General features: G+C 46.7%; 12 protein-coding genes and 3 long non-coding RNA genes across 34 annotated transcripts; 7 read left to right on the forward strand and 8 right to left on the reverse strand.

The window, feature by feature from the left end:
• Positions 1 to 37,162: 37,162 nt before the first annotated feature.
• ATPAF1 (ATP synthase mitochondrial F1 complex assembly factor 1) lies at positions 37,163 to 52,133 on the reverse strand. Of its 2 annotated transcripts, none has more exons than XM_032945999.2 (9): positions 51,876 to 52,133; positions 50,081 to 50,186; positions 47,772 to 47,813; positions 45,449 to 45,511; positions 44,771 to 44,821; positions 40,541 to 40,588; positions 39,795 to 39,890; positions 38,427 to 38,534; positions 37,163 to 37,429 (listed from the first exon to the last, which is right to left on the reverse strand). In XM_032945999.2, exons 1-9 carry the CDS (start codon positions 52,103 to 52,105, stop codon positions 37,223 to 37,225), a joined length of 951 nt encoding a protein of 316 aa, XP_032801890.2. In that variant the 5' UTR covers positions 52,106 to 52,133; the 3' UTR covers positions 37,163 to 37,222. The 2 variants fall into 2 exon arrangements, with proteins under 2 accessions (XP_032801890.2, XP_032801900.2); XM_032946009.2 differs by having other exon boundaries at positions 51,843 to 51,972.
• Positions 52,134 to 63,091: 10,958 nt separating this feature from the next.
• Positions 63,092 to 126,190, reverse strand: AGL (amylo-alpha-1,6-glucosidase and 4-alpha-glucanotransferase). 6 transcript variants are annotated; one of them, XM_076065966.1, is made up of 37 exons: positions 126,051 to 126,190; positions 120,301 to 120,347; positions 115,085 to 115,218; positions 98,172 to 98,306; positions 96,540 to 96,747; positions 96,031 to 96,203; positions 94,788 to 95,036; positions 90,400 to 90,581; positions 89,893 to 90,004; positions 87,882 to 88,008; positions 87,513 to 87,612; positions 86,803 to 86,900; positions 85,665 to 85,807; positions 84,866 to 85,053; positions 83,991 to 84,114; positions 83,043 to 83,206; positions 82,635 to 82,736; positions 81,394 to 81,549; positions 80,857 to 81,007; positions 80,082 to 80,206; positions 79,375 to 79,487; positions 77,748 to 77,885; positions 75,016 to 75,146; positions 74,438 to 74,574; positions 73,940 to 74,073; positions 72,915 to 73,090; positions 72,420 to 72,522; positions 71,639 to 71,762; positions 71,272 to 71,373; positions 70,495 to 70,606; positions 70,168 to 70,303; positions 69,744 to 69,856; positions 68,650 to 68,864; positions 67,989 to 68,086; positions 66,582 to 66,669; positions 65,866 to 65,999; positions 63,092 to 65,567 (listed from the first exon to the last, which is right to left on the reverse strand). In XM_076065966.1, the coding sequence occupies exons 4-37, from the start codon at positions 98,284 to 98,286 to the stop codon at positions 65,432 to 65,434; spliced, it is 4,707 nt and encodes a 1,568-aa protein (XP_075922081.1). In that variant the 5' UTR covers positions 98,287 to 98,306; positions 115,085 to 115,218; positions 120,301 to 120,347; positions 126,051 to 126,190; the 3' UTR covers positions 63,092 to 65,431. The 6 variants fall into 6 exon arrangements, with proteins under 6 accessions (XP_075922081.1, XP_032801915.2, XP_032801925.2 ...); XM_032946024.2 differs by lacking the exon at positions 115,085 to 115,218; XM_032946034.2 differs by lacking the exons at positions 115,085 to 115,218; positions 126,051 to 126,190 and adding an exon at positions 126,022 to 126,040.
• A 26,606-nt stretch (positions 126,191 to 152,796) lies between these two features.
• On the forward strand, positions 152,797 to 161,532 carry LOC142924201 (uncharacterized). Its single transcript, XM_076066029.1, has 3 exons — positions 152,797 to 153,377; positions 157,256 to 157,348; positions 158,414 to 161,532. Exons 1-3 carry the CDS (start codon positions 153,305 to 153,307, stop codon positions 158,701 to 158,703), a joined length of 456 nt encoding a protein of 151 aa, XP_075922144.1. The 5' UTR covers positions 152,797 to 153,304; the 3' UTR covers positions 158,704 to 161,532.
• Positions 161,533 to 174,009: 12,477 nt separating this feature from the next.
• LOC116938662 (coiled-coil domain-containing protein 17) lies at positions 174,010 to 191,875 on the reverse strand. Its single transcript, XM_032946095.2, has 15 exons — positions 191,405 to 191,875; positions 190,118 to 190,256; positions 188,806 to 188,967; positions 187,382 to 187,450; positions 186,728 to 186,833; positions 186,016 to 186,199; positions 185,113 to 185,211; positions 184,523 to 184,671; positions 183,870 to 183,998; positions 183,125 to 183,303; positions 182,867 to 182,952; positions 181,656 to 181,856; positions 179,654 to 179,897; positions 178,815 to 178,925; positions 174,010 to 174,276 (listed from the first exon to the last, which is right to left on the reverse strand). The coding sequence occupies exons 2-15, from the start codon at positions 190,238 to 190,240 to the stop codon at positions 174,121 to 174,123; spliced, it is 1,998 nt and encodes a 665-aa protein (XP_032801986.1). The 5' UTR covers positions 190,241 to 190,256; positions 191,405 to 191,875; the 3' UTR covers positions 174,010 to 174,120.
• Positions 191,876 to 199,529: 7,654 nt separating this feature from the next.
• Positions 199,530 to 210,747, reverse strand: IPP (intracisternal A particle-promoted polypeptide). Of its 2 annotated transcripts, none has more exons than XM_032946109.2 (10): positions 210,625 to 210,747; positions 207,901 to 208,634; positions 206,825 to 207,045; positions 206,431 to 206,641; positions 205,387 to 205,548; positions 204,837 to 205,004; positions 204,333 to 204,470; positions 203,537 to 203,659; positions 202,956 to 203,176; positions 199,530 to 201,789 (listed from the first exon to the last, which is right to left on the reverse strand). In XM_032946109.2, exons 2-10 carry the CDS (start codon positions 208,433 to 208,435, stop codon positions 201,511 to 201,513), a joined length of 2,058 nt encoding a protein of 685 aa, XP_032802000.1. In that variant the 5' UTR covers positions 208,436 to 208,634; positions 210,625 to 210,747; the 3' UTR covers positions 199,530 to 201,510. The 2 variants fall into 2 exon arrangements, with proteins under 2 accessions (XP_032802000.1, XP_032802008.1); XM_032946117.2 differs by lacking the exon at positions 210,625 to 210,747 and adding an exon at positions 210,389 to 210,618.
• Positions 210,748 to 211,719: 972 nt separating this feature from the next.
• Positions 211,720 to 236,804, reverse strand: LOC116938673 (uncharacterized). Of its 2 annotated transcripts, none has more exons than XM_076066014.1 (8): positions 235,952 to 236,804; positions 233,075 to 233,267; positions 231,844 to 231,968; positions 224,703 to 224,981; positions 216,012 to 221,088; positions 215,291 to 215,398; positions 214,220 to 214,287; positions 211,720 to 213,568 (listed from the first exon to the last, which is right to left on the reverse strand). In XM_076066014.1, the coding sequence occupies exons 1-5, from the start codon at positions 236,022 to 236,024 to the stop codon at positions 221,012 to 221,014; spliced, it is 747 nt and encodes a 248-aa protein (XP_075922129.1). In that variant the 5' UTR covers positions 236,025 to 236,804; the 3' UTR covers positions 211,720 to 213,568; positions 214,220 to 214,287; positions 215,291 to 215,398; positions 216,012 to 221,011. The 2 variants fall into 2 exon arrangements, with proteins under 2 accessions (XP_075922129.1, XP_032802024.2); XM_032946133.2 differs by having other exon boundaries at positions 216,120 to 221,088; positions 235,952 to 236,744.
• On the forward strand, positions 225,111 to 226,508 carry LOC142924203 (uncharacterized). Of its 3 annotated transcripts, XR_012941378.1 has the most exons (6): positions 225,111 to 225,156; positions 225,220 to 225,288; positions 225,415 to 225,649; positions 225,811 to 225,873; positions 226,316 to 226,384; positions 226,431 to 226,508. It is a non-coding gene; the product is annotated as an uncharacterized LOC142924203 (long non-coding RNA). The 3 variants fall into 3 exon arrangements; XR_012941377.1 differs by having other exon boundaries at positions 225,415 to 225,873; XR_012941379.1 differs by lacking the exon at positions 225,111 to 225,156 and having other exon boundaries at positions 225,197 to 225,242; positions 225,415 to 225,873.
• Positions 227,158 to 228,427, forward strand: LOC142924175 (uncharacterized). 2 transcript variants are annotated; one of them, XR_012941361.1, is made up of 3 exons: positions 227,158 to 227,191; positions 228,040 to 228,108; positions 228,201 to 228,427. It is a non-coding gene; the product is annotated as an uncharacterized LOC142924175 (long non-coding RNA). The 2 variants fall into 2 exon arrangements; XR_012941360.1 differs by lacking the exon at positions 227,158 to 227,191 and adding an exon at positions 227,735 to 227,769.
• Positions 229,149 to 230,080, forward strand: LOC142930607 (uncharacterized). The gene is made up of 3 exons (XR_012946562.1): positions 229,149 to 229,228; positions 229,603 to 229,659; positions 229,821 to 230,080. It is a non-coding gene; the product is annotated as an uncharacterized LOC142930607 (long non-coding RNA).
• Positions 236,805 to 240,806: 4,002 nt separating the features above from the next.
• On the forward strand, positions 240,807 to 260,201 carry NIM1K (NIM1 serine/threonine protein kinase). Its single transcript, XM_032946156.2, has 5 exons — positions 240,807 to 242,935; positions 250,044 to 250,468; positions 254,587 to 254,855; positions 255,625 to 255,793; positions 256,570 to 260,201. Exons 2-5 carry the CDS (start codon positions 250,309 to 250,311, stop codon positions 257,730 to 257,732), a joined length of 1,761 nt encoding a protein of 586 aa, XP_032802047.2. The 5' UTR covers positions 240,807 to 242,935; positions 250,044 to 250,308; the 3' UTR covers positions 257,733 to 260,201.
• LOC116938684 (snRNA-activating protein complex subunit 4-like) lies at positions 260,179 to 279,257 on the reverse strand. Of its 3 annotated transcripts, none has more exons than XM_076065976.1 (21): positions 278,905 to 279,253; positions 277,708 to 277,766; positions 276,603 to 276,758; positions 275,773 to 275,974; positions 275,356 to 275,437; positions 274,332 to 274,436; positions 273,459 to 273,531; positions 273,116 to 273,280; positions 272,500 to 272,647; positions 271,475 to 271,581; positions 270,943 to 271,034; positions 270,529 to 270,623; positions 268,918 to 269,003; positions 267,722 to 268,042; positions 266,772 to 266,904; positions 265,991 to 266,028; positions 265,321 to 265,630; positions 265,080 to 265,150; positions 264,446 to 264,529; positions 264,325 to 264,352; positions 260,179 to 263,761 (listed from the first exon to the last, which is right to left on the reverse strand). In XM_076065976.1, exons 1-21 carry the CDS (start codon positions 279,068 to 279,070, stop codon positions 261,051 to 261,053), a joined length of 5,232 nt encoding a protein of 1,743 aa, XP_075922091.1. In that variant the 5' UTR covers positions 279,071 to 279,253; the 3' UTR covers positions 260,179 to 261,050. The 3 variants fall into 3 exon arrangements, with proteins under 3 accessions (XP_075922091.1, XP_032802075.2, XP_032802085.2); XM_032946184.2 differs by having other exon boundaries at positions 277,702 to 277,766; XM_032946194.2 differs by lacking the exons at positions 260,179 to 263,761; positions 264,325 to 264,352; positions 264,446 to 264,529; ... (7 more) ...; positions 270,943 to 271,034; positions 271,475 to 271,581 and having other exon boundaries at positions 271,603 to 272,647; positions 277,702 to 277,766; positions 278,905 to 279,257.
• A 2,753-nt stretch (positions 279,258 to 282,010) lies between these two features.
• On the forward strand, positions 282,011 to 293,891 carry RNASEH2A (ribonuclease H2 subunit A). The gene is made up of 7 exons (XM_032946232.2): positions 282,011 to 282,289; positions 286,697 to 286,768; positions 287,003 to 287,132; positions 290,597 to 290,684; positions 291,495 to 291,632; positions 292,456 to 292,679; positions 293,246 to 293,891. The coding sequence occupies exons 1-7, from the start codon at positions 282,163 to 282,165 to the stop codon at positions 293,385 to 293,387; spliced, it is 921 nt and encodes a 306-aa protein (XP_032802123.1). The 5' UTR covers positions 282,011 to 282,162; the 3' UTR covers positions 293,388 to 293,891.
• ALG6 (ALG6 alpha-1,3-glucosyltransferase) lies at positions 293,404 to 308,337 on the reverse strand. 2 transcript variants are annotated; one of them, XM_032946208.2, is made up of 14 exons: positions 308,078 to 308,337; positions 305,145 to 305,229; positions 303,269 to 303,358; positions 302,432 to 302,520; positions 301,863 to 301,945; positions 301,072 to 301,136; positions 299,651 to 299,836; positions 299,172 to 299,307; positions 298,487 to 298,572; positions 297,709 to 297,793; positions 296,971 to 297,041; positions 295,591 to 295,659; positions 294,900 to 295,020; positions 293,404 to 294,338 (listed from the first exon to the last, which is right to left on the reverse strand). In XM_032946208.2, the coding sequence occupies exons 1-14, from the start codon at positions 308,157 to 308,159 to the stop codon at positions 294,132 to 294,134; spliced, it is 1,455 nt and encodes a 484-aa protein (XP_032802099.1). In that variant the 5' UTR covers positions 308,160 to 308,337; the 3' UTR covers positions 293,404 to 294,131. The 2 variants fall into 2 exon arrangements, with proteins under 2 accessions (XP_032802099.1, XP_032802109.1); XM_032946218.2 differs by lacking the exon at positions 308,078 to 308,337 and adding an exon at positions 307,895 to 308,070.
• Positions 308,338 to 309,614: 1,277 nt separating this feature from the next.
• On the reverse strand, positions 309,615 to 316,396 carry MED8 (mediator complex subunit 8). 3 transcript variants are annotated; one of them, XM_032946253.2, is made up of 7 exons: positions 316,240 to 316,396; positions 315,425 to 315,543; positions 314,749 to 314,893; positions 314,074 to 314,214; positions 312,539 to 312,626; positions 311,048 to 311,290; positions 309,615 to 310,197 (listed from the first exon to the last, which is right to left on the reverse strand). In XM_032946253.2, the coding sequence occupies exons 1-7, from the start codon at positions 316,243 to 316,245 to the stop codon at positions 310,130 to 310,132; spliced, it is 810 nt and encodes a 269-aa protein (XP_032802144.1). In that variant the 5' UTR covers positions 316,246 to 316,396; the 3' UTR covers positions 309,615 to 310,129. The 3 variants fall into 3 exon arrangements, with proteins under 3 accessions (XP_032802144.1, XP_032802153.1, XP_032802161.1); XM_032946262.2 differs by lacking the exon at positions 316,240 to 316,396 and adding an exon at positions 316,160 to 316,183; XM_032946270.2 differs by lacking the exon at positions 315,425 to 315,543 and having other exon boundaries at positions 316,240 to 316,392.
• Positions 316,397 to 317,550: 1,154 nt separating this feature from the next.
• On the forward strand, positions 317,551 to 437,050 carry SZT2 (SZT2 subunit of KICSTOR complex). Of its 4 annotated transcripts, none has more exons than XM_032953111.2 (79): positions 317,551 to 317,798; positions 320,268 to 320,393; positions 321,080 to 321,295; positions 321,809 to 321,979; positions 322,985 to 323,119; positions 323,248 to 323,476; positions 323,702 to 323,808; positions 325,849 to 326,245; positions 326,600 to 326,770; positions 327,186 to 327,632; positions 328,749 to 328,896; positions 330,114 to 330,243; positions 330,784 to 330,932; positions 331,881 to 332,027; positions 332,333 to 332,447; positions 332,684 to 332,925; positions 333,273 to 333,548; positions 333,997 to 334,075; positions 334,191 to 334,285; positions 334,793 to 334,868; positions 335,268 to 335,393; positions 335,912 to 336,026; positions 337,211 to 337,324; positions 337,460 to 337,663; positions 338,346 to 338,425; positions 338,700 to 338,784; positions 339,529 to 339,687; positions 340,461 to 340,725; positions 342,064 to 342,176; positions 342,469 to 342,581; positions 345,401 to 345,569; positions 345,944 to 346,049; positions 346,783 to 346,909; positions 347,206 to 347,298; positions 347,833 to 347,914; positions 348,940 to 349,374; positions 350,375 to 350,510; positions 350,877 to 350,996; positions 351,519 to 351,591; positions 352,975 to 353,160; positions 355,032 to 355,644; positions 356,640 to 356,784; positions 357,581 to 357,761; positions 358,897 to 359,026; positions 359,611 to 359,763; positions 361,359 to 361,461; positions 365,150 to 365,303; positions 366,217 to 366,349; positions 368,029 to 368,147; positions 370,830 to 370,994; positions 371,836 to 371,914; positions 380,858 to 381,001; positions 381,465 to 381,920; positions 382,435 to 382,628; positions 383,328 to 383,399; positions 383,898 to 384,028; positions 385,006 to 385,094; positions 386,985 to 387,117; positions 388,671 to 388,798; positions 397,247 to 397,395; positions 397,686 to 397,877; positions 398,123 to 398,234; positions 399,196 to 399,453; positions 400,133 to 400,212; positions 402,722 to 402,817; positions 406,435 to 406,715; positions 407,464 to 407,569; positions 409,000 to 409,086; positions 415,874 to 415,948; positions 416,282 to 416,347; positions 419,599 to 419,812; positions 420,311 to 420,479; positions 421,677 to 421,832; positions 422,509 to 422,935; positions 423,208 to 423,482; positions 424,974 to 425,178; positions 425,628 to 425,744; positions 427,639 to 427,707; positions 435,414 to 437,050. In XM_032953111.2, exons 1-79 carry the CDS (start codon positions 317,760 to 317,762, stop codon positions 435,570 to 435,572), a joined length of 13,011 nt encoding a protein of 4,336 aa, XP_032809002.2. In that variant the 5' UTR covers positions 317,551 to 317,759; the 3' UTR covers positions 435,573 to 437,050. The 4 variants fall into 4 exon arrangements, with proteins under 4 accessions (XP_032809002.2, XP_075922163.1, XP_075922166.1 ...); XM_076066048.1 differs by having other exon boundaries at positions 424,977 to 425,178; XM_076066056.1 differs by lacking the exon at positions 317,551 to 317,798 and adding an exon at positions 317,820 to 318,184.
• The last annotated feature ends 18,163 nt before the right edge of the window (positions 437,051 to 455,213 follow it).

Raw genomic sequence — 455,213 nt, forward strand, 5'->3', positions numbered from 1 at the left:
AGTTTGCCAATGAACATCTGAATGATTCAGAGGACAACTGGGTGAAAGTGTTGTGGTCAGATGAGACCAAAATGGAGCTCTTTCGCATCAACTCAAGTCGCCGTGTTTGGAGGAGGAATGCTGCCTATGACCCCAATAACACCATCCCCACCGTCAAACATGGAGGTAGAAACATTATGCTTTGGGGGTGTTTTTCTGCTAAGGGGATAGGACAACTTCACCGCATCAAAGGGCCGATGGACGGGCCATGTACCGTCAAATCTTGGGTGAGAACCTCCTTCCCTCAGCCAGGGCATTGAAAATGAGTCGTGGATGGATATTCCAGCATGACAATGACCCAAAACACACGGCCAAGGCAACAAAGGAGTGGCTCAAGAAGAAGCACATTAATGTCCTGGAGTTGCCTAGCCAGTCTCCAGACCTTAATCCCATAGAAACTCTGTGGAGGGAGCTGAAGGTTCGAGTTGCCAAACGTCAGCCTCGAAACCTTAATGACTTGGAGAAGATCTGCAAAGAGGAGTGGGACAAAATCCCTCTTGAGATGTGTGCAAACCTGGTGGCCAACTGCAAGAAACGTCTGACCTCTGTGATTGCCAACAAGGGTTTTGCCACCAAGTACTAAGTCATGTTTTGCAGAGGGGTCAAATACTTATTTCCCTCATTAAAATGCAAATCAATTTATGACATTTTTGACATGCGTTTTTCTGGATTCTTTTGTTGTTATTCTCTCTCTCACTGTTCAAATAAACCTACCATTCAAATTATAGACTGATTATTTCTTTGTCAGTGGGCAAACGTACAAAATTCTCTCACTCTACATACACCCCCATACATACAGTCCATACATGCAGCCCATACATACAACAACAACTGCCATTCGCCACTAAGTGGCGGTGACGTCACCATGACGCTTGTGCCAGGCTATGTGCACCTTGAGGCCACGTGAAGTGTCGAACGCCCGCTGGCAGGAGGTCTCGGGGCAGACCCAGGCGCCACGGGTCGACTGACTGAGATGACTGGCTGATGCACCACCTGTGCCCCCTACTGTGCCAACCTGCTGTGCTTTAGGCACCCGGCGCTCCGCTCGCTGTTGTGAGCGTCGCTCCTCCGCCCTCCGTTGTTGTTGGAGGGCGACTGCCTCCAACTGCCCAGTAGCGTCCTTCACGAGCCTCCTCCACAGAGGCCGATCTTGACACCGCTGGTACCAGTCATCGGCAAGTCAACTCAGCTCCACATTCTCCCGTACCGCATCATTCCAATCTCTTTATCCCTTGCCACGCTCGACCCAGGCAACGCAGCCTCGCTTGCCGGAGGAGCTCACCGTTGGGACAGTGTCCAGACCTTTCAGTAATCTCTGAGATCCTGACACAATCCATCCGTGAAAAAGAGCTTCATAGCTCATCGGATTCTTCCACGATTCTGAGGATGGATCGAAGGCATGCCAGCTTGAACGCGTCAAGGTTTCGCAAGTACAGAGAAGGGAAGGGAATGACTGTGGTCAAGAAGAGCCAGAGCTTCCTATGGAGTGACAGGCCAGGCAGCTTCCACACAGCCTTACGCAGCTGATGAAAAGATAATGCCGTTCGACTGATTCGGAGTGAGTCCTCTGTTGCTAAACCAGAATCCGCCATAAGCACTATGCCCAGGTATGGAAACTCCTCCACTCTCTCCAAAACTGCTCCAGCACTGATCGGGAGTTGAGGTGGTGGAGTGTTTGATGGCAAAAAATAACCGGACAGGCGTTTTGGTTTTGTGTGATGGTATGGGTCCACATCTTCGTGGCACGTTTCCGGTTCGCTCGACGTGTCTCCAACTATTTTCAGTAAATGAACTGCAATTGCAAGATCATCAGCGTACAAGATGTGGTTGACCAATCGGGAGCAATCCCTTGACCGCACCTGGGGAAACGATCAGCCTCCAATAAGGGGCCATCCATTCAGTACGTACGCAAGGAGGGGGGTTAACCCAGATGCGTACGCTTGCGTATGGGGGGGGGCTACTAACAATGTACGTACGCATAGGAAACGGGGGGGGGGTGAAACATCGATAGTAATAATTTGTCTACATTGGCCTTCAAATTAGTTAGATAGTCCGGCGGTGGACTATCTGTTTAAACACGTTCATATTATTAATCCTTGATCGTTTCTGCGTGAATTAACTATCGGCCGTTCTATAGGATTCGGGGGGGGGGGGCTGCGTCAGGCGTACGTACGCAGGTGGGGGGTAAAAAGTTCGCGTGTGTACAGGGAGGGGGTGAGGGGTCAAGTTTTGACAGATTTTTGCGTTCGTACTGAATGAATGGCCCCTAAATATACCCAGACACACCCATACATATAAAACAAAGATCCCCCGCATAGCCTTCACGTACTGTTGGGGCAAGTACTGGGGGTAAGTGCTGTTAGCGAGCACCTATGAAGACCCATACATATACAGTACACATACACACATACAACAACGTAATATGTATGTAGAACTTCTTTCGCACCGTACGTAGCTAACCGTGCTAATCGGAGGTGCGGGTGGAAAGACAACAAACTGAACACAACAACAACTGCCATTCACCACTAAGTGGCGGTGACATCACCACGGCGCTTGTGCCAGGCTAGGTGCACTTTTGAGGTCACGTGAAGCTCGCCGGCAGGAGGTAACCGAGACAGACCCCTGGTGCCGTGGGTTGGCTGGCACACACACACATATGCACACACACACGTACACACGTACACACCCGCACGTACACACACACACGTACACACACGTACACACACACACACGTCCACACACACACGTTCACACGCACACACGTACACACACGCACGTACACACGTACACACACACACGCACGTACACACACGTACACACACACGTACACACATACACACGCACACACGCACACACACACGTACACACGCACACACACACGTACACACAGACACGTGCACACACCTACACACGCACACACACACGTACACACGCACACACACGTACACACACGTACACACGTACACACACACACGTACACACGTACACACGCACACACGCACAATATCTAGACGCGTACACACGTACACACACGTACACACGTACACACACACACACACGCGCACACGTACACACGCACACTTACACACGTACACACACACACGTACACACACGTACACACACACGTACACACGTACACACGCACACACAATATCTAGACGCGTACACGTGTGTACACACACGTACACACGCACACGTACACACACACGTACACACACGCACACACACAATATCTAGACGCGTACACACGTACACACACACGTACACACGTGCACACACACGTACACACACACACACACCTACACACACACGTACACACACACACGTACACACACACGTACACACACCTACACACACACGTACACACACACAATATCTAGACGCGTACACACACACACAGACGTACGCACGTACACACACACGTACACACGTACACACACACACGTACACACGCGCACACACAATATCTAGACGCGTACACACGTACACACGTACACACACGTACACACGTAACACGCACGCACACACACGTACACACACGTACACACACGTACACACACACACGTACACACGTACACACACACGTACACACACACGTGCACACACACACACACGCGTACACACACGCACAATATCTAGACGCGTACACACGGAGCACATCGACCTGCCTTGACATCGCTCGCGGTGCAGGGAACGGTGACTCGCTCCTCTGTCGCGCCCTGAGCTCGCTCCTGAGAACCCTGAACCGGCTCCCTGGCCTCGTCCTTCTCCAGGTAGCCAGCGTGAACACCTCACTCCCTCTTTATCCTACTCCTCTTTCTCCTCATACTCCTCCCCCTCGTCATCCTCCTCACCCTCTTCCTCCTCTTCCACATCCTCTTCCTCCTCCTCATCTTCCTCTTCTCCTCATCCTCCTCCTCATCCTCCTCCTCATCCTCTTACACATCCTCTTCCTCATCCTCCTCCTCATCATCCTCTTACACATCCTCTTCCTCATCCTCATCATCCTCTTACACATCCTCTTCCTCATCTTCCTCATCATCCTCTTGCACATCGTCATCCTCTTCCTCATCCTCCTCATCCTCACCCTCCTACTTCTCTGGCAATGCTGGGTGAAGCCAATGGGGAAACAGAAGATGTCATTCTGGAGTCTGACCCTGCTCCTCCTCCTCCACCACCACCACCGCAACTCCCTCCATCCACATCGCCCGGCTGCCGCACACGGTAACAACAAGGCGACGTTCCACGTCGGCACGACTAGAACGTCACCAATCGTCACAATTCACTTGACCAAAACTAAAGTCGTTTTCGTCGGCATCTGCGCTGCACAATCCTCCGTGCGCCTGTTCACACACACACACAGAGAGAGAGACGGAGATATCCCTACCCATGTGTGAAGCGGTGGCTACAAAACCGGCGATCCGAGTTCGATTTACCCGCTCACGACCAACGGCAGCAGTGACGATTAATTATCTGAACGAAACCCTGGCCACCCCCTAGTTCGACTCAACCTCAAATGCGATGTGTAAAAATGACCGCAAAGTCGACCGAGCGTGGTGCTGGCCACCCACCCCCTCGTGTGCCGTGCCTGCCTCCATCGTTCATACGGCATGCTCGCTAACGGCACTTGCCCCAAAAGTCTGTTAAAAGCTACACGGGGGACCTTTGTCTTTGTATGCCTGTACCTCTACGTGTATGTGTGAGTGCGTGTGTGCACCGTTGGCTTTGAGTCAGATCTAAGCCGTGATTGTGAGTAGCATCATCATCATTGTTAACGAAGGTCCGTTTAAAACGACTTAAGCTTAACCCAGACTAATCCTCTTAGACAGCGAGGAGAGAGGGGAGAGCGTGCATGGGGAGGGGAGAGCGGAGAGGGAGAGAAGGTAAAGTGCAGGAGGGTTAGAGACTTAGAATGTGTGTGCGTGTCTGAATGTGTTGTGTGTGGGGCGGAGCGGTGCCGTGCCGGCCTTCAGAGGTCCTCGCTATGGGCACTTTCCCCAACATTCCGTTAAGGCTATGCGGTGGATCTTTGTCTTTGGGGAGCGGTGGAACAGTGGTTAGCGCACCGTGCCACCAAACCGTACGGGACCCGAGTTATATTCTCGCTTAAGGCGCCAAACATCAGTGCTGAATATCTGAACCGTTCCCGAGTCTCGGTCGACTAAGCCGTAAATTCGGCACGTGGTGCGGTGTATAAACGTCAGCACTGGAGAAATGGCGACAGCACTCCCTCGTGCGCCATGTCGGCCTTCAGAGGTGCTCGCGAACAGCACTTGCACCACACAGCCTGCGGAGGCTATATGGGGGATCTTTGTTGTGTGTGGGTTATGAATGGCTTTCTCCTCGCTGTCGTCTCGACTTAACCTCACTCCCGTCCACGACTCCGAAAAGAGGATTAGACCGAGGGTGTGTGTGTGTGTGTTCAAGTGTGCGTGTGCGAGTGTGTGTGTGTGCGAGTGTGTGTGTGCGAGTGCGTGAGTGCGCGAGTGTGTGTGTGTTCGAGTGTGTGCGTGTGCGAGTGTGTGTGTGCGTGTGCGAGTGTGTGTGTGCGTGAGTGTGTGCGTGTGCGAGTGTGTGTGCGAGTGTGTGTGTGTGCGATTATCTGTGTGCGTGTGTGTGTGTGCGAGTGTGTATGCGAGTGTGTGTGCGTGTGCGAGTGTGTGTATGTGTTCAAGTGTGCGAGTGTGTGTGTGTGTGCGAGTGTGTGTGCGAGTGCGTGTGTGTGTGTGCGAGTGCGTGTGCGAGTGCGTGTGTGTGCGAGTGCGTGTGTGTGTGCGAGTGTGTGTGTGTGTGCGAGTGTGTGTGCGTGTGTGTGTGCGAGTGCGTGTGCGAGTGTGTGAGTGTGTGTGCGAGTGTGCGTGTGTGTGCGAGTGTGTGTGTGTGCGAGTGTGTGTGTGCGAGTGTGTGTGCGAGTGCGTGTGTGTGTGCGAGTGCGTGTGTGTGTGCGAGTGTGTGTGAGTGTGTGTGTGCGAGTGTGCGTGTGTGTGCGAGTGTGTGTGTGTGCGAGCGAGCGTGTGTGCGAGAGTGTGTGCGAGTGTGTGTGCGAGAGTGTGTGCGAGTGTGTGTGCGAGAGTGTGTGTGCGAGTGTGTGAGTGCGAGTGTGTGTGTGTTCAAGTGTGCGAGTGTGTGTGTGCGAGTGTGTGTGTGTGTGCAGGCGGAGCGGTGGCGCAGTGCTTAGGGCGCTATGCTACGAACCCGGCGACCCAAATTCGATTCCCGCTCACGACCACCAACACCACTGACGATTCTCTTGAATGGGTCCTGGGCCTCCCCGAGGTCGACTCAGCCTCAAATGAGTTTCCTGTGCGATGTGTAAACATCGCCACTGGGGAGACAAAGGCGGTCAGGCGTGATGCTGGCCACCCATCCCCCTCGTGTGCCGTGCCGGCGGCCTTCATAGGTGCTTCTCGCTAACAGCACTTGTCTCTACAGTCTGTTAAGGTTATACGGGTGGGGGATCTTTGTCTTGCGCGAGTGTGTAGTGGTAACGAATATCAGCGGCAAATATCTGAACCGGTCATGAGCCTCATCTAGGTCGACTCAGCCTTGAATGAGTACCTCGTGCGGTGTGTAAACAACAGCACTTGGTGTGGTTTCTGCTGCCGCAGCACCCCTCGTGTGCCGTGTCGTCGGCACTTGCCCCAACAGTCTGTGAAGGCTATTCGGGGGGGGGGCGCTCTTTATTCTTTGTCTTTGTTTCTCTGTGTGTGTGGTGGAGCTGTGATGCGCCGCACTGCGCTCAGAACCCGACCTCCTGAGTTAAATTCCCGGCCACGGCCAACATCAGTTGCACATCTGTGAAAAATAGCTCTATAGCTCATCTGATTCCTCCAGCATGAATAAAGATTCAGATTCAGTTGCAAGTGATATCGAAGACCGGTTCTGGCCCTCTCGTGGTGTGATGTTTAACCATCAGCACAGGGGAGACAACGGCGGTCGGGTGTGCTTTCTGATCATTACATCTGTGCAGTGTTGTGTGTATGTGTGCTTCTGTGTCCCGTGTTTCAACTGCTGAAACCCTCTTGGCTTGCAAGTCCAGCGTGCTGCTGACCCGTCCATCGTGCTGTTGACCCGTCCAGCGTGCTGCTGACTCGTCCATCGTGCTGTTGACCCGTCCAGCGTGCTGTTGACCCGTCCAGCGTGCTGCTGACCCGTCCATCGTGCTGTTGACCCGTCCACAGTGCTGTTAACCCGTCCAGCGTGCTGCTGACCCGTCCATCGTGCTGTTGACCCGTCCATCGTGCTGCTGACCCGTCCAGCGTGCTGCTGACCCGTCCAGCGTGCTGTTGACCCGTCCAGCGTGCTGTTGACCCGTCCAGCGTGCTGCTGACCCGTCCAGCGTGCTGCTAACCCGTCCAGCGTGCTGCTGACCCGTCCACAGTGCTGCTGACCCGTCCAGCGTGCTGTTGACCCGTCCAGCGTGCTGTTGACCCATCCACAGTGCTGCTGACCCGTCCAGCGTGCTGCTGACCCGTCCATCGTGCTGCTGACCCGTCCAGCGTGCTGCTGACCCGTCCAGCGTGCTGTTGACTCGTCCAGCGTGCTGCTGACCCGTCCATCGTGCTGTTGACCCGTCCAGCGTGCTGCTGACCCATCCAGCGTGCTGCTGACTCGTCCATCGTACTGCTGACCCGTCCAGCGTGCTGTTAACCCATCACAGTGCGAGCTCACGCGCAAGATGCCCGTGAGAAGGGATGATGAAAGTGGTCGAGACTCGAGGCGGATTGGCAGCCAATGGTGGGAGGAAATCACGCCCGACAGGACGGTGCCCCACGGAGATGGAGCGATTACATCAGCGCCGTGAGCGAGTGCTGGGTGGATATTGTTTTTGGTTTACGCTTCGCGAGATTCTGAGACATGGTGACGGCTTGGGAAGCTCTTCATCCAGCAGTGGATTGAGCCCGGCTCGTTTTGATACGTGTCTATTGGTTTATGTGTGTAATCGCTGTATGTGTATCCTGTACGCGTATGTATCTGTAGAGGTGTGAGTGTCTCTAAATTAACGCGTCATCCAGCAGGGGATTGATGATGGCTGTTGACACGAGTGAGTGTATGGGGATGCTTGCATATTGCGTAAATTATTGCGTTTGTGTGCGAGTGAGTGTGTGCGTGAGTGAGTGTGTGAGTGTGTGTGTGAGTGTGTGTGAGAGTTTGTGAGAGTGTGTGTGAGTGTGTGTGAGTGTGTGTGAGTGAGTGTGTGTGTGTGAGAGTGTGTGAGTGTGTGTGAGTGTGTGAGTGAGTGTGTGTGTGAGAGTGTGTGAGTGTGTGAGAGTGTGTGTGAGTGTGTGAGAGTATGTGTGAGTGAGTGAGTGTGTGAGTGAGTGTGTGTGTGAGTGAGTGTGTGAGTGAGTGTGAGTGTGTGTGTGAGTGAATGAGTGTGTGAGTCTGTTTGTGGGGAGCGATAGTGTAGCGGTTAGCGCGCTGCGCTATGAACCTGGCGACCCGGGTTCGATTCCCGCTCACGGCCAACACCAGTGACGATTATCTGAACCGGTCCCAGGCCTCCCCTAGGTCGACTCAGCCTCAAATGAGTACCTGGTGCGGTGTGTAAACATTGCCACTAGGGAGACAAAGGCGGTCGGGCGTGGTGCTGGCCACCCACCCCCTCGTGTACCGTTCCGGCCTTCATAGGTGCTCGCTAACAGCACTTGCCCCTACAGTCTGTTAAGACTATATGGGGGATCTTTGTTTATCTTTGTTTTTTTAATCTGTGAGTGTGTGTGAGTGAGTTTGTGAGTGTGTGTGTGAGAGTGTGTGAGGGTGTGAGTGAGTGTGTGTGTGAGTGAGGGTGTGTTAATGTGAGTGAGTGTGTGTGAGATGGTGAGTGAGAGTGTGTAATTGAGTGTGAGTGTGTGTGTGAGAGTGTGTGAGTGTGTGTGAGTGTGTGTGAGAGTGAGTGTGTGAGTGTGTGTGTGAGAGTGTGTGAGTGTGAGTGAGTGTGTGTGTGAATCAGAGCCATTCGCTGTACACCTCGGGGTGCGACAGGGATGTCCTCTGGCTCCCACATTATTTAACATCTATTTTGACCACGTAGTTTGTGAAGCCTTCAATAGCTGTACCGGGGGAATCTCCGTTTGGTACAGATATAATGGGAGGCTGATCGATGCCCGGGTGCGGTCAAGGGACGGCTCCCTATTGCTCAACCACGTTATGTATGCCGATGATTTGGTAATAGCTGCTCATTCAGAGGAGGAGTTGGAGACGCTGCTGCTGAGATTGGAGCGTGCCACTAAGAGAAAGGGGCCTTACCATCAGCCCCACCAAAACTAAGCACCTGCCTGGGTATTTGGTACCATCAGACACTCCACCCCCACAACTCCCAATCGGTGATGGGGCAGTTGTGGAGAGAGTGGAGAGTTTCCCATACCTGGGCAGTGTGCTTATGACCGGCTCCAGTTTAACAGCAGAGGTCTCACTCCGAATCAGTCGAGCGGCAATATATTTTCATCGGTTGCGTAACGCTGTGTGGAAGCTACCTGGTCTGTCACTCCGCACTAAGCTTCAGGTCTTCTCGGCCACGGTTATTCCCTCCCTTCTCTACGCTTGCGAAACGTGGACTCCCCTAATGGAACATCTTCGCCGGTTAGAAACATTTAGGCTAGCCTGCCTACGATCCATCCTGAGTTTAACCTTGATTGTGTGAGGAGCTCACAAATCCTTGAAAGATCTGGGCAAGGTCCCATCGGTGAGCTCTTCCGGCAGGCAAGGCTGCGTTGGCTGGGTCATGTAGCCCGCATGCCCAGCCACCGCATGCCGAAACAGCTTTTGTTCGGCCGGATCGAGGGGGCTAAACGGGCGCGGCACGGGCTAGAGAAGAGATGGAGTGATGTGGTACAGGAGGACGTGGAGCTGAGTAGACTTGCCGATGACTGGTACCAGCGGTGTCAAGATCGGCCTCTGTGGAGGAGGCTCGTGAAGGACGCTACTGGGCAGTTGGAAGCAGTCGCCCTCCAACAACAACGGAGGGCGGAGGAGCGACGCTCACAACAACGAGCAGAGCGCCGGGTGGCTAAAGCACAGCAGGTTGGCACAGTAGGGGGCACAGGTGGTGCTTCAGCCAGTCATCTTAGTCAGTCAACCCGTGGCACCTGGGTCTGCCCCGTGACCTCCTGCCAGCGGGCGTTCGACACTTCACGTGGCCTCAAGGTGCACATGGCCTGGCACAAGCGTCGTGGTAACGTCACCGCCACTTAGTGGCGAATGGCGGTTGTTGTTGTGTGCGAGTGTGTGTGTGCGAGTGTGTGTGCGCGCGTGTGTGCGCGAGTGTGTGTGTGTGCGTGTGTGTGCGTGTGTGTGTGTAAGCATTGTTGTGTGTGTGTGAGAGAGAGTATGAGGTAGTTTTCTCGGAGCCCCGGGGCTGGTGTTGTAAGAAATTTTTTATCGATCTCCTTACAGAACAGAGTATAGGGCACACACGGGAAAACATTACACATGTCTAGAGAGGCGGGAGGGAGGGGGGAGTAAGGGGGAGGGAGAGCGGTCTGTCAGTGAGCGAATTGGTGAGTGAGTGAATGCGTTAGTAAATAAGTGAGTGGTTGGGGTGGGTGAGTGAAGGAGTGAGTAGGCGGTGAGTTAATTCGTTGAGTGGTTAATCGAGTGAGTGGATAGGTGAGTGAATTTAGTGGTTTGGTGGGTGAGTGAGCGAGCGAACCAACGAATGATTGATTGAGTAGGTGGCGTGTGAGCGAGTGAGTCTGTCAGTGAGTGAATTGGTGAGTGGGTGAATGAATGAGTAGATTAATTTATGAGTGAAGCAGCGAGTAGGTGGTGAGTTAGAGTGATTTAGAGACTGAGTCAGTGTGTGAGTTGAGTGGATGATTGAGTGAGCAGTTACGTTTTTGAATGAGTGGGTGTGTGAGTATATGCATCGTTAGTGAGGGGTGAGTGGGTGATTTAAGTAGCTGAGTGAGTAGGTGGTGTGGGTGAGTGGGCGAGTAGCCAATTGAGTGAGTGGGTGACGGAGCGGCTGATTGAGTGGCTGATTGAGTGGCGTATTGATTGGGTGAGGAGTGAGTGAATGAGTGGGTGGGTGGGTGAGGAATTAACAAGGTAGTGAGTGTGTACGTTACGTTGTAACGAAATTCCGTATATTGAGTTACCGTATAACGAAAGGTGTGGAAGTCACTGATCAGGGTAAGTGAGAGTGAGTGGGTAAATCCGTGTGTGAGTGTGTGAGCGAGCGGGGTGAGCGAGCGAGGGTGAGTATTAGTAAGTGTGCGAGCGGGTTGTGAGTGAGGGTGTGAGTGTCATTTCGTGTACATTTCCCTATTGCCGCTCGCTCGCTCGCTCCCTCTCTCTCTCTGTTCACTCTCCCCTCGCTCTCCCCATAAAATGGAGGTTTTGACCTGGAGGGTCGGGGGACGAGTCGAGGTACAGATCCAATTAACCCAGAGAGAGGGGGGAGAGAGGTAAAGAGAGAGAGAGAGAGGGAACGAGGGGAGAGTAAGGAGAGCGATGGAAGAGAGAAGGGAGCGAGGGAAGAGAGTCAGGAGAGAGGGCAGAGAGAGAGAGAGAGCAGAGAGCAGAGAGAGAGCTAAACAAAGTGAGAAGACGAAGAAAGGAGAGAGAGAGAGTGAAGATGTAGGGGAGAGAGTGAAGATGTAGGGGAGAGAGAGAGAGATGGGGAGGAGTGTGCTGGAGACAGAGGGGAGAGGGCAGTGGAGAGTTCTGGCATGGTTCATCATGCTGCTGATGATCCTGATACTGATGATGACGATGCCGATTGGTACCCTATGCTATTGATTATGATAATGACCATACGTCATTGATGACGATACCATGATTTGCTGGTCATGTTACTAACGCTGGTGACATCTGATTGATGAAGATTCTATATAGTTGATCATTGATGATGATCATAACGACAATTCTGAGCGAATTCGATGCTCAACGATTCAATGGCTGTGGCTTGAGGATCCAATCCCTGGGAGTCGAATGAGATGGGAGGCTTGGGAGGAGAGTGCGTGGAGGGGAGTCGAGTGAGATGGGAGGCTTGGGAGGAGAGTGCGTGGAGGGGAGTCGAGTGAGATGGGAGGCTTGGGAGGAGAGTGCGTGGAGGGGAGTCGAGTGAGATGGGAGGCTTGAGAGGAGAGTGCGTGGAGGGGAGTCGAGTGAGATGGGAGGGTTGAGAGGCGAGTGCGTGGAGGGGAGTCGAATGAGATGGGAGGGTTGAGAGGCGAGTGCGTGGAGGGGAGTCGAGTGAGATGGGAGGCTTGGGAGGCGAGTGCGTGGAGGGGAGTCCAGTGAGATGGGAGGCTTGAGAGGAGAGTGCGTGGAGGGGAGTCGAGTGAGATGGGAGGCTTGGGAGGAGAGTGCGTGGAGGGGAGTCGAGTGAGATGGGAGGCTTGAGAGGAGAGTGCGTGGAGGGGAGTCGAGTGAGATGCGTCGCCTCAACCCCACACTTACGTTGCTGACAGCATCGTCCGTTCTTTCTCGTATCCGTTTGCATTCACCTGCCCTAGACACGAACTCCTACTAATTAACGTCGCGCATAAAGAAACGTGCCGTAGAGTACAATGTGTGTGTACGTGTGCTGAACGTCTTTCGCATCGTGCGTGGCCAACCGTGATAATCGGAGAAGCAGTCTTTTGGTGATTTGGAGAAATAAAATAAAAAATATTTTGATTTCAGTCATTTCGATATTCGTCGTCGTACCTTTCAGGAACGCATCCCCGATGCGTACCGGGGTAAGTATTACCGCATATATTCTCCACAAGGACGCTAACGATTATTCCCCATGGGTTAATGGGGGTCAGCAAACAAAATAAGAGGAAGTTACATTTTTGTTCGAATTGTGTGTGTGTGTTTTTTAACTCAATATATTTTCAAGCGGCGCAATGCACTGTGGCGAACACGAATAAATAACGTTCACGAAGCAGCCCGAGTAAAGAGTCGCATGCGGCTCCCGACGCCGCACGCTGCCCGCCCGCCCGCCTGCCTGCCGCTGCTGCTGCTGCTGCCCATGGCTAACGGGGGTGGAGAGAGTGGAAGGAGTTCCTCTACCTGGGCAGCGTCGCTCGCAGTCAGCGTCGATCGTGGCGGCAGAGGTCTTCCTCACTCCCGCGTCAGTCGAGAGGCGATCGTCATTCTCACGTCACCGGCTGCGGGCGGCTAAGTCCCGCTGCTAGTCGGCAACAGTCGTGGAAAGCAAAAGTCGCGGACGGTCACATCAGTCAAATCCGTACCGCACGCCACCGTCTGTTCCGTGACCTCCTGCCAGAAAGTCTTTGAGTGACACTCCACGTGGCCGCAACAGTGCACCTAGCCTGGCACACAAGCGCCGCGTGGTTGTCTCACCACCACTACCACTCAGTGCTTGATGGTGTATACGCGAGTGTACGTGTCAGTTGTATGACTGTGTCTATGAGTAGGCTTCAATGTATGAGTACTTGTGTGTGTCCCTGTGATTGTGAGTTTGTCTTTCGCGTACGTGGTGGTGTAGCGGTTAGCGCTGCGCTGCGCTCCGAACCCGGCGACCCGCATTCGATTCCCGCTCACGGCCAACACCGGTGACGATTATTTGAACCGGTCCTAGGCCTCCCCTAGGTCGACTCAGCCTCAAATGAGTATCTAGTGCGGTGTGTAAACATCGCCACTCGGGAGACAAAGGCGGCCAGGCGTGCTGCTGGCCACCCACCCCCTTGTGTAGGTGATCGCAAACAGCACTTGCCCTAAGTTTGTTAAAGGCTATACGCGAAATCTGTCTTGTGTATTTGCATGGGGAAACGGAAGTCTCGTGGTAAATGCGCTGTGCTACGAACCGGCCATCCGAGTTCGACTCTCGAACGGATACCTGAGACGGTCTCGGACCTCTCCTAGGTCGACTAAGCCTCAAATTAGTACCTGGTGTGGTGTGTAAACATCAGCACCGGCGAAACAAAAGTGACCGGGGCAGAGGTTACTGGTCACCCACTCTCTTAAGATCGTGCCGACCTTATTTTTGATGCTCGCTGACAGCAACTTGCCCCAACAGTCTTTTAAAGGCTGCACGGGAGATCTTTGTCTTTTGTGTGTGTCGTGTCTGTGTGTAAGGGGTGCGTGAGTGCCAGTGTGAGTGTGTAAGGGGGCGTGTGAGTGTTTAATCGAGTGTGTAAGCGCTATTGTTTCAGTCGGGGCGGGTGTGGTTGAGTGAGTGTGTCTGTGTGGTGGTTGTGTGTGTGCACGTGCGGTGCTGTTGTGTGAGGAGCGGTGGCGCAGTGGTTATGGCACGGGGCTACGAACACGGAGCCCCCGAGTTCGATTCCCCTCTTACGATCAATAAAAGTGGCGGATATTTGACCCTGGGCCTTCTCGAGGTCGACTTAAAGGAGCAATCTGGTGCAGTGTGTAGTAAACATCAGAACCTGGAGAGACAAAGGCGGTCGGGCGTGGCGCTGCCCACCCTTTGGTGTGCCACAGTGCCGGCCTTCATGAGTGCTCGCCGACAGAACTTGCCCCAACAGTCTGTTCAGGCTACACGGAGGATCTTTGTCTTTTAGTATCTGTGTGCGTGTGCGTGTTAGGGGTGTGAGTTGTCACTTGGCTAACAGGAGCCCTGAGGGTGGAGAGAAGGGGGGGGGGATCTCCCCCTTCTCTCTCCTCTCCCCCCCTTGTCTCTCCTCTCCCCCAATGGCTCTCGCTCGCTATCTCCTCTCTCTCCTCTCCCCCAATGTCTCTCTCCTCTCCCCCAATGTCTCTCTCCTCTCCCCCAATGTCTCTCTCCTCTCCCCCAATGTCTCTCTCCTCTCCCCCAATGTCTCTCTCCTCTCCCCCAATGTCTCTCTCCTCTCCCCCAATGTCTCTCTCCTCTCCCCCAATGTCTCTCTCCTCTCCCCCAATGTCTCTCTCCTCTCCCCCAATGTCTCTCTCCTCTCCCCCAATGTCTCTCTCCTCTCCCCCAATGTCTCTCTCCTCTCCCCCAATGTCTCTCTCCTCTCCCCCAATGTCTCTCTCCTCTCCCCCAATGTCTCTCTCCTCTCCCCCAATGTCTCTCTCCTCTCCCCCAATGTCTCTCTCCTCTCCCCCAATGTCTCTCTCCTCTCCCCCAATGTCTCTCTCCTCTCCCCCAATGTCTCTCTCCTCTCCCCCAATGTCTCTCTCCTCTCCCCCAATGTCTCTCTCCTCTCCCCCAATGTCTCTCTCCTCTCCCCCAATGTCTCTCTCCTCTCCCCCAATGTCTCTCTCCTCTCCCCCAATGTCTCTCGCTCGCTATCTCCTCTCTCTCTCCTCTCCCCCCCTTCTGTCTCCTCTCCCCCAATGTCTCTCTCCTCTCCCCCAATGTCTCTCTCCTCTCCCCCAATGTCTCTCACTCGCTATCTCCTCTCTCTCCTCTCCCCCCCTTCTCTCTCCTCTCCCCCAATGTCTCTCGCTCGCTATCTCCTCTCTCTCTCTGCGCGCTTCCCCCACCGCGCTCCCTTCCCGCTCTCTCGCGTCGCTCAGAAGTCATCAATCAACGCGACACGAGACGCACGGGAACACGCACGCACGCGTGTGTATGCACCCCCACACACACACACAGTTACACACACACATATACATACATAGACAAAGATCCCCCCCCGTGTAGCCTCAACAGACTGTTAGGGCAAGTGCTGTTTGCGAGCACCCGTGAAGGCCGGCACGGCACACGAGGGGGTGGTTGGATGGCCAGCACCACGCCCGGACATACAGAAAAACAAAGGCAAAGATCCCCCGTATAGCCTCAACAGACTGTTGGGGCTGTTCGCGAGCAGCTATAAAGTGACATTTAAACCGGACACACACACACACACGTACACTCCTCTGACGCACATCGGTGGAGCGGTGGCGCAGTGGTTAGCGCACTGGGCGTCCTAAACCCCCGGCGACCTGAATTCGATTCCGGGCCACGGCTGACATCAGTGGCGAGTGATATTTTGAACCGGTTTGTAATCGTAGCCTTTATATCTTACGAGGTAAGGCCCAATGACCATCTAGCCCCAGTGTTGGTTGGTTTCCCTCACAGGGGAGCGAACTCAGCCCCAGGTTCTCATCGCTTCAGGGATCTCGCGATCAACACTCGCACGCCCACAGCCCCCCCCCCCACCTCATCATCGTCATTATCAGTGAACCGAGTAATTCGCCTCTCGGCGCCTGTGACGTTAAAGCCCCTAGAAAGCGGACTCGGACCAACATCGTAAAGAGGGGGCAATGTCACCTCCTGCCCATCCACATCAGTCTCGCCGCATGAGATATTTTATTACAAAATGATGTTTTACACATATCCCATCCTTGTATGTTGACCTTCTTTCGTACCGTACGTAGCCAACCGTGCTGTCGTGTGCATATTCCGACACATAAACAACACACGCACGTAGGTAACACTTTTAAACATGCATAGGCCGACAGATTTAAAGTACAGAAGAGTTCTAGTGCATTAGTCTATCATCCTTACGGGTCAATTGTTTGTGAAAATATTGACCAATTATTAAAGATAAAAGCCCCAATGTTTACAATTAATTCTTCCCATTGTCTCTCATCGTACGCCTCGGAATGTTTTGAAGGGTTTTGGAGGGTCACGACCATCATCAGCCAATCCACTGCTGGATGAAGAACTCCCTCGCCAAGGTCACTGATGATGGACTAATAATATAATCCACCCGGAACCTGATTCAATCGCTCCATCTCCTCGGTGGACGATACCTCTCGCACCGGGTGAGGACATCACCGAGGAGAAGACGGAGCCATTGACAAAGTTCATAACGAGTCCAGCTACTGCCCTGACCTCAATTTAGAAATACAGAAATTGTAAAATTTAGCTCCAAAGACAAAGATCCCCGGTGTAGCCTTTGACAGACTGTTGAAGCAAGTGCCGTTAGCGAGCACCGATGAATGCCTGCACGGCACACGAGGGAGTGGGCACACGGCCAACATCACGCCCCGGCCGCCTTTGTCTCCCCAGTGGTGATGGTTACACACCACACCAGGCACTCGTTTGAGGCAGAGCGGTGGCCGACCTCGGGGTTGTTGGTGGCCGCGAGCGGGAATGGAACTCGGGTCGCCGGGATCGTAGCGCTGACCGCTACACTGCCGCTCCCCGTTGACATGGAGCCCGTCCAGCCCCCACCGAATGCACCTTTCAAACAACAATTCTGACCTTAAATTTTGATTTAAAGCTTTCGTGACTGCAGTAATTCATATTCTTAGTTTTTTCGGTAAAGTCACGTTGTTGTTTCTCTTCAACGTGACTTTACCGAAAAAACTAAGAATATGAATTCTGACCTTGTTTGGACGTTAACAGTCGCTGAAGATGGCCGAATGTAAAACAAAAACCACGTTACTTTTATCTGAATCAAATGTGCGGGATGGTTTGGTGATGAGTGGGACGTTATTGCCAATATTAAGCGGGCAAACGCCTCTACCGGTCTACCCGCGGACTCACGCGAACCACGCCGACTCACGCGCACAGCGAGTGTGAGTGATGGACATTATCACAACATTTGTGCTTTCGGAAATCCCCCCCCTCCCCCCTATCATCCCATAGCCCCGCCCCTCGTCCCCAAGCCTCACCTTGCCCCCCTAACCCCTCCCCTCATCCCCCCATCCCCCCAACCCCTCCCCTTATCCTTTAACCCCCCCTCATCCCCCCTCCCCTCGCCTCATCACCCAACTCCCCCGCGTCCCTTAACCCCCCTTCATCCCCACAGCCCCTCCCCCCTTACCCAACCCCTCCCCTCACCCCCAACCCCTCACCCCCCAACCCCTCCCCTCACCCCACCAACCCCTCACCCAAACCCCTCCCCTCACCCAAACCCCTCCCCTCACCCCCAACCCCTCCCCTCACCCCACCAACCCCTCCCCTCACCCCACCAACCCCTCACCCCACCAACCCCTCCCCTCACCCCACCAACCCCTCCCCTCACCCCACCAACCCCTCCCCTCATGCGCCACCGCCTCCCCTCTTCCCCCAACCCCGCCCCACCCTCGTCCCTTTATCCCCCCCCCCCTCATCATCACCCCCCCCATCGCCCCCTCCCCGCATCCCGACGCTGTTGACGTCACAAGCAAAGCGCCCTCGGGGCACGCGCGCTAAATGGCTATTAATTGCTAATTAGGGGTAATTAGCGCGCGTGCCGGGGGGTGGGGGGGGGGCGTAAGGGGGGTGGGGAGTAGGGGGGGGGAACAGATGTCAAAGGGCGAGAGAGAAGTGAGATCTTACTCACTCGACTACACAGACAAAAGATCCCCCCCTATTATAGCCTTCATAGACTGGCGGGGCAAGAGCTGTTAGCGACTACTTGGGAAGGCACACGAGAGGGACGGGGTTGGGGGTGCTCAGCACCACGCCCGGCCGCCTTTGTCTCCCCAGTGGCGATGTTTACACACCGTACCAGGTACTCATTTGAGGCTGAGTCGACCTAGGGGGAGGCCCAGGACCGGTTCAGAGAATCGCTATCACCGGTGGTGTTGGCCGTGAGCGGGAATTGAACTCGGGTCGCCGGGTTTGTAGCGCAGCGTGGCGTTAACTGCTACACTACCGCTCCCCGCAGTACACACACAGACACTCGCAGTACACACAGAGACCCGCAGTACACACACAAAGAGACACCCGTAGTACACACAGAGACCCGCAGTACACACACACACAGACACCCGCAGTACACACACACAGACACCAGTAGTACACACACAGACACCCGCAGTACACACACTGACACCCGCAGTACACACATACAGACACCCGCAGTACACACACACAGACACCCGCAGTACACACACACACAGACACCCGCAGTACACACACACACACAGACACCCGTAGTACACACACAGACACCCGCAGTACACACACACACACCCGCAGTACACACACAGACACCCGCAGTACACACACACAGACACCCGTAGTACACACACTGACACCCGTAGTACACACACAGACACCCGCAGTACACACACACACACCCGCAGTACACACACAGACACCCGCAGTACACACACACACAGACACCCGCAGTACACACACACAGACACCCGTAGTACACACACAGACACCCGCAGTACACACACAGACACCCGCAGTACACACACACACAGACACCTGCAGTACACACACACACACACAGACACCCGTAGTACACACACAGACACCCGCAGTACACACACACACCCGCAGTACACACACAGACACCCGCAGTACACACACACAGACACCCGCAGTACACACACACAGACACCCGTAGTACACACACTGACACCCGTAGTACACACACAGACACCCGCAGTACACACACACACACACACCCGCAGTACACACACAGACACCCGCAGTACACACACACACCCGCAGTACACACACAGACACCCGCAGTACACACAGACACCCGCAGTACACACACAGACACCCGCAGTACACACACAGACACCCGCAGTACACACACAGACACCCGCAGTACACACACACACAGACACCCGCAGTACACACACAGACACCCGCAGTACACACACACAGACACCCGCAGTACACACACAGACACCCGCAGTACACACACACACAGACACCCGCAGTACACACACACACAGACACCCGCAGTACACACACAGACACCCGCAGTACACACACACACAGACACCCGCAGTACACACACAGACACCCGCAGTACACACACAGACACCCGCGGTACACACACACAGACACCCGCAGTACACACACAGACACCCGCAGTACACACACACACAGACACCCGCAGTACACACACAGACACCCGCAGTACACACACACACAGACACCCGCAGTACACACACAGACACCCGCAGTACACACACAGACACCCGCAGTACACACACACACAGACACCCGCAGTACACACACAGACACCCGCAGTACACACACACACAGACATCCGCAGTACACACACAGACACCCGCAGTACACACACACACAGACATCCGCAGTACACACACAGACACCCGCAGTACACACATGCGCGCGCTGCCCGCATCAATCTTTAATGTCCACATTAGAGTCGGTATCGAACCGTTCCGCGCTAGTAATAAGGCTCCATGGATTTTATCGAGAACGAGTCGCGTCAATAGCGCGACTCGTGAATAATTTACATGTTCGTGTGTGTGTATGCCTAGATATGTGTATGTGTGCCTGGATATGTGTGTGTGTGCCTGGATATGTGTATGTATGTGTGTGTGTCTGGATATGTGTATGTATGTGTGTGCCTGGATATGTGTGTGTGTGGGATGCAGTAGCGTAGTTGTTAGAGCGTTGCGCTACGAACTCGGCCAACCGAGTTCGATTCCCGCTCACGGCCAACACCAGTGACAATTATGTGAACCGAATCTGGGCCTCCTCTGGGTCAATTCATCCTCAAATAAGTAGCTGGTGTGGTGTGTAAATATCGCCACTTAAGAGACAAAGGCGGTCGGGCGTGTTGCTGGTCACTCATCCCCTTCGTGTGCCGTGCCAGCCTTCATAGGCTCTCGCTAACAGCACTTGCCCCAACATTCTGTTACGGCTATACGGGGGATCTTTGTTTTTTGGGGAACGGTGGTGTAGCGGTTAGCGCGCTGAGCTACGAACCCGGCCACCCGAGTTCGATTCCCGCTCACGGCCAGCGACACCAGCGACGATTATCTGAATCGGTCCTGGGCCTCCCCTTGGTCGACTCAGCCTCAAATAAGTGCCTGGTGCGGTGTGGAGTAAACATCGCCCCTCGGCCTTCAAAGGTGCTCGCTAACAGCACTTGGCCCAACAGTCTGTTAAGGTTATACGGAGGGGGAATCTATTTTTTGTACACGCATGTGCCTAACTACTGCATATGTGATGTGTACCGTGTACACGTGGGTAAGGTGAACACACTCCACTCTGGTAGCTGACCATGACCTGACCCTCCTACAGGCCGACTCGGCCTCAAAACACACGTTCACATTCTTCCCGGTCCCTCTTCTCTCCCCTCCCTTCTCTCTCCACGCTCTCTGACTCTCACTTTGGTGTCAAATACTTGAGCACACACTGACTCTTAGATATTTTCTTGTTTTTATATTCAACAAAGAAACTCCTTTTAGTCACAAATCACGTGAAATAAAATAAACTATAAACGTTTAAAAATAGACACTTCCAAAGTTGGCTTATACACTCACACTGACACTAGCTCTACCACTTACACTAGCTACAACACTTATACTAGCTACAACACTGACACTAGCTACAACACTGACACTAGCTACAACACTGACACTAGCTACAACACTGACACTAGCTACGACACTGACACTAGCTACAACACTGACACTAGCTACACCACATACACTAGCTACAACACTTACACTAGCTACAACACTGACACTAGCTCTAACACTGACACTAGCTACAACACTGACACTAGCTACAACACTGACACTAGCTACAACAATGACACTAGCTCTAACACTGACATTAGCTACAACACTGACACTAGCTACAACACTGACACTAGCTACAACACTGACACTAGCTACAACACTGACACTAGCTACAACACTGACACTAGTTCTAACACTGACACTAGCTACAACACTGACACTAACTACAACACTGACACTAGCTCTAACAATGACACTAGCTACAACACTGACACTAGCTACAACACTGACACTAGCTACAACACTGACACTAGCTACAACACTGACACTAGCTACAACACTGACACTAGCTACAACACTGACACTAGCTACAATACTGACACTAGCTACAACAATGACGCTGTCCTTAAACGAGAGTCCTCACGAACTGCTGATGATGATTATGACTACGATCGTGGCGCTGCTGCTACTGTTGATGTTGCTGATTATGATGTTGGTGAAGATGCTGGTGCTGTTGCTGATGGTGATGATGGTGATGACGCTGTTTCCACCGCGGAGACGGAGCTATGAGACCCCCTCGTGTGCAGCAGCGAGATGGGTGGATGGCAATGGGCCAGCAGTGGATGGACCTTGGCTAATGTGGACGACGATGATGATGATTATTACAGTGACAACGATGATGATGATTATTACAGTGACGATGATGAGTATTACAGTGACGATGATTATTATGACAGTGACGATGATTATTACAGTGACGATGATTATTACAGTGACGATGATGATTATTACAGTGACGATGATTATTGTGACAGTGACGATGATGATTATTGCAGTGACGATGATTATTACAGTGACGATGATTATTATTACAGTAACGATGATGATTATTACAGTGACGATGATTATTACAGTGACGACGATGATGATTATTATTACAGTGACGATGATGATTATTATTACAGTGACGACGATGATGATGATTATAACAGTGACGACGATGATGATTATTATTACAGTGACGATGATGATTATTACAGTGACGATGATTATTATGACAGTGACGATGATGATTATTACAGTGACGATGATTATTACAGTGACGATGATGATTATTACAGTGACGATGATTATTGTGACAATGACGATGATGATTATTACAGTGACGATGATTATTACAGTGACGATGATTATTATTACAGTAACGATGATGATTATTACAATGACGATGATTATTACAGTGACGACGATGATGATTATTATTACAGTGACGATGATGATTATTATTACAGTGACGATGATGATTATTAGTGACGATGATTGTTACAGTGACGACGACGATCATTACAGTGACGATGATTATTCAAGTGACGATGATTATTAAAGTGACGATGATGATCATTACAGTGACGATGATTATTATGACAGTGACGATGATGATTATTACAGTGACGATGATGATTATTACAGTGACGATGATTATTACAGTGACGATGATGATTATTATTACAGTGACGATGATGATTATTACAGTGACGATGATTATTACAGTGACGACGATGATGATTATTATTACAGTGACGAGTGACGATGATCATTACAGTGACGATGATTATTCAAGTGACGATGATTATTACAGTGACGATGATGATTATTACAGTGATGATTATTATGACAGTGACGATGATGATTATTACAGTGACGATGATTATTACAGTAACGATGATGATTATTACAGTGACGATCATTATTCAAGTGACGATGATGATCATTACAGTGACTATGATGATGATTATTACAGTGACGATGATGATTATTACAGTGACGATGATTATTATTACAGTGACGATGATTATTTCAGTGACGATGATGATTATTACAGTGACGATGATGATGATTATTACAGTGACGATGATGATTATTACAGTGACGAATCCCTTACGGATTGTGCCCTTCGCATTCCCCTTGGTGGTGTTGGGTGTTTAATGCGCGACTTAAAATCGCTGCCCGAGAAATTATCAGACACTCGAGGAATTTGTGACTGAGGAGACAAGAGGAGACGCGGGCAGAGGGGGACATGGGGAGCGGGAAGGAGACGGGGGGGGGGCATGGGGAGCAGGAAGGAGACGGGGGGGGCATGGGGAGCAGGAAGGAGACGGGGGGGGCATGGGGAGTAGGAAGGAGACGGGGGGGCATGGGGAGTAGGAAGGAGACGGGGGGGCATGGGGAGCAGGAATGAGACGGGGGGGGCATGGGGAGCAGGAAGGAGACGGGGGGGGGCATGGGGAGCGGGAAGGAGACGGGGGGGGGCATGGAGAGCAGGAAGGAGACGGGGGGGGGCGTGGGGACCAGGAAGGAGACGGGGTGGGGGCGTGGGGAGCAGGGAGGAGACGGGGGGGGGGGGGCATGGAGAGCAGGAAGGAGACGGGGGGGGGCGTGGGGAGTAGGAATAAAAGGGGGGGCGTGGGGAGCAGGAAGGAGACGGGGGGGGCGTGGGGAGTAGGAAGGAGACGGGGGGGCATGGAGAGCAGGAAGGAGACGGGGGGGGGCGTGGGGAGCAGGAAGGAGACGGGGGGGGGCGTGGGGAGCAGGAAGGAGACGGGGGGGGGGCGTGGGGAGCAGGAAGGAGACGGGGGGGCATGGGGAGCAGGGAGGAGACGGGGGGGGGGCATGGGGAGCAGGAAGGAGACGGGGGGGCATGGGGAGTAGGAAGGAGACGGGGGGGGGGGCGTGGGGAGCAGGAAGGAGACGGGGGAGGGGGCGTGGGGAGTAGGAAGGAGACGGGGAGCGGGGAGACACTGGGAGGAGGTAGGAGACGGCAGAGGAAAACATGGGTAGAAGGATGGAGACACGGGGTAGAAGGATGGAGACACGGGGTAGAAGGATGGAGACACGGGGTAGAAGGATGGAGACACGGGGTAGATGGATGGAGACACGGGGTAGATGGATGGAGACACGGGGTAGAAGGATGGAGACACGGGGTAGAAGGATGGAGACACGGGGTAGAAGGATGGAGACACGGGGTAGATGGATGGAGACACGGGGTAGATGGATGGAGACACGGGGTAGAAGGATGGAGACACGGGGTAGAAGGATGGAGACACGGGGTAGAAGGATGGAGACACGGGGTAGAAGGATGGAGACACGGGGTAGAAGGATGGAGACACGGGGTAGAAGGATGGAGACACGGGGTAGAAGGATGGAGACACGGGGTAGAAGGATGGAGACACGGGGTAGAAGGATGGAGACACGGGGTAGAAGGATGGAGACACGGGGTAGAAGGATGGAGACACGGGGTAGTAGGATGGAGACACGGGGTAGAAGGATGGAGACACGGGGTAGAAGGATGGAGACACGCGGTAGAAGGATGGAGCCACGGGGTAGAAGGATGGAGACACGGGGTAGAAGGATGGAGACACGGGGTAGACGGATGGAGACACGGGGTAGAAGGATGGAGACACGGGGTAGAAGGATGGAGACACGGGGTAGAAGGATGGAGACACGGGGTAGAAGGATGGAGACACGGGGTAGAAGGATGGAGACACGGGGTAGAAGGATGGAGACACGGGGTAGAAGGATGGAGACACGGGGTAGAAGGATGGTGACACGGGGTAGAAGGATGGAGACACGGGGTAGAAGGATGGAGACACGGGGTAGGAGGATGGAGACACAGGGTAGAAGGATGGAGACACGGGGTAGAAGGATGGAGACACGGGGTAGAAGGATGGAGACACGGGGTAGAAGGATGGAGACACGGGGTAGAAGGATGGAGACACGGGGTAGAAGGATGGAGACACGGGGTAGAAGGATGGAGACACGGGGTAGTAGGATGGAGACACGGGGTAGAAGGATGGAGACACGGGGTAGAAGGATGGAGACACGGGGTAGAAAGATGGAGACACGGTGTAGAAGGATGGAGACACGGGGTAGAAGGATGGAGACACGGGGTAGAAGGATGAAGACACGGGGTAGAAGGATGGAGACACGGGGTAGAAGGATGGAGACACGGGGTAGAAGGATGGAGACACGGGGTAGAAGGATGGAGACACGGAGATAAGGAAGGAGACACGGGGGAGAGGAAGGAGACACGGAGGATGGGGGGAGGCATACCGCGATGGGAGGCACGGGAGAAGTGAGACACGGGGAGAAGGAAGGAGACACTGCACGGGGTAAGGGAGACATGGGTAGGAGAAGCGGAGAGGCAGACAATGGAAGTGAGACACGGGACCGAGAAGGGAGACGCTGGGGGAGAAGGGATCTCTAGGGAGGTGCAGGGAGATACGGTGAACACGGATGGAGACACTTGGATGAGAGGGAGAGGTGCGAGAATGGAGGCGTATGGAGCATGGAGATACGTGGGAAGTCTGAAACGTGTGGCTCTTTTCCTCCCCGCGACTCTGGACAAGCGTGGGGGTGGCGCTCGTGTGAGCCAGGTGTGGAAATTCCACATTCCTCTGGCGGGGGCAAGTCTATGTAGTAGACGCTCACTGTATCCAACACGTGCGTGCAACATCCCTATGTAATACCAATGCCACAATATGCGTGCGTGAAAAACACTTCTCACAAACCAATAGCATCTGTTACGCCTATCTTCGTATGCCAACTCTCTCTCTAGGTATAAAAAAATCCCTACAGTGCACTTCGACGTTCACGTCTCCATCGCGTACCGCAAACAATCCCTATAATCTCTGACCAAATCAGCCGAAATGAGTGTCTTACGTTTGTTCACCAAGGCAACTGAACAGCAGCACAGCCTCAGTGTTTCTGGCCTCGCATTCAAACTAACAACAACATATTTAAGAATCATAGTTAAGAGAAAAACAAACAAATATACTATTCAAGACATTAATGAATATTAGGTTTTTTTTAGTTGTTGTTACGTTAAAAACTCATCAAATGGTCCTCGTACTGCCCGGGACACATTTCCAGTGTGAGCCCCCGATCTCGACAGATCTCGGATGTTAAGCCGGGTTTGAGCCTGGATAGCGCTTGGACATTGGCGACCACCAACGCCGACACCCGCCACTCGCTACGAAGTGACGGCGACGGCACCACGGCGCCTGTGCCAGGCTAGGTGCACTTTGAGGCTGCCACGTGAAGTGTCCAAGTGCTCGCTGCTGGCATGAGGTCTCGGGACAGACCCAGCAGGTGCCATGGGTTGGCTGACTGAGATGACTGGTAGATGCACCATCTGTGCTACTTACTGTGCCAGGCTAGGTGCAGCAGGTCTAGGGACAGACCCTGCAGGTGCCATGCGTTGGCTGACTGAGATGACTGGTAGATGCACCATCTGTGCTACTTACTGTGCCAGGCTAGGTGCAGGAGGTCTCGGGACAAACCCAGCAGGTGCTATGGGTTGGCTGACTTAGATGACTGGTAGATGCACCATCTGTGCTACTTACTGTGCCAGGCTAGGTGCAGGAGGTCTCGGGACAGCCCTAGCAGGTGCCATGGGTTGGCTGACTTAGATGACTGGTAGACGCACCACCTGTGCTATTTACTGTGCCAGGCTAGGTGCAGGAGGTATCGGGACAGACCCAGCAGGTGACATGGGTTGACTGACTGAGACGACTGGCAGATGCACCATCTTTGCCCACACTACTGTACCAACTTGCTGTATTTTATCCGCCCGGCGCTCCGCTCGTTGTTGTGAGCGTCACTCCTCTGCCCTCCGTTGTTGTCGGAGGGCGACTGCCTCCATCTGCCTTAGTAGCAGCGTCCTTCACGAGCCTCCTCCTCCTCCACCACCACCGTGCGCATTAGAAGGTTGCCGTGGACAATGGAGGGCAGTGCTGCCAATAACCCATTGCTCTCGTGCGCTCCCTCGAACCTCGGCCAATCCGCAGTGACCAGCGTGGTGAAGCAGTGGATCGACACAGACGACGGGCTGTACACGCATGCACATATCTTTCGATGTCTCTCCGACATCTGTCGGCAGCGTCTGTCTGGTACAGCTCTGCAGGGTGACGTCTGTCGCCAAAACACCTCGCACTGTGGCACGAATGTACGTTGAACTTCCTTCGCACCGTACGTAGGCAACCGCGCTAATCGGAGGTGCAGCATCCATCGCTCACGTCCAGATCTGTCACGTCTCTCTCTCTCTCTAACATACTTCTCATATAACGACCGTCTCTGTCATCTTTGCCCGTAACATCTCCCTCCTGCGTATATCTCCAGCATTTCCGTTGTCCTTCCCCCGCACCTCCGATTAGCACGGTTGGCTACGTACGGTACGAAAGAAATTCAACATACGTGCATCTCTGTGTGAAATATCCCACTGTAAGATATCTCCACGTACCATATTTCTCTTCTCTCCCCTCTGTAACTCTCCTCTCTGTAACATTTTTCCAACGCGTCTCCGTCTGTAATATCCCTGTGTCATTTCGATGAGATGCATCTATCTCTCATATCGTGTTGTTCCATCTGTGTAGCATCTTTGTGAGCATCATCTCTCTCCATGACTCACCGCTGTCTAACATCTTGATCATACGTCCCTACATCTCTCTAACATAGTGTAACATCTCTGCGCGTAAGATCACCACCGTAAGATCTCTTCCCCTGCATCATCTCTCCGTGATTCTCATCTCTGTAACATCTTTATTACACGTCTTCACATATCTCTAACATCTCTGCAAGATCTCGCCGCGCGTCATCTGTATCTCTTCTCTCTCGGCTCTCTGTTCTCCGTAACTTCCCGCGTGTCTCTGGGGAGTCGCGGTTTCGCTAAAGCCCCAATGTTTCCCCTAAATCATCGCGAGCTGCGACCTGGGAAAGATGAGGCACAGCGCCCCTGACTCTCGCTGCAAATCATAGCGAGAGCAGGGGGAGAGAGGGGAGAGACACGGGGGGACAGAGAGAGCGGGGAACAAAGACTATGACAGAGTGAGGCGAGAGGGACATCGAGGCCGAGTAGCGAGACACACAGTGACAGACGGACACCACACACACACACTCGCACAAATTGCATGGAGACTATAAACTAGAATTATGCACACATAACACACGTGTAACGAAATGTGTTTGAACGTAGGATCAGATATTGACAAAAAATATCCGAACTTTACACAGTTCATCATAACCACCATCGTTGTCAGCAAGACCATCTTTAATGACCTCGTTGAGTCTTCACGGGCACCTTAAACAAAATGTGTCCATCGTCATCACCGTCATCCATCATCGATCCAGGCCTCCCTCAAGCCACCGCTACCTCTCACGATCCTGCGGTATAATAAATAGAATCCGTCCAGCACCTGATTTCGTCAAACTCTATGTTGAATTTATTTTGCGCCGTACGTAGCCAACCCTGCTCATCGGCGGTGCGGACTGATTTCATCGCTCCATCTCGTCGGTGGACGGCGCTTCAGGACGAGTTCCGTGCTTTGGCTGCCACTCGGTCATTGATCGTGGACCCAATCGGCCACACTCCCTCCCGTCTTAGCGCCCTGCACAAACCCAAACTTGCTTTTCTCAAGTTTACTCGATGTAAGGTTAAACCTGCGTGTGTTCTCCCCCACGTGATCCTCTTTCTGACTCTCAGTGGAACTCCGAGCATGTTGCGTGCGTCCTCTCTCCGTGCTTCTGTGTCCACCTTTCAGTTTTGGTTCACGTCAGTGCCGGATTAACCTCGTGCGGGGCCTGTAGCATTGGTTATAAAGGGGCCCTAAATTAAAAAAAATGTAAACACGAATCTTTTTACTTGCATAGTAAAGTAATTGTATTTGTATTTGTTCATTTGCTATACAGACAGATAATACGACAAATCTCTAACCTTAAACACCCAGTCGTTCATAAAAGTTGAAGGCAGTATAGTAGTATAGTAATAGAGCAAGTGCAGAATCACTGAACCGGAATTGACAGGTTGAAAGCATTTAGCGCGGGGCCCTTGAGAGTGCGGGGCCCGTAGTTGCTACACGTGTAGATACTTTTGTGGCTACACGTGTTATGTAGCTACACGTGTAGATACTTTTGTAGCTACACGTGTAGATACTTATGTAGCTACACGTGTAGAACAGGCCCCTGCAGGGTGGGCTGGTAGGAACATTGGCAAAGTAACGTCACGGTGCCTTCGAACTTCGCCTCGCAAATGGTATTCGGCTGTGGGCTGTGTGTGAATTTGCCACATCCCCAAAAGCGAAGTTCACAAATGAGATCATGTGACTTCCAAATGTTGGGTGTAATAAGATATATCAAGTCTCTGCGCTGTCGATTGCTGATTTTACACCCAACAGCACGAGATTTCACTTCGTTAAAGTATTGAAAGGGGACGGACGGACGGACACATTAATCTATTGCAGGCTGGTACACTCAGTTAACAACTTCGTTCCTACCAGTATAATTATGTAGCTACACGTATAGATACTTTTGTAGCTACACGTGTAGATACTTTTGTAGCTACTACTCGTGTAGATACTTTTGTAGCTACACGTGCAGATACTTATGTAGCTACACGTGTAGATACTTTTGTAGCTACACGTGTAGATACTTATGTAGCTACACGTGTAGATACTTATGTAGCTACACGTGTAGATACTTATGTAGCTGCTACACGTGTAGATACTTTTGCTACTGGGATAATCCAGTACTGGTTTCCGAACCTTTCGCGAGCGGCCACGTTTCGGACTCCCAGAAAGTGAGTTGCCGGTCCACGCGTTTTAATTTTCATCATCAAGTCCAGTTCCCCCGAAATAACTCCAACCCGCTCTCGTCCACCTCTTTAAGTTAATCGTTGTTCCATACTGTCACTCTCATCAATAATGTCGCTCTTGTTTAGTCTTTGTTGACGTAACTCGCAGACCCGCCTCGAACTGGACATCTGTAGAAGAAAAGAGCTTCATAGCTCATCGGATTCCTCCAGGATAAATATTATGATTCTGTGGTGGCGGGTTTAACGACACATTTATATTTACGCGATCTAACCCCCCACCCAAAAAAAATAAACACAATATCGTGGATTCTGATTCTAACGTGGGTAGGGGGCTCACAATTAAAACTCCGACCCGAATCGTGATCCGCGACTCGCACATCCCCGCGGCAACCCGCGCCCCCTTGCGGTAACAACGCGTAGTTGTTACTTTGCGTATCTTTCTCGCGGCTGACAACCACATTAAATTGCATATATTGTGTGCTGTGTGTTGAACTTCTTTCGCGCCGCACGTAGCCGACTGCGAAGATTAAACAAGTGGACAATACGCCTCTATCATAAATCTGTCCCACCCCTCCCTATATGTTCAAATTAAACTTATATTTGTACACAGTCCATCAGCTCCGCGGCCTTCCGTGGGTGCATAATTTCAACAGCATTGCTTCGGACACAAATTTGAACCGGGTCCTCTGCCATTCGGTGTCTCATCAGCAGAGCCGTGCTCATGATTATGTTGTGTCATCTTGGTTCGCGGCGAACTCTGAACCGTATCCCGCAGGGAGGAGGAGGAGGAGTGAGGGGTCTTTGATTGTAAACATTTGTCAGTTCACCAGCAACCGTGTCATGCGAGCCAAACATGTTCACCTGTATTTAGATGGTGGGTTGCGTCTTCTCCAAGCAAAGTCACGCAGAGTTTGCGACTAAATGTATGGCCGGACTAGCCCCGAGTGCGTTGTGTACGCGTACCTGAAGGTGAATATTTATGTGCACAACGTGTACGTGTGGATGCCACGGTGGCGGGATGTTAACTCCCTCGCCTGGTATACAGAAGGTCGTGGGTTCGATCCTGACCCTGACGCCTGTTGTGTATATTTGGAGTTTGCGGTCTCTCTCGCTCTCTCTTTCTCTGTGGTCGTCTGGATATTTTCTCCGGGACCTCCGGGATTTTTCCCTCCACATTTAGAATGAACATCACGCGGTTAGAGTCTTTGGCTGCTATACATTTCCACGTGGTGGTGATGACGATGAGCCACTTCGCTGAGCTATCATTTGTGATGGCCCAGGTCGCTTCTGAAAAAGAGCTATATGGCTAAGTGGTTCCTTACCTGGTGAAATAGTAAAACGTGGTTTATAGTATTCTTAGCTCTTTCGGTAAAGTCACGTTGAAGGGAAACAATAAAATAATAATATATATAACAATACAAATTCTCACGACGTTTCGACCATAACACAAACGGTCATCATCAGGTGTGAAAACCAAACGGCAAGAAACATTTGAAAGAAGTGTCGCTTTGTATTTATTTATTTTTTAACGGTGTATTTATTTATATAAAAAACGTCATTAACATAACCACTGAGCTGTATTATCTCAAGTGATTGGCGTCCTTTAAACTACATTTTAAAAATAGTTTAGTATAGCGGTAATGCAACGCGCTGCGCAACCCGGGGAGCCGAATGATTTGACCCCAGGTCACTCGTTGCAAATGCGACTCGCCTGGTCTCTGGAGTTACTCCCCTGGTCATGAACTCAAACAAATCATCTTGACCGTTAGGTTTCGATTCCCACTCACGGCCGACATCAGTGGCGAATACCTTCACCAATATCTGTTCGACTCGGCCTTATATGAGTACCCGGTGTGATGTGTAAACTATCAGCAACCGGGGAGACAAAGGCGGCCGGGCGTGGTGTTCGTCCACACCACTGCCTCTTGCGCGCCGTGTCCTCTCCTTCATAGTTGCTCGCTAACTGCACTTGCCCCTGCACTCTGTTAAAGGCTATACGGGGGATCTTTGTCTTTACCTGTGCTTTATGTATCTGTATTATGCTGTAGTCTGCTTGTATGTACCCCGTACATGTCTGTATCTCACTATGGGTATGTATATAGTCGTGTGTATTATATCTATTGTAATAAGGCGTATGTGTGTGTGTCTGGATATTTATTTAAAACTAATTATTTGGTGATGCTGCTGCTGCTGCGTTGGCAGTCGCGCACAAGCGCAGCTAACACAACCCGACACATCTGTCAATAACACCGCATGTGTGTGGCCTGATGTGCTATGAATAAGGGACATTGTCCGAAACGTCATCTGTAAAAAAATCCTTTTAAGGCTACACACGGGGTTATTGACGAATGTGTTCAAATCAGCCCGTGTGCAGGAACTAGATGGATCGTTACATCACAGGACGCCCCGGGGGGAGCCGTCCATCCAGCAGTAGATATTCCGGGGCTGATGATGAATATCTGTTAATACACCATGCCGACAAAATAAATGTATGTGCATGTCTATGTACATGCAATATGTACGTGTGTGTTTGTCTTTGTGTGCATCGATGTCGTGTTTATTACACACCTGGTGCGGTGTGTAGTAAACATCGTCACTGGGGAGACAAAGGCGGCCGGGCGTGGTTGCTGGCCACCCACCCACTCGTGTCCCGTGCCGGCCTTCATAGGTGCTCCGCTAACAGCACTTGCCCCAACAGTCTGTTAAGGCTATCAGGTTGTTTTTGTATTGATCGCGTGTGTGTATTGTGTGTACACGTGTGTGTGTGTTGTGTATGTACACGTGTGTGTGTACACGTGTGTGTATTGTGTGTGTACACGTGTGTGTGTTGTGTGTGTATTGTCTGTGTGTACACGTGTGTGTATTGTGTGTACACGTGTGTGTATTGTGTGTGTACACGTGTGTGTGTGTATTGTGTATGTGTTGTTCGCGTGTGTATACACGTGTGTGTATTGTGTGTGTGTACACGTGTGTGTGTTGTGTGTGTGTTGTTCGCGTGTGTATAGACGTGTGTGTATTGTGTGTGTGTACACGTGTGTGTATTGTGTGTGTGTGTACACGTGTGTGTGTATTGTGTGTGTATACACGTGTGTGTATTGTGTGTGTGTGTATTGTTGGCGTGTGGCGCTGTGTGTATACACGTGTGTGTATTGTTGGTGCTGTGTGTGTACACGTGTGTGTGTTGTCACTGAGTTGTTGGCCTTCATAGGTGCTCGCTAACAGCACTTGCCCCTACAGTCTGTTAAGGCTATACGGGGGATCTTTTTTGTGTGTGTTGTTGGTGCTGTGTGTGTGTGTACACGTGCGTGTCTGTAAACACACGATCCGTCTTGTGCCGTTTCCCAGTGATCGTGTTCATTATTGCCATTGTTATTGTATATTTATTTATGAGTATTTTTGATGTGGTTTTGTTATATCTACAGCGTTCAGCCTCATTAAACTTTTATATTCAATTTATGTGGCGCGGGCAAGCGGGCGGGCGTGTGGCTTGCGCGTGCGTGCGTGCGCGTCCACGCGAGTTGTACCACTGCGTGGGGAGCGGTGGCGCCACGGTTAGCGCTACGCTGCGCTACGAACCCGGCGACCCATATTCCGAGTCCCGCTTCACGGCCAACAACTCAGTGACGATTATACGGCCCTGGACCTCCCCTAGGTCGACTCAGCCTCAAATGAGTACCTGCTGCGGTGTGTAATCGTCGCCACGAGGGAGACAAAGGCGGCCGGGCGTGGTGCCGTTCTTCATGGCAGCACTTGCCCCAACAGTTTGTTAAGGCTATAGCAATGGTTCTTTGTTGCACGTGGGGGTGGTGGGGGAGCGGTGGCGCCGTGGTTAGCGATGCAGACACTGATGAAGAGTTATCCCAACCCATTCTGAGCATCCCAGGTCGTCGACTTTATAGATTTTGTATTATTATCAAATTATACAACTTGGTGCGGTGTGTAAACATTAGCACTGGGGAGACAAAGGCGGCCGGGTGTGGTGGTTTCGCTGGCCAGAAACCTCAGCGTGTGCCGTGCCCATCTTCATAGGTGCTCGCCAACGGCACTTGCCCCAAGTCTTTTAAAAGGCGATGCGGGGGATGTTTGTATTTGTGTAATAAGGGTATTTCCCTTCGTCAATGCACTGATGTAGATAATGGCGATACGAGTTAAGATGCTCGGCCAAGGGACGAGTGAGTTTATGGGTGTACACGGTGTGGATGTGTGTATATAAGCACTGTACAGTGTTTGTGTACAAGTAACGCTGACATCACTTGCCCCAAAAGTATGTGAATCCTATACGGGGGACCTTTGTCTTTGTAAACGTGTGTAATGTGGCTGTATTTATGGTTGTGTATATACCATGTGTGTGTGTGTGTACAATGTGCTGTGTGAGCATGTGAATGTTTGTATACGGCCGCGAGCTTACCTGCACGTGAATGAGCATGTATACGCGGGGTGCTGATATATACGAGAGGTGTAACAAGGAGTCAAGAGACATCGCCTGTTCACCTTGGCATGTGACCAGGGATGCCTTGTGGCTCCTACACTATTTTAACATATTTTTGTTTTACTACCTAGCTCTAGAAACCTTTCAAACAGAATCTCCACGTGATATCGATACCTGGGTCTGTACTGCGGTTGCCTGCCAATAAGCCCTCACCCATTAATGGTGAATGGCAATTGCTGTTGTTTAGCGTTGTTTTTTTTTTTAAACATGTGTAGTGACATAGACTGGGTCACTACGGCACGTAGCGCTGGTTCCTGACAGAGACGGAATGAGGGCGTAACGGCCGACCTGCCGGCAGAGCAGGGTGTGGGCAGCCCTTCTGCCAGCAGAGCATTGCAATGCCACGGAGTGGGTCACTCGGGTGCGTGGCGCTGGCTGCTGGCAGAAGGGGGCATATGAATCGATTGGCGGTAGCCCGGGTCACCGCAAAATATTGGTGGGCCGGGCATAGATTAAGGTTTTTTTCTGGGAGCTTCGCTGATACTACCACCCTGTCCTGCCGGAGGGCGACGCTGGGAGCGATGATGACGACGATGTCGATCCCGCCAGCACGACCATGACCGCCGGCCGTACCAAGAGAGTGCCTGGTGCCCCATTGCCTCCAAGTGGTCTCGCTCCCAAAGACAAGGGGGTGGCCGCCCCCGTAAGAAGCAGAACGTGCTGGAGAATGACCAGACCAGCATCCTGATGTACTTTCAAAACAAGCAATAAACAGCTATTGCCACGCACACATCCCCAGCAGCCCCCCTTTTTTATGGGTGTTTTGCGTGTTTTTTTTTATTTCCAAATTTGGCGTGCATATCGGGCTCAGTGACATCTCCCGTCTTCATAGGCCTTCTGGTTTCAGAGTTATGGAGGTTTTGGCACCCCCGGGTCACGATGGTGACCCGGGTCACCGCCAATCGATTCATATGAGCACGTGATAGGCCGGGGTAAAGGATGTGGGGCATAGGTGACCGAGGGGACACGTGAGGGAAAGCCCAGAACCTTCTGGTGGGTTCCAGAAAGGGGCGGAGCCAGACAGAGGACACGTGGAAGGTGGCCCGGAAACTTCTGGTAGGTTCCAGAAGGGGGCGTGGCCGAGGGTTGAGCCAGGTCACGCCAGGGGGCATAAAAGGGAAGTCCCGAGGCTGGATAAGGGCTGTCGGTGGAATGGAACCCAACGTGGTACGTCTTTGTCTCCGGCGTCGTGGGTCAGACAGCGTGCCGGCGGCTCTGACCCGTTTATAGTTATCCCGTGTGTGAACAGTGTTAAGAGTGTAGAATAAACGTGTTGCCTCCTACTATTAGTGTCTCCGAAGTGACTCACTTCACATGTATAATTTATGCTACTTTTCTGGTTAAATGACATTCCCAATGGCCACTTAACATAACAATTCCCAGACGCCTTCACTTGTATTGCCCTTACATACAAATGATCAAAATACTGAGGCACCAATTACCCTGAGCTCCAACCCAGCTTCTCCAATGACCATTATGAACCTCAAGAGAGGGGGACAACCAGACACGGGGCTCCATCCCAGGATTGTCTGCATTGCTAAAATGGCCATGATGAACTGAGAGTGAACACCCAAATCGAGGGCGCCAAGATTACGAGATGTTAACTACATCGCCTGGTATACAGGTCGTGGGTTCGATCCCGACGCCTGTATATTGGTCGTGTGGCTTTATCTGCGGGTCCTCCGGGGTTTTACCTCCACATTTAGAATCACCATGCGTTTAGACTATTTGGCTGGTGGACATTTCCACGTGATAAGCCACCTTGTTGGCATATCATTTGTGACCAGGTCACTTCTGAAAAAGAGCTATAGCTCAGTGGGCCTTACCTGGTAAAATAAAAAAAAAATGTATAGTTTGTTTGACCTTGGGACCATCCGTGGTGCTGGCAAAGTGTCTGACATAGCCTCTGTGCTCTTCCTTGTTAAGCAATATTTGTAGTCATAAGGGACACGATTAAAGCATTATATCAACTCTTTTTATATATTATATCAACTTATATCAACTCTATTTATTGTTTCACCTACATGACTTTACCAAAAGAACCAGAGAGTATCAATTATTTCTTTGCTGAACACAAACGCAGCTTTATTTAAATATTGTCTTGGTTCCAGATTGAACAACGTAACTTCATACATTCAAACGCATGTGTAGAAACTGTTCACGTACAAACTCCCACACGCAGATCACAGAGTTTGGGTGCATAACCTGCAAGCGTTACCATACCAGATATTCACTGAGGGCTAAGCCAACATACAGGGCTGCCTAGTCCAGGTGCAGATATCGCTTGCCACCAATGGCCTCCACGGCAGGGAATCAAACCCCATTACTGGGTTCATAGCCCAGTGTGCGAGCCATTGTAATAAACAAAATACGCCCCTTGTAGCCGTACAGGCGGTTGGGGCAAGTGCTGTTAGCGTGCACCGATTATGGCCGGGACAGAGTACGAGGAGATGGTGTGGTCAACACCATGGCAAACCGCCTTTGCCTCCCCAGTGCTGATGTTTACATGTGGCACCAGGTACTCATTTAAGGTTTAGTCAACCTCGGGGAGGTCCAGGATTGGTTCAGATATTATTCACAGATGATGGTTATGAGGGAATCGAACTCGGGTCACGGGGTTCGTAGCGCAATACGCTAACCGCTACACCACTTCTCCTCACACATGCACTCACAGACACAACCCCGCCCACATACACACGTTATTAACATACACAAACCATCCTCTTCTTTAATATTATTGGCTGAAAGCACTTTGCTGGCTCTCACTCGTGACTGGCCGGCACCGCACCACCCATCTGCCCACCGATACCCAGGATGCCTTGCTGCCTGAGTGCAGCTAGGAGGGTCATGTGATCGAAGTCAGAGGGGTTGTGATTTAGGCGACGCACGAGGCTGAACTTTGACTCTGGGCCCGGGTCGGCATAGAATATCTGCACTTGTGATGCCAGACACTTTGCCTCCAGAGTGGACTGTGGAGAGATGTCACACAAAGACGCACGCGTTTAATCATATATACATAAGCAATCGGGGAACATCACAATGGATAGTGGACTGAAAGTTGGGGGCAAAGAAAATAAGCAACTGGAGAATAAGCTACCTTTCACAACAAAAGGTATGATGCAGAAAATAGAGATGAAACAGAGATGAAAATGCCAGACAAATGATAGACAGAATTCACAAACTCTGCAAAAATGGTTTGGGAAAAAGAGTGAAACTAGATGGAAGAACAAAATCCATATACAAGGAAAACCCTAACAGCAAGCAGCAAGGGCATGAAAGCAGCAAAACAGGAAGATGATTTTTTGGCAAATGACAAATGGCCACCCTTAGGGAGACAAACGCAATGGTAAATCACAATATATAATTTTTACATTGAAAGATGTTATGCAAATCTATACAGCATAGAAATGCACATAGCCCAGGAATCCGACCGACTCAGTTAAAGACATCAACTCTGCCCTTCGCAGAATGAAAAGAGGGAAAGCTCCTGGACCAGATACGGTAATCGTGGATATCAAAAAAGCATGCAAGGAAAGTTGTTGGAATACATTTGGCAGTCCTTTTACTAAATGCTTACACAGAAGTGAATTGCAATCATGGAATGATGCATAATTATTATATTAAAAATGGGTAATACATATGACTTGAGGAATTACAGAGCAGGCCTGTCACTGGATTGGAGTGATGATTGAGACCGGGCCTCAGGATAGGAGTCTCTATTGAGTCTGGGTTTCGGGAAACCGAATCTCAGGATTGCAGCCTCTATTGAGTCTCGGTTTTAGGTGACCGGGTGACAGGATCGAAGTTTCTATTGTGTCTGGGTTTTAGGAGACAAGATCCCAGAAACGAAGTCTTTATTGAGTCTCGGTTTTAGGACACCAGTTCCCAGAATCGAAGTGTCGATTGAGTCTGTGTTTCAGGAGACTGGGTCCCTGAATCAGGATCTCGAATCCAAGCTGGTCTCACCAGTGTATCTCCCAAGGTCTCCGACACCATGAGAACGAGTCCCTTGCTCTCCCGGAGCTCTGTGTAGTGGTGGATCACGAGCTGACTCTCAGCCAAGTCCCCTCGGGTCTACACACACGGACACGCCACCGACAGCGGTTCGCGTGTCTGTCGTGCGAGCACACGGACGTGTCGCCCCAAACCTCCACTGGATCCAGCGTCACAGCCTTCAATGACGTACCCAGAAAATGGAGATACCAACAAGATGTGTGTGTATGTATATGAACCTTATGGCGGTACCACGCATAATCTCCGTGATGCAGTCATTTTTAGTCTGTTGATGGTCGGCGATACGGCAATCGACTCATCTCGACGAGCTGTATACGATGCACTATTAAAAGTTTTTTTTTTATTATGCCACATTAAGATTCAGCACCCTTCAAAACATCCACCTGCTAAGTTTCCTAGGCCCAGGTTCAAGAAGAAAAGTTAACAATTTCTCCCCAAATTGTGGGAGTCCTAATCAAAACATTTAGAATAAAAAAAATTGTACTTATGAGCATAGAGTCCACTATATTTGTACCAAATATCATCTTTCTAGCACCTCTAGAACATCTTCCGAATGCATGTCAGTCACTCTCTTAGTAACTTACTCACACGTGGCTAAACATATTGGATGTACAGTAGAAATGCAGTATGTAGGAACACGCCTTACAAAGATTTCCTTTTTTCCAAGTTAAGACTGAGTTTGAAGACTTTTTGAAGAGGGTCCTACACATTGGGATTCTTGGCCAATTCAGTTTTCAGTTTCATTAATTAGGTATAACCCTGTGAGCCATGCGACTCTTGACTCGAGTGCAACAGCAACAAACAAAAACATTAAACATCTTAAAGTGCTTAACATGTAGGAGAAAAACCATGTATCATATAAGGAGGAGATTCCACTCAAACGCACCACAAAGATGGATTGAGAAATCCATACGCTGTACTGCCATATGCCTGTCACTACACAGCCCGTCATGTTTTGGAGTTTCATTAATGTACATGCTATGCTAAACCTTACCTCTCAAGTTCTGAATTGCAGTTATCAAGGTGATGGAGGTGGTGGTGATAGTGGTAATGATGTTCATGATGATACTTATGGTGGCAATAATGGTGATGATAATGATGGCGGTGGGTATGATGATGATGATGATAAATGTCGTGGTGATGATTGTGGAAGTGATTATTGTGATAATAATTGTGAAGGTGATGATGATTGTGGGTTATGGTGGTGATGATGATAGTGGTGGTGATGATGATTGTCGTGGTGATGATTGTGGTGGTGATGACTGTGGTGGTGGTGATGATGGTGATGATGATGGTGATGATGACGCTGTGCCTCGTCACCTGGAAGTTAATGAGGGAGGTGAAGTGGATAGAGCTGCTCGCCCACTGCCCCATGAACATTTCGTGTCCATGTTCACGGGGGACAGCGTAGACAAACTACACGCGGGGACACACAAGGGGACACAAAAGTGGACGGTGAGAAGACGTGGAGCGAGATATAGGAAGGCACAGGGACAAACGGGGACACTGAGGAAGACAAGCATGTGCACATCGGGAGATATGGGGAGATACAAATGAAGGAGGCGAAGAAAAACGCACAGTGAGAAAGGACGTAGTAACTGTATGACCATACGGAGATACATTAGACGCAGAGACACAAGAGGAGACATGGAGGGAAACCGAGAACAATTAAAGTGAGACATTGAAAAACGTAGGGAGACAAGAATAAACAGTGTCAGGGATATACAAAGACATAGAGGGAGATGCAGACCAACACATTAACACAGAGATACAGAGAAACACACAATTACAAAGACACAAGTAACAGACACTTGTGCACAGAAAGCGATATGAACAAAGACACACACAAACACAGAGACACACATGCACACAAATAGAGAGATACACAGGGACACAGATGCAGAAAAAACACACAACAGACATACAACAACACGGAGACATAATATGAAACATGGAGACAAAAACAAAGACACACAGATACACATAAAGACACAAGACACATGGAGGCAGACATAACAATGCAAAGACAGACAGCCATGTGGACAGACACGGAGACACAAACTCACCGTGGGACACTCCTTCCCGCGTGAGGACATGAGGTCGTATGTGTCCCCCTGGAGACAAGACACACAGATACACAGCTGTTTGTCTCTACAAGGACACTTGCTGCCCTTTTCTGCACACAGTGACAACGATGCCCCGTACAGGTATAGCCCACTGGGGCAATTGCTGTTAGCGCGCACATATTCCACTGTCACATATGTACACAGACATTCAAATACACACAAACGTACACTCACAAATAGACGTATTTATTGTACACACGAATGCTCATACACACATACAAAGACATACAAAATAAAGACAAAGATCCCCCGTATAGCTTTACCAGACTGTCGAGGAAAGTGCTGTTAGCGAGCACCTATAAAGGCGAGCACGACACACAAGGGGGTGGGTGGCCGACACCACGCCGGGCCACCTTTGTATCCCCCGTGGTGATGTTTACACACTCCACCAGATACTCATTTGAGGCCGAGTCGACCTAGGGGAGGCCCAGGAACGGTTAACATATTTGCCACCGTTATTGGTCGGGAGCAGGAATCGAACTCGGGTCACTGGGTTCGTAGCGGAGCACATTAACCACAACACTACTGCTCCCCTATACAACAACAACCGCCACTCGCCACTAAGTGGCGGTGACGTCACCACGACGCTTGTGCCAGGCTATGTGCATCTTGAGGCCACGTGAGGTGTCGAACGCCTGCTGGCAGGAGGTCACGCGACAGACCCAGGTGCCACGGGTCGACTGACTGAGATGACCGAGATGACTGGCTGATGCACCACCTGTGACCCCTACTGTGCCAACTTGCTGTGCTTTAGCCACCCGGCGCTCCACTCGTTGTTGTGAGCGTCACTCCTCCGCCCTCCGTTGTTGTTGGAGGGCGACTGCTTCCAACTGCCCAGTAGCGTCCTTCACGAGCCTCCTCCACAGAGGCCGATCTTGACACCGCTGGTACCAGTCATCGGCAAGTCCACTCAGCTCCACACCCTCTTGTACCATATCACTCCATCTCTTCTCTAGCCTGTGCCGCGCCCGTTTAGCCCCCTCGATCTGGCCGAACAAAAGCTGTTTGGGCATAGGGTGATTGGGCATGCGGGCTACATGGCCCAGCCAATGCAGCCTTGCCTGCCGGAGGAGCTCACCGATGGGACTTTGTCCAGATCTTTCGAGGATTTGTGAGCTCCTCACACAATCCAGCCTGGTTAAACCCAGGATCGATCGAAGGCAGGCCAGCCTAAATGTTTCTAACTGGAGGAGATGTTCCATTAGGGGGGTCCACATTTCGCAAGCGTAGAGAAGGGAGGGAATGACTGTGGCCGAGAAGACCCGAAGCTTCGTGCGGAGCGACAGACCAGACCTGGTAGCATCCACACAGCGTTACGCAACCGATGAAAAGATAATGCCGCTCAACTGATTCGGAGTGAGACCTCTGCTGTTAAACCGGAGCTGGTCATGAGCACGCTGCCCAGGTATGGGAAACTCTCCACTCTCTCCACAACTGCCCCATCACCGATTGGGAGTTGTGGGGGTGGAGTGCCCGATGGTAAAAAATACCCAGGCAGGTGCTTCGTTTTGGTGGGGCTGATGGTAAGGCCCCACCTCTTAGTGGCACACTCCAGTTTCAGCAACAGTGCCTCCAACTCCTCCTCTGAGTGAGCCACAATTACCAGGTCGTCGGCATACATGACGTGGTTGACCAATAGGGAGCCATCCCTTGACCGCACCCGGGCATCGATCAGCCTCCCATTGTATCTGCACCAGTTGGAAACTCCTCTGGGACAGCTACTGAAGGCTGTGGGAGCCAGAGGACATCCCTGTCACACTCCAAGGTGAACAGGGAATGGCTCCAACTCCCGGCCACGTAGTTTTACCCGGGGCCGTGCACCATCATGAAGATCCTTAATGATCGTGAGCAGAGGGTCAGGGACTCCGAAAGCATGAAGAACAACCCAGAGCCCAGGCCTACTGATGGTATCATAGGCCTTGACCAAGTCAATAAAGCAGAGATGTAGGTTTTATTGGAATTCCCTACAACTCTGCTGTAGCAGACGGACAGAAAATATGGCATCTGTGAAGGACCGTCCTTTCCTGAAACTGCATTGGGGCTCCGCAAGCCTCTCCTCAGCGTGCCTGGCAAGGCGATGTTGAATAATCCTTGCCAGGAGCATTCCCTGCACACTGAGGAGTGAGATGCCCCTGTAGTTGTTACAGTCTGTGCGGTCCCCCTTCTTAAAGATGGGGACCACCAGGGCATCCTTGCAATCCTGCGGAACCCGTCGAGTGATCCAGACTATTGTTATGATGTCATGTAGGGCAGTCTGTGCACAAACGCCACCCTCCCTCAGCATTTCACTTGGGAGATCATCTCTGCCCAATGCCTTTCCTGGTCTCAAGACTCTGGATCGCCTTCAGTACTTCCTCAATGGATGGCACCTCAGCTAGCCACTCACAGGGGGTGACTTCCTCCTCCAATATTTGTGGCACCGCAGCCTCAGCAGGATCAACCCCTCTCTGTTCCACGATGTTTTCCAGGCTGAGGAGTTTCCCCTCCACCTGGACCTCACAGAAATGCTCAGCAAATCTGCAAACCTGTTCCTGGGGGTCAGAGATTGGATCACCGTTCTTTCCCCTAATGATGGTAATAGGTGTAGTGCTGCAGGTTACTTTTTTGATGGAGTTAAATAGCGATTTATGATCGCGGGCAATTGAGGCAGATTCCATCTCCTCAGCAACCCGCGACCACCACCCATCCTTGTAGCGCCTCACGGCTCTCCAAACCTCCGAGCGAAGGCTGCAGTAAGCCTCCTCATTCTCTGACGTGGGATGCTGTAGCCGATGAGAGTGGGCCTGTTGCTTTTTTTCAGCCAGCCAGAACACCTCCTCTGTCAGCCAGGGTCTCTAGGGAGGTCAAAGTAGCCATTGCAGCTGCATGACCACCAGTCCTAAACCTCGCCCATTTTCCCTCGACATCTGGAGGAGTGGGGGACAATGCCAACCCCAGCCTCAAGCGATGATGAAATTCTCGCTTGCAACTTTCATCAGCTAGTTGAGACCATGGCACTTACAGATGACAAGTCGATGGTCAGTGGGCAGATCAGCTCCACGGTATGTCCTGGTGTCAAGGGCATGGGCCCGCATCCACTGTTCCGTCACTATGTAGTCCAGCAGATGTTCTTGCTTGGACCCGGCATGCATCCATGATGTTGTGTGGATGCGCCGATGCCGAAACAGCGTGTTGGTAATTACAAGCCCATGGGCTACACAAAAAATCTAGCAGCCTCCTACCATTGTTATTCAGCTGATCTGGCCCATGCCTTCCAATAACTCCAGACCAGGTGCCAGTATCATGACCAACTCAGGCATTGAAGTCGCCCAATCCTGAGGGGCCACTTTAGCTAGCACCTGTGACAGGTCAGATAAGGCATCTGACTCATAACCTTGCCTGCATCCCTCCACAGATGTTCGTCTTCAGTGGGGTATAAGTAACCACAACCACCACTCCTCGCCTCTGGTTGATGGGAAGGCGAGCCACCAAGTAGCCTGGGGCTTAGCACTTCCCACACCTCACTGCCACGCTCTCATGCCCCCTTCATTCTTTTGTTCAGAAGAAGAGCCACTTCTTGTTATTTGGCAGTCTCCTTCCTCGAGTAGAGGACTGTCCACCCCCCATGGTGGCAGGAGCCAGAGCCGGTCCACCGGACCTCCTGAATACCACAGAGATCCAGGTGGTACCGCTCCATCTCCCAACAGAGGAGTGGCAGCCTCTCCTCCGCAGTGAGCGTTCGAACATTCCACGTGGCCACCAGCAGTGGTTCTTTTTGTTGTTTCTGGAGGAGCCCCGAGAGTAAGGATTCACTCTCCTGGCTCCGCCAAATGGGGTTTGGCCAGTAGACATCATAGACGTTTGTTCCCCCGGGGCCTCCGGCACAAGCTTAATTACATATTTTAGACATGGTTTTGTGGTAATTAATTGAAGGTGGAGGGGTTACCACATAAAGAAAAAGATCCCCCATATAGCCTTAACAGACTGTAGGGGCAGGTGCTGTTAACGAGCACCTATAAAGGCCGGCACGGCACACGAGGGGGTGGGTGGCCAACACCACGCCCGGCTGCCTTTGTCTCCCTATTGGCGATGTTTACACATCGCACGAGGTACTCATATATATATATACACAGTCACACACACGGTCACTTGCATACTCTTGCATACTCACACTGACGTGAGTTGACTCACCGGGATCACAGCGGAGATGACATTTTTGTTGCTGAAGTAGAGAGTCCAGATCTGCACGCAAAGACAAAGATCCCCCATGCGGCCGACATCGACTGTTGGGGCAATTTTTATTGGTGGGCGCTGAGCAAGTCCGGTATGGCACTCGAGGGGGTGGAGTGTCCAGCACCTAAACCCAGTGCCAATGTTTATGTAACAATTCTGCAATAATACAATTATAACATAGGACCAAGAACCTGGTTGGAAGAACATTTAATTTAAGTGCCATTCAGGCTTTCACGGTTTCTATTCGGACATACACAGCAGGTTGTAGCGTTGTGTGAAAGAGCTCAAGTTCATTGCCGAGTACAATTCACCTGCAATGATCCTGCAATTCTGTAACCATGGACGCAAGCGCGTAAATGTTTACCACTCGCCCTGGGACCACGGGCGGCAGGTGGGGACCCAGGCTTACACATCCACTCGGGTTGTCCGACCACACTTCACTGTGCCAGTCATTGCGGGTTGGTGAAGGAAGCACAATCGTGTGTGTGTGTAATATAGGTGTGCGCAAAAGTGTGCATGTATATATATGTTAGGAGTAGAGGCATGGCTGTATTAGTGGTAGGTGTAGAGGTGGGGCTGTGTTAGTGGTTGAGGTAAAGGTGGACTTGTGGTAGGGGTTGAGGGCTATGCTCTTACCTCCTCAATTTCATGAGGCGTTTTATCTTGAATGAGTTCGATTTTTATGATGGAGTCCAGACCCTGATTCAGCAAAGACATACACAAATGTACACATGTAAATAAACATCCACATACATACATAAATACACAGGCGCATATACAAACCTGCTATATACGGATATATACACATGGCTTTAGACCTCCGAATGAAGGTTAGAGTAGGCCTCCTCATTTTTGGGCATGGGGCATTGTAGATGGTAAGAATGGCCCCGCCTCTTTATTTCAGCTGGTTGGAACACCTTATCCACTAGCCAATGTCAGACCCAGACTGGGTTACCCAGTGCAACCATAGGCACTGCATGAAGTTTATTACCGTCAGCTACAGTCCAGAGCCTCGCTCAATTTCCTTGGGCGTTGGGAGAAGGGTGGAATCCGCCGACAAAAGCTACAAGCGGGTCACTGAATTTTTGGTTGCAGCCTCTACCAGCTTACTGCTAACAGGTTGATGCAGGTTTTAATAGGGTCCACACACACAGTGAAAGAAAAAATGCATTTTACAAATGACACAATTCAATGATCAAGTGACAGATCGGCTCCAAGATAGGTTACGGTATCAAAGACATGGGCTCGCATTCACCATTCCACCACTAAACAATGCAGCACATGTTGCTGCTTGAACCTGGTATGCACGCATGATATTGCGTGGAAGCGCCAGTGATGGAAGCGCGTGTAGGTGATAACAAACCCACGGACTCTTCAGACATCCAGCTGCCTCCTTACATTGCTATTGAGCTGATCTGGCCCATGCCTTCCAATCGCTTCCACGCAAGTACCAGCGTCAGGACCCGCTCGGCCATTACTGTCACCTGATAAAAATATCTCTCTCCCGAGGGACCACTTTAACCACCGTCTGGGAAAGGAGGTCACAGAAGGCATCTGACTCATCAGCTTTGCCTGTGTCCCTCTACAGATGTTCATTTTCAATGAGGGCAGAGATCACCACCACCATACCTCACCTACCGTTGATGGGGAGGCTAACTCACAACAGCATGGCACCCAAAGCTTCACTTCATTCTTTTATTCAGAATAAGATTCACTCCACGTCGTTCAATGTTATCCTGACCTAAACAGGTGACTGCGCACCCCCTCACAAGGGCGAGATGTTAACTAACTCCGATTGTATACAGGTTGTGGGTTCGATCGCGACCCTGATGCCTTTATATTTGGAGTTTGCATATTCTCCCGGTGGTCATGTGGATTTTTCTCCGGGCCGTCCGGTTTTTCCCTCCACATTTAGAAACATGCATTTAGAGTACGTTACTGCTATAAATTTCCACGTGATAAGCTACTTGGTTGAGCTATTATTTGTGGCCAGGTCGCTTCTGAAAAAGAGCTACATAGCTCAGTGGCCCTTACCAGGTAAAATAAAAATAGATAGCAGATAGTTAAGAGGTTCTGGCGGTACCGGTCAAGCTTCTGAGGAATGGCATTCTCTCCTCGCCAGTAAGGTTTGGAAAGGTTCTTACATGGTCGGCTCTAGCAAGTGGCTGTTATATTCTGGAAAACCGTTTGATCCGTCTCATAGTCTTGCTCATACCGTTGCATTTACTTACTCTGTCTCATCCGTACTGCCAGTCTTGTTTTTGCTGTCAGTCTTGTTTGACCATCTTATTTGTACCTTTTTTTGCCTTATGCATAACTACTCATTTGTACCGTTTTGTTTATACTGTCATTCTGTCTCATTTGTACTGTCTTATTTGTTCTGTTTAACCTGTACTGCAAGTCTTGTGTGGACTGTATCATTCGTTCCATTAGCTTAAAATAATTATTTGAATCTGATTTGCATGGATAATACATACTAAGACATACTACCATTCATTTTACAAATTCATATTACTTAGTAGATCGTAACATGCCTACAGGTTATCCTTTTTCTACCAACCTCTTCCCTCTCTTCCTCACTCCCTCTGTCTATGTATGTTGAACTTCTTTCGCACCATACGTAGCCAACCATGATAATGGGAGGTGCAGTCTAATAGCTAATCTTTATCTACAACTCTGTTCAGAGCTAAATGTGGGAACAGATTAGAGAGGATGACCACCAGAGATGGAGCAATGAAAACGGCTCATGTGCAGGAGATGGATTATTGCATTGTGAGACTGCCCAGGATTTCATCTAGCAGTGGATATAACAGCTGATAACGATAAAATCCCTCACACACACTCCTTAGCGATATGTTATATTTGCACACACACTCACATTCACACTCTACAATCGCTCTCACAAACTCGGTCTCAAATCTCTATCACACACGCACACACTCTCTCTCCTGTCTCTCACCTTTCCGCTGTGCGCTTTGCTCTCTCCGCTCAATTCATTCGACTGAGAAATGACAGCGCAGGGGGGTGAGCATGGGGTTAATGAACGCAGTAAAGCACACTTACACACACTTACACAAAGATCCCCCGTTTAGCCATGCAGACTGTCGGGGCAGATGCTGCAAGCGAACACCTATTCAAATAAAAATGGCATGCGACGGGACGTTATGGAAATTGCCTCGCTTGGCCGCCTTTGTCTCCCCATTGCTGGTGGATACACATCGCACCAGGTACGCATTTAAAGCGGAGTCACATCGATTAGGCCGAGTCTACCTAAAACGCCAATGATCATTAGCTGTGGCCAGGAGTCCAACTCGGGTTGTTTGGTTTGCAATGCAGTGCACTAACCACTAAACCACCACTCCACCCAATTGACATGGTTATATGTGCACTCGTATAATATTCGCACATAATACATACGGTATAATAAGAGTATATACACACTGAAAGATACACGTACAGATAATGCATGTGCAGCCACTCTTCTGAGGAGACTCAAATAACTCCAAAATGATACAAAAATACAGCTGTAAAATGTTGGTTCAGAAGGCTGATGAATGTGAATGTTATTTTATTTCTGAATGGCGAGATAAGCTACTTTTTTGCTTATGTATTAATTTAAAGAAGCACAGCTGGCTTTGTCTCCCCATTGCTGTTGTTTACAAAGCCTGGCAGGTACTCATTTTAAGGCTCAATTGACCTAGGGCAGGCCCAGGACCAGTTATGATAATCACCATTGGTTGGAACTATGGCCAGAAATCGAAGTCAGGTTTCTGGGTTCGTAGTGTATGCCCTAACCACTGGGCAACCCCTCCCCATCATGCCTCATACATACACAATACACACACACACTGTTCTGAAGATTAAGAGTGAGATGGCGCCTCCTATTGAACGGAAATGGATACAGAGAGACAACAACACAAAATAGTACAGCAATAATAACATATCGAACTGACGAAGAGATAAACACAAATACCTACAGATTGATACAGAGACAAAGGCAAACGCAGGGATATGGAGAATGTAAAAAATATAAGGAGACACACAGATACTGTATATTAATAGAAAGACAGTGACCCAACTACAGATACTTATCTGAGAGATAGACACACGAAAAGGCACAGACCTGCTATATTGCGTATGTTAACTATTGGGGCATGCACATACGTATGTCACTGATAGCAATGAAACCACAGTTGATGAATAACAGATGACGATTTGACATTTGAGTCGTTGTTTACACAAATACTTATGCAATTTGTACTTTATACTGTACATTATATCTGTTTTTATTGAAGTGACTTGTTTACTTTTCCTATACTTTGCACTACTATCATGTTTTTGTATTGTTTGTAACTTTCTGACCCACCCCTACCAGAAATCTGTGAAAAAGAACTTGATAGCTCATCAGATTATTCCAGCATACATACAAGTTTCAGATTCATGTTTGAGTTATACTTGCAGTAGTTTTACAATGTTATCTGGAATATCATGTGACAGGGGTTTGAGACATGTACACATGCAGACCCGCGGATAGACAAAGACATAAGTACACACTAATAAATAAATATGGACATACAATAAAATATATATGCACGAAGACAAAGATCCTCCGAATAGCCTACACAGACTGTTGGTGCAAGTTCTATTAGCGAGCACATATGAAGGCCAACACAGCACATGAAGATGTGGGTGGCCAGAACCACACACGGCTGCCTTTGTCTCCCTAGTGCAGATATTTACACACTGCAGCAATTACTCATTTCAGGCCGAGTCCACTCATGAGAGGCCCAGAACCAGTTTGGATATTCGTCACAAATGTTGGCTGTGAGCAGACATCGAACCTGGGTCGCCAGTTTAATTGCGTAGTGCGCTAACCACTACACTATTGCTCCCCAAATATATACAAGACAAAGATCCCCCGAATAGTCTGAACAGACTGTTGGGGCAATTGCTGTTAGCGAGCAATCAATGAAGACCGGCAACGGCACACGAGGGGGTGGGTGGCCAGCACCACGCCCGGCCCCTTTTGTCTTCCTAGTGGCGATGTTTACACACCGCACCAGCTACTTATTTAAGGCTGAGTCGACCTACGGGAGGCCTAGGACCAGTTCAGATAATCGTCACTGGTATTGACCGTGAGCGGGATTAACTCGGGGCGCTGCGTTCGGAGTGCTCACCGCTACACTACCACTCCCCACAACACACACATTATATGCACACGAACATTAAGAGATACACGTGGACGCACATGCACTTTTCGACACACACCTTCTCTCCCCTCTGTGTTGTCCCCTCTTGTTTTGGCTCCTCTTGTTTGGCCTCCCGCATCTGCTCCAGCCTCTGTAGTCGAGCATTGAAATCATCCGGGCGATTTCTAAAAACCACACGCCACCGATTTAGGGGATTCATAATGGCTGGGGTCACAGACACCGAGCCAACACCGATGGCTGAGTACCTTAGTTTGATTGAGCCCTGGGTCTGGGTTTCTGTCACTCTATTAAGAGGTTCATAATGGCCATAATAGATAAGCAGGAGGATATTGCTTATGTCATCCTTGAAAAATTAACCACTTCTTTTAGCAACATGAACAAAGGGAAATCTCCCTGACTAGAATAAACAAATGCGTGGGACAGGCTGTTAGATACTCCTGGACATCTGTGAAAAAAAGATGGATAGCTCATCGCATTCCTCGAGTATAAACAAATATTCTGATTCTGATAAAATTTGTAGATCGATTTACACAGAAATTGTCAGTTGGAGAATTTTGCCTGCAACATTCTTCTATTCAGAGGAAGACAAAAACTGCTTTTAAAAATTACAAACCCATTGGCCTCTTATCACATGTAAATAATTACATTGTTCACTAAGATCACAGAGACCCAAATATCGGACATCACCGGAAGGAACGAAAGGCAATTGAGGAGATTGGTGATGTAATGGCAGCTACAAGAGAGAACACACCAGAGGAAACACTATCTAGGAGACAGAGCACCTCCGATTTGCATGGTTGGCTAAGTACGGTGGGAAAGAAGTTCAACATGCATACAGAGCGATGAGAGTAGCTCAGGTAAAGGTCACAAGGTGGGCAGGCCTTCAACAGTGGAAATATTATACCACTGTGTAACAAAAAAATGTGTTCCTGGGTAGTGTTATTTCCTAATTGCTTATGCCTCAAAAGTACAGAAAATGGCTATTATTACCCACAAACTTTGCTTTTGTGACCAGGACAGTGATATATTGAAATGTACGGTACCTATTTTCAATGAGAAAACGTTGTGTGCATTTGTGTCATTCCTTCGCATAAAGTCCTGGTCACAAAAGCAAAGTTTATGGGGAATAATAGTAACATTTTCTATACTCTTTAGGCATGAGCAATTAAAAAATAACACTACCCAGTGGCAAAAATCGTGTTACATAGTGTTATGGATGAAGAATCGTTAATAATTTAAGTATTATCAGTATTAAATTTTGATTTAAAGCTTTCGTGACTGCAGTAATTCATATTCTTAGCTCTTTCGTAAAGTCACGTTATTGTTATATATTTTATTATTTTATTGTTTTCCCTTCAACGTGACTTTACCGAAAGAGCTAAGAATATTAATATTATCAGTATTATTGCGTTAATTGTCAATGAGATTATGACTGCAATTATGTCCGAGGTTGTGATTAGTATTGACGTTATTGAGATTATTTTTATTGATTAAATGACTAAAATTATGGATATAATTGGCATTATAAGGTATACGAATGAGTTAACGATGGGGTATAAAGACATGTCATTGTTGACAAGATAATTAGTGTAACATTATAATTGGAAATACCGCATGACGTACCCCCCAACTTTTGCTTTAAAATACAAGGGGAGAAAGCGTCTTGTCCTGAGAATCCAGTAATGGTCCTAACATACACACACATATATGTTATTTTAGGGTAATGCTATTGAGGAATTATGAGGGTTTATTTTCTCCTTTCACATTAAAGAGTAAACTAAAGTGAGGCCTGGCCATTTGGTGAAAGCCTCCCGCTTCACCTGAGCAGCCCAGCCGGCTGCATCGCTCCTCACCTCCGCAGCGCCTCAATCCTGGCGGCGTACTTCCCGTAGAAGGGGTTCCCCTCTATCGACGAAGCGGACTCATGGGGCTGGTTGTTGTTGTTGTTGCCGTTCGTGGGTGGTGGGAGGAAGAAGCTGCGCACGGCCCCGCACGGGACTCCCAGGGCGAGGGGCGACGGCGGCGGCCGAAGCCTCACGCGGCACAGGCGACCGGGCGCCCAGCACAGAGACGAGGCCGCCATGAATCGAGGAATCGATTTTCCCGGAAGCTTTCCGATCATCTAATCGATACGGCTGCAAACAATGTATTCGTGGAAATTATTGTCAATGCTGAGAGGCAACGTTCATCGCGGCGATTAGATGCTAGGTTTTCGGTCAGATGCAGCCCATTTTATCGATCGCAGATTAATGAGCGTGATTCTATAGCGTAGTTGTCGTGTCTTAATCGAATCACCAAAGGACGACAGAGGTTTAGGAATCGATTCACAAGTTCAAGTTCAGCACGAGGTTAAAACGAATCGGAGACCACAACGTAAATCGAAATTTCGATTAATCCCGGCTTTAATCGGCGTGCACAAGCGATGTTTACAATGAATCGATTCTGCGTGCAATGACCACGTTGTTGGTTTAGCACTGGGAATTGCTTTTTGAAAACGTGATTTCAGATGAGCAATTGAGGCTCGAGCGCCTACCGTATTAAAAAGCGTGATTAGAAGTGGCCGTTTGGCTCAGGTCAGAGCGCTGAGGCGGCACCGCTGGGTTCCTGGGTTTGAGCTCACAAACCATTTCAGAAGTGTCCAGAAAGTCTTTAAGGCCAATGGTAATGAAATACAGGAAATATGAGAAAACAGGCAAAGAACACTTTAACAATCTGGATTTGAAGCTGTTTCAGCAGTTTCCCTGCTGCGATTGTCTCACATGATGACGGTCGCTTGTGTTGCGATCGAAACGTCGTGATCTATTACTTTTTTCTGCCTACGTGACTTTACCGAAATAACCAAAGAGTATGGAACACTGTAACAATTACGATACTGGCAGTCCCCGACTTATGGACGGGCTCCATTCCTGAGACCTGTTAGTAAGTAGACTCACACCCATCATTGAAATGTGACATTTCTAACACTGGCTAAGGGCTGTAAACAACATCATTGCACATTTGAGCAGGAAATCGACTTTGACTTGACTATTAAAAATTGAGTGGGCCAGGATCATGTTTAGATGTTATACAAATTTGATATAATTCCACGTGTGAGGAGCATTGTACGTGAAGGATTAGCCAAAATTTGTATTTAAGTTTTGGAACCTGGCATAGAAATGTTTGAAGTGCTGGTCTCGTATAATATCCCCTGCCAAACAAGCACATCTGCACCTCCATAAATGGTGGAGTTCTCTGCTCTATTCCTTTTTGTGTTTTTCCTCTGTGCTGACCTCAAAGATTCTGCCAATTTTCTCCCATTACTCTGCATCTCATTTGGCTCAAATGAAGCCTCAATCCAGTACGAACTCAGAACATGGCATGGCCAATATGAACCCAACACAGCCTTTATAAACCGAACAGCCATTACCAATGCTCTCGAGACACCTAGAACCAGAGCCAAAACACCAAGATTTGTCTCCAACAAATCCATTTTGAATCTGCATGGGCGTTGTGAACTTCTTATGTTGATTTTTCTCTCTGTAAATAAACGCTCCAGGGGTCATTTGTGACATGACCATTAACGAACCCCCTCTAGGGCATCTGTTGTAACTGTATGATTGAGACCAGGGCTTGCCACGAGGTGGCGAGGTCTACCTCGTGTTTCCGAGCTTGTTCCAGCACCATCGCCATTCCCCCAAGATGCTTGCTCAAGCGGTTATTGGAGTCTTCATGACGTGACATGATGGAGGAGCGGACAAGATCGCACACCCGAGACGCATACAGTGGGGAGGGGAGGGGGGCGAAAGGGCAATTTTACTAGCAATCATCGAGGGAAACGTTTTCAATTCCTCATATGATCGTGTTTTTTTGTGGAGGTGAACACATTTAAAGGAACATCTGCATCGGTTTGAAACATTCAGGCTGGCCTGCCTTCAATCCACCCTGCGTTTAACCAGGCTGTATTGTGAGGAACTCACATGGTCTTGAAATATCTGGACAAAGTCACATCAGTGAGTTCCTCAATGAGGCTAGACTGTGTTAGCTGGGTCACATAGCCCACATGCCCAGCCACCGCATGCCCAATCAGTTTCTGTCTAGCCAGATAGAAGGGGCTGAATGGTCACGGTACAAGCTACAAAAGACAGGGGCTGCTGTGGTACAGGAGAATATGAAGCTGATTGGACTTGACAATTGGATGGCAGTCCCTCTGCAACATCAATGTAGGGTGGAGGAGCAAAGCTCAAGAGTGGAGCAGTGGGCGGCTAAACACAAGATGACACAGTGGGGAGCAATTTTTGAAAAATACAGTATTTCTTTCACATAAAATCTATAATCATTGATGATTTTTGCCAACCATTTCCTTAAAATTGACCTAGTACATTTTGTTCTGAAGGCTCCCCTCAGGTTCAGTGTTAAAATTATGAGGCTTCTATAATAATAATCCTCTGTACAGTTTCAAAGCCAGAATTAGGGTGCCTAAGGATCAGGTGTTAAGCCCAGAGGCTCAGAGAGCCAGATTAAGGCTACCATGGGTTGTAGCATCCTCTCACCTCGAATAATAATGAATTCTGGAACTCCTTAAACATCTCGAAGTCCCTCGCACGCTTATCGTTAATCTCCTGCACCAGTGCTTGCAGCTTGTTTTTCAGATCGTCAGAGGTGGCCATGTCTGAGGGCATTGACGACAGGGTAGCAGCTTCCTCGGCAGCTGGAGGTAATTGGGTGAAGGGTCATGGTTGGTGTTGGAGTCATACCTGGTGTTGGGATTGTGACAGGTGGAGAAAAATCACGAGACACAATGTGATCATGAATTTCTGTATGGGGAGTATAAAATACAACTCGGAAGCACAATGTATAATAGTGCAAAACTTTGGAAATTATGCTCCCTGATAAGTTAATTATACTTCACAAAATGTATACTCCCTGGTCAGGAATATTTTTTTTGTATAGCTTAACCATATTCTATTAAATTTTTATTTAAAGGGATTCATATTGTTTTATATATTTTTTATTTTATTGTTTCCCTTCTACGTGACTTTACCGAAAGAACCAAGAATACATAGTCTATTACTTTCTATGGCCCTAATTACCACTGTCGCCATCATAACCACCTCCATCACGTGTGTAATGGGTTCGATTGAGGCGCATACTGAACTTGGAGGCAACACTATTTATTAACGCATAACTACCAACGGGAACGTTATACACAGGGTGGTGACCACCGTTCCTAATTTCACTAACACTCGGGGAAGGAATACTACATAACGTGACCAGGGCAGGTTAACGGGCTGCCTGGTCACGGACGAAGGTCGGAGTCTGGAGGAGCGTTGATGGCGTCTTCTCGATCCTTCGGGAAGGTCCGGGCCCCCAACCACGTGACCCCCAAGCTCCCCCCTGCGGCCCCTAGTCACGTGTCCTGTTGGGTTCACGCGGAGTGTCACGGCCTGACACGACCCCCGTGACACCCCGCCTACAGCACCCGTACCGAGCCAACACAGTAGTGACGTCATGTGTCCCTACACGTGCACCATCGTCATGACCATCATCACTATCACCCTCGTGATCACCATCATCACTGTCACCACCATCACTATCACCCTCGTGATCACCACCATCACGGTCACCACCATCACTATCACCCTCACAATCAACACCATCACTACCACCACCATCACTACCACCCTCACGGTTACCACCCTCACCATCACCACCACGATCACCACTACCATCATCACTATCACCCTCGTGATCACCACCATCACGCCCACTACCATCACTATCACCCTCGTGATCACCACCATCACGGCCACTACCATCACTATCACCCTCGTGATCACCATCATCACGGTCACTACCATCACTATCACCCTCACAATCAACACCATCACTACCACCCTCACAATCACCACCCTCACGATCACCACCATCACCACCACCTTCATGGTTACCACCCTCACCATCACCACTACCCTCACCATCACCACCATCACTACCACCCTCACAATCACCACCCTCACCATCACCACCATCACCACTACCCTCACCACCACCACCACGGTCACCACCATCACGACCACCCTCACAATCACCACCCTCACCATCACCACCATCACTACCACCCTCTCGGTTACCACCCTCACCATCACCACCACGATCACCACCACCACCATCACTATCACCCTCACAATCAACACCATCACGGTCACTACCATCACTATCACCCTCACCATCACCACCATCACTACCACCCTCACAATCACCACCATCACCACCATCACCACGACCCTCACCACCACCACCACGGTCACCACCATCACGACCACCCTCACACTCACCACCCTTACGATCACCACCATGACCACAATCATTACGATCACCACCCATCACGGTCACCACCCTCACGATCACCACCACCAACCCCAAAACGATCACCACAGAGCCATCACCGGCTGTCAGAAGCGTCACTCCACTCCGCCACCCGCAACGACAAACACCGTCGTAGCGATTTCTCCCCTGCTCCATTACAATAGTCTCGCCGAACGCATCACCGGCAAATAATCCCTCCCGATGGTAAACCTGTCAACCCCTTATCAGTGCCCCTACCTTATTACAGACCAATTCACACCTTATTGATCACCGCGGGTGGCCCTTATAAATCTCAACGTTCAAACAGACGCAAAAACAATCTTGGTTTTTTTAAATTACGTAATCGTTTTGTGTGTGTACTTATACCTGTCAATCCCTTATCAGTGCCCCTACCTTATTACAGACCAATTCACGCCTTATTGGTCACCGCGGGTGGTCCTTATAAATCTCAACGTTCATCCTACAAAGCCCCAGAGCAAGGGGGAAATACAAACAAATATACAAATATTTTGCCCGTATTGAAACGGACCTGAACACTCAATTTTCCTGTACAATAATGCGGGGTTTATAAACCGTATGGGTTGACAGGTATGCGATGGGGGTATTTAACGAAGTCGCGTAATGTAAACAAGCTACCCCTCCTCTTTAAAGTGTTGCCAATTTATTGTTTTGAGAATCCCCAATCCACCGATGTTAACCACTTTTTGGAGTGCCCATTTATACTGATATAATGACCGGGCGAGAAATCTACCGCGATCGATCATGTCGACTACTTAAAAAAAAACGGGCAGTGCCTGTTTGGGTTTATATAAATAGTCTATTGAAGGTGTTGATAATCCACTGCTGGATGAAGGCCCCCCCCCACCCACTCACGTTGGCGGCACCCCTTCATTTAACCATCTAATGGGCCTCCGAGACCTTGATAATATCTCTCGACATTCAATCTCTTGACATCCTTTATTGAACGATGAGACCGACAGAGACTCATCATCTCCTGTGATTGGACATCCTTCATTTGTCAATGAGAGCCCTCAGATGTATTCTCTTGCGATTTACACTTTTTCTTTCACCACCAGAGCCCATTTTGATTTTCCTGTAATTGACGTACATCCGAGAAACAACCACGGACATTTTTACATCCTTTACCTAATAATTCACAGCACTTTATTAACCCACTGATGGATAAAGGCCTAACCCTGTTGTTATAAGTCATGAGGGTTGTGTGACCATACTTCGCCACGATGGTCAATGTAGAATGGTGAACGGGTTTCCCAGCGTTACAGGATTTAAATGAACAATATACCTAGCCCTAAGGATAAAACCTAGATTCATCAGTGGTTCAGAATAAGTGTCCCTTACATAGCCATTATGAAAGCCTTGAAGCAAGAGACAACCATGGACGTTGGTGGATCACACCTGTAAACTAGTACATACTGTGAAGGTGAGGGTTGGTAGATCACACCTGTAAACTAGTACATACTGTGAAGGTAAGGGTTGGTGGATCACACCTGTAAACTAGTACATACTGTGAAGGTGAGGGTTGGTAGATCACACCTGTAAACTAGTACATACTCTGAAGGTGAGGGTTGGTGGATCACACCTGTAAACTAGTACATACTGTGAAGGTCAGGGTTTGTGGATCACACCTGTAAACTAGTACATACTGTGAAGGTGAGGGTTGGTGGATCACACCTGTAAACTAGTACATACTGTGAAGGTGAGGGTTGGTGGATCACACCTGTAAACTAGTATATACTGTGAAGGTGAAAATTGGTAGATCACACCTGTAAACTAGTACATACTGTGAAGGTGAGGGTTGGTAGATCACACCTGTAAACTAGTACATACTGTGAAGGTGAGGGTTTGTGGATCACGCCTGTAAACTAGTACATACTGTGAAGGTGAGGGTTGGTGGATCACACCTGTAAACTAGTACATACTGTGAAGGTGAGGGTTGGTGGATCACACCTGTAAACTAGTACATACTGTGAAGGTGAGGGTTGGTGGATCACACCTGTAAACTAGTACATACTGTGAAGGTGAGGGTTGGTGGATCACACCTGTAAACTAGTATATACTGTGAAGGTGAAAATTGGTAGATCACACCTGTAAACTAGTACATACTGTGAAGGTGAGGGTTGGTAGATCACACCTGTAAACTAGTACATACTGTGAAGGTGAGGGTTTGTGGATCACGCCTGTAAACTAGTACATACTGTGAAGGTGAGGGTTGGTGGATCACACCTGTAAACTAGTACATATTGTGAAGGTGAGGGTTGGTGGATCACACCTGTAAACTAGTACATACTGTGAAGGTGAGGGTTGGTGGATCACACCTGTAAACTAGTACATACTGTGAAGGTGAAGGTTGGTAGATCACACCTGTAAACTAGTACATACTGTGAAGGTGAGGGTTGGTGGATCACACCTGTAAACTAGTACATACTGTGAAGGTGAGGGTTGGTAGATCACACCTGTAAACTAGTACATACTGTGAAGGTGAGGGTTGGTGGATCACACCTGTAAACTAGTACATACTGTGAAGGTGAGGGTTGGTGGATCACACCTGTAAACTAGTACATACTGTGAAGGTGAGAGCTGGTGGATCACACCTGTAAACTAGTACATACTGTGAAGGTGAGGGTTTGTGGATCACGCCTGTAAACTAGTACAAACTGTGAAGGTGAGGGTTGGTGGATCACACCTGTAAACTAGTACATACTGTGAAGGTGAGGGATGGTGGTGCACACCTATAAACTAGTACATACTGTGAAGGTGAGGGTTGGTGGATCACACCTGTAAACTAGTACATACTTGAAGGTGAGGGTTGGTGGATCACGCCTGTAAACTAGTACATACTGTGAAGGTGAGGGTTGGTGGATCACGCCTGTAAACTAGTACATACTGTGAAGGTGAGGGATGGTGGATCACACCTGTAAACTAGTACATACTGTGAAGGTGAGGGTTGGTGAATCACACTTGTAAACTAGTACATACTGTGAAGGTGAAGGTTGGTGGATAACACCTGTAAACTAGTACATACTGTGAAGGTGATGGTTGGTGGATCACACCTGTAAGCTAGTACATACTGTGAAGGTGAGGATTGGTAGATCACGCCTGTAAACTAGTACATACTGTGAAGGTGAGGGATGGTGGATCACACCTGTAAACTAATACATACTGTGAAGGTGAGGGTTGGTGAATCACACCTGTAAACTAGTACATACTGTGAAGGTGAGGGATGGTGGATCACGCCTGTAAACTAGTACATACTGTGAAGGTGAGGGTTGGTAGATCACACCTGTAAACTAGTACATACTGTGAAGGTGAGGGTTGGTAGATCACACCTGTAAACTAGTACATACTGTGAAGGTGAGGGTTGGTGGATCACGCCTGTAAACTAGTACATACTGTGAAGGTGATGGTTGGTGGATCACACCTGTAAACTAGTACATACTGTGAAGGTGAGGGTTGGTGGATCACACCTGTAAACTAGTACATACTGTGAAGGTGAGGGTTGGTGGATCACACCTGTAAACTAGTACATACTGTGAAGGTGAGGGTTGGTGGATCACACAAATGTTGTAATTCCCTTCCTTGTGGGCGTCGGTGCCATATCCTGGCTCACCAGAAGGCGGTGTACACAATGTGGACTTCAACTGTTCCATCTGCGTGGGAGAGTGTTGCCGCCTCCTTGCACGCGAGCCTTTTCTTCTGGGTGCTCTGGTTTCCTCCCACTTGTAAATTGGCTGGCAACACCTTCATATATATGGGACCGCACAACTTCAGGGGCTTCCTTTCCTCATTTTCTCTCTTCACGAGTGAGTGAATGCTGTGCGTCAGCGAGTTACAAGTTGAAACTGCTGCATTATTATAGCCGAGCTGCACTTCAGCAGCCCTTGCTCCGTGGCGATTATGAACCCCTTAACTAAACAAATCCAGGCATCTTGTTCACAACCATTTAAAAAGCAAGTGAAACGAGTTTTTTCATAATTGAGGTTTTTTGTGGTTAGATCGCGTAAATGTATAAATGTGTCGTTGAAACCCGCCACCACCCGACACAGCCAACTAGTAATGGTTGTCACGTAAACAGAACGTGGCCAATTCGTCACTAGTACAGCACACCGGTGTGTTGGAGAGCCAAGCCACAACATTTACAAACTGAGTACGACGTTTCGCCAGTAATTACAACTAGCTTTATCAGGCGACAACCATATTTGTGGAGAAGTCTTACTGTTTCGTTCCTTATATCGAGGCGTAGATGTGGTGGCCACGCTTCTGTGCTCTTGCACAATGATGGGGGGGGGGGGGGCTATTACTAAGTCAACGTACATGATGCATTATGCGAGTCCTTTGAACTTGTCCTTTCTGTCTATTGTTTATTAAAATCGCCCTACTAACGGTAATCCCTATTGAAGTACGCTGCCCTTTGTAGGCATGCATTTTATTAATGTATTATTTGATTATTCGCTTCCACGCAGCACTAAGACTGTAGCTATCTGAACGGTTAAAGTTATTTTGATTTCTTTCAATTTCGATAGATTATCTAATTAGTCTTGGCCAGTAGTAGCTAGTTTTGCACAAAACTTCAACATTATCAAAATCAATTGAGTGTCCTTATTGGCACGCGTGTTCTGCTATTGCTGACAGTTGCATTTGGGATAATTTAATATCTCTGATTTTCTTTAAGTCTCGTGCTGATCAATGGTCCTGTTAGTCCAACATAACATTTGCCACACGTGCAATTAATCTTGTACACACATTCTGTTGATGTAATACATCTGTTAAACCAGATATTCAATTCTGTATTTAATGTATTTGCCAAATCTGACTAGGATGTTTTGTTTTTCCAAACATCTGGCTAGTTTAACAGTTACTCCCGCAATGTACGGTATTTTGATCGTTTAATTTACTTGGGCAGTTTCAATGCTCTTGTTATTTGATTTGGGTTTGGTATTGAATGTCCTGTTTATTTGTGCATCATTGTAACCGTTCATTTGCAGCGCTTCATTAACATGTTGAATTTCACTTCTCAGACTGCCACCATCTGACACTTTCTTAGCTCGATGAATGAGCGTCTTGATAAGAGCAGATTTCTGTGCTGGGTGATGGTGTGACTGCATTCAGATAGGCGTCAGTGTGCATTTTCTTTCGGTAAACGCTGTTATTTTACCATTTCTACCCTGTCCGAGCAGAATACCCAGAAATGGTAGAGTTCTGTCAGCTTCCACTTCCTTTGTGAACTAGATGGATGGGTTTTGCGAGTTGAGATGATTTAGAAATGCGTCTAGTATATGTTTGCTGTGTGGCCAGACCACCAATGTGTCATCCACATATCTAAACCAAGCAGATGGTTTTAGTGTGCTTTAAGCTATTGCTTTTGTTGAAAAATCTTCCATGTACAAATTCGCTATCACAGGAGACAAAGGAGAGCCCATTGCTGCTCCTTCCTTTTGTTTATAGAAGTCACCTTGCCACAAGAAGTAGGTGTTCTTTAGACAGTGTTCAGTTCGTCTTGAGGAGCCATTCAAAACCATCACCTTACCCTACATTGCGGGGATCACAAAAATATCTCCAAAATCTTGAATAAACACAAGCTCCAGGTCCGATTCAACACATTACATAAAATTCGTGATCTGGTTCCATCTGTAAAAGATGTGATTCCGGACATACAGTACCCTGGCGTCTACAAACTGAGTTGCCTCTGTGGTCGTAGTTACATTGGAGAAACCAAACGACATGTCTCGGACCGTATCCGTGAACACAAAACAGACCTAAAACACGGTAGGACCAACACCTCGGCTGTGGCAGTTCACTGTTATAATTCAGTAGGCTCACATGACATTGACTTCTCCAAGACAGAGGTTATTTGCAAGCCATCTGGCTACCATAAGAGATTCATTCATGAGGCTATCCACATATACAAACACAGAGACAATTTCAACCGAGGTGGATTCTGGCTTAGCAATAATTGGAAGGATTTGATAAACCATTTAGGATCTTAATCGTGTTCACGCTTACGGTGACTTTCAGACCGCATTCCATTCTCTTCCTCTCCCCCCTGCTCTGTTCCGAACATAGATGGACTCGTCTATCTGAACAACTGTCAAATCGCTGTCCGTGGTGCTAACGTTAAGAAAAAAACCGCCACTATTTTCAAATTTTCTTGCTGTGGTTTTCACACCTGATGATGATTGCTTGTGTTGCAGTCGAAACGTCGTGACAATTTTATTTAATATTTTTATTATTTTATTGTTTCCCTTCTACGTGACTTTACCGAAACAACCAAGAATATGAATCCCTGCAGTCACGAAAGCTTTAAATCAAAATATCATTAGGATTAAGCTTAATATCTTCACTCATACTCTTTGGTTCTTTCGGTAAAGTCACGTAGTTAGAAATAAAATAAAACAAATCACAGCGTTTCGATCGCAACACAAGCGGTCTTCATCAGGCGGAAAAAATATAATCCTCGTGCCTAAGTCATCTCAGCTTGATTATGAAGATGTCTAACTGCTGATTGCACTTTAGCAATGATCTCATCGACAGGGATTGTACGTGAGGCAACAGCAAAGTTAAGACCTTTAGACAGGACGGAAATGATATCGCTGGATAATTCAACGTTAGTCATGTTGATAACCGTTTTGTTTATTTACTCGATCTAACCCAAAAACCTCTATTATGGATATTGGTCGCGAAAGCAAACGTGTTCAACTGAAACGAGTTTGTTTCAATCAGGTGCCTTTTTATTGGTTTATCACACAGCAATACACTCCATAAGGCCTGATATGATAGACTTTCGCTAAAACAAGACGCCACTCAAACACCACAGTTCTTCTCTAGTCGCCACACATCCAAGCTGTGTGTCCTGGGCTGTTGTATATGAAATAGTGAGGGATGAAGACTTTAAAGTAACTTCCAGGAGTACTGTAGTGAAGTCAATCGGGCACAACAGCCTGACTTTTCATACGCCACCTCAGTGACATCAATAAACTGCGCTTGAAATGAAATTGAAAACATTTTCTCCCCACAAATAAGGTTTCAGATGCATGCGGGGTAGTCCAGGTCACACGGTCCAAGGGTGTAAGTTCTCGACAAGAGCTGCAAGTGTGTTTGAGTTGCATCATCAGATATAACTATTTGTGTTTCTTAATTATTTGTTTCAATGTGTGTCACTTAAAAGCCTAAGCTACTAGGTTGATTGCATGCAAGGACATTCTACAACACTCCACCCTAAATTCAACCGTCAGTAAACCTTTAAAATCCGATACGCCATTACATTTGAAGAGGCTCATGTTGGAAGTTCTGTATTGGATGCGACGAAGGTTGTGATGTGATCAGTTGTGATGTTCCGTACTGAATGAGATGAGACGGGTATTCTGTAATGGACAAGTTAAAGCTTCTTCATTGGAAAAAACAAGGCTTCTGTATCAGCTTCGATGTGACGATAGTTCTGTATTGGATGAGATGAGTCTTCCATATCGGACAAGACAAGGGCATTGGATTTGCTAAGATGGGATGGGATTTCTCTATTTGACGAGATAAAACAAGGGTTATCAGATGAGTTATGAAACATCTGACCTATTATCAATGATATTCTCTAGAAAATAAAATCACCAATTCGGAATCAAAACTGAAATAAACTTTTAAGTCACCACTAGCAATTTGATTTTCAATTACTACACACATTTGTTAAAACACATAGTTGTTATCTAAAAGCAGACTCGTTGATGAGCGACGCAACACAAAGCGCACACAGGTCTGCTCGAGCAGCTATATGACATGGCTGTGTGTACCGGGGCTCTCCCACCTGAGTTCAAATTCTGAATTTGTGAGAAAAATACTTTAAATTTACTTAAAGGTTAGCATCAGTGAAGCTTGATGACATGTTCTTAAGTCGCATGCGGAGATGGAACAATGAAATCAGCTCGTGCGCGGCTGACTGAATGCATTGTTGCATTACGAGACCATGAGATGTGGCGGCGACTTGATGAGGCCTTCATCCAGCAGTGGATGGATCATGGCTGCTACGAATGATGTTGCAGATTTGTGTGGGCAGACCCGGGACACACAGCATGGATGAGTGGCTACTTGGGAAGAGCCGTGTGGTGATTTGGGGTGGGATCTTTCTTTAAACGATCATTACGGGGGGGGAGCTAACATTTTATTTAGCAAGTTGAAAAGTGCTGAGTGGGCTACACATTTTATATAAAATAGTTGTATCCATTTAAAATTAATTTTGTGCACTAATTTTGGTGGTACATTTTTTCATGTCATTTATTTATTTAAACACGCCATTGCAATATCATATTGCTACACTCAATAGACTGATCTATTAGCCTACTATTCCATTTATGTTTTTAAACTAACGGGCAATGCCCTGTGAAATGTGTTGACGCACCCTTTGAAATGTGTTTCAATGGGCCATGCCCCACTAATGCATTTCAATTGCCATGTCCTCTTGCAGTTCAATGGGCCATGTGGTTTGTAATTGTTGCACTGCGATATACCCCTTTGTAATGTTTTTGAACGAGAAATGCCCTCTGTGAATTGGAAATGCCCTTCATGATTCAATGAGCCCTCCTTCCCTGTAATGCTTCAATGGCCACGTGAAACATGTGGCAATGGGCTATGCCTTTAATAGGACAGCCCTTAGCTGCTCTTGACCCTACTAAGGGCACAGCCTATGCAGCCATGCCCCCTCTAAAGCACCTCAATGAACGACGCCCATATAATGCATTTCAATAGGCCTTGCCCCTCTGATACACGACAATCAACCGTCCCTTTGTAATACACTTCAGTGGGCCAAGCCCCTTGCAATTGCCCACGATGGAGGGACATGCGCTAAGCCACCTTGTTTCTGGTAATACACTTTAATGGGCCACGGCCCTCGCGAATGCACTTGAGTCAGCCTCGCCAGACGTGACAGGGCCACCGAGGGACCCACACGTACAGTGAGGGGCATGCCTCGGTGGCCCTGCCTCCCAACGGAGGGCACGCCTAGGCGACCATGCCCTCGGCGAGGGCATGCCTAGGCATCCCTGCCTCCGTACAGAAGGCACGCCTATGCGACCATGCCCCCGGTGAGGGCATGCACGGCGTCGATGATGACGGCGTGGCTCCAGGCCTGGCTCTCGCAGCTGAATGGGCAGTGGCGGCCCGAGGCGTCGGTGAGCTCAGGGAGACCCTTCCAGGGGGACCTGTGGCAGCGACATCATCGTGCATCATCGTCATGGATCATCTTCACCAGCATCGTGAGCATGAGTATCGTCTCGATGGGTAGAATCATCGGTAGCAAACTTCAGGAGCGACGTTATCATCGGCATTTTTACTGGAATCACAGTCAACATTATTATCGTCATAACAGTAGCAGCATCATTATAATCAGCAGCATCATCATCATCAGAATTATTATGATTAGTAGCAGCAGCATCATCCACCTTATCATAATTAAAATTACCACCATTACTTCTTTCTCCACCACCACCTCTCCCTCACCTCTCAAGGTGAGTCTGATGAGCTGCCAGTATTTTCTTGACGAGAGCAATCGTCTCCTTCTGGATCTCTTCGCTCATGAAGCGACAGAAGAGAAGTTTTGCACGGAGGAAGTAGCCCACAGGCCAGAGCCACTCCTAATGGAGACACGGAGAGGGGCAATTGTCCAACGTTTGATATTTTCAAAATAAAGCATACCCATATTGATATATGTTAGGAATATGTTACAGATTTTTGGATTGATCTTAAAAACCGTAAATCAACTTTAGAAACAAAAATTTGGATCATCTGTAAAAATGGTTTTGGGTTTATCTACCAAAGTGCTGTCACTTCCATTTGCGAGAGGGGGGGTGGGGAAGTGACATCATTGTGGTGTAAATGTTTTGTTCAAACATGGAACACTCGTGTGTGTAAGTGAAAGGGAGTGGTAACGCAGTGGTTAGTGCACTGCGCTACGAACCCGGTGACCCCAGTTCCTGCTCAAAGCCTGGGCTTCCCCTAGATCAACTCAACCTTAAATGAGCATCTGATGCAGTGTGTAAACATCACTTGGAAGCCAAAGGTGAATGGGTGTGGCATTGGCCACCCACCTCTTGTGTGTCGTGTCAGCCTTCAAAGGTGCATAATAGAGCCTTCGAAGGTGCTCGCAAACAGCACTTGCCCCAACAATCTGTTAAAGGCGATATGGGGGATCTTTGTCTTTGTGTGAGCTCATGTACCGGTCCCTGGTGGTAGTTGAATCCCTTGGCTTTGTTGAAGTCGGTTCCATCATCGGCATTGTTATAGACTCCATTGTAAACCATATCACTGTGCATCAACGACAATACCATAAACACTATCAGCAACATCAACACCACCAACAACGTCAACATATTACATATCAAACCAAAATTTCACAAAGTTCAGTCTTATGCCAAATAATAGTGACATTCTGGGGAATATTACATGTTGCATGCTTTCAACTAGCACTCTAAAATACCTTTGCTCATAGTCAGCTCCTACCTTGATGAACCATAATCAACTGTTTTCACAAACCTTGCAAACTCCCTCATATTTGAAATACATCTATCATCAGGAGGTGAAACTGACCTCGGCTTCACCAAATCCCTCTAATTCAGCTGATCCTGATAATATTTCACTATTATTTTGAAGCAAAGGAATCAGAAGGATAGAGAGAAGAACCGGATTGGCCGTACGCTGCGCGGGGACAGTTCAGCGGATCACGACACTATCGAGGGAAGACTAAACGGGCAGAGAACGAGAGGGAGGCCAAGGATTGAGATGTTGGAGCAGCTGAATTTGGGGGCGTTTGGGGTAATGAAGCGGAGGAGAGACGGACGGAAACGAAGGCAGCCGAGGGCCTGCTGCGTTAAGGTAGGGCCCAGGAAAAAGGAGACTTTTGAAGTTGACGGTTTACTTGACTCAAATTTGAGATAGATTCCATTGTATACCATAAAGCACTGGTTCTTAACCTAGGGTGCGCGCATCCCCTGGGGGGTGCGAGATGCCCCTGTCTGGAGGTGTGAGACATGCATAGTTTTTTAGAAGGTAAATCAAAAGACAAATTAAGCTCGGGTCTGTAAGTACAACTACTTTGTTTCTTTAAACCTATGCATTTACTAACATTGTACATTTGTGTTACATTTGATAGCCAAAGGAGTGTAAGGCTGCAGTAAAGGTTCAGAATCACCGCCGTAAAATATACCGCATGTTGAACTTCTTTCACGCTGTACGCAGCCAACCGTGCTAATCGGAGGTGCGGGGGTGTAAACTCTTGAGATTCATGTAAAAACGGGGTCTTGGCAAGGTGGCAAGGGTGGATCATTTTCACGTAAAAATTTACCAAATTATTAACATTTATACATACGATATACAAATATATAGCATAATAATATACGATGCATAATATTAATATTTCACAAATATTGATACTGCATTGCAAAAATAATGTTACGTAACATTTTATTGTTATGAGATTTTATTCTTCTCCCTCTATCTCCTTAGATGTTCCCGTGTCTTATTTCTCTGCACCATTTCTCCCATTATCTCCTTGTGTCTCTCCCTTCTCCCCCCTCCCCCCGTCTACCTCGCCTCCTAATATTGCACTTTCTCTCCCCGTGTCTCACTCTGGGTCCAGTGTCTTCATGCCGAGCGGGCCGAGAAGTTTTTTCTCGATAATTTCAAGTGTTTTCCAGGCTTTCTCTGGGGTGAAGAGTTCAGGAGCCTAAACACGGAGACAAGGGGACACATGGAAACATGGGAGATGCAGGCAGAAGGGAGACACGGAGAAAAAAGAGACGGAGAGAAACAAACAACGGAGATATCGAGAGAAGGGGCACGAGGACAACATGGGAAAGTGAAGAGAGACAGAGAGGAGAAACTGAATATCTTAATTTAATTGAATGTCACCATTACGAACCGGATACGGCCATTATGGACCATTCATAACCATTATGAACCCGACCCAACCATTATGTATCCTTCACAACCATTATGAACCCGACATGGCCAATGAGAACCCATCGCTACAATGATGAATCCGACGCAGCCATTACGAACCCTTCACGACCATTATGAAATTGACACGGCCATTATTAGCCCTTCACAACCATTATGAACCTGACACAGCCATTATGAACCCTTCACACCCATTAGTATCCCTTCACGACCATTATGAACTCAACACAGCCATTAGAAACCCTTCACGATCATTATAAACCCAACACTGCCATTATGAACCCGACACGGCCATTAATAAACCCGATGCGACTATCGCAAGCATCTCACCACCACCATGGCGACGGTGAGGTTGGGCCTGAGCTGATAGTCGCACCAGGGCTGCGAGGCCCCATAGCTGTCCTTGTAGATGCCCGTCTTATGCACGAGCTCGGGGTGGGGGTCCTGGCTCTGGGAGTCGCTCTTGTCGTGGACGTAGAACTTGGGCTCAAAGGAGCGGAGGATCCGGTCCGCCCAGTCCGTGTACGACAGGTGTGACACCGTACCTGGGGTGGGAGTTCAGGAAGAGAGTGGGGGTACGCCCTGAGTTGGGAGAGTCTTGCGACTCTTTTACAGGAGGGTCCTAGCAAGGTTTTGACAGTAAAGGGAGATTATCGCAATGTATTATCTTAATTGAGTGATTTTCAGGATTTTTTTTCTGATTTGGACCACGACACCGGCACACAATGGGCCACCCTTGCGAATTGTCACGGGATCTTTAGCGTCAACTGTTAAAGCAGGCGGTGTATAGTATTATGGTTATCTCACCCGCAGTATTAATCAGGGCAGCCGCTGGATTTGAACCTTGAACCTCTGCAATAGGCGGCAAACGAGCTACCGCTGGGTCCCACGTCACCACAGGATAGAGAGAGCAGAGGTTGAGGACAGGGGAGGAGGATACTAACTACTGATGCTATGGCTGCTGCTGCTACAACTACTTCTACTAATGCTAATGATACTGCTAGTAGCAGTGCTACTACTACAACCATTATTGTAGCTGCTGCTACTGTTGGTGATGTCAACCAATGTCAGCAACAGCACCAGTAGCAGCAGGCAGCAGCGGTGGGAAGAGCAGTAATACTATCAGTAGTAGTAACATTAGCAGTAACATTAGTACCAACTGAAATAGTAGCAGCAGCCGCAACAGTAGTAGTAGTAGTAGTCGCAGGAGTAGCAACGATACTAGCAGTAGCATCATCTGCATCATCATCACCATCCTCATGAGTAGTAACAGAATCAAGGACAGACTGGACTCCAGCACAGGAATGTGGAATTCCTTAAATTCACACAGACAGAATCTGAGAGATGCCCAAACGCAGGGATGGAACCCATGACCTAGGCGGGGCCGTCTCAGTGTCTCCGGCACGGCGATCGTGAGTCTGTACCGTCGACGTCGATGCTGACGCCGTCGTAGGGAAAGGCGCCCTTCCTGTGCCATTCGGACAGCCACCGCACGGCCGAGCGGCAGAGACCCACGATCTCCACCGCAGAGCCATCCCTGTCAGAAAACGGCACACAAGGGGTCAGGGCAAACCGTTCACAATGCACTGTTCAGAACAATATGTGATCAGTGCATCCAGTGACTTTCTCCTTTCTCTTCCCCCACATATGTTACTCCTCCTCCTCCCTGTCTCTCTCCTTGCACCCTGCGTCCCTCCTCCAGCCTGTGTCTCCCACTCTTGCTCTGGTTCCCATCCCCGTATCTCCTCCCCCTCCCCACATCTCCTCCTCCCATCTCCTCCACCCTCCAACTTCTCTCCCTTATGTTTGCATCCTCCTCCCCATGTCTCCCTCTTCCTCCCCGTGTACCGTGGTGTGGCTGGCAGGCCCCGGTTTCCCGCCCGCTCACTCTCTCCCATCTTGTCCATCCATGTGCCACAGTTGTAGCGATTTCCGCCGTACACGAAGCCCGTCTTCAGGTCAACTCCCACAGAGACGTAGAACCCTGCACGGGGAGAAGGGAGAGACACGGTAAGAAGGGAGACAAATGGGGAGGGATCAATAAGGGAGACATGAGGATGAAAAGGGAGACACAGGAAGGCATATCGATGTGTGGTAATGCTGAGGAAGATGCTGGAGAGGTGTTAGGGGCTGTGGGGATGTTGAGGGGGATGATGGACATGGCTGCACTCGTACCCTCCTCCTTCATGCAGCGGTCCAGGTTTGGCCCCGCGTTTCTCTCTCTGAACGCAATGCCCTGTGCGTGTCTCTGCATGGCCTCCTGGATCACCTCATACAGCGGCTGATCCTGCATCGACATCACCAACACCATCGTCAGCATCAGCAGCAGCCGCAGGAAAATTATCAACATTGCAAACAAAAGTGGAGACAATATTACCATTTCTTCGTCACTGTTATCAGCAGTATCATTATCATCATCAACACTGCCAACACCATCAACTCCACACCACCACTAACACTTCTGTCACCATTATCATCTTTAACTCCACCACCAACAGCAGTATCACCACCACCCCTACACTCACCACCCTCACCATCATCACCACCACCACCCCCACCATCAACATCAAAGACAAAGATCCCCCCTATAGCCTTAACAAACTTGGGTCAAGTGCTGTTAGCAAGCAACTATGAAGGCCAGCATGGTACACGAGATGATGGGTGACCAGCACCATGCCTGGCCGCCTTTCTCTCCCCAGTAGCAATGTTTACACATCACACCAGGTACTTATTTGAGGCTGAGTCGACCTCGGGGAGGCCTAGGACCCGTTCAGATAATCGTCACTGGTGTTGGCCGTAAGCAGGAATTGAACTTCGGTCGCCGGGTTTGTAGCGCAGTGCGCAAACAGTTGCACTGCACAACATCACCATCATTATCATCATCATCATCGTTTTCATCATGACCAACATCACACCCATCAACACCACAACTACCATCCTTCATGCTCTTACCACAGCTCCTGGCGGTTGTGGGTCGGAGTCATCCGTGGGAAATATCCGTGAGACGGGCAGAGCCAAGATCTCCCTCCCCTTGTCGGCCAGCACACAGTAATCCTGGCGGTAACAGCAGCAGCAGCAGCAGCATGGAGAGCGGAGAGCAAAGGGACCCATTGGTATTAAGCCACTCCGCCAATCATCAAACCAATGCCCTCAACTTACAGCCACAGCAGATAACAAATTTCTGCTGCAGTGCAGAGCTGGGATGTGAACACAAGGAGGTAACATTAATAAGGTAAAGGTGCAATAAAGGGTTAGATTAAATAGAAATGTGTCGTTAACCCAGCAGCACCACCCGACAGAGAGTGCTGTGTGTCCCCACCTGCACACACTGCAGCCACCACCACACGGCGTCGCGGCAGTTGTAGCGCGCGTGCACTCCCTGGCCCAGGAGGTTGGGGATGAGGCCGTGTCTCAGGGTCCCGGCAAAAGCGAGAATGATGTTCCTTCACACGCGCACGCGTCCACATGCATGGGTTACCGCTTGAGGGAACCTGCTATGGGGATGGTCCCAGTGTAACAATACAAGAATTATGGCCCTTAACCTCACAAATAATAATAATAAAAAAGACAAAGATCCCCCATCCAGCCCATAACAGACTGTTGGGACGAGTGCTGTTGGCGAGCACCTATTAAGGCCGGCACGGCACAGGCGGAGTTGGGGGGGTCAACAACAAATATAAAGACAAAGATCCCCCATATAGCCTTAACAGACTGTAGGGGCAAGTACTGTTAGCGAGCACCTATGAAGGCCGGAACGGTACACGAGGGGGTGGGTGGCCAGCACCACGCCCGACCGCCTTTGTCTCCCTAGTGGCAATGTTTACACACCGCACCAGGTACTCATTTGAGGCTGAGTCGACCTAGGGGAGGCCCGGGACCGGTTCAGATAATCGTCACTGGTGTTGGCCGTGAGCGGGAATCGAACCCGGGTCGCCAGGTTCATAGCGCAGCGCGCTAACCGCTACACTATCGCTCCCCACAACAACACACACGCACACACAAACACACGCATACGTGCACACACACACACAACAACAACAATAGCAGCCGCTATTTACCAAGAACTGTCTGTCGGAGCCAACCTAGATTTTGGACAGTACCTGGCCTCAATGAATCTCCCCGTGAGCAGCAGGAGTCCCCTGAGAGCGATGAACGTGTCTCTGCCCCAGCAGCGGAAAATCCCCGTTGTGAAGTGAGGAAGACCTGACAGGCGAAGACACAGGGAGGAGGAAGGAGACACGGGGTGGAGGGAGATATGACAGGTGGGGGGGAGGGGAGAGACACAGGGAGACACGGGGGGGGTGGGAGGAGGGAGAACAAGAAGACACGGGGGGAGGAGGGCGACACGGGGGGGATCAGGGAGACGTAAGAATAGATGAGGACAGAGACATCAGGATGTTTGTTAAGACTGAAGGAATCCGATGAGCTATAAAGCTCTTTTTCACAGATGTCCATGGGGAGATACATACAGGGAGAGGACTCCGTGTCCACCTATTTATCAATCTGTCTCTCTGTTGCACGTAACAATGTGTCCAAATGTCTGTGACCCCCTGCTTGTCTCCCCCATCCCCACCCCATGTCCCCGTGCATCTCACCTGCGGCAATGGAGATGCAGCACTGCTCCCGTCTCCCCGTGTCTGCCTGTGTGCGCGTGGGGACGTCCCCGAGCAGTGGGGACAGCGGCGGCAGCGCGGGCACGTGGCCAACGCCACAGAGCTGCACCGAGCCCAGGGCGAGCTCCCGCACGAATGACGAGCCCTGCTTCACGAAGCTGCACGTGCACGCACCATGGTACCGCTCAGATGTATCGTAGCCGGGTCAGATTCATCATGGCTGTAAATTAGTGCGTGAGTGTCCGCGTGAGTGAGTGTGTGCGTGGGTGTCTGCGTGAGTGAGTGTGTGCGAGAGTGTCTGCGTGAGTGAGTGTGTGCGAGAGTGTCTGCGTGAGTGAGTGTGTGCGTGAGTGTCTGCGTGAGTGAGTGTGTGCGTGAGTGTCTGCGTGAGTGAGTGTCTGTGTGAGTGAGTGTGTGCGTGGGTGTCTGCGTGAGTGAGTGTGTGTGTGAGTGTCTGCGTGAGTGAGTGTGTGCGAGAGTGTCTGTGTGAGTGAGTGTGTGCGTGAGTGTCTGCGTGAGTGTCTGTGTGAGTGAGTGTGTGCGAGAGTGTCTGCGTGAGTGAGTGTGTGTGTGTGCGAGTGTCTGCGTGAGTGAGTGTGTGCGTGAGTGTCTGCGTGAGTGAGTGTGTGCGTAGGTGTCTGCGTGAGTGAGTGTGTGTGTGAGTATCTGCGTGAGTGTCTGTATGTCAGGATGGGGAGCGGTGGAGGAGTGTTAAGCATGCTGCGTTACGAACCCCGGGCAACCTGAGTTCAATTGCCGTTCATGGCCAACACCAGTGAAGATTATCCAAATCGTTTCTGATTCAGCCTCAAATGAGTACTTGATGTGGTATGTAAACATCGCCACTGGGGAGACAAAGGTGACCGGGCGTGGTGCTGGACACCCACCCACTCCTGTGCCGTGCTGAGCTTCATAGGTGCTACTCGCTAACAGCCCTTTCCCCAACAGAATGTTTCGGTTGTAGAGGGATCTTTGTCTTTGTGTGCGAGTGTCTGTGTGATCCGTACGGAGACATCTTCTCCCACACGGTGTCCAGCGTTGTGGTGTAGGCCCCCAGCATGATGGCGTCAAAGTAGCATGGGACCAGGTACCGCGGGATCCTCCTCAGCAGTGCAAACATCGTCTGGAACCAGCGTCCCACCTAGCAGAGACACGCAGAGACATGTAACTATGTATGTTAGCAACCGTACATAGCTAACCATGCTAATCGGAGGTGCGGGGGAAGGACAACAAACTACGCACAAAAAGCAGTTCTTAAAAAATATAGTTTTCAATTTAAAATACGGGGGGACAAGGTGAGATACAGACACCCTGAGACACGCAGAGACACAGTGACGCGGAGTCACACAGGGACACACGGAGAGACATGAAGTGTGCAGTGACATGGAGAAATACACAGAAACACAGGGAAACAAGAGGGCAAAGGTCACTGAAGAAGGGGGCAGCAGTCAATATCGGAGTTCCCGATTGGCCATAAATGAACCAATCGGTGCACGCTCATTCACCTCGACGAGGGGCCCGTCCTTGGACAGGAGTCGCCCACTGATGTAGTCCAGCATCCAGTCACCCGCACGAAGGTTGTCACAGAACGGGTGGCCGAGGTCGTTCCGCGAACGAATCTCAGCCAGGATGGACATAAAGCCTGGGGGGGACACGGAGAGAGATAGAGAGCAGCGTTAACAAAGTGTGATGGTGGTGGTGGTGGTGATAAAGATAATGGTGATGAAGGCCATATTGGTGATGATGGTGGTCGGCAGCAGTAATGGCAATGATAGTGGTGGTACTGATCGTGATGCTGTTAGTGGTAAGCGTGTGGGTAGTGGCAATGACAGTGGTAATGGTTACTGACCTCTGGGTGCAACTCCAATGCCAGGTACCGTGGAACCCTAACCCTACCCAATTCTGCAGAAGTGCCCACCCATCACAACCTCCTCTTCCTGATACACCTACTCTTCCTGATGCAACACTTTCCTTCCCATCACTTTCTATTCCAAACATACTAATTGCTTATCCTATTCTGCTTGCATGCTTACCACAATATAAAACATGATATATATAAATATATAAATCTGCCCCCCCTAACCTTGCAGGCCAGCGTAGGTGAGGCCCCCGATCCCGGGAATGTTGTAGACGCCGCCTCCATCCTCCTTCTCCTCGGCGTCACAGCGGTACAGGAGGATGTTCATGTCGGCCAGGGACAGCTGAGACACGAGGCTTGAGACGTGCACGGGGAAGATGGGGGAGGGGAGACAGGAAAAAATTATTAAGATCAAAACGACGATGGGTCTCGGTACCAAAGACTCTGAGATTGAGACTTGGCTGTGGGAGATCTGGACTTAAGGACTGGAGTCGTGATTGATATTCAACTCAATTACAATGAGGGGGGGGTTGGGGGGGAAAGGTGGCCAGATGGCTCAGAGGTGAGAGTGCTGGAAATAGCACTGCTGACTTCCTTGGGTTCAAATCCAGACAACCACTTGTGATTAAACTGGGTACTCGACTGTCATGCGTTGATGGTGGTCTCAGTCCAGGCACCGATGCACAAGAAACCGTCATATTAGTTTTGCTTCAGTTTTGAGTTGGCTAATTTCCAGCTCTGAGAAATTACAAATATTGGGTTTGACTTTGGCAGGGCAGCTAGGGTTGTGTTGTTGTCCCCTAATGTGTCGAGAAGTGGTCAATCAAAGAGATCTCTAATATGAGGGGGCTGCACTCATCATGCCATCAGGATGCCGATAGCGACCACAGAATTTAAATGATATTGAGAAACGTTTTTAAAAAGCGCGTAGTCAAGTCATCGTGTCATTGCTGCAGCGTGCACCTCCCTAGACAAAAAACTAAACTCTGTTTTATTTAACTAGGTAAGGCCCACTGAGCTACAGTGAGGGAAAAAAAGTGTTTGATCCCCTGCTGATTTTGTACGTTTGCCCACTGACAAAGAAATGATCCGTCTATAATTTTAATGGTAGGTTTATTTGAACAGTGAGAGACAGAATAACAACAAAAAAATCCGGAAAAACGCATGTCAAAAATGTTATAAATTGATTTGCATTTTATTGAGGGAAATAAGTATTTGACCCCTCTGCAAAACATGACTTAGTACTTGGTGGTAAAACCATTGTTGGCAATCACAGAGGTCAGACGTTTCTTATAGTTGGCCACCAGGTTTGCACACATCTCAAGAGGGATTTTGTCCCACTCCTCTTTGCAGATCTTCTCCAAGTCATTAAGGTTTCGAGGCTGACGTTTGGCAACTCGAACCTTCAGCTCCCTCCACAGATTTTCTATGGGATTAAGGTCTGGAGACTGGCTAGGCCACTCCAGGACCTTAATGTGCTTCTTCTTGAGCCACTCCTTTGTTGCCTTGGCCGTGTGTTTTGGGTCATTGTCATGCTGGAATACCCATCCACGACTCATTTTCAATGCCCTGGCTGAGGGAAGGAGGTTCTCACCCAAGACTTGACGGTACATGGCCCCGTCCATCGTCCCTTTGATGCGGTGAAGTTGTCCTGTCCCCTTAGCAGAAAAACACCCCCAAAGCATAATGTTTCCACCTCCATGTTTGACGGTGGGGATGGTGTTCTTGGGGTCATAGGCAGCATTCCTCCTCCTCCAAACACGGCGAGTTGAGTTAATGCCAAAGAGCTCCATTTTGGTCTCATCTGACCACAACACTTTCACCCAATTGTCCTCTGAATCATTCAGATGTTCATTGGCAAACTTCAGACGGGCATGTATATGTGCTTTCTTGAGCAGGGGGACCTTGCGGGCGCTGCAGGATTTCAGTCCTTCACGGCGTAGTGTGTTACCAATTGTTTTCTTGGTGACTATGGTCCCAGCTGCCTTGAGATCATTGACAAGATCCTCCCGTGTAGTTCTGGGCTGATTCCTCACCGTTCTCATGATCATTGCAACTCCACGAGGTGAGATCTTGCATGGAGCCCCAGGCCGAGGGAGATTGACAGTTCTTTTGCGTTTCATCCATTTGCGAATAATCGCACCAACTGTTGTCACCTTCTCACAAAGCTGCTTGCCAATGGTCGTGTAGCCCATTCCAGCCTTGTGTAGGTCTACAATCTTGTCCCTGAGATCCTTGAAGAGCTCTTTGGTCTTGGCCATCGTGGAGAGTTTGGAATCTGATTGATTGATTGCTTCTGTGGACAGGTGTCTTTTATACAGGTAACAAGCTGAGATTAGGAGCACTCCCTTTAAGAGTGTGCTCCTAATCTCAGCTCTATACCTGTATAAAAGACACCTGGGAGCCAGAAATATTTATGATTGAGAAGGGGTCAAATACTTATTTCCCTCATTAAAATGCAAATCAATTTATAACATTTTTGACATGCGTTTTTCTGGATTTTTTTGTTGTTATTCTGTCTCTCACTGTTCAAATAAACCTATCATTAAAATTATAGACCGATCATTTCTTTGTCAGTGGGCAAACGTACAAAATCAGCAGGGGATCAAATACTTTTTTCCCTCACTGTATATAGCTCTTTTTAAGAAGTGTGTTTTTAATTGTGGGGGGGAAAGCCGGAGGACCCGGAGAAAAATCCACGTGATTATGGGGAGAACATGCAAACTCCAAATATACAGGTATCAGGGTCGGGATCGAACCCACAACCTCCTGTATACCAGACGAGGTAGTTAACATCTTTGATTCTTTTTATTCTTATTTTATTTAATTTCTTTACCTACGTGACTTTACTGAAAAGAACCAAAGAGTATGGATCTTTGCAGTCACGAAAACTTCAAATCTAGAAAGTTAACATCAAGCCACCGTGGGTGTCATACACGTGCAATGTGCAGACTCACGCGCTGAAGTTCATGGCCGTCAAGGGTGGGTGACCTTCAACGGGACTGGAACTCCCCTTGCGGAAGTGTGGGCTGAACTGCACGAGGTGAGCACGCAGAGACGAGACGGCCGCCTGGGCTTCAGGGTCCAGACTCACCCTGAAGGGTGAGATGGGTAAGAGGTGAGCAGTCGGGGGGGGGGGGGTAAGGTTCAATTACACTCGTATACACACTCTCTTTCCGTCTCTCCATGTCTCTGTGTGAGTGCTCATGTATCTTTGAAAGATCTGGGCAAGGTCCCATTGGTGAGCTCCTCTGGCAGGCAAGGCTGCGATGGCTGGGTCATGTAGCCCGCATGCCCAGCCACCGCATGCCGAAACAGCTTTTGTTCGGCCGGATCAAGGGGGCTAAACGGGCGCGGCACGGGCTAGAGAAGAGATGGAGTGATGTGGTACAGGAGGACGTGGAGCTGAGTGGACTTGCCGAGTACTGGTACCAGCGGTGTCAAGATCGGCCTCTGTGGAGGAGGCTCGTGAAGGACGCTACTGGGCAGTTTGAGGCAGTCGCCCTCCAACAATAACGGAGGGCGGAGGAGCGACACTCACAACAACGAGCGGAGCGCCGGGTGGCTAAAGCACAGCAGGTTGGCACAGTAGGGGGCACAGGTGGTGCATCAGCCAGTCATCTCAGTCATCTTAGTCAGTCGACCCGTGGCACTTGGGTCTGCCCCGTGACCTCCTGCCCGTGGGCGTTCGACACTTCACGTGGCCTTAAGGTGCACATGGCCTGGCACAAGCGTCGTGGTGACATCACCGCCACTTAGTGGCGAATGGCAGTTGTTGTTGTTGTTGATGTATCTCCTTCCCTGTTTCTCCATCTTTGTGACTGTCCCTGTGTGTCTCTCTCTCTATGTCTCTTTCTCTCCATGTCTCCCGGTTTCTCTCCATGTCTCTATGTTTCGCTTTCTCTGTTTTCCATAATGACTGTGTCCTCTGTCACTCTCCAAGTTTCTGTTATCTCCACCTATCTCTCTTGGTGATTCTCCCTCTAGCTCCTGCTCTCCCTGTGTTTCTCTCTCTCCCTCACTGTATCTTCCTGTGTATATGTGTCCCTCTCCCCGATATATGTGTGTGTCTCTCTCCATATTTTCTGCACCTATGTCTCCCTCTTTCTCTTCCCCATGTCTCTCTCTCACACTACGTCTCCCCCGTGTCTCTACTCACGTCTCGCAGTGTCAGTCACTCTCCATGTTTAACACGTAGGCTTTCACGACTAATATTATCCATAATAGAGGGTGTTTTTGTGGGTTAGAGAGCGTAAATATAAATGTGTCGTTAAACCCACCACCATGCGACACAGCCAATTAGTTAGGTCTGTCACGTGAACAAAACATTCGTTAATAGTTCAGCACACCAGTGTATTGGAGAGTAAATCCGCAACATTTACTCTCCATGTGTTTCTTTCCCCACGTCTCTCTGTCTCTCTCTCTATCTCCATACCTCTCTGTGTCTGTCTCCTTTCCCCCCCTCCTCCACTCCTCCCTCCTTTGTAAACCTCTCTCTACTCTGAAGCCTCTCTCTATCTCTTTCTCCGTGTCTCCCCCACTCCCTGTAGGTTCCCGCCCCACCCCCCCGTGTCCCCACCGAACCTGAAAACAATGACGCTGCCGGGAGGGAAGGTGACGAACTCTATCTCCTGCACGTAGGCGCCACCCTTGCCCGAGCCAGCCTGGGAGAGCTCCACCATCTCGCTCTCCTTGAGCTGCTCGCCCATGGGACATGGGTACATGGAGTACAGGGGGGAGACGGGGGTGGGGGGTCAGGGGGGGATAATCATAATTACAAAATAATGTCGATGATGACGTAATCATTCATTCTCATAATCCGCTCCACATGTCAACCAACCCTCAGGGTGGGTTACGGAATGACAGCAAAATCAGAAGACTGTATGTACAGTAGAATTCCTTTCACCACATATGTAGCCAACCGTGCTAATAGGAGGTGCGGGATGAAGACGGCGATGAAGGCAGCGCGGTCCGGAGTCTCGACGGAGCGCATGCAATTTTTTGAGAATAGCCTACATCTTCAAAGGAACCTGTGGTCCTCCTCAAAGAACATGAGGACCAATGGATCTAATCAAAGCTTCAGTCGATGCACTAAAGAACCTCGAGGACCTTGAGAACCTCCCTATACCTAATAAAAATCCTTGAGACACTTTTGAAACTAATGCAAGACCTAAAAGACCGACTGGAAAAGCACCAGAGAACCTCCCTCATCTCAATCTCTGTCTCCTTGAGGGACACCGAGGACCCTGTGCAGGAACCTGACCTCGTGCGCCGTGCGGAGGAGCTGTCACCTGGATGTGCTGGGTGATGTCCACCGTGTAGCGGAGGAGGCCATTGATGAATTTGTTGCTCTTAACGAACTCGTGGCCCTTGCGAGTGATGGTGCGAGCCTCCAGCACGATCTCCTCGATCTTACCTGCTCCCAGGAACCCCCCCCCCCCGGAAACGCCATCATCAGTATCAGCAGCACCGTCGTAGACAACAGAAGCAGCAGTAGCATAAATATCAGCAGCAGTATAATCATAAATATCAACAGCACAATCATACGCAGCAGCATCATAGACATAAGCAGCAATATCATAATCATGATCATTTGCAGCAGCAACACATCATAAACATCAGCAACAGCAGCATCAACAGCAGCATTATGAACACAATAACGCCAACATTATTGTCACCACAATCAATATCAACATGACCATCAGCACCACGATAATTATCATCATCATCACCATCCTTACCTTCACCACCACAATCATCATCCACCTCAATATCATCATCACCACCATTATCGTGACCATGGGTCGGCAACCTCAGGCTCCGGAGCTGCATGCGGCTCTTCAAGGACTGCTCCATGACATTATTTACGTGCATTGCGGTTCTTTTAATATTGAGGGTCTTTTTTAACCTTATTATAAATATATATATTCTTGTTCTTTTGGTTGACAACCCGTGATCATGACCATCACCATTACCACAATCACCATCATCATCATTATCATTATTCACATGAACACCATAATCATGATCATCATTGTCATCATACGCAGGAGCAGGGTGGCTCACCCGGGATGCACATGGAGGGCACGTCGCGGGGGTAGTGCGCACTCTCGGGGTCGCGGAACGCCGTGCGCGCCACTGACACCACCGACTGGTGCGTGTGCGGACAGTGCCGCGTCACCGACACGATGTCCGCATCCACCTGGTCTACGTATACCTGGGGGAGGAGACACGTGGACACACGTGGAGGAGGATGTGGGGGAGACACATGGGGAGGGGGAGGAGAAACACGAAGAGACACGGGGAGGAGGAGAGGGAGACACATGGGGACAGATACAGAGGAGGAAGCACGGAGAGTAGAAGGCCGATGGTTTCCGCGTAATCTACAGTGGCTGCGCGTGCGTGCGCTCTTTACGTGTGTTTGTGTGGTGTTTTAAACTGAAGCCCCCAATCCACATTTTCTGGCTATCCCCAGTTGTCCGGATGGAACTCTCTTACCACAGCCACCGTTGGAAGTCCAGGCATGGGAAGCCCTTCACCCAGAGTTGGACGTTCACAGGGGCCATGAACACTAAGCATGCAGTGGCTGAGCGCGCGCGGTACCTGGGAGAAGCCATGAAGCCCGAGCTGGTGGTGGAGTTGATTCAGAGCCAGTTTCCCAGCCAGGATCCCAGAGTTAAACCCCACAGTTCCGGGGGAGGCGGGGTCACACGCGGCCTCCCATGACGCGTACAGCCGCTCCTCCGACACCACCGACACCTGCACTCACCACGCGAAGAAGACAATGACCACCCGTACAGCTTTAACAGACTGTAGGAGCAAGTACTGTTCGCAGTAATCTATGAAGGCCAGCACAACAAACTAGGGGGTGGGTGGCCAGCATCACGCTCGGTGCCTTTTCCCAGGATCCGGTTCAAATCTTCACTGCCAATATCAGCCGTGAGCGAGAATCAAACTCAGGTCGCCGGGTTTGTAGTGCAGTGTAGTCACCACTGAGCTACTGCTCCCTACAAACACGCATATGTGCAGGTTCACAATGGCCATGTTGGACGTGCCCAGCGACAATAATGAGCTTCACAGTTCATCGGATTCCTCCAATATAAATAAATATTCTGATTCAATCAGAAACTCAATCGCGTATTCAAGCATTTTCAAACATTGACAACTCATTGCTGTTCAGCGAGTCCACCAACCCTCCCAGCCGAGACTATATACGACTTTGTCTCTGCGAAACTCAATGGTTCCCGCAGAGGGGCGATCTTCTGATCTCAGTGAGAGTTGAAATAAAGCTGTTAGTTTATGTACAATGATGCTATAAGTTAGCTTTGATCCATAAGTACAGCACAGCCAAATCTGTCTGTTGCCTGATTAAGCTAGTTGTACTTACTGGCAAAACGTCCTACTCAGATTGTAAATGTTGTGGCTTGGCTCTCCAACACACTGGTGTGCTGTACTGGTGAGGAATTGGCACGTTCTGTTTACGTGACAACCCTTACTAGTTGGCTGTGTCGGGTGGTGGCGGGTTTAACGACACATTTATATATTTACGCGATCTAACCCAAAAAAACCTCTTATGGATGATATTGGTCACGAAAGCCTACGTGTTAAGTTAGTTTTGAGTTCGTTTTTCGACCACGACATTTTAAGTTAGTTGACATACAAGTTCAACAAAGCAGCAACTTGACATGAATTAAAGCAGAGCACCGTCTCTCTCCGTTTCCTGTGGGAGGAATCGGGAGTGCTCGGAGAAAAGCCCACCGTGCATAGCAAGAGGAAAAAAACACTTTGACACAGGCAGATGCTCGTAGGCAACATCCTACTTGCTGTGCTGCCCACTCGCTCACCTGGTGGGGGACCAGCTCATCGTAGCCCCTCGTGCTCCCAGTGGCGCAGTTGGCCATGGCGACAATGGCAGCGCTGGCAAACGAGTCGTAGACGGAACGCAGCTGTGTCGCAGACATGCACGGCGACGCGCAGGGATACGTGGGGATACACCGAAGCAGGGAAGGACACAAGGGGTTACATAGGCACACGAGGAGACACATAAGGACATATGGTGACACGTCCAAATCAAGACTCCAATGTTTAAGCCTGGGAGTCTCAATAACGACTGATTATGAAGCCTGGTTTTTAAGAGTCTCAAAAAGCCTGACATTTAATCCCAGTTTGAGTCTCATATAAAAGTCTCAATGGAGACTCTGACCCTGAATCCCGGTCTTGGTCTGGCTGGAGGGACGTGGGAGCCCGGGCACCTGGATGGGGCACTCGTTGTCGTGGGTGATGTCCATGAAGACGGCGTGGGCAATGCCGGGGGTGAGCGGACGGAACCCCGGCTGGATGAAGGAGCCCACGGGGTCGCCGCCGTAGCGGTAGACAAGGCGCCCCTCCTCATGGCTGTTGCCGGCGCTCAAGGCCTCTGTGTCGACACAACGGCAGCAGCACAAGCGGGCGTGAACGCATCTCAGTGACTCGCGTCGCGGTGGCACCGTTAAAGTCCACGGGGCTCCCCTCTCTTCCCCCTGTCTCTCAGCCTGGCCCATAACCTCCCCCGGATCTTTCACTTGCCCAAGAGGCCTTTAACATGCCTAGTTGTCCTATACTCCTTTTGCCTTCATTCGCATCTAATTTTCCATGAATTTGTATTTCCAGTTACCTCCCTGTGTCCCCCTTTAGCTTTCTGTCTCCTACAAATATCTCCCTTTATCTTCCTGAGTCTTCCATTGTCTCCCTTCTCCACATGTTTCCCTTACTCCTCCTTGTGTCTCTCTTTTCCTTACCGTGTTGCCATTCACCTTCCCACGTCTCCACTATTTTCCCAGTGTCTCCTTTCTCCTCTCCGTGTTTCCCTCCTCCTCCTCTCCGTGTCCCTCCTCCCTCCCATGTTTGTCCTTCCTCCCCCCATGTGTCCCCCCCTCCTGCCCGAGTGTCCCTTCACCTCCCCTTGTGTCTTGACTTAAAGCGTTCGTAACTGCAGGAATTCACACTCTCTGAGTCTTTCGGCAAAAGTCACGTAGATAGGTTTGTTATTTTCTTTGAACCTATCTACGTGACATTACTGAAAAACCCAGAGAGTATGGATCCCCTTGTGTTGTTCCTCCTCCCTATGTCTCTCTCCCCCTCCCCGCGTGTCTCTCCTCCCCCACGTGCATCCCTCCTCGCCCTGTCCGTGTGTCCCTCCTCCTCCCCGTGTGTCCCTTCACCTCGGACAAGGGACGTGATGCCGAGTCTCGTGACGAAGACGTTATCGAGGTCCTCACTGCCGGTGAAAAGCTCGGCCAGGAGGAAGAGGTCCGAGCGGACGCTGCGGGCCGCGTCCATCATGTACTGAGTCGCACATAGACGTGGGGAGACATGGTGAGACACAAGAAGACACGGGGAGACACGTGCAGACACATGGGGAAACAAGTAGGGTCAAAGTCACAGCATACATCCATTAGAAACTGAGACCTAAGAACAACACATGTAGATAAATGTACCTCCCTTCTATACCCTATGTCTTCCTTTGCCTCCATGCATCTCCTTTCACCTACTTGTGTCTCTGCTTCTCTTTTATAGTATTTTGCCATGCTCATAATTTCTCCTCCTGATGTTGCTTTTCTCTGGATGCCTCTTCCTCCTCACCCTGTCTCCTTCCTCTTTCTGTATCTCACCTCCGTTCTCCAACCTGTGTTTTCCTGCTGCTCCATAAACCTCCCTCGTCCATCTCTTCACCTCTCCGTCTCCCTCCTACTCCCTATGTACAGTGAGGGAAAAAAGTATTTGATCCCCTGCTGATTTTGTACGTTTGCTCACTGACAAAGAAATGATCAGTCTATAATTTTAATGGTAGGTTTATTTGAAGAGTGAGAGACAGAATAACAACAACAAAATCCAGAAAAACGCATGTCAAAAATGTTATAAATTAATGTATCCATTAATTCAATGTATCCATTCGATTCCCTGTGTATCACTTCACCTGCCTGTTTCCCTCCACCTCCCTGTATCTCTATTAATCTCTCTCTTACTCCCCCGCGCCTCGTTTCCTCATCCCCCATGCGTCCCTGGTCCTCCCCGCGCCTCCCCGCTCCCCCCTCACCTCTGCGACATGTAGGGGTGTCGAGTGGCAGTTGTCGAGCCTCATGCCATGGAAGGTTTTTGCCGTGAGCTCCGTGTACGCGCGCATGTGCGCCCACAAGAAGGGGCAGTCGCTGGGGCCGCGTCCGTAGCGCAGCTTCACACTGTCACCCCAGCAAACAAGCTCCCGTCTGATGTACACGTTTGAGCCTGGGGGTAACGGACCCGCGGAAAGAGGAGGGACACACGGGGAGGAGGGGCACATGGGGAGGAGGAGGGACACACAGGGGGGGGGGGAGAATGGAGATTCAGTGAAGAGAAAGGAGATGTAGGGTGGTCTGTTTGTCTGTGTGCAGACGATCAGTCTGTGTCTCTGTCTGTTCATCTTCCTCTCTGCCCGTGTGTCTATCAGTGTGTATATCTATTTTTGTCTCTCTGCTTACCTGGTTATGCAAAGTATCTGAGTGGATCCACACTCATGTCCGTCTGTCTTTCGGTTTATCCGTCTTGTCTGTAGTAGAGCGATTAACGCACTGCGCTACGAACCTGGCTATCCGGGTTCGATTCCCGCTCACGGCCAACACGAGTGACGATTATCTGAACCGGTCCTGGGCCTCCCCTAGGTCGATTCAGCCTCAAATGAGTACGTGGTGTGGTGTGTAAACTTCTCCACTCAGGAGACAAAGGTGGCCATGCACGGTGTTGGCCACCCACCCCCTCATGTGCCATGCTGGCATTTATAGGTGCTCGCTAACAGCACTCGCTCTAACAGTCTGTTTGAGGCTATACAGGGGATCTTTGTCTTTCTTGTCTCCCCTTACCTGGCTCAGCAAAGTTGCGGAGGGGGTCGTCGCCCATGACCCAGCCGTTGAAGGCGAGGAAGCGGCACGATGTTTTGGGGTCGAACATCATCTCCTCCTCCTCCCCCAGCAGAAACTCATCCTTCATCGGGAACATGAAGTACCTGCAGCCCAGGTCATAGGAACGTGGAATTTCCAGCAGCCAACTAGGTGCCTCCGAAAAACACCGAAACGAGCGCTGGCCCGCGCCACTCCTCCGACTTTAGAATTTGACGAGGGTCGGATGAAAACCAACGCAACAACGTGGCAAAAGAAGGAAGTTACGAGGCAGTGGGTAACACCTGATGTATAAATGTATGTAGAACTTCTTTCGCACTGTGCATAGCCAACCGTGCTAATCGGAGGTGCAGGAAAGGACAACAAACTAAGCACAAAAATAAGTTGCAAAGAAAATGAGTTTTCAATCTATGATGATGATTTAAGTGCAAGGCTCCAGTGCCTTCCTATGATTGGAACGAAGAGCGTTCCAAACGGCCACAGAAGAGCACCTGAAAGGGTTCAGAGGCACGCCAAAAGCCACTGCGAGGATGACCAGAGTTTGCGTGATGGTTTATACAACGTGGATCAGAAACACATGGACACCACCAAAGAAAATGGAACGAAAACTTGAAAAGTGCGCCAACAAGCCAGGGGAGAGATGCATGCTTGGAATTGCACAGAGAGACAGGACTTAAAATGCACGGATTACGAGAACATACGAAGGATAAAACTGTTGAACAAAGTGAGTGTGGGGGCTTGGGCAGGACGATGGCCGGCGGGCGAAACGAATGACGGAGTGGCAGATGAAGGACGGAAATACGCCCGAGGTGACGTCCCCCCGGCCGAGATGGAGCGAAGAGATCGCCTTGTGTCCAGGTGCCGGACAGATCATTGCAGGGATGGCGGTGGTGGCGACAGCTTCATCCAGCAGCAGATTGATCATCACTGACTGATGATGATGGTTAAAGAGGAGGATAAAGAATAAATTAAAGAACTGATTGGAGGGCTGATTGAAGGGTTGATTTACCGGCTGATTAAAAGATCGGTGAGGGGGGGGGGAAAGGCAGGGTAGAGGGCTCGTGAAGAGGCTGCCAAGGAGCAGGCCGAGTAGGGGACTCACTGGGTCACGAGCGGGTGCTTGCGTGTGATGGCTCCGAGCTTGGGGCCCTGCTCCGCCATTCGCTCGTACCGAACTGTTCCCAAGATGCAGTTCACCGCCTGGGTGGGAGGGTGGGGAGGGATACGTACATGCACACACACACACACAGAGACACACATACATATGTCTTCAGCAGTGGATAGACCAGAACTAATGATTACAATGCACACACACTCATCGATATATACACTTCATGTAAACACGCACACACATAATGCATGTCTCCACAGTGCTGAGGTTTACACACTGCACCAGGTACTTATTTAAGGCCGAGTCGACCTATTTAGACGCCACTGGTCGCTGACGTTAGCCGTGGCCAGGAATCCAACTCAGGAAACGACACCGGCACGGCAGCTCCGTTGAATAAAACTACACGGCAGTCCCGTCGCAATACCAATTTGGAAGTGCGTATGAAAGTCACTTGAGTATTTTTATTACAATTCCCAAAGCTACAGATTTGTGTCGGATAGTGGAAATGGTTGAGCCAATTGTTCTAACATTTTGACCCGCACCTACTGGACATCTGAGAAAAACTCATAAGAGGTGTTTTTTGGGTTAGATCGCGTAAATTTATAAATGTGTCGTTAAACCCATAGGAAAAGACGGAGGAGATAGCGTCAGAGAGGAAGAATTTGAGAGAGACATGGAGAGGTAGGGAGGGAAAGGGTCACCTGTGCTTGATGATTTTCCACGAGAAGCCGAGCCTCGGAGTTCAATGCCTCGAGGCGAGATCTCAGCCAACGGCATCCGTCATCACTCACAGTACCATCACTGTCATAAAAAAATCAACACCACCATCATCATGATAATTAACATCAGCATCACTATCAACACCATAATTACAAGAATTGCATCATTATTTTCCGAACAGTTATCATCGCCTACATCAACATGAGCATCGCATCAACATCATCATTAATATTACCATAGTAATTTAAATTAATCTTCTCAATCGAGATTTCCGTTCTCAAAAACCAATCTCAATTGAGATGTGTTTGATATTTGACCTGATGACCCATTGAGAAGTTGACCCCCCTGACCTTCTCCGGGGGCAGAGTTTGAGCGCGAGGTTGAGGTCGACTGTGCAGCCGAGGCGGCGGAACGCGGGGTCCTGGATGATCTTCAGCTCCTCCACAGAGTGCTCTCCGTCCGCCTTCATGCCCTTGTCTTATAGCGGGCAAGGAACAGGGCAGTGTCAGTTCAACTACAAACTAAAAACTATTTTTTATATTACCAGTAAAGGCCCACTGAGCTATATATCTCTTTTTCAAACACGACCTGGCCACAAATGAGAGCCCAATGAAGTGGCTTATCATGTGGAAATTTACAACAGCCAAATACTCTAAGTGAATGTAGATTCTAAATGTGGAGGAAAAAACCGGAGGATCCGGAGAAAGATCCGCACAACCATGGGGAGAACATACAAACTCCCAAATATGCAGGCGTCAGGGTCGGAATCGAACCCACGACCCCCTGCATACCAGGCGAGGTAGTTAACATCTCTCAGGGTCACAATCGAACCCACGACCCCCTGCATACCAGGCGAGGAAGTTAACATCTCTCAGGGTCACAATAGAACCCACGACCCCCTGCATACCAGGCGAGGTAGTTAACATCTCTCAGGGTCACAATCGAACCCACGACCCCCTGCATACCAGGCGAGGTAGTTAACATCTCGCCACCATGGCACGAGGAGATAGGTCGGACGTCACCTGTTGACGCGACTACACCGAGACGCATGGCGCATTGTGGGAGCCACCACTGCAGCCAACGTCACCGCGCACGGCAGCACGCTGGCAGTCAGCCATGCTGAGCCAATGTAGGTCGGGGTACAGTGCCTGCTGCACACTTGGGGGTTTTTGATATAGAAATAGCGGTGCTCGCTCTGGGAACCAATTAAACAAGTTTCTGGGGCGAGTGATAACGTTACTTATTCATCTTTACAAGCACACATTGTTTTTAACGCGGGTGGCACAATGGTTAATGTGCTACACCCTTGAGCCCGGCGACCCAAGTTCAATTACCGGCCCTGGCTAACGTCAATGGCGAGGGGTATCTGAACCGGTCCTGGTCCCATCCCCTTAACTATAACCCGCGCTGACCAGCACGGTGAAGTACAGTAAAACACCCCCATAACCAACACAGTGTGGGTCAGCCTGCATCCAGCAGTATATTTACAAGTGGCTGTGAAGTATTTAAAAGAAGATGAAGCCCAAACATGGCAAACAGCTTCTGTAGATTCATAGCTAGGCGCTTCAACGAGGAGTTTCAAGATTCATTAATGATAAAAAAAACAATGACAGCTCACCGCATCATCATGGCTCACTGCAGCGTAACTCCCAAGAATTTTAACGCAACATAAATGCAGTGACGTCTATAGAGGGCTATGGTAGCACCTGCCTCGCTATTACGATAACGTCTTTATTTATTATTAACAAATCATTACATCATGTTGGATAGCCCAGGACAACGCAGCCCGGGTGTGTAGCTGTTGATTCTAAATATCGGGGGAAAAACCAGAGGACCCGGAGAAAAATCCACGCGACCACCGGGAGAGAGACATCGCAAACTCCAAATATAGAGGCGTCAGGGTCAGGATCAAACCCACGACCTCCTATAGACCAGGCGAGGTAGTTAACATTTCGCTACCACGGCACCAGTTGACGGGAAGGTGCGAGCATCACCACAGGGCAATGACGCAGACGTTCACGCTTCGAATCCAGCAGCTGCCCTGATTATTACTTGCGGGTGTGTTAACCATAATAGAGCTACGCTTCGCAGCGGATTTTAAAATATCCTGCGATGTCATTTGCAAGAGTGGGCCCTTGTGTGCTTGCATCAGGGTCCAAACTTTACCAAATTCTAAACTTATGCCACAAATTACTCAACTGGGATTATACAAAGCAATTGTTGCCCCCTCCTTCTGTGAAAACTTGGAAATGGTGGTGTGCATGGTAACGATGGCAATGGTGGAAACCAGGATAACCATGAGAATGGTGGTCACCATGGTAATGGTGGCAACCATGGTACTGATGGTTATGGCGGAGTTACCTGCGCTGATTTTCTTGCCGAATGCCTCCAGTGCAGTGGTGTAGTCGACTTGGAAAAACTCCCACAGCTTAATCCGCGGATACACGTCCTCATAGATTACCTCCCGTATGGCCTACAAACCATCGACGCCACCAACACCGTCATGATCGTCATCATCGTCACCATCAATACTGTCACCAAAAAAATCGTCTCCACCAACCACCATCAACAACCCCTTCAACACACTGTCAAGATCATCAATACATACTAGAATTGTAATCATCACAAAAAAACTAACATCACAAAAAACATTATCAACACCATCACTACCATGAACTATATTATCGTCATAATCACTAAAATCATCAACACCATCATCAGTAGCAGCACGCAGACCCATTGTTTAAACCCAGTTCTCTTCAACAGTGCTGCCTCAGAGTGTCTCCTGAAACTGACCACTATGAACCTGACATGGCCATTATGAACCCAGACAGAAAAACACAGGGACACACAGAGGGCCGCACTCACGTGGAGGTGTGCATCGGTGGTGATGGAGGGCGGCAGGCCTTTCCTGGTCCAGGCCCCGGCAGCCACCTCAACGGAGAGGTGCCAGAGCGCGCGGTCGAGCACAAAGGCCGGACGCAGGTGTGGGGAGTTTAAGAGGTTGTATCCGCACTCCGGATGATCTCCGATCCAGTCACTATTACTGGCTGAGGGCGGAGAGGAAGAGGAGGAGCAGAGAGAGAGAGAGAGAAAAACCCAGAGACAGGGCTTGAACCTAGCACGTCTACAACACTGTCATAGGGGCTGCAAGCCTCACACAGTCATGATGAATCTGCTGAGAGAGAGACACACACACTCAGAAAGAGAGACACTCAGACCCAGGGCTGGAACCGAGGTTCCTCCATGGCATTGTCTTAGGGGCTAAGAGCCTGACACAATAATAATGACTCCCCTGAGAGAGATAGGGCAACAGAGAGGGAGAGACACCGGGAGAGGGAGAAATACTGCAAGAATGACAAGACAAAAAAAACTCCCAAATCGCCTTTAGCAAACTGTGAAGTGCTGTTAACGAGCACCTATGAAAGCCGGCACGGCACACGAGGAGGTGGGTGGCCAGCACCATGCTCGGCCGCCTTTATCTCCCCAGTGGTGATGTTTCCACACCGCACCGGGTACTCATTTGAGGCTGAGTCGACATAGGGGAGGCCCAGAACCAGTTCAAATAATCGTCACTGGTGTTGGCTGTGAGCGGGAATTGAACTCGGGTTGTCGGGTTCGATGCGCCTTGCACGTGCTCGCTCTACTTTGTACCAATGAATTCCTTCCAGCGATTGTGCATACGAGCAAGCTTACTAATGTTTGTGAAAGAGAGCACCGCAACTTTTTATTACTACATTGATATCGCCAATACTAACATGTAATATTAATATCGTGCTTCTATAATGCTTACTAGTTACTAATGCTTGAGGCAATGCTTATACTTAAGCGAGCGCTAACTAGTGCTCCAAAAAACCATCCCCATGCTTCTCCTTTCTTCCTACTTTGCGTCTCTCCGCTCCCCTTCCACATCTCCCTCCTAACAGTGCGTACAATTGCAAATGCTTACCAAAGTGCTTAACAAAGTGTAACTGCAGCGCTTAAGTATATACAGTGAGGGAAAAAAGTATTTGATCCCCTGCTGATTTTGTACGTTTGCCCACTGACAAAGAAATGATCCGTCTATAATTTTAATGATAGGTTTATTTGAACAGTGAGAGAAAGAATAACAACAAAAATCCAGAAAAACGCATGTCAAAAATGTTATAAATTGATTTGCATTTTAATCAGGGAAATAAGTATTTGACCCCTCTGCAAAACATGACTTTTTAGTACTTGGTGGCAAACCCCTTGTTGGCAATCACAGAGGTCAGACGTTTTTTGTAGTTGGCCACCAGGTTTGCACACATCTCAGGAGGGATTTTGTCCCACTCCTCTTTGCAAATCTTCTCCAAGTCATTAAGGCTTCGAGGCTGACGTTTGGCAACTCGAACCTTCAGCTCCCTCCACAGATTTTCTATGGGATTAAGGTCTGGAGACTGGCTAGGCCACTCCAGGACCTTAATGTGCTTCTTCTTGAGCCACTTCTTTGTTGCCTTGGCCGTGTGTTTTGGGTCATTGTCATACTGGAATACCCATCCACGACCCATTTTCAATGCCATGGCTGAGGGAAGGAGGTTCTCACCCACGATTTGACGGTACATGGCCCCGTCCATCGTCCCTTTGATGCGGTGAAGTTGTCCTGTCCCCTTAGCAGAAAAAAAAACCCAAAGCATAATGTTTCCACCTCTATGTTTGACGGTGGGGATCGTGTTCTTGGGGTCATAGGCAGCATTCCTCCTCCTCCAAACACGGCGAGATGAGTTGATGCCAAAGAGCTCCATTTTGGTCTCATCTGACCACAACACTTTCACCCAGTTGTCCTCTGAATCATTCAGATGTTCATTGGCAAACTTCAGATGGGCATGTATATGTGCTTTCTTGAGCAGGGGGACCTTGCGGGCGCTGCAGGATTTCAGTCCTTCACGGCATAGTGTGTTACCAATTGTTTTCTTGGTGACTATGGTCCCAGCTGCCTTGAGATCATTGACAAGATCCTCCAGTGTAGTTCTGGGCTGATTCCTCACCGTTCTCATGATCATTGCAACTCCACGAGGTGAGATCTTGCATGGAGCCCCAGGCTGAGGGAGATTGACAGTTCTTTTGTTTCTTCCATTTGCGAATAATCGCACCAACTGTTGTCACCTTCTCACCAAGCTGCTTGACAATGGTCTTGTAGCCCATTCCAGCCTTGTGTAGGTCTACAATCTTGTCCCTGACATTCTTGGAGAGCTCTTTGGTCTTGGCCATGGTGGAGAGTTTAGAATCTGATTGCTTCTGTGAACAGGTGCCTTTTATACAGGTAACAAGCTGAGATAGGAGCGCTCCCTTTAAGAATGTGCTCCTAATCTCAGCTCGTTACCTGTATAAAAGACACCTGGGAGCCAGAAATCTTTCTGATTGAGAGGGGGTCAAATACTTATTTCCCTCATTAGAATGCCAATCAATTTATAACATTTTTGACATGCGTTTTTCGGGATTTTGTTGTTGTTATTCTGTCTCTCACTGTTCAAATAAACCTACCATTAAAATTATAGACTGATCATTTCTTTGTCAGTGAGCAAACATACAAAATCAGCAGGGGATCAAATACTTTTTTCCCTCACTGTAGCTTGTGTTGTGCTTACTAGCTCTTACTCGTGAGTGCTTCTGCAATGAGCTCAAGCACCCAGTGAAAGTTCATCAAACTTATTTATGTTTGTGTGCACTCATGCTTTTCACGAGCATGTGTGCGTGCCATTTATTCAATAATTATTTATATTATCATCATTATCAATTTCAAAATGCTGCCAGTTGCCTGTGGCACCACTAACAGCACTGCCAGCTTTTTCCCCAGTCACCCGCACGTGTCCGATAGAGAGATAGGCGTGAAGTTCCACCACCTCCTGCTGCACCACACGCTGGAGTTCTTATGCCCAACTAAGAGGGCACTGTTCACATTTTTCCAGTCTGCCCAATGCCGCCCCCACGTTTTCTTCACATGCACGCATTGTAGCAGCATTAAAAGCGAATAGAAAAACGGCCACGGGAACATCAAGTAAGGTACATATGCACGGACATACAGACAGAGACAAACTTACACAAAGATAAAGAAAAAGATCCCCTGTAATAGCCTACACGGACTGTTGGGGAAAGTGCTGTTAAAAAGCAACAATAAAGGCCAACATGGAACGTGAGAGGGTGGTGTGGCTAGAACCCTGCCCAGCTGCCTTTTGTATCCCCCACCAAGTAGTGATGTTTTTACACACAATATTAGGTACTAATTTAAGGCTGAGACGACCTAGGAAAGGCCCCAGACTGATTCAGGTATTAGTCGCTGATGTTGGCCGTGAGCAGGAATCGAATTCAGGTAGCCGAGTTTGTAGCGCAACGCACGAAACGCTGCACACAAAGACACTTACACAGACACACACAAATACTCACACGTACACAAGACAAACATGCATACAGACAAGCACAGCCAGACACTTTCACGCAAATACAGTACACTCATACATCCACACACACTCTTGCAACTTGACACACTACGTACTCACACACAGACGCAGCCGCGCACGCACGCACGCTCTCTCACAGATCCGTGCTATCTTTAAACGCTGGTAATTTTAGCTCAAGAGTCGTCTAGAGTGACATTTTCATGGCTATTTTAAATCGTGGGTCAAATCTCAGGTGCTTCGCAAATGTCAGTCTTCAAACCATGTCTCTAATGTGTCTAAATTTTCTCTTCGCTTGCCTCTGTGCCTCCCCTCTCCCTCCACGTATCCACACCTCCACATGCTTCCCCATGTCTCCCTTCTCCTCTCCTTGTCACCCTTCTCCTCTCCTCATCGCCCTTCTAATTCCTGTGTCCCTCTTTGTCTCCCTTTATCTATGCATCTCTCTTCTTCCCATGTCTTCCCCTTCTACTTCATGTATCTCTGCTTCTCACCTTATCTCTCTCCTCCTGTGCCTCCTCTCTCCCCATGGGTCTCTTCTACTCCGTTTGCCGACCTTCCCCTACGTGCGCCTCCTCCGCTCTGTGTCTCCCCCACTATTTTCTCCTCTCTGCTCACCATCTCCGTATCTCTCCATGTCTTCCCTCTGTGTCTCCTCCTTCCCATGTCTCTCTCTTTTCTCCACGTGTCTCCCTCTCATGTCTCCCGTGTCTCCCGGTCTCCCACTGTGTCTCCCCCTCTCCCCCACCCATGCCTGCGACTCTCGGTCCCGTGTCTTCCCCCCGTACGTCCCCATCACATCCCCATCTCCCTCCCCCCCCCCACGTGCGTCCCCCGGTGGACCTGTGTGGTTGTAGACAACGTCGCTGATGCTCAAGACCCCCCAGTCTCTCCTCATGGCCTCCACGAGCGCCCCTACATCATCCCAGCTGGGTGCGTGCCCCTTGGCCTGTGACCCTGGCGACCGAGGTAATCCTGGTGTCCCCGCGAGCTCCGTGAAGTCGGGGTTCAGGCGGAGCTGGTTGGCGAGCGAGTAGCACGAGCGTGACTCGCCCAGCTCCTGCAGTGGCGTGAAGTGGATCATGTTGTAGCCTGGGGGAGAGGGGCAGCAGCAGAGTGGATGGGCAGTGAGGAGCAGCAAGCAGTAGGAAAGGGAATTTCATTGCACACTTGTAATCATTCGCCAATGCTCACATTTCAATAGGATGTCGTGACTCAGCATCGCAAGCCGATTCGACAGATTCATATGTTTTCCTCAAAGGTGTGGTGATCGTAGCGGCCTCTGTTGGCTGCAGATGTCATGTGACCCCCATTGGACGCAACGTATACAAGTGAAACGTAATCGATTCCTACACACGCACGAATCAATGCGCTCATGGATGCTAATGGATGAACTGATGCATCGTTAGGTGTCGACTGGAGAAACATTGGAGGGAGAGGGAGGGTAGAAATGGGGCACCGGAGGGCACTGAACAGTCGAGAACGGCTCTGAGGAGCAGTGGAGGACATAATGAGTTAAAAAGGAATACAGAAGGACAATAAAGGGCACTGAAGGACAATGGACAGGGGGAAAAGACACGGGAGGACACCAGAGAAAATTGAGTATAGAACAGTGAATGACAAAGAAGGACATTGGAGTGCATTTAGAGGACAGACCTAGAAGAAAATGGAGGGCAGTGAAGGCCACTTGAGACAATGGAGTGCGGAGATAGAAACAGGAGGGCATTTTAGGAAACTGAACAGAAGACAGACAATGAAGGGCAGTGGAAAAGATTAAAGGAAGACATGACCCAACCATCACACGGCTCTTCTCTAGTAACCACACACTTAGCCTGCGTGTCCTGGACTCATAATATTAATAAAATACTTTAAAAGTGACCTTCGGACATTTTCCAGTGGCTTTACGCAAATACATATTACGAGAAGGCACCTTAAAATCAAGTTAAAAGGGTTTTTTTTTCACCAATGAGCTGCAAACTCATGTAATGGCTACAAGAGAAGATCCGTATGTTTGAGATAAGTCTACCTTTAAATGCTCATCATGACCTCTTGAACCATGGGGACCCTCTGTGAACCCTGACTTCACCTGTCTCCTTGGCGACCTGCAGCTTGCTCTCCCATTGGCTGAAGGGGCCCAGGCACTTGGCGAGAACAGTGTGGAGGGCAATGCAGTCGAGGGGCAGGGTGCGCTGAGAGTCGCTAGGCCCCACCGCAAGCTCGGGGTCGACGATGAGGTAACCGCGTGCTTTCACGCCCGCCCTGGAAGGAACGAGCACGGAATGCAGACTGTCGAGACTCCCTTCACAAAACCCAGTTTCAAGACTCCGATCCGCAAACCCAGTCTCAATTAAGGCTCTGATGCTCTATCTATACTCAAATTCCAAAACCCAGTCTCAAGACTTCGATCCTTAAATCCACTCTCTCTTGGGGCAAAGTCTCAATTAAGACTCCTAAAACCTGGTCTAAAGACTCTTATTATGAAATATGGTCTCCCCTGCAGTCAATTCTCAATCAAGACTCTGATTCAAAAACCTAATGTCTTGGATCTAAGTCTTGGTCGCCTCTCTACCGAGGCAGCTGCTCCGCGTGTCTCACCCGTAGACGTAGTGGAACTCGTATGTTCCGGACATGTGGGGTTTGATGGAGCAGAATGCGTCCGACTGTCCCACAACTCCTGTGTGCTTCCATGGCAGCTCACGGAAGCGGGCCCTCTCAAACGCGGCCCCCTCTTCGGGGTAGTTTGTGTAGACGGTCACAGGGAAGGCCTGCAGGCTTGGGCCCAGCCGGAACTGCAGCTCAAAGCCTGGAAGGAAAAACAAGTTCAATGGGGATGAAGCCAAGGATGAAACAGAACTATCCTAGACCAGGCCAAGGATGAACGCAAGCTAAAATAAACTAGTGCGAGGCTAAAGGTCTGAGAACAGACTAGGTTAAACTATGCTAAGGCTTTGAAAATGCAATAACAGCATAAATAAATGAATGTCTTCCATCCTCCTACAATTTTATGAATTTTCACAATCCAGGGTTAAAAGCTGATTGAAAGGATTTAATCTTTTTTGTCTGCTTTTTACGGTCTCATTTGTATTGTCTCTTTTCTGTACCATTTGCATTACATTCACACCATTAGCCTAAATTAAATATGAATACAATTTAAATTATTCATTAATAATACATTTTTGCACACATAATTTTACCCGTGAAATTATGCGCCTGATATGAAGGGATCTTTCATACAAAAATCTATGAATTGCTGCATGCCCTCAAATCAGAAATAATTAATGGGGTGGCACTCTCCTAGTCTTGACCAAAGCTGAAACTGCATCATTCTAGACTTAACCAAGGCTAATTCCTTACCAAGGTGGCAGTGGTTGAAACCTGATCTCAAGACTCAGATCCTGAAACCTGATCTCAAGACTAAGATCCTGAAACCCGGTCTCAAGACTTGGATCCTGAAACATGGCCTTAAGACTCAGACCCTGAAACCTGATCTCAAGACTTGGATCCTGAAACCTGGTCTCAAGACTCAGATCCTAAAACCTGATCTCAAGACTTGGATCCTGAAACCCGGCCTCAAGACTTGGGTCCTGAAACCTGGCCTCAAGACTCAGATCCTAAAACCTGATCTCAAGACTTGGATCCTGAAACCCGCCCTCAAGACTCAAATCCTAAAACCTGATCTCAAGACTTGGATCCTGAAACCTGGCCTCAAGACTCAGATCCTAAAACCTGATCTCAAGACTTGGATCCTGAAACCCGGCCTCAAGACTCAGATCCTAAAACCTGATCTCAAGACTTGGATCCTGAAACCCGGCCTCAAGACTCTAGTCCTAAAACAGGTCTCCTGGAGCCAAGTCTCAATCAATACACTGATCTCAAAACCTGGTCTCAAGGCTGTCATCCTAAAACCCGGTTTCCTGGAGAAAATATATTTTATAGTAAATATAAGTATGCTACATGGATTTCACATCAGTGGCATATTCAAAGGTACAGCTCTGGAAAACATCACAGAATGTTTTTCTTTCTCATAAATGTATCTTTAAACTAGGATCACAATGAGCATAATGTATATAGTGCCTCACATCTGTGTGGCAGCTCAGCGTCTGAACCTTACACAGTCATTATGAACCTGACCCGGCCATTATGAACCTGACATGGCCGTTATAAACCCGACAGCCATAATGAACCCGACCCATGAAGCTGCAGAGCCGCCTACTCGCTCCTGCTCACCCTTCTTGACGCGGTAGAGCGTGCGCTCCAGGTTATCCATGGCGTTGAGGGTGAGGACGCGTGTCTGCCGTACAGACGCCATCTTGTCACAGGCCAAGGAGGGTGGCACTGGCATCAGCACCACTCAGGAGGGCCCTATGGGGGGGGGGATTAATAAGAATGCACCAGAGGATTAAGGTGATAGCCCGAGACCAGGCGCACGCGTACAAATGGCTAAGTTATGGGTCTAAGGATATGAGTTTGAGCCCATGGGTCTAGGGTTGAAGTTTGTGTGTCTGTGTGTCCGAGTCAGGGGTGGGGAAGCTACGATCCATGACTGCAATTCATATGTCCCGTGGCCACATGTGACTTACCACTTCGAAACAGACCACAAATGATACTTATCCATCACTGCAAGCATCTTAGCTGCACTAATCGGGTACTAGAGGGTGGAATATTTTTAACCTGGAAAAATATCTTTCTAATTTGGGCACACTTAGTCACTTCTGTCACTGCAACGGCCTCTTGCAGTGACAGAAGTGACTGAGGTGTGAGGTGGTGTGTGGCCTACCGCCAAAGATATGCGAAAGCCCTATTTGGCTCTGAAAATTTAAAAAAGTTTCCCAACTCTGATCTAAGTGTGTGGGTTGAGGCCCATGGGTCTAAGTCTTGAATTAAGGCTGTGGGGCTAAATCCTGTATCTAAGTGTACTTGTTAAATCCAAGGGTCTATGTGGATAAATGTGTATATCTAAATCATGGGGTTTAGGTTCAAGTCCGTGAGTCAAGAAGTTCCTATCTAAGGGTCAAAATCCGTGAGTTGAAGTAACAATTATAAGTTTAAGTGTTTAAGTCCAAGGATATAATTCGTGGTTTAAGTTCAATAATTTAATATTGAGGTATTTAGATTGATTTGATTCCAAGGATCTAAGTTCCAGTGGGTACAATGACTGTAAACCCGGAATATATTAACAAAACAATCATGTCATTTGCAGCAATATTAGGGCCTGTTTGCAGAAAATTGGAAAATGTCCCTTTGTTGCAAATACATTGGTGAATGTTAACAGTATTGTCAGGTTTATTGTAACGTTACAAACAAATTTGCTTACACGCAGATATATGTGTACTTCCGAGACTGCCACTAATAAAATCTTAACAAAGCACTAGCAGTGTGCACTTTTGTGTTTTTTTACCAAAATACATATGGCCACAAGAAGCGTTCCAAGATGTTTACTCTTCATGTATTTTTTTTATTATTCTACATAATGCTACGCAATGCTAGCTGTGAGTTGTAGATTGTTAATAGCAAGTGTGTAACTATTTATCGGTTACAACCAATTTTTACGCTCATGACACGTCCATCGGTTGTTCACGTAGGATTTGATCATTTAGAATGTATTCACATCAAGCACAAACGTTACCTTTAGGCTACTTGATAAAATGAGACAGAACACGGGTTTTAAACCGCACACAAACATTTGTCAAAAAAACACTGGGCTTTCGTCCATTATTCAAAAATCAATGCACAATGCAAAGAGGCTGAGTGCTTTGTACACATTTATGTGTTTTGTTTGAAACTCACGGTTTTCGGGCCTGCACTATTTTTTATTTTTCTGTTATGATCATGGGTTTTGTCTCGTCATTTACAGATGTAACAGAGCAAGAGACAGCATAAGACAGAAAGGGAATCGAAACTTAAGTCAGACCACGACTCACAATCGTGACAGTGTATTGAATAATTAAGGGACTGGCTGGTGGAGTGAATCATTACACGTTTAGTGAATAGATTACATTTGCCTGCATTCAGATATCTCATTAATAGTCATGCTGGCCATGCCATGAATATTAATAAGCTCATGAACAGAGAGGTCACCTACGGTTATTGGTTGGCCCTTCTCCCAGGTTTACGCAGACGTGAATGGCTGCTGGTGCACGTGCATGTGTGCGTGTGTGGTTGCCATTCACCAGGATAAGAGCATATTGTTTAAAATCCGGTGCGACGTTACCAATGCGTAAATGTATACATTAGCACAATTGTGCGTTTTCGCTCCATATGCTCCATGGTCAAGTGAAGTTTCCCACTTCAAAACTGACCGCAAGTCATCTTTATCCTCCGATTAGCACGTAGGATGCGAAAGAAGTTCATACATACATACATCCGTCACTGCAAGCATCTTAGCCACACTAATCAGGTACTCGAGCGGAACATTTAATCCCTGGAAAAAGACGTATCGTTAATTTCAACACTCAGTCACTTGTGTCACTGCAAGGACCTCAATGAACTGAAGATGCACATGGAGAAAAACGTCGGACATTGTGCCAAACAACACGTGGTACAATGCGAAAACGCATCGGGGAGACAGAAGTGCTATTTTTTATTTTGTTATCCAAACACCGCTGACATCCACGGCAGTGCAGGGACTCAAAGGAAGACTCCAAACAAACAATGGAGTGGCTCTTCTCTAGCAGCTACGCACCTGGACTCTGTTGTCCTGGGCTATCCAACATGATGTACTGCTTTGTTTACGATAAATACTTTAATGTAATAGCGAGGCAGGTGCTATCATAGCGCTCTAGAGACATCACTGCATCGACGTGGCGTTAAAATGCATGGAAGTAACACTGCAGTGAGCCATGATGATGCGCCTAGCCATAACTTTAAAAGTATTTTTTATAAGGGGCCGTCCATAAATGACGTCACGCACCTAGGGGGGGGGGGGTCAGACATTTGTGACGATGTGTGACGATGGGAGGGGGGGGGTTTGAGAAATTTGACGTCACATCAAAATGCGCAACTTTAAATAAATACTGTATAGACAACACGTTCTACTTAATTAAATAGACTTTTAATAAATGTTTTCTCCTACAACATCAGAGTGCAGTGCCACATTAAATATGCACTACAATGACAATAGTTTAAAGTGATTTGAAGCACGTTTTATTTGGGGGGGGGGGGCAGAGCTTTGTGACGTCATATTTGAGGGGGGTCTGACTTTTTGTGACGCCGTGTGACGAGAGGGGGGGGGGGGAGTAAAAAATCGTCCAAAATCGCGTGACGTCATTTATGGACGGCCCCCTAGCTATGAATCTACAGCAGCTGTTAGCCGTGTTTGGGTTTACTTTCCTTTAAATACTTCACAGCCACTGGTAAATCTACTGCTGGATGCAGGCCTACCAACTCCATGTTGGTGATGGGGGTGTTTGACCATACTTCACCGCGGTGTTCAGCGCGGGTCATAGTGAACGGGACAGGTTCGGATACCCCCTCGCCTTTGGCGTTAACCGTGGCCGGGAATTGAACTCGGGTAACCGGGCTCAGAGAGTGCAGCGCACTCACCACTGTGCCACCGGCTGAACCCCCCTGGCTTTAAAAACAATGTGCTTGTGATAGATAAATAAATAAATAATTATCTGGATCTCCCCGAAAACTTGCCTAATTGGTTCCCAGAGCGAGCCCCGCTATTTCTATAACGAACCCCCCCTAAGTGTGCAGCAGGCACTGTACCCCGACCTACATTGGCTCAGCATGGCTGACTGCCAGCGTGCTGACGTCCGACCTATCTCCTCGTGCCATGATGGCGAGATGTTAACTACCTCGCCTGGTATGCAGGGGGTCGTGGGTTCGATTGTGACCCTGAGAGATGGTAACTACCTCGCCTGGTATGCAGGGGGTCGTGGGTTCGATTGTGACCCTGAGAGATGTTAACTACCTCGCCTGGTATGCAGGGGGTCGTGGGTTCGATTGTGACCCTGAGAGATGTTAACTACCTCGCCTGGTATGCAGGGGGTCGTGGGTTTGATTGTGACCCTGAGAGATGTTAACTACCTCGCCTGGTATGCAGGGGGTCGTGGGTTCGATTGTGACCCTGAGAGATGTTAACTACCTCGCCTGGTATGCAGGGGGTCGTGGGTGCGATCGTGACCCTGAGAGATGTTAACTACCTCGCCTGGTATGCAGGGGGTCGTGGGTTCGATTGTGACCCTGAGAGATGTTAACTCCCTCGCCTGGTATGCAGGGGGTCGTGGGTTCGATCCTGACCCTGAGAGATGTTAACTATCTCGCTAAGTATACAGGAGGTCATGGGTTCGATTCCGACCCTGACGCCTGTATGTTTGGGAGTTTGCATGTGTAGTGGAGTAGAAAGGTGCGTATTACATGGAAACAGAGACAGTGCGGTTCATGTTGGGTCAGCCTGTAACGAAGGCAAATACAGTGCAGGTTATGTTGGGGCAATTAAGCTGGGAGAGCCAAGGACGGCTGTGATTGGTTGGTGCTGTTGCCGGGGCCGGAGAGGCGTCTGGAAGTCTGGCGAGAAGCAGGTGTGCGATCACGCGGAGTGCCATTGGGACGCGGACTAATTAATTGGGGCGTAATGAGAGCGGGGATAAATTGGGAGGGATCGGCAATTGGAGCGGGAAGTTGGAGTTTGGAGAGCTTGGAGTCAACAGGGGGAATTGAAGTGTGGAGAGTTTGAGAGACAGAGTTTGAGAGACAGAGTTGGAAGACAGTTTGAGAGACAGAGTTTGAGAAGCAGAGTTTGAGAGACAGAGTTTGGAAGACAGAGTGGAAGGGAGACGGAGTTGGAGACGGAGCTTGGAGCAAAGACGAAGTAGTTAGCGGTGGAGAGAGCATAGCTGAACAAAGACGAAGTAGTTAGCGGTGGAGACAGCATAGTGATAGCGGAGCTGAAGACGAGAATAGCCCACGGTGGAGAGAGCGTAACGATAGCGGAGCTAAAGACGAGAATAGCCAGCAGTGGAGTGAGCACAGTGACGGTGATAGCGGTGAACAGGGATGAAGCAGTAGCAGTGGAGTGAGCATAGTGACGGTGATAGCGGAGAGCGGAGACGAAGAAGTTAGCGGCGGAGTAAGCGAAGTAATCGTGGGGAGTAAGCGAAGTAATCGTGGGGAGTAAGCTAAGGGAGTAAGCGAAGTAATAGTGGGGAGTGGAGAGACAAAGGTGGCGAGCGAGTCGAGTGAAGCATGGCGAGCGAGCCGTGGCGACCTGGATACTGTGGAATGTGGAGGACATGCTGAGAGTTGTAAATAAAGCGGTGTTCGGAGAAAGACAGAAGTTGTCCGAGTGAAATCGAACACTACACATGTTCTCCACGTGGTCGCGATGATTTTGTTTCTGGGTTCTACGGGGTTTCCCTCCCACGTTTATAATCAACATGCACTTAGAGAGGATTTTGCTGCTATACATTTAAACATAATAAACCACTCCGTTGAGCTATCATTTGTGGCCAGGTCGCTTCTGTAAAAGTTATATACCTGAGTAGGCCTTACTTGGTAAAATAAAAAGTTTAGTTTATCATCGGACCTTTTTGCCAGTATCAAAGTATGAAAAATAATCTAGTCTGCATTAACCACACGTACTTGTGGTGAACATACAAACAAAATATGCTCCGATAATCTGTGAATTGTCTTTGAAACGGATTGGCCTACGCCAGAGACAGCCTGTTAGCATGTTCACCACAAGGACGTGCGGTTAATGCAAACTTGATTCCTTGTAAAAGGTATCTACAGTAATAATAATAAGGGTTTTCCCCTTTTTTTGGCAACAAAACTGAAACCTTTTTTTTACAAGGATTCATGTCTGCATTAACCACAATACTTGCATTCACAATGCAAACAAAAAAACACACTGACAATATAAGCATTGTCCTTGCAACTGATTGGTCCACACCAGAGACAGCTTTCTTTAGAGCCTAGTCTAGTCACTTTACAAAACAAATTGCTACAGAGTCACAAAGGTGTACACACAGTATTCATATTTGAACTCATAAACGTTTAACTGCATTGCTCAAACATGTGAATTTAGCATTAGGTCACTGCACAAGACGCTGAACATTGCGACACGCCACGCTGCCCTGCAACTCACATTTTCTCAAGACGAACGCGAAACTGAAACGTGAAGACGAAGTCAAACACCGACAGCACCCACGCTGAGAACGGATGCACTTGGTGGTGGAGTGCAAAATAAATATACTCAACAAATATAAAAAAAAGTATAAAAAAAACTTGTCCACTTTAACGTGTTGCGAAAAGTTAAAAAAAAATGTTTTACACCACCTAACGTCGGCCAAAGAAAACTGAGTTAAATAAGCGGCCGATATTTTTGAACGTTTAACCTTTAACAATTAACAGTGCCCTCCCTCGAGTGCTCACACGCGAACACAAGCGGGCGTGTGCTGCTGTCACGTAGGCAGACGATATTCACACGCGCACACACACACACTGCGGAGGCGCCCACACTTATTTATGCTCAGGGAGGGGCATTCTAATGCCCTGACATTGCCCCTGTCCTAACAATGCCCTTCCCCACGTCTCACGTGCCCTTAAGCTCTGCCCCATTGGGAGTGTGAGCTATGCAAAGACCCCATCTACAGTTACTTTCACAGAATGGGCATTGAGTGTGTGCGTGCACGTGTGAGTAGTGTGTGCGTGCACGTGTGAGTAGTGTGTGCACGTGTGAGTAGTGTGTGCATGTGTGAGTGTGCGTGCACGTGTGAGTGTGTGCATGTGTACGTGCACGTGTGAGTGTGTGCATGTGTGCGTGCACGTGTGAGTAGTGTGTGCGTGCACGTGTGAGTGTGTGCATGTGTGAGTGTGTGCGTGCACGTGTGAGTGTGTGCATGTGTGTGTGCATGTGTGCGTGCACGTGTGAGTGTGTGCGTGCACGTGTGAGTGTGTGCATGTGTGCGTGCACGTGTGAGTGTGTGCGTGCACGTGTGAGTTGTGTGCATTTGTGAGTGTGCGTGCACGTGTGAGTGTGTGAGTGTGTGCGTGCACGTGTGAGTGTGTGCATGTGCGCGTGCACATGTGAGTGTGTGCGTGCGCGTGTGAGTGCGTGCACGTGTGAATGTGTGGCCACCCACACCCCCTCATGTACCGTGCTGGCCTTCATAGGTGCTCCCTAACAGCACTTGCCCCAAGTCTGTTCAGGATACATTCAGGGATATTTGCCTTTGTGCATGTGTGAGTGTTGGTAGGTGTCTGTGTAGATAATGTAAGTGCATTAAATACAATGTAAATGCATAATGGTGTAAGAATAATCGTGTGTGTGCGTGTGAGAAGGTGTGCATGTGTGCATTGTATGCTGAAAACTTCTTTCGCACCGTACAAAGCCAACCGTGCTAACCGGAGGTGCGGGGGAAGGACAACTAAACACAAAACGCTGTTTCCATTTCAATGAGTTTTCGATCCAGATTTAAAAGTGCATAGCTCCAGTGGCTTCCGAACAATGTATATGCATGAATGTCTACATGCGTGTCCACGTTTGCATGCGTATGCGAACAGGCGCATGTTTATGTCCGCGTCATAGTGGTTCAACACACCCTGAACGAACCCGGTGACCTGGGTGAGATGACCCCGCCATGAATGACATCAGTGAGGCAAGTGGCGAAACTGTGCCTACCCTAGGCCCACCGAGCCTTAATTAAGCCACTGACCCGAATTCGATTCCCACTTACGACAAAAAACAGCCGCGATTATCTGAACCTGTCCTGGGCCTGCAGTGGGTCGACTTGGCCTTAAACGAGTACCTGTTGCAGTGTGTAAACATGAGCAACCGAGTGGCGGGTGGTAGTGCAGGCTATTTATTAAGGTCACGGTGTCCTCAACAGGTGCTCGCGAAGGGCACTTTGCACAAATAGTCCGCTGGGCACTGCGTGCCGTGTAACTCCACGTAAGCTACGTTTCTATATGCCTTTCAGCCGGGACGGCGACCCCAAATACATTTCCACACCCAGCACACCACATCCACCATGACTCTTCACGATGGACGTGCCTACCAGTTCACGTGCCTAGCTCGGTCTAACAGCGACCTGAAATATCAGCAGTGAGAAACCAATCAATCGATCAATCTCGATTGTACGTGCCGATATCCCCATCAATAAAGCAGGCATGAAAGGTATAAGGGACATAGGGGACGTCCATAAATGACGTCACGCGATTTTGAACGATTTTTGACCCCCCCCACTCGTCACACGACGTCACAAAGTCAGACCCCCCTCAAATATGACGTCACAAAGCTCTGCCCCCCGCTCCCCCCACCAAAAAAATAAAACATGCTTCAAATCGCTTTAAACTATTGCCATTGTAGTGCGTATTTTATGTGGCGCTGCACTCTAATGTTGGAGAAAACATTTATTAAAAAGTCTATTTAATTAAGTAGAACGTGTTGTCTATATTTATTTAAAGTTGTGCATTTTGATGTGACGTCACATTTCTCAAACCCCCCGCCCCTCGTCACACATCGTCACAAATGTCTGATCCCCCGCCCCCTAGGTGCGTGACGTCATTTATGGACGGCCCCATAGAGCAACTAGGACTGAAGCCCTGTCTGCGTTGATGGCGCATGCTCGCAAGAAGCCCGCAATCCCACGGGCATCGCCCAAGCAGTGTCACTCCCCTCTGCTCCCTACTCCCCCCATTTGTCCCCTGTGTCAACCCTCTCAGTCCCCCTCTCTCCCCTTCCCTCCCTCCTCCTCAAGCTCAAACACTAATCAATGGAATGTGTTCTTAACTTCAAACTTTATCTTCGTCCCTGTTCGTTTGCTCATTTTAGGCAGGAAAACGTGATTTGTAAAGAGAAAAGCTCTTCTGTAAGACACAACGCGGATCAATAACGTGGACTGTGAAGGGCAAATCTCTTCTGGAAGACACAATGTGGATCAATAACCTGGATTGTGAAAGGTAAAGTTCTTCTGGAAGACACAATGTGGATCAATAACCTGGATTGTGAAAGGTAAAATTCTTCTGAAAGACACATTGTGGATCAATAACCTGGACTGTGAAAGGTAAAGCTCTTCTGGAAGACACAATGTGGATCAATAACCTGGACTGTGAAGGGCAAAGCTCTTCTGTAAGACACAATGTGGATCAATAACCTGGACTGTGAAAGATAAAGTTCTTCTGTAAGACACAATGTGGATCAATAACCTGGACTGTGAAGGGCAAAGCTCTTCTGGAAGACACAATGTGGATCAATAACCTGGATTGTGAAAGGTAAAGTTCTTCTGGAAGACACAATGTGGATCAATAACCTGGACTGTGAAAGGCAGAGTTCTTCTGGAAGACACAATGTGGATCAATAACCTGGATTGTGAATGGCAAAGCTCTTCTGGAAGACACAATGTGGATCAATAACCTGGATTGTGAAAGGCAAAGCTCTTCTGGAAGACACAACGTGGATCAATAACCTGGATTGTGAATGGCAGAGCTCTTCTGGAAGACAGAAGGTAGATAAAGAAATGATGTGAAAGCGACTTCCACAATAGTCCTTCATTTGTAAACTCGTCTTACTCATGTTTGTTTGATCTCATTGCCTTTGGAAGATTTTCGCCGCCAATCGGCGACAAAACGTTCTCGCTTCCAGAAGAAGGCTGCCGTGGCAGGTCACGGACTCTTCCTTTTCTGGAAGATGCATTTTATCATCTTCAAGAAGCTACTGAATTATAATATTTGTAAAATGTTTTGTATGTTCATGGTTTTTTGACAAGCTGGTGTATATCACAGAACCTGGCTGTCACGAGCTGTCAACTGTCATCTATCCTTCATACCTAACAGATGGTGACCCATTATGGAATACACATATAGATAAATATAGTGAGTGTATAAATATGTCGCACGGAGTGTGTCTGTACAACCATACCATGCAATGTACATGCAAGTGCGGATGGCAGACAAGCGACGCTCACAACAACGAGTGGAGCGCCGGGCGGATAAAATACAGAAAGTTGACACAGTTGGTGCATCTCATGGCTCCTGGGTCCGTCCCGTGACGTTCCAGCGAGCCTTCGACACTTTACTTGGCCTCAAAGTGCACCCAGCCTGCCACAAGCACCATAGTGACGCCATCACCGGTTGTTGTGCGTTGATGCATGCCTCAAGATATGCTATAGTATCTATTATAATGTAAAAAAAAATGTTTCATATAGTAGTGACATTTATGCAACTGCATCACACAACCCTGCGCAAATATGCAAACACGGAGGTGCATAGCTTAAGATGCTTTCAGCCAATAATTTCGTGTTTATGAATGTGGGAGGAAACCGGGGCAACCGTAGTGAACCTACGTGTGTGCAATAGCGCAAACCTCGATTCCAGTCGAAAAGGGACAAATACGCTGCCAAGCTTAGCAGTGTTCATTGGAGCGCTGTCTTTCCGGCAGTTCTGTTTATTCACCTGAGGAAGGCCACTTGTGTTGTGGCCGAAACGTCGTGAGAATTTTATTTTACTACGTTTTATTTTCATTGTTTTAATATTTCCCTTCTACGTGACTTTACCGAAAGAACCAAAAAGATAAATCCCTGCAGTCACGAAAGCCCTTAAATCGAAATTTAAGGGACAAATGAGTTTGGTCCGCACTTTACCGTACTGCCTTCTCGTGGCGAGCCAGGGTATGGGCACCTTGACGCCCACAAAATGCGTGCGCGCTATCCACCGCACGCTCCCCCCCTCCAACAGTGCAGTGTGTAGCCACCACAGCCCCCCGGCAAGAAGTGGCAAATGGCACGAGAGGTCGCCCCAAAACTCCGACGTGGAGACGTCCACAAGTGCGACCTCAGCACCTCTTGACGTCAACGCCGACACACGAGAGGCTTGTGGCGAAGGGGAAACTGCCAGCAACTCACTCTGGTTTGGCTCATTGAGACCGTGGCATTAAGACAGCTTCAGTGGCTCTGGAATAAACCGCGAGCCCTGCAGAGAGAATGGAGCCGGCCACGAATCATTCGCAGAGCGGACTACGAGCACGCGTGCAGGCGCGCGGCAGGCTCCGTCTGTCCAGGATCGGCCTTGACAGCCATCGTAAGGAAATGTAAATCAAGCCAAGCCGTTCGAATTATTATTAGGAAACGCAAAGTTGCAAATTCCATCGTCTGCTGTTGACGGAAGGATGCCAATGTTTCTGCGGGATTCGTAGTGCTAGTGCAGTAAATGTGTTGAGGGTATTACTCCAGAACTGCAGGAACGGAGCTGCCACAGTGTAATCGTATACTGGCCTTGCAATGCAGAGGTCACCGATTCGATTCCATCTCCCAGTGCGGCAGTGGAAAAACCGGTGCAAGTTTCCTGTATTCCCCCCCCCCCCACCACCGCCCATCAGCAAGTCGTATGTGATGGGGTAAAGTGTGGGTACTCCTACCCTCCAGAGGAGCTCTCTCTCGAGTGCGGAGGGCAGAAGAGCGACGCTCACAACAACAAGTGGAGCGCCGGGGGGATAAAACATCGAAAGTTGGCACAATTTGGGCCTCAGGTGGTGTACCTGCCAGTAATCTCAGTCAGTCAACCCATGGCACCTGGGTCTGTCCCGTGACCTCCTGCCAGCGAGCCTTCGACACAACACTTGGCCTCAAAGTGCACCTAGCCTCCCACAAGCGCCGTGGTGACGTCACCGCCACTTAGTGGGGAATGGAAATTGTGCGTTTATGCATGCCTCAACATATGCCATAGTCTATGATAATAATGTAAATAATATTGAGTTTTTATATAGTAGCGTCATTTATGAAACTGCATCACACAACCCTGCATATATCTGCAAACACGGAGGTGCATATATTAAGATGCTTTCAGCCAAACAATTTTAGCCAATAATTTTTTTATTTCTAAAAAAGTACTCTTCACAAAATGTATTTACGCGCTTGTACACGAAATAAAAATCTGAATTAAAATCTGACATGTTTTACGAAATATCAGCTTAGCCAACACGAACATAAGCTAAGAAAAACATGGTTTAAAGGTAGCATCCTGAGTACAGATTTAAAATGTTCCACGACTGTAGGAGGCTCTGCCCACCAGTGGTGATGTGAGCAAGCCAACTGCAGACCCAAACCTCGCTGCAGACGTTCCAAAATCGCTGCAGTAAACTAGTCAGACCATATTTGGAGCTTTCGTGACTGCAGGAATGACCGTACTCTTTGGTTCTTTCGGTAAAGTCACGCAGAAATGAAATTATGATTTAAAAATGGCTTTATTTATTTGATTATTTAATTTATTACATTCTCTTTCCACGTGACTTTACCGAAAGAACCAAAGAGTAGTCATACCATAGAACAGGGGTGGCCAAATTCCCTGACCTTATAAACCTCAAACCAAAAATCTTCACGTGGCAGGGAGCCACACAATTGGAATACAGCACTTGACAACTCAACAGATGCTCTCCCAGCCCATGAGACTCCATCCATATTCAAACCATGAAAATGTCAAAAATAAAGTGTTGTTTTATTAGTGCACTAGTTTGCCCACGAATGCCTCACTGATTCTCATGCCACTTTTTCACGAGGGTACAAAATCGTTTTCGCAGTAGGGGGAGAAAATTTCTACGTACATTCGAATATTGTACTTTGCTGGTAATTTTTTTATTTGGACCATGATGCCGGCACAACGTGCCCTCATCTTGCGTATTTTAATGAGACACAACAAAGACCTCAGTATAACCTTAACAGAATGTTGGGCCAAGTGCTGCACGAGTGAGCACTTATGATGGCCGGAACGGCACACAAAGGGGGTAGGGTGGGCAGAACCACGCCCAGCCACCTTTGTCTCCTCAGTGGCGATGTTTACACATCGCACCAGGTACTCATATGAGGCTGAGTCGACCTCGGGGAGGCCCATAACCGATTCAGATAATCGTCAACGGTGTTGGCCGTGAGCAGGAATCACACTCGGGTCACCGGGTTTGTAGCGCTGCGCACTAAACCGCTACACCACCACTCCCCACAATATGAGAAAACACTTTCGGACGCGTCGGAGAAAACACGATGAAAATAGCACTCTGCGAGACGCCTCTGCAGTGGGAAATGCAGCCGCCTGCCGGCCAACCAGCAGGCCAGTCGGCCAGCTTTACCCACTGCAGAGGCGTCTCGCAGTGTATTAATCAAGGTCGCCACTGGTTTCGAACACGGTGAGCATCTGCAACAAGCGGCTGGGCCACGTCACCACCGGCTGTGTCACCGTTACAAAGCAACCTAAAAATACGACTTGACGGCACCGGCCGCAGAGAGAAGACGACTTGAGGGTGCGTGGGGGGGGGGCGGTCATTCGGTCGGTTCACTCGCGCCGGTCGGCTCTGCGGAAGCTTTGAATTTCAAAATGTGCGCCCCAGTGCCCTGGGAGTAGCCGTGTCCGCCTTAGGGCAATCGTTTCCGCGACAATTTTTTTCGAGCCGGCGGTTTGGTGTTCCCTGCTACAGGGTAGAGTGTCCCTCGTCATGTAGCACTGGCCTGTAATTCAGAAAGCACCGCAGCAATTTCAGTTTTGCAATTGAAACACTGTGGGGGGGAGGGGGTAACGCTCGTCATACTCGTATCTGGAATTACCCAAGCGCTGCATTTGCTGTATTACTGCAGTAACTCGAGAGTACCGCTGGCCGTCATGGTGTCTGGATTGACCACAGTACTGTAGTAATCTATGGGTAAACCTGACCGCACTACACGACGATAATAAAATTATTTATAGAGACTATTAATCACAGTTCACACCGGCACACACGATTTGTATTCATAGTGTACAAGCGGCAACCCCCCCCCCCCCCTTCATTACATAAAGCCCTTATTTATGAGGATACTGAATTCATAGTAAAGATAGGCACCAGTGTTCATAGCCGATTAAACGGTACAAACTACTGCCTTATGGTTGCATAGAACAAAATCAAAACAGGCAGATATTTGTTTGAGGCCATGCCAAAGTTTTCCTTTCATATGCATACATGAACCTTTCCAGTCAAGAGTTGAAAGCCACTTTCTAAACTTAAATCGATTTCAAAAGTTGCATAAGCAGAGGGGATTTGTTTTCAGAATGCACGTTAAAACCCTTCCACAGGAAAGAATACAAATAACTGTATGATGTGCATAACACGTAACGTGTTATTTAGTGTGCATCTATGTGATTAAATGTTTCATAGTTTGCATAAGCAATTTATTTCCAAATTCCGATGACGTGTTATTCAGAAATATATTACTCCATGGCCTTCATAACCCTGGGTTTTGATTTTGTACTCTGCATAAACATTAGCCAGTGTTTTTTTTATAGTTCACCTCATCCCAAAGCTGCAAGTTTTTTTTATTTCACAGTGCACTTAAGCACACGTAACAAGCATGTATTCACCATTGCTAATGAGCATACCATAGGGAATCGCAGAGAGCAAATGACCATGACATTCAGTAGATTTCAGATTTCCAAGTCTAAATATATCGGAAACAGTAGCTTTTAGGCTGCTCATGGATGCACAATGCCTTACGCTCACAGTATTTGGCTGCTATCGTTTTCCACGTGATAAGCAACTTCGCTGAGCTGTCATTCGTGGCCAGGTCGCTTCTGAAAAAAAATAGCCGCAAAGCTAGTGGGCCTTACCTGGTAAAATAAAAAAAAGTGTCGTTCAATTGTCCCGTTTAAGTTTAAATTTGTTTAATCAAGTGAGCACTTAAGAGGCCAGGATGGTCTTGTTTGCGAGCGTGACCTGGGGTCATCAAAATAATGAAAGATAAACAAATAAAGCACAGTAATGAAGCAAACAGAAATCTGAACAGAAATAACGGTGTGGCATGAAAAATCGAAAATATAGCACACATGGTAAATAAATAAATCACTGATATTATTATTTATTATACTTACGTAACTTTACCGAAAGAACAAAAGAGTATGGAACCTGCGGTCACGAAAGCTTCAAATCAAGATTGGTAAATCAATGTTCAATAATAAATTCCCTCTAGCGTGAGTTGACCAATCATAGCATATTTATACATTAAGTGACATTAACATCGCAAAGATAAAATAATAAACATAGCTGAGGAATGTGACGCAGATTTCTATAGCAAAAAATAATGAAGAAAAAACAATATGCCCAAAGTACAGACGATGTTTTGATCCATATATCAGAGAAAGTGATTTGGTGATCCTGTGTTGGCAGTGGTGCACAAGTACAAACAACAACGAACTGTAGCATTAAAAGGAGCATTATTTTACAGGTGACGTTTCAGGCAATGGCCCTTCTTCATAGGTCAAGTGAACTCGTTTATGTAGTAGTAATAAAAAGTATATTTAAGGGGTTATCTATTACAGCTACTAATAGGTAACTATTCCTATGCCAATTTAAAAACTGCTCACAATTTAACATTTAAAATTTTAATTCTTATAAGGCCCCATGGTGTAAAGTGCAGCCTCCAACTCCTATCCATTCTGGCCTCTCTTATGTCCTGTGAAGAAGGGACATTGCTTGAATGTCGCCGATTGTGTTTTTCGCTTTAAGGCCACAGTGTTACGTATGTATGTTGAGCTTCTTTCACACTGTACGTAGCCAACTGCGCAAATCGGAGGTGCGTTATTGACAAATGTGTTGAGTTTTTTTTTGTTATTTGTGCTCTCGTACCACTGCCTAAGCAGTGCCACTAAATCTTCTGTGACGTAGGGATCAGAAGATTAGATGCAGACAAATAAAGTTATAAGGAAAGAAGCTTTGAGAGATTCGTGTTGGGAATGACACTGAGACATGTGCATGCAGAGGAACACTTTTACCGAGGAACAAACAAAAAATCAAAGACACGATATTGACTGTTAAGCAACCTTGGTGTGCTTGGGTAGAGCAACTGCTAGAAGGGATGGATGAGACTAGTGACAGAATGGCAGCCAAAGGATGGAAGCACACTGAGAGCACTACCGCCACAGACACAGGATGATGACATCAGCCCACGTGCAGCACTCAGATGGATCGCAGCCTCACAGGACTGCGAGGGATTGTGCCAGTGTGGCGTGGCCGTCATCCAGCAGTGGACAGATCATGCTTGTTGATGATTGCATAACCATACTGTAAAAGGTACGATGCTAAAACATTTAAGAACTCATGGCATGTGTGTTAGGTTATCTAATTATACATGCTCAAACAGACTATGAAATCAACATGCATATGGTGTGTGAAACTTAATCCAACATGTTGAATTTGCACTTTGAAATTGAGCTAGATGCCTGGATACAACAACAACCGCACAATATTAAACAACCAGTTACAGAATGTGCATGCCAATGTGCATTTCGGAACTGACGCATCACGTTTATATGCTGCAAATTGCATTGCCAACATCTTTGCAAACTGTTAAAGTTAGAACAGTTTATATATAGAAGTTCTAGCAAACAAATTGTTCGTTTTTAGATGTTTAACCTACGATCAAATCACCCAGAATGCACCCAATCTCATCATATCTCAGAGGCTAACGAAGTGAGAGTCTGCACAGTCCTTGGGGTGGGCAATCACCACTAGTAGCAGGTGCTATAGGCTGCAGTGTTATGTTGTCGAAAGCAGAGAGCAGCGCAGCAAAAAAACACATTGTTGTACTGCACATCTAAACTCCCTGCCTTCACCAACCCGCACCGACCAACGGGGTGAGGAATGGCTAAACAACCCCCACTACAATGGCGTGAGGAGGCATTCATCCAGCAGTGGATTGGCAGTGTGCAATGCATATGAGCAGAATATTCCAGCAAACGTTCCTACGCGGATGCGCTCTATCGATTGGATTACATCTTGTCCACTATGCTATTGATTGACCTATGTTTATCAAGACAATATGACCAGTGCAAATACAACTCAACAAATTCGTCAATAACACGAACGTATGTATTTGTTTATTTATTTACTTAAGGCAGTGTTATTTCATCTCAAGGCAGTGTTATTGACGAATGTGTGCAGTGCGTGTTGATTGTGTGCAGCATCAAGAAAAATACATTGGAGAACATATTGCAGGTACTCTAGCCTACATAAGCAGATATGTCTGACAGATGTTCATAAATAATTCTGATGTGCACTCCAGTATTGAATTGTATACCGATTGTATATATGACAATCACAGCATTGTCACAGTGTGAAAACCCCACGCGAAAAAGTGCCCTGCAGAATCTAATGCACCACGTTAACATGTACTATGAATTTCACTCACATGGGCTTATATAGTCTACTAGCTGTACTACCCGGCTTCGCCCGGGACTTGGATCCACCACGCCCGGCCGCCTTTGTCTCCCCAGTGGCGATGTTGACACACCACACCGGTTACTCGTTTGAGGCTGAGTCGACCTAGGGGAGGCCCAGAACCGTTTAAAATAATCGTCACTGGTGGTGGCCGTGAGCGGGAATCGAACTCGGGTGGCCGGGTTCGTAGCGCGGCAACCGCTACACTGCACTGCGTTACGCTTCCACATGCGTGGGTCACGTGACAGATTTGACGTCACAGCTCACTTGCCGTGCAAAAAATAGATGCTTTATTGAGCTCCCCCCAAAAAAACACAAAAGTGTATTTTTTAAATAATTTTTGCATGGTGTACAGTCTGGAAAGTACCCACATGGCAAATTTCCAGTTTGTTGCATGTCGGGAAGTACGCTAAACATTTTGAACAGACACACATAATCACAACTTTGCCTTTTATATATATGGAGATGACAGGGATCGGCAATCTGCGGCTCTTTTAAGAAGTGCTTCGTGACGTGGTTTATTCAGGACCACCGTCTCAAATTCACGTCCATTGCAGGCTCTTTAAATAAAGTTTGTTTTTAATCGAATTCGAAAAAATGCCTCTTCTTGTTAATTTGTTTGCTGACCCCTGGTCTATGACAACAAGTGAAAAAAAAATGTGCACTACGGAGATTTTATCAGACCGGGCGCATAAGATCTCCGTTTGGATGGATGCCCAGCATGCGTGGTGCGTTGTTAACGGCTGGGCACCCATGCAGCAGGCAACAGGTGTCAATGTAGTCAAATCCTTGGTCGTACTGCGATTTCATGCTCCCCGCCTTTACCAACCCACACTGACCAGCACGGTGAAGTATGGACAAAGAACCCCCGCTACCGAAATGGCAAAAGGGGGAGTCTCTCATTCAGCAGTGAATTAAGCAAAAGCAACGCATTATGTTTTGTGAACTATGAAGCAGTTATACTGTATGCCTTTGCAAACTGATTTAGTAAACTAAGACTAAACTAAACCACTAAACAATTTTTAGTTTTACCAGAAAAGGCCCCCTGAGCTATATAGCTCTTTTCCAGAAGCAACTTGGCCACAAATGATAACTCAACGAATTGACTTATCACTTGGCAATTTATAGCAACCAAGTATTCTAAAAGCATGTTTCCAAATGTGGAGGGAAAAAACCGGAGGACCTGGAGGAAAATGCACGCAACCAGGGGGTGAACATAGAAACGTCAAATATACAGGGCTCCAGATGCTTTAAAAATAGATGACAAAATATTAACATGTGAATGTTTGCTATGGAATCTAATACACCACGGTTATGTGCACTATGAAATTACATACACCATGCGCTACCAAAAACGAACTCTTGCGTAATTGGCTTATCATCTTCGTAATCCAAAATATATTTAAAGGCTGTGATGGTGCTAGGCTTTCATACTAGAACATTGATAAATGTGCAATTAAATCGCCAGTTAACGATTAGGATTGTGTTAATGCAGGCACCACCACCATCATCAATTATCTATCCACTGCTAGTTGAAAGCCACTCCAATCCATCAGCACCCTCTCACGGTCTCGCAATGTAAAGATGATCTGCATAACTCCTGTGCACGAGCTGATTTCTCGAGGTTTTTTTGCAAACTGAACTTCGTGGCAAGCCCACAGAAGTAAAAATAAAATGTCAACGGGTAATTTGATAACGAAAAAGCAACATGCCAATGAATACTCTTTGGGTCTTTCGGTAAAGGCACGTAGATATAAAAATAATAAAAAAATTCACGACGATTCGAGATGACAGGGATGAGGACGATTGCTTGTGTTGCAATCGAAACGTCGTGATTTTTTTTTCTATCTACGTGACTTTACCGAAAGAACCAAAGAGTATGAATTCCTGCAGTCACGAAAGCTTTAAGTCAAGATTATGCCAATCAATGTCCTGAAAAAATTCAATTTAAACTAGTGCATATTACGCACGATGAGATATGGATCAGAAACGTGGACAAGAAAAGTGACAGTCACTGAAGTATTTATTTCACCACGAAAGACATGTGGAATGGATGTCGGACAGCCCGGACATACAGCCTAGTTGGTGCAGCCACTAAACATGTAACGGTACATCCAACGATCCATTCTTTCACTTACAATACTCGCGCATCCGTTCGAACGCATAACAAAAAATATATTTTTTGCAACGTACGTAAATTGTACCGAATTTACGAAGCCGTGACCTTTGGGCTGTAATGGGAGCGAACAAAACCCCACAAGAGTGAAAATAATGCAAACGAGAAAAAAATCAATACTTGAATTGAATTACCCGACGATTCGTGAAAACTCCTTGAATCATACTCTTTGGTTCTATTGGGTAAAGTCACGTAGGTGAAAATAAAATAACAAAAAATCACGACGTTTCGGCCACAACACAAGCGGCCTTCATCAGGTTAAGGGACGAGACTGTCTGGAGGACAGCGCTGGAGTGACTTTACCCAATAGAACCAAAGAGTATGGATCCTAGCAGTCACGAAAGCTTTAAATCTAGAACTCCTTGAATCGCCAGAGGGGTCCAACATTCCATGGGCATGGACTACTTAAGAGGAGCCGTGTGTGCGGGTCACGGCTGTCATTTTACTCAGAGGAATATGGGATAAAAATCATCAATGATCATACTTTCACTTTGCTTATAATATGCTATTGAGGAGCTCTAATCCAGCAATGAAAATTCCTTATTAACATGGCAGAGGCCAGTCTCTCCATTGGATGACCACTATTTTTCAAATAGAGTTGTGCTCATTATTTTAGCCCTGCAGTAGCGCTGATGATAATGATGGTAAACAATGATGACGGCAATGGTGTCGTGATGGTGGTGTTAATAATGATATTGATAATGTTAGTGATAATGGTGGTGTTATTGCGGATGGTAAAGGTGATGGCGGTGGGAGTGGTGATCGTGGTGTTGATGCTAAATTTGGTAATAGTGGAGATGTTGATCATCAAAATAAGAATCTTTATTTATCCTGGAGAAATCCGATGTGAAGCTCTTTTCCAGAGGTTGAGTCGGGGCGGGTAAGAAAGTTACAACAAACAACAATACAAAAAACGATAGGAGTGCAAAGTGTAGGAAAGGGAAGCAAACCACTAGGTAAAGTATATCAGTTCAAATTGCATAAGTACACACATTTCCAAGCTTGAGCAAGGCAGCAAAACAACAGCAAAAACAGTCGCAGACCACACCAAGACAACACACAGTCCCTCATGATGGTGATCACACTGATGTTGATGATGAAAACAGTGATGAGGGTGATGACAATGACCTTAATGATGATAGTGAGCGGTGGTGATGACAATTACCTTGATGCTGACAAGAATAATGCTTAAGAGTATTAGTGGTGGTAATCATGCAGCCGTGTTGATTCCCGGCAGGGATTATAACTCGGGCAGGGATTATAACTCGGGCAGGGATTAGAACTCGGGCACGTACAAACTGAGAGTCGAGAGCCCTGACTGCAGCGCACCACACGGGATGATCAAAATTATAACCTCCTCACAGGTGCAGATTCACAGCCACACACAAGGTAAACCGATAACATGCATCCTGCGCCCATGGCCAACCCACCCGGGAAATGCGTCCAATTTCATCACACCTCGGAAGCTAAGCGGAGGTTGAGCCTGGACAGTGCATGGATGGGCGACCACCACCATGCACAACAAACACGTGTAGTGGGCGTTGTAGGCAGCAGAGGGCAGTGCAGCAAACCCTATTGATGTTCTGTACTCCCCCGACCTTCACAATACCGCACTGACCAGCGTGGTGAGGTATGGTCACAAACTCCTCACTGCCTGCACGGCACGGACGAGGCCGTCACGCAACAAATGGGCTTCACGTGTTTTAGGTAGACATTCGAACATCATTTTTATCACCATTAGCATCAGCATATTAATCATGATTATCATCATTACTATCATCGTTATCATCATTGTCATCCTCCTGTCGTGGTCGATATAACGAGCATCGCAACTTTGAGCGAAGTCGGCAGCATGGGAATGTGCAATTTCTACCCCCACTGGCTCAGGGCAGCCAGAAGAAATGAGCGTCGCCCCACTCTCATTTCACCAACGACTCACGCAGACTTTTCCCTCTCATGCCCCATTAACACGGTCAGGATCACCAGAGTCATGCAGTTATAGAGTCAAGCTGTGCTGCAGCGTGTACACAAGGCTCACAATGGCCTACCGGGTTGAGGTCAGGTCTCCTTGCACCACCCAGCTCCTGGCTTGAGCTGCTTGCCTCTCTCTCTCTTCTCTCTCTCTCCCTCCTCCCTCTCTCTCTCTCCTGCCTGCCCCTTCTCTCTCCTCCCTCTTTTCAGGCCCAGCCCTCCTATCCCCTTTCCGCTTCTCTCTCTCTCCTCCCTCTCTGTCATCTCTCTCCCTCTTGACTCCCCTCCCTTCTCTCAATTCATGGAAACATTTCTAGACGATAGTGACGATCGACACTTACACACACACCCACACATGCCTATTCACACATACACTAAGAATATACACACAAGCATAGAGATGCGTACAAACAACAAAGACGAATATTTCCAGTATAGCCTAAACATACTGTTGGGGTAAGTGCTATTAGCAAGCACCAATGAAGGCCGGTACAGCACAAAAGGGAGTGGGTGGCCAGCACCACACCCGGCCGCCTTTGTCTCCCGAGTGGTGATGTTTAAACACCGCACCATTTAAGGCAGAGTCGACATAGTCCAGGACTGGTTCAGATCATCATTACTGGTGTTGGCCGTGAGCGGGAATCGAATTCGGGTCACCAGGTTCGTAGCACAGTGCGCTAACCGCTGTGCCCTATCTCCCCTACAAAGACAAATACATGGACACACGTGTATGCATATACATGTACATGCACACACAAACACATCATGTATAACTCCAGTTGGAACATGCCCAAGGAAAAGGAGTTGCAATCCAAGACATATACATTGGAGATAAAGACAGCTGAAGACAGTCTCCCTCACTGCAAAGCACACCAACTAAGAGGTTTTCCCTGTTGTGATTACCAAACAAATGTAACATATCCACTCATGGCCTGACTTATAAAGCCATCATCACACGTCAGGGTTTGCAGTCAAACCTGAACCCTGCATACTTCTTTGGGTCCAGAGGTGAAGAGCGAATAGAGCGAGCACCATCTTACCGCGAGGTGGGCTCTGACAGGAGAGAGGCTGCCCTGTGAATTGAGTTCTGTGTGAGAGAGGGGAAGGGAGATGGGGCAATACGCAGAGACTGGGATCAATTAGCACGATAAACAAACTCTCACATTCACTCACTCACACACCCACCACTCACCTCATCCTCGTTCACTCACCCACATCCCCCAAAACTCTCTCACCCACCTCACTCGCACACCAAGCACTCACCCTCACTCTCCCACTCATTCACCCACTACTCACCCTCATGCTCACTCAATAATTTACAAACCCACCGCTCACCCAACCTATCACTCACCTGCCACTCTCTCAACCACTCCATTGCCTCACCCACTCACTCACATTCACAAACCACTAACCCACTCACTCTGTCATTCTTATGCTCACTCACCCACACACTACCTCACCCACTCTCACCCACACACTAGCACGCACTTACTATTCCTCACCGCCACTCACCTACTCTCACTCATTCAATTGCTCACTCATACCCAATCACTTTCTGTCCAAGCCCACGCCCCATCTTGTTATCTGCTCTCAATTTCCACCCTATCATCTCTCTCACTCCCCCTCTCTCTCTCCTCTCCGCATCTCTCTACACAAGGCTCTTTCTCAGTGTGGTGTCGCAAGCACTGACGTTATACTTGTGTTACTTCTCTATTACACGACTCCATTGCATGTGTATTTTACGTGTCTACATGGCCACACAAAAACAAACGTCTAAATTACATTGCTCCGTAAATATGATTATTATGACGCTTGTTTACCCAGGAGAGCCTCACTGATTTTCATGGCTCTTTTTCAGGAGGGTTCTGTCAGGTTTTCGCAGTAGGGGAGCACTGTTGTGCCAATTCAGTGATTTGTGGTATCATTTTCCAAATCTGGTACATTTGAACCGTGATGGCAGCACACAATGGCCTTAAGTCCTTGCGAATAGCGTAATGGGATAGTTAACGCCCACTGTGAGTGAGTGAAGCAGACAGTGCGTCGTGTTTTTATAGTCAATATACACTACAGAGTATTAACCAGGGCGACGTGCCAGATTAAAACCACGAATCTCAGCAACAAGGGGCGAACGTGCTGTAAGGGTTCATCGAATAAAAGAGATCCTTACTCTCACGATGCACTCATTGCATCGTGCACATGAATATCATTACTTTCCATTGGTGGCATCCACTGATCAATGAAGCCCTCCCCAAACCATTGCGGTCTCGCAAAATCTCTCACGGTCTCGCGTAAAAACTTGCAGTCGACACGTGCACACAATTAGATATGATCGCTCCATCTACGCGGTGGGCGTCCTCTTAGCCGTGTTCCTTCTTTTGGCTGCCGCTTCGTCGTTAGCTTCGACCAAGTCCACTAATACCAACACCCACCATTGGCCACAAAGTAACGGTGAAGTAAACACGGCGCCTGTGCCAGGCCAGGTGCACTTTGAGGCCACGTGAAGTGCAGAAGGCTCGCTGACAGGTCACGGGACAGACCCCGGTGCCAAATACACTACACTACCACTCACATGCGCGTGTATGTTGAACTTCTTTCGCACCGTACGTTGCCAACCGTGCTAATCAGAGGTGCGAGGGAAGGACAACAAAAAACTGTTCTAAAAAAAAAGAGTTTTCAATCTATGTTTAAAAGTGCATAGCTCCAGTTGCTTCCTAATATCGGAAGGAAGAATGTACAGGACGGCCACAGAAGCGCATCTGAAAATGCGCGATGCAGTGACCGTCTTTGTTTCATGGTTAGTCACTGCACAAGCACGTGAACAACAGCCGCCAATTCCCATTAAGTGGCGGTGACATTACCACGGCGCTTGTGCCAGGTCAGGTGCTTGCTGGCAGGTCACAGGACAAACCCAGGTGTTGCGGGTTGATTGACTTAAGATGACTGCCAGATGCACCACTTGTGCTCCGCACTGTGCACGAAGACAAATATCCCATGAATAGGCTACACAGGCTGTTGGGGCAAGCGCTGTTTGGGAACACCAATGAAGGCCAACACGGCACATGAGGGGGTGGGTGGTCAGCACCACACTCGGCCGCCTTTGTGTCCCCAGTGATGATGTTTACAAACTGCACCAGGCACTTTTGGGGCTGAGTCGACCTAGGCTCGTAAGTGGGAATCGAACTCAAGTCACCGGGTTCATAGCGCAGTACGCAAACCACTACACAGCCGCTTCCCACACATACTGTAATACAAACCCTTATAAGAAAAAGTTATAATAGTTTGGGGGTCCTTTAAAAAACAATAAATGGATCGTCCCTTATCTAGGGATACTGCCACAGTGGTGGAATGGTTTGCACACTGGACTTGTTACCCAGAGGTCACAAACCCGATCCCCCGAGTGCAACTTTATTAATTTACCCTCCCTCACCACCCAGCCTCTGTCCGCCCAGCAGTGGGGTAAAGTGTGGGTACCCCCATTCTATCACCAGTCTCATTCATCAGCTATCACCTCTTTTTAGCAATGTGCCTTTCCCAAGGACACTTCTCCTATCAGAAAAAAAATCGATATTATGTGCTGAATTTACATATGAATGTGCCTGGAGCACGTTTTCAATTAGCGCAAGGTTGGAGTTAAGTACTGTGCGAAAGAAGTTATCCATACTGTGCACATTGCCAGCTATGACACATGATTAAGAAACACGTTAGATGCATTACGTGGATATTATGAGTTTGTAATATCTTAGACTAGCCTTTTGCCCTTCCAAGGACGGGTGTATTGTAGTAAATCTGAAACTTGCAAGCAAAAAGCAGATCGCGACGTGATATTCATTGCATCCATTCGTGTGCAATTTGTAAGGCCGCGGTGACACAGACCTGTTTCATTTACAGGTTATAATCCCTTGTTCATTATGACGTCCTTTTTACTTTGATGTCTCAACAACAGCGTCACGGAGATCACGTGACGTGAGGGTTCTTCTGCCTTTGTAGTGAGGGTTGTGAGTTGACGCTGAGGGGGGAGGCGCTTCGCCCCCCCATGTGGAGTGACGTCACCCGCTAATTAATATTAATGAGGGGGGGGTCCACGTGGAGGACGTCACCTGTTCATGATTATTAATGGAGGCTCGTCGACGTGTGACGTCACGCGCAGGACACAGACATTCTTGGCTCATTATAGTAGTAAATGGCGAAGTGTGATTTTTTTTATTATATCCCTAATGTAACCTTAAATACTTTTAAATTTGAAGGGGGCTATAATCCTTGGCGATTTATGGTCAGCTGGCTGAAAAAAGACTCAATACATTTGTAGAGGAGTACAATGGGGACGAGACGTCATGTGTGCCGTCCAGTGCGATGACGTCACGGAACGTGGCGTCATGCGCGCTGGGCGGCTCGATGACGTCATGTCTCCTCTAGTATTTAAGGGGGGGACCCCGTGACGAAAGCGGGGTCACTGTGGGAACGGGTAGAGTGAGAAGGGTGGAGAGCGAACCAGGGGTAGAGAGGGATCGACGAGAGTCAGGAGTGAAGCCAGTGGTAGCCGTAGGAGGTGCTGCTCTTCCCGGTCGGTGGGGTTGGCAAAGTGCCCCCATCCGACTCGAGGGAGAGAGACCAGAGCTAGCCGGGCTGGACCAGGACTTAGTGTAGGACCCCTAACCCCTGGGAGTTGTCACACCCTTTGTGCTATTGTGATACACTTAATAAACCTTTGGCGCAAAGCCCTTACTTTCAAGCCGTCTCCGAGTCGTCGTCGGGAACTCAACACATTGTAAAAAATATAACAATCGGCTTTACCCCCTCTGGCAATAAAACAGGTGTTAAGACTTTTGATTTAAAGCTTTCGTGACTGCAGGGATTCATTATTCTTGGTTCTTTCGGTAAAGTCACGTAGAAGGGAAACAATAAAATAATAAAAATATAAAACATTATTGTTTCCCTTCTACGTGACTTTACCGAAAGAACCAAGAATATAGGTGTTAAGACGTTGAAACACCAAATATATACCTTTTGCAAGACATCAAGTCTGCATTAACCACACATACTTGTGGCAAAACATGCAAACAGAAAATGGCAAAGCTTAGTTATTTTTCTTTATAATTTTGATACTGGCAAAAAGGTCCCATTGACAGAATTAACGCAAATATATTTACTTAAATGTATTTATTTTTACACGTTTAAATTGCATCTCGTCTCTGGTCTCGCTGTTATGTTTGAACTTGTCCTTTCTCATCTAAAACGGTAAAGGTCACACGCACCAATAAACACTGGAGGAGACTTTTCCTGCTCGTGCCCTCTCAGCACACGCAGTGTGCGCCACTGCGGCGAGGTCCTGGGTAGCTGTTGTGTCCGGGAGCCAACAGCTGGATTTCTGAAACCATTTATAGTTGCCACTCCATTCAATACCCTTTAAATAGGGTGCAGGGTTTCGGTGACCCAACCCAAACTTCGCGGCGCGCCTTTAAGGGGATGTTTTCAGCTCTTCCTGAAGCGGTCGACATTGCCCCTTTAATTAAAGGTTACATCCGCGCGCGCATCGAGAGGACGCAATATTGCACTGTCCGGTACATTGGTCAATGAATGTGTTAAGAGTTTTTTTTCTTCCGTTGTTGACTGTGCGCGTGTGCGCCAATTTCAACGCAGCAGTATCGCCAAATAATGTGTAGATAGTAATCGGGGGTTTTCCCCTTTTATTCTGGCGACAAAACTGAAATCTTTTTAGAAGGAATCATGCGTGTGCATTAACCACAATACTTGTGGTCAAAATGCAAAAAACAACACTGATAATATATGATGCATTGCCTTTGAAACTGATTGGTCCAGACCAGAGACGGCTTTCTTTTGAGCCTCGTCTCAATTGCACTATCAAAGTATGAAGTGCTCGGGGAATAAGCATCTACATCATTGGACCTCCTTTGCCAGTAACAAAATATAATAATAGGGGTTTTCCCCTTTTTTTCTGGCAACAAAACTGAAACCTTTTTACAAGAAATCATGTCTGCATTAACCACAATGCTTGTGGTCAAAATATTATTATACTTTGGTACTGGCAAAGGAGGTCTAATGATGTAGATGCCGTCTCTGGTGTGGACCAATCAGTTTCAAGGACAATGCATATATTATCAGTTTTTTGTTTGCATTTTGACCGCAGGTATTGTGGTTAATCCAGACATGAATCCTTGTAAAAAGGTTTCAGTTTTGTTGCCGGAAACAAGGGGAAAAACCCCTATTATTATACTTTGGTACTGGCAAAGGAGGTCTAATGATGTAAATGTGTAGATAGGTTCCAGTAGCTCACCCAAAACCCCGATGACAATGTTTTCAGAAACCCCCTGCCCTTTAATAAGGCGGCAGCGTTTCCGTAGCTCTGCCCAAACAACACCACCACCACACACCAGACGCCTTTAATTGCGTACGTGACGGCTGCCCTCAACGCAACTCCTAGGCGTTTCGGTGGCTCCGCATCGACCAACACGCAGCGGATGCCTTGAATTGGCTATGTGCGGCACGAGAATTGCCTCGGGGCCGAATGTTTGGTTTCGGTGGCTCCGCCTGAAACCCCCAAACACCGGGCGCCTTTAAGTGCGCAGCGTCCGCTGTGTTGACGCGAACATGGTGAAGGAACCCCTCAACAACGACAGCACTGCGTCCGCGACAGGAACTCGCGCCTTGCCCACTACAGCAACGTGCGTGTGAGGTGTGCGAGGTGTACATTATGTAAACGGCGCACACACAGACACACATAGACACAAACCAGCAGCACGCACAGCGAGCGGCGGCTTCACTGCCCTCCTACCTGCAAAGAGCCGAGCCGGTGCCGCGAACTCGCGCTCCCGACACTGGCCCACCGCCACCGGAAGACTTCTACCGCCACTGGAAGATCTCTTGCGCTCACCGTGATGTTAACTACCTCGCCAGGTGTGCAGGAGGTCGTGGGTTCGATCCCCAACTACCTCGCCTGGCGTGCAGGAGGTCGTGGGTTCGATCCCGAACTACCTCGCCTGGTGTGCAGGAGGTCGTGGGTTCGATCCCGGACTAACTCGCCAGGTGTGCAGGAGGTCGTGGGTTCGATCCCGAACTACCTCGCCTGGTGTGCAGGAGGTCGTGGGTTCGATCCCGGACTAACTCGCCAGGTGTGCAGGAGGTCGTGGGTTCGATCCCGAACTCGCCTGGTGTGCAGGAGGTCGTGGGTTCGATCCCAAACGACCCCGCCTGGTGTGCAGGTCGTGGGTTCGATCCCCAACTAACTCGCCTGGTGTGCAGGAGGTCGTGAGTTCGATCCCGAACTATCTCGCCAGGTGTGCAGGAGGTCGTGAGTTCGATGTTGAACTACCTCGCCAGGTGTGCAGGAGGTCGTGGGTTCGATCCCAAACGACCCCGCCTGGTGTGCAGGAGGTCGTGGGTTAGATCCCGACCCTGATGCCTGCTGCTGCTGTATATTTTAGATTTTGCGGTGTCTCTCTCTCTCTACCCCCTGGTCGTGTGGATTTTTTTCTCCGGGGTCCTCCGGGATTTCCCCCCTGCACACTTAGAATCAACATCCCGCGTTATGAGTTATTTGGCTGCTGTGAATTCCCACGTGGTGATGATGATTATAAGAGCCACTTCGTTGCGCTATCATTTGTGGCCAGGTCGCTTCTGAAAAAAGAGCTATACAGCTTAGTAGGTCTTACCTGGTAAGATAAAAACAATTGTTTATAGCAAGGCCGTAATTATAATATATATTGGGGGGGACACATCCCCCCCAATATTCAAATAAAATCTAAATGCCCCCCCCCCCCCAATACATTGCTATAAAATAGATTTCTGTTTATACGATTGTGGTTATTGTTGTACTTTATTCATCCCGAATCTCTCTCTTTTCTTGAAACAAGAAAAGGTAAAACAAGAAAACAGAAATGTAATACAATACACCCTTAGACATTATTGTAAAAAAAGTCCATCACGTGTTAGTGAATTGTTGTAATATTTTAGACAGGAAATTAGTTTTCAAATTTAGATTTTTTTTTGGTTTGGGGGAGGACCCCCAGACCCCCTGGGAGATTTGGTCCCCCCCCATGTTGACTCCATGGCTACGGCCTTGGTTTATAGTTTGTAATGTAAGATTCCACCCCCACAGTAAGATCTCTACTGCAACCAGACATCCTCGACCGCCTAGAGCCCTAGACTTATACCGCCACTGGAAGAACTACTTCCACCAGACGTCATCGTCTACCTTAATCGGAAGATTTCTACCGCCACCGGAAGATTGCTGCTGCCACTGCCAGAAACTCAACCGCCACCAGAAGAACATCTACCTCGATAAAAAAAAACTTCTACCGCCACCGGAAGATGTCTACTGCCACCGGCAGGTGTCTACCGCCACCGGAAGATTGCTTGTCACTGCAAGAAACTCAACCGCCACCAGAAGAACATCTACCTCGATTAAAAAAAACTTCTACCTCCACCGGAAGATGTCTACTGCCACCGGAAGGTGTCTACCGTTTGTGCGGTTGGGATTGTCCGGGAATTCCCACTCGTTATTTATTTATTTAATGCGCGCGCCTCTCGGTTCGGTAGAAGGTAACGGGGACAACCCGGGCGGGGGGAGGGCTCCTGATTGGTTGATTGGCGCACGTGAGGCGCTTTGACCAATCGGGCGACAGGGAGTTGGCCCACAGCGCTCCCAATGTTAAAAATCTCAGTGTCGCTTTAACCTTGAGGTATTTCGCTATAATTAAATGTACGAGTTTAAATTCGATCAACGTTTCATAATGATTTAGATTGCTGGATTTCAATAACGTTTCGTGTTGTTTGATGAAATTAAAACAGTTTGTAAAAAATTGTATTTCTAAAATTTCCTCAACGTTGACGTCATTTGGCGGGGAAATTTAAAGTAAAAGTTCTTAAAGTATTCAATAGCACTTTAATGAGTTCTAAATTACTGACACGATTACATCGTTCATATTTATTATGATGCTATTACCAGATCTACTAATTCAAACGCTGCGCATATTTGTACTTGCGTGAACACAAATTTTAAATTGTTACAGTCTTAAATTTTGATTTAAAGCTTTCGTGACTGCAGGGATTCATATTCTTGGTTCTTTCGTAAAGTCACGTAGAAGGGAAATAATCAAATAATAAATATATTTATTGTTTCCCTTCTAAGTGACTTTACCGAAAGAACCAAGAATATGTTACAGTCTTATCAAGTCTATACTTTAAAGTGCATACTATTAAACCATATTACAAAATAAATAAGCAGACAATATGCACCATTAACATACCCGTCCCTCCACATAAACGAAGAATATTATTTACACATCCAATCATAATCATTATTTAAACATTCGCAAAACTCTGGACCCGTTTCCACATTTATTGTCTCACCAGCAGAGCCTGGCTTGCTCGATCCACTGCTGGTGTACCTGCCAGATGTTAATAATTATTATTATTGCTACAATGTTTAGGTTTCACCATTTCTAGAAATGCAACAAGTGTCAAGATATTCTTGGTTCTTTCGGTAAAGTCACCACGTAGAAGCGAAACAATAAAATAATAAAAATACAAAACAATAAAATTCTCACGACGTTTCGACTGCAACACAGGCAAACATCGTCAATTTCCTTGCTGTGGTTTTCACACCTGATGATGATGATGATTGCTTGTGTTGCAGTCGAAACGTCGTGAGAATTTTATTGTTTTATATTTGTGTTATTTTATTGTTTCCCATCTACGTGGTGACTTTACCGAAAGAACCAAGAATACAAGCACAGTGTGTTTACACGGCGACTGCCTCACTGCGTATCGGGACTCGTTTTGCAAGAGGGTCCTGCAAAGTTTTGCCGTAGAGGATAACAGAGATTGGCTTTTCGCAATGAAGACAATTTGCAGTTTAACACGCAGTAGGCTTTCGCGACCAATATCAGCCATAATAAGGGTGTTTTGGGTTAGATCACGTAAATATAAATGTGCCGTTAAACCCGCCACCACCCGGCACGACCAATAAGTAAAGTTTGTCACGTAAACCCACGACATTTACAATTTGAGTACAACGTTTTGCTGGTGATTATAACCAGCTTCGTCAGGCGATTTGCCAGAATCCACCATACGCTACTGCTCTTTGTTTTTTTCGGTAAAGTCACGTAGGTAAAATAAAAAATAAAACAACTAAATTAAATCACGTTTCGGAGGCAACACAAGCTTCCGTCTTCAGGTGGAACAGTCACAGCAGAATCGCTGTACCAAGAGGGTCCTGCAAAGTTTTGCCGTAGAGGATAACAGAGAGAGAGAGATTGGCTTTTCGCAATGAATACATTTGCATTTTAACACGGTACAGCGATTCTGCTGTGATTGTTCCACCTGAAGACGGAAGCTTGTGTTGCTTCCGAAACGTCGCGATTTAATTTAGTTGTTTTCTTTTTATTTCACCTACGTGACTTTACCGAAAAAACCAAAGAGTATGAATCCTTGCAGTCACGAAAGCTTCATACGCTACTAGTTCATAATAGAGAGTTACGAATTAGATCGCGTAAATATAAATGTATCGTTAAACTCGCCACTACCCGACAGCCAATGAATAAGGTTCGTCACGTAAACAAGCCAATTCGTTCCTAATTCGTTCCGAGTTCAGTGTGTTGGAGAGTAAACACAATTCAGACCCACAGTTTATCACACCAGTGTGTTGGAGAGTAAATCCACAATGTAACTGTTGTGGGTTTGCTCTCCGAAACACCGTTGTGCTGAACTCGTAATGAATTGCCATGTTTTGTTTACGTGACAAACCTTACTCATTGCCTGTGTCGGGTGGTGGCAGATTTAATGACACGTTTAAATTTAAGCGATCTAACCCAAAAAACACCTCTACTGTATTAGGAAAAATATTGGTCCAGAAAGCCTACATATTAAACACTACTAGTTGTTTTAAATTGTACATCGCCCTGGTCAGGATGTTATTTTTCTTCTTTTTCCATGGAACCCACTAGGGGGTCCGCGGACCACAGGTTGGGGTACCGCTGAGCTCGGGAAACGTGTGGAATATTCACTTGCGAACAACAATAACATGACGGCAGGACCACCAAGGAGATGGTGGAGCGGTAGGTGGCAATGTTGCCCCATAAATAACCTACGCATTCTCAACCACGACTACAGGACGTTGTGAACGGCAGTCCTATTGTCAATCCACGCATTGTAGGTCATGGTTTGTTTTTTAAACCATACTTTATCACACTAGTCGGTGAGTGTTAGGTATAAACAATGGTTTGTTTTGCACAGCCCATGACATAGCTCTGAAACTCTATAAAAATGTGTATGCATGGTAGTCGCCTATCGAAGCGTTTTCCAGGCTCGATCATGCTGCACTTCCGAAATCTGACGAAATCGGGCACATTCCGGATCATTGCGTTGACCCACATGTGGGACACACGACTGTGCTGTTGGAAGGAACTCTGTGATAGGCGGATGAACCCTAAGGGGTCAAAGGAATTCACTCGGAGAAGGAACTCCGAACTCAAACCTGTACCTGCAGCTTCTGCACTGGCATGGCAGATGGCCTGCACAGACGATTGCGTGGGACTGGCAACGCACACACACACACCTCACCAACTTCTAATCCATTCGCTTTGCAGGCGATTGTGCAATAAATTACTATCTGGTTGAGTCGTGTGGCGGGGTGTGGCGATAGGGAGATGGGAGGAGGATTTTGCTGCAACTTCTGAATCATCACCGTGCACACAAGGCTCCTTCTAGGTACACATTATATGGCGATGCTGCGAAAAAAAACAATACCGTACAGTATATAATAGGCAACATTTTTTGGCGTTGACTCTTATGGCACAGAGGCCAGAAATATATAGTTAAAGCGAGTTGGAGTCTGCACTTAACCCCGTGGGGCCAGATGAGAAATACATTTAAAACGTATTATGAAGACCAGTTTTTAAATAGGCATATGAATAGGTACCTCATAGCTGTTGAGTACCAGACACAACCTTCAATAAACAAACGTATTCGTACACTCATTTGTATGAAAGTACAATTATAGATTGTTGCTGACAACGCATTATGGGAAAGTTTGTTCTTGTGAGGTCAAACAACCTGCAACCCGGGGGCACTGCCAGTGCATTCCTGGGTCCAATTACCTTTTCAATAATAGGAATTTTACCTGCCCTGCAATTTTAGGGACAGGTTTACTTCAAATAATAGGAAAATATCCCGAGACTTTGCCTGCTCCACCCTACCTGGTTAAGAAAATGTGTCTGATCGTTCAGCTTCTGGTTGAAATACAAGGAAAACCAAAGCATAATTTTCCTTTGCTACATAATATTCAATGGATGTTGAGACAGGGCTGGACACTGCAAATCAGAACAACTGTTCAGTTCTCGACTTCACTAAGATAAAAAAAAATCTGCTTTGATGAAAACAATCTTGTGATATGCCATTTCTTTAATCCACAAATGTACGACCCATCAAGTCGATTTGGCAGCTATCAAAGCTCTATATCTTCTTTGGTTCTTTCGGTAAAGTCACGTAGAATGAGAATAAAATAACACAAACTTCTCATGACGTTTCGGCCACAACACAAGCGGCCGTCTTCAGGTGAAAGGAACAGACCTGTTGGGACGACAGAGCCGAAACGTCGTGAGAATTTTATTGTGTTATTTTATTGTTTTATTCTCATTCTACGTGACTTTACCGAAAGAACCAAAGAAGATGAATCCTTGCAGTCACGAAAGATTTAAATCGAAATTAAAGCTCTATATCATTGAGCAAATGAGACTTCAGAAATAAAATAAATAAAACCGTGGGGGGAAGGAAATGTGGCCGAGTTACACCTGGCAGCACACCGCAGACACACCCAGCGGTTTGTTCTTTTGCTGGTTTCCATGCGGTGTATGGCCGCAGGTGCAACAGGATAACAACCCCTGGTGGATGACAAGGGCAGACCGCGACCGAGGCAGACCGAAACCCATTTGGGATCTGGACAAGTTTGTCGTTTTGGGATCCTCATGAAATAACCAATCATGTAAAGCCCAACCAAGCACAGAATGCAAACCTGTAGGTGTTTGGGCAGGCCTCTCTTCCTCATTGGGACCGAAGTTTGTGCCCAGTAGTCCAACTCATCAGCCTGCCTCTGCTGGATGTACATTGCTTCCGAATCAACAACAGCAAAAAACACTGGGCCACCCCGAGGAAGACAGTGCTTATATAAGATGTTAAAAGAATTTGCAGTCACCGCCATCTTACACGAAATCATCATGAGTAACAAGACACATGTATCAAGGGAGCACCTGGCCTAGAGGGAATCCCAGTAGAGCTGCCACACTGCAAGGGAGCCCACATGGCTGTTCTGTAATGTTTGGTAGCAAGAGTCATGCCACGGGATATTCAGGATATCGTTAAAATTAAAATTGACTTCTCACGGACACACACCCGATTGTCAGAGCTGTTTTTCCTCAGCAAATGTAACAGAAGGTGATCACAGGTTTGGTGGACTGCAACTTACACTTCAACTTTGCCAAAGAGAGTATAAAGATAATTACGCGGAATAACAAGAATGTTCACGTACACAATCTAGTTCAAGAGAACGGTAAGTTTAGACTTATTCTAAGCCACAGATTCAAATCCCTCGATATGTAAAGTGATTGTGATGGTGCCATCTGTCCATGGGCATAACCGTGTCACCACAGCCCACAACGCTCCATGCCCCCGAGCCAACATCACTGGTTATTGGTTAAATAATATAATAATCATTGCGGTCACCGTTTAGAACTACCCAGTATTTCACAGGAGTGGTTTTGATCATTACAATATAAACAAAGTTGTTTTCTTACACTCTCTACCAAAATTCACACCCACACATATAATTCTATGCACATACATACAGCATACACACGTGTGGCAGCAGAGGCCCAGGCAAGCTACTCAGTCCTTCTTGCTCATTTCATTTCATTTTTCAACTTGAATCACTACCTATGAGATCTTCACTCAAACTGCTCTAGAGGAGTTGTACACCCCTAGCTGCCACTGCTATTCAGTGGCCTAAAACATGGCTCTAGATTTTGGTGTTATCATTTATTTATGTAGTTTATTGTAAAAAATTCGGTCACAGTCCCTATTATCACTGTTACATTGCATTTATGGCTTTTATTTTGGTGATTTCGAAAACGTTTTTTTGGTTTTCGCCATGTTTTTGTTTATTGTAGTACGGAGTTAGACTGATGGCCTTAATCTTAGTTATCTTGTGGTTGTTGTTGTTGTTGTTGACTTGCATCCCACTGGGATTTTTGCACACAGCGTTGGTGTACGGTGCTATTTCAGGAATATTTTGATGTTTTTTTCCTGGATTTTCTGTTTGCACAGTCACATAATCACTTTAAGATGTTTTCTTGTTCATGTTTTTGTTTGTTGCGGTTGCACCCGATTCAAGAGCCGAATGGCTCACAGGGCTATACCAAATAAATGAAATGAAATAAATGAAAATGAACGAGAACCTGCGGCTCTTTGGCTGCCACCTTGTAGCTCTTTGGCTGGCCCGTTGCAGGCAGCCGTTTAAAAAAAACACCCGTAAATCTTAAACATAACTTAACGTAAAGATGATTGCTTAAATATGGCAGGGAATGGGTTGCTATGGAAGGTCTTGGTGGCAACAAAATGTACAATCAAACTGTATTGTTAAAGAATAAGGGGGGGGGGAACGAAATAGACGCAGTTTATTCCATCACCTATCTTGTTTATTTAAGTCAGAATGTGTGTTGTCATCTGTTGTATACCGACTGTGTTTGTGTACGTGTACAAGTGGATCTGCGTGTGATGCGGCTCTCGAACTAGTTTAACACACACAAAAAAACATTTATTTCGTATGAGAGTTGTAGGCCATACAGATTATCATCATCTTACAATTGCTATCATATCTCTCTATGTATATCGCTGTTTACACCAACGACACAGAGAGTAAATGCATCCCAAGCATCAGTTTCTTGTAGTATTAGCTGGCTTCTCTGCCTAGTGGCTCAGTGCCCCCGAGATTATCAGTTTAACTTCCTTTAATATTGCATGACGCTGTAATTGCCCAAAAATCCAGGCACGCTTAAACCTCCAAAGATGTCGCTCATATGTGCATGGGTAGCCCTCCATACTGGGTCTCTAATTAACCACCACTGACTGAAAAACAATTATTAAGTGGGATGACAACACCAAACCACCGTCAATGATGGTGTCACATCAGGCTGGCAATTCCACATTCCACATCATATTTAACAATTATATTCTTAGCCAAAGTAATACCACGAATCTTAATGGCACAATAATATAATGACCTGTTATGGAATGGCATTACTAATTTGGCCAAGGAAGATGTTTGTTTCTGGTCACTTAACGTGTTTGGCCTTTGGGCCCCCATGCTCAGAGCACAAGTTTAAAAATAATGATAAAATATTCATACTGGTAGGAACGAAGTTGTAAACTGAGTGTACCATCCTGCAATAGATTAATGTCTCCGTCCGTCCGTCCCCTTTCAATACTTTAACGAAGTAAAATCTCGTGCTGTTGGATGTAATAAAATTGCGCAAAATTCCAATGTTCCTACCAGCCCACCCTGCAGGGACCTGTTATATAATTACTCATGTGGGTTGGCACCCTCAGCCACTCTCACAACCACTCCCCCATCCCTGGCAGCCAAACCAGTTTGTCTTGACATGATGGGACGTGCCTGTCTCACCTTAAAACAAGAGACCATACCTTTAAATAATATACACATTGAAAAAAACGTACTTTATTTTACCACCAAAAATAATTCCTCAGTTAGAAACACCACAAAAATGTTTACCACTTGCATTACAGGTAAGCACAATCCTAATACCGTTTTAAGGATTGCACAGAAATCAATTCAAACGTCGACACAAGAAAATGTGACCATTACCGGGATGGGAACCTGTTTTCACAGTCCAATAACCAGTGATAAAAAAACACCCCGAGGCTAGCAAACCGGTGCTTGTCCTTACTGCTTCCTGGAGGACCCTGTTTTACTTCTTAGCAGTAATGAAATGGATGTCACTGCTTTTAATAATGAAATAACTACCAATGTAATGAATGGACACTGAAAGTGGGTGACAGTAAAATTAAGTCAACAGAGCAAAAAAGCGCGACAGTAAATGGGTCTGAAAGAAGGATGAGTATGCCAAACAAAAAAAATACATAGAACTCTGTAAAGCCAATAGGAAAAGAATGGGAATGGAAATCAAAGAACAACAACAGTGAAGGAAGATATAATAATGGAAGCATGAACAAATACATGGCTATGATTTGTAAATCAAGTTATAGCTCTTAGCTAGATGGAAGTAAAACACAATAGAAAAAAATAATGGGTGCATTCTATGCAGATCACTTCGGTACAAAAACCATATAGCCCAAAAAACAGAACTTTTCAGATGAACAGGAGAGGCTTCCAGACGTCACATCTGAAGTAAACTCTGCCCTTTCACAGTATGACAGATTAACTGTGGACATACTCAGAGAAACGGGGCCAACTATTAAATCAACACTAACAGTATTTACGGAATATATGGGAGCTTTTTCAGGAGAAGAAACGGATGAGGAGAAAGCTATCAACACGTGGAGAAAATTTGAAAATAAATCGCAACGTAACAATGTTGTGAAATAGTACAGTTTACAATCAGGGAATATGTACGCGCTGTTGCCTATGTATCAGAAAGGTGGCCAAGTGACAGATGAAATGGAACAGAATCTCTAAAGTATGCAAAGTGCTGACAGATACACACTTGGAATGACACTGAGAAACAGTAAAGTGAACACATGGGTCAAAACAAAGGAAAATTCGAGACATCAAATTGACTGTTCAGCAAAATAAGTGTGCTTGTGCAGGACACATTACAAAGATAGAATGATAGCCGATGGCCGTGGCCTGTAATGGAGTGGCATCCAAAGAGAACCCGCCTGAGAGGAGCGACCGCTATAGAGATGGAAGGTTGGCTCGTGTGCAGATGCAAGATGGATTGTGGTATCACACGGTCGTGAGCGAAGAGCGAAGGGCAATGGCATGGAGAGGCCTTCATCCATGACTTATGATGTAACGTGCATGCTCATACTGTGGAGTGAAGAAGACTGTACAAAAATGAGAAACGCTACAAATGAGAGGGTTAAAAAAGAAACAAAAATAAGAATTGAGGCTTGATTTGGACTGTGATGCCAAATTGTGGCAATTCAATCACTCACTTGGGTGGTGAATCGTTATGTGTTAAGTGCAAGACAAAGCCAAAGATCCCCCTGTATAGCCTTAATAGACTTGGTGAAAGTTCTGTAAGCGAGCACCTATGAATGCTGGCACAGCACATGAGGAGGGTAGCCAGCACCACAGCCGGCCGCCTTTGTCTTCCTTAGTGGAGACTTTTACACATCGCACCAGGCACTCATTAAGGCTGAGTTGACCTAGGGGAGGCCCAGGACCAGTTCAGATAATCGTCACTGGTGTTGTTCGTGAGCGGGAATCGAACTTGGGTCACTGGGTTCGTAGCACAGCACGCTAACCACTACACAAGGTGTGTGTACCAATTACACACACATCTATACATGTGTAGTGACATAAATAGAGTCACTATTGCGTTTAGCGCCAGCTACTGTCACAAGAGTGGAACTGGACGTCCTGAGCCTCTCTCTGGCACCAGAGTAGGTATGGCATGGAAGCGGGCCTTAGGGGCATGTGTTCTGGTGACCGTCAGAGAGAGGGCAAGTAAGGACGTGACAGTCTGGATGAACCCGAGAGGGCACGTTACCGGGACAGGGTAGCGAGGGGGTCCAAAGGGTGGCTTGAGGGACACGTGGTGCTTTATCGACAACCTTCTGGTAAGTTCCAGAAGGGGGCGTGGCCGAAGGCGGTGCGAGGTCACGCTCGGGAGCATAAAAGGGAGGTCCCGAAGGCAATCGCGGCTGTCTTCTGGAATCAACCCACCGTGCTACGTCTCTTCGGTCTTCGCTCTTCAGTCTTCGGTCGTTACGCTCAGCTTCGTGGGTCAGGCAGTGCGTTACTGACTGACCCGGTTATGTAGTTACCCGTTGTGGTCTGAGTTACTCGTGGTAGTCACCACCTATGTTGTTATCCCATACGTTTATGCAGTTATCCTGTTGGGGTATTAGAATAAATGTGTTGCCTCCCAGTTCAAGTGTGAGCCTCCGTAAAACCCACTACACATGCATACACAACAACAACCGCCATTCCCCACTCGGTGGCGGGGACGTCACCATTGGGCTTGTGCCATGCAAAGTGCACTTTAAGGCCACGTGAAGTGTCGACCGCCCGCTGGCAGGTCAGGGGACAGACCCAGGTGCCATGGATTGACTGACTGAGATGACTGGCTGGTGCATCGCCTGATGAAGCTAGTTTTCCCCCCAACTGTCACAGTTGTTAACGTTGTGGTGAGCAGTGTCATGGCGGGAGGACCAATTTCAAATGACCATTCCCCTTATGGCATGTGTAGCCACCACAGCAGCCAAAGGGGGTTCCGGATGGGTGTGAGGCGCTGGTAACCCTTACACCTTGAACCTAAGTACTACTAAACTATGTAAAAAAATTAACATCCATACAACAACAACCGCCATTCGCCACTAAGTGGCGGTGACATGACCACGATGCTTGTGCCAGGCTATGTGCACCTTGAGGCCAGGGTGCACATAGCTTGGCTCTGGACAGGTGCGAGGGGCACCCGTCCAGAGCCAGGCTACTAAACCACGACCGAATTTTTTTTTTACATCCATACACACACACATGCACACACATGCATACACGTTTCCATTGCCCAACAGAATGTGGCTTTTATTTTTTACTTGATTTGGGTTCTGAGGCTACTTAAGCAGAGAGATGAGGGCTTAGCCATAGTGCACGTATCCAATCATAACCCACACGGTCCGGGAATGAATGCTTTAAAATGTTCAAGGCAAGCTCTGGTGAGGCGTGATTCATAGGGACGAATTGAGTCATCCATAGAGATGTTGGCGCCACGCTGTTTTCACACACCATCTGGTTAACCGTAGCCAAGTCGCGACTTTTAATATTTTATTTCTCCCTCCAATATTGCATCGTTTACAAATGTGTGTGTTCTATTTTTAAGTCTTCCGTGAACATATTTTACATTATTGAGATCCCCCCTTTGCTTTGTGGTAAGGACAGACCTTTATATTGAGGAGACGTTGCGGGTTCAGTCGGAATGCATCTGCAATGTAGTGGAACTTTGTATAGCTTTAAGATGTGAACTAATTAACAAAAGTTGCCTGAGAAGTACATTTAATATTTTGGGCTTCCCAATAAATGGGGCCATTTAAATGTACAATGTTTAATAGGGCTTGCTAATTAACTACCAGATTGTTTAACGAAGACATTTGAGCAAGTTTTATATTAAGCTTGCAAAAATGGTTTGCCGTTTTGAATGACCAAATAGTTGGTTATCAGTTACAATAACAGTTTAATTAAAGATACAAATTTTGTCTAGCAATCTCTAGGCCTTCTGAACCAATGTTTTTTTAGCAGCATTCGTTAGGGGGATATTGTTATTGGGCAACCCGGCATCATTGGTCTTCAATAAAGGACACGGTCTGCTGATAAAAATCAGAAAAGTCGAATCTGGTACAGACTTGATTACTTCGTCAAATGCTGCTGGAAAACGTTGATTCAGAAGGCCGATTCCCTGATCCATCCTTAACGGTAGCGTATACAATGGATTTTACATACAGATATACCCTACAACAACAACCGCCATTCGCTACTACGTGACTGTGACATCACCACGACGCTTGTGCCAGGCTATGTGCAAGTTGAGGCCACGTGAAGTGTCGAACGCCTGCTGGCAGGAGGTCACCGGGCAGACCCAGGTGCCACAGGTCGACTGACTGACTGGCTGATGCACAACCTGTGCCCCCTACTGTGACAACTTGCTGTGCTTTAGCCACCCGGTGCTCCGCTCGTTGTTGTGAATGTCGCTCCTCCGCCCTCCGTTGTTGTTGGAGGGTGACTGCCTACAACTGCCCAATAGCGTCCTTCACGAGTCTCCTCCACAGAGGCTGATCTTGACACCGCTGGTACCAGTCATCGGCAAGTCCACTCAGCTCCACATCCTCCTGTGCCACATCACTCCATCTCTTTTCTATCCCGTGACGCGTCCATTTAGCCCCATCGATCCGGCTGAACAAAAGCTGTTTAGGCATGCGGTGGCTGGGCATGCGGGCTACATGACCCAGCCAATGCAGTCTTGTCTGCTGGCGGAGCTCACGGACAGGACTTTTTCCAGATCTTTCAAGGATTTGTGAGCTCCTCACACAATCCAGCCAAGTTAAACCCAGGATGGATCATAGGCAGGCCAGCCTAAATGTTTCTAACCGGCGAAGATGTTCTATTAAGGGGGTCCACGTTTCGCAAGTGTAGAAAAGGGAGGGAATGACTGTGGCCGAAAAGACCTGAAGCTTCGTGCGGAGTGACAGACCAGGTAGCTTCACACAGCATTATGCAACCGATGAAAAGATAATGCCGCTCGACTGATTCGGAGTGAGACCTCTGCTGTCAAACCGGAGCCAGTCATGAGCACACTGCCCAGGTATGGGAAACTCTCCACTCTCTCCACAACTGCCCTATCACCAATTGGGAGTTGTGGGGGTGGAGTGTCCGATGGTAGAAAATACTCAGGCAGGTGCTTAGTTTTGGTGGGGCTGATGGTAAGGCCCCACCTCTTAGTGGCAAGCTCCAGGTTCAGCAGCAGCAATTACCAGATCATTGGCATACATAACATGGTTGAGCAATAGGGAGCCATCCCTTGACTGCACCTGGGCATCGATCAGCCTCCCATTGTATCTGTACCAGATGGAAATTCCTCCGGTACAGCCAATGGCGAAGCCAGGATTTCCAGGTAGGGGGGGGCAACACCTCCAACAATGAAAAATGATAGGAGTTGTTAGTAAGTAAGGACTTGTCCCTTGCTTTTTATTCGACGCATGTAAGGCGATGGCGCAGCCGTCGATCGAGGGTCGAATTCGAACCGCGTTGTGTGATCGGCATGGCGCTCGCTGAAGGTGAATGCCTTCAGGGAAGTCGTGTACTGTATACGCAACTGCGAATAATTCTGAGTCACTTATAACTGCTTTGCCGTTAATTATTGCCAATTATGGACTCAGACTATTGTCCTATCATCTCAAAGAGTCCCTGGCACATAATATGCTACACAGTGGCATATTATATATCGATTGGATCATTCGGGGGGCACGTGCCACCCCCCCCCCCCCCCCCACTGGCTCTGCCAGTGGGTACAGCTATTGAAGGCTTCACGAACTACGTGGTCGAAATAGATGTAAAATAATGTGGCCAGAGGCCATCCCTGTCGCACCCCAAGGTGAACAGGGAATGGCTCCGACTTCCGGCCACATAGTTTTACCCGGGCCCGCTCACCATCATTAATGTCCTTAATGATCGTGAGCAGAGGGTCAGGGACTCCGAAAGCATGAAGAATAACCCAGAGCCCAGGCCTACTGATGGTATCATAGGCCTTGACTAGGTCAATAAAGCAGAGATGTACTGTAGGTCTACACACAGACGCATACACGCACAAAGATAGATATACACGTATGTATACATACAGGGAGGTGCAGATGTCTTGTGACCCCCCCCCCAATTAATTGAACCCGAATATTTTTGTTCCTTTGCATGTTAATGTATATGTTAAATAAACCTTATTTTTAAAAATATATAAAGTTTTAGAGAATTAAATGGGGGGGTCACAAGACATCTTGACCACCCTGTAGAGCCACACAAATTCACATGTGCATACAAGACAAGACGGCTACCCCATTCTGGGTATGCCTGTCATGTCACCTGCACCTATCCTCTATGTGTTGTGGCTGCTCGTGCTAAGAATGCACCACAGCACGGCTTTAACCCTTTTCTTCTCATCATAAGCCCTCCCGCGGCAACTCTGCTTTCCTTATTTCCATATCAAATCAATTTTATTGTTGTTTACATAGGTGGCGTCTTTCTGGCATCTGCCAATCAAAGCGCCATCATCACATTCATACTCAACATAAAATTAGAACAATTAAAACAATCAAAGACAAATTCATACATATTTACATACTATCTCCATAAATCCAGTTGTTTGTTTTTTTTCCCTTCACCATCCTGAATTATCACCATACTAACAAGGCATGTCATGATTGACCGCCCCTGCAATTCAATATGATAATATAATTATGAAAAACCTATTATCATATTGTGGCACTTGCAAAGGAGGTCCCATGATGATAATATAAGTACGTATTTATCGATATAGGAAAGCCATACTAGGTAAAAGCGCTTCATAGCTCATCGGATTCCTCCAGGATAAATAAAATAAATATTCTAATTCTGACATATTATGTGTTTAGGTAGGGAAGAAAACCAGAAAAACTGGAGGAAATCCATGCAGAACTGGGGAACAATATACAAACTCCACACCGAGTAAGGAATTAAGCCCATGCTTGCTTGCTGCTTGGCACGTGTTGCCACTGTGCCATATTGATGCCCGAATGAATGGCATAATTTGGGGTAATAATTAAATGCAAGAATCAGTTACATTTATTTTGGCCGTCTCATTTGGATTGCTTCTCATTACTCCGTTCTTGTTTGGTGTCTTGTTTGCTCCATTTTTCTCTCTCCGATTTTTCACCACGTTTTATCCACCAGTATTATAACTTTATAAATACATTTTTATTTTGCTTTTATCCACACATACATACATAACGACACGTAAATACCAGTCTGTCATATTGTATTACACAGGCCCCTTCACACGCTCACACGTGGACAACCTATGCATTAAGACCCCAAGTTCAAATGACTCATCTGCATCAGAGAGTGACACGGGAACAGCATTTGAATTCCATTGGGTCCCGTCATAATTTTTCTCATCCCATCCCAACCCATAACCTTGATTGGGGAAAAAAAATGTTATTACTATCATATCCCCTCCTGTCAGAACGTTTCCGTCATCCAATCCCGTCCCCCGAGCTTCTGAGACCACGCATGCAGAGAGCGTTTGAGACAGGCACCGGCATAGCATAGGTTATTGAAATATTAAACAAAACATTTATTGTGATAAATATTCAACTAAACATAAAAGGAACCCCCTTGGCGGTGGTGAACAAGCGCAAATCAAAACCTCACAACATTAATTTGTAACACTGCATTATCACATAATATATGCACCAGGTCTGACGTTTCAGGCTATGGTCATCTTTCAGAACCCATCCTGCAGGGAGACAGGATTACAGTTTGAGATCACACTGCACTTTCAGGCCATGAAAACTGCAATATGTGAAAAGTTGCTAAACTAACTGGTTTTAATTAACTTTCCATTAATAATTTAGGTAAATTGCAAATGGTTTGCATGTATTTAATACATTTATTGTGATTATTTTATTGTGTCTATTCATGTAAATCTGACAATCGTTGAAATGTATTCAAATGTCCCAGTATTCTCAGGGCCAGAGTGTAAAATGTAAACTTCAAACTATAACTCACCATCTCCCTAAGCCTGCTCTCTCTCTCTCTCCTCTTTATAGAACAACCACTGCCCCAAAAATATCGACTTTTCTGTACTAAGCCAATGCCATCGTCATCATCATCATGGGCATCACCATTCGCTTCCCTTGTTCCCAGGGGGCCCATTTACGTTCAGGCAACCGTGAGACCCATCGAAAGTTACTAACCTTACTCCCGTGAACGTCATTTCAAATCACCACCAGTTACCGTTTCTATTCAAGTGATAATTCCCATGGGATTCCCTCATCCCCGCACAAATTTACTTTGACAGCACCCACCATTCCTCCACCTACCACTGACAAACTACTGGATATTTAACAGCAATCTTGCTAATAGGCACCCTTTGAATACAACAAAGACAAAGATCCTCCGTATAGCCTGAAACCGACTTTTGTGGCAAGTGCTGTTAGCGAGCACATTTGAAGGCAGACACGGCACACGAGGAGGTGGGGGGCCTGCACCATGGCCGGCCGCATTTGTCTCCCAAGTGGCGATGTTTATACATCTCACCTGGTACTTATTTCAGGCTAAGTCGGCCTAGGGCAGTCCCAGGACCGATTCAGAAAATCGTCAGTGGCGTTGGCCATAAGCGGGAATCGAACTCAGGTGGCCGAGTTCGTATGGCAGCACGCTAAAGACTGAGTCACCGTTCCCCACATACATACACACATAGATATGCTATAAACCAGGTAGGTCTCTTGAAAAATATACGTTTTGTCTCAGTGGGGTAAGTATCGTAAGAGGGCACATATAAAGGCTCGCAGAACGCACTAGGGGGTGGCGTGGCCACCACCATGCTCTGCTGCTGCCTTTATCTCCACACAGTGATGATGTTTACACAATGAACCAGGTAAACATGTATGGCTGAGTCGACCTGGGGGGGGGTCATTTTCTTCTCGCCCCACTGATGCCATCAATGTCCAAAATTATCCCTCTCAATTCTGTCTTCAGTTCGACGCGTTTTGATCTTCCAGACGGAGCAAATATCAAGTTGAGGCGTCCTGTTTTTACCCAGTAATTCTTACCATACCCTACTCCTCCACCTACTCTGTTTGCTCGTGTGGTTGGTTGGCCCTTACGTTTTCCCGTAATTCTGTCCTCAATGAACCTTGTGCACAATTTAAAAATGTACAATCTGAGCCTGATGCGTAATCCTTTAAGTCCGTTTCAACACCGTGTTTCAATAGAAGAACGAGTGAGGCATCATTTCACAACTGAGGTATTTCATTGCTTTGTAAACGGTCAATCCAACAGTTGGTCCCGCTTCTTGGATGACGCATGCGGCAATGGTTACTTCATGAAATGTAACATCTGGGACCTCCGCATTCTCACTTGAAATTTTCTTAGGTCTTGAGCTATTGAATGTTTTTTGTAGCTTTAGAAACCTGTCTATAATTCCTCTACTCCTGTAGTTGTATGATTCCGTTTTGAGCATTTACCATGGTTCTTCTATTCGCAATTTACCAATCACCTGCCTTTTACCTGTGATTATACTCCTATTATTGTGACACCTTCAATCACCCTTTGTGTTGCTTTCTCTGTACAGAGTTCAGTGTTTGCTATGCTTTGTTGATTTTTTCGTTCTATTTCATCTCACCGTTTCGTCAACATGTATTTGCTGTGGGTTCAGGCGACCAGTTCTCAAGTTCTCTGCATTTTAAATGTCCCCCCTCCCCTATCCACCTTCAGTTGCACTGCCTGTACCAATATTAGTTTTCTCATTACGTAAAGTGGTGGTCTCCATTGAATCACAAGATAAATACCCAGACAACGCTTCCTTCCCAGAACCGTCTTTTCCCATTGCAAAAAAGAATAAAGTATTTCTCACAACCCACAGCCGCTCAGCCTTCTGGGAGTGCGTCATTTCAGTCGGCACTGCTTCAAGACAAGCAAATTCTTGACCACGTTTCGACAGTGACTCAGCAGTCAGACTTTGCTTGAATCTATGCTGGTCAAACGCCGATTATTACAAGCGACAACCCTCCCCACATTTGACTTCTACGGGCATTTTTATCTGTTGCGTGAAACCGGTGTAACTTCGCCCACCCTCCTGAGCTGGGTTTCCAATGTAAACTCTTTGTTCTTGTCCGTAATTAGCTTTGACCTCTGCCAAGTGTAACGTGCATCTCACCAGCCTGCATTTACTAGGGATGAGAGACATCTCAAGACTTCAATGACAATGCGGGGTATGTTTATTCGTTCGTTAGAATCAAGTCAATTTCATTTTACATTTCTCCATTTTGGGCACCGTGTCCCATTTTTTTTTAAGAAACACAAATACATATACTGTACGTTAATTGGCCTAAAACATTAATATAAAGAGGACTACGAAGCTTGGGCAATTGTTGGCGCCCTCTCACTGCGTAGCTGCCTTCCCGCTTGTCTGTGATTCCTCAGCGATTGTGAGAATGCAATATGAACGATCGACGCTATAACAAAAAGAACCATATATACACACACGATCTACACAAACACAGTGCATACGTAAACACATGCTGTGCATACACATACCGATATATAAATACCCACGCACTCACAGTACATACATATAAGGAATCATCAGCCATGGTCAATACACCGCTGGATGAAGTCCTCCCCCAACCCGTCACACGCACGCACGCGCACACAAAAGAAACTACGCGCACCAAGGCAGGCAGGCAGGCATTCTGTTTGGGTTGTTAGGGTGGCACACCCTCCACAACACGCGCTCTGTGAGCAGCGTGCCTCCTCCGTGACGTCGGAGCCGACCTACGGGAAGGGGTCAGCGCCGCCTCCCCATCTCTGACGCACGTGCGCAGGTGTCGTGACGTGCCTCCCCCGCACATGTGCAGCGCTCCGCGGGGTGCCCGTGTGTAACGTAAGGCTTGCTGCTGTAGTAACAGCTGAGCCAAACTTACCCAAGGGGGGGGGGGGTGTTTTTTCACGTGGCGAGAGTTTTAAACAACACAACAGTCAATAGAGACTGGCTATTCTGTTATAGACTTTGTAATGTGTCTCTGCAATACGCGTACTCTAGTCTGTACAGAGTGAACTTTTCGGACCGCCACCACCACCCCCCCTGGTCTTATAGATCCACCTCTAGACCCATGTAGTGAAGTGTCTCTGAAAAAATGCAGCAAAGGATTTATTTTTTACCAGGTAAGGCCCACTGAGCTATATGGCTGTTTTTCAGAAGTGACCTGGCCACAAATGATAGCTCAAAGAAGTGGCTTATCGTCTTGTGGAAATTTATAGCAGCCAAATACTCTAAACGCGTGTTTCTAAATGTGGAGGGGAAAACCGGAGGACCCAGAGAAAAATCCACGCAACCAAGGGGAGAGTGACATGCAAACTCCAAATATAGAGGCATCAGGGTTGGGATCGAATTCACAACCTCTTGTATATCAAGCGAGGTAGTTAACATCTCGCTACTGTGGCACCCAGAATGTCCACATAGACTGCGTGTGATGTGTCTCCACGATCAAACGGGCATGGGGTGGTGGCGTTCATTTTCTCTGTCGACCTTGATCCAAAGGTGGAAATTCCGCAATCCTATGGCGAGATCTCTTTTAGAACAACCGCTATTGCCCCAGAAAGTGGTACCATTGATTTTAACGACACTGCAATCTTGATCGAGGGCTTTAAGCTTTGGCTCAATGTTTGGCTCAGTGTGTATGACATAAACCCCATGAGGGAGAGAGACAGAGATCAAAACTCAAATATGAAATCTCAGCAATGCTGGCTCAGTGTCTCTCACGTGGGCATTGTGAACTATTTGATATATAGACATCCAGACTCAGGGCTCCGATGTAGGTTTTCAGTAATGCTGACTCAATGTCTCTGACATTTCCATTATGAACTCGACATGGCCTCTAATGAACCGCGCCTTGTAGAGAAATACCGAGACTCAGGCAGGCCTCGAACCCAGGTTACAAGTGTTGCTGGCTCAATATCTCGGACGTGACCGTTGCGAGCCTGCCGTAGCCAATACACACTCGCCACATAGAGACGCATGCGCACGCAGATATGTAGCCGCGTTAAGCCACGAATGACCAAGTGGGATGCGCCTTCTTGAATGTTAGTGCGACAGCGACGACACCGACCCCCAGGGTTGGGACGGAGACACTGAGCAGTGCTGGACTCGGGGTCCGACTCCCGAGAGACGGACGCGTAAACAGAAGCACACAAGTCGCATTAAGACGCCACAAAGAATGTCAGAAAATATGACATATGGACGGCAGCCCTTCACATTTTGTGCAAACAAACCACCCAGCCCCCAAGGCTCAAACCCAGGGTTTCCACAGTGCTCGCTCACTTCGGCGTCCCCAACATAGCCACGCTGAAGCTGATACGGCCATTACGAACCTTTTGCAAGTTATACATGAAAAGAAAGACGTCACTTTGTCGAACACTCAATGTATTTAATGACAACATCGATTAACACCAATGGATCAGAATTAAATCATCGATGTGTGTTATATGTTTTCAAAGATTTTTTTTAAAATAGAAAAAATTAAATTACAGTATATGAATACTATAGCAAACAATCGCATAATCAACAGGCCCAAGGCTGTGTGTTACAGGATGAACAATGGACAGTAATATTCTTGGTTCTTTCGGTAAAGTCACGCAGAAGGGAAACGATAAAATATAAAACAATACAATTCTCACGACGTTTCGACTGCAACACAAGCAATCATCAGGTGTGAAAACCACAAGAACATTTTCTTGCTGTGGTTTTCACACCTGATGATGATTGCTTGTGTTGCTTGTGTTGCAGTCGAAACGTCGTGAGAATTTTATTGTTTCCCCTTCTACGTGACTTTACCGAAAGAACCAAGAATATGAATCCCTGCAGTCACGAAAGCTTTCAATCAAAATTTAATGGACAGTAAACTTATGTATAGTGTTCAGAATATGAACTTTAATAAGCCTATCTGTAATATGTAGACTGCACCTGTCAACGACGTTTGGAGAGGAACAATATGTTTCATCAATGAGTTTTGAAATGATTGTGGCCACAGGATATTCCGTATAATTTCCCCTTTTTCGGCGTGAAAAGCACAACATCTGGAGGAAAAACATCGATGTTCCGACGTTATTGGGGGATAAACATCGATGTCAAAACATCAATGTATCGGAGCCAAAGCATCGATGTTTCCGATGTATCCATGTTTTTTTTTGTTGCTTATCCCTAAGAGGGAGCATGGAAAACAAAACCCTCTCCTTAACGCCGCCGTCAAAACGAGGAAACTGCGAAGGCTTGGCTATAGCATTAGGATGAGGGGCACCACGGTGGCTAGGAGATGTTAACTCCCTCGCCTGGTATACAGGAGCCATGGGTTCGATCCCGACCGTGTGACGCCTGTTGTATACTTGGAGTTTTAACGTCTCTCACCCCGTGGTCCCATGGATTTTTCTCTGGGTCCTGCGGATTTTCCCTCCACATTTAGAAACGTGCGTTTAGCGTAGTTGGCTGCTACAGTATAAGTTTCCACATGATAAGCCAATTTGTTGGGCTGTCATTTGTGGCCAGGTCGTTTCTGAAAAACGCGATATATCTCAGTGGCCCTTACCTCATGGAATAGTTTAAATTTAAAAAAAAATCTAGTTTAAATAAGAGCAGCAGCCTCTCTAATAAGAGAGGTACTTCAGGGAGCTGTCAAAGGAAACAGGAAGAGAGGGAGGAAATACAACAGAAGGCATGGTTCGAAAACATCAAGCAATTGGGACTGGAACAACACCAATTCCCACAGGTCACAAAACAACAGCGCACGTGGTGGAGGATGCTGATGGCTGAGTACATCCTGAAGGGCAGCAGCACCCCGATCATCGAATCAGCCACTGGAATGGTAGTCAGCAGCAGCAGTTAAAGAGAGAGAGACAGCGCAAGACAACCTCAAACCCAGGACTCGAATTCAGGCCCCTCAAACAGTTTTGTTGGAGCAGTGTCTCTCTGACACGGCCATTATGAACCGTATGTGAGAGTGAACGATAAAAGCACCGTCGTGAATAGACATGATATTTCAGAAAAAATGTGCGGAGTGTATTGACGCGTTTCTGTAAATGAAGCACATTCTTACCAAGCCCCTTTTGCCTGTGGCATAAGAAACGCGACCTTTAAGCCAGTGTTAAACATCTTCACCCTGGTAAGGTGCTTATTTTGGGCTAGGTCAGGTTGGAAGGGCCTCAACTTCAGAGTCATGAAATGTGCATACAGCGATGGTTTTGTGCATCAATGCGTTCCTACCTCGTTAAATACATATGTATTTTTGTGTACGCACGCAATACGCGGATGCGCGCTTGCACATGTACAGGTGTACACCCATACACACGTTTACGTACTCTACACGAATATTCATGAACAAAGACATATCCCCCATCTCGCCTTAACATACTGTTGGGCTAGTCCTGTTAGCGAAAATCAATGAAGGCCTGCACGGCACCACGAGGGGGTGGGTTGCCAGCACCACGCCCGGCTGCCTTTTCCTCCCCATTGGCAATGTTTACACACCACACCAGGTACTCATTTGAGGCCGAGTTGACCGATGGGAGGCCCAGGACTGGTTAAGATAATCGTCACAGGTGTTGGCCGTGAGTGGGAATCTAACTCGGATCGCCAGGTTCGTAGAGCGGCACGATAACCACTACGCCACCGCTCCCCACACACAAGACACATTTATTGCAAAGCAACTCAAGTTAGATTCCCGGTCGTGGCTGACATCTGTAACGAGTGATATCAGAACCGTTCCTGGGCCGCTCACCTTCACCAATCTGAATCGAGCAGTGTGGTGAAGTATGATCAGACATCCCCACGTTGGGGCGGGTAAAGGGAGGTGCTTCATCTAGTAGTCCTGAATCATCATAAACGCAGGGTCAGGAACCCTCCCCTATCTTATCCTGATCCACTTCCATGTTTCATCAATTTGATCCCGGGCCGCCTTCGAAGACTGCCCTTTTCTTGCGAATGGCAGCAATATATTTATAAGCTAAATTGCCCAATGTCAAGGTCTTCTATAGCCACGACAAGAGGGATTCAGGAAAGAGTTCGTGTAATCTTTAGGTGCCGACAATACTCTGTGCCACTCCGCCAGATATTTCCCATTACTCGGCGAACTTATTGCTTGTGACTTTTGTTTCCCTTGTCTTCATCTTGAGCCTCAATCTGCAGTTTTGCTTATCAAGCTCATTTCCATTAATTGTTATGACTGACATAATGAATGACTCTAATGAGAATAGGTTTTCCCCTTTTTTCTGGCAACAAAACCGGTGTTAAGATGTTAAAACACCCGAGCATGCATTGTCAGAGCATGTTTTTTGTTGTTTGCATTCTGACCACAAGTATTGTGGTTAATGCAGACATGATTCCTTGTAAAAGGTTTCAGTTTGGTGTTTTAACATCTTAACGGCTGTTTTGTTGCCAGAAAAAAGGGGAAAACCTATTCTCATATTTTGGTACCGGCAAAGGAGTTCCCATGATGAATAACTCTAATGTTACATGAGGCTTTCATATGGCCAATGATGGGAAACTGTTGGAGATTCAGTTCTAAGCGATTTAGGTATATTTTGGGGCAGTGGGAAATTATAGGGTCCGTGATTTGGTGTTTGTGGCCGCATTCACTCACGTGCACACACATGGGATAATAATGTTATAATACCTATATTATCATTACTATGCCATTATAAGGGAAGTCAGACAAGGAGACGTGCTTTCACAAAAGTGCCTCAGCCAGATGGGCACCACGGTGGCAAGACGTCAACAACCTCGCCTGGTGTACAGGAGTTGTGGGTTCAATCCCGAACCTGACACCTGACGCCTGTATATTTGTAGTTTACATGTTCTCCCTCTGGTCGCGTGGATTTTTCTCCCTGTCCAGCGTTTTCCCCTATAATTTAGAAACATGCATTTAGAGTATTTGGCTGCTATAATTTTCCACATGATAAGCCACTTCATTGGGCTATAATTTTTGGCCAGGTCAATTATGAAAAAGTGCTATATAGCTCAGTGGGCCTTACCCGTTAAAATAAAAATAAAGTTTAGTTTAAATAGTTTTAGTTTATATATGTGAAGTTGCCACGCAAGGCCATTCTCACACAATTGCCACCCTCGCTCAGCAGATCCCTGATCTCAGGCTCCGAATCGCTCTTCGCAACTCGTCAGCAGATGGCAGATCAGCCAGCCACTCACAGGGGATGGCTACTTTGTACAATCATTGAGGCTGCATAACCCTCGCAAAGTCAGCCACCCCTTGCGCCCATGTAATTTGGGCTAAGGGTGCTCCTCTGACCCCAAGACCTCACAAATATACTCAGTAAATCTGCAAATCCAACCCTGGGTATTTGAGATCAGGTTGTTGATTTTTCCACCGGATGACAATAGGGAAGACACTGGGAGTAACACTTTTGATGATGTAAAAAAGTCTTCTGTTCTCGTGGGCTACTGAAGTAGTTTACCATCTCTTCAGCAACCTACGACGACCATTCATCCTTGCAGTGCTAAACGGCTCTCCGGACCTACGAGCAAAGGTTGCAGAAATTATCCTAATTTCAGAGTGTGGGAAGGGAAGGTTGTATTTGGTCAAAGGAGCACCGTAACTTTTTTTTATCAGCTAGTTGGAACGCTTAGTCTATTAGCGAGGGTCCCTTGTCTGGTCCGAGTACCTATGGCAGCTGCTTGTGCAACAGTCCTAAAATCTCATTAATTGCCCCTCAATATCAGGAGCAGAGGGTAGTTTCCAAGCCCATCTGCAAATGAACAAATTCTTGCTTACAACCTTCAGTATACATCTGAGAATAGGCTTTGTGGGTTTCAATTGCGTCTAGGTGGATGCCTGCTGCTACCGTGAAAGAATGGCAGGCTCAGGTGACCAGTTAACAGTCAGTGGACAGATCAGCTCCACAGGAGGGTTTAGTTTCAAGGACAGGGCTTCATATTTGCTGCTCAGCCACTATATATGTGTATAGTCCAGTCGATATTTGTATACACGCACCTATCTAGTTATACATATGCAGGAGAAGTAGTAGAGCTTAATTGCCATGAAAAGAGATCAATCAGACCCAGAAGTCTCGTTTTTAAAAGGAGACCTGGTTTCAACAAACACGGCAAAGCGACACTATTTCAAAATGTTTAAACAAAACTCAATAATGTGCAAGCACGCACGCACCTACACACATATACGTATTTACACCCACATACACACACAGCTAAACAATCACACACACACGCCTCTATTCGAAATAAGTACGTACAAACTATATGAATCCACTCACAAATCAATAGATATAGAATCTTGATTTGAAGCTTTCGTGGCTGCAGGAATCCATACTCTTTGGTTCTTTCGGTAAAGTCACGTAGGTAGAAACAAATATATATTTGTTTTATTTTATTTTTCTACCTACGTGACTTTACCGAAAGAACCAAAGAGTATGAATAGATATATGATGTACATATTCACACACACACACATCTATATTCCCACATTTGTCACGCACATAACCCAGATGGCCCATACGATAGAGGCAATGGGTTTATTTCACCTGCTGGTTAAATAAAGAATTCTGACGAACTGACATATGGGAACGTACACGTGTACACATATACGCGCCTATATACAGAAATACAATACAAACATACACACATATATTTAAAGAAGATTTATATAGGGATACATCTCTTGATACAAATGAGTACATTTAGTTATACAATTTTTTTAGGGATTGTCTCGAACGCAATAGCTACGAATAGGTAATGGTTCATATTACAATTTAATAACGTATTCTTGGTTTGTTTCCCTTCTACGTGACTTTACCGAAAGAACTAAGAATATGAATCCCTGCAGTCACGAAAGCTTTAAATCAAAATTTAATAACGGTTTATAATTTAAAAAAAATCTTAAAATTAATTATTATCTGGCCCCACCCATGGTGTAGACTGTAGAGTAACAGTCCGGTCTCCAACTCTTATTATTCACTCCGTCTCTCGAACTGACCTATCTAGTCACGTGCTATGAAGGGCCATTGCCCGAAACGTTGCCGAATAAATATTGTTTTCCCTTTTAAGGCAACAGTGCTAATGACGAATAACTTGAGTTTGTTTGTTCTTCTGACATATACAGTATATACACGGTACAAATACTGCATAACACACATATTCCTCTATTCACATGTATATTACACACCCATGCGCACAAATACCTGCCACCTACGTACTTAACACACGCACGAGCACACTCCCTTATCGCCTCTGGGTGTTACCCAAACCAACAGAGTCACCATCACCACCACTCCCTTTTAAACCCTACTCCTCCCCATCATTTTGCTCAACACACACGTTACAAAACACAGAGGTCTGCTTGGGACGCGAGGCCATACTGAGAGACGCGCGCAGAGAGACGGAGAGCGAGCAGAGGATATAGGGGGACGAGGAACCTTTGCCGAGGAACAGAGAGACAAACGAGAGATACAAAGCAGGCGGAGGGAGGGCACAGGAGTACACACACATAGTGTGTGTGAACTTGTCCGTGATGGTGATGCCGACGCAACGACGATGCCTCGTGGTGGTGGTGGTGGTGATGATGGTGATGATGTGCAGGACAGGTAAGGAGACCTTGAGATGATTCGTGTGTATGTTGAAGTTCGTTCGCACCGTACGCAGCCAACCGTGCTAATCGGAGGTGCTGGTGTGGTGATGTTCGGTTCAGTGAATCTGCGTGCGTATAAAACCGCGTGAGATGAGTTCAATCCGTGGCTTTACATTGTAAATTTTTTTTAAAGCTGCTGTTAAGTTAAAATAGAAGCAGAGAGTGACCGCCTAAGATATTACACAGCCTTTACCCAGAGAGAGGAGTCACGTCTAAGGCAGGCACTTGTAGGCTTCTGTTTCTTATCAGCGGCGTTTAGAGTTTAACTTCAGTGACGCTCGTGCAAGGCAGCGTCTCCCTCCCTGCACCCCACCACACCACACCAGGGTGGGGTGACACACATCCACACGGGTGGTGGTGGTGGCTCTGGATCAGTGGTGGACATTCCACATTCCCACGACTGTGGGTGAGCATTTGTACTTTCTTCATTAGAGCGACCACACTCTTGGTGCCCCAGCGGGATGATTATGATAGCAACGATGGGCTGAGCTGAGACGAAGTCCCCGGCAGGGATTTGAACTCACACATCCTTGTGTGTAGTGTGCGTATGTATGCTGTATATTCGTATTACAATGTCCCCCGAACGAGTGTTCATGATAAGATGTTTTCCTGCACTTTGAAGTTCACAATCTTGGTGAAATCTTTGACTCAGAACGTACGCCCTGCGTGGAGCCCTGCCCTGACCTTTATTTCATGGCCACGCTGTTGTTACATTTAATAAGCGACGACTGATATTGCTTTCCTTATAGATTCTCTGATAAACGTACAGGGCCATGCGGGTCACGATACTGCTGCAGCCCGTGCTTACAGCCCCTTTGTCAATCCACTGCTGGATGAATGCCTCATCAGCAACAACACCAACTCGCCTTTCTAACATCCACGGGTTTCATTTGCTCTATGCCCCGCGTACCCTTTCCGTTCTGCTGTAATGCGCACTGATGTCTACTTTATTGAGGGCGACACTGGCACATAAAATAAATATTGATTGATCCAGCCTCCTTATTATGCCCGTTTGGATATCACTCGCCGCTAATGTTCGCCATAGTCAGGAATTGAACTTGGGTTTATAGTGCAGTGCACGCAGCCGCCCGCTTACTGACACTAAACTGTGCAGAGTCAATTGAAAAGTTCCCCTCTGAATGCGCAAGGGATAAATTATCTTGGCATCATCTAATCTCACAGAAGTGCTTTTATGTTTCGCTGACCTTTGATTTTAATGTCTCAGATGCCACAGCTATACTTGTCTTTCGAGTAAAAATTAAGCCTCAGGTACCGCTTGTTTTTCTTTTGAACAGCATTCCGCATGTTCCTTTCCTCCCCATTATATTCCAACTGCTCTTTCAGCGTGGTCATGTCGAGAGATAAAGGACATTGCAATTTCCAACTCGCAGAAAGCAGTTTAACATCACCTCGTGTAAGAAAATGGCCACTGTAAAGTGACATCATAGAAGTACTTCTGAGGTCTCTACGATCTTTCAGTTGCCTTACATTCACACTAGGTGGTGCAACCTCTCACAAGGCCTCCTCAAACTAAACATTTGTAATCTTCAGAGCTAGAAACATGCTGAATTAAGTCAAATATAAACCATTGGATTTTTTTTTCACTGCAGTTATTCATGACCGGGCTGACACCACCAACAATCCCCACGCTTGAGAGCCCAACTTAATCACAGGTGGCTGAAACACCAATCCGAGCCAAGGCTCTCGTCAGTGCTAGCTCAGAGTGTCACGTGGTATCAGTCCGCTGAGACCATCCTACAATTTGAAGACCTCCCTGTTTTTTGGTCCCAAGCTATGGAACCGAGTCGCAAAGCCAACCAGTGTGACCATCGATTATTTAAATTGCATCTGAAGACAAATTTTAAATCATCATCATCATGAACCATTGTCTATTCGGAGACAGGAAGAGGAACGCGTGGATTAGAGAAGTTGCGCAAATGAGAGTAGCCACTTTTGACTGTCAAAAAAAAGGAGGGCTTAACCAAAGGATGAGACTGATACGGGAATGGCAGCCAGAACAGAGGTCGCGATCTGAGAGGGCGACAGTTGCAGAGCTGGAGCAATGACATCAGCTCGATGTGGCAGGAGCGTGCAAATGTGTACACTAATTTATTTATGTGTAATCTATAATAACGCCATTTAGTTTTCCAATAAAGCCCCACTGAGACCGAAGGCTCTTTTTCAGGTGGGGTTCTGCATTGAGATGTGTGGTAAATCCCATTAGTGTTTGGCACTTGGGACAGAACCACCTGCCAAACAGTCAATAGCAAGGAATTGGCATGTGATATGAAACCAGAGTACCTGGACAAAAGCCATGCATACATTGGCATAACACTCAAAGTCTACACGGACAGTTAATGAACCTACTTTGTGTCCTCAAATCTCCTGGCCATCTGTACGAGATACACCAACCCTTGCCTCACTGGATTGTCGGTGTGCAACCTCCACGCCCAGCTCAATGTCATCTATACAAGCGATCGTGACTGAATTATTTTATAGAAGGGCAAAACGTTATTAAAGTCGGAACATAGTCAAGTCCAGGATTATAACTACTGTATAATAATCATTCCAAAACCACAGAATTTACATATTTTTAACTTTTTTAAAGCGAGGTCTATGAAAGTTTGTACTGTATCTGGCGATTTTTTTATGGCTCCTGAATCCAAATATGCAAAACAATTTTTTATTTATTAAATATACAATCCCCAGCATCAGCGAACAAAGTAAATTACCTATCATGGAGTGTCACGCTCAAGCCTATTGAAAGTTACGAGTAGTGTCCTATATTGCCATGGTGTGGTGGTTGGTGACCGGTATGACATTGAGCAGGGGCCAATTCTCTATCAATGCCCTTTGAGCAACACAAATCACTCTGCAATAGTAGCGAAGCCAACCGTAGTCGTAAAATATTCCAGGCAGAATTCATATATATTTTTTTTACCATATGGGGTCCAGCGAGCTGTAAGAAATCAACAGAGCAGAAGCATTCTGGCCTTTGAATACAAGTGCATTCGTGTCATCAGGCAGAGAAACTTGCGATGGGTGGGACACATACAAGATGGGAGGAGGGCAGGTTAACGAGACAGGCATTGGAGACGCATCCAGAGGTCTGAGGCCAAGGGGAATACTTAAAGATGGTGATGATGATCATGAGACTGCTATGCCTTGGAGGTCAGCTGCTGACTGCAACAGCTTAGGGTCTGGCAAAAGGTAGTGGTGTAATGGTGCATCTATGTGTATTGTGGGTTTTATTAAGAGATTACATTCATTTTTACAATCAGATATTTACAATGCATGCAAATAATATGCTATGCCTTTGGACTAATAGACTGTACAAGACAGCGGATTACAAACACAATACCAAATGAAACCGCAATTTGTATTTTATTCCGGTTGAAATTAATCGTGGCCACGAATAACCAAGGTGATGTGTACTTTATATGTGTACAGAATAGTGGTGTGTGTATGTTTAATAAAGGTGTGTGCGTGTATACTCCAACCGTCTGTTGAGACTGCACATATGATATTTGCCTTGGGCTGGTATTGTGGTTAACGCACTGCTCTGTGAACCCAAAAGTCACCTGAGTTTGATTCCCGGTCACGGCTAACATCAGTGGCGATTTCCTTCACCCGGACCAGCTGGGCCTCCCCCCGAGGTCGACTCAACCTTAAATCAGTCCCTTTGGTGGTGTAAACATCAGTAATGGGTGTGGTTCTGACCTCACCACCTCGTCCTTGGGTGCTCGCTTACAACATTTGCCCCAACAGGCTGTGTACAGCTATGGGGGAATCTTTGTATGCATATGTATATGATTGTGTGTGTGTTCACTCTAGATGGGATGGTCTGCGTGTGGTGTAACCTGGGGATGGACTGTAAACAACTCATCAACTGCGAAGGCGTTTGCTACATTTCATCCGGCAACATAGGTGAGATGTGTGCGTGTATATACGTGTGCACGTGTGTGTTTGTGTGTGCACGTGCGTGTATGTATTCGTGATGTATGTTGTATATGCCTGTTTGCATATAACTGTATGCATGTGTATTATAAATGCGTGTGTGTCGCTGCGTCTGTGCTGTATATGTGCTTATGGTTGTGTTTTTAAGTAAAATTCGCACACATCAAACACAATCACTTTTCAGATACACACTTCAATGTGCGTATATTGGACATAGCAAATCGATTAAAATAATGGCAAGACGCTTAATTATTGTACATCATGTGCAATCCTTTCGCCAACTCACCTGCTGGATTATGGCCTTCCCACACCGTGCGGGTCACGGGGGTTTATTTTCAAAAACAGGACTTCACGTTGGTCAGTGTGGGTTGGTGAATGCGAGGATGAACATAGACATGGGAGCATATTACAGTACTGTACAACTATTTATGTATTTTGCTGCACTGCCCCCTCCTGACAAAGTTTCCCAATAACAAGTGTTTTATGCATGGCGGTCCCTCCATCCAAGAAGCACTATCCGGGCTTAACACTGGCTAGCTTCTCAAATTTGACAATATCAGGCGTATTTCTAGTAGAACATCGCATGCCTAGTCGATTAAGTCTATTAATCAACAAAAATACAACACTGTCATAGACTATTTCTGTAGCCGATTACTCGGCCCCCTTTAAAAATAGCTAACACCCCGACATCCTACTTCCCGACGGCTGGAAACCCCTACAAACCAAGCACAGTGTGATGCGGTTGATGATAATGATGCCGATGAGATGCAGCAAGCACCACCCGCCACCTTCCGCGCACCGGACACACATGGGAACAGAGGTGAAGACTTTCTCCCCCAAACTATTGAGCCATTATCTGATCAATCAGTCGAATTTGATCGAATCGATGAACGGTGGTGTAATATCGGATAGGCCAGCTCTGGTTCTGGCCAGCTCGGTTTTCCGATGGACGAACGGCGTCGTTTACAAGCTGAATGAATAGCCATAACACGTCTCCTCTGTGGCTTCTCCCTCTCTATTTCATCCTCCATCCAGCGAACCGGACGGGAGTGGTGCGCGGCTGCGCCCCGTACGCGTGCGACCGCCCCAGCCTCTTCCTGCCCTCGGATGCCACACTCCGCTGCTGCAACACCGACGTGTGCAATCGCCTGTCCATCCTCGACGTTGTGCAGGGCAGCGTCAACCTGGAAGTGGGCGCGCCGGGCTTCTCGTATTCAGACTCCGGCAACTCGGCTCCTAGGACGGCGATGTTCAGCGGTGGCGGATGGTCGTGGCTGGGGATGTCCGCGTTAATTGGCCTCGCCTCGACGTTCCAAGGAGTCTGAGAATGAAAGCGGTCGGGGCGCGGAGTCGAATTATTTTTAAGTCGAGACGAAACTGAACATGCAACTATTCTCTAGTAGCTAGCAACACACCTCTAGGTCGTATGGCTTGGGCTGTTTGGAAAACATCTCAATCTTAGATGATTATATTTTTAAAAAGTACTTTTTAGTGATGTCACTGTGCTAAGACTGCCACTTTTAAAATAAATCAAACAAGCCTGTGGCGTCACCTGTAATGCACCTGAAAGTCACTTTAAAGTCATGCCTTTAATTGAGGAAAGTTCCAAATTTCTGCCAGGCATCTCACGACATACAGCCTCTGGGTCTTTATCTCGAAGCGATATTTGTTTTGTGGGTTGCATCTTTTATGAGATCAACAATTGCTTCAATGGAAACAAAAAAGGAACTTTTATTTCAATGTATAAATTCCCACATAGCTCTGGGATTGCTGCTACCTGATTGATCTCTGCTCCAATAACTCACATACTTCCAGGTAAATAAAGCAGAACACTCAACTCTCGATTCTCCCGGGTAACAGGCGGGAGGGATTTCCCCGATAAAACAAAAACACATAATGTAAAACACAAGTCAATTTGGCCATAACGCTTATTTATTCGGGGATTTTTTTTATCGGTTTACTTGCCAACGTGTTTGAGTTCACGTGGGTACTGACCCTCGACAAGCAGCTGATAAACCAGCGAGCATAAAGATTGTTTTTGCAAGCACAGTTAATCTGCAACCCGATAATCAGCCCATGGATAATCGAGTGTTAACTGTAGTTCTGTATCCATACCAATTTACAGCTATTGCACGAAGAAATTTATTATATATTGACACGTTTACATCCTATGCCCTGTGTATACTTAGCTGTTTGCTGCTGGCTAGCTGACTGCTTTCTGCTCTCAGACTGACTGATGGACTTCAATTAAATCAAGGACGTTTTGCTGTGCACAGATTTGCCTATACATGCGCATGTACACCTACATAATCATACATATGAAATACATGGGAATAAACAACTCAACAAATTTGTTATTAACACTGCCTTGTAACAGAATAAACTGACACTGAGTAATTTCCCTTCTGCAGAGGACAGAGATACCCATATTATAGTTGGAGATAGCACTTTAACCTTTTATTCCCGAAGTTGGGAAAATGTTTAACAAAATAGCCCAATAAACAGTTTTGAATTTGCATATAAACTATTTTTTTCCATTCATAGGCACTGAGTAGCAAACAAACTCTTAAATTTGAAAAGTCAAACACTTATTCGTACCCCAATAATACATCATAGGTAAAATTAAGGGGCAGTGAAGTGCCCATTGCTTTGTATGAGTATGAGTAAAGTCAAGTCTATTTCACATCATTGCCACCTGACCAGGTGTGAATTAACCTATGCTTTTGCAATTACCCAAGCTTTCACAACTTGCGCGACATGTCTTAACACTGCTTTGATAGTTTTGAAAACCTCACGTAATTTACACAAACACCGCCAGCTTGGAAGGCCTGCAGGACACTTGCTGTTGTGTTGCTGACTCAAGAAGGGCTTCAATTCGAGGACTTTAAAAAATGTGTCCGTGAACGCTGCTGTTAGATGACTCTAAGATTTCTCACTGCTTGCTTTTCTCTGGCTGACTCTGGGGCTTTGAGTAAAATTACATATTTACTATTTCAGTCTAAAGTTGAATATGAATGCTAACTGGGTGGCACTAGTCTGCACTGGTTTAGGAAAAAATAAATAACAATTTGTGCTTGTGCACCACTGCCAACGCAGCATCCCAAGTTAATTTGCTTGTTCTATACGAGGCTGAGGCTAAACTGCTATAAAAGATAAACGGGTCTAGATTTGACCTAGACTGAGAGTAAACAGAAATGATAACTGGAGCAGTGATTGTCTAGGCTGGTTGAGAAGCTACTGTGTAGAATAGATATAAAAACAAGGTTGAGAACAAACATGAATGCTGACTAAACCAGATTAGGATTATATTGAGACTAGACCAGCCTGGACTGGGTGCCACGGTGGCGAGATGTTAATTCCCTCGTCTGGTATACGGGAGGTCGTGGGTTCGATCCCGACCCTGACACCTGTATATTTGGAGTTTGTATGTTCTCCCCCGTGGGTTCTCCGGTTTTTCCCTCCACATTTAGAATCAACGCGCATTTTGAGTATTTGGCTGCAAAAAATTTCCACATAAGCTACTTCGTTGAGCTATTATTTGTGACCAGAACACTTCTGAAAAAGAGCTATATAGCTCAGTGGGCCTTACCTAGTAAAAATGAAAAAAAATTAGTTTAATAGTTTAGGTTACCTTGCCTAGAGTGACCTGAGGATGAACTTGCCTATAAGCTGAAGCGAATATGGTCCAGACAAGGTTGAGGCCGAACTGGTCTAGAATAGGTTTGGGTAAATCGTTTAGACCCGGCCAGCGCTTAATTGGTCCAAACTGATCTATGTCATCCTGAGTACGAACTGCTCTTGACCAGGCCAATTATAGATTGGATTAAATCAGTCTAGGCTATGTAGAGTTTGAACTGGTCTGGAATACACTAGGATGAGATGCAATATAGATTCTGAGTGGGTGCCTTTTTACAATTTACTGTTGAGTAAACCTTTGAACTCTTCTGCATGCTCGTAAACTTTAGTCCGAATGTTGAGTTTGTTGTAGCATTTTAAAACAATTTCAACAAAAGCTTTGGTAAAAATTTACATCTTGAGGAAACAATGCTCTGTGTTTTTTCTTAAACATTTCACACCCATTCACACAACTATTTGAAACTGTATCGTTGAATTAAACTATGACATATTTATTAATTAAATAATAATAAAAACAACCCTACGTGTTTACTTTTTCCAATTAGATTTCTGCCAAAAGGTGTTTTTTTTGCTTGGAGTCTTGCTATGGAATAGACCCTGCCTAGGCCTTCCCCAATGATCTTGGGAAATTAACCACAGGGCTCTCGTATTTGTTGCCCTCCGAGTGTCTTGTCGCGACCATTATGAACCCAATCAAAGGCGTTAATTGGTTATCCCGAAATGGGCGCTGTCAAATAGTGGCAAGGTAAAACTTTAAAACTACTAAACTTTGATTGCCGTTCTTGACCGGGCTACCATTTGCAAAGAGCACAACCCAAATACCACGCGCCTATCCGTGCTACGAATTTCCAACACATCTGCCCTCCCCCCCACCGCACGTGACGAGCCAACGGCCAATCCCAGCGCGCGCGTTTTCGGTTGTGATGACGTCACCGCGACCGCCGCCAACGCCCGTGCGTGACGTCATCGCACAATCCGCGCGTCACCGCTGGCGGGGCGTGACGGTAAATGACGTCATCGCCACACGTACGTCGCCGTGGCGACGGGGCGGGTGCGTGGCGGCATTCACATGCGACGCAAGGGTGGGGCGGAGGGGCGGGGCGAGTGGCTCCTTCCCTTTTCGGGGCCATCCATTCAGTCGGTCCGCAACAATCTGTCAAAAGTCTCGTAGGTAAAAAATAAAACAACAAAAATCACGACGTTTCGGCCACAACGCAAGTGGCCCCTCATCAGGTGAAGGGGACCGTACTGTCACGCTGTCCTCGTGACAGTACGGTGACTTTACCGAATAGAACCAAAGAGTATGGATCCTTGCAGTCACGAAAGCTTCAAATCTAGAATCTGTCAGAACTTTACCCCTCCCCGCCTTCTCTGTTCGCACGCGAACTTTTTACAGACCACCCAACCCCACCAGCGTACGTCCGCCTGACGCACACCCCCCCCCCACACAGCCTCCCGAATCCTATAGAAGGTGCGATATTTAATCCACGCAGAAACGATCAAGGATAGACAAATTATACTGGTAGGAACGAAGTTGTAAACTGAGTGTACCAGCCTGCAATAGATTGTGTCCGTCCGTCCGTCCCCTTTCAATACTTTAACGAAGTGAAATCTCGTGCTGTTGGGTGTAAAATCAGCAATGGACAACGCAGAGACTTGATACGTCTTATTGCACCCAACATTTGGAAGTCACATTATCTCATTTGCGAACTTCTACCAGCCCACCCTGCAGGGACCTGTTTATCGAGGCTTCACCCCCCAACTCCACACCGTGTCCTATGCGTACGCACATTGTCAGTAGACACTCGTACAACACCACACTCGTACAACACCGCACTCGTACAACACCACACTCGTACAACACCATACTCGTACAACAATATACTCGTACAACAATACACTCGTACAACACCACACTCGTACAACACTACACTCGTACAACACCACACTCGTACAACACCACACTCGCACAACACCACACTCGTACAACACCACACTCGTACAACACCACACTCGTACAAAACCACACTCGTACAACACCACACTCGTACAACACCACACTCCTACAACACCACACTAATACAACAATACACTCGTACAACACCACACTCGTACAACACCACACTCGTACAACACCACACTCGTACAACACCACACTAGTACAACACGACACTCGTACAACACTACACTCAACTCCACACCACACTCGTACAACACCACACTCGTACAACACCGCACTCATGTGTCTAGTCGCAGCATTCTTATCTTATATATATGTGTTCTAGCGCACGCATTTGTGTTAACCCCCTCCTCCCCTAGCACCGTCGCCTTCGAAGCCGCACAGAGCGAGGCAGGTTTCAGTTTTTTTTTATTATTAAACTCGGCGGTGCATGCTCGCTCGGCCAGCCTCGCACCCCTCCCGCCCTGCCCCCATTGACGTCAATTAAATTACCCGGAAAAGTAAATTAATTAATGAAAGCGGCGTTCCTCTCTGGGCAACGCACGGACACGGCCAAGAGAAGTCTCTCCCCCTCCTCCTCCTCCTCATCCTCCTCTCTCTCTCGTCATTCACAAAGACTTTCGTCTCGCCTTCTTTTTTTTTACTCTTTTACCCCCCACCCCTGCCGCCGCCGCTGCCGCCGCCGCCGCTTTTTCTGTTTTGTTTTCTTACCGAATCGTTGACGGGGCAGCGAGACGGGGGGGAGGCACTTTTATTGTTGTTGTTGGGTGAATCGTCGATGGTTTTTACGGAGTAGTGGTGGTAACCAGTTTGACATCGCCATCCCAGCTTCTTCACCCACCCACCCACCACCTCTCTCTCTCTCCGAGTACATGTGTCAAGAGCGGTGCTCTTAATGATCTAATTTTTTTATTCGCTCTTAAGTTGACTCCCTCGGCAGTTATCCGTCGATTCCTTAATGAAATACCGGCCGGCCAGTTGAGTTTTGTACAACGAACAAGAAATATATATTTTTTTTAATTCGCGCGGTGTCCGACCAAGCGCAATCTGGATAATCGTTACTACGTACTCCGATGAGCTCGTTAGCGTATTAATTTTATCATCGAATGGTGAAATATTGATCGATCTAAAGTTCAGCGCAGACTTCCGCTTAAAGTTTACAAGGTAGCCCTGGGTAATGGTAACTCGCGCAGTTGAGGCTCGTTCCATTGTGTAATTATTGTTGACTCGTCGAGATAATTAATCGTTAACGTTTCAAAATGTTCAACTGTGTTGAGTGTAGGCCTTGTCGTGGCGTTGTTACTATGTGACGCTGCTGTATCGTTAATATCGCTCGAGTTGTCTTTTATTATTAGGCACGTAATCGTTTTTTTATATTTTTGTAATCGCGAGGCACTGAGGCACACCGACGTCGGTGTTTTATTGACATCGGTTTCAACAAGTTTAAGATGAAATACAATGTAAAGTTTTTTTTGTAGACGTGGTGGGTGAATTATCGCAATAACTGTGATTTCGAGCAGGAGTCTGGAGGTATAATAAACATGGAAAAAGCACAGATTTAACGAATATATTGCAGTACAATTGACAATTCTAGTCTGTGTCATTCATATATTTGTGTGTAGTGTATATAATCTCATTGACTTGGAACAAACACGTTATAAACTACTTTTTTTACTGCGTTACCAAAAATAGTTACTTAAACGTAAAGTAAAATTGTGGTAAGAATAAAGCAATAAAACAAACATTCAATTAACTTATTACCACTCTATATTTAGTTTACTCCAGTACTCATTCTACGTCCTCGCAGACCAGTGTGGAGGTGTAGTGTCCGACGGGGGTAAAGCTAAGTCTCATTCCCATAGTGGTTACCTGCGGGACACTTGACCGCTTGCTTGCTAAGATACAACAGAGCCGAGTCCACAACTGGAGGAGCCACTCCGCCTGTAACTAGAAGGACCTCCCCATGGACCCCCCGGCCCATGACCCCTCGCCTCCCCCTCCCACCACTCCCCTCCCGCCGTCCCCCCCGTTCTTCCCCCACGGGAGATCGGTCCTTGACGAGGAGGCCGAGGGGTTTGCCCTGGGTTTCGTCAGGGCCTTGGAGGCCATGCACACGGCGGGCTCTGGGCCATGCCCGGGACAAGGCTCGGCAGGGCACGGCGCCGGGCACGGGCAGCCCTGCACTGCCCACAGCGGGGGCAGCAATGGCCTCGCGGCAGGACCGGTGGCGATGGGACTGCCCCTGGCCGTCATTGACTTCGACTCCCAGGTGAGAGTTGCATTGTGGCATGCGGCAATCGGCTCTTTCTCCCCCACCACCACCCTCGCAGATCCACGCCAAGGCTGATGGAGGAGACCCAGAGTCAAAACTCGGGTCTGGGTGGCTGTGGCACTGCCATTGCGGACCTCCTGAGCCACCCGGGGGAAACCGGACTCATCGGAGCGTGGGATTGCAGAGGCAGAGTCCGTGTGTCTCCCGTGCTTAGAAGAGCATGGCTGTGGATGCGTGTGCCTCTGTTGACGGTCCCGAGTCGGTCGTGTAAATTCCATGTTCTCACGAGCAGGGGCCCAGTCTCTGTTTATCAGCCACAGTAGTTGGCTTCCCTCGAAGCGGTGCAGGTACTTTAGTTGGGGTTACCTGCTGTGGATCCTCAGTCGAACCTGGGGCTGTTGATCTGACCATGAGAGACAGGTGGCCCAGTCAATTCGTAATGGCCATATCATGGACACTTTGCTTCACGGAGGTACTGGGTTTCTATCAGGGTTTAATGTGACCATTGTAGCGAGTTGATTGTCTCAGTCCAGGTTAATAATGACCGCTCAAACCAAACTCCATGAAGACTTTAGATGTATGCTTGTCTCCGTGACTCCCCAAGTCTTAAGCAGGTATCAAGGTGGAGAGGAAATTACAATAATTGTCTATGTCACTATGTCTTTCCCTTCAACTGTGTATGCACGACAAAGGTGAATCTCAAAGTTGACTGCATTGTCTCTCTTATTTCAGTGTCTTCCTGTGTCTCAGTGTGTCTAGCTATGTCTCTGTCTGTAGAGCATTTCTAAGTGAAGAGTAAGGGGCAGATGAATCTTCCGTACCTCACAGTGTCTCTGCATTTCCATGTCCCGGAGTGTCTTCTCAAGTCCACTAACCTCCATGTGTTTCCACGTGACTTAATGTCTCAGCAGCATCTCAACATCGACAGGCAGAAACGGAGGAATTGTCACTACCGTACGGCATCTCTCTGATAGTCTCTCCCTGTGTCTCAGTGTTTCCTCGTGTGTCTTCATCTCCATGTGTCTCGCTGTACATCTGTTCATGTCTTATGAGCGTCTCAAAGCATAGAGGATGGGGCAGAGGAATTATCTCTACCTGACAGTTTCTCTATTAATCACATTGCCTGTGTGTCTCCTTGTGTCCGTATTCATCTCCACGTGTCGCTTGTGTCTCCACGTGGCTCTGTCTCTATTATCTCCGTGTGTATATAGTAATATCCCTGCCGCCCATGTGTCTGTGTCTCCGTGTGTGTGTCTCAGGAGCGTCTCAAAGCGGAGAGGAAGAGGCAGAGGAACCGGCTGGCCGCCTCGCGTTGTCGACACCGGAAGCTGGAGAGGATCTCTCGCCTCGAGGAGAGGGTGCAGGCGCTCAGAGGGGAGAACTCTGCTCTGCAGGTCTTTAACATCGCCTTCGCGGGCCTACAGCCTGCACTTATGTCCACTCAGACTGAAATTACTATTGATTCAACACGTACGTGTTGACACGCATAATGTATGCATTAGATACGTTTTGGCCACCCTTCACCAATCCTCACTGACCAGCGCGATGAATTGTGGTCAACCATAAACCCTGTTGGGGAGCAAGTGCTGTAAGCAAGCACCTATTCGTGCTGATCGTGCATGAGAGAGTTGTGGCCGGCACCATCCCCGATTGTGTCTTGTCTTCCCAGGGCTAATGTTCACATACCACATCAGGTACTCATTTAAGGCTGAGATCACCTAGGGGAAGGAGGCCCGGGACAAGTTCTGATACCGCTTGCCACTGGTGTTGTTTGTGGCTGGGAATCAAACTGGGATCGCCCGTTTTTTAGTTTTAGTCCCCTGATCACTGGGAGGCCAATGGCTCCACTTGCCTGGTTCCACCTTCACGGCAACACTTTTGGGTTCAGTTTACCCTCAACTTAAAATAAGCAGCGCATTGTACTCATCAGTATTTTAGGTGTGGATTTTTTTTCTCATTTTATGGTAGATATTGGTTAATTGTTCATGAAACATTCCATAACGTTATGATATTTGTTTTAATTGGCTCCAACAGAGATACTTTTCTGTCCTCTGGCTTTAGTCCTCTGCCCATTGGCATTGTCTTTGGCTGCAACTCCCTCCATGCTGTCCAATCTTGAGCTTTCTTCCTCGTTTCACCGTGCGCGCCCCCGCCTCGCCCCCACCACTCCCCTTGCTTCAAGTCATCGAGAAGCATCTCTCTTTCTCTCTCTGCCTTCTGGCCTCTTTCCCAACGTCCGCCCCTCTAAAACTTCCTTCATTGAGCCTTCACCTCTGAGATTGTGCCCAATCAAAATCGTTTGCCTCGTTTGGATTGTTCATATCTGACTTCTCACTTCCTGTCCCTGCTCGAGAACTTCCGCATTACTCATTCTCTGTATGCAACATGCAACACTCCACTCTACACTCGTACTACACAACACTCCACGCTACACAACCACACTACACTCAACTCCACACTTCACTCGTACAACACTACACTCATACAACACTACACTCATACAACACTACACTCATACAACACTACACTCAACGCCACACTTCACTCATACAACACTACACTCATACAACACTGCACTCGTACAACACGACACTCGTACAACTCTACACTCGTACAACACTACACTCAACTCCACACTTCACCCATACAACACTTCACTCGTACAACACTTCACTCGTACAACACTACACTCGTACAACACTACACTCAACTCCAGACTTCACTCATACAACACTACACTCATACAACACTACACTCATACAACACTACACTCATACAACACTACACTAATACAACAATACACTCATACAACACTACACTCATACAACACTACACTCAACTCCACACTTCACTCATACAACACCACTCATACAACACCACTCATACAACACTACACTCGTACAACACTACACTCGTACAACACTACACTCGCACAACACTACACTCATACAACACTACACTCAACTCCACACTACACTCATACAACTCTACACTCGGACAACACTACACTCGTACAACCCTACACTCAACTCCACACTACACTCATACCACACTACACTCATACAACACTACACTCATACAACACTACACTCATACAACACCACACTCATACAACACCACACTCATACAACACTACACTCATACAACACTACACTCATACAACACTACACTCATACAACACTACACTCAACTCCACACTACACTCGTACAACACTATACTCGTACAACACTACACTCATGTGTCTAGTCGCAGCATTCTTATCTTATATATGTCTTTTAGAGCCTTTATTTAAGGCGCTTCACAACAATTATAAATTTTCTTTGGTTCTTTCGGTAAAGTCACGTAGAATGAGAATAAAATAATAAATTGATAAAATATTTGTACATAATGATGATAGTGGTTGAAATAAAGAGGGGTTATTAAAAGTGATGGTGTAGCTATGGTGATAGGACAGGTGGGGGAGTGGTTAAGGGGAGGGGGGTTCGGGTAGTGATAGGGGTTGGAGTAGTGATAGGGGTTGGGGTCTTGGTTGGGGTAGTGATGATAGGGGTTGGGGGAAGTGATATCGATTGGAGTACTGATAGGGGTTGGGGTAGGCCTGGTCGTAGCTCGGGGGCGGGGGGGCAGGGACTAGCAGTAGCAGGATGAGCAAGGGAGAAGAGATGGGGGGTTGTTTTAAGGGATAAGCGAAAGCAGATTGTAGTGAAGATGATTGTTGTGCAGTGGGAGTTTGTTCGAGTGAAGGTGAGCAAGAAGGGGAAATAAACGAAATCGTGATTTGGCGCAAGGCGAAGGAGGATGAGTGCTGATTTTCCCATGGAAATCCTGACTCCAATCTCCATTACGCATCCAATACATTATTATTACTACTACGCTTGTTTACCCAGAAAAGCCTCACCAAGTCTCAAGACTCTCTCAGGAAGGTTTTGCCAAGGTTTCAGAGTCTGGGGCCATCTTCTGTGACAATACTGCCCATATACTCTAATGGACTCACTTTTATTGACTTTAAGTGTCAATTTATGAGCTGCTTCAACTATAATTACCACCACCTGTGGATCCACTCCCATGGCATTTGACATTGCTGTTGGAAGTGAGGCCAGCACCACCTCAGTGCGAGTCATACCAAGGTGTGGCCGGCAAGTGATATCGTTGGCTCTGCCTGATTGGCCTCTTGATCACTTGACTGGAGGATGCCTCTTGTCACATTATGACTGTGATTTGGCCAGCAGTACATTTAACATGTCAGGCACTGCATTGGCTGGGAACCTGATAATTCCTGATGAATGTATCTATATTTAACTTCTTTCCCACCATATGTAGCCAACCGTGTTAAATGGAGGTACTCAATGGCTGCATATCCTAATATATAAACACCCAGCTCTGTGATTCTGTCATTCTGTGACTAACGCCACACGGATTGGTTGAAGTGCGTCACGTGACCGGGACCAAGCAGCCAACCAACGCTTGGCGGTGCTATAGAGGGGCGGGTGAAAGTCCGCATCGAACCAAACCCCCAGCAAGGCCATCTACTTAACGACGAGAGGAAATTCACACGAAATGTCGTTTTCAATTAAGTATTCCAGATGTAAAATGATATAAGCTTTTAATGAAGAAATACAATGATCTAATTCAAAACATAATACAATTAAAAATGTTTCATTTTAAAACTTCAAAACGGAGCATCCGGGTACTTGTGTGAATGTGTCGTTTGTGTGCAATTTTTTTCGTGACATTTCTGGCCGAAGGCCGTAAATGGTTGTTCGGGGGCACCATAGGCGCCATAGGAGCCCCCGAACAACCCCGAGTATCAAAGTAAACCAATCCGGTCACCCCAATTGTGGCCGAAACAAAGCTGGCTTAGCTGTGAAAATCAATGGTAGATATAGTTCGATCGTTGGAAAATACTTTTTTGTTACTGTACAGGGTGCGTAAACCGCAGCCCGGCCACTGAAATGCATTAGAAACATGTGTGATGTGTATCCTCCTACTTCTGATGCAATTGTGTGTGTGTGTTTGTATAATTTGGGGTGCGACAGTGCAGTGGTTAGCGCATAGCGCTACGAGTTTGATTCCCGCTCACAGCCAACATCATTGACGAATATCTTGACCGGTCCTGGGCCTCCCATAGTGCAACTCTGCCTTAAACGAGTACCCATTTTTGGTGTGTAAAAGTGGCCAGGCGTGATGTTGGCCACACCATCGTGCCAGCTTCAATAGGTGCTCGCTAACAACCCCTTACCCATCTGTCTGTATGTAGGCTACATGGGGTATCTGTGTATAACTTGTATATGTGTGTGTGTGTGTGCGCGTGCGCATATACACAGGCGGCTGCCGGTTCCCTGAGGCGCCAGGTCGCCGGTCTGCGTCGTCGTGTCCTCTCTCACCTGCATGGGGGATGCAGCATCACAGCTCCCCGTGGCACCGGAGGTGGCACGGGCGGAGGGGGCCCTGCCCAAGAGGCCTGCTGAGGGGACTGGGGGGGGGGACGTGGGGGTGGGAAGGGGGGATGCAGACTCCCATCCCTGCTTCACGCACGCGCTTATACACCCACCCGCTTATACACCCCACTCGCAACATGCCTCACGCACTCATTCCCAAAATGTCTCTCTCGCTTATACACTCATTCCCAAAATGACTTGCTCACTTGTCCACCCACTCCCACGATGCCTTGCTCACTCTCATCATGCCCCATTCACGTATACACACTCCCACAATGCTCCACTCAATCCCATAATGCCTTATTGTCTTGACTAATTGCTCATGCACCCACTTCCAAAATGCCTCACTCATGGACCCCATGTTACCTCACTCATTCACTCTCATGTCTCGCTCACTCCGATAATGCTTCACTCTCATACATTATGTACACACCCGTACATATGTATATACACACACACAAATATGCACTTGCATATGTATATATATACACACATATATACGGTCTCATATGCACACACATGTATATACACATACACACTTTACATATATTCAATTATACATAAGTATACACTATGTATATATATACATTCAAATATATCTACACTGTTAGCTGTAATATTCACGAGTCAAATCTGCATTCGGGAACTGTTAATGCATCCGATACGAAAACCTCACCTCATCCAATACAGAACCCTTATCCGATGACTACAATGAATTTTCATCAAATTTTTATTACAAAAACTGCTGGCGCATCCGATGCAGAACCTCCATCTTATCCAAAACAAAAACCTGGTCTTAACCATAACAGAACATCCGTCTCATCCAATACAGAACCCTGGTCTTAACCATTACAGAACACTTGTGTAATCTGATACAGAACCCTCGTTTTGGTTGGGTGCCTTTGTCTAAAGTCTAAAGTTTATACACTAAGTATTATAACTGACAAAGATTGATAAATGATCCTTTATTAATATGTTAACAAAGTATGTCTTAAGAATATTGCTCAGTTAAATATATATTCTGATTAAAAATAATTTAATCAAAGATTGGTATGTGGACATTGTCATTTAAGTTTTTTAAATGGTAAATTTTTGCGAATTTTTTTTGTAATGCTGGGTTCATGTCTGAGACGAAGCCAAACCGTTGATTTTATAACAGCCCTAAAACACGGCCCCACCTCTTAACACGGTCACGGCTCCACATCTACCCCTGAACACAACCTCTGATTTGCTAACCTTTCTGAAACTTTGCACTCTGGTCGTTTTTTTGTATTGTTGTAACTTTGACCCGCCCCCTTCTGGATATCTGTGAAAAAGAGCTTCATAGCTCATCGGATTTCTCCAGGATAAATAAAGATTGATTCTGACAGCCTACAGCCCAGCCTCACCTCTAGCCCTCGCACACAGCCCGACCCCTAACACTAACACAGCCCCACCACTAACACTAACACAGCCCCACCTCTAACACTAACACAGCCCTAACACTAACACAGCCCCACCTCTACCCCTAACACTAACACAGCCCTAACACGATCACAGCCCCACCTCTACCCCTAACACTATCACAGCCCTAACACGGTCACAGCCCCACTACCCCTAACACTATCACAGCCCTAACACTATCACTATCACAGCCCTAACACTATCACAGCCCCACCTCTACCTCTAACACAGCCCTAACACTATCACAGCCCCACCTCTAGCACTATCACAGCCCTAACACTATCACAGCCCCAACACTATCACAGCCCCACCTCTACCCCTAACACTATGACAGCCCGACCCCTAACAAACACTATCACAGCCCTAACACTAACACAGCCCCACCTCTAACACTAACACAGCCCCATCTCTACCCCTAACACTATCACAGCCCCACCTCTACTACCCATAATAAAGGCTTTTGGGTTAGATCACGTTATTATAAATGTGTCAACCCTCCACCACCCTACATGGCCAATCAGCAAAAAATGTGTCATGTTAAAACGCCAAATAGTTACTACTTCAGCCCAGTCGTGTGTTTGAAGAGTGAATCCACAACATTTAGATTCGATTAAATAATAGAATACGACGTTTCGATTGCAACAAGCAATCGTCATCGGGTACAACTAAATTTGAGAGAGAAAACACAGACACGAACACAGACACAAGCAGAGAGAGAATGCCTCTGTGTGTCTCTGTGTTGTCTCTGGATGATTGCTTGTGTTGCAATCGAAATGTATTCTATTATTTAATTTATTTTCTTTCTACGTGACTTTACCGAAAGAACCAAAGAGTAATTCCTGCAGTCACGAAAGCTTTACACCAAAGGCCTTTATTATGAATAATACTGGTCGTGAAAGCCTACGTGTTAAACTGGCTCTACTCTCTAACACTGACTCTACTACCACTAACACAGCCCTACCATTAACACCGCCTCTACCACTAACACAGTCCCCACCCCTCCCACTAACACAGCCCCCACCTCTACCACTAACACAGCCCCTACCACTAACACAGCCCCCACCCCTACCACTAACACAGCCCCCACCTCTACCACTAACACAGCCCCCACCTCTACCACTAACACAGCCCCCACCTCTACCACTAACACAGCCCCCACCTCTACCACTAACACAACCCCTACCACTAACACAGCCCCCACCTCTACCACTAACACAGCCCCCACCTCTACCACTAACACAGCCTCCACCTCTACCACTAACACAGCCCCCACCTCTACCACTAACACAGCCCCCACCTCTACCCCTAACACAGCCCCCACCTCTACCACTAACACAGCCCCCACCTCTACCACTAACAGCCCCCACCCCTACCACTAACACAGCCCCCACCTCTACCACTAACACAGCCCCCACCTCTACCACTAACAGCCCCCACCCCTACCACTAACACAGCCCTCACCTTTACCACTAACACAGCCCCCACCTCTACCCCTACCACTAACACAGCCCCCGCCTCTACCACTAACACAGCCCCCACCTCTACCACTAACACAGCCCCCACCTCTACCACTAACACAGCCCCCACCTCTACCACTAACACAGCCCCCATCTCTACCACTGACACAGCCCCCACCTCTACCACTAACACAGCCCCACCTCTACCCCTACCACTAACACAGCCCCACCTCTACCACTAACACAGCCCCACCTCTACCACTAACACAGCCCCACCTCTACCACAGCCCCACCTCTACCACTAACACAGCCCCCACCTCTACCCCTACCACTAACACAGCCCCCACCTCTACCACTAACACAGCCCCCACCCCTACCACTAACACAGCCCCCACCTCTACCCCTACCACTAACACAGCCCCCACCTCTACTCCTACCACTAACACAGCCCCCACCCCTACCACTAACACAGCCCCACCTCTACCACTACCACAGCCCCGCCTCTACCCCTAGCACGGCTCCACCACCACTGCCCTCACAGTGATGACAGATTCCTCTGCTCCCCAAGGTCGCGTGGGGGAGGGGGGTCTGTGTGCAGGAGGGGGTGTGGGTGGAACGTGAAGTGCTGAGTCCCCTCGGACCCCCACGGCTTCTTCGGGGCCTCGGCCGCCGAGCGGACCCCAGGCTCCTCCTAGGACAGAAACAACCGGGGATAATTTCTAGACCAGGGTCGTCATTTTAGGGGTGGTCCAGAAAAAAAAAACGTGATGTGCCACGATGTTTTATTGTTAGATAACCAATCGTTGCTGTCCGATTTGTTTTTCGGGTTGCACCGCGCGTTGTTTGGGACGGTGTCCGAGGTTTGGCTCCACGCGCCGGGAGCTTCTTCAGCAATCGAGTTATACCAACGTTGTGCTGAACGACGTGCGGTACAACCCGAAAATACATCCAGGCTGTTTGTCCACGAGCCCAGAGCAGATATTTCACATGCGGGTACCACCTGAGGTGGCATCACTTTAGCGGTTCCAATTTCTAAATGTGGAGAATAACAGTGAATCATGTGATCTTATCAAGTCATTCACTCGTATTAGCCGTGTAAATCGGTACCATTAAAGTTTTGATACCTTAGGTGGTACAGACTTTTCCTCTGGCCGATGGACTACGTCCCTCTACAGTGAGTAACCTCTCAGGGTTTCATCGATGCATTTGACGACATTTAAAATATATATGCGTTTTCCAACAAAGGTGTAACGTGCACATGCATTAGTTCCACCCGTTCATCTAGATTCTAGAACGTGAGTGGCCAAGTAACTCTCGTGCATATGATTTTTTAAAAACTAACACAACTTTTAACGTAAAGTGCTATTACTATTTAGGGACTTCTTACTTTTTAAAATAGAAAAAGCAGAAGATGCCATTATCAGAATGAGCTGTGATATCCTAAATTTGCTCTTCATGGAAATAATGGGGTTTTGTTAAGGAGACATGGATGGGGTCCCGTACCCCTGACTTTGTCCAGCATTGAGGACACGCCTTATATGTAGACACATTTTATGTACCAGGGACTGGTAGTGGTAGAACTGTGTGTATGTGCAAGTACTATGGACTAGTAGGACTGTGTGTGCGTATGTGTGAGTGGGGCGTGATAGTGCAGCGGTTAGTACCCTGCACTACGAACCTGGCGAGCCAAATTCGATTCTCGCTCATGGCGCACACCAGTGAGAATTATCTGAACTGGTCCTGGGCCTCCCCTAGGTCGACTTATCCTCAAATAAGTACAGTGAGGGAAAAAAGTATTTGATCCCCTGCCGATTTTGTACGTTTGCTCACTGACAAAGAAATGATCTGTCAATAATTTTAATGGTAGGTTTATTTGAACAGTGAGAGACAATAACAAAATCCAGAAAAACGCATGTCAAAATTGTTATAAATTGATTGGCATTTTAATGAGGGAAATAAGTATTTGACCCCCTCTCAATCAGAAAGATTTCTGGCTCCCAGGTGTCTTTTATACAGGTAACGAGCTGAGATTAGGAGCACACTCTTATAGGGAGTGCTCCTAATCTCAGCTTGTTACCTGTATAAAAGGCACCTGTCCACAGAAGTAATCAGATTCCAAACTCTCCACCATGACCAAGACCAAAGAGCTCTCAAAGAATGTCAGGGACAAGATTGTAGACCTACACAAGGCTGGGATGGGCTACAAGACCATTGTCAAGTAGCTTGGTGAGAAGGTGACAACAGTTGGTGCGATTATTCGCAAATGGAAGAAACAAAAGAACTGTCAATCTCCCTCAGTCTGGGGCTCCATGCAAGATCTCACCTCGTGGAGTTGCAATGATCATGGGAACGGTGAGTAATCAGCCCAGAACTATACGGGAGGATCTTGTCAATGATCTCAAGGCAGCTGGGACCATGGTCACCAAGAAAACAATTGGTAACACTACGCCGTGAAGGACTGAAATCCTACAGCGCCCGCAAGGTCCCCCTGCTCAAGAAAGCACATATACATGCCCGTCTGAAGTTTGCCAATGAACATCTGAATGATTCAGAGGACAACTGGGTGAAAGTGTTGTGGTCAGATGAGACCAAAATGGAGCTCTTTGGCATCAACTCAACTCGCCGTGTTTGGACGAGGAGGAATGCTGCCTATGACCCCAAGAACACCATCCCCACCGTCAAACATGGAGGTGGAAACATTATGCCTTGGGGGTGTTTTTCTGCTAAGGGGACAGGACAACTTCACCGCATCAAAATGACGATGGACGGGGCCATGTACCGTCAAATCTTGGGTGAGAACCTCCTTCCCTCAGCCATGGCATTGAAAATGGGTCGTGGATGGGTATTCCAGCATGACAATGACCCAAAACAAATGGCCAAGGCAACAAAGGAGTGGCTCAAGAAGAAGCACATTAAGGTCCTGGAGTGGCCTAGCCAGTCTCCAGACCTTAATCCCATAGAAAATCTGTGGAAGGAGCTGAAGGTTCGAGTTTCCAAACGTCAGCCTCGAAACCTTAATGACTTGGAGAAGATCTGCAAAGAGGAGTGGGACAAAATCCCTCCTGAGATGTGTGCAAACACGGTGGCCAACTACAAGAAACGTCTGACCTCTGTGATTGCCAACAAGGGTTTTGCCACCAAGTACTAAGTCATGTTTTGCAGAGGGGTCAAATACTTATTTCCCTCATTAAAATGCAAATCAATTTATAACATTTTTGACATGCGTTTTTCTGGATTTTTTGTTGTTGTTATTCTGTCTCTCACTGTTCAAATAAACCTACCATTAAAATTATAGACTGATCATTTCTTTGTCAGTGGGCAAACGTACAGAATCAGCAGGGGATCAAATACTTTTTTCCCTCTGTACCTAGTGCGTTGTGTAAACATCGCCACTGGGAAGAAGAAGGCGGCCGGGCGTGATGCTGGCCACCCACCCCCTCAATTGCCGTGACAGCCTTCATAGGTGCTCGCTAACAGCACTTGTCCCCAACATTCTGTTACGGATCTTTGTACCAGGGGCTGGTAGTAGTAGGACTGTGGGTATCTTTGGGTATCTATGTGAGTACCAGGGGCTGGTAGTAGTAGGGCTGTGGGTATCTTTGGGTATCTATGTGAGTACCAGGGGCTGGTAGTAGTAGGACTGTGGGTATGTGTACACTGGGTGGGCCATAAGCAAATACCTGATTTTAAATAGCGGTATTTTGTGTGAAATGTTTTAATTTGGATTTTTTTGCAGAAATAAAGTCGAAGCCTGGGAGTTTATGATGAACCGGTATACACCGCAGCAGCGTGCAAGAATAATTGAAATCTTCAGAAATAATTGTTCAATTATTTCAACAGAGGGACTATCGCAGATATTTTAAGACCCGAACAGCTCCAACTCCGCACCGTATTCGGGCGTTGATTCCCCAATTTCGGGAATCAGGAACATCGGTGGACGCAAAACGTCGTGTTGGCAGACCTCGAACCGGTCGATCTCTGACTGCTATTGAGCAAGTAAGGCCGAGTGTCAATGAGCGCCCCGAAGCTTCAATTGGGGATCACATGGCGGTCGCTGCGGCAAATCCTGGTGCAGGACTTGCATCTTTTTCCACGTAAGATTCGGCTGGTGCTAGAATTGCAGCCCAGAGACCATCAAAACCGCCGAGAGTACTCACGTGCTTTCATTGACCTTGCAGACCAAGACGATGCTTTCATTACAAATTTTATGTCGGATGAAGCTCATTTGCACCTTAGCGGCTTCGAAGACAAAATAAATAGCAGGTTCTGCGAATTGATACATAATTATATAGAAGCTCGGTGAATTATATAATTTTATATCATTTAGAGTTTGTGTTTTTTTTTTTAATTTGTCAAAATTTATAGACAAAATACAACACGTAGTAACTTATGGCCCACCCTGTATATGTGTGTGTACCAGGGGCTGATAGTGGTAGGTCTGTGTGTATCTATGTGTATGTGTGAGTACCAGGGGCTGGTAATGGTAGGTCTGCGTGTATCTGCGTGTATGTGTGTGTACCAGGGGCTGGTAATGTGAGGATTGTGTGTATCTGTGTGTATGTGTGAGTACCAGGGGCTGGTAATGGTAGGTCTGCGTGTATGTGTGAGTACCATGAGGCTGGTAGTGTGAGGATTGTGTGTATCTGTGTGTATGTGTGTGTACCATGAGGCTGGTAGTGTGAGGATTGTGTGTATCTGTGTGTATGTGTGTGTACCATGGGGCTGGTAGTGTGAAGATTGTATGTATCTGTATGTATGTGTGTGTACCATGGGGCTGGTAGTGGTAGGTCTGTGTGTATCTGTGTGTATGTGTGTGTACCATGGGGCTGGTAGTGTGAGGATTGTGTGTATCTGTGTGTATGTGTGTGTACCAGGAGCTGGTAGTGATATGACTTTGTGTATCTGTGTGTATGTGTGTGTACCATGGGGCTGGTAGTGTGAGGATTGTGTGTATGTGTGTGTATGTGTGAGTACCAGGGGCTGGTAGTGGTAGGACTTTGTGTATCTGTGTGTATGTGTGAGTACCAGGGGCTGGTAGTGGTAGGACTTTGTGTATGTGTGTGTATGTGTGAGTACCAGGGGCTGGTAGTGGTAGGATTGTGTGTATGTGTGTGTATGTGTGAGTACCAGGGGCTGGTAGTGGTAGGACTTTGTGTATCTGTGTGTATGTGTGAGTACCAGGGGCTGGTAGTGGTAGGACTTTGTGTATGTGTGTGTATGTGTGAGTACCAGGGGCTGGTAGTGGTAGGATTGAGCGTTGCTGGGGTCCACCGGTGCCAGAGACTGCAGCTCAGCATCGCGCGCATTCACGAGTCTCAGGAAAACCTCTGCCCTGCCCAGCTACACACGCACACACATACAAAATAAAAGATCCCCCGTGTAGCCTTCGCAGACTGCACCAGGAACTCACTCTTTCATGTAAGGCTGAGTTAACCTAGGAGAGGTCCAATATCTGTTTAAGTATCACGCTCCACTGATGTTAGCCGCAGCCAGGAGTCAAAATTATTCAAAGCATTGTGCGCAAACCGCTGTACCACCGCTCCCCAAACGCACGTTTACATCTCGACGCACAACGCAGAAATGGCCCCGATGACATTAACTCCACGTGCAGGAGCCAGACCGACTGCGGCATCGCAAGGCCACGAGAGGGATGTAGAGGCCTTCGTCCAGCAGTGGATGGACAATGACAATCGACGATGACTTAAACTAAACTATAAACTAAACTCTTTTTATTTTACCAGTTAAGGCCCACTTAGCTATGTAGCTCTTTTTCAGAAGCTACCAGTCCACAAATGATAGCTCAACGAAGTGGCTTATCACGTGGAAATTTAAAGCAACCAAATACCCTAAAACGGTGTTTCTAAAAGTGGAGGAAAAAACTGGAGGACCCGAAGAAGAATCCACACGACCACAGGCAGAGAGAGAGAGAGAGAAAGAGAGACACTGCAAACTCCAAATATTCAGCAGGCGTCAGGGTCGGGATCGAACCCTGCATACCAGGCAAGGGATTTAACATCTCGCCACCGCGGCGCGCACGACGACGTCGACGACGACACGTGGTGTCTCACCTGCGGCACGGCATTGACCTGCCCCGGAGTGAGGCCCGGCCTCACGGGAGTGAGCCGGAGCGGCACCCTCCAGCGGCCGCTCATCAGGCGGTTGTGCCGGTCAAAGAGGTGCACGGGCGCCCATCCCCGCGACACCAACCTCGACCCGGCGGCCCCCCCCGTGCCAGCTCCCCATGGCTGCTGCCCCCCGGCCGAGGCCACCTGCAGCTCAAGCAGCAGCTGAGTGTACGTGGACGGGGCCAATCTGACTCGGGCAAAGCGAGAGAACGGGGACGACGCGGCCGGAGTTACTGCTGCTGCTGCTGCCGCTCGACATCCACCACGCTCGTCGGTGGTAGCAGCAGCAGCGTCAGGAGCACCAATGTCAACCATCGGCAACAGCAACAACAGGAGCAGAATCATCATCAACAATAGCAGCAACAGGAGCAGAATCATCATCGGCAATAGCAGCATCAGGAGCAGAATCATCATCGTCAATAGCAGCATCGGCAGCATCGGCAGCATCATCAGCAGTACCAGCAGTACCAGCATCAGCAGTACCAGCAACAGTAGCATCGTCAGCATTAGCAGTGTCAGCATCATCGGCATCTCCCACAGCATCAGCAGGACCATTGCTAACACCGAACATCAGTCGCACCAACATCATCAGCCTCATCAGAAACAGCAGCATCATTATCGGAAACATCATAATTAACAACATTAACATCGGCAGCTCTGTCAGCAATAATAGCATAATCATCAGAAGTGCCAGCATCATCAGCAACACCATCATAAGTATCAATATCAGCAACAGCAACATCTGCAGAAATATCAACATCAGCAGTACCAGCAGCATCATCAGCAGTACCAGCATTCAGCAGCAGCTACAAGAGCAGCTTAGAGATAGGCAGCAACAGCAACTAAAGCAGCAGCAGCAGCTACTGCTGGAGGGAATCCGAGTACTCATTCGGTTCAGGTCAATTCCTTTTCAGTCAAACACAAAACCAGCTGAGCGTGGCTACGCTTAGAGCGCTTAATTCGCAGTTAGAAGGGTGCGAGTTCAAATCCTGGTAGAGTCTTGACTCAGCTCATCAGCAGCAGCAACATAATAACGAGCATTTTAGTTTTTTTTAGTCGCAACGTTCATGAAAATTGCAACGCATTATCCTGAACAATCCGCAACACACGGAGATGGTGCACATATGTATCAATATGCTTTCCGCCAATCTTCATCTTTCATATGGCTGATGTCGATGCAGAGCAACAACTACAATTTTTAAATTCAGGTGATCAAGCAGACAACCACATCGTTTCTGTTGCATGGTCCGTTCTGGATTAACATAGTCGCACACTAGAGCGTTAATATTCCATTTGTGCATCTGCCATGGTTTGTATGCATTATGTTGAACCTCTTTCGCACTATACGTAGCCAACTGTGCTCATCGGATGCGGTTTATGGTGAGCCATGGGCTTCGTGGAAGGTCAGAACCAGGGATCTTCTGCGTCTTTCACGGGGTGTCTGTGTGTGAGTTCAGCCAATTAATGAGCGTTTATAAATGTGGGAGGAAACCAGAGCACCCGGAGAAAACCCGCGCATGTGAGGAGGAGCCAACACCGGCAACAACTCTACCTATTCTGCATCCAAACTCCTCATGTCAGTTTTGAACATCTTGAACAGTCTTCTCATCTGACACCAATAAACTAGAGCAATCTTCTTCATTAACTTTCAGAGGGGGGGGGGCACTTTCGTCAATAAGACATCATCAGTGTGAGGGCCCCCACACATTTGAAACCATTGGGGCTTCACAGCATGATCATGTGTCAAGGGGCTGCCAGTGGCCCGCGGGCCTTGCAATGAAGAACACTGAACTAGATCGTGAACCTACTTTAAAATATCATAATGATGAAGGAATTTCAAACAGTTAACATAGACATCATCCCATCCAGCAGTGGACAGACCACGGCTGACTAAAGGGATGAATGAATGACTGAGCAAGGGGGCGTAGAGGACGCGGAGGGACACCTGTGCACGGGTTGTCTGGTGGCAAGGGTGGCGGTGAGGCCGGCGCTGGGGCCGGGCCAGCCCAAGTGGCATGCGACGGGGGGCAGCGGTGATGGCACCCCCATCTCCTGGCCCTGGTGGTAGAGTCCGACCACCAGGCGAGCCGAACGTGAGCCGGGGTCCAGACCCGAGATGAAGTCGTAGAAGACGATGAAGCCAGAGCTGAGAGATCATGGGGGGGTTAGGATGTGAGAGACAGTTGTGTAATAAGAGACAGTTGTGTAATAACAGTCCATGTTCACATATTTTTGGTATTTTTCCACAATTTTATCTTGATTGTACTGTCGGTGTCATGTCATGAGATAAATAATCCGTTAAAAACTCTCTGAGAGCAAGAGATAGTTCTAGAAACGTCCCAGGGGGGGGGGGCAGGAGTCCTGAAATTCCAAGCTTTCTGACGATGATCCCATATTAACACGAAGAAACATTCAATGGTATATACTGTATCAACAAAATACCAATGTTCAGGGTCACATTTTGCTTGGTTTCGCTTTGGTTACCCTGTGTTAGAGAACGGTCCGTGGAACTGGACATCACAGAGCCCTTGAAGTGACCTTTAATTCACACGCGAGGGGGCAGCACTTTCCCACCCGCCCTGCTACAGTTCAACGTTTTATATATATTGTTATTTTATTGTTTCCCTTCAACGTGACTTTACCGAAAGAACCAAGAATATGAATCACTGCAGTCACGAAAGCTTTAAATCAAAATTTAGTTCAACGTTTGTCGAGTGCGAGTCAAACCAATACCCCTACCTTTATATTCTCAGAGCTGAATTTAGACAAATGAAAGTGTAGGAGTGAATTCAAATGTGATGGGTTTATTTGTGTGGTCATTGGTGACCGGAAGGGAGAGATGGAAGAAGACACAGGAAAGGGGAAGAAGAGAAAGGAGAGGAGAGAGAGAAGACGCAATACAATCAGAATCAAAATATAAGAATATTTATTTATACTAGAGGAAGCCGATGAGCTATAAAGCACTTTTTCACAGATGTCCAGTAGGGGTGGGTAAGAACGTTACAACAGCAAACAATACAACAGAGAGGGAAAGAGCGAAACAGGAAGCGAGAAACATGAAGAACCAGAAAACAGGAAGAGATATATGGCAAGAGAGATGGGCAATCACCTTCAGTTTGGTTTTAGGGTTCAAGGGTTCAAAGGTGGGAGACTCACGAGGGGTCATATGGCGATGGTCCCATGGCCTCAGCGGGGTCGAGGAAATGGCGAGCGAGGGTCGGAGTTTGAGCTCTGATCCCATCCTGGCACAGGCAGCGGGGAGTGTGGGTGGAGAGGTGACGAGTCTCACTAAACCTCACAGTGAGACAGGCGAGTGTGGGTGGAGAGGTGACATGTCTCGCAGTGAGACAGACTCAGGTGATTGTGTGTGTGAGTCTGTCTTCTGTTGAGACCTGCACACACACACAGGCTCACATGTGGAAGTGGTGGAGTTAGCGGTGGCTGCGGCTGCTGCTGTTGCATCAGCGACTGATTCCGAGCGCCTCCACCCGACTGCTGCATCTGCTGTCTCAGCAGATCCATCTCGGCCTCCAGCTCCGCCATCTTCATCATGTGCTCCCGCTGCAGCAGCTGGAGCTCCTTGCTCAGCTCATCTGTGATGGGAGAAACCCAAACCTCGAGTCAAAACTCAATCTCCTGGAGCCCAGATCCTCCTGGAGCCGAGTTTCAATTGAGACCGATTCTGAGCCCAGGTCTCTTCGAAGCGATGGAGGTGGTCAACGTGACTCCGGGGGATTTACCATGTCTGCCTGAGTAACTGAACTGGCACCGTTGAGATCCTGGGTTCTATTCAGCATTTGAGCCACCTGTGATTAAACTGGGATCTCAAGTGTAGTACGAGCCGACGGTCTCAAAGCAATCATCAATGACTGCAAATTCCAGCTTTAAGAACCAAATTCGTTCATTGGCCATGAGAAGAACACACGTCCAGGAGCACCTAATGTGGATAAGGAGGAATTTAAGGAAATTCAAAAATGGTTCTGTGATGTCATCTTCCACGGCCCGTTGTCTGATACAATGTGGGGTGCACCACTCATTGTGTTAATTCCACTGTCAAGAGTTCACAATGGGAATGTCTTCCTCCCGTGACGACGCGAAGCTGATAGCAGTACAAGAAGAATACGGTCGGCGGCGGGGGTGAATTCAAGCGACATCGTACCATCGCTTCCGTGTCTCTTCCTGTCTCCCCGGATCTTGAGGCGGAAAATCTCATCCTCCAGGCGCTGGTTCTCCAACTCCACGGCCAAAAGTTCAGCGTCCAGGCTTCGTCTGAGGGCCTCTCCACGCTCTGCGAAAACCATGGAGCAGATTGTCCTGAACTCACAGGCGGTGGTTGGGAACGCAATCGCTCATGTCTAGGAAACGGAGAGCGTCGGTAGCCTCTGCCTTGGCTGCTGCTGATGACCGATGGTGTTAAACGTTGATGACGCTAAAACATGATAATGTTGTTGATGTCGTTATTACTGATGATAATTATGATGACGGCATTGATGAGAATGATGATGGTGTTGGGAAAATTATAATGTTGCTGCTGCTGATGATGCAACTGCTGATGAAGTTGATGCTTCTGCTAATAATAATGTTACTGATGATGATATATTTACGACTGCTGCTGATAATGATGCATGATGTTGATAAGCATCATGTTGATAATGATGAAGATGATGACAATGTTCACCGACAATACTGATGATGATTATGATGTTGATACAGTAGATGCCGCTTAGGATGTTGTTGATAATGTTGACTATAATGACAACGATGATGATATTACTGTAGTGATGTTGCCGATGATGATGCTGCTTCACCCACTGTGCCCCTTATGTCGAGGCTTCTCCTGCCTTGGTGCCCGTGCAGGCCGAGGCTTCTCCAGGGCCTCCGCCTCTGCCTGCAGAGCCTGCATGTGGCCTAGGAGCACCGGGTCCCGACCCCCGCTGTGCAGGTAATGCATACGCACAGCACTGTGGGGACACACGGGGACGCATGCGACACAAGGGGAGGAGAGGGGATCTCACAGTGGGGACAGGGGAGACATGGAGTAAATAATAGAGACGCAAAGAGGAAAGGGGAGAAATCGGGGAGGAGAGAGGAGACAGGAAGGAGAGGAAAGAAATGGGGAGGAGGAAGAGGAAGCTCGCGTTCACATGACAGTGGTGTTGTGGTCGTTCGTAAATGAGGCCTCGTTACCATAGATGTAGGGTGCCGACTGTGCAAGAACTATTGGATCTAGCAGAAGGAAGGAAGCAATGGCGAAGTGCAGTGGAATCAACGGAATTGGTCATCGAATGCATAATGACCAACTTTAGAAGGTGTTTTCTAAACTTATAGAGAGATGACCTTATAAATCCAAGAGAGGCAGGAAATGACAAATACAAAACTGACGTCTTGACATTGTCTCTCACCTGATCTCTGCAGAAAGGCTTCCGCCTCCTAGGTAAGGAATAAACGGGGCCATGTTTTGATTGGACTGAGGTTCAGTCGTTCCTTCTGCAGGATTAGACCTGAATAGAGACGCAAAGAGAAATGTGTCCACGTGGATATGTACAAACATAAATACAAAGATGCCCTGTTGATTAATATACCATAGACTATCGGCAAGTGCCGTGATAGAGCACCTATTAAGTTTAACATGGTACACTCAGGGGTGGTGTGGTCAGAACCACATCCGGCCACCTTTTTTTCTCCTGCTGCTGTTGTTTACACATCTCAAAAGGTTCGTATTTAAGGCTGAGTCGACCTAGGGGAGGCTCAGGACAAGTTCTAATCATAAATGGCACTCAAGTTAGGCATGAATGGAAATTAAACTCAAGCAATAGAGCTCATGGTGCAGTGTCCATCATTACATGTGTAACACATACGTGCATGCACACAAGGACATGCACAGACATGTACATTCACTCACAAACACACACAGACATAATTTAATATCCCATATACAGGGATCAAACCCAGAACTGCAGTGATCAGTGATACTGAACCTAACACAAACATTATACAGCTGACACAACCACAATGAACGTGACCCGGCCATTATTAATCTGAGATGGCCATTATGAATCTCGCACGGCCATTATGGACCTGACATAACGATATGAACCTGACAAGGCCATTATGAATCTGACATAAACATTACGAACTCCGCCTTAAAGCTTTCGTGACTGAACCTATCTACGTGACTTTACCGAAAGACCCAAAGAATATTACAAACTCCCTAAGAGAAAAACACACCCAGCCCCGATGCTTGGAAACCAGGACCAGGATGCAGGGTAATCAGTGGGGTCACAGGTCACCGAGGTCCAACTCACGAGGCTTTGCCTTGCAGCTGCTGCAGCTGTTGAGTGAGGAGGCCCAGCGAGGCCTGGTTACGCTGCTCCTGCTCGCGCAGTTCCCGGATGAGTCTCGACACGGAGTTATCTTCTGCCACACCCTCTCCTCCTCCACCTCCGCCTTGTTTTCGTGACGTCAGCTCCTCCATTTTCCTGCGTATGTCTGCGCATAAATCACCGATTAAAAAAAACTTGCAAACATGATCACGAGCGTCTCTAAATCGGTGGCCTCCTTATGTGTGATGTGTAAAAACGAAAATATATATTTTGTCCTTTTGATTGAGATTATGCTACGAGCGTCATGCCATGAGACGAAGAACCCCAATTGAGATCACTCACAGAGGGATGCAACCCAAGGTGTTAGAAAAGGAGATACCACAGAGCTATCGACAAAATCCCTTCAAGTGAATTTTGGTCCAGGCAGTAGCAGGAAGAATTTTCCCACTCACTCTGCCACTGACAGCAATGTCCGCCACATGACAATCAAACCAGTGTGTCTAATTATCAGAGCTAAACTTTTGCAAAATCAAGTGCAGAACCTAGTTTTATGTGATGGTATTTTGTGCAGTCATCAGTGATCAAGCCGAGGCCATCGACTCGCTACACTCGAGAACTTGGTTTATTATTTTGGCTCACAATGACCATGTTAGAGACGCCGAGCTAGAACGTGGCCTCAGTGATCACTTCTCACCTTCTCTCTGATGCTCCAGCTCGGAATTCCGGGCCTGGATTTCGGCGAGCTGCCTCCCATGAGCCTCTGCCAAAGCCCTCAGCTGCATATTTTTGGTATTGATGTCCTGCCACCACAGAGTCAGTGTTAGGGTTAGAGTCAGCGTAAGGGGTTAGAGTTAGAGTCAGTGTTAAAGTCATGGTCAGGATTAGCGTTGGGGTGAGAGTCAGCATCATGTTTAGAGTCAGTGTTACTGTCAGGGTCAGAGTTAGAGTCAGGGTCATGGTTTGAATCAAGGTCTGGGTTAGGGTTAGAGTCAGGGTTAGAGTCATGGTCAGGGTTAGAGTTTGGGTTAGGGTTATTAAATAATGTCAGGCAGAGCGTTAGATGTGGAGTTAGGGTAAGGCAAAGCGTTTGATTTGGAGTCAGAGTTACGTCTTAGGATTATGGTTAATGTTAACATAAGGGGTTGGGTTAAAAATAATTGTTAAGCATATGGTTAGTGTTCATGTTTGGCATAGAGTTAGTGTTGGGGTCAGGGCTTGGGTTAAACTTAGTGTTCGATTAAGGTTTAGGGTTAGGATCAGAATTTTGGAAAAAAGCTGCGTAAAGTTGGCAGGTCCAATAAAAGTCGTGTGGCTCAGTGTCTCCGACTGGGCCAACTTGAGTACTCACTTCTTCATTGCCTCTCCAGGAGCGGTTGGTGGCAATGTTCGCCTCAATGGACGCACGCAGTTTGTGAAACTACAGGGGAGAGCGTGCAGCGACATCTCAGAGAACAACCTTTAACGGCCAGTTAATCACCGCAGTGGCAAGATGTTAACTACATCGCCTGGTATACAGGAGGTCCAGGGTTTGATCACGACCCTAACGCCTGTATATGTGGACTTTGCGTGTTCTACTCGTGGTCGTGTGGATTTTTATCCGGGTCCTCCGGTTTTTCCCTCCACATTTAGAAACATGCATTTCGAGTATTTGGCTGCTATAAATGTGCACACGATAAGCCACTTAGTTGAGCTATCATTGCGGCCAGGTCACATCTGAAAAAGGGCTATATAGCTAGTGGGCCTTACCTGGTAAAATAAAAATATTTTTAGTTTAGTCTTAACAAATCAACGCACAGCTAGAGACGCCACGACGAAACTCTGTACTGCATCAGCACTAGATTAAATTGGGCTGAAGTTAAACCAGCCTAGATCAGGCTGGGTATAATCTGGTCTAGGCTGGGTTAATGCTTAGCTACTTCAGATCAGTGGGTCCCAACCTGTGCTCTGTAGACCCTGGTGGTCCACAGGACCGTAGAAAGTGGTCAACGAAACTGTTGCAGATGCAACACATTTTTTCAGGTTTATTACTAAAGCAACAAAGTAGTTTTTAATTGCTTTTTAATGAACATTTGGCAGCATTTTTAGTTGATTGGTGCATGGTGGTCCGCAAAACAAGGTGATGGTTGACAGCGGATGGCGAGTCCAGAAAGATTTGGAATGGCTGCTCCAGACTATTTTGAGACTAAACTGATATAAGTTTCAAGCAGCTCACAAATAAATGGTTAAAAAGGCACTCAGGCTTTGTGTATTATTCAAAATCAGTCAGCATTTCTTCAAGAAGTGCATTGTGGTCCTCTTGTTTGAAGTCACTATCAAAATTAATTTGAGCAAATGAGACTAACTCACAGGCTGGTATACAATACATCTCAATCAGCTCAAGCCTCCCATAAATCACTTGACTTCTGTGTGGCCACCCCCACTCTGAATGCCTCACCCTCTACCCGACGCCCTCTGTGAAAACACACGCTGCTCCGTGAGGCTCACTGCTGCTCGCTCCTTATCTCTTCTCCCCCTCCTCCCTCCTCTCATCATCACTGTCATCCCTGACATCTTGGCCTAGTCATTCCTTCTCCGCCTCCTCCCCTTCCTGCCCGGCGCTCCTTTTCTACCTGGTGCTCATTTTGGGGCGTGCCCGCTTTGTATGTCATGTGGACTTCCATCCCGGCATCCCTTCCCTTCCCGAGTCGTTACAAAGCTTGGGATATTGCCGGGTGGTGGAGGGAGATTGAACCGGTTTACTGCAGACTAGGCGAGGGGGGCAGGGGACAGCACCTCTTGCGCGAGGTGGCCAAGGGCTTGTTCGTCTCCATCATCGTCCCCACTGCCCTCCCGTCTCAGGATGCCTCTCTCTCTCTCCAGGAGAAGCTTCTCCTCCATATCTCGCCGCGTCCTCATCTCCTCGCGACGTTTCTTAAACGACATCAGCTGCGACGCCTGTTACACAGAGCAAGACGCGACCCACACGAGGAACATGACGTGGATTTAAATAAATCACTTACACATTCGACCGCATCTTAAGATTGCTGTACAGAACAGCGGAACATGGGCATCCCGGGGAAAGGAGACGTATTTATTTATATAGAGAAAAAGGCCATCAGTCAAAAAGCAGAGAGAGAGAAAAATAAGTCTTGAGACTGAACTTGAACAGGAGCAAGAAGCCAACAGCATGGATGGTTGGGAACAGGAAAATCCAGACAATTTGGGCAGCAGATGAGAATGACACGACCTCCCACTGAGTGAAGGTTGACTGGGGGTTGACAGGATGCTTTGGTTACTGGCGTAGATAGCGATTGGAGAGTAGGATGAAATCAGCGGGTATGCTGGGGTGAGTCTATGGATGATCTTGAAGATAGTGAGTGCATTGTTGACATTGAAACGGGACTGGATTAAGAGGGATGGAAGTATTGGGGTGATGTGGTCTCGTTAACGGGTGCGATTGAGGAGTCAGGCAGTGGCAGGTGGATCATCTTGAGTTTGGAGGGACTCGGGAAGATCACAGAGCAGTCGCAGTAGTCGAGTTGAGATGTTATCAAGGCATAGATGAAGTTCTCATCAGTAACTGGAGTGAGGAATCGGCGGACGTGGGAGATGCGACCCAGATGGAGGTGTGAGATCCTGGACATTTTGAGATGTGTGGCAAGAAAACGAGACGTCACGATTCATGACATCTCCCAGATTTCGTACTGTGCCAGTGTGGTGTCAGAGTTCAGGAGGTGCCAGACTCAAACTGGTATTTTTCCCAAAAAGGAGTACTTCAACTTTAGCAAAACGTATCTGTAGGAAGTTAGAACAATCTAAGGCTGCATCAGGGCAGGATGCGTGAGAGCGGTAGCGAGATTGAATTCACGGAGTCGATGACGATGCAGATGTGGGCGTCATCTGCGTAGAAGCGATGGTCGACATTAAAATTGACGATGATTTTGCCTAGAAGCAAAATCCTCTCTCTCACCAGGTGAGAGGGAGTGTTACTCCACTCTCTTTTATCTATCCTCTCTCTCTCTTTCTTGGCTATCTCACCAGGTGAGCAGGAGTGTTTCTACTCTCTCTTCTAATCCCTCCTCTCTCTCTCTCTTGGCTATCTCACCAGGTGAGAGGGAGTGTTGCTCCTCTCCCCGTGCACGTCTCCAATGCAGAACCTATCCCTGTGTTTGTTCTTCAGCTGCTGGGAGCGGAATCCCATCCCACATCTCTCACAGCGCCACGCCATCTCCAACACACAGGGCCTGCATACATCATCATCATCATTAACATCATCATTAACATCATCAGCACCACGAAACTTCGTCATCATTAACAGCATCAGCACCACGAAACTTCATTATTATCAGCATCATAAGCAAAAAAATTATACTAATATTTTTTTCGTACGAGTCGGTGTGTATGAGTCGGTGTGCATGAGTCGGTGTGCATGAGTCGGTGTGTATGAGTCGGTATGTATGAGTTGGTGTACGGTACGAGGCGGTGTGTACGAGTTGGTGTGTATGAGTCGGTGTGTATGAGTTGGTGTGTATGAGTCGGTGTGTATGAGTCGCTGTACGGTACGAGGCGGTGTGTACGAGTTGGTGTGTATGAGTCGGTGTGTATGAGTCGCTGTACGGTACGAGTCGGTGTGTACGAGTTGGTGTGTATGAGTTGGTGTGTATGAGTCGGTATGTATGAGTTGGTGTACGGTACGAGTCGGTGTGTATGAGTCGGTGTGTATGAGTTGGTGTGTATGACTCGGTGTGTATGAGTCGGTGTGTATGAGTCGGTATGCATGAGTCGGTGTGTATGAGTCGGTGTGTATGAGTCGCTGTACGGTACGAGTCGGTGTGTACGAGTTGGTGTGTTTGAGTTGGTGTGTATGAGTCGCTGTACGGTACGAGTCGGTGTGTACGAGTTGGTGTGTTTGAGTTGGTGTGTATGAGTCGCTGTACGGTACGAGTCGGTGTGTATGAGTCGGTGTGTATGAGTCAGTGTGTATGAGTCGCTGTACGGTACGAGTCGGTGTGTATGAGTTGGTGTACGGTACAAGTCGGTGTGTATGACTCGGTGTGTATGAGTCGGTGTGTATGACTTGGTGTGTATGAGTCGGTGTGTATGAGTTGGTGTGTATGAGTCGGTGTGTATGAGTCGGTGTGTATGACTCGGTGTGTATGAGTCTGTGTACGGTACGAGGCGGTGTGTATATACGAGTACAGTACACCAGTACGCATAGTACGTACAGTACGTGTATGAGTGTGACCTGTACAGCATTCGTCTGAGTACCGTTCTGTATATCTGAATGAACACTACACAATGTATATGAGTCAAGAGTGTGTACGTGTTAAGAGTGTACGTTTGTATATTAGATGTAGGAGTGTAGTAGTCGTAATAATAATGATGCACTCACAGAATCTGGCCCCAAGTCTCCTCGATTCCGCGTCCAACACTCAACGCCCGCTCGCCATGGCAACGGGCGCGTTGTTTGTGCACAGGTAACAGTGTGAGAGCAGGTGAGTGTGTGTGTGTGGGAGTGTGTATGTGTGTGTGTGGGAGTGTGTATGTGTGGGAGTGTGTGTGTGTATATATAATTGTGTGAGGAGCTCACAAATCCTCGAAAGATCTGGGCAAGGTCCCATCGGTGAGCTCCTCCGGCGGGCAAGGCTGCGATGGCTGGGTCATGTAGCCCGCATGCCCAGCCGCCGCATACCGAAACAGCTTTTGTTTGGCCGGATCGAGGGGGCTAAGCGGGCGCGGCACGGGCTAGAGAAGAGATGGAGTGACGTGGTACAGGAGGCACGGGCTAGAGAAGAGATGGAGTGATGTGGTACAGGAGGCACGGGCTAGAGAAGAGATGGAGTGATGTGGTACAGGAGGATGTGGAGCTGAGTGGATTTGCCGATGACTGGTACCAGCAGTATCAAGATCGGCCTCTGTGGAGGAGGCTCGTGAAGGACGCTACTGGGCAGTTGGAGGCAGTCGCCCTCCAACAACAACGGAGGGCGGAGGAGCGACGCTCAGAACAACGAGCGGAGCGCCGGGTGGCTAAAGCACAGCAGGTTGGCACAGTAGGGGGCACAGGTGGTGCATCAGCCAGTCGTCTCAGTCGACCCGTGGCACCTGGGTCTGCCCCGTGACCTCCTGCCAGCGGGCGTTCGACACTTCACGTGGCCTCAGGGTGCACACGGCCTGGCACAAGCGTCGTGGTGACGTCACCGCCAATTAGTGGTGAATGGTGGTTGTTGTTGTATGTGTGTGGGAGTGTGTGAGTGGGAGTGTGCGAGTGTGTGGGAGTGTGTGTGTGTGAGCAGGTGTGTGGGAGTCTGTGACTATACGTCGGATCTTTGCCTTCGTGTCAGTTTGTATGTCTAGGAGTATTTGTGTGTCTAGGAGTGTTTGTGTCTAGGAGTGTTTGTGTGTAGGAGTGTTTGTGTTCTAGGAGTGTTTGTGTCTAGGAGTGTTTGTGTTCTAGGAGTGTTTGTGTGTCTAGGAGTGTTTGTGTTCTAGGAGTGTTTGTGTGTCTAGGAGTGTTTGTGTGTAGGAGTGTTTGTGTGTCTAGGAGTGTTTGTGTCTAGGAGTGTTTGTGTGTCTAGGAGTGTTTGTGTGTAGGAGTGTTTGTGTTCTAGGAGTGTTTGTGTCTAGGAGTGTTTGTGTTCTAGGAGTGTTTGTGTCTAGGAGTGTTTGTGTGTAGGAGTGTTTGTGTTCTAGGAGTGTTTGTGTGTCTAGGAGTGTTTGTGTGTAGGCGTGTTTGTGTGTCTAGGAGTGTTTGTGTGTGTAGGAGTGTCTGTGTGTAGGAGTGTGTGTGTCTAGGAGTGTTTGTGTGTAGAAGTGTTTGTGTGTGTCTAGGAGTGTTTGTGTCTAGGAGTGTTTGTGTGTAGGAGTGTTTGTGTCTAGGAGTGTTTGTGTGTAGGAGTGTTTGTGTCTAGGAGTGTTTTGTGTAGAAGTGTTTGTGTGTCTAGGAGTGTTTGTGTGTAGGAGTGTTTGTGTGTCTAGGAGTGTTTGAATGGTGGTTGTTGTTGTATGTGTGTGGGAGTGTGTGAGTGGGAGTGTGCGAGTGTGTGTGTGTGGGAGTGTGTGTGTGTGTGAGCAGGTGTGTGGGAGTCTGTGACTATACGTCGGATATTTGCCTTCGTGTCAGTTTGTATGTCTAGGAGTATTTGTGTGTCTAGGAGTGTTTGTGTCTAGGAGTGTTTGTGTGTAGGAGTGTTTGTGTTCTAGGAGTGTTTGTGTCTAGGAGTGTTTGTGTTCTAGGAGTGTTTGTGTGTCTAGGAGTGTTTGTGTTCTAGGAGTGGTTGTGTGTCTAGGAGTGTTTGTGTGTAGGAGTGTTTGTGTGTCTAGGAGTGTTTGTGTCTAGGAGTGTTTGTGTGTCTAGGAGTGTTTGTGTGTAGGAGTGTTTGTGTTCTAGGAGTGTTTGTGTGTCTAGGAGTGTTTGTGTGTAGGAGTGTTTGTGTTCTAGGAATGTTTGTGTGTCTAGGAGTGTTTGTGTGTAGGCGTGTTTGTGTGTCTAGGAGTGTTTGTGTGTGTAGGAGTGTTTGTGTGTAGGAGTGTTTGTGTGTAGGAGTGTTTGTGTCTAGGAGTGTGTGTGTGTGTAGGAGTGTTTGTGTGTAGGAGTGTTTGTGTCTAGGAGTGTTTGTGTGTAGGAGTGTTTGTGTGTAGGAGTGTTTGTGTCCAGGAGTGTTTTGTGTAGAAGTGTTTGTGTGTCTAGGAGTGTTTGTGTGTGTAGGAGTGTTTGTGTGTCTAGGAGTGTTTGTGTGTAGGAGTGTTTGTGTGTCTAGGAGTGTTTGTGTGTCTAGGAGTGTTTGTGTTCTAGGAGTGTGTGTCTAGGAGTGTTTGTGTGTCTAGGAGTGTTTGTGTCTAGGAGTGTTTGTGTTCTAGGAGTGTTTGTGTGTCTAGGAGTGTTTTTGTGTAGGAGTGTTTGTGTGTCTAGGAGTGTGTGTGTGTGTGTGTGTAGGAGTGTTTGTGTGTAGGAGTGTTTGTGTGTAGGAGTGTTTGTGTGTCTAGGAGTGTTTGTGTGTCTAGGAGTGTTTGTGTCTAGGAGTGTTTGTGTGTCTAGGAGTGTTTGTGTCTAGGAGTGTTTGTGTTCTAGGAGTGTTTGTGTGTCTAGGAGTGTTTGTGTGTAGGAGTGTTTGTGTTCTAGGAATGTTTGTGTGTCTAGGAGTGTTTGTGTGTAGGCGTGTTTGTGTGTCTAGGAGTGTTTGTGTGTGTAGGAGTGTTTGTGTGTAGGAGTGTTTGTGTGTAGGAGTGTTTGTGTCTAGGAGTGTGTGTGTGTGTAGGAGTGTTTGTGTGTAGGAGTGTTTGTGTCTAGGAGTGTTTGTGTGTAGGAGTGTTTGTGTGTAGGAGTGTTTGTGTCCAGGAGTGTTTTGTGTAGAAGTGTTTGTGTGTCTAGGAGTGTTTGTGTGTGTAGGAGTGTTTGTGTGTCTAGGAGTGTTTGTGTGTAGGAGTGTTTGTGTGTCTAGGAGTGTTTGTGTGTCTAGGAGTGTTTGTGTTCTAGGAGTGTGTGTCTAGGAGTGTTTGTGTGTCTAGGAGTGTTTGTGTCTAGGAGTGTTTGTGTTCTAGGAGTGTTTGTGTGTCTAGGAGTGTTTTTGTGTAGGAGTGTTTGTGTGTCTAGGAGTGTGTGTGTGTGTGTGTGTAGGAGTGTTTGTGTGTAGGAGTGTTTGTGTGTAGGAGTGTTTGTGTGTCTAGGAGTGTTTGTGTGTCTAGGAGTGTTTGTGTGTAGGAGTGTTTGTGTCTAGGAGTGTTTGTGTGTGTAGGAGTGTTTGTGTGTAGGAGTGTTTGTGTCTAGGAGTGTTTGTGTGTAGGAGTGTTTGTGTGTGTAGGAGTGTTTGTGTGTCTAGGAGTGTTTGTGTGTAGGAGTGTTTGTGTGTAGGAGTGTTTGTGTCTAGGAGTGTTTTGTGTAGAAGTTTGTGTGTGTCTAGGAGTGTCTGTGTGTAGGAGTGTTTGTGTGTCTATGAGTGTTTGTGTGTGTAGGAGTGTTTGTGTGTCTAGGAGTGTTTGTGTGTCTAGGAGTGTTTGTGTTCTAGGAGTGTTTGTGTGTAGGAGTGTTTGTGTCTAGGAGTGTTTGTGTGTCTAGGAGTGTTTGTGTGTAGGAGTGTTTGTGTGTGTAGGAGTGTTTGTGTGTCTAGGAGTGTTTGTGTGTAGGAGTGTTTGTGTCTAGAAGTGTTTTGTGTAGAAGTGTTTGTGTGTCTAGGAGTGTTTGTGTGTGTAGGAGTGTTTGTGTGTCTAGGAGTGTTTGTGTCTAGGAGTGTTTGTGTTCTAGGAGTGGTTGTGTGCCTAGGAGTGTTTGTGTGTCTAGGAGTGTTTGTGTCTAGGAGTGTTTGCGTTCTAGGAGTGTTTGTGTGTCTAGGAGTGTTTGTGTGTAGGAGTGTTTGTGTGTCTAGGAGTGTTGTGTGTAGGAGTGTTTGTGTGTGTAGGAGTGTTTGTGTGTAGGAGTGTTTTGTGTAGAAGTTTGTGTGTGTCTAGGAGTGTCTGTGTGTAGGAGTGTTTGTGTGTCTATGAGTGTTTGTGTGTGTAGGAGTGTTTGTGTGTCTAGGAGTGTTTGTGTTCTAGGAGTGTTTGTGTGTCTAGGAGTGTTTGTGTGTAGGCGTGTTTGTGTGTCTAGGAGTGTTTGTGTTCTAGGAGTGTTTGTGTGTAGGAGTGTTTGTGTCTAGGAGTGTTTGTGTGTCTAGGAGTGTTTGTGTGTAGGAGTGTTTGTGTGTGTAGGAGTGTTTGTGTGTCTAGGAGTGTTTGTGTGTAGGAGTGTTTGTGTCTAGGAGTGTTTTGTGTCTAGAAGTGTTTTGTGTAGAAGTGTTTGTGTGTCTAGGAGTGTTTGTGTGTGTAGGAGTGTTTGTGTGTCTAGGAGTGTTTGTGTCTAGGAGTGTTTGTGTTCTAGGAGTGGTTGTGTGCCTAGGAGTGTTTGTGTGTCTAGGAGTGTTTGTGTCTAGGAGTGTTTGTGTTCTAGGAGTGTTTGTGTGTCTAGGAGTGTTTGTGTGTAGGAGTGTTTGTGTCTAGGAATGTTGTGTGTAGAAGTAGTTGTGTCTAGGAGTGTTTGTGTGTATGAGTGTTTGTGTGTAGGAGTGTTTGTGTGTATGAGTGTTTGTGTGTAGGAGTGTTTGTGTGTAGGAGTGTTTGTGTGTATAGGAGTGTTTGTGTGTCTAGGAGTGTTTGTGTCTAGGAGTGTTTGTGTGTGTAGGAGTGTTTGTGTGTAGGAGTGTTTGTAGTGTCTAGGAGTGTTGTGTGTCTAGGAGTGTTTGTGTGTAGGAGTGTTTGTGTCTATGAGTGTTTGTGTGTCTAGGAGTTTGTGTGTAGGAGTGTTTGTGTGTGTAGGAGTGTTTGTGTGTAGGAGTGTTTGTGTGTCTAGGAGTGTTTGTGTGTCTAGGAGTGGTTGTGTGTAGGAGTGTTTGTGTCTAGGAATGTTTGTGTGTGTAGGAGTGTTTGTGTCTAGGAGTGTTTGTGTGTCTAGGAGTGTTTGTGTGTCTAGGAGTGTTTGTGTGTCTAGGAGTGTTTGTGTGTCTAGGAGTGTTTGTGTGTAGGCGTGTTTGTGTGTCTAGGAGTGTTTGTGTGTAGGAGTGTTTGTGTCTAGGAGTGTTTGTGTGTAGGGGTGTTTGTGTCTAGGAGTGTTTGTGTGTGTAGGAGTGTTTGTGTGTAGGAGTGTTTGTGTGTAGGAGTGTTTGTGTGTCTAGGAGTGTTTGTGTGTCTAGGAGTGTTTGTGTGTAGGCGTGTTTGTGTGTCTAGGAGTGTTTGTGTGTAGGAGTGTTTGTGTCTAGGAGTGTTTGTGTGTAGGGGTGTTTGTGTCTAGGAGTGTTTGTGTGTGTAGGAGTGTTTGTGTGTAGGAGTGTTTGTGTGTAGGAGTGTTTGTGTGTCTAGGAGTGTTTGTGTGTCTAGGAGTGTTTGTGTGTAGGCGTGTTTGTGTCTAGGAGTGTTTGTGTGTGTAGGAGTGTTTGTGTCTAGGAGTGTTGTGTCTAGGAGTGTTTGTGTGTCTAGGAGTGTTTGTGTGTATGAGTGTTTGTGTGTCTAGGAGTGTTTGTGTGTAGGAGTGTTTGTGTGTGTGTAGGAGTGTTTGTGTGTCTAGGAGTGTTTGTGTGTCTAGGAGTGTCTGTGTGTAGGAGTGTGTGTCTAGGAGTGTTTGTGTGTAGAAGTGTTTGTGTGTGTCTAGGAGTGTTTGTGTCTAGGAGTGTTTGTGTGTAGGAGTGTTTGTGTCTAGGAGTGTTTGTGTCTAGGAGTGTTTGTGTGTAGGAGTGTTTGTGTGTGTAGAAGTATTTGTGTCTAGGAGTGTTTGTGTGTAGGAGTGTTTGTGTCTAGGAGTGTTTGTGTCTAGGTGTGTTTGTGTGTCTAGGAGTGTTTGTGTGTCGAGGAGTGTTTGTGTGTCTAGGAGTGTTTGTGTGTCTAGGAGTTTGCGTGTAGGAGTGTTTGTGTCTAGGAGTGTTTGTGTGTGTAGGAGTGTTTGTGTGTGTAGGAGTGTTTGTGTCTAGGAGTGTTTATGTGTCTAGGAGTGTTTGTGTGTCTAGGAGTGTTTGTGTGTAGGGGTGTTTGTGTCTAGGAGTGTTTGTGTGTAGGAGTGTTTGTGTCCAGGAGTGTTTGTGTGTGTAGGAGTGTTTGTGTGTGTAGGAGTGTTTGTGTGTAGGAGTGTTTGTGTGTCTAGGAGTGTTTGTGTCTAGGAGTGTTTGTGTGTAGGAGTGTTTGTCTAGGAGTGTCTGTGTGTGTAGGCGTGTTTGTGTCTAGGAGTGTTTGTGTGTCTAGGAGTGTTTGTGTGTCTAGGAGTGTTTATGTGAGGGAGTGTTTGTGTCTAGGAGTGTTTGTGTGTCTAGGAGTGTTTGTGTCTAGGAGTGTTTGTGTGTAGGATTGTTTGTGTGTCTAGGAGTGTTTGTGTGTAGGAGTGTTTCTGTGTCTAAGAGTGTGTGTCTAGGAGTGTTTGTGTGTGAAGGAGTGTTTGTGTGTGTAGGAGTGTGAGTTTTTGGGCAACGGTAGTGTAGTACTTTACGGGCTGCGCTACGAACCCAGCGACCCGAGTTCGATTCCCGCTCATGGCCAACACCAGTGACAATTATCTGAACCGGTCCTGGGCCTCCCCGAGGTTGACTCAAATGAGTACCTGGGGTGATAAACATCGACACTGGGGAGACTAAAACGGCCAGGCGTTGTGCTAGGCACCCACCCACCCCCTCGTGTGCCGTTCGTCCTTCATAGGTGCTCGCTGACAGCGCCTTGCCCCAGGAGTCTGTGTAGTCTTTGCCGACAGGGCAAGAACACCAACCCCAATGCAATTTAACCTTTGCGCAAAAGACTGATCATATAGTATTGCCACTATATTCAGGTCACATTTTCAATTCGGCCAACAATATAAAACGATGTGAGACTGATAATAAAACCATCCAAAAGGCCCGCCCAGAACCGGTTCAGATAATCGTCACTGGTGTTGGCCGTGTGCAGGAACCGCAAAATCTGGAATTCCATCGACCAAAACGCCACTACAAAAGTTCGCCCTGAGTATATGCACTTGAGGTATAAGGTCGTCCTTACAAAAAAATGTAGGTCCAAAGAAAGCAGATATCACCTTTAAAATTGTGAGCTTGAAAAAACCATCTCACAGTCCGAGAGGGTTACGTGCAACGTACTGCGGGAAACGGGCAAAAGACGATTCCTGGAGATGGTGGACTCTTGAGACGTTAACGTCCGCGGAAGACTCAAAGCAATAATTTGGTATAAAACATTTTAACGTGTGTCAAAGCAGTCGCAAAACACTGCAAGGTATCCACATTAACAGATCCGCAGTTAAGACTGCAGCTAAAATAGAATTACTCCCTCTAGCAGTGGACATTCTCAACGGCAAATTAGTCACATTCAGCCCGACGGCACAGAAACAAGAAATACTCAATCACTATGCCTAACACTATTGGGAGTGTATTCTTCCTTTGAGGAGCAAGTGTCCACCTCACAGCACACCACTCAACTGCCAATGTACGATTCGGACAGCTTCCATCTTTACAGCGAGCGAAAGATAAGTGGCCAATGAAAGAGAGGATTCCATGAAAGTGTAAAGCAGACACCAATAGAAAATAACATTATAAACCGGAATAAAAAAATATGTTCACATGCAGAAGAGATTTGCAGATGTTACCACCGTCCTTTGCAGTGCCCGTGTCGGCAACATTGAGCTTTTAATTGCTTAGATCCTGATACTGATTCATGTTTTAGCCAACCGTGTTCTCAAGTGTGGCAAGTTGGTCGACTCAGTTCCAGTTATGAATTACTTAATAAAAACATGTTTCTGGTTTGTCACTTAATTTAATATATTTCCCACTCTGCAGACTAAGCAAAACATGTTTACGCTTTAATGCCATACAGCAAATACCTCGGCAGCCTGTGTGGCCCGAGTGTCGACAAGAGGAAACCCAAAGCGCTTCAGTAGTAGTTCTGTGACATCAACTTGAGGGCATTCTCTGACAGTGGCCATTGCGTAGCTGACCATGGCAGTTTCCCAATGCAAAGTGGTTAATCTTATGACAACACAATACAGGCAGCAGCACAAGCAGAGTATAATTAGAGCAGGAAAGATTAAACAATGTCAAGGACTTTTATGGAAAAACAACAGTATTTACAAAAGCCACACCACTTTAATGCAATAAAACCCACATCGGTTATTTAACCAGGCGACTTTAAATCAAACATTTAAATATAAATGTAAAGACTTTCAACTGGAATCTTGCAAATAAATTAAAATCTCATTTGGGGACAGGCTCAGCCCATCCCTCCACGGTGTATTTATCGGGAATACTTTGTCCCCATTTTTCAATCACGTTTGTGGTTCTCATTTTTTCAGCTTCGTATTTCGTGTTCCAACTCTTTCAGCCTAAATGTAACAGCACATCACTTGCATATTATTTGTACAAATTGTAAATATATTCTCGTACGCACAATTCGACGCATGTATTGCGAGTGTAAAAGTCATTGCACGTCTTGTAGTCGTTCCCTGTAAAGACTGGCCCATTCATGATTGTGGAATTGCCACTGCCGGCTATGGGTCATCAGTAGATATGAGCACCATCCTTATTTCAGCAAGGAGACACTTGAATGTGTCATTTTAGTCAAAAAATTATTAAAATGTGAAAATAAATACTTCCTCGTATGGCTGAAGTTCATGTAGAGCCAGATAATTGCATCAGGAATAGTGGAGTGTTTAGCTGTGATGAGGCCTCCTTTGTATTTGTGAAACAAAACTGACCCGACACTTATAAAAAAAAGATGACAATAGATGATTATAAATGGGTTATCACCTGATTAAATAAAGGTGAGAAATAAATCATATTTTAGATATGTACAAAATGTACATATTCTTTGGGTCTTTCGGTAAAGCCACTTAGATAGAAAAAGAATAATAAATAAAAATATCACGACGTTTCGATCGCAACACAAGCAATCGTCATCAGGTGAAAAAATATAGCGGGAGAGCTGCTGAGGCAGGATGTTATAAAGGTTTGAGATGGGTGTAGCCCAAGGGTCATAAACGAAGTGGGCGGGGCTAGTGAAGAAATTTGCATGTCAATGTAAGATTGGTGAGCTGGGCTACCTCCACGACGACGAAGCTGTGGAGGTGGCCACTGTATTGTGAGAGAATACTTGTGTTGCGATTGAAACGTCGTGATTTATTTTTTTATTTTTACGTGGCTTTACCCAAAGAATATGAATTCATGCAGTCGCGAAAGCTTTAAGTCAAAATGTACATACTTTATATTACATAACTAATGACATATAACTGCCTAAATCCACACATTTCCATATACCCAAATGGGTAACACTATAGCAGAGATACGACCTTCAATCCAACTCTAACCCTATCAGCCTGCGTGACTCAATGGTCACAGCGTGTGATGCCTGGTCAAAAGGTCTCAAATTCAAAGTCTTGCCTGGGTTTGACGAGGCTCATGATCATTCCTCTTGGGTAAATAAAATTAATACTGGCCTGGCTGTGCAGAACCACACCTTACAAGGCCTAATTGGGTCTAAACAGGTCCAACCTTGAAGTCAAGCGTGGTTGTCCTACAGTGAGACTTGTCTCTGTCATGGAAATATATAATTTCTAGCCCAGGCTTGTGATTGTCAACTGAGATGAGTGCAACTCCATGTTCAATTTAGTAAGCAGACACACTGACCTCCGCTAACACCCAATCTTAACCTCCAGTCTCATTAGGAATCTTTATCAGGCCCACTTAGACCTGGTCTTGCCTGGTCAGGCCTAACTGGGCCCGATCAGGATATTGCAGGACCTGTTAAACTCCAGTTCGACCTTCCTGCATTATCCTCGACATAAACGGATCTGATTGGGGTTTCGTTAGGCACTTCTTGTTCCCAAAGAGGCCTAATAATATCTGGCTAAACCAGTTCAGTTCTAGTCCGTATTTGGTCATGATATCGTGGGACCAGTTCAGGCCTAATCATGCCTAGCAATTCCCGGTTGATGGCTCTCCAGGTCTAATTTGGCTCAGTCAGGGTCCAGTTGGGTCTGCTAAAGTCTATCTCAAGCCTGCTCGGCCCTGCGCGAGTTTAGATAGCGGCGAGGCCGGCCTCCGTGCGGCTTGTCACGAGCCTTCCGAGCGTCTGCCACGTGCCGCTGGTCGGGTCGAACATCTCCGTGCTGTCGAGCGTCACGGGGGGCGCCGTCCCCCACAAGGAGCCCTCTGCGCCTGGCAACGCCATGGAGGAGAAGAGCCCACCCCCCGGGGGGGCTATGCGGCCCCCCGTCACGTACAGGCGGCCCCCGACGGCCACCGCGGCGCAACCGGCCCGGGCGCAGGGCATGGGCGGGGCTTCCTGCCAACATTCCTGGTGGCCACATGGAGGAGGTGGGGGAGGGGGAGGCAGCAACAAGGAAGGGGAAGAGAGGGGAAGGCAGAGGAGGAATCGGATTATTGGTTGATCCAACAAGGCAAACTGCTGAAATGAAATGAACTCATCACGGTCTGGCTTATAGCTCTTGTTGTAATGCATTCAGCTCATTGTTCATGGGCTCTGGTTCATCGCATCACCGTCTGGTTTTCAGTTTTTCCACTGTTACGCAGTCAACACATCCTTCAAGGAGTGCTCTTAATAATAAATAACTCTTGATAGAGTGACCTTTGCGCCGGAGGCATCTCAGAAAACTTTATACGCCAAATGGCCTTACAAAACATCTCATCTCAGACACTTGAAAGGGCACTCCCAGTGGCAGCTGTCCCTGTGCAGCACTAGGTGACTCAGCACCTAGCCTGTGAGCGGGCATTAGTCTGTGAGTAGGGGGAGATGACTGCTATGGGTAATCCATTTTGAGTAATTTGTGGGCGAATTTTTACGATTATGCTGACACACACAATGGCCTGCTCTTGCAAATTACGTCAGGGGATCTTATGGTTAGTACACCCACAGTAATAACCAGAGCGCCCAAAGTAATAACCAGGGCGGCCTGCCAGATTCGAACCATGAACCTCTGCAACAAGTGGAGATCACGCTACCAATGGGTCAGACATCACAGTAACATAAATAAATAGTTGTTATAATGCTATGATTGAGACTGAGTTTAAAGTATTTTTTATCTTGGGAAAAGTTGTAAACTTATAGTGGAATTCCCATGACACACAGCCTAGGTGTGCAGTTACTCGAGAAGAGCTACTGTGTTTCTTGGTTTATCTTCCCTTTAATATATATACCAACAAAAAAATTACGAAGCAAATATTAAAATTATCAGTCAATCAGGAACCTCTTCATCGTTTTTCACACTAAGCCATGGAGCCAGCCATTACAACTATGAAAACTATAAACATTTTATTATTTCACCACGTAAGGCCCACTGAGCTATATAGCTCTTTTTCAGATGCAACCTGGCCACAGATAATAGCTCAACGAAGTGGCCTTTAATGTGAAAATGTATACCAGTCAAATACTCCAAACACATGTTTCTAAATGTGGAGGGAAAAAACCTGGGGAAATATCCATGCGACCACGGGGAAACTTGCCTCATCGGGCGAGTACACCTCCACGGAGTCGAGGGCGCCCAGCGCGTCGTCCCAGCCTCCGAGCGCGTAGATGCGACCGCCCAGTGCGCACAGCGCCACGTGGGAGCGCGCGCGCTGCAGCGAAGGCAGCCACGTCCAGCGCTGCCTCCGCGGGTCGAACGACGCCGTCGACGAGAGCTCCGAGCTGCCCACGCCCAGCCCGCCCGCCACGTAGATCAGGCCTGGCAAGCGCGCCGGCGGCGGCAGTGGGGAGAGAAGCAGAAGCAGAAGAAAGCGGATACAACGAGGAGAGAGGGAGACGTTAAGGGGAGAAGGCAGACGGGGAGAAGACATGCAGAGAATCGATATGAGAAACAAGGATTCGGGAGGCATACAGATACACCGACACATTTAGAGACATGGAGACACGGTGACATGGTTTATATATTTTATGAGCAAACGCAAATTGTATTCCTCTGATAAGCAGAAAAACGCAAAGAAAAAATTGTATTGGGGTAACAGGCGCATTAGATACAGGACACAGAGGAATTGACTGGGGGGTGGGGGGCAGTGGTGCTGCCTTCAGAGAAAATGTAACGAACCATCCATGTGGCAGCAGCCAAAGCTGTGACGAGGAGGTTCCATGCTGTCCAGAGCCACCCAGCGATTCTCGGCCGCATCATAACGCTCCACCGATGAGCCTATATCGGCACCCACCCAGCCTCCTACAGCAGCAGCACAGGCCAGGCAGTGAAACACCCACTGGGAAACCCAGTCTCCTAGATAATGAGACTCAATCAAGACTCAGATCCATAGACTGTCTTAAGAGAGACTGCGATCATAAAACCCAGTCTCAATCAAGACTCTTATTCCAAACACGGTCGAAATTTATCCTTTCCTATTCCGGTAAATTACATGTACGTCATCAGTTTTTCTTTAGATTCCGATCCGGTGACGTACACATACAGAAAAAGCCATATCTGGAGGGTGTGTGGCACAGTTTGGCACAAGCTCTCATAGGGTGCGGTCATGTTGCTGCAGTTCTCTGTGGCGAGTACAATGCCTATAAAAACAGCGGCGTTATGCCTCTAAATAAAATTGATGCTAACCGCTTGCGGGCCCAGGACCCACCCTGCAACTGCAGTCGTCTGGGAATGGGACGTCCGCAAGTTGGAAGGGTTCAGTGGCAACTCTTACAAAGACTCCGACCCGGAACCCCAATATCAATCAATACTCAAATCCTGAAACCCATTCTCGATGGCTCTCCATGAAGACAAAAACCGCATACCATGTTTCCTGGAGCCAACACTCAACCAAGATTCTGATCCTGAAGCCCAGTGTCAATCAAAACTGTTCTGCCAAAACCCAGAGTATTGAAACTTTATAGTAAGTGCTTACCCATGACGTAAATGGCTCCATTGCAGGCACAAGCTCCAAAGCTGCATCGAGGGGAGAGCATGGATGCTACGGGAGCCCACTGCCGACACACAGGGTCGAACCTCTCCACAAATGCGAAGATCATTGATTCGCTCTCTCCTGAAACAAGGTCATCACACAAGACAATTCAGGTGCCCCTTGCCAGTCCAAAAACTCAGGCTCATGGATCAGATTACAAGACTAAAGTGATCCGATCCCCAAATAACCAAGACACTGATTTTGAGAGCAGGTGTCAAATACACTGATCCTAAAACCCAGACTCAATAAAGACTCTGATCTTGAATGCAGTCCCCATAGAGACTGATGCTAAAGAAGTCTCAATTAAGACTCTAATCTTAAAACCCATCCTCAATCAATACTTTGATCCTGAAACCCAGTCTCAATCAACTCTTATCATGGAAGTGAATCTCAATCAAGATTCTGATCCTAAAACCCAGTTCCCTGGAGCCGATTTTGTAAACTAACCCCCAATCGCGTAAATGAATCCATCGAGCGTGACCACACAGTGACCACTCCGGGCCTGGTGGAGAGATGGTTCCAATGTCCAGTAGAGTGAGATGGTGTCCATACGCTCCACACAGCTCAGAGCGCGGCTGTCTCCCCATCGACCCCCCTGCTGCCTTGTGTATCCTCCTAGGGGTGGCAGGGGGAGGTGGGGAAAAGGAGCTATGACCATGCCCCATGGGCTCCGTTGTCCAGTACACGTTAATGATTTTTATTTAATAAATTATAGACATAGGTTAACCAGATAGACTTACAAATGTAGCTTTCAGGTTTCAATATAAAACATGGTCAATGTAAAAAAAAAACTGTGTACCTGAAACCAGTGTCCTACAGTTGGGTGTCAATCAATGATTTTGATCCTCATACCCAGTCTCTCTGAGTCTCAATTCAGACTCTGATGCTGAAACTCAGGATCCTGGAACCGGGTCTCAATCAACAGACTCTGATCCTGAAACCCAATGTCAATCAAAGCTCGAGTCGTGAATCCTGGTTTCCCGAATCCGAGTCTCACCGATGACGTAGAGGTATTTGCGAGCTTTTCTCCGGGGCTTGGCTCGACGAGAAAAGTCAGAGGTGGAGACGGCGGTTGGTCTGGAGGACTTGCTCAGTCGAGGGATCTGATACTCATCCAGCAAAACCTGCAGGGCCACTCGAACGCTGAGATCTTCAATGGCTGAGACACAAGCACATGAGAAGGCCGATTGTTTGCGGGACGACGGAACACAGCTCTCATTTCTAGATTTGAAGCTTTCGTGACTGCAAGGATCCATACTCTTTGGTTCTATTCGGAACCAAAGAGCACAGCTCTCATGTTGTGTTGTTTTGTTTTTCTGAATTGGGCTGCATGGGACCCATGATTTTTTTTGTGCAGAAATCTTGACTAAATTAATACTGCAAGAGAACCATGTTTCACAAGCTCATAGGCTAATAGACCTGAATATAATATTTTAACATTGTGAAATACAGCCTTGTCCAATACTTATTTAAAATCTTATTTTGTATATGTGTACCTAGTAGGATACACGTATTATTTCACTCATGAGACATGAATTAATCATGGGCATGAGAAAAGAACATTCATAATTTATGCCAATTATACACTTACATTTAAGCGAATGGAACTGTACAAAAACATTATTTTAAGGAATAATAGAAATGAGATGGTCAGAATGAGAAAAAATACAACGACCAGAATCGTAACAGTTACACTCGAGAATACAAATTTCGCTTTATAAACAATATAAATGTGACATCTCAGTTCGCCACACATAAACAGTGGCAATGTGTATTACATATAAAGAGAAAGTCATAGGCAAAGAGAAACAGGAATGTCTTGAGCTTGACCTTGAACAGGAGGTTGTCAGCACCAATGGCTGGGGGAAGGGAGTTCATGAAATCACCATGGGGTGGGTTAATCCTTGCATATCGAGTATCTAGGCTATGTGCCGTTTTAAATCTCTACTCGTCAGAAAATAAGCATTGCAAGTCTAATGACACCACAGCCACAACTAATGTCCACCTCCAAACACCATCGCTGCCACCACCACCCCCTCACCGTCGACGGTCGAGGTGACGGTGGTGGGCGGGATCAGTGGGAGCCGTACGGCTTTGATGATGTGGAGGAGGTGGAGGCGGCGCGAGGCCGGAGCGTGCAGCAACCAGCGCATCGCCGCTGTCAGCACCTGCTCCTCACGCTCCACGCGCAGCTCCTCGCTGCCCAGGGCACTCAGCACCAGGGCTGGGGGCAGCGACAAGAACTCCGCCTCCTGCTGGCAGCAGCAGAGACACTCATTACTCCTGACGTATGTGTGAACTCCTTTCGCACCGTACGTAGCCAACCGTGCTAATTGGAGGTGTAACAATGACTGATTGAGTGGCGACAATAACTCATTGCTACATGGCCATTATGAACCCTGTGAGAAACCGGACAGCAGCACCAGGAACCTGACCTCAGACACGGGAACGAAGTTGTCATAGAAGAACTGGCAGGCATGGGCCTCCAGGTCGGGACAGGAGATGGCGGTGGCGAACATCATCACCCCCAGGCAGTTCTCAGCCGATATGTGCTCCCGCAGGAAGTCACTGCAGATCCTAACGACACCGGCCAGGCTAAGCATGTCGGCGGCTATGGCGACGTCCTGGACGTTTGATTCGGACAACTTGAGAGAGCCTGGGGGATGGATAGGGATAGAGACAGGTTGTTTCAAAAAAATGGAGACAGAACGAAATACAGACACATTCATTGATATACAAAACGAGAGAGATATAATCAATAGACAAAAGTATACAGACACAACCAAACACAAGGAAACATCCATGGGTATGTGTTGCTATGACTCATAACGAATTCGTAATGAATTGCAATCACAGTATAATTGTAATTTCAGCAAAGCTGCTGTAATTTTCATTATAATTGAGTTAAAATCACAGTCACGAGATGACTCACCCCATCACTATCAGGATTATCATCTCTCTGACTAAATGAGTAGCACTAAACATGTGGGAAGTCGAAATTTGTCTCCATCGCGGTAATGTGGATTCCAACTCTAGCTCGAGGCTTGAATTCAAATCATCTCTCCCTGGGGTCGCACTCATCTCAATCGACAGCCTCATGTCGGCAATATAAATTCCATACTCCCATGGCGACGATCAATTTTTCCATGGAAAAACCACAGATGACTTCCCACAAATTGTTGCCACTCATTTGATCAACCTTGAAGGGATGATAATGGTTCTCATGATGATGCTACTAATGACGAAGCTAATGGTGATAAGGATAATAATATACATTTATTTGTAAGGTGGCTTCCACTAATATATCTAAGCGCCTTGATGATGATCATGGAAGATGATGGTGTTACAAGATAGTGTTACAAGACTATGAAAAAGGGTCATTTCCCAAAATGTCGCCCAGTATATATTTATGCACCACTGCAAACACTGTATCATCAAATAATTTGTTTAGTTTACAAGGCAATGACGTTATTTCAAGCTTCATCCTTGTTAGTGATCATCACTCACTCACCTGTGTACACGTAGTTCAGCAAAATCTCAAAGGTCTCCGCATCAATGCCTCCTATTTGAACCAAAGGCTCGGACTCGACCACCTTGCTTGCCTTGTCGGAGTCACCATCTACTTTCTCGTGACTCCCACTGCCAACACCACCACCACCACCGTCGTCACCACCACCGTCGTCACAACTGCCGTCGACAGCGCCATCGGTGGCGACCCCACCAGCGGCTGTGGCAATGGACAACGGTCCGGCGAACATAGCTTGAAAGTAGGGGCTCGCCGCCGCCAAAACAGCCGAATGGGCACAAAACTGCGCTCCGCCCACAGAAAGGCGGGCGTCGCACAGTGTGGCGTCCTTGCGGAGGGCGTTGAGTGACCGCAGCAGGCGCACTGCGTGCGTCTCGTCCTGATAGCAGCGCTGATCGGTGGTGGCCCCTGGGTGAAGGGTTGAGGAAGGAGTCGCTTCCGAGTCGGGGGTAGAATCCGGCAAGGAACCGGGGATGACGTTCGGGTCGAAGGTCGAGCGCGAATAGTTGGGAGTTGCCATTTTTTGGGTGGCGGTTTTGTTGTTTTTTTTGTCGATTTAATTTTAGTTTTGAAGTAAATTTGTTGCATGTATTCTCATAATAGCATTTTTAATACAATAAAATTAATTTAATCAGTTTTTTCAACATGACTTTTTTTTCATAAAATGGTCTTCAGTACTTTGATCATTATAAAATATGATGTTATTACTTCAGAGAAACCTGAAATACAAACAGAAAAACACTTTTTTAAGAGTTTATACTTACTCTTTGGTTCTTTTGGTAAAGTCACGTAGGTATAAAATAAAATGAATCACGACATTTCGGGTGCAACACAAGCGTCCGTCATCAGGTGGGAAAGCATGGTCTGCTGCTTTTGTTTCTTGACTTAAAAGCTTTCGTGACTGCAGGATTTTATATTCTTGGTTGGGTCTTTCGGTAAAGTCACGTAGATAGGTTCAAAGATGTGACCTTACTGAAAGATCCAAGAATATGAATGTGTTTCTCTCGAGGAATAGATAATAGTTATGTCAAACATTGACCCTGCAATCTCTTAGATCATAAGTTTAGGTTCTGGAGTTGGGTGTCCATCTGAATGTATTACAATGGCCGTTAGGTCCATAATGGCCATGTCAGGTTTAAGAATGGCACACTATCAGCAAACATCTGAGAGCCTGGGTAAAATCCGTGGGTCTGGGTGTCTCAAAGATTTATAATGGCCAATTTGGGGACGCAAATACCCCTTGTCGAATGGCAAGTTCGGGCCAAATCAACCCTCACAGTATGGGTGGGTTTCCACTGGCTATTTGGTGTGCCGAGCTGGAACCAATATGTGATATAATGGCTTCACGAGGCATCTGAACCTGGCCCAGGGGCAACAGCGCGGGTGGAGCCCAATGCATTGTGTATAATGTAGTCTTAAATTTCGATTTTAAAAATTCAAATTTAAATTTCGATTAAAAATATAATGTAGTCATCAAAATGCGCCCCTTCGACTCCTCCGTTGCATGTGATGGCACCAGCAGCAGGGCTCAGGTTCTGCAATGGAAAACCACCTGGTGCCGCCCCGGGCTGGCTTGGCGTGGCCCCGGTGCGGCTCGATTACGCAGTGGGAAAAAAGAGGTACAAGCCAACAGTCGCGGAAGGTTGTGGATTAAAGCCACTGGGGTTTGTGTCTCCGTCTCATGATGGTTGAATGGCCTTGCGCCAACAACTGCTGATGTCCTGGGTTTAAGCCCTGGAACTAGGTGTCTTTTTCAATGCGTTGATAATGGCCATGCAAGTATTAAAATCACACTGAGCCAGAAACCTCTGGGGGTGAGCGGTGGGGATTGGGGGGCTGGTGGGGGGCTGGTGGGGGGCTGGTGGGGGCCGGTGTCGGGGGGGGGCGGTGGGGAGCCGGTGAGTGGGTGGTGGGGGGCCCGTGGAGGGGGGGTGGTGGGGGGCCCGTGGAGGGGGGGGGGGTAGGGGGGTGGGGGGCCGGTGGGAGGGATCTTTGTCTTAACGCAGTCAAGACCGTAACAGTGCAGTTTAACCAGCACGCCCCTTGATGTACACGGCGACCACCACCGACCCCCCCACCAATCCCAACACACTGAGATCAGCGCGTTCAAAAGTGCCGAAAGAAAGTGTTGCGGGAGACGAATAATCCGAGGGAGCGGACGAATAATCCGAGGACGTTTTGACGCCGCTGTGCGTCGCTTCGCACGCACTGGGGGACCCAAGCCGGCCGTCAGCCGCCACCTCGCCCGAGGGGCTCTGCGCTTCGCGTTGCTCGGCGAGACACGGGGACGGATCCCACCCCGCAGGATTTAAAAGCCAGGCTGGAAGTAGTGTCATTAAAACATGTACGCTGTGTAACAAGCACCGCGCCTGTTCATACATGCAATAAATTGTGGGGGGGGGGGGGGGGGGGGTTTGTTACGTTGAAAGCAATGGCAACGGCCCCAAGCTGGGGGTGTGGGGTGAGCGGGTACCTGTCACCGTTTTTCCCGCAGGCAGATTCATGCAAGCGGGGAGGCTTCGTAAAGGCCTACTAAAAATGCCCGACCTCACTATAAGCAATCTCTGTTTATTAACTAACTTCCCTTGCGATGCAATTCAACTTTATTTTTAAAATATATATACTTTCCCATCGTTATCAGAACTTAACAGGTGGCTATGCAACAACAAAAAATGGGTAATCGCCATTGCACAATATCTCGGCCCTTACCTTTACCGCTGTTGTCAGTCGGCATCACAGGCGGGCCGGCCCTGGAGTGGACTGGGGGGTGGGCAGCCCCTCTCGAGGGGCGCCCCTAGCGGCAGCGGCAGCGCGGTGCAGCTCAACCACCGCGTCCCACTGCGATTGAACGTCGCCTGATGAAGCCGGTTTGCAATCACACGCGAAACGTCGGGCTCGAATTGTCAATGTGTGTGGGCTTAACTCTCCAACCCAACCGGTTGTGTTCATTTTTATTAACCATCCCCACCACCACCACCACCTTTCATAATACAGGTGCTTTTGGGTTAGATCGTGTAAATATATCAACGTGGATAAACCCACCAACACCCAACAGCCAACTAGGGAGGGTTGTCACGTAAACAGAACGTGGCCAATTCGTCACTAGTACAGCACACCGGTGTGTTGGAGAGCCAAGCCACAACATTTATAATCGGAGTGTGACGTTTCACCAGTAATTACAATTAGCCGTTACTAGTGATAAATTGGCATGTTCTGTCCACGCGACAAACCTTACCGATTGGCTGTCGGGTGGTGGCGGGGTTAAAGACACGTTTATATTTAGGCGATCTAACCAAAATTTGTTTTATGGATATTGGTCGCGAAAGCCTACGTGTTAAACTGACCCCAGTTTCTTGTGCAAAATAGGCAATTATGACAGCAAGGCCCTTATTTTGAAAGACTTGAAAATTAACAATGTTTCACTATTCTATTATTACGTATGACAGCATTCTGATCAGCAGCTGAATTTGCAAATGTCGAGGTCTGCTAGCCACGACGAGAGGGCTTCAGGCAAAAGTTAATGTAGTTTTTTTATGTTCCTTCTCTGAAGGACTACAGACTTCAGTGGTTAACTGCTGTATATGTCCGTAGTTTGGGTTGCATGACCACAGTCGCAATCCTGTGGCTTGTCTTTATTTCTCCACTTATGAAGGATATTTTTACATCGGCCTGTTAGTGTTCTGATGCGCTTGATGGTTACACCGGTGTCTTCAAGGAATGTCAAATCCAGGAGGTGCGATGGAAATTAGGTATGAAACGATGCATGGATTTGTCACACAAAAAAATTCTATGACACTCAAGGTACACCATTGAGAGGGTGATAATTTATTTAAATGTATGCACATTACGTGGGAAATGCTAATTTTAGTTTTAGGTTAATGGGGCCACAAAACTCTACAAATGGCACAAAAAAATTAAAACATGGATGGGCTCATACGGTAACAAATGATTTTTGAATGAAATGGAATCACGACCGCAAATTATGACAATAGCATCGCTGGGGAGGAGTGAATCATTGCATGCGCAGCAATGATGCGCATACAGTTCCCCATCGTCTTAATGGGCTTAAAGAAGCACAGCAGGTTTTGATTGTGCCATACGAGTCAGAGCATCAGTACCATCATTTCCCCGTATAAAGTGTGTGAACCTGCAGGCTAGCAATTGAAATGTGCACGTTCTTGGGTCAGATTGTAGACCGAGCTGCGTGCACAACTAATTAAATAAGCAATGTCTCCTTCACATATCCGTATCTCCACATCAAAGTACTTCTTACACAATCCATCAGCCGCGCGGCCTTCTGCAGCTAATGGGTTCTGTAAGAAATACTTTTATATATAAGATTGGAGACGGATATGTGATGGAGATAGACTCCTTATTTATTTTCTACGCAATAACGCTCACGATTATTTTGACTTCTCTGTTTATAACTGTCTACCCTGTTTCCTCTCTCTCATCCCCACAATGGGTGCTGTGTTTATTTAAGCCTACTGCGATGGTGGAACATTTTCATCCTGATGATGCCCACAGACTGCTTGCTGTAGTTGAAACATATTACTTGTCAAACTAAAAGTTGATGTGCCCAAACTTATCTTGGATATTTAGATTCATTATGTCTATTCACAACACGTATTACAATTGATTTAACTTTCCAACACATTAAAAACTCATTTTGTCTATATAAGCGGTTCTCAACCCTTTCAAGTGTGCTGACCCCTTTTCAAACTCCAAACATTTCGCAGGCCACCACATACTACTGCAGTAGTTATTTGAAATTGTGCATTACCTTGGTGAGGATGTGAGGATGTGATTATATTATTTGTATTTTCCAAGGACCCCTGTAGTAGCCTCGTGGACCACCAGGGATCCGCGTAACACATATTTGGAACCGCTGGTCTATATAGTAATGGAGGCACTCTGGAAGGATGGAGTTGAAATAGATTTATGGTCTGAAGAGATGTTTATTTCGAACATACAGGAGATAAGTGTCAATAGAATAACCTTGGTTGAAACCAGATTTGACTGACCCATGGAAACAATGGAGAGACAGGAATTTGCATACTTGGGAAAAGATAATCCTTTATCGGAATTTTACATGGGGAGTTTGATATGGGATATAACTTCGCAGTTCATTGTGAGTTAATTCATGATGGTAGTAAGAGCAGCAGTATTGGAGGCATTAATGATGCTGGTAATATGGACAGCGTGGATAGGCAGTAACAGGTTAGGAGGGCAGAGGATGGAAGACTTTTTTAGGTTCGAGATGATTGTATTCATGCTGTTTAGGTTGACAGGCTGCAGGTTGTGAAGCGTAGGTGGTGCAGAGACAGAAGAACGGGCAATAGGAGGTCCAGAGTCAGATACCAGAATGCCATTTCTGATTTACTCAACCTACACAGAGCAATAGAAGGCAAGTTGGAAATTGACAAAGTAATAATGGTACATTATTTGAATGGGAGAAGTAAAAAACATAATTATTCCAGGAGTCTGGGACTCAAAGCTCGAGTCCATTCCACGAGTTCCTCCGCTTCTGCCTCCCAGTTCACAGGGTCGGGTTCGATGTGAGGCTGTGGCGTAGGCCGAACCCTTGGGGCTTGCCTAGTCACCCCGACCAGCCTAGGGCTCTGGTCCTGGGTAGAGGTGGAAGCTTGGGTGCCTGAATCATCGTTTGGGTAGAAAAAAGACGCACAAAAAAACAAGAATTAAAAATAATAACAATTAAAATAATTGTCCTTTTAACTGGTGACAGCTTACTCAGATTAATTATTTTTGTAATTAAATACTGTGCCCTTTAACCTGGTGCAAGGCTACAGAGTTATTATCCCTTGAGTCTAACGTTTTTTAACCAGGTGAGAACCCGTTGAGATTAATTATCTATTGTGAATGTGGCCTTTTATTTATAAAGGCTCTTCAATACCATTATCCCTTGCGATTGATGTCCTTTATTGACTAGTAGAGAGCTACAGAAATTCATTACCTAGTGTCAGTGACATCCTTAATGAAAATGAGGGTCGATTGAGATGTATTATCTCGAGTTATGACTGTCCTTTAACCAGGCGAGGTCCACTGGGATTCAGTCACACTTTATACACTTTATACAAAACACATTTGTCCTTAAATTGTAAATACTTATTACCTTTGTATATTATCCTGGAGAGCCTCACCCAGTCTTGAAAATATTTTAGGATAGTCGTTGCATATGATTGGCAATTTTTTTATTGATGGGATACAGCTTTAAAACACATCAGCTATAAATATACCATAAGTCAGTGACAACCTACTTGCTGTGCTGACTGGTAAGACTCACCGGGATTTTGAGTGGTGGCGGTTTGGGACCAGTGGCTGAGATAATCGCTGAAGGGAATAACTTTAACCCTAAAAAAACACACACGCAAATATACACACTGTTTCACTATACCCAAAGATCAACATGTAACCTATTGGGGCTAAAAATGTTGTTCATCATCAAAAGCCATGATCAATCCACGGCTGGATGAAGGCCTCAGAAAGCCACCGCCAACCCATCTAGCACCTGCCCAGCAGCTGATTGTCTGGGAGATGCTCTCATTTGGCTGCCACTCCACATTAGTCTCGACGAGCCGTCATCATGCCTTCTGAGGACACGTCCTGCCCAAGCCCACTGTCTTAACAGTCAATATATGAGGGGGTGGTGTGAAATCAGCTCGGTTGCTGATTTTCTCACTTATTGTACGGTACTCGTTTAAAGCTGAGTCGACTTAGGGGAGGCCCAGGATGAGTTCAGGTTCATACTGCAGTGTGTGAACCACTGCACCACAGACACAAAGATAAATATCCCTCTTACAGCCTTAACAGACTGTTGGGGCAAGTGCTGTTTGCGAGCAACTACGAAAGCTAGCACACGGCACACGTGGTGGCGAATGGCCATCTGCATGCTCAACCGCTTTAAATAAAGACATATGTACATTATGTTGATGATGGTAATGATAACACTGATAATGATCTTGATTTAAAGCTTTCGTGACTGCAGGAAACCATTCTTTCGGTAAAGTCACGTAGGTATAAAAATAAAATATTTTTGTTTTATTTTATTTTTCTAAAATGAATTAAATATGTTTTTATTTTATTTTTCTACCTACGTGACTTTACCGAAAGAACCAAAGAGTATTGATAATGGTAATACTGCTGCTGCTGATTATGCCGCTGATGACAATATATGGTTGATGCTAATTCTGATCCTGCCACTGCTGTGACTGATGTTGCTTCTGATATCGATGACAATGAAGCCGTTAATGCTGTTGTTGATGATAATTCCGCTGCTGCTAAAGGGTGCTGATGATGTTGCTGTTCATAATTATGCTGCTGATGTCAACATTCCTGCTGCTGACGATGATGATACCTCGAGCAACTGTTCTTCATCACAACCGTGCCTTCTCTTTGCTTGATGTCACTCTTGACGCGTGGCTCCATTCACTTTCATCCCCGATCAATATCTCCGCCCCGTTCCCTGAGGGCAATCAACGCAACACACCATCAATAATTACCCCCTCTTAACGAGGCCCTGCGTCGTCACCTTCTCCAGGAGGTTCACACCGAGGCTGTCCCACACGAGTGTGAGGCTTCGTTCACGAGTAGAAACAAAATTTGAAGTAACTTTCTTCAGTGCTTCCGTGATTGTAATGCAGTCACTTTGCGTTAAAAAAAAACATGATACAGTTAAATTTTGATTTAAAGCTTTCGTGACTGCAGTAATTCATATTCTTAGTTTTTTCGGTAAAGTCACGTTGAAGAGAAACAACAAAATAACAAAATATATAAAACAATAAAAAAATTCTCACGACGTTTCAACGTGACTTTACTGAAAAAACTAAGAATATGATACAGTTAGTCACAACGAAGGGGTGAAATAAGCGGAGTCGTTTACAAGAAGTTAATTGTCCTCTAATGGGTTCTCACCTGGTTAAATAAAGTATGTCAATCACGAGAAACACTCAAATCTCAATGGGCTCCTCACCTGGTTAAATAAAGGATACAATAACGATAGACAATCTCAATGGACTCTCTCACACATGGTTAAATAAAGGACGTCAACCACGAGATAATCTCAATGGGCTCCTCACCTGGTTAAGTAAAGGACGTCAATCACGAGAGACAACTCAATGTCAACGGGCTCTCTCACACATGGTGAAGTAAACAAAGGCCGTCAACCACGACAGAGTGAAACTCGCCTGGTTACGCTGAGCGCCACGCGTGATTTGTACAGTTTCGCGATGACGTCACCGCCTCGGCGTCCCCTCGCGGTTGCTGCGGATACCCCCGAACGACGTCACTCGGCAACCTTGCGACTACGTCACCACACTGGTAGGATGACGTCAACGAGACACTGGCGGCGCTGTCGACAAGAGGCGCGTGCGATTCAGGTCCCGAATTGTGACGTCGGCGTCTTGGCAGAATGATGTCATAAAGAGGGAAGTGTAAGTAATGACGCAATAGATATTTTATTGTGAGGTCACTGATTTCCCAGGATGTGACGATGGTTCGCAGTGTCGCTTGCAATTTCAAGCGTGCTGTGAAGAAGGGCCATTGCCCGAAACGTCGCCTATTATATGTGTTTTTTCACTTTTAAGGCCATAGCTTTTAATGCCGACTGTGTTGAGTCGGTTTTGTTGTTATTTGTGATTATACACCACTGCCAACGCAGCAGCAGCACCAAATAGGCAAATACTTTTAACTTTAAATGGGCAATGTGCAGATGAGTTGTTGATTTTTACAATTGAAACCAATTAAAACAATAATTATTCTATTATTTAAATTTAGCGTAGACTTGGTATAATCATCATTAGGTAATGTAGTCACTTCACTACATTTACTAATGTTAGTATCAAATTATATTTAAAATGATTTTACTTCCATTTATTAAGTTACATAAATGGTACTTCAGTTTTTAAAAGTAATGTTTACATCAGCTATGGCTCCTTGCTGATCTCCAATGACAGCCCCGAGTTAGCGGTGGAAATTCCACGTTGACATGGTGGGGCCCAGTCACTCCATACGACAAAAAACACCACTTTTGACTAAAATTGTTGTAACCACATTTTATATATATTGACACAAACTTTGTTCCGACAACCAATTATTTATTTTGTGTAAAATTTGACAATCTCACATTAGCAGCAGAAGTAATACATTAATCACAAAATATCCAACTCATTTACAAACCTTACTCACAAGCCACAACTATTATAACACATGTGTACGCACACACAGATATTGAGATAAATAACGGTTCCCATCCCCCCCCCCCTTATAGCTTCATAAAGGAACACTTCACGTGTATGCTTACATCTTAAAACCCTGGTGTATCTCAGCCAAGTAGCCTACTTGCTGTACTACCTTCTATAGGCACGACAATTTTATCATGTGGCTGGAGAAAACATGGTGTCTCATTCATCATCATCATTATGACTTGGCCATTATGAACGCACTGTGGGAAGGACTAGACACCCAGTCCCCTATGCAGGGCTTGAACTCAGGATTCCCAACAGTCCCAGCTCAGTGTCACTGACACGGTCATTACGAACCTCCTTTATAAGATGGATACCCAGACCCAGGGCTTAAACCCAGGTCATCAGTGATGCTTGGCTCGGTGTTCCTGACACAGCCATTATGAACCTCCTTCATGAGATGGACACCCAGACCCAGGGCTTGAAACCAGGTCATCAGTGATGCTTCGCTCGGTGTTCCTGACAGCCATCATGAACCTCCTTCATGAGATGGACACGCAGACCCAGGGCTTGAACCCAGGTCATCAGTGATGCTTGGCTCGGTGTTCCTGACACAGCCATCATGAACCTCCTTCATGAGATTGACACGCAGACCCAGGCCTTGAACTCATTCCCCCATGTTTATAATACTGTACTAACATGTCACATGTCTCATATTGAGTGACGCTAGTGCCATTTAGTGTTAAATACTGCTCTGTCCATATTAATTCACATATAGTGTAACAGTTTACATTTGCTGTATATAAAGTACCACACATACACACATCATTTAAACTAAGGGATACCCAAGAAACAGCTTTTCCCTTATAGCCACACACCTAGGCTGTGTGTCCCAGGCACACAGGATTTCTGAGCTGAATTGATCATCAGTAATGGTCAATTAACTGCTGGATGAACGCCTTTCCAAGTTACCACCACCACCTCTCACAATCCTGTGATGTTACGTCATCCATCTAGCATCGAGCTGATTTCATCACTCATTATCACAGCACGTTCAATTATACATTATCTATTAAATCTGTAGACCATCTTTGAGTTTATTGCTATTACCCTTCGTTCAAAAAAACTGATAAGCAACAAATGCAGTCATGATTACGGGATGTCTTCAGAATAAAAACTACCCACAAATATGTCAACGATCATTTTAAGTGGTTTGTCAAATACATTTGGTCCAATTTTTGGAGTCGAAACATGGCAATCCAGTCCCAGTGACAGTTGGGTTTAAATTTTCAACACGCTCATCAACAACACTGTCTTAAGCGGTGTATGTGCTATGAAGAAGGGCCATCGCCTCAAACGTCGCCGATTATACGTTTAATTTTAACGCCACAGTAATGTTTACCAATGTGTTGGGTTTGCATTTTTTGTGCTTGTGCACCACTGCCAATGCTGCAGTAGCAGCATCACAAAATAATCATTTTTATTTTTTAAAGTTTACTCTAAAAGCCACACCGTGAAAAGAAAAGTAGTAATCACTCGCTATTCTCCTACCTGCCTTAAGACAGTTAAAACAATGCAATTTTTGTCCTGCCCTACAAAGGGATAATAATGAACAAATGATCAAATTTTGCCAATTAGACTGCGAGTCATAATTTAGGAGCTTGCCAATCGCTCCGCAAAGTGGTTACGCTTGCAAGGGCCGTGGCAAGTGCGATGTGTGGACGTACGTTTGTGCAGTTGAGCGTCAAAAATCTGAACGCTGGTAATCCAGAACATTTGTAAATCCACTCTATAAGCACCTTCCAAAGAGCTGTCAGCAGACACACGATTATCACGAGTGGTAGTGTACCCAAACTTATTAGGATTCCAAATTGCTCACAGTCCCCATGCGGTCATATTTCTGAGTTTCCACAGCTTTCTTTTTAGCAAAGTAGCAAAATGCATCTGTACTGAACGAAAATGCATCCCGCCGTGACTGATTTTTTTCCCCAATTAAAATATATATGTAAACGTTATGAAGAAGAGCAATTGCCCGGAAATATGGCCTATTAAAAATAAATAAAAACATTTTAAGGTCTCACATAATGCTGTTCACGAATTTGTCGAGTTAATTTGTTTAAACGTTTCGTGCCATATTTGTTGACACTTGAGAAGTACTGTATATATATAAAAAAGTAATTATAATCTTCAACATGACTTTTACGGACAACGCATATGACCTTTAAGTCAACGATAACAATATGTTTAGCGGGTTGAATACAATGTTATAAATAATATAAATACTATAATATTAAAACAATTTTCGACAGCGTAGGTTTCTGCGGATGTATTGCTTTGTCGGGCTGAACCGTGCGTTGTTCGGCAACACAAAGCGACGTCTCGCTCCACGTTCCAGTGGCAGCTTCTTCAGTTCAGCATCTTCAGCGCGTGCACAGAAACGTCCGACAACACACCAAAACAACACGCGGTGCACCCTGAAAACACATCGGAGAGCTGTGAGAGCTGCTTAGCGATCCCAGGATATCTTTCTAAGGTTCATCTCTTTCACCCGGCGGCGTTATTGTGCTTCTTGAAACGTTGACGATAAGGGTTGAAATGTTGTAAAACGTTTGTTTATATCGCCAAAATTAAAACCAGGACAGACACTTTAGTGATGCCATTAGTGTCCCACGTGGGTCACTAACGAATCTTTGGACACGAGGGACAGTCCGTGTCACACAGCCGAGGTACGTAGCTACTAGTAAAGAGCCGTGTGGTGTTTGAGGTTGCAAATTATTTAAGTAACAACCGTTGATAGTTGCGGGACAGAACACTGAGCAGATGTATATCAAGAACAATAGTTATTTTGTGTATGTATATGACTGTATATGTCTAAGAGTAAATGTGGAGTAGTTTGCGTGTAAGGGTATGAATATGAAGGACTTAATCTCACCAGGGTCTGCCCAGGTTTAGCGACCCAGATATTATTTCTGCACCCAGCACACCAACCCCAATATAGCACTCACTATAGCTGTGGCTACTAGCCACGTGCCTACTCCAGTCTACCAGCGACCTGGAAAATATTCATTGATAAATTAAGCCCCCGTGTGCATGTGATAGATAGATATTTATGATCATTATCAGATGAAAACATTTTGTGTTGTATTTTAAATAATTGTTCATATTTTTGGACCATTTACATTTCGTTATATATCTATCTGTCTGCATGCTAACAACAGTGTTGTCAACTCAATGCCTTGTGACACCATTCAGTGATTTCAAATGAGCGATGTCACTTCCTGTTCCCCGGTCAAACATAAACAAACCTCCTTATTGGATCTTCAGAAGTTTCAAATCTACGCCTCATTTTCACATCCAAAACTCGGGAACCCGTCCCAAGTATACAAGCGTACATATTCTGTATATGTACGTATATCTATCTATATGTATGTAGGTATATGTGTACAGGTATGTGTATTGCACGTATATCTGTACGTGTATCTATGTAAGTATAATATTCGTGCCATTACTTCAGTGCACGGCTATCACAAAGGTGCTATGTTTCACAGACATATCCTGCAGTAGGTTCCCACTGAGGGGCGATGTTGCTATGTGTAAGCCTAATTGAGTAATTTGCAAGGTTTTTTTCTTCAAATGTTGGCATACTTAAACGTTGACACCGGCACACAATGGCCTTCTCATTTTTAATAACCTCAGGGGATCTTTATCATCGACTGCGCTATTTGTTTTGGTAAATACACCCGCAGTAATAACCAGGGCAGCCTGCCGCAATCGAACCGTAAACATCTGCAACAAGCAGCAAACACTTTACCATTAGGCCATGCCACTGCCCAAATATATGTATATGTGTGTGTATAGGTATATAGGTATATGTAATGTGTGTATGCGGGGGGGGATCAAACTGTGCTGCTGGGATCTTGTCTGGAAGCGTAGCCGGACTCGTAGGAGGCTTGATCATTGGCTGCGTACATTGCTACACACACGCACAACAAAGACAAAGATCCCCTGTATAGCCTTGAGAAAACTGTTGGGGCAAGTCCTGTTAGCGGTCACCTATGAAGGCCGGCACGGCGCACAAGGGGCTGGGTGGCCAGCATCACGCCCGGCCGCCTTTGTCTCCCCAGTGGCGATGTTTACCCATCGCACCAGCTACTCAATTGAGGCTCAGTTGACCTAGGGGAGGTCCGGGACCAGTTTAGATAATTGTCGACGCTAGCAGTCCTTACAAAAATATTCAAAGGCATAAATTAGGATTTCAGCAGAAGGGATAAGAGAATCATGGATACAAGAGATATCGAACAGATTAAATAAAGACATCCTACAAAGTTGGGAGACGTATGAGAGACGTAGAGAGAGAGAGAGCACATAAAAAGCTCTAGATCACAGAAAACAAATCATTTAATTTGATCATTGTATGTGCTATGAAGAAGGGTTATGACCCTAAACGTCACCTATTGTGTATTTATTTTCCTTTCGGGGCAGAGTTGTTAACGAGTGTGTTAAGATTTTTATTAACTTGGCCAACATCAAAGATAGTGCCAAGGTTACTTACAGTGAGGGAAAAAAGTATTTGATCCCCTGCTGATTTTGTACGTTTGCCCACTGACAAGGAAATGATCAGTCTATAATTTTAATGGTAGGTTTATTTGAACAGTGAGAGACAGAATAACAACAACAAAAACCCAGAAAAACGCATGTCAAAAATGTTATAAATTGATTTGCATTTTAATGAGGGAAATAAGTATATGACCCCTCTGCAAAACATGACTTAGTACTTGGTGGCAAAACCCTTGTTGGCAATCACAGAGGTCAGACGTTTCTTGTAGTTGGCCACCAGGTTTGCACGCATCCCAGGAGGGATTTTGTCCCACTCTTCTTTGCAGATCTTCTCCCAAGCCATTAAGGTTTCGAGGCTTACGTTTGGGAACAAGAACCTTCAGCTCCCTCCACAGATTTTCTATGGGATTAAGGTCTGGAGACTGGCTAGGCCACTCCAGGACCTTAATGTGCTTCTTCTTGAGCCACTCCTTTGTTGCCTTGGCCATGTGTTTTGGGTCATTGTCATGCTGGAATACCCATCCACGACCCATTTTCAATGCCCTGGCTGAGGGAAGGAGGTTCTCACCCAAGATTTGACGGTACATGGCCCCGTCCATCGTCCCTTTGATGCGGTGAAGTTGTCCTGTCCCCTTAGCAGAAATACACCCCCAAAGCATAATGTTTCCACCTCCATGTTTTACGGTAGGGATGGTGTTCTTGGGGTCATAGGCAGCATTCCTCCTCTTCCAAACACGGCGAGTTGAGTTGATGCCAAAGAGCTCCATTTTGGTCTCATCTGACCACAACACTTTCACCCAGTTGTCCTCTGAATCATTCAGATGTTCATTGGCAAACTTCAGACGGGCATGTATATGTGCTTTCTTCAGCAGGGGTACCTTGCGGGCGCTGCAGGATTTCAGTCCTTCACAGCGTGGTGTGTTACCAATTGTTTTCTTGGTGACTATGGTCCCAGCTGCCTTGAGATCATTGACAAGATCCTCCCGTGCAGTTCTGGGCTGATTCCTCACCATTCTCATGATCATTGCAACTCCACGAGGTGAGATCTTGCATGGAGCCCCAGGCCGAGGGAGATTGACAGTTATTTTGTGTTTCTTCCATTTGCGAATAATCGCACCAACTGTTGTCACCTTCTCACCAAGCTGCTTGGCAATGGTCTTGTAGTCCATTCCAGCCTTGTGTAGGTCTACAATCTTGTCCCTGACATTCTTGGAGAGCTCTTTGGTCTTGGCCATGGTGGAGAGTTTGGAATCTGATTGATTGCTTCTGTGAACAGGTGTCTTTTATGCAGGTAACAAGCTGAGATTAGGAGCACTCCCTTTAAGAGTGTGCTCCTAATCTCAGCTCGTTACCTGTATAAAATACATATGGGAGCCAGAAATCTTTCTGATTGAGAGGGAGTAAAATACTTATTTCCCTCATTAAAATGCAAATCAATTTATAACATCTTTGACATGTGTTTTTCTGGATTTTGTTGTTGTTATTCTGTCTCTCACTCTTCAAATAAACCTACCATTAAAATTATAGACTGATCATTTCTTTGTCAGTGGGGAAACGTACAAAATCAGCAGGGGATCAACTACTTTTTTCCCTCACTGTATATTTGTCAGTGTATTTCCATAATTTCTTTACAATAAAGACGTTGGTTTTAAAATAAGAAAATAAGCCGTAGAAATGTTTAATAGATCCAGGTTTAGACTGGGTTTAACAAATTATAACGAATTAAATAATGAGAGCCAACGGCAACTAACAGTATGGTATAATCGACATATCATTGACGGCTAATGTTATAAAAAAAAATAACATTTCGAAATCTTGACTGAAAGCTTTCGTGACTGCAGGAATTCACATTCTTGGGTCTTTCGGTAAAGTCACGTAGATAGGTTCAAAGAAAATAACCAGAAAAAAACAAAAACGACGACGTTTCGATTGCAACACAAGCAGTCGTCTTCAGGGTGTAAGTGAAATTACTCCCTGCTCGAGTGAGTGAGCATTAATGCAGCAAAGAGCTGGTGGTGGAACTTACACATTCATATGGCGTGGGTTAATCCATCCAAAGGACAACCACTTTTCACGGAAGTAAATCATTATAAGAGCAGACAGAGGATACAGCCTCAAGGGACGCTGTGGCACGGGCATTTTGAAGAGGAGGAAACGTACCCCCCCCAACCCCCCAGTAAACATGCAAACGTTGGGTCAACGTCGCGTGTTTACCAAGAGGAGGGAAGTGTTCCACATATGCAAACATAGATGATGATGTGATGAGGAAAATTATGAAGATGATGATGATGGCGACGGCGATGCTATGGATGGTGCTGCTGCTACAGCAGCTATTGGTGTTATTGCTGCTACAGCTGCTAACGATGACACTGCTGCTGTGAATACAAATACAGCCGCTAACGATTATACTGGTAGGAACCTCCTGGTTACACCATCCCACAGGGGATTATTGTGTCTGTCCGTCCGTCGTACATCCAAAAATGGGAGGGGTGGGGCTGAGTGGAGAGGGGAGGGTGGGGAGGGTGGGGCTGGGTGGGGGGTGGGAGGGGTGGGGCAGGGTGGGGAGGGTGGGGAGGGGCTGGGTGGGGAGGGGAGGGTGGGGAGGGGCTGGGTGGGGAGGGGAGGGTGGGGAAGGGCTGGGTGGGGAGGGGCTGGGTGGGGGGTGGGAGGGGTGGGGCTGGGTGGGGAGGGGCTGGTCACCCCGTGGTGCCCTTATAAAACTCAACGTTTAACCTACTCACACCGGCTTGTGCCCGCCCTCACAGTCGGGCATATTGTGCGGAATACACCACGCCGCCGTTGACCCTGGCCATTGACCGAGCAACTCAACGTTCCTACCAGCTCCCTCCACAGGAGAATGTGTTATTGTTGTTACTGCTACAGCTGCCAATGATGATACTGCTGCTGTTGCTCCAGCTGTTTATGATAATGTTGATCCTGCTGTTGTTACTGCTGCGGATGATGATGATGCTGCTGATGATGAGGATGATACTGATGACGATGTTGATGATGTTGAAGTTATCATCTCACCTGCCGGCTGATATCTGGGCAGGCTCGCCATTCTTCCTCCTCCTCCTCCTCCCGTTGCTGCTCCTCCTCCTCCTCCTCCACCCACTCCGCCAGACCCCACAGGGGGCGGGGGGAGCATGGGGGGCAGGGACGGCAGTGGAGGGCTGGGGAGGCTCCCTTCCCTCGTGGGCACCGAGCTGTACACAGGGTAGGGCCCCCCCATTCGGGGGGGTGCTGCCCCCCCAGGACCCCCCATGCCGCCCCCTCCCCCCGGACACATTGCCATGGAGTGAGAGAGCACTGGAAAGAAAGAGGGGAGGGGGAGAAGGGCGCTGTGTTAGAGGTAGAGGTGGGGCTGTGTTAGGGGTAGAGGTGGGGCTGTGTTAGAGGTGGGGCTGTGTTAGGGGTAGAGGTGGGGCTGTGTTAGAGGTGGGGCTGTGTTAGGGGTAGAGGTGGGGCTGTGTTAGAGGTAGAGGTGGGGCTGTGTTAGGGGTAGAGGTGGGGCTGTGTTAGAGGTGGGGCTGTGTTAGGGGTAGAGGTGGGGCTGTGTTAGAGGTAGAGGTGGGGCTGTGTTAGGGGTAGAGGTGGGGCTGTGTTACAGGTAGAGGTGGGGCTGTGTTAGGGGTAGAGGTGGGGCTGTGTTAGAGGTGGGGCTGTGTTAGGGCTAGAGGTGGGGCTGTGTTAGGGGTAGAGGTGGGGCTGTGTTAGAGGTGGGGCTGTGTTAGGGCTAGAGGTGGGGCTGTGTTAGGGGTAGAGGTGGGGCTGTGTTAGGGGTAGAGGTGGGGCTGTGTTAGGGGTAGAGGTGGGGCTGTGTTAGTGGTAGAGGTGGGGCTGTGTTAGAGGTAGAGGTGGGGCTGTGTTAGAGGTAGAGGTGGGGCTGTGTTAGAGGTGGGGCTGTGTTAGGGCTAGAGGTGGGGCTGTGTTAGGGGTAGAGGTGGGGCTGTGTTAGAGGTGGGGCTGTGTTAGAGGTAGAGGTGAGGCTGTGTTAGGGGTAGAGGTGGGGCTGTGTTAGGGGTAGAGGTGGGGCTGTGTTAGTGGTAGAGGTGGGGCTGTGTTAGAGGTAGAGGTGGGGCTGTGTTAGAGGTAGAGGTGGGGCTGTGTTAGAGGTGGGGCTGTGTTAGGGCTAGAGGTGGGGCTGTGTTAGGGGTAGAGGTGGGGCTGTGTTAGAGGTGGGGCTGTGTTAGGGGTAGAGGTGGGGCTGTGTTAGAGGTAGAGGTGGGGCTGTGTTAGGGGTAGAGGTGGGGCTGTGTTAGTGGTAGAGGTGGGGCTGTGTTAGGGGTAGAGGTGGGGCTGTGTTAGGGGTAGAGGTGAGGCTGTGTTAGGGGTAGAGGTGGGGCTGTGTTACAGGTAGAGGTGGGGCTGTGTTAGGGGTAGAGGTGGGGCTGTGTTAGAGGTAGAGGTGGGGCTGTGTTAGGGGTAGAGGTGGGGCTGTGTTAGGGGTAGAGGTGGGGCTGTATTAGAGGTGGGGCTGTGTTAGGGGTAGAGGTGGGGCTGTGTTAGTGGTGGAGGTGGGGCTGTGTTAGAGGTAGAGGTGGGGCTGTGTTAGAGGTTGGGCTGTGTTAGAGGTAGAGGTGTGGCTGTGTTAGAGGTTGGGCTGTGTTAGAGGTAGAGGTGTGGCTGTGTTAGGGGTAGAGGTGGGGCTGTGTTAGGGGTAGAGGTGGGGCTGTGTTAGGGGTAGAGGTGGGGCTGTGTTAGTGGTAGAGGTGGGGCTGTGTTAGGGGTAGAGGTGGGGTTGTGTTAGGGGTAGAGGTGGGGCTGTGTTAGGGGTAGAGGTGGGGCTGTGTTAGGGGTAGAGGTGGGGCTGTGTTAGGGGTAGAGGTGGGGCTGTGTTATTGGTAGAGGTGGGGCTGTGTTATTGGTAGAGGTGGGGCTGTGTTAGAGGTAGAGGTGGGGCTGTGTTAGGGGTAGTGAGGCTGTGTTATTGGTAGAGGTGGGGCTGTGTTATTGGTAGAGGTGAGGCTGTGTTACAGGTAGAGGTGGGGCTGTGTTAGGGGTAGAGGTGGGGCTGTGTTAGAGGTAGAGGTGGGGCTGTGTTAGAGGTAGAGGTGGGGCTGTGTTAGGGGTAGAGGTGGGGCTGTGTTAGGGGTAGAGGTGGGGCTGTGTTAGGGGTAGAGGTGGGGCTGTGTTAGAGGTGGGGCTGTGTTAGGGGTAGAGGTGGGGCTGTGTTAGGGGTAGAGGTGGGGCTGTGTTAGGGGTAGAGCTGGGGCTGTGTTACAGGTAGAGGTGGGGCTGTGTTAGACTTAGAGGTGGGGTTGTGTTAGGGGTAGAGGTGGGGCTGTGTTAGGGGTAGAGCTGGGGCTGTGTTACAGGTAGAGGTGGGGCTGTGTTAGACTTAGAGGTGGGGTTGTGTTAGGGGTAGAGGTGGGGCTGTGTTAGGGGTAGAGGTGGGGCTGTGTTACAGGTAGAGGTGGGGCTGTGTTAGGGGTAGAGGTGGGGCTGTGTTAGGGGTAGAGGTGGGGCTGTGTTAGGGGTAGAGGTGGGGCTGTGTTAGAGGTGGGGCTGTGTTAGGGGTAGAGGTGGGGCTGTGTTAGAGGTAGAGGTGGGGCTGTGTTAGAGGTAGAGGTGGGGCTGTGTTAGAGGTTGGGCTGTGTTAGGGGTAGAGGTGGAGCTGTGTTAGAGGTAGAGCTGTGTTAGAGATAGAGGTGGGGGCTGTGTTAGGGGTAGAGGTGGGGGCTGTGTTAGGAGTAGAGGTGGGGCTGTGTTAGGGGTAGAGGTGGGGGCTGTGTTAGGGGTAGAGGTGGGGCTGTGTTAGGGGTAGAGGTGGGGCTGTGTTAGGGGTAGAGGTGGGGGCTGTGTTAGGGGTAGAGGTGGGGCTGTGTTAGAGGTAGAGGTGGGGCTGTGTTAGAGGTTGGGCTGTGTTAGGGGTAGAGGTGGGGCTGTGTTAGAGGTAGAGGTGGGGCTGTGTTAGAGGTAGAGGTGGGGCTGTGTTAGGGGTAGAGGTAGGGCTGTGTTCGGGGTAGAGGTGGGGCTGTGTTAGGGGTAGAGGTGAGGCTGTGTTAGAGGTAGAGGTGGGGCTGTGTTAGAGGTTGGGCTGTGTTAGTGGTAGAGGTGGGGCTGTGTTAGGGGTAGAGGTGGGGCTGTGTTAGAGGTAGAGGTGGGGCTGTGTTAGAGGTAGAGGTGGGGCTGTGTTAGAGGTAGAGGTGGGGCTGTGTTAGGGGTAGAGGTGAGGCTGTGTTATTGGTAGAGGTGGGGCTGTGTTATTGGTAGAGGTGGGGCTGTGTTAGAGGTAGAGGTGGGGCTGTGTTAGGGGTAGAGGTGGGGCTGTGTTAGGGGTAGAGGTGGGGCTGTGTTCGGGGTAGAGGTGGGGGCTGTGTTGGGGTAGAGGTGGGGCTGTGTTAGAGGTGTGGCTGTGTTAGAGGTAGAGGTGGGGCTGTGTTAGGGGTAGAGGTGGGGCTGTGTTAGGGGTAGAGGTGGGGCTGTGTTAGAGGTAGAGGTGGGGCTGTGTTAGAGGTGTGGCTGTGTTAGAGGTAGAGGTGGGGCTGTGTTAGAGGTAGAGGTGGGGCTGTGTTAGAGGTAGAGGTGGGGCTGTGTTAGAGGTGGGGCTGTGTTAGGGGTAGAGGTGGGGCTGTGTTAGAGGTGGGGCTGTGTTAGGGGTAGAGCTGGGGCTGTGTTAGAGGTAGAGGTGGGGCTGTGTTAGGGGTAGAGGTGGGGCTGTGTTAGGGGTAGAGGTGGGGCTGTGTTAGAGGTAGAGGTGGGGCTGTGTTAGAGGTAGAGGTGGGGCTGTGTTAGGGGTAGAGGTGGGGCTGTGTTAGGGGTAGAGGTGGGGCTGTGTTAGAGGTAGAGGTGGGGCTGTGTTAGGGGTAGAGGTGGGGCTGTGTTCGGGGTAGAGGTGGGGCTGTGTTATTGGTAGAGGTGGGGCTGTGTTATTGGTAGAGGTGGGGCTGTGTTAGAGGTAGAGGTGGGGCTGTGTTAGGGGTAGAGGTGAGGCTGTGTTATTGGTAGAGGTGGGGCTGTGTTATTGGTAGAGGTGAGGCTGTGTTACAGGTAGAGGTGGGGCTGTGTTAGGGGTAGAGGTGGGGCTGTGTTAGAGGTAGAGGTGGGGCTGTGTTAGAGGTAGAGGTGGGGCTGTGTTAGGGGTAGAGGTGGGACTGTGTTAGGGGTAGAGGTGGGGCTGTGTTAGGGGTAGAGGTGGGGCTGTGTTAGAGGTGGGGCTGTGTTAGGGGTAGAGGTGGGGCTGTGTTAGGGGTAGAGGTGGGGCTGTGTTAGGGGTAGAGCTGGGGCTGTGTTACAGGTAGAGGTGGGGCTGTGTTAGACTTAGAGGTGGGGTTGTGTTAGGGGTAGAGGTGGGGCTGTGTTAGGGGTAGAGCTGGGGCTGTGTTACAGGTAGAGGTGGGGCTGTGTTAGACTTAGAGGTGGGGTTGTGTTAGGGGTAGAGGTGGGGCTGTGTTAGGGGTAGAGGTGGGGCTGTGTTACAGGTAGAGGTGGGGCTGTGTTAGGGGTAGAGGTGGGGCTGTGTTAGGGGTAGAGGTGGGGCTGTGTTAGGGGTAGAGGTGGGGCTGTGTTAGAGGTGGGGCTGTGTTAGGGGTAGAGGTGGGGCTGTGTTAGTGGTGGAGGTGGGGCTGTGTTAGAGGTAGAGGTGGGGCTGTGTTAGAGGTTGGGCTGTGTTAGAGGTAGAGGTGGGGCTGTGTTAGAGGTTGGGCTGTGTTAGAGGTAGAGGTGTGGCTGTGTTAGAGGTTGGGCTGTGTTAGGGGTAGAGGTGGAGCTGTGTTAGAGGTAGAGCTGTGTTAGAGGTAGAGGTGGGGCTGTGTTAGGGGTAGAGGTGGGGCTGTGTTAGGGGTAGAGGTGGGGGCTGTGTTAGGGGTAGAGGTGGGGCTGTGTTAGAGGTAGAGGTGGGGCTGTGTTAGGGGTAGAGGTGGGGCTGTGTTAGTGGTAGAGGTGGGGCTGTGTTAGAGGTAGAGGTGGGGCTGTGTTAGGGGTAGAGGTGGGGCTGTGTTAGTGGTAGAGGTGGGGCTGTGTTAGAGGTGGGGCTGTGTTAGGGGTAGAGGTGGAGCTGTGTTAGAGGTAGAGGTGAGGCTGTGTTAGGGGTAGAGGTGAGGCTGTGTTAGGGGTAGAGGTGAGGCTGTGTTAGGGGTAGAGGTGAGGCTGTGTTAGGGGTAGAGGTGAGGCTGTGTTATTGGTAGAGGTGAGGCTGTGTTACAGGTAGAGGTGGGGCTGTGTTAGGGGTAGAGGTGGGGCTGTGTTAGGGGTAGAGGTGGGGCTGTGTTAGAGGTAGAGGTGGGGCTGTGTTAGGGGTAGAGGTGGGGCTGTGTTAGGGGTAGAGGTGGGGCTGTGTTAGGGGTAGAGGTGGGGCTGTGTTAGAGGTGGGGCTGTGTTAGGGGTAGAGGTGGGGCTGTGTTAGGGGTAGAGGTGGGGCTGTGTTAGGGGTAGAGCTGGGGCTGTGTTACAGGTAGAGGTGGGGCTGTGTTAGACTTAGAGGTGGGGTTGTGTTAGGGGTAGAGGTGGGGCTGTGTTAGGGGTAGAGCTGGGGCTGTGTTACAGGTAGAGGTGGGGCTGTGTTAGAGGTAGAGGTGGGGCTGTGTTAGGGGTAGAGCTGGGGCTGTGTTACAGGTAGAGGTGGGGCTGTGTTAGACTTAGAGGTGGGGTTGTGTTAGGGGTAGAGGTGGGGCTGTGTTAGGGGTAGAGGTGGGGCTGTGTTAGGGGTAGAGGTGTGGCTGTGTTAGAGGTAGAGGTGGGGCTGTGTTAGGGGTAGAGGTGGGGCTGTGTTAGGGGTAGAGGTGGGGCTGTGTTAGTGGTAGAGGTGGGGCTGTGTTAGGGGTAGAGGTGGGGCTGTGTTAGGGGTAGAGGTGGGGCTGTGTTAGTGGTAGAGGTGGGGCTGTGTTAGGGGTAGAGGTGGGGTTGTGTTAGGGGTAGAGGTGGGGCTGTGTTAGGGGTAGAGGTGGGGCTGTGTTAGGGGTAGAGGTGGGGCTGTGTTAGGGGTAGAGGTGGGGCTGTGTTAGTGGTAGAGGTGGGGCTGTGTTAGAGGTAGAGGTGGGGCTGTGTTAGGGGTAGAGGTCGGGCTGTGTTAGGGGTAGAGGTGGGGCTGTGTTAGGGGTAGAGGTCGGGCTGTGTTAGGGGTAGAGGTGGGGCTGTGTTAGGGGTAGAGGTGGGGCTGTGTTAGGGGTAGAGGTGGGGCTGTGTTAGAGGTAGAGGTGAGGCTTTGTCAGTGTTAGGGAGAGCGATGACGAGGCTGTATGTGTGATAGAATTATTTACTGCATTCTGCCACATTTCTGTGGCCACTGTGGGAGCGAGCCGGCGTGGTTTGTGCACTCAGCCTTGTCAGGCCGATCCCGCTCTCTCGCTCGCTTTCATTAGCGAGCCACGACTCTCTTCCACCGAGCGTCCCACCAATCAATCGCGAGGTCGTGGTGTCCGTACAGAATGACAGACGCGCGGTCAATAGCGTCTCTTCGCTCAGGTCCGATTTCGGTGCTTCACGAATCACTTATAAGTCGACCTAACGATGGCATCAGGATCCGTGTCATTGCCTGTTTCGCAAATCGAGATGTGCTATGAAGAGGGGCCATTGTGCCAAAACGTTGCCGATTATATATATAATAAATAAAAATCCATTTCAACGTAGCATTGTTGACGAATGTGTTGCGTCTTTTGTTATTTGTGCTTTGTGCACCTCTTGCCCATGCAGTAGTATGGCATTGGCAGCGCTCGGGCTGTCCTACTCAATCACCTTCGTTGTAAGATAAAAAAAACATGGTGATAACACTTTATCGACTAACCGAAAGCGTTCATAAAAAGATACGCGTTTACGATCACTTCCCTCTGGACGGAAAAGGGTAGCCAGGAGGAGGACAATTATGTGGCACGGATGGAGCATGAAGGGCCGAGTCCACGGAGAGGCGTCGCAAATGTAGCATTGGTTACACGATTCGAGTCATGCTCGAACAAGCCAGCACCGTTCCTCATTTCCAGTGGCCATGGGAACGCAGCATTAATTTGACTGTGGATTGGTAGTCAATGTAGAGCTAGCATCAGGGGCTGTGAGAGAGTGAATGAGTGAGTGGGTGAGTGGATAATTGAGCAGGATGGTTAGTGCAAGGGAGATTGTGATTCGTTGGTTAAGCGAGTATGTGAATGTGAGCAAGAGGGTGATTGCTTGGGGGTGAGTGTGTGAGTGCATGAGTGTGTTAGTGAATAAGTAAATGAGTGAGTGAGCAGTGGGTCACCGGGTCCGTATGAGATGTTCATCATCTGTCGGATGACGCAGCAGGAGCAGGAGAAGCAGCAGACCACGACACAGATCGCCACGAACAACAGCACCCCCGCCACCACGCCCGCTATTGTGGAGGGGCTGTCGCATCAACATCAATACCATTAGTAGCGTCATCCTCATCATCTCTTCACCTTCCAATTGATCTCTTCTTCTCCTTGCATCTCATCACCTCCCCGTATTATTTTTCATCATTGTGTCTTGATTCTCCTCCCTGCCTCTTCCCCCACAATTAACTTTCTGCAACTCATTACATATCCGTTGTCCTCTCTGTTTCTCCTGTCTATTTAACACGTAGGCTTTCGCGTAAGTATAAATGTGTCGTAACAATCCACCACCCGACACAGCCAATCAGTAAGGGATTTGTCACGTAAACAAAATGCGCCAATTCGTGACTACTTCAGCCCACCGGTGTGTTGGAGAGTAAATCCACAACATTTACAATTTGAGCACGACGTTTCGTGGGTAATTACAACCAGCACCATCGGGCGATTTGCCGGAATAGTAAAGCAATCCACCTGCTTCCGGTATTAAATAGAACAAGACGACGTCATCACTGAACCTGTCTCTATCCCTTTACCTGGATTCACATCTTGTTTCCCTTCACCACCCCCCCCAGCCTTATCTCCATTCACCTCCTTGTAACTTCTTATGTTTCCCTTCACCTCCGATCACTCCCCTGCGCCTCCCTTCTTCCCCTGTGGCTCGTTTCACCTTCCTTCCCTTCCCTTTACCTCCCATCAGCTACCTGTATCTCTCCATGCCTCTACGCGCCTTTCTGCATCTCCCATCTCCTGTCCATGTGAACCGTCGCCTTCCTGTGTCTCCACGTCTCCCCGTGTCACATGTATGTATGTGTGTTGAACTTCTTTTGCACCGTACGTAGCCAATCGTGCTAATTGGGGGTCACATTACTTCTCGATATCTCCCATCACCTCCTCATGACTTCTCATGTATCTCCATCCCTCCCCATCTCCTCTCAACTCCGTGTTTATATCCACGCACCTCCGATTAGCATGGTTGGCTACACACTACGCGAAAGATGTTCAACATACATAAAGAGATAACGCCTCAATCTTGATTTGAATAACGCCTCCTCCAGCCTCACCGTGCCTCCTCTCCTCGCCCTCATCCCATACTTCCCCGTTGACCTGCCCTCGCCACCACGTGCCTCCCCGTGTCTTTACCTGAGGCCCAGGATCTTGCACCAGCCCTGCTCGTGCCCATCGAGCTTCTGGATGTTGGCGGAGCAGCACATCCTGTCGTTGCACTCCCCGCAGCAGAACTCCTCCTGTGGGCATTCAATGGGCTCCACCCACAGCTCGGTGGAGTCGTAGTAGCCCAGGCATCCTTGCTCGGGGTCCACCACCTTCGGGGCACCTGCAGGACGGAGGAGAGAGTTCTAGGGGTCACGAAAAGCTTCGGGATTTTTTTAAATCTTCTAACAGGTCCCAAAGGCCCAAAACGTCAAGCGGTCGGGAAACAAACGTAACTACGTGATACGGTCTTAACGGGAGAGGTTTTGGCCAAATCAGTACGTAGCCTAACCCAAAATATCAATTATGTAACCGCTATCAAAGTTGCCATGTATAAGCGACATTATTATAAGAGCTTGGGCAAAGTAGGTGGTGGGAGGAGATTCCCAGTGGAGCTGTGCGATTTAAGCAGAGAGGAAAGTCGTGCGACCTACAGTGGGGTGCTTGAAGAGTGTGCACGAGATGATGAAACAGCATGATTAGACCAAGTTCCCAACGTGGGTGGAAGGATCGGTGAGTGAAGGGTGCAGCCCTTCCAATTGCTCACCGACACCACTTTTGGCAGAAGAGCCTCCACCAGAGGAGGATCTAGGGAGCCCCTCTGGAGAGTATTTGGCCTACTCCTGCACGCTGACCAGACATCTCGGAAACAGGCAGGAGGAGCCACACTTTACCCCAGCACACGCGGCCTGCCAATCGACTGTGGTTCTTGAGTGCGGGTGTTCGTAAATCGGGAGTTCGTAAGTCGAGGACTGCGCGTGCACGTAGACACGAGGCGGGAGATTTTAGGAACTTGACAGACGTGATGATGATAATACAAAGCGGATTCTTCTACGATATTCTAAATAATAATAACGCAAAGCCATTTGTCAATCGCTTTGGGTCATGGGGTTTTTTTTCGTGACCATACTTCACCACACTGGTCAGTGTCGGTTTGGTAAAGGCAGGGTTGCGTGGAGAGGAGAGGGTTCAACTGGACCGGTTCAGATATCACTCGTCACTGATGTTAGTCGTAGCTAGAACTCAAAGTCAAGTCGCTGGATGTATAGCGCAGTGGGTGAACCACTGTAGAATACTATGTTTAACAGAGTGACCAATACGCTTGTCTTTATGCATTGAACAGGGCCCCATCGTGAAAATGGAGTGCTCTTGCAAATAACATCTGGCACACCTGCAGCATTTGTTTAACAAACATCACCCTGCTGACTAGGGAATCAAGTCAAATTAAACCAGTCTAGAGTCCGCTCGCTTAAACTTTTGCTGAATAGCATTGCTCCAAATTGCACTAAATCTAACAGATTTAAAATTGTATCTATTTTATTTTACAGTGCTGTACGTGGAGAGCCAAACGTCTGCTTACCGTGTCCAATGAAGCAGGGCCATTGTCTGAAACGTCATCCAATATATATTTAAAAATGTTTCCCTTTTCAGGACACAGTGTTCTTGACGAATGTGCTGCGTTTGAGTTGATACGCTATTGGGTCACTGGGAGGGTCAGGAGGTGTTGGAGAGTCGGCAGAGAGGTTGACATAGGGAAGCATTAAGGATGGCGCTGAACGTGGTCTTGGTGATGGAGCTGTTAGGTATTACGATTGTGATGGAGGTGATAGTGATGAGACAATGGTATTACATTTGTGGTGGCGGTAGTGACGATTCAAGTATTGTTGTTGGTACCAGCGGTATCAAGATCGGCCTCCATGGAGGAGGCTCGTGAAGGACCCTACTCTGGGCACTTGGACGCAGTCGCCCTCCAACAACAGCGGAGGGCAGAGGAGCGACGCTCACAACAACGAGCGGAGTGCCGGGCGACTAAAATACAGCCAGTTGGTACAGCAGGGGGTACAGATGGTGCATCTGCCAGTCGTCTCAGTCAGTCAACCCATGGCACCTGGGTCTGTCCCGTGACTTTCTGTCAGCGAGAATGTCCACACTTCACGTGGCTTCGGAGTGCACCTAGCCTGGTACAAGCGCCGTGGGGACGTCACCACTACTTAGTGGCGAATGACCGCTGTTGTTGGTGAGACGATGATGATGGTGGTAGTAATTATTTTCGATGATGATAAAGCTAGTGGTTGCTGATAGTAGTGATGGTGGTGAGTGGGGGAGATGATTATTTTTAAAAAGATGGCATAACGTATTGAAATTATTATTTATATCACGAATACAATACACTGTTATCATCGTGCGATGACTGTTGCAGATTATTTGAAAACGTGTGTACACAATGGATTACATGACTGTGCACACAATGAATTATATGAACGTGTGTACACGGTGCATTATATTAACGTGTGTACACAATGGATTACATGACTATATCTACACAATGTATCGTCTGAACGTGTATATACACAATACATTATATGAAAGTCTGCACACAATGCATTCCATGAACGTGTGTATCTGTGTGTATCTGCACAAGACATTGCGTGCACATAATGCATTATGAACGTATGCATGTGCACAATGCATTGTGTATGCGTGTATACAATGCGTTGCGTATCTGTGTAAACACAATGCATTGTATGTGTACAAAGTGCATTCTGTGTGCACAATTCGTTATGGTGAGGGTGTGTTTACGGAATATATTGTATGTGTGCACACAATACAATGCGTATGTGTGCACAAAATGCATTGCGCATGTGTAAACACTGCAATGTGAGTATACACAATGCATTGTGTGTGCATACAAACAATGCATTGTCTGTGTGTATAATGCATTGTGCGTGTGCGCACACAATGCATTGTGTGTGTGTACACTATGTGTGCAGTGTTGTGGGCGACAGTGGAGACGGAAACGTTTCTTACCAGACACGAGTCCTGCCAGAGACGAGACGAGGAAAGTAGCAGAGGCCAGCAGCAGCAGCTGCCTCCCAGCCATGTGGATACGGGGAGAGACGGGGAGGAGAGGGATTGATGCGTGTATGGGGGGAGATGTGAGAGAGACGGGGAAAGAGGGATGCGTGTGTGTGGGGAAATGTGAGAGAGACGGGGGGAGAGGGATGTGTGTGTGTGTGAGTGATGTGAGAGATACGGAAAGAAGAGAAGGATGTGTGTGAGTGATGTGAGAGAGACGGGGAGAGAAGGATGGGTGTGTGAGTAATGTGAGAGAGACGTGGAGGAAAGAGATGCGTGTGTGTGTGAGTGATGTGAGAGAAACGGGGAGAGAGGGATGTGTACTAGAGATGGGGAGAGAAGGACGCGTGTGTGGGAGATGAGAGAGAGAGAGAGACGGGGAGGCGGATGTGTTTGGGAAGATGTAAGACAGATACGCGGAGAGAGGGATGCGTTCGGCAGAGGAGAGAGATGGACACGAGGGTTGCTTTGGGACGTGTGAGAAAGAAACGGGGAGAACAGGAATATTTAGGTGTGAAAGATACGTGGAGGATGTGCGTGTGAGAAATGGTAGAAAGAGAGTGATGCAGGGCTGTGTGTGCGGAGTAGAGAAGATGTAAGAGACGATAAGAGGGAGATGTGTGCGGGAAACTAGAATAGACGAAGCTGCGCTAAGAACCTGGCGACCCGAGTTCGATTCCCGCTCACGGCCAACACCGGTGACGAACCCCCTAGGTCGACTCAGCTTCAAATGAGTACCTGGTGCGGTGTGTGGTAAAGATCGCCACTGGGGAAACAAAGGCGGTCAGGCATGGTGCTGACCACCCACTCTCTCGTGTGGCCGTGCTAGCCTTCATAGGTGCTCGCTCACAGCACGTGCCCTGATAGTCTACCTGCGCTAATATACAGCGTGGTTCCAGATGTCTTGTGACCCCCATTTCATTCTCTAAAACGTAATATTTATTTAAGGTAAGGTTTATTTTAAAAAAAATGAATACGCAAAGGAAATAAATAGTAGGGGTCAATTATTTGGGGGGTCACAAGCCGTCTAAACCACCCTCTATAATGTATTTGCCTTATCCACAGCATTGGCTACACAATCATAACGTGTATATCTGTTGAGTAGACTCAGCGGAGTTGTATTGTTTTTGTTAGAATTATTTCGGCTGTATTTCTCGAGCATTTTTTTTTTATTCTTCTTCAAAGTTGTATTTGTGTATTGTGTTACACTCTATCACACTATCTCTACTTTTAATATTTTTCACCTGGTATAAACTCATAATTATTTCCCGAGTACCGTTGGTTATTCATCAACCTTAATCTAAGATGTGTGGCAAGAAAAATCAATGGTAAAATAAATATATGCGGGAACAGTGCTCTACTTACTTCTTTATATTATACCTATATACAGTACAGGGATTGTATTTGCGTGTATGTTTGTACATGTGTGTACATTTGGTGAAACCACAGCTGGATGAGGGCATCCCCCGCAGTGTGGGTCGTGGGGGTTATTCAACCACTTTTGGCACATTGGGGGAGCATAGGATGGTGCATCTGCCAGTCATCTCAGTCAGTCAATCCATGGCACCTGGGTCTGTCCCTTGACCTTCCTGGCAGCAGCGAGCCTTCGACACTTCACGTGGCCTCAAAGTGCACCTAGCCTGGCACAAGCGCCGTGGTTACGTCACCGCCACCTAGTGGTGGACGGCGGTTGTTGTTGTTGATCTATTTCAGCACGCTGGACAGCGCGCATTCACAAAGGTGGGGTGGTGGGGAGGGCATGTCCGTGGGAGCCATAGCGCTGTGCAACAATGCATCTTGCTGCACTCCCCTCTGCTGTTAACGTAGCTCCCCAGCAGCCGCCTACAACGACCTGTTTCAGTCATCGTGGGTCACACGTCCAAGCGCTATCAAATCTACTTTAACTTAGTTTCTGAGATCTGACAAAGATTGGGTGTGCACACATTGGTTGATGTGGCCATGTAAGTGTTTAGTTGTATACATTATGTAGGTGTCGGGATATACAGTGTATCTATGTATCCATATGTAAATATGGATGTGATAGTGTGTAAAGTATATGGGTGGAGCGGTAGTATAGTCGTAAACGTGCTGTGCTACGAAACCCGGCAACCCAAGTTCGATTCCTGCTCACGGTTAACACCAGTGACAGTCATGGGCTTTCCGGAGGTCGACTCAGCCTCAAATGAGTACCTAGTGTGATGTGTAAACATCGCCACAAGGGAGACAAAGGCGGCCGGGCGTGGTGCTGGCCACCCACCCCTCGTGTGCCGTGCCGGCCTTCACAGATACTCGCTAACAGAACTTGCCCCTACAGTCGATTCAAGACTATACGGGATACCTTTGTCTCTGTTGTGTGTGTATAGATGTGTAATGTGATTTAGTGGGGTTGCTGTGGTGCAGTGATTCACAAAAGACACGATGAACCCGGCACCTGAGTTCGGATCACATCGGTGGAAAGTGAAATCTGATCCTTTGCTGCGCCACCTAAGTGATTTACACGTGGTGTGAACATCACACCACCACACCATGTGGAAGTGACTTTCTCGTCTGAATAGGCAACACGGCAGAACCATTAGCGTTGTCGTGGAGAATACAGTATAAGTAACAAAACAAGCGCACAATATGCTGCCGAAATAATGTACTCCCAATGGTGTTGTGTCGAAGATGAGATATTAAATGTTTTGTATGTTATCTCATCATGTGGCGAGATGTGACGCCATGGTGGCGAGATGTTAACTACCTCGCCTGGTACGCAGGAAGTAGTGGGTTCGATCCCAACCCTGACGCCTGATTTATATTTGTCTCTTTCCCAGTGGTCGCGTTAATTTTTCTCCGGGTCCTCCGTTTTTTCCCTCCACGTTTAGAATCTACATGAGTTTAGATTATTTGGCTGCTGTACATTTCCACGTGATAAGCCACATCGTTGAGCTATCATTTGTGTGGCCAGGTCACTTCTGAAAAAGAGCTATACTGTATCGCTCAATGGGCCTTACCTGGTAAAATAAAAAGTGTAGTTTCGTTTATGTTGAGGGACAGATGTATGTAGGAAGAATAGTCTGCTTATACTTAGTAAAATATAATCACAATGGATTCTTACTTCATATAAGGTCAGTCCAAAAGATAATGAATCTCAATCGGCTGTAACATGGTAAAAAATAAAGGACGTCAATCCCAAGAAATGATATCGATGGGCTCTCACATGGTCGAATAAAGAAACACCTTTAATGACCAGGGTGAATTTAACTAAATTGTTAAAAGTGGTCAGTCATTTGAAAACTAACTTATTTAGAAAAAAATGTTTTGTGTGTGCTTAGTTTTTTCCCCCCGCACCTAGGTTTGGCGACATACGGTGCTAAAGAAGTTAAACATTCAGTACATACATGCAATCATATTACATAACCATTGGGCTCTCATACGGTGGGAACGTGCTCACCCAGTTAACATGCGTTGGCCCAACCGTTAGCATGTGGTTGCAAACCGTTGGCCCAACCGTTACCATGTGGTTGGAAACCGTTGGGCCAACCGTTAGCATGTGGTTGGAAACCGTTGGCCCAAACGTTAGCATGTGGTTGGAAACCGTTGGTTTAACCGTTAGCATGTTGTTGGAAACCGTTGGCCCAAACGTTAGCATGTTGTTGGAAACCGTTGGCCCAAACGTTAGCATGTGGTTGGAAACCGTTGGGCCAACCGTTAGCATGTGGTTGGAAACCGTTGGGCCAACCGTTAGCATGTTTACTGGAGTAGTCAGAAGATATTTAATTCCAATGGGGCATTCGCCTGGTCGATATATAATGTAGTACATACCTGTCAACCCATACGGTTTACCCCGTATTCTTGTACATGGGAAATAGATTTTTCAGGTTCGTACGGCGTACAGCCGTTTCAATACGCGAAACAAAAACAATGTGTCTGTTTGTGTTTCTCCCTTGTGATGGGACTTTTTAGGATGAACGTTGAGATCTATAAGGGCACGGGGTGACCAATAAGGTCTGAATTGGTCTGTAATAATGTAGTACCCCAATACAATAACGCATTAATATGAAGTTGACGCGCGCACTTTAGATTTTTTTTTATCATTGTGACCGGTTTTCAGCAATCGTGGAAGTACTAATTACATAGTAACACAACTCTACCCTCAAGTTGTTTGTATTGATTATACATCTATCTATCCAAGTTATTTCGTGTGTGTCCCAGTTACACAGACGGACGGATGGACAGACGTACATTTTGCCCGTTGAACCTTAATTGGGAAGCGTTTAAAAAGGACGCAGATTTAAATTCAATGTTGAGCATGGATGGGTGAACACCGCGCTTTAAAGGTGTTAAAGGCTGGTGGGCAGCACGGCCCACTGCAACAAAACCCATTGTATTGTACAACAATACTCGCCACCTTAAGGGCATCCCGTTTTATTTAATTTGTTTAACCATGTGGGGACGCAATGGAGCAGGATACGTCTCGTTTGTAAAGAGCGCGCCGTGGGTGACCGAAACGAAAATAACTAAAAGCAAAGTACAAAATCAGAGCAAAGTAAACCAAATAAAGTCAGAGGCGTGACAGCTCCAGGGTCAAAACAATGCCCACGACCCCTTCCAAAAGGGTGGGGGAAATCCCTCATCCAGCAGTGGAGAGACAACGCGTTGCTGCACTGTACACGTACAGTACACCCCGAGCAATATGGCGCCTCTCAAGTCCCCTACACAAGATGGCGGCCAACTGGGTGGTGACGTCGCTCCACCGCGACGTCACGGGGTTAAGATGTCAGCTGCGTTGCCGTGGGCGACGGTGAGCGCTGGGTCACGTGACGAGGATTCGCCCCGCCCCTTTGCTCCCCCCCCACTGCCCCGACACGTGGGGCGGGGGGATCACCGCTCCCCGCTGTTCCAGCTACAGCTGCTGATAGAGTCGCCTGCTACTGCTGTAGTGACAGCTACTGAGAGAGACGCCTGCTACTGCTGTAGTGACAGCTGCCGATAGAGTCGCCTGCTACTGCTGTGGTGACAGCTGCTGATAGAGACGCCTGCTACTGCTGTAGTGACAGCTACAGCTGCTGAGAGAGACGCAGTGACAGCTGCTGATAGAGTCGCCTGCTACTGCTGTAGTGACAGCTGCTGATAGAGACGCCTGCTACTGCTGTAGTGACAGCTGCTGAGAGAGACGCCTGCTACTGCTGTAGTGACAGCTGCTGATAGAGACGCCTGCTACTGCTGTAGTGACAGCTGCTGATAGAGTCGCCTGCTACTGCTGTAGTGACAGCTACTGATAGAGACGCCTGCTACTGCTGTAGTGACAGCTACTGATAGAGACGCCTGCTACTGCTGTAGTGACAGCTGCTGAGAGAGACGCCTGCTACTGCTGTGGTGACAGCTGCTGATAGAGTCGCCTGCTACTGCTGTGGTGACAGCTGCTGATAGAGACGCCTGCTACTGCTGTAGTGACAGCTGCTGATAGAGTCGCCTGCTACTGCTGTGGTGACAGCTGCTGATAGAGACGCCTGCTACTGCTGTGGTGACAGCTGCTGAGAGAGTCGCCTGCTAGTGCTGTGGTGACAGCTACAGCTGCTGATAGAGACGCCTGCTACTGCTGTAGTGACAGCTGCTGATAGAGACGCCTGCTACTGCTGTGGTGACAGCTGCTGATAGAGACGCCTGCTACTGCTGTGGTGACAGCTGCTGAGAGAGTCGCCTGCTACTGCTGTAGTGACAGCTGCTGATAGAGACGCCTGCTACTGCTGTGGTGACAGCTGTTGATAGAGACGCCTGCTACTGCTGTAGTGACAGCTGTTGATAGAGACGCCTGCTACTGCTGCTTCTACTGCGATAACTCCCGTTGCTACTTTTGATATACAGTTGTTTATATCACTGTTAATGCGACGTATTACAGTTTTTACAGCTGCTGTTACAGCTTCTGTTGCTCTGGATTGATACGACTGACAGCTGTTGCAGCTCCCGTTATTAATACCGCGACTGTTGCTGGACACAGCTGCTCCGACTGTTACTACAGCTGTTGCTGATGTTCCTGGATACACCTTTGCCTGCTGCGACTGCTGCTTAACTGTTGTGACAGCGACTGTTTCCACTGCTTAATTCTGCCACCGCTTAATCCTCGTGAACATAGCAGCTACAGCTACTGCTGCTGCTACGTCTGCTGTTTAATGACCCTGCTAATTGACAGCACTGCATCAGCGTGCTTCGTCTGCTGTTGCCGTTCCTGCCGCTGTCACTCTGCCTCGACTTCTCGTACTGCCCAGAGCTGCCGTTCATGATTACAGCGACGATTTGCTGCGACTGCTGTGAGTTGTAGCCGAGTTATGATTAAAGCTGCTGCTGCCCCCACTACTGCTGTTGCTGCTACAGCTGCTGCCCCCCCTACTGCTGATATAGCTGCTGCCCCCACTGCTGCTGCCCCCACAGCTGCTGCCCCCACTACTGCTGCTACAGCTGCTGCCCCCCCTACTGCTGCTACAGCTGCTGCCCCCACTGCTGCTGCCCCCACAGCTGCTGCCCCCACTACTGCTGCTACAGCTGCTGCCCCCCCTACTGCTGCTACAGCTGCTGCCCCCACAGCTGCTGCTGCTGCCCCTACAGCTGCTGCCCCCACGACTGCTGCTAAAGCTGCTGCCCCTGCCCCCACTACTGCTGCTACAGCTGTTGGTCCCACAGCTGTTGCTGCTGCTGCCCCCACAGCTCCTGACCCCACTACTGCTGCTACAGCTGTTGGTCCCACTACTGCCCCCACAGCTCCTGACCCCAATACTGCTGCTGCTACAGCTCCTGTCCCCACAGCTGCTGCTGCTACAGCTCCTGTCCCCACTACTGCTGCCCCCACAGCTGCTGCCCCCACTACTGCTGCTGCTACAGCTACTGCCCCCACAGCTGCTGCTGTCACAACCGTGGCTCAGCATCGACAGCTCCCGAGGATCCGCTCACCAATTGCCGGTAAAGTGTCAAACCCCGTGACTGACCTGCCACACATAATACTATACCTGCAACATACCACATTGTATATACTGTACACTACATGATACACACAGTATACATACAGCACACACACACATACTCAATGCGTACAACGTGCACATAGATACACATACTATACCTACACCATACACATGTATATACACATGCTATACCTACAAAGATCCGCCCGTATAGCCTGAACAGACTGTTGGGGCAAGTGCTGTAAGCGAGCAGCGCCTATGAAGGCCGAAATTGTGGCACACTAGGGGGTGGGTGGCCAGCACCACGCCCGGCCGTCTTTGTCTTACCCTGTCTTATCCCATTGGCCGCACTCATCCCCGTCTGGACTCACTTGCCTGTCGCCGTGCCCTCCACTAGCTACCCATTTGCAGCAGGGTCACATACAAGATCGACTGCCTCTGCCACCATGCCTTCACATCTGCCTGCCCCCCGTACCTCTCTTCATTATTGACGACCTGCAGCACAGCACACGGCAGATGCCTTCGCAGTGCGACTCACGACCTCCTCTTGATACCAAGATCCTGGACGGTCACGTCTATGGGCCGCTTCTCGGTGGCTGCCCCAACAGTCTGGAATGCAATCCCTCTGCACCTCAATCGTCTCCTTCTAGAGACACTTAAAAACTCACCTCTACAACCAGGCTTTTGAGTGACTCTGAGCTTGGCTCCGCGCCTCTGAGTTGCGGCTGTTAGGTCCGCAAATTTGCACGCGGTATATATTGCATTATTATTATTAGTGTCGATGTTTACACACACCGCACCAGATGTACTCATTTTGAGGCTGAGTCGACCTAGGGGATGCCCAGGACCAGTAATCGTCACTGGTGTTGGTGGCCGCGAGCGGGATTCGAACCCGGGTCTGCCGGGTTCGGTGCGCAGTGTGCTCGCCACTACGCAACTCGCTTGTGCAGTGTGAATGCGCGTAGGGCAAATGACTTAATGCGGTGTTGGGATCGTTTTGAGAGATGTTTCTATTCTCGCCGAGGTGAGGCCGGGACGGGTTAGAACGAGGGAGATTAAGATGGCAGAGGTGGAGGGGGGCGTCCTGTGAGCCTGGACGTGAGCATGGGGGTGAGCAGAATCCTCCAGCAGAGACTTCATCTGGAGCCAGCAGCAGCAGAGAGGGAGAGACCCCCAGTTGAGTTGACTTTAAAACAAAAAAACAAGTGGAAAATTAATACATCTCCTTCACATGTCTGTCCCTCCACGTATACAATTTTTTAAAATTATGTTTTATGCATCTCATTAGAAACACGGTCTTCTGGGAGTGCATTATTTCAGAAGCATTGGCTCAAAACATGCACCTTATTGGACGGTTTCAACATACAATGTATCATCAGCAGTCGGCCTTGCTTGAATTCATGCTCGTAAACTGATTTATTTTCATAAGCAATGACTTTCTCTTTTAAATATGGATTGTAGTTCGACGTAATAGTATATACAACACAACATAACCACGAGCATTTTATGTTCTCCATATAAGTTACATTCTTATATTCTTCACAACGAGAATATAAGTAACTTTTATTAAAGAAATTAATTACATTATATTCTCTACTGAGTGGAGGTTGACTGATGGTTTTGACACAAGTGGAGTTGCATGAGTTGAATTGGGAGAGGTAAGGGCATTGGCAAGTCCTTGCAGTGAGGACTTCAGTTTTGGAAGTGTTTAGCTGCAGACCACAACCAAGGCCGGATGTGAAAGCAGCCTATGGGATTAGGTTTGTGTAATCGATGCAAACGAAGGCCTAGCAGGAGACACCAGCATAGAAATCGTGGTTGGTGTTGAACCTGGAGATGACTCTGCCAAGTTGGAGGAGATGGATTGAGAAAAGCTATGGTGGGAATCTTGTGGAACAACTTGACAACGATTTCTGAGACGCGAATAGTCCACGTATGAAAGCACAATTTTAAGAGATAAGAGCAGAACCAGGGGAGAAGCGTGTCTGCTGGAGACACGCACATAGCTACGGAGGTGCTCAAGAGGTAAGGAGTTGTCGATGGTGTCAAAAGCAGTAGTTGAGAAGGGAAAGAACTCCATGGTCAGAAGAGAGTAGATCACTGATCTCATACACTGAAGGGCAGTCTTTGTAGAATGGTCTTGGCAGACATCAGATTGGGCTGGGCCGTTAAGGACGAAGAGATGTTTGTAAAGGAATACAATATAACACCCTATCTGTATTCTACAAGGCAGTGGAAGGTAAAGATTCGGGGGGAAATTCAGACAGAGGTTTGGATCCGGTGAGGACTTTCTTTTCAGGATTAGAAAGACAGCAGCAGGTCTTGAGAGCCAAGGGAAGAACAACCCCAGAGGAGATTAATGTATCGACAAAGTCTGTGATGAACGATGGGAAGGGTGGCCATGTAGTAAGGGAAGCATTCAGTGGACGGGAGATCAAGGGTGCAAGAATATTGCTTTAAGTTGGAGATAATGTCAGTGATGTTTTGGAAGTTGACATGTTGGAGCATGTCGAGTGGAGGTAGTGGGGGGAGACAGGATGCAGACATAAAGCAGGAGACGCAGAATCAGAACCCAGGACACCGCTTCTGATTTTCTTGGTATTATTGACGGGTTCATGGAGATAGCTGGGTGAATGAGATATAGGCGATAATGTGTTGCTGAAAGAGTCGTTTTTGGTTACCAGTGCATCATGCCATCGTGTTTGACTTTAACTCTGATTGACTAATGATATTTGATAAAAGCCTTTCAGATCTAGTGTTGAACTTCCAAACTGGATTTGTGTCAGAGGCTTTCCAATGACTCAATTTGCGGAAGGCAGGCTTGAACCAGAAGGGAAGTGTGGGGGTTTGAGAATGAGACTTCAGAGGGGCGAGATCAATCAGAGCCGTGGATAGGATAGTGTTCAGGTGCTCAACAGAGCCGTTCTATGGATACATGAAACAGGTGGGCATAATGTGGGAGCAGGGTGGTAGAATATCCGAGACCACACACGAACAAACCACACGTACATCAGGTATACGTACACACGCTTGTATATTCGGTATCTGTGTACCTACCATACATACACAGATACACACAGACGAATTCACAAACATACGCGGACACGTACACACAGCACACGGTCTTTAAGTGTTGAGTCAACACAAAGACAAAGATCCCCCGTATAACCGAAACAGAATGTTGGGGCAAGTGCTGTTAGCGAGCATCTATTAAAGGCCGGCACGGCACATGTCAACATACACACACACGTGGAGTCTGGGAGCGGATCCCACTGACCATGTTCACTAATGTCAACGGATGACCCTGGCAGATAAAATCCCAGTGGCGGGTTTGTCGATCTGCCGAAAAACCTGCCACGCCCATGAGTCGACCGCTGATATCCCGACCTACAAGATCAAATCTGCGGATTAGCCGAGCTTATTTGTGAGGTCTTGGGGGAGGGGAAACCCTTCCCCCACGCAACATAAGGTGGTAAAGAGGGAAACTGAACTGCAGAAGTTGTGGCGACTTAAAAGTATGGAAGAAGTAGCCACCCTCTGTGAGTGGCTGGCTGATGTTGTCCTCTGCAGACGAGATACAAGGAGTATATCTGGAGTCTGAGATCAAGTAAAGTATCGGAGCATGGATGACCTCAAAAGCGAACTGCTCAGGCTGGAGATTGTGTGTAGGTTGCCTTACATGGCCTCACCACAACTGCTTGGACCACATGGCAGGTTCTCTCTCCTCTGTGTACCGAGAAAGGTGCTGGCTTAGAATAATTCAACATCGTGTAGCCAGGCACAATAAGAGGTTTGTGAGTTCAAGCAAGGATGGTTCTGCATGAATGCCATCTTTTCTCCCTTGTAGAGGTGTAGGGAATGTCAAAATCTACAGACACATACGTACAGTTGATTTGTACGTATGTTGAACTCTTTTCACGCCGTACGTAGCCAACCGTGCTAATCGGAGGTGCGATATGCACAGACAAAGGTGGGGTTGTTGTAGGTTGTTGGGGTAAGTGCTGTTCGTGAGCACATACGAAGGCTTTCCAGCACGGTGCGCAAAGGGGTGGTATGTTCGGCACCACGCCCGGCCGCTTTTGTCTTCCTCGTGCTGATATTTACACACTGCACCGAATACTCATTGAAGGCTGAGTCAGTTTAAGGGAGATCCAGAACCGGTTAAGATAATTACTTTTTACCGTGGCAGGGAATCGAACTCAGGTCGCCAGGTTCGAAACGCACTGCTTCAACCACTACACTACACACACGAATAATAACGACCACTAAGCGGCGGTGGCGTTTGTGCCAGGCTAGGTGTACTTTTAGACCACGTGAAGTGTCAAAGGCTCGCTGACAGGAGGTGGTCACGGTACAGACCCAGGTGCCACGGGTTGACTGATTGGGAAGACTCGCAGATGCACCACCTTGTACTCCACACATCAACGTACACGTACATTCAGATACACGCATGCACACACACACATGCCCACTTTAACATATCCAGGATTAACGTTACGTAGAGGTCACCCCAAGACATTCATAATCCTCACCGTGAACTACTCCTGGGGCTGTTTTAATTGGGTACGGCCAATTACAAGGAGCCAATTAAACGACTAAGTTCTTCATTGACTCATACATCACTCCTTACCAATTGCATCATTTAAAATTATTTTCTGTAAAGGTTGCTCTTACGATTTTATTTAACGTCCGTTAGAAACGCTTATATAACGTATCACCATAAATGGCAATATGTAAATTGTGGCTTAACGGATGACGCAATGTCCACCAAGTGTCCAGTGCAAGTTGTAAAAGCTAAGGCCATGGTTTTGTCACGGTCACGTTCAGTATAAATCACTGCCAGGGTGCGGAAATAACCCCAAACATTCACGGAAAGGTCACGGGTAAGGAGGTCACATCTCCGTGTGTGCATGTACTGTGGGGAGCGGTAGTGTAGCGGTGAGCGCGCTGTGCTACAAACCCGGCGACCCGAGTTAAATTCCCACTCACGTCCATCAACACCAGTGACCATTATCTGAACCGGTCCTGGGCCTCCCCTAGATAGACTCAGCCTCAAATGAGTGCCTGGTGCGGTGTGTAAAAATGATCTCTACTGGGGAAACAAAGGCGGCCGGGCGTGGTGCTGGCCACCTTTTGCGCTGTACCAGGTTTCATCAGTACTCGCTAACAACACTTGGCTCAACAGTCTGTTAGACGGCTATACGGGGGATCTTTGTCTTTGTGTGTACTATATGTCCGTGCCTCTCTCTATATGTAGCTCTGTCATTGTGTTCCTGAAGTGTGACGACGAATATCGAAGCAACGTAAATCAAAGCAATTCACAAGGTAGGTGAAGGCGAAGGCTGAGGCGACGGATATGAGAAACGGACGGACGATGCTGTCAGCGATTTAAACGTGGGTTGAGGCGACGCAAATGAGGTCGTGGTGTTAATAAAGTGACGACGTATTTGCGAAACGATGAAAACGGGGGAGACGTAAATCGGGGTATGACTAGCTGCATTTACTTGTGTTCGTCTGTGTGTATATTTGTGTCTCGGTGTCTGTATGTGTATCTCAGTGTGTCTCTGTATGTATCTCGGTGTCCGTGGGTGTATATCTCAGTGTCTATCCGTCTTTGTATCTCGGGCCGGATTGCTCGTGGTTGCCATGGCCAGTTTGTTAACTAGTCCGGCTCTGCAAGTGGACAGTATCATCTGTGTCAACAGCCATCTCCTATATATAACTTTAGACTTTCTTCAAATTCACGATTGTCATGACCACCATGATGTCTGTGACAAAATCATAGCTTTAGTGATAGTGAATATTATCTCAATTTATGAACTGCATGTGTGTGAGTTTATTTTCTCCAATTAAATGTGTCATAAATTGTCCCCTTCACAATTGTTTAAAAATGCAACTTATAATGCGCACAATGTGTCACGGACATAAATGACCATGACTCCGAGATGCGGAGCCAAACTCGGTGTCACTGGAAAGTCAGGCGAAAGAAGTGGGGACCTTTAAGAAAGAGGTGGGCTTTTAAAAGTAGGTGTAGCATACCTGGCAACCCTAATCAGTGCCCTACCTTTTTACAGACCTCATTGGTCACCCCGTGCCCTTATAAATCTCAACGTTCATCGTACAAAGTTCTAACACTAGGGAGAAACACAAATAAAGAGACACTTTTTTTTGCCCGTATTTAAACGGCTGTACGCCGTATGGACCTGAAAACTCTATTTCCCTGCACAAGAATACGTGGTAAACGGTATGGTTGACAGATATGGTGTGGGTTGAATGCTGTGAATGTGCTGCATGACGGCGTTCCAGATACCGGGGGCTTCCACGGAGAAACGGTGCCTGGCAGTGACGTTCCGAATTTGGCAAATGTTGACCATGACGCCGGCACACACAATGGCCTACTCTTGCGAAAGACATCACAGGATTTTACGTCCACTCATGGTGAATACACCCGCAGCATTAATCAGAGTGGCCACCAGGTTCAAACCGTGAACCTCTGCGGAAAGAGGCGATCGTGCTTCCGGTGGTCCTTGTCCACCGCTGGGCCTCCGGTTAGCACGGTTGGCTCCATTCGGTGCGAAAGAAGTTCAATATACATACAGGCCAAGTGCCAGAGAGGAGCTCGCAAAAGGACTCGCAGTTTGTGAAACGTTTCTGAATAGTATTTTGCGAAAGCTCAAAAAGAGCCCAGTTATGCCCAACATTGCCCAGTGTGGTAGCCCAAGCGAGTGATGGTTACTCTGTTCACGCCCAAGGTGTGTAGAGCCAGACTATGAGGCAGGATTCTAAAGGGCCATTGTGAATGCCCTCAGCTCAAAGAACCAGATACACAGATCCAAATTCATACACAGACATTTTTAAAAAAGTAGAATTTTAATATAATGAATATACTGATGATGACAATGATTATCTTGCTGATGGTGATGAAATTATCATAGTGGTGATAACACTGCTGGTAATAGGTTGCAGCTGCTGCTAATGATGATGCAGTTGCTGCTGATGATAATGATATGCAGGTGATGTTAATAATGCTGTAGCTGCTGGTGATAATGACGATAGTGTTTTTTCAATGCTGATGATGGTCATGACGCGTTTTCGTGTGTGTGCAGGAGTTTACAAGTGAAAGGAATCCATGCAGGAAGCAATGGCCTGAAGTCTAGTTACTAAGCAGAGCCTTATCTCCAGGGGGCAAGGGGATTTGCTGCTGCTGTGCTTAGCCTTCTGTCTGGGCTCTAGCCATAGAGCCCTCATGCCTATGGGAGGCACCTGGTCACCAGGGGACAGAGCTTAGTCTTCAGTGGCAGGAGTCTCGTTGCCAGGGGGTGGGGGAAAGACGAGTGGAGTCTGGCAGGGGTCACGGGGCAGCGGGGTCACATGACTCCGTTTGAGAAGCTCACGTGGGAGGCGCGCACGGATGAGGTGGCGGTGAGGGAGTCGGTGCTGGGGAAGAGGATCAGCTTCTACCGCATCCGCGGAGAGATCGGCTCCGGCAACTTCTCCCAGGTCAAGCTGGGGGTGCACCTTCTCACACGAGGCAAGGGCCTGCACTGTCGTCATCATCATCAGTAGCAGAAATATCACCGACAGAATAATTTGTCTCAATCCCATTCACCACCTCGACTTGCTTGGCACATTCTTCTCACCCGCCACCAACTATTGCTCCTCTACCGAATGCTCAACCTCATTTTCTCTCTCCTGGGTCTCTCCCATCCCACCCCTCTCTCCTCAACCTCCTCCTCCTCCACCCGTCGTACTCAACCTCCCTACCTTTCTCACTCAGTACTTCTGCCCCGAATCTTCTTCCAACGATTTTATTCAAATCGCTCCTCCCTCCTTTTCCCCTCTGTCTTACCTCCCCCCCCCCTGCTCTTCAGAGACACAGTCTCTGTGTTCAGAGCATCAGTTCGTTGATCGCTTCACGTTTGAATTTCATCGCCGTTACCGTGGCCAACCATGGAATATTATTTATTATTATTTAACCTGACCAACTTAAGGTGTGGCTTTCTTGGATAAATCAAGATGATTATTTTTATCATTATCATCGTGCACGGAGGTCCGGTAATACCCTGGTTTACGTTGGGCATGCAGTCCGAAAATGTGTGACGACGAATATCGAAACGACGTGAATTAAAGCAATTTACAGGCTAGGTGGAGTTGAAGGCCAAAGCGACAGATACAAAAAAGGACGGACGCTGCTGTCAGCGACATAAGTGTGGTGTTGAAGCGACGCAAATCAGGTAGTGGTATTAATAAAGTGGCGACGTATTTGCGAAACGATGTTAAAGGGGGAAACGTACATCGGGGTATTGCTGTACTTAGTTTTTTTATACTTTGTAATACTGTAAGTTTCAAGATGAAAGGCACTTTTTTGCGCAACGTCGTGTTGCTGTTCCGAGGTTGGCGCTGTCAGGAACCGCAAACGTTGATCAAATAATTTACAAAACCAAGCGCTAAAAGGAAGCGCCCCCCCCTCCATCCCCAAGCGATGACACCATTGCTTGTGACGTCACGTCACCGTGCATATTGAGAACGTCGCATCATCGCTCATCAAAGACACTTCCCCCATGTCGGAAAGCGTCACGGAATGTGTGCACACGCAACATGAGTTCGTCCTTGTGTGTACATGCGCGGCGCTTTCATCACGCAGTGCTCAGATTGGGTGCTCTTCATCTCGCACGTCCGTGTGAATTGTTCACCCGCCTTTTTGTCTGAAACAACTCGCGGGCAGTTTGCGAACAAGATGTTCACGCGCAGCGGCAGGGCGAGGGTTTACGAGTAAATGAGTCCCTTGCTCGCAGTGGAGTCGATGTTACAGGGCAGCTTGGAGGCTCAGTCTCTGCTGCCTGGCCTCTGCCACAGAGCACGTGGCCGGCACGTCGTCGCGCGCTGGCGGGACGCGGCTGTCTCCAGCTTCGCTCGACAGGCAGAGATCGTGGCCCTGAGGATGCCGAGGCTGCCGCTGTTTGTGGCACCTGCAAGTTTCTGCCCAAGGGGCAAGGCTCGGTGACGGACTGGGACAAAAATTTAATTGGCCCAGGCATTTGTAAACGCACGGGCCCAAATTCCGGCTATGTGCATTTATGCATTTATTATACGTATTATGTGACAATCTGTATACTAACTCGGTTTGCGATGTGATGTGTTAGCGTGATTTTGCCGTGCGATCTCATTGGCCCATTTGTGCTGGTCCAAAAAAACAAAATGAGCCGGTGAGGAAGAATCTTTGGAGGCTGCCGAATATGGGAATTAATGTCAACTGAGAGCATAAGCAATGAAGCGTATACAGAGGTAATACATTTGCAAGTTCCCCACGCAGACCGGCTCACCGGGCATTCGCCCAGACTGCCCTATGGCCAGTCCAGGCCTGGTGAGGCTGCTACAGTCTCGTGGCACATTCTGCGTGGGCAATGGGACCGGAGCACGCAGCTTGGACCACTTGTTCCCCGTTGTTGACCATGTCGAGGATGTAGGAGGGCACGTGGTAGGCGATCGCTCGAGCAGCTGCTGGAGTCTTTGGCTCCCTAGGATGTAGAGGCCCATTGTCCCTGCTCGGTAACGGCATGGGACATCCCCTCCGATGCCAGGAAAAAGACGTCTGTGCCATTCGCCCACGAGGTGGACATGATAGATGGGGCAAGCATGATGGTCGCCAATGCCTCCGTTGTGCGCTACAAAAGCAGCGAATGCAGCATTTTCACGAAGCTAGGCTGTTGCTGCTGCCCCCCCAACCTGGGGTTAGGGATTTGGAATGTGAGAAGACCTGATGATCCCAGCCAGACTGCCGGCAGAAACGTGTTTCCATTATCTGCACTGCCTCAGTGTAAGTAATCCTCTTATTATGCCCGTGACCTACAGGTGTAGTAAGACTCACCTATCAGCTTAACTTATGTCCCAAGACCACCAGGTTTGGTCAGGCCCTCACTTGACAAAAAAGGGTTGCAAGTGTAAACGTTTTCAGCCTACATCTTCCAAATACTGGGCAAATGCCTCCTCCATATGCTTCCATTTATTTGGCTTACATACAGAATGGAAACAAAGCAAATGAAGACATTGACACGGTTTTGCAGGTGTACTGTGAATTCCTCCCTCTCCCCATACTGCTTAAGGGTGCCACGGTGGCGAGATGTTAACTACCTCGCCTGGTATACAGGAGGTCGTGGGTTCGATCCTGTCCCTGAACACCTGTATATTTGGAGTTTGTGTGTCTCCTTGTGATCGCGTGGATTTCTTTTTGGCTCCTCTGGTTTCTCCTATTTAGAAACGTGCGTTTCGAGTATTTCACTGTTATAAACTTCCACATGATGAGCCACTTCGTTGAGCTATTTGTGGCCATGTCGCTTATGAAAAAGAGGTATAGAGATCAATGGGCCTTACCTAGTAAAATAAAATAAAAATTCAAACAGTTTAATTTAAATAGTTCCCAGAGCACCTCTCTCCTCTCATTTATCACCACCCACCGTCCGCTCTCCTCTCACCCCATCCCAACTCCCTTTCTCCCTATCCGACCATAATCTCTCTCGTCTCTCCACCATTCGACCCCAATCCTCTCTTCCCATCCCCAATCCTCTATTCCCATCCCCGATCCCATCTAATTTTCCTCTCCAACAACAACAGCCACTAAGTGGTGGTGACGTCACCACGGTGCTTGTGCCAGGCTAGGTGTACTTTGAGGCCGCGTGAAGTGTCGGAGGCTCACTGGCATAAGGTCACAGACAGAGGTGCCACAGGTTGACTAACTGAGATGACTGGCAGATGCATCACCTGTAACCCCCCCCCCCTCTCACAAAAGACAAAGATCCCCGTATAGCAGTAACGTGCGGTGAGGTCGATGGCTGGGGAGGCACTGGCTCGTGTCAGAGCCAGATTCACACACGGAGGGGGGCGTGGCCTCACGGAGGGGGCGTGGCCTCACTGAGGGGGGCGTGTTAGACACGTCCCCCTCAGTGAGGCAGATGTGATAGCTGCCTCCCCTGGTGCTTTTTCATGCAGTTTCATGACGAGACCAGCGAGCCTAAATATCTTTATACACATACGTGAAATAAGTTACCTGGAGTATGGAAGGCGAGGACATGAAATGAAGCGGTCTACAAACATTACATTGGTGACACACTGAGATAGTAACAGGCACGTGCTTATTGCCCGCGCTCCATCCAGTTACTGAGGGGTTGCGTAATCAGAGGGGAGGCTGAGCTTGTCGCTGCCTCTTCTCTTGTCTCTTCCGGTATTTGCAGCGGAGCTCCGTAAATTTGGCGATTTTGATTATAAAAATTATTGGAATCGTACAGAAATGACATAACACAGATCAGTGGAAAAATCTTCATATTTATTTTATTTGACCGCACGTCCCTGCCGTATAGCCTCTGCAGACTTGGGGCAAATGCGAGCACTGATGAAGGTCGGCACGCCAGACGATGGGCTGGGTGTCCAACACCACGCCCGGCCGTCTTTCTCTCCCCAATAGTGATGTTTTGCACACCGCACCAGGTACTCATTTGAGGCTGAGTCGACCTAGAGGAGCCCCAGGACCGGTTCAGATAATCATCACTGGTGTTGATGGCCGTGAGAGGGAATCGAACTAGGGTTGCCGGGTTGGTAGCGCAACGCGCTAAATGCTACACCACCGCTCTCTCACTCTCACACGCGCGCGTGCAGAGAAAGTCGCCATCAAGCTCCTGGACAAGTCGCGCATGGACGAGCGCACGCTGTGCCTCCTGTCGTGCGAGATATTGGCCATGGAGCTGCTGCGCCACCCCAACGTGGTGCGCCTCTACGAGGTGGTGGACACCCCGTCGCGCCTGCACCTCGTCATGGAGTACGCGCCGGGCGGGGAGCTCTTCACGCGCGTCTCCACCGTGGGGGCGCTGCCGCACGACGAGGCCAAGCTCGTCTTTGCCCAAATCACGGCCGCCGTCAAGCACATGGTGAGGAGGGAGGGGGTGATGGTGATAGTGGCGGGGAGCGGCAGTGTTGTGGTGAGCGCGCTGCGCTTCGAACCAGGCGATCCGAGTTCCGATTCTCGCTCACGTCCAACACCGGTGGTGATTATCTGAGACCGGCCTGGGTCTCCCCCTTGGTCGACTCAGCCTCAAATGAGTGCCTGGTACGATATGTGAACATAACCACTAGGTTTGGCTGCCTTTTCATACTGGCTGGGTCTAGCACCGCCCAATCACGAGATGCCTCCAATCTAGAATCCATGCTAAACCCATAGGGTTGTCCATTTCCCCATGGAGGTACTCCGTCAATTAACCACCCACCCATTAACCTGATCATTCAATAACGTAATCGAGCAGCTTTGGCCATGAAAATGCTCTTGCTCACATCCAGATAAACTGGTTTCGTCCATGTCTATCCGTGAGTGAGTATATTGCGAGCTAGGCCAGGTAAAGTGCGGGGCTGAAATGACCTCCGAAACTAATTTTTTCAGAGAGGAAGGCATATGAGCGCATTATGTGACATCACTGGAATTGCGTGGAAACACATTTTTCTCTTGTATGATGGATTGTCGGTCTATCACGCTGACTGGGATCTACACCCAGATGTGTTGGTGCTTTCCAGACATTCTTTGTTTCACCTTGTAACAAAATGATTCTTCTATAGACACACACATAGTACAGCCAGCCGGCTTGAATAGGCGCTTGCTAACAACCCTTGCCCCCCCCCCTGCCCTGTGTGTGTGTGTTTGTGCAGCACGAGTGTGGGGTGGTGCACAGGGACTTGAAGGCTGAAAACGTGTTCTACGCTGGCAACTGTTGGGTCAAGGTGGGAGACTTTGGCTTCAGCACCACGGTCACCCCCAATGAGAGGCTCAGCACCTTCTGCGGGTCCCCTCCGTACGCCGCCCCCGAGCTCTTCCGAGGTTTGTGAAGAGTCTGTCCAGCACCCTGTGTGACTCTGGGTATGTGTGTGTCGGAGTGGGGAGTGGCAGTGTGGCGGTTAGCGCTACGCTGCGCTATGAACCCAACGACCCGAGTTCGATTCCCGCTCACGGCCACCAACACCAGTGGCTATTATCTCAATGGGTCCTGGGCCTCCTCTAGATGGACTCGGTTCTCAAATGAGTACCTGGTGCGGTGTGTAAAAGCATCGCCACTGGGGAGACAAAGGCAGTCAGGCGTGGTGCTGGCCACCCACTCCCTCGTGTGCCGTGCCGGCCTTCATTGGTGCTATTCGCTAACAGCACTTGCCCTAACAGTCTGTTAAGGCTATACGGGGGATTGTTTTCGTTGGTGTGAGTACCTGAGTGTGTGTGTGTGCAATTGTGGTTGCTCCCCTTCCAACAAGCAAGTCAGCATCAGGACTCAAGGTAAGTGAAAATGTTTTATGTACAAAACAGTATTTATTACATGCTTCCCTTTTTTGATCAACCTTAAACACATTTAATTATCCTGACCGTATGGGCATTGTGTTCTGACTTACAAACCATTCGACTTATGAACAGGTGTCAGGAACAAACTATGTTCGTAAGTCGAGGCTTGCTTGTACTCATTTAAGGCTGAGTCGACCTAGGACTGCTTCAGATAATCACCACTGTTAGCCGTGTTTGAGAATCAAACTGTTTTACCGCTGTGTACACACACATTCGTACAAAAGGCGCGTGCTCCACTAATTGCTTCGCTCTCCCATGCTCTGTAGACCAAAGTTACCTCGGCCCCCAGGTGGACGTGTGGGCATTGGGCGTCCTCCTCTTCTTCATCGCGTCCGGGACTCTCCCGTTCCGCGCCGACACGGTCGGGAAACTTAAGCTCAGTATCCTCGACGGCTGCTTCTCCGTGCCCCTGCGGGTGCCTGCCTCCTGCTGCAACCTCATCACCACCATCTTGAGGCCCTTGCCGGATGAGAGGCCCACGGCTGCCCAGATCCTGCGCAGTGAATGGCTTCGGGGTGTCCACGCCCCCGAGCCCTACCCGCCTTACCCACTGGGGCCCAGATACCTCTTACAGGAGGACCCGGAATGCATAAGGGGGGCGGCAGCAATGGCTACTGAAGAGGTGGCCCCAGTGGATGCTGAGAGGGTGGCAGAAGATAATCAAGCCGTGGAAGTAATGGCGGACGACTCTAGGGTGGCGGCAACAATGGTTGACAATGCAAGGGGGGCAGCAGTAATGACTGGTGAAAGGGCGGCCAAAACAGAAGTTAGGAGGACGTTAGTAATGCCTGGAGATACAAGACAGAGAGGAGTAATGGCCGCTGAAGGTCCAGCCACAATAGACACTGTGAGAGCTGCAGTCATCGCGACAGACACGAGAGGAGCGGCACAAATGACTACCAAAGAGGCGGCCGTGACAGACTCAGGAGTGGCGGCACCAACGCCTATCACTGACGACACAGTGGCTACAGAAACAAGACTGGGGGTCACGGCAGGCTCCGCAAAAACCGTGCCTTCTCCCTCATCCTCCTCTCTGCGGCCCTCCTGTTCTCTACTCGCCGAGGAGCTGCTCGAGGTGCGTGAGCTGCTCGAAGAGCTGGGGATAACGAGCGACGTCGTGAGGAATAACGGCGATGATGGCGACGCCCGCAGCTGCGTGACGGGGACGTACCGTATCGTGCTGCACCGCGTGCAGCGCCGCCGTCGCCCCGAGGGCCCGGTGTTCCCCGTCCTCGCTGAGGAAAGCCGCCGGACCTTGCCCAACGGCATTGGCGTCGACGGGGCGGCAAGCAGTGGCGTGGCCGGCGGGGTGGCGATGGCGGCAGGGATCGCGCTGGCAGCAGCGAGGGCCGGGGGACGACGGCTTTACCGTGACACCCGTGACCGGGTGGCCGTAGCCCAGCGGTCAAAACTGTGCGCTATTTTGTAGTGCGGGGTGGGGGGGAGGTAATGGCGAGATGGAGAGATGGAGGAGAGCCTGGGTGGCACAGCTGCCAGTTGGAAAGGGCTCCGAGTTTAAATCGTGAATGGAAGTGGAATCGTTTTACTCATTGAGGATGTTGCTAGTAGTGGTTGTGGTCATTTTGAAAATGATGAAAGGATGCTGCAACTGAAGATGATACCGATGATGATTCTGCTACTACTGGCGGTGGTGGTGACACAATGGGTTGAGATCTCTGACCAGAATTATATTTTGTGACCTTCCGATTGTGAGTCAAGCATTTAGACCAGAGCAACACTAGGGCAGACATTGCTATTAAAGAGATTATACGTTGCTATATACATAATTACTTGTCAATTGTTATCCAAGTACACAACTTTGCTTGTAACAGCCTTTACAGGAGCAGTCTTCATTGTTCGGGGTGAAGTGAGGACTTATTCTGTTAGGATTCAGAGACTTATTGGATTGCATTTCTAATATATGCAACCTTTTTGACCTCGGTAAAAAAACATAGCTTCCCACTAATTGCAACATTATATTCGTCAGTTGTAGGTGAGGAGTGAATGTGTTCGGCGAGTGTACGTGTGGCGAGTGTCCAGTATCATGGACTGCTAGCCGTCTTAGGTGAGTGTTGAGTGGGAACTATTGTGAGTTGAGAGCGTTTAGTCGTGTGGTGTTTAACGAGGCTCAAGTGAGTTGTTATTTGGTGAGTAGTAGCATCAGCAGTAGAGGGGGCCAGACTAGCACTGGGGTTGGGCCAATGGGGTGCGGGAAACACAAAAGGATCAGGGCTGGGAGGGGACAGGGTAGATCTAATGGGGAAGAATCACTCCATTTTGAGGACAGGCTTCCACCGAGTTATTATAAGAGATTATATATTATTTGGGTCTTTCGGAAAAGCCACGTAGATAGAAGAAATACAAATAATATCACGACGTTTCGATCACAACAAGCAATCATCAGGTGAAAAATATAGCAGGAGAGCTGCTGAGAATATTATGGTGGGAGCCCTGCTAAGGCCGGGAGTTATAAAGGTTTGAGATGGGCGTAGCCCAAGGGTTAGTGAGCGGGGCTAGAGATGAAATTTGCATGTCAATGTAAGATAGGAGAAATCTAGACAAACGAAGCTATGGGGTGGCCATTGTATTATGAGGGATTAGCATGCCAATGTAAGAAATTTGCTTGTCAATGTAAGCTCGGAGAGAGCTTGGCAAGAGCTATCGCTACATGGAGGTGAAAAAGGATGGCAAGCCGCCATTTACATTCACTAACACAGCCACCGTTAGCTGTATTAGTAAATGGCGGCTTGCCATCCTCTTCCACCTCCATGTGGCGATGCTCTTGCCGAGCTCTCTCCGAGCTTACATTTACAAGCAAATTTCTTACATTGACATGCTAATCTTACATTGACATGCTAATCTCTCAATATAATGGCCACCCCCACAGCGTCGTTTGTCTAGATTTCTCCGATCTTCCATTTACATGCAAATTTCATCTCTAGCCCCTCCCACTGACCCTCGGGCTACATCCATCTCAAACCTTTATAACTCCTGACCTTAGCAGGGCTCCCACCTAATATTCTCAGCAGCTCTCCCGCTATATTTTTCACCTGATGACGATTGCTTGTGTTGCGATCGAAACGTCGTGATATTGTTTTTATTTGTATAATTTTTTCTATCTACGTGGCTTTACCGAAATACCCAAAGAATATGAATTCCTGCAGTCACGAAAGCTTTAGGTCAAGAGATTATATGTTAAATATACATTTTATACAATGCAGCATTTATGTCATGAATATCGTCATCTATTTATGGTTATTATTTAGTCGTGCTCATAACGCTTGATTCACAATTAGGAAGTCATCAGTGGTTGTCCAAAGGGGAGATTGACTCCCACCATAGGAATGTGAAATGTCTACTGCTGGCTAAGGGCAACCGTTTCTCGGCCAAGCGAGGAAGTGTTTGTCCACTTCGGCCTAAAATAGGCAATAACAATCACCTTATATTTTAAGAAATTGTTTTAAGAGATTGTATTAAGTGTTAAATATTAACACAACTTTTTAGAAAGTATATATTGTATAGCTGAAAGCTCAAAGAGAAAATCTAAAGTTTTGCAAATTTATAAGTATTTTCAATATGAATATTAATCTGTAATGCTCATTAATAGCAATTACATGAAATATGCCAAAGATCTGGATTTCTCTTCTGATAAAAAAAACCCCGTCATCCTATACAGAACCCCCATCTTGTCCCATAGACCCATCAATCATGTTTGATACAGAAGCATAATTTAATCTAATATAGAACTCTCATTTGCACCCGTTACAAATCCGTCCATCTCATTCAACACAGAAAACCTTCATCCAATATGGTGACCGCTCATCTTATCCGTGAGAAAACTTGTCTTATCCTATACAGGACTACAACACATTCGCTTGAATAAAAAAATATAACTTTATTTTCAATGTTGTGGATTTTTTTCCTTCTTAATGGGATATTCAAAAAGGCACACAAAAAGCACCCATTCACCAACGCATGACAGCCCCACACCTCAATAGCCCTGTGCTCTTCGAAAGGTCAAACAATGCCCACAAGGGGTTGGTGCAGGACACCAAGACCATAAGTAGTGAGCCTCAAAACTGGATGCGATCCAAAGTGGCTGGAACAACAAGGTGGGCCTGTGAAATTATCTGTGCATACCTCTAAGTGTTATCATCTCAAATGCTTGCTGGGTTCTCTGGGAACTCTGGTTTTCTTCCACACATAGGAAAGAATGTACTCAAACATGGAATTCGTCACATTGTACGTACGACCAGCTAAAAAAGTCCTCGCACTTGGGCTTTGCCGGTTAAATTAACATTTCATATTCACTATCCAAGTGGGTTTTGTCTATGCACCGTGTTGGCCTCATGAGTGCTTGCAGCTGGGATTGTCAAGATTCTCATTAAATCGGAAACCACATGAATGATCTATTTTATTTTGTGCCATCATCAAACTCGCAACACATGGATTCATTACATGTTGCCGAGACTCATATCGAGCAGTGCTGGCGCGGTGTCGCTGACATGGCCATTATAAATTCACTGAGAGACGAAATCCAGGGCTTGAACTCAGGACCTGTGTGCCTAAACCTGGCTATGTTTCTGTTACTTTTCTCTGTACAAAGTCTAGAATGGCTGTATCTAAGACAATTCATCGGCATCATTGGGGTGCTTGGGTTGGAGCCCTGTCTCTAAGGAGGACTCAATGGCTTTGTCAGACACTGAACCAGCACTTCTCCAAATAATTTCATTTCAATTGATCGGCATTAAATATTTACGTTTTCTAGTTGAACTTCACTGCCTACTCCGTCTCTACTCCCCTGCCTGCCCCTTTTTCCACCCCTGACCCTTACTCTACCCCTGCCCCTCGTCCTTGGCCTACCCCTGCCTCTAATTCCAACGTTTCCCACTGCTTCTACACTTTGGTCAATTTTAACAACACTTTCACCTTTATGCTTACCACTACTACCCCCATCACTAGCTTCATCCTCTCCACAACAAATATCACCACCCATAACATGAACACCATCACGACCCTGACCACAATCAGGACTATGACCAGCAGCACCATGGCGACCACCATCTCCATTCACCTCAGCATCATCAACACCTCTTACATCAAAATTGCTACCCCCATCATCCATGCTGCTCCTCTCTACAACCTTCCTCCTACCTCTACCCCTGCCCTTTCCCCTGCCTCTGCCCCTTCCCCGAATGCTGCCCTCTCTTCCTTGATCGCTTGGCCTGGTCCCACGCCTGAAGAATTCTGAATCCTGGCACAGTAACGGAGTCGTCGCCAGAATGGCCGGAACCGTGAACGTCGCCAAGAAGCGACGACGCAGGCACGCGTAGGAAATGTCCCCCTCCCTCCACTGCCGGTCTCTGGGGGCCAGCGGGCCCTGAGATTGGTGGCGGTCGAGACAGTGGTCGGTCTGTCTGAAATTCTGTGAAGAATCCACAGCCCCAAGAGAAAATGGCAACGAATTCCCAGCACTGACACCACCCTCAATTCCTACAGTGGGTGACTTTTCCTTGATAAGTGGCGCCATCGGCGACGGTGACGAAACATTCACACGGTTATTGTCAACATTGTTGCCGCTGCTTATGATGGCGGTTGTGGTGGTGTTGCCATTAACGTTGCTCAGTTCTCCTAGAGGAGGTTGATGTTGTGCTTGTGGCTGCTGTTGCTGCTTCTGCTGCTGGAGGAGCAGAGTTTGTCGGCGTTGGAGGAGAGTTTTGAGGGCACGGAGAGTGGCGGCACAAGGTGGCAGGTAAGAACACGGAGGAGTGGAAGAAAGAGGCGGAAGAGGTGCAGAAAATGGAGGAGCAGGAGGAAACGAAAGTGGAGGGAGTGATGATGACAGCGATGAAGTGATTGAAGACACGAGTGAAGATGTGACTGAAGGCAGTGGGTAGGATGGAGAGGGCAGCGAAGAAGCAGCCATCGAAGTGAACGAAGGTGGTGGAGAACTGACGGAAGATGGCAAAGAAGTGACCACCAATGGCAACGAGGAAGTGACCGAGGGGAGCAATGAAGACGCCGAAGCGAGAGCCGGGGAAACCAGTGAACGGCTGATTGAAGAAATGACCGCACAAGGTAGAGATGAACTCGGTGAAGAATTAACCACAGAAGCCAGCAAGGTGCTGGCGAAAGAAGGAGCCGCTGTAGAAGCCATCGAGGCAGCGACTGGAGAAGCCACCGAAGTAGCAAGCGGGAAACTTTCTGTGCAAGCGACTGAAGCGGTTAGTGAAGGGTCAGACGATGAGCCGCGCATGTTTAGCCTGGCCATCCAGGTTTCTATGCTGCGTTTATCATCACCATCTTCCTCATCCTCGTCGTCATCATCATCATCAAGGGGGGGGACCCTACCCCAACTCCACACGGAACCAGGTGTCTCAGACCGCTCGTCCCTCCCTCCAAAAAGCAACCATGCCTCCTTCAGAGCACTGGCGGAAGAGGGGGTTCTGGATGCGAGGGTCGTACTGGTTGTGGAAGTGCTTCCAGATACGAGGATTGCACTGGTAGCGCGGGTTCCGGATATGAGGGTCATGCTGGCTGGGGAGGGGATTCCGAACATGCGGGCTGTACTGGATGAGGAGGATCTGGATGTGAGGGATGTGATTGCCGTAGTTCCGGATATGAGGATTTTGCAGGCAGGAGTGGTTCCAGACGCGAGGGTTGTGGTTGCAGGAGTAGTTCTGGATATCAGGGTTGTATTGGCAGCATTGGGGGTTGAAATAGGTGTAACTATTGGTCCGGTAGTAACCAGTGGTTTAACTGCTAGTCTTGTAGTTAGTGGTGGTGCAACTAACAATTCTGCATTGAGTAATGAAGTAACCAGTGCCCTGGTATTGACTACCCGTGTGACTGCTGATCCTGCAGTAGCTGGTGAATAAACTAGCGGTCGGGTACCAACCGGTGGCGTGGTAACTATCGTAGTAAATACCGCAGTAACTGATGGGCCTGAACAAACTGGCTGTCCTGATGTAATGGCTGGTCTCATAACTACCGACCCCGGGGGAACTGGCGTGATGCCACTTGCGTGCGGTATAGGAGATCTTGCGGCAACTAGCGGCTTAACCACTGATTCTGCCGGAACATTAGACGCATTACCTAGAGAAGAAATTACCGGTATCCCACCAACCAACGAGAAGACCATTGTTCCTGGTTTAACTGGTGATCTAGCACTTGAAGTCGGCTTAACCACCGTTGACCCACCGCTAACTACGGAGCTTAGGGGTGTGCCATCGCTAACTCGCGAAGGAACCAGCGGCCTGGGTAGAAAAAAGGTGAAGGGATGATTTGATGAATTCCCAGCGCCTAGAGAAATAGGTTTTGGTGACCCTCCTTGTCCAATCCTGAGCGATGTAGGGGCTATAGGGGTCAGAATCAGAGGCAGTGGCTGTTGGGAGATGGAGGTGGCCCGGGCAAGAAGATCCCTCACCGACTGCCTTTGTGGGAAGCATCGCACACCGGCTGCAAAGAGACGCACAGACAAACATAAACATATCAGTTGAGACAAGATCTGGCCTCCTCGTGGTGCCAAGTCCCAATCAAGACTGCGATCTTGAGACCCAGTCTCCCCTCATTCAAGACTTCTGCGACCAATATAATCCATGAGAGTTTTGGGCTAGATCGTGTAAATATAAATGTGCCTGATGAGGCTGGTTGTAATTCCTGGCGAAACGTCATACTCGAATTGTAAATGTTGTGGGTTTACTCCCCAACACACTGGTGTGCTGAACTAGTAACTAATTGGTATAGTTTGTTTACGTGACAAACCTAACTAATTGGCTGTGTCGGGAGGTGGTGAGTTTGACGACACATTTTAATTTATGCGATCTAACCCATAAAACCTATATAATTGATCATTCAAGACTCTAATCCAAAAACCCCAGTCTCCTGATCGGGAGTCTCAATTAAGACTCTGGTCTTGAGACTCGGTCTCATAGCATGGAGTCTCAATTAAGACTGCAGTTCTGAAACCCAGATTGCTAAATAGTTGAGTCCATTAAAATATATATTTGTAAAAGGCTTACCTTGTGTCAAGGTAGCTTTTGCAGTTCTCTGTGAGAAATAAAAAAAAATTAGAAATGTGTCTAGACAAGATGAACACAACTAACACTGTTATTGAAGTAAATGGCTCTTTAAAAATCTTACCAGGCATGGCAGCTTTGTCATTTGGAGCCCCAATTGTTTTTCATTAATCATCCGAAGGCACCCGACACGGTCTATTGCAAAAACCTGACACGATATTGAGAAAACAAACGAAAAAACACAAAAGTCAAAATCTCTGCTCGAATGAGCACTGCTGGTGGTGTGCGATCATTACGGCCAGTGGAAAAACACTCTTATATGGGTTCTCAAGGGGGGCAGAGCCATACAGAGAAATGCTGAGAAGCGCTGATCTGCACGGCTGGACCCCACCCAGAGGAAGAAACCGATTTGTGGTGGCAGTGGGTGCTGCCTGGCTGTGATATTTGACGACGATGTTCTCGATGATAATGATGATGCTTGTACTGATCATGATGCTACTGGTGATCACTCTGCAGCTAATGTCCAGAATGAGATGCTGCTATCTATGGTTCTGTTAATGATGAGAATTGGTCCTCAACCCAGATTTGAAATCGTGACCTCATTGAACCCCATCCAAATTAAGTGAAAACTGGCCTCACAAAGTAATGATCTCCAAACAATGCTTTTAACACAACTGCCACGCCTTTGTACTTCTGTAAGAACAGGCCATTATTACCAATGGGTTGTCTTACTTCTAAGTTCACTTAGCCATGAATACCTGGAGCAGCAGCTCAAAGATGGACTTTGTCTTCAGGTTGAGATGGCCCATCTTTTCTCCCAGCACATCAGCTGTGGAGACAAGACACAATGATGGTGGTGGTGGTGGTGAAAAAGGAAATTGTGGTGATTGAAATGGTTGTCATTGTGGTGATGGTGGTGGTGATGATGGTAATTGTAGTGGTAGTAATAGTGGTGGTAGTGGTGGCAATGATGATTAATGAGCAATTTAAACTTCTCACCAAGGCTCCTTGACGATGTTGCTAGCTTGTGAGATTTACACACAACCGTAGCTGTCTTGCCTTTAGCAGCGGTTGCTTCCGGAGCAGCTGCTGTCTCTTCAACACTTGCCATTTCTTCAATGGTTGTTAGTTTGGCAGCTGTATCCTGCGATTCAACTGTTGTCTGCGATTCAGGCTGTGTGTGTGAAACGGTTGCTGCCAAGTGACTCCATTTCTTCATCTCCAAAGAGATCTTGTGATCAAGGCTGTACCCCCGACCCCTAGGACCCCGTGAACCCCAAACCCGACCGGGACCAAGAGGCTCAGAAACCTGCCAGGACAAAAGGTCAAGAGTTCAAATAAAACAAATATCAGCCAGCAAATGAGTGTGTGAGAGAGAGTATACGAGTGACTCTTTGGTTCTTTCGGTGAAGTCAAGTAGATAGAAAATAAATCAAATAATTCCTGCAGTCGCATGAAAGCTTCGAATCTAGTTAGTATACGAGTGAGTTAATGAGTAATTGAATTATACAACTGAGAAATAGTTACGTTGTTTAGGCGAGCCGGTGAACGAGTGAAATAATTATTACACGACTGAGTGAGTAAATGAATAAGTGACAGAATTGTTTAGAGTTTAAGTAGGTATTTGGGCAGGGTAAGTGGGTGAGTAGCGGGCATGAGTTATTCTCACCTCTCTCAGTTGAGTCCCTTCATCGTTCTCTTGAAACGCTGATCAAACAGAGAACAATCACTTAATTATTAAGCAGCCACACCCTTCACACTAAGCAGGGCACGTTGCAATAATTTAAAACACAAGCATAATATTCACATTTAACAAGTACACATTACATTTCAATCTTGACTTAAAGCTTTCGTGACTGCAGGAATTTCTAATTCTTGGGTCTTTCGGTAAAATCACGTAGATAGGTTCAAAGAAAATAACAAAAAATAACAAAAAAAACTACGACGTTTTGATCGCAACACAAGACGTTGTAGTTTTTTTAGTTTTTTCTTATTTTCTTTGAACCTATCTACGTGACTTTACCGTAAGACCCAATAATATTACATTTCAAGTTACACAAACGTTTAAAAAGTAAATGCAAACACCACTCAATTGATTAAACATCAAGTTTAAATATTAAAATAAAGAGAACTAAACAAAGTATTGTTTTTTAAGTTAAATTTTCATTAAGATATGAACACATTACTTTATCTTATGACCACATTTCACATCACATTGAAGCAGGTGGGAACCTGGATAAAATGTGGACGAGTGACACCAAACGCTTGCCAGGTATTGTAGGAATAGGGCTGTTCAGTGGCCAGGAGGCAAGGCGAGTGTAACCCCATGTATACAAGCCAAACACTACTTTACGGAACTGGCCAAACATCCCAGGATAAAGAGTATCGAGACCTCGGCAAAGCTTTCCTGGGTAGATAACTAGCAGTTGTTATTTAGCCTTTGACCTCACCGGCAGGGTCAGAGGTGGTTGGCATCACCCAAGGGTTGGGATGCAGCCACAGATCGATGCTCGGGACGCAGAGCGTCGTTTTCCTGGTTGAACTCCCCGCCGCTCCGCCCGGCAGCAGCTTTGCGCGTTTATCCTGAACAAACAGAATTCACTTTTTTTAACACAACAGTCCAAAGTGATTTCTTGCTCAAGTGAGCATGGAGGTGGCATTCATCAACCGGTTTACAGCCCTGAGCCAGTGGTGGAAATTCCACGTCCCTATGGTGGGGGGGCGAGTCTATCTGTAGGACAACTGTTGACTTACCCACAGTAAATAAACTCATTCATCAATAGCACTACCATAAAATAAAATAGATGACGTTTCAGGTAATGGGCCTTTTTCACAAGAAATTTTAAGAGCAGATTGGTACTATTTTATCGACCCAGGAGGAATGGTGGGCTGTGGTTCCTCATCGCATGAGGATACACAGGCAAGCAGGAAGGCAGCCACGTGATGAGCCTATGCCAAAAATTGCCCAAGCTCTGCGGTTCTCTATATATTAAGGTGTAATCGGCCAATTAATTAACTCGCATGTGGAAGGAAACCGGAGCACCTGAAGTAAAACAATGTGTTTTAGGGGGAAACACGATGCCATGCAGACGGAACAGGTGGAGTCCACATTGTACCGCCTTCTCCTGGCGGGCCAGGGTATGGCACCTTCTCGACAACGACGGTAAAGGAGTTTCACAACATTTGGGAGTGTTACCTCCTTGTATGTAAGCATAGGTGTTCTCCAGGTACTCTGGTCTCATGCAACGCAAAACAAAACACTCAATAAATACGAAATTAGTGGAACATCCCAGTCTAGGACACTCCTAAAGGACACTCCTGAACAAAGGACAACTTGTTGCATTACCACGACCACCACTAACGTTATGAACACAACATACGTAACCGCGGATACGTGTACCTCGTGGTGTTGCGATGTAATTTTTCGTTTGTTCGAAGCATCCACCACGTCGTCAGCCTCATGAGCATCACCGTCGCTGTCGGACCGCATTTCAACAGATGATGATGACGATAACGGTGGCGGCGGCGATGGCGAAGATGACAGCGAAGACGGTGGTGGAGATGGTGGCGGAGTGGAGATTGTGTAGACGCTTCGATGCCTCTTCCACCGTGTTTTCCGCCTTCCTGCTCGGCGTATTTTGACTGCAGGTATCCCCTCCCCGTCCAGAGTCGGCGAAGTGGAATTCTTGCGCTTCCTCGACAATGAATCTACTCTGGGAGACTGACACACGCAAGGAGACAGGGAGTTTTGATGGCTAGGATTGGTGGATCACACAGATCTATAAAACTCTCCGATGTGCTTGGGCAATGAGGTGGATATGGAATGGCGGCACAAGTGGGCTGATGAACAGAGACACAGCTACATACATATCTCTAATTTTTAATATTTAAGTATTTGTTAGTGGAGATACAAATGTATGAAGGAGACATCGTCCCCTTATCTGGATTTTCCACAACAAACGCGTATTATTATTTTTTGTGTTACGTAAGTATATTTGTGTTTGTGTACGTGCGGTGTGATGCAAGATAACACTTCAACGAGATAACAAAGCTCATGAAAGGCAAGAACAAGATGTTAACTACCTCGCTTGGTATACAGGACATGGGATCGATTCCGACCCTGACATCTGTATATTTAGAGTTTGCGTTTTATCCCTGTGGTCACGTGGATTTTTTTCCAGGTCATCCGGATATTCCCTCCACATTTATAAACATGCGTTTTAGAGTATTTGACTGCTATACATCTCCACATGATAAGCCACTTCGTTGAGCTATCATTTGTGGCAAGGTCGCTTCTGAAAAAGAGCTGCGCCATAAAGCTGGTGGCCCGAACTCGATTCCCGCTCACGGCCAACACCAGTGACAACTGTCTGAACTAGTTCTGGGCCTCCCCTAGGTCAACTCTGCCTCAAATGAGTACCTGGTGCAGCGTGTAAACATCGTCAATAAGGTGACAATGGCGGCTGGCCGTGGTGCTGGCCGCCCACCCCTTCTTGTGCCTTACCAGCCTTCATTAGGTGCTCGCTTGCAGCACTTGCCCCAAGTCTGTTAAAGGCTATATACGTGTATATTTGTATGTGTAGCTTGCGACCGCACTTGTTTCTCGTTGAGTCTCTTCCACCTCTTTGAGCACTGACTGTTGCTGCGTGTTCCTAAGGCCTTTGCGACGACAGACCACTGACCTAAAGACGCGCGCACAACAAACACACACACATGACATAAAACTCGCCCGGTATTAAAAAAATATAACAAATACTTAAACAGGGCACAATGCAAGTTTAGTGCTCGTGATCATCATCAAAGTGATTTCCTGCTCAAATGAGCGTCAAGGAGGCGCTCATCTCCTGTTTACAGCCCTGAGCCAATGGCAGATCCTCCACATTCCTATGGCAGGGACGAGTATTTCCAAAGGGCAATCGCTGTTTAATTCCACGCTAGGCGGTACAGGTTTTATCGACGCTCGAGGAAAGATGGGCCCAGTCAACCCCAATTTAGAATGTTTTATTAAAACCGAAGGATTTCTAGCCGCTGACTCTACTGCTGAGCTAATTGGGCAGCAGGGCATATAATAACAAATATCTTAACACACAACAAACATAACATCACGATAAGATTTGCCAAGGGGTCTCAGGGGTCAAAGTTTCTAGACTGGCACCACTGAGATCCTGGATATTTTCATTGTACTGTCTTTTACCTCTAAATGTACAATCGGTGTAATGTCACAAGAGAGAGGATTTATCTGGAAGAATAGCGCAATCCCCATCGTGAGAGACTGGCTCATTGAAGAACATCTCACAAAACTACTTCTGAAATTCCTTCAAGTGACCTTGCATCCACACTAGGAAGGGTAAGGGAGGGCAGCACTTTTCCAAATGCCATGTTATCGAGTAAAGTTTTGATGTTTCCGCAACTTAATGTGTAATTGTACTATGATTAGTTTAGGGATAATCTGCCCGAGCCGACTTGAGTTGCAGAGAGTTTATTATTTGACTTTGACTTGTGTTTGTGCAGTGTTTTTTTGACTTCTCATGTGAGACGGTTGTTTTTTCTCTACGTTCTGATCTCCAATTGCTTCGTTGCTGTACTTTATTTAGTTTGTTGCTTTTTGTCATCGTGGTGACCCAGGTTACTCTTGCAAACGAGACTCAATCAGGTCTCTTGAGTTATCACCTGGTTAAACAAATTAAACTTGAAAACAACTGTTCCTTAATCTGTAGCAGGTGATACGCTGCTACCCTGTGGCAGTTCTGAATGAACACAGAGTTGTCCTGTGGTGCTGAAAGCAAATTTGGGGGTATATAAAGAAATGGCACGATAATTATAATAAACGCATAAACATGACAAAACCATAAGCACATAAATACTTAGAAAACACAAAACAAATGTCACAGGGTGAACATAAATGCAACACGATAATCATAAACACAACACAATCATAAACAAAATACAGCAAATGTAAATAACACAGCAAATACACACACAGCACAGGAAACATAAAAAGTCCACTAAACATAAATACATCGCGATGCACAAAGAGGACACGATAAACAAAAACACAACAAAGCAAGCAAACAACACGGATAACATGAACCAGAATAAGTAAAAGACAGAAATAAAAACAAATACACCACAGTAAAGATAAAAACAACAAGACAACCCCAACATCCTCGCAGCACTTCACCACGCGTAACCATGGCAAGCCCTCACCGGGTCCATAATAGTTGACCAGGCTCTGCAGGTTCTTATCTTCAACGTTGCTCCACATGCCCTTGGCAAGACCGTCGGCGAGGCAGTTTACGTATCTAACATCATCACCACCACAATGTCATCGTCACCATCATCATCATCATCATCAAAAACTGCAACAGCAGCAGTATCACCAATACCACTTTCATTTCCAGCAACAGCAGCAACTTCATCACGAACAACATAATCAATTTGGAACGCAATTGTTTCAATCAGCAGCACCGTTAACATTACCATCAACATCATCAGCAACAGCGTCGTTCACAGCGTAATCAGTATTGTGATGAACTTAAAAACGAGGTGGACAATTATGAGATGATTCTGTAAATAACGTAGCTACGGCTGCTGGTGGTGATGGTGGTGAATTGTCATCACCTCTCTCTGCATTGCAAATCCGTGCGTCCAGGAACTTCTTTGGCAACGAGAAACCAACGCTCGCCAAAACGCTCGACGGCACGCAGCAGCAGCTGTCACCAACAGCACAGGGTCAACCACACCACAGAGTAAACCAAACTGTAATCAACTACACTGCAGGGTTAACCTGACCGCAAGCAAAACCACACTAAAGGGTCAAACACCCCATGGGTCAACAGCACAATAATTAACCACATCACAGAAGAAACCATACGACAGGGATAACCACGCCACAGGGTCAAGCATATACAGGGCTAACCACACCACAGGGTCAATCACACCACAGGGTCAACCACACTGCTAGCAAAAACCACACTACAGGGTCAAAGACTCCGTGGGTCAACCACACAATAATTAACCACATCACAGAATCAACGACACCACAGGGTCAACCACACCGCAGGGTCAACCACACCTGAAAGGGGTTCAACACACACCACAAAGAGTCATCCACACGACCGTGGGTTAACCGCACCATAGGTCAACCACTCACATCGTCCTCAAGCGAGCTCCAGGCCCCGTGGCGGAGCCCAGGCTTCAGCACGTTATTCCAGTGACCGCTGAGCTGAGCAGGGCTTCTGCCATCCATGAAGAACGCAACTGGAAAAACCACAAACACACACCTATACGTACACCCTACGTGCAGCCTACACATGGACACAAAGGCAATGCTCTACCGTACAGCCCCAACACACTATTGGGCCAAGTGTTGTTAGCGAGCACCTATGAAGGCCAACGTGGTGCACGAGGGGGTGTTATGCCCAGCACCAGGCCTGGCCGCCTTTGTCTCTCCAGTGCGTATGTTCACTCACCGCATGAGATACTCATTTAAGGCTGAGTCGACCTAGGTAAGGCCGATGGCGGGTTCAGATATTCATCACTGATCTTGGCCGTGAGCGGGAATTGAACTCGGACCCGGTCCGTAGCCCTATGTACTAACCACTGTGCCAGCACTGACGGGTACAGGAACAAGCACACACAGACTGCATACGCACAGGCCAGGTGGCAGGGCTCGTGAGTGGCTCATAATTGGAATATTGTGAGTTCAAATCCTGGTTGGGGGGCCTATAAAATTCGTACCAAAATGTGGGGAAGTCAACAGTGGTTGCCCTATGATAAAGGGTGCTGCCCTGCCATAGGAATGTGGAATTTAAACCACTGGTTCAAGGTTACAAACGGAGGACAAGCACTGGAGCCTTAACTCTCATTTGAGCAGGAAATTACTTTGACGTTGTATTCATACACACTAGGCAGTTTCGGATTTATAACAATAGGATTTTGGATTTCCAAGGACAATAACCGATTTTGTTCCCTTCAGAACTTTGAATAATTTAACTGTGAATGGTCAAGTGAGCAGTTCAGTGAGTGGGCGAGTGAGAAAGTGTGTGAGTGAGTGGCTGACTGTGCGAGTGATTGAGAGAGTGAGCGAGCGTGTCTCACTGCGGGTGAAGGGATGTGTTCCCCGATCTGCATGAGTGTGTGAATGCGAGTGGATGAGAGTGAGCGAGCGTGTCTCACTGCGGGTGAAGGGGATGTGTTCCCCGATTCGCATGGCCTCCACCAGCTGGATGAGCGCTTCGTTCTCCCCCTCGGTCCACTCCTTGCGTCGGAACGCGCGGTTCGTCCTCTGGAACCGACTCAAGCACTGGAACGCCGTGCGATTGGTCTGAAAGGAAGAGGACAGACGGGGACAACTTGATAAGAAAATGGTGGGGGGGGGGAAAGTCCCAGAAGCAGCACTTGTGAATCTCTTGAAAGAGAGATACCAGGACTTAGGGCTTGAATACAGAACCTGTGGTGTGAGCTCAGTGAATCTGACATAACTATTTTGATGCTCTCGTGTGAGACATCGACATAGATACACTCTAACCAAGGGCTTGACAAAGAAACACCCATAACTCGGTCTTGAACCCAGAATCTCAGAAGTGCTGGCTCATCAGAATCTGAATACTGTATTTATTTATACTGGAGGAATCCGATGAGCTGTAAATCTCTTTTTCACAGCGATCCAAAATAACTAGTTCTTGAACCTAGGACCTCCTGTTAGATACGCTGAACAGGTCCAGCGTATCTAACACACCCATTATGACTTTTAACCCCCGACCCCCCTACTCCGTTGGGTGTTCATGGCTACCCCGAGCCTGCTTGCGATGTCGCCCCACGCGTTGTGCCCGTGCTGTGAGACGAGCTTGTGCAGGGCCTTGTCCTCGTGGCTCTGCCAGGTCGTCGCGTTCACGCCCGGGTGCAGAGAGTACCTCCAGAACTTCTCCACCTCCGTGGGGCTGCGCTTGCCTGCCATCTGCTCTGCCCCGCGGGGTCAAACACACACATCATCATTCACTCAAAATACTGTCTCTGAAAGGTCCACAGGGCTGGTAGATATGAACGTGGTTTTTGTGTTGTATTTTTTTGTGCGTGACAAAACTGAATGTGTGTGCGCTCATTATTGGCATGATAATTACAGAAAAAAAACTCACGTCAAAATTAGCGATTTTGAGCCAATCGTGGCGGTCGTCCTTGTCGCCCATAAGTTCATTTTCAGGGAGATTTCTGCAACGAAGAGGAAATAATCATCACCGTCATCATTAGTCACATTACCATCATCAGTAGAAACATCGTCATAAGCAGCAACACCAGAAACAACATCATCATCACCATGAGCAGCATCTTTAGAATTGTATGGTTGCTAAGAATGTGCACAATAATCGTGACAAACACTGAGCTAGCACCTATAATAGCATATGTTCAAGCACGAGGGTATGGGTTTCTTTCTCTCTTTCGGGATTAATAATGACCATGTCAGGTTTCTAATAGTCATGTAAGAGACAATGAACGAGCAACCTTGAGATCCCGATTTCAAGCCCTGGGTCCGAGTGTCTCTCTCTCTCTTACTGGGTTAATAATGGTTACGTCAGGTTAGTACAAGCCACGTCAAACACTGAGTCAGCACCACTAAGATTCAGGCTGTTGACTCTGGGTATGGGTGCTTCTCTGTCTTTATGAGTAAATAATGGTTGTATGAGATATGGAGTCAGAATCGCTGAAGCTCTGAAATTAATCCCTCGTTTTGGGTGTCTCTCTCTTCACATTGGCTGTATCTGGTTCACAGTGGTGTCACAAATGTCAATACGACAAAGGTCCTCAGTTCAAACCCTGAATATGGTTGTCTGTCGCGGGTGTGTCAGGTGCATAATGGCCATGCAAGAGAAACAGAATAAGCATTGCTGAGATCCAAAGTCAAGCCGTTAATCTGGGTGTTTCTCTCCCTCCGCGGGTTCATTCCAGATGTTAGGTCCATGATGGCCATGCCACGCAGACATTGAACAACTCGACGTCTCCTTCCCACTCACTTCACTCTGTTTATATCCTGTTTCATGAGGTCGATGGAACTTATAATCGCCGACTTGTCTTCATCCTCCCCCATTCTCTCCATTTTCACCTCTGTGGTGTTGAGCCTGAGCATATGCAGAAAGACATATACATTGTATGCCAAGTCGACGTAATTGAATTGGCATCAACGTAGGGTACTTTGCATCACACAACTCTCTACGCTGTCAATCCTTCAATCAACTGGCAGATAAACGCCTTCCCTTGCTGTATCGGTCAGAGGAATTTGTTTGATTATACTTCACCACACTGTGCAGTGCTTGTTAAAGAAGGGGAAGGCCCAAGTTTGATTGAGATACCATCAGCCATTGATGTTAGTCGTGGCCAGAAATCAAACTCAGGCAGTGGAGTTATTAGTGCAGTGCACCAACCACTGTACCACCACTCCCCCAGCTTAACATAGTATTTTGAACATAGGTCAAGGTTAAAAAGCCATCAGGGCCAATGCCATCAATCCACCACATCGTGCCATCAATTAATTCCTTCTGCCCGATTCTGCAGCTGTTGCGAAGTCGAGACCTGTGTTCCAAGCATCGCTCTACAGTCTCACTACCGCCATCTGGCTTTAGTTTTTACCTTGTTAAGCAGTTAATGCATTCTTCAAGGACTTATCTTAGCAGGCATCACCACGAGCATCTGGTTTTAACGCTATAGGGTTATTGCTACATCATAGTATTCAATGTTGAAACAAAATGTATAGCAGTGACAACACGAGCGCTCCATAATGATGCACATGACTGTGTTTTATTGATGTCTCTTTCTTAAAACCGAAGCTTCAAACCCATGTGACACAGCCTAAGATGGGCAACCTAGATGAGTAGCTACTAGAAAATAGTCATATGTTGTTTCGGTGCAGTACGTGTGTATATATATACGTTGAACTTCTTTTGCACTATACATATCCAGCCGTGCTAATCGAAGGTGCAGGGGAAGGACAACAAACTAAACATAAAAAGCAGTTCGAGTTGACAAGAAGGGATATCTGACCTGGTAACCAAGGGTTGTAAACGGCTCTGCAGTGAATCCATCAGCACTGCTTGTCTTAAAGACTCCTTCTCTCGTTCAGTCCCTGAGAATATTAAAAGACAAACATCACGCAAAGCCTGAAACCCAGTCATCTACACCTGAGCTTAAAAAAAGTTATGAAAGCCAGTTGTAAGATATTGATGCTGCAATTTAGTCTCAATCAAAACTCATTCATAAAGCTGCTCTCAAGATACTGATCCTGAAATAAATTATTCCTGAAACCTGATCTTTTGGGAGTCAAACCCAGTCTTAAGACACCGATTTGGAAACTATGTCTCAAAACACAGATACTGAAGTCAAGTCTCTAAAAGCTGAGTCTCACTTGAGACTTCGAACCCGAGTCCCTGTCTCAAGACACTGTATCGTGCATTTAATTACATCGACGGAGATCATAAGCAGTGAAGTTCTTGTGTCCGCAGGAAGTCATGTTTTTCGTCTCAGGATTATCTGGAGGCCCCAGTCCAGAAGTAGTATCCCGGAAGTAAGGTTTCAGAAAACTGCCAAGGTGGAGGTGTTTTTGGGCTGAGCGGACCATTCCGCTGGCCAGGTCCCTGTCCAAAGATTCACGCTTTAGCGCCTCCTGTGTTGATTTTAAACAAACACAAGCACATAGACATGTGGACATACACATGCATACAAACATGCAGCACCATGATCATCAGTATCATCATTATTACTATCACTATCACCCTCATGTCCATTGTAGGCCGACTCACACTAAAATTATGTCCAACTCCAAGCTGACTCTCACCACCAATGTCAGACCAGCTTATTTACACCATGCATTTTACAATGTCTGTCTCGTTTGTAATATATCTTGTGTTTTTTCTTTCTCATCTGTACGGTATGATTGGTAGTCTTGTTTATTCGACCTTGTGTGTAGTCCATATCATTTGTACGGTCTTGTCTACACTGCCTCTGTCAGCTGTGCTGTTTTATCAGAAGCCTTAAAAAAATGTGCATGGACTATAATTGAGTTTCACACGACCAATTCATTGCATGTATTGGGAACACAATACATTCCAATAAATGTACTAATTACGACAAGCCTTGCTAAACATCTATAGCTATCTAATAACAATAGTCTTATTTAATACTGATAAATATTCTAACCCGTAAACTCAACGCACAAATGTGTAACCCACTCACTACTTGCTCACTCTCTCCGCTGCGGACTGGCCAACCTCTCGGTAGACTCAAATGCAAACCTGCTGGTCCCAGTTCTGCTGCAAGAGCCCATCAAGGTCCCGGAGTCGCTCCTGCAGAAGCTCCTGGTAGAGGAGGTTGATGGAGAGGCACGTGGGTGCATCCTGGGGTAGCAAACCATCATCCTCCTCACTTGAGTCAGAGCCTGCATCCACTTCCTGCAGGAGACACACCAATTTTCTATAAGAGGACACGACACTACTTGCATCAAGCCACATCCATTTTGAATCTGTCTTTCACCTTTCTGCCAGTATCTTAAAATTTGGTGTCCCAAGAGACCATGCCTGGGACCACTGGGTTAGCCCTCTGGGAGGGCAGGTTCTGTTTCCAGATTGGTGAAGTCTGTGACATCATGTAGCAGGCTGAGGATGGGGTATGATGGCTGGTGAACAGAATATAAAAAATATCCTGGCCTCCATTACATCTTTGACAGCGATGTGATAAAAGCCCTGTGCACAGCTTTGTTTAGAGAGACGTGCTGGCCAGGTCAGCCTGGTTTACAGTATGGGTTTGTCAGTTTTGACACTCGTGAGTCATGTAAACACAGCTCTGTAGTCCATCCTTGATCAAACATGTCCATGTTTTTCTTAAAGACAATCACAATCTGAAAACAAACAAGTCTTCTCGAGTAGCTATATACATTGGCTGTGTAAAAACATCACATGCTCATACATCGCACTAGTACGCTTTGCAGGGATGTCAAAGTATTTCCTCATGCACTGAGCTTTTAGCCTGTACTCTTTGGTTCTTTCGGTAAATTCACGTAGGTAGAAATAAAATAAAACAAATGACGACGTTTCGATCGCAACACAATCAATCTTCATCGGGTGAGACAACCACAGCAAGAAAACTGCTGAAGTGGGTGAGAGAGCTGCCGTGGCAAGAGGTTATATAGGCAAGAAAGGGGGGAGGCAAGGGGGGAGAGAGAGAGAGCGGGGGGGCAGGGGCAGAGAGAGGGAGGGGAGAGCTGCGCTAGCGCTAGGGGGAGAAGAAGTGCGGCTCGGGGGCGGGCTGTGTTAGCCTGTGTTAGAAAGCCCAGGACACGCAGCCACAAGGTACGCTGCGACTGGAGAATATCACGGTTTTCCTTTAAAGACTCACCCCCACCTGCAGTTGATGCAGAGTGACATTTGTGGCATCAAAATCTGAAATCCTTTGCAGGAAATCTGAAAAAAAAACATTGGCATGTAATTATTCATGATACAAGGTAGATGGGAGGTTCATAATGGCCTTCAGATAAATACTCAGCCATCACTCCTGAGCTCCTACGATATTCAAGTATTAGGTATGGGTATCTCCAACTTTCAGAGGATTCATAATGGCTTCAATACGGATCTTAGTCACCCAAAACTAACCCAGCTGGTAGTGTGTTTAATGCCTCAGAATGGTTACCAATTCTTTACAAAATAAGCTCTCAAATCAGGGACATCAATGACAACAAATGAAAATAAAATCGGTTCTTGCATGTATAAATAATTTCAGTGACAAGATAATTAATTTTAATACAATTGTACTTTGTTAAACGATGTCTATCTAGCGATAACGATTATCAATGGCCAACAATTGTTTAAATAAAGGACATCTATCATAAGAGGAGACCAATGTTAATGTGCTCCCTCGTAGTTGAAGCCTCAACCAAATGGAGGTAAGTAATCTCAATTAGCTCTCACCTGATTCGGATAGTTTCACAAATTATACAACCTTCAGTCAAATTCATCATAACACATATGTGGTAGGGTATCATTTTATAGGTAAGTATGAATCGTTTTCAAAAGTATAACTTCATTAAGGAGTAAGTCATTGGTTTGACACACACACAATTGAATGCACCTACATCCCAGCATGGATAAAGGTCAGTTAAACTGGAACGGTGATATTTAATTAACATTTCCCTCTTATCACGAAAGGCCGACACGTCATTTTCCACCTGAATTACTGTTCTAATCGGTTTAATGTGCCCAAATGTACAGATTAATTTAACGATTATACGAATGATTAACCACAACTTTTAAATGTCTGAAATCTACGTCCACGCTCGTTAAACTGTCTTTACACCAGAGGCGACGAGGATAACGGGGAATGAATCACAGTGGGATCTTACCTGGTTAACGGAGATAAATCGTTGAAAAGGGGCCCCACTATTTTTTTTCATCCCATACAATAAAAAAAACACATAGCAACCGAATACAACTTTAAATGTACGTGTAGGCGCTCACCCCGGTTATACAAACAATACTCTACTGTTTTATTTTAAATATGCGGGTTAAAAAAAAAGACCGTAGATCCACACCCGCCTGGGCCTACCTGTCCCGCCGCCCTCCTCGCGCGTTTCCTCGCAGGAGTCGCTAGTCGAGTCCGGCTCGCTCCCCGAGCTGGGGATACGGACGCCTCTCTCGAGCAGCGACCGCTCGATGGCCTCGATCTCGCGCCTGATCCGCTCCCTCTCCTCGGCTGCCTGCTGGTAAGACATTTCGTTTTGCCACGGCGGAGGAGAGGGGGGGAAATGTCGAAGTTTTTGTTGGCGTCGCTCTTCCCCTCCTCTCTCCCCTGGGCAAAGCAGCGACCGCCGCTGTCCCGCCGAGCCGGGCCGGGTCGCCTCGAGGCCGCCCGCCGCCTTCCGCTGTCGATGCTACGGTAGGCAGGGGGCGGTGTTGGCAGCGGAGCGCGATTTTAATTTGTTCGTTTCAATCTTCCTGCGGCCGCCGCCTTCGAGAGACGCGGGATCTTTTCGATTTAAAGCTTTCGTGACTGCAAGGATTCATCTTCTTTGGTTCTTTCGGTAAAGTCACGTAGAATGAGAATAAAATAATAAATTGATAAAATAAAATAACACAATATTATTGTGTTATTTTAAAATAAAATAACACAATATTATTGTGTTATTTTATTTTATCAATCTATACGTCTGTCTGAGCAACTTGAGTTTACAGACCTCTGTGTGAATCTACACGTCTATCTGTGTGTACTTGAGTTTACAGACCTCTGTGTGAATCTATACGTCTGTCTGTGCAACTTGAGTCTACAGTCCTCTGTGTGAATCTATACGTCTGTCTGAGCAACTTGAGTTTACAGACCTCTGTGTGAATCTACACGTCTATCTGTGTGTACTTGAGTTTACAGACCTCTGTGTGAATCTATACGTCTGTCTGTGCAACTTGAGTCTACAGTCCTCTGTGTGAATCTACACGTCTGTCTGAGCAACTTGAGTCTACAGACCTCTGTGTGAATCTACAAGTCTGTCTGTGCAACTTGAGTCTACAGACCTCTGTGTGAATCTATACGTCTGTCTGTGCAACTTGAGTCTACAGACCTCTGTGTGAATCTACACGTCTGTCTGAGCAACTTGAGTTTACAGTCCTCTGTGTGAATCTACACGTCTGTCTGAGCAACTTGAGTCTACAGACCTCTGTGTGAATCTACACGTCTGTCTGAGCAACTTGAGTCTACAGACCTCTGTGTGAATCTACACGTCTGTCTGTGCAACTTGAGTTTACAGACCTCTGTGTGAATCTACACGTCTGTCTGACCCACTTTTATTTTATTTTATCAATTTATTATTTAATTCTCATTCTACGTGACTTTACCGAAAGAACCAAAGAAGACGCGGGATCATCTAATCTGGCTCCACCGTGTTTATTATTATTATAGTGCGGGACCTTTTTTTGTTGTTGCTCTTGCTGCTGCTGCCGCCGGTATCAAAGTATGAAAAAAATTAAATAACAATGCAAAAAGGCATTTAAGATGCATTAACCACACACACACACGCAGGCACTTTGTGCATTGTTTGTTACTGATTGGTCACCACCAGAGACAGCCTTCTTTATGGCCTGGTCTCACCGCCGCCAGTGTCACGCCAGAGAACGCTAAAAGGCGACCAGTGCAAGGACAATGCACTGCCAGGGCATTTTGTCGCTCGAGGTGAGCAGTTACTAAATGGGAACCTTTTTTCTTCCTATACCAACATTAAAGTATGGAAAAAATAATAATAGGTTTTATACTATCTGGCAATAAAACAAGTGGTGTTAATATGTTTATTTATTTATTTAAAGCTTTCGTGACTGCAGGGATTCATATTCTCGGTTCTTTCGGTAAAGCAATCATTGGAAGGATTTGATCAACCATTTCGGGTCTTAGTTAATTGTTCACGCTTACGGTGGCTTTCAGGCCACATCCATTATTTTCGTCTCCCCCCTCTCCTCTTTTCCGAACATAGATGGACTCTTTGATTTAAAGCTTTCGTGACTGCAGGGATTCACATTCTTGGTACTTTCGGTAAAGTCACATAGAAGGGAAACAATAAAATAATAAAAAAATCATCACACCTGATGATGATTGCTTGTGTTGCAGTCGAAACGTCGTGAGAATTTTATTTTTTATATTTTTATTATTTTATTGCTCAAAATTCAAGAATATGGTGTTAATATTCTTTGGGTTTTTCGGTAAAGCCACGTAGATAGAAAAATATCACGATCGCAACACAAGCAATCGTCATCAGGTGAAAAAATATATCGGGAGAGCAACTGAGGCAGGAATAAATATGGTGATGTTAAGATGTTCAAACACCAAACAGAAACATTGTTATAATAATAGGGGTTTTCCCCTTTTTTCTGGCAACAAAACTGAAACCTTTTTACAAGGATTCATGTCTGCATTAACCACAATACCTGCAGTCAAAATGCAAACAAAAAACATACTATGATAATATATGATGCATTGTCCTTGAAACTGATTGGTCCACACCAGAGACGGCTTTCTTTTGAGCCTCGACCCCATTGGTGCTCGACCAGATGACGCCAAAAGGCGTCACACATCTTCTTTGGTTCTTTCGGTAAAGTCACCACGTAGAATGAGAATAAAATAATAAATTGATAAAATAAAATAACACAATAAAATTCTCACGTTTCGGCCACAACATAAGCGGCCTTCAGGCGTCACACAGCTCAAAGACAATGCCACTATCAAAATAATGAGGGCACGGGGTGAGCATCTACATCATTAGACCTCCTTTGCCAGTACCAAAATGTAATAATAGGGCTTTTCCCCTTTTTTCTGGCAGGTATTGTGGTTAATGCAGACATGAATCCTCGTAAAAAGGTTTCAGTTTTGTTGCCAGAAAAAAGGGGAAAACCCCCTATTATTACATTTTGGTACTGGCAAAGGAGGTCTAATGATGTAGAAACATTATTGCGTTTGACAACGAATTGATGATGATACCCCCGGCCCCGCCCCCCGCGCGCCATCTTGCTAAGGGAAGCGGTTCTTGCGGGGCGGGGGAAACAGCCACCGGCGGGACGTCACCAAGACGCCACGCTAGAACCGGTGGCGTCATTCCGCACCCCCCCCTCCACTCGCAACGGTATAACCCTACCCATCATGGCCGCCGATCTACTGGCGTCGCTTGTTGATGACCGCCACCGTCGCTGCCGAGACATTTGGCGGGAAAAGGGCGGTGGGAGGACGGACGGCCCGCTCTGTCGCAAAAGTCGAAGGCGGAATTCTGATTGATAACAAATAAACTACCGTGGGAGTTGTTTTATTTATTTTGAATCCTTCGATTGTCCGATGGATCTGAGCGCATTCGAGTCGGACAACACCGGCAGCTGCCGCGTCTCGTCTCCCGTGCCGGTGCCCTGCCTCACGGAGCCCGTGGCGCTCGGCGTGGACGAGGCGGGACGGGGACCCGTGCTGGGTCAGTCAGTCAGTGTGTGTGGCTCACAGAGCCAGACCTGGGCTCCCTGGAGTCCAGTGTGTGGCTCACAGAGCCAGACCTGGGGTCCAGTGTGTGGCTCACAGAGCCAGACCTGGGCTCCCTGGGGTCCAGTGTGTGGCTCACAGAGCCAGACCTGGGCTTCCTGGGGTCCAGTGTGTGGCTCACAGAGCCAGACCTGGGGTCCAGTGTGTGGCTCACAGAGCCAGACCTGGGCTCCCTGGAGTCCAGTGTGTGGCTCACAGAGCCAGACCTGGGCTTCCTGGGGTCCAGTGTGTGGCTCACAGAGCCAGACCTGGGGTCCAGTGTGTGGCTCACAGAGCCAGACCTGGGCTCCCTGGAGTCCAGTGTGTGGCTCACAGAGCCAGACCTGGGGTCCAGTGTGTGGCTCACAGAGCCAGACCTGGGCTCCCTGGAGTCCAGTGTGTGGCTCACAGAGCCAGACCTGGGGTCCAGTGTGTGGCTCACAGAGCCAGACCTGGGCTCCCTGGGGTCCAGTGTGTGGCTCACAGAGCCAGACCTGGGGTCCAGTGTGTGGCTCACAGAGCCAGACCTGGGGTCCAGTGTGTGGCTCACAGAGCCAGACTTGGGGTCCAATGTGTGGCTCACAGAGCCAGACCTGGGCTCCCTGGGGTCCAGTGTGTGGCTCACAGAGCCATACCTGGGCTCCCTGTGGTCCAGTGTGTGGATCACAGAGCCAGACCTGGGCTCCCTGGGGCCCAGTGTGGCTCACAGAGCCAGACCTAGGCTCCCTGGGGTCCAGTGTGTGGCTCACAGCCAGACCTGGGGTCCAATGTGTGGCTCACAGAGCCAGACCTGGGGTCCAGTGTGTGGCTCACAGAGCCAGACCTGGGGTCCAGTGTGTGGCTCACAGAGCCAGACCTGGGCTCCCTGGGGTCCAGTGTGTGGCTCACAGAGCCAGACCTGGGCTCCCTGGGGCCCAGTGTGGCTCACAGAGCCAGACCTGGGTTCCCTGGGGTCCAGTGTGTGGCTCACAGAGCCAGACAAGAGGTCCAGTGTGTGGCTCACAGAGCCAGACCTGGGCTCCCTGGGGCCCAGTGTGTGGCTCACAGAGCCAGACCTGGGGTCCAGTGTGTGGCTCACAGAGCCAGACAAGAGGTCCAGTGTGTGGCTCACAGAGCCAGACCTGGGGTCCAGTGTGTGGCTCAGAGCCAGACCTGGGCTCCCTGGGGCCCAGTGTGTGGCTCTCAGAGCCAGACCTGGGGTCCAGTGTGTGGCTCACAGAGCCAGACCTAGTATTCAGTGTGTGGCTCAGAGCCAGACCTGGGGTCCAGTGTGTGGATCACAGAGCTAGACCAAGGATTCAGTGTGTGGCTCACAGAGCCAGACCTGGGGTCCAGTGTGTGGCTCACAGAGCCAGACCTGGGCTCCCTGGGGTCTAGTGTGTGGCTCACAGAGCCAGACCTGGGCTCCCTGGGGTCTAGTGTGTGGCTCACAGAGCCAGACCTGGGGTCCAGTGTGTGGCTCACAGAGCCAGACCTGGGCTCCCTGGGGTCTAGTGTGTGGCTCACAGAGCCAGACCTGGGGTCCAGTGTGTGGATCACAGAGCCAGACCTGGGGTCCAGTGTGGCTCACAGAGCCAGACCTGGGGTCCAGTGTGTGGATCACAGAGCAAGACCTGGGGTCCAGTGTGTGGATCACAGAGCCAGACCTGGGGTCCAGTGTTTGGCTCACAGAGTCAGACCTGGGGTCCAGTGTGGCTCAGAGCCAGACCTGGGCTCCCTGGGGTCCAGTGTGTGGCTCACAGAGCCAGACCTGGTGTCCAGTGTGTGGCTCACAGAGCCAGACCTGCACTCACTGGGGTCTAGTGTGTGGCTCACAGAGCCAGACCTGGGGTCCAGTGTATGGATCACAGAGCCAGACCTGGGGTCCAGTGTATGGCTCACAGAGCCAGACCTGGGGTCCAGTGTGTGGATCACAGAGCCAGACCTGGGGTCCAGTGTGTGGATCACAGAGCCAGACGTGGGGTCCAGTGTGTGGCTCACAGAGCCAGACCTGAGGTCCAGTGTGTGGATCACAGAGCCAGACCTGGGATACAGTGTGTGGCTCACAGAGCCAGACCTGGGATCCAGTGTGTGGCTCACAGCCAGACCTAGGGTTCAGTGTGAAGCTCACAGAGCCAAACCAGGGCTCTCCGGGATTCAGTATGAGGCTCAGAGCCAGAGCAGGGGTCCAATGAGGCTCGCAGAGCCAGACTAGGATTCTCTGGAGTTTAGTGTTTGTGTACGAGGCTCAAAGCTACACGAGGGCTCATTGGGGAACGTCGAGGGTTGTAGATCCATACAATGGTTCACTTAGGATGCAGTGTTCGTGTACGAGGCTCTTAAAAGACAGACAAAAGCTATTCGGGTTAATTAATCTACGAGACTCATAACCAAAGGTCTTTTGGGGGGTTCATCCAGGATGTATGTGTTGTAGATTAATTGTTAGTACTGTATATGCATATACGTAATGTATATGAGGTACATTAATATAATTATCACTTTTATCCATAATATATCAATATAGAATGTTTTTTGGGGTTTTCTCCAAAATTGCTCGTCAGTTTTTTTGCCATGTTCACAATTGTATTAAAATTGTAATATTGGTATGAGATTATCAAAAAATAAGAATATATTTGACCCTTTCTGGAAATAAAACAGGTGTTAAGATGTTCAAACACCAAATGAATACCTTTTGCAAGGACTCATGTCTACTTTAACCACACGTACTTGTAGTGATCATGCATAAAACATGCTCCGATAATATTTTCATTGTCGAACCTAGGATCTTCAGCAGTTGTTGGTTGGCTCGGTGTGCTGGCCCCTGAACTGTGAATGGCTAAATGTGGGTCCGCATCAAAGTGTATTGTAGTCTCCTTTTACCTCGATACCTCACTGCTTGCGACATGGAAGTCTTCTCCTGGAAAGTCTCAATTTACTCATCACATTTGTTCAAACGAGGGTGGCAGGATGGCGCATTGGTAACACTTTGTGCATCAGCAAAAAGGAGCCTAGGTTCAACTCCTAACTGGCTCATTTTGGTGTGGAATTTGTGTGTGCGTCCACGGTTCTGCATAAGTTTCCTCCAGCTATTCTTGGTTTCCTGCCGTAGAACAATGAATAAGTAATATTTTTAAAAACTTTTTTTTAAAACACGCTTTAATGAAATGTACCGTACTTGTAATGGGAGAACTCGACGACTCCAGGAAGTGGGCTCAAAGCTTTATAACGTAAGGGACTGTGGTCATTTACAGCCAACGTCAGTTGACCGTGGACAATCAGAGCCAAGCCGAAACATAACATAAAAAAGAATGTTGTAAAATGTGTTTTTTTAATGATAGAATATAGTATTGTCATCAGTATGACATAAGTATACAAAGTTTGCAGTCGATACCACACTGGGAAGTGGGTAAAAATTGAGTTACAATATTTGAGGATACGACAACAACAGAGTGAGTTAAAACAATGCAATGTAACTGGTTAGCCAAACATTCCAATACTGAAAATTACCTGAAAATAACACAATTGGGATTACACGTAGCAACATCACCCCCTACGGTGAAAAACTTGGCAGGACCATCCTGAAACAGAGCCGTGTGACTCATTTAGGTTTTCCTGGGTAAACGCGTATAAAAAAGTGAAACTAATGTCTTCACAGTTTCTTTCAAAGAGAGTGCGTATGATCTGTGTAACATGGCAATAGTTTTCGCGGGTGATTGGCGGAAACTAACGTGAACAAAATCTGATATTTTGCATATCACCACCTTGTAGTTGATGGTGCCTGATTGTGTGACAGCTCTGTTAATAAGTCACCTGGCCGCGTGCACACACACAGTGGGAAGGTCAGGTTTAATGCAGTGCATTGCATTTCTGTTCATTATTCCGCAATCTTTTTGATTTTATATATGTAGTGAGTCACTCAGAGACACTAATAGTAGGAGGCACTCTATTTATTATAGCCTTCAGAGGTACAAGGAGTAACTACACTATGGTCAGGACAGCTAACAGGCTGCCTGACAAACAACGCCGAGGAGGTGAAGATGGTGACGAAGACTCCAGCAGCATGACGGTTCCACTACAAACAACAGCCCCGAACCTTGCTCGGGGTCCCCGTTTATCCACCCAGCGTGGCCTCGCTCTGCCTTTGGCCACGCACCCCTTCTAGAACCTACTATAAGATTCCTGGGCTTTACCTCACGTGCCCCTTCTATCACCTTTGCCCCACATCCATTTCTCCGGCTGCTCCAACAGCAGATCCCCTTCTCTGCCAGCAACCAGCGTTGTGTGCCATAGTGATCCATTCCATGTCACTACATCGAAAAAAAAAATTCCTTGTATATGTGTACTGAATGTATATTTCAATGTGCGTATATGTTTGTGTGTTCAGGACCCATGGTTTATGGAATCTGCTACTGTCTTGTCTCTAAGAAGTCTGCACTTGAAAAGATCAAAGTTGCAGGTAAATCATAACCATACAATTCACCAACAGGAGGTTCATAATTTCCATGTTTATAATACTTAGTCCCTGAAATCAGTTTCCTCATTACCCTGTGTCTCCCTTTATCTCCCTACATCTCCATGTCTCTCCCCGTGTCTCTTCATTCTCCCTTCATGTGTCTCCCTGCACCTCCCTGTCCCCTTTTTCCCCCTGTGTATGCTTGCACCTCCCCGTTATCCCCCGTGTCCCATCCAGACTCTAAGACATTGTCTGAGAAAGAGAGGGAGCAACTCTTTGAGCAACTGAATGGGGAGGCGAGCAGTTTCGTCGGTTGGGCCCTTCAGATTCTCTCCCCAAACTACATCTCAACCTGCATGCAGAGACGGTAATAGTGGTGGTAGTAAAAAGTGGTTATGGTGATATGACAATGGTGATGATGGGTCTGCCGCTGCTTTGAATGACGATGCTGATCACGCTGCTATTATATTCTTAGTTTTTTCGGTAAAGTCACGTTGAAGAGAAACAACAAAATAACAAAATATATATAAAACAATAAAAAATTCTCACGACGTTTCGACCATAACTCAAACGGTCATCATCAGGTGTGTCGGTTTGCATAAATTTATTTTGAAAACGGCATATTTATTTATATATAAAAATAACGTTTGCGTCACGCGCAACGATTGGCTGTTTGCCAGGACTAGTCCATCTATTTTTTGAAAAGAGGAGGGGGGAGACGAAATTTGTTTTTATGTATGCTGTCTGAAAGCCACTGTAAGCGTGAACAATCAATCAAGAACTGAAATGATTTATCAAATCTTTCCAATGATTGCTAAGATAGAATCCATCTTCTCGGTTGAAATTGTCTCTGTGTTTGTATATGTGGATAGCCTCATGAACGAATATCTCATGGAAGCCAGATGGCTTACAAAGAACCTCCGTCTTGGAAAAGTCAATGGCATGTGAGCCTACTGAATTAGAACAATGATCTGCTACGGCCGAGGTGTTGGTCCTACCGTGTTTAAGGTCTGCTTTATGTTCACGAATGCGGTCCGAGATATGGCGTTTGGTTTCTCCAATGTAACTACTACCACAGAGGCAACTTAGTTTGTAGACACCAGGGTATTGTATGTCCGGAATCACATCTTTTACAGACGGAACCAGATCACGGATTTTATGTAATGTGTTGAAACGGACCTGGATCTTGTGTTTATTCAAGATTTTGGAGATCTTTTTTGTGATCCCAGCAATGTAGGGTAAAGTGATGGTTTTGAAAGGCTCCTCAAGAGGGTTCTTCTTCATGGTTTGAATGATAGCTTTGCGGATTGTATAGTCGGAGTAACCATTAGCCCTAAGAGCTTGGTGTACGTGCTTGAGTTCACTGCTTATGTGTTCCTGGTCGGATATGCATTGGGCTCTATGATACAGAGTCTTGATGAGAGAATTCTTCTGTGATGGATGGTGGTGGGAATCCGGTTTCAGATAAGCATCCGTATGGGTAGCTTTCCTGTAGACAGAGTGGCTCATTGAACCATCAGGTCTCTTTTTAATTAGGACATCCAAAAAAGGTATCTTGCCATCTATTTCGACTTCCATGGTAAATCTGATGGCTGGGTGTATGGAATTGATGTGGTCGAAGAATTGGTCTAGAGCAGGCCGGCCATGTGGCCAGATGACAAAAGTGTCATCCACGTACCTCTTCCATAAGGTTGGGCGCAGAGTGGCAGTCTGGATGGCGTCAGTCTCAAATTTCTCCATGAAAATGTTAGCTATAACTGGAGAAAGGGGGGAGCCCATTGGGGTGCCCTCAGTTTGTTTGTAGAAAGTTCCATTCCAAGTGAATACAACAACAAAATTAAAGAATTACTCGACGATGGTAGTTATACAAAAATAAAAAGAGATCCCACCAACAGCCTCGTCACACAAACCAACAAAATAATTTCTGATTCAACCGCATTAATTGATCAATCTAAACAGTTTTCGTTGAAACCTTCTGCTGCCAGGCCACCAAGATTATACGGCTTACCAAAAATACATAAAGTTGATACACCTCTTCGTCCCATAGTCTCTACTATCAGCTCCCCCACCTACAAACTAGCTCGTTTTTTGTCTGAAATCCTGCGTCCTTTCACTGGAAAGACCACCTCTGCGGTACAAAATTCTACTCACCTGGTATCAACAATCAAGGGTATTTCCCTGTCCCCAGACGACCTGCTTGTCAGTTTTGATGTAGTTTCCTTATTCACCAAGGTTCCTGTACCTGACACCATTGCAATCATTGAAGACTTGGTTCATCAAGGACTAAACACTGAGGTACCCCCCCTGGTGAGACACTGTTTAACCAATACATACTTCACTTGGAATGGAACTTTCTACAAACAAACTGAGGGCACCCCAATGGGCTCCCCCCTTTCTCCAGTTATAGCTAACATTTTCATGGAGAAATTTGAGACTGACGCCATCCAGACTGCCACTCTGCGCCCAACCTTATGGAAGAGGTACGTGGATGACACTTTTGTCATCTGGCCACATGTCCGGCCTGCTCTAGACCAATTCTTCGACCACATCAATTCCATACACCCAGCCATCAGATTTACCATGGAAGTCGAAATAGATGGCAAGATACCTTTTTTTGGATGTCCTAATTAAAAAGAGACCTGATGGTTCAATGAGCCACTCTGTCTACAGGAAAGCTACCCATACGGATGCTTATCTGAAACCGGATTCCCACCACCATCCATCACAGAAGAATTCTCTCATCAAGACTCTCTATCATAGAGCCCAATGCATATCCGACCAGGAACACATAAGCAGTGAACTCAAGCACGTACACCAAGCTCTTAGGGCTAATGGTTACTCCGACTATACAATCCGCAAAGCTATCACTCAAACCATGAAGAAGAACCCTCTTGAGGAGCCTTTCAAAACCATCACTTTACCCTACATTGCTGGGATCACAAAAAAGATCTCCAAAATCTTGAATAAACACAAGATCCAGGTCCGTTTCAACACATTACATAAAATCCGTGATCTGGTTCCGTCTATAAAAGATGTGATTCCGGACATACAATACCCTGGTGTCTACAAACTAAGTTGCCTCTGTGGTAGTAGTTACATTGGAGAAACCAAACGCCATATCTCGGACCGCATTCGTGAACATAAAGCAGACCTTAAACACGGTAGGACCAACACCTCGGCCGTAGCAGATCATTGTTCTAATTCAGTAGGCTCACATGCCATTGACTTTTCCAAGACGGAGGTTCTTTGTAAGCCATCTGGCTTCCATGAGAGATTCGTTCATGAGGCTATCCACATATACAAACACAGAGACAATTTCAACCGAGAAGATGGATTCTATCTTAGCAATCATTGGAAAGATTTGATAAATCATTTCAGTTCTTGATTGATTGTTCACGCTTACAGTGGCTTTCAGACAGCATACATAAAAACAAATTTCGTCTCCCCCCTCCTCTTTTCAAAAAATAGATGGACTAGTCCTGGCAAACAGCCAATCGTTGCGCGTGCCGCAAACGTTATTTTTATAAATAAATAAATAAATATGCCGTTTTCAAAATAAATTTATGCAAACCGACACACCTGATGATGACCGTTTGAGTTATGGTCGAAACGTCGTGAGAATTTTTTATTGTTTTATATATATTTTGTTATTTTGTTGTTTCTCTTCAACGTGACTTTACCGAAAAAACTAAGAATATGAATTACTGCAGTCACGAAAGCTTTAAATCAAAATTCACGCTGCTATTGTCGATGATGCTGCTCATGCTGATGTTGATTCATGCAGCTGCCAATGATGATGCTAATGCTACCGACTACGATGATGTTTTTCAGGACTAAATACAACCTCAATGCTCTGTCTCACGACGCGGCCATCGACCTGATCCAACACGCGATTGACATGGGAGTCAATGTGCAGGAGGTGAACGTTAACAACGTCACCACCACATCGACACAATCACCAGTACAATCACGACCATCAAAACCAGACCATTGTGTACTGGCCTCATGCTCCAAATTAATAATCAGCAACATTAACATCATCAACACTGGCACCAACATAAAAACCACCAAGATCAATTTTAGTCCCATCAATACCATAGCTGCAGCAGGATCATGAATATCATAATCACCATGGGTAATATTAGCAACATATACTCAGCCATCACCCCTAATTCTATCACCACCACCGATGTGTCCTTGTATCTTACCATCTGTGGCTCTTTTTCTTCCCATGCGATTATCATTCTCTACCTTCACTGTATTTCGGGTTTAGTTAAATCTTTTTCAAGAAACTTAATTGCAATGGACGGGGTGATAAAAATGGAATGCACCGTGTACATTTTTTCCTTGAGTGAGTCTTACCTGTTCCCCAATTGTACTTCCACCTATTCACGTGATTAAGAAAGGTAATTGCACAAGCCAACACTTTCCTTATGTAGCATACAGCAGCCTCCATGAAAGGATGTGTAAAACTCACGATGAAAGGAGCTCATGTTGAAGGCTTTGAGGACGTTGTAGCCAATACAGAGGTAACCCAAAGGCATTCATCTGATGACGCCCAAGACCGCTGCGAGAAGCTGAGAACTATGCATCAATGCATTAGGACCCACATGAGAAACTCAGAGCGTAACCATTGGGGACATAATACATTCCCTACACTTTTTAACTGGACCTTTTCTGTCACGTGCACCTCGGTGTGTCTCACTGTGTATCTCCCTATGTGTCCTAGGTGTTTGTGGACACAGTAGGCCCTGCTGACAAATACCAGCAGAAGCTGTCTGCTCGTTTTCCAGGCGTCTCTGTCACAGTCTCTGCCAAAGCGGATGCCCTCTTCCCTGTGGTTAGCGCGGCCAGCATCTGTGCCAAGGTGCGAAGATGATGTCACAAACCTCATCATTAAAGCATAAACATAACCATAACACCACCGTCGTGATCATCACCAAAACCACTGCAGTAAAAGCTCGCTCTTACAGCATTCAACGAGGGTTCTTTTCTCCTTTGTTTTATTGTATTTTTGTTAAAACACTAAAATAGAAACGTATATGGACTGTAACTCTTCCAGTACAGTGATTAAAATGTCAAACATCTGGCAGAAAATTGTATCAGCAAAATTTTGGATGCAATTTAACTGAAAGTATCTCACTCTGACTTGAACAAACTAACAGATTAAAAATGGCTCCGTCAGATTTTATTAAATAATATTTAATGAAATACCTAAAACTGAATCTGTTGTTTGGGATAGAAAAATCCAGTTCATTTTTCTATACTGCCAGTTGAGTCACAAATTATTAGTAAAACGAAATACTCTACACACAACTGCTTTAAAAGAGAAAAATATATATAACAGGTGACTTGGCATGAAGGGCCATTGTCCAAGACATTCTTTAATGGCTGTGATATTGACAAATGTGTTGAATTTTTGTTACCAGTTGACTACATTTATGCATTCACTCATATTTTCATTAATATAATTAAAATGTGTTTATTCAAGCACTCTTTTTCTAAACATTTTGTCAAAAGCAAAGTAATATCAAAATACGTAAACAAACCATCACAATTTTTACCACTGCTACCACAATTACCAACATCGTCATTGTGAGAACAATTAGGACAATTGCTCCCATCACCACCACTGCCACCAACCGCCATCACCCACCCCACCACTCCCTTCTCTGGTCGCTCCACCCCAGGTGGCCCGCGATCGCTGCGTCTCGCGCTGGAAGTTTGTAGAGAATCTTGATGACGTGGCTGCTTCTGTGGCTGCCGATGTGGGGTCCGGCTACCCCAACGACCCCAAGACCAAGTCGTGGCTGCGTTCGCACTGCGACCCCGTGTTCGGCTTCCCTCAGCTCGTGCGATTCAGTTGGAGCACAGCCACCACCCTCCTGCAGGAACTCGCCACTCCGGTCACTTGGTGAGGAAACTAGCCCCAAGCTGTGACCCAACTCATAATGGTCATGTTGAAGACCCCCAGTCGGTGTGACATTTAAGACCTGGGTCTACGTGTCTCTAACAGTGTTGTCTTTCAAAGGGGTTGAGAATGGTTGTCAGAGATACTAAGTCCGGCACCACTGGTATCTAGGGTTCAATTTCCGAGTTTGGGAGTTTTACTTTCAAGGGGTTCACAATGGCTGTGTTGGCGATAATGAAGCAACACCGTTGAGGTGATGGAATCGATTCCTGAATATGGGCGTCGGATGGCTCGGACTAGCCGTGTCAGGTTCTTAACAGCATTGGGTGATGTTCACTAAATTGGCAATGTTGAGCTCCTGGGTTTGAGTGCCTCTTCCTAAGGAGGTACATAATGGTGGTGTTGAGGACATTGAGCAATAATTGAGGTCCTGGGATTTGATCCCTGGATCTGGATGTTTCACTCTCAAGGGATGCATAATGGCTCTGTCAGACACTGAGCCAACAACACTGAGATCCTGATTTTTTTGATAGTCGCTGCCTCTTTCTAACACTGTTTCCCTCTCTCAGGGACGACGATGAAGACGGTGAAGGTGGAGATTTATCCACGCCTTCTGTGATGTCGTTTTTTTCAAAAAAGAATCAAGCATCAACGCCAGAAACCCATCGATACTTCCGAGACCGAAGCCTTGTTCCGTTCAGCGACATTTAACAGAGTCGACAAAACATTCAATTCAAATTTCTTTATTTAACCAAACGAGAGCCCAAGATCCCTTTTCACTTGAAATTTATATGCTTCACCCAAGTGACAGCCCATTTAGATTTACTATTTACACACACATAAATGTGAATAACAAAGTGCCCCTGCTCAAACAAGTGTAGGCTGTCGCTCATCTCAATTTGGAGGCCTGAACCACAGGTGAACATTCCACATTCTCATGGCAGGGGCCAGTATCTACACAGGATGACCACTGTTGACTGGACACTTGGGAGTAATCATCTCGAGTCCGTCATCAACACCAAATACTGGAGTCCAACCTCTGACTGCTTCTTAAGCAATTGGGAGATGATTGACCGAGCTGGCCAACCTTTAGGTCCATCGAGTAAAAAATGTGTAGTGCTCAATTATTTGAAGTGGAGGACTCTGGTGATAAATCAGAGAGGGAGAAGAATTGTAGAATTTGTAAAAGAACAATAAAATGTATCATGAAAATAAGATTGCGTGTGAATCTGTGCAAGCAAGTAAAACCGTATACGATCTTCTGCTTGTAATAATAATTTCGACTTGTAATACACAATATTCACTCACTCAAAGACAGAGGCGGGAGGAACCACGGGTGGCAAGGCAGCCACTCGGGTTAGCCGGCACCAACAATTGCATTTGCGTGCGTTCACCGTGTCCCCTGTATGTTTCGCCATGCCCCTAGTGTCTCTCTGCATGTTCCAGTGCGCCATCTCACTGTGTCCCCACGCGTTTCTGGGTGTCCCCGCGTGTCCCCACGGCGCGCACGTGCTGCGCAGTGAAGATGGCGAGGAACACGAGGAAGTGGAAACAGGAAGTCGCCGAGATGAGCACGGGGAAGAGGTCGGGGTAGCGAGCAGGCGCAGACACGAGGCAGCTCCCGGCAAGCAGCGTCACCATGGAGACTAACGAAGCAACCAGCTGATGGGGCGCGGACAACAGAGCGCAGAGTAAATACAAGACACCCCCGTATAACCTTCAACTTTTGGGGCAAGTGCTGTTCGTGAGCACTTATAACGGCAAAGTAAACACACGGTTACCTGTGTGCTAACATGCACACAATTACACACTGGTATATACACTTACAAAGACAAAGATCCCTAGTGTAGCCTACATGGGTTGTTTGTGTCAAGTACTTCTTTGGCACCACCACGAGCAACGATTTGCCCTTCAGCAATTTGACGAACCGTCACAATTTGAGGCTGCTATCTAATTCAAGAAGATTTTTGTTCATCTTATAATTACCATCTTATTTTTTATTTCTCATTATAGTTGGTTCATTGGTAGTGTTGCTCCATTAGCCTGATTGTGACAGCACTACAATCGCTTGCATGTAATTTACATTAAATGTGAATAAGCAAATATACGTACAATTCGGTTATGAGTGTAGGAATTAGTTTTGGTAAATTAATCGAAGAATTGTCACAAACCTAACCACCATGAACACTACCACTGCAACCCGACGCCGCCCCATGTTCTCACCACTGCCCGCGATCCCCGAGTACGCCTTGGGGTCAGGAGGCCCCAAGAAGCGACGATGAATCCCAGCGTCATCGTCACGGTGGGAAGCAGCAGCCCGTCTCTCTGCAGCAGGGGTAGCATGCTGAGACACACGGGGGATAAATGGCGATATGTGTGGGCATGCACACACATGGATACAGTTATTGACACATGGAGACACGGTGGGGCGCACGCACAAATTTAATTGGCTTGGGGAGCCGTGTCACGAGACATTGAACCAGCACTGCTGAAATCGTGCATCCTGACTCTTGGTTTGGGTCTCTCTCTCGTGGACTCTAAAATCATTCAATAGATCTGATACAAAAGCATAGCACTGAGAAATGAAATTAAACATGAGGAACAGAAGTCTTTTTTTTAGACTGGTCTTAAAAGCGCAGCTGTCTAGACTTCAGTTCGCAGACTGTTTCAGATCACAGGGGCTGCAGATTTAAAGCTGCGTTCTGCTGTCCTAAGTCGAGTGGATGTCACACAGCAGCAGCAGGTCCATACCCGGACGAGCGTAGATTTTGTGACGATGGCCGTGTAAGAGAAACTCATCCAGCACCAGTGGAATCTCTTTGAGGTTCGCAATTGCCATGCGAGGTTCAGTCAGCATCACTGCTGAAATCCTGTGTTAATAGCCCTGGGTATCCCTCTCAGGAGATATTTGTACCTGAACGTTGAAACCACGAGGAACCAAGTGACAGCCAGGGGGAACTCGGAGAGGAGTAGGCAGGCTGGGCTGTGGACACAAAGAAAAATATCCCCCATATAGCCTTAACATTGTTGGGGCAAGTGCTGTTAGCAAGCACCTATGAAGGCCGGCACAGCACACTAGGTGGTGGGTGGCCAGCACCACGCCCGGCCGCCTGTGACCACAGGCATATATTAATATACACATGCTGTGAATGCTTAACAAACGATATCTGCCACGAAGTGGAGGTGATGTCACAACGGCATTTGTGCCAGGCTGGATGCACTGTGAGGCCACGCACAGAGTGGAAGGCTCACTGGCAGATGATAAAGGAACAGACCCAAGTGTTATGAGTTGACTGAGATGATTGGCAGATGCACCACCAGTGCTCGCCACTCTCCCGAATTGCTGTGCACATACATTAATTCGTATACGCATGCTGGGCATACACACACACGTACATTAATTTACACATGCTGTGCATACACACATACAGTGAGGAAAAAAAGTATTTGATCCCCTGCTATCTTGTACGTTTTCCCACTGACAAATAAATGATCAGTCTATAATTTTAATGGTAGGTTTATTTGAACAGTGAGAGACAGAATAACAACAAAAAAATCCAGAAAAACGCATGACAAAAATGTTATAAATTGATTTGCATTTTAATGAGGGAGATTGACAGTTCTTTTGTGTTTCTTCCATTTGCGAATAATCGCACCAACTGTTGTCACCTTCTCACCAAGCTGCTTGGCAATGGTCTTGTAGCCCATTGCAGCCTTGTGTAGGTCTACAATCTTGTCCCTAACATCCTTGGAGAGCTCTTTGGTCTTGGCCATGGTGGAGAGTTTGGAATCTGATTAATTGATTGCTTCTGTGGACAGGTGTCTTTTATACAGGTAACAAGCTGATATTAGGAGCACTCCCTTTAAGAGTGTGCTCCTAATCTCAGCTCCTTACCTGTATAAAAGACACCTGGGAGCCAGAAATCTTTCTGATGGAGAGCGGGTCAAATACTTATTTCCCTCATTAAAATGCAAATCAATTTATAACATTTTTGACATGCGTTTTTCTGGATTTTTCTGTTGTTATTCTGTCTCTCACTGTTCAAATAAACCTACCATTAAAAGTATAGACTGATCATTTCTTTGTCAATGGGCAAACGTACAAAATCAGCAGGGGATCAAATACTTTTTTCCCTCACTGTACATACCTTAATATACACTGTGCCACTGCTCCCAGATATTACGCACACATAAACACGTGCACATCTGTTATTGCTTGGCTGTTGTGAGTTAATTCCTGGTGTTGTTGATGTTATGGTTGCTGTTTTTGTGGCTGCTGTTCTTGTTGTCTCACATAGCGGCCAGGAGGATGGATTTTTCGTGAACTTGAAAGGAGAAGAGGAAGAACGAGAGAGATGAAATAACCTGGAGATACACGGAGACACACGAAGACAACGGTGTTAGCGTAATGACCTGTCCAAGCAGACCTAAATGTTGACCAGTTCACAGTCACTTGTCACGAGTTTAAATCCCGGTCGCAGAGCAACTCCATAGGACCGCCACTGTTGACGTCCCCCACAAAGTGATACTCGTTTTATCTACTCCAGTCAATCTCATTCAATGCCACAACCAGGATTTCAACTTACAACCTTGGTGATCTCGTCAAGGAGCATAAACCATCACGTGAACTCTCGGCCATCCTCGCAGTGGCTTTTGGCTGGCCATCGAACAAAAATGGTCACTGTATCGTGCACTTCAGATGTGCTTCCGCGGCCATCTGGAAAGCTCTTCCGATATTAGGAAGCCACTGGAACTATGCACATTTAAATCTAGATTGAAAACGAATTTCTTTAGAACTGCTTTTTGTGTTTAGTTTAATGTCCTTCCCCCACACCTCTGATTATCACAATTGGCTACGTATGGTGCGAAATAACTTCAGCATAATACTTGCTCGCTCTACCGATGAGCCACCAAGCCGCAATACAATTTGGAGAGAGGGGGGGAGGAATCAATAATAATATTAATAAATACAGTGAAGTGCGAATCTATCAACAGGGACTCCTCGATGGGTAAAGGGCAAATGGGGACTCACCAGGCACAGCTTGAATCCGAGGAGAGACGGGGATCGCAGGAGGAGGAAACACGACGGTGAGAGAGACAGCAGCGTCGACAGCAGACTGGGGACAGCGCGGACACAAGTGAGCATGAGAGAGGGTGTATATCGGTGTACAGTTGCTAATAAAAAAAGTAATATTTTTGTGTTATAAGGCAGTAATAATGATAAATATTGTTTTATTCATATGTAGTTGTGTGTGGCGGTTAGCGCACTGTGCTATGAGCCCGGTGACCCGCGTTCCATTCCTGCTCATGGACAACAGCAATGATGAAAATATTAACCGGGTTTGGGCCTCCCCTAGGTAGACTCAGCCTTAAATGGGTACCTGGTGCAGTGCGTAAAACATAAGCACTTGGAGAGACAATGGCGGCCAGACGTGGTGCTGGCTACCCACCCCATTGTGTACCGTGTTGACCTTGATAGGTGCTTGCTACCAACACTTGCCCCAAGAATCTGTTAAAGGTGATATGAGAGACACCTGTTTTGTATGTAATTCTGAGTGTATGTAAGCATGTATGTGTATGTATACCTGAATTTATTTTGTACCCGTACATAGCCAACCATGCTAATCGCATGCATGGGACTTCTCGCAAGATGTCTGACCAGTGCAGAAGAGTAGGCCAAAATTCCCTCGAGAGGAGCTCTCTCCTAGTGGAGGATCTTCTGCCAGCAATGGCATGAGCAAGTAATTACAGGGCTGCACTAGTATTTTGTATTGTATATGTACGTGATAGTGTGTTGTCTGCATACACACCTCACTAACAGCTGTGCTTCTTGGCTCAAAATATTTCGGATCTTGAAAACCACTGAGAGACTGCACCACACGTTAGCGACCTTATCCTGGCAACACAATCACCAACATCATCACAACCATAACACTCATCAGCATTTTACATTGTCAATCATTGTTCAGTTCATTAACATAGTGGCCTTGTCAGAAATAATGATTCCACACCGTTGAGAACCTTGGTTTAAGGCCTGGGTCCTGGGAGTCTCACTCTTTCATGTGGTTTTAAATGGCCGTCTCACGCTCAGCCAGGATCACTGAGACTCTGGGGTTTGAGTGCGGATTTCAGCTGTCTGTTATTAAACCAGCTTCTCAGGTACAGTAAGTTGATGGTCTCAGCCCAGTCACCAATGAATGCACATAAATGTTTTATAACATCTAAAATCAAAGTGTGTGCCTCCCTGTCTCTTCTCAGATTTATTCCGTGTTCTCTTTTCATCCTCTGGCTTCCTCTGTTCTTGTTGCCTTTGCTCCCTGTGTCTCTCTTCTCTCAATACCATCTTTCAGGTATGTGCCACCCTCCGTATCTCTCTTCTCTCTTTCGTGTCTGCCTTCCCATCCCTGTATTTGCCTCCTCCCAACTTCTCCCTTCACCTCCTCAAGCCAAGCCTCTGCTTTCGATGTCTCGGCTCCGCTCCCTGTGTCTCTTCACCTCGTAGAGACCGCGAGACACGGGGAAGATGCGGGCGAGGATCTGGAGCAGCTGCTGAGGATCGCTCAGGAAGGGAGCGAAGCACACGGCAAGGGTGGCGATCACGGTGATGGCCAGACGCAGCAGCAGCAACAGCCTGGAGGCAAACAGCAACAGCAGAGGTAAAGTACCCATGTCTCCCGCGGCCTCCGTCTTCCTCCCTGCATCTCTGCCTACTCCATGTGTCGCCTTTCTCCATGTATGTTACTCTCTTCTTGCCTTTCTCCTCCCTGTCTCCATATCTACCTCCTCCCATCTGCCTGTGCCTCTCCTCTCCTTCCATACCTCCGTGACTCCCCTCTCCTCCCTGTCTCCGTTACTAATTTACTCCGTTTTTCCTCCCTGCAACTCCCCCTCGCCTTCCTGCACCTCTCCGCACTTCCCCTCTCCCCCGGTGTGCTTTCCCTCTCCTTCCCTCTCCTCCCCTTGTCCCCGCATACCCGCGTGTGCGTGGCCGTGAGTGGATGCAGCGTGCCAGCAGGAAGCAGAAAAAGGCGGGCGCGTGATAGAGTTGCATCTGCTTGTAGGTGAGCGAGAGGCAGAACGCGACCGAGGCGAGCAGCGGGCGGCCATGGAGGAGAGCGAGGCTTGCCCAGAGAGAGAGACCCAGGCTCACGCCGTTATACCTAGGCTGGAGTCAAGGGCTTTCTCGCTCGCATGAACGCACGGACACACGGGTGCCGGTCACAGTGGCATAGACACACACACATAGAAATAGCTACACAGGGATCAGGCAATTCATCGAATCGCAATGAAGCGAGAAGATGAACTGTCACGATTCAGGGTCAGTAACGAATTGGCAAGTTCTGTTTACGTGACAAACCTTACTAATTGACTGTGTCAGGTGGTGGCGGATTTAATGATACGTTTATATATTTACGCAATCTAACCCAAAAAAAAACCTGTATTCAGGGTCATGGTTGAATTTATAAACGGATTCTTTATTTTGCAACTGTAGTGTGTGTAGAATCCACACTGGCTGCAAGGTTTATATGTGCCCGTTTACATACAACATACACAAATGTAAAGTGTTTGCTTATTACGTGCATCGTGTGATAAATGGGTTGTGAAATTAAGTATTTGACTTGAACTGATGGATTGTTTCATGCATAACAGGGACAAAGGATGTCCCATTTAGGAAAAAATAGCGATTTGCTGCTATCCATGGGAAATATGTCCATCCGTCTGATAACACCTTGTAAGTTTTTCATAAAAGCTACCAAAACTCACCGCACAGCTTGCCAGTAGCAGTTCCTGTGCGCATGATTCGGTCAAATCCCATAATCAAATGGAGGATCCCTTAATGGTTAAGCCTTTTCAACATGCTTATTTATTTATTACTGATTAAACAGACGCTTATATGGGAAAATATGTGTGCGCATTAATATTATTCGCAAGTTGAATACAATTTGTACTTAGCCGGGCGGTGGTGGCACACGCGTGAAATCCAGCACTGTGGAGGCGAGGGTTGGTGGACAAATGTTGCGAGGATCCACACCCTGGCTTGCCAGAAGGCGGTACAGCAAAGTGTGGCTTCATATAATCTGTATGGGATAGTGTTGCTCCCTCGCAGGTGTGGCTTTCCTCCAGGTGCTCGGGTTTCCCCTTACCTGTATAAAACCTCATGAAACAGCTGAATTTTTTTAAATATATATGCATCACTGTATTGTGGATTGTTAGATGGCGTTTGCATGATGGACGCTAAATATAAATGCCAGTGACAGCATCTAAATGCGACCGTATCTCAAGATGCTGTGAAAAGGGTATGGGCATATTCATCTTGTAGGTAGTAAGCAATAGGCAGAGGAATAAGGAACAGTCCTGAGTTTAGACAGCGATTACAAAAGTCTGTAAAGGATACTGAAAATGTCCGTGGTCGATGAGAATTATTCCTGGATAGAGAAGCGTGCACACACATACTGACATCTACATACAAACACACGAACACAGATACAGACAACACAAAGACACACAAACACACAGACATGGACACACTCATAGATGCACAGATAAAATACATACTCAGATGCATACACGTAAAAACAATCAGAAAAACACATACAAGCAAATGAGTAATAAAATTAAGTTAAATTATGTACATAAATTTAAACGAAAATTCATCTCAATAGGCTCACAGGTATAAATCTACGCTTATGGTTAAAAGCAATGCTCGGTATTGCTGTGGTCAGAGGGCTCAACTCACGGTCGGAGTTGTGAGTTCAATTCCGAGTCAGAGGTAGGCTCAGCCCACCCATCACCACCATCAACAATAGCATCATCACCACCACCATCAGCATAAACATATTCACCATCACCAGTAGCATCATCATCATCCCTTCAGTGTTGATACAATTATTGGGAACGCTTTGTGAAAAAGTCAACAGCTGTCATCCTAAGACTTAGCTCGTTTATCAAATTAATATTTATCTAAAAATTTTGCTCGTCTTGCAAAACACTTGCAGACCAAGTTACTCGCAATCCAAGGTTTTACTGTGCAATAAAAATTCTGATTATTTAAAATTGGCCAAACATCCCCAGGAGGGCACTCGTGGACACGAGTCTTGAAACTCGGAGGGGTGTCCGCTTGCACAGACCCATGCTTCACTCGCATGGGCAGCATCAGCAGCAGCCGCCACCGCCACCAACACGCACCTTGCGACGCCATGAGTCACGTGCCCCCCACAGGCAGCAGAGCACTACAGCGGGGATAAACACCAACACATCTGCCAGCATGACTGTCGGGGAGACAAGGGGTAGGTGGGAGGAAAGGAGAGATACGGTGAGAAGAGGGAATACATGAGGAAGAAATGGGAAATATGGGGTGTGGAGGAGACATGGGGAGGACAGGGGAAACACAATGATAGAGGAAACACAGGGAAGAGACTAGTGATATAAAGGGTAGAGGGAATACATGGGGAGAAGATATGGGTAGAGAGAATGTAATGATGTGTGAAGTGCATTAAAAATAAACGGTGATGAGAATGGGGGGGAACTCGGGGAGGAGTGCAGAGATAGAGGGAGACTTGGGAGAGACATGGAGAAAGGAGACACAAAGAAAACAGGAAAAAGTACATAGACACTGGGAGATTCGTGCCTTTATGTGATTCATGGTGCACCGCTCATCCTTGTACTACTTTTATTTTGTCAAGTTATAACTTAAATAACGGCCATACTTTTCAATAAATGAAGTGTTGTGTTTGTGTGTGTGTATGCGTGTGTACCGGTCGCCCTCATGAACATCTTGTGCTCCATCCCTTCATGTCCCCTGGACTCCCCCAGCTCCACCCAGCGCCGGTCAAACCACCGAGCCCTGGCAGAAGAGGGGGGGGGGATGTGGCCATTATGAACGAGACATTGTTATTATGAATGTACTCTTTGGTTTTTTCGGTAAAGTCACGTAGGTAAAATAAAATAAAACAACTAAATTAAATCAGGACGTTTCGGAGGCAACACAAGCTTCCGTCTTCAGGTGGAACAGTCACAGCAGAATATCTGTGTCTGTGACTGTTCCACCTGAAGACGGAAGCTTGTGTTGCCTCCGAAACGTCGTGATTTAATTTAGTTGTTTTATTTTATTATACCTACGTGACTTTACCGAAAAAACCAAAGAGTATGAATCCTTGCAGTCACGAAAGCTTCAAATCTAGAATTATGAATGTACTGAGACAGTGAGGAACCCAAACCCAGAGCTCAGAACTTAGAACTCAGATGTTGCTGCTTCTGCATCTCTGACATAACCATTTTGAAACCCCTAATATTCCCCAACCCAGGGCTTGGGGTGCCACAGTGGCGAGATGTTAACTACTTTGCCTGGTATACAGAAGGTCGTGGGTTCAATCCCGACCCTGACGCCTGTATATTTGGACTGTTTATCCCTCTACGTTTAGAAACATGCACTTCTGAAAAATAGCTATACAGCTCAGTGGGCTTTACCTGGTAAAATAAAAATAGTTTATAGCTTGAACTTTAACGCCAAGAATTCAGTGGTGCTGCCATGATATCTTGGGATACAGCCATCATGAAACCGTGCGAGCGCTCTATCTAGTGAGGGTACTCACACATATCCGCACAGCAGGCTGTGGTAGGCGGTGAGCGGAGGGTAGTCGAGGCCCCAGTAGAGGAGGTCATTACGCGTACTGTTAAAATACCTGAGCACAGACAGGTCGACGGATAGACAGACATAAATAAGGAGGGACATAGGCAACAGGGAAAAACAAGCATGCGGACATAATATCGTATTGAAATGAGAAAGGGACATTATTCAGGCAGTCAGCTAAGGTCGATAGCATGTTAGACATGTAAACAACATTAAAGAGATACATAGCATGTTACAGACAAAGTGCATATATAGGCTAACAGCCATACTGAGACAGACGGAGTTAATGTTCTACACCGACTGTAAGACAGGCAGGCAAACAAAATAAACAGCCATGTGTCTGACAAATAGGAAGGCAGACATGCATTAGAGAAACAGCTAAAGACAGCAGTTGGCTACATACAGTGCGAACGAAGTTCAATATACATACATTCATAGATACAGATGGTATAATAAACAGAGAAAGTTAAAATATTCTAGATTTAAAGATTTCGTGACTGCTAGGATCCATACTCTTTGGTTCTATTGGATAAAGTCACGTAGGTAAAAAATAAAATAACAAAAATCACGACGTTTCAGGCCACAACACAAGCGGCCTTCATCAGGTGAAGGGACGAGACTGTCTGGAGGACAGCGCTGGAGTGAAAAAGCCACGCTCAGATCACGACCTTGAAGCTGTGTGAGAAGAAACAAAGTTAAAATATGTATAGCTACAAATGCTATATATTCAGAGGTGCAGGAAACCAGACAAGGGGCAAGACAGAAAAAAACCGGCAACAATTGCCCAAGCTCTGTGGCCCTAAATTATGATATATGGCAAACTCCGTTAATGTGAGAGGAAATTGCTTGCTCCGTGCTTGTTTATGGGTCAATTCTTTCCTCCGGCCGCTATGGGCAGGAATTCCACACAACTCCCCCTCTGCCCCACCCCCCCCCTTTCTCTATTTAAGGCCTCGACACAGAGACGTTGTCTTTCTGTGTGCCTATGTGTGTGTCTCTGTTTGTCTCTGTGTGAGTCTCTCTCTCTGCTTGTGTGTCTGTCTGTGTGTCTCCATGTCTATATTTTGTCTCTCTCTCAAATTTAGCAATCATTGGAAGAATGTAATCAACCAGGTGGGGTGTTGACTGTGGTGTTGGCCGACACTTTCTGTGTTGTACTGCATTATATTTCCAAGTTTACTATGTTTGTTTTCTCATTCATTTGTACCTGATGATGATTGCTTGTGTTGCAATCGAAACGTCGTATTCTATTATTATTTAATTTATTTATACGTGACTTTATCGAAAGAACCAAAGAGTAATTCCTGCCTTCATGAAAGCTTCGAATCTAGTTTGCAACACCCAGTACCAGGGAGAAACACTATGTTCCACACTTTGCTGTACCGCCTTCTCCTGACAAGCCAGGCTATGTGACAGACAGGCACATATAAAGACATAAACATAATAGATAGTTACTAACAGATACAAGGTATATCAGATACAGAAAGAGTGAGACGGACATATGTACTGTTTACGCAAAAATACAAAGATCCACCAGAGCCTTAACATACTGTTAGGGAAAGTACTGTTAGCGAGCACGTATAAAGGCCGGAATGGCAAACGAGGGGGTGGGTGGCCAGCACCATGCCTGCGACCACCTTTGTCTCCCCAGTGGCAATGTTTACACTCGGTTATCATTTGAGGCTGAGTCGACCTGAGGGAGGCCCTGGACTGGCCGTGAGTAGAAATCGAACTCGGGTTGCTGGGTTCACAGCACAGCGCGCTAACCGCTACACTACCGCCCCCCACAATGTATATGCAGACAGAGAAACAAACAGACAGGTTTCGACCATTGTTACCACTCGCGGATGGGCAGGTTCAGGGTGATTTCTTGCCAGTGTCTCTGTGCCTCATAATCCCCAAACATGGGCGGCTTTCCAGCACCTACACACAGACACACAAAAATAAACAGCCGTCGTTCGCCACCAAGTGACGGTGATGTCACCACGGCGCCTGTGCCAGGCGAGGTGCACTCTGAGGTCATGTGATGTGTCGAAAACCCGCTGGCAGGAAGTTATGGGACAGACCCAGTTACCATCGGTTGATTGCCTAGGAAGATTGGCAGATACACGACCTGTGCTCCAGTGTAGCAAAAACACACAAAAACAAAGATTATTCATGTCGCCGATACAGACTGGTGGGGCAAGTGGTCAGCTGTTTGCGAGCACCTATCAAGGCCATCACGGCAAATGACGGGGTGGTATGTTCAGCACCACGTCCGCCTTTGTCTCCCATTTGCGAATGCTAACACACCGGAACATGGAACTCATTTAAGGTTGAGTCTACCGAGGTGAGACCAACGGCATATCTTAAATTACGTGCCACTCAAGGCCAACTTGCCAGGTGGCATTGGCGATAGGCCTCGGCAAGGTAAGGTAATTTACCTTTTTTACCGGGTAAAAGGGTAAAGGTGTCGACATGCCAAGGGGTAAGGTAAAGTGTAGGGTAAAGGTAGCTCGGAAGAATTACCCGGTAGGGTAAAGGTAGCACGAAGTATTACCCGGTAAATACGGTGCCTTGTTAACCGCTAAAAGCTCAGTGGCGCAGTCCGTGGCCTCCATTTAATAAGTAATATTAAAAAAAAATTTAAACACGCTGTTATGAAATCTACGAGTAATGGCAGAACTCCACGACTCCAGGTAGTGGCCCCGAAGCTCGCCATAACGTAAGGGGACCGTGGGCAATTACAGCCAACGTCAGTTGACAGTGGACAATTAGACCCAAGCCGAAACATAACATAAAAAATGTTTAAAAATATATTTAATTTATTTTTAATGATAGAATATAGTATTGCTATCAGTATGACATAAGTATACCAAGTTCGCAATGGAAACCACATTGGGAAGTGGGAGAAAATTGAGTTACAAGATTTGAGGATACAACAGAGTGAGTTTAAAGAAAGCGTGTAAAATTGGAATAATCGAGAGTATTCTATATGAATAAAGCACTCTACCTAGCATTTACCTGTTATAAACCTTTTTCATGTGTAGTACCCCAGTAATTACCCTGTAATCGGGTAATTTGTATGGGATAAGGGTAAAAGGTAGGGTAAAGATAGGCTCGTTGCTTTTACCTTACCTTGCCGAGGCCTAATTGGCGAACCACGTTGAGATTTGTGAGACGAACAAACCCAACGGGATGCGCGTTCGCCAGGAGATGGCAGTATTAGTAAGTCAGTGAACCCATCTGTGTGGACCTTGAGTGTTACCCCCTCGTATACCAAAGGGTTTCGCCGGTTTCTTCCCCCAAGGAGCCGAACTGACACTCATGGAAATGGCCAAGCATCCCAGCGAGGCGGTCCTGCTTAAACGACGACTAATGTGACGTAGGCTGGACGATTGCACCGAAACATTTAGCTACCACTTGACGCCATAGGACGTTGTGGGCAAGGGCTACGTGGTGGACAGCAGGAGGTTTGTGCAGCAAGTTCCCGCTGTACTGCACCGCTTTCACCGACCCTCTCTGGCAAGCGTGGTGCAGTGTCGCCCCCCCCCCAAGGGGCAGACCGATGTCCACTTTACAGGCCGACGCCGCGTCAGCTTTGTGCCGCACAGGGACAGCTGCGAGGGTGGTGGTGGGGGGGGGGCCCTCATCCAGCAGTGGATTGTGGCAAAGGGGCGCGGCGTCTACCCCACGCGGATCGGCACGTGGGTGCCAAGGCTCGACGCGGTGAGCCGCGACTCAATGAATGCGAGATTCATTAAAAAAAACCCTCAACGTCAGTAACACTGTGGCCTTAAAAAAGGAGGAAAATATATATAGAAGCGATGTTTCGGGCAACGGCCCTTCTTTTTCGCACGTGGATATAATGGATTCGATGCACCACCAGTGAGTTTCAATCCGAGGGTGTTCTGTCTGTTACTGATTTGCCGTATGAGATCGTGTGCTGTTGTTCATGCTTTCTGCATCCTTTGTTCGCTCGATTAATTCGCTCCATCAAGCTCAATTATTTGCGTAAAAGGTAAATCGATTATTATACCCACCATTCAATCAAACGTTACGTGTTTTTAAAATATTCTTTGGTGATCGAAACGTCGTAGTTTTTGGTTTATTTGTATTAATTTGAACCTAGGGGCTGTCCATAAATGACGTCACGCGATTTTGGATTATTTTGACCCCCCACCCTCGTCACACGGCGTCACAAAGTCAGACCCCCCTGAAATATGACGTCACAAAGCTCTGCCCCCCCCCCCCTAAATAAAACATGCTTCAAATCGCTTTAAACTATTGTCATTGTAGTGCCTATTTAATGTGCCGCTGCACTCTGATGTTGTAGGAGAAAACATTTATGAAAAAGTCTATTTAATTAAGTAGAACGTGTTTATATTTATTTAAAGTTGCGCATTTTGATGTGACGTCACATTTCTCAAACCCCCCCTCGTCACACATCGTCACAAATGTCTGACCCCCCCTCCCCCTAAGGTGCGTGACGTCATTTATGGACGGCCCCTTATCTACGTGACTTTACCGAAAGACCCAACTAATATGAATTCCTGCAGTCACGAAAGCCTAAAGTCAAGATTTAGCCACGTGTTTTATTACGTTGTACCTTAATAGAACCTCTATACCGGTGAAATCCGATGAGCCGTAAAGCTCCATTTTTGACATACAGTATATGCAATGCGTACGCATCATCGGGTATGCTCAACACAACAAATGGTAATGAGCCCCGTATTTAGCGACACGCGGTGATCGATTAATAGAGAGCGATGTGGAATAATTATCTACTCGCCTGAATATCCATTCAGGGCCACGCACCAGCGGACCACGATGGCCAGCAGCACGGCCAGGGCCGCGCACGTGCACCTGCGCATCGCTCCGATTAGATTAATCGCTTATCAATCGCACCAATGATAACGACGATAACAATCATCGATCAGGTCCCAGCACTGTACAAAAAGCGCGGGAGTTCCTTGGGGAGAGGCACTCGCGCGGACGCGGAAGCCGAGCGCGCGGTGCGGCGGGTGGACCTCTGCTGATTCGCGGTGGCGAGGCGAGGGGGCGCGCGATCGGGAAGCCGCTGATTCGCAATTTAAAGGGACGAGTTCAGACTGCAGTAGACGGAGGGGGGGGGTGAAACCTGAATATTTCTTTTGGAGGAATTCGATGAGCTATAAAGCTCTTTTTCAGAACGTTACAACAAGCAATACAAAACCACGGAGTGTAAAGGTTAACAAATCACTTAAAATGCATGTTTTCTTACCAGGTAAAGCCCAGGGCTATTCACTTATTTTTCAGAAACGACCTAGCCACAAATAATAGCTCAACAAAGTGGCTTATGTGGACAATTATAGCAGCTATATCCGACCCGCGACCTCATTTCGTACAGCCCGTACCTAAATGAGTGAAGAAGCTTGACACATTCATCAATGGGTCTAACCACTGCTGAAGGCCTCCCCAACCTGTCGCCATCTGTCACCGATCCTGCGACGTAACGATCCACCCAGCACCTACACACAAGCGAATGTCATCGCTTCATCTTCCCGACAGACGTGATCTCAAAAACGATTACTCCTTTGGATGCTACTCCGCCATTAGTCTCCACCACCAGCCATTATCGTTTCAATCATATTCTGACCAATAAAACTTTTATTAGCAATGTTACATCTATAACTTGATGTGTTTGACATGTTGCATGTGTTCCTCTTTGTGACTCCGAGTGTCATTCCAAGGATGCATATCCATTATTCTTTGCTCGCTTCTTAGCTTATGTTCCAATTTCTATCAGTGTCCATGTTTTTTTACCATGGCATAGCAGGCAATACACACTGAATGAAAACGTTCCTTTTCACCATCAATTTAGGTTTTTCAAACTAACTTTCACTTGTCTCCTCTATTTCATTTTCATCTCAGTCTGCCTTTAATAACCATTCTCAATATACATATTCAAGCATGTTCTTTCAACCGATATCGTCAATTGTTTATCAAACTTGTCGAGTATGAATGGGCATTCAGGATAAATGTAAAGAAGTTCTTCATATATACTTGCCTAAAGGTGGTCAACTGTTGCAACTGTGTCCAGATCTATAAAATCTGTGAGCTGGCTAAACCAGGCTGGATTGTAGGCAGGCCAGCCTACATGTATGAAGCTAGCGCAGGCATTCCTATAAAGGAATCCATGTTCTGAAGCATAGGTGGCATTTCTATAAAGGCCCCTTCAATCTTTTGTTCATAAGAACCACTCCCAATTTTGTAGCTGCCCCAATGACTGACCACCCCATATGCCCACACAAACACACCCACATATACAAACACGCAAAAGGTCCAAGTCTTATTTTCTTTCACTTTATTTTTGTTTTTTTCTATAACATCTGAACAAGATCACTCCTCTTTTTAAAAAGAGTTTACAGCCCAGAAGCAAAATATGAACCCAACTGTCAGTCAAGTTAACAAACAGTATTTGGTTCAATGCATGTCCGTCATCCTATTTATTTACACAATTTCAGACCTCAGCAAATGGCGAACCTAAATTGAATAAAAATGAAATATATGACTCAATGATACGGTGTTCTTTGTGGAGCAATTTGAAATCAGGTTGAGACATTCAATGAAAACAATCTGGTTTAACAACCAGTGGCAGAAACCTGGATTCAGTGACAAATCATTATGAACCATCTACGAGACATAGACCAAGAACTTGAATCTGGGACCTCAGCAGTGGTGGCTCAGCGTCTCTGACATGGCCATTCGTATGGTTGGCTATGTACGGTGCGAAAGAGGTTCAACATAATACATACATGAACCTGACATGCCCATAACTAACTTACAATAGAGAATGGAATGACTATCGTTGGTAAGGGTGGACGTTTGAAGCGGACTTGATGTTGGTTTTGATGGAACTTGGCATTTTACCTGCACACAGACACACAAATATATGGATATGCACATACACAAATACACACATGCAAAAAGATAAATATCCCCCATAAAGACATACAGACCACTAGTGAATACTAAGATTGGCCTTGGACATGAGGGGGACATATTTCAGCACAATGTTCCCTCTCCAGTGCTGATGTTCACACAGAGCATTCGGTATTTGTTAAAGGCCAAATCCACAAAGAGAATGCAAAGGACAGGTTCAGGTATTACTTGCTACTGTTATTATCCGTGGCCAGAATTGAACTCAGGTATCTGGGTCCATAGCAGTGTGTACAGTACTGCACTACCACTCCCAAAAACAAAGATCTCTCAAATAGCCTGTAATAGACTGTTGGGGCAAGTGCTGTTAGCGAGCACCTATGAAGGTCGGCACTGCACACGAGATGGTAGGGGGCTAGCACCACGCCCGGATTCTCGTCTCCCTAGTGTTGATGTTTGCGCACCACACCAGGTACTCATGAGGCTGAGTCTACCTAGGGGAGGCCCAGGACCGGCTCAAATATATACCACTGTTATATACACGCACCCACATACATGGATATAACTGTAATAAATGCAATATATGCAGATGCTACTGTTGCTGCTGATGCTAATGCTGCACCCTCCACACACCCAACTATACACCTGCATGACTCTTCATCTATTGCTGTAACTTTTTCTGTGGTTGTTGCTGCTACTGCGACAGCTGTTAATGTTTTTGCCGCTATTGATAGAACTGCTTCTGTTCTTGATGCTTTTGCTCCTTCTATTGCAACTGCCATTGTTGCTGCTGCACACACCACACACGTGCACACAACACAAACCTGCACACAACACAAACCTGCATGACTCTGCATCTGTTGCTGCTGTTGTTGCTGCTGTTGCTGAACCATTGCCCCGCTGGGACCGCCCTGCCCAACAGTCGAACATCCCACAGGCCCTCCTGGCCCGGAGAGGCCGGGTTGGACCGTGCCACCCTGGGATGGGGGTCGTCCAGGCCGGCTGAGACCCTTGCCAAACCCTACCGCTGCCACCAATGCGTTGGTGTCGGCTGGGTTGAAGGTGTGCTTGGAGTGACGCAGAGCTGGTAATGAGGGGGGGGGGAAGAGGTGAGCAGGGGGGAGAGGTGTTACGTGATGAAGATAGTGGTAATGATAATGCTGCTAATGCTGGTGTTGATAATGCTTCTTGAGATGTTAACCCGTTCCGATGACGTATGTGTACTTCGTAACTTTATCAGTACCGAGGCTCCCACAGGGCCATGCGGGAGAGTGTGTGGCACAGCTATCATAGAGTGCGGTCGTGTCGCTACAATGTCGGACCAGCCCTGCAACTTGCAGTCTTGGAACGAGAAAGGGTTAATAGTTAATACGGCTAATGTAACACTTGGTACTTAATTTTGAATTCGGTACATGGCAGCACCTACTTATTTCCCTCATTAAAATGCAAATCAATTTATAACATTTTTGACATGCGTTTTCTGGATATTTTTTGTTGTTATTCTGTCTCTCACTGTTCAAATAAACCTACCATTAAAATTATAGACTGATCATTTCTTTGTCAGTGGGCAAACGTACAAAATCAGCAGGGGATCAAATGCTTTTTTCCCTCACTGTACATACATTTTATCAGTGCAGATAATCCTACCTGCTCAAGTAGGCTCACTTAATATTACAGTGTGCTGAGTAAAACATGTAGTATCATATATTTTGATTTAAAGCTTTCGTGACTGCAGTAATTCATATTCTTAGTTTTTTTGGTAAAGTCACGTTGAAGAGAAACAACAAAATAATAAAATATATATAAAACAATAAAAAATTCTCACGACGTTTCGACCATAACTCAAACGGTCGTCTTCAGGTGTGTTGGTTCGCATAAATTATGAGTTATGGTCGAAACGTCGTGAGAATTTTTTATTGTTTATATATATTATTATTTTGTTGTTTCTCTTCAACGTGACTTTACCGAAAAAACTAAGAATATAGTATCATATATTACATGTTTTATGTTCTGGACTTATCCGGGTCACACCATAAGGCTCTGTAATCCACAAATAAGGCATTTAAATAATGCAATGAGGGAAATCTGTGCAAGTAATTACAAAGACTAAGAGAGAGTCTGCTTGAGGCCCCTGCTACTTATGTTGATTAGCATACTGGGAGGTGAGATGCAGGCTTGACTTGAGACGCCAGGCTCTAAAGGTGATGCCGCTGATGTTGAAAACACTGCTGCAGAGGATGGACGAGGATGATATGAGTGCTGCTAATGACAATGATGATGATGAAACTGCTACTCATAATGCTGTTGATGATATTGATGCAAATCAACTGACTGGAGGAATCTCCGTCCCTGTCATCACGAGTGCTGTTGAGGCGGTCCAGCAGCGAGTTGCACATCTTATTCATAGATGCCATGTGTTTCTGTAAAACAAAGACAGAGATAATTATTTAACGACAATGACCTTCGTGACTGAGTAACACATCACCTCTCCGCCCATACTAAATTTGTAATTTTCAAAGTATTCCCACCTTAGGCTTGAATGCATCACAAATCCCATAGAGCAGTGGTTCTTAACCTGAGGTCCATGCACCCCTTAGAGCAGGGGTGGGGAACCTTTTTTCTGCCAAGGGCCATTTATAACATCATTCGCGGGCCATACACAATTATCAACTTAAAGATTAGCCTGTTACATTTGGTCAAACATTTAATTAACTCACCCCCAATGTGATGGCTGGAACTGCCAATTTATTTCGCGAGCCTTATACGGCCCGCGGGTCGGACGTTCCCCACCCCTGCCTTAGGGGATGAGAGATGCCCTTTCTGGGGGTGCAAGACATCCCAGATTTTTTTTCAAAAGTAAATCATTAAAACACAAATTAAGCAGGGCAAGTACATACAACTACTTTGTTGTATAAACACTCAATTATTGGCTAAAAAGGCCTTTATATACGCACCTCTGTGTTTGCAGATTGTGCAAAGTTTATATGATGGTGCATATAAACGCTCATTATGTTACACAGTAACATGAGATTAGTAATCATAAACAATACACTACTACACTTGCAAATCAGTTCAGTAATTGGCAGCCGAAACTCGGATTAAAATAGGACCTCGGCGGTGTAGGCAGTGCTCTGACATGAGCATTATGAACCCTCTGAACTATTCAGTCACCTCCCAATTTGCTACAGTTCTAAGGTATTCGTGTAACACAAAGTACTCGTGTATGGTGCAAGGCCGCTTCACAGTTCCACCCTCCACTCACCGTGGGGACTATATCTGCACCCAACACACACAGACATCACTGTGCATCTGCTCCTGCTACTGTTGCCACTCCTGTTGCTCTTCCTTTCACAAAACACACCTCAGTGACTGGAATATGCTGCTGTTTCTGCAACCACTATAATATTACCATTACTATTGCATTCTCCAAACACGCAACACACCCCTGTATGACTCTGGATCTGCTGCTGTCCCTGCCTGCTATCACTGCTGCTACAATTTCTGCAACTGCACCACCCAGAACTCTTCTTGGTCTTGTATCATGCTGCTACTTCTGCTCCCTGCAAACACCCAACACGGCTGCATACCTGGACACCTACTGCTACTCTTAATGCTGCCGTACATTTCATACAGCCAACACCTGTATAACTGGTACACCTGTTGCTGCTACTGATGCCACTACTGCTGCTACTGCTCAATTCTTGCCTCTTAAATATGTTCTTGTGCCCTCTCCACCCGCACTCAATCTGTACCTTTCTGCTGTAAGTGGTGCTTCACCATGCCACTCTCAGCTGCCCCCTGGCCCATCTCCCTGTGATTCCCTGGAGTTCTCCCCTCGACACATCTCATCCTCGGCTGTGTGCATACCTGTGCCATGTCCGGTGTGAGGCGAGCAGCCTCGAGTGACATCTGCTTCTCCTGCTCCTCCACAGCTGGGTCTGGCTTAGTGCGCAGGTGATCCGGCACCACGTCGTGGCTGAACACTGGCACGCGGCCCTCGGTCATTTTCTGCGTTACACGCGCAAAACACGCAGATCCCCAGAGCCTTATAGCCCCACTGTTGGGGTGTTATTAGCAAGCACCTATTGGATCCAGTACAGCACAAAATGTGGTGTGGATAGCACCGACGAACCTTTGTCCCTCCAGTAGGGATATTATCCAATCTATTCATCATAACTTGCTTTCATTAATTTAGCTTTTACCTAATTCATGTGTCACAGATTCGCGCATTACTTCTCATCTATTTTAGTCACCTCATCTACACCAATACATTCATATGTACCATTCTTACTTCTCTGTAAAGCGCCTTGCTGAAGGCGCTATGTAAATTACGCTAAGATAAGATTTTTACATACTGTATCAGGTACTCGTTTACGATTCAGACATCACTCGCCACTAATGGATGGTAGCCATGCCCGGGAACTGAACCAAGTCAACGGGTTGTTAAGATCATGTGGGCTGACTACTGGACCACCGCTCCCCATATATATGCAGACACCGTTATATGCACATATGACAACATATACGCATGCACGTTCTCACCATGAGCTCGTCGTCCCTGTCAGGTGACAGCAGTAGCGGCATGATGATCTGCCCCCTCAGACACGGAGTCTTGTCATTACGCAGCAACTTGTTCAGCGAATTCAGCTGCCCTGACAGTAGTGCAAAGCTGTCGAGCATGCTTGGCCTGACGGGATACGCACATATATATACACACGTAAATGAGCTATAGCACCGAGGAGGGATGAAATTCATTTGAAATTAAGAGCCCAGTTTGATTATCTATCTGGGTATCTCTCCTCTGCGTCTCGAGTTCTGTATACAGTATTGTATTGTCCATCTCTTTGTGTCTCTCTCTAAATGTATGTCTGGCTGCATGCCACTCCAATTGCAAACTCCATGAATGTTTGTACCTGGAGGTATTATAAAAAAAAAGTATATTGAATCCACATATAAGGTGACTTGTTTTTTTAACATTTTTCAAAAAAGTGTGCCGACAGAACGTGAAGGAAGTTGCATACTTCATACACAAATACAGTACTGTACACACAGGTACAATAAGTGTAGCGTATGCACAATACACATACGGCATTATCACACACATACATGCATGCATGCACAATGTATTTTAGGATGCTGCTGGCGATTAAATTTCTGATTAAACTGCTGGTGTTGATTTTGATATTGACGGTGCGATTGATGATGATGATGGCATCACCAGTTGAGAGTCTCGTATTGAGTCTCCAGTTTTCGGATGAATCCCTCCAGGGAATTCTTGAGGTCGCTCACGCGCTGGGTCAGGGACTCCAGGCACAGCTCCAACACCTTCTCCTCACGCTGCAGAATCAGAAGTTTTTGTATTTAGACATGAGGAACCCGATGAGCAATGCAGCTCTTTTACACAGACGTCCAGTATGAGCGGGTAAGCAAGTTGCAATGTTAACACCGGCATCAATGTCATCATCATCATCATCACAACCGTCACGATATTCAGTAGAACCACAATCACCAATATCATCAGTGATGACCATTATTACCAACGTTAGCTTCATTGCCTTCACCGTGACCGTCACCAAGACCACTGCTGTTCTATACAGTACAGTGGTAACAAGTTACAAAGGTTAATGTTAACTTTTGTTTAACATGACCCATACCATAACTATAATGCACACATTATTCCTTGTAAAAAGGTTTCAGTTTTGTTGCCAGAAAAAAAGGGAAAAACGCTATTATATATTTAAAAAACTAATCACAATTACCACTAACCATTCGCATCACGATCAACACAGCCCCTGCCATTACCACCACTACTATAACAACACCACCACAATCACCACCGGCACTGCTTTTAACATCGCCAAACGTAACAATGTTATAATCTCAATATTTCCTTGAAAAAATTATATGCCGTAAATCTTAATCGATTGAAGATATGAGGCCTTTGTCAACCTACTGCTGGATGGAGGCCTGCCTCCGCACGCCGTGCTGGTCACGGAGGCTAAGTTATAATTTAATTTCGTTTAAATTACTCACCTGCATATTTCCGGATTCTACTTCTAAAAGAAGTAAACGCCTTTTCAAATATAATTAAAGATATTGACTCCAAACCAACACGAACGTGCCACCACCACCATTGAAGTGCGCGACATACATGACGTCACTTCCCACTGTGATGACATCACTCCGGATTTATTGTAACAGGAATACATCATTTTTTACTTTAATAAAGCCATAATTCAATGTACGGCTGTGTCTAAAAAGAAATAAAGTTGGAAATATTTTGCTTGCTCCTGCAATGCAACATACTCTATAAGGTTATTTAAAATAGGTTCAAGTTAAACAAAATCATTGCAAAGCGAAACAAAAAAGGCCGTGCATAAATGACGTCACGCACCTAGGGGGGGCGGGTCAGACATTTGCGACGATGTGTGACGAGGGAGGGGTTTGAGAAATGTGACGTCACATCAAATGCGCAACTTTAAATATAGACAACACGTACTACTTAAATAGACTTTTAAATAAATGTTTTCTCCGACAACATCAGAGTGCAGCGCCACATTAAATACGCACTACAATGACAATAGTTTAAAGCGATTTGAAGCATGTTTTATTTTCAAAATGGAAATATGGTTTTGGGGGGGGGGGCAGAGCTTTGTGACGTCATATTTGAGGGGGGGCTCTGACTTTTTGTGACGCCATGTGACGGGGGGGGGGGGTGGTCAAAAATCGTACATAATCGCGTGACGTCATTTACGGACGGCCCCTAACAGGATGTGACGTCCCCCAAAACAAGTTCGCGTATTATTTTCCGCGTGATCATTACCTTTAACTATACATATTTATTTTACCTTCTTAATAAACCCTCTCCAATTTAACGTTCGCCTAGGAAATATTTACAACTTATATACAGTATTTTTTTAAAACAAACAATGACGTTAATACGGTGCGCGATACTCCCCATCCGAGCCACAGCCTTCCCCCCCGCCCCTCGGCTCACATCCCCCTTCGCCGCCTTACGATTGGTCCGGAGCGCTCGCGAAAGCGTGGGGGGGGTGTCGGAGGGGCATCTCCTGCGTTCTGATTGGTTAAAGCGCACGCGAACAACGGGGACTCCCGCGTCCCGATTGGTCGGAGCGCTCGCGAACAGCGACGAGGGGGAAAATTACCGCGTTCTCATTGGTCGGAGCGCTCGCGAACAACAGCGGGTGGCGCGGGTGGGGCAACTCCAACGTTCCGATTGGTCCGGAGCCCGCTGCGCGTGCTCAATGATGACGTGAACCGGGGCGGGGGGTGTTGATGTGAGCGATTGAATAATAATAATTATTTTTATTGTTGTTGTTCCTCTCCCGCTCCCATTGGTCGGTTGCCTCGTGTTGAGGAACCGAGGAGTTGTGGGCGGCCTGTTGGGGAGGAGGGGTATCGCAATGGAGGGTTCGCGCGTCCTTCCCCGGTGCTGTTGCGGCGCTAGCAGAGCGAGGGTTCATTGCGACGCTGTGTAACGAAACAAAAAAAGTTTAGCTGGCGACTGTGTTGTTACGCGAGAACGAGACTCGATGGCGGCGTTTAGCGAAACGGCCGAGTTGGAGAACGAGGTACGAGTGCGTCGTCAAGAAATGTTTATTTTTGATCATTGCAATTTGCGGCGGGGGGTTAAGGGGGTGTTCCCCAGGGTGAATGAATCCTCAGGTTTAAAGTTTCGAGTGTATTAATGTACACGGATATGAAACGGGCGTCGTGAATGTGACGTACGTTAATTTACGTGCGACGGGCTTGGGATAAATGTTAAGACGTTAATTTGGATTACGATACACGTGTTGGTTGGTATTGTTGGTCGTCTTGTGGAGAAGCGTCGTCCCCCCCGCCCGGCCAGAGAAACGTGGAAGTTCCACCAGTTGGTTCGGACGCCGTGTCAACAGGAGATGGGGCAACGATGAGGGACAACAACATCATCATCGTCATCGTAGCTGCATGAACCAGTGTGAGGCGCACGTTTGTGTAGACTGCAAAGGATTGGCGCTCGCAGTTGCAAGTTTTTTTTTTGGTAAACAAGCGTGACTTTACCGAAAGAGCCAAGAATACAAGCGTAGCGTAATTGCGTGGAGTCAATTTTAACTGCTGATGGGCCAAACAAAGGGCGAAACCAGCCCGTCACAGTTCAAACGAATGCTGGTTGCTGGGCCGATTGAATGTATTGAAATAACACGTTCACCCTTGTGGCAATACCCGGCAACAGTTTACGTGATACCGTGTTTGTCGTTTTGTTTTCAAATGGGGACTATACACTACTATAATGTGCAGTGCGTAACGCCGTTGCTAAATGCCAGCCTGTTGTATATAAATGGGTATTTACGCGTGCGGTGTACATACGTAAATTGAACACATTCGTAAAATTCAACGATCTTAGGGGCCGTCCATAAATGACCGTCACGCACCTAGGGGGGGGGGGGTCAGACGTTTGTGACGATGTGTGACGAGGGGGGGGGTGTTGAGAAATGTGACGTCAAATCAAAATGCGCAACTTTAAATAAATATAGACAACACGTTCTACAGACTTAAATATACTTTTTTAATACTTTTTTTAACATCAGAGTGCAGCGCCACATTAAATAGGCACTACAATGACAATAGTTTAAAGCGATTTGAAACATGTTTTATATTTTGGGGGGGGGAGGAGGCAGAGCTTTGTGACGTCATATTTGAGAGGGGGGGTCTGACTTTGTGACGCCGTGTGACGAGAGGGGGGGGTAAAAAATCGTCAAAAATCGCGTGACGTCATTTATGAACGGCCCCTTAAAGGAAAGCGTACCTTTATGGCAATGCTATCTTCATAGCACGTGCATGTCCTAGGAATGCAGTGTAATTGACGACTGTCGTGAGTATTTTGCCCTGTGTGCTTGTGTGCAGCGCAGTATTATCACCAAAACGTTAAATATAAGCAATATTTTAGTGACGATATATTCAAGTGTGTGGGGGTATATTGTGAAGTAACAGTGTGCCACCGATGTAGTTATTTAGTCGGTTTAGTTACCCCAGCTGACTTGGACTGCAGTCAGTCCATTCACTACCGTAAAACTCAACGCATTCGTCAACTGCTGACTATTTACAGGGTTACACTTTTGGCCAAACACGGGGTCAATCGCTAAAGATATCCAAGAGCTGTTGTTTAACCAGCGTGACCCTGCTGAGGAGACCCAGAGGTCCAAGGTTTGCTTTATTTAAACATGTGCCGCTTGATATCGGTCTGGAGAGCCAATAGTAGTCTGTCTGTTGGACTACTTAATTGATTTATATGTGGACACAATGGGGAGTGTTAGGGTATTGTTTTTTACCAATGATGCCCCAAGGAAAGCATAATTAGTACGGTATTTCTAAATATTGTCGTGCATCTTTTCTCATGGATATAATCAGCGCTGGCTAATATTTAACGTCATATGCATATGTGAAAATGAGTATCAGGGATCTCGAGAAATCGGCGGTCGTAATTGAAAGCATTGTTATTGTTTAAAACGTCAAGCATAGTAAACAAAGTATTAGCTTCTAAATGCGCACACTACTTCATGCATATTAATATAAACTGTCTAAGTAGACTAGGTTTATTGCTAGATTTTAAATCCTAATTGATCACAATTTAATTATCGTTCTGTCCTTGTAAATAAGGTGCGCAGCTGCAAATAACATTATAGTATATCACCACTAGAGGGCAGCATACGACTTACCACTAAAAACACCTGCATTAACATTGCAGAGTGAATCCTGTAGCCCATTTGAACTGGACAGAGATAGATTAGTTTAAAAGTAAATTGTGCTGTTGGTGCCATCTCACGAGATGTAACTTTTCCAGAGCAATGTAAACTAATGTTTTAGAGCACAGTCCACAGATCTACTTCAAATATTCCTTGAAGTGATCTCATTTGACCACTCTGCAGAGAAAATGTTGCATGGCAGTCAAATCGATACAAATGGTATATTTTCAATCCCAGGCCGAGAATTCAGCCAACTTTAAGCGCAATACCAAATTTAACATGATGGGGTTTTTGTGGGTGTGCATCTCTGTTGTGTAGGTGCTGGAAGCTGGTCAAGTGTACCTGCTTATGAAGAAACAGTATCGCATCTCTCGGAACATGCGCTCAGCGTGGTTTTTTTCAAACCTCAACCGGATTGTAGCCCCAACACCCCTACACGAACTGGTAACACACGAGTGCTTGCATGTATCTGGATTTATTTGTCTGTTCACCTATCTGTCCCACCTCAGATTAGCATGGTTAGCTACGTACGGTGTGAAAGGGGTTCCACATGCATGTATATATGTGTATCATGGAAATGCCTCTTTTAAACTTGTTGTCCATCAATTTGAGTTCTTGGATTTATCCATTGAACTTGAGTTGAGTTGAGTTCACTCGAGTTTGGGTGTTTAATGAAGCGGGGTGCATTTGGCTCTGGCTGCCTTGCTCCCAAACATGGGTGTCACCCCGTGCGGACCCCGGAGCCAGTCACGGCATCACAAGGTCAACTCGATACCACCATTTCTGAAGTCGACTCAATACGGAAATGTTCTGTAAAGCCTACAGAGCATAGCCATGGTGCTTTCTTGATGACCATTGTATAAGGCACACAGTGTGATATCACGAGCATACTCTACAGTTGCGTTTTAAAATGAAAAAGGCATTGCAAAACATTAAATTTCAGATTTTTATTTAATATAACCTAACCTATCCAAAGTCTTCGCTTGATATTAAAACATTTTTCAAAATCTCATTCTGAAACCCACTCTCCAACTGTAGATTTTATGGAGGAGCAGTGGGCCCAAGCCTAGTTCCCATTGGTCGTAGAAACGTAGATTAGTCAACATTCTCTCCTGCCCTCCCTTCCTCAGGAGAGTGGTGATGGTGATCTACTCGTGCTGTCAGTACTGCCCAAGGGCTGGCAACCTGGTGACAGCCCTCCTTGTGGCTCAGCTACTGCCGATGATGATCGTGGAGGAGGAGTGATGCCCCCATGCCGACTTGTCCCGTCGAGTCACGTGATCTTTCTCGCGTGCCGCTACCGCTTCGTCATCGCCCTAGACCTCAGCCCCTCCACAGCCGTTGTGGTGAGAGACCGGGGGGGGGAGGGGGAGAGTGAAGAGCAGTGGTGTTGTAGTCAGCATATGGAGAGAGTGGTTCTGTTATGGTTAGTACTCTCTTACGATGAGTAGCTGGATGGTGGGGTTGCAGTGAATGCATTGTGGGGACAGAATGATTCTGGTCAAAACTGTTGTGAGGGTTATTTTGGAGTGAATACTGTAATGGTTACATTGTCTAAGGCTAATACTGATTTGTAGTGATTTGTCATGGTTAGTACTGTGCTGTGGGGAGTCATTTATTTCAAGTAGCCTTATGGTGAGGGCTTTGTGGTGGTGGTGTTTTATCCTGGTGAGTTTTCGGTACCACCACTACCATCCTCTATTACTACTCTCATCATCATCAATACAACCTTAAATCTACCAACTTCATCACCAACACCACTACCAACGACATCACCATCCCCTTTCACCTATGAGCGTTGCCTCGCTGGCCCTAATAGGTGATCGCTAATGTGGTGTTCTACCTTCCTCTCCAACCAGGATGACTGGTGTGGAGAGATCGTGTTCGACCGTGTGTTCCGCACGTTGGCGCTGTGTCTGCGTCGTCTGGCACGTCCTTTCCTCGTCCCGGGAACGAGGAATTTGTTTCGGCCAGAGATCTTCATCACTGTGCTCGCCTACTCGCCCTTCATGGCGTCGGGATCGCAGCAGGTGCTGCTGATGCGAGTGGGCGTGGAGATTTGACATTGCTCCCACACACCGTGCCATTCAGTGTAATTGCACAATGTTAAGTGCAGGGGCGGAGCCAGGATTTCAGGCCGGAGTGACATTCAACAAATTTTAGTTTCAAGAATGATTAGAGAGTCAGGCTGTTGAACTGGACGCCATCGGTTGGCGACACACTCTGACAATGCAGTTGCACGGAGTCCGCCAGACCGAGTGTCGTACACTTATACGCGGAATGTCACCCCTGTCACCCCCCCTGGCTCCGCCCCTGGTTAAGTGCTACGTAAAGTTAATATTATATAAGGTTTGCAATGTAATTTTACAATGTAATAATGATTAGTTGCATAATTAGTTTTTGATCTTGTGTGCTTTATCAGAATCCTAATTTAGACTGAAGGAATCCGATGAGCTCTGAAGCTCTTTCACACGTCCAGTATGGGCGGGTCAGAAAGTTACATCAACAAAAAATGCAAAAAAACGATAGGAGTGCAAAATAGAGAAAAAGGTAAACAAGTCACTAAATATAATATATTTTTATTATATTAGTCTGATTTATTAAGCTACATTTGCATTGAACTATGCCATGGCGTCTCAAAGCACATAACATGCAGTATGCGACTTTCATCATATCTCAAACATTTCAAAGGGCACCCTCGGTCGCAGCTATCCCTGTGTGGCACAAGGTGACTTAGCACGTGGCCTGGGCAATAGTCCACCAGTAGAGGGGGGGGAAATTATTTCTACGCATAATCCCAATAATATGCGGATAATATTTGGACCACGATAGACCACCTTATTTCGAAAGACGTCAGGGAATCTTTAACACCCACTGAAGAAGACTGTAATCCATGGTTAATACGTCCACAGTAATGACCAGGGCGGGCTGCCGGATTGGAACCTCTGCAACAAGCGGCGAACGTCTAAACTGCCTGGCCTTGTCACCGGCCCACATTGCAGTACAGTTGACTGCTCATTTGTTGCGGCCCTCAGGTGCTGGTGCAGGGGTGCCGGCTGGACCGCGTGCACCTCCCCTCCTTCCTGCATGACGTGCGGGTGCAGCTGATGCGATTTGAGGGCCACGTCGCAGAGTTTCTGCAGAAGCAGCGGGAGCCCATGATGGCACAGGTGAGTGCGTCACTGTTTGCGTGTGTGCACGTTCTTCGTGGTTTTCTTTGATTTTTTTTGGTGATGTCGCCCTTTATTTTCACTCATGCGCAGATGACAACACCTTTGCAATGACGTCTCGTTAACAGGACGATGGCGACGCTCCCATCTCCCCACCACCTCTCCCCTCCTCTCCCACTGGCCCCACCGCCCCAGCCCCTTTGGTCCGACCCCCACCCTCCGTGCCCCCACTTGGCGCCGGTGTGGCGCGGCACCTGGCAGAACCCGTGGTTATGGTGACGGCGGATGTGGGGCTTGTGAGCGTGCTACGCTATGGGGTGCTCGCCCTGCAGCTGCTGCCCGCCAACACGAGCTCTGGTGAGACTATCCAGCTTCACGTGCTGGCATTGAGTCGGCAACCCCTGAAGGGGACCCTCTTTCGAGCACTGGGGGTCTCAGGGAGGGGGGGGGGGTCTTACAGGTCATATCACCTAACCACCTACTTGTGAATGTCTGAGACACTGGATTTGAGTCTTGGTCAGGGTGTCTCGCTTTCTTCCTGTCTCTAATGATAGTTGTATCAATTTGTATTTGTGTCTCCAGGTATCATCGTGATCACAGACGGGGTGACGAGCATCCCTGACATCAACTACTGCGACATGCTGCTCACGCAGCTGCGCAATAGCACCGTTGCCTGCTCCTTCCTGCAGGCATGGCATACAGGACACCCAACAATGGCACATCGGGCAGCAGCAGAATTTGACACAGCTGAGACACAGCATTGGGAACAGCCAACACAGCAGGGACAGCAAGGGGCATGAAAAAACAGCGATGGGGATAGCATGGGTGTAACAGCATGACCTGATGTCAGATTGGGTGTCGTTGCCGCTGGTTTCTTTATTATTGGTTTTTACTACAATTTAACTGTTCGTTATCTGATTTTTCTATTTTGTTTGCCTCTTAATTGTTTTTGATTTGTTTGAATCACTGTTCATGTTGATTTGAAGCTTTCGTGCCTGCAGGAATCCATACTCTTTGGTTCTTTCGGTAAAGTCACGTAGGTATAAAATGAAATAAAAATTATTCCTGCAGTCATGAAAGCTTCAAATCAACATAAAACAGTGATTCAAACAACTCAAAAACAATTAATTTACATGTTATTTATGTAGTTTATTTATGTAGTTTATTGTAAAAATTTGGTCACAGTCCCTGTGATCACTGTTACGTTGCAATTATGGATTTATATTTTGGTGATTTCGAAAAGTTTTTTGGTTTGGACATGTTTGTTTTGTTGTAGTACGGAGTTAGACTGATAGCCTTAATCTAAGTTTTCTTGTGGTTGTTGTTTGACTTGCATCCCACTGGGATTTTTTGCACACAGCGTTGGTGTACGGTGCCTTTTTCAGGAATATTTTGCTGTTTTTTTCATGGATTTTCTGTTTGCACAGTCACACTTTAAGATGTTTTTCTTGTTTGTGTTTTTGTTTGTTGTGGTTGCACCCGATTCAAGAGCCGAATGGCTCAATAAATAAACTGAAACTGAAAGAGGCAAACAAAATAGAAAAATCAGATAAAGTACAGTTCAATTATAGTTAAAACCAATAATCGACACCCAATCTGACATTAGGTCATGCTGTTACACCCCCCCCCCCCCCCAAAGTAGTACAAAAGTCTATTTTTATACTTTTTGCATTGTGTACAGTCTGGAAGCTACCCACATGCCAAATTTCAAGTTTGTTGCATGTTGGGAAGTATGCAAAACATTTCGAACAGACGCACATATTCACAAATGTGTCGTGCACACTCCTTTGCCGGACACACCCAAATAAAAAGTTGTGAGGTGAACAAACATGCCATTTTGTTATTGCTTCTGTTGAAGAGTAATCCACAACATTTAATAATTCGGTATGGATGTTTCCTGGGTAGTTACAGCCAGCATCGTCGGGCGATTGCCAGATTTCTGGAAATATCTTTAAGTCTTGGGTCTTAAATAGGCTATGTCGGGTGGAGGAGGATGTATTACACAAACTGCCATTTTACTCAAGTAATCTGACCAAAAAATCAATTATGAATCACAATATTGGATGTGACAAGCCTACGTGTTAAATTGTTAATTGATCATTTTTGCTGTTTTGTCGAAGCTATTTGGTGTTGGTGGTTGCTTTATGTCATTACCATCATTAAGTGTTGTTCAGCATTATTGTTGGCTGTCCTTATGTTTTTGTATAATTTTCCCAATTGACAGATGAGCATCAACTCATGGTTTTAAGACTTTGTAAATCTTGCACAGCAGTCGTGGAATGGCTTTGGAATATATTTTTCACGATAATAATTTTAAAAAATCCAACAGGTATCCTTTGTTTTCTTCACACAACATGGGTCGGAATTTCTCAATGCACTCTGCTGTGAGATTGTAAGATAACTGTCAAACTGATACATTACATTTTTAGAGGTGGACTTTAGCCAAATGAATTGCAGAACCAAATGTTATGTGTTTTTTTCTATAGTGCTTGGTGACCAGGCTGAGATTATTTCACTACACGAAGCTGGTTTAATCACAATTGGCTAGCCATACTCAAACTCTGGGTTTCAGCGATGCTGCCTCAGCACTCTGACCTCGAAGCTCCACGGCCACCTCTACAATTGTTGTTTAGATGTCATCATTTGTTCCAAGTTATAGTTGTTGTTTATGTCATTCTTATTGGTTCAAAGTCGTTTTTGTTGTTGCTGCTGTTTGTTGTTGCTGTTAGGTGGGAGGTGTCTTCTCTTATGACTGCAACTTTGGCCACGTCCCGAATGTGGAGATGATGCGCTTCATCGCCACAGCGACGGGAGGCACCTATGCGGGACCTGAAGTATTTCATGGTGACATTGATGACTACAGCCGTGAAGACGACGTTTATGAGGGCGGAGGGCAGGAGTGCGGACAGGAATGGCAGGGGAGGAGGGAGAGTGGGAGCTGCATTGTTAAAGAGGAGGTTGGGACATTAGGAGATGTGCTGCTGCATCAGCAGGAGGTGGTAGGAGCGGGAGCCAAGAGTGGCTGTCGGTCAACGGGTAGCTTGGCGATGACGGCCTACCACAGGGCTTTCCTGACGTACAGCTTCATGGAGGCAGCAAGAGGTGGCGGTGTCGGAGACATGTGCGGTGAGCAAGAACTCAGCTCACACTATACATCGATCGCCTGTGTTCACTTGTTCGCTAACTTTACTTAGTTATCTACTCACCCATTAATTTGCTTAACTTCTCTCCATTACCGACTCACTCACTGGCTCACTCAGGTTAAAAAAATTTCATCATTGCTAATGAGGTCTCGAGTTCGAGCCCTTTGTCTGCGCGTCTTTCTGTCATTTGCCTCAATGTTCATGACAGGTATGAGACACTGAACCAACTAAGATGTAAAGTTCTAGGTTCAAGTCCCATGTCTGGGCAAATCTCTGTAGGTTCATAATGGCCAGCTGTCCACATGTGTCCCTACCATGTGTCCCACACTGCTACCAGGTGCGGAGCACCGGCTGTTTAATGAGCACCTGGCGTGGGCTAGCGCCAATCCTGCGCTGGCTACACGGCGGAAAAAGCACACCGAGCGTGAGGTTCACGCGGAGCTGGGCAGCATCGTGTCAGTGCGGCTCCGTGAGGGCTACAGCGTGAGGGATGTGGCTCTCACCAAGGGTAACTTTCGCACTTCACGCACACACCGCACACATACTACATTAACACTATACACTAACACAATACGCACACTATACACTCACACTATGTTAAGACTACACAGCAACACTATACACTCGCACTATAGATACACACTGTACGCTCACGATATGATCACTATGCATGAACACAACATATGCAAGCACTATTCACTTGCATAATTCTCGCATTATACATTAACAATGAGCATAGGCGTACACTACTCGCGTTATACACCAACAATACGTATGCACGCATATCATCATGAACATACAGAAGTACTATACACGAACCTCTAATCTCCAACTTTTAACAGCAGCCTTCAGTCCTAACACTCCCGTCGCAAACCCCAACCCCAGACCGTAACTCACTTTCACCCTCTCGCCCTTTGCATCAGGAGGTTCCCAGATCGAGGTGAAGCTCGTGTTGCCATGGAAACATAACCTTCGAATCGAGTACTGCGTGTCAGCTCCCTGGCCGCAGCACCGCTCTCCTCCGCCATCATCACCGCTGCTCATCGCAACGACAGGAGCAGCAGCAGCAGCACATTCTCTCTCCCACTGCAGCTCAACCACTACCTCGTCAATATCGTCAACATCCTCCTCATCATCAGCCCAAGCATCAACACCGTCATCGACCACCAACACATCAGCATCGCACTTTGTGTCAACTTCCACAGCAGCTTCCTTATCAGCTGTCACCTCTACCACTACTTCCACCGTCACCTCCTCTTCCACTTCTACCTCATCATCGAGTGCGGTTGCTGGACACTCAAATTCAACAGTGTCGTCATCTTCATCATCTTCGTTGGCAACGGCGGGTGGAGCAGGGACTGCTCGTGGCGGTAAGCAGTTATCATACTACTATTAAAGCTAATCTATGCCTTGAGTTTCCTGGCTGGCTATTGGCTGGACTCCTCTGTACACCAACAAAAAATATTATTAGTTGCAGTGAGCCGTTGCCACCGAAACTGGCTGGATGACTGGCTAAATGAGATTTTCCCTGAAAGCCTTTAAAAGCAGTCGCCTTCTGTGACCCTTCCCACTCTGTCCTCCTGAAGACGATCGTTTGGGTTGTGATCGAAACGGCGCGATTTTTCAATTTGTATTTTATTTTATTATTTTTTTCTATCTACCTGACTTGACCGAAAGAACCAAAGAATATAAAAACAAATAAACATTAAGTTAAATTGAAACGGCAGAAGAAGTTCGGGAGACGTATAATAGGTAGCAACACAGTAGAGGTGGGAGGAACGAATTCAGAAGATTGACACGATTCATTTAATATTGCTCTAACGTTTCAATTTGTGCTCCTATTAATGTCATTCTTTCGGCAGAATAGTCTTTATAGCCTATTGAATATGAAACATCTCACAATACGTATTATGTTAGAATTTCTTTAACATAAAAAAATATTACTTTTAATGCTCCGAGTATAGACTCATAATAAGTGTGTGAAATGACAGCTGTCTCTTATTTTCCATTGCAGAGCAATTTGGTTCTCTACTCGTAATAATTCAACTAGTAATATTTGGCTGGGTCTCGCCATTGTCAGCAGTTTTACTGATCTGTAAAGTTATGAGTTCATAATACAGTCGGGTAAATTCACTTCATCCGACCTGACTTCCAGTGCCTTCCACGTGCTTCCACATTTAAATAATCACTTGTGATAATAAATGATGCGTGCTGTGACCAAGTGTTTGGTGGAGCCATATAAATAGTTCTTGTCAAGAGGGACACCAATTTGACCAAGTGTATTGCACTTTAACGTGCCTGTGTGTAAAAATTAACACCGTCTTGTCAGATTCACTAATGGCTGGGTTAATAAGGCCGCAAACCGTTCCATGAGTCCTTGTATCAACAAAACTGCGCCTTGTTTCTGGGTTGGGTCTTTTCTCTAGAGGGTAGAGGTTGGAGAGCAACCACATCTGATGTGTCGCGAATGTCTCTGCCTGCCACAGGGTCCGCCGTGCAGCCTGTGTGCTTAACCGAGGTGACGATGGAGGGCGGGTATGAGGTGCTGCACGACATCACCTGCACCATGAGGAAGCCGATCGCCTCTCCCTATCGCATGGCTGTTGTTCGCAAATTCTGGCAGACGCTGCTCGGGTGGGTCCCGAGTTTATCCACCTTGCCGTCGTTTTCAGCTGTATTGTCATCAGCCGCGGCAGCGTTATCATTTTTGTTTCCAAATTCTTAATCAACATCGGCAGCATTGTCATGTCTGTCATCATCAACAGCAGCAGCAGCAGCATAATGTCTGTCATCAACATAATCAGCAGCATCGTCATTATCTTCGTAGTCATGTTTGTCATCGTCATTAGCAGCATCATTGTTTTCAGCAGCAGCATCACGAATGTCATGACTTAAGTATACTTTTATTTGTGTACAGTGCATATATGTGCGTGTGTATTTGGAAATGTGTTGTGCGCATACATTTGCCTGCAAGTATACGTATATGTGAAGTTTACTATTTCTCCTTTCTAAACATTTCATTCACCATGATATCAAGGGGCCCAGACCAATTTGGTTTTAACAAAAACCATTCTACAGAGACTGCTCTGCTGCATGTGGTCAGTTCTTGTCCTCTTTTGACCATGGATGTCTCTTGTTGTTGTCCTTGACCTCACTGCTGCTTTCGGTACCATCGATTATGCCATCCCCCTTGAACGCCTCCGCAACTGTGGGAGTTTCTAGCATGGTTCTCTTCTGGCTCTGCTCTTACCTCATATTGTATCTTTTCAGAAATGCAGAGTGTAGAGCACTATAGTATACATGGTTGTGTGTGTATATGTATGTGTATGAATGTTTAAGTGTCATATATAGTTTGTGAACACAAGTAACCCATAGTTTTCTGTCAACTTAGCATCTTTTGAGAGTCACACTCTTATAAAAAAAAACATGAGTAATACTCTACTGGAATTTATCACCCTTAAAAACGACATTAATCAGGTTTTGGTAAGCCTATGTTCAGAAACAAAACGTTATATTTTACGAATTATAATCATAGACTCTGCTGATTTGAATAAATATGAGCTTTCTGGCTTGTGTAGAAGATCAATAGACTGTATTAAATAATCCACTACTGGATGACGGAATCCCTGTGTTGTAATGGTCATGGGGGTGATTTGACCATACTTCACCTCGCTAGACAATGCGGGTTGGTGAAGGGCGAGGCCAAGCGCTGGTTATGATATTACTCTCTACTTACCTTGGGAGAGAATGGAAATCAAACTCAGGTCCCCAGGTTCATAGTGCAGTGTGCTATCCACTCCGCCACCGCTCCACTCTCAATATTAGACATGTGTATGTGTGTGCCCCTTCAGGATTGCCCAGACCGACCAGCTGCTCGTTCACCTGCAGTCGTTCAGCAGTAACCCAGCATTCTACACCGTGCCGGAGAGCACACGGAATGGAGTGCCCCTCTTCTACCTCCCACCGGGCTCCAGCACACCTGTGAGACACTGCACTAATATTGACACTCACACTACACTGATGAATGTTCGTATGTATTTTGAACTTCTTTTGCACCGTAGACAGCCGTATAATAAATCGCAAGCACATCTGTAAGGGAAGACAAAGACATGGCGATAATACTGATACTACACCATAGACAATAAACATGAGGTAAAATGTGTCTGTATGGCGACATACAGACACATGCCACTAAAATGGCACAATAATGAACCTAAGACCTAACTGTAGATTAAGATGAGAAGATAGACCTAACATTTACCCCTAACCGTAACGCTTAATTCTAACCCGAACCCTAAAATTTACCATAATGCTAACCCTGACCTTAATCCTAAAAACAAACCAAACTTTAACCCAGTGAATGAAAAATAAAAAAAATCTATCTTCTTAGAGATTTTGTGGTTACCAGTGAGTCCAGTTAATTTGAGAAGTACCTTCTACCTGGTGCCTCCCTCTCCACACTGTCCCCCTCCCCTTACCTTCCCCCTCAAACCTCCCCCTCTGCTCCTCCGCTTCCTGCAGGTGCTGTCCCTGCAGCAGAGTGGGCTGGGCAAGGACTCGAGCCATGGGCAGTTCTCAGGCTACTGGAAGCCCGTGTTCTCTCTTGATGTGGGCAAACTCCAGCGGTGGATGCACCTGCATCGCATTGGGGTCCTGTTGCAACATGACATGTAAGAAAGAGAGAGGGAGAGAACCTCACTCGTATTTATTTGCATACAAAGTAGGGATTAGTTTAAGATTTTGGATTTTCAGAATTTAATTGTAAATGTTTTATTGTTATTTAAAGCTTTCGTGACTGCAGGGATTCATATTCTTGGTTCTTTCGGTAAAGTCACGTAGAAGGGAAATAATAAAATAATAAAAATATCAAACAATAAAATTCTCGATTTAAAGCTTTCGTGACTGCAAGGATTCATCTTCTTTGGTTCTTTCGGTAAAGTCACGTAGAATGAGAATAAAATAATAAATTGATCAAATAAAATAACACAATAATATTCTCACGACGTTTCGGCCACAACACAAGCGGCCTTTATCAGATGAAGGGACGAGACTGTCTGGTAGGACAGCGCTGTCCTACCAGACAGTTCTCACCACAGCAAGAAAATTTCAAATTTTTGAAATTTTCTTGCTGTGGTTTTCACACCTGATGATGATTGCTTGTGTTGCAGTCGAAACGTCGTGAGAATTTTATTGTTTTATATTTTTCCTATTTTATTGTTTCCCTTCTACGTGACTTTACCGAAAGAACCAAGAATATGAACCAAGAATGTTTTATTGTAATTGCGAAAGTCACGGCACTTTCTCAACTAGCTCGCTCAAACCCATCCAACTACTCGCCTATCCTCCATCAGTCGCTCACTAAATCCCTCACTCGACCACTGTCACTGACGGTGACATTGACTCACTCGCTCAACTCGCGCAGGCACATAGACTTCATACATTGATGCACGCATTCATTGTCATCAAGTCTCCCACCCACACACTTGCCCACATGCTCATTTAACCAATTATCTTGCCACTCATTCTTTCACCCAGGCACTCGATGCAGAATGTATTTATTTTTGTAATTCTGGTTCTTTACATTGTATTTACATTGTTTCTTTTGTTGCTGTATTAAGGCCTGTACCACGATTCATCCACACCCCCAATTCAAACGGCCGTTTTGCCACGGTGCAAAGTCGAGTGGCAATGTCGGCCCTCACCTCCCTCCTGCGTACGTGGAGCTCCTTTGTGCTGGTGGAGGCAAACTCCTACGTGAAGCTCGTGTGAGTGATGTTGGAGTGGTGGGTGCACACAGCAGCTTCCTGACACAGCACCACATCAAGCCCATCTCTAATTTACCACAGTGACTCCAAGTGCATCCGAATGAGTTTTAATTCCTCCTCATATCTCACTGTGTCTCTTTTTGGGCCTCCCGTTGTCTCCCTATTTTTATTTGCTTCTCTGTTCCCTCTTACCTCCCCTTTGTGTCTCACCGTGTTTCTCCATGCCTTATTGTACTTCCCCATGCATTTATATCTCCCCATCCATACCCATTTATCCCTATTTACCTTGACTCTTTTCCTTTTAGAGATTTACCAAATGGTTCAGTCACATTCTACCTGGTGCGGATTTCAGCAAAAGCTCCCTGTGTCGTCCTCCGCTTGGCGTTTCCGCTTGAGACCCCAGCTTCAACGCGCAACAAGGCAAGGATGGTGTCCTTTAATGCAGTGCACTGATCGTGAAACCTGATGTCCTGGAGCCAAGACGAATCAAAACTCACATCTCGTTACCCAGTCTCAATCAAGACTTAACCCAGCCTCCGGGAACTCGGATTCAATCGAGATTGTATCCTTCACATTTTAAAAGTCCTACCGTCTGGGTTGTGAAATTCTGACTTGAATATTTCCTTTTTTTGTTCTTTCTTTGACATTGATGCCAGGTTGTGGACGACCTGAGGAAACAGATTTGGGAGATGAGTTTTCCACAGCGCGTGTTGCAGCAGCCGCAGCCACAACCGCAGCAGCAGCAACAGCAGCAGCCAGAGGAAGTGCAAAAGGGCAAGAGCAAGACGTGTTTGTTCACAGAAAGCCCCGCAGCTTCAAAATCGAGTCAGCCGCCACCCTCTTCAGACCGTCCTTGTGCTGTGCTGCTGACAAAACCCGTGGAAAAATTGCTGATTAGGTGCGTCATTGTAATCGTCAAAATCATCATGATCATCGGTAGCATAATGATCCGACAGAAGCAGCAGCAGTAACATGATTGACATCATTATCAGCAACACCAGTAAAAGTATCAACAGCATCATTTCCAGCAGCATCACTACCATCATGAACCATTACCATCACCATCATCACCACAAGTAATATGGTTGCCTTTTGTGTGCACACTGCTGCTTGCACACATGCTCATACCCATATGCACAAATAAACACAACCTTGCATTCACGCATGCACCCTGTGCGCACACACACACATGCGCACACGCACTCACACACTGCTTGCCCCCTGTTGCTTTCCCTCCTTGCGCAGGTATGAGCGAGCCCCCATCGACTACTTGTCTCCTCCTGCTCCAGCGCCTCCACTGCCCATGATGCAGCAGCGGCAGCCCCCGCTGCTACTGGCGGCCTCTGCTGCTGTCCCCGGCTCCCCGTGCTCGGCACTCGCTCACTACTTCACTCACCGCCGCTGGGTATTCAGCGTGGAACCACTGGCTTCCTCCAACGCCTCATCGACCACCTCCCCCACCTCCTCATACACGGCTGTGGTCATGGCAGCCTGCACCAGACTTCTGCAGACACTCGCAGAGTAAGGGCGGTGGTGGTTCATGTTGGTGATGCTCATAATGTGATGATGGTGTGGGGAAAGTGGGTATAATGATGTTGATTGTGTGCTTATATATATTGTTGATATTTTTCCTTATAAAATTAAACATAATCCACATGGTGTTGCTATAGTTAGAGTAATTAACTCATAATAAGTGAGTTCAAATTTTCATTAATAACATCCTCGCCATAATTTGCGTCATCAAATAGCATCTCATCTACCTCATCCTTCTGCGATGAATACAATGAATTGCACCATTTTGTGAGTAGTGGACAGTGGTTATCCGATGGATTAATGTGAGAATGTGGAATTTACATTGCTGACTCAGCCAAGTAAGGTGTGTACCACCAAAGGTTATTTGAGCAAAAAGACACTTTGCAATTACGTCGATAACATTTTTATTTATTATTGTAATGATGATGTTTTTCAGACTCCGTCTTGCTGAGGGCTTCAACTTTGCAGCGAGTGGGGATGGGGTCGTTTCTATGGTGACAGAGTTGCCCATGAAGGTAGTGACCCCAAAAAGTACATTTTCCTCCGTGCACTAGTGTGTGTCCATAATGCTGGTCTTAAGAGGTTGCTTGCAAACATTTGTTAACTTCGTGCATGTGTGTGTGTTTGCAGGCAGAGTGTGAAGGTAAAGGTGATTGCGATGAGGTGCAGACTTGTCTGGTTCAGTATGTGCTCTTCCCCCCTCTCAGCAGTTCACCCAGACACACGTGAGTGTTTAATTGTCACTGCATCGCAACTCACTGACACCACTAACTACTAAGACCACTACATTCAATAGCAAAGTTATTGGTAGAACAGGCGAAACAACTTTGAGGTTCAGAATTATATTGTAGCGGGTGAGCGTTATAGGTGTAATTAGGAATTATCGGTTGTGATGGGTGGGGCACATATGACAGATGGAGGAAAGCAAGTTATTAACGTGGATATTGGCCTGCTGACCTCTGGTGACAAGGGGGAAATCCTAAAGCCAGGGGTGGTAATGAAGCTTTCTGAGTGGTGCTTGAAGGATATGTCAACTGTTAAATTAAACTTAAGCCAGGCAGTGGTTATACACTCAAGAGCCAACCATGGAGGTCAGGTGTAAACGTTTGCAAAATTTGGTAGTATTTTACAGAAGGAAGAAAGCGATGGCAAGAGATGGTGGCATCAACAGCATTGGCTATGATGACATTGACGTATGGAATTTTATGGTAAATTGTTGCTCACCTCGCCAGGTTTTCAACTGATGAAGATGGCGATGATGATGGTGAAGATGACTGCAATGGTGACCTCTTGGGTTCTGATGGAGAGGTAGAGCATTCGTGGCTTGATTGAGACTTCAGCTTCGAGAGCCAAGAGCTCATTAGAGTCCCAATCAGTCAGTCATTATTATTTATATGTGTGTCTCTGAGAGTATTATTGTCTTTGAGTATCCCTATTTCTCTTATCAATGTACCAGTGTCTTAATGAGTACGTATGTCTCAATGAGTGTATGAGTAGCTTCATGAGTATCAATGTGTATGTGTCTAGTTATCTGTATGAATATCTGACTGTCAATTAGTGTCTCGTTATATGAGTGTCTCTTGAGAATGTGTCGCGATATATTTGCATCTTTTTGTGAGTATTCCTGTTTCTTTGGTAGTTTATGATCATATTTACGAGTGTCCGTGTGTCTCATGAGTGTTCCTATATGTGTGCCCCTGTCTCCAGGTAATGCTTCTTGTCTCAACCGAGTGCTGGTTGGAGCCCCTGTCGGGCCGGGTATCAATCCCACCTGAACGCTACGCTCAGCAGTCGCACCTGGACGGACTTTGTTACACGGACATTGCCCATGCAGTAAGCTCGCACCCATAAAACATTTGCGTATAGAGTCTTGTACAATTTGCACATACACATTTACAGCACTAGAACTGAAGGCTCGCATACAATATCGATGTACACGCTCGCATTCAACACTCACACTGAAGACTGGCGTACAATCGCATACAGTAAAACAATAATCAATTACACATGCGCTTATAAGAACTCGCGTACTCTTACCAACATTCATATAGACTTGTACTCACCCACACTAATACCCTTGTATATAAAACTGGATACTTCCCAAAACACACACGTACATTTACACACAATTAACACTTAACTTACTCCCAAAACTCACACACACCAGCACTCGCGCGCGCATGCACACGTAAACGCTTGCATACATTTATAAACATTTGCATTCACTAGCCTTGCACAACAATAGCAATGATAAAGCCTCTGATGTTGCTGAAAATGACAAACTCCTGTCATTGCTGGTGTTGATTTCACTATCTTTGCTGCTGCTGATGATGGCAACTGTTTTGTGCCAGATGCACCCTCGTGATATAGACTGTGTCAACACTCTGCTGACCAGTGAACTGCTGGCATTCCTGTGCAACAATCCAGATGCTCACTATGCAACCAACCGTGCCATACAGCCCCTAGGTAAATTATCTTGGTCGGTCAGTGTGTGCATGTCTGTGAGAGTGTCGTTTGTGTCAGTCCATGTGTGTAATGTTATGTCTGTGAGCACATGTAGCAGGTCGTCATTGTAACTGTAGGGTGGAAAACAAGCAGAATCACTGTCGGTAGTCAAGAGTGGCTGTTGTCCCGTGTATGAATGTTTTGTATGTTGAACGTCTTTCGCACCATATGTAGCCAACCATACTAGTCGGAGGTGTGTGTGATTGTAGTGTGCGTGGAATGTGTTTGTGGTGCAGCGATTTAGTGTTTTACCCTTTCCGCCCCCCCCCCCTCTTCTCAGTGATTTTATAAATTGTTACAATTGAGGGTGGTGAGTCAATTCGGTAATTATTTTTGCGTCTCGTTTTTCGTCTGGAGCAATTTCTTATTTTCTGTCTTGTTCTGACCATGGTGCTGATTGTAAAGTTGTAAACATTTATTGAAAATGATGAAACTTGACTAGTGTGGTGTGTGTGTGTGTATCTAAACTAGTTTCTATGTTGCAGGTAGTCCTTGCTGTGGTTCTTTGCTATGCTATGATCTCTGTTATCTGTTTGATTCTTAGCCATAGATAACATTGGGGGAAAATTGTATCTGAGCTCATCCTGGGCTTTGCATAAGTCAACTGAGCCTTAATGGAGTACTTGTTGCTGTTGGTAAGATATCTGCACATTTGAGACAATGTATGCATGTTGAAATTATTTTGCACTGTACGTAACCAACCAGGGGGAAGGACAACAAACTAAACACAAAGCATTCGTGACTGCAGTAATTCATATTCTTAGCTCTTTCGGTAAAGTCACGTTGAAGGGAAACAATAAAATAATAAAATATAATAACGTATTTATTATATATATTTTTATACATTATATATTATTCAATATATATTTATTATATATTTTATTATTTTATTGTTTCCCTTCAACGTGACTTTACCAAAAGAGCTAAGAATATAAACACAAAGCAGTTCTAAAGAAATGAGTTTTCAATCTAGATTTAAATGTGCATAGCTCCAGTGGCTTCCTAAAATGTATCCGATATATTCCTGATCACAACACTCCTTGACACTTGATGCTGGTCTTAATATGTGTTTGCGAAGAACACTTAGCTCAGAATTACTTATGGCTAAACAGCAACTCATTGTCTTTGTGTGTGTGTGTTTACAGTTAAGCAGCAGAGTGGGGCCAGCACTTTGTGGCACATACCTTTCCGATTTGATCTCATGTGCCTCCTGCCCAAGTGTCGACAGGCGGAAATGGTGTTCAACACCTACAGCACTGGTGAGTGGGTGAAATCGGTGGTGTGTATGGAGTGGGTGATAAAGGGGCTGAGTGAGTGAGTGAATACGTGGTCCATGCATACATAATTTCTGATTTACACTTCTTTACCCAACTGTGTATTGTATGTGTGTATAGATTATTCATGGCCCGACTCTTCAACCACTGGCTCCACTCACCCATCTGATTGGCTCCTGAGCCTCTTCCATACCAGCCTATCAGATGCCCTTTCTCTCCGTGAAATTCCATTGGACGAGGGTGATCATGTGACCTTTGTGAAGTTGGTTCTCGAGAGGAACAGGGGTGGCCATAAACCTCTCTTCAGCATGCCGACGCAAGAAGGTGCAACCTTAGCTAACTTTGTTGTTGATTAATTGAAACAAAACTCACTCTAGTTACGTCACCATTTTGTTGTTGTTAGTATTATATTCATGTTGGACAGCCTGCCACATCCAGCCGAGGAATATATATAAGATGATTGTTTTGGCTTGTGGGTTGTGTCCTTCATTAAATTTGCAATGCTGGAGAGCACATTAGGCTATTTGATGTTATCTCGAAAGTCGTTTGACTCCACGCTTTTCTTGTGCTGACATTGTACTATTTGTAAGGTTTTCTGTTGTCCACAATGACAATATATGTGGGTGGCTAAAACATGGATTCAAACCCACGCTATTAACAGCGTTGGTTCTTTGTCATTCACAAACGACATTTATAAACCCCCTTAGCTGAAGACACACCCAGTCACAGGGCTTGAATCCAGGCTGTAAGAACTGTTAGCTCATTGCTTATGACGCATACATTATGTAACTTACATAGTTATTATGAACAATCTGAGTAAAAAAAAAAACACTTTGTTTGAAAAGAGCTGTAGTTGTGTGGTATTGATGTTTAGCACATCCCATTTAGCACTGTTGACTACGTACGGTGAGAAAGAAGTTCAACATGCATGTTTACAGTTAATAAAAGATAAATGTTTTCATTGTAGAAGAGAAGTAATAGTTTGCTTGCTTTTTTCTTTATTTAGTGGAGTCAGATAAACAGGAATCTTCTGTATTGAATGCCAGCAAAGACAGCACAGAGACGACGATTACGACTACAGCAAAGGTAAGACCTTACACAATGCCAAATCAGAATATACTCTCCATTCTAAACTCCATTGTTGAAACGGAGTCTTCCTGAGCCTCAATTGTGACTCTAATCCTCAAACCCAGTCTCAAGCAAGACTCTGATCCTGGAACCTTGTCTCAGTCCAGACTGTGATCTTCAAACCCTGTTACAAGAACATCTAATCCTGACACCTGATGTCCTGGAGCCGAGTCTCGGTTAAACACTCTAAATCTTAATCGCAGTCCCCTGGTTTTTATCTGTTGGTGCGCAGGGCACAGGAATTGCGCGATGGCGTTGTTATGCCAAAGCCACGGGATCTGGGCACACACTCGTCTTTGTGCCGGCGTCATTTACAGGTTACATTGCGTTCATTTTATTGATTTAAAATCTTCGAATTCGTAACCCTTGTATCATCCAGTGTAACGCTCGTCGACTCTAATACAATAATAGGTTTTTACCCTTTTATCTGGCAACAAAACTGACACCTTTTTACAAGGCATCATGTTTGCATTAACCACAATACTTGCGGTCAAAATGCAAACAACAAAAAAACAGCACTCTGATAATGTATGCATTGTCCTTGAAATTGATTGGTCCACACCAGAGACAGCTTTTGTTCGAGCCCAGTCCAATATGGTGTCTGACCAGATCATGCCAAAAGGCGCACAACTTGATGACAATGCATACATTATCAGAGTGCTGTTTTTTTGCATTTTGACCAGTATTGTGGTTAATGCAAACATGATCCCTTGTAAAAAGGTGTCAGTTTTGTTGCCAGATAAAAGGGTAAAAACCTATTATATTTTTCGACTGGCAAAGGAGGTCTCATGATGATACTTGAATACAGTACCCTTGTCTAATCTGACACAGAACGCTCATCTTAAAGACATCCTCATTTCATTCAATACATGATACTCTTTTGATCAGATAGAGAATCCTAGTCTCATCCAATGCAGAACTCGAATCTCATCTGATACATAACCTTTTCTGTATTTATGCGCATCTATTTCATTTCCTGATTATGTAATAAAAAATGTACTTTAAAAGGTATTTGTACAAAATAATGTATGTATATGTGTGTGTGTGGTTGTTCAATACAGACCTTCAATTACTCTTGGGAACCAATCCACATTCAGTCAATCCGGATCCCGTACTCCAAGCTTCGGATCCAGTTGTTAATGCCGTACAAACAGAGGAGTTGGTTCCACTGCCTGTAAATCCAAACCAGGATCCTGATCAAGTCGTCAAGTCTCCAGTAGGTGAGTGTGTGATGCTGGCTATAGCCCAGAAGCCTAAGTGTAAGCTTGGTAGATAATGTGTATTGTGAGTGAGACACGTCTTCTGCAATACAATATATAGGCTGCTGCGGCGACTGCCTTGAGGCTTGCGTATGTTATTCCCTCTTGCTTGGGTTTTTTTGAGCATTCTAGTTTCCTATCACACAGGTCACACTCGCGACTACATTCTTGCCGCTCCAAACTATTCACTATGTATGGTGAACTACGTAGCCAACCGTGCTAATCGGAGATGTAAGACTCAATTGTTACTCATTACTAACCCTTGGTTGTCATTTCTGGCCAATTACTAACACCGATCAAGACTCGCACTCACTAAAAATACTTAATACTGCTCACTTCTTGGGATTAAGATTTATATATATCGACAATAACTGTTCAAACTCATTATCCATCTACAGTGATGATGCTGCTGCTTCTACCGCCACTGTAACACCTTCAGACACCTCCCACCCCCTCCATCCACCACAAGATCACGTCATCACTCCTTTCACCTTCACTGCTCACACTTCATGATCATACGAGTCACTATTCATACTTATGATAACAGTGGTGATGATGAGTTCTATTTCTGATAATTATTTTACTTTTCCCGATGCTGCTGATGATTATGCGTATTCTGCTGTTGTTGATGCTTTTGTTGACAGTGCTAAAGTGAATGCCCACTGCTTATAATGATGATGATGTTACTACTTCTGCCATTGACACCAACTTCCACTCACCGACACCTTCCACAGGCCGCCCTGCATCCCAGGATCGCCCCCACCGGTCTTCCCACTCACTCGCTTTGAGTCGCCAGGGCTCGCTGCTCGAACCGTCTCCTAGCAGCAATGGGCTCAGGTTTCCGGTTTACATCTACAGCCACTCTGTTGACAGCCTCCGTGAGACACTCACACGACTCCCAGCCCCTCCCTGCCCTTCCTCTACCCCTGATGCCACGGCTGCAGCGGCAGAAGCAGAAGCAGAAATGTCTGCGTCGGGTGGAGAAGACATGTTTTTCTGGTGAGAATTTGTCCTGTTGGGGTACTGCATATGAAAGCACATCCTTAACAGGGGGTTCACGATGGCCAATATACGATGCTACCACTGCTGAAATCCTATGTTTAAGACCTTACACTTTCTCTTTTTCATGGGTTTATAATGACCGTGTCACAGCTATAAACGCTGTTTCAGAGACACCAGTACCACTGGACTTAAGCCCTTGATATGGGTGTTTTAGGAGGTTCAGAATGGCTCTTTATATCATAGCGGGTTCATAATGGCCGTGTGGAGACACTAGTCCCCATAGTTGGGTCTCTCTCTATCGCAGGAGAATCATCGTGGTATTGCTAGAGACATCGATCCAGCACTACTGAGTACCTGAGTTTCAATCCCTAGGTCTGGGTGTCTCCAGCAGGGTTCATTATGGCCATGGCTCTGTGGGAGACCACTGAACCAGCATCACTGACTGCCAGGATTCATGTCCTGAATCTAGGCGTCTCTATACCTCTTGTAGGAGATTTATAATAGCCATTTCAGTAACTGCCAAATCAGTACCACTGATATGCTGGATTTGAACCCCGCGGCCGGTTGTTTGTCACCCTCAGAAGGTTCATATAATACAGGTAGTCCTCTACTTACGATAGAGATGCGTTACAACGACCCCATCGTAAGTCAAAAATATCGTAAGTCGAAGATGGCCTAGCCTGCCCAGGAGTCTTAAAGAATGGTGATAATTTAGCAAAACAGAGCAATTTACAGTACCGTACTGTCTAAACTATATACTGTATGTTTTTATTAATTACAATACTGTATTGCACAGTAAAATGTAAAGTAAAAAAACAAGGTAAATTCTTAGCCTACCTATATGAACTGCAATTTAATAGAAAGTTTTTTCAGGAAACCATTTTATCTGCTTTAAAAACTTTTAACATGCATTGAATGTATCGTAACGTATAATATTGTACTGTACTCACCAAGATTCGTACCTTGTATGCTGCTGCGTTTGCCTGCCGCGCGAAATGTAAAATATTTACAATTTTGTCGTATCGCTATCGCCATCGGAAGATCAAAATATCGTAAGTCGGACCATCGTAAGTCGGAGACTACCTGTAGCCATGTCAGGATGAACCGGCTCTGGTTAGGCTCCAGCAATTTAACCTTTGCTGCTCAGTGTCTCTGAAATGGCCATTGTGGGCCTGACCCATCCATTGTGAACCGCCTTGTAAAGAGAGACCCCTATACCCAGGGCTTGAACACAGGCCCCCAAAGGATGCTGGCACAGCTCACTCCACTGTCCCTTTTTCTTTCACGATCTTCCTCCCCCCCCCACCACCACGACCCCATCCCCTCTTGTCTCAGGTGTTCGTCCGAGGAGGGTGGCGTTGACCTGTCGTCACGGCAACATAGGGAAAAGGAGCTCATGGTGGTTTGTGAGCTGGTGCAGGAGGTGTTCCACCAGAGCTTCATGAAAGGTTCGACTCTGAACTTTCATTTGTGATGGTAATCTCACAGTCGTTCTTGCAATCCTATAGCCATTATTGTAATCCGTGGTCGTTATCGTAATCTCTGAGTCTTTATTGTGATCTCATGGTTATCACTGATCTCGTTAACTCGATTTCTCATGCATTTTTGCAATCTCGCAGCCATTTCCACGATCGCTCGGTCATGATAGCCAACTCGCAGTCATTGTTGTGATCTCTAGTTTGCTGTCAACGTCTCGTGGTCCTTGTTGCTATTTATTGATCTTGACCCTGTGCCACCCAGGTCTGTTCCACTGCTTGCGACGGTCGGTTGCCGTCGCAGCATCGGACGTCCTCTCCGCCATTGACTTCTGTGAGGAGACGCTCACCGAGGTGGACATTACGGCGTTCCTGCAGGTCAGAGCGACTATGGCTTTATTGTCTCACTGATGAGCCCCCATGTATCACCTTGGGCTTTACTTTGCAAGGGAATCTGTAGCTAAGGATCTCGGGTGTGTTGGTTCAGTGTCTCTGACATGACCATTATGAACGCTCGGAGAGGCACCTGTACCCCAAGTTTCAGTGCAGAATCTAAGTGGTCCTACTTATTTGGCTTTTTACACGACCATCATGGGCTCAACATGGCCATTATGAGCCTCCTGAGAGAGAAGGGACTGTTCCTGGGCTCCAACCCAGGACCTATGTGGTCCTAGCTCATGAATATGACATGCCCATTATAAACCCAATGAGTGTTCTGTTGAGTGAGGGCTCATTAGTTCCAGTTAAATCTAGCATGGCCGTTATGAACCATCTAAAACAGGGGTCGGGAACCTTTTTGACTAAGAGAGCCATGAAAGCAAAAAAATTGGAAATTTATTTCAGTGAGAGCCATATAATATATTTTAAAAGTGAATTCAACTAAATGTCAGTATAATAAGCCTCTGAATTTATTATTTTAAATAATGTTGTTATAACACTCACCATTAATGCGACTTCTGGTGCTGCATGGATTTGCTGATGTCTTTGTAGTCGGGTTGGTACTTGGTGAGGTTAAGCTTCATGCAAGCGTTGAGGCTTTCATCCGTTAAACGTGATCGTAGGTTGGACTTGATGTTTTTAAGATGTGAGAATGACTGCTCACATGCATACGTAGATCCAAACATGGTCAATACAGCAATACTCACACGCTGCAGTGTGTGGTATGTGACAGGAAGCGCGTTCCAAGTTTTGAGAATCAGCTGGTCTTCGGGTTGGAGTTTTTTCATTTCTGTCCACATGTGCTTGCTTGCCAACTCCGCTTTCTGTCGTGTGATTCTTTCCAAATCTTCATTCAGTGACTTGAACTTATTCACCCACATGTCTGAGGCCTTCAGGTCAGCCACTTCTGCTTCAAAATCTCTGACGGAGACACCAGGGATGTAATTCAGGTCGGCTGTGTTCAGTGAACACTCGTTTGGATGGGTGATGAACTTAAAAAGACGAGTGTGCTCACGAAATTCTCCAAAGCGTGCTTTGAAGGACTGTAGGAGACTGGATGTGCAGCCAGCTAGCTGGTGGAGATCAAGGTTTTGAATGGGCTCACTTGCTGTGCATGCATCTTTAAATTGGCTCAGTTTTTCAAAATGTAGTAAACGACCTGTTTCAAGATCCGTGATGAAAAGCTCCAGCTTGTTTTCAAAAGCAAATACAGCTTGTTGAAGGGATAACACTGTATTTCCAATGCCTTGCATTTTCACGTTGAGCTGGTTCAGATGTTCAGTCAGATCTACGAGATAGTAAAACTTGAGGAGCCACTCGGTGTCGGCTAGCTCAGGATGCCCGACGCCTTTCATTTCAAGGAAAGTCCGGATTTCGTTCAGGCAAGCCGCAAAACGGCTAAGCACCTTCCCTCTTGACAACCAACGCACATTGCTGTGCAAAAGCAGACCAGGATAGTTATTTACAACTTCATCCAGCAGTGTTTTAAACTGGCGATCATTTAAGGCTCGGGCAACAATAAAGTTGATCACACGAATGACCAGCGACATCACTTCGCCAAACTGCCTGTCACACATCTGAGCACAAAGTGCCTCCTGGTGTATAATGCAATGGAAACTTAGGATGGGTCTATTTTCATGTTCACGGAGAAGCGCCACAAATCCTTTGTTTTTCCCCACCATACACGGAGCACCATCAGTACACACTGAGAGAAGTTTATCCATAGGTAGACTTATTTCTTGAGCAAACTCCATGAAAGACTTGAATAAATCCTCACCTCTTGTGGACCCTTTTAATGGCAGAACAGCAAGACTTTCTTCGCGCAGTGTGTCACCAACAGCATATCTTGCAATCACGCTGAACTGCAACAAATGGCTCACGTCTGTTGACTCATCCAAAGCCAGAGAAAAGAACGGCGCTGCATTTATGTCCTTCACTTGCGTTTCCTCCACTTTGTTTGCCATCACGATGGTACGATCATGAACAGTTCTTGCCGACAGAGGCATGTCTTGTATCCGTTTGATTATCTTGTCTTTGTTCGGAAGATCATCAAAAAGTTCATTGGCTACATCCAGCATGAACGTTTTAGCATACTCGCCATCTGTGAATGGTTTTCCGTTCCTCACTATTGCTAAAGAACCAGCAAAGCTAGCCGAATTATAGTCACCTTGCCGGGTCCATACGCGGAGTTGCTGCTGGCTAGCTTGCACCCTGCTCAGAAGCTCTTGGCACGCTTTCTTTCTGCTGTCTCCCGCAGGGTATTTTGATGCAAAGGTAGCGTGGCGCGTGTCGAAGTGCCGCTTTACATTCGACCGTTTCAACGATGTAATTTTGTCATTGCAAATTAGACACACCACAGAACCCGCTCTCTCCACAAAGGCGAATTCTTCGGTCCATTCGTCCTGAAATGTACGATACTCGTCGTCTTTTTTTTCTTTTCGCCATCTTCTTCGTCGAAGGGTTAGCTTTGAGCTAATGACCGAGCAGACGCAGTCTCAGACTGATTCAAAAGGGGGCGTTTACCTGTTTTACCCAGCAACGGCAAACGTAGGCCAGTATCATCCAATTAAAATAATGGACAATTGCTCCTGCAGCCCTGAACAGGACATGCGCAGTGAAAAATCGATGGATGGATTAAAACAAGTGAGAATATTTTGTTTTATCTGCGAGCCATATGCATTCATCAAAAGAGCCACATCTGGCTCGCGAGCCATAGGTTCCCGACCCCTGATCTAAAATTAAAAAAAATTCTGCCACAGGCGCTGTGTGGCCACGTGCGTCCCCGTGCCTCCTGCCAAAGCCGCCACAGCAGCTGGGAGGACGATGGTGGTGGTGATGATGGTGATGCTGATGATGAAGGAGACGATGTTGGTGATCTGCACACCTCCTACTGCTGTTGCTGTCACAAGGAACATGAAAACCTTAGAGGTGTTCACTCATTGTCTGACGCAGCGATTATTAACCACACATGGCTATTATAGTTATTGCATGAAGGAGATGGACAGCCAGACCTAGTGCTCGAACCTAGAACTCTCAGCAGTTATGTTCCTCGCACAAACCCTTTGAAGCTCTTTGCATAGACAGAAACCCCCACATATACTTGACTAAATCCAGGTCTTTCACTTGGCCATTATGAACCCTATTTTAGAGAGATGCAGAAAGACACTCAGCCCCAGAGTTTGAACCCAGAACCTAAATGGTGCAAGCTTGGTTTCTCTGATGTGGGCATTTTGCACCCCTCTGGATAGCCAGTGATCTTATATGCCTCTTACAAATGCCGTGTATGCATGTTCATGGGACAGGAGGAGTTTCTGTTGTGGCTGAGGCTGTGGAGACGAGGAAAAACTTAGAGCCTGATGATGGGGGCGGTGATGCGAGTATGGACAAGGATCTAACGGCTACAATGAGGTGAGTAGTACGAAGAGTTGTAATGTTTGTGAATGTGCACCTCTATGCTTAAACGGGGATGGCGATAGTGAAGAAGATGATGATGATGTTTCTGGTGGTTGTGGTTATAACAGTGGTATTCATGATGGTTGTGGTCATGGTGGTAATAATGTTGATAGTATATTCTTGGTTCTTTCGGTAAAGTCACGTAGAAGGGACTTTACCGAAAGAACCAAAAATATGAATCCCTGCAGTAACGAAAGCTTTAAATAAAAAAAATGTTGATAGTGTTGATGGAAATGGTGGTGTTAGTGTTAATTGCCATGATGATGGCGATGCTCGTATGACTACTGTAATTCGTGATACTGCTGCTGGTTAAAGCTTCTCAGATTCATGCTACTGCATCTTCTGCTGCTACTGATGCATAATGGTCTAAATGATGCTGTTGCTGATAAGTTTTTTTACTGGATGTGCTAGTATTGCTGCTTCAGATGTTAATCATATTTCACCTAATAATATTGCTGCTGCTCGTGTTACTAATATTAATTATTGCTACCCCTGTGGTTGCTGTACTGCTGCTGCAGATGTTGACAATAATGCACATGCTCATGACAATTATGCTGTTTGCTGTTGCCTTTTACTCATACTTTTGCTTGTTTCAATAATGCTGCTGTTGTTAATGGTAATGCTATTTTTGCTACGACTGGTGCTACTATTTGCAACTATTACTGCGGACTGCTGTCACTCGTAACAGTGTGCTGCCTGGCTCGTCACCGCACGCCGCTGCCTCCAGTCCCCTCTGCCCTCATCTTGCCTCGTCGCCCATCACCAGCCATGATGACCCATGCCAGCCCTTGCCCAACCTACACAGTGCTATACAGGTGAGACTGAATGATTGAGTGCATGAATGAGTGAACAAATATATGGGTGAGTAATTTATTGGGTCAGTGAGTGAGTGGACAAGTAGATGGCATAAGTGAGCAAGTTAGTGGGTATGAGCTTGAGTGAGCATAAGGGGACTTGGCGTGAGCAAGTATGTGAGTGCATGAGAGAGGGAGCGGGTGGGTAAATAAGTAAGTGAATGAGTGAATAATTGAGTTAGTGAAGAAGTGAACAAGTCCGTTCTAAATGGTGTATAATATTTAATTCAATAATATTAATGGCTGTCTTTATCCAGGCAAAATTTTTGGAAATCAGCAGTCGATTTTTCAAGAGCATCCCTTCCAATCCCGCCTTCTTTTTCTACTGTCCAACCTCACCTAAGAAAGAGGTATGGAAGCATTAGGGTGCAATAGGTGCTCACAAACTCAAACACCACCCACTCGTGTTTTCCGTCTACCTTATTCCACAACACAGTAGCAATCATCGCAGAATAATTTTGCTGCCATGCACAACAACTTTTCAGAAGCAATGGACAAACTGCTCTTCTCCAGTAGCTACACACCTAGGTTTTGTGTCTCTGGCTGCCCAACGTGGGTGTTTCTGTTGACTTAACGAAAAAAAACATGTGTTAACATGAACGTACGGAGCACTGGTATGACATAACTCCGATATTGTCATACAAAGCCACTTAAATTATGTCACTAGATCACTCGTGAATGATATTTTAAAGTTGTTTACTAAATAATTTATTAATATTCAAACCCGCATTGGGCAGCCCAGTACAAATTGCCTACTTGTGTATCTTTATGATAGCAGATATTTGTTTCTGTGGGCTGCTTCTATTTTTAACTGCTGTTTTTTTCTGTTTTTAGGCATAATCAGTGAATTGTTGTCTGTGGTTATGTATGGATTGTTTTGTCAGAACGAGACTCAGGGCACCAAGAGAAAATCGCGGCGCTTTGGCAAAGCCGAGGGAGTCTCCGAGACAGAGGGGAGCACTGGAGGTACGGTTTCTAATCCCGTCTATCCTGTTACAGGTCACAGGTTTAATTCCTGCCGCTGGTGTTGTCGGTCATGATTTTATTTAGGTTATTTGGGTTATTGCCACGTGATTATCATGTTCAAATCACTCAGTGCCTGATCTCATTAAGTTTGGTAACTAAAGTAGACTTGAGATTGGATAGTGCTTTTATGGGTGACCGCCATGCACAGAGGTCAATAGGGCTGTAGGGCACCATGATGGACAGCAGAGGGAATGCAGAAAAATCTATACTACAATATTTATATGCTTCAACATTTATGCTCCCTGCCTTCACCAACCCACACTGAGCGGTGTAGTGAAGAATAGTCGTGTAACCTCCACGGCATGGAGAGACCCTCATCCAGCAGTAGATGGACAACAAGGCTGTACATGTTCACATGTTAATGTTGCACATTCTACTTTCGTTCGTTTCTCAGTCTCCTTGTCTTGGTGAGGGTCGTGGCTGTTGCACGTTCTTATAATATATTCCTTTTGTAATAGTAGAGAAGAGAGTCTGATTGTTCGAGGCTGAAGTCAATGTCTTTCCCTTGCAAGTGAACGTGGGCCAGCGCTCATCTCTGGTGGTGGCTCTGAGCTAGTGTTTAAATTTCACGTTTCCATAACAGCGACGAGTCTCCGTAGGATGACCATTGTTGACGTCCCTCACATGGTTTCTGGTTTTATCGACCCTAGAGCTGCGCAAACTTTTGTCGTATAGCCTGAAACACATAGCCTAGGTACCTCGCTGCAAAAAGGGTTGCTTCATTGAGTTTCATATACTCGCAATGGAAGAAAAGACTTTCAAATCACAGTCCGGTCTGTTCTCGTGACCATTACTGGGATATTGTTCCTCAACCTTTGATTACACAGCAGTAGACGATTAACTCAAGGACTTTTGACCATGATGGAGTTTAATTCTGGGGGAATTTAAAGCAAAGCACTTCTTAGATAATACTTACGAAATTTGTTCCTTGTGTGCCCCATTTCTCTTGCACCTGCTCCCTCCAGCACGAACCTCCTTCTCTCTGACCGAGAGCGATGCTGATATCGTTGTCGAATACCGTGACGAGCATAACACGGGAGGGGATGCCGCCACCTCCACCTGGCGCCAAGGACCATGCAAAGGCCCTGATGACGATGACGAGGAGGACGATGAAGAGCTAGAGGAAGAGGATGATGATGAAGATGATGATGGTGATGAACAAAAGGACGATAATGGAGAAGTTGAATTTTCATCAGATGGAACTATTGATGCTGCAGACCGAGAAAATGACTTTGAAATTGACGATGATGACGATGATGATAGTGATGGTGACGGCTGTGGTGATAATGGTGGAGACGGTGGTGATGGATTGCCGCCATTGTTCGTCCACCTGACTTGCTCCGTCAGTGTTCGGAACCAGCACTGTTCCATGCCTGTGCGCACGCTGCCTACATGCCTTGGTGAGTTTGCGTATGTATTGAGGTGTGCGGAATTGGCCGGTGCATGCGTGTGCTGCTGCGTCGATTGGTGTAATTGCACTGTGCAGAAAACGGACCGGCACACATACGTGTGTAGGCTCGTATAAAGCATATACAGCGAAACCCCTATCTAACGTTAAAAGAACTTTGCATGACGAAGGATATTTCCTGAAATTAAATGCCAACTCTTTGAGGTAATTCCTGTTCTGCTACCCATGCTGTCTGGAATTCCCATTCTTGTCCTAACTTCTTATTACCCCTACTTTAAGTATAGGCTTAAGACCTCTTCTTTGCTTTAAATAAGTAATATTTAAAAAAAACTTTTTAAAAAACACGCTTTAATCAAATGTACCTTACGAGTAATGGCAAAACTCCACGACTCCAGGAAGTGGCCCTGAAGCTTGCCATAACGCAAGGGACTGTGGTGATTTACAGCCAACGTCAGTTGAGCGTGGACAATTAGACCCAAGCCAAAACATAACATATAAAAAAATGTTTAAAAAGTTATTTTTTTTATTTTTAATGATAGAATGTAGTATTGTTATCAGTTTAACATAAGTATACCAAGTTTGCAGTCGATACCACATTGGGAAGTGGGTAAAAATTGAGTTACAAGATTTGAGGATACAACACAAAAGAGTGAGTTAAATAAAAGCGTGCAAAATGGAGACGTCTCCAATAACAACTCTCTCCTGTTTCTACACCTGCTCTCCTACCCCATCCTAATGATCTCCCTTTCCCCTTGTCTGTCTGCTTTCTAGTTGCAGAGCTTAAACTGAAATATTTTCTCGTAAGATAGCTCCTTGAAGTGACACATTGACTTTGTAATGAGGGTAAGACCTAATGCCAGATGGCGGCAGCGATGAAAACTACAAGAGCAGATCTCGGTGGGCAAGTGCATTCATTGTGGCATCTGGCAGAAGGAAGGGAGCGGTGACTAGACATTTTACCCTTTGCTGTCTTGTGGTTGCTGTTGTCACAGGGGAGGTGTTGGGATGGCTGGAAGGTGTGGATCTGAGGAAGTTTAGTCTCAAGGACTTGACGGTCACATTGGACATAATCATCCTCACCCTGCCACTTGAGATTGAGGAGTCACCACTTGGGATATCGCATAACAGGTCGGTCTGTTATTTAACGCATTCACACGCACATAAGATAACATCATTTCCAATATGTACTCACGCATTGACTGAATGCAAGTAAGCATTGATGATTTTCTATTTGTATGTGTTGGTTGTGAATGTTTCATGTGACTTCTGCAGCCAATAGGGGGCACTACATTTACCAAAATGCAAAGAAGACAATTAATTAATAAAATTGCGAGTTCTGAATTGTTGCTTTGCATACACATGCAACCACCCACACACATACACACATACGCTTGCATTGCATGTTCATCTGCTGCCCGGCAGTGCAAATAAGGAAGAGGGTTGAGAGGTTTTTTTATATTTCGTTTACTTAATTTTTTTCACATTTCGCTCCAGGTACTCATCTGAGAACAGCGCCTTCATTCACCGCTCGCCAGCACAGGGCAGCTCCTACCGGTCGGACGAGGAGAACATTCTGCACGGCCCGCTGCTCCCCTCGGCCATTGCCGAGCTACGGTTAGGCCACCTGCCCGCGCGCCAATGCTTGCAACTGCACTGCCTCGCTCTGCTGCCCTCTTCATATTTTGTTCACCGTGTTTCTGATTATGATGCCGTCATTTCTTGTCATCATTGTCCTTGTCTTTGGCAGTAAACGTGGTGGTGGTGGTGGTGTTGGCGGTGGTGGCATTAGTTGCAACGCCAGTAATACCAGAAACAGAGGCAGCAGAAGCAATGGCAGCAGTAATAACCCTATCTTTACGATCACCCTCAGCAGTAGCAATAACAGTAGCAGAAACATCATCAGCATCATCCTCATCGGCAGTAGCAATAACAGCAGCAGAAATATCATTATCAGTAGCAGCTCCTTTGCCATCGTCATCACCACCAGTATAATTATCGCCAGGAGCAGCAAGGCACATAATAGCAATTTTGGAGCCACAGCAAGCAATGCTAAAGCCTGACTTCGAGTCCTTGGACTGGGCACCTCTGTTTCTCACACGCTTATCTCCCACCTTGTGCTTTTGTCATTGACGACAGTGAAGGAATACCGACCCCCTTGTCCAACCTGACGGAGACACACAGGCAAGCCGTCTTGGACACAGTAGAGGAGGTAACTTTGAGCGCAAGAACACGGAGTCTTTTACAAACGCCTCGTCTACCAACAGTGTAATTTTCATTCTGTTAATCCCCACATGATCACGAGGAATGTAACAATAAACTCACCTCTCAATTCATTGATCTGTTACAAATCGGCGCCATGATTATATTGAAGTATTCACCATTGTGGTGAACGTGCAGCGCATGTAGTGGCTGCAGGGTTTACTTGAGGCAATTGTATGCAACACCTTTGCATTGCAAACAATCAATTCCTGCACGCCACGGTTCAATGCTTGTATGGTGAGTGGAAAAATCTGTTTTATTTAATGGATTGATGACTATGTTCATGCCTATTCAGCATTATTGGGTTTTCACCACCATATCAGTCACCACAGCAATAAATCGGCATCTTCATCGCTTTACCACCACCTGCATCATCACCATTACTACTACCACTTTCAGCATCATCAACACCACCACCATTTCGATCACAACTGCCATCGTTTTGTTAATTATATTAACCATCACCACCACCTTTCATAATACAGGTGTTTTTGGGTTAGATCGCGTAAATATATCAATGTGGTTAAACCCACCACCACCCGACAGCCAATTAGGGAGGGTTGTCACGTAAACAGAACGTGCCAATTCATCACTAGTACAGCACACCGGTGTGTTGGAGAGCCAAGCCACAACATTTATAATCTGAGTACGACGTTTCACCAGTAATTACAACTAGCTTTATCAGGCGACAGTCAAATTTGGCTGTCGGGCGACAGTCAAATTTGGCTGTTGTGGCTTGGTTCTCCAACACACCGATGTCCTGTACTAGTGATGAATTGGCATGTTCTGTTTACGCGACAACCCTCACTAATTGGCTGTGTCGGGTGGTGGCGGGTTTAACCACATTTACGCGATCTGACCCATAAAACCTGTATTATGGATGATATTGGTCACGAAAGCCTACGTGTTAAACTGACCCACCTTTGTATTCACATGATCACTATCATAATTGTTATCGTTACCACTATTCCAGTCACCGCCACCATCATGAACATTAATATTGTTATGAGACCCGCGACCATTGACACCCTAGAGTGGAAGATGGCAGCCTTCACACGGCCCACTCTGTTAAGTGAGAAATCCCGACGAACGCTATCGTTGCGGCGACCAAACATCGATCATCGATTTTCCAGTCTCCACAGCAACAACACAAGCCACCCCCTCGCAGCGATACAACTCCGCTGCTTCTGACGCGGTTATCTGGCCTAGACCACCCTGGTGTGAGATTGTAGTTGTTGCTCTGCATCTACATCAGCCATACGAAAGAAGAAGATTGACAACGCCTCCCCGCCCTGCTTGTTGCTCCTCCTCCCGCTGCTGCCGCCCAACGCAGGTGCGCTGGTTGCTTCGCGACGAGGTGGTGTCGGCTCTGCGCGTGTCTCGCTCCACGTCGCGCCGCTCCCTCGCCTCAGTGGCCGCCCATGTGTCGCGCTCACGGGACCGCCCCTCCTGCCTCACGGAGCACGTGGCGCTGCAGTTTGTGTTCGGCCCCGACCAGTCCATGAGTCGCTTCATGCGGGTGAGAGAGTGAGAAGAGAGGAGTGATTGGATATGCCACGGCAGTGTCAGGGAACCATTGGCCTGCGGGCCGGAGTCAGCTCACGACTTCCAAGTCTGCCTTTAGACCATAAAGCAAGATTGCTTCTGCCCCAATCACAAATGCTGCAACCATGTTCTACTACTATCTGAGGATATAGATACGGTTTCTTTACATATGCCTATAACAGTGTTCGTCCTGTTGGATATAAGTTCTGGCACTTCTTTCATGGGCATCCTGTGATGGTACATATATGTTGTACAGTACAGATGTTACGATCAATGTCCTGTTCTGCCACAGGTCAGTCTTCGGCTGGTCGTCATTGTAAAAAGCTGCTTAGCTCTAAAGGGACGAGTTGAAAAATCGTCTGTCATTTCATACAGCCCACTGGCACCAACCACTTTGAAATGGTCCACAAATTTGATGTATCACCGCATGCATCTTAGGTGTACGGGAGGGGATTATATTTCAACCCGCTTATAAATTTACACATTTAGTTAGTTCTTTCACTTTTGCAAAGGTGAGCCCAATTTTGTTTTCACATTATTGGCTTAAGGAAGTTGTGAGTTAATGTGTTGGACACCAAAGCTATTTTGAAAGTCTTTATTCAGTCTCTGTAAGAAAAATATTCCCTACTCGTGCACTCGAGAGATAGAGCGAGACTGCTCAAGGAGACTTGGAATTAAAATAGTTTTTATTGAGACTGGGTTTCAGATATGGACCCTTGATTAAGCCTCTGCCCAAGAAGACCTGTTAGGTTTGATGAGAGTTTTTGTTATGTCCCTGTTTCAAAACGCATGTTTCTATGTGTCTCTGAATATCTCTTCGTGTCTCCATCTATCCCCTCGTCTTTCTGTTTTTCTTCATGTTTCCTTGTGTTTCAAGCATTTATTTCTTGTGTCCCTACATCTCCACATGTCTGCATGTTTCCCACACTGATATCACATATCTGTATATTTCAACTTGTCCCCGCATTTCTGTATTGCCCAGATGTCTCCACATGGCTCGCCATACCCCAGATCTTAATTTGTCTCCTGGCTCCATGTCCCCACATTTCTCCTCATCTCCACGTGCGTCTTCATGTTAGCACATCTCAGTTGTTTCTCTGTCACCGTGTGCGTCTGTGTTTGCAAAAGTCTCTTCATGCTTCTTCTACGTGTCTCCATATGTTTCTGCATGTGCTCGCGTTTTTCTATACAGGGTGCTTCAAAAAATGTTAACACTTATATGGGACTATCATTTTTAATGAAAAAAGAATGGATAATGCACTAACATGATGATAATTGTGTGTTAATAGCTTCAATAAGTAACATTTAAAAATACTTTTTTTTAAACACGCTTTAATGAAATGGACTGTACTGGTAATGGCAGAACTCCACGACTCCAGGAAGTGGCCCCGAGGCTTGCCATAACGTAAGAGACTGTGGTGATTTACAGCCAACGTCAGTTGAGCGTGGACAATTAGACCCAAGCCGAAACATAACATGTTAAAAAGATGGTTTAAAAATATTTTTTTTATTTTTAATGATAGAATATAGTATTGTCATCAGTGACATAAGTATACCAAATTTGCAGTCGATATCACATTGGGAAGTAGGTTGAAATTGAGTTACAAGATTTGAGGATATGACAATAACATACACAGTGAGTTAAATAAAAGCGTGTAAAAAGTCAGTCTCCACTTGTTCGCCATCATTGTCAACACGTGGCCTGGAATTTTCTCTAAGTGGTCTCCAGAGCCCGGAGGTACATTTGCTGTAGTATTGTTCCAAATTCTTAGAAAGAAGTGTTTAAAAAATGTAAACACCCTGTGTGTATCGCTTATCTTCATGTGTATGTGTGTTTGTCTCCAGGAGCTGGAGTCAATGGACATGGGACAGAAATATGAGCTTCTTCGATCTGGAGAATTTCACTTTGTGGCCCTACGGGAAACACGGGACACAGAGCCCTCACTCAACACGGATATCGGCAACACTACCAGCGTTGAAGCCCCTTCAGCCACCGCTAGTGGTGGGGGGGGTGGTGGTGTTGATGGTGGTGATGCTGGTGGTGTTCATGATGCTGCCAGTGTTGATGGTGTTGCAGTTGATAGTAGGGCTCGTGATGGTACTGATGCCATAGCAGCTGCTGCTGCTATCAATGTTAGTGCTGTTGATTATATTTCCGTTGAGGCTGTTGTTGACGGTAGCATCGTTGACGGTAGCGTCGTTGATGGTAGCGTCGTTGACCCTGCTGTTGATGGTGCAGCTAACGATGACACTGCTGCGACTGCTTCTGTTGACACCACCACCACTGTCACCACCATCATCATCGAAGGCAGTAGCTCAAATGATGGCATTACCTCTCCCACGCCCGCCATAGACGTCCATATTGAAGATGGTGAAGAAAGTGTCGTCATGAATGACGCGCCGAATTCACCAGAGGGTGAAGAAACTCTCTCTGCGGAACCTGCTGCCTCTGACACCGGTAATGAATACAAACATAGGCACCAGCTGTGTCCCCTTGCTGTTTGCATCTTGGTGTGAAAGGGCAATGGTGGTGATCATGGTGACGATGGTGAAGGCAGTGATCTGATGTTGGTTTCAATTGTGATGTGCGTGAACATGATTGACAGCAGTAGTGGTGGGTAATCCTGCTGATGTTCCAGCTAAATAGTCCACTGCTCACTGGCTGGAGATCTTTCCTCTTCTCTCCCTTTGATAGTTACTTTATGTATAGTGTTTAAAAGATGCTGTCGAATTTAAATTGACAGCACCACAAATGATGGAAATGCAGCTGAAATTAAATTTTGCTGCTCCATGATGTTGATTTATCAGCTGAGTTTGACCCTCTGATCGGGATTTAAACTCAAGACCCACTTGTGGTCCGAGTCCTTGAACTTTACAGTCTTTGAGTTCAAAGCAAACCCTTGTAACACCGTTTTGAGACTAAAGAAAGCTGTCTCTGGCGCCTACCAATCAGTTTTAAAGACAATGCATATATTAGAGGTTTTTTTGCATTCTGACCACAAGTATTGTTGTTAATGCAGACATGATTCCTCGTAAAAGGTTTCAGTTTGGTGTTTTAACATCTTAACACCTGTTTGTTGCCAGAAAAAAGGGAAAAATCTATTCTCATTAAATTGGTAGCAGCACTTTGTAGGAAGCCGGTAGCAATTGTCTTGGGAGAGACTGCCCTCTGAGTTGGGCCACATTTTGAGTCGTGTATCTACATAAGTTGGTAATGTGCTACTGTGCTGCACTACAAACGCCCCATGGTGTTGTGATATTCTTGCCAGTAACACCAGGCAGCATTTGTTTGAGGCTAAGACTTTGAACAGATGAAACTGAAAATAATGCCGCTTCAAAGAGTACAGAAAGCCTATAGGCCGATGGCTATAATTTTTTTTTAAAGAAAATGCCTGTCTCCTAACTTAGGATTTATGAATGCTTGTAATGTATTTGTTTATTTTCCTATTTTAGGCCGACAATGCATTGTGGAGGGTGACACTGAGAGGGGCCAGCGAGGGAGACTCGAGGACCCCGTGAGGCGTCCTCCGCTCATGCCTGACTTCTGGCTCATCCTGCGCATTCAGCCAGACCGAGTCACTGTCTTCACGCACTCCAGGTCGGCTTACCCGTGAGGAAGAGATGTAATTGTGGTGGTGATAGTGTTTGTGACACAGGTGGTAGTTCCAATGGTGTATTATGTGATGGTATAATATCTTCATCGAACCAGCCAGGTGGCTCAACGGTCGAGTGAGTTGCTCCGAATTGGAATTTTGTGAGTTCAGATGAAATAAGTACCTTTTTGTCAGGGAGTCAACAGTGATTGTTCTACAGAGAGACTTGCCCCCTGGCCATAGGAATGAGGAATTGTCACTACTGGTTTAGAGCGGTAAATGGTAGATGAGCGTCATCACCTCCGAAGCTCATTTGAGCAGGAAATCACTTGAGTTGTAATGTGTGGTCGGAGTAGTTGAGATGGTCGTGTTACTGATGCTGCTGCTTTCACTCCTGCAACTGCTTCTGCTCCTGTTGCTACTATAACCACTACTATTTCTCCTGCTAGTACTATTGAACATTTGCTTTTATGTTTATATTTTAATGAACTCTAGATAGTATATATGTTATTCTGTCAACGGATACAATGTTATATGTTTAAGTATTAATGTGATGGTGCGTGGCAGATTTGTACCAGCAAAGCGCCCACGTGTTTAAGCAAAAATAAAACTTTCTTGACTTGACATTGCACAGTTGCTATTATGATTGCTGTTACTGCTACTACGATACTCATGTTACTACGATATTCATGTTATGGCTGTAGTTGCTGCTGCTCCTGCTGCAACAACTACTGCTGCTTCTATTATTGCTATTCCTAATACTGCTGCTGCTCGACTGACCTTGATTGTTATTTCCATCAGGAGTCTCGTCGTCTCATCGGGCTCTATGGCTCATACCTCGCCCTTATCGTCATCATCATCATCAGCAGCATCATCAGCATCTTCATCATCGTTGTCATTGTCAGACAATGAGCCCGAATTCCTTTCAGTCCACCGATTGGTCGTGAAGAAAATCGCTGAGATTTGTCGTGTGGTGAACCAGGTGAGGTACCTCCTACTCTAGCTGTCTTTTTATGCGATTCATATTGGGCGTTCATTAAGTTTTTTCGTGTATGTATGTATGTGGCTGTGTGTGTCTGTCATAGTTGCTCGCTCACAGCACTTTCCCCAAAACGTCTGTTAGGCTATAAGGGGGGGACCTTTGTATCTGTGTGTATACAAAAAAGGGAGCAGTCGTGTAATTGTTAGCACTCTGTGCTATGAACCTGGTGCATCCAGTGATTCCCCCTGATGACCAATAACTGAAAAATATTTGAACCGGACCTGGGCCTCCCTTAGGTCAATTCAGCCTTAACTCAGTGCCTGGTGTGGTGTGTAAACATCAGTCCGGGGGAGAAAAATGTTACCGGATGTGCTGTTGGCCACCCACCCCCACTTTCTCATGTGCTGTGCTGGATTACATAGGTGCTCGCTAATATTGCCCCAACAAGTCTGTTAGAGACTATAGGTGGGATCTTTGTCTTTGCATACATATAAATGTCTATATGTACATGTGTATATCTGCATGCATATTGTTTGTATGCTATTGGGTTTATAGTTGGTTGATTCAATAAGTAGTGCGGACTTTTGACACTAACGTTTTAGGCAAAAAAAACTTGGAATGCGGAGATATAAACCTGGCAATCATATGCAATACGTTTTCCCATGCTTTGCCACTATATGTCTATGTTGCAAGTGATTAAATACAGTGGTGACCTTGTACATTTGTACATAACAACAATGTGATGAAAATGTATCGTTGAATGTGGTTCCACTTGGGTGACAGCTATAAGAATCGTAGCAATGTTTGCATGGCGGTGGCATTGTTGCATTGAGTATTTTAAAAATATTCTCTTCATGTAGGAATCTGGCCGATTAAAGCATTACAATGCAAATTCTGTTTTATGTTCTGTTATCATGTTTGATGTGCAGTTGCGCAAGGGAGCCGCCATGTTCATTGATCACGTCATGTCTTCTGTCTAGCTGCCTTATCTGGAAATATATAGTGTGAGAACCAGGGGCGTGCTCCATGTTTACTTGCCAATCGTTACCAAAATTGTACAAATGTAGTTTACGGAATTAACGGTGTGTAATCGGTGTGTACTCACTTATCTTAAACACTTCACACGTTTCCACAGAGCCTTCTCCTTCAGGACCTTCATGACACGCGCTGCTGTAACTCTCTGCTCGTGGCCGAAAGCGAGGAGGACATATGGAAGCCAGAGTCGGCGTACAGTTCCTACCGGCACAAACACTACATCACTGAAGGTCGCTCGCTGCCACCCACGACTCTGTGCATACTTGTGCCAATCTGTATTGGTGTGTGTCTATCTCTTTGAGTGTCTCCGAGTGTATCCATCTGTCTGTGTGATGAACGTGTTTTGGCAGAGGGCAAAAAAAATAGGCAGAGTGTCCTGCCAGGCAAAAATGACCTCCCATCAATATGCCAGTTGTCCTGTCTATTTATCTCCTGTGTGTATGTGTTTGTGTATGTGTGTGAGTGTGTATTTATTTGACTATATTTCTGGATTGTTCTCTCTCTCTGTGTCTCTATCTCTGCATGTCTGGCTGACTTGGTCTCTTTCTGTCTTTTTCTATTGCCAAGTCTTTATAAAGTTCTATCTTTGTGTGTCTGTCTCTCTTTGTCCCTGTCTTTCCGTTTCTCCATGCTTCTTACTGTCTTAGTTGATCTTATCTCCTCCATCTTTCACGCTCTACTTTTCTCTGTGATTGTCTTTGGTTGTCTCTCTAGACTTAGCAGTTGTTGACATATGTCTGGGTATAAACTGCCAGGCCATGTGTATGTTCTTCAAATGTTTCCCTGTCTCACCCCTGTGTCTTTTGATTCCTAGATTATGGAGCTGATGATGGCTATCAGAGTAAAGACTACCTGGCTGCCTCCATGCTCTTCATGCCCGGTCACTTTGCGTGTGACATCATGTGGACCACCATCATCCCCGTGCATCCACGCTTACGCATGGCCCCCAGCTTGGCTGGCAGCAAAGGTGACAGATTCTGACAGCATTAACATGTCACTGAAACTGACACTGATACTAACAATAGCATTATAAACTACCTGACGCTGACAACAACATGGGCACTAACATTAACATTGTGACACTAACAATGACAGTGACGAAGCCTGATCAGCTGCAAAGTAATACACTAAAGACACTGACACTCTTTTTCTGTCTTATGGAAATATTAACGTTTACAAGGATAGATTAAATGAAGATAGTCAGGAAAAGCATCAGATGTGGAATTAACTTTTGTCATCCTACTGGGAGGTGAATATATAAGGGGTGACTGTTGACAATTTGTTCTTTTTGCCTCCACAGTTACAGTTTGGATTTTTTAAATAATATCCACTTGTGCATCCGATATCTTCATCGCCCATCGGAAGTCCTGATGCGGTTTATTAGCGCGTTCATTGTCTCCGGGATAGTGCGAAGCCAGGAGGTTCAGTGTAAGATCTTCAATTACAGTAAATCCTTGGATTGCGAGTAACTTGGTCTGCGAGTGTTTTGCTAGACGGGCAATTTTTAAAAAAATATATTAATTTGATAAACGAGCGAGGTCTTGCAATACGAGTTGTACGTATACGCTTTGTCTGCTGAGCGTCATGTGATCACAACTGATATACGAGTGCTTTGATATACGAGTGCTTTGGATTACAAACACGTTTCCGGAACATCTGACACTGTCATACTGGCATTACACACTGATATTGTGAAATTTACTTTGTAACACTAAAATTCGTGTACAAATATTTATATGAACATTCTGACACAATGAGGCATTATTACTGACGCATCGTACTTTACCTATAGCCTTCATAATCCTCTTATATCTGTGCCCTTGCATGCGGAGAGTAAATATGGCACACAATGACTCTAATATTGTGATACCGACACAGTTGCACTGACACCGACACTGGCACTATATATCCTGTTACATTGGCACTGTGATCGTGACACTGTAACACTGACAAATACCCACTGACACTGACACTGTGGCATTGACCCTGTGACTCTTAACGATGACGCTGACAGATCTTTTCCGGCACACGTTGACGGCGACAATGACACTTTGACACTAACATTGACTCAACATACATGTGACACGCAAGTCAAGTCAAAGTGTGTCTGCTCATCTCTGGGGGTCCTGAGCCAGTGGTGGAAACTCCACATGCCTATGCCAGGTGCATGTGAGGCTCTCCATAGAAGAGCACCAGTGTCCACAATGCAAGTGTCAGAGATACTGGACCATTATTTTTGAGGTCCTGGATTTGAGCCCTGGATACTGGTGTTTCTACCTTGCGCTCATTCTCACCGTCACCCGAACAGCAGTGCTGTCACCTGGTTACAAACGTCACTCACAAGGGATAATGATCCTCTTAATCGGTTCTCACCTGGTTAAATAGAGGACGTCAATCGTGAGAGGTAAACAACCTTCGTGAGTTCTCACTTCTTAAAGGAGTTAATTTCAGTGATTTATTGAAGTGTGAAGGAGGAAACTCGAATGTCTTGAAGGCCCATCATGCATATGAAGAATATGAGAGGAGATTCTTTCATTTTTTTTGCTCTTGTTTTTCCTGCAGGCATGCAGTCACTGCGATCGGCACTTGCCGCTTTCTCTGTGGGGAATCGCAAGAACATGTATGTTTATCAAGAGAGGTCAACAGGAGCGGTCTGCTATCTCAGGTGCGATTTGTGTGGGTAATTATCGTTAACATCATCTTCATTCGCGCTATCGGCATACGTTTCGTCATCAAAACTAAACTCTGTGGTGATAGTGCGTTGGCAATGGTGCGCAAATAACGATGAAGCCCAAATAACGAAAAAGCACGCGTACCAAATAACTCGCCACATTCGTCAAAAACGCTGCCTTAATAGGAGAAGTAGATAAAAGGGCAACGTGCTTGGCAATGACGCTTCTTCAGAGCCTTCTTCATGAGCTATAAAGACGGGTCATTTGCCGAAATGTCACCTATGATATTATTTTACTTTCAAAGCCACCACAGGTGTTATTCACGAAGGTGAGTTTTATGTTCTTGGCTGTCATAATCATTTACAGCGGTCGCATAATCATCACCGGAAGCAGGATTAACATCAGTTTCATAATAATAATTTTAATTAGAATCGGCAGCATCAGCATCTAAGGAATCATTCTGATAATTAATTATGAGCTTCATTATTCTCATCATATTCAGCAGCATCAGTCACCCTTGTCATCTGTGGCATCGGCTTCATCATCTTTCTCATACGCAGCAGTCGCATCATCTCAATCATCAGCATCAAATTACCAAGGTTATGAAGTGTGTGTGTGTAACAATTAGAATAATTCGTAAGACTCTTTCATGTCGAGCCAATTGCATAAATGAGTACTTAGTTAGCTTTTGTGCTTATGTATGTGTGTGTGTGTATGTTGAACTTTTTTGGCGCAGCACGTCGCCAACCATGCTAATCGTGCCAGTATCCAGTGGGGAACAATGCCACTGCCTATCGGCTTTTAATATCACTCGTCACAAAAGTACTAGAAATTGTAGAAAAACAGTGTCATCGTATTTGAATTTAGCACCCATAAAAATATCCAGATGCAAACATGAGTAGGTTTACTTAAAATATTAGAATGCTTTTCTTCAGACCGTTGTTAGGTGTAAGAATCGGGCATGTCGTATGTTTGAGCCAAGCTTCAGTTTTCTCGCCCTTATGTGTTTATGCACGTGTTTTAGTTTAAACGTGTGTGGTGGGATGAGATGGTATTTGAATATATATCAGCACTGGGTAGACAGTCTAGCCACAGGGGTCGGCAACCTGCGGCTCCAGAGCTGCATGGGGCTCTTTAAGGAATGCTTCATGACGTTATGTATTAAGGACCATGTCTCGTATTCACATGCATTGCAACTCTTGAAATGTTGAGTTTTCCGAATTAAAATGAAATGGCTCTCTTTGTTATTTTGGTCGCCGACCCACTGATCTAGCATGTTGCTCGTCACATCACACGTGATTACTTACCCTCGTAAGTAATCGTTGTCTCTTAGGTTTAAATAGGGGATGCTTTCTCTTTCATCTATGCATCTGATTGTGTGCGACTGTGGGGAGTGGAAGTGTCGTGGTTAGCGCATTGCGTTACGAACCCGGTGACCCGAGTTTGATTCCTACTCACGGCCAACACCAGTAACGATTATCTGAACTAGTCCTGGGCCTCCACTAGGTCGACTAAGCCTCAAATGAGTACCTGGTGCGATGTGTAAACATCAACACTGGGGAGACAAAGGCGGCCGGGCGTGGCGTTGGCCACCCACCCCCCCTAATGTGCCGTGCCGGCCTTCATAGGTGCTCGCTACCAGCACTTGCACCAACAGTGTTCAGGCTATATACGGCAGATCTTTTTTATATATGCTGTGCATATCTGTGTAAGCATATACAGTAAAACCTTGGATTGCGAGCATAATTCGTTCCGGAAACGTGTTTGTAATCCAAAGCACTCGTATATCAGTTGTGATCACGTGACGCTTGGCAGACAAAGCGTATACGGTACTACTCGTATTGCAAGACCTCGCTCGTTTATCAAATTAATATTTACTTTAAAATGTTGCTCGTCTTGCAAAACACTCGCAGACCAAGTTACTCGCAATCCAAGGTTTTACTGTATATGCTATTTGTATACTTGTCTGTGCGTGTTTGCGTGTGCATGCGCCTCTGTGCACTTATGCATGTTTCATACCTGCCATTAACTCAAAGCCTTTTCCAATAAAATCTATTCACCTAATCCCCTAAAAATTTAACAGGGCCAATTTGGCCAAGAAAATCAACGCTCTTCCTTAACTAATCTTTTGTTTTGCTGTTCATTGCAACTAACCCTTTAACAAAGTGAAAGTCTTTGAGATACAATTAAATATTCTTTATTTAACTATTTAAGGACCCATTGTTCTTAGTGACATGCTAACAAATGTATCTTTATTAATGCGTGCACATGTGCTTATGTACTCATATGCGTGTACATTTCGTGTTCGTGCATGTTCGTGTGCATATGTGTCTACGCTGTGATTCCAGCTACCCAAGTTCACATGTTTATGAATAACGTAATTGTTAAGTTGTATTTCAAGTGGTCCTAGGCCCCTCCCACACGTTAACTTGGCTCTAAATGTGTATCAGGTGTGGTACTGGCCACATTTCTTCCTTGCGTGCTATGCCAACCTGAATAGGTGTTTTTTTAAGAGCACTTGCTCCAACAGTTTTTATGGCTGTATGGGGTGATCTTTTGTTTATGTGTGTGTGTGTGTATTTCTATGTGGAGGAGAGTAGTGTCGTGGTTAGTGCATTGTCTTGCGAGCTCGGTAACCCGAGTTCGATTCCTGCCTGCAGCCAACATTAGTGAGGTATATCTTAACTGGTTATGGGCCTCCCCTGGGTTGTCTCAGCCTTAAATGAGTACCTGGTGTGATTTGAAAAAACTCATCAGCATTGGGGAGACAGGCGGCCGGGCATGGTTCTGGACACCCACCCCTCGTGTATCATGCCGGCCTTAATAGGTGCTCGCTTAACATCACTTGCGCCCCCCCCTCCCCACAGTCGGTTAAGGCTTTGAGAGGGGAGTGGGGGGATTTTTGTCTTTGTGTTTGAGTGTACGAATGTGCATGAGCTTGCAATATTACAAATTGGACTACATACAGGATTGGACAGACTTTGCCAGTGCACGTTTCATATTGAACAACGACACAATTTTTATAATGGACTATGGTTGGGGTGCGTGGGGAGGTCGGGGGGGTGTGTTCCATTTCTGACACGATGACATCATTTCCCTTACTCCATTAGGGAAATGATGTCCTGTTAAACCAAAGTGACCTTAATCATAAGAATGGCAACATTAATAATGGTAATAATTCCTTATTTACCCACGGAAGACCTTGAATTTTTTTAAGTACAACTGTTTTTTTTGCGAAGCCAAAAGATGAGAGGTTTTAAAGTCATTGAAGGGATATGTGTGCTCTCAATTAATGAGCTATATTAATGCTGCTTTGGCAGTGCTGTATGATTAAAGTGTTCACATCTTAAAAGGGAAAACTAACTTAGCACGTAGGAATACGTTTTAGTAGCAGCATCGTATCATAATGTGCAGCAACATCAGAAAGTTTATATTTTCTTTGATTTGCGTACCTTTGAGTTGTCTTTGTAATCGTACATATGTATCTATGTAAATTGAGTTATATTTGTATGCATTGACACATCTCCGGGGATTAATTTAAGGGACGTCCCAGAACCAGTTTAGATACCACTTACCACTCTTGCTATCACATTAGGAATTGTGTGTATGTGTGTGCACTTGCATGTTTAATGGTGTGTGCATGTGTGTGTGAATATATTGTTCATTTGTGTCTTGCCACAGGCTTATTGAGGAGTCCGCTGCCACCAGAACTTCCTTTGATTCCAACAAGGAGGGGATTCCATCAGCAGCATCACTTCAATCCCCCGTCATAGCGTCCCCCTTCATGTCTCTCACACGCAGCCAGGAGCCTACAGCCACAACAGATGAGCCCGTGGTGAGCCCTGGCCCCCGTAGAGCGGGTTTAATCATCGGAGACTCGGCTCCAGGAGATCAGGTTTTAAAATCCGTTATGATTGAGACTTGAAACCAGGATACTGGTTTTCAGAATCCGTCTTAATTGAGACTATGTTCCAGGAGACCAAGTTTGGGGATTGTAATTTATTGAGGCCAGGTTTAAATACAAGGGCGGTGACATGGCCTAGCATTGGCCACTCGTTGTAAAGGTTCACGATTCAAATTCAGGAGCGACTCCCTGATTAATACTGCGTGAATATTAACTGTAAAAATACACGCCGTGTACTTCACGGTGGATGTTAAATATCCTGTGACGTTATTTGCAAGAGTAGGCCATTATCTGCCAGTGTCGCGGTCCAAGTTTGCCAAATTTAAAAAGGTACCCGCAAATTACTCAATTTGGATATACATAGCAGTCATTGTTCCCTCACTGCCAAAACTTGGCAGAACGCACCTGAAAAAGAGTCATGATTCTCAGTGAGGCTTTACTGGATAAACAAACAAAAATAGTCTTGAGTTTTGACTTGGGCTTGGTTTTATTCGAAGTGGATTGCGACCCTCAAAGAAATGGCGCCGCCCCCGTGGTCGCCCCCGTGAGATGTGGATCAAACAAATCACTCGACATCGGCAAGAGCGGTTTATCCGAATGCTGTCACAAGCGGTCACACGTTTTGTGCTACGGTCCTTCGGTGACTATGCATGATGAATGAATATGAGACAGGGTTTTGGCTTCGGGAGTCTTGCATAAGACTCGCGCAGAATGGTTTTTGAAAAAAGATAACAATCTCAATTATGATCACATTTCAGGATCAATGTTTTGATCGAGGCTCCGCTATAGGAATCTGTTTTTCAGGATTTGTTTTGATAGGGACGCTTCTCTCTTTGTCACCCAGACGCCGCGTGGGTGGTGGGACAGGCAGGTGTCCATAGAATCTGTGAGCTCACGGACGGCAGAATCCTCCACCCGTGCCATCGGTCACTCGGAGAAGAACATCCGCCTCAACGTGCATGGGGTCGTCCCGGCCGGTAGGCGCTGTCTCGGCGACGTGGCCATATTCCATGGCTTGAACTCAGAATATTAGAGGTGTTGGTTCATTGTCTCTGACTTGACCGTATTGAACCTGACACAGCCATTATGATTATTTTGAGAGAAATGCCTAAACTCAGCTCTTGAGGACTCCCATGAGCATGGCTGGCAACATACGGTGGGAAAGAAGTTCTATATGCATACGAAGTCGGCGGTAGTGGCTTACGGTTAGGGACACAGCAATTATGAACCTTCTTTGAGAAGGTGACAGAAAAACACTCAACGTAAGGCGCGAACCCAATATCTCAGTGGTGCTGGCACAGTGTCCTTAATGACATTTATGGACCTGATCTGGCCACTGTGAAACACTTGAGAGAGGCCGTTAAACCTGGCAATTGAACCCAGGATACACTTGTATAATTATACTTATAATTTACAACCCTTTGTCAATCCACTGCTGAATAAATGACTTGCTATGTCATGTCAGATGTGGGTGTTGTTTGACCATACTTCACCAAACTGGTCGGTACATGTACGTACTGTATTTTGTATTTTCTCATCTCTTCTGTATATTTTGTCTTGTACGTATTGCTTTTTACATCATTACATGCCCTCGTATATTTATGTTGTATCATTCTGTGTCCTCTTTTGTACTCTCTTTTTGTATTGTCAGGTCTGTATTCTTTTTTTTCTTTAGTTTGTCTGCGATCTATTTTATTTTTTCCATCTTGCTCCATCTCCGTTACATTGCCCGTCTACCCGTGATGTGTCTGTCTGTGTTCACCCCTTTTGCCAGTGCCAGCATTCATCAACCTGCACTGACCAGCATGGTGACATGCCCTCAAATTCTCCCTACACTATCCCTCGCAGCGTAGGGAGGCCCTAATCCAGCAGGGGATAGACTAAAGGGCTGCACATGTACCCGCAGTACTGTATTCCAAACCATACATCACCGAGTTATCGGTTGCCAGATATTCATTGCAATACTTCGTCATGGCCAGTAGGCAGAGTAAAGAGCCACCGTGGGGGCCAGTTTACCACCTGGATTACCAATACTCAACTTTCCAAAAAGTAACATTTCTTATTTGTGAACCATATCTATGTTTGTGTGAATTTACATATGTGTGTATCTATCTCCCTGTATTTATTGGATTGGAGGTGACAGGGCAGCTTCTAAAGGCTCTGCTGTACCATGCATGTGCATTTATCTATATGTGCCTTTCTCTATGTCTGCATATGTGTGTGTCTGTGTATGTATCTGTGTCTATGGCTGCGTGTGTGTGTCTGTATCTGTGTGTCTGTCTATGTCGTGGGGAGGCAGTAGTGTTGCGGTTAGTGCCCTGTGCTACGAACCTGGGGACCTGGGTTCGATTCCCACTCACAGCCAACACCAGTGACGATTATATGAACCGGTCCTGGGCCTCCCCGAGGTCGACTCGGCCTCATGAGTACCTGGTGTGATGTGTAAACATCGCCACTAAGGAGACAAAGGCGGCCGGGCGTGGGGTTGGACAACCCTCTCCCTCGTGTGCTGTGCCGGCTTGCATAGGGGTGCTCGCTAACAGCACTTGCCCCAACAGTCTGTTAAGGCTATATGGGAATCTTTGTCTTTTGTCTACGTCTGCGTGTGTGTTTCTGCGTGTGTGTATCTGTGTGTGTCCTATGTCTGCGTGTGTAGGAGTGGAGGTGACAGGTGAGCTGCTCAAAGCTCTGCTGCGCCGTCTCCACGAGGCGACACTCGATGTCATCACCGTGATGCTCGTGCGCAACTGCATGCTCACGCCCGCCGACGTGCAGGTGCTGTTGATGAGCCCAGAAGTGCGGCGGTGCAAAGGGTCCCATCCGGCTTATGAGCTGTAATTACGGAGGGCAGGTCCATGTCTAACTGATGAGTCCCAAACCTGGTGGGTTCGTGAGCCATGTCCGGCCGATGAGAACCAAATACAAGACATTGGCTTATTGATGATAGTCATCCACAGGGGAAGCAGTTCCTCATGTCCTACTTATGATCCCATGTTCTACAAAACTAGAGGGTTGTGTCTTAATGAGCCTTTGCTATATGGAATGAGATTAAGTGGCTTGAAATATGTTTAATGACTTCAGAGGCTAGCCATGTTGTTCTGATGAGCCCTAATAAAGTGTAAGGCCTACTGAGAGGATAGGCCATTATATGTTGCATAACAGTATCGATAAGAGGCTGGTGGTGTCCTGCTGGTGAGTCCCTATCATGGGCGGCCAGAATCTCTCAACTTGCTCACTAGCCCTAATGAGAGCTGTGTCCTGTGAGATGGAATGATTCATTAAAAATATGCATAAGAAACTAGCTGCTTTGTGATCTCAAACTTAGTCTTAAATTAATGCCTAGTGCTGTAGTTAAATATCGACACTAGGCCGACAAAGGTGGGCAGTTATTTTACCGGTCACACAGCTCTCTTGTGCGCTGTGCTGGCCTTCGTCGGTACTCGCTAGCAGCACTTTCCTCAACAGTCTGTGAAAGGCTATAGGGGATCGTAATCTATATATTGTCTTTGTGTACGGTGTGTGTGTATGTATATATACAGTTTGTGTGTTTATATGTCTATGTGTGGGTTTCTAGGTATTTCATCTCTCTTACTGCGTTTATACATGGCTTCGGCAAAAGACTATTGAAGCAAACTTGGCTTTTCGCCATTAAACCTGGTGTTACCAGCACATGTAATGAAAATAATATCTTGGAAAAATAGTTGTTTTAATTAAATAACAAATGTTCACTTAATAAAACCCACTTGCAAGGGGCATGAATAGGATTGCGTGTCAAACCACAGGCATCATTTATTAATTGGCGAGCACGGCTATTTCTGTGGCCTTAATTAGAGTTGGCGGGACTGATGAATTATAAAACACACATTGCAAAAGGGTTGTCTGACTGGTTGAATTTTAAAATAATGAAAGAATGCTTTGTTTAAATGTACGTGTGTGTGTGTACTGGATATGTTCTAGGATTGATAATGGGAATGGGGTTTTCATCGTCATTATAGTGTGCTTAAGACTTTTAAGGTGTTATTCGTTGTGGAGGGTGGTGGCGATATTAATGGTGGTTGGATTGTGGTGGTGGTGGTGATGGTCAAGTGAAAGACACCCAGACCGAGGATTCGAACCCAGGGCTTCAAAGCTCATTGCTCACTGCTCATTGTGCCTCTTGACACGGTGGTGGCCATTATGGTCGTCCTATAGACGGGACTCTGCCACAGAAATGTGGAATTTCCTTCACTGGATCAGGGCTGCTAATAGAGATGTGAACACTTCCCAATACACGTCTGAACAGGGAGATATTTTACACACTTGAAGTAATTTGCACTATTGCGCACTTATTAAATGTTATGCTTTAAGGACTCAACATTCCTTTGCAAACCCGTCAAATACTATGCAAAGGGTTAAACAAGAAAAATGGATGGTAGGAAATGGAGCGTTAAGAGGTGATAAATATATGGATGAGACTTCGCTGCAGTGTGGAGTCTGTTTTGGTGATTAAAAAAAAGATGTGGTTGTATGCTCAAGGGGCCATAATGGCTGTGTTGGACACACGAAGCCAGTACCACTGTGTCTTGGGTTTGAGCCCTGGCATTGGCTGTCTCTCACAAGGAGTTCATCATTGCCTTTTCAGTTACTGTGGCAGCCCCATACCTAGGTTCCTGGGTTCGAATCCAGTTCCAGCAGTCCACAATTATACCAGGTTATTATGAGTTTGATCTGTGTGTATGTTGAACTTCTCGCGCACCATACGTAGCCAACTGTGCTAATCGGAGGTGCAGATATCTCGGCCCGTTTCCCCATTAACTGTACAATCGCTGAACTAACAATTGTCTCCCCCATGCCTTCCAATGTATCGCTCTTTTCTTATCCTGTTGCTCCTCCCTTTTTCTCCCTTTTCTTATCTCCTTTTACCTCGATTTCCCACCCATCACCTCCCTTAAACTCGCAAGCCCTCACATTTCACCTCTCCCCCACCTCCAATCACCTCCCTTTACTTCCCCTCACCTCCTCTCCATTCCCACCACTTTTGCCTGCCTCTATTTGCTTCTCTTTGCATTCTTCACATCTCGTTCCCCCGTTTCATTTATTTTCTTCTTCATCATCAGCATCTCATATTGCCTCCCCATGCGACTCACCTCCCCTCACATCCCTTCACTTCATCTCCCACTAACTCCCATCACATCTGCTCACTTCTCATCAGCTTCCTTCATGTCTATGTACCTCTCTCGTCTTTACTCCCCCCTGATTCCTCGACTCTTGTCTTTCTATACCTCTCGTCACCACCCTCCTTTTTCACCTCTACTCACCTCCCATCATTTCCCTTCACCTCCGCTCACCATCCCTCACATCTCTTCACTTTCCCCTCCCTTCACCTTTCCTTTTCCCTCTCCTTGCTTCACCTATCCCTCGCTTCCCCCCCCCCCGCACCTTCATTGTATACCTGCCCTTGCTTTCCCTCGTACGTAGTTCCTCCAGCCACACGGGCAGGCACCGTCGGAAACCGTGCTGGTGTTGATGCCGCCAATGTGGGGCCCGCGCTTTCCGGCCGTCCTGCACTACCTCCGCCAGAACCTGCACACCTTCCTCCTCTCGCCCAAGTACATCGACACGGATCCTGAAAACCACTTCCAGGTAAGGGGTCGGTGGCGGTTCAGGGTGGGTTGGGGGGGAAGGAAACCTTTGGAGAGTGCATCCCTTTTTTTCTCCATGTCGTGTAACTCCACGTGTCTCCTCCTACCTGTGCCTCTTCACCTCCCCATAGCTCCCTTCAGCTTCCTCTGTTTTCCCTTCACCACCCCCGAATGGTTATATAATGGACAATGAATCAATGCAAGGAGATAATGAATCTCACGGGCACTGACTGGCCTGGTTAAAGGACACTGAATTCATGGTACAAGCTCAATTGTTAAGTTAAATACAACAGATAATATATCTACTTGGAATTCAGAGTTCTCGACTCACAATTAGTAGATTGTAAGTTCAAAGGCTGCTCTGGGGTCGAATCAGCCTATCACCATTATCCCTCCAGGGTTGGGGAAAAATAGTACCACTTTGTTCAACGTCTTAAAACCGTGGTTGTCTTGGAGCGTCTGGACCCTGCTGTAAAAATGTGAATTTCCTCCACTAGCCCAGCAGAGGTGCACTTTTGAAAGAGACAGACACCCAGACAGAAGGAAGCCTGAACCCTTAGATCTTCGAGTTTGCTGGCTAACATGGCTAATATGAGCCTAACCTCCTGAAAGGGAAAGAGAAAGAGACTCTCTCTGGTTTAATCTTTTTAAAACCACAAATCACGTGCCACAGTTTGAGAGAGACTGACCGAGAGATACTCAGCTCCTGAGCCTGGAACCCATAAATGAGCCCCCCCAGAGGGAGACAGAGAAAGTGAGAGACAGACCTGCATCAGGGCTCAAACTCAGGGAAGGGGGAGGTTTGTTGATTCTGGCTTGTGAATGCTGTGTTTCTACTCCAGCATTCCTCTGACAAGAGATATTCAAAGGGAGAAATTTACCTGTACAACAAGCCTGGCGGTCTGGGAACAGGAGGAAAAGGTAAGGAACCACTGAGCCTCACTCACTCAGTCTTGAGTAACATAAAGCCAATATGAAACCAAATTGAAACCGTGTTACATTTCACTTTGTTGCGTTTAAAATGCTGCACAGCGTGCCATGTTAAGCACTGCAACTTGCTTCGGTTTAGCAATGCATTTATACATTACTGAGCCATTGGGGTCAACCGCGATCCACGTGTTTTAATTATTCATTGGTAAAAGCAGGAAATGCATGGATGCCCAGCCCCAAGGGGCTCAACTTAATCTAAAGGAAATGCATCCGTTTGGCCTATGAGTAAAAAAAAAAGGAGACTTTTATTTGCGCGAGGAACACGCAAATAAAAACGTATGAGTAAAATAACCAGGACAAATTATTTTTTCTGTTTTCTTCAACATCTCTGGATTAATATGTGACAAAAAACCACCATGTTTATTATTTACCTTCATGCTGCCACATGACAATCCATGTAATTTAATCTGGCCAATCACGGCGCCGTCTTATGTGTAACAGGAAAAAAACATAGGAATAGGTTTTACCCTTTTAACTGGCACAAAAACTGACACCTTTATTCAAGGCATCATGTTTGCAATAACCACAACACAAGCAGTCAAAATGCAAACAAAAAAGACAACTCTGATAATAAGAAGAAAAACAACACTTTGAGCAAAGTTGCTGTGAGTTTGCATGCTCGCATGCGTCTTTATTTTTCTAGTGTAGCATTCTCAGAGCATTGTTGTGTGCAGCGTTATTGCATGAACGTTGCACTATATAACTTGCGGTTAATGATCTCACCTCCACACAAACTGACCACGTCCATCATCGTGCTCTGCTGATTGGTGCTGTATCAACAGCGGCGGCCCAAGACCATCCGTCCTTTGTAGTGTATTTAAGGCTTTATCGATGTGAGGGCTCAATATTTTGTCAAGAAGGCCAGTCTGAATGATCAAGTTCCTTTTTTTAATGCTCCGCAATGGCTTTCCATTAACAAGTCAAAGAGAAAAGCTCAAAATCGTATAATGAATAAATAAAAATCCCTACTTTTTGTTTTGATAAGTTCAGTATCTTACTGTGTTTTTTTTTTTAAATGGAATTGCTTCTTCTTTACAAACCATGGTGGTTGGTATTCTGTGATTTCCTTGCTATTTTTAAAGCTTTTTTGTCCACTGTAGCGTCCTACTCAGAAGTGTTTCTAATTGTATTGAGTTTGACGCATGAAACGTTTCCTTCTCATTTACTGTCACCTAAAGACATGAACATATGTCAAGGACATATTAAACATTTTTCCTGCTTGTGGATACTATTTTGTCTATTTGTGGCGGGATCAATAATGATCTTTCCTGACTTTAACGTCATTTTCTCCAGGCACCAGATCTTATGCTGCTTTTCCACTTGCCACAGTGCCAGTCAGTGTCCTGTTGTTTTCTGACATTATCAACGTCTGTCGTCTGCTTTTCCTCACGAGTAGGATTCGTTTTTAAGGATTCATTTAAACGATCTTCATTTTCCAAACCACTTTTTTTATCAATTTAACAGCATGTTTTCAAACAAAAAATAACATTGGTAATTGGCTTTAAGTGATACATTAAAAAAAACCCCTTAATATTATTTTGTATTATATATTATTTTGTATTATATATTATTTATACAATGTAATTAATAATGTGTGTTCACAAAGCTGCCCATACATACCTGAGTCAATGTTGATAAAAACGGCCTCATAGGAATTCAACAGTGGTCATCCTATGGATGGACTGTGCCCCTACCATGGAAATGCTTTGGGTATCTGCACAGGACGGAGGTGCTTTGGTTACATTGGAATGCAACTCGGAGCCCAGTGACCCAAGGGAAGACCTATAGCCATGTGGGGGGGATACTATAAACGTGGTCCTTGAAATACCTGTTGACTGTGCAAGACAGGGAATAACTAAATCCTCGTGGTGGGACTGTAAGAGTGCTCCTTGAAGGCTATGGCGACTGTGTAAGAAGATTGAAAGCCACAGTTCTAGTAATGAGACTGAGGGTGGTGCTTGAAGGGCATGTCCATGTTGTAGCAAATAGAAGACCATTATCATCACGCGTTATATTTATTTTTTGGGAAAAGTAGGTCTTTATTTTTTCAGACAAGTTATTTCATTATCCATTTATAAAAATCTAAATAACATTTGTGCTTAATTTGCAATTTTTTTTTAAGAAAAAGCAAATCTTTATTTTGGTCTCTCTGAAAAAATCTTTAACATGATTAAGGAATTATTTATTTCTGTGTGTAGAGAGGTCCGTAAATCTAAACTTAGCAGAGTGCCTCCTGCTCGGAAATTGATGCTTTGTCAATCGATTTTTCTCTTTTTTTTTTTTTATTTCGACCGCTGAGACGTTGCAGGTTTGGGGTGGATTTGTTACAGCGAATCAAGCGGCATTCGACGTGACCAAACAATGTTACCCCAGCCTCCTCATCCTGCCACTCTCTTCCATCGCTCACCAAACATTTAACCCTTTATTAGACCGAGACTTGCCTGCACAGGACACTGGGTTGCAGCATTTTGAGTATTAATTCACACCAGATTTTAAAATCGCAGTCTTCATTGAGGTTCAGTTCTAGAAGACTGGGTTTCAGGATTTCAGACCCTTCATCGAAACTGTATTTTAGGATCTTTATCTTTGCTGAGACTTAAGTTATTATTGAAGATTGGGATTATAGCCTCTTGGAGCCTAGTCTCAATTACAACTCATTACACTACCTTGCACTAATAGATAAAATTACGACCGAGGACACACCATTTCTCCTATGAGTATTGGCACCGAAACTTCATCACCCTGGTGGTCTGTTCTAATTTCCTCCCGACTGCTGCTTGCTGTTTTTTTTGTAAAACTTTTTTTATCGTTTATATATTTTTCTCCTAATTGTTCCTATTTTGTTGTTACGTGATGAATACATTTCCATTCGGAACTCTCACAGAATGCTAACGTCTTCCCGAAGATGATACTGAACCACTCAAGCCCCTTCAATTGCCTTTTATACCCATGTCACGAGCTGTGTCATAGAAGCATTCGTTGCACGGACATCGAGCTGAACATTTTAGTCCTCTGCTTTAATTTGCTTAATGTCTGCAATAAAACACAAATTTTACTTTTTTTTGTTCTGCACATTCGTTAGTGATCGGGCTGAGAGCATTCACTCTCTGCACTTGAGAACCGCTTGTAATTACTGCTGGCTGAATTATAGACCTCAGTGGTGCCATGTCGAAGGCTGTTGGTAACGCTGACAAAGCCATTTTGATGTGAAGTGGTGGAAAATCTAAATTTTACCAATGATTTTTCTGCTATCTCGGTATCTCAAGACAGCCATGTATCTTTGATCATTATTACAGCAAAAATATTTAGCATTTTCAGCAGATACAGCAGCAGAATCATCATTGCCATCATTCGCATCACCACCAACAACAACAACCGCCATTCGCCACTAAGTGGCGGTGACGTCACCACGACGCTTGTGCCAGGCCATGTGCACCTTGAGGCCACGTGAAGTGTCGAACGCCCACTGGCAGGAGGTCACGGGGCAGACCCAGGTGCCATGGGTCGACTGACTGAGATGACTGGCTGATGCACCACCTGTGCCCCCTACTGTGCCAACCTGCTGTGCTTTAGCCACCCGGCGCTCCGCTCGTTGTTGTGAGCGTCGCTCCTCCGCCCTCCGTTGTTGTTGGAGGGCAACTGCCTCCAACTGCCCAGTAGCGTCCTTCACGAGCCTCCCACACAGAGGCCGATCTTGACACCGCTGGTACCAGTCATCGGCAAGTCCGCTCAGCTCCACGTCCTCCTGTACCACATCACTCCATCTCTTCTCTAGCCCGTGCTGCGCCCGTTTAGCCCCCTCGATCCGGCCGAACAATAGCTGTTTCGGCATGCGGTGGCTGGGCATGCGGGCTACATGACCCAGCCAACGCAGCCTTGCCTGCCGGAGGAGCTCACCGATGGGACCTTGCCCACCACCACCACCACCACTATCAGGAGCGATAGTAACAGTATAAGGGTTTACGGAAAGACAGTTGGAGAGAGTAGGAGATGAGATAGATATATCACAGAGAGAGGGCGAGTACGAGACTGGAAGGATTGAAGAGGGGAGAGCTATAATAGGGTTGAGAAAGGAGAGGAGAGAGGGGTATAGTGGTGTGTCATTCTAACAGCATTTGACAGGAAACACAGAATACATAAATCAGATGATGCACACGAACACATGCACACAGATACGTAAATCCACAGATATAGAAATGCACTCTCATGCACACACAAACACACTTTTTCATTCACCCACACACGCTTTTTCATTCACCCACACACTCTCCAATTCACTCACAATTGTACAATCCCTTTCACTCCTACACACTCCCATTCATTCATACATTATCCTGTTCGCTCATACATACACACAAACTCTCTCCCAGTCACATTCTTCCATTCCCTTAGACACACAGACATCTTCCCATGCATTCGTACATATACACATACACGATTTCCTATTCACTCTGGTACAAAGACAAAGATCCCCCCTATGGCCTTAACAGGCTGTTGGGGCGAGTACTGTTAATGATCACGTGCTCTCATACAAAGAAAGACACACATACACAGACAACTGCCATTTGTCACTAATTGGTGGTGACACCACTGCAGTGCTTGTGCCAAGCTAGATGCATCTTGAGGTGCGCACACGCACACACTCTCACACACGTACATGCCCTCCCACTCGCTGAAATACTTTCCCATTCGCTGACACACACGTACACACACATCCATTCACCCTCACTCATACTCGTACGCATATGCATGCACACGCACAGAGAGGCTTTTAGTAATATTGATTGGTAATGATGGAGTGCCGTGTTATGAATGAACGCAGCAAAATTAATATCACGTCCAGTTAAATTAAGGCGCTGAGGGCAGGAAGGCAAAGCCTAGCTTAGAAGTTTCAAACCCCCCTCTGATTTTAACCCCTGAGACAGCGGCATTATCCTTATTAATACTCGTGTCAAAATGTCTCCCTGCTTTCGAGTCCTTTGAGCGACATGTCTCTCTTTGTATGTATGTTTGAACTTCTTTCCCACCGCGCGTTGCCAACCGTGCTGATCGGAGGTTGGCAGTCATGAGTTGGCAGAGTTTCCATATTCCCGTGGCGGGTTCCAGTTGATCCATACTACAATCACTGTTGATGAAGCATATTCTGTTGACCTCACATGGACAACTTGTTTATAATGGTAACAACGCTGGGTGTGGTGATAATGGCAGTAGTATTAATATCGTTCTTTATTTATCCGTATTCTACATTGCATTTTATTTAGCCATTTGAGAGGCCATTTTATCCATGTTTCATGACTGACATTCTTTAAATATCTATATGGGAGCCCATGAACTGTAACTCATTGCAATAAATTTCACTGTAATTGCCATCCTTAATTTAACCAGGTGAGAATTAAAAAAATGCATCCTCATACAATGACATTCCTTTATTTAACCATTAAGAGTCCATTGACATGCATTATTTTGTCAATGACATCCTTTATTTAAACACGTCAGTGCCCACGGAAATCCATTGCCTCTCAGTAATTGGTAACTTTATTTAATCTGGCTGTGGTCTATTGAGAGATTTATTAATTTTACACGAACCTACCTACCAGAGACCTAAAGAGCAAAACAGTATGCCACATTGCAAATGCCCACGACTCAAAGATCCCGAGGAAAATAGCGATATAATTCTCAGTGTTTTGTGGTGGGCACTGCTGAAACTAAAGCATGCCTTTTGACAATTCTGCATGAGTGCAGTGGGAGAAACGAGCCCAAAAAGGCTTGCGTGACTGCGTTGTGTATCGCATTCATTGTGTTAAAATATCCGATCCATCATAACCAGCTTAAATGCGCTCCTCCCCTCCGTGTGTGTGGAGATTAATGATGGCACAAATGCGTATGTGTGGCGGCTGTCTGCTCTCATTGACATAAATCTGTGAGCGTGTATATGTGTTTGTATGAGGCAGAGTGTGTGCAGTGTTGTGCGTGGGGAGCGGTAGTGTAAAAGTTCGCACACGCTGCGCTACGACCATGGCAATCCGGTTTCGATTCCCGCTCACGGCAAATATTTGAACCAGTTCTCGGCCTCCTCTAGGTCTACTCAGCCTTACATATGTACCTTGTGCGGTGTGTAAACAGCAGCACGGTGGAGACAGGCAGCTGGGTGTGGTATTGGCCACCCACCCCACTGTGGTCCGTACTTGCTAACAGCACTTGCCCCAATGATATATCAAAGGCTATATATGGCATATTTGTATCATGTGCTTCTGATTGTGTCTTATTTATATGAATGAGAGTGTAGTATTGGTGATGAATATGTAATAATAACCCTAGGACAATATCATTGCATTGCATACTCTGTAAGGAGTGTCCTGCATTGCATTATAAGTCATTTAAAATGTTTACATATGTATGTGTGTGTGTATATGTGCTGTACGAACTCGGCGAATGGAGTTCTATTTATGCTTACGGCCAACTTCAGTGACACATATATAACTGGCCCGAGGCCTCCCATAGGTCATTTAATCCTTAAATTAATACCTGGTGCCGTTTGTAAACATTAGCTTAGAGGATACAATTGCGGCCAGGCGTGGTGCTGGCAACGCCACCCACGAAATGTACTGTGCTGGCCTTACTAGGTACTCGCTTACAGCACTTGCCCCAACAGTCTGTTAAGGCTATACGTGAGATCTCTGTGTCGTGTCTGTGGGATTGCATGTTTATTTGGGTGGGGCAGTGGTGCATTTATTAGTGCACTCCACTACGAATAAAGATCTGGGTAAAATTTCTGGTCACGTAACATTAATGGGCAATTATTGTCTGAATTTATCCTGGGCCTGGTCCCTAGGTTAACCAAGCCTTAAATTAGTACTTGGTGCAGTGTGGAAACACCATCGCCAAGCGGACAAAGGTAGCTGGGAGTGAAGCTCGCTATGCCTCCCTGTGTGCTTTTGCCGGCTTCTGTAGCTAACCACACCTCCAATTTAGCAGTTGGGTACGTACGGTGCGAAAGAAGTTCAACAAACCTACATTTTGGAAGGCTATACAGGGCTCTTTTATCTTTTTTGTGTCTGCGCACATTTGTATATATGTGTGTGTAGCAAGCGGTAGTGTAGCAGTTAGCTGTGCTACGAAGCTGGCGACCGGAGTTCGATTCCCACTCACGGACAATATCAGTGACGATTATCTGAACCGGTCCTGGGCCTCCCCTAAGTCGACTCGGCCTCAAATGAGTACCTGGTGCGATGCGTAAAAACATTGCCACGAACAACACTTCCCCCAACAGTCTAAGGCTATACGGGGATCTTTGTTTTGTGCATACATCTGTGTAAGTTTTTGTGTATGAGTGGGTGTATATGACGGTGTTTTGTTTATGTATGTGTTTGTATGCTTGTGTTTTTGTATGTGTGTGCATGTGTAATGCTTATGTCAAGTAGGACCCTTATACAGAGCACAAGCGGGAGAGTTATAATAATGCTGAGAGCTCACCCACCCTCCCCCGCTCGCCTTCAATTGAATCCAATGCACTTAGCATCGTCTTCCGGGACCACAGACCACCCAAAGTGGCTGTCAGAGGAATTAAATACAGCATCATCACAACACACACAGCCTCCTACAGCCTGCAATTCATACAAGCTATAAACCTGTCTTGTTTGAGATGAGTGGGTAAGAGAGTGAGTGAGTGTGTGAGTGAGTGAATGTGTACGCACATCTTGTTTGTGTGCGCCTATGCATAAGTGTGTTTTGGTTGGTGCATTTGTATGTGGGCGAGTAGATCAGTGTGTGTATGTGTATCTGTATGTGTATGGTGAGCGGCAGTGTAGCAGTTGGCGCGTTGTACTATGAACCCGCGCAACCTGAGTTCGATTTCTGCTCAAGACCAACATCAGTGACAATTATCTGAACCGGTCCTGGGCCTCCCCTAAGTAGACTCAGCCTCAAATGAGTGCCTGGTATGGTGTGTAAACATCACCACTGGGAAGACAGGCGGCCTGGCGTGGTGCTGGCCACCAACCCTGTTGTGCCCTGGCCTTCAGGCCTTCATAGGTATTCGCTAACGTCATTTGCCCCAATAGTCTTTTAAGGCTATACAGGGAATCTTTGTCTTTATTATTGGGAGCTGTGATGTTGTTGGTACCACACTGCCTTAATAAGAGTTATTATTCCAGTGTGAAAACATCAGCACTGGGGAAGAAGGTGGCCGGGTGCGGTGCTCTCCTTGCCACACTCCTGCATGCGCTCTGCAGGCTTGCAAACGGCATTTGGCCTCGCAGTCTGTAAAATATGTAGGGCATCTTGTTCTTTGTGTGTGTGTGGGGAGCGGTAGGACAGTATGTTGTGAGTCTGGTATCTGAACATTTCCTAGGCCTCCTTTATGGCCACTTTTACGAGTTACCGAATGGTCTTTCAACACCTGAGGTAGCTGGGTATGAACCTGGCCTGGCCAACACTACCGTGTCATGACACATACAGACCGATGTATATCTTCAAGTAGGTGTCAATGTCGTGCCTGTTGCATATTAGCATTTTCTGCACCTCTGATTCCATGATGAACTCATCCAATGAAGTATTTTTTTATAGGAAGATATAACCCAACATATATTTACGTGTCATATGTGTGTGTCTTTGTCGGTGAAATATGTGGGGAGCAATGGGTGCAGTAGTTAGCGCTTACACTGCCTTACAAACCTGGCAACCCGAGTTTGAGTCCCGCTTATGCTCAACATCGGTCAACTCAGCCTTGAATGACTATCTGGTGTCGTGTGTAAACATCAGCACTGGGGAGAAAAAGGTGGTTGGGCGTGGTACTGGCCAACTACCCCCCCACTTGTACCGTGCCAGGTATAATAGGTGCTCTCTGACAGCACTTGTCTTGACCTCCGTGTGCAGGCATCGCGTGTGTGGCTCTGTCTGTGTTGGCACCGCCCGCCGACACCAGTGAGAGCAGTACGGAAGAGATGAAGAGAGACCCCCTGTCGGACACCGACCTAGACGCTATGACCCAGGTCACCCTGGTCAAAGAGGGCAGCGAAGGTGAGTTCATACTGAGTCCTAGCTCGACTCGGCCTCAAATGACTACCTGGTGCGGTGTGTACACATCCGGACTAGGGAGACAAGTGTGGCCGGGTGCGGTGTTGGCTGGCCACCCACTCCTTGTGTGCCATACCAGCCTTCATAGGCGCTCGCTAACAGCACTTGCCCCAGCAGTTTGTTAAAGGCGAGAGACACGAGTTTGATTCCTGCTCATGGCCAATTCCATTGACGATTATCTGAACTGGTCCGGGGCCTCCTCTACGTCGACTCGGCCTTGAATGAGCAGTTGGTGTGGCGTGTAAACATCGCCACTGGGGAGACAAGGCCGTCAAGCGTGGTGCCGGCCATGCAGCCTCTTGTGTCCCGTGCCGGCCTTCATAGGTGCTCAATAATATCACTTGCTGTATGGGGGATCTTTACTTTGGTGTGTGTGAAGTGTGTGAGGATGAGTGTGTGTGTGTAGTACCCACAGGTGCCGTGTTCCGCTTCTCGCTGTGGGAGACGGGCACCATCAGCATGGTGCAGCTGTGCGAGCGACTCCGGGCGGCCGTGCTCCACGCGGTGTGCGAGGCGGCGCTGGAGTTCGCCGTCCTCACCGCCCCCCTCTCCATCCCCGAGCCGTCCTCGTCGTCCTCGTCGTCGCCAACGTCGTCATTCATGTCATCGTCGCCAGCCGGAGCATCTTCATGTTCGTCATCATCACCAGCAGCAGCTGCAGAAACATCAACATTAACACCGCTGTCGTCATCATCAGCAGCAGCATCATCGTCAACATCATCATTATTGTCACCATCAGCAGCTGCAGTTGGAGCATCGCCATCGGTAGCATCATCAACAACACAAACGTCACCATTATTATCGTCATTGTCAACGGCAGTACCACAAGCCACTGAAGGCGATTCGGGAATGGCTTTGAATGGTACGGAACATTTGCAAGCACCTAAATTAAAGATAAATAACAGCTCTTCTCTAGCTAGCTGCACACCCATCCTGTGTGTAGTCTGAATCCAACACAAGCTTCACGCTTCCTTGATGAGAATCGCCCAAGTCAAATGTGTAATCATTGCCACTGACCGATTTTTAGAATGCTCCACTGTCGGACCATCATCAATTAAAGATCCTGTGCCATGCAATTGGCCAGATTAAAAAAAATTGTAGCCAAAAGTTGGTCTAATCTGCGCAGTCAGTTTGGGTGTGTGTGGCTGGAAGGGAACTTAATTAAATTGGGGAAATGTATTTTTTTTATTGGGCTCCTGTTTATCTGAAGTGAGTAGCTGGTAATGTTAAATGTGAAGGGTTTAATTAACACGAGTAGTTGTTGTTTCTCAACTAGTCGTTCTTACTTTAGTCGCTATATTTGCGGTAGTTTATGTAGATGTTGTAATGGTAGTTGTGTGATTTTTGTCGTGGTGATTGTTCTCTTATTTTTTTAGTGCCCGTTGCCATGACTTCTCCAGCCCCCGCGGCTCGCTCTCTCTCCAACCCCATCCCGGGCGGAACGCGGGGCTCTCAACCCCCGCTCTCTCCTGGAATTACAGCGGGTGTTTCTGCAATGCCAGAGCTAGCCGCAACGTCTGGAACATCGCAGGGAAAGTCTGGGAGGAGGAGCTTTTGGGAAATATTGGCGGTGAGATGGTGACTTTATGCTGTTGCTGATGTGAATAGTGCTGCCTCTCGTGAATAATAATGAATAATGATGATGAAGCTTGTTATGATGGACGCTTGTGTTGCAACCGAAACGTCGTGTTCTTTTATTATTATTGTGACTTTTCCGAAAGAACCAGAGAGTTTGGATTCCTGCAGTCACGAAAGCTTCAAATCAAGATAATAATGTATTTCTACTCATGATGTTGCTAGTGATGATAATAATGCTGCTGCTTTTAACTATGATGATACTTTTGGTGATAATAACAACAGCTACTGCTGTTGATGATATTTATAATGGTGTTACATTGTGTAGAATGGCAGTGTAGCGGTTAGCACGCCGCGCTCCGAAACTGGCGGCTCGAGTTTTATTCCTGCTCACGGCCAACACCAGTCACGGTTATGTGAAGCAGTCCTGGGCCCCCCCCCCCCTAAGTTGACTCTGCCTCAATTGAGGACCTCATGCGATGTGTAAAAACATTGCCACGACGGAGACAAAGGCAGTCTGGCGTGGTGCTGGCCACCCAATCCCTCGTGTGCCGTTCCGGCCTTCATAGGTACTCGCTAACAGCACTTTCGCCAAACAGTATGTTAACGCTATACTGGGGGATATTTGTCTTTGTTCTTACATATATTGCTGTTGGTCATGATGATGATGGTGCGACTTTATTGATGTCTGCAGAACAAGACGGATTCTCCAAATGCCAGCTCGCCCAAGACTACAGACGACATTACCTCAAATCCACGTGACGAGGTGACCTGTAACTGTTGTTTTAGAAATTGGTCTGAGAGACACTAAACACTCTTATAGACTATGGCAGGATTGGACTTATTTTCAGAGACACGTTTACAAGCCGACTTGTGGATTTGCTCATTGTCTCGGTTTTTCCTGTTTGTAAGTATATTGAATTTATTTCGTAGCCATCCGTGCTAATCGGAGGTGTGGGGGAAGGGGGCAATAAACTAAACACAGCAGTTATAAAAAATGGTTTTCAATCTAGATTTAAATGTGCATAACTCCTAGTGGCTTCCTAATATCGGGAGGAAGAGCTTTCCAGATGGCCGCAAAAGCGCGTGATGCACTGACCGTCTTTGTTCAATGTCTAGCCAAAAGCCGCTGCTGCGAGGATGACCGGAGGTCGCATAATGGGTTATCCTCCTCGACGAAATCGCCACGGTGTTGTGGTACATTTGTGGTAAGCACTTTGTGTGTAATGAGTACGACCTCATGGGTCCATGGGGTTGGTGGCAGGTGGGTGCGGGGCGACGCCGGCGGCATAAGACTGGCACAGGTGCGCAGAGCGATGCGGCCGCGAGTCCTGCTGGTAGCGGCACTACCTGGCTCCACCAGGAGATTGCACGCAGGCAGGAGGAGGAGAAGAGGTAAGGGGGGGGGGAGGGAATTACCGAGTCTCCAGTCATGAGGCCCGGACTATCAATTCGATCACTTCTCTGGCACACTTTGCGTGGTTGGGTAATTTGCTATATTTCCGAAATGGGTGTGTGGACAAGTGGGTGAATGGTTTGGCGTATTATAGTTGAGTGCATCAATCAGTACATACATGAAGGAGTATATGAGTGAATAGGCAAATATGTTAGTAAGTGAGTGAGTGGCTGGTTAAGGGTATGGCTGAGTATTTGTTTTCGCGAGGTAATGGTTCTGTGGTGTGGTTAGTCGTATATCCTGAGCATATCATTGATGTGTGTGAGCAAGAGGGGGTGTGTGCAGGGGAGCAGCGGTAGTGTAGCGGTTAGCGTGATGCGCTACGAACTTGGCAACCCGAGTTCGATTCCTGCTCACGGTTAACACTGGTGACGATTAGCTGAACCGGTCCTGGGGCTCCCCTAGGTCGACTCAGCCTCAAATGAATACCTGGTGTGGTGTGTAAGCATCGCCCCTGCGGAGACAAAGGCGGCCGGGCGTGGTGTTTGTCACCCACCCCCTCGTGTGCCGTGCCGGCCTTCATAGGTCCTAGCTAACAGCACTTACCCCAACAGTCTGTTAAGGCGCTATGGGGGATCTTTATGTGCGTGTGGGTGTCAGTGGATAAGTGGGTAACGTGGGTAGGTGTAAGTATAGTGGTTAGTATACGGAGGTTGAAATATTGAGACCTGAGTTTGGGTCCTGCTCACAGCCAAATTCAATGACTATCTGGACCCATCCAACTTAGCCTAAATGAGTACCTGGTGCAGTGTGTAAGCATTAGCACTAAGGAGACAGAGGTGACCAGGTACAGTGTTGGTTGCCCACCCACCTCTTCATGCACCTTGCCAGCCTTCATTGGTGTTTGCAAACAGCACTTTCCCCAAAAGTATGTTTTGGCTATATGGAGGATCTTTATCTTATCTTTGTTTTACAGGCAGCGCCTGGAGGAGGGTCTTGTTGGAGTGCTCCATCCAGCCTACATGGGGCCTTGCCAACGATGGCTGGAATTTATGCATCACAGAGGTGCGTGCATACACAAATTTGAAAATACTATGTCTTGATGTGAAGAAAAATGCATGTGTAATTTGTGAGAAACTAGTCTTATTGACCTTTGGTAATATACTTTTTTCTATCAAAAGTATAACAACAAAATGGTAGACTTTTTGAAAGTCTACCATTTTTGTTTAGATTTGTTTCTGTCAGTGCTATTGGCGACAGCAAGGTGGCTTCCTGTGCTTAAGTCATTGCTTTTGTGAATAAGTATTGAACTTTGTAGCAACACCGAGTGACATGTGAAGCAGTATCGCATGACACCATTGATCAACATGCAGACCCAGCAGCAGTGATAGCCAAAAACGTGGTACAGTTTGTATTTACGTGCAAATCTTATTTTACGTGTTTTTTGTGTGTGTGATAACAAAGAGGAGAAATCAAGTAGAATTAGTTAAAGAGGCAGGGGGTGATCATTTCAGATGCAGGAATGCAACCCTATTTTTCCCATAAAGTCTTATTTGTCAAATACAGTTTTGCCCAACACGGCATTTTCCAGGAACGTAACTGCTACGCTTGCCGAGGTATTACTGTCCAGTGCAGAGAAGGCAAAGATACAAGTGGTGAGAGATAGGGCTTGGTATGAGATTAAAAGTTTTCCTGGCTGGCTGGCTGACTGGCCGACTGGGAGGAACAGATGGACGGTCACGTCCAAAGGACATGCGGGTTGCCATTATATATAAAATATAAATACACACTCTCACATTGATATATGTGAATGCATTATTTAAGTACAGACATACAACATCCCTGGTCAGTACATTTTGAGGACATTTCGTGCCCATTGCTTTTTCACTTCACCAGTGGTAATCATAACCCCAATGACGTCGACATTTGGCATCACTCCGGTCCCCCAGGTGGAAATAAGACTTGGAATATAATGGAATGCCGCCTTGTATTCAGACTGAATAGTGCTCAATCAACAGGGTGAAATTAATCTCTCATTTACTTGAAAAGTATTGTTTTTTTGAATATTAGGTAAACCCTATTCTTATGTTTTTAATCTTGACTTAACGCTTTCGTGACTGCAGGAATTCATATTCTTTGGGTCTTTCGGTAAAGCCACGTAGATAGAAAAAAAAATCACGATGTTTCGATCGCAACACAAGCAATCACCATCAGGTGATCACCTGATGGATTTTTTTTACATCTACGTGGCTTATGTTTTCAGTTAAATAATTTAAACATATGGGTTAGCAAAGTACAGTTGCTCGCTCTACATAATTTTGACAGTAATTTCTCAGCCATGTGAATCTAAAATTTACAATGTCAGGTTTATGTTGTTCATCATGTTCCTGTTGAATTGGTCATGTTCATCACATGTTGGCCATTGTGTGTTTTTCATGTGCAAGTTGCCCCTTTCATGGTCGTACTGTGTTATGTTGCTTGTGTTTTATTTGTGCCGTGCATGTGTTGGTAGTGTGTGTGTGGGCTACCCATTTTATAAAGCATGTTTGTGCAACTTTTGTGTCAAGTGAATCATGCTAGCATTGTGTGAATCGTGCTAGCAATTTTTTTAACTTGTTGGAATGGTGCTTAGGATGCCTGTTGTGTTAGTGTCATTATTGACCGTGCAAACATTGCATGTATGTGTAAATTGTGTGCACGCTGCCCATTGTATAGTTTGTGTTTCGCTAGCAGGGTTATATTAGGAGCTTGTTGATTGCCTTTGAGTTGTGTAAACGCTCCTTATTGAGTTAGCACCACTTTGATCATATTAGCGCCGTGTGTGTGTGCGCGCAACGTGCTAGCATTGTGTTCACTTGATGTTACTATCGTATTAATCATGTCATTTGAAGGCTGAATGGTGTGTTAATAGTGTTGCTAATCTGTTGATTGTGTTGATTGTGGTGTTGTGTTTAGGCTGCCCATCAGTGCAGCGCTGTGAGATGGAGCTGTCGTCGCGTCTCCAGGTCGACCGTTTCCTCGCAGAGACCGAAAACCTCGTGCACGGCGCAGCCGAGGACACGAGCGTGCGCGTCTACATCAGGGACAGGTGACACGATGACAACAACAGCACCGGCACAGCAATGCGGCACGACATGCTAACACGACACGTCATACTGACCACGCACTTAAAATTCACGAGTAACACGAGGCACAATAATAAAGAAAACGTTAACACCACACAGTAATGACATCGTCGTGTATGTATGCCTGTGTGTATATTTGTGCCGTGCCGGCATTCATAGGTGCTCGCTAACAGCACTTGCCCCAACAGACTGTTAAGGATATACAGAAGATCTTTGTGTATTTCTGTATGTGTACCCGTCTGTGTACTCGGGAATAATAAATTAGCACCATTGGCTACGTCCGGTGCGAAAGAAGTTCAACATACATACGTGGACGTCTGAAACTCGCGATCACAATCACTCGGTACCCTTGCATATCACTCGCATTGCTATTGCGATCATTAAGATTATTAAGACGATTCTATCCGTGGACCCCCTGCATTGGGTTTTTAGATTTGTTGAGTTGGCGGAGATGAGGAACTGACCCTGCTGGGGGTTGTGGATTCTCATATGGTGGAACAAGTTGCCAACCCCTCTGTGTACAACTGGGTGCTGTGCCATCTGCCGAGGAGGTGTAAAGTGCCAGTCACAGCCAGACACCGAATATAGCCACGGTGAACTGCTCAATGAAGATGGAATTTCTGTGCAGACTGGTTTTACATGACATGAACACAACTGCTTTGACCGAATGACAGGTCCCAAAAGACTTGAAGGGTACCCTGGTAGTTCCTTTTTTATATAAAACTAGCGGGAAGTACCCGGCATTGCCCTGGTAAAAAAACAGACACACATCGACTTGCACACACTTACAGACATTGACCCACACACACAAACATCGATTTACACACACACGCACATATGGACTCGTACACACAGACATGGACTTTAGATACACACACATGGAGTTACACACACATATATGATAAGGAATATTGCACCATTCTTTTGTCTTTCTATAGATTGTGGGGAGCGGTGTCATGGTGGTTAGTACACTCCACTACAAAGCTGACCAACTGAGTTTGATTTCCATGCGCAGCTGACATCGGTGGCGAGTCATTATTAAAACTTGTCCTGGGACTCCTGTAGGTTTGACTTGGCTTACATTGAGTCATACATGAGGAGACTAATGAAGCCAGGGTATTGTCTTCGTCACACTAATCCATCTTGAGTCGTGCAGGCCGTAACAGGTTCTTGGTAGCAGTACTTTCCCCAGCAGATTATTAAAGATTACGTGGGGTTCCTTTTTAATTGTTCTATATACCTGCCTGTATCAAAGTATATGTGTATGTACATGCATGTCTATGTGTATAGATGCATGTGTAACTATCTCGCCTGTATATGTGTCTATCCTCGTAACAATAAGTTACAGCCCATTGGCATTCCACTTTTGGATGAAGCCCTCCCCACGCCATGTCATGTATGTATGTATGAGTGTGCATGTATGTGCATACATCTGTAAATGTGTCTACACATCTGCCCATCTGTAGATCTGCCTGTGTCCATGCTTACATATGCGTGTCTGTGTGTGTTTGTGTAGTTGCGGAACAAAGTGGCACACCTATCAGCCTTTCCAAGATATGAGCGTCACCCCCGGCCTGCAAAGAAAGTTTGTGATTTTAGCGCGGAGCATCGCTCAATGGAGAAGCAGCGGCATCAGCTCTCTGGGTAACCTTCACTCGCAAACACCTACACAATAATAGACTGACTGGCATGTCTTTCTTTTGACGAGGGTTCCTCAACGTAATTTTCCAATAGGCCGTGCAATAAAACCGGTGTATCCTGGCAGTTAGATGCTATGGCATTACTGTGTGGTGAAGTCATATCGTCCGTACATGCGACCACTAATGGGTGCCTTTGCCTCCAGGTTTCTTATCTCTTGTTTATCTTGCTTCCAACTTCCTCATCTTCATATTTTACCTACAGCTGTCTTATATCTGTCTTGATTGTCTCTCTATGCTCTCACTGATCTGTACTTCTTTATGTCGTAGCGAGTCGTATCTCTCTTTGGGCCATAGTTCGGTGAACCACTCCAAGAGCTTTCGCTGGCAAGATGTTGCTCGTGGGCCCCTGTTCTAGATAATATAATTGGACTGATTATTATGTTTTTCAACGGTTTTACTTAACTTGACTCCTGTGTCGTGGTCAAATCTTGGAATCAAAATTTAGTCTACTTCCTGTCCAATCAGATCCGGTGGCAATGCATGCCTGTATCAAAATCGGCATCAATTATTCAATCAATTCGCTACTTTAAAGCAATTTACATTTTGTATGGACGCCTTATTATTTGTATGTACATTTGTGTAGGTCAAAAACGCCGCGGTCCCTAAACTCTCGAATCGCCTTGCCAAAGAACCCGGCACCACGTGTCTCAGGCGCGCCAGTTGTGAATAAAACCGTTGTTTTTTAAAAGAAATTTTTTTTAAAGGAGTTTTTAGCATGTGCATTTATACCCAGCCAGGCAGCAGCTCCATTATTTGCGGAACTACATTGTCTTCGGACAGCCACTAAGCTTGGTTAGCAGACAAGTCTTCAACGGTCAGTCTGGTCTCTGGTGGTTTCTACAGGCAATCATACACTGACAGGCCAGTCTCTGATGGAGTCTGTCAGCAATTCACTGACAGACCAGTCTGTAATGAGATTGTAGACAATAGACAGATCGTCTTTGGTTCTTTCGGTAAAGTCACGTAGGTAAAAAATGAAATAAAAATCAAATAAAATCACGACGTTTCGGGCGCAACACAGGTGCCCGTCATCAGGTGGAAACAACCCCAGCAATAAACCCCAGCAATTTGTTTATTGCTGGGGTTGTCTTTAGGTGGAAACAACCCCAGCAATAAACCCCAGCTATTGCTGGGGTTGTCATCATTTTGAAACAACCCCAGCAAATTTGTTTATTGCTGTGGTTGTTTCCACCTGATGACGGGCACTTGTGTTGCGCCCAAAACGTCGTGATTTGATTTGATTTTTATTTTTGATTTAAAGCTTTCGTGACTGCAGTAATTCATATTCTTAGCTCTTTCTGTAAAGTCACGTTGAAGGGAAACAATAAAGTAATAAAAAATATATAAAACAATAAAAATTCTCACGACGTTTCGACCATAACACAAACGGTCATCATCAGGTGTGAAAACCAACGGCAAGAAACATTTGAAAGAAGTGGCGGTTTGCATTTATTTATTTGCAAACGGTGTTTGTATTTATTTATTTATTTTAGAGCCGTTAGCACCACGGCAGCGATTTGGTAGTTTGTTTAGAAGGACTAGTCCATCTATGTTCTGAAAAGAGGAGGGGGGAGACGAAAAATTAATGTATGCTGTCTAAAAGCCACCGTAAGCGTGAACAATCAATTAAGGCCTGAAATGGTTTATCAAATCCTTCCAATGATTGCTAAGCCAGAATCCATCTTCTCGGTTGAAATTGTCTCTGTGCTTGTATATGTGGATAGCCTCATGAACGAATCTCCCATGGTAGCCAGATGGCTTGCAAAGAACCTCTGTCTTGGAGAAGTCAGTGTCATGTGAGACTACTGAATTATAACAGTGATCTGCCACGGCCGAGGTGTTGGTCCTACCGTGTTTAATGTCTGCTTTGTGTTCACGAATGCGGTCCGAGACATGGCGTTTGGTTTCTCCAATGTAACTACTACCACAGAGGCAACTTAGTTTGTAGACACCAGGGTACTGTATGTCCGGAATCACATCTTTTACAGACGGAACCAGATCACGGATTTTATGTAATGTGTTGAAACGGACCTGGATCTTGTGTTTATTCAAGATTTTGGAGATCTTTTTTGTGATCCCCGCAATGTAGGGTAAAGTGATGGTTTTGAAAGGCTCCTCAAGAGAGTCCTTCTTCATGGTTTGAGTGATAGCTTTGCGGATTGTATAGTCGGAGTAACCATTAGCCTTAAGAGCTTTGTGTACGTGCTTGAGTTCACTGCCTATGTGTTCCTGGTCGGATATGCATTGGGCTCTATGGTACAGAGTCTTGATAAGAGAATTCTTCTGTGATGGATGGTGGTGGGAATCCGGTTTCAGATAAGCATCCGTATGGGTAGCTTTCCTGTAGACAGAGTGGCTCATTGAACCATCAGGTCTCTTTTTTATTAGGACATCCAAAAAAGGTAGCTTGCCATATTTTTCGACTTCCATGGTAAATCTGATGGCTGGGTGTATGGAATTGATGTGGTTGAAGAATTGGTCTAGAGCAGGCCGGCCATGTGGCCAGATGACAAAAGTGTCATCCACGTACTTCTTCCATAAGGTTGGGTGCAGAGTGGCAGTCTGGATGGCGTCAGTCTCAAATTTCTCCATGAAAATGTTAGCTATAACCGGAGATAGGGGGGAGCCCATTGGGGTGCCCTCAGTTTGTTTGTAGAAAGTTCCATTCCAAGTGAAGTATGTATTGGTTAAGCAGTGTCTCACCAGGGGGGTACCTCAGTGTTTAGTCCTTGATGAACCAAGTCTTCAATGATTGCGATGGTGTCAGGTACAGGAATTTTGGTGAATAAGGAAACTACATCAAAACTGACAAGCAGGTCGTCTGGGGATAGGGAAATACCCTTGATTGTCGATACCAGGTGAGTGGAATTTTGTACCGCAGAGGTGGTTTTTCCAGTGAAAGGACGCAGGATTTCAGACAAAAAACGAGCCAGTTTGCAGGTGGGGGAGTTGATAGTAGAGACGATGGGACGAAGGGGTGTATCTACTTTATGTATTTTTGGTAAGACTTGGTTCATCAAGGACTAAACACTGAGGTACCCCCCCTGGTGAGACACTGCTTAACCAATACATACTTCACTTGGAATGGAACTTTCTACAAACAAACTGAGGGCACCCCAATGGGCTCCCCCCTATCTCCGGTTATAGCTAACATTTTCATGGAGAAATTTGAGACTGACGCCATCCAGACTGCCACTCTGCGCCCAACCTTATGGAAGAGGTACGTGGATGACACTTTTGTCATCTGGCCACATGGCCGGCCTGCTCTAGACCAATTCTTCGACCACATCAATTCCATACACCCAGCCATCAGATTTACCATGGAAGTCGAAAAAGATGGCAGCTACCTTTTTTGGATGTCCTAATAAAAAAGAGACCTGATGGGTCTCTTGTTTTATATATATTTTATTATTTTATTGTTTCCCTTCAACGTGACTTTACCGAAAGAGCTAAGAATATGATTTTCATTGTTTATTTTACCTACGTGACTTTACCGAAAGAACCAAAGAGTATGGATCCTTACAGTCATGAGAACTTCAAGTTTAGAATAGGTCTCTAATGGGGTCTCTCAATGATAATAGACCAATAGACCGGTGTGTGCGCGTGTGTTTTTATTTGTTTAGCACCTTTCCTGGAAGAATGGTCTGCCTCTTCCCTTCCTTCTATAAAACGTAAGCTCTGGGTTTCAGGATCATAGTTTCAGTTGAGACCCGGTCTCAAGATTGGAGTCTCAATTGAGATGCATTTTCAGGAGATCAGATCTCAGGAGTCAGATCCTTCATTGACCTTCGGGTTTTAGCATCGGTCTCAAAATGAGATTCGGCTGCTGGAGACCATGTCTCAGGGTTGGAGTTTTGATTGAAACTCGGCTCCAGGAGCCCTAGTTTCAGCATCAGTCTTGATTGGGACCAGTTCTCAGCATAAAAGTCTCGAATGAGGCTCTCTCTTTTCCACTTTCCTTTCTCTCCCTTCGCCTCTCCTTTTAATAAGAGCTGCCAGGAGTGACTGGCTAGCCGTGAGCAGTCATAATATGAACGTACACACGGGACACTCAGTATTATTGCCCACTTTAAAATAAAAATATATTTCAAAAAACTACTCTCAGCCCCACAGTAATATCTCTGCACACGTATAGATATATATTTTTTTCTTTATTTGAATCACTTCTGTAATAACCAAAGGACATGTTTTAATTTTAAAGTGCTGTTTTGGCAAGTCTTAGCCTTATTCGTGTTGTGTGTATGAATATATGAGTGAGTGTGTGAGGTCTGCGGTAGTATGGTGGTTAGCCACACTGCACCACAAACCAGGCAGCCTAAGTTCAATTCCCGCCACCATGTCGCCTCAGCCATACAATGAGTACCTGATGTGGTGTGTAAACGTCAGTGCTGGGGAGACATTGTGTTGGCCACGCCACCCCCTCGTGTGCCGTAATAGCCTTGCTTAATAGGTGGTTGCTAATAGTAGTTGGTTTTGTGTTTTGTTGGTTAAACCGGAGACCTTTGTCTTTTTGTTCATGTGTCTGTATCCATATGTACATATATATTGTTGTGGTTATGTGTGTGTGATGGGGCACACGGGTTAGTGCACTGCGCTATGAACCCGGCAACCCCAGTTCGATTTCCCGCTCGCGGTCAACAACCGTGACAATTATCTGAACCGGTCCTAGGCCTTCCTTAGTTCCATGCGGCCTCAAATGAGTACCTGATGCGAAGTGTGAACATTGCCACTGGGGAGACGAAGGCGGTCAGGCGTGGTGCTGACCACCCACACCCTCGTATACCTTGCCGGCCTTCATAGGTGCTTGCTTAACAGCACGTACCCAAAAGTGTGTTAAGGTTATACAGGGGATCTTTGTCTTTGTTATCATGTGTGTAGGAATGATTATAAAGCATTGGCCAGATGAGCCCGACAATAAAAATAGGAGGCTGCTGGAATTATGTTCTAGCCCATGGACTTAATTTTCAACACACTGTTCCATTGCTGGCTCATCCACACATTGTGAGTGCATAATTAAAGAAAATAATGAAGGGAAACGTGTTGGCGGTAGGTTCACAAGATCAAATAAATGTATTTTACTACTTAGTCACTAACACTACCATATAACAGAACAAATATATAATAGGCTGATATTTTTGGATATTGACCTTTCATATTGGACATTGTACTACAATAAAAACTGACTTTGTAGTTGATCACACTAAATAATGAGGTGTTCTAAAAAAAAAAACTGGGACATTTTAATTTACAGCTTTGAATTTACTTATGCATACTTTTCCATTTAGTAGAGGTTGATTGGCATTCACATATTAACTGATTTAAATTTAAAGGTAAATTTCCACGTGTGACCGAAGGACTACAACCCGTGTAACAGTGTCTGGTGAGTATTAGTGACATGCCTATTATGTTAAATGAGTGGCTATCTCGAGTGAAAGCATCTCTTGCAAATCATTAGCATTTTAAGGGTAGAAAATAAGCCTCTGGGGAGAAGGATATTTCCTTCTCCCCCAAGACCCCGCAAAGCAATGTCATGTGGTCAGGAGGAGCTGGCCCTTTGGGAGCCGTTGTGCGTCAGATGTTGGAAGACATAGCCATCTGCAGAGAGAGGGGCTGGCTGATATACATCTGTCAAGGGTAGTGCATTTGTGTGCAGTCTGTGTGACATAGCATCATCACAATTGCTTGTACCACAGGGTGAGTTTCACACGTTTCAAAGGGTGTCCCAGTCGTCCCCCTTTATAGGGATGGGGGGAGGGGGTGACCACACTGATTGTATCAACTAAAATGGCTTCTCTTTGCTTAGCATGCTAACAATGGTTGTCTGAAATATTATTTAACATTTTATTGTCCCGCACCTCCAATTAGCACTGTTGGTTACGTATGCTGCGAATGTAGTTCTACATACATTGTCGGCCACACTGAGGAGTAACTTGCAGACTTCCGATTGCATCATTCAAGTTGAACTGGTCCTGCTTGGTTGCCAGATTCCATTGGGTCTGCTGTGCAGTTTATGGAATTTCAACAGGAAATACGTTGATTCAATGACCTTAATCAAGGCACTCACACCATAAACAAAATTTTGTGTCGGTTGAGTCGGAGGGTGGGGGGGCTGAAGGCGAGGAGAAAATTCAATGCACAAAATTTAATAAGGAAAATTACGTAAAAATGTGGTCTCAAATCAATACAGGCGGCCCTCGCTTCGTGCTCAAGGTGCATTCCCGGAGAAGTGAGCGACAATCTAATTGGCGCTAAAAGGGATCATCATGCCATGGTATATATGAGGATACGTTCCCGGCAGCGTTATTTTCTTTCATATGAGAAACATGAGGTCTTCTATTGGGGTATCGGTACTAATAATACAGATGGTAAACATTTCGTAAATTAAAATGATGATTTATTGTAATAATATTTGTAAGTATTATGTCCTGTACTCTTGAGTACATTCTACTGTGCTCCTCTTGCATGGCATGGGTGGGGGGAGCTGCTGTGCCCCCAATCCGAGTCATTCTCTGAGAAGAGCTCCAGGACCTCTGTGATCTTAGTGATGCCCTCGGTATGAATTTCTGCGGTGAAGTTTATTTTTAGGTCGAGCCAGAGATTCTCATCCTGGCCTTGTGCTTTCTCACCTCGCTCAACACATCGATCTTTAAAAATGTAATTGTCACCTACGAGTCGTGATAATCAAATCGTGGGTGGGGGGGGGGGTGGCTCGGCTTGCATCGCTCTCATTGGCTGAGCTAATGATAGAGGCCAGATCCCTTTCCTCGGCCGGCGCTACTGCGTGTTCTCACTCGTAAACGCATTATTATATACCTTTTTATCTGCTTAATTTTTTTTGTTAAAATTAAATTTCCAGAACGAATCGTTGTTCTACGGGGTCATGGTTAAGTGAGGTCTGCCTGTATGCATCTTCGTTTGAGATTAAATAAGACCTTGCACATCTCCAAAAATATATAGAAATGTGCAAAATTGTGCTCGCACATGGATTATTAGGGTGCTCTGCAATGCTGTGGTTGAGTGTTATAATATTAACTAATAATACAGTAAAACCTTTCCAAGCCGGACTAATTGAGTGGGGAGGGCCTTTGTAGTGATGGTGGATGTCTGACATGCCGCAAATAATTAAACGATTGCAAAATGCTAATTATGAATTACATTTAAATGTAATTAACACCTAACCACTGAATATTTTAACAACTATTCGCATTAATAACCATTAACTAAACATTTACAATTTAACAAAAACGACACGGTGTAATTAATTGAATCTCGATTCGCCATCAACCGGTGGACGGCTTCGGCAGAGATTTTCTGCTGGGGTTGGAGGGGGTCGACACTCTTCCTGCAGTAAGTACTGAGCACCATATAGAAAACTTCATGTATCAACATTTACGGTAACCTTGTTTTTTCCAATGTGTCACAAGTAGTTTACGAACAAAAAATTGTGCACCATATACATTTTTAATTGACTAAAAAACCATTCGCCATGTATATTTATTTTTAAGGTAACAATAACTAAATCTTGATTTAAAGCTTTCGTGACTGCAGTAATTCATATTCTTAGCTCTTTCGGTAAAGTCACGTTGAAGGGAAACAATAAAATAATAAAATATATATAAAACAATAAAAATTCTCACGACGTTTCGACCATAACACAAACGGTCATCATCAGGTGTGAAAACCAATGGCAAGAAACATTTGAAAGAAGTGTTTTTTGCCGTTGGTTTTCACACCTGATGATGACCGTTTCTGTTATGGTCGAAACGTCGTGAGAATTTTTTTTGTTATATATATTTCATTATTTTATTGTTTCCCTTCAACGTTACTTTACCGAAAGAGCTAAGAATATGAATAACTAAATCATTTACCAAATTTTTGAAAGACAAGCGAGCACCGGGTGTCCGCGAGCGGGGCACATGTTCACCGATTGCAGCAGCCGACCGTGTGGGCCACTGGTTGCCATCTCATGCTCGCTCATTTTAACACATTTTCTAAATAAGTTGTAACGTCACTATTTACAATACCAAGAAAACTGTAATAAACATAATGCCAGACTTTTGCTCACCGTTTAATTTCGCACGTAAATAGTGTTCCGGCTGGAATTTTTTTTATTTCGGTGATTTTAACATATACATTTTTAGCTGGCCTTTCATACAGACAACAAATTCCAGCTTAACTCAGTCCAGCTTTGAACGGTTTTCCTGTTATGTTATTTCTCTAGGAAAGCCTCACTGGAACTCAAGATTGTTTTTAAGGAAGATCTGCATGAAGAAGTGTGACCAGTTCTTATTTAATTAGTGATCTGTTTCATGTACAAAGAGTACCCAGAAAAAACATACACATAAGTGGAAATAAGTCCTCGCAACCTACTTGCTGTTCTTGCTCTGCACAGCCCACAAGAGCCTCCAGCGTTTTGAAGCGCTTGACACAATTGGAGGGGAGAAATCATCCGACCAGGGAGGCGCAGTGCATTCTGGGAAGTCGGGGCAGACGATCGCTCCCCGTCAGAGGTTTCTTGTTTTCAGCTTGGACGATAGAAAGGTTTGCGTTTTTCGAGTGCCTATTAAGGTCACATGCACACACTGCACATACACAAACATCTACACACATACTCTCGAGAAAATAAACATGAACATACCTGCATACATACATTCATATGCACACACATACTCGTATACACAATTACACTTACACATTGCACACAAGATAATCCTACACATTTATTTGTATCTCTGCTGCATATTTACCCTTAACTCCGATTGATATCCGACTCTTATCCTTACTGCATCCCTAATCTTCTACGTCTTCCCCTGTCCCTATCACCGTAACAGTTGTCCCTGCACACCTACAACTGGTCATCGGAGCTGGGTGCCGGCGTCATGCGTGGCACCTCCCGCCTCGTGCACTGGCTCAACGCTCGCTCACACCTCCTGATGTGTCTGCTCAGCCAGAAGATGGGCCTCTTCCACCACTACTACTACGGCGACCTCCCTCCTCCCCCCAGCGACCCCGGCAAGCAGATGGTCAGTCGTGTCTTACTGCGCCTACCTTGATAAGCTCTGCTGCACTTGCAATCCTGGTATAATCAAGGGTGACTGAAACTCAGGCTTGAATTCAGGAACTTAATTATGCAGTGTCTCTGATATGGTCATCACACTGGCAGATCTAATAAACGCACCGGCATGTGTATGATTGTGCTGGCGCATGTATGATAGAACTCGCATGTGTACTATTCTGGTGGCTTGTGCGCCTAACCCCCTCTCTCCAGGAGCCGAACCCTTTCCTACAGCCTCCGTGCGAGGCGGATGCCCTCATCAGGAGTTCAGCCCCCCCTCCTCCCAAGGATCCCACATGGGCCTCACCCATGGGTCCTGGCAGAGGTGAGACAAGCGTCCTAGGATGTACCTGTGGCAGGTTTGACACTTGAGTGTGGGGGTGTGTGTGTGTGGGGAGCGGTGGCATATTGAGTCGTTCCCTGCGCAACAAACTCCGCAACCTGGGTTCGATTCCCAGCCATATTTAATGTAATTAGCACATGTTATCTGAACTTATTCTGGGCCTCCCCCGTGTTGACAAGAGCCTTAAATTAGTACCTGTTGCGGTGATTAAACGTCAGCACTGGGGAGACAATGACAGAAATACATGGTGCTGATCACCCTCACCCTTTGTGTGTCGTAGCGGCGTTCATAAACGCTCGCTAACAACACTTGTCCCAACAGTCTGTTCAAAGATACTGGTATCTTTGTCTCTTTATATATATGAATGCATGTTGCCTAATACATGTCCCTGGGCTTCCTGTTGTCAGAGGTGTCGACTTGGTCAAAAGTCATTATTGGTATAATCATGCCCTTGAGAGTAGTCCCAGTGTTTGCAAAGTGTAAACAGTGATTGTTCGGTGGAATGTACCAGTCCTCATCATGACAATATTGAATTTACACCATTGACCCGCGACCACCAACGAAGATGAGCACCACCCTACCCTTGTTTGAGCAGGGAGACTTAGACTTTGGCGTTTATATAATTGCCAGATTACAATCTTCTATTGCCCAATGTTTATCATAGAGCATCTGTTACGTTGCACAAAAATCCCACAGATATCAACATGGATTTGATTTGAAATCAACTGAAATTATTGTAAAATATAATTATTCACTTATAAGCTCTGTCAAAGGTTGTCTAACGTGTATATTTGTGTACGTGCCTGTGTGTTATGTAGGTTCTGTTTGTTTATACTATTTATATGAATGTATCAATTGCAAACTCAACAATGGTCATCGTAGAAACTGCCCCTGTTTGTACACCTAAAACCCTCTAACCCCCCCAATCCTTCATTGTCTGCAGGTCTCCTGGTCTCTGGTTCTACTACTACTGCTGCTGCTGGTGGTGGTGGTGGCGGCGGTGTTGCTGGTAGCGGTGGTGGTGGCGGCGGCTTGGCTGTAGGGGCCGCACCAGCATCGTTGGAGCTGCTGCAGCTGGACGAGGCGCTGCGCGACGTGGTGGCGCCAAGGCCCATGCGCCTGGCTCCGTACGGGGCCAGCGGCGATGCCGTGACGAGGCACGGGGAGCAGTACCGCGAAATCCGCGCACACGAGCGCAGGGGTGAGACGGAAAGACACGTCGTGGGGCGAGAGCGCGTGCGTTACGAGAAACTCGAGTCAAGGGTGGAAGTAAGATCGAGTCGTGTGTCGAAAGGAGGTTGACTCAAGATTCATTAACGATGTTGAGTCTGGAGAGATCAAGTACAGGGACTTGAAAGTTTTAAATATACGGCCTGTGGAGGATGAGTAATGGGGTATGTGGAGGTTGAATATGGGTTCCAGGGGAGGCTGACTTGAGGGTCTGAGGAGGCCATGGTCTGGTGAGGCCAAATTGAGGTTCTAGTAAGATCCTAAATATAGAGTGGTTCAAATAATCGTGTTTAAGTGAAGTCAATAATAGAGACTTGGCAAGTCAAATATCAGGGTCTAGGGGAGGTCCGGTTTGTCTGAGGTCATGTCTCGGGCCTTGGGGAGGTAGAATATATAGTCGAGGGAATATTGAACATGTGGTCTTGGAGAGGTTTTAATGTATGGTCTGTGGAAGTGGAATATAGTTCCTATTCCCACTGGATGTCGAAGACAGGGGGGTTAAAGATCGTAGGTTGTTGTGTTATTTTACGTGCCTGACTTATTCTCCTCTTTTGTCATCGCTTGCACTCTGTTTCCCTCATTCTGCACTCTGTGCAACTCCCACATGAACATGTCTTCCTTCTGGCTCTTGTCTCTGTCCGTCACTCTAGAGATTGAAGCGCAGTGTAAAATTGAGAACCTGTTCATCACGTGGCAGCAGAGGTCGGCCCAGTCCAACATGCCCATCACGGTAACTCTGAGTACACATGTTCCATGTCTGTGCATGATTGTGTGTACAGGGATGGGAAAAAAGTATTTGATCCCCTGCTGATTTTGTACGTTTGCCCACCGATAAAGAAATGATCAGTCTATAATTTTAATGGTAGGTTTGTTTGAACAATGAGAGACAGAATAACAAGAAGAAAATCCAGAAAAAACGCATGTCAAAAATGTTATAAATTGATTTGCATTTTAATGAGGGAAATAAGTATTTGACCCCCTTTCAATCAGATTTCTGGCTCCCAGGTGTCTTTTATATAGGTAACGAGCTGAGATTAGGAGCACACTCTTAAAGGGAGTGCTCCTAATCTCAGCTTGTTACCTGTATAAAAGACACCTGTCCACAGAAGCAATCAATCAATCAGATTCCAAACTTTCCACCATGGCCAAGATCAAAGAGCTCTCCAAGGATGTCAGGGACAAGATTGTAGACCTACACAAGGCTGGAATGGGCTACAAGACCATTGCCAAGCAGCTTGGTGAGAAGGTGACAACAGTTGGTGCGATTATTTGCAAATGGAAGAAACACAAAAGAACTGTCAATCTCCCTCGGCCTGGGGCTCTATGCAAGATCTCACCTCGTGGAGTTGCAATGATCATGAGAACGGTGAGGAATTAGCCCAGAAATACACGGGAGGATCTTGTCAATGATCTCAAGGCAGCTGGGACCATAGTCACCAAGAAAACAATTGGTAATACACTACGCCGTGAAGGACTGAAATTCTGAAGCACCCGCAAGGTCCCCTGCTTTCTGCTCAAGAAAGCACATATACATGCCCGTCTGAAGTTTGGCAATGAACATCTGAATGATTCAGAGGACAACTGGGTGAAAGTGTTGTGGTTAGATGAGACCAAAATGGAGCTCTTTGGCATCAACTCAACTCGCCGTGTTTGGAGGAGGAGGAATGCTGCCTATGACCCCAAGAACACCATCCCCACCGTCAAACATGGAGGTGGAAACATTATGCTTTGGGGGTGTTTTTCTGCTAAGGGGACAGGACAACTTCACCGCCTCAAAGGGACGATGGACGGGGCCATGTACCGTCAAATCTTGGGTGAGAACCTCCTTCCCTCAGCCAGGGCATTGAAAATGGGTCGTGGATGGGTATTCTAGCATGACAATGACCCAAAACACACGGCCAAGGCAACAAAGGAGTGGCTCAAGAAGAAGCACATTAAGGTCCTGGAGTGGCCTAGCCAGTCTCCAGACCTTAATCCCATAGAAAATCTGTGGAGGGAGCTGAAGGTTCGAGTTGCCAAACGTCAGCCTCGAAACCTTAATGACTTGGAGAAGATCTGCAAAGAGGAGTGGGACAAAATCCCTCCTGAGATGTGTGCAAACCTGGAGGTCAACTACAAGAAACGTCTGACCTCTGTGATTGCCAACAAGGGTTTTACTAAGTCATGTTTTGCAGAGGGGTCAAATATTTATTTCCCTCATTAAAATGCAAATCAATTAATAACATTTTTTACATGCGTTTTTCTGGATTTTTTGTTGTTATTCTGTCTATCACTTTTCAAATAAACCTACCATAAAAAGTATAGACTGGTCATTTCTTTGTCAGTGGGCAAACGTACAAAATCAGCAGGGAATCAAATACTTTTTTCCCTCACTGTATGTACGTATATCTCTGTACGTATAGGGAGCGGTAGCGCTACGGTTAGCACGCTGCACTTTGAAACCCGAAGACCCGAATTCGATTTCTGCATATGACCAATGGCAGCGAATATTTTGATCGGTCCTAGGTTGACTCTGCTTTAAATGTACCCGTGCACTGTGTTAACATCAGCACTAGGAAGACAAATGTGGCTGGGCACGGTGTTGGCCACTCCCCTCGTGTGTCAGCCTTCATAGGTCCTCGCTAAAACCACTTTCCCCAACAGTCTCTTAAATGCTGTACAGGGGATTTTTCTCTTGGTGTCTGCATCTGGCAGTCATCTCAGTTAAACTCATAACACCTATGTGTATCCCATGACCTCCTGCCAGTGTGCTTTCCACAATGTACATGGCCTCAGTCCACCTAGCATGGCACAAGTGTCAGGGTTACATCACTGCCGCATGGTGGATAATGGTGGCTCTTGTGTGTGTGTAAAGGGAGTGAAAATTCCATTTCCCCCTGATTGGGGTCGATACACTGTAGGACAACCCCTGTTGACTTCCCACAAAGTGGTACTCATTTGAACCAAGTTTACAATGACCTTGGATTTGAATTTAAACCTTAAGGTTGTGAGGCGACCAATAGTCTAACCACAGTAGGGTGTACATTTTTAAACGATAGGTCAACTCGGCGTTGATTGAGTGTCTGGTGCAGTGTTTTCATTACGTAATTGCTTTAAAGACAAAGGTGGCTGGTCGTGTTCCTGATCACACCACTCCCCTCATTTGCTGCACCAGTCTTAACATGTGCGCACTAATAACACTTGCCTTTGCAGCCTACAAGGTTAAACAGAGGATCTTTGTCTTTTGTGTGCGGGTGCAGGTGTCCGAGTTGGATCTGCTTAGGCAGTCTTCACGGCTTGTCCACTACTGCGCTACTCCGCTTGTTTTCGACCCAGCCATTCACTTGACCGATGCTGTGAGTTGCAGCAGTAAATTAATAGATCCTACGGGTGGTTAGTCTGTGAGCGCCCCTGAATGCTTCAGTGATTGTGCACCACCTAACCACCACCAATCGGCATCAAAGCTGTTCTCGTGACCAGTGCCAAATTCTCATGGGGGTTGAGATTACAGGGAAATTAGATGAGGGCTCCCTTGTGAAATGAGCAATCTTATATCACGCGTCTTCATTGGTGGCTTTGAGCTCAGTGATGGCAATTCCACATTTCCATGGTGCGGGCATTCGAATGTTGACCTCAGATCATGACATTTAATCGAATTTTGACTCTGAATCATGACAATTTATCCAATCGCAAGAGTTTTTTTTAGATGCCTACAGATTAGATTATAACCGACTTTTAAATTAGATTGATAAGTTAAATATAAGTTATTGGAAATTACTTTCTGGGCAAGATTTAAATTGTTAATTGTGTTATTATAAATGAGCGACTAGATGCTTGCATACATTCATGTATATTATGGGGAAGATTATATTCTAGAAGAGCCTTGTGCTCTGCAACTATGATTAAAAATAAAAAAATCCTAAATGGATTACATCTTACAATAGATTACATCCCAAAGAAGATCATATTAATATTACATATTCTTAAAGCGCTTAAATCTAAGGGGAATTTTAAATACAAACCTAGGTTGGATTCTTAAATAGATTCAGTTGTGTTTTCTAGGGGAAGTTATAATTCCCGTGTAAATTTTATTAAAACAAAAAATGTCTTCAAGACGGCATTAACTTGAGAGATTAGATTCTAATCTACTCCATCCTACGCTTTGACTAGTAATAATAAACAACTTTCAACATGCACAATTTCGCTCGCGGATCACAAAGATCGAGCACGACTTGGAAGCATGGAGCCCAGCTCTGAGTTTGTTGAAATTTCGCTGGAACAGGTTAGGGGTTTTAAGTGCGTTTTGAAAGAAAATATGTTATTCCCAGATTTCACGTGAAGTTTAGGAACACTTAGTCTCTTCCCCAGTTGGCTGGGTGAAAAATGGGCTAGGTTTTGCCCAATCCTGGAAAGCCAGCTGAACAAACTTAACATACAAATGAAGAAGTAGTTAGCAATTGGGATCTACTTAAATGAAGGTGGGATTCGAGTCTCAGGCAGCGGGAGAAGTCGCCAAGAAGCCCCTGTCGGCAGTCGCACTCCGTGATTTTGGGGAACAACGAGCAGGTCGGGTTTACACGGCGGTTCTCCGAGGCAAGAAACTGCAATGATGGAAAATACAGTTTTGTGGGAGAACAGAACACGGGGCACAATGTAAGAGAATAGCAACGTTGTACATGCGGTCCTCGGCTTGAGTCGGGTTCGACTGACGCCGATCTGCAACTTAACAGTGCGACGCCGATGCAGGCGCCGGTTCTGCGCTTGCAACCAGACATCCAGTATGCCGCCCGGTTAGTCTGCCTTCCATCGTGCTCCGGTGATAAACCTCTGTGCATTCTTAGTGATTTTTAAGCATTTCTGTAATTATTTAATCCTTAATAATGGGTGATAAAAGGAACGATCAGTTGCTCTAGTGACGGTGTTGATAAGAAACCTATTTCCTCAAAATAAGGCAGGGATGACGAAGAATCAAGGTAAGAACTTTCTGAACACTTATTGTACTTTGTATATTATTGGTAGTTGATTAAATATGCTTTTTTAATCATATCTGTAAAAATGTGCATATCGGACCCTTGGTCAAAAACGTAACCCCCCTATTATATAATTTTTTCTCTGGGAAAATTGGTCTCGACTTGCGTCGTTTCGATTTGGAGCACATTTTCTATTAACGTAACCTAACGTAGGCCCGAGCACCCGACCGTATTTGGTTTGATTCGATTCATGGGCTATACTTTGGATCGTAAAGTAAACTACTGTAGTCTGTGCAACTTCAATGGCAGAAGAATAGCAAGACTACACACACTATCTCCTGAAGCCCTCTCTTGTGAGTAACAGACCTTGACATTGGCATTCAGGTCCTGAACATATTTCCACACGCAAGAATAGGATATGGGACATTTAATTCTAAATATATTCTAAGGCAGATCAATTTATTAATTAGTTAATTTTGCACAGGAAGTTCGATTCTTAAATATGTTATTAAGTACATTGTATTGTATAGAGCAGGTGTCCCCAACCCCCGGGCCACGGACCGGTACCGGTCCGTGGCCTGTTAGGAACCGGGCCGCACAGCAGCAGGAGGTGAGCGGTGAGTCCGCGCCTGGCCCGCCCCATTATTTTATTATTTACCACTTCCCTCCGCGCCTCTTCCCCACACTGCGCACTTGTCTTAGTCACAGTTTTGGTAAGCCCACAAGCTAACAACCCTAGTAGCCAAAATGAGTTTAAAAAAAAAAACGTCGCTGGAGAGCTTCTTTGAAAAGGGGGAAAGACCCAAATGATGAACCCCCACCCCCCCCCCCCCCCCGGTCCGTGGAAATTTTTATTAAAATCATGAATTGAGTAGATTGGACAATACTAGAGCCTCGAAGATCAGAATCGTAGACAGACTTCTTAGAGATGTTATTTTCGAGAGATTTTTGAAGATGTATATTAAGCTGGACCCTTAAATGTTTTTGGAGGGAAAATTTTATTTTATTTAAGATTCAATTCTAACTTGTTCTTTAATTCTAGATTTGAAGCTTTCGTGACTGCAAGGATCCATACTCTTTGGTTCTATTCGGTAAAGTCGCGTAGGTAAAAAATAATTTTGTTAACGTCTAGTTTTGTTATATGTGGGACTGGGTTCTTCTTCGATAGGTGGTTGAATTTAGAAATCAGGTTAGCTTTGCATTTGACTGAAAGTGAATCGGCAGAAGAAGCAGTCGTGTTGTCTACGTGGTTCCAATCAGAAGGTGACGTTTTTGTGTTAACGTTAAATGAGCTTGTAGGAGATTCCTGTTAACAAAATTATTTTTTACCTACGTGACTTTACCGAATAGAACCAAAGAGTATTGTTCTTTAATCTTTGTTAGATGCTTAAGTGGATTCTAGTTGATGGTGAAAATTATTATTTTGAAGTGTTAAATTCTAAACTCTTTGAAAATCATGAATAGATCCTTTTATAAGGAAGATGAGGTTAGATCCTAATGGAATGTTTAACTTTAAGGGAGATTAACTTTTACTTAAATGTAGATAATAGCGGAGGTTACCGTGATCAACAGAACAGTTAATCTGGCGGAGTTATGTTCAAATTAAATATTCATCTTTTCGAGCAATATAGTCTCAGCTGCCGGCTCTGCTTAGCAGTAGACTAATTGATCGCCTGTCACCTCTGGAGGGCTGGCACGATACTCGTACTTTGTATGTACGAATGTATGTTTAACTTCTTTCGCACCATACGTAGCCAACCGTGCTAATCGGAGGTGCAGGGGGTGGGGGACAACAAACCAAACACAAAAAGCAATTCTCAAGATGTGACTTTTCAATCTAGATTTTAAAGTGCATAGCTCCGAGTGGCTTCCTAATATTGGAAGCAAGAGTGTTCCAGACGGCCGCAGAAGTGCATCTGAAAGCGCACGATGGCTGTCCAAAAATAGAACGCCAAATCTATCTTCCACCCATTGTCTCCGATTTCTCCCTCTTACCCCTCCAGGCTGCTGCCAACAGTGTTCCTCCAATGGTACCGCATTGCTCCCCGCCCAGTGGCACCAGCGACATCGCTACCCCCACCTCTACCACTGGCTCTACCACTACTACTGCCCACAGCCTTACTCCTGGCCCTGCTGCTCCTGCTGCTGCTGCTGCTTCTGGTGGCGGTGGCGGGGAGGCCTGGCTGCTAGAGCTGTGCACGGCTTTCATTCAGCAGTACGTGCAGTACCTCCAGAGCCTCGGATTCATCCTCGTACACCTGCGTCCCTCAACACCTGCACGCAGGTGAGAGAGGCAGTGGCGGAGCCAGTGGAAACCGTGGCAGCGGTAGTAAAAAAAGCGGCTGTAAAGTCAGTAACTTCATTACCAGCAGTTGTATCAGCAGCAACAAGTGCTTGTAGCATCAGAAATGTCATAATCAAGAGTTGCAGTAGCGTTTGTAACACTATAGCAGTCTAATCGGCAATCTTAGTATTAGCAGCTGCAATAGTTGGAGCCAGGCCATGGTGGCTCGTCATGCCTTGTGGGAGGCAAAAGTTGGTGGATCGCACAAATGTCACAAAACTTTTGTCCTGTGTGCATTGAGGTACCATACCCTGGTTCGCCGGGTGAAGGCAATTCGCCAAATAAATTGAATACATCGACTCTGTCAGCATGGGATGGTGTTTCCTCCTTGCATGCTTTGATTTTCTCTGGGTGCTCCAGTTTCCTCCCACGTGTAAACACTCATGAATTGGCCAATAACACCTTAACATATAGAGGACTACCGAACTTGGGCAATTGTTGGCACCAGCTCACCGCGTGGCTGCCTTTCCCAGCTTGTTTGCGGTTCCTCGCACCTCCTTGAGTCCTTCTCTCTACAAGAGTGAGTGAATACTGTGCGCGTTACAAATAAAAATTATTATAGTAACTTAATTGTCAACAGCAGCGCTAGAATTAATAGCAACAATCACATCAATAACTTCATCATCAGCATCTTAATGAAAAGAGACACCCAAACCCACGGCTCGAATCCAGGATTTTTTGTCTGCAGGTCATCGGTCTCCACACGTCCACGCTCGTCTGCTTTCTCCGTGAACATAGGGACATCAGACGGGAAGCCCCGTTCACAGAGACCCTGGCCTGAGAGCAGCACCAAGGTGAGAGTGGCGGTTTGGGAACGGTGGCACAGTGGTTATCGCACTGCGCTATGAACCCAGCCAGCCGGATTCCATTCCTGGCCACTGCTAATATCAGTTGAGAGTAATATGCGAAACGGTCCTGGGCCTCCCCAAGGTGACTCAGCCTTCAATAGGTGTCTAGTGCTGTGTATAAACAGCATTCAGGAGACAAAGGCAGCCAGGCGCGGTGCCTACCACACCACCCCCTCGTGCCATGCAGACCTTAATATGTGCTCACAAACAACACTTATTACAACAGTCTTAAATGCTTTATGGGGATTTTTGCTAAAGCGTGTTAGTGTGTTTTCGTGCGTGTCAGATTAGGTGGCGTCTGATTTACAATTCCCAGGATCAGATCTGCATATATGTTGGGTAATTTTGTGAAGGGTTGGGGTAACCTTGTAGGGATTACGAGGCCTCCAAGGTTGAAGGAAGGGGCTCTTGAAAGACACTGTTTGATGGAGACTGCCCTTGGGCAAAAATAGGAGACTGAGGAATAGCACTCACAACAACCTGATCCCTATTTAATTTAATATCACAGCGAGGAGTGTGGGTGGTGTGTCTCTCAGTCACCTCAGGTTATCCATAACATCTGAGTTTCCCCCCCCCCCCCCCCCGATATCCTACCAAAAAGCCTTGGCCACTTCCCATGTCCTCAAAGTTCACTTAGTTGCGCGAGGTGATGTCACTGCCACTTTGTGGTGAATAGCGGCTGTTGTAGTGTATGCGAGTGTGTGTCTGTGTGTGAGTGGGGAGTATGAGTGCAGTGCTTCATGCGCTGTGCTACGAACCCGACGACCCACGTTTGATTTCTGCTCGGAGATAACACCAGTGACGATTATCTGAACCAGTCCTGGGCCTTCCCGAGTTCCACTCGGCCTCAGATGAGTACCTGGTTCAGTGTATAGGACATCGCCACTAGGGAGACAAAGGCATTCGGGCGTGGTGCTGACCACCCACCCCCTCGTGTGCCATGCTGGCCTTCATAAGTGCTTGCTACTAGCACTTGCCCCAACAGTCTATACAGAGGATCTTTGTCTTTTTTGTGTTTATTTGTATGCCTCTGCATGGAGAGCAGCGGCATAGCAGATAGCGCATTGCACTCCAAACCTGCCTGACCTGGGTTTCATTCCCAACCGCAGCTAACATGATATCTTAACTTGTCCTGGGCCTCTCCTAGGTTGACTTTGCTTTAAAAAAAAGTACCTGATGGGAGTGTATAAGCATCGTCACTGGAGAAACAAAATCCACACAGACATGGTCCTGGCAACACCACTTATACATGGTGTTGGAATTCACAAGTACTCACAACCAGCCCTTGACCCAACAGTCTTATGTTTAGGCTATATGAGGAAAGCTTTTGTCTTTCCTTATGTATATCTGCGTGTGTGTGCGCGAGTGTGTCTCAGGCTGCAGGTGGTGGAGTGTCGTCACTCATGTATCACCTCCAGCGAGCCCTGCCTGGTGGCCTCGTGCTGATGGAACTCGGGTTTCAGGTGATGAGATTTTATGTGAAGGCTACAAACATATAACGCGTGCACACAGTGTAGGGTAAAATACCATCACGAATCAATTTAAACAACAAAATACTTGGGATAAATGTCATTTGAAATACAAAATATAACACACTTGAAGAAATTGTATTTCTGAATACAAAAACGAATGTTGAATATTTATCTTGTTATGTGGAAAATACCAACAATCTGGACCACTGGACAGGTTCCGCATGATTGGAAGGGGGACCGCACAGACTGTAACAACTACAGGGACATTTTACTCCTCAGTGTGCTGGGAAAGGTCCTGGCAAGGATTATTCAACTTAGCCTTGTCAGGCACGCTGAGGAGAGGCTTGCAGAGCCCCAGTGCGATTTCAGGAAAGGGCAGTCCTGCACAGATGCCATATTTTCTGTCCGTCTGCTACAGCTGTCTGCACCACTGGGCGGGTTTCTCAGGATTAGAAGGATGCCCTAGTGGTCACCTCCCTTTAATAAGGGGGACCGCACAGACTGTAACAACTACAGGGGCACATCTCCCTCCTCAGTATACCAGGAAGGGTCCTGGCAAGGGTTAACATCACCTTGCCAGGCACGCTGAGGAGAGGCTTGCGGAGCCCCAGTGTGATTTCAGGCCAAGGCGGTCCTGCACAGGCGCCATATTATCTGTCTGTCTGCTACAGCAGAGGTGTAGAGAATTACAATAGAACCTACATCTCTGATGTATTGACCTGGTCAAGGCCTATGATACTATCAGTAGGCCTGGGCTCTGCATTATTCTTCGTGCTCCTCTGCTCACGATCATTCAGGACCTTCATGATGGTGAGTGGGCCCGGGTAAAACTACGTGGCCAGGAGTCTGAGCCATTCCCTGTTCACCTTGGGGCGCGACAAGGATGTCCTCTGGCTCCCACATTATTTAACATATTTTTCGACCACGTAGTTTGTGAAGCCTTCGATGGTTGTACTGGAGAAATTTCCATCTGGTACAGATACAATGGGAGGCTGATCGATGCCTAGGTGTGGTCAAGGTATGGCTCCCTATTGCTCAACCATGTTAAGTATGCTGATAATATGGTAATTGCTGCTTACTCAGAGGAGTTGGAGGCGCTGCTGCTGAACCTGGAGCTTGCCACGAAGAGGTGGGGCCTTACCATCAGCCCCACCAAAACTAAGCACCTGCCTGGGTATTTTGTTCCATCGGACACTCCACCCACACAACTCAAAATTGGTGATGGGGCAGTTGTGGAGAGAGTGGAGAGTTTCCCATACCTGGGCAGTGTGCTCATGACCGGCTCCGGTTTAACAGCAGAGGTCTCGCTCCGAATTAGTTGGGCGACATTAGCTACCTGGTCTGTCGCTCCGCACGAAGCTTCAGGTCTTCTCGGCCACGGTCATTCCCTTCCTTCTCTACTCTTGCGAAACATGGACCCCCCTAATGGAACATCTTCGCTGGTTAGAAACATTCAGGCTGGCCTCCCTACGATCCATCCTGGGTTTAACCAGGCTGGATTATGTGAGGAGCTCACAAATCCTTTAAAGATCTGGACAAAGTCCCATCGGAGAGCTCCTCTGGCAGGCAAGGCTGCGTTGGCTGGGTCATGTAGCCCACATGCCCAGCCGCCACCGCATGCCTAAACAGCTTTTGTTCGGCCGGATAGAGGTGGCTAAACGGGCGCGGCACGGGCTATAAAAGAGATGGAGTGATGTGGTACAGGAGGATGTGGAGCTGAGTGGACTTGCCGATGACTGGTACCAGTGGTGTCAAGATCGGCCTCTGTGGAGGAGGCTCGTGAAGGACGCTACTGGGCAGTTGGAGGCAACCGCCCTCCAACAACAACAGAGGGCGGAGAAGCGACACTCACAACAACGAGCAGCGCGCCTGGTGGCTAAAGCACAGCAAGGTGGCACAGTAGGGGGCATAGGTGTTCCATCAGCCATTCATCTCAGTCGACCCATGGCACCTGGGTCTGCCCCGTGACCTCCTGCCAGCGGGCGTTCGACACTTCACGTGGCCTCAACGTGCACATAGCCTGGCACAATCGTCGTGGTGATGTCACCGCCACTTAGTGGCAAATGGCGTTTGGTTTATATAGCCTGGGTGAGCGGCAGTGTAGTGGTTAGCGCATTGCGCTACAATTCTAGCGACCCGAGTTTGATTCTTGCTCACGACCAACACCAACGACGATTATCTGAACCAGTCCTGGGCCTCCCCGAGGTTGACTCCGTTGAGTACCTGGTGCGATGTGTAAACATCGCCACTGGGGAGACGAAGTTGGCCGGGATTGGTGCTCGCCACCCACCCCCTCGTGTATGTCCGTCTCCGATTATCTCATATGCTATCATAGCTGCATCTGTTCATCTGGCTCGGTCTCAACTATTTCTCACTCTTTCTCCTGGTCATTCCCTGTCATTTTGTCATTGTGTCTCTGTGTCTGCCTGTGCTTGACAGGTTAGTAATGAGTGTCCTGGTGGAACTGCTGTTGAGAGTTTCTCTGAGAGGACGAATGATGGCTTAAGGGAGACTGCTTATGGACAATCAGACGGTATTAGGGGGACTGACTTTTTAGATAGCTTTGAAGAAGGCTTTAAGAGAGAGTGAGGCACTGCCTGTGGAGTGTGAGAGCGATACAGATTTAGACCGGTTACTGAGAGATTAAGACCATATCCTTGCATGTGTGTCTATATCCACGTTTGTGGCGATGTCTTGATTGTTTGTATTGGTGTCTTTGTAAGTCTGTCTGTATTAGCGTGTATTCGTGTGGGTTGGTTAACGTCTGTGTCTGTGCTTGCAGTCGGCTTTGCCTGTGTGTGTGTGTATGCATGTGTGTATGCATGTGTACGTGTGTGTGCGAGTGTTTCTGTTTAGCGAGTGTTCACGCCCAGCATGATGAATGTCGCACTTCATTTCTAATAATGTCAAGTGTCACTTAGCCTCACTACTTTAATTAAAGTGGAGAGAGGGCAGGGCACACACGCACTCGCAAGCACACGCATACACACTTGCACTGCATCCTCCTATGTGCATATAAATACAGACGTACATAGCACGTATGGGCAGTCACGTGCACATTTATATTTACATAACCTATACTTATTTATACTAAACCAACACATACATTATATATACTATCACATGCATACATATATCCATGTACAGGAAAACCTCACCAAACACGGAATTATCGAACACGTATTTCGACTTTACACAGTTGACCAAATGAGGTCTGTTTTCCGAAAAAAGGGGGTGATGTTTTGGCTATACGTGGTTTGACGTTGCTAAGGCGTGCGATAGGTGAGAGTGCTTCATCTGTTGGAAGGTACGATGGTGTGAATGAATTGACTGAGATTTATTTATTTCCCATGTCTGGCTTTTTGTGTGCTAATGTAACACACTCAACACGCTCGCACAACACGCGAATGTTAACACAGATTGTCGCATGCATATAGCCGTCCACTCATTGAGGACGTCAGTCATACGAACGCCTAGACATGCGAATCGTGAACGTTCAAGTGACAGTGTTAGGGGCGAGTGCTTGGCTAGCGATTCAATATCAGGGGTGAGCGCTGAAGTGAGTAATGGAGAATGAGGCTTTGCATAGAGGTGAAATTGAAGGAGTGTACACAATACATAAGAAATGGAGTGGCTCAATGGTGGAAATCATGTAGAATTAGTTAAACAAAGAGGGAGGGGGTGATAATTTTGGACCCAGGAACACAACCATATATTTTCCTGTAAGGTCTGTTATTTGTCAAGAGCTGTTTTGCCCAACACAGCATTTTCCAGGAACGTAATTCCCGCGTTTGGCAATGTTTTCCTATATATACATGCGATCGCACACACAATATATACGTGTAAGTATACTGATATACGGGAAACGATGATGCAGTAATGTACGCACCGCCATTATGAACCCAGCAACCTAAGTTCGATTCCATGTTGTGGTGCGGAGTTACATTCTTAACCATTCCTGTGATGTCCCTCGCCACAGAGCACTTAGCTCTGTGGTTAAGTATGGTCATACAACCCCGTGAACAAGAGCATGGGGAGCCATTCATCAGTGGATTGACAATGACTTTTTTTAAAATCATGGTTGTACCAATATTTATTTTCTTTGTCACTCACAGTACTCACTCAAGCTCACTTATTTACTCACAAAAATTACTCTTTCACACACCCACTTATCCACTCACTGTCTCGCTCGCTCACATAAAGCTCACCCGCACATTAACATACAAAGACTCATTCGCCCACCTACTCCCTCACTCGCCACCATCCCACACTGACAATCCTCACTCACAAACTTGCCCCTTCCGATTGACTCGCACATTTACCAAACTTGCTCACTCAACCCACTCGCACGCTCACCGATTCACTCATTCACTTACCCATCCATGCCCCTCCACCCTAACCCAACCCACGGCTATAAATAATAAACAGCCATCCCTCACTGTGAGCTCCGTACCTCCCAGCTTATTCATGATTAATTTACGCCTTCTCGCTGTGCGCGGGCTCTTTCGGCCAAACGAAATCTTGCACACAAATTGGGCTTCTTTATAAATCAAGATAAAGTCAAGGACTCTCCCCGTGAAAATGAGCACAGTGCTGATCTCTGTTTGGTGGCTCTGAGAAAGGTGCAAATTTAACGTTCTCCTGGCAGGAGCCAGTCTCTCCTTAGGTCGACTGCAGTTGACTTCCCTTAAAGCGGTGAGACTAATTTTATTGAGGCTGGGCGATATTGCTGCTGGTGAAGATTGTTGCAGCTGCAACGACTGATAATCACAATGGTGGTGCTGATGATCGCCATGTTGCTGCTGCTGGTATTGATGATGCGTAACAATTTTTTTTCTCTCTTTGTTCCTGCGTAGTAAGTGTTATTTCTTAATTGCTTATGCCTCAAAAATACAGAAAATAGATATTATTCCCCACAAACTTTGCTTTTGTGACCAGGACAGTGATCTTTTGAAATTTACCTATTTTCAATGAGAAAACGGGCAAATTTGTGTATTTTCGTTCAAATAAAGTCAGAAAAAAACAACATGAATCAAAATTAACATGTGTTTATACTAAAGTAATACAAACATTACTACAAAAGATTTAGACACCATTATCACAGGCAGGACTGGCCACAGTGGACCGAGTTCTCTGTGGGGAGGAACAACGTCAAGTGGGAGCCACTGGTGGACCCCCGGAAGGTGCTGATGCCACCACTGTACATCAAATTGGGCCTTATGAAACAATTTGTCACAGCTGTAGATAAGGAATCAGCAGCCTTCAAGTACCTTCAAGACTCCTTCCCTTAGCTCTCTGAGGCAAAGGTCAAAGCCGGTGTCTTCGTCGGACCAAAGATAAAGAAGATCCTGGAGTGCAATTAATTCCCCAAGAAGCTCACTAGTAAGGAGAAAGTGGCTTGGAACAGCTTTGTCACAGTGGTTCGTGGCTTCCTGGGCAATCACAAGGTCAATCTATGTGGAGCTGGTTGAGACTCTGGTGAAGAACTACGGCACAATGGGCTGTAGGATGTCCCTCAAAGTCCTTAATGCTCATCTCGATAAATTCAAGGAGAACATGGGAGCGTACTCGGAGGAGCAAGGTGAGTGCTTCCACCAGGATATAGTTGACTTTGAACGCCGCTACCAAGGACAATATAAGGAGAACATGATGGGAGACAACTTTTGGGGGCTGATTTGTGAAAGTGATTTACAGTATAATCGTAAATCTCGAAAAACTACTCACTTCTAAATCTTTTGTAGTAATTTTTGTATTACTTTAGTATAAATGCATGTTAATTTTGATTCATATGTTTTTTTTCTGACTTCATGTGAAGACAAATTCGCCCGTTTGCTCATTGAAAATAGGTAAATATCACTGTCCTGGTCACAAAAGCAAAGTTTTGTGGGGAATAATAGACATTTTCTATACTTTTTAGGCATAAGCAATTACGAACTAACACTTACTACCCAGGAACAAAAATGGTGTTACATAGTGTAATCTTTCTAATGATGATGGCCTGAATTGACTCCTTCCCCCTCCTCCAATTGGAATTTTACCTGGCAACCATCCGATTGTGAGTTGGCCACAAACTCAATAATGAAACACCCGAGAATCGTAATACCAGACTGAGGCACAAGCTCTTGAGAGTTCTTTTAGCTTAAAAAAGTAGGGTCCCCCTCTGAGTGTCGCTGCAGTCAGGGCACCGAATGTACAATCCTGGTTATTGGTTGAGTGATGCCATAATTGTCATGTATCGCAACATCAGTATCATCCTAAGTAGCATCATCAGGATCTTCATCATCTCTTTGGCATCAGTGAAATGAGTCACTTTGTGGCACGTCAACATTGACCGGAATTTGAGGTGACTGACCACTGACATGGGTTTGTTGGAATTCCCATCACTGGCTCACTGCCACCAATGGAGATGGGTAACGACCATTATTAGACTTACCTGAACTTGTTGCAGATGGGTCCTGCATTGGAATGTTTGGTTAGTTTATTTTCATCGAGTCTTTCGCTTCATGTGAGGAAACTGGAGTACAGAACCTGGAGAAAGCCCACACACACCTAGGTCCACACAGGCGAATTCTTGAACCCACTTACTGCACTCATCTCACATCTCCTTTGCACCCAAGCAGGTTTGAGAGTTTCATACATCTCGTGATCCACCCACCCACCCTCATTTTCAATGTACTGGATTACAGGCATGCACTGCCACACTTGGTTCAAAGATTGGACGAAGGATAAGGTCTTTAATCTGTTGGGGTTTTTTTTGTTGTTTTTTTTTCCTCCACAGAGACATTTCTTCACGGTGAAGCAATTCGCTCTCGAATGTTCTCGATTCCCAGTCGGGCAGTCTCTCAACCCACAGGTGACAACGCAGTCGCGCATCCAGATCACTCGTAACACCACAGCCCCCTGTCCGCTATCAGAATACAACTTAGGCTCGGCTCCTCCGTAACATTGGATTTCAATATCAGCCTTGATTGAGACCGAGTCTCAGAATCGGGGGTATTAATTGAGACCTCGGAAGAACTGTTTTTTTTTTTAAACCAACAAAAAAATTATTTTTACTCAACTCGGTGTTGTTGCTAACTTGTGCAGGATAAATGTTTTGTACTGCATGATGTGATTTTGTTATGTTGTTGCTGATGTATTTGTGTGTGAGTATATTGTCATGTTTGCTGTTCTCCCCCCCCGATAGGGTTTCATAGGATTGAAAGCGCGTATGAAACATTATGTGGAAGGGAGCACAATATCAGAATCTGCGGTATGTCACCTGCTGGCAGTGGGTTATGGCAGAATATATATACCAATACATCATATTCATATTTTTTATCATCTATATCAGCATAATTTTCAGCAGCATCGTATACATTAACATCCTAATATTAATCGAAATAGCATACTCATGAACGTAAAAATAACCATTCAGATCATTTGCAGTATTGTCAACAACAGTATAACCAAATCATCTTCATCATCCAGTGTCAACAGCAGTGACATCGGCAAACTAAACTACATCATCAACAGCATCACAGCAATATCAACATCAGGAAATCACTATCATCATCTGTAACATTGATGTTATAAACAACATTCATTATCATATAGGCATCATGATATTTAACAGTTATTATGCACAACCTTTAAATTAATATTTGTAACTTATCTTTCTGCCTTCTTCATTTTCGCCATTTCTGCAATGCTTCCTCTCATGAAATTCCTCCAATATTTTATCAAACTTTTTTGAAAACCTTCCAATCTTTTAGAATATCACAGCCCTCTAAATTCGCAGATGGTAGAGCCAAGGCCCCTCAACGTGCTTCCCCTCCACTGCCAGCTCATTTGGACACCGTTTTCTCCCCCAATCATTGAGGGAAAATTAACCAGCGCCAATTCATTATTGGGCCACGAAGGGTGATGGAAAAGTAGATGACATGACACAGGAGTGGGGCTACATAAAGCAGTGAATATTATGTTTAAAGAACATGAATATTTGGAAACATTTCACCAAACTTCTTGGTGACAGATTAATTCTGCCACTTTCAATTATGTACCGTGGAGGAAAATAATTCTGCAGAGAAACGTGGAGAAAAATCGGAAACAAGTCGAAAAATTCTGGAGAAAATCCAGAAAACAGTCTCCAGACCTTCCACATTTATACAGTTGAAGAATCACGTGTGGGGACAGTGGATTTCGAGTGGCAATTCAGTAAAATCAGCTGTCAGTGAGCGGTTTGTGAAGTAACGCCATGAGGTCTTCCAGGCAGGGAAGCCATGGAACATCGCTGGACCAAAGTGCATTGCACTTGTAAGTGGACCATGTAGATGCACAGAAGAGTTTCATCAAGGTCGTTCATTGCTTTCTATATCAGGACACAGACTTTTCCATCGCCACATGTTTATCTAGAGACAACTCGCGCTCCCAGCCCCTGTAAAGTGCTGATATATTTTTTGTCCAGGCGCAAGACTGTTCTTATAAAGATGACGCAAGAACATAAACACAGGGCAAGTCTTTACACCATTGGAACCTCCAGTAGCAAAATATCATAATTGGTTTTTTACCCTTTTATCTGGCAACAAAAATTACACCTTTTTTTACAAGGAGTCATGTTTGCATTGACCAGAATACCAGCGGTCGGAATGCCAACAAAAAAACATAACTCTGATAATGTATGCACTGTCCTTGAAATTGATTGGTCCACACCCGATACAGCTTTCCTTAGAGCCCAGTCTCACATGGTGTTTGACCAGATGACGCCAAAAGGCGCACCTTTTGGCCTTTTGGTGTCATCTGGTAAAAAAAACAATTATCAACAGGGCAAGTCGTCCACGATTGTAGTTTATCAATAACTTTCAGTCGCTATGAACTGATAAAGCCAGCCTCCAGGTACATGCGTCTTCAGAATCTGAGACAAACTTAGGCACTTTTGTTTCGGATGTACGCACACTAAATTAATCAGGCTAAAAAATATTTAAAGGAATTTGCACCCCAAACGCCTAGTTATTTTCTTATGGACACGTGCTTGGGCTGTGTCATGAACTTCCAGCTTTGCAAACGATGGAAAACAACATAGTGAACGTGAAATGTGCTTTAGTGATGTGACCACATTACCCTTGTCTTAAAGTATTTGGGAGAGACATCGCTAGGCGGTACAGTCAAGTCGAGTGTGTCTCTCTGTTTATTCTTCTCAACAAAGAAACATCAGAACATGTGTGAGACAGACTGGGGCACATTGACTAGGTGTATGGCTACTAAAGAAAAGACCTGTTTCTGATAGCAACTTCCTCTGAGATTCGTAGGGTTCTGTTGTTAACTTTTTGTTCAGGATTTACTCCCAGGGTTCAATAAAATGGGTGTATGGGCTCTCTAGGTTGTGATTCTTCTGCTGTTTCCTTTTACGCAACTGAAACCTGTGCTGTCCCTGTGCTTTGCTGTTACTCAAGTTATATCCGCGCTGTCGTCTGCCTCCTGTTGCCTACCGCTGTCTTCGGCATTTTTTTCCTTGCTGTTGTCAACGTCACGTTCGCTGTTGATGTTCCTGGACGATTAACAATGGTGCTAATCTGCTTCATTGAAATGGTGATGGTGGTGGTGCTGATGTTGGTGACCATTACTGTGCTGGTGTTGGTGCTGATGGGGTTTACCAACAGTCATGATGTGAATGGGCTTGATTGTGATGGTGTAAATGCAATAACCTCGAATATTGTGGTGAATGATCGTGGTTTGGTGGTGTTGATAGAGACGATGGGAAAATGGTGTTGCAATGATATTTGTGGTTATGTTAATCTCCGTTCAGTTCAATGCTCGGGACACATGTGCAAACATACTTTTTACACCCATTTAACACGATGTTAAAAACACACGCACACTTTAATATGTGAATGGACGCACACATATACGCAAACACATTTACACACTGTTGATACATTCGCACTGTTGACAGTCGTATAAAGCAGTAGGCCTTGTACTGTCAATGATGTTCTCTAATGCGTGTGTTTTGTGTGTGTGCGCGTGTGTGTCAAACGTTTCCCCACCACCGGTCTTGCCTGGCTTGTTACTGTTGTTTTTTTGACTGCTCTTGTGGTATTGTTGTTTAAACGTTGTTTTTGTTGCTTTGCTTTAATTTTGTCTTGTTTGGTTAATTGTTGCTGGCAAAATTGTCACTTTTCAATTATTTCAATTGTTTGCTCATTGAATGTCAATCGTCTCTTATTACTGTATGCGCTGTGTGGTTGACTGCCGTTCATTCTTTAATTTCTCTGTTCCACTATCAATCCTTCTTGCGTTGGTTTGGTTTGTATTTGGCTGTCATTGCTTATCTTGCTTGCCCTGTGTTTCACTGTCGCTCGTTACCTTGCTTGCCCTGTGTTTCACTGTCGCTCGTTACCTTGCTGCCCTGTGTTTCGCTATCGCCTGTTACTTTGCTACCCGGTTTCACTGTCGCCCGTTACCTTGCTGCCCTGTGTTGGGCTGTTATTCGTTCCCTCGTTTTTACCACCGCCGTTGGTGCGACAGCTGTCGATGCTGTTCACGGAGGAGTGCGAGCGCGTTCGCGATCTGATGCACGTGCACTCGTTCAGCCATGACTTCCACCTGCGCGTCGCTCACCACTACCTGCTCGGCCGCCAGCTCACTTTCCCGCGCGCGTACGCCCTGGGAGCTTTCCTGCACCGGTTCGCACGCGCCCATCGCAGCGCCCCCAAGTACGGGCGGAACCACCTGCTCACAGGTGAGGGCGGCAACCAGGAAGACGGGAGGCACCTGGTGAGAAAAGGGAGAGGCAAGGAGAGATAGGCGGGGTGACGTGTGGGGGAAACACTGGGACACACACTAGGGGAGAGCTACGGGTTGGTATGGGTGAGAGGGGGTCATGGTGAGGTAAAGGGTAGAGGGAAGGTGAAGAGAGCGATATGGAGAAAGAGCAAACACGTGAAAAGGCTGGGGGGTGGTTACAGAGAGGCATTGAGAGGCACAGACAAAACACGGGAAGGCGCATAGAAGCATATGGAGGGCATGTGGTGGCAAGGCAGACATGGGGATTGACACAGGGATTGACGAAGATGGTGATAATTATTCTGTTTATCCTGTGATAAATCCAACTCCACTCTTGCCGCCACTGCTCATATTGATTCAGCTGCTGCTGATGATGATTACGATACTACTATATTCACTGCCTCATACCTCATGACCCCCATGCCCCCCTCCACCCCTCATTTCCTGCATGCAGGTGAGCTGGAGCTTAGCGTGGGGGGCACGCCCGCCCCCCAGCTGTACGCCTACATGGTGGAGCATGCTCACACCTACGGCTTGAAGCCACTCACCATGGAGAGCGGCCCTGGGCCTTGTTCCCCGGGAGGCCTGGCCCTCGAGTTCGCCCTCGTCGCTCTCTCCACCAGGTGCTGGGGACAGGAGGAGGAGGAGGAAGGGAGGTGGTGGTGGCCCAGTTGTCTGGTGCCTGGTCTCAGTGCTGAGTGTGTGTGTGGATATATAAAGAGAGCGGTGTTCTTCATTGCAAGGCCCGCGGGCCACTGGCGGGCCCCTGGTGGCCTTTTAGGGCGGTCCCTGACGTGCGGCACCCCGACAATACACATGTTTAAATGGCTTCATCATAATGCTGTCAAACCAAATGGTTTCAAATGTGTAGAGGCCCTCACACTGATGAAGACGTGTTGGTGAAAGTGGCCCCTCTCTGAAAATTAGTGAAGAACACTGATATAGAGTGAGGCTGTGGTGGTATGAGTGGTCGGGATGTGCATAATCAGAATATGTATGTATAATGGAAAAATCCTATGAGCTATGAAGCTCTTTTTCACAGATGATCAGTCGGGGCAGCACAGAAAGTGACAACAACAATCAATGCAATAACACAAGAGTAGGGCAAAGTATTGGAAAGGTAAGCAAATCACGAAATAAAAAAATAGATTAAGTATATGAATTCAAATTGTATAAGTACATCAATTTCCAAACTTGGGCAAGGCAGCAAAACAACAGCAAAAAAAGTCCCAGACCACACCAAGACAAAAACAGTCCATCACGATAGATTGCACATGAAAACCGAACAGTCGACTGCATTCTGCTGGTTGAGAGACTGGATGCCTGCCCGGGAGTCAAGAGCGTTCAAGGAGGAATTTCTTCACTGAAGAAATGTCAATGTCGAAATAAACGACAAGAAATGAAAGGACCCCACTTGTCCGGTCTTTCAGCCGGGGTGTGACAGTGCATGATGCCTGCAATCCATTATATTTAAAAACCCGAAACCCATTTTGGTGTCATGTGACGAAATGACAGCACAACAAGTGGGTTGTGAACCCATTTGTTGCGGTCTCTTTGAGCTTAATCCTTTGCGTTTTCTCCATCTCCAATTTCCTCCTAAAGCAAAAATCATCAGTCTCTGCAGCGTGATGAAGGGGGGAGTTGCCCATGACTGATTCAGATATCACCATTGATATTCGCCTTGGCACCCCTACACCCTGATTAGCACGGTTGGCTGCATACAGTGCTAAAGAAGTTCAACATACATTTACAGTGTTTATTGTGTTTCTTTGTCTTTGTACCATCATATGTGTTTCCATGTTTATATGCCATGTGATCAGGTCGGGCTCCTATAAGGATGCTGATGGCGTTCGTCATTTTGATGACTTTGATGTCTCGCTGATCGTGAGGCATGACACCTCGAACCTGTACACTCAATATGAGCAGGAGCAGCAGCAGCAGCCTGAGCCACAGCAGCAGCAGCATTCCGATCTGAAGTATTGAATGGGCAGATGCACTCAACTCACCAGTTCACTCAACCATCTGCTCATTCGCTCAACCACTCGCTCGCCTACTCACCCGCACACTGTCAGTTACCACGTCATTCACTCAACCACTGACTCGCCTACTCACCTGCACACTGTCAGTTACCACGTCACTCACTCAACCACTGACTCATTCACTCAACCACTCGCTCGCCTACTCACCCGCACACTGTCAGTTACCACGTCACTCACTCAACCACTGACTCATTCACTCAACCACTCGCTCGTCTACTCACCCGCACACTGTCAGTTACCACGTCACTCACTCAACCACTGACTCATTCACTCAACCACTCGCTCGCCTACTCACCCGCACACTGTCAGTTACCACGTCACTCACTCAACCACTGACTCATTCACTCAATCATTCCCTCGCCTACTCACCAGCACACTCTCGGTTACTTTTTCCTGAAACTTTGCCATGTTTATATTTTTCATTTCAAGGCCACAATGTTAAAGATGAATGTGTTGGAGTTTTGTTGTTAACTCTGCTTGTGCGCACCACTGCCAACACGCAGCAGAAGCAACATCACCAAATGTGTTTTAATGACTCAACCACTCATTTCTACTCATTCACTCTCCCGCTATAACACCCCCCCCCCCCCCCCCGGGCCTGCTGCTGTCTCAGGCTGCTCTACTGCCTGGTCATGACGAGCTGCCGCGAGTTGTTCCCGCGCCTCACGGCCGACATGAGTCGTTTCCGCAAGCTCCCCCGCTCCTACCGCCCTGAGCAGCAGCAGCAGCTGAAGGACCAGCAGCAACAAAAACTCGATGGACAGCAGCAGCATGCGAAAATGAAACAATTGCAACAGCTGCAGCAGGAACAGCAGGAGCAACAAGTGCCTCAACAGTTGACACAACAACAGCTGCATGACGATGATGATGACGATGATCGTCAGCAGCAGCAGCAGGAGAACATGAAGGAGCAACAGCAGCAGAGGTCAGAGGCGTGCCCCCTTCTGCTACAGCAGCTGTTGAGGCGCACGGATGGAGCAGCAGAGGTGACAGCAGGGCCCCGCGAGCAGCACGCGCAGAGGAACAGCAGGGAACTGCCAGTGAGTGTGTAATGGGGAGCAGTGACATTTTGGTTCGCCCACTGTGCTATGCAATTAGGGTTCGCAAACAGCATTTGTTACCGTCGTTAATGAGGCTAAATGGGGTATTGTGTGTGTGTGTGTACACCACCGTCATAGTCGCCAATGTCAACATCAACAGCATGGTCACCTTCACCACTACCACCACCTCCGTCACCATCAACAAAACTACCACGGCCAGCAACACCATTCAAAGTCTGTTTCCCTCCCCTCCCCTCCCACGTGCTGTGCAGTTGCCACTGCCCTCCTCCACATCCCCATCCTCTTCCTCCACCTCGTCTTCCCCGCCGCACCTCCCGCTCTTCCCACTCCTCGCCAGCGAGAAGGAGTCGGCGCTCGCGCGCATCCGCTCGGTGGTCGCCCTCGCACGCTCCCAGTGCCGCCGGGACTCGCTGTGGCAGAGGCTGCTTCTGGCGGCCGATTCCACTTCGGAAACCCACGCGGCCCCGGCACCGATGGCATCTCCTTCGGCAGCAACGTTGACATCGGCGTCTTCGTCGCTGGCCAAGTGAGAACGCCGTGGCTGGGGTGGGGGGTGGAGGCGTGGGTTTGGAGGTTGTAGTTTTGCTGCTGCGATGGCGGGATGTTAACTACCTCACCTGGTATGCAGGAGGTTGTGGGCTCGATACCCACCCTGACGGTTGCTGTATATTTGGAGTATGCATTCTCTCCCTGTGATCGTGTGGTAATTTTTCTGGGTCTTATATTTTCTTTCCTCCACGTTTAGAAACGTGTATTTAGATTATTTGGCTGATATCAATTTCCACATGATAAGCCAGGTTGCTTCTGAAAAAGAGATAGCTCAGTATGTTTTAACTGGTAAAAGAAAAATAATTTAGTTCATAGTTTGAATAAGACAGGGCTTGACTGAACTATTTTACTGCTTCCTTAGACCACGGACTTTTTAAATGCCTCGAGCACACGCAAAGGCCATAGAGGCAACTGCTGTTTGCGAGCCCTGGTTAACGCCAACGTGACGCATCAGTAGGTAGTGTGAGCCAGTGTCATTCGCAGCTACATTTGACTCCCCAGTGCTGATGTTCACACACTGCGCTAGATACTCAATTTAACATAGGGAAGGCCCACGTCAGGTTCAGGAAGCACTTTCCACTTGTTATCAGAGGCCTGAAATTTATCCCAGGTCCCTGGAGTCGGTGCCATGCATGAACCATTCCACGTACCCACACACACAGATAATCACATACACACACAAGTACATACAAAGACAATGATCCTCCATATAGCATTTAACAGGTTGTTGGAGCAAATGCGGTTTGCGAGTACCTAATTAAGGCTAAGAGTGCACAACGGAGTGGGTAACCCATACCACACCCGGCCGCCTTTGTCTGCTCAATACTGATGTTTATACACCACGCCAGGTACTCCCATAAGGCTCAGTTGACCTCGGGGATGCCCAAGACCAGTTCAGATATTTGTCACCAGTGTTGTCCGTGATCGGAATTAACCTCGAGTCGCCGGGTTCGTAATGCAGTGTGTTGACCGCTACACTACCACTTCCCATATACAGACACATAAACACATAGTTACATGAAAACTCGCACAAATACGCACGTGATCATACATACACACTCATGGAAGGAGAGGAGACGGAGTGTTCTATGTTCCATAACACAAGTACCCTGGTAGTTTTGTAGCCTTTTGTCGTCGAACATTCTAACCATATCAAAAATATTAAATAGTCTAGGAGGCAGGGGGGGGGTGCCTCTGTCACAATCTGAGCTCCATGGGGAAAGGCTCTAGCTCCTGTCATGTCGCGTTACCCAGGCTTGCCTACCATCGTGTAAGTCTCTAATGATCATGAGCAGGGGGTCAGAGACCCTGGAGGCATAGAATGACCTAACGCCTGGCCTCCTGATGGTACAGCAGGCCTTGACCAATGAGGTAAAGATGCAGGTCCTAACATAATTTATATTAAAAAAATATATATATATACACACAGACTGACCTCTTGCCCCGTGTGTGTGTTTGTGTGTGGCAGCAGTGGGGGTGGAGCGCTGGGTGGAGCGGGGGATGGTGGGGGAGCCGGGAGCGGGAGTGGCGGTGGGGGGTCGGCGGCGGCGGCGGTGGGGGGGGGAGACCTCTCGCTGCCGCTGAGAGCCCTGGCCCCTCTGAGCCAGGCAGAGCTCAGGGAGCTCGTGGAGGCCGTGAGCTGCAGGCCGCTCAAGCAGCTCGACACACGACTCGTACGCACAGTGACACGCTCGGTGGCACACGCGCACACAGCGACTCGCTCGGCCGTGACAAGCTCACTGACGCACTCGGTGGCACACAGTGACACGCTCATTGACACACTCAATAATATCCATCCATACTCAGTGACGCAGTCGGTGGTGACACGCTCGGTGACACCATCGGTGGCGCATACAGTGGAACAGTGACACAATCAACGGCACTCAATAAAATAAACTGGCACACTTGGTGACGGTTATTGCTCGTTGGTAACATTCTTCTCGGTGACACAATCATTGATATACGGTAACAGTCAGTGACTGTGTGGGTCATTAACACTCGGTTGACACGTTCACCGTGATAGTAACACATCAACCCTGATAGTGACACACTACCCCTGATAGTGACGTGTTAACACTTTGACCCTGACCTTGCACCATTGTTTACGTGTGTTTTGTCCCAGGAGTTCTTTGAGACCCTGGCTCCATCCTGGTACCAGGGTCTCATCCGCTTGCTCCAGGGCAGGTTCTCTCACAGCTGTCGCCTCTTCAACAATGCTGATGGCAGCGTTCAGTACCTGGTACATCCCCCAGATAAACACACACATGCAAAAAAGACAAAGATCCCCGTATAGCCTTTAACAGACTGTTGGATCAAGTGCTGTTAGCAAGCACCTATGAAGGCCAACGTGGCACACAAAAGGGGGTGATCAGCCAGCACCACGCCCGGCCACTTTTGTCTCCCCAGTGGCGATGTTTACACATCACACCAGGTACTCGTTTAAGGCTGAGTCGACAGAAGGGAGGCCCAGGACCGGTTCAGATAATCATCACCGTTTGTGGTGGCTTTGAGCGAGAATCATACTCAAGTCGCCGGATTCATAGTGCAGCGCGCTAACCACAATTACTACCGTATCCACACATGCACAGTCACACGGCACAAATACTCCCCCTACAAATACACATATGCTTCTACACACCTCCATACATATATTTATGCAATCGTATACTTAAATACTTACCGACCTAGCTAGAATCTGACCTTCACACACACGCACCTACCCACAGGAATGATAAAAGTAAATATAATTAAGGGACTGCATATGACAACGGTGTACAAGGGCAAGTCAACAAAATCTCTCCACGTTCCTGATTTTGGCCGCCTGATAACAGGACATTCCATATTAAAATATAAATAAAATATATCATGCTAACATTCGCTCTGTCCCCTACTCCGATAAAGTGACATTAGCCAAACATTTAGTTGTATTTTTTTCTGTTATAAGACGGTGCTCATGATAAAGATGATACGAAAAACATTTTTAACCTGCTTTTCCACCACCCACCGGCATATATATCCACACACCCATCCTAAATCCGTACCATCTACCCCTTCTCACAACATAGCTACCCCCATTCATGCCTGGTCTCTTGGAGTCAAATCTCAATCAACTCTGATCCTGAAACTCGGTCTCCTGGATCCGAGTCTCAATCAAGACTTGGAGTGGTGACATGTGGCATGGCCTAGCAGTTTGACGTGGTGACATGGCCTAACCGTAGCGCATTCACTGCTTTTGCAGAGGGGCGTGGGTCAAACGCTGCATCGCGCGCTTTCAGATGCGCTTCTGCGGTCGTCTGGAATGCTCTTCTTTCCGATATTAAGAAGCCACTGGGAGCTATCATCTAGATTGAAACATTTCTTTAAGTATATTCTTAGCTCTTTTGGTAAAGTCACGTTGAAGGGAAACAATAAAATAATAAAATATATATTAAACAATAAAAAAATTCTCACGACGTTTCGACCATAACACACACGGTCGTCATCAGGTGTGTCGGTTTGCATAAATGTATTTATTTTTAAACGGTTTATTTATTTATAAAAACCGTCATCGCCACGCGCAGCGATTTGTCAGTTTATTTAGAAGGACGAGTCCATCTATGTTCTGAAAAGAGGAGGGGGGAGACGAAAAATTAATGTATGCTGTCTGAAAGCCACTGTAAGTGTGAACAATCAATTAAGACCTGAAATGGTTTATCAAATCTTTCCAATGATTGCTAAGCCAGAATCCATCTTCTCGGTTGAAATTGTCTCTGTGCTTGTATATGTGGATAGCCTCATGAACAAATCTCTCATGGTAGCCAGATGGCTTACAAAGAACCTCTGTCTTGGAAAAGTCAATGTCATGTGAGCCTACTGAATTATAACAATGATCTGCCACGGCCGAGGTGTTGGTCCTACCGTGTTTAAGGTCTGCTTTGTGTTCACGAATGCGGTCCGAGACATGGCGTTTGGTTTCTCCAATGTAACTACTACCACAGAGGCAACTTAGTTTGTAGACACCAGGGTACTTTTTGTTTAGTATGTCCTTCAACTGCACCTCTGATTAGCACAGTTGCCTATGTATGGTTCGAAATAAATTCTACATACATACTGTATATATGATGCTAATCCTGGTCTCCTATCCTGTATTTCAGGCGGTATTGAATCAGAAGTTCCCTGACTGCTGTCTGCTCGTTCATGTTGATCTTCACAACAACCACACAGTGAGTCAAGTTAGTATGTATATACAGTACGTGTCTGTCTGCATGTGCATAATACATGTAGGTGTGTTAGTTTACATGTCGGTGGTTAATCATAATTATAATGGTAATCATTATCCTTGCCAGGTCTGTAAAATAAGCACCGTTTTGTGGGAAACAAGCATTTTGTTGTCCCGTGCAGGGACTGGCTGCCACTCTTATCATTCATCTTAATTTGTGTGGTCCGCTGCTGGATCATTCATTCGTCACCATTTTGTAAGCACCGCTTGGACGAAGGCCTCCCCAAACCGTCACCATTCCTCCCGATCATGCAATGCAGCATTCCATTTTTTTAGCTGCTGCGCACGAGAGCCGTATGTATGCACTTTGCACTTCTTTCGCACCGTACGTAGCCAATCGTGCTAATCGGTGCTGATCTCATCATTCGTCTCCACGGTGGACGTTCTGCCAGGCGTCTTCTCTCCTTTCGCTGCGATTCTGTCATTGGTTTCAGCATCCAACCATGAACTCTTTTTTTAGCACCATGTCCTGCCTTAAACCCATTTTGCTGTGAAGCCAGAATGATGTCTCTAACTTTCTTTTCTTCTCTCATCCTCCTGTCTCTGTCCAAATCCAAGCAATGCACCTCTCCATATTTATTTTTGCACTTTTCTGCTTTTGCTCCATCTTCTATGTCAGCGTGCATTATTCTGACCAATATTTCACGGCAGGGTAATATACACAGATTAAAAATATTCTTCTGTAGGCGCATCGGTATGTTGCTTCTCATTGTCAGGTTTAGTTGTCCAAAATCGCTCCCAAAATGCTCTCACTCGCCACTTTATTTAATTATTTCCGCCCTACACAATTGCCCTCGGTATGTATACACTCTGATGTGTTTTCCAATCGTGTCTCTCCAATAGATATCTCAATTCGTTAACCGAGCTCGTTGTTTATGACTTGTTTTGCTCATCCATCCCTTGAGTCCACCTTCGTGGTCTACTTTATTAAGTTATTTGATCATTTGCTCTAATTATTTTCCATTGGTTGTTTTATTTGGTAGTAAATACAATTACTTCAATGGCACCCACTGTAAGAACGTGACATTTCCGTTGCTTGCTCAGAGCCACAGAAAAAGATGAGTAATACTGTGTTGCTCATTTCGGTGGTGAGACATTTTGACTTTGGCGAGTATACATTTGAACAAACATTTATTTGTGAGAATATGTAAAGATTTTTTTTATGTCATACAGTTGTGTTTATGTGTGTGGGGAGTGGTAGTGGAGCGGTTAACACACTGCACTTCAAATGTGGTGACTTAAGATTCATTCTCACTCGCAACCAACACCAGTAACGATTATCTGAACTGGTCCTTGGCCTCCCCTAAGTCGACTCAGCCTCAAATGGGTACCTGGTGTGGTGTATAAATATCGCCACTAGGGAAACGAAGGCAACCAGGCGTGGTTAATGCCACCCACCATTCCATGTGCCTTCTGTATACCAGACAAGGTAGTTAACATCTCACCAACACGGCACCCTGCCGGCCATCATAGGTGCTCCCTAAGATTACTTACTCCAAAAGTCAGTTAAGAATATGTGGGGGATGTTTGTCTCTGTGTTAAGGTACTAGAGGGCTTTGATTCGGTAGTAATATGCATAATAATGGCGATGGTGAGATGGAAATTGAGATTATATTTACATTATCAGGGAACATTTTCGATTGATTGCATAAACCACCTTAAATGAATAGAGAGGTAAACTTTATACTCTTTGGTTCTTTCGGTAAAGTCACGTAGTTAGAAATAAAATAATAGTTATTTCGGTCACTACGTGACTTTACCGAAAGAATCAGCGTATGGATTTCTGCAGTCACGGAATCTTCAAGTAAAGGTAAACTTTAGTTTCAGGAAATGTCTGTTAAGGTGGGAATAACGTCTATTTTTAAGTCCAGCTCTTTGACTAGTGAAATAATACAAACTCGAAGAGTTCTTGTCCATTGAATACAGGAGTGTGCGGACGATACTCTGAATTTTAATGGCAGGATGGGGTTAAGCAACTTCGAAGTTGGGAATGGAATGTAACAAGAATATATTGTAGATGTAATCAAGAAGAGGAGTTTCTGAGGGGTAGGTCAGGTGTTCATTGAAAAGGAGGGCAGGATATCGAGACGGACATTGGAGTGGCACCTGCCAGGTTGGTGACCAAGGTTAAGACCTTGAAGGTAAATGATAACAATAGGAATAGCTAAAGCCGCCACCAGGTTGTGTTGATGAGACTAAGAACAGACCTAATGTCAGTTGTTGACTCTGCAGCACTTGAGGGGTTTGAATGTGAATGTGTCTTTGTATAAATTATCACAAGTAAATGCCCGTGTGTGTTTGAATCGGCCTAAAAAATTTGTACCTGGTGTGGTGTGTAAACATCGCCACCGGGGAGACAAAGGCAGCCGGGCGTGGTGTTGGCCACCCATCCCCTCGTGTATCGTGCTGGGCTTCATAGGTGCTCGCTAACAGCATTTGCCCCAACAGTCTGTTAAAGGCTATACGGGGGATCTTTGTCTTTTTATGTGTTCGCATTTCACAGTAAATCATCAGTGCCACTGTTTCCTCGAAGCATTCGATATTGTTTATTTATTTTACAAAATAAATACAGATTAGACCAGTCAAACAAGGAGTGCTGCAGGCATTTTATTAAAGTGAGGAAGGGTGGGAGGTGGGGAAAAGAGAGAAAGATTGAGATGGCTCAACATCCTTTATTTAACCATCGCATGTGATCGTCTTTGCCGTTGGCAATTTAATCGGGCAGGGGTGTCTCGCAAGTTCAAGTTCACATCCCATTTCGGAGTATACTTAGTCTGTGAAATTCGATGATCAACAACATAATCATGATCGTCATGTCCGTGGGTGGGGTAGACAAAATGTGAGGGACCGCTTTGTTGGAAGTCAACAGTGGTTTTTGCCCTGTTGATAAGCTTCGCAGGGCCTCGTCATAGTAATATGACATTTCCACGACCAGCTCTCAGGCCCACCAATAGAGGTGAGCACCCCTTCGTGTAATGATGCATCTGCGCAGGCAGACAAACACACGTGTATGTTTTGCAGTGTCTATTAGAGCTGCGCGAGTCACGATTCTTAGCCTGGAATCGCGTTCCAATTCTTGGAAACCAAATTGGATCCTTGACGGGGATCTGTGGAATAGTGGACTGCTATGGGCTCTGCGGACCCTGGCGTGGCGTTCAATTGGGCCTGACCAGCCTCGTGGAATCGACAGTGAAACGTATTACATTTCATACGATTCAGTGGCAATCCGGGTCTATACTGCACAGCTGGAGAATGTAGCTTCATTCATTTAACACATTGGCTTTCGCAACCAATATTATTCATTATGAATATAAATGTGGCATTATTAACCCACCACCCGACAGCCAAATCGTAAGGTTTGTTACATAAATAAAAGTTGCCAATTAGTTACTACTTCAGAACACCGGTATGTTGAAGAGTAAACGCCCAACATTTACAATTTGAGTACAACGTTTTGCTGGTCATTACAACCAACTTCCATTAGGCGATTTTGTCAGAATTGTGATGAAGTCTTCTTCCGGTCTTAATTAAGCTTTGGATTTGCGACATTCATAGTAGAATCGCAACATAATCCCATTCTATTGCATGACTATTCAATGACGATGTAAGTCAAATGAGTGGACATTTTCACATGGGAATCGCCCATTGAAACGTTACTGGAGGAACCATTTTTCTTCAGAGTGGAATTGTAGGGGTCAAATAAGATTTATGTAGAAACCGCACAGCTGTCGTATACAGAGAGAGAGAAGGGGGGGAAGGGATAGAAGGATAGAGGGTTGGTTGCTGTCATCTTAATTAATTGAGCTTCATCATTCCCACACCCTCCACTCGCCCCCTCCCCACCCACCCCTCCACCCTTAACAAGCAGTAATCATCGACCCAGATGCCATGAAATGTTGCCGCACAGTCCGTATTGATCAGGCTGTCTCATCTGAAAATGTAGCAACCAGGACTGGAACCTTGATCCTTTGCCTGCGTTGGCATCGTTCCGGAGCACGAGTAGCGACAAACGCGAACAAAATCTCTTGAGAAGGAACTGTCCCAGAAATCAATGCCACAGGCTCATTTCAGTAAGATTTTATTGTAATAGGTGTTTCTTCTTCAATCAGTATGTATAAGCCCAGCAATAGGCACCGCTCCGTGATGCTTTGTGAAGAGCGGTGTTGCCGTGTGCCGGTAATCCGATGAAGTGCAAATTAAGTTGAACCCTCAGAGGTGGGCTCGGCCAAATGGAGTGATAAACAGAGTTACAATGTTGTTGGGTTTTGTTTGTTCTGTGCAGCCACTTGGGCGGCTTATTCTTGGATTCAAACACTAAACCTCAGCATAGCCAGCTTAGTGACTACGACATGCCATTATGAACCTCCTGAGAGAGGGACCCAGACTTAATACTAAAACCGAGCACCTCATTAATGCTGGCTCTGTGTCTTCCACCATTTATTCCCCATTCATCATTGAAGCATTAATTAAAATACCCGTGTTTCCATGTGTCTTCCCTATGCCTGCACTGTCTAAATGTACACCTGTGTTTATGTCTGTTGTATCTGTTTCTCAGTGTGTGGCTCTGTGCCTGTATCTGTGTCTAGCGTTTTGGCATTGTGTGTCAACATGTATGCCTCTACTTGCTTCTTTTGGTAAAGTCACGTAGAAGGGAAACAATACAATAATAAAAAAATATAAAACAATAAAATTATTATGACGTTTCGACTGCAACACAAGCAATCATCAGGTGTGGTTTTCACACCTGTGGTTTTCACACCTGATGATGATTGCTTGTGTTGCAGTCAAAACGTCGTGAGTATTTTATTGTTTTATATTTTTTTATTGTTTCCCTTCTACGTGACTTTACCGAAAGAACCAAGAATATGAATCCCTGCAGTCACGAAAGCTTTAAATCAAAAATGTATGCCTCCGTTTCTGTATTCATCTGTGTGTTTGTGTCTGTCTCACTGTATATGTCTTGAGTGGACACCTGTAAAGTGTTTTGAGATGGAAATTATCACAATGCATTTGTGTTTTTCTGTTTGTGTGTTGTCTATCGTGTGCCTCTGCATGTCAGTTTCTGCATGTAAGTCTAGGCATGTGTCCGTGTGTGTGTGTCTATTCTAGATTTGAAGCTTTCGTGACTGCAAGGATCCATACTCTTTGGTTTTATTCGGTAAAGTCACATAGGTAAAAAAATAAAACAACAAAAATCACGACGTTTCGGCCACAACACAAGCGGCCTTCATCAGGTGAAGGGACCAGCCTGTCTCGAAGACTGCGCTGGAGTGAAACAGAGCCAAGCTCAGACTACGACCTTTAAGCTGTGTGAGAGGGATTAAGGTGCCCCTACAAAGGAATTTGCATAAAAAAATTGCATTTGATTGGCGGACTTAGCATGATTAAAGGTGTAGCACACGGCAGTGCACCTTTAAGCTGTGTGATAGGGATTAAGGTGCCTTGACAAAGGAATTAGCATAAAAATTAGCATTTGATTGGCGGACTTATCATGATGAAAGGTGTAGCACAGTGATCGGCACCGGCAGTGCACCCGCCTGTGCTGCGAAAGTTTGGGGTACCACTACTTGAAAAAATATACTGTACCAATGAAAATTAGTTTAATGTTTGGTTCGATTTAGAACATCTTTCCAATGGTTGCTTAATTTGAAACCATCTTCTCGGTTGAAATTGTGTCTGTGTTTGTAGATCTGAATTGCCTCGTGAACAAATCTCTGATAAAAACCTGTGGGTTTGCAAAGAACCTTGGTATCGGAGAAAATTATATCGTGATCACCCACAGCGTTGTAACAGTGATCAGCCACAGCAGAAGAATTCGTTCTGCCGTGTTTCAAATCTGATTTGTGCTCGCGAATTCGGTCAGAGACATGTCGCTTCGTCTCCCCGAAATAGCAATCACCGCAGGTACAACTCAATTTGTAAACCCCGGGGTACTGTAAGTCAGGAATGACATCCTTCACAGATGGGATCAGATCACGAATTTTATGTACTGTATTGAACCGGACCTGGATCTTGTGTTTGTTTAGAATTTTGGAAATCTTTTTAGTAACGCCTGCTATATATGGTAGTGTGATGGTTTTGACCAGAGTATCAAGTGGTTGTTTCTGTATGGAGGGAGAAACAGCTTGGCGGATGGTACGGTCAGAGTATCCATTCCTTTTGAGGGCCAGTTGTACATGTTTTAATTCACTGGTCAGGTGGTGGTGGTCCGAAATGCAATGAGGCCCTATGGCATAAAGTTTTGATGAGAGAATTCTTTTCTTGGATGTTCTGTTTGAGAGGAGACCTGATGGCTCATTGGGGTATTCTGTCTACAGGAAACCCACCCACACAGATTCCTACTTGAAGCCTGATTCCCACCACCACCCAGCCCAAAATAATTATCTGACCGTACCATCCGCCAAGCTGTTTCTCCCTCCATACAGAAACAACCACTTGATACTCCGGTCAAAACCATCACACTACCATATTTAGCAGGCGTTACTAAAAAGATTTCCAAAATTCTAAACAAACACAAGATCCACGTCCGGTTAAATACAGTACATAAAATTCGTGATCTGATCCCATCCGTGAAGGATGTCATTCCTGACTTACAGTACCCCGGGGTTTACAAATTGAGTTGTACCTGCGGTGATTGCTATTTCGGGGAGACGAAGCGACATGTCTCTGACCGAATTCGCGAGCACAAATCAGATTTGAAACACGGCAGAACAAATTCTTCTGCCGTGACTGATCACTGTTACAACGCTGTGGGTGATCACGATATAATTTTCTCCGATACCAAGGTTCTTTGCAAACCCACAGGTTTTTATCAGAGATTTGCTCACGAGGCAATTCAGATCTACAAACACAGACACAATTTCAACCGAGAAGATGGTTTCAAATTAAGCAACCATTGGAAAGATGTTCTAAATCGAACCAAACATTAAACTAATTTTCATTGGTACAGTATATTTTTTCAAGTAGTGGTACCCCAAACTTTCGCAGCACAGGTCGGGTGCACTGCCGGTGCCGATCACTGTGCTACACCTTTCATCATAATAAGTCCGCCAATCAAATGCTAATTTTTACGCTAATTCCTTTGTCAAGGCACCTTAATCCCTTTGTCAAGGCACCTTAATCCCTCTCACACAGCTTAAAGGTGCACTGCCGTGTGCTACACCTTTCATCATGCTAAGTCCGCCAGTCAAATGCAATTTTTTACGCTAATTCCTTTGTTAAGGCACCTTAATCCCTCTCACACAGCTTAAAGGTGCACTGCCGCGTGCTACACCTTTCATCATGCTAAGTCCGCCAATCAAATGCTAATTTTTTATACAATTCCTTTGTCGAGGCACCTTAATCCCTCTCAGGTTAAAGGTCGTAGTCTGAGCTTGGCTCTGTTTCACTCCAGCGCAGTCTTCGAGACAGGCTGGTCCCTTCACCTGATGAAGGCCGCTTGTGTTGTGGCCGAAACGTCGTGATTTTTGTTTTATTTTTTTACCTACGTGACTTTACCGAATAGAACCAAAGAGTATGTGTGTGTCTATGTTTATCTCTGAGTGTCACCATCCGTGTGTGTGTGTCTATGTTTATCACTGAGTGTCACCATCTGTGGGTGTGTGCTGCACTCCTCACTCTGTCTGTGTGTGCCTTGTGTGTTCTCCCCAGAGCATGCAGGCTGTGTTCAGGGAGTGGCCTCAGCAGCAACAAGGCCTTGTGCCCTCGGCAGCAGCAGAGTGTGGGTCCGTGCTGACTCAGCACCTCTACCCACACCTGGAGGCCCTCGTGAACGCAGCGTGTTTCTACCTGTGGACCGGGCTACTCTGATTGACCGGTCAGCAGTGAACTGTGGGATGGCCACCCCGCTTTTCTCCAATGCATATTGTATTCACACACGCCGATACATGCGCAGACAGCCCGTGTACGCACACGTGTACATACATACACGCGTGTTTAAATGCACATACTTGTTTACGTGCTTGTTCTGTACATACACAAATACATACGCATGTATAGAGGCACGCAAAAACAATATCCTCGTATAGTCTTTTAACAGACTTTTTGGGGTAAGTGCTGTTCGTGAGTGCTGTTCGTGAGTGCTGTTCGTGAGTGCCAGTACAGCGCACGAAGAGGTGGCGTGGCCAACACCACATTGGGCCACCTTCGTGTCCCCAGTGCTGATGTTTACACACCGTGCGAGGCACTCATTTAAAGCAAAGTCGACTTCGGGGAGACCCAGGATGGGTTTGGATAGACACTACTGATGTATGTTAGCCGTGGCTGGGAATTGGAACTCAGGTCGCCGGGTTTGTGTAATACATACACGTAATTAAGCACACACATACACACTTAAACCTACAGACATACATACATGCAGTCGCACACCAATACACGCTACATGCCCAAATACACACAAACACGCAGACAGTTATGTATTTGGATGTGCAGTCCAGGTCTCTCATAAGAGAATATGAATCTCAATATCCAGATTAATGTGAAGCATCAGTGCTGTATTACATCAGTTTGAAGCCTTTTAAGGCAATAGAGACAATAGTTATGTCATAAATAAGCTGTTCATGCCATCCCAATAACAATATATTCAAACATAGCCTCTCTAAAAGTTAGTGTGATCGCCTATGGATGGGCATTGTGTATCGTCTTAATAAGTGCCATCGTTACTGAGATCCTGGGTTTGAGCCCTGCATCTGGGTTGATCCCGAGAAGTTCATAATGGCCGTGTTTGGACACACTCAGCCATTAATGCCGCTGAGAAGCTGGCTGCAGATCCTGGCTCTGATGTAAACATATATAGCCTCAACAGACTGTTGGGACAAGTGCTATTAGCGAGCCCCTATGAAGGCCGGCATGGCACACGAGAGGGTGGGGGGTGGGTGACCAGCACCATGCCCGGTCCCCTTTGTCTCGGTACTCATTTGAGGACGATTTGACTTAGGGTAGGCCCAGGACCGGTTCAGATAATCGTAACTGGTGTTGGCCGTGAGTGGGAATCGAACTCTGGTCCACTGGGTTCGTATCGCAGCTCTCGCTATCTTCAACCCTGGTCACCAATGGCCGGACGCAGAAAAAAAACCTGATTATAAAATGTCACGTTGTACATTACTTCTGCCGAGCCCAGTTCTGAGGGTTCCCAGTTTTTAAACGCAGCGGCCATGAAGAACCACGTCGTGAGATTGCGCTCACGAGAACGATCAGGATACGATTCCACAAGGAAGTTGAGTTGAAAAAAATTATGTTATTACTTTGAATTCACTGCATTGAACATAATAAAAAGATTGTTTGCAATATATGCTCGTTCGCGTCTTTTGTGCATTTTGCTGACTTGCAAATTCGCAAGCATTAAGAGAGGCGGCACCCAGAGGTCGGCAAATGCTGGAAGACCCAACGCCAGAGGACAATGGCAATAAGGCTGTACCCGTGGTTTCTTGAAGGACTTGTCGACTGTGTAACAATGGCGAAATATCTCAAGTCAGATGGCGGCAAATAATGACACCGTTAAGACCGGTTGTACCTTGCGAAAACCCATACATACAAGGGGGACAACGCTCAAAGTTCTACACGGAACAGGTTCACATACCCACTTGTTATATCTCTACATCGTTGTCCCCGTTTGTTTCACAAATCCCTGTGCGATCCATCAACCCTTGCTCCCGAGCGCCAGGCTTACAGGCCTACCGTGTGCCACTGTGCCTCGCTGTCAGTGGGGGGGGGGGGGGGGTTTGGGTGTCGAGGGGCTATTGCGGCATCGCTCAGAGGTGGGCTTGCAACCTCATCTGGCCCCAACGCACTGTGCATCGCCTTTAATGACACGTAAACTCAATCAATATGAGCTGCATGCAGGAAATAACATGGATAGAAAAACACGCATACGTATACAAAGACACGTTTCCATACACCTCCACCTCAGCATGCCTAGACATTTACACAGACATACAGTGAGGGGAAAAAGTATTTGATCCCCTGCTGATTTTGTACGTTTGCCCACTGACAAAGAAATGATCAGTCTATAATTTTAATGGTAGGTTTATTTGAACAGTGAGAGACAGAATAACAACAACAAATCCAGAAAAACGCATGTCAAAAATGTTATAAATTGATTTGCATTTTAATGAGGGAAATAAGTATTTTACCCCTCTGCAAAACATGACTTAGTACTTGATGGCAAAACCCTTGTTTGCAATCACAGAGGTCAGACGTTTCTTGTAGTTGGCCACCAGGTTTGCACACATCTCAGGAGGGATTTGTCCCACGCCTCTTTGCAGATCTTCTCCAAGTCATTAAGGTTTCGAGGCTGACGTTTGGCAACTCGAACCTTCAGCTCCCTCCACATATTTTCTATGGGATTAAGGTCTGGAGACTGGCTAGGCCACTCCAGGACCTTAATGTGCTTCTTCTTGAGCCACTCCTTTGTTGCCTTGGCCGTGTGTTTTGGGTCATTGTCATGCTGGAATACCCATCCACGACCCATTTTCAATGCCCTGGCTGAGGGAAGGAGGTTCTCACCCAAGATTTGACGGTACATGGCCCCGTCCATCGTCCCTTTGATGCGGTGAAGTTGTCCTGTCCATTTAGCAGAAAAACACCCCCAAAGCATGATGTTTCCACCTCCATGTTTGACGGTGGGGATGGTGTTCTTGGGGTCATAGGCAGCATTCCTCCTCCAAACACGGTGAGTTGAGTTGATGCCAAAGAGCTCCATTTTGGTCTCATCTGACCACAACACTTTCACCCAGTTGTCCTCTGAATCATTCAGATGTTCATTGTCAAACTTCAGACGGGCATGTATATGTGCTTTCTTGAGCAGGGGGACCTTGCGGGCGCTGCAGGATTTCAGTCCTTCACGGCGTAGTGTGTTACCAATTGTTTTCTTGGTGACTATGGTCCTAGCTGCCTTGAGATCATTGACAAGATCCTCCCGTGTAGTTCTGGGCTGATTCCTCACCGTTCTCATGATCATTGCAACTCCACAAGGTGAGATCTTGCATGGAGCCCCAGGCCGAGGGAGATTGACAGTTCTTTTGTGTTTATTCCATTTGCGAATAATCGCACCAACTGTTGTCACCTTCTCACCAAGCTGCTTGGCAATGGTCTTGTAGCCCATTCCAGACTTGTATAAGTCTGCAATCTTGTCCCTGACATCCTTAGAGAGCTCTGTGGTCTTGGCATTGGTGGACAGTTTGGAATCTGATTGATTGATTGCTTTTGTGGACAGGTGTCTTTTATACAGGTAATAAGCTGAGATTAGGAGCACTCCCTTTAAGTGTGCTCCTAATCTCAGCTCGTTACCTCTATAAAAGACACCTGGGAGCCAGAAATCTTTCTGATTGAGAGGGGGTCAAATACTTATTTCCCTCATTAAAATGCAAATCAATTTATAACATTTTTGACGTGTTTTTCTGGATTTTTTGTTGTTGTTATTCTCTCACTGTTCAAATAAACCTACCATTAAAATTATAGACTGATCATTTCTTTGTCAGTGGGCAAACGTACAAAATCAGCATGGGATCAAATACTTTTTTCCCTCACTGTACACTTATACATCAGACAAAAACACAACCCCCCCAAATCTGTCAACAGGCTGTTAGAGCAAGCGCTTTTAGCGAGCACCTATGAAGGCCAGCATGAGACACGGGGGGTCGGATGCCAACACCGTGCTGGACCGCCTTTGTCTCCCCAGTGCTGACATTTAACACCACACCAGGTACTCATGTAAGACTATAACCCCCTCCACCCGACAGCCATTCAAGTTGTCAGTTGGGCAAATGCGCCAATTGATTTGGTTTTTCAGGGAACCGGGAATGTTGAAAAGCAAGCAAATTTTTTTTTTTAAATTGATCCCAGGTGGCCAATAGACTGATGGACATAAATGTTATTTTAATTGGTGAAACGGCTGCGTGTCTTATTTTTTAAACCCATCAATGAAAGTGCCGTTTGCTGGGCTCAGCCCGAATTAATGCTACGAGATTTGCATTCACATTGGCTTCACCCTTGTTGGGGACCATCATTGGTAGGCAAAATGCCAAGCCCAACACCAGCACGAGCCATGCCTTCGGCTGTTTGTGAGAATGACTGCCTTCCCAGGAACATAATGGAATTCCCTATTAATAATAAAAAAGGGACTGGCTCGCGTAAAGCCTCATTAAACTCGAGAACAGATAACAGCCTGCACCAGTGTCAAGTGTTCGAGTGGGTGAATAGGTGAGTGAAATGGGTGAGAAGAGTAGGTGAGTGGATGGGTGAGAAGCATAGGTGAGTGTGGGTCATTTAGTGACGGGAGTGCGAGTCGGTGTGTGCGGTGGGTGGGTGGGCAATGAAAGTAGGTCAGGAAGTAGGTCAGTAGTTTTGTAAGTGGGTGGGTTATTGAGGGATGGTGGTTTGGTGAGTGAAATATGAGGTGTGTGGTGAGTGGCGTGTGCGAGTTTGAGTGAATTGGGTTCGTCTTTACGTGTACGGTAGAATGCGTGCACTTGCGCGTCCCGACGATGTATGGGAGCGACGGTGCAATGGTTCCATCACTTCTTATGCACGTGTGTGTATGTGACTGTGTGTGTATGTGACTGTGTGTGCGTGTATGTGACTGTGTGTGTATATATGGGTATCTGTGTGTATATATGTGACTGTGTGTGTATGTAGGGGAAAAAACGGTGATCCAATCTCCGACCCCCAGGAACAGGTTTGCAGATTTGCTGAGCATTTCTATGAGGTCCTGGGGGAGGGAAAATCCCTAAGCCAGGAAAACATCGTGGCACAAAGTGGGGTGCCTCAAATATTGAAAGAAGTCACCCCCTGTGAGTGGCTGGCTGAGGTGCCATCTGTTGAGGAAGTACTGAGGGCAATCCGGAGTCTGAGACCAGGAAAGGCAGCGGGCAGAGATGATCTCCCAAGCCAAATGCTAAGGGAGGGTGGCGTTTGTGCACAGACTGCCCTATATGACATAACAGTCTGGACCACTGGACGGGTTCCGCAGGATTGTAAGGATACCCTGGTGATCCCCCTCTTAAAGAAGGGGGACCGCACAGACTGTAACAACTACAGGGGCATCTCACTCCTCAGTGTGCCGGGAAAGGTCCTGGCAAGGCTTATTCAACATCGCCTTGCCAGGCACGCTGAGGAGAGGCTTGCGGAGCCCCAATGCGGTTTCAGGAAAGGGCGGTCCTGCACAGCTGCCCAATTTTCTGTCCGTCTGCTACAGCAGAGGTGTAGGGAATTCCAGCAAGACCTACATCTCTACTTTATTGACTTGGTCAAGGTCTATGATACCATCAGTAGGCCTGGGCTCTGGGTTCTTCGTGCTTATGGAGTCCCTGACCCTCTGCTCAAGATCATTAAGGACCTTCATGATGGTGAGCGGGCCCGGGTAAAACTACGTGGCCGGGAGTCAGAGCCATTCCCTGTACACTTTGGGGTGTGACAGGGATGTCCTCTGGCGCCCACATTATTTAATATCTATTTTGACCACGTAGTTCGTGAAGCCTTCAATAGCTGTACCGGGGTAATCTCCATATGGTACAGATATAATGGGAGGATTATCGATGCCCGGGTGCGGTTAAGGGATGGCTCCCTATTGCTCAACCACGTTATGTATGCCGATGATTTGGTAATAGCTGCTCATTCAGAGGAATTGGAGACGCTGCTGCTGAGACTGGAGCGTGCCACTAAGAGATGGGGCCTTACCATCAGCCCCACCAAAACTAAGCACCTGCCTGGGTATTTTGTACCATCGGACACTCCACCCCCACAACTCCCAATCGGTGATGGGGCAGTTGTGGAGAGAGTGGAGAGTTTCCCATACCTGGGCAGTGTGCTTATGACCGGCTCCAGTTTAACAGCAGAGGTCTCACTCCGAATCAGTCGCGCGGCAATATCTTTTCATCGGTTGCGTAACGCTGTGTGGAAGCTACCTGGTCTGTCGCTCTGCACTAAGCTTCAGGTCTTCTCGGCCACGGTCATTCCCTCCCTTTACACTTGCCAAACGTGGATCCCCCTAATGGAACATCTTCGCCGGTTAGAAACATTTAGGCTAGCCTGCCTACGATGCATCCTGGGTTTAACCAGGCTGGATTGTGGGGAGCTCACAAATCCTTGAAAGATCTGGGCAAGGTCCCATCGGTGAGCTCCTCCGGCAGGCAAGGCTGCGTTGGCTGGGTCATGTAGCCCGCATGCCCAGCCACCGCATGCCCAAGCAGCTTCTGTTTGGTCGCATAGAGGGGGCTAAATGGGCACGGGCTAGAGAAGAGATGGAGTGATGTGGTACAGGAGGACATGGAGCTGAGTAGACTTGCCGACGACCGGTACCAGCGGTGTCAAGATCGGCCTCTGTGGAGGAGGCTCGTGAAGGACGCTACTGGGCAGTTGGAGGTAATCGCCCTACAACAACAACGGAGGGCGGAGCGACGCTCACAACAACGAGCGGAGCGCCGGGTGGCTAAAGCACAGCAGGTTGACACAGTAGGGGGCACAGGTGGTGCATCAGCCAGCCATCTCAGTCATCTTAGTCGACCCGTGGCACTTGGGTCTGCCCCGTGACCTCCTGCCCGCGGGCGTTCGACACTTCACGTGGCCTCAAGGTGCACATGGCCTGGCACAAGCGTCGTGGTGACGTCACCACCACTTAGTGGCGAATGGCGGTTGTTGTTGTTATTGCGGTAGTGTAATGTAAACATCGCCACTGGGGAGGCAAAGGCGGTCTGGCGTTGTGCTGGCCACCCACCCCCTCGTGTACTGTACCAGCCTTCATAGGTGCTGCTCGCTAACAGCACTTGCCCCTACAGTTTATTAAGGCTATAGGGGGATCTTTATCTTTGTGTATGTGACTCGAGTTTGATTACCGAACGTGGCGAATATTGAACCATTCCTGGGCATTCCGTCGGTCGGCTCGGACGTAAATGTGTAACGCTGGGGAGACAAAGGCGGCCGTTCGTGGTTTCAGGCCACAGCAGCCCCTTCGTGTACAATTCCACCCTTATTAGGCAAACAGCACTTTCCCCAACAGTCTGCTAAAGAGGTCTTTCTATATGTGTATACAGGTTGTGTGTGGGGGGGAGCGGTGGCGCAGTGGTGAGCACACTACGCTGCTGTGAATCCGGCGGAGTCGAGTTCGATTCCCGCTCACGGCCAAATATTGGTGACAAATATCTGAACCGGTCCCGGGGTCGCCCCGAGGTCGACTCTTCCTTAGACGAGCACTTGGTGTGACGTGTAAATTCGTCACGAGCATTGGCTGTGCCGGCCTTCATAGGTGCTCGCAAACAGCACTTTCCCCAACAGTCTATTGAAGGCTATACGGGGGGTGGGAGTTTGTATTTTGACAGGTGAGTGGAGAGGAGTGGAGAGTGCTGCATGTGTGTATATGGGTATGTGCATAAGTGTACACAGGTGTGTGAGAGAGAGGGGAGAGAGGTGTAATTAAAGTGTGCTGCTCCTCTCGGCTGTGGCCCCGGGACGCGTCCCTCCTGCGGTTTTAATGGAAACAGAGGCGCTCAGGGGCTCTCGGGGCAACGCAGCCTCTCCTCCTCCTCCTCCACAGCACTCACCACCACCTCCTCCTCCCCCCACGTGATCTCGCACACGCACAAAGACAAATATCTCCCGTATAGCATTAATAGACTCTTGGGGGCAAGTGCTGTTAGCGAGCAACTACGAAGGCCCGCACTGGCACACGAGGGTTGTGGGTGACCAGATGCGTGAGGTTACTTATTTAAGGCTGAGTCAACCTAGAGGGAGGCCCACGACCGGTTCAGATAGACGCCACTGTGTTACTGGTTGTGTGAGCGGGAATTGAACTCGGGTGACCGGGTTCACAACGCTTACCGCTGCACTCCCGCTCCCCACTTCATCCACGCATACACTGCACCCACTTTTACGGTAGATAACCATCCATGCTATGTGCAGCGTGCTTGTCAATCCACTGCTGGATGAGGGCCTCTCCACGCCGTCCGGACTATTGTAACCATACTTCACCACTCAGGTCAGTGGCTTTTGCTCCACTGCCCATGTCACAATCTACAATACCTGTTACGCGCTCGATAGTGGCCAGTCCCGAACATTATCCCGGCTCAATGTCCTGCTTAGCTTGTGAGATGAGACAAATTCGCGCGTGCTCCGGGTGATTTGCTCAGAGGCATGAACGCTACCAGGACGCGCGCACCACATCGCACTACGGGGGGCGTACGAATGGCGAGTTTCACAACGACCGCCCCCCCCTCCTCCTCCCTCATTCACATTTCCTGAAATAAACAAACATCGGAAACAGATCGCATGATATAGTCTGACCGACCGGGAGAAGGATCGTAATGTGACCCAGACCGTAACTGGGGTCGCGTTCTGATGAGTAATAATCTTTTTTTTCTTTATTTGGAATCCGATGATGTGGAATCTATAGTTTCTGCAGCAGCCACAATTAGATGTATATATTGATTAAAAAATATATTTATATGAGCAACCCGCATATAAATATATATTTGGACGTGTCCGTCCCTTCCAGCAAGGCCAGCCAGTCAGCAAAACTTTATCTTTATAGAGCCCGGTCTCCACGTGTTTACCTTGCCTCCTCTAAACCGTATATCCCAATTTATCTCGATTTCTTGCTTTGTCTCGTTCGATATGCTTCTCTGTTCTTCTCTTCCCTCTTCTACCACTCTTCTCCCTCCACTGTATATCAGCCACTCCTCCCCCCATCTCCCTGTTTCAACTCGAACCCTTCCGCTTCCTATTCCCACCTCTCCCTGTCCCGTCTCAATATTGCCTCCGCCCAAATCCTCCCTCCCATCGCTTTATCACTTTCCCTCTCTCTCTCTCCGCCCCTCTCCATTCCTCCATGTCTCTTCCTATCTCCTCGACCTCGCTCACCTCCCCTCTTCTCTCTTTCTCCACTGACGGCTGCTCTGTGCTGCTTCCAGTGTTCAGAGGCCTGCTTAAGGCACGGCTCCGGCTGGAGCACGCCGCGTACCACACACGTGTCGATGATGTGCAGCGCGTCTTCTTCGAACGCTGGGGAGAGGGACAAGCCCCTCTCTGTACCAGCGTGGACGGCACCACCACCCCACGTGTTCGCCTTCTGAAGCGCTCGGCTCGTCACCGTGACGTGCGCGATGACCACCACCACCACGTGACTTTTATTTCGTGTTGTGCGCGATGCATTTAGCAGCCACAGCGCGTGGATTTACAGCGACTATTTGTGTTGCTGGTGACTTTGTGTGTTTCATATCGGAATCGCCTCCAGTGCTGTTGCTGCTGGCGGCAATAAAAGTTGTCTAAAAGTCAAAAGTCTCTCTCCTCTGTCGGACTTCGCGCGGGACACCGCCCGGGTGAAGGGTGGCGCGTGCTGTGACGTCGGCACGCGCGAACCCTTCTCTTGTTGAGTGCGGTTGACGTCATCACGCAGATGTGCGTGATGACGTACTTACCGTGCACTTGCACGCCAGCCAAGGCAGACGTGAATCCAGGCAGGAAGCCAGCCAGCAAAACTTGTTGAAAAACAAATATGTAGTAACGAAGTGTACGATTCAGTGGGTGAAATGTAAAGCTACGAAACCTATTCCTCCTGCAAGCAGATCGTGTTCACTGACGGACGTTTCCCCTCTGCGGAAACATCGCAGCATAGGGATAAGGGACCGTGCCAAAGAGTGGCAGCGGTAAGCACGTCTGGTGTTCTGTGGCACAGGCCCATTCCGACCACTGCAGATGACCGTGTGGCGTGGAGTTGCACGATTGCTGACTGTAATTGTTTGCTGTGGTAGAGACGGCGCGCATTCGCCCGAGATCCAGCGTTTAATGAAGCTAGGGGTTGGTGGGTCGCATACAGACCCCCAATCAACACCCACTGCGGCTGCGAGGGTGGTCAGGATATGGCGGGCACAGCAAGTGGCTTCTTAAATAAAAAAAAATACCTCTCGGTGTTATCTCACCATGTGCGGTGAGTTTTCTCCGGGAACTCCCATGTTTGTGCCACATGCAACTGGACAGGTCTCTACAATGGAATTGGCCAAACTCATTGCGATCAACGCAGGAGCCTCCCACAACATGACGCCTGAGACTCCGTCTGGTTTCCACGATAAATAAATTGCATTCCCGTACGGTATTATTACTGCACACAGAATCGACAGTGGTCGCATACATACATATATATTTTTTTCTGAATCATAATATTTATACTGGAGGAATCCGATAAGCTATAAAGCTCTTTTTTATCCACAGACGTCCAGGAGTTTTGATTCCATTCACAAAGGCATTCCGTTTTTTGTTTCAATGTAGAACATGTGGAAGGTACCGTGGCTACAGGATGTCTACGAAGACATCGCATACAACGACAACGACGATAATACACACTGCATAAGAGTCACCGTGTCGAAAAGAATGCGTTCCAAGTCGCGTGGCTTCCTCGTGCTCGTCCGCAACGATTGTCATCTGAAGCGTTCCAGACGCATATCTACAAACTGAGAATTAACAAGCTGCGTTCCTCGGTAAACGCGTGTTTTTACTACGTAACGAACAACAACAACAAAGGAGCAGTTAGCAAGCCCTTTGCTGCTTTTCTTTGTCTTGCAGTCTTGCGTAGTGTGTAAGAGAATACTTGGAAGTTACAATCTGACCCCCAATCGATTTAAAAAAAAAATTGATGACGCCGGCTTCCTGTGTTGGCAGTGGTGCACACAACCACCGATTACCAACAAACGCAACTCACTCATCAACACCACTGCCAATATGCCCCTCTTCCAATCGATTTGGATCGGATTCACTTCATTGAACCAGATCAGACTGCGACATCCTGGATCGGATCAGATCGGTAGTGATTGTAACCACACATGATCAGCTCCCATTTTACTTGGACCATGTCATCCACCCCTAGCCCTAGCATCCATGTGTATGCGAGGACGTATACGTCTGTGTGTGTTTGTGTGTGCCCCTACGGTGCGTGTGTGTAGCTGCGTTAATAATGTATAAGCCGCCGATTAATGGAGGCTCGTGTCAGATGGATGGCGAAGTCGTGAGGGGAGATGCTATCTCGTTAAAGGAGTCACTACAGAGAATCTCCCTTTAAGTCGTGGTTTTTTTGTGGATGCTCACCAGTGAAAGCACTTAGGCACTTATACAGACAGGCAGACAAGCAGTCGCACGCAAATAGATACATACACACGCGGAACAGTGGAAAAGTGATTAGTGCACTGCGCTCTGAATTTGGTGACCGGATATCAAGTCTCAAAGTTTATTTTTGTTTAACCAGGCGAGAACGTAAGATTCTAGATTTGAAGCTTTCGTGACTGCAAGGATTCGAATGAAAACAACTAAATTAATATTCGAGAACGTAAGAGACCAGCATGAGTCTCAATTGCAACCCAGGGTCACGATACAAGGTCACGATACAGTCACGGCGAAGGCAATACCATAGCAAGTATAGTGCAGTACAACAATGCAACACAAATATAAATCAAGAGGTGAACAAAAAACTATTTGTTTCATTTCCCGCGCGCTGTCTCACGTTGGTGAGGGCATTCCGAGGCGCGGCGCTTGTGGCGACTTAACTCGCGTCGACGCCGTGAAGTCGCCACTGCCATGTGCTTGTACCCACACACTGACGTTCAGGGTCGTGTAAGGACACGTCGGGGCGATGTAAAGGCCACGTAGGCGCCGCACACCGTACCTAAATCATTCATGGAAGGCGGCCGGGACACTGGGGCCAGGAGAAGCCACGGGGATTGGCTCAGGACTGTGGGTGGGGGGGGGGAGAGAGATTTGGTTGTAGAAAGGAGAGGAGAGAGAGGCGGAGAAAGAGACCAAGGGACCGGGATTGGTGGAAATGAGAGGGAGGAGATGAGAGAAACCTGTGGGAAGGTTCCAGAAGGAACGAGGGGGGGGGGCTGCTATATAAAGGGGGTGTGACGCTGCTGCATGAGGCTCTTGGACAGACGGCTTCCTGGGAGTGCTTGTGCGTGGCTTTGTCTTTGGGATTTTTACTGACAGTACAAGGTAATTTGGTCAAATGGTTACAGAGACCACAATGATGGATGTGATATTTATTACCCAGAATGTATGTATGTTGAATTCCTTTTGCGCCGTACGTAACCACCCACGCCAATAGGAGGTGCTGGAATCGGAGAATCGAGAGGGATGTACACTATATAAGATAATTTACATCAATCAATCAACTGCAGGAACTGTTTTTGTGTTTAGTTGGCTATGTACGGTGCGAAAGAAGTTCCAGGCGTCATGCTTTTTCGGTCTTGGGGGGTTGATTGACCATACCTCACCACGCTGGTGAGTGTGGGTTATTGAAGGGGGGGGGCAGAAACATCAGATATCACTCACCACTCTCAGGTCACGAGGTGTATAACGCATGTGATGTGCTAACCGCTAAACCACCGCTCCTCCAAAAAGTGTACAAAATGTAATGAAACGCTGGGTCGAGACTGTTCAGAGCCGCAGTTGGGCTGACTCACAACCACCACATTGCCACCATAATTGCTTTTACATTGGGAGGCACAACGTTCAAAAAATAAGTTTTTCTCGAAATTACTTTTAACGATTCACTCACACTCGCTCATAGGCTATCTTGCACAACTTATTGAGAGGCTAACGTCATCCGTCTACGAACATTGGTCCGTAATATCTGAATTTGATGATTTATTGGTCAAATGTCAGCCAATTCTAATGTTCATGCTACACCCGTGTCCCTGTTCCATTATCAATAAGCAGACACTCTGTCTCCATGTATTTGTCCCTCCACATAGAACATAACAAAAATTGCACAACACATCGGCCCCACGGCCTTTTGGGAGTGCATCATTTCAGCAGCATTTATTCAGTACAAACAAAACTCTGGATCGGTTTCGACACACGGTGTATCATCAGCAGTCTGGCTTTGCTTGGCCGAATATCGAAACCGGTCCGGATTTTTGCTTGTCCTGAATCAATGTTGATCAAAATGATGCACTCCCAGAAGGCCCTGGGGTTGATGGGATGTGTAAAAAAATACTTTCATGTTTATACTAAAAACTGTTTTATTTTACCAGGTAAAGCCCAGTGAGCTGTATAGCTCTTTTTCAGAAGCGACCTGGTCACAAACGATAGCTCAACGAAGTGGCTTCTCACGTGGACATTTATATCAGCCAAATACTCTAAACGCGTGATGTTGATTCTAAATGTGGGGGGGAAAAAATCGGAGGACCGGGAAAAAAAATGTAACGCGACCACAGTGAGAGAGACACCGCAATCTCCAAATATACAGGCATCAGGGTCCGGATCGAACCCACGACCTCCTGTATACCAGGCCAGGAAGTTAAAATCTTGCCACCGTGGCGTGTCATGTAGGGAGACGGATTTGTGAAGGAGACACTGTCTGCTCACCTCTCATGTCGGCAGATGAAATGGGCAGAATGGAATCGTGGGCCGAGGCCTTTTAGGGGACAAGGAGGGCGGGGCTGGGGGGGGGGGCTGGCACAAAGTTCAATATTTCAAGAGTGTCGATGCATGTGAATACGTACATCACGTCCGAAGTAGTCCGTAAGAGAGCCGCACGCCACTCCGAAGCTGCAGGTTGCCGACCCCCTGGGCTGGCGAATTCCCGGGAATTCTCCGCAAAATTATTTGGCGACGCTGCTTCTGCATTGGCAGTGGCGCACAAACACAACTACCAATAGCAACAACAACACAACTACCAATAGCAACAACAAACACAACTACCAATAGCAACAACACAACTACCAATAGCAACAACACAACTACCAATAGCAACAACAAACACAACTACCAATAGCAACAACAAACACAATTACCAATAGCAACAACAAACACAACTACCAATAGCAACAACACAACTACCAATAGCAACAACAAACACAACTACCAATAGCAACAACAAACACAACTACCAATAGCAACAACAAACACAACTACCAATAGCAACAACAAACACAACTACCAATAGCAACAACAAGCACAACTACCAATAGCAACAACACAACTACCAATAGCAACAACACAACTACCAATAGCAACAACAAACACAACTACCAATAGCAACAACAAACACAACTACCAATAGCAACAACAAACACAACTACCAATAGCAACAACAACACAACTACCAATAGCAACAACACAACTACCAATAGCAACAACAAACACAACTACCAATAGCAACAACAAACACAACTACCAATAGCAACAACAAACACAACTACCAATAGCAACAACAAGCACAACTACCAATAGCAACAACACAACTACCAATAGCAACGACACAACTACCAATAGCAACAACACAACTACCAATAGCCACAACAAACACAACTACCAATAGCAACAACAAACACAACTACCAATAGCAACAACACAACTACCAATAGCAACAACAAACACAACTACCAATAGCAACAACACAACTACCAATAGCAACAACAAACACAACTACCAATAGCAACAACAAACACAACTACCAATAGCAACAACAAACACAACTACCAATAGCAACAACAAGCACAACTACCAATAGCAACAACACAACTACCAATAGCAACAACACAACTACCAATAGCAACAACACAACTACCAATAGCAACAACAAACACAACTACCAATAGCAACAACAAACACAACTACCAATAGCAACAACAACACAACTACCAATAGCAACAACACAACTACCAATAGCAACAACAAACACAACTACCAATAGCAACAACAAACACAACTACCAATAGCAACAACAAACACAACTACCAATAGCAACAACAAGCACAACTACCAATAGCAACAACACAACTACCAATAGCAACGACACAACTACCAATAGCAACAACACAACTACCAATAGCAACAACAAACACAACTACCAATAGCAACAACAAACACAACTACCAATAGCAACAACACAACTACCAATAGCAACAACAAACACAACTACCAATAGCAACAACACAACTACCAATAGCAACAACAAACACAACTACCAATAGCAACAACAAACACAACTACCAATAGCAACAACAAACACAACTACCAATAGCAACAACAAGCACAACTACCAATAGCAACAACACAACTACCAATAGCAACAACACAACTACCAATAGCAACAACAAACACAACTACCAATAGCAACAACAAACACAGCTATCAATAGCAACAACAACACAACTACCAATAGCAACAACAAACACAACTACCAATAGCAACAACAAACACAACTACCAATAGCAACAACACACCTACCAATAGCAACAACAATACATTTGTCAAGAAACGCAGCCTTAACACACGAGGGAGAGAAGTATATAATTGGCAACGTTTTGGGCAATGGCCCTTCTGCTGGCCTACGCGCTGTCAAGGTGGACGAGTTGATTCAAGAGCCGAATGGCTCACAGGGCTATACCAAAATAAACTGAACAAGTTACACGGTGGAGAGTCGTCTGAACTTGATCATGGGAAGCCACGCACACAACTGACATGCTCCAATAGATGGACGTTTTGAATCCGTGCCGACGACACCACAATGACACGTGCGATTCGGAAACGCAGACAACTGACCGGGATGTTGGGGGGGCAGGACCAAAATTTAGACGCGTGGAGAGATGCATTCTTGACTTTTACATCGAGAGAAAGAGGATTAAAGAGCATCTAATGTTTGGATTTAAAGCTTTCGTGACTGCAGTAATTCATATTGTTAGCTCTTTCGGTAAAGTCACGTTGAAGGGAAACAATAAAATAATAAATATATATGAAACAATAAAAATTATCACGACGTTTCGACCATAACACAAACGGTCATCATCAGGTCATCATCAGGTGTGATGATGACCGTTTGTGTTATGGTCGAAACGTCGTGAGAATTTTTTATTGTTTTATATATATTTATTATTTTATTGTTTCCCTTCGACGTGACTTTACCGAAAGAGCTAAGCATCTAATGTGTTCCTCTGTGGATAGCCCGGAACTTTCCTGCCTCGCCTCGCACCCAAATAGCATCATATTCCCCTGTAACCATGGCTATCCTGCCAGGCCCTATTCTCAGCGATGAGTATTGGCCAATGATGAAAATAATAATATATGCGTCCCCATTCCAGATCTAGGTGCTGCTACCATTGCGTCATCTATTTCCCGCGGTGTTCGGTTCGTCCAGGGCAGGTGGCGGTCAGGATGTTGTGAATCATCATCCTACTTAGTGTGTACACGGGAGCCCCAAGGTCATGACTCAGTAGGTAACCTCCCTGATGGCCCGTCAGCCCACATGAAACGTGAAGAACCCACAATGGAGCTAACACGGCGCCCCAGGTTATTCTTAAAATTTTCGTCACTCACACATTTTACTTTCCCACGCTTTCGCAACAGACACTCTTCGTGTTCACCCGGCATCTGTCCATCATAATAATAATAATAATTGACATTTGTGAGGCGCATTTCATCCAAGGATTTTAATAGCAACAACAAACAATACCCGCCATTCGCCACGTGACGGTGACGTCACCACGGCGCATGTGCCAGGCCACGTGCACTTTGAGGCCACGTGAAGTGTCGAAGGCTCGATGACAGGTCACGGGACAGATCCAGGTGCCATGGGTTGGCTGACTGATATGACTGGCAGATGCACACCAGCCGTGTTATTATACACACACACACACTGCTCCTACGTGTATGTTTTGTTATGTTATCCAGCCATCTCGCTGCATCACAAACTGAAGTCTCCTGGCAACTGAAGAGTGAGGCTCGGTTAATTGGCCATCTTCTCTGGTGCCGGCGTGGTGTATGTGCGCGCGCGCGGAGCATTTCATTATTGCGGGTGATGTGGCGACCTGCCGCAGGTTCCGTGGTTCTGGGCTGTGCCTGCGCGCTCCGTCCATGGGGAAGAGCAAATGCGTCCCTGGCACGGGAAGCCGCGATGTGCCAACGCTCCTCCCGAATTCACCAACCTCGGGAGCCTGTTATACCGCACCTCTTCATCCGGCGGGTGGCGCATAGCCAGCTGGTGGGAACTAAAATTGACCAGGATGGTCTCGTTTGCAAGAGAGACCTCGGTCATCAAAACGACGAAAGCTAAAGAGAAAGTCCAGCGAGAAAGCAAAGAGAAATCAGAGCAGATCCTACCAAATGGAAATCGGTGGTAAAAAAAAAAACAACCGCGTTAGTGGAGAGGAAAAAAAGTGCACGAACATAATATTACTTAATTACCAGGAACAAAAGTTGGATGGGACAAATTGCTTTTGAAAGCACTCACAGTAAAAGTGAGTGACAGAGACATCAACAGAGACTTAGAGTGATCATCGCACCAGTGTGTGTGTGTGAACAAGCGATGACATACGCTCAATACAACTGCAAAGCGAAGCTCATCGTGAAGAATCTACAGCTGGACATCGAGCTGCGACGTCGGTTTACGGCACGGGGCTCTTCGTTCTTTTTTTAGTTTGTCGCTTGCCGCTCGCCCTCCCCTTCAGCGGCGTCCCATTGCTGTCGGGGGGGGGGCTCTTGTTTGTGTGGGGCCCTCAGGACACGCAGTGACCGCGCGAGAGTTCACAGGAGCACAGTGCCGGATTAATCTAGTGCGGGGCCTGTAGGATATGTTATAAAGGGACTCTAAATATAAAAAAAACATAAATGTTAAAACAGAAATGTTTTACTTGCATCGTAAAGTAATTGTCATTTTTTCATTTGCTATACAGCCAGATAATGCGACAAATCGCTAACCTTAAACACCCAGTCGTTCATAAAAGTTGCAGGCAGTATAGTACTGCAGTAATAGAGCAAGTGCAGAATCACTGAACCGGAATTGATAGCTTGAAAGCATTTAGCGCGGGACCCTTGGAAGTGTGAGGCTGATAGCATATATAGCTACTTGTGCTACCGGGATAATCCGGCACTGCAGGAGCACACAAGGTCCTTACAAAGCGCTTGCCACAAATGAACCACGATACGTCGCTAATCTCGTCAAGGAACATGAACCGTCACGCGAACTCCGATCGTCCTCGCAGCATCGGCTTGTGGCTGACCATCAAAGAACGACGGGTCACCGCATCGCGCGCTTTCGGATGCGCTTCTGCAGCCGTCTGGAACGCTCTACCGATATTAGGAATCCACTGGGAGCTATGCACAATTTAAATCATCATCTAGATTGAAGCATTTCTTTAAGTGCTTTTTGTTTAGTAGTAAAACTGCTTTTTGTGTTTAGTTTGTTCTTCCCCCCGCACCTCCGATTAGCACAGTTGGCTAACGTAGGATGCAAAAGAAGTTCAACATCACGTGCATTGTCGACCCAGTGCACCCGTAGCCCCTCTTTGTTCATGGGGGTCTGGCTCGGCTAGCAGCGCCGGCCCCGTCTGGTGTGGGAGTCGCGATGTCCTCCTTCATCCACCTCCTCCTGCTGCTCCTGCGCTGCTCCATCGTGCTCGGTTTCACCGGCTCGGGTTCGCACGTGGTTGTCGTTGCAGTGATTGACGAAATAAATAGGAATAAAATGAGAGTGTAGCCCCCCTGAATCGTACGCGTCTTATTGTATCAAATTCAATAACGTAAGCTTCTTTAAACTTACATGTGCCCAAAGCCTGAACGTTAACAGTGTCCAGGGTAACCAGCACCACCAAGAGTCGAAGGTCAACATGCTCCAAAGGCCCAACGCTCCCCCCTCCTCTTACTCCGGCTCCCCGCCTTCATCCGCGCTCTCCCCCGTGGTGTTGTGTACCCACTCCCGCGCGGCGTCTTGGGATGCTGCGGCTGCACTTAGAAATTCAAATTGATATTCTTAAGATTTTCTCAGGGCACGTTGCGTGTGTACACACAGCAGCAACATCAACAACGCCTGATTGATCTGCTCCATCCTTGACCTGCGATTGCGTCATGAGGTCATGACCCCGTGGTGCAGCTCTGTGCCCCCCCCCCACTCCCTCCCCCCGGTGACTACGACTGACGAGGGAAGAATGAAGCAGACTTCCGCCCCACTCATTCCACGGGTCAGTTTTACATTCCGCCACTCTTCTGTAAACACCCGTAATGGGCCGAGAACACCTTAATACTTAGGGGACACCAGAAGCTCGGGCAATTGTTGGCGTGGACTCACCGAGGGGGTGCCTTCCGACGCCTATCGGGGGTTCAATGTGCCTCGAGTCGTTCCCTCTCTCTGAGAGTGAATACCGTGCGCGCTATGAGTCGAAGTTACGTGATGAATACCAGAAAACAACGAGCGTGTATATTGTGTTGGGAGCGGTGGCGCAGTGGTGCGACAGACCCGGCGACCCGTGTTCGATTCCCAATCGTGACTAAGAACACTTGCAAATATTTAAACCGGTCTGAGGCTCCTCTATGGTACACTCAGCCTGAAATGACTAACTAGGTACAGAATGTAAACATCAGCACTGGGGGAGACAAAGGCGGCCGGGCGTGGTGCTGGCCACCCCGACTCCTTGTGTGTCGTGCCAGCCCTTCATAAGTCCTCTTGCTCCAACAGTCTGTTAAAGGCTATGAAGGGGA

Source organism: Petromyzon marinus, chromosome 1, assembly GCF_048934315.1.
Source record: "Petromyzon marinus isolate PM22_M1 ecotype Great Lakes invasive population chromosome 1, UKy_Petmar_22M1.pri1.0, whole genome shotgun sequence".
NCBI lineage: Eukaryota > Metazoa > Chordata > Hyperoartia > Petromyzontiformes > Petromyzontidae > Petromyzon > Petromyzon marinus.

Coding starts and splice junctions, on each gene's coding strand:
- ATPAF1 (XM_032945999.2), bottom strand. CDS start 52,105: ATGGCGGCCTCGTCTCTGTGCTGGGCGCCCGGTCGCCTGTGCCGCGTG. Junction 50,187..51,875: donor AGGATTGAGGCGCTGCGGAG/GTGAGGAGCGAT, acceptor TGTGGTTTTTAG/AAATCGCCCGGATGATTTCA. Junction 37,430..38,426: donor AGACCTTGGGAGATACACTG/GTGAGACCAGCT, acceptor ATCTCTCCACAG/TCCACTCTGGAGGCAAAGTG.
- AGL (XM_032946024.2), bottom strand. CDS start 98,286: ATGCCAGTGCCACCCTCCTTGGCCTGTGACAAGATGGCGTCTGTACGG. Junction 84,115..84,865: donor CACCCCTACATGTCGCAGAG/GTGAGGGGGGAG, acceptor TGTGCGACTCAG/TACATGATGGACGCGGCCCG. Junction 71,374..71,638: donor GGTGGCTGCAGTGTGTGCAG/GTGGGGACACAC, acceptor TGTTACCGCCAG/GATTACTGTGTGCTGGCCGA.
- LOC142924201 (XM_076066029.1), top strand. CDS start 153,305: ATGGTGATGCCGACGCAACGACGATGCCTCGTGGTGGTGGTGGTGGTG. Junction 153,378..157,255: donor GGTGATGATGTGCAGGACAG/GTAAGGAGACCT, acceptor TGTTCACTCTAG/ATGGGATGGTCTGCGTGTGG. Junction 157,349..158,413: donor CATTTCATCCGGCAACATAG/GTGAGATGTGTG, acceptor TCCTCCATCCAG/CGAACCGGACGGGAGTGGTG.
- LOC116938662 (XM_032946095.2), bottom strand. CDS start 190,240: ATGGCGTGGCGCTGTGAGAGATGTGGGATGGGATTCCGCTCCCAGCAG. Junction 182,953..183,124: donor TAACTCCACCACTTCCACAT/GTGAGCCTGTGT, acceptor TGCCTGTGCCAG/GATGGGATCAGAGCTCAAAC. Junction 174,277..178,814: donor CCTACCACTACCAGCCCCTG/GTACTCACACAT, acceptor TTTCTGTCCTAG/GAGGAGCCTGGGGTCCGCTC.
- IPP (XM_032946109.2), bottom strand. CDS start 208,435: ATGGCAACTCCCAACTATTCGCGCTCGACCTTCGACCCGAACGTCATC. Junction 205,549..206,430: donor CGTCACCTCGACCGTCGACG/GTGAGGGGGTGG, acceptor CTTGTGTCTCAG/CCATTGAAGATCTCAGCGTT. Junction 204,471..204,836: donor ATTCATTTACGCGATTGGGG/GTTAGTTTACAA, acceptor ACCTTGTTTCAG/GAGAGAGCGAATCAATGATC.
- LOC116938673 (XM_076066014.1), bottom strand. CDS start 236,024: ATGGCTGGGAGGCAGCTGCTGCTGCTGGCCTCTGCTACTTTCCTCGTC. Junction 231,969..233,074: donor TGCAAGATCCTGGGCCTCAG/GTAAAGACACGG, acceptor TTGATGCGACAG/CCCCTCCACAATAGCGGGCG. Junction 221,089..224,702: donor GCCCAGATATCAGCCGGCAG/GTGAGATGATAA, acceptor GCGTGTGTGTAG/CAATGTACGCAGCCAATGAT.
- NIM1K (XM_032946156.2), top strand. CDS start 250,309: ATGACTCCGTTTGAGAAGCTCACGTGGGAGGCGCGCACGGATGAGGTG. Junction 254,856..255,624: donor CGGCCGCCGTCAAGCACATG/GTGAGGAGGGAG, acceptor GTGTTTGTGCAG/CACGAGTGTGGGGTGGTGCA. Junction 255,794..256,569: donor CGCCCCCGAGCTCTTCCGAG/GTTTGTGAAGAG, acceptor CATGCTCTGTAG/ACCAAAGTTACCTCGGCCCC.
- LOC116938684 (XM_032946184.2), bottom strand. CDS start 279,070: ATGTCTTACCAGCAGGCAGCCGAGGAGAGGGAGCGGATCAGGCGCGAG. Junction 274,437..275,355: donor TTACAACCCTTGGTTACCAG/GTCAGATATCCC, acceptor GCATATGCTCAG/GCTCAACACCACAGAGGTGA. Junction 270,624..270,942: donor GATTTGCAATGCAGAGAGAG/GTGATGACAATT, acceptor TGATGATGTTAG/ATACGTAAACTGCCTCGCCG.
- RNASEH2A (XM_032946232.2), top strand. CDS start 282,163: ATGGATCTGAGCGCATTCGAGTCGGACAACACCGGCAGCTGCCGCGTC. Junction 287,133..290,596: donor TCAACCTGCATGCAGAGACG/GTAATAGTGGTG, acceptor GATGTTTTTCAG/GACTAAATACAACCTCAATG. Junction 291,633..292,455: donor CGGCCAGCATCTGTGCCAAG/GTGCGAAGATGA, acceptor GCTCCACCCCAG/GTGGCCCGCGATCGCTGCGT.
- ALG6 (XM_032946208.2), bottom strand. CDS start 308,159: ATGCGCAGGTGCACGTGCGCGGCCCTGGCCGTGCTGCTGGCCATCGTG. Junction 303,359..305,144: donor AACCTGCCCATCCGCGAGTG/GTAACAATGGTC, acceptor GTCTGTGCTCAG/GTATTTTAACAGTACGCGTA. Junction 301,137..301,862: donor GTGACTCATGGCGTCGCAAG/GTGCGTGTTGGT, acceptor GTTTGTATGTAG/ATGTCAGTATGTGTGTGCAC.
- MED8 (XM_032946253.2), bottom strand. Junction 314,215..314,748: donor ACAGGGACGACGAGCTCATG/GTGAGAACGTGC, acceptor CGTGTAACGCAG/AAAATGACCGAGGGCCGCGT. Junction 312,627..314,073: donor TCACACCGGACATGGCACAG/GTATGCACACAG, acceptor TTTGTTTTACAG/AAACACATGGCATCTATGAA.
- SZT2 (XM_032953111.2), top strand. CDS start 317,760: ATGGCGGCGTTTAGCGAAACGGCCGAGTTGGAGAACGAG. Junction 359,027..359,610: donor CAAACACTACATCACTGAAG/GTCGCTCGCTGC, acceptor TTTGATTCCTAG/ATTATGGAGCTGATGATGGC. Junction 366,350..368,028: donor GCATGGGGTCGTCCCGGCCG/GTAGGCGCTGTC, acceptor CTGCGTGTGTAG/GAGTGGAGGTGACAGGTGAG.